The sequence below is a fragment of the Thermobia domestica genome, chromosome 2, assembly GCF_964235325.1.
Source record: "Thermobia domestica chromosome 2, izTheDome1.hap1.1, whole genome shotgun sequence".
In the NCBI taxonomy this organism is placed as follows: Eukaryota; Metazoa; Arthropoda; class Insecta; order Zygentoma; family Lepismatidae; genus Thermobia; species Thermobia domestica.
The window spans coordinates 356,732,625-357,220,211 of record NC_137455.1 but is presented as its reverse complement, the minus strand read 5'-3'; the positions used below and the strand labels follow the sequence as shown (position 1 = coordinate 357,220,211).

Sequence of the window (487,587 nt, the reverse complement as noted above, 5' to 3'; positions counted from 1 at the left end):
AGTGTGATTACATTATACGTAAGGGCAGATATAAAGGACTTTTCTGTGAAGCAGGCGAACGCGAGAAAGAGGTAAGTCAGACAGAATATGTCACAGGACAGCCAAACACCGTGACTTAGACTCACATGGACATCAGTTAGTTGCAAATTTCATATTAAAATAAAGAAAATGCTTGTTTGGTCGTTCTTCATTCGCATACAGGTATAAGTATCCACAGATTAAAAAAAAAAAAAAAAAAAACTTTTATTCGTTTTAATTGAGAAAATACGTGACTTCATGACTATATTTCAGAACCGCTCCGCAATTTTCTACTATAGGAATATATTGACTCTGGTTAATAGCTGATGAGAGATACGATCGCGGAAACAATCTCACTGTTGATTAAGAATTGAAACAAAATCTGAAGCGAAAATGAAATGAAATCTTTGTTTTACGTCCTATGCTCATGCTAGCTAGGCTAAAGGAGACGGTGATGAGGAATGATTGCAATGGTGGAATTATTACAGTGGGAGGAAATAGGAGAGCCCCGAAAAATCCACGAACACGGTGTTTGTCCACTACAAAACCCACTTGGCGCAAACTGGGATCGGCCCAGGGATCCCACGCACCAGAGAGTGAACGTTTACCACTGAGCCACTGTTCCCCCTAAGTCGAAAACGATGCTTAGATATAGGACATAATCTATATAACAGAAGAAAAAAGAGAAATGACAAGAACTATTACAATTGATGAACTACGGTATATTAAAAAAAAAAAAAAACAATAGTTGTGAACTTTAGCAAGGAAACTATTCGAGGTAACCTAAGGTGATAACTGATAATAAATTTTTGTGGCCAGTTTTTGCGTTCTTCACTTTTCCACATTGTGTTTAGGGAAACGGGGCACTTATTTTATTTTACTAAGTTGCTTCCTAAACTTTAAGCGTTATGGAAGCATTCTCTCCTACAATTATACGAAAACATTCAAGAATCGTACCCTTCCTCAATGGAGTAACGCTCAATATAAATATATCCGTTCAAGAAATAATAAAAAAAAAAATATCAGTATATAAACAAATCGAACTGCTCAAAGTTTAGATATAGTACATTTATCTCAATTGATCAATTTGTAAAACTACAACTTTTTGGAAATGAAACTAGGGATCAGAATTTGTAATGTGATAACATCTTATTTTATATTTTCATCTCATGAACTCTCGGAAACTTGCGATGTTCTCTATACGATGCTCATTTGTCACTACAGACGCACATACAAAATATGGAAAATGTAAATAAGTATGAAGCATGACAAAATCAATAGTTAGACTTAAGGAAGTATAATATACTTGTAATTAATTTTATGAAGTAACATAAAGTGTTAACATAAAAGTTCCTCGATTATCGTGCAATTCTTTAAGCTTATTTTCACATCTTTTCCAAGCAACGCAATAGCGGCATGGAACTATACCATATTATTACGCCCTTCGGGATTATAAATATTTGTAAACAATAAAAGCAATATTCAGAAGTTCCTGATGTATTATATAGCATATGTTAAAGCTATTGTGGTTATATGCTGTTCGAATCGCAATTTAGGACCAATTTTATCTTCGTTATGTATGTGAACTATATTCCTCTGCGCAATAATGGAGCAGTGAGGTGTCATATCGTGCTCCGTCGGAGCCGATAAGCAGTGGTTGGGTGTTAGAAAATAAAATTCGTAGAAAAGTGCTTTACAAATGAAATCTGTGTGGTGATGTTTGGATTTTTTTTATAACAGTGCTTGGAAAGGTAAGAGATGTTTTAATACAATAGTTTGTGAACTCTAAGTGCTAGAATTATGATGATTATACAGTGAAAAAACTCGTGAATACTACAATGAATTTGAAGTTGCCGAAATATGGACATCATAACTCTTTCGATTTCGTTATATACACTATTTTCGCTTACGAGGAGTGAATGAAATATAAAGAAAAATTCTTTCTAAAGTTTCCCATGTTTTCCGATCATGTATGTTATTTTAGAATCTTTGATTTACAAGGAACAAAAGTTTGTTAATAGCATAAAAATCATTGAAGTCACATGATGGCGTTCCTGAAAAATAAAGTAAAATATTTCTCCATATAATTTAACTCCATTAAAACTATTATTTTTTTATGTATCCAGGTCACTTTATTGGCCAAAAAGTCCTTTAAATTTACTGCGAGTACACAAAAAATGATCCTGACCTTGTGGCATATGTGTTACACCTTCTGTTATATAACCAAAATAACAACATTGGTTTGGGTAGGTCGATGTCGTAATATTACGGTAATGGCCGTACTTGACATGGGGATCGAAACTACTAGAGTTACATTTTTGCACTTATTTTAGTAGAATTTACACATGTATTTCAAGGAAGATTATTTGGAATTCATCGTACGACTAGAATTATTTATTAATGATAAATTAAAGAAACTATATATAGTACATGTCGACCCATTTTATCATCCCGCCAGCAGAATTGAAGTAAACGAAAAATTATCACACGTACTTTAAGGTATTGTTTGTATTTTTGGTTAATGTTCCGTTAAGGGGGTCCAGTGTCTAATTTCAAGTAATACTACTACATGTAGTCACACGCTTGGCAATTTTCTAGAAACGTATAACAGGTGAAAAATAAACAGGTGTAAATATAACCAGTTCTTACCCAATGCTTTTTTTAAAAATCAATTACGGAAGGTTATTCATATTTGTCTACGGGAGATGTGGGGAAAGATACTATATAAACGTGTAACCGTTCATGTACTTCGTAGTGCAAGTCTGTTTTTTTTAGGGGGGGGGGTTGAACTTTATTGCGCAGACACGATTATACTAGATTAATTTTAAGAAATGGGTCCAAACTTCCCAAACCGTAAGCTGACCCGACTGCACTCTATTTTACCTTACTCTGCTCTGTTTACCGATGCGCAGCTGGAGCATATATTGTAAAGTTAATCCGCCTATTTACTGAAGCTAGTTGTGTGTAAATCACATAGTGCAAGTTCGTTTACTAGCTACATGAACGATCATAAATAAAGAGTAAACTTTACAATACACACCCCGGCTGCGCATCGATAAGTAGGACTGCTTTAAAAGATAGCATGGGGCAGGGAAGTGTCAGGTAAGCTTAGAATTTGGGAAATTTCTATTTGATTAAAATTAATGGAGTATAATTTCTCGTGTCTTCGTAAGTATTCCAACTGGATTGGGCATTGTAGGGTTCGGAAATAAATATTTAAAGTTATAATCAACTCCATCATTTTCCCCTCAGATTTTGAATATGAAAAAAAAAAGAAAAAGAAAACTAGCAGATTTCAAGGTTAGTAGTGATTGAAATATTTTGTAATTAGAAAGACGATGGTGGTATAAAGTAATTAAGAAGGAGGAAACTCTAGGCTAGATAGCTAGAAATACTACAGTTTTAGTAGCCGATGTGTTGGCTAACCATAATTTGTCTAATCTGTAACGTAATGAGAACTGAGTTTAGTTCAGTTTATGGGCGTTTAATGTAAGCACACAGGACATTAAAGAAATACTAAAATATGTAACATTAATAATCCCAATTAACCTAAACTCGAACAGGGGGTAAAACTCCCGATACAAATTGTTACAGCAGAATCCCTAAGCATAAAAGTGGAGATCTTGCTAGTAAACTGTGTTACTCTACAATAAAAGAAGAAATAGTGACGAACTTGTTAATGTAAGTGGCATAACACTATATAAAGTAATATTGTAGACATAAGTGCCAGGTTATATATTCACCAAGTTTCTCAAAGCGACTTTAAAGAACGCTCTCCTGCGTCCGAACTGTATCTGCTACTCGCTTCCTAGTAGATTACAAAACCAATTCCTTTGTGCAAGCTTGTTTGATAAAAATGGAAAGTTTACGAATGGAATAAAACTTTTAGGGCATTAGAAGACTAACTACTTCCCCCTTTTGAAAAATAGTGGAGTATTTTCAATATGGACGAAGATTTCATTTGTATTATTATTATTAATGGTAGTTTAGCATTGTATTTCTACTTCTGAAATTAAGAGACTTGAATTTACAGGTAACCGTGAATTTGTAGTAAATGTACTTCACCGGCTATTTATCTATAAACTAGTACATTGGTTTGTGCGAAACTATTTTCGGTATAGCCAGGACTTGAAAAATGCACTCGCCTGCTCGGCAGTGGCGAGTAAATTCCGATCAATCAAAAACATGTCTTATTCCATGCCACTCTTTTTTTCTTTATTTGTAGAAGACATACGAATAAACAAAATAAAAAAATGTATTGATATGTTTACTTTGTTGCAAAGTGAATTTTATTTTTATAACCACTGTGACTGCAAAATGGTCTGGCTAGTAGTTTTTGGCTGGCTAGTACTTAACAAGCAAGATTTTTCTAGCCCTGGTTATAGCAGTGTTTCAGCTACTGGTATGCTCATTTACATGTATTTTGTTCCAAAGGGCTGTAGTCAAGGGCGCAGATCCTGATGTGGGCCCCCTATTGTATTTATGAATATACAGGGTGTCTATCGGTCACGTAAAAGTCACGAAATCAGAAAGCGGTCATGAGAGTGAAGAAATTTAGCTTTTGGGTCACGATTTTTTTATTTGTACAAATATAAGTACCGATTGGAAAATTTTGTTTTATTAACGTCAAAATTTACCAGCAAAAAATATCTATGGTCGGCTTTAAACGCTACCAAATTGCAAGCAAAGCACGCTTCTATTGCATGGATGAAAATTCGGCCTAATTCACACCCAAATTTGCTCTTGAGAATGTTACGAAATTTTATTATTTAGTAATGGAAAGGTTACGAAATAGTTACGAAATTTCATTGTGGAATTTTAGTAGACATGCTGATATACAATATTTGGCATAATTTGCATGCAATTTGTCTTAAAATCCTCATATACCTTCTGCATCTGAACGCCTCCCCACCCAAATTTACAGAGAAATCGGCGCCCTTGGCTGTAGTTACCAAATTGAAATAGCATAGGCGTAGAACATATTTAGTGGCTGGCTAGAAAGTCCTGACGTGCCTCCCAAACTAACCATGTTATTAAAAACAATAATAATAAAACAAAATTCGATTGGCTTATTCTGTTATTTCATTTTGTCTAACCTGAATTTTTATGTATGATGAATATAAAATCTGTGATTTGTCGTTTTTGTGTTATTACAACAAATAAAAATCTCTTTAGAAGTTGATGGAATGCGAAAATGTAAAGTTCACCTGCTTTAAACTCCTACCAAAATCTGCTTAAAAGTACGGCAAAATATCAGATTCATATATACATTGAAAGCATCATATAATTGCCAAGTACAGTAAAATAATGATCCTAATTCATTAGTAAGGCTATATATGAATTCATTTTATTCTGTGGACTATCGAAGGCTGGGAAAATTGAAGGAATTAGTTTTTCACCAAGGTCTTAGTAGCGTAACGATAATGCTCATCGTAGGGTTGGGAAGAAAGAATGAGGAATCCTTATACTCAACGAATTCATCTTCTGAATAGGCAAGGTACTTCGCATGAACCTTAAATAAATATATGTACAAACACTAATAAAATTCGACATTTATGTGAAGCTTGCTTGCTTCTATAATTTTGCTTACAGGGTAAACATAATTTGGAAAATACAAGTCTCAAATAACAGTAAAAGGATTTCTCATTGTTTTTCTCCAACTCGAAAAGTAGTAGTAGGAGTGCTTAAAATCATTTTTGACGTGCAGTATTCTACTGAGCATTTTTGTGTGTAATTAATTGATTGATTACGTTATCAATATGCACGATTTTTAAGAAAAATCATTGCCATATTAATAAATGTCAACAAAAACTCGTAGAGGCTTTTACAGCAAGGTTACTATATATATATATATATATATATATATATATATATATATATATATATATATATATATATATATATATATATATATATATATATATTTTCCAAATTCAGCTTCATCCACTCTATTTTCCAAAATATTTTCATGTAGCTTGCTGATTTCTCCCAATCTTATTTCTGCACTTCGACAACTAGCCTCTCGTGACTTTAAGAAAAATGTTTCTACTGTATTGCTTTCAGTCTGTGTGTGTGTATGTATCAGGGCGCAAAATTTGCGGTCGCCAGGTCGCCATTGGCTCTAGAAATTTAGAGCTGGAGACCAGTGTTCAGTAGAAATGGTTTCTGCCTTTCTGTTTCGCACGAAAATAGGCCTAATTGTCACAGTGAGAGAAAACACGGGATGTGAAGTCTTCACAAAAGACATGGAAACGTGTTTTCTTCATTGACGTTGAATCAGACACAAAAAAAGATTTACAGGAAAACTTCAATACGAGATTCCCAAATTTGCTTCAATTGTCACATTTTGTGCAGTTTTACCTGTGAGTATTGCTTCATGTGAGAGAGGCTTCAGCCATCTCAACAAAGTTAAGACTACCTGAACAGGAATTCACAGGACTGACACACTGGATGATTTGCTGACAATTTTCATCAATGGCTCTTAAGGATTTTGATCTGAAAACTGCAATAGACAACTGTTACTTCAGTACAGAGAGAGAGCGTTACACAAACGTGAAGTCTTGAAGGTAAGATATTTTTTGACAAATGTGAATTGTCTAGTTCAAAATTGATCATCTTGAAACAAACTCTCTGGTTTTGAAATTTTATGCCCTGATGTAATCTCTTTCTGTGCCAAACCAAAATCCGGAGGGAGGGGGGGGGGGCTCTCAATTTATACGTGAAAGGTTGTCGAGTGCGTCTGACTGAATGTTTTCTAAATAATAATCTAAGCATATTTTAGTTAGATGACACATATGTTCCTGTTTTAACTAGAAATATTCTTTGCAGTGCTAATCCCAAGCCAAAATGGAAGAAGAGACGAAGGCTCCAGAGGCAGGGGATAATTTGGGACTAGAGGAAGATGAAGAGGAGAGAGAAATGGCGTCGGGGGGAGAGGAAGCGATGGACGATGCTCCCATGGAAGGTTCGCTAGCGGATCCTGGTTCATCACCAGTCCCATTATCGTCAGAACAACAGACACCGATTATTCTTTCGTTAGGTCGTACTTCAGAATGTCCCCCAACTGCCGCCTCCACGCCATCATCTAGTTCAGGTAAGAATTTATGTACATTAAAGTCAAAGTTTGTTTTCCCTGAATATTGCTTTGTGGCGTTTCAAAAACTCGTTTTGTTTCATTGATTTGATTCGTGTCAACATTGATGCACATGTTACTCTGGCATCTCCTACTTATTCTGGCATAATTTTGTTTTTGAGGGGGGGGGGTTGTTTTTGGTTAAAATTCGTATTTTTTCTTATATTTTCAGGTTTTTTGTTTGTTCAGATTAGGTTCCTTGGTTTGTAGAGATCGTCTTTCTCGCTATACTTTCTGTATTTGTTCAGGTTAGGTTAGGCTAACTTAATACTTACATTCATTTAGTAATGGCATTTTCGTAACATCAACTCATTCCCTCTGTAAACATTCTTTTTCTTCGTTGATTTTGGCCTCCCAAATCCAAACCTATCCACTTATTCCATATTTCTTTTTCTTTTAGAGTGTAGGAAGAATGTATCTTAATCACTTATAATTGATAGCTTCGTAAGCCAGTCCGTTATTGAAATGGGCTAGTTATACTGAAAGTAAATTAGTTGTCATCTTTGTTTATCCATACATACCCTGTGTTCATGTATGTTATCTCCCATGTATTTGGTTCGCGAAGTCTGTATTTATTCTGTCTTATTTGTAGCTTATTACATAGTAAAATTTTAGTCGATAATGAGCAATGAAACACGAGAGAAGGAAGTTTTTACTATAGGATTTTATGTGGAAACCTATTGTTAAGTTAGGTATTATTTGTTTTAAATAAATCAAAAAAATGTGCTTACCTATGTAAGTACGATTAATGAAGTTTCTCTGGAAAAAGTGTTAAGAAAAAAAAAGAACATTGTTACAATTGTTGCTTTAACAAATGGTCGGTTTTTGTTTGTTATAATTTGTTGATTGATAAAATCATTGTTAATGCGCTGTTTTTTATTTATTTATTTTACTTTATTTATGATTATTATTATGTCATTGTTTCCAGCGTCAGCGTTCAAAACGTGTTTTTCTCATTTTGTATTTTTGCATTATAAACAGTGAACCTAAAACCATTAAGTTATTCGTGTGAGAAGCTACTCAACTGTGGGAATCTTTTCTTTTCAGTGGTTTTTACAGTGCTGGTATTCCGTCTTGGCTATATCGTAAATAGATTCCGAGTTCGATTCCCGGTACATCATATTCGAATCTCACTTTAAACTGTAGGTCTAACGTTTCATATAACCTCGAATAGCCCGCTAGCGTAGTCGCTAACACACTCGCGTTTGGTGCGAGCGGTTATGAGTTCAATTCCCAGTGGGGACACTCAGTCTAAAGCATTTTCGAGTCCGCCATCGTGATTGAGCTTTTCTCGAAGTTTCCTCATTCGCAGGCAAATGCCGGAATAGTACCTAACATAATGGTCCCTGGCCTCTTCCTTCGCCCTTTCCCGGGTAATGTGATCGCCGACGGACGTATGTCTCATCAGAATTGTTGGAAATTATCCCCAGCAAAAAAAGAAAAAAAGGGGGTGACTCATAAAACCGAACCCACCACCTCCAAAAATATAGTTCAAAACTTCGATTGAAACGATAACCTTAATGTGATCATAATTAGTTTTTTTCAAATGTTTTTCTCAGAACGTGCCTAGTTTCCGAATTAGGTTTAAATGTATATGTATCAAAAGGAGATCTGTAGAACAGAATACCATTGATTACAATATGGTTGAGAATTATGCATAGCAATTTAATTCGTACACGATCAAATTTGCTTTGACGGTGTTCAACTGATTTTGGCACAAGTCGAAAATGCTTCAGTTAAAAAAGGATTTTTCAAAATTATATGTGGATAATTACACACATGTACACGAAAAAGAGTTACATTAAAAAGAAAGCAAAATCTTATTTTATGACAAATAGAAATGGACAGCAAAGACTTTTTTTTTTTTTTTTTTTTTTTTTTTTTTTTTTTAAAGACACTACAAACGCTTCACTTAAAAGCAGGAAGGTATGAAGGATCTACTACAATTTTGTCAGCACTACCCCTGGATTACATACACAAAAACGAAGAAGAGTTGCATTAAAAAGATGATCGGAGAACCGCTTTTTCGTATCTGGTGGAATATGGGACGTATAGTATACGATTATCGCATGTTGCAAATACACGTTAATCGTAAAACATATTGCAGGAAAGCAAATTGGCAACCAAACGTTGATATATATACATATATATATATATATATATATATATATATATATCTCCAATATTTCAGTTCTTCCGACAAAAAAATCTTTTCATTTTTAAAAATCCAATTAACTGTTAAATTCTTGCTTTTTTTTTTTTTTTTTTTTAAGGAAAACATTGACTCTCAATTAAGGGGGTGAGCGCAAGAGTGGTCTAACCCACATTCTTTAAAATGGAGAAAATCAAGTTAAAGTTACACATGTGGTTTTTTGTACAATATATGACACATTCAACCACTTGTGCATGCTTTTGGTATATTATACAATCAACTACATTTGTTTAACTTGAGTTTGCTCCATTTTAAAAAATGTGGGTTAGACCACTGTTGCGCTAACCCCCCTCAATTGAGTAGCTACTCCTTCAATACTGTTCATCCAAAAAAAATATCGTGGTTCATACGTCATTCTGTTGGCCATTTTGTAATCAGGATCCACTCGTGATCTTCAATGGGGCTCACGCTAGCGTGTCGGAACCACTATTTTCAGCGAGATCTGCGCTAGATCGATATCTCGCCCATAACCCTATTAGGACTCACGCTGAGCCTGCTCTGGGGAAGATCTACATGATATATTGTTAAATCACACACACACACAAAACAAATAAATAGATAAATAAATAAAAAAAAATTATTTAACTATCCTTTTCACACCTAGTTGCCACAATTATGTACAAGTAAGTCTTCCTTGTTTCACCCCTTTTAAATTCCTCCATTTTTAGAAGAGAATTGACTTTCAGCAAAGTACGTACTGCTTCAATACTATTCATCGAGTGTAATTTTTTATACGTTATTCCATTCAGAATGGAGTGATACCATGCACACATGTCCGGAAGAAGGAAAATTGGGATAAAATGGAAAAATTCCTTTTGTTAAATTTTGCACCCTCTGAAGCGGACCCGGCTACAGGTATCAGAGTATAATCCACTTTGAAAAATACCATGATCCGTATGCAAATACGTTAATATAAGTATTATTAATTGCAATATCTAGAATAGGCACGAAAGAAAGAAAAAAGTATTTTTCAATCCTGTTTGACAATACCAAATTTCCTATATAAATAGGGAAAAAGTAGGGTATATAAAATAAAATTTTTCAAACAGTACTATTCATACAGTTCATCCCAGTACCATGGCCCATACGTCATTCTCTTCAGAATGAAACAAGTTTTCAAGTGGTACCATGCACATCGGGAAATCTCCCTCCAAAAAATGTCTTTTAGGAAATTTTTCGCCCCCCTGGAGCTGTCCCGGCTATAATACCCGAATATAATCCACCTTCAAAAATACTGTGGCCCATACATAATGCGTATGCTAAGTCTTCGTGCATTGTCTAGAATAGTTACGAGGGAAAAGATATTTCTCTATCTTCTTTGACAATACAAATGACATGCTGTCAGAGAACCGAGCCCAGTAACAACACTCTTCTAATATATACTCATTACATTCTGATTACATCACCTAATTACCATTCAAGAAATAAAAACGCAACATGTCCACATAAATAGTAATTAAAACAACACTAACTTCCCTTGGTTACCTTAGAAATCATATAAAATTTTCTGTATGTAACGAGGAGAATGAGGCGAGAGAAAGAGGAAAATGCTGTGATGATCATTTCTTAATATATTTGTATGAACTGTGGATCTAAGGTACGATAGAGAATAATAGTAAACTTTCTTTTCCTTCTACTTTTGCAAACCGAAACAGACATATTTCCGCGCTACCCCATAACACATGGGTTCATTTCAAGCCCAAACTTGAAGGGGTGTCATCATCTTATGTCGTCGAACACAAAGGCCGGAAAATGCATTTTGTTATAACGTTATATCCTCTGTATATAATAATAATAATAATAATAATACACTTCAAAGTAAGCATATAGGTTCTGGGGAATAATTGATGTTTTGTGGGCTTGACAGCCTTTGTTCGAGAAGGGTTAATACAGCCGCGTTCTTTCATCCCTGGCTCTTAATTCGAGATACTACCCTGCTTTTTGCCTCGTATGATTTGAGGTAGGTTAAAGAAATCTTTAGTCAGAACGACTGACTCTGGAATCCTGAATATATTAGAGGATTTTATTCCTATTCAATATTATATAGAATTATTCGCCTCTTGTCTATTTTCTCCTTTCTAGAAATCGAAATATAAGCGAATGCCATATGCGAAGTGTGTCTCACAAAACGCGGATGGGTTTTGTGCGACAAGGAAATTCCGTAGTTACATTTGGAATATGTTCAATAGAACATTAATGCTTAAGTGGTATTTTAAGTAGGAAATTATACGGCTTTAAATGTACGTACAAAACCAATTTTGACCAATAAAATCCACTAGATTGTTTTTTTTAAATGAGTTTTCCACAATCCTGTCCTTCAAACGTGTCGGGCAAAAATAGCCATTAATGCTGAAGGTCCAGAAATATAATTCCTTAAGATACAAACTAAAAGTTACTTTTTTTTAAAAGTTGGTCACTAAAAGTTACTTTTTTTCGAATTTGTCACTAAAAGTTGCTTTTTTGGGAGGTAAAGTTACTTTTTCGTGTGATTTGTGTTCTGCATTGGCAGTTTTCTCAGAAAAATATAAAAATAAATGGAAAAAGGCAAAAACTTGTTACTCATTACTCTTCTGAAAGCTTCAGTACTTGCTGCCACATGTGAAAAAGTCAGCTTTATTTTCACTTCAGCTTTTATTCTTTCTAAAGCACAATGGATGGTTGATGGATGCTTAAGCTCTCAAGGTGGGGTTGAGAACCCTTCTGTGTCTATTCTTTCTTCTATCATAATAGTCTTTTAGTTTTCTCTCGTAATAGTTAACGCTCCGCTCAACGTTGTGTGTGTAGTGTGTTTGTGTGGTTCATCATGTTCGTCTTGTGTTATGTTTCTTGTATGTTCTTAAAAGTAGGTGATGAATTTGAATATTTCATGGCTTTGAGAGCCCTCAAGTAAGTTAAATATAATGTCTGGGATGAAGAAATTCGCAAATAGGCCAGAACTGGTTCCATTTACTCAGAAGCTTCTTACATCTGCTAAGCCTGCTTACCGTAATTACAGAGCATACTTAGAAAACCTAAGAAAGGAGGAAGCTCAAAAAGAAGAATTAAAGAAGAAAAGATTAAACAAAACAACAAACAGAGAGGTGATGGAGAAATGGACAAAGAAAAAAAGGGGCATGATGAGAGTTTAGTCAATTTTTCGTGTGCTTTTGGTCACTTTGGTAATTTTTTCGTGTGCTTTTGGTCACTTTTCAACTATTTACAAGAGACAAGACCACTATAAGCCCTGTAATCACATTCTGATTTTTTTTTTTTTTTTTTTTTTTTTTTTTTTTTTTTTTACCACTGTCTTTTGTAAGATGTATAAGTGAAATGGCCTACTAATGTAACCCAGGCAAGATGCCCATGATTATTAAAATAACAAAGCTTACTTTTGCACATGCAGCCCACTTTTAGTTAATATTTTTACTCTCTCGCTAGTCATGTTAGCAACCATTTCTTATCTTTTTGCAGGTTGGAACTCCTGTAATGCCATCGTTGTCTGCTTATGTAAGTCCTGTAAAGAAAATGCACCCCGAATTTCCGGACTCCCTAGATTTTTTTAAAGCATTGATTACACTTAACACTTCGTAAGTACTCTCTCTCCACTAACACACTAATAAGAACTGCTATTTCTTGATATCGATTCCTTGTATAAACGCAGTTTGTATGTGTGACATCTAAAAATTAATTTCAAAAAAAAAAAAAAAAAAAAAAAAAAAAAAAAAAAAAAAAAAAACGTTTGATGCAAAAACTATTACTAAAAACAACAGTTATTCGTGTGGTACTGGAAGAATAACTATTGTTCAAAGTGTCATGCTTGTTAAAGAAATTAGTAAGTCCGAGAATTCGTGGTTAATTTTGTACATATGCAGACAACGGTAGCATTATAGGAGTTCCAGCCTGCAAAAAAGTAACAAATGCTTGTGAACATGACTCCCGAGTGAGTCAAATATTAACATAAACTTCAAGAGAATCACAGGTAAAAAAGTAAGCATTGTTATTTTAAGATGTACCCCATAGCATCTCTCATTAAAAACGTCCATAATTATATAATACATAAAGAGTGAAAAAGTGACTGAATCGGGACTCGAACCCGAGATCTCCGGCACACCGTGCCGATGCATTAACCACTATGCCACCCAGTCCGCTTCTCAGAACAGCCGAACACCCTCTCACTCCTGTAGTCGGTGCTCTCCACTCAGACCACATGGCTTGTACAGTCCACAGCAAAAAACCTGCAATATGAACATGTAAGTTTATTGTGAAACTACGCCTAACAACCCAGGAAATCAACATAACGTCTAAGTGCCACGAATCACACCAGGAGAAACTTCGGCGTCCTCCCCTGCACACTTATTTTGGAGCAAAAGACTTCGTCGTTTCACAATAAACTTAAATGCTCATGTTGCAGGTTTTTTGCTGCGGACTGTACCACAGCCTAGCTGTTGTCCTTAAACAATCCAGTAGCTAGGCTGTGATCCACTCAATCCAGTGTGGTAGCACACCGGAGATCCCGGGTTCGAGTCCCGGTCCACTCGATCACTTCTTCATTTTTTGTGTGTTATTGAATTCGCACGTACATAGGATTTGGTGTGTAAAAATAAGTGTAAATCAGCTGTTTTCTCTTTACATTAATTTAGGTTCCTCCGTTGACTTCTTTTGAAACAAAGCGTTCATGAAGGTGCTAGCTTCCACAGTGAGATCTGAATTGTTACCATTGCTTGTACTAATAACAGTGGATAGTTAGTACGTAGTACAATAATTGAAACACTTCATTCAAAAGTCTTATATTGTTTAGAGTTGAGTGCGCAGATATGTAACTTTGCATTATTAAAGGATTAGATTCTTGAGACAATAAGGGGGGCGTCACTGCTAAACAAAGTTCTTCGAATTCTCCCCAGCCCCGAAAGTTACGGAATCATGCATAACTAAATTTGTTTACAACAGTGTTTATCTGTAATTTGGAACTAAAGCAATACGATTATATTAAATTTGTTTTCGTAGTTCATGCTCGCGTATTACTACGAACAAATAATAAAATTTCTATCTCCGTGTCAGTTAATTCCAAATCGAAAACGTTTCACTTAAAAGGGACATTACTAAAGATTTACCTCTATTTTCTCAATAATACCCTTAAGTGTTGAACTCGAGGTGCTATTCCAGTATTTGCCAGTCGTGTTTTGCAGGAAACTAAACAGGGTTGGCTGATTTAAACCAAACAACTGGTTTAAACCAGAAAACGAAAAATGTTCGTAAAAGTGTAAGTCTTCGTAAAATTTTGAAGAACACATATTTGTGGTTATCACGTTTCACTTTCGTATATTATTCGTATTATATTCAGACCTAAATTTCCCATTCATTACTTAGAGATTACACTACAATAGCAACTTTTCTTTTATATAAGTTTATGAATGTTTCTTTTGTGATTTTTTTTATAGTTTGTTATTATTGTTATGCAACTTCAATCAAAGAAAAATGCTAAATATTGTTTCGTTTTAATCATATTTACCATTGATAAATACATCGAAATGCCGTACTTTTTCTTTGGGGGGGGGGGAGGGAAAGGGTTATATAAACCCCACAAAAGGCATTTATATTTATAGAAATCAAAAATATCTTTGGTATCAGTTATCAGAGTTGGCAAAAACCATGGTTTTTATTAAAAAAAAAAAAACGGGTTTTTGGTTTAAACCCTTTTTTTTGGTGGTGGGGGGGATAATTTGCTCTATGTATTTATATCACGTATGGACAGAAATAAGTTTGTTTCGTCTTGGTGTTATTATGCAACAACTGGGTTATGCTGGGAGTAGTCAAATAAGCTTAAAGCGCAATCCAAACTGCTTCTCGGCTTACATTCGAGAGAAATTGTCCTCCATATGAACTCGAAACCGGGACTAATTGGTCACAAATGTGATACGTCTGCCGACTTACTCATGAAGGACTCCTGATAAAAATACGTTGTACTAATCTTTACATACTTGTTAATATAATTGTCAAGAGTCATTTCAGAAGGACAAAATGATAAACAATTGCACAAGTGAAACCATTATACAGAATTACATATGAACAATTTCAAAATACTGCAGAGTACAGAAGAACTAATTTAGTCCAAGTTAGTTTACTATGACTTATTAGTCCAAATTAAAGAAATACAACAACTTAATTTGCATATCAGTAAGAAAAGTGAGTAAAGATACGAATTATTTGAGTCCACTTTGGTTCTGATCCATTTATAAATAAATAGATACCAAAGATACTTCTGATTTCTATAAATGCCTCTCATGGGGTTTGTATGAGCCCCCCCCCCCACACACAAAAGTACGGCATTTCAATATATTATCAATAGTAAACATTATTAAAACGAAACAATATTTAGAATTTTTTATTGCAATTGCATAACAATAATAAAAAAACTATAAAAGAATCACAAAAGAAACATTCATAAACTTATTAAAAAAATGTTTTTGTAATATCACTTTGCGTAATGAATGGGAAATTTAGGTCTGAATATAATACGAATATTATACGGGAGTGAAACGTGATAACCCACAAATGTGTGCTCATCAAGATTTTACGAACACTTACACTTTTACGAACATCCTTCGTTTTTTGGTTTAAACCAGCCAACCCTGCTGTTTAGGTATAAATGGGTCAGAACCAAAGTTGACTCAAATAATACCTATCTTTATTCACTTTTCTTACTGATATGCAAATTAAGTCATTGTATTTCTTTAACTTAGACTAATAAAAGTCGTAGTGAACTAACTTGGACTAAATTAATTAGTTCATCTGTACTCTGCAGTATTTTGAAGTTGTTCATATGTAATTCTGTATAATTGTTTCACTTGTGCAACTATTTCTTTTTGTCCTTCTGAAATGATTCTTGACAATTATATTAACACGTATATAAAGATCAGTACAACGTATTTTTATCAGGAGTCCGTCGTGAATGAGTCGGCATACGTATAGAATTTGTGACCAATTAGTCCCGGTTTCAAGTTCAAGTGGAAAACACCTTCTCTCGGATGTAAGCCGAGAAACGGTTTGGATTCCGCTTTAAGCTTACGTGAACCCTTCTTGCATAAGCCGGTTGTTGCATAATAACACAAAGCGAAACAAACTTACTTCTGTCCATAAGTGATATAAATACATAGAGCAAATGATTTAAACAAAAAACAAACAAACAAACAAAAAGATATCTGGTTTAAACCAACCCCCCCTTTTTTTTTTTTTTTTTTTTTTTTTTTTTTTTTGCTTTTATCAATATAAACCATGGTTTTTGCCAATCCTGAAACTAAAGGAATCTTCAGTCAGGACAGGTGGTCCAGGGATTTGAATCATGAGGGTAATAGGAAATTTTATTTCAATTCTTAGAATTACCTACCTTTTTGTCACTGTACAAAATGTGAGTGCCAATTGTGCAAAGTATGTGCTACGAAATTCGGGTGGGGCTTCACGGATTCCCCGTTTGCGACAAAGGAATTGCGTACAAACATTAATATTTTAATGGTACTTTAAATAGGAATACGCTTTTAAATGTACGTACAAAATTTTAATAAAATCCACTAGGGTTTTTTTTTTTTTCTCCCTGGTTTTTCACAACACTGTTGGTAAAAGATGAATGGTAAAAATAGGTACAGGAAGGTGTTGTAGGCGGTAAGACTAGGATGATGATCATGGAATAGATTATGTTTTTTCCTATCTCTTTTTGAATAACATGCAAGGGTCTCGAGAAAAGATTTTGATATTTATGTGGAAGGAAAGAAATAAATTACCTTAGCAAAGTGGTGCAGAGGATAGTATCTGTGGTAAACTTTCAGAAGATTATGATGTGGTTCGTCTGGATTGAGCTGTTATGGCAGTCCTTGAGATTTTATAGTGTATTCCACTTCATGCTCTACGGAAGGAATAAAGGAATTGAGTCAAGCATAGACTTAAAACGTCGAAAAGTGAATAATAATGAAGTAAAAATTCATGAGAAGTATGTGTGTTCGATTTGTTGAGATTTAACTTCGTTTATGTTGTTAAAAGAAATATATTGTTAATAGTATTATTTTCGTTATTTCAGAGTCAACATCGTCTACACCTGTTCCACAGGAGGAGAGCTTGATGACACTTCCGGATGCCCCTCCTTTGCAACCATCTGTGAGTGGCAAACCATTAAGCATTAGAAGAGGTCCTGGAAGGCCAAAGAAAGATCAGGATGGAAGGGGACCTCCAAGGCCTAGGAAAAAACCACTGGGTTTAAAATTGAGAAGATGGAAAAGGTTTGTACAGATTCCCTATTTAGTCTTTTTCATATACTTTCGTACCCTTTATAACATAGTAACTTATTTTTTATTTAAATATTTATTTGATAACACAGCAGATCTGGTTGCTTTTATTCTAGCTTTTTAAACCGAAGTTTACTACCTCTTTATTGAAATTTGTTTCCAATTGTTTCGCGATACATTAAGAGTACCGTTCATATGAATGTGATTGGGGCGATGATACTTCAGATGAACGAAATCAGTTAAACTGGAGTGAAGTTTGTTGATATACCGTACTGTATATTTGTATACACATCTCAACTGGTAGGTGTCTCGTCAGCTTTACAGTACAGCACAGTGCAGTACGTATGCTACAAATAGAGGGCAAGTGGGGGCAGTGCGTGAGTACAGTGAATGAACTCACTCTTTCGCTAAATAATTGTTAGATTAAAACAAATACAGGGTGTTTGAAAATCAATATCGGGTTTCAAAGTTTTGTAGTATTTATTACATTTCTCTTACAGTAATAAATAATACATCAAACGAAAGAGCAACTCAAACAGTTCTTGCTACAAGTGTTCAATGTGAGCATCATTCATCACACGACACACATCGAGTAAATAGGAGAGTTCTTCCCAAACCTTGATCAGTGTTCGAAGTAATTGGTGCAGCAACTACTTCAATCCTCTTCGTTAAATGTTTCAATCTCCTTAAAATTCTCCACATAGACGTCACTGTAAATGCTAATTCACTACTGGTCTTCCGAAGTGATGTCTTGGGGTTACGCGTGAAAGATATTCTCACTTATTTAACAGGTTTTTCAATCACTCTTGACCGTCCCGTACTTTTTTCTTTTAGACAGACAGCCGGTGTTTTCAAACTGATGATGATACCATCTACAGATGTTATCATTTGGTGGATTGCAATTGAACTTAATATGGAAAGCAAAATTATACTGTAACTACAGATGCAGTCTTTGCAAAATGTAAAACATCAAGCGTTTTCTCTCACTAGTTGCCATTTTTGCTACTAGAGCTTTCTAACGGCAGATAGGAAACACTGCATGCTCATGCGTGCGTACAAAATTGTTTGAGTTGCTCTTTAATTTGATGTATTATTTATAATTGTAAATTAATTGTAATAAATACTACAAAGCCTTAAAACTCCGATATTCATTTTGAAACATCCTGTACTCATTGTCGGTATTAAAATTTGAGGTCGTGCTTTTTAAAAAGTAAAGCTTTTCTATTAATAGCGATTCGATTAACTTAGAAATTCGGTTAAACGAGACTAGTGTACTCGGTCAACGCCGAAAGTTTTGTACCACCCTGGTAAGGCCGCTCATAACTGTTTGAATTCATGAAAACACTTAAAAATGTAATAAACATTAGCAGTGAGCGCCCATAATTGCCAGCTCTTAATTCAGAACCTTATTAGAAAACAAGGAAGAGGACTGTCCTTATTCCAGTGACCGGGTATTTATCCCCTACTGTTATGTAAACCCGCATAACAAATACGTAATGTTGGTTGCATCTATGCATGTGTTCTTCAAAATCGCTATAAACTTGTGTACATTTGTACCCGCAAATCCGGCCCGAGCCGAAGATCGAAAAAACTGCTTCGTACGCGATTAGATCGGCTCAAACACTATCTGTGTACACAGTTTAATGGTTTTAGGTCGCTCTTTTCCATGCGAAAAACTGATGACAGATACACACACATTATTTTATTATTATTAAAGAAGTATTAAATTGTCCAGTTGATACCATCAGCAATATTACTTTGGATTTTTTTTTTTTTTTTTTTAATGTAACTTAGGCTGTGAGAGATGGTTTGCAACTTGAAAGGGAATCCCAATCACTACCCGGCATTTTTGCAGGTTTTGTGATCGAACCGGAACTTAGACGACCCACACAAAAAATAGCCACTTGGCCACATATGTCGTGAAGTGGTAGTATTTTTGTTTTCGTGTAAATATTCTAATTTAATATGCATTCCATATTATCATTTTCAGTGGAGTGTATGTTCGGGGAATGGGACGAAGTATTCGTGGGCGTCGACGAGAAAGAAGTCGAGATGCGTCTTTTGAAGGTTCAGAATCTCCCAGCAGGGCAGAGGAGCGAGGCGACGGGGAAGGCACTGCAGAGAAAAGTACTCCCACTGAAGATGTGCCTTTGTTTCAGGAACAGTGGTAAGTGCGAATTTCAGTTAAGTATAAATTAATGATAGCATTAAATTAATAAACCACTCACATCATCATCATCATAGGTATTTTGCCATTATTGACAAGTAACTTATGAAACTGAGAACGTTCCATGCTCCACGGTCTTCCGCGAAGCTCTTTCACGTATGATTTTTCTGTTATGATATCCTCCATTAATTGTGGTCTTTTTCGCCCCCTCTCTCTCTTTACTGCCACCGTACCGTCTAGTACGTCCCTCATGATAAAGTTTCTTGTTAGCCAATGTCCCAACCAATGTCTCTTCCTCTTCTTAATAATATCTAAAATTGTTCTTTTCCCCCTCCCGTTTCTAACACCTACAACCACTAGCAGAATTAAAAAGTAAAGTTGAAATGTATCGAAAGTGCGGTTTAATAGTCGTAGTGAATCCATTTTATTGTACACAGACTTAGAAATATATGCCATGATTGTGTGACTTCCCTCATTATCATCATTGTGTTTGGTACTTACATAAGGATATACATACACAGTAATACGATAAGATACATATTTGTTAAGAGTGAATAAAAATTGTCGTGCGTTAAACCGTCCAAAAGAGACTAAAGTCTGCGAACCATTTCGAGGCACTCGTCACCTTTTCCTCGGCATCTAACGACATACTTCAAGAGAGACATGACGTATGAAATTCTCTGCTTGTCGATCCTGAAGAATACAAGTGAGGATATAAGTTTGGAACTTGATAGTAAAGATTGTCTTCCCTCCCTAATTTATGGCCAATGGAAAGATTTTGGTATATATTTCTACGTAAGATCACAAATAACATTCAACTGACGTGTAACAGTCAGCCAGTCGATAAGGTATTTCTGTCTGCTCTCTATCCTAGTGAGTCCATTTATATATATATATATATATATATATATATATATATATATATATATATATATTGGTGGTGGTGTTTATTCTGTTTTTATCCTCTGTGATTAAAGTTCTAGGTGAGATCCAAAAGCATGCAGTGCAAGGATTTTTTAGGAATCAGAATTTTAAAAAAGTGAAAGGATTACTAAACTTCCTGAGCGTGTTAGTATATTCCATGAATACGTAGTTCATTTTAATTTTAACAATAATATTCAGTTTACCTACATTATATATCACCCGTGTGTTTAGTTGAAGGCTTGCTGTATATATATATATATATCCTGATCTTCATTGATTGTTATAATTCCTCATTAATGAAATTAATACTTACTCAAATTAAGTTAAGAGGGCAGCGGTGGCTCAGTGATAGAGCGTTCACTTCTTGTGCATGGGGTCCGTGGTTCGATTCCAGCTCGCGTCAAGTGGGCTTTATGGTGAACAAACTCCTTATGTGTGGGTTTTCCCATTTCTTCCTACTTTCTTCATTCCACCATTTCATTCATTCTCGTCATCACCGTTTTTTAGCCTACTCGGCGTAAGGTGGGACGTAAAACTCGAAGATTTGATTTGATGATTTGATTCAAATTAAGTTAAGCTTCTAGGTTTGTTTCAATTCTTTAATGGTAAGTAGTATTATTAATTAAAATTAACTTGTTAATATCAAGATAATCATTGACATATATATATATATATATATATATATATATATATATATATATATATATATATATATATATATATATATATATATATACAGGGTCATATCTACGATATTTAGAGTCCACTAGGCTAAAAGTAGCATCAATTTAAAATTTCCAAATGTAGGCCTGTTTCAAAACTTAATTTTTGTGTATGCCAGTCTGCAACATTATCTTATGTCTTAGTTTAAAAAAAAAAAAAAAAAAAAAAAAAAAAAAAAAAAAAAAAAACTGACGAATAGAGCTGAAAAAAAAACTTTGACGAATAGGGCTGAAGTTCTGTGCATTGTGAACGTACTGTTATCAAAACATGCTGTTATAATCCACATTGTGATAATTTTGTACTTTACATTTTAGGCCAGGCAAAGTGTGCTCTCTCTGTAATCTAAGTGAACGTAGTCAGCTTGGACAAGGTGATCTGATGAGACTTTCGTGTCCAGAAGGATTTTATGCTCAAAAGCTATCAGAGCGTGTGGAAAGAAGCCCTAGGAGTGTTACCCCAAATTTGGAGTCAGACATAGAGAAGGACACTTTCGGGGATAAAAGTCCGCGAAGTGGAGTTATGGTATACAGGCGGCAGAAAAATCTACCTAAAGCCAAGTGAGTGACAACTTTTCTACGTGCTGTATCTGTATTGTATTTAATTTTTGAAAGCAAATAAATTATTTGATAGAAATTATTGAAAAAAAATATATGTTTGCTTAAATGAATTCATAAACAATAAAACGTACGATGTGAACGCAAACTGAAAAGTGATTGTATTGAAAAAATATAATTATTAACCACAATAATATTAAATCAGTCACTTACGGAAAATAATATAAATAAAGAAAGATGTAATCTATAACATAATTATAGTTTTTTTGTAGTGTTGAAAACAAAGGAAATCAGTGTAGATGTGGAAAAGAATATTAGTTCTTTTCCTTGGCGTAAGCTCACTTTCTACATGTGTAACCGAAGTTTCCAGTTTGACATATGTGAAATATGCCGCTCATCATTAACTCACCGGAATACTGGCCGAAGAAATTATAGAATGTATTCTATTATCATTTGCTGAAGTGTTTCGAAGGGAAACCTCAGCATATACAACATGGTGGTAAATCTAGCCGAGGATTTCGAAGCAAGTGTAACTTTGCCTACTTGAATTACATAGGATCATTGTTTTACTACTTATTAGCAATTACCTTACAATTCACTGTTTTATTTAGTCAGATAATTTTTTTTAAAAAAATGTGATTTTATTATTATTCCAATGAGAAAAATAGCTAGCTTCAGTCATAACGTGTTTTGTAAAGCATATACTAGTGAGCTCATTAAGTTTACTTACTCGTTTCAAATTGCTTTTGTTTTGATGTGAAACGTGTTAACTTTGCAGGCGTTTGTCGCATAATGGATTAGCAGAACCAGTTGAAGAACTTAGTATAGTTGGCTATACAGAGGAACCAGATATCCATGTACTCTTTGAAAGTACAGGTAGGGAATTACGGCTTTATTTGTATTGGATATTTTCTTTTCTCTCTACTACTTCTACTATAACTTTGATTGTCAAGACATTTTCTATTGTTTTATTGTATTAGTTTATATTCTTTATTTGAAAATAAAGTACTGCTTACAATTACGGTTAAGTGGCTTTATCTCGTTTATGAAACAGGTGTCACAAATGATGTGCTTTTACAACTTTTGAACATGTAATACGAGACTTTGATTTCCTTTGTAGTTGTGGTAGCATATACTCTGACCAGCCAAAACATTATTACCACTCGTTACGTTTTCAAATGAAGCCGTTGGGCTGACAGGACACAGGAAACTGCTCAGCAGACGGTGATAAGAGATCTCACTCGATTAGTTAACATGATGCTTGTGCGTAGAATGGAGAAAGCCAGCAATATATCACAGTTTGATAGGGGTCAGATTGTGATTGCCGGACGACGAGGAACGAACATCTCGGAAATAGCGCTACTTGCCTGATGGTCGAGAGCTGTAATGGTTAGTGTCTCTCAGAGATGGGAAGAGGACGTTGAAAGCAGCACCAAACCAATAGATATGAGGTGGTCACATTTCATTAGAGATGTCGGACGTCGTAGACTGTCGAGGTCGGTAAAACAGGAGAGAGCAGAAACCGTTGCACGATTAACAGCAGACTTCACAGGGTGTCTATCGGTCATGAAAGTCAAGAAATTTAGCTTTGGCGTCACGATTTTGTTTCTGTACAAATATAAGTACAGACTGGAAAATATTGTTCTATAAAACGTCAAAATTCACCACCAAGAATGTCTGTGGCACCTTTAGACACTACTAAATCGCATGCATGAAAATTCTACCTAATTCGCACCCAAATTCGCTCTAGAAAAATTTCATGGTTTGATAAAGAAAAAATCACGAAAAAGTTATAAAATTTCATTTTGGAATTTTAGTAGACACCCTGCTTTAACAGTGGACGAAGCACGAGTGCGTTTGAGCATTCAGTTCACTGTAGACTGTTAGATACGGGTCTTCGCAGCCAACGTTCCTCATGTATATCACTGTTAACCGCACATTATCATCGATAGCAGCAGGAATTGACACGTGTCAATTGTCATTGGACCGCAGAGCACTGGGTTGGCATTGTATGATTCGATAAATCACAATTCTGCCTGCAACACATCGATGGCCGGATCGGAACCAGTCCCCTTCCGGAGAAACAACTGCTCGAGGTGTGCACATTAAAATAATGACAAGCCGGTGATTGCTTCATTTCTTGCGTTTCCGGCAAAGTTCGTTCTACATCTTCTCTAATACAGTGCATAGCTTTCTATCCACCTGGCAGCGTCTCGTCGGTTCTTGGCACTTTACCATCTAGAAAGGAACTGGATGATGTGTTTGTTCTCTAATAAGAATAGAAATTTAATTTAATTTCACGCTTTTTGTAAACTTGTGGTAAGAGAGTACAGAGTGTTTTCCATTATGTAATTATTGTGGCATAATTTTAGTTTTTGCCTTCTAGTTGTATATTTCAAGTTTATCCCTAATTCTGTAATCCTACCTGCAAACTATTATGTAATAGTGGTACAAAAATGAATATAAAATTTCCAGGATAATTTTGGTAATCAATTTTGACGCAGTTTAGTTGATGTTTTCTTTGAGATTTCCTCACTGAGGTTGAAATTGGTTAAGGAATAAATTCCCTTCCGACTTGGAAGCTTCCTCTTTTACGTAATATGACAAGAAACTAATTTTCCATCGTAACTTCCGTAAAATTTATTTGATTTCAGTGCAGTGTGGCGTATTTATTGTTCGAGGCTTCCCAGTCATTTCCACTGCCAGGGTCGACCTCGAGAGGGTGAATTTATCCTACTTCTCCAGTTGATAGATTTCTAAAATTTCACTTTGGAATATGTATATTGCTATTTTTGTTAGTAAAAATATATGTATTTCGTCGCAACTTGCAAAAATACATAAATTAGGCCTAATCAATTAGAGTACGTACTAACTCTTTTAAATTTGCAATTTTATTAGCAATATCGACTTCTGACATAGGTAGTATTCATTCCTTGTAGGACAATCACTCTTATCAGCTCATCCCGTAGGTATATATATATATATATATATATATATATATATATATATATATATATATATATATATATATATATATATATATATATATATATATATATATATATAATATGCTGCACTGATCCCATCTGACGAGCGAATAGTGAAGTACACGGCACGTGCCATACTTATGTCATATAGGGCACTTCATTGTGTAGGAAAACGGTCTACTCCACGCTTTGAAATTGTGGCTTGTGTTTGACTATGACATTGTCGGAGGACCACGTTAGGCATGTTATGTGTGAATTTCACTAGGGACATTCAGCCAGCTCAGCTGCACGAAATATCAGTGCCATATATGGTTAGAGTGCTGTGGATGTGCGAAAGTGCCAGAGGTCAGTGGACAGTGTCACCGATAAGCCACGAGCAGATTAAGACCGGTGCAGCTGGACAACGATACCTTGCGAGTAGAGGTGGATTCAAATCCAATACAAACTGTTGGAAAATTGCCCAGCCAACGTCATGTCATCCATTCAACTGTTCATCGTCATCTATAGAACCTTGGGGATGTGTCGAACTCGGTAAATCGGTACCGTGCTTTTAATGCCTTAACAGAAACAGCAGCGGGTGGACTCTGCAGTTTCATGCTCACCCGTCGCAGACATAAGCCATTTCAGAGCAGAATAGTGACAATATGAAAAGTGAGTCCTCTACCATAACATCACACGCAAACGTCACTGGGTACCTGTAAAGGAGAGGGGGAGGAACTGTGCCAAAACAGGACTCAGGAAAGTGATGTTTAGAGCAAACCACATTATGCTTTATTTTTTGTTTAATTATGCTTTATTGTTAATTTCAATCATTATTTTACATTAATCCTGTATAACGTATATTATTTACTATACATTAAATATTCTAAATATCTTGATCTATTTATTAATATTTTATATAACCAGTTTCTTTCATATTTAATGGACTTTCTGCTTAATGCACTGTACAGAGATATGCTTTACTCGAGTCAATTTTTTATCACGTGTGTGCGCCTTAGAGGTGCATATATACAGAAAGGTAAAGTAAAAGATGCCACCAAAAAGTACAGAAAATGCTCAAGTTCAAGAGGTACACATAATAACATAGTGTGGAGTTCTTGTGTACTATTCATTGGTGGCGGAAAGTTTTCTTCTTTTCCTTTTTTCTTTTCTCCACATCAAAGGATTACACCGAAATAAAAATAAGCTTTTCATATTTGCATTGTTATGTTCTCATTGATCTTTCAATGTAAACATCGGTTTTAAAAAACATTAATACAGTATGTTAAACTTGCTGTTAAACAGAATTTTCCAAGAATTGTGCTATATATTTTAAATTATGCTTTATGCTTTATTTTCTAAAATTATGCTTTATTATGGTTTTAAAATTAGTTTCTTCTGGACCCTTAGACAACCACAACCATGTTCAAGGTATCAACCATATGTGTAAATTGTTGTTGTTTTTTTATGCTTTTGGGTTGCTCTAGTGATGTTGAATGTTTAGTGGGATATCCTTGAGCTGATCCATTTCGTGCTTTTGCCACGTAGCCAAACAATCAATGCATATGTCTACTGTCAGCAGCTTGAGCATCTGCGGACTGCATTGTTGGAGACAAACACCGTGTGCGTGGGTTTTCTCGGGGTTCTCCCGTTTCCTCCCATTTTCTTCATTCCACCATTTCATTCATTACTCATCATCACCGTCTCCTTTAGCCTAACCGGCATAACCGTGGGACGTAAAACTCAAAGATTTCATTTCATTTCCTTTGCATTGTTGGAGGAGCGTCCTGCTCTGTTTCATCGCAAAGCTCTGCTTATCAACTGTGATAACGCGTGCCCATACACGGCAAGAATGACCTGTGCTACGAGGAATTTGGCTGGGAGAAAATTCCTACTGAGTGTTTTCACCCACCTTGCATCAATAAGGCTACTTACTGTCTTTTTTACATTCTGCAAAACCACCTTTGGGGGAAAACACTGCAAGATAGTAGTCGTGGGACGAGCAGTAACTAGTTCTTTGCCTCCAAAACTGGTAACTTTTAGTGTTAATTGAATAACTGGTTGACAGATGGCAGACTGTTATGGAGTCCGATGGAGACTGTTTTCCTGACTAACGATAGTGTTCTAGGTGAATTATTGTTCTTTTCCTCACGGTGCAAAAATACAACATACTTACGGGATGATCCGGTATATGACTGTAATATTCTTAAATCAACTATATTTGGACCTCAACACACACATATCCATTACTATATCAAGTAAACAAGATCATAGTAATCCTTAGTTTATTACACTCAATAAATAAAACCCTTTTTGCCAACTCATCTCTAGAATGTGGCAGCTTCCATCTATAACTAGTAAATTTCCTACTCAACACTTGATATTATTTGAGGCTGAAATTAGTTACTCAAGGAATGAGTTTACTCTATCTGCAAAGAAAATAAGTGTACTGTATTTTTATTGAAGCTCCAAGTTATAATTTTTTTAATTTAGAAGGCTTTATCATGGAGATTTGTTGCTGAGAGTTGACCTGAGTCAGGGACGAGTGGGGTCAGTCCACCTCAACTTTAGGAATATATTTCAGACTGATTCCTAAAAGCGGTTTTTTAAAAATGAATTTGCATGGAGGTTTAATTAGTACTAGAACTTAAATTCTCTTGCTTCTGCATTTCACTAGTTAGATTTTGTTTGTTTCATTTGGTATGGAGAATCACATCCAGAAGTTGGTACCCGCTATTGCTTTATATTTTGAATAGTTAAGTAAGTTAAAGAAAAGTATCTATCTTTAATTCATGTACAAATTCCGTGTGATTTCATTTTATATCTGATGTTTAAAGTTAACAGTGATATGATTTAATTAGTTTTACTTCTTTACGTTTTCATTGACAAAATATTCTTTGTGGTTTACTTATAGGTCATTTCTATGTTCACGAGTCATGTGCTTTATGGTCAACCGGAGTTACCAGATCTGAAGATCTTGTCTTTGAAAATGTAGCGCAAGTCGTATTACAGAGCTCTATTCAACGGTGTTCTCAATGTGGTCATTTTGGAGCTAGTATTTCATGTAAAGTATCTGGATGTTCTAGAATATATCACTTCCCATGTGCTGCTGCTTCTGGGTCATTCCAGGACATGAAAATTACAATACTTGTGTGTTCACAGCATTTAGACCAAGTCCGCATATTATGTAAGTATTGTTATACATTTTCTTCATGGTTATATGAAATTAAAAAGAGGAGGAATATTTGTTTAATATGTTTCCTTTCTTCAAAGGAAAAGACATAAATTCGATAGAAGTTCCTTATTATGTAACTTTGATATTAAGAGAAATTCAAATATAAAGGAAAATGTGATTCTTTTGACTCATTTTATTGCTACTGTGTTTTCAGAACATTGATGAACCGAGTACATTTTGACTATAGTGGTTATGCGTGGAGATTATACTTTGTAACCCAGCATATCAAAGAAATTTTTGGCTTTTAACATTGCATTTCACAAGTACCTAATTGCGTTCTATGACTAGTGTTTTTTTTTTTTTTTTTTTTTTTTTTCTAAAAATGCCTAATATACACAAGTAGTCAAATTAATTTTCGGACCAACTTTAACAATTTTACTTGTATAAACGTTTGTTTTCACTGCGCTCAATATTTCTCATAAGAGAGAAATAACTGTATAACCATGTCGGTCCCGGCGTCCCCCTCAGGGGACATAAAATGTGACATTATTATTTCTTTACAACTTTAAAATCAAACTTACAACATTGACACTGTTTACAGGGGATGATCATAGATGGATCATCCCTTGTAAACTGTTTTCAATATTGCCAGCCTGATTTTAGAGTTGTAAAGAAATAATAATGTCATCATATTTTATGTCTCCTGTGGGGGACGCCGGAACCGACATGGATAAAAAACAGTCGTTGCATATTTCTAGTACGAAAATGAACAGAAATTACGACACATAAAATGTCCTATGTAGAATTCACTAGATAATGAACATAATCTTCGATGAACTATTAAAACGATGGTATATAATCGACGAATAGCTCGTAAGTTTGTTTTAGATACGAGGAAACACTTATAGTGTGAACTTCAAGCATAAATTGTATGCAGATAACACATTGTTTTTCTTCTTCTAAAACAGGATTTTTTTGAAATCATCTCAGGAAGGCGGTTGCTAAAGTGTAAACTTCCTTTACCTCTACTACTCAGTTTCTTCCTAAAATCGCATGCAGTGATTTCCCATTTGGTACAATGTAATTAACTATCCCACTGTTGCCAGTTCGACGATTGTGGCTGTAGACTTGTAAAATAGGAAATGGAAACTAAATATTCAAACACCTACTTTTAAAATTTGCCAGGATTAATCTTTTCGTGATTTCGGCTTCGATTCTCTGTGGACTGAGTTGAATGTCGTGCTTAAACTGCGTGTCCATATGTGGAGAATAAAATTGCAAATGCGAATTAAATCAGTTTTCCTTCTTCAAGTTCAGTGTGAGATTTTATGCTTGAAAATTTATAACTTACCGTATAGAACGCAGTAGTTAATATACCAACTAGAAATACAATATTTCCTTTCGCTGTCACACTGCGATCCTGTATACAGGGTGTAAAGAAAGGTTGTTTACAACGCTTGGGAGGTGATTCTACAGATGAAAACAAATAAAAATGTCTATGTAACACAATGTCCATCTCGGCCTCCTAACCGAGTTAGGGACGTCCAAAAGGGTGGGAAAATGAACCTTGAAGGCTAATTCTGAAAAAAACAAGAGATAGAAGGGCGGTGTTAGGCGGTCCACAGACTCTCAACATGGACTGTTCAAAGATACTAAGATTAGATGTGTACAAGGCGAGCGCAAGGGATTCCGCAAAGGATGCCTCACTTTGCCCTCATAACGTCCGCGGCATGCTTCGCATCCTTTGGGGAATTCCTTGCGCTCGCCTTGTACATACCTAATCTTAGTATGTTTGGATAATCCATGTTGAGAGTCTGTGGGCCGCCTAACACCGCCCTTCTATCTCTTGTTTTTCCAGAATTAGCCTTCAAGGTTCATTTTCCCACCCTTTTCGACGTCCGTAACTCGGTTAGGAGGCCGAGATGGACATTGTGTTACATAGACATTTTTATTTGTTTTCATCTGTATAATCACCTCCCAAGCGTTGTAAACAACCTTTCTTTACACCCTGTATAAGTAAATATTATTTTTCTGTTGATTTGGAACACATTCCTTGAGGTACGAGAGTGAAAAATATGTGACTGCACCGAGAATTGAACCCAGGTCTCTAGCTTACCGTACTCTACTCAATCTAGTCCCTGAACAGCCATACAGTGTCAGATTGAAGTCTGTACTTAGCTACCCATGAAGTGTACCACAACTCTCGTTGTGCTTGGAAGAATCTACTGTGTACGCAAGACCTCTGACAATTCATATTAGTATTTGCACTCTGTTGTAGTGGAGACATTCCCTTAGTTTCACAGTGTGTCATGATCAAGTAAAATCCAGTCAAGTGAGTCATTTCGATGAATTCGTCAAAACCAATTGGAGAAATATGTATGGTCATGGGAATCCGAAGTCTGATCTGAGAAGTCATTCACTTTTCCAATTCGTATGTAAAGCCCAACATCAAACATAACTTAATACAGGGTTTTCATAAAGTCTGGACGGATTTAATTTGCTTATAATTTTCATAAAAATGCTCATAATGAAATCAAATAAAGTGCAAACGGTAGCAGAAGGATTAAATTTTTAGTTGGCAACTCTGAACACGTTGAGAGAGGGAGAGGGAGGGCAAGGCCAATTCTGGTGTGTCGAAAGTTCACCAAAGAGTTCAAAAAGCCAGCACCGACTGAGAGTGCAGTCCGAAAGTGGCATGCTAAGTTCTTGGAGACAGGAAGCGTCCTGGACCGTCCTCGAAGTGGGAGGCCGCCAACATCGCCTGCAACAGTGAGCAGGGTAAGGGAAAGCATCATCAACAGCCCACAGAAGTCGATTCCTAGACGGTCCTACGCGAATGTGTAGACGTAAATGGCGCCCAGTTGGAGGTGTGGCGGTGAATGAACTGAGCTGGTGCAGATTACAGGTAAAAATTTAATCCTTCCGCTACCGTTTGCACTTTATTTGATTTCAATATGAGCATTTTTATGTAAATTATAAGCGAATTAAATCCGTCCATACTTTATGAAAACCCTGTGTTTCCCCATTCTAATTTACCTCTATAAATCTAACTCAGTGTATAGGGAAAAATACTTTACTTTAGGGATATTAAACTAAAAATTTTAATTAGGGCGCGGTGGCTCAGTGGTAGAGAGTTCACATCCGGTGCTTGGGGTCCTCCGGTGTGGACTGTGTGGTGGACAAACACCGTGCTCGTGGGTTTCCTCAGGGTTCTCCTGTTTCCTCCCATTTTCTTCATTCCACTATTTCATCCATTTCTCATTATCACCTTCTCCTTTAGCCTAACCAGCATAATCGCGAGATGTAAAACTTAGATTTCATTATTATTTTTTTTTTTTTAAATTTTTCTTGTATTAAATTGCACTGGTTTTTAAATTGAGCAATCATTCTCAAAATTGCGTTGCATCATTGTTGTATGGCACATCCCATGAGTAAATTGTGACAAATAAAATCGAAAGGGTACAACGTTTTCCTTACTATCTAAAGAATGAACATTCTTAGGTACAAGCAAACCTATATTGGATAAACATTAAATTTTACCTTAACGCAACTGCACGGTACGCCGAAGATCGCGGGTTCAAATCTTCGTCCAGTCGTGCATTTTTTCTGTGTATCATTGAATTAGCACCTTTAGAGAAATTGTTGTGTTAAAACTTGATTGTTCCCTCCAGTCATGGACGATTGTAATTTGTAATTGGACAAGTTAGTGACACAGAGGATTGATTATAAAATATTTTCCATTCCTGTTCTCATTACTCAATACATAAGACCTATACAGGGTGATTCTGTAAGAAACAACTAGTGGTGAAAGGATGACAAAAATGGAGAGCGTTTTGTTTTATACTCAGGGCCCTGGGTAGTCAGTCGAAAATTTCAAATGCGTAGTATGCCTTTATGCCTTACAATATATCGTTGGAAATTGGAAAAATGTAGGAAAAATTTTTTAGTTTACAAAATGGCCACCATGTAACAGATGGCGTTTCAGTTTAACGTAACGAGAAATGGTTGGAAGTAAGGACGAAAGAAAAGCTGTGATACGAGTGTGTCCGGGGATGCATCAAATGAAACATTTTGTTTGCTTCCTTGGCAAGTTATATCTTATGGTAAGTTGTTTGTGTATCCTCACCCAGTGGCCATATCTCGGAGCGTGTTGAATATTGTGTTACTAAACTATAATTTGGACAATAAAAGTACAAGAGGACACCTCATTGGTTACGGGAACATCCTCAGGGTCGTCACTGTGAGAGAAACCTAACGTCGGTATTTCAAATAGAAAGATAGTGCAAGTGACAAATGGTTCGAAATGCCTCTACCTGTTGGGTAACATTCGGAAAAACAAAATAAGTCTATGAACGTCTAAGGCCAAGATAATCGGGACTAAAGTAATTGATGTAATAGCAAGTTAGGACCCCGATCCTGTATCAAGCAAGTCAAGCATCATAACACTTGGAAACTAATAGTACTATTAATATCATTTAATTATGTACTTGCTACCAGTTTCAGATACATACTAGCAATCGTGTAGCGACGACATTTGACAACAAGAAAAACAGAATACGTTACTGACATCCATAACAAGAAATGAATATATGAATGCCGTTCAGTGTAGCTTTGGGACTTCTTTACTTTCATTAAAAATAAAATCTATTTAACTATTATTTATTAAAACTAATCCGAATGAAATAAGTACACAAAATTTCGCAGATATCAGGCGGGAAACTTCCAAAACTTTTAGAACAAAGAAACGGGATTTTTTGAAAGCTAAAATTAAGGAACTTGAAGATAATAGTAAAAATAAAAATATTCGGGACATGTATAAGGGGATCAGCGAATTTAAGAAAGGCTATCAACCTCGTGCTTATATATTAAAGAAATCTGACGGAACAGTTCTCATTGATACGGATAGCCTTTAAATAGATGGAAAGATTTCTTTGACGATTTGCTGAACACGCAGCCAAAAACTAATGTGCGTGGAGAAAAGGAGATACACACCGCAGAACCGTATATTCCAGAACCCAATCGAATAGAAGTGGAAGCCGCTATAAAGAAATTAAAGAAACACAAATCTCCGGGTGTAGATGAAATTCCGGCTGAGTTAATTTTAGCTGGAGGCGAAAAATTGTGGAACAAGATACACAAACTCATTCTCCTTATCTGGAACAAGGAAGAATTGCCACAAGAGTGGAAAGAGTCAATCATTGTTCCAATTCACAAGAAAGGCGACAAAACTGACTGTAATAATAATCGAGGCATTTCTCTTCTGTCAACATCCTATAAAATCCTTTCAAATATTCTGTTAGCAAGATTGACCCCATACGCAGATGAAATTATTGGAGATTATCAGTGCGGATTTAGACGAAATCGATCAACTATCGACCAAATATTTACCATTCGCCAAATACTCGAAAAAAAGTGGAAATACAATACCCCGGTACATCTACTATTTATTGATTTTAGAAATTCTTACGACTCGGTTAGGAGAGAAACATTATACAACGTTCTTACAGAGCTTGGAATACCGAGAAAGCTAATTAGATTAATTAAGATATGTTTAAGTGAATCCCAAAGTAAAGTCCGGCTAGGAAATTTTTTGTCTACGAGCTTCCACGTCGAAAATGGCCTGAAACAAGGAGATGCGTTGAGGCCATTATTATTTAACTTTGTGCTGGAATACGCCATAAGGAAAATCAAAGATAGCAACCAGGGCCTAGAGTTGAACGACATTCACCAGGTTATGGCATATGCTGATGATGTAAATTTAATAGGGGATGATAGGAGAACAGTAGAAATAAATGCAGAGATATTATTAAACGCTTGCAGGGACATGGGTTTAGAAGTAAATGCAGAGAAAACTAAATACATGGAAGTGCGTCGGGACCGTAATACGGCAAATTGTGGAGGCGTTAAAATATTAAATAATACTTTTGAGAAAGTGGATACTTCCAAATATTTAGGATCAATATTAACAGACGAAAATCATATTCACGAAGAAATTAAATGTCGACTAAAAGCAGGGAATTCGTGTTACTATTCGGTTCAAAATCTCTTGTCGTCGCGAATTCTGTCGAGGAATTTGAAGCTTAAAATATATAAAACGATAATCATGCCTGTTGTTCTGTATGGTTGTGAAACATGGTCGCTTACTCTGAGGGAAGAACATAGACTGAAAGTATTTGAGAACAGGATCCTGAGAAGAATATTCGGACCCAAGAGGAACGAGAATGGGGAATGGCGGAAGCTTCATAACGAGGAACTACATAGTTTATACGGTTTACCCAACATTGTTAGGGTCGTCAAGTCTAGGAGGCTTAGGTGGGCAGGTCATGTAGGTAGAATGGAAGAAAGTAGAAACGCTTTCAAAGTCTTGACTGGTAGACCCATAGGAAAACTACCATTAGGAAGACCTAGGCGCAGATGGGAGGATAATATTAAGATGGATCTCGCAAAGATAGGAATACAAAGTAGAAACTGGATCCAATTAGCTAAGGATAGAAGTCAGTGGAGAGCTTTTGTGAACGCGGCACTGAACCTCCGGGTTCCATAGGCCATAGAGTTAGTTAGTTAATCTGGTTTGGTCAGATTTTAGTTTTAATTGAGTCAAAGAAATTAATGTAGTGACGATCATACACATCATGCTTCAAACTGTGCTGTTACGGGAATTAAGCTTGCATTAGTAAATGGAAAATCAGCTGATTAGATAGGCTATTAAAAGTCTATATGACGTGCATATTAATTTGTAACAGATGAATACACTAAATAATACAATACTACACTGAACAGACGTATGCGAAATAATGGAGTAATCCTAATATCATGCAATATGTGCTGATTCTAGAAACATTATGGAACGAAAAATTAGATATATAACATTCGAAACATAGTGATTATGACAGGCAAATCGCTCATTTAGACGATACGATCAGTGAACATGATCGTGAAGATGGAACTGTACAACATTGAGCTCACAAATGTTCGAAATGTCCATTATTAGGTGCCAAACAGTGAACAATTCTTGTCGAATTTGTGAGCTATACGGTGTCCAGCTCTGTTTCTCCAATAGCTTGGAACGCTGCTGCGATCCTCGTTTCATACATTTAATGGCCTTTCCTGCTAAACAGTGTCTCTTATTCGCCCCCAGGAGAAAACGTTCATATATGCCAGTTCAGGAAACCGCGAAAGAAATGCTACAGCTAAATCCTGTCCAATCTACCGACCAGGAAATTTAATGTTTCTGATATGCAGATACAGGCAGTGTGCGTACGACAACCATCTAATTGTATCTACATATTTGTATGATATACAATAGGCACTTCTTTTAGGAATGTTTGTAAGTTACGTTCAAGGAAAAGTCTAAACCGCACACTAATTAATCAATGTTCGTCGAAAAACCAGGGCGTGATGCTATAATGACCGATTATCCCAGTTCACACATTGATACTCCACCGACGTTAGTCGCCTCACGTAACTGGTGGGGATTGTTGGTAGACCAGTAATGTGCATGAGGAAGATAACCTATTTGTCATTGTAAACTTAGCCTCATCAGTCCATAATACATAGCAACTAAAAAATTCTGGCTGTTCCTGTAACTTGCCCTGTGCCCATTGACAATATTGACATAGTCGATTATAATCGGTCGTAGTGATTTCTTGATGTAATGAAATGTGATGTGGGCATAAATGGTGTTGAAGAACTATACGTAGAACGCTGGTTTGACGTATACGACGGTCAGGAGTTAATTGTCGACTTGAAATGTGAGGGGTTGACAGCAATCACAGGAAGAATATCGATGATAATATTGTCATTACGTATAACAACAGGAATCCTACGTACACCATATGCATGAGAAATGCGTCCAAGTACTTCTCAGCCGATCAGCTAAACACCGAAATACATGACGCAAGAACGGACATCTGTCAGGATAGCGATGAGCGTTTAACACCGCTGCTGCACTGTAATTTTGATGACATTTACCCAATATCATTAACATATTAAATGTTTCCTCATTCATGTACAACGTTGTGTTCTTGAGTGGAATTGCCACTTGAATACGTATAGCGTGTTTCAGCACTTAACAACAGAAAGAAACACCGTAATAGCCTCCCCTGCACCTAATACTTTCAAAACAATGTATCACTGTAACACTGTAGGCACCTGAAAGAAGAGTAATTTGGGATTTGAAAGAAGAAACAATTGATTAAGAATACAAACAGCCCCTAGACACATCTAGGTGTAGCATAAGATACGAACACACCAACTGTAGTATTTAGCTTAAATGCATTTTTCCAGAAAGCTACACTGTCGTTATATCTATCAAGAGAAAGACTACATTTTCATTTCATATTATACCGGTGCTACTAAAGTGAATGTCTATCCCATGTGTTTGTTCAGTGCAATTTGTTATAACTTTCCCTTTTGAACGTTCTGCTTTGCTCATTTTAACCATATCAATACACATTCCTAGTCTGTCATCTTAAAAAGCATTTTCCCAAGAAGAGTTCCACATCGGCGAAGCATTTTGAACGATCTGTCACATGCCCCGTCTTCCGATTTGTACTATTAAAATCAGATTCCTTTTTCCCTCCAGGACCTGCAGAGATAGTTCATGGATTGCGCCCATTCCATTGTGATATTCACTTTTATGTTTGATCAAGATACCGTCAGGAACGTTAACTGGACAAAGTAAGGGACAAGCCAGTACTGAAATTGCAATTGTTCTGGTTATTTTTCCTTAGAATGTTGGTGGACTTAATTTGCTTGCATAGTGTTTTCCAAAAGGTTTCGAACGATGTCACTTTCACTATCTTCCTATTTCAGATATCGAAGTTAGGTTATGTTCCTCAGAAAACTTGACGAGAAGGCTGTTCCAGTCCCAATTGATTCCTCCATCCGCTTTTATTATTGATATTTTCGTTTGTTTACGGTATCTTCAACAGGCTCGGAGATATGACACTGGGCGAAGTTACATAAACACCCTATCACAAGGTATAGTTTGCAGTTTAAAATGTCGAGTGATCTTAGGACCCTGAGTGACAAGCAGAAGCCCCATTCTGTACTGTCCTATCTCAATTTTTCTCTCATTTCTTTATCTGCAACCGTTTCTGATTGTTTTACCTGTTAAATGGAAATTATGACCATTTCTTAAACTGTGGCCTACAGGAAAACTGTTTCCTACAAAAGTTGTTTTTATAGCAGTAAAATAATTTTCTTAAGTAAAAGCATTCATTTTCCGGCAATAATTTCTTTTGATTTCCGCATTAAGTGTTACTGATGTATTGCACGAATTTATTGCAGGTAATGGGGAGAGCGTATGTGTAACGTGTTATTCATTCGGCAATGTATCAAATTTAATGATGTGCACTTCGTGTGGACGTCACTATCATGGCAACTGTCTTCCTTTGGCCTTATCACCAGGTATGTAATATTTTATATTATAAAACCATTTGGAATTTCAGTTAAGGGAAAGAGAGATTTAGATATTTACACATTAAATGTGCTAATTGTTTTTATTCGAGAAATATATTTTCTTGTGGTAATTCGAAATCTTTACCTAATATTGTTATTCCTAGATTAAGTTCCTCTAGCTTTTGTTTGATCTAGTTTTGAGTTAGTTTTTTTTTTTTTTTTTTTTTTTTTTAAAGGCTATAAAATATTTGTGTGAAATAGTGTTTTGTTAATGATTGTTACGAGACTGATTCTAATTTCTTTTTGAAAAGGAAAAAAGAAATGTACTACACAGCGGCAATTAGGAAATGTGACTTACTTTTTTCTTGCAAGGTTAGTTTTGACACGAAAGTTTTTCATAGTGGTGAACCTTGCGTGTCTTTAAAAATACGTTCAGAAATTTCCAGCTTGACTGGCCACCAGTGTAGGCCGACACGGCTAAGTATAGACTTATGTGTGATACCTCATCGCAGTTCCTCGTGGCTACATATCTTTCGCGTGGGAGATCGGGTTCCATTCCCGGCGGGAGCTCATGTAGTTTGGATCCCATGTTAAGCTGTAGGTCCCCGTCTCATGTAGCCTAGCTGCTGAAAGGGATGCTAAAATCAAATCAAGAGTTGAACAAAGAATGAGTATAAAATTCTCTATTCGCGTAAAGGAGAACTCCAACGGACACATTTTTGATATGTTTAAAAAGATTTTTGATAGGTCTGTCAGAACGACTGAAGTGATTGACGAAGTTCAGGATATCATTTTGAATGACCGAACTATAGGTCAGGATAATATCAGACCTCTGGGAGTAAATACAAAAACTGTTCGCCGAGTAATAACGAAGTATTTAATGAAACGGAAGCTGTGTGCACGTACGTGTCCCATTAACAGAGGTGCAGAACGTGCAAAGAATGCACAATTGCCAAAGTTAATGGCCGCTGCTGAAAGGGAGCAAAATTTCTCCAGAAAATCATGGTAGAATATAAATATGTGGAAACTAAGCGGCATAGTGTGTAGTGGAAGGATCCAGATTTACCATTTAAAACAAAATAGTCACTCCTGATGGTTTTTACGATAGCAGAGAAATTATTTCCCTGGAATTTGTACCGATCTACCAAAGTGGAGCTTTTATATGGAAGTTCCGAAATTTCTGCTGCGAGGAATTGCACGTGTACATGTGTAAGACTGGAGTATCGGAATGACCTCTACTTGAGGCTGTTGCATCACAATGCGGTGATTATCCTTGAATTTTTGACCCAAAAAAAAGTTCGTGTTACTAGTCCCCCTTATATCGCTAGACTTGTCCTCCTGTCTTTACTTTCTTCTCACCAAATTACTACTGAAGGGTTGCTTTTTGATTGTTTTCACCATCTTGAAAGCAATGACTAGGATCTACTGTTGGTCTAGAACTTACAGAAGTATTTCCGTAATTTACTGAATCATGCAAAACTATGTGTGAACAAAAGAGTTCCCTACTTAGAATAAACCGATGCATTGATCCTGTTTGTTATTCGTGTTTTTTTACAGAGCTGTTTTTGTTTCCTAATTGCCGCACTGCGTAGATTCTATGTCTGAATATTTTGTACAGTTGTTTCAAAATAGTTATTTTAGTCAAACTGATAACGCTTGGAAAATTTTATGTACATTATATTAGGTTTTCAATATGAAATACTTGAACACAGATCATGTATGTGTGATGGAAACTAATGAATAGGGACTCTGGTAAAGACCAAACTCGACTTCCTGAAAATCTGATAAGACATCACATCTAACGGCATTAATACTATTAGTGAAATTAAGAGTTGAATTTTTTAATAAGTTCGGTTTGTTTGTTACTGGAATCTAAATAACGAAATTGTTCTTTCTTGTGTAGCTGTTCGCGCTGGATGGCAGTGTGCAGATTGCAGGTTGTGTCAAGTGTGTCGTCAGCCAGAGGATGAATCCAGGTTATTGTTGTGTGAAGTTTGTGATAAAGCATACCATTCTTACTGCATTCGACCGGCAGTAGCTACAGTTCCCAAGTTAGGATGGAAGTGCATGGTAAGTTTATAACATTAAGCTCATAGTAAAGGTGGAACAAAGCAAAAAGCTTTTTCTAAGTATCTGTGTTGTGGAAAGTAGACAATATTCAACGTGTTCATAAAAATACCATCATAGTTGAAATTGGTATTACGTCGCTTTGGGTAATTGTATTTAAAGGAAATTGGTCACATTTGAAAGAAAAACTCAAATGTTTTTGTGCATCTCAACAATGGAGAACAGTGTCAATAATGGATAGGATCAAGCAGAGAAAAAGTAAATTCACTTATGTTTACTTTGTGATTAGTCGATATGGGTTCATTCTTTGACATAGCAGGCAGTTGCTATTTCTGCTGCTTGGGAAACTTTTTATGTTTCTGTACTGTTATGCCATAATGTGCTAACGTAAATTTATTTCCTTTTGTTGTATTGTGTTGTTATCAAAGAATAAGTTTTGAGGAGTTATGGACATGTCGGAAATGATGAAATCTTCTACAATGGCCGCCGAGGTCGCCTGGCTTTTCGGTTTGTGACTTCCTTTTATGGGATTACGTAAAGGATTGTGTCTATGTACCCGATTGCCTCAAAACTTGCAAGAAGTGCAAGTTCGTTTCAGTGCTGCCATCCAGTCCATTTTATCAGATATGTTGGAGCGTGTGTGGCGTGAATGGGAATATCGTTTTGATGTCTGCATCGCCACTTGTGGGCCCCACATTCAATGTCTATGAGGTATAGTAAAAAATATTTTGAGTTTTTCTTTCGAATGTGACTAATTTCATTTAAATGCGATTATCCAAAGCGACTTACTAACACTTTATGGTAAAGTATAATAGTATTATTATAAACACGGTGTATAAAATAAAGTTTTCCTTCGTGTAATATCTATTATGAATAAACGTTATGTAGCCAGAATCTTCATGTAATTAGTGAAAGTTAAAGCCTAACGTGAAATCTGTCCACATATTTAACACAATATGCTTTATTTTAATATTACTTTAATAAATGTTAACGGGTTTTCTGTATATAGCAATTCCAGATTATAGTCAACTTAATTATTCGTTAGATTGCATATAGTGTTAAAAATAGCCAATGGAATCAATAACTTTGTAAAAGCACGTAAGCTTCTTTTTCATCATCATATTTCCCTTAGGCTAGTTCATTTATTTAGCACATATCAGGCTTATTTCAGATAATAGTTATTTTACTTCCCAACACTGGTATATATAATTGTGCAGTTCGGAGGGAAAGGGGGAATTTGAAGTTGGTTTAGTAAGGTGACAGAAGTTTCTAATAAACGTGTCCTCAGACACTTCGTAAAGAATAGGTGATTTTAGAGCACAGGTTGCACCTATGAAAATATTTGGGGGAATTCAATTTTTCATGGAAAATAGTACAATGAAACTGACGAATGTTAAAGTTAGAGGACGGAATTGTAAATTTGAAAAGGAAAATAGTACATTTTGGGGGAGAACGGTATTTCGGAGGAGAATTCTAAAACTGGGGAATGGGTAGTATTAACCAAAAATATAGAATATTTTGAAGAATACTAGAACATTTTAAAATATTATTAGATTTATCATTAACATCTTTATTGATGATAAAAGTGTGAAATAATCACATTTCAAAACTGCAAATGGGATTTCGAAGAGATAAAAATAAGAATTCAAACAGTATAATATTAAAAATATATATATTAGGTTTCCACTTCTATAATTTGTGTTGATTTTATAGATCTGATCTGTAATAATATCAAGTCTTCTAAAAAGTATTGAGCCTTGTGCGCATGAAATAGCGTTAATGTAACAAATCTGTGTATGAGTCGCAGCGGGTCAGACTTAACGTCATTTGACAGCTGACAGTTTAAGATAGTAAATGTGCAAAAAGTGTCTGAATTCTTGTAATCAGAGTAGTATTGCACCGTGAAGATGAATGAACTTTTCGCAAAACAGCGTCGTAATTTTACAATTTTATCTCGATAAAGGCGCAAATACTGCGCAGGTTTGTGAAAAAATTGTGCTGAAAAGGTGGTTCAGTTGTTTTCTTTCTTGAAATCGATCTCCAAGATTCTCCTCGTAGTGGGCATCAATTACAGCGTATGTAGAGGCACGAGTTTTTCGCAATGCGTGATAAAACTAAATGCGTCAGAATTCAGTTATTCAGTTATTTTCAGTTTCTTGACCGTTTATGATATTCTATGTGTATTTTACTGGTTTCAGTTGCGTTGCGCGAAATTGGCAGTTTATGACGTTTACTCCATAGGATGGTAACTCAAAGAGAGCAAACATCACATTAGATAGTCGTAAATAGAATGTTTTGCCCGAACGTTGATGATGAAACAAGTTATTACAAGTAATAGCTCCCTTCAACGCTAACTACACATAGGCAAAGATTCGAAATACAACCTTTAAATATACTTACACGCTAAAGATTCAGCATCATATTTTTCGAAAGATAATAAACACCACAAACAATAAGTAAGAATTATTTTCGGTACCATGCACATAAACTGATTACCACAAGGCATGAGGAGATAACATGCAAATCACAACCAATACGCACAAATGGACTTAAAATTTTAATAATTAACTATAACAGGGTGTCTATCGGTCACGAATGTCACGAAATCAGAAAACGGTGATGAAAGTCACGAAAAAGTCATGAAATTTAGCGTTTGGGTCACAATTTTTTTAACTGTGCAAATGTAAGTACAGATTAGAAAAGCTTGTTTTATAAAACGTCAAAATTCACCACCAAAAATGTCTATGGTCGGCTTTAGACGCTACCAAATCGCAAACAAAGTACGTTTCTATCGCATGGATGAAAATTCGTCCTAATTCGCACCCGAATTCGCTATTGAATATGTTTGGAAATTTTATGATTTTGTAAAGAAAAGGTCACGAAAAAGCTACGAAATTTCATTTTGGAATTTTAGTAGACACCCTGTATACGTGAGCTGTTCATCTCCATCGTGTCGGCGCCAAGTAGTGCTGCCTACCGCCAATTCTCTCTAGTTCTCGCTGTTCGCGTGAGTTTCTCGTGCTGGATGACGTAAGAGCGGACAGAGCTGTGATTGGCTAGAGAAGCACTGGCCAAGGTTTAAGCCAGTCGTCTGCATCCTCTGAGCAAGAAAACGCACACAGAGAAACATAATCTGCTTGCAGGTGACAACCCTTTTAAAATAAAAGAGAATTAAACTGCTTGAGCCGCATACAGCCAAAATAATGTACAAATGAGTTTATGACAAGTTTTGCGCGAAATTTTAAAAATAAGTTTTCATTACTTTAAAATGTTAGTTTTCCGCTGACGGAACGTAGAACGTGGCATGAACTGTGCATTTTGGGTGATTAGGACACGACTATAGGGAATACGTTGCCCGTTAGCTATCACCATCGCAGCTGGATGGGAAGTTCTGAAATGATGGTTGTTTGAAGTTTGTTGTAAATGCACTTACATACGTGTGGCTTCCAACAAGCAATGCTAATTGTGAGGGATTTTTTTTTTCTAAGTATGAACTGATGATAAGTGACAAATGCACAACAATGGAGGAGGAAAATGTGGAAACATGTGACATGCTTATGTTTAATGCTTAAATGTAACTTGTGCCTATGTGTTTTCAGAGGACAGCAAAACTTTCCTACTCATAGTAAATTTAGTTACATTTTCCCCTTCAGTTTGATTTTTTTTTTTTTTTTTTTTTAAATATAGTTTTCTATAAGTGAAATTTACAATGTCAAGTGAAATAATCAGTGTATTTTGTTTTTAGGCAGTTAATGGTTTATTTCTGTAGTGATCTATGAATAAAAAGAACAGTTGTAAAATTGTCAGGGAATATCTTTTCCACAAGAGCTACAAAATGCAAAACTTTATTTGGAAAATGCGACAAAAGGCGAAATATGAAAAACGAAACGCGTAATTTTCAAATTCTTAGTGCGAAAAACTCGTGCCCCTAAGCATATGATATTCTGACGAAAGTTGAGCAAGACCGGTATGTAAGGTGTTGTGACATCGCCAATTAAACATCCATCAACAAATAGTGTTAAACTATTTGGAGAAAGCTGTCTACAAGAAGATCGGTCTTTGGGTGTCACGTGATCTGACTCAGACATTTACTCGATCGAATTTCTATCTACGAACCTCTACTGAAACGTAACAAACTCGAGTCGTTTCTGAAGTGATTGATCACGAGTGATGAAAAGCGGATATCCTACGGCAACAATATTCAAAAAAGATCATGTCGAAGCGAGAAGAGTCTCCATGGTCTGTTGTGATGAGATTGGAAAGGCATCGTGCATCATAAGCTGCTGCCGGCTGATGTAACTGTAGACTCGGGCCTGTGCTATTGACAATTAGCTCAGATACACTTCGCAGTTAAAAACAAATGGCCGATAGAAAGGGTGTCATCTCGTACTACTGACAACACCAGATCTCATACCTCTTTAACAACTCATCAGAAATTGAATCGAGAGAACTTGGCTGGGAGGTTGTAATGCATCCACTATATGGGCTGCACCTCACACTGTCAGACTATCATTTGTTTCGGTCTTTGCAGAACTTCCTCAATGGTGTTAAGGTATTTTCAGAAGAGGCCTGTGAAAACCACTTTTTTAAAGCAGAAACTACAGAAGTGCTGTAGCGACGCGGTTATGGTGTTGCCGAAAGAATGGGAGATCGTCAAAGAAAATGGTGCCTATGTGGCTTTATAACGTTATTTTCAAATAACAATAAATGTATTCTCAATTTTGACCACCAGAAGATTGATACCTTTTAGATAACTTGATATAAAACTCGTTAATACCTAGAACAGGGATTTAACGTCAGTCGTAATAAGATGTTTCAAGATTGTTTACTTCATTCCTTAACTGTTTCGCTGCCACCTTGATTTCAGTACCGCAACCCAATGTACCACGTATACTTCTGCAACATTTACCCTTTTGCAACAAACTAGAAACATCTAGCGGAAACCAAGCACACTACAGAAAATGACCTGGTCAACATTGTGTGCCACGAGACTATAAAAGCTCTATAGCTGCGTGTGCCACTTTACAGAGAGTGTCTACAATGAGAACTACCTCTTGACGTCGAATAGCGTCATATGCTACACAGCAATAGGTATGAATGACACCATATGGCGTCAAGTGGCAGCGAACGAGTTAAGTAACATACGAAAACTACCTCGTAACACCGTTAGCGAAATTCCATTTATGCATAATATTGCACATAGGACAGAATTTGTTTCAAGGCGTAGCAATAATCTTCCTAGCTAAAGAATATGGAAGGTTTGATTTGTGCTCTTATGTTGCCTAATAAACGCATGGTATTGGATTCGTTACCGTTTATACTCCGCGTCACCTGAATTGGCGTATGGCATCAGCCAATAAGCTCTCAATGCGCTGTTACCAAACTTTCAGTGATAAATCTAATCATTCATTATTCCCACAAATATGAACAATTATGAGTGATTAGATTCCTTCTTGAAGGTTTAGGAACAGCACACTGATTCCACACGACAATTCGGGTGACACGGACTATAGTTTTTCACTCCAGAAGATTCAGTTTAATGAAATTTGGAATGAGCCCGGGTCTCCGTCCCTTTCGCTACTCAATCTTCTTTTTGACCACTTACATATTTTTATTCTTAAGGCTGGTTCTCTTTCATTCATGTATCTAATTTAACCGTAATAAATGTTCATTAGTATAGACAGTGAGCTGTCCAAACCATCAGGAGTTGCGGTACAGTTAGTGAGGGTCTGAGTGAGCGAGCATCGACCTCAGTGAAAGTAGGACTAATCGATAGTGGTTTCATCCGTTTATCGTATATTTTTTTTTTTTCGGAAATTTTGAAAACATTTTGTGTAAAAATAGACAAGTGAAATGTAAATTAACGAAAATTGCTTTAATTCGAATTTTCTGTCTCGATTTTATAGGGGCCAGTAGATGCAGTACCGATAACAACTTAAATTTACTTTGTTTCTTTGCAGAATTGTCGAGTGTGCAGTGACTGTGGAGCGAGGCGGCCGGGACTTGGACATTCATCTCGATGGCATGCACATTTCACTGTTTGTGACTCGTGCTACCAGCAGCGGAACAAAGGGTTAGCCTGTCCGTTATGCGGGAGGTCGTATCGTGCAGCCGCTCAGAGGGAAATGGTGCAATGTGGGTTGTGTCGAAAGTAAGTTTGTATTTGTTACTATCAGTACCTTTTAGGATTTTTGGTGAAACGCAAAATTTCTGCTTTGAATGTATTATTTCTTATGTTCCATGTTTTAGAATGTTCAAACGTATGTTCGCTCCAAACTTGAATATGAACCCTTGTATAGAGACCAGACACAAAAACAAACTTCCTTTTAAATATTCTTACCAGCCAACATATATAGTTCTTCTCAGCTCGGTTCTGTCTGGTTTTCATTGAGGAAATAAGTGTTAGGGTAAAGGAGAATCAGATAGCACTAGACTGAATTCCTGCTAATCCGTTATGTATTAGACCTATATGTTGCGGGCTGGAATTACTCTCAGGGGCAGGAGTGTTAATGCATTTTCCTTTTTACCATTCATTTCTCGTAATTTTGTTATCGTCCCCGTTGGCCTGGAAGATAAAACTTTAGAATATAATACAGTACTATGTTGCGTAGTTTTAAGACACATGATCGTGCTAATGACATGCTGTAGAGAAAGGTACAGGCTTGTATTGGAGCTCACGTATGTAGAATGTTTTAATTTGTTCTGAGTATTTCTTAAAATGGATGCGTTAAGGTTGCGACTTTTTTCAAGTCGCTCACTCTTCTATTTATATTTTGTCCACTACTGATTATGACTACTGAATTTTACTACCAGTATTGTCCTCATCATCTCAGTTTTAAGTATAAAATAGTATGTTATCCAATAAGTATCTCCGTACTTCGTTTAAAAGTATTTAAACATGTTGTTTTGTATTTATACACTTTTATATTGCGGGGCCATGGTGTCTCAAGGGTAGCGCGTTCACCTCTGGTGCATAGGGTCCTTGGTTCAGTTCCAGTCTGCACCAGGTGAATTTTGTGAACAAACATCGTGTGCGTGGGTTCTCTCGAAGCTCTCTCATTTTCTTCAACCAATTTCATCCATCTCTTCATCACAGTTTCCCTAAGCTTCGGTGCATAATCATAGGATGTTATTTTTAAAAGAATCCCGTTGTATTGCATATTATTCAGTGGGATGCTATATGAGATATAATTCTACAGCTTAACATGGGATCCAAACCACATGAGCTTCCACTGGGAGTTGAACCCTGATCCATTGAACGAAAGGTGCCTACACTAATCATATTGTCACAAGGGAGCTCTAATTAGTACTTGAATTTATTTTTTATTTTATTTTGCGTTTATTACTGTATTTTATGTAAACGTATGTGGTTTTGTAATGAAAACCATGTCTTCTTATTATTACGTAATTTTTAAATTTGTGTATCATTTTGTTACCAGACATGTTCATGGCCAGTGTGATGCGGAAGCTGATTTGGCAACGTATCAACATAGAAAAGAGTGCAACCCTGACTATGAATATGTGTGTCCAAACTGTAAAAGTTTAACGGAAGTTGGAAGGCAGTTGCTTATTAAGAAAAGAGAAAGTAAGTATCGAAAACTAGAATGGGTGAAAATGCTAGTATTATTATTATTTTAAATGAAGTTTAAATATCCATCCCAGCCGCACTGGTTTAACGGTTCCCGTGAGATAGTTGGACTCAGGCAGTGCCAGGTGTGGTTAGTAGATGGGTAACCGTTGGAGATAACCAGATGGCTTTGGGATAAAAGCAAGAATGTACTCTAGTTTTCTTTGGGCATTAGAATATTGAACTTATCAATAAGTTGTGTGTATGATATCATAGTACTTTTGTCTAACTATGTATATTACTTATAAAATTAGGCTGCTAAAATATATTAATAATTATTATTTGAATTTATTACTAGTATAGTATGCTTATTCTCTTTATCAATAAATTGGCTACCTGCCTAATTTTAGCAGTTGAAGTAGAATCTATAGTGCCCAATATGGAGAGATATCACGGCAAAATATTCTGTTAATTCGTATATAACTTCGAATATAAGATAAAGAATATTTAAAATGACATATTTTTATAGGTATGGAAGATGCAAGTGTCGATTCTAGTATATTAACAACGTCTCAGGAAAGTCTTTTCATAGGTGACGACTCTTTATCAAGCATGGAGATTGAAGATCGGGTAAGCGACACTTTTGTTTTCTCTCTAGCGAACGTTTTACTCTTGATAGAAAAGTTCCATTGTCTTTATAAAATGTGTGTTTTTGCTAAGAGTTTTTTACTTCTGAAAGAAAATGTATTTGCGATGTTTTGAAACCATGAAGTACAGCATTAAATACCATAGCAGTTACAATAAAAGATGGGATAAAGTAATAGAGAATTCTTTGAATTGCCAGAGAAGTGCTGTATACAGTCAACTGGCAATTTGGTAATGAAAATATAGAATAGTGACTGTTCGTTTGAAATCAGCAGTCAATAGAAAAAGCGTATCTGAATAACAGAAAAACCGTATCTGAATACTGTTCACACTAGTTTGAAACTACGTGCAACTTGAAAAGTGAAATCCGACCAAAGTAAATGCTTGTTACTAATCTACAGAAGGTCGGTCCACATTTATGGAAACTAAGTGGAATGTCCGCCAGGGGTGCTAGAATCGTACAGACAGTAAGCACAGCAGAGCAATCAGAAACCAGTTGTGTGGAGATTCCGATAGCAGGAAGTGAAGTGCTCCGAGTGTAAAATGCCTCCAAAAGTGACACCATTCTGAGTGGGGTACATCACCGCTTTTCCGACATCGGATACAGCTACAGTGCAGTTGAAGAGTTTGATGTAATAATGGCGTAAACGAGTTTACGCCCTTTTGCATCAAACGTATTTGTGGCTTTTGCCATGCTTGTTTAGCCTCATGGTAACATTTCAATTCAATATCGGATTAAAATGCTGCATATTGCATTGTTTTATGGAAGGAAAAACACTACTTAAATTTTCAACACTTTTCTCCAACTGCATGTTTCAGACTTACGCCCTTATTGCATCAAACACCTCAATTGTGAAACAGTATTCGTCCAAGGGTTTCACCATTTCCAAGAAGAGTATTACCAATGTTCTCAGATGATGATGATGATGAAAAAAAAAAAAAAAAAAACAGAGGAAGCGGGTGTGCGCACAGTGACACGAAAATAACTCCCCCGTCCCAAACGTACAATGGATGTGGTTTGGCAAGTGCAGAAGTTGGTGACCCAGGAGAATCCGCCGCTACAAAGAGACATTGCCAGGAGTGTTAGAAGATCCAAGTCAACTGTGCAGAGGATAATCAGCCAGGATTTACGCCTGCAAGTGAAGCATAAGCCACATGTTCACACACTGTCAAACACATCCAAAAACGCAGGGTCCATTGCAAACGGCTCTGTGAACGGTATTTAGCGGGTGATAAATGGAAATATGTGGTCACATTAGACGAGGCCTGGATCTATTTGTCAAACTCCAAGCGGGTTCGAGCCATTTACTATCATCCCAAGGATGCCAAAGACTGTGCCAATTGGGTCCGCACGTGCCGCGAAAGTTTTCCCCGTGGCTTCATGGTGGTTGCAGGTTTTTGCCATAAAGGGAAACTTCCCCTGCATAGAGTTGCACGAAATGTAAAAATTAACGCAGCATACTATCAACAGCACGTTCTGGAGCCATTATACCGGCAGCATATTCCGTCGTTGTATGATGCTGAGGTGTCGAAAGTCTTCGTTTATCAAGACAAAGCAGCCAGCCACACGGCTCGAACAACTGTAGCATACATGGCCCGCAAAGCGCGTGAAACTGGAATCCGTGCTATTACATATTCAGACATCCCTGTCAAGTCTCCCGATGCACCAATGGACTTCTGTGCTTTCGGGTGTTTGAAGCGAGCGATTTTCTTACTTCGCTCACGCACATTGACTCGCTTGTGGAAAGTTTGTAAGGAGGGGTGGTCCAAACTTGATCAGATTTCTCTGAACAGAAGTCTACTCCAATGGAAACTTCGGTGTCGGGCTATAGTTTATAGTCAGGGTCGTCATATCGAGCACAACCGCTGGTGGAAATGCGGCTTTACGCCCTAGCGTAGGGGACACACAATCGTTTCCATAAATGTGGACCAACCTTCTGTGGAAACTATCATTGCCTTCATCAGACACAACGAAAGTACAGTCTACGGCCTTCTGTGTTTTTCTGTGTGCAAAGCTATGGAAAACTAACTTGGAGCAAAGTTATAAGCATTTGATATGAAAATTATACGAGGGTGTGATTCTGTTGTGAAACTAAGAAATTAATTAAAATATGGATTAATCAATAGTATTGTAGCTTACATTGTAATGCATGGCTATAGAAAAGTGAATTTGTTACAAAGTTCGGAATTTCCAGACATTTTCATACAAAAATTCGAGAAGTACCCTTTTTACGTATAATCTGATAATGAAATGTGAGAATACTTTTTTCACAGGTTTTGCGTGGTTTTATTTCTAGTATATGTTGTTTTCCCTGAATTTTTACTTTTCATGTATTTATCTATTTTATTTTATTTAAAAAAAAAAAAAAACGTTCTTTGGATGAATTTCAGTTGCATTTTGGACTTGAGAATATCGTGAATTGTGGTTAGAAAGTAACTTTTTTCTTCTTTAAAAATGTTTTCTAATGTAGTGCTTCTTCGTTACTTCAGTAATACTGGTATTGAAATTCCTTTTGAAGTTGCATGATTTTGAGTCTGTGTCTAAATAATGCAGGTAGAAGGCTTAAATAACTATAGCTAATTAACTAATGCGCTCGTAAGAATCGTAAAAGGATTATTTTTGTCCTGTTACTTGTGGTTGTATGAGTGTAATACAAATTTCACTTGAAAGTGAGATTGATTTTATTCTCTTTCCAGTATGACGACTCTCCAGTGAAGGCTGTTGGATTAGGAAAAGGTAAACCATTCTGTGCTAGTAAAATTGCCAAGAAAAAGTTAGGTCTTGCCAGTACCACTAGACCAAGAAGTTTGGGAAAAGTTGGTCTGGGGAAAGTAGGGTTTCAGAAGAGGCAAAGAGTTCAAGACTTCGGCCGGAGACGCGTTCATAAGCCAAAGATGAGAGGAATATTCGGAGTTCCAGGACTTGGTTTACAGGTAAGTCAGTCATTACTATACAGAGATGTTCTAAAGTATTGTTAATATAAATCCTTCAAAAAATATCATATTAACAAGCTCAGAAAGTTTTCATTTTCGCTGACTGCATTAAAACTATTTTTATTTATTTATTTATAGAAGTTGCAACATGCTAAAAGATTCAAGTTAAGTCGATGTGTCAGGTACGAATAAACTAGAAGTTATCCTTACGTGATGTGTAATATTTCTGTTGAACTGTAATAATTCATGATTATTAAGGTCTCTAGCCAACAGTAATATAATTATTTAATTATTAAAAAGAAAGTGAAAACAGTAACTCAGTTGACTGCGTCTGTAAAAGTTTCCCTGGATTGTTTCGGCCACTTAAAAGATATTTTCAGTTTTGCAGATGTTTCTGATTGTGCAGTGGCCATATATAGTGTGCCAGCGTTAACTGTCAAAGAATTTCGATTCTAGTGCATTCTAATGATTACACCCTGAAGAATTATTTTAATATTTGCACAGAAGTTTGAAGTGATGCATAAGTTACGTGAAGAAAAGCAGCAGAGCCTGATATATGTTATAAGTGCGTATAATATATACAGAAGATTTGTTAAATTGTCAATTTTTTTAATGAAGAAATCACAGCAAAATTTTCTTTCTACATAAACAATCAGTATAACAAGTCTCATTCCGATTTTGAACACTTGGACTAAAAGTGCAAAATGTGTTTGTAACGTGATTCGATCTTAATGTGACTTAATCTCTCAAAAGGCTACAGCCTTAGTGGCGAAAACCTTTCAAGGAAACTCTTCTAGATACAATCAACTGATTTAGTGTTTTCAGTTCCCTTTTTAATAATTTGATCTTAAAATGTGTCAATTTGTGTCTAAGTAAAACTTACTGGAATTAACTGTGATACTTGTCGATGATGTAGGTAAGTATTAGTTAATCTTAACAAAATGTGTCAAATGATATCTGTTAAAATTTATGGAAGCTGTATTACATGTCTGCGTCGAGAACACTTTTTGTTACTAACCAAAAGAGGTGTAATCGTATTTAGTCTTGAGAGATCAGTATTGCTCCCGAACAGGGGCGGATCCAGGACCAACGTCTGGGGGTGGTGGTGTCATACTGCTACTTAGAGCTACTTTTAACAGCTTCAAACTCTGAGATGGGATTTATTTATATATATAAATTAAGAAAGTTTTTCTCTTCTGGGGGGGTTCTCTTCTGGAGGGGGGCGATCATCTCCTGGATCCGCCACTGTTCCTGAAAATGCAAAGGAGACTTACAATACGTAGGAATTAAAATAGAAAATAATAATAAGAGGAACATAATTTTTTGAAGAAAGAAAGAAAAATACAACTATCATGATAAAGAAAATTTCAAGACTAATTATTGGTAGTCTAATATCGGACCGAGCTCTTCAGTTAAGAAAAATCTTGTAACGTAGTCGTAGTGTAGTGTTTAGTTTTAACATTTCTCAACTGTGCCCTTTCTTAAGTGAATTAACAAAGGAATTCTTAAAATGAGAATATGAAAGGAAACGGAAGAATTGTAAAAACTAGGATTGGTTATAGTTGAACATCAGTTTCAGTGCTGTTGACATACAGTTTATTCTGAGATCCTAACCACATGACCTTCCACTGGGAATCTAACCTAAGTATGTATGGTAACCATAAACTCACGATCTGATATTGTCCACCGCAAGTCCACATTACTATGGATCCCTCGCACAAACCTGAGCTTTTAACGGCTGAGCGGGCGTATCCTGAAGATTCTGAAGGCTGATTCTACCATTTAATCGACGTTTGTTCGAGTTTGAAAACTGAGGGTAATAATAATAATAATAATAATAATAATAATAATAAAAGATTACATATCTTTTCCGTAATGGTAAAGCCAAAATACATTTTTCTTCTTTTTTCAGAGACCTCAAGCGGATTTTTCATCCTCAAAATCCGAGGAAGAGCCTGGCGTAGAGAATCGTTTGGTGTTATGTTCAGGGAAAGATAAATTCGTTCTTCATCAGGACATCTGCGTTATGTGTGGTGCTCTTGGGAATGATCAAGAAGGATGCCTTATAGCCTGTTCGCAGTGTGGACAATGTTACCATCCTTATTGTGTTAATGTTAAGGTAAGAGCTGTTCTCTTTTAAGAAAGAAAAAGAAAGTCTGTGTGGCTATATTGCAAATAATTATTTTGATGTTGGAACAGTTATCTTTTTCCCTTGCAGCGATAGAAGAAATTAAATTTCGTACAAGGTAGCTTTCTTTTAAAAACCTCATTTTCAGTTACGTTATACAATAATTTTATTATATTAGGCTCTCAACAAAGATAGGTATATTATTTGCAAAATTGTATAAAACTTCCAATGTTGAGTTTGGTCGCACGAAATGCCGTCCGCACAATGCTTGGAACGTGTATCTGTTGCCTAGACTACAGTACATGATACGCGTGAACGATGGAAAGATTGAATGTAAAAGCGTGTAGGAAGATCACTGGCGAATTTTATAACAGTAATCGTATTCAGTTCCTTTATTTTAGGATTTAGATTTCTGGGCTTTTCTGGCATCTATGGCCATGTTAGCCCGTCACGTTTTGAGGAATGATGTCCTTCAGCGATCACTATCCGGGGAAAGGGAAGGAAGGAAGCAGCCTGGGACCTATATGCTAGGTACCACCCCAGCATTTGCCTGGTGTGAATTAGGAAAACCTCTGACCATCAGTTTATAGCAATATAGATGCGGCTAAAAACAATCTATTGTATAATTCAAAGATTTACGAAGGAAAAATTAGAAGTCGGACATGAGAAAATTTGCGTAAATTGGGATTGAAGTTAAACATTTCGCACGTCTTTGTCTCGAAATTATTAAAATATCAAATTGTAATTTGGAAGAGGAAAAGCGCACCCATATACAATCTGTATGTATGTATGTATGTATGTATGTATGTATGTATGTAATGTATGTATGTATGTAATGTATGTATGTATGTAATGTATGTATGTATGTATGTATGTATGTATTGATAGCAAGTTCCAGCTCTGTGAATTTCGTCAAACTACCTCAATATTGTGCATAACGAAGCCTATTTCATCTCTAGCATGTCAGCCTCTGAAGTTAGTTCTATAAAGAAGTCTTGTATGTTGATCTCTAAGTCAAATCCAAGCGCCATTCCAAGTTTCCACAGAAGCTTTTTAGCTTAATCTCCAGTCCGCGATTCTGGGTGGGAACACGGTCGGAAAGCTGTAGCAGTTTTTTCAGTCCAGCCATCCCGAGGTTTTTCGTGGGGTTTCCTCATTCACACCAAGCAAATGCCGAGATAATACCTAACATAATAGTCACAGACCTCTTCTTTGCTTCTCCATTCTTTTCTTCTACCTGATTCGCCGAGCAGTGTGATCACCGAGGGACGTCAGTCACTCTTCATACTTTACGGGCTAACATGGCCATAGATGGCGAAATACCAGAAATCTAATTCCTAATTCTAATCCGTCCAGAAGGCCGTTCTCAACCATTCATTGCATCTTTCCGTCTCTGCAACTAGATGCGTATACTCTTGGTAATTCATACAGAAAAGAGTTATAGTTTCTTTAAATAAATAAAAAAAAAAAATGTTGCTCTGACCGGCCATGGCATCCTTACATTATGCGGCCGATACTTGGCTAAGTTGGCATGCTACAACATACCTACATTCCCCTTAGAACAAAGTCGCAAATATTCCTCAGTAGCGAACCATCAAATGATTCTTGATTCAGTTAAATTAAAAGGTATACTTAAACCTTTAGGAAGCTCAATACATATGACTTTTTTTTTCTTTCTTTTTTTTTTTTTTAAATACAGGGTGTTTATCGGTCATGAAAGTCACGAATGTCACGAAATCAGAAAACGGTCATGAAAGTCAAGAAAAAGTCAAGAAATTTAGTTTGGGTCACGACTTTTTGTTATCTGTACTAATATAAGTACAGACTGGAATATTTTGTTCAATGAAACATCAAAATTCACCACCAAAATTGTCTGTGGTCGGTGTTAGACGCTACCAAATCGCTAGCAAAGAATGCTTCTATCGCATGCATGAAAATTTCCCCTCTTGAAAATGTTACGAAATTTTATAGTTTGGTAAAGAAAAGGTCACAAAAAAGTCACAAAATTTCATTTTGGAATTTTAGTAGACACCCTGAAATATACGGTATATTATTATCAACAAGCTCCAGATGCAGCTGTTAAAATATTTTATACTGGATTATCTCGTTGAAGATTAAAAACGCAAAGATCTATTATCTTTCATTTGGTTGCTGGTTCGACGTTCATTCATTGAACTTTTATCAAAATTCTAATGGTGAATTTCAGAAACTTTTGCATAAGTTTTTCTTCTTCTTTTGGCCGATGTATGACTGACAGTACTTTAAGTTTTAAATGCTTTGCCACGCGTTTGTAGGACATTTTTCCTTGTACTAAAAGGTTTATTTCTAAGCTGAACGTACGAAGGTTTATTTCTAAGCTGAACGTACGTCATTTTGTTCAGTAAAAAAAAATTACAGCATTTTGTACTGAAAATCAGTGTTAATTCTTTATAACAGATAAAGCTTCGCAGTGTAAGTTTAGATATTAACTGAACAAATTATTTTTCTGTTTTGCACGATACTTATACGAATTAGAATAGTTTTACCATGGCAGCCAGATCTTACCTGTTCTTAAACGACATGTGGAAGTACTTCTTTTAATTATTATTATTTTCTAAAGTGTATATGTAATATCTCTTAGGTGACAAAAGTGATCCTTCAGAAAGGCTGGCGGTGCCTTGATTGCACAGTGTGCGAAGGTTGTGGTCAAAGGAATGATGAAGGTAGACTAATTCTCTGTGATGACTGTGACATTTCATACCATATATACTGCATGGACCCACCACTAGATTATGTTCCCCATGGGAATTGGAAATGTAAATGGTAAGTTAAATCTGAATGTCAATTTTTTAACTTAAAAATATTGATTTAGTTTTATGTTAAAAACTTAGATGGTGAAATTGAATGGAAAGAGCAATCTAAAAGCAGATCCCAGATATGTTCTAGCCTATTCTTACTTAACATTAGATGTTTTACCTGTCATAAAGTAGCATAATTCTCTTTTTTTGCATACCTTAATTATATATACGTTATTTTTGTATGATTAAGTCGTATTTTATATGTTAATGCATTTGGTTACTGCTTTCCGTACACACTACCCGCTAATTGTTGCCTGTAACTTCTTAAAAATTTCTTTTGAACCAATTAACTAAGTTGGTGAAATTCAGTTTTACTTCGGTGTAAGTACATCTTTCTAGTCACAGAATGTGCTATTTGTTATATATATATATATATATATATATATATATATATATATATATATATATATATATATATATATATATATATATATATATTAATCACTTTTTTTTTCTAGATTATTTTTAAACTAAAATTTTCGCCCTTAAAAACATAAATACTTGATTTTTCGTAACGTTTGAGGTCGAGACACTCCGAATCGTACTCATGATTCATAATAAATTGTTAGCTTTATATTTAAACTAGGGTTCAGTCTGTGGAGCGAGAATATGATTCAGTTCCAACGTTATAGTGTATGTGTATTCACCTTCTTATAGCCGTGGTCTTAAACTCCAATCATTCACTCAACTTATTTTTTGATTCTTAATGATATATTTTAAATTTTTGTAAAATCTTCTAAATTTTGGAGAAATTATATATATTTGGTTAATTGTAATTCGTTCTTTTTTCGGCATGAAGCTGTATGAAATAGGAGATACTGGTTGATTCTGGCTCTTATTTACCACCAGTTACTTGTTAAAGCTAATAGGATGACTTAATGTCGATATTAATTTTAAAAATATATGACAAATGTTCTAAATTTTATTTTAATAATCATAAGAAATGTTTTTCGGTAACTTACAAACTGGATATCTTCCCATAGGTGTACTATGTGTCAAGTGTGTGGATCTAATGATCCAGGATTCAATAGCAATTGGCAGAATAATTATTCTGAATGTGGTCCTTGTGCGTCTTTATCAGTATGTCCAGCCTGCAACGAGCCTTATAATGAAGGAGAACTCATCATTCAGTGCGTGCAGTGTGAAAGGTAAGGGCTTTAAAATATATAATTTGATACAAAGTTTGTAATATCAAAATAACAATTTAAAGTGAGAATTCTTAACTAATGAAGGTAAATTTGGTCTTGCAAAACTCCGTGTAGTGGTAAGTTCAAATTTATTAGTATTATAGATTTGAATATTATGTATTTTACTTTATACTTTATTTTATTATTACTGCTAGCCAGTTACTTGAGATACTAACTATTAAAGGGAAGTAAATATGTGCTTATCAATGGGCAGTTTTTTATTAGAACCAGTTTCAATATTAACTGATAAGTATCTTCATGAGTTCTGATTAGGTGCATTCTTTGTTGTATTACATCTGCTTCGATTACGTTCGTGTTCCGTTATAGTAACTGTACGTTAATTATCACCCAAAGTTGATAGAATTGTGTATATCTATATCTATCTATTTAAGTCCTTTATTAGTATCACCGTAACTTCAGGTATTAAGATATAATTACGTAAAACTCATTCAGATTGTTACATATGTAAAATCTCCCCTGGTAGCACTGGAACTTTCAATGTTTAAACTATGAAAGTTCCAGTGCTACCAGGGGAGATTTATAATAGGTGATGTTTAAACTACACTATTTTAGAAACATTTTCACCAAGTTAGTGTAGTGATTTTTATTGCGAAAATCGTACACGCATTTCGATGATAACCGGTTTTTCATCAGGGTGTTATGTGTTTCATTTAGGACAGCGATGTATTTTCCATGAATCTAAGTTATTATATCTGGTTTGGTATTCTTGAATGCAGTCCATGCTGTTTTCTTATAAGCTAAATAAGTAGATTTTTCTTGGTGTTTAGGGGCCGCGATGGCTCAGTGGTAGAGCGTTCACTTCTGGTGCATGAAATTCCTGGTTCGAACCCAGCTCGCGCCAAGTGAACTTTGTGGTGAACACTGTGTGCGTGGGTTTTCTCGGGGTTTTCCCGTTTCTTCCCATTATCCATTCCACCATTCCATTTATTTTTCATCATCACCGTCTCCTTTGGCCTAGCCTGCATAATCGTGGGACGTAAAACTCAAAAGAGTTTATTTTTTTCTACTTGGTATGTAATTTGAAAACACGGACTTCGTTTTAAAATTATTGTGAACACTAACCTAGGAAACGGGTTGAAACAGTGAAGATTTGGAAGTATTAATGTATATCTCTTCAATTGTAGATGGATCCACGGTTCATGTGATCGCATTCGTACTGAGATGGAAGCGGAAAGGTGCGCAGAAGAAGGCTATAATTGTGTTCTGTGTCGACCGAGGGATGTTCTACCTCCGCACCTACTTCCTCCACCACCACCACCAAAACCACCTACTCCGACGAAAAGTCCAGGTAAGTGCTCTTAAATGTACTGTGTTTTATCTCTCTTAAAAGTTCTGTAGATTTATAGATGATATTTAAAAGATAGAGTAGTATATATATATATATTTTTTTTCGTAATACTTTTCATGGATCACTATATATTAAAACAACACCAACGAAAGATAATAGTTTGAAAGGAACGGTTGATTTTTTAAAATTTTTTTATTTTATTATTATTATTATTATTATTATTATTATTATTATTATTATTATTATTTTTACACACATTGATTTACATAGGAACGAATCAGAACACAACTACTATCTTTATTATAAGTTTGATTTAAATAACCATAATATGACAAGCAGACCAGAGCTACATGATGTTTCGAAAAAGTAGACAATACACAGTTTCAGGAATAAGTTGCTATATTGCAGCAGGTCAACGAGAGTAAAACTAAATTGAGAATACACTCAGACAAGAATAATCTATAGGGAATGTCAGAGTTTTCAGGCATTAATATAGCGTGGAATAGGATACTATGTGTACGAGTACGAGAAAACATTAGTGTAAAGAAAAACATAATAAAAATTTGAAAAGTAAAGCTAAGATTTTAATCTTCGGAAGAAAGAGCAATGAACTTCCATTTTTAAGTTTCAGTGCATGTCAATTGGACCATGCTGTCTCACATCACTCAGTTAAATTCGATGGAAACATGAACATGAGTTTACATGGACTTCTCTTTCTTCCAGTTTCTTTCATAAATTCGTATATCATTCATCTGTTGCATTTATCATCTGTGTTTCTAGTCTAAAGTCATAATCGCTGGATATTAAACTTTTGATTCTATGTTGAAGTTGAATGCGATCGCTATCTGTTTAGGTGTTCTTAAATTGAAACTGTTGGGGGAACAGTTACTCAGATACATCCCGAGTGCTTGTTTGGATTTCACTTTATACGTTTATCCTATCCTTTGAAACCTCATTGCTAAACAAAGGCCTAGAAGAAAACAGAAGAAAATGACTAAAGAACGAAGACACGAGAACCAAAAAACTTGCTATCAAAAAATAATCTTACGTACTATAAGGTGTATTTCATTGTTTGTGTGTGTCGATTGTATGTATGCTTATGGAATATCTACTTCTAAGGAGGTGCATAATTTACCGTTATGTGTAGTGAGTAACGTTTCTAACTGCAGTTATCAGTAGATGTATATGAATTCTATTGCTTCATTGGCGTGGAAGACCCGAGTTCAATTCCCGGTGGGAGCTCATGTGGTTCGGATTCCACGTTAATCAGTAGGTCCACGTCTCATATAGCCTCGCTGCTGAACGGGACATTAAACTTAAAATCAACTCAACGCTATTGCTTCATTCTTTTGCCCAGAATACTGCCGAGAGTAATTGACCTGGGACATGAAAACATGTATTTAAATAAATAAATAAATAAAGAAAGAAAGAAAGAAACATTCAAAACACTGCCGAGACCATTTTATGCTGGAAATTCTAACGGTGAGAAGGAAAATTCGAAAAGAAAGTTAGCAAAGCTGATAGTGGAAGATCCCATCTCAGCATTCACATAGTGGGACTAAGGAAGATCCTACAAGTCAGGATGGCCTGCTGCGAGATTGGAACCTTTGACTTCCCGGTTGCTGAAGAGAAATGGTTACTGGTGTCTCTTCTGGAGGCTTTATTTATATTGCATTCTCGACACCTTTTATGCTACTTCTATATTATATTGCCAGTCACTATTAAATAGTATCATATCTAATGCAGTGTTAATTTTTTTGTATATGTAAAATAATTGCTACTAGTATTAGCTATTTTAAAAATGTGTATGTTTCAATTTGATAGAACCGCCGAAATTCAACTCTCAGGCTCAGTTTTTATTGGATGGTGTTGTTCTGTCTGAGATGGGAATGCATCAAATCAAAGCACTTACAATCGAACAGCCAAGAAAGAAACGGAAAAGAGTGCCAACGTCAGCCGACACAGAAGCTGGTATTATGGCAACCATTGAATCAGTTGTGGCTGGAGAGAGTGCAGGTATGTTGGACACAAGTAAGCAAAGCGCTCTTCAGTTTTTCTTATCAAGTAATAACGAATACCATTATTTGTATGATCAGTGGTCATTACAGGAATTCTACTTTTACTGTCCCTTTTCGCCCTATCTGGCGCTAAGAGAAAATGTCGAGTTAATATTAGGAAATGTAACGGATCGTATGATAATGTAATTTATATTTCCTGAAGAGATCAAGTATTATTTCGTGTATTGTAAGGATATAAGCTTTCTAAACTACTAAAATATATAAAAACAGTCTATTAAGAACTACTATAACATGATACAACAGTTAAGTTTGCTTTTGTCCTTATTTTGATTTTAAACCTATTATGCGTAGTGGATTTAAAATAGAGGTAAAAATGAACAGGAAGCGAAATAAGTAATAGTCTCAGCCATTATAATTTTAATCTCCTCGAAAAAAAATTAAAATTTGATATTCTGAATAGGATTAACTTGATATTTTAATGTTTTACTTTGTAGATAACTCTCTGGAACAAATCGAGAATGTCAAAAGTGAAATGGATGTAGTTGAAGAACCACAGGAAGTGTACAAAGAAGGCATGGTTGTAGCTCCCAGAGAAGATGGGCGGCCTCCGGACCCTCCGGAAGGCTTCACTATTGTTCTCAATGAAAATGGTGTGATGGTTCTAAGGAAAAAGCGGCAAAGGAATCTTCAGAGATTAGGTATAATGACATTTTTGTGTGTGCTTAGTACTTCCAATTTTAAAATTAGGGTTATAAAGTATGGATTAAGGAAAATTAACAGGTACTGAACAAACTTCCAAAATACTTTAGAGAATATGACGTTGATTTATTTATTTATTGTATCTTCAGCGTGCTCTTGAAGATGTTTAAAAATTGAATATATGCAGACTTAAGCATTATTTTCTTAATGTAATTCTCTTGAAGAAAGTAGTCTTTGCCTACCTAATTTACGTGAAAAACTTAGTGTTTTCAATGAAAGAGGTAAGGATAAATCTTTACTATGGCTCTGTCTCCGTGCTGTGTACTTTATTATTATTATTATTATTATTATTATTATTATTATTATTATTATTATTATTATTATTATTATTATTATTATTATTATTATTATTATTATTATTATTATTATTATTATTATTATTTAGATAATTTCATACACAAAAATATGTATGTATGTAGAAAAGTAGAAGAAATAGGTTTGTTTTAATGCCTAATCCTCTGTCTATTGTCCGGAGGAAGGTTCTAGCAAGGTGGGGCTACTAAAATTAGAGCAGGGATAGGGTCACTAGTTTTTTTCCGTAGTGTTTCAGATAGGTTATCCGAAACCGGAAATCAAACTGTGACTCCTTTACACATAATTTCTACTCGTAGCTATAATTTCTCTCACATAGAACTTCTGACAGCATCAAAGATTCCAGTCCATAAAAGGACAAGTAAGGATATATTGAAATTCAAGGAATGAAAATGTGCAACTTGACAAGAATCGATTTTGAGTCCGTGAACACGTCCGAGAAGGTATTGTGAGTAATTGAAAAGTACTTGCGGGCAGTGCAGTCTTTTGAGAGAGTTCAACTTGTTTCCTTTCCAACATTGGTTACAGTTATAGCTAAATAAGTAAACATTGTACAACAAAATATTCCCATGTTTCAAGGAAAGGAATCAACTTGTGTTGAATCGCAACAAAAAGGACACTCCTGCTATTTGCTGGGTTCTAGGTCCAGGTGTACCCACAATGTGGTGCAGAAAATGCGTTCCCTAGTGCGACTACCGTTTCACAGAACAACAGTAAGGCCAGTACAACGTTCCACCGCGATCATAAATGACAACAGCACAAGATTTATATATGAGCAATAAGTATGAAGCTCGAGTTCATAAGGTCCTTCCCTCACACGAAGAGACAGACGGAACAGTCGAAAGTGGTACGAACATCATCTTGCAGAGGACAGATGGAAATTTGTAGTGACTGTGGACGAGACATGACCCACTGATATTCTGACGTACACTCATCTTCTATCACCATCGTGATTCCAGAGGTGGTTGTGAGTACATGAATGTGCTGAAAGTTTTTGGTTGTTGATGTGGCAAATTTACGTACCACACGAACATTTTGGAGCCACTATACTGCCATGATATTCCAAGACAGCTCGCGTTGTCATTCATTAGGACAAAGCGTCTAGTCATCGGCGAAGCCCAACTGTGACGTGCATGGAGTGAATTGCACCTGAAACGGGAATGCATCCAGTTTCTTTTACAGATATTGTGAAATTCTCTGTGCATTTCTCATACATTTTTGTAGGTTTTCGTAATGAAACGAGCCTTGGACCGTCATTAGCAGCACGCACACTCTGCGATGTTTGTAAAAAGGAATGAAACAAATTTAAGAGAGAAGACTTGCATATCGAGGAAAACCACTGGTGGTGTCGCAGTATCTTTTAAGTTGGTAAGGGTGCAAAGTTCTTCATAATAAACCTGGAATGACCTCCTGCAATCGTTTTTCAGACTTCATTTTTCCGTAATTCAAAAGCACACATCATAACAAGTACAATTGACAGTCTGGAAATTTCTCTAATGTTTAGAAACTGTCACTGGTTCATTATACACGAAAAACTGAGCGCAGCATGTAATATAATTCTGCAAACTAGAAAATTTCTTCGCTAGAACGATAGGGAATAACTCCTTCCAGTAATTTCGGCAACGAAGAGCGTTTGATATCTTCAGAAGTGAGAAAAGAACTATCGAAGTAGATTGTAGAAAGCGGGTTAGAGTAAACGTAAAAACGAGTGGTACAGAAATTTGTGTGAATACAGAAAACCGACACAGCGCAAAGACAACTGTAAATAATGTTATGTCGGAAGAAAGAAATGCTTGTGGAGAGAGGAATGTCAGAACACTTGAATACTGAGCTGTTTAGGAAAATTGTTAATAAGACTATGCCGGTGGTGAGTATTTAATGGAAGTTGCTGAAATTATTGGTAAAACTTCCATAGAACCATAAATATTACATTTATCTCAATTTTTACTTAACTTTAGAGTACCTCGTAAGTAGAAAACGACATAATGTTAAAAATTGAAATAAACTATTATCTGTAGCAGAAATTTAGAAACTTTTAGGTTTTTTTTCTTTCTTTCTTTCTTTAAACGTTAAATATTTTATTCAATGTATTGGGTTTTATCAGGTGTTAATATATCAAAAAGTAAAATTGTGGCAGCTAAGCTCTTTCACGAGAACGAGTAGAAATTATCCATCAAGATGTCCGTTACTATTGCTGTAGGTCAGTGTTAATCAACCTCGTGAGTTTTCTTGTGTCTAGATGAGTGTTGCCCCCATCTTTGCAGCGAGAGTCCAGATTTCGGTTCTTGGTGGAAGCTCGTGTTGCTCAGACATTTTTTTTTCCTGATGGGATCTCAGATTTCATGTCTCATATCGGCACGGAAAATGGATACTACAGTTGAAAGTAATTATTCAATTTTACTTTGGTGAAACCCGATACGTTGAGTGAATGTAGGGTTATTGAAGATTTTTGAGTTAACCTTACGTAATCAGTTAATTTTTGAATGTCCGAACTTGAGTATTGTGTGTGGTAAAAATACCGTAATGACATGTAACTCTTTTATTGGAATCCAGTAACAGTATATTTTGAAATACAAATCCATAAGTAGAAAACAGGAGAAATGTTGTTGTCCGTAGAAGCTTGAACTTGTAACATAACTTTTTTTTCGGTTTTTTGTTTCAGGTGTTGGAGGTTTTGCAGTTCGGCTGCGAACGTCTCGTTACAGGGAGAAAGGTGAGGACGGCAGCGAATGCCAAGGAGCTGGAGAGCCAACAACACCAACGGAAGTGAAGGATGAAAAGCCTCGACGGAAACCACCGCGAAGGAAGCAGAAAACTAAACTCACAGAAACTTTTCCTTCATATATTCAGGTGAGTGAATAGAATTTTGTGCTTCGCGTGTCCACGTATGTAGCAGTATAGGATAGCCTTGATACAGGCTATAAAAGAAATAAGGGAACAGACTGTGAGGGACCATTTTTGACACTGTAGCAAGAAAGAGTTGAGTAATCCTGGGGATAAAAATGTCTTAATTTTAGATACAAGCTGCCGAAAGTAAGAAAAAGTAATGTGTGAAATAGTATAGCTTGAAAATTGTTAGATCTACGTCAAACTATTCCAGAAATATTAGTCGAATTAGCGAGAATTACGTTTAACTGCTAAGGTTTGCTAACAATATAGTAGCTACACAATATTATTAGACCTCAGTGAGTAGCTGTTAGAAATCCATCTGACACGGCTTTTAATTTTAGAAATCATTGTTGAGGTATTACACGGTTCGCAACCGTGGACAATTAGTCTAAAATTTGTCACTGCACGTCTACGAACACGCATACAAGCGTTACGGTGTTTGAGACAAGGTACTAACCTCGCCAGCAGCCTCTTTTGACCACCGAATACGTTCTCGGCGACGAGCAGGTGTCAAGAGGATATCGTACAAGTGAAATGTGCGAACGTAGACTTGCTTCCAATGATCAGTTGTTTAGTGTACGTGCGCTTTCACGGTGGCTTTTGATTTCGCTGGCAGTCGGTCATGTAATTTAGGACAACCTGAACCATCCGTTTCAGGTGTTCCCCTGTGTATCGTGGGTACTCTAGGGGACATATCTGGTGTGGGAACCGTCTGCTTCTCTTCATGTGTACCATCGATGGACCACTAACAATGTCATGACCCAGCGAGCGTCAGTTCATCGGAACGATCAACTGCCCAGGCACCGAAGATCATTTCTCGAGAGGACTTAACGTCTTTCCACTGCATTCAATTTCTCGAGACTTGAGAAGAGATAAGATTCAACTTTTAAAGCGAAGTCTGTCCTTAATACTTCAACATAGAGAGATGCCAGTAATGTGCAGCAGCTGCGACGGCTATAGTCCCGCACCATAGAGGTTCTGGATTCAATCCATTATTGGTAGCCACGCAGAGAGGTTTGCCGTGGGCCGCAATCGTCGCCAACTGCAGAAGTCCTGGGTTCAATCCAGTCTACTTAGTCACGCAAAATGGTTTGCTGTGGGCCGTAACCTGATCACAACTTTCCCTGTTAGAGAAGTCAATGTTTGGAAGAGTAACGCATGATGTTTCCAGTGATTACAAGGCATTTTATTAGTGCGCGTTAAATTCGTTATCATGTGTCAGTGAAATAAAGAGAGAAAAACTTTTCCCAGAAGAGACCGAGATATGTAATTAGCCAGCAAATGAAATTTAGTGTATAATACATCAGGTTGACTGTTAAGATATTTCTAAAGCGAATTAGCCGAAGGCTTATCGTATCCCTGGCGATTATTTCAAATCACATTACTATTATAACGACAGTCTTTTGTAAATCAGACAGGAATGTTTGATATTTAATTAGACTTTGTTGTGTTAACCTTTATGGCATTCAGAGTAATAAAGATTCGCTGATACTGACTTCCTTTCAGTATAATATGTGTTTGACTCTGGTCTAGCATAGCCACTATACATGAGATTAAGTAGTAGTGACCTGTAAGTTCCCCTCATCAAGTATGTAGCTTTCCTAAATAAATATTCATAATCGTTTATAAGCTTTGTTTCTTATTCCTTACAGCAGTTCTTAAATAAGGTTTATGAAAGGCTAAAGAACTAATAGTATTATATTTAACGAAAGTTCACCAAGTAATTGTGAAATAATTTTCTTATGAGTGGTGGAATTGCTTTGGCTTAACGCGTAGCCACATTGGAAGAAGGAACAGATTACTACGTATTGTAATACCTTTCAGGGGAATCTAACTCTAAAGTTCATTCAACGAACCTTCTGATCCTGATGTAAACAGTGCAGAATGGTATTATTCCGCCAGTCATCGGATGATTGGCTATCGGTCACCACTTCTTTCGAGAAGTACGTGCTTCTATCCTGTCAACGTTTTGCATATTCCCCGCAAACGGCCATATTGTAAACTGTGATTGGCGCATAAGGTGGGTCAAAACCACTTTCTGCGCATGCGTATTCTCTTTTATTGCATTCAATTTAGTTCTTAGATACAATGTTGTTTCTGTTATTTCATTGTAAGTAAATTGTATTTCTGGTGATGAGCCTTATAAGCAACAAAAACATTGAAAAACAGCTTACTTGACAATGGACTATTTTCTTCTGTTGCATGGATGCTCCAAAGACAAAAAAATGTAAAGTAAGTACAGCGGAAATTGAGAAAGTAAAAGCACTCAGTGGGATTCGAATCAGGTTCAAAAGTTTTGAATTTCAACAGAAAGAAAGAACTAAGCACGCACGGCTATCGAAACAAACTGTATAACTGCTTTTCAATTGTATTGATAGCGAGAGAACCCGTTAATATCGTCCTTGTTCTTTTATGATTTTCTTTGAGCTAAACAACTTGTATGTTTAAGTTAAAAAAAAAAAATCTGCATTTGTCAAGGCACTATTTTACTCTGAAACTAACATTGCATTAACTAATGGAATAGAACCTGAATATTTCAAACAGCAAGCAACAAGATGTATTAAAAGCCTGCCTTACTAAAAATAATACAAAATTTACCATTTGTCTTTTGCTTGCTTATTCATAAGTGAGAGGAAATAATAAAATGCAACTTACACAATCATAGATAATGTTATTCTACAACAGCAAATATGGCCCTGAAGAATTTTCAGTGTTGCCATCCATAGAAATTACAGTGTTACTAGAATAATAATTCCCCTAAAATTAAGTTAAAACAGCGACTAGAGGAACGAACTCAACTGCATTTGATTATATATCATGTTGTTTTGGTTTGCTGGGAACTACTTTTTAAATAACGTTATTTAATTTTAATAACTGTATGTTAAAACTGTTTATTACAAACTAAATAAAACTCTTATTTAAAAAGTAGTTCACAGTAAATCAAAACAACATTATACATAATCAAATGAAGTGGAGTTCGTTCCCCTAATCGCTGCCTTAACTTAGATTGTAGGGGAATTATCATTCTGGCAACACTGTAATTTATATGGATGGCAGCACTGAAAATTCTTCAGGTTCATATTTTCTGTTGTAGAATAACATTATCTACGATTGTGGTAAGTTGCATTTTATTATCTCCTTTCACTTATGAATAAATAAGCAAAAGGAAAATGTGAAATTTTGCATTATTTTTAGTAAGGCAGACTCTTAAGAAGACTGCTCTTTTTTTTCCTTAAGACTTTCCCTCCTATTATTTCGAGTGCATTGTTGTCGAACTCACAATTTTAAGAGAGTTAGAAAAATTCACGCGCACAGTTATATTTTGGAGAGGTGTACAATCAGTTAGTAAGGTACTGTATTTTAATTTGCCCAGAAACTTGCGTATAGTATTTAAATCATACTACACTCAAATTACCACATTTTGTGGGTGTAATAGAAAAAAAATTCAACTAGTTATGAAGTACTATTTCTTTTAAGAAAGGGAACTCTTTAATGAATGTAGGATACATATGTTCTACGCTGGTTTGATTTTAAGAGATATTCGTATTTAAAATAATTACTTAGTTGGTTCATTGAAAATAAATTTCATTTAAAATTTCCCTTTGAATTTTAGGAGGCGTTTTTCGGGCGTGACCTGCTAGATGTCACCAAAGAGAAGGATTTAAGAAGTTGCAGTGAATCAGAAGACGAGAGCTTTTCACCAGAGCCTGTCAGTGAAGATAAAACAATTCAGCTTTCCCAGGTTAGAAACAGTTCATTTTAATATTACAGCTTAAATTTGTATGAATATCTGCCGAATAGAATGGGAACATTCATTATTATTATTTATGTATTTATTTATTTATTTTAAAATTGTACTTCTATAATCATACTTCTAAAAGTTCCTCAGATGTGACGTACAGTTTTAACCCTATCGCTGAGGAATTACATTTTCGGGTTATTCCTAAAAAAAAAAAAAAAAAAAAAAAAAAAAAAAAAAAAAAAAAAAAATGAATGTGAATTGTTTCTATTTTAGATATATATACTACAAGGCAGAGTATCAAGGCTTTTAAATCGTAGATGGATGGACAGGATGTTTTTTTTTTTTTTTCCTTTTCTTTCTTTCTTTCTTTCTTTTAAGCATAGGGTACAGACTTACGGTGTATGATTCAACACAATTATTTATTAATTTGTAGGATGAGTTAAAGGCAATGGAAGAGATCAAGGCAAAACGAGAGAAGGAAGCAGATAAAGAAGAGATTAAAAGAAAGAACAGCGAGAGTGAAAGTACACCAGCAAAATCGCCTGAAAAGACCAGTATTAAGGTTAGTGTTAAGAAACAATATATCTTTTTCAAATTCTTTCATTTTTAAGATGAAAAACTTACGCTCCATACGTGCTCTCCTGTTTCTTGATAGAATAAAGTAGGAATATGAATAAATACTTTTCTCAGTAAAGAAATTTAAATATTGTATTTAAGATTATTGGGAGCTTCTATTATTTAAGCTCTAAAGCTTGAATGTTTGAATTATTTAAGATCTTAACAGTACCTTCCTCGCCGCTGTCTGCCTGCCAACAATTCTCCGCTTTTCTCCATGTCCCATCACTTCCCATAAAAAAACTGTGATGTACTTGAAAGGAGATTAAGGGGGGCGCGGTGGCTCAGTGGTAGAGCGTTCACCTCTGGTGCTTGAGGGTCCCGGGTTCGATCCCAGCCCCCGCCAAGTGAACTTTGTGGTGGACAAACACCGTGCTCGTGGGTTTTCTCGGGGTTCTCCCGTTTCCTCCCACTTTCTTCATTCCACCATTTCACTCATCTCTCATCATCACCGTCTCCTTTAGCCTAACCGGCATAACCGTGGGACGTAAAACTTAAAGATTTGAAAGGAGATTAGAAGGGATTAGGATTAGGAATTAGATATCTGGGCTTTCAGCATGTATGGCTATGTTAGCCCATTACGTATGAGGGGGTGATGTCCCTCGGCGATAAACATTATCCAACGAAAGGGAAGGAAGGAAGGAAGGAAGTGGCATGAGACGTATATGTTAGGAACCATCCCGGCATTTGTCTGGTGTGAATGAGGAAAAACCTTACTCAGGGTAGCTGGCCTGAAGAAGCTCTTAAACTTTTTTTGACCGAGTGTCCAAGGAGAGAAGTAGTGACAATAGAAATTTAAGATGCACACGGCCTCGTCTTCTGTGAACAATGAATTTTCTCTCGCCCTCCATTACCCTCAAAAAATTTATTATTACCATGGTATTAGATTTTTATTATATTTTCCGATTGGCATATTTTCTTAAAAAAATTGAAACCGGAAATGGTTAACGGAAACTTTTATAGATTTCTACCACTACCAGTTTTTAGAAGAGATTATAGAGTTGAGGTGGAATATATTCTTGCTACGCTTATTTGGTTACAGAAAATAGCTTCTTACCATCTGTTACTGTTTTTATTCTATGACAGTCAGTGTTAAAATCGGAAGCAATTGATTGCTGCCAACTCCCTTTTGAAGAGAGCGTTAAGAGAGGGAATATTATCTATTCGTAGGACAGTAAATAGCAGGGTGGATTGATTTAAATCAGTCTGATTTAAATCACGATTTTAATCAAGATTTAAATCACTTGATTTTTTCAATAAAAATCGTTGATTTAAATCAAATTCCGAAATGAATTAATTTAAAGTGAAAGTAACTAAAATCCCGTTTCTCTTCTGTTATTTCGATTATGGAAGATAATAATCACAATACAATGAGACTCAAATGTATGTAAGCACAGTATAAAAACTAGTATCATGTAGGGAACGATCAGGGAAAATCCCGTTTGAACGGGTTACGGGTGAACCCTGCTTTCTTCTCTTTGTAACACAAGGTTTTAAAATTTCTATTCCAACGGGGAAATCACCATGAACATTTAAGATGAAAACTCTTTTGTGTACACGTCTATTTGTTTGTTTTCAGATAATAGGGGCGTATTTAGAGGGGTCCGATCCCCTCTCCAAAACAAGAAAAAAAAATAGATTTTAAAATTTTGGGCGAAATTTATGTACTAAACACAAAGAAGTTCCTCGGGATCGTAATACGACAAATTTTGGATGCGTTAAAATATCGAATAATACTTTTGATAAAGTGGATACTTGACCCCATTGCAGAACATGCCGCGATCTGCAATGTGATCACAAAAAATTTGCCGTGCCTGTGCAGGAAAAATTGTCAGAGGAAATAAAATAGCCAACAGGAAAGTATAAAAACGTGCCTGCTATGTATAGATGTCTTAAATGCACGGACAACTCGCATTTGAACTGTTTTTCACGTCACATAAAGCATATTTTTAACAATCATAAGTGTTTCTTCTTCTGGAACTGATCATCTTGATTTTTTTTATTTTGGAATTCCTGCAGAAAATTCCTACACGGAATTCGTGTTATGATTCAGTTCAAAATCTCTTATCGTCGCGAATTGTGTCGAGGAATTTGAAGCTTTAAAATATATAAAACGATAATTATGTTGTATGGTTGTGAAACATGGTCGCTTACGCTGAGGGTAGAACGCTGACAAAGTAATTGAGAATAAAATCCTGAAACGAATATTCGGAACCAAAAGGAACGGAAATGAGGAATGGCGAAAACTTCATGATGAGGAACTGCATAATTTATACCATTTACCAAACATTGTTACGGTCATTAAATCTTGGAGGCCCAGGTGAGCAGGACATGTAGCGAGAATGGAAGAAAGTAGGAACGCTTTCAAAGTTTTAACTGGAAGTCCAATCCGAAAACGACTGTTAGGAAGCCTAGGCGCAGATGGAAGGACAGATGTAAGGAGATATAATATTGCATCTCGCAGAAATAGGAATACAAAGTAAAAACTGGATCCAGTTGACTAAGGATAGAAGTCAGTGGAGAGCTTTTGTGAACATGGCACTGAACCTCCGGGTTCCATAGGTCATAAAGTGAGTTAGTTAATTTTAGGCGAAATTTATGTACTTTATATGGATTTCGTGCCGCTAGCTAGTTCCAATTGTTTAAAAATATGCCCCTGCCAAATATCAGTAACTTTCGTGAAAAGAAAAGTGTCATGCTGATATACATTGCTGTACTTTTTCCTTAATGCTTAAGAAACATTGTTTGGGATTGAAATAGGTTAATGATTGGGAATTAATTCAAAATTTAAACCCAATACTTTCACGTAAATGACATAATTAACATTTAATACTAATTCCTAATGTTTTTTCTTCAGTTCGCGACTTGTATTATACGAAGAAAAAGATTTGATTTAAATCAAAAAAAATCGATTTAAATCAAAAAAATCAACAAAAAAGATTTTTTTGAAAAAAATCATGATTTTTTTTCCACCCTGGTAAATAGATTCCAAAAATGCAGCTTCTCGCTGCCATCTCTTTCCTGTTGTGCTCTGTGTAGACCAATATTGAAACCGGAAGTTGTGGATTTCAACCACTTTAGGTTTTCGTAAAGATGTTGAAATTATTCTTAAGTCGCTTAAAGGAAACCACGGTATCTTATCACCTTTTTGCTCGTGATCAACATTAAAACAGGACGTGACCGATTTCTATTACCTCTATCTAAAACAGGACGTGACCAATTTCTATTACCTCTATCTAAAACAGGACGTGACCGATTTCTATTACCTCTATCTAAAACAGGACGTGACCAATTTCTATTACTTTATCTAAAACAGGACGTGAGCGATTTCTACTACCTCTATCTAAAACAGGACGTGACCGATTTCTATTACCTCTATCTAAAACAGGACGTGACCGATTTCTATTACCTCTATCTAAAACAGGACGTGACCGATTTCTATTACCTCTATCTAAAACAGGACGTGACCGATTTCTATTACCTCTATCTAAAACAGGACGTGACCGATTTCTATTAGCTCTATCTAAAACAGGACGTGACCGATTTCTATTACCTCTATCTAAAACAGGACGTGACCGATTTCTATTAGCTCTATCTAAAACAGGACGTGACCGATTTCTATTACCTCTATCTAAAACAGGACGTGACCGATTTCTATTACCTCTATCTAAAACAGGACGTGACCGATTTCTATTACCTTTATCTAAAACAGGACGTGACCGATTTCTATTACCTCTATCTAAAACAGGACGTGACCGATTTCTATTACCTCTATCTAAAACAGGACGTGACCGATTTCTATTACCTCTATCTAAAACAGGACGTGACCGATTTCTATTACCTCTATCTAAAACAGGACGTGACCGATTTCTATTACCTCTATCAATGTTTTTGGTTCCTAACTTTTGACCCACTACATTTTGACCAAAATCGATGATGATCCATCAAGTAGCTCTGGAGATTTTCTCTCTCACGGATACACGGACAGAGTAAATGCATATTATATAGCAAACCAAGCTCTTTAAAAATTGTGTAGGACAGTGTGTACCTGTCGAAGCACGAACTAGTGGTTTCTGGGAAACATACTTGATCCATTTTTTGCTTACCAAAGCGCACACACGAACTGTTTCTTGCGTTCAAAAGAGCACACAATCATTGCCGGATTTAAGTTTGATGGGGCCCTAAACTATTGAAGATGTGGCCCCTATTACAAGCGGGACTAGTTTAATGTGGGCCCCATTATAAGCGGGGCTGGGTTACGGGACTCCATTCCATCACAAGTGGGGTTGAGAAACAGGCTGCAATTACAAGCCAAGCTGAAAAACAGGCTCCCAATTCATAACATACAAGTACATACTACAAAACATCGTTGTTGTTGTATGTGCGTTTTATCGTATTTGCTTTTTTTATTATTATTTTGAAATTACATTACCGCCAGATTTTTTTGCTTTAATTTTTTTTGAGGGCCCCCAAGAGAGTGAGGCCCTAAGCTATTAGCTTATATGTAAATCCGGCATTGCACACAATTACGTATGTGAGAAACACATGAAAACTGAAGCTGCAATGTACGATGGAATTATTAATTATACTAACCAAAATAATTTGTGTATTTTACCTATTTGATGTAATATACAGGATGATGCGTTTCGGACAAAATAAAATGTACAGAACGTAACTTGGTATATTTACATACAAAAATCACAAGAGGTGTGACAATCTAGTCTTCCACATGTCCAGTATGTCAACTTCGGAAACTTCATGCCTATCCAGAAAGTTACACTTCGTGGCCTCGAGGATTTCTGGTGTGGTTTGTGCAAACGTCTCTGTGATTTTTTTTGTTGCAGATCCATTGGTTTGGAGCTATACACTTGTTACTTTACATACCCCTCACTAATGTGTGTCAGAGTGTCAGGTCTAGTAACTTGAACTTTGGGAAGGGGGGCTCACAAGTGTGTGGAAGATCAAATTCTGGTGAATTTGGGGGTCAAAGGATTGGTGCACCATGGCCACAACACCAGGCGTTGCGTTGAACATTTCATTGAGGAATTCATGTACGGGGAGCACAGAATATGGTGGAAAACCATCTTGTTGGGAAACATTATATTTATGGGAGCATCTTGTTCCAACTGTGGTGTGACAAATTGATCCAACATGTTCACCTTGGTGGAAGTACAAAGAATGTCTTCTGAAAGGAAGGAAAAGTTGTAGATGATTACTTAACAATTCAATGAGATGTATATTTTAAATATGAGGAAAAAAAAAAAAAACTTTCGTATTTCAAGCAGATGATGATGTATTCCTGCGTATTGTTTTGACACCAACTCACTCAAATGAAGAAGACTCACTGCTTCATGAAATACAGGATGTTGAGAATTACTTTCATACTCAATAAACTATTTGTGAAATCTTACTATCACAAGTCTTGTAAAAACAAAAATTCGTACTGATATGTACCGTTAAAGTTCGCTCGAAAAACAAGCACATAAACTGACATACTCGACGAATGGTGGTTTGTTTTTCATTTGAAAGAAACTATTTCATTGAAAAGAACGTACAGTTACGTTTTAACAGCTAACATCCTGCTGTTTATCCGTAACTGTTTTTTGTTAACTCTTAGAACAGTTTGTTCTATAAAAGAATACTAACGACGAGTAGTAAAGTGTAACATTTGCTTATTTATTCATTGAAATACTTGTTTTTAGTTCGTGTGTGGTCGTTGTATGTTGGGATTTTTTTTTCCATTAAAACTGTTGTTAGTATCATCTTTTCCCACGCAGAAGTAAGGGTATAAACAATTGTTACGTATGCAGTGGAAAACTAAAATTCTGGTCTTGTTTTTCGTGTGAACTTAACAGTACATGTCAGTAAGTATTTTGTTTAGCTCGTCTTAAGGTGCACAGGAGTGATATCTGGGTAATAATTATGGGTTGGTAGAAGGAATGATGTTTGTACTGCGAAACAATACGCGGGAATACATTTAATCGAATGCTTAAAGTAAGAAAAAGTTTTTGCATGAAGGATTAGTAATTTTTAAATAATTTTCGTTGTACGATACACGCATTATGCCGTGTGTTGATTGTAAATCTTATTTGGAATTACATTGCTTGTTGTAAACACAATTAATTGATTGGGAGTTTATAAAGTACTTCTGGTTTAGTTTCGAGATATTAGTGTATAGTTTAATATTTCAGTCTAGGATTCGAACTAGATATTCCCAACAAGAGACTAAAGCTGACACTACACACAGAAAGCATGACTGCTAACAAATGATAAACATCGTTGTCTCCACAGTAATAAACGTCGAGTTAGAAAAGAGTAGTAACCGAACTGAAAGGAAGGAGAAATGTTCATGACAGATAGTAAATGCTTACCATTCAATCTCTGATCTAGCAATACGTAATCAGTTGTTTTATTAGTCAGTTGTATTTATCGCAATTTGATAAAACTCAAAAACACTACCAAGGTTCGTTACTGTAATTTTCTTAATAGTTTAGCAATACGTAGAATAACAATCAGTACATCGCAGATCTTTGCTAAGGAAGAATGTCTTTATGTTAATCTCCGCTAAGGAAGGTTATCTTTATGAATCAGTTACTTACTAATGAAAAACGTCACTTCGTTTACAAATAGAGTATGTGATTGTTATGTTGTTTCTTTTCCAGGACGAAGATGATGAAAATGACGCAGAAGAATTGAAAGATATTCTTCCGTTAGAAGAATTCTTGGACAATGATTTTGTTAATAATCTTATCAATGAAGAGGATATAACAAAAAGTGGGGACAACCTGGAAGATATAGGAGGTATTTATTTAGTGATAATTTTATATTTGTGTATAAAGAGTAAATGTCTTATTTTCTTGTATCTGTGAATCAAATTTGCAGAATTTTCAGTGATCTTATTGCCACTTTCGGATCATAGAAGGAAGGAAAGTACTATACTAGGATTTGGTGAGTAGTGTGGATAAAAAGATTCGTTTCCCGATCTGTTATAGTGTGGAAGTTGCGTCCTATAATAAGAAGAGAAACGACGTGAAAAAATCAAAAGCAATTGACATCTACCGGTGACGAAAATTTATTATTATTATTATTATTATTATTATTATTATTATTATTATTATTATTTTAATGTTCGACATGTTATAATTTATGATGTTTAATATATCAGGGTGTATATCGTCACGAAAGTCATGAAAAAGTCACGAAATCAGAAAGGGTCATGAAAGTCGAGAAAAAGTCACGAAATTTAGCTTTTGGGTTGCTATTTTTTTAATTTGTAGAAATATAAGTACCGGCTGGAAAATTTTGTATAAAACTTCAAAATTCACCACCAAAATGTCTATGGTCGGCTTTAGACGCTACCAAATCGCTAGCAAAACACGCTTCTCTCGCGTGCATGAAAATTCGACCTAATTCGTACCCAAATTCACTCTTGAGAATGTTACAAAATTTTATGGTTTAATAAAAGTCACGAAATATCATTTTGGAAGTTTAGTAGACACCTTGTATATGGTTCAATAATGTTATAATGTTAAATTAAAACACCATTAATATTTCAATGTTTACCGGTCCAGTGGTTGGAAAAACGGGAATTTTCAATATTTTGGCAAGTTTTGTTGTGGAGCTCCTCGCTCTTGTGTCGCAACGAAACTAGCCAAAACTCACCACGAGAAGGTGACTGCTCGTGGAGTTCCACGCACACCCTATCCAACAGCGTAGATCTAATGTAACTATCTCTAGCTTTGTATCCACATACTTCAGTTGAGGCCTCGGTAACAAGTTTGACGTTTCTCTCGACTGCTTGAGCGTGGCAGGGAAACTTTGTTGTCTCATGGGCTTTGTATCGGAATTGATAATTTATTTAATATCATGTATTATACTTCCGTAACATCGGGAGAGGATACAATAGCAAGTATTCTAGTGAATAATTTCAGTGTAATAGATGGCACGAAACGTACAATCATTTTTCTTTAGAGCGTAGGTCTTGTTTTCAAAATTCTCCTGTATCCAAGCTCTCGAATGTGTTCTTTGCCATCATCAATCGTAGCCAACAGTAAATTTCCAGAATGTGCAAAGACGACATTGCATTCAGTTACTGGATTCTCAACTTGAAGAAGGTCGTCACGTAAATAGTGCGATGTTTGAATTGCTAGAAAAACATGTTTCGGGCAGTCGGTAAAAAAATTTACTCTTGATGTTGAACCAAAAAAAAAAAAAAAAAAATAAATAAAAAATAAATAAATAAAAAAATAAAAAAAAAATTAAGATGAAGATTACTATTTGTTCCAAGTTTTCAAAAAGATTGGTCAAATTTATGGACAACGTAAGCACTATTGACTACAGCCATGTAGAGTGTGACAGAGGACCAGGATCTCGAATTGACAAATAATCTGAGCAGTATCCCGACTTCATTGCTTTGGATATGTCTAATAAATACTGCTGGTCTTTGCTCAGCATATTTCTGTCTATTTCTAAAGTCCAAGAATGTATGGATTCATATTTGACTACACGCACTCAGTAAACTTTGTCCAATGGGACCAGAAAAAATCTTGTCCCTGTGGTAACACTATCTATATGTTGTAAAATATGAGGGAGAGAGAGTTGTTGAAATGCACTTCAGACACGCTCCACTGTAATGGTCTTCCCACGTGCAATTCTATAAAGGCAACCAAGAAAGTTCTGTCGCTTTTTGTGGGGGTGTGTGTTCCATTGGCCCTTACACCGTGAGTTGAATGCAAATGGAGATAAGGCGAAGGTCAGTTGTTGGTGTGGGTATATCCAACATATTACATGGTTGTGGCAGTTCAGTTACACCGTGAACTTCGTAAGGACAGAGTGAACATGGGACCTCCAAAGAATGTCATAAGGGCATTCAAACTGGGGTCAAATGCCGCTGCAGCGGGGCGGAAGATATGCCAGTCCTTTGGTGAGGGTGTCGTTACTACGCGGACATTGCAGCGGTGGTTTAACAAGTTTAAGGACGGTAACGAAACACTCGAAGACACACCACGTGCCGGAAGACCAACACATGTATAAAATGAAGATCTTCAGGCAGCAATTGAGGCGAACAGTAGCCAGACATGTGAGGGACTTGGACTACAATCCAGTGTGAGTGAAGAAACCATTTGACCGCACCTCCATCGACTTGGGAAGCACTGCAAGTTGGGTCGATGGGTCCCACATGATTTGATTCTGGGCCAGAGGGTAACGCGAGTAGATACCTGTATTTCTTTGGTGTCTCGTCTGAATAAGAAGCCATTTTTGGACAGGATGTTGACATGTGATGAAAACTGGATTCTGTACGAAGCTCCACGGGCGGCGCCGTCATCATTGGTTAGCATCCTATGAACCGGTTCCAAAACAGCCAAAACCAGCACTGCACCAGAAGGCCCTTCTGCGTGTTTGGTGGACTGGTTGCGACATCGTGCATCGGGAACTGCTACCAGCTGGTTAGAGCATGAATGCAACTGTGTACTGTCAGCAGTTAAACCGTGTAAAAAAAAACCCGCTGTAGCCAGCACTTCTGAATCGCAAAGGGATCCTCCTGTTACAGGACAGCGCTAAGCCCCACGTGGCTAAGATGACCCAGGACACCATTCTATGCCTTGGATGGGAAACACTTGCATCCACCATGCTCCCCGGACATTGTACCGTCCGATTATCATCTTTTCCATTCCTTGGACAGTCACCATAGAGGACGCCAGTTCAAATCCGTAGTAGAGATGCAAAATCCTTCTTCGCTTCCCGGCCCACCAAGTTCTTCTACCGCGATGGAATCCATGGCCTTCCAGAACGGCAGAAAGTCATCGATGCTGATGGGGACTATTTTTGATCTTCCAGGTACGTCTTAGGTGACATATCGATGTTGAAAGGCGGTGGGTGGAAAAGCGACAGAACTTTATTGGTTACCTTCATAGCTGACGGATGACACCATTTTTCCAGCCGGTGTTAGTAACAGTTCCGTCACACACTATCACTTGTGGCTTTTCAAGCGATATTTGAAGTTCACGCAAATGAGATATAATGCTTCTAGTTATATCGGTTTACAAACTCAAGGAAGAAAAAACATGACCAATGTAAATCGATCCTGGTTTTTGAATCAGAGAATAATAAATTTCTTTTCTGATCGTCCGAAAATGTTTGGAGTTCTCTTTTTCGACAAAGTATTACACTTTTCACGAGGTTCCACAAAGTCATGGTCAGACAGTTCACTCGGGTAAGCAAATATGAAGCACTGAAACGCTTTTCTAGTATTTTTCCTCGGTACATCCATCGCTACAAGCTGTGTTGACCAAAAGTGCAAAACAGCACGAAATGTATCAAATAGATACATAAACGAATTCAGCAGTAGTAATCGCACATACATGCACGCACACACGCACAGTTAACAGTAGAGCACAAAGAAAGTGATTAACTGATGCGTCACGACAGGAAATGTGTAGAGTTGATTTGAGTTCAACGTCCTGTTCAGCAGCGATGCTATATGAGACTTTGACCTACTGATTAACGTGAAATCCGAACCACATGAGCTCCCATCTGGAATTGAAACTGGTTCTCCCACGCCAAAGGCACGTACGCTAGCCGCTTAGCCACGAAGGAGCTCTTACGACAGAAAATGAGGGAGCAGAGGCATTGCGAACTGATAGAGGAGTAAACGTTACCCCATATTACATTTCCACGCACAGTGGATCTACTCCAAACAACATACTATTTAACTAATCGTTACTCGACGACTGTAGTTATAATACATATATAGGCAGTACTTTTGAAAAAAAAAAAAAAAAAAAAAAAAAAAAAAAAAAAAAAAAAAAAAAGCTATAAGGTGATTATCTGCACAATGAAAGTGGCAGAAGTCTTGAAGATTTTAGTTTTTCGAATACACTGCGCAACCGTTAAACGTTGAAATATTGATATTTTAATTTATTTAACATTATCGATCCATAAAGTAAACATCACAAACTGTAGCGTCTTGATCATAGAATTTTAAGGAGTAAAAAAAAAAAAAAAAAAAAAAAGTAAATTTTCGGAATTTTCTATAAACTTGAAGTATGATGCGTGACCAGAATGTGTCAACCACTTTCAAATTTTTTACGTCGTTTTTATTCTCATAGGAGCCAATTTTTCCGCACTATAGCAGTTCGAAAAAAAAAAAATCAGTTCTTTTTTGACCCAGCCTATTGGTAAATCATATTATTTTGCCAAAAGAAAAGTATAAACTCGTGAGATAAAAATACTTGTAATGTATATTAATTGAAATTCGTCTGTTTTTGATACACAAAGAGAGAGAGAATGGACCGGGACTCTAACCCGGGATTTTAGCCGTGGCGTGTCGATTCGTTAACCACTACGCTACCCAGTTCGCTTTCAAGAGAATTTGGTGTGTAAAAAATCCGGTTGTTTCCTCCTTTCATTAATATACAGGGTGTCCCATAAGTCCGTTTATATAGGCCATCTCGATAACTATTGAAGATACGAAAAAATGATAAGAGAGCAATGTTATTGGAAAGTATGTGTTTTCAATCTAAAATGTTGGAATTTTCCGGAGTGGTCCAACCATTTGGGTTCTACACTGGTAAACGTCCAATGGTAAAGAAAAATGCAATATTGCCATATCTCTGTTGGACATCAATGAAGGAAAGAGTGTGTAATTTGAAGTATTCTGGACCAAGGAGAATCGAAGGGACGACCACAATGAAGGATGTGAAGAAGGAATCACACGCGACGTCAATCCAAGGCAGTGGCGTCACCAGAACAGGAGCAGGTACGAAAAAGAAAGTGAATTGAATTTAGGCCTTTCTGATTTTATACAATTGCTCTTGTCTCGTCGACATCACGTAGCCATTAATACCAGTTTGGCGTGAATAAATTCAATTCAATTCAATTTATATTTCGTACCTGCCCCCTCCCTTCTGATGGTGACGCCACTGCCTTTGATTGACGTCGCGTGTGGTCCTTCTTCATATCCTTCATTGTGGTCGTCCCTTCGATTCTCCTTGGTCCAGAATACTTCAAATTACACACTTTCCTTCATTGATGTCCAATAAAAATATGGCAACATTGCATTTTTCTTTACCATTGGACGCTATACCAGTGTAGAGCCCAAATGGTTGGTCCAATCCGGAAAATTCCAACATTTTAGATTGAAAACACATACTTTCCAATAACATTGCTCTCTTATCAGTTTTTCGTATCTTCAATAGTTACCGAGATGGCCTATGTAAACGAACTTATGGGACACCCTGTATATGATAATACAACTGTCAAAGGTTTGCTGAGAAAACCATTGATGGAATGAGTGTTGCCCTTTCGTATAAACCTCATTAGCCTGTAATATATTTTGCAAGTCTAGTTACATCAATAATACGAAGAAATTAAATGTCAACTAAAAGCAGAGAATTCGTGTTATTATTCAGTTCAAAATATCTTTTTGTCGCGAGTTCTGTCAAGGAATTTGAAGCTTAAAATATATAACACGATAATCATGCCTGTTGTTCTGTATGGTTGCGAAACATGGTCGCTTACTCTGAAGGAAGAACATAGACTGGAAGTATTTGAGAACAAGATCTTGAGACGAATATTCGGACCCAAGAGGAACGGGAATGGGGAATGGCGGAAACTTCATAACGAGGAACTACATAATTTATTCGGTTTACCCAACATTGTTAAGGTCATCAAGTCAAGGAGGCTTAGGTGGGCAGGTCATGTAGCTAGGATGGAAAAAAGTAGAAACGCTTTCGAAGTCTTGACTGGAAGACCAATCGGAAAACGACAGATTAGAAAGACCTAGGCGCAGATGGGAGGAGGACAATATTAAGATGGATATAGAAATAGGAATACAAAATAGAAACTGGATCCAGTTCGCTAAGGATAGAAGTCAGTGGAGAGCTTTTGTGGACGCGGCATTGAACCTCCGGGTTCCATAGACCATAGAGTGAGTGAGTGAGTTAATTATACCAATAATTTTCTCTGTAAATTCTATTTCCAAAATATGTATCACATTACTGCTCCTTCTTGACGACAAATTTTAAGTGATTCAAAGATGTAAGACATGACGTTGGCGAACAATGTTAAATGTGATTTCTATTCTACAACTATCCCTATCGCCGTATTATAATTAGGTGGTCAGACTTTCGATTCACTCTCTCTATCTCCATAGTTTGGCTTGGCCAATCCTAAATTCCTATCTCAACATTTTCAGTACCGCACAAGACTCACATCAGAAAGTTAGTACGTAACCTTTTAAAACGCTCTGTTTATGACTTAACGTATAATATATCTTACCTAAACGGAGCTGCTGCTTTGGAACTTTGAGCCTAACAATTTGCAGAAATAATTACTGTGTAAATAGCTCCCAGATACAATTTCCAGGTAATTTTGTATCTCACACACTTCATTGCTTACGGATATCACTGTTAATCGTAAAATTTAGTCAAATATCAATATAAGGAAACAGTATCATAGTATTCATAATGTAAATCTATCTTCTTAGTTTTAAGTCAAACTAGTGGAAAATCATTTGCAAGTACAATACTTGTACAGGTTTATAATGAGAACATAGCTTCGACCTCGAAGAAAGTAAGTCATAGTATATACTAAAGTAAATAGAAAAATGTCATTGTGTACAATAAAGTGAAGTAAGACCAGTATAGTATATTTCAGTAATTCATATGTTTGAAATAGTAATGAAGTTATATGAGAAAATATTATTTTAGATTCTACGATTGCAGATGGTTCCGAGTTGAACGATTCCCTATCTATGACTGAGAGCGGGCAAGATGTCACAGGAGGTAGTCAGAAGGATGAATTAACAGATATCCTAAGCAGTCCACCATTCAATCTTGATTCAATGGTTGGGGAAACTGGTAAGGATTCCTATGGTATGTGGGTAGCTTTCCTTTCACTCTAACCATGTACTTGTGTTGTAATGTGTGGGTGTCGGTAATTGTTATTAGGAATATATCTGGGTACAAGTAAATGTTAAATCCCTTAAATAGAATTATAGGTACTAACCTGACGTAGGAAGTAAATGCGAGATTGTAGTTATTTCTGTAGACAATCCTATAAAGAAAGAAGAAAAGAAAAGAAAAAAAAAAGGAACAGAGTAGCTATTGGTTAGGATTTCTATTTGCTTTTTATAATCCCGGGCTCGACTTCTTATGAAAACAGTCTGTCAGTTCAGTGCACAATCGTAAGAATCAAATGTAAAAGTAATTTGGCTCTTTCGTAGTAAATATTGCTGCGTACTGTGACCTGATATTTCAACACCTTGACTGCACCATGTTTGTTAACCGTTATCATCTATGTGCCACGAGGAACAACTCACCAGTAATACTTTAATTTTGCCTTTATTTTAGCCGCATAAATTTATAATTTTCTTTGTGGGTGGTTTTGTATATACGTGCAATAGACATTAAAATTTGACTTCTACGCCATATGTATGTAATTGCGTACACATATAGAACGAACGCGACAAAAGTGCAATATATTGTTTGTGTATGGAAAATCATACACGCGGCGCTGCACGGGAGAGCCGTGTGTATGGAATTCCATACACATTACAGTCTACGTGTTAAACCCTATATAGGCAAAAATGCAATGTATTTTTTTCGTAGTAGCATCATAATCACCATACTCTTAGTATGATAGAAAGAAACAAACTGAGAACTTGTAAAAATTCAAGATACAGAATTAGAAGTATAATTCTTCGACTTGAACAACATAACTTGAGTAAGAAGTGTATTTGTAGAAAGCAGTTTTTGTTCGGAGTTTTGTAGATACGTTCTTTCCTCGTAATCGGGGAGACCAGCTTTTTTTTCTGCTGGCGCCGGATATCCTCATTAAAATTGCTGGATATTTTATGGTTACCTATTAAATATGTTTGTCAAAAAATGCTCCTCCCACATTTGTCGTACGAACATTTAATATTTTCCGTTACTGTCCCGGCTACTTTAGAAAAAAACCTAACGCTCATGTTATTTGTCTCAATAGATAACTTGAATCTCTCTTCGAAACAACTCAAGAGAACACATTCATGTGTAGATAGTTTGCTCTGAAGAAAACCTCTCGGGTGATCAAATCTGGGCATTCAAACGCCTTCCTAGTAATTATTTTCTTCGCCCCATCCATCATTACAACTGCGTTGACCAAAAGTGAAAAATATCAATAAATGTATAAAATACTTACAGAAACTAATACAACAATAGTAAAAGCACACACACATGCACGCATCCACAGATAAATAATAGGTAGGATGAAGTTCAGTAAATTATTAAAAATGTTAAAATGTGAAAAACCATGTCTTTGCTGGTGAAAATCAGCATCAGTTAACTTCTCTTTTCCTATGATCGAAGTTTGCCCGTACCCTATTTGTTGTATCCATGTACTGCGTGGTGAACAGTAAGTTCGTGTTGATTCTTTGTTTAATTCTTTAGTTGGTAGACAGTAAGTTCTTGTTGTTGAGATAATTTTTTTTAAAACTCTTTACTGTCGTTTGAAATGCTTTGTAATTTATATCCTTCTTGTATTTGTGATATTTTAGCTCAAGAAATGTGCTGTAGCTACTACGTGATTCAGACCAATATACTTGTTGACGTTAAAAGCATCAGGACGTTGTGAAATAATTGAAATACATGATATTGGATAAAAAATCACTAATTAAATAGAAAGTTGTATGTCAATGTCTGAAATTGGTTGTGGAGAATGGACTTGACTCTGTCCTGGAATAAGAATGAATTTGTGTGAATATAATATGTAGATAATTTTGATTGTTAGATAAAAGAATAGCTATAATGTATATCCAAGTTCATGTGGTTCATAAATATGTTGTTGTTAGCGTTATTCTAAGGCAAAAATGACTAAATTATTCTGTAATTTGCTTTGATAGATCGTTTAGGCTAAATTATTCTGTAATTTGCTGCGGTGGATCGTTTATTAAGTGATTTTTAAAGGAACTTGATTAGTTTCACTCATGAGCTTTTTTCCATTTATATTATATTAAGACATGTGCTAACTTGTACTGCTGACAGTCTGATTCGAAATGGAGAATCAAAAACACACGGTACAATACGGACAGATTACAGTGCTGACAACTTAGTCATATTATTAGTGTTTTATGATTTACCTAGGTGAAATATTTGTCATTCCTGTCCATTTTACGAATAGATTGTGTATGTGTCATCTAGATTTCTTGTGCAAATATCGTATATCAATAAACAGAAAATGGAAGTTTCTGTTCAGTGCCTGGTAGCACTATGTAGATAAGGAACTAGGAAAGTTCAAATTATAATTAACCTATTAAAATGAAAAGCGGTGTGTCGTGCCACGTGAAGGATGTTTAAAAATTACTGCAATATGTGTTACACATTGTTTCCATAGGTCTTCCCAATATGGACTGCAAGGATGTGGAAGATATCATCAAAGGTGTGCTTAAAGATGAATCTCAAGAGTCGCAAGAGACAGGATTTCCATTGGGTAGTGTTCCTGGACCGTCTGCACAACCGGCTGTGCCTAGTTCCCAAAACCATGGCATGGTTTCCCCATCTAGAGTGAATCCACCAGGTAAGTTAGAACTCATAAGTGAAAGACTTAAGAAATTAGTTACCGATTTGCACAGTAATTTGTATCTTCAGGACGATTATTTCTGTTGCCTGTCTGCTGCCGTTTAGTTCGACTCAGAAGTGAGTTGGAATCCGCAGCTTTATGGTCTTACTTAGACTGAAGATAACTAAACTTGCAGATAATAATAATAATAATAATAATAATATTTAATCTCATCTTCTTAGTTCTTCTTATGTTGATTTTGCCTACCCGGTCTATGCTATACGAGTAACTAGTTAGTAATTGTTCTAGTAAAGTAACCAGATTATAATTGTGTTCCCAAGATTACGCTGAATTCATTATTAATATTAACATAGGATAATGTTAATACAACCTATCTAGCTTAACGCAAGTGCAATAATAATAAACTTGACATCCATCACTGTATTATTTTAACTTTAGTGTCTAAGCCGTTAGCGTACGCGCCTTTGGCGTGGGAGACCCGGGTTCGCTTCCCGGCGGGAGCTCATGTGGTTCGGATTCCACGTTAATCAGTAGGTTCACGTCCCGTATAGCCTCGCTGCTGAACGGGACGTTAAACTCAAAATCAATCAATCAATTAACTTTAGTGTATCCCCTAGTATTAATAGGTGGTAATGAAGTCGAGCTCTTAGACTAAGCAGACTCGCAACATAGTTTCAATATTATGATCACTAGAACTTCGTATGTTCCTACATTTCAGTTCGTTATCAAATTTACAACCAACGAGAAACTGATTGGAATCCTTGAAACACTTAGAGCCCTCTTCATAGTCCTAGTGATTTTTAATCTCTTCAGATTTTTATAAGGGTGTCGCAAAAATATAAAATGATAGCTTCAACACTTGTCATTGTCTGTGACACGCACTAAAGCGTAGTGCCAATCGAAACGAAGGGTAATTTGATTCAAGTAGAGCATGAGTTAATTCTGGGACGCATTCTACCTAAGTTGAATAACTTTGTTTTATTTACGCCTCATATATGTGGAATGGTATGTAATAGAAATAAAAGAATCATGAGAAGAAGATTACATGCTCAGCTTTATTTACAATATTCAGAAGAACGAAGTTAATCGTTTCCTTATAATAGATCTTTGGTCTATTAGCATACGTTGTCAAGTTCTTTGCTGTTTTCTCACACCATGAAGGAATTTATTTTCACTAAAGGCTGTTCGATGGTTTCTAATTTCTTTTAAAGGATCTTTTAAGGTTCCGAAACAAATTATAGTAACAAAAGTTTTGTCTGGACTATACGGAGCACTTCCCAATCTCATTCTGAAGCCACTGAATATGAAAATATGGCATCTTGCGTTGCTGTCGTGTAGTAGCACGATGGGATGTCTCAGAGAAATTGTCGATTGCGAAGAATAGCCGGGAAACCTGATCCTCCATAAGGTTACAGTACTACTAATTATTTATAGTAACATTTTTTCGGTGCGGTGTGACAAAGAATGCCGTTGAAGTGCAACTAAAAAGCATCACCTTAATGATAAAGTTAATTATGCTGGGACCTTGGTCAATCGTGGTACCACTCCCCTGTTGAACTCATACTACATGTGACCGTTTTATCTATTGCCACTTTTCACAAAGGAAGTGTTTTTCTTTCTGAGTATCGTGCGAAAGGATTCCTCTGAAGCTCATATCGGTGCCAATTTTGACTTCAGTCAAATTGTAAGGCATCTATTTTCTTGTCAGTTATCACGTTTTCTATTCACTTGGAATGATCAGTAACGTCGACGTAGATCAGTTTCACGTACTGATTCGTTGCACGTTACGTGTCTTTACGTCAACGACATTAATAAGAGAACCAGATCCGTTCTGCCGATTGGTACTGGAAGCTCATTTATGAAATCCCGAGTCACCACAACGTTGCACAAGTTTTCTATGACCCTTTACAGCATTTTTTCCAAGTGCAACTTGAGTCCTGATAAACACAGTTCGTTTGTCATGAGAATGTTCTTTTAGAGCTTTCATCTGACTGAAGCCACTCATCTTTGTGCTGCCGCCACACGACAGTCGATTTGTACAGAGTCGGAGGACAAAAGCTTCTTCTAATTCCACGATTTATTGGTGCTGTTAAGGTCTAACAGCGGGTCATATATGAGTCATCCTCGCAAATGTAATTTCTCATAGTACAGTTATGTTAATAAATAGCACTAGTATAGCTTTGAAATGCTGTATACTTGTTACCAATCGTACAGTTGATATATGTGCCTTTAGTGCGCATAGTTGCGGATTCGATTCTCGGTGGAGACTGAATTTTTGGTGTTGATTCATCATTATGTAAATATTAGGAGACGATTTACTGACCTGGAATCACTAACTTAAATTTACACCATATGTCCTGCCGTAACTCTTGTGAAATGTCCCCGAGAAGTCTGTACATACTTACGATAGAAAGGACAAAACTAATAAATTGATTAATCTTAACGTGAAACCTGCATCACATATTCATATTCCCAGCGTCTCAAATGATTCATCAAATGAAAGAATTTAGAGCGACCATTTTAGTGGTTATCCTCTTCCGAACCAGATTTTATACAGAATACATCTAGATTTCAAAACTGTTCACATATAGCAGAATCCGTGAGGTTGAGTTCAAGTTCTCATAGTGTTTATTTCATAGGTACTAGATCAGACGTTTGGAAAGAATGTGATCGAGCCAGTGATGTACGATTTTTGGGTATTTAGATATTGCGTTGGATCTCATATATATATATATATATTTTTTTTTTTTATCCCTAGAAAACCTGTTTTGCAAGCCTATGAATGCGAGTAAACATTTTTTTTAAACGAATGAATAAAATACTCTTCTGTTTCATGAATGTATGTAAATAAATTGTGCATAGTAATGATTCATTACAGAGCTTGCAGAGCACGTAATTTCTTAGCAGAGCTCATACTTCAAGCACACAGAAGTGTAAGTTCGGTCCTAATATGGATATACCACATGGGATTTGTGGTGAATAAAACTCACTTAATATCCTCTTTTTAGGAATCTTTTTACTTCATATTTGTTTGAACTTTAGCATCTCTTTTTAGCACCGAGGCTATATGATACGTGGACCTACACTTTAAAGTGGAATCCGAACTACCCTAATGCGTTCATTTCTCGTCCACCGGGAATCTAATTCGGACCACGTACACTAAAGACGTACATACTAACCTCTAGACCAACGGGGAGGATTCTTCTACTTTCTTAATACGAATAACTGTTGCATTATTTCTTAAATAAACTGTTGTAAATAGATACCAATGCATTGTTGTTAAGCTTATAAATTCCTGCTATTTCAATTTCTCAGGCATCATCATTTATATGAGCTATATTATCATGGTGACAATAAGTAGGTTAATCCTAGGTTGAAGTAATATTCAATACCTGAAATAAATTCTTTTGTGTTTAGGCTGAATTCTGTAGTGTTGGTCAGGAAGTAAGGATGAGATTTTGAAAAGTATAGGGAAAAAGAGTAGGAAATTAAGATTAATTCCACACTTCCAGTAAAAGTAAGGTCCTGAGGAGCGTTGTGTTCATAAACCGATGACAGATCCTCAGTTTTGTTTATCCTTGTGCTAATTTTTATTCTTAGGTCGTCGTAGTTGAAGTAAGAAATTTTCTTGGTCAGAATTCAATTTTGGATTTTTTTTTTTTTTTTAAAGGCAAAGGCTTCCCTGCTAATGTTATTTTTTGACGATAGGTACAAACTTGACCGAGCGGATGGTTTGTTTTTCAGTGTTTTGAAACAGCTGATGTATTGTTTTAGAATAAAATACTTAATTTTGTGTTTTGATCTTTTTTCCTTCTAAAGGAATGCAACCAGCACCTGCACCAGCGCTTCAGCGACCTCAGGTTCAGGTTCCTGGCCCATTGCCGTCTGTGACCCCACAAAATCTTTCATCTCCAATGAGTTTCCCACCACCATCACCATACCATTCAGAATACAGCAAGTAAGTGTTGTGGAATTTATATAAGTGTAGGAAGTATAATATAAGAGTACAGTCAGTGAGTCGATAGTAGTGAATAGTTGCTGTAGGAGCATGTGATCAGTGTGCCAATGAATAAGTGAATTTAAAGAGTAGAGTAGAAATAATTAAAATTTAAGTAATTACCAAGAAACTTCTAGGAGCTTTATAAGATACCATTTACGAGAAACCAGAGTGAAAGTTAACGCATAAATGCTCCTCGTCTGGTTTCATAATGTGAAGTTACTTCTACTTAGGATATGTCAGTATATTTAATTGCCAGAAGTTTTGACCTCTATCAGCAGCAGTTTTCTGTTTTGAAGACACCTTAATCACGTCTTGTGGCGCCAATTTTGAGAATTTTATCGGTATAGTACAGACACTCGAATATTAAAAATAACAGTGTACATTTTACTTTACAGAAATAACAAAGTGTACTGAACTTGAAATTACTTCAACGAAAACAGTGCATATTTACTGAATTGTAACGTTCTTTATGTAGTTTTCAAAATGACTTGCTGAAATCTTGTAGCCGTAACAAAATTGTACAGACGAATTACACGTTGACCTTGATGAAATAGAGAATTCTAATGCGTTGAACCCCACATTCGTTACCATGTTAGACAAGAAACTAGGTCGTTTTATTTTTCCAACGGTTGCTGTATTTTTAAGAAAAGGTTCATCTTGCCATTTATAATCAGTTTGTTTTATTTGCACAACAGTTTAGCGAACGGATTGTGGCTATGCGAAGTTGTTTTTAAGCATTTGAATACAAATAAGTTTAAATTGTGTTCAGCGTGCACTGCATCTGTACACACAAGGACATTTTAGTGTTTATTTAGCGTGTGCTATTCATAATCATTAATTTTTAGTACTTTAAGATTTATTAAGTTTAACTGTACATTGCACTGGTACCCTCTACGAATTTTGTGCTTTACATATGGTATGTTTATATTAAATTATAAACTACAATAGCGTTTATAAACTCAAAAGGTACTCAGTTCGCTCTTCTGTATTTTGTTAAAACTTAAATAGTTACAGATTTGTTAATAACGTTGAATTTTCGCGGACTGCTGTCACCATTGTCAAGATTGAAGATAAGAAAGAATGAATAAAAAAAAAAAAAGTGTTAGCTGGGTAGATAGATGGGATTTAACTACGTAGTTGATAATTACTGGAGTGAAGTAGTCCATATTTTATTTCTTCTTCTTAGTTGTCCATGCCAATTTTTCTTCCAAGATGTAAGGAATTAATATGATACGATTGCACGTATCTTTTAGCCTGAAGATGAGAATCGAATATTCTTGAATTATCACTATGAAATTATTATTTTTTCTTTCTTGGGATAGTCAGGTCAGTGCTTAATAGCGGAACGTCTTTTCATTAATACACTGTCATTTTCGTTTGTTTAGAATATTGTGTTCCGATGATCACCACATAATGAAATATACTTTGAATACAATTCTCAACTTACTAGATATAGCTTTTCTTACTGTCCCTTTTTGTATTCATCTAGTATCATGTTGTTCGTCTTCTTATCATACATCATCCTATAACCTAAACCAGTGGTTTTCAACCGATGTGTCTCGACACACTGGTGTGTCACGCAGTTCCCTAAGGTGTGTCGCGAAATTTTAAAATTTAAAAATGATGAAGAATTAATAATAATTAGTTAAAATAGAGGCAAACTGTACCAGTCAACGCTTCCAGCGGTAGCAATAATGCTCAGTGCCATGTACAGTCGTTATAAAAATTAATAGGTTTCACTATTATAATAGATATTATCATCATTTTTGTTGTTATTATTTATAATAAAAATACCAAACAAATGTGTCGCGATGTCCTGGATGTTCAGTAAAGTGTATCGTGAGTCAAAAAAGGTTGAGAACCACTGATCTAAACTATCTTTCAAGTACCCAGAGTATTGAAAATCAAACGAAGATTTTAATGAATTAGTGTTTATACGAAGATTTCTTTGAGTATTATCAGGATTATTAATTTTTCATTGTAATTATCCTCAGCGTAACTTAAAAAATCTAATATTCAGGTTTATTGTATGGTATATTAAGCAAACTAAAAACAAAATCAAAATGGTTTTATCTTTCTTAGAAGTTAAACGAAGCTTCAAGTGATTCTTTTTATTAGTTGGGTGGCCCCGCGTAGCGTAGTTGCTAACGTTCTCATTTTTGATGCGGATGGCCCCGGGTTCGATTCCCGAGAGGACTCGCTCGAAAAGTAAAAGCTTTTTCAAGCTAGCCATCCTAAAGTGAGGTTTTCGAGGGTTTCTTTCATTCACACCAGCAAATGGGGTGGTAGCTCATATAATGGTCTTAGGCCGCTTCCCTCCTCAATTCCCCGAGCAATGTGATCGCCATCTGACCTGGCCATAGATAGGGACTCAGAAAAAACATTCACAGGTTAATTTTTTGAATATTATTTATATATTTAAGGCTGTAATAAATTAGAAACACTGTACAATCGATCCGACAATATCGTGTTTGCACGAATACAGGCCGCACTTCCCCCCCCCCCTAAGTTTTGGCATGAAAAATCATGGTGCGGCCTAAATCGAAATTTCCCCCCTCAGATCATAAATCGTCAAAATAACATGTACACGTATCTTGTGGCTTGAAATTAATACCGTTACAAGTTACTACAGTTACGTTTGTAAACCATCAAAGACTTAAGAAGAAAATAGCAGAACAACCTACCTTGTTCACAAAAATTGCCACCTTCATTGGGTACCGGTAACACCTTACACTGGCACGAAAAGCGCTTGTACATCTAATAGTTTTATTAACAGGAATATGTATCTGTTACACAGTAGATATATATATATACACGGTAACTTTGTTTCGCAAAACTGTGTCAGCTTGTTTGTACCCACTCAGATTACGCACAATCACTTCCCACCATTTCAACATAACCAGCGTCAGGTTCTTTACCCTCGCTAGACGATCTAGAATGCTGCACAGTCACCATCTCAAAGGAGGTCATCTTCATGAGTCACCCTTAGTTATGCCAGAGTTAAAAAAAGGAGGGGGAAAGAGATATCTTAAGTACTGTCTAAAAGTACTTTTTCGTAAATTTAGTACCGCGGTCGATATTCTAGATTTACTTTTTTTCTATAATCTCGTGTTAAAAGTTTAGGTGCGGCCTCTATTCGCGCAAACACATTGGGTGGCCCCAACTACGCTACACTTAATCACTGAAGCGTTTTATTAACGTGAAATTATAAAGTGAATTTGGGAACAGCTCTGCTTTAACAACTTCGTGTTTTTAATAATTTGTAATCGTGCCTAAGGAACACGCATTATATCTAAACACCGAACTTTTCCCGCGTTTCACTTTCGAAATATGAGAAAAAAAATTTAAATCGGAACACAAAAGTTTAGTGTATTTGTTAAGTAAACATTACTGAAGTAAGGGATTATTGATAAGTATGCGTTGAAAATTTATTACCAGTAAAATAAATTTTCTTAAATTTGTTGCCGTTGTTGTTGTGGGAGTGACACTTTTTTTTTTTTTTTTTGTACGTTCTTTTCTGTCACAAGCACGAAGTGAGAATTGGCCTATTCTCCGCCAAAAAGTGCAAAATCGTCTTAATAGAGTTCGACTATAAAAAGTAAAAACCACTTGTACAGTCAGCGAGAAAAGTTCTTTCAGTTTGGTATAATTTATTTTAGGAATAGCGGTGGTACAGCTGGGACGTACAACGGTAGTATGGTTTAAACGTACAGAAACGTACAGGAACGTACAGAAAATTACATTCTTTTTAATTACTCAAATTGTCCATCCTGAAGTTATGTACGAAACTAATTTTATCAAACGAAAAGAACTTTCATCGTTGACTGTACTACCTGGTTAAAAAAAAATATCGTTCAGAGTTCTCACGTGTAATAAATTTTTAGAGACAATGTATTGGTAGAAGAAATGTAGGAACTTTATTTCATTATGATTTCATTGTAAATCATAAATAAAAAATAGAAAAAAAGAATAGGACGAAAAAATTTCGTTGCTTTGTTTATCGAAGTTTAACATACCTCCAACACTTTATCCACTTCCAGCACCGAGCCTGTATGAGACAGAGCATACGGTTTAACATGGGTTCCGAACTACTACATGGATTTACATCTGAGGCAGATACCATCAGGCATCGAATCCGGAACTACGTGTACTGAAAGCACGTGGCAATAACCACTCGGCCAGAATGGGCATTTTGCACAGTCTTTGTTAACGAGAAAGTACTTTTATTCATGGCAGCACATTGTCATCAATAATACAAAGGGTGATCAGAAAGTAAGGGTACAAAGCCTCCAGTGAAACGTATATATATTATTTCATACAGCCACCAGATAGTACATACATTAGGTTATTTTTCGACATTGTCTCCATATCAGTTGAGGCACTTGTCTCATCGTGGGATGAGTTTGAAGATTCCCTCCTGGTAAAAATCAGTTCCTTGCGTGTTCAGCCACGTTGTCACGAAGTTTTTCACCTCTTCGTCTGAAGCGAAGTGAGGCCTCCCAAGGTGCTCCTTCAAGTGCGGAAACAGCTAAAAGTCGCTTGGAGCGAGGTCAGGGCTGTAGGGAGGATGGTCTGATTTCCCAGTGAAACTGCTTCATCAGTGTGGTGGTATTCTAGGTTCCTTGTCGGTGACGTTTCTCCACCAGCCGCAAACTTTCGACACCATTCTGCGATATGCTGACGAGATATTACAGTCCCTCCGTAAACCTCTACCAGCTGCCGGTGAATTTCAGCCATGGTTACATGTTTCGCCCACAGAAATCGAATAACTAAGCGGACTTCTTCATGAGACCAGTTTTCCAAACGAGTCACGATTTTGTATTTATTTACAACTAGCGTTTTAGTTGGTGGATAGCTGAAACTTGCACAGTTGCCAACTCCATGTATTACTGCACACTCCTCATTTCTCTATAACAGACGAAACTCCAGAAATACTGGCATTGCAACCTTAGTTTCTGATCCTCTTTCGTACTCAAAATATTTAATACGGTAATCCTTATAGTGTAATTTTGTCAAAAAGAACAAACCTATACCTTCTTCCCATTACCGGAAGACGCGAGAAAAGTGTATGCATTTGTTAACGGTTTCTTGATTGTTAATAAAATGGCCTTTATTATGACCATTGTGATAAGTAAACTACATTGTATTTTGATTTTCTTTTATAGTAGTCCACAGTTTAGTCCTGCTTTTTCTGAGCCCCCAAGTCCATGGCATCCACAGCCGGATCAGGAAAGTGAACCACCGTCTTCATACAATTCTCGAAATCTTCAGAAGATGGAAGCGGACGAAGCCTTAGGACCAAATGCAACTATTTCTCAGATTCTTTACGCAAATCTCAACCACCCAGAATTTAAAAAGGAATACCCAAGTAAGTAAATATTCCTGTTCGTATACAGAGATTGCTGCACGGTTTGCATTCTAAACACTACTGTCTTTCTCGTACTTTTTAAAAATTTTTGAAAGAAACTGATTTCACGGAGTTGTTCTTTTAGGGTTTTTGAAAAAAAAAAAAAAATAGATGACAATATTGCAGTATAATAGCTGAGAAAGTATAATGAAATTTTAAATATTGTCCAATATTTATGCACTTTACACCAAACTTTTATACACAACTTCAATTTCTCGTATGCATGTCAATGTTGTAGGGTAAGAACATTGATTTCCTTTGTTTGAACCATCTTTACTTTTATTTACTTTAAACCTGAACACTGTGTTTCAAAACAACACCGACAACATTTGGGAGGTAATTCCTGACTCCAAGATAAAACAAAATATAGACCAACCTGGGTGCACAAATGCTTCCTCTCGGGGTAATAGACTGCCGAAATATGACAGAATGAATTTTAAAGGTCCATAGGTCCAAAACCATGCGCCCTACCGTAGTCGGGTCAAGACTTCACTTGGAAACTAATATGTGCGCGATCCAAAAATACATATTTCAGAATCCTAAGGTACTCACGCAACAATTTTTATAGAGGGAGTTTGGCTACGGGCATATAGTCTGAAGTACTCTCCAACTACCTCTATAAAAATTGTTGCGGAAGTTCGACAGGATTCTGAAACTTAGATTTTTGGATAGGGCACATACTAGGTCCTAAGTGAAGTCTTGATCCGACTACGGTAGGTCCCATAGTTTTGATCCTATGGACCTTTCGAATTTTTTTTTCATTTTTTTTTCATTCATTTCAAGTTCTCGATAGCTTGTAACTCCGAAAGGAAGCATTTGTGCATCCAGCTTGGTCTATACTTTTTGTGTTACCTTGGTGCCACAAATCACCTCTCAAAGTTGTTTTGAAACACCATATTATGTATATATATATATATATATATATATATATATATATATATATATATATATATATATATATATTTGGTCTAGGAATTAATTCGTGCGGTTGGTACGCACACATTGAAGCTGTAGTACAAACACAAAACACATAAATACCTTAAGAAAAATATTGTCCATCGCTAGCCACCACTTTCGCCCATCTGTCAGGCAATGTACGGATTCCGTGGCGAAAGAAGTCCTCATCCTTGGAAGCGATCCAGTCAGAGACCCATGTTTCGATATCTTCTGAAGAAGTAAACCGCTGTCCAATCAAATCGTTGTTCATGCAATCGAACAAGTAGTAATCCGAAGGAGCAACGTCTGGTGAATACGGCGGGTGGGGTAAAACTTCCCATCCGACATTTTCTAAATAGGTTTTGACCGGTTTTGCGACATGTGGGCGAGCGTTATCATGTTGAACAATAAGTTTATCATGTCTGTTCTCCCATTCTGGTCGTGTTCTGGCCAGAGCTTGCTTCAAACGCATTAATTGTCGTCGATAACGTTCTCCATTCATAGTTTCACCCGGTTGCAGCAGCTCATAGTACACCACACCTTTCATATCCCACCATATGCACAGCATAACCTTTGCACAGTGAATATCTCGTTTTGGTTGTGATGGACCTGGTTCACCTGGTTTCACCCAGGCCTTTTTTCGTTTAGGGTTCTCGTAATGGATCCACTTCTCATCACCCGTAATAATTCGATGCAGAAACCCCTTTCTGCTCTGTCGTTGAAGCAGCAATTCGCAAATGGTTTTTCGTCTTTCAACGTCTCTGTCTTTCAATTCATGTGGAACCCAATGTGACATCTTTTGAATCATTCCCATGGCTTTCAAGCGTTTGGAGACTGTTGTTTGATCAACGCCTAATGCTGCTGCAAGTTGTTCCTGCGTTTGACACGAATCCTTCTCGAGCAATGCTGTCAATTCTTCGTCTTGAAATTTTTTTGGCTGTCCAGCTCGCTCTTGGTCTGCCAAGCCGAAATCACCACTTCTAAACCGTGCAAACCACTTCTGACACGTTCGCTCAGCTAGAGCATGGTCACCATACACTTCCACCAAAATACGATGACTTTCAGTCGCACTTTTCTGCATGTTAAAGTAATGCAGCAGGACATCCCGCAAAAACACTTTATCAGGCACAAATTGCGCCATGTTCACTTAACTACAAACTGGTGTTGTTGACGCTTTAATCCACTGCCCTATACTACGAACGATACGCGATGACAGGGGTTTGCAACACATGTGTGGATACACGGAACTGTGGGACGCTCCGTTCGTTGCGCCATCTCTTGTCCACCCGCACGAATTAATTCCTAGACCAAATATATAAATAACAGGTACTAAAGTAGGTATACAGTTATAAGAGTTCTTGTTTTCGTTATTAGTGGTTATGTATTGTATTGGGAGGCCGAAAAGTAGGTATACAGTACCGTAACTGATCAGCTCAATGCATTTTATATCATTTCTTATTGTTATCCATCAGGTAGATTCAGTTTCTTTATTTGTTCTTAATGTGTTTTTACTTACATCTTAAGCTCGTAAGAGCCAAACAAATAAACCCATAAACTAGAATGTTATATTTGATCAATGCAGGCGTGTATACCTACTTTCGGGCCACCCTGTATAATGAATTCTTGATTATGAAAATAGTAACAATTTTATAATTAAGGAGAAGTCGTTGACTATCATGTTGTTGCCGTAATTGTGTAATAAGTGTTCTGTAGCATGTTAAGATACAGGTCGTGGGTAAGAGTTTCATTAAAAAAAAGATAGGCCCAATGACCGTTTTATATGAAAGGCTTGCTCAAACTAACTTTAGGTTGAGTCAGTTGTTGTTCAAATGTTAAATAGGGGTTCTCTGTTCCGTAATTGAAAGTTATGCTTATTAACAGCGTCTGAAAGTTTCAAGTTCACTTCGTCTGATCAACACACGTTTTCAATGATGCCATCACCTTGTCTTTCAACATTCAACATTGCCTCGCAGAATTATAATCCACAAACTAGATCATCCTCTAATAATTCATGAAGTGATCTTGGCCGATACATAACCTTAACGTTGCATTAGATGCCCCAAAGATCTACGGAAAATCTCTTAACTTGTCAGAAGCTTTCCTCTTTGGTTTTTTGGACTTTAAATAAATGCATGCGCACCTAACATTTCATTGTTCTGAGTAGCAGTACTGATCGGTCGACCACTCTTTAGCGCATTACAGATGGAGCCACTTTCGTCAAATGTATTGCGTAATCTGTAAGTTGTTATTCTGCTTGGTGGAGGTGCTTCAAATTCTATAGCCCATTTCCGTCTAACCTTTTCAGCGTTCTTTCTTCCAGTATTAATTGATTACCCACTTCCGTTGGTCGATGATTAAATTGCCAGGCATTATTATCTGAAAAATAATAAATAATAAAAGATAATAAATGTGTACCTACTTTTGCTCCCCCTGTATATATAGAGTATGCATGCAACGTCTGATCAACACACTTTTTGAATGATGCCATCACCTTGTCTTTCTGCATTCAACATTACCTCGCAGAATTATAATTGACAAACTAGATCATCCTCTACTAATTCATGAAGTAATCTTGACCGATACATTTTCACACCTAAACGTTGTATCAGTGTTCCAAAGATCTACGGGCAGTCTCTTAAGTTGCGAGAAGCTTTCCCCTTTGATTTTTTGGGTTTTAAATAATTGATATATATAAGCATTAAGACTTGATAATTGTTTTTTAAAATTGTTTTGATAGATTTTCCCGATAGAGCAAGGCAAATAGGAAAGATCTGGAGAACGCTGCCACAGGAGAAAAAAGCTCCTTATTACCAGAAGGCACGAGAAAACAGATCAGCTGTTCGTATGCAGAAATCGCAGCAGGTCAGTTTGCGTAGTATTTGTATATTTTAGAGTTAAGAAATTGTGAGTGCCGTGTAAATTAGTTCCTTTTGTAGGTTAAGGCATTTAAATATATAAAATGTGAACTGTAACGTGTCTTGCTTTAGAGTACATTATATGAAAAATAGAAAAAGTACGCAGCACTTCAACAAAAGAAAAGTTTTGTTCCCCGATTATATTCTAGTGAACCTTCAGTCTTCACTGCCGTATAATTTAAAGGGTGAGGTCGCTTAGAATTCTTTTTAGGGACCGTCTTTGAACTTAAAAAGGATTTTTGATTCTATAATCAAAAATATATTAAAATAGTTTATTAAGTAGCTCAGTTCCTTCGAATGATCTACTTAATGCTATCCAAAGTCATGTTGCCAGAAATTTGTGTAGAGTAACCTGCTGATTTCACTGACATAGTTATATTTGTAATCAGTTGAATATAATTGAATAAGAAAGTAAGTTTTCTTTTGCTGCATAGTGGTAAATGCTTTTTCTTGTTAATATATTGTACCTAAAATCTTATTTCAAATCACAGTGAGAGGATTTCATATCGACAAACAGATGATATCATTAATTTGTAAAAGGAAGGAGTACGTTTTCCTAGATTTGATATATTAGTATTGTTTGTATTTTCTGTATCAAATAGAGTACTGTAGAATATGAAACTTTATTTCTTTTCTTCATATGGCCAACGACCTTCTTCTACATGTTTAACATGTTTACTGCACTTTCTTAAAATAAGAAATGGCCTGTTCTTACTCAAAAATTTTACGATAATATCTTCAGTTGAATACAAATTAAGGGAGTGGATTCATTTTTTTCTTACAAATTTTTGATGCATCCAATAATTTTTAACTGAAAGTCGATCTTTAGCAAGTTAACAATAAAATAATAAATTATTAACAATAAAAATGTAATTAAGGAATAAGGTCTGGTCCAGTGGGAATTTTTACACATTTTATGTCTCGTAAACTGAATTCAGTTTTCCTTCAAAATAGACAATGTTGTGCAACATTGCGCGAGAACTTACATGGTAGTTCCTTCCCTTTTTTTGCTGTTTTCATCCTTGGTTCTTTTCTAAGACGACTGAAGGGGGAACCTGTAAACTGTCTAAAGGCTTAAGAGTTTATTTTCTAGTGTCCTTATAAATGTAATACTAAAAGAGCCTTGTTAATTGCCGTTAATTCTATTTTTTAAATTCACGCGCTGGAATTCCTCGTTACCAGTAAATGGAAGAATTTAATTTGAAATCATACGCAAGGAATATATTTTAATTCTATATTTATTCATTTTGCTGATTTTGAAGTTTACGTGCTTAGTAATTTTAGCTTCTTTATGATACTAATATAACAAAGGATACGTTATTTTTAGACTAAGTACAATATTGTCGTGATTTCATTGGACTTGCATTCAGACTTGCACAGTGGTAATCACATTGTTGGTTGTGAATACAAACTTATAAAATATGATGGCTTTTGTTGTCACACATCAATCTTCATTTTAATTATTATTATTATTATTATTATTATTATTATTATTATTATTATTATTATTATTATTATTATTATTATTATTATTAAAGTCGGTAAGTCTTTTAAGTAAATAAACTGGCACAGTTGTAGAATATGTTGTGGAACTATTATTGCAAACTAAATTGTAAAATTCTAGTTTTAATTACCAAAGTTTTTACTAATAGTGATACCCCATTTCTTATCCAATTTTACTTTATCCCACCCTCATCTGTAGTCTAGTGCTAATGCACATACCTCTGATTTGTCAGGTCGCGATTTCTGTTCCTGGTGAGACAGCATGGAGTGTACTAATGTTCAACTGAGTATTGTTCTATACAGCCTTTCTGCTGAGAAAGGACGTTAATATAAACAGTCACTTTTCTTTGCTCGTGCACGAAATCCTGCTTTGTTTTATGCAGATGTAGAAGGTTTCAAATAAATATATTTCTGTTTGTGAGATCGATTGATTCATGTAAAATTAACGTAATTTCTTGTCACTACGGCATGGCTCGTTCTCTGGTTTCGGATCGTCAAGAAGGCCTCTAAATATAGAGGTTAGTTGCAAGTATAGTAAATAAGTAGTCACAGATAGACAAGGGGGTTCTCTAGCTTGAGGGATTGGTGTTAGACAAGGAAGCAGTGTAAACAAGGACACTTGTTCAGAATCATTAATCAGAAGCATCAAACCAGGTCTGATAACTTGGCACAATCTCAGGAAATAAAATGGACATGAAATTGAGATCGTGGAATATAAGAAGTCTTTATGTGGCAAGCGCATTAAAATCCTAACGGGTGAGTTAGAAAAATATAGGATGGACCTGGTAGGAGTTTAGGAAGTAAAAGGAGCGGTGTAAACTGTAAATTTACGTTTTTTATGGGGAAGGAAATAAAAATAACCGACTGTTAACAGGGTTTTCCGTTCACGAATGAATAATATCAACACTTAAATGTGTTGAATTTGTTAATGGTGGGCTTTATTAATTTTAAGGGTCGATGGTGCGATATTATTGTTCTAAATGTCTACATCCTAAACAGAAGATAAGAATGACAATATGAAGGACAGTTTTTCACGAAGAACTAGAGTGCATTTGACAAACTCCGCGATATTATATGAAAATTATTTTAAGGGATTTCATTGCGAAATTAAGGCGAGGATATTCTCAAAAAGACTAGAAGGAACGGCATAAGAAAAGTACAACTGTATTAGACTCACCAACTTTGCAATATCCGAAAATCTTATCGTGAGGAGTCAAAATTCCCACATCGCGACAATCATAAATGTATGAGTACTTGAATTTCACCAGATGGAGAGAGAGAGAGAGAGAGAGAGAGAAAACAGTTTTATTTGATAAAAGAGGATAGTCTTTCATAATTTGTATTCAGTTGTTTAGAGGAGCCGATTGTGATACTGACTACTACCTGGAAGCAACGATTATAAGAGATTTTCGCTGAAATAAGGAAATAATGAGAGTCTGTTAACGAAGAGGTTTAATTTAAAGATACCAGATGAGGGTCAGACGAGAGACAGATATCAGATGGAAGTATAGCCGAATGGGATTCACGATTTTATGCTTGTGCTGCTGTTAATCTTGTAGGAGATAGTATGAGGACAGTAGAAAGAAAGAAAAATCGGTTTTATTAAACATCTGTAGGGATTTTAAAAATAAATGCAGAGAAAACTAAATATATGGAAATTCTACGTGACCGTAATATTGCAGATTATATTAAAATAATATTTTCTACAAAGTGGACACTTTCAAATATACAGGATCAACATTAACAGACCAAAAAACATATCTGCGAAGAAGTAAATTGTCGACTGAAAGTAGGGAACTTATGTTATTAGTCAGTCCAAACTCGGTTCCAATTCTGTCGAAGAATTTGAAGCTTAAAAGATATAAAACAATTTGTTCTATGTGGTTGGGAAATATGATCGCTACTTTGAGGGAAGAACGCAATGGGAAATTTTTTGAAAGTAAAATTCTTAGGCGAATATGCTTACCCAAAAGGGACGGGGATGAGAAATGGCAGAAATTCATAACGGGGAATTGCGTAATTTAAACAATTTACCTAACATTGTTAGTGTCAAGTCTTGGAGGCTCAGGTAGGCAGATTCTGTAGCCAAAATGGAAGAAGAAAGTAGGAACACTTTCAAAGTTTTAACTGAAAGCCCAATCGGAAAAAGATCATTAGGAAGAGCTAGGCGCAGATGGGAGAATAATATTAAGGTGGATTTCGCAGAAATGTGAATACAAAATGACTGGATCCAGTTGGGTAACGGGAGAATTCAATGGAGAGTTCTGTGAATACGGCATTGAAGTTTCAGGTTCATAGGGCATGGAGTGAGTGAGTTAGATTTATGTATAACATATATATATCCCTTTGTACCTTGATATTAGCAAATACATTGAGAGAGAAACTTGATGTGGCTTTATTTCTATATTTAAAATTTTATAGTATGGTGTTAAAGGTACTTTGAGCCATGCCTGTATGTGTGTTGTCACATTCACACTTTATTTCATATACTCCAAAATGTGAATTTTGGTACTGCTATTTGAAACCAGTTACAGAATTTCCTGTATTGGTGGACGGCTCTAAAGTTGTAATTCTATATAATATGCTTTATTCTTTTTGATATTCTCGCATATAGAGGAAAAACTATCAGTCATCTTATTTTTTAGTGTAAGATTTGAACGTTATTTGAGTTGGAGAATGTAATTCTTCAGTTGTCATCTTTTAAAATTTGGCATACAATCAATGTGCAAGGGTGTAAGTGAAGTTTTCTACAGATAAATCACGAAATCATTGGTTTAGCCTGCAATGTATCCTTTGCGATTAGAATATATATATATACGTATATATATTTATTCTGAGAGAAGATTGTTTAAATTTTGAGTGATTGAACTTCAAAATCAGGAAAAAGATGGTCAGTAACAAAAACTATGACCTTTACCTTGTATGCTTTTCTACCTCTCACATTTTCAGTATTTCGTGGATGTTCTGGACGTAGAGTCAAGATCGGTATAAAGTAGTGCTAATTACCAAAAAGTGGCAGGAAGATTCTTTTTATATCTAAAGTAATTTATTGGGTTACGATATTCGCTGTATTTCAGCCAAATTTAACAGATGTATGTAGAAGTTTTAATTAAGTCAGAAGGTAATCTGTGTACCTCTTAATTATTTTGTTAGAATATTTGGCATTACATAAAATCATGACTAATTAAACACACTAGAGGTTCTCCGTAAGTATACGGTAACCATATGCGTCTCGGACGGGGGTCTCCTCGCTCGATTTGCAATGGAAGCTCATGTAGTACGGACTACATATTTAGCTGTTGTTCCACGTCTCGTATACTCTTGGTAGTGAAAAGAGATGTTAAACCCGAAATCAGCCAATCAACTTCACACTCTACAAGGAACTAACATTATGCATAAGTAGGGGAAGTGTTACAGGACCAGGGTTCCCATTGATGTGGAAAACCTGGAAATTTAATTAAAAGCTGAAAAATCCTGGGAAGATTCGGGGGATTTTAAATATTTATCAGAACCCATTTCTCTTTTTGCCTTACCTGACTATTTGATAGGGGATATAAAATAGTTTATTTTGCAAAAAAATCTCTACCTACACTTGCACATTATATATATGTACAAGCGTAAGAGGTGGTAAAAACCCCCTGGTGGGGAAAATTATATCGACCTGGAAATTTGTAAATCGTGACACTTGGAAAACCTGAAAAAGCCAGCGAATTCGTGCTTGCCAAATGAATGGGAACCCTGAGAATCATTCATAGCCGTCCGTCCGTCTGTTCACAGCGAAAAAATTGTAAGGTAAAGAAATGTTCTTTGATACAGATTCAGTGTTCCAAGAGTAGCCTTTAATCCCATCCTTATTCTTCTGTATCATCGGTTACAATATTGAACCCTCATAGTTTTGGAAGTCTCCAGTAGTTCCACAATGTGGAAGGAAACTCATTCATGTGGAAGAATAATTTAATTTATGCTGCTTCCCCATGTTTTGAAGTCAGGAACAAGTGAATTTGACGATCAATCTTGGTAAAAAGCGTTAGTTTGGCAAGCTCTTAATAAAGGAATCAGGAAGTGAATATGGATGTGAGTTACCAAATAATAATATAAATCATCACATACACCCACAATAATAATAATAATAATAATAATAATAATAATAATAATAATAATAATAATAATAAACATTAAGCGTTGTTTTTGATAGTCGGTTTCTTAGCTTTAATAAAGTTAAGATATCATGAACTTGAATGACTGAATCTTTTTTGAGTACATTCTCCTTATGAATGTCGTGTTTTTCGTCGTCTAGGAATTTTCGTAATCCTTAAACAGTATTTTTATTTTTGGCATCCCTAATATATTCTTCACTGATACAGATAGCATCTTAAATAGATGGAAAGATTTCTTTGACGATTTGCTTAACACGCAGCCAAAAACAAACGTGCGTTGAGAAAGGGAGATACACACTGCAGAACCGTACATTCCAGAACCCAACCAAATAGAAGTAGAAATCACTATAAAGAAATTATAGAAACATAAATCTCCGGGTGTAGACGAAATTCCGGCTGAGTTAATTTTAGCTGGAGGCGAAAAATTGTGGAACAAGATACACAAACTCATTCTCCTTATCTGGAACAAGGAAGAATTGCCACAAGAGTGGAAAGAATCAGTCCTTGTTCCAATTCACATGAAAGGCGACAAAGCTGACTGTAATAATTATCGAGGCATTTCTCTTCTGTCAACATCCTATAAAATCCTTTCAAACATTCTATTAGCAAGATTGACCCCATACGCAGATGAAATTATTGGAGATTATTAGTGCGGATTTAGACGAAATCGATCAAACCAAATATTTATCAATCGCTAAATACTCGAAAAGAAGTGGGAATACACTACCCTGGTACATCAACCATTTATTGATTTTAGAAAGGCTTACAACTTGGTTAGGAGAGAAACATTGTACAACATTCTTACAGAATTTGGAATACCGAGAAAACTAAATAGATTAAGATATGTTTAAATGAATCCCGAAGTAAAGTCCGGGTAGGAAAATTATTGTCCACGAGCTTCCACGTCGATAATGGCCTGAAACAAGGAGATGCGTAGTCGCCATTATTATTCAACTTTGTCCTGGAATACGCTATAAGGAAAATCAAAGATAGTAACCAGGGCCTAGAGTTGAATGAATTTTACCAGGCTATGGCGTATGCTGTTGATGTAAATTTAATAGTAAGTGATGATAGGAGAACAATAGAAAGAAATGCAGAGGTCTTATTAAACGCTTGCAGAGATATGGATTTAAAAGTAAACGCAGAGAAAACTATACACGTGGAAGTGCGTCGGGACCGTAATACGGCAAATTATGGGTGCGTTAAAAAAATTAAATAATACTTTTGATAAAGTGGATACTTTCAAATATCTAGGATCAATATTAACAGGCGAAAATCATATTCACGAAGAAATTAAATGTCGACTAAAAGGAGGGAATTCGTGTTATTATTCAGTTCAAAATCTCTTGTTGTCGCGAATTCTGTCGAGGAATTTGAAGCTTAAAATATATAAAACGATAATCATGTCTGTTGTTCTGTATGGCTGCGAACATGGTTGCTTACTCCAAGGGAAGAACATAGATTGAAAATATTTGAGAAGATGATCCTGGGACGAATATTCGGACCTAAGAGGAACAGGAATGGGGAATGGCGGAAACTTCATAACGAGGAACTACATAATTTATATGGTTTACCAAACATTGTTAGGGTCATCAAATGTAGGAGGCTCAGGTGGGCAGGTCATGTAGCTAGGATGGAAGAAAGTAGAAACGCTTTTAAAGTCTTGACTGGAGACCAAACGGAAAACGACCATTAGAAAGACCTAGGCGCAGATGGGAGGACAATATTAGGATGGACCTCGCAGAAATAGGAATACAAAGTAGAAACTGGATCCAGATGGCTAAGGATAGAAGTCAGTGGAGAGTTTTTGAGACCGTGGCATTGAACCTCCGGGTTCCATAGGCCATAGAGTGAGTGAGTGAGTTAATATAGTCTTCTACCTAACTCTCTTCTATCATTCCGATATAATACAAGATAACCAGAAAAAAATTTTTGCTGTCAGATTTGATGAAGCGCTCACAGAGAAGAAACGAAGTGATTTATATGGCGGAAAAGCGACAGGGGATTTGTGTAACTATTGGCATATGCTAATATAGGCATGTTGCTCGTACACAGGAATTTCAACTCGTTCAATGACGAAGAGAAATGAAGGTAACGAAACAGTTAGTTCGTCGTATATTACTTTAAGGTAGACCTGTCAGTAGCCGCATCAAGTTGTTGGATACGTCAAGCATTTGGTGAGACTATCGCGAGTGGAAGTATCGCCAGATACTGGTTCCAGAAGTTCAGAGAGAGATGATCTATGCAATGTGCGACTATTGGTGTCGGACGACGAGGTCCTGAAGGAAACCATAAAGGAGAACAGTAGTGTGGTGAATTTTCCGAAGGTTTCCAGGTTTGCGAGGATACAGCCAAACTTCACCTGCACCGGATAGAAAAGATATATAAGTTAGCAAGTACGTACCTCACACATTATTGACAGCCAATAAGGACCAACAAGTGACAACCTTAGGAACACAACACACACACATATTTGTTCGAGTACTTACTTACGAATGACGAAAAGTGGAGGCAGCATGATCTTAATCGTACGTTGTCACCAAGTGACCCTGTTCCTCATATCTCAGTATTATCTTTGCACCCACGCAAGATCATGATCTAATAGACAAGTCACCAAGTGATGATTACGAGTTCCTATCACCAGGCCACACAGTCACTGGTGATCTGTAGTCGCAACAGGAGGAGTGAATGTTGGTTAATCACAATGGTGTACTGGTGAGAGATCACACGTGGCAAGGACGACCACGGCCACGGATACCCTTTACCGATTTGGCTGGAAGACACTGTGCCGTCTACCATATTCAGCAGGCTTCGCATCATAAGATTACCGTCTGTTCCATTCACTGGACAACCATCTCCGCACAAAATCTTTCGACAATGAAGCAGACACCTGCGGCGCACAATTCTTCGTGTCCAAGACACCCCTAGTTTTATCGCCAGGGCATTGCGCAGCTGCAGGAACGCTGTCAAAGGACGCTGGATTCTAATGAAGATTAGTTCCGAGACCTAACGCTGAGTACCATGCGCTGTATGTTTGTGCTTCCCGACGAATTTTATTTGGTTACCTTATATTTTCCTCGTGGACAGTTTTATAAATATCAGAAACTATTAACAGATCTACGAAATAATTCTTGTATGCTTTTACGTCTTTTTAATACTAGTTGGCCACCCCAAGCCTTTGGCTTGTCACGCTACCAACTATTAGCCTGACTTTGAACTATTTGGAATTAGCATGACTGACAGACTAAGGCGTCTTGGTTGTTAAGAATATCAGAATGTTTTCACCTAGAAGTTTATGCAACCCGTAACTCCTAAATGTTTGGAGGTCTGCATTCAGAGACTAGTGTGTTTTTGCATTATAAATAGAATTAGGAGGAGGAAGCGGGCAGTGTTTAATTCCCGATTGTGAAAAATGAATTTTATGTTGTAGGATCATTTGGAAATAGTGGTAAACCAATTAACGTTTAAGACATTTTTTGACAGTTCATTGTTTCGTCTTAAAATTTTGGATTATTTGTTATTGGTTAAAATTAATTTAGTTATCAGTTTTTTTCTAAAGTCCGTTATACGATAACAATGAAAGAAGTTAGAAAGGTGCTAAAAAAAAAAAAAAAAAGCGCAGAACGGGCATCGGTTGTAGAATCGGAGATCCGACTTGAGAGCTGGATGGGAAAACTCAGGGTATGACAAAAGAGTTTTTATAGATCAGTTAATTTATGTGGAAAATAATTCACAAAGGAAAAAAAAAAAAATAAGAGCTGGCCGGAGTGATCTTCTTCTGAGGTTGACGATTACAACCCACTTTTTAACTTAGAAAAACTAGACACTATGTTAAAAGACTCTTTCTATATTGTGATTGGTAGAAAAACAGACAATATAAGGCTATATAGGTTTCATTGTAACATTTGTCTTCAGCACAAACTACATACATATATTAAAAGGATTCAAACTATGGTCCCTAGTTCACGGTATTTCTTTTGTATGTCGTAAGCATAATCCTATCTTGATATACAACCTCTCATCGTGGATTTATGAATTGATATTGAATAAATATAATTTTCATAACGTTATGTTAAAGTGTATGGAGCATTAAATTAGCTTCCTGAAAGTTATTTTTTTGTTACCTTTAAAAAAAAGATCGAATTTAAACGAAAAATAAACTTAACGATAACAGAATCTTGCTCTTCACTTGAATTGTAAACTTTACATTTAATCACATATGCAGTCATCGAAATATGTATAAAATAGCATATTTTATGTAGAAATTATATAAATGTGCCATTTTCTTCTGCCACAGTGTGTCAACAGCTATTTTGAGTCTTCAGTGACTTGTCTACTTCAAAATTGAAATAGTCGCAAATTACATTTTTTTTTCCTTTTTATTAAAAATTCTTTATAATTAAGAGTATTTTAGTAAATTTATTCACGTGTACTCACTTTGTCTTGACTTATTTTTGATGTTTTTGTTAAGGTAGTGATTTTTTTCTCTTATGTTTATTTGCGGCTCAGAGATTGCACACGTAGTTTACATATACACGCGTATATATATATATATATTTGGTGTTTTAAATATATGTGTAATAGAACCTTAATTCCATTAAGTGTTAATGTATATGTGAAAAATGTACTAGGTGTTGTATAGACATTATTGCTTATTGTAATAGAGGATTGTCGCTTCAACTACTTGATATCTGTATAATGTAACAGGTAGCAAAAGATGAAAATGTTAGTTATGTTAGTTTCTCCCATTAACGTCTAATTTATTTTCAAGCTCGATATCTTTTCTAAATTCTCACCGTTGAATTAGTACTCGAAGTGGGTTCTTTGAATATAACTAATAAGATAGGATAGCAAACAATCTGGCCTCGTGGGAAAGAAATGTTACAAGTTGAGTTTCTAAAACTTATTATCATAACAGAGTTATATTTCAGTGCTGTGCTTGCGTCATATTTAGGATTTTTCGTGCGAAGTTTTATGGCTCATTTCCGCTTGTATCGTTAGATTATGAAAAATCTTAATATATGACGTAACTGATGACGTACGTATGTGAAGTAAACCTACTTTCATTTCTGTAACTCAATATAAAACTATCAACATAAAAATTTCTTACAAGCTTATTTTGAGATTTAGCGGAAGATTTTATTGTAATCTTGTATGAGGGTAAAATTTGTAAGGTTATGAGAGGGAAGTGCCGTTGCAGTTCTGGATGTGCAGTTGATATTTCAGGGACAAAGTAACGGTATATTCAGCTATATTTTGAAGAAAGGAGACAAAGAATAAAAGTTGATATTACTGTCAGCCAAACACTTGTGGTTTAAGGATCTACAAAATACAATTTTAATTTAAGGGAATCGAAATGGAGGAGGTGCTGTAGTAAGAAAGTAATAAGCAGGGAAATTTCATATTGTTCCTTTTTCTGAACATATTTTAGCTTTGCGTTTCTTCTCCGAGCTTCGGTGGACATGAAGTGTTGTTACTACCTGATAAATTAATTGAAGTAAAAGTGTCTTGAAAACAGCTTAATTCATATGCTTTTTTTTTTTTGGGGGGGGGGGACTACTAACTCGCCACTCGACAATAGAACTTACTTCAAATGCATTATACATATAGTTTCACATATGTCATGTTGGGTATATTATGAACATGTTCTATTATCAATGTAGCCACAACCCAATCAAACAAAGGTAAGTTATATAAATAGAACGATTTGAAAATCAAAGTTAGAAATGAAATGAATAATAGTAAAAGATATCAAGCGAGTTGAAGTGATGAAATTATTCCTTATGCTCTTTTGCGTAGATTTAATGTGTTTACCCATAATGCTTAGATAAAACAACAATGTTTAGTATTGAATCTTCATGACCACAGATTCCTAAGGAAGGTAAACCAACAAACAAGAAGAACGGCCAGAAGGGTTCACCAGAGGTAGAGGTGTGTGCAAGTCAACAAATGTCTCCGGGTTCTCACCCTTCCACCTTGTCTTCACCTCAGAGCCAGCAATTCCAACCCAGTACCCCAGTAGGCCAAGCAGTCGTGTCACCTGGTAACCCTGGCCACAGTCCAGGGTCCCAGGTCACCACACCTTCACCATCACTGACCCAAAATCAGCCCAACTGTGGTGGTGGCGGGGATGTAATAACAGATATTGGGCTTGGCTCCCAACCTACAGAAAGAATAATGGGCTGCAGTAGCGATCAACAAATTCGAGTGCTGACTCCCTCTGAAATCATGCGAACCCTCCCATCTTTAGGCCAGGAATCTTATGATCTCCCTACGTCGATGGTGAGCTCAGAAAGTTATGTAGGTGTGATTGTGCGTGATGTTTTGATGTAGCATTCTTTCAGTCTGCCCAGTGAAATTTTTTTTGCATGTAGCCGAGCATTTTTTTTTTAATTCAGAAGAAATAAATAAATTCCCTCCCTACATGTCCTTTTCTGCATACTAAGCATTCCTTTCCGTTCCAGTGTTTTTTCCCTTTCCTAGCATGGTGGCTAGCAGTGCATGTTGTCACAGCGATGTTGCTCTTGTTCCGTGTGTCTGTTCCTCGTTATTCACAGGTGTCATCATTCGTCGAAACTGGATAATTGTGAATATAGCCTTGATATCCGGTAGCATATACATGTTAACTACGTTCTCAACATGTCTGGTAAATACTCGTGTTTCGAGAAAGAATAATTAAGAAGAGGCGCGTAGTGAAAAGTGTGACAATAAAGTTATATAGTGAATAAAGAAGAAAAAAACACATAGTGGATAAAGGAGAGAAAAAAATAGTTACGTGATCGCTTCGTTGAATTGATAAAATTGTACGAGATCCACGTATTAAGTACGATACAAGGACAAGTAAGTTCCAGAAATGTAGGTTGTGGTAAGCTTTTTTTAAAAGCTTGTGGCAAATGATCGTAGAGTACTATACCCATTTGAATACAATAAGTTTTTTCAGGTTAGTCATTTGTTATGACATCTGTCACGATCGTTCGCATCTGTTTCTTTTCAAATAACAAAACAAGTCATAGGTTTGAAGAAAGGAAAAAATATCACTGCAGACAAGAAGTCATAGTAACCTTTCGGATCTCAAGTCTGGGACAAAAACCAAGAAACAACGCTCAAATGTATCCTGCACTTAAAAAAAAAGACTGTACAAAGTTTCCCACTCTTTTTTCCGTCCGAGAAACTATTGTAAAATTTAATTTTATTAAAATTTTAGAATAGTATTTCGGGATCTAAAAGAGTACTTATTTTTTCAGATTCTATGCCAAATCCTTTTGTGGATCGAGGTTATTTGTGGCAGGGCTTGATATATTTTTTTTCTCATCTAGACATCATTTTTGAAAACCAGGCACCACAGTAATACAAATCCTATTTGTAAGAAAGGCCAAATTTTCTAGCCTTAACTTATAGTTACTGATAGGAAAAGTACAAGCTTATATTAATGTACAGAATATCTCAAAGGTAACAGCAGTTGGGGTTAATATAAGTGAAGCTTTACAAAGCAGCAATGTGTGTTATCTCCATGTACTTCCCTTGAAGTGTGAGCACTGAAATATATATATATAATTCATCCAAGCACATAAAAATCAGAACTACTGAGAGCAAAATTAGAAATAACGTACGTATTACCAGTCGCCGTGGCGACCTGGTGCCCGGGATTTTTCGAGCTCTGATTTGTGATACCACTTATTGCCTACAACACTACATACACATTAATAATATAAGTTCAGTTGCAAAATTGATTGTTGTATCCCTTCTTTTGAGTTGTGTATTTGAAAGAACGAAGAATTTGCTCATGGCTATATGGTTAGCGTACGTCTTTGGCATGAGGGACTGGGTTCGATTCCCGAACCTTATGTGGTTCGGATTCCATGTTAAGCTATAGGTCTACGTCTCATAATAACCTCAAGTGAGAGAGCGCTAAACTCTAACCCAATTACAACTATTTAAAAGTACGAAAATGTGAGATACATCGGATACGAATTGGCACTTGCTTCAGTTAAATATGGTGATCGCAGAGGAGCGCTTTTCGATTTACAGGATACAAAATTCATTGACTCACTTGAATTTTAGGAATTTCATCCCGAAAGATAAGGAGAAATACGAGGTGGACATTTTACTATAACTTGAACATGCCAATGCTGATGAGAACTTTGTCCCCACATTTCAGTTTTTTTTTTCCGCGATTAAAAATCAAATAATAATAAAAATATTTTTTCTTTGTAATGTTCTAATAAGTACAAAATATTAGACTAGTCAGTGTTTCTGTGGTGGTCATTATTCTTGCTCAGTTCATCATAGAATTTTGTAAAAGCACAGTTAAAAACATATTAGTTTGACAATTTGGACTACATACTGAGTAGTTAGGCTGTAATAAATTTGACATTTGTTGTTCTTTAATTTCTGCAAAGTAAAATGAAAGAAATTGCGGAATCAATGTAAAATGAAGCGTCCTTCGTGTAACTAATATTAATAATTAACAGAATTATAGTATACTTTTTGAGCACATGTTCTTTGGTGTCTCGTCCCAAACTATGGGTCCGTAAGTTTACGTTTCAGGAGAAGAAGATCGAAAAAAGCAGAATTGGCGTATTTTTTTAAAACGTAGTTTAGAATATAAAGTTGTAGTATTTTCGTGATAGTTTTTTGTGCAAAAATAGGCGAAGGTACAGGTGAATAAAGAAATTGGTACTACGTGGAGTATCCGTAGATTTTGAAGGTAAATAATATTGAGACATTTTGAGATTAACAAGACACCATGCTCGCGTGCAATATACGCGGAGAGTGTACGAATTTTAACTGGAAAGCCTCTGGGGAACCTGTAATATACAAAGAAACAAGAGGGTGGTTGGTACTGTCAGATTACTTTGATATAGGTATACTTCAATTGCGAATATCTAGTTTTGCTACGATGAAGTTCAGCGTTTCTTAGGCTTTCGAATGAGTTAATATTTTCGACATGTGAGTTACAGAAAATACCTGTGGGTGGGCGGCTTTAGAGAGTATAAAGTCTCGACACCTGTTCTTGTTTTGATGGGAATAGATACACGACAAAACAAAATGTTCGGCTGCGTCCATGGCACTGCATCCTTTATTGACAAGAAACACACTAAATGTCCTAGCAGTTGGCTCTGAGAGCTCCTTTGTTTTGGCTCTTTTCATTAAAATTGACTTGATTACGGTATGGGATTATTGGTTTCTGGATGTAGCACGTTACTAAAGATCTGAGAAGTGTCTTTGCATCTGTTGTTTTTAAGAGACGGCTATGTAGTTACTGTATTTTTAATTGTCTTTTGCTCTCTAAGGTTCTTATTGGTTTCTGGTTAAGGTAAACGTATTTTAGTTTTAGTAAACAAAGAAAATTAATGTTAAAAGTGAGCAATTCTAAAGCAAGACTTCTAAATGAATTTAGCGTGAAACTATTGTTATAAGATTAGCATTAAACTTATTTTTGTTGGTTTTCAAAGTTTAGTCATATTGAAAGACATGCAAAGATAATAAATACGTTTTACACCAAAAAATGTTTAACATTTGTAACTATGAGCTTGTATAATTATGTAAGTATAGTAATTTATGGAACAAAACATTATCTGCCACGTTGAAATATTTGTCGGAGTATATTTATATTGTTCTTATATGTCGCGTTATTTGCTATGTTTCAAATATATAGCACTAAGTTTTATGTTTGATTAATTCTTCATTAGCGTACAGGTCCGTATGTAGGGCGTAAAGAACTCCTTGCGGCTTAATGTTTGTATTCTCGTCTTTGGTGTTAGTAAGACAAGAGTTCGATCCCCAATGAGAGGAAATGTTCATCTTTTCTTTTAAAAAAACTAAACAGTCTGATAGTTCCGCGGTGTTGAAAGGACACTAAACTGTACTCAAACAAAAACCGAGCAAAGGCATTTGATCATAAAATTAATTTTATTTATAGAATTAGTTTCAAATTATCTACTGTACTTTCCGTTGGATAAAGAGGAAATGTTTACGAAACTTGTATGGACTACGCACTGGGGTTCTATCGTGGCAGCCTAATGATCTTCAGAATTTGGTGCGTGGGATTCGACTTCAAATGGCATATATATCTCTTATAGCTTTAGTGTTGGAAAGGAATGTGTACTACAAACAAACCTACAGAATGAATTTCTCAGTCGTTTTAAAGTCCGCTTTGTAATTGCTGGTTGCGTCCACCAGTATTATTTAATATATAAATAACTAGCATATATTACCCGCTTCGCTGGGTTGAAATGAAAATTTAAATGCACAACTCCATATCTCATGTGTTTAATACCCGTGAAATATGCTTGCAGTAAATGTTAACATTATATCGCCTGTCATTTATGTTAACCCGCCGAGTGACACGGTCATGCGGGTTGCATATAAATACGTTTATTTTTACCTATGATGAACTAACAAAGGATTTGTACGTTATGGACACTTGAATGGTCAATTATCTCAAGACACTGGTAATTAAAAATTAAAGTGATATGATAAAAACCATCTAGGGTCCAAATCCTAATAACCCCCCAAAAATGAAAGAAATTGGTTCAGCCGTATTAGCGTGGTGAGGGAACAAAGGATTTGTACGTTCTCTTTTATATAATAGATAATATTATTTGTTCATTATATTTTGATTCAACTAAATGTTTAATGTACGTAGTTCTTACGGTTTCAAGCATTCAAATCTTTTTTGTAAATAATTTCAAACAAATATTGACCAAATGGTCTTTTTCTGCACGCATATCACTGTAGATTTTTGTTTAGTGCACTTCGCTTAAGCATCGTAATGTGCGCTTGAGTTAAATTCCATTCATTTAAATTTATTAAAACATTTTTCACTATGCTTGCAATTAAAACTGCTTTCTAGAGCTGTTTTCTGCTTTACATACTTGACTTGATTAATAAGAATTTATTTTAATTGTAACACGTTTACCTGAGGAGAGAATATTAGTTAAATACTGCACTATATGCAGTGATAAGTTTTGTTGGTAAATAAATATTGTAGGTTATTCGCCCTTTTATTTTTAAAGTAACTGAAAAATTAAACAGTATCCCAATTTAAAGTTAAACCGTAATGAACTCAAATAATGTTACTCTCACTTTGCTTTTGGGGGCGCGGTGGCTCAGTGGTAGAGCGTTCACCTCTGGTGCTTGGGGTCCCGGGTTCGATCCCAGCCCCCGCCAAGTGAACTTTGTGGTGGACAAACACCGTGTGCGTGGGTTTTCTCGGGGTTCTCCCGTTTCCTCCCACTTTCTTCATTCCACCATTTCACTCATCTCTCATCATCACCGTCTCCTTTAGCCTAACCGGCATAACCGTGGGACGTAAAACTCAAAGATTTCATTTCATTTTTTCTCACTTTGCTTTTACTTGACCAATTAAATAGAAGATACGGAGTAGTTCATACATCTAACAATAGCAGGACAACTTCCTATTATAACAGATTTGTCTTTCGATTCTCGAACAGGAAAATCTGACTTAGTAACTAAGATTGACGTCTGGTTAGAGGACTTCTATATAATATAGTAACAAAATATAACGAAAAAATACGTCTCTAAGAGACTGCTTGAAGGTGAGTAATAAATGTCCGGTTAAATACTAATATCAGAGACGTTTAAGAAAAAGTTAAACATAGCCTCGGGATTAGAATAAGACAAAATTATTGTAAAGTCAATGGTATTTCTCGTGATACCGAGACAAATTTCCAAATTTTCTGCGTTAGGTCCAGACAGCCATAAATATTGGTGATGACATTCAATTTGCATACCACGTATATCTCCCAACTGAAAGGCTCTGTAGTAGACCGTAATCCTTCGTGAAGTATAACGGCAGAAAGTTGAGAAGAATAAAACTATTACTGGGTCAAACTGTGACACAAGCGTACTTTTCGGCTATTTGGAGAAGTAAAGAGAAATCCCTCTTGTTATTTCGTAGCTCCCAACAGTAGAGTAGTGTTTTCATTAGGGCAGAAACTCGGACGATTGGTGTACCGTAACAAGTAAAAATATGATAATGCAAATCACGTTGCACTTTCCACTTTTCTTGCCGGAGCTAATGACGTGATTTTTTAATCCAAGAAAACTATCTGCACTGGGAGGGTTAATCGTGCATGATCTGTGCGCCCGCCAACTGCTTTGAATTCAAGCCCCGGTCATATTTTGGAGCCTACGTTAGTAGTAGATCCCGTCATAACCTGGAGTTGCACAAGGACTCAAACTACCCTCTCCGCTCAGGAACCTGCGTACTCCTGGTTGAATATGTGTCTTAACGAAATGTAGTAACCTCTAGTTTATCTTTGCATGGCTGTCACCTTCTCACTGAAATTCATACTACCGATCACATTTTTTTTTATTTTATTTTACAAATGTGGTTAGTTGACGTAAGAATGTTCACTACTCGTTCACTCATATTTTCTTTCTCTCAAAATATTGCAAAATTGGGAGAATAATGTTAAAGTATCCTCGTAATTTTCTAGTATTCCGAAATATTATTTAGTGAAATAATGATGATGTAAGCTCCCCATGGTCAAGAAATAGATCTTCAAATCAACCGTTATATCATAGGCATATACGATAATAATTAATAGGATCTAATAAACTTATAACAATTTTACTAAATAGTATTTTGAGAGTACTACAATTACGAAGAAAAATTCAAAATTTGTGCTTTTTATTCCTCTGTATTTTGAAACTCACAACGGACATGAGAAAAATATGCTTTAAAACACACTTGCTTTAAAATTGCAATACTTAGTATGTATATATATATATATATTTATAGTAGATTTACTTACATATAGAAAGGAAATAATTTTGTAATTTTCTTTGTTTACGTATCGTTGGCTTCTTTTTATGTTGTTTAGATCTCTTGTTAGCAGGTTTTACTTTTTTTAGTTTTCTTTTTCTCTATGAAAGCAATTATATTTTGACATATATGCAGGAGTATATAAAGAAGAAAACTTATCAAAGTTGTTATTCAGTGGAGAAATTGAATTGTAGAGTGTAGTAGTAATTTGATTATCTAATCTGTTCCTGTAGAGAAAACGAACCTACCAGTGCTCTGGACTGCACTGAGTGGGGGAATTTGCAGCACAGTAATTGCTAATTCATTTTCTTTTTTTTAACTGTAGCTTCTCTGTATTGTTTATAATGTTGGTGTAGATCTTCGTGAATTTCGTTGCATTATGGTCACGTGTAATAAGTGGTGTTTTGAGTATTATTGCATGCCTATTTGTTCATTCATGTATATGGTTTTGTTCGTCGAATGTTGAAGAGGAAATCTAGAGGAAATTGAATCAAAACCGGTTGATCGCATTTTTCTTAGGTTACAGATAATTTTGGAGTTCGTCTTACAGGTGCTAGATTTATAAGTAGGTGTTTATTTCATATTATCTTGTCATTCTATTGTAATAGTGATAATGTAAAATTAAATTTATTTTCCAATAGTATACTGAGCATCAAGCTATAACTTGGCAAATAAGTTGCTTGATGCAATGAAAGTGCAGTAGAGGGCAGATAGGTAGTATCCGAAAGGGCAGAGTATACATTTCAGCATATCATTTATGTACTTGTATTTGACTCTTGGACAGTAATTTCAAAACAGTGAGTTTGTAAGTTCGTATTTATCTAACTAACTCCTAAGAGTCATTCTAGTATTTTTTATTTTTTTTTTCAAAACACGATATAAAAAATAAAAGGCAAAATATAGTAAACGTAGGATCCTAAATTTAATGTGTATTACCATGTGGAATTGTAAAGATTTTAGTCATGTTATTAAGCGGTCATAGGGACATTTAGTTCTCTTCTCTTAATCTGAAGGATTCGAACTCATATTTCACGCCAAGTCAGTTTATCTTCTTATTGTCATAAGGCAAATACTGGAAGGGTGTAACCAAACTTTTATTACTAATGTTTCAGATCTGAAATGTACCTGGAAACAACTAAGATCTATCACATTGCAAAATGATCGCATTTTGTTTTCCCGTTACAGACATCATCTGTGAAAAACGTAACCGTTGTGTCTTTTCGTATTATCTCGAGGCGGGAACAAGGTGTAGTATTCTCCAAATTTTGTGGTCACCTTTTGTTTACTTCCTGTAAAGAACTAAATGACGCAACTTTTACCTGGAATGACTCTTTAAGATATAAATATGAGTATTTTCGCTGTAGCATAAGTAGTATTTAAAAATATAAATGTATAGATTTACCAAAATAGTATAATTTCAGTGGATCACCAAAGAGCGAGGTAGTTCACCTAAACTGAGAATCTAATTTGAATGTTCGGCTTACCTAGTCCCTTCCCTATACCAGTCACAGTGAACAGTTGAACTTCAACTTTGAGTGAAATCTTGTGGCTGGTCTAAAAGTGGACTGGGTAACATTGTGCTTAACGTGCTGGCTTGAGCGGAAGGTCTGGGTTCGGTCCTCCGCCCATTTATGCTTTTTTCTTCGTCCTTGTACTTTTTTCTCGTATAGTATATATATTTGTGGCAGCTCTATTTCAATTCTAATGTTGTGAAAGACGTTTTGATGAGGAATATGGGTTCTAAAGAATATCCAGGGAGCTTAAGAGATAATCTTTGCATTACATTTGAGTAATATAGTTAAGAGTTGATGTTGCAAGGAAAAATCAACAACCAGCAATTATCTTAAAAGCAGTTGGACATCTATGATATTAAAGAGATCTGAATATAAACCTTGAGTAAACGCGCTTCAGATAGTGAAACTGGCGCCTACCTATTCGTGGTATTTGTGATAGTGTCAAAAAGTTTCGAGATTAGAGTATCAAAAAGTTCGGAGGCTAGTTCCGTTTACAAGAAAATATTTTATTCATCAACCCCAAAAATAATACTTTTACAAAGCAATTCAGCGCTCTCAAGCTTTCTTGCTGCTCTTGAAAATGTTCTGGAAATCTTTTGACAAGTGTGTCAGGCACCTTCTGTGATTCGCGCTACACCACCACAGTGGTGTCAAAGATCGATGAGAGAGTGCAATGTGTTGTGTAGCATCTGACAGTTTTAGCGCACTGTAGATCTTACTGCTTTCGCTGAATGCTCTTCCTCAGACGTCCAAAACCTGTCAGTCTGATCCTAGGGACATTTTTTTCCACTACTACGCGAATGCCAAAAAGGAATATAAACATTTTCTCGGTCAAGGTACGAATCTGTTTAGCCCTTTCTGATTGTAAAGATAATTGTTCCAGTGTGATAATTATTGCTTCGTCTCGATGGAAGGATTACCCAGTTTATCGCAGAATTCCTTAGTTTCTTTGTCCCGTTTAACATTTTTTGTTCCCGTTTGACGTCGACACATGAAGAATTCACATCGCAGACGTGGTTATGGCTTGCAGTACACTGACATACGAGAGTCCTTACTCTGTATAACAGCTTGTTCAGCCTTATGCTGGCATTTGTTGGTGAATTACAGAACCAGTGGCGAAACTAGTTCGTACCATCACATATTTATTTTTAACTTTGTGTTCAGTTGGAGCACGGTTTCGGTGGTGCATATTTAAGTTCAAAAATTGGTGTTCATTCCAGGGTTATCGTGTGAAGGGATGGTCACCGTTACTCGTGAATTCGTTAACAGATTTTTCCATTAACGAACACGGTTGAGATAATCGATCTAGCTATCTATTGTCGAAAATGAATTTAAAAATTAAATCTCGTTCAAGAGTTATCGTGTAGAGTAACGGAGAGGTTAAACTCAACGTTACCCGTTAATTGATTGACCTAGGTTTATGATGTTAATGGATAAAATTCATCGACGAACTTGGTCAAGATAATGATGGATGATCCTAATAATATAAAGGTAATCAAGAAAGTCATGTCGCTTTTTGTGAAGGTGTGTCTTCAATTGGCCCTCACACCGTGAATTGAATGCGAATGAAGATAAGGTGAAGGTCAGTTGTTGATGTGGGTGTATCCAACATATACTACCTGGTTGTGGCAGTTCAGTTACACCGTGAATTTGCGTAAGGACAGAGTGAACATGAGACCTTCACAGAGCTTCATAAGGGTGTGTATGCTGTACAAGTTGAAACTGGGGTCAAACGCCGCTGCAGCGGAGCGGAAGGTATGCCAAGTCATTCGTGAGTGTGTCGTGACTGCGCGGACAGTGCAACTGTGATTTAACAAGTTTAAGGATGGTGAAGAAACACTCGAAGACTCGCCACGACTCACCACATGTACAAAATTAAGATCTTCAGGCAGCAATTCAGACGAACAGTGGCCAGACGTATGAGGAACTGGGACTACCGTGTGAGTGGAGAAACCATTTTGCAGCACCTCTATCGACTTTGGAGGCACTACAAGTTGAGTCGATGGGTCCGACATGATTTTGAATCCCAGCCAGAAGGCACTGCGAGCAGACACCTATGTTCCTTTCTGGTCTCGTCTGAGGAAGTAGCCATTCCTGGACAGGGTGTTGACATGTGATAAGAAGTGGGTCCTGTACGAAGCTCCACGGCGCCGTCTTCGTTGGTTAGCATCCCATAAACCGACATTGCACGAGAAGAAGGTCCTCCTATGTGTTCGGTGGACTGCTCGCGACATCCTGTGTTAGGAACTTCTACCAGCTGCTCAGAGCATCAATACAACTGTGTACTGTCAGCAGTTGAGCCGTGTTCAAGAAAACTCAAAACTCTGGAGCCACTTGTGAATCGCGAAGGGGCCCTTCTGTTACAGGGCAACGCTAAGTCCCATGTGACTAGGATGACCCGAGCGCCTTAGATGGGAAACACTATTGCATCCGCCTTATTCCCCTGATATTGCACCTTTCGATTATCACCTGTTGTATTCATTGGACAATCACAGGTGAATAATTCTGTCCGATTATCAGCTTAGAGGACGCCAATTCAAATCCCAAGTAGAGTTGCAGAATACACTTTATACTTTCTTCGCTTCACGGCCCACCAAGTTCTACCGCGATGAAATCCATGGCCTTCCAGAACGTTGACAGAAGATCGTCGATGCTGATAGGGACTATTTTTGATCTCCTAGGTACGTCTTAGCTGACATATCGATGTTCGGAGGTGGTGTGTGAAAAAGCGACAGAACTTTCATGGTTACCTTTATAATATAGTCTACTAAAAACTAAAGAAAATTTCTTTTTATTCCTAGAAATTCGTCCTTTAGATGTCAATCGCTGTAGGGTATTGTCATGTAGCGGCGCGATGTGTAACTTCTAACATTCTACAATTATACATCTTAGTTTCAGTAATGGAAAAATGAGATATGGATAACTTCGTCAAAATTACTGTTATCCGTGAAGTATCAACAGGTTGGCTCATAACTCGTTCAACATACAAACAGAATTTAAAAATTAGCTTTCATTCAAGAGTTACCATCATATGGAGTAACGGCACCTTTACTCCTTAAAATATTAATGGATTAACTCCATTAAAGACCTCGGGGGCGCTATGGTTCAGTGGTAGAGCGTTCACCTCCAGTGCTTGGGGTCCCTCGTTCGATCCCAGCTCGCACTTTGTGGATTACAAACACCGTGCTCGTGGGTTTTCTCGGGGTTCTGCCGTTTTCTCCCACTTTCTTCATTCCACCATTTCACTCATCTCTCATCATCACCGCCTCCTTTAGCCTAACTGGCATAATCGTGGGACGTAAAACTTAAAGATTTCATTTCATTTTTTCCATTAAAGATCTCGGCCAAGATAATCGCTTTAGTTTTCTATTGTAGAAAACAAAATTCAAAAATTAACTTCCGTTCAAGAGTTATTGTGTGGAGAAACGGAGGCTGTAAGTCACCGTTACTCTTGAAAATGTTAACGGATTGTGACTCCATTAACGAACTCGGCTAATATAATCTCCTTAGCTATCAATTGCAATAAATAAATAAATAAATAAAATAAAAATTCGCTTTCGTTTTAGACTTATCCTGCGGCTAACGGCGGACGTATTAACATTGCAATCTTAAAATTTAAAAGTCATGGAGCATTTAATAATTATAAAATCCAAATTTTGTGATAGACTATATTAGCGCGTCTAACAGCAGCAACAATGAATGCTCAGTACTACATAGTCACTACTTTATCGAAACTTGTAGGCTAACACTATTATGATTTATATTGTTTTAATAAAAATTGAAAGAAGTGTATCGTGATGTCGGAGTTCAGTAAAGTATCTCGTCAATCAAAAAAATTGGTAAACGTTCTACTATATGAAAAACTACCATTACTGTATGAAAAAACTATCAAATTATTAGGATATCATCATCAAATACAGCCCACAAAATATCGTAAAAGAGAAATATTAGAGACCACGAAATTATTTATGAGGCCTTTTTTTTCATATTGTCAAACTAAAACACAATAACGCACTGAGCAAGGCTATGTGATAATATGTTAAAAAAAATCACGTAACAGTCAACACAGTAACTGTGGCTTCATCAGACTTCCACTCATGGCTGCTTGGGAGTAGGTCACCTCTTATATACTCTGCGAAGATCAACTTTTAATTAGGCTTCGCCCCTTCATTAAAATTTAACCTTGTGTTTTTCATTTTCACTTGTTAACCGCACACGTGTCCAATTAAAAGTTCACATTTTGCTGGATACATTCTGTCCTCTAATTATCCTAGTTATGTTCCCTTATTATTTCTCTCTCTCTCTCTCTCTCTCTCTTTTCTTCGTATTCATTTCTTCATCTTTAAATAGAAAATTCTCCCACTCTTTATTTATCGCGGATGCTGCATTTCAGTTCACCTTGTATCCTGCTTTCATAATTTCCCTGGCTTCTTTCTATTTTTTCACCAATGTTCTGTTCTCTGCTTCTATGACCTCTGCTCCTTGCCCTCACTTCAGCTTCTATACCTACTCGATGAAAGCTATCAACCAAAATAAATAGATGGTTCTTGCTCCGGGAAAGCACATTAGGGGCGACCTCAAAAAGCCATCTCTTCACAGAACCAAAACTTTACCAACTGAAATAATCACCGATGTTACTTGGACAAGTTGTCAGGAGATAGCTGTCAGTTTGCATTTAAAATTTAAACGAGAAAATCCCACTAGAATTTCGATAGGGTGCCGTTATTGTTTCTATAAATGGTTGCCAGACCATAATTGTTTATATTTAGATGTTTTAAGGAATTAATAACACAAGAAACTGATCATGTTGTTGGTGTCTCTGGCTTGTATGTTGGAAGAGGAAAGTTAGATTCGATTCCTACAGGACAGTAAAACGTCACAATTTTACTGATCTATGAATTGAATAAATAAAAGTCTTGCGAGAAGACGGTGTCAGTTTCATTCCATACTTCTTTTTCGTAACACAAGTATGATTTAAACAGTGGTGTTTGCTGTTAGTATATTTAGGTAATAAATTGTGAAGTTACTATTATCTTCCTTGAATATCGGCGGGCGACAGACTTCTTGCATAATCGTTGACTACTCCCATTTTTTTCAGGAATCACTGAATGCATCGTCTTAGTCGAGAGTTTGTTTTCATAGAGAAATTCAGTCTGAGCTAACCCAGTTTCTTTCCTTCACTTAACAGGCTGTAGTGGTTAATTAGATTTTCGCAGTGGTGTAGGACAACTCACACATTATGATGAAGCCTAGTTTGTAGTTGAATAACATGTAGATAGTGTGTATGTAGAGTACGTGGGGTCTAAGCATGAAGATAGCTTGATAAGAATTCGAGATTAGCAGATAATGATGTTTTTGATATATTTCATAGGATCAGGATAGGATTCTTCAGCAACAGAAAAGCTGTCGAGAGGCTGAACAGGAAAGGCAATGGAAACAGCTTCAGGCGTTAAGACAGCAGCAAGCACAGCAGCAGCAGCAAGTGATTCACGATCAAAGAGTGCAGGGTGAGTGTGGCGTTCTCACAGTACAAATTGTCTAAGTACTTACAAGACATTACCTTCCAAGTAAATACAGACTTAGTTTTCATTTTGATTACACTAAATAATGTAATATAAGAATGTCATTAAAACAACCATTTACTTTTATATACCAATATTTCAATCTCTAATGGTCGAGGTCTTCGTTTTCGCTGATTGTTTCTAAGAAGAAAACTCGAACTGTTCATGCTCGCATAGTTTAATCTTTTTAGACTGAAGAGTGTTTTTCGTGAATTTGATCTGAATTCTAGCAAGTTTCGTCTTCGTTAAACATGTGTGCCTGTTCAAACTCTCGAACACTTTTGTGTAACACTGAACTTACCGTGCATTCAACTTCCTCTTCTTCAAATTGCTTTCATATCCTGCCATAGGCACACATCTTTGACTGAAAAGACGTGACTTACTGGAATTCAGATCAGATTTAGGTCAAAAACCTGGAAATCTTTAGATTCTTTAGTCTAAGATATTAAAGTCTTTAAACGTAAGAAACAGCTTGAGTTTCATTTTCAGAATCAATCAGCTGAGAGGAAGACTTCAGGATCATGAGTTGAAGTATTAGATTGTAGAATAATAAGACGCACTAAAAAGATTAATTTTTAAACAAATCAGCTGCTGATAATCTCTTCCAATCTTGCTCATATAAGAATTCTAGTGTCACTTCATAAAATATAGTTGAGCGAACGAAGGGGTTAGAAAGCCGCAGTATATACCTTTATCACAATTTAGACAAAAACAAGGTACTCGGTTCTGGAACCATGAAACAAGTTGGGGAAGATATTAAATACCATCCAAAAAATCTTGTGCAAACTGACTGGTTGTGTATTTTTTCTCTCTTCTATAGATTATGTTGTGTGTTTTACCCGAAAACAAGTTCTAGCTCACATACCGCAATTCGTTAGAAATGCCACTAAGTAATACAGGCAGGATAAGGCGGCCAGTTTCTTTCTCGTACGAATCAAAAAAAGATATATATACCAAATGGAAGTAAAAAGCTGGAATAAGTTGAGAATTAGGATTGGGATATCACGTATATAAAAACTATAATTGTTGATCCCTTTCTAACTGGAAGATCGATAAGCAAAATAACAGTGTAACAAGTAACGGTCTCGAAAGTCATGACCATATACACAGCACACGGCCTGCGGCAAAACAGGGCCCGCGAAGCACAACAGTGGTCAAAAGACGAAACTGTGGGATAGGAACAGCCTGGTTTTAAGCGTATTGAGATGAGGCGGAAGAAAACAATGACCGAGAAAGTAACTACAGAACTCTGAGGACCTAAGCATTCCAGTGTCATCCAAACAGTAAGGCGGGAACTGCATAAATTGGGTGTCCATGGGCGTGATGCTGTTGCCAAAACCCTATGCACGACACGAATGCGCAAAGGAGACGTGCATGGTGCAATGCCCACAAAAACAGAGTTTGAGGATTCCAACGTGTTTTTTTTCGGTCGAATCACCGTTCTCTTCCTCATCACCGGATGCTTATTTGTCTGGCGAACACCCTCTCAAGCATACGACGTGGACTGTCTCCACCCGACTGTTAAACATGGTAGCGGCTTCGTTAAGGTCTGGGACACTATATCATGATGTTGGTGAATCTCCCACATCACATTGCACGGTCGAGTTACAGGAACAGTGTATAAAGAATTCTGTGGTAACCAGATCCACTCAATAGTACAAACTTTATTTCCAGATGGGAATGTCATATTCCAGGGTGATAGTGGCCCCATGCACACCACTGACCCTGTTCTAGAGTGGTGATGAGGGGGTGTTCTAGAATGGAAGTTCAACATCATCCTGCCCATCCAATTCCCAGACTTGAATATTATCGGTCTCTCTGAGCTTTTTCGAAAACAGGTTTCTGCGTTGATTTCCACCTCCGTCTGTACTTGGACTGCAAGCTGTGCTGCAAGAAAAATGGCTTTAAATTTTACTCGCTATTGAGGACATATATCGGTCTGTTCCGTCCGGAATTCAAGTTATGTTACGTGCCAAATTTGGATCAACACCATATTACAGGGTGTCTATCGGTCACGAAAGTCGCGAAAAAGTCACGAAATCAGAAAACGGTCGTTAAAGCCAAGAAATTTAACCTTTGGGTCACGATTTTTTTCTCTATACAAATATAACTACAGACTGGAAAAGTTTGTTCTACAAAACGTCAAAATTCACCACCAAAAATGTCTGTGGTCGGCTTTAGTCGCTACCAAATCGCAAGCAAGGCACGTTTCTATAACATGCATGAAAATCCGTCCTAATTCGCACCCAAATTCGCTCTTGAGAATGTTGCGAAATTTCATGGTTTGGTGAAGAAAAGATCATGAAAAAGTTACGAAATTTCGTTTTGAAATTTTAGTAGACACCATGCGTTAATACAAGATGTTTCTACTTTAACAGATGTTCCCATTATCTTGTACAATACCTGCAGATCTTTGTATTAAAAAATAAATAAATACACACTTGTTGAGATAGAGCTTTTTCCTTCCCACAAATAGCCTTTTTCGTGGACGAATGGCAAGGAATTTTTTCTTCCTGGTCTTTTTATATATTTTTTAAATTTTCCCACTAGCGTTGTTTTCTTGTAGTGTATTTTACGATTAAAAGAGTACCTTTACAACATAAATTACTTGACAGTCCTATACGTAACCCGGGGTTGACGAACTTCATTGATTTACGAACTAGCATTGCATTGTACTGAAAAGCAAGAAAAGTCTACTATACACAACGAAACATGAATACTACTTTTATTTACTAGAATTACGCTTACATCTCGCTTCTCGTTCGGGAACCACTTCATTGTGAGTTTCAGATATTGTGTGAGAACTTAATACGAGCTCAGTTTACATTAAAGCCATTAACAGCAATTTTTGTATTAGTTTAATATGGTGGTAGCACTTTTCACAGAATTTATTTTTTCCAACCATTATATTTTCAGTCCATTTACCGCTAACACCACTAATTTTGTATCAAAGAATTTTTGCCTTTAAACATTACTCGAATAACTATATATCAGCTTTTCTGAGTTTTCCTAATTAACACAAGGAAAATGCCGGGATCTTACCTCACATAATGGTCCAGGTCACTTCCTTTCTTCCTCCTTCTCAATGCCATGGACAGTGTGATCGCCGAGGAACGTCATCCAACGTACATGATAGGCTAACATGGCTATAGCTGCCCCCCAATTCCAGAAATATATTTCCTAATTCTCATTTCAGTCGAGTAACTCTACAAACACTTTGTTGTGACTACAGAACTCAATATGTCCACCAATGCAACCTTTTCTTTCGTATTGGGGACTGATTTCCTTTAATTCTTGAAAATTTGTCCTATTATTTTTTCTTCCTTGAGAATATAATAAGTAAATGTTTTTTTTTTTTTTTTGTATTATGGGAAAAGAGAGGTGGAACGTGCTGCTGTTCTTCACTATAATTGAAATGTTAAAAATAATAAAATAAATTTTTGAAAGCTAAAAAGGATTATTTCCCCTCGAATTAGTGTATTTCTGTTCTTATATTAAAGTATATGTTATTAATTTTTATTGCAGTATTACATTTCTTTTTATAGCAATGGCTCGGGTACATAGACAGATATCTTCTGATGGAACTCCTCAGTTTTCGTCAGACCATCCAGGTCTACCTTTAACAGCACAGTTACAAGTATCGACAGCACAGGTTTGTACAATTGTTTTTCATAATTTAGATTAAAGAAGTAATAGAAAGAAACTCAAATGTCTCAGTAAACACTTCTAGGGATACTGGTTTAGAAGTAAATGCAAAGAAAACTAAATACATGGAAGTGTGTCGGGATCGTTAGACTGCAAAATATGGATGTGTTAAAATATCACATAATACTGTCGACAAAGTGATACTTTCAACTATCTAGAATCAATATTAGCAGACTAAAACAATATTAACAAAATATCTAGGATCAATATTCACAAAGAAATTAAATGCCGACTAAAAACAGGGAATTCATGTTATTATTTAGTTCAAAATCTTTTGTTGTCACGAATTCTGTCGAGGAATTTGAAGCTTAAAATATATAAAACGGTAGTCATATGTGTTGTCTTGTACGGTTGCGAAACATTATCGCTTACTCTAAGGGATAAACGTAGACTGAAAGTATTTGAGAATAAGATCCTGAGACGAATATTCGGATTCGAGAGAAACGGGGATGGGGAATGGCGGAAACTTCATAACAAGGAACTACATAATTTATACTGTTTACCAAACATTAAGTTCATCAAGTCTAGGACGCTAAGGTAGACAGGTCATGAAGGCAGAACGGAAGAAAGTAGGAACGCTTTCAAAGTTTTAACTGGAATTTCAACCATAAAACGACTGTTAGGAAGACCAGTCGCAAATGGGAGGACAATATAAGTATAAATCTCCAAAAAATAGGAATACAAAGTAGAAACTGGATCCAGTTGACTAAGGACAGAAGTTAATTGTGAGCTTTTGTGGACGCGGCTCCGGGTTCCATAGACCATAAAGGTAGCTAGTTAGATTATAGAGGAAATTCTGTCTCGTTAACAATGCTCAGATTTCTGATGAAAATGAAGTAAATTGTGATGGATATACTATACAATAGCGTCTGCTTTAAATAAGAACTAACCAAAATTAAACTTGCTGCCATTCTGGCAAGAGACCTTCACGAGCAAGTATTTCTCAGAATATAAGGGCGTAGGTTTTTTAGAGATACAATTTCGAGGGAACTGTATGCCTCAGGCTTGATTTTGTCAGATGCTTTAACTGAAGAATTAGTTTTTAAAAAATGCTGTTGCATTTACAAGCTTTTTATTCCACAACACAATAGCATTTGTACTGGTTTTATATGTACAAGCAGTTACCATGGAAGACAGTAAAAGTCCCCAAAGTGGACGTATTTCTACGTATTATACTAACGATATATCAACAAAAGCGGTATATGTTAATTAGTAAATGTTAAATAGTATGAGATGTAAGGAGGAGGATTACAGTGGGTAGGAATAAAAGAAAAGAAATAATTTTTAAAGTTTAAAGCAGAATTATCCGTCTTGAGAAAGAATCAGAATGCAAAAGACTAGAAATAGTAATATTTTTTAAGGGAGAGTTTACAAAATGGGTGACAATTGGTGCTTTTGATGGGTAGATTCATTGGAAAAGGGAGGACTAATGGGGACGTCAGCAACAAATTGGTACTTCCGTTGAAAGTTGTATGTTTATTTATTTGTTTTTATTATTTTTTAAAAAAACGTAATAGATGTTGGTTATGTTTTAAAACCAAGTTAAATGAGTTTATGTAATTGTGCTACATATATTCGTTGGTGGTTGCAGGAAGAGCTATTAATAATGAATTGATTTTGAATAATTGGAATAAGAATAATAAAGAAGCAGTTTCGATATACTCATCATCATCGTTAGGATTAAGTTGAAATTTACTTAGTACCAAGATATTTCCCATAAATTAATTACACTTATTGCATCAATAGTCACTGATAGTTCTGCCTTTAATATTAGAATAAATACTGTTGTGTTAATTGTGGATTTAGGTTATTATTTTTATTGTAGTAGTAGGATTCAAACCATTATTTTGGTTTGTGTTCGAGCGTGAGTACCCCAATTGGGATCAAGATCTCTCGCACATAAGGCTCATTAACCGTTTAACGAAGGAAAGAAAAGTAGTAGTATTAATATTGAGTTAAATTTTACTACAGTAGCAATATTAGTATCGATTAAATTTTTCTACAACTTACGTGTGTTATTTTTCTTCATTTCAGGATCCAAATTCTACATCTTTGGCATCGCCTTCACCAAGCTCACGACAGACATTCCCGTCACCCATTCACGTTAGTCGAGTGCATGCACCTCAGAGTCCAGTTACTGGCTATCCACCTCGCCAAGAATTGCCTTCTCGTCCTACTGCGATTCAGCTCTCCAGACAAGTGCCACGATTGGCATTTCCTCAACCAGCCCAACCACAGCCTTGTCAAGATCCATATTCCCCTCAGACACCACAGACTCCTCACCCGACACATCCATCACCACAAGAGTCAAGCCCTCAGGTGCATGAGCAGTTCACTCCGTCAGCTACACCCACAAACCAAGTGGATACATACGCACAACAGTCTCCGACATCACTTCCAAGATCGAGATCATCGGACATTGATCCTTATTCCCAGTCTCCACAAACTCCAAGACCTCAGAGCACAGAACGATTTGGCCAGTCCCCTTTGCAGTCTCCAAATCCAGTTCCTCGTTCACAGTCTGTTGAATCGTTCTCAAAACCATCCCCGACTCCTCGACAACATTTGCCCGATATTTTCCAGCAAGCTCCACCTGCAACGCCTAGACCATCTACTCCAGCAGATCACTTCGTTCAAGCTACCATGGCGCAGAGAGTTCAACCACAATTCAGTCAAAGCATAGTTACCACACGAACACAAATTCCAACATCACTGTACTCACAAACCTCTCAAAGCCCTCGATCTACACCGTCTCAGGATATTTTCAGTGCATTGCCCTCACCACAGCGGCCTTCTTCAAATCAGGAAATGTATATTCAGCCTCAAACACCTCATTCACAACAGTCACCGGAAGCTTTCACTCAACAAACACCAACTGCTCAACCTCCCGCTTCACCGGGAGATGCAGATGCATTTGGAAAGCCTCCAACGCAGCCGAGTCCTGAAGTGGAGCGGCAACAGTTACGCGATCTGCTTCAAAGGCAAGAAATTAGAAAAATCGAGCAAGATCAACGTGTACTACAAACGCAACAGACTACAGTGGCTAGAACTTGGACTGCCCAACAACAGCCCCAGGCGCATGGTGAGTTCCTATGATAGACTTTTATGCATGGCGTTTAGAGGTGCATTGAACAAACACTACAGGTCGGTTATTCGCGTTGAAAAGACAAAGATATAACAATTTTGTGAATAAGAAATGTTACATTAATACCCAAAAATAGTACTTCTACTACTTTGAATCTTGAGATGTAGTAATTTTAAAATAATAATAGTAATACTTTTTAATTGCTTTCTACGACTGAGGTGGTACAATTCCAAAAAATAAAACATAATAATAAAAAAAATGGTCAATAATGACATTTCGTTTATTTATACTATTCATGAAGGAAGAGAATATCATCTTGGGGATGACTATTTCATGAAAATACAAACAAAAAAATCAGATTGAGATACGGTAGTTCCTTCAATATATTAACCCTTTATTTGCCAAGTGTGGTGACTTATGTATACCATATTATCTCTTTACAATATTTTCTCTTAAGAAACAAAAATCTTCATGTATCATGTATTTCTATTATAAATTTCTATATAAAGGGCAATTGCATTGATTGGGTGTATAACTAGAGGGGTGTATATGTATATTATTATTTAATTATATTGACTGGATGTTATATCAGTATACAATTCAACTTTTCACTTATGATTTTGTAAGAATGGTTAATTAACAGTATATGTAGTGTTTCCTTTTACTTTACATTTTTAGGAGATCCTCCCTTCTTATTCGTTTTTCCAGAAAAAAAATTGTTAGTTGATTTGTGGAAATATTCACGTCAGTGCTGATAGAATCAATAGATGTTTATTGACTAAGTCGTTACAGATTAGAGAATAGTTATGTTTGTACTGTGTTAATAATAGTACTGCCTTGAGTATGAGGAGTTAATTGATATTGGCATATTTAATGTAATTAACTAGCTGAACCTGCGCTCTCTACTCAGCGCATCATTCACATATGAGCATGAATCTTTGTTATTCCTCACATCTGTACATGTCCCTTTACAGACACAAGTGAAAGAAGTCTTGATAAAAATTGGCAAGAGATACCATAAAGGGAAGATTTTTTTGAATTACTTTTTCAATATCTCGCATCGTTTCCAAGATTTGAGCCTACTTCCGGTTGAACTTTTTAATTCAACCGGTTTTCTTTCTTCTTGCATGCAATAAAGATTCAACTTAGACTGGAGAAATGGTTATCCTTCGTTTTTCATTATAATTTGGCCATGAAACACATGCCTGAGAGATATGCAACCCATGTATACAATTATGTGGTGTTGAAATTTATAATGCGTAGGATATGACTTTTTTTAATTTCAACACTTCCCGTGTACCCGTAAAATTGTAATAAAAAATAATAGCAATATTTTTTAAATATTCAATTAGAACTGGACAATCTACGCAAATTTTGCAATCAATCAGTGGAAACGTCTAGAGCCTGTAGTTTTCGAGATCACATTGTCGAAATGATAGGCCACAAGCATATAAACGTTCACAGACATATAGTTTAAGTGAACTCCAGAGATGGCAGCATAATTCATTTGCATTGATTTTGGAGAAGGCTTATTAAAATACAAAGGCTTTGAACAGTAATTTTAAAACATAAACTTTATGAAAAAGATTTATTTAAAGTACAAATTCTTTAAAATATTTATCTCTGTTAAACAAGAAATCACAAATAACCGTAAATCTAAAGTTAGAGGTTGGAGCTCAGGCGCTTTTATTGCTATTGTAGCATTTTAATAGATAGATTATTATTAAAAGCAGTTGTGTGTGGGTAGACAGTTTATAATGTAACTTTCAGATCCTGGTGAACAGAAGGTTAATTGTGATGTTACATCTTTCAAATTTAATTTTACTTTATATTTAACCTTGTAATGTAAGAAGTTGAATAAGTAATCACGCAAAGTTCTACCTTGAACAAAGCGTTATGTGTGAAATACGAAAAATACCTGTATTTCCATTGCTTAGAATATATGGATCTAACGCATGATACTAGATTGTCTTAGATCAAGTAGGATTTATGAAGTTAAGACATTACATGACATTAAAAATGTCTTTTTTTTATTCTAGTTCCAGCTATTTATCGTCTTTTCTTTCTTGTAGCCATTCAGTAATATCATTTTTTTTCCCTTATAGTCGTTTAGCGATTTATCATGTGTTTATCCTTGTAGCCGTTTAGCGATTTATCGTGCTTTTTATCCTTAAAACCGTTCAGCATTTTTTTTTTCTTTAGTCGTTTAGTGTTTTTTCGTTGTAGCCATTCAAATTCTTAATTTAGTTTTTTTTGTCTTCTAGCCCTTGGGATTTATCTTTCTTCCTTTTAGTTGTTCAGCAACATATCGTTTTTTCCCGTGCAGGCATTTAACAATTTATCGTATTTTGTTATAACCGTTCAGCGATTCGTAAAGTTTTCATGTAATTAAAGTTTAGTTTATATATATATATATATATATATATATATATATATATATATATATATATATATATATATATCAGGTGTTCTAAAAATGGCACCCACGAATCACAGAGCACTATTATGCAGGCCAAAATAAAGCGAAAATATTATATGATGGTGTGCCCTCATGGGTCGCCTCCAGCCGCTATGGAGAGTCAAAACTTTACAATGTGGCAACGTCGCAGATTAACTCGGAACCATTAGCATTACTCTACGAATACAAGCTGTTGAATCGATTGCTTCACTAATAACTGGTGCTAGTGTCAATCAATATCGACATAGCTGTCATCTGTGGTTCTTTATTTTGCGACATTGCCACATAGTGCAATTTGTTTCTCCAGACGAGGACTTGAAAGGGATACAAATATATATAGATATAGATATATAAAGATAGATAGATCAGGGTCGTAATTTCAGACTTCGCTCGGAGGGGGAGACAAGAGCACCACCGACATAAGACTTTCACGTTTTGTACTAGTATATTAGTAGGCAGTCTATTAAAGTATATGTATTCTTGAAACTTGGGTGGGGGCAATTGCCCCCTCCTGCCCCCCTAGATATATAGATAGATAATTATTGATCTAGAAAAGGCTTTTGACCGCGTGAATTTGGAATGTCGGGAGTTCTAAAGAAGATGAGGTTGGAATGGACAGATCGAAGACCCATAAGAAACATATATAAACCAACAAGTAAGTGTTAGGATAGGGGAGGAACTGACAGAGGAAAGTGCAGTTGGAGGAGTTCGACAAGGATGCTGTCTCTCGCCAACATTATTTAATACCTATTTAGAAGAGATAGTGAAAAAGAACCCACATGATGAAGATGGCATTTCGGTAGAAGGTAGAATGATTAGATGTATAAGATTTGCAGACGATATGGAGCTTGTTGTAGAATCAAAAGAAAATCAATAGGATGTTAGAAAACTTGAGGAAGGGCTTTGAAGAATATGGAATGAAAATAAATGTTAGAAAGACAAAAGTCATGGTGATTGGAACGAAGCGGTCTGTGTCAAATATAAAAGTGGAAGGGAAGAAAATAGAACAAGTGAATAGTTTTCAGTATCTGGGTAGTATTCTTAGTAATTACATGAAATGCAAACATGAAATAAAAGCAAGAATAGGAATGGCGAAAGAAGCCTTTAGGAGAAGTTTGTTTTGTGGGACCTTGAATAAAGAGTTGAGAAAAAGACTTACAAAATGCTCCGTGTGGAGTGTTTTATTGTATGGGGCGGAAACATGGACATTACGTAGAAATGATGAAAAACAACTCGAAGCCTTCGAAATGTGAGTGTGAAGAAGAATGGAAAGAATTAGTCGAGCGGAAGACGAATGAGAGGGTGTTAGAAATGCTGGGAGAGAAAAGAACACTTTTAGGTATTATTGAGAAGATGAAGAGAAGCTGATTGGAACATTGCTTGAGAAGAAACTGTATCATGAGGGACGTGCTAGAGTGCGTGGTGGTAGGAAAGAGAGGGAGAGGGCGAAGGAGACTACAATTAATGGACGATATTAAAACAGAAAAATGATATGTGAAGACGAAGGGATTAGCGAAGACCATGGGGCATGGAAGCTTCTCAGTTGCAGCAAATGACCTGCCAATAAGGGTAGAATACCTATAATTATGGTGATGATGATATATTGCTTTATTTTGACTTCAAAATAATGCTCTGTGGTTCGTGGTCGCCATTTTTAGAACACCCCATATACATATGTAAATATCTTTTTAATTGTTGGAATTGAATCAACACTAATAGCTTATTAACTTCGTTTCCTGTATTTCCTTCTTTCTTTCTCTCTTTTAAATGAAAGAATGAACTGTAATCTTGTAAAGCTGATTTTGTCTATTTGACAAATGGAATATTAAATATGAATAATAATGTTTTAAACTTTCACTTCATGGCATTGCATAGTATTGAGGCATATTTTTTTTCTTTTTATAAAATGTTCGAAGAAGAAGAAGAAAAAAGAAATAAATCATTGTTGTACCCAAAATTATACCATAATAAACTATAGGGTAAAGATAATTTCTATGAAAAGAATAACTTGTATGGTGTGTAAGGTACATATAAACAATTGTCAGTATGAATGCAGATGTTACATTGCTATCTTATAATTTAATGTAGATGATAGACAACCTGGAGCTCCTGCTGAAGCAGTGCATCCTGCCTTGCAACAGATCCAACAGGCAGCGGAACCAAATGCAACATTTCGTCAGCCTTTACCACCTTCTCCTAGACCAAGAGGACCAATTCCTGCGAGTGTTGTTGTTCGAGGACCAGGGGGAGAATACAGACATACGATTCAAAATATCGATCCTTCTCGTCTTCAGGTATGGAAAAGGATGATTTTTTAAAATGCCGAACGGTTTATGTGCTGATACACTTTTTACTACAAAGAGATTCTAAGCATTTCACTATAAGTGAATCGAAAACTTACGAGAATCATCTTTCTGATTCAGCATTTGCCATGCAAATATCCAATGGCGTTATACTAGAAATTAGTTAAAAATGCTGTTACAAAATACAGAGGTAATACTCATTTCTCGCCGTTATATAGTTCTTATTGCCCTGTTTACTTGTTAGTTTACCACCAATATTCCTAAGTATAAGTTATATGCGGGCGAGTATTTAATATCATATCGAAGGTAAGTGAATGGTTTGTATTGTGGGATGTGGACTAGTAGCTTTATTCTTGGGCGAGTAAAATTTTGTTGCTTATTTGCATTCCTGAGTTATATTATTACCAGTCGTCTTCGCAAGTTGATGAACGTTACGTTAAAAATGTATCTTGTAGTGTATTGAATTTCTATATAAAGCTGCCGTTAAATTTTCATGGTTTGATTCAAACCGTATTTTTTCAAAGACACACTACAGAGTTAGTAAATAACAAGTTTGTAAGACACTTGACGCGTTCGCATAAATGAATAAATAAGTTAATAAAGTGTAAACACTTCAAATCGACCATAAATTATCAGACAAAAACAGAAAAAAGTGAACATAATAAAATTTGTACTCAAGAAATCACCATAGAGGATTATGGTTCTGTTTTCCCTTCATTTCAGCTCTTTCTAATAATGATCTAGAGATGATCCAATGGCTTTACTTCTTTTGTTTATATATATATATATATATATATATATATATATATATATATATATACATATTATTTATTTTTTCCACAAAACTTGAATCAATCGTATACTCTTCACGCATTGGAATTAGGAGTCCTATGTTAAATTACGTGTAAAATACATGGACTGAAAAATTAACCAAGTTAGTCGAAGATCTTCCTGTAAATATTTGGAGGTATGTCCCAGTTCTTAAAGTTCTCATGTAATATCATTATGATTCAATATAACAGCCAAATTAGAGTAAAATTAATTCTGCCTGTTCTCTGAATAGCTAAAATTTGGGAAGAAAATAGTTTGAGATCTTTGATTGGATTTATTTGCAGAATTTAGATCCCCGGATGCGACTGTTACTGCAGCAGCGAGTAGGAAATGCACCATTTGCTGCCCATGTGAGTACTTTAGCAAGGGTAGCTGCGCCTCGAAATCCTATGGACCCATATGATCATCTAGTTCAGCAGAGACAGAAGCTTGCATTGACATCAGGTAATCATTTTTAATCAGTTCTAATAAACTTTAATTATACAGTAGTATCATATTGATATGTGTTTTTCGCTTCTTCCTTCACCGAATTGTTAGCGCATATATTTTTGCCGCGAGTGGTTCCGGCGTCAATTATCATTGAAGACTCATAATTTTCACTGTTGACCTAGTATTGTTAATGATACAAATAGGTGGGCTGTTTGATTAAAATACATATAGGCCATAGTTTTAGATAGTAGGTGGCCGTAGTCTTAGACAAAAATACTTTTGAAATAAATTATTTATCAGCTACAAAACTATGAAATTATTGCACGCTGTATCATAACATTAAGTTAGGTTATCCAAAATCAAATGTTCAGCGTGTCCTACCATCATTTTCAGTGTAGAGATAGCATCTTTTGAACCCATAAGAACATCACTAATATTATTATATGATAATTTATCAAATTTAAAATTACATAGTGTTACATCACTAATATTATTAAATGATAATTTATCAAACTTAAAATCCAAATCCATCCAAAATCTCCATCTTTGAGTCACAGAACATCAACAGTGCGCTTTGACATAGTAGTAATGATGACTCGATAAATGGCTGGAGGCATGGCACACCACATGTACACACACAAAGTACTTAATTCCTGTAAATTCCTCATAGGGGGGCGATGAGTTCGAACCTGGCGTTCAACGACATCCTTCAGTTGATTTAAGATTGGTGATATTGCAGCCATTAAAATTCAGCACTATGCTCGTAGACTGGCCTTGTAACAAGGAGCATTGTTTTGCTGAAAAATGCCATTGCCAGCTGGAAATACTACCGACATGAATAGGTGTACATGATCAGCAGTGACTTGCTGATACCTAAGAATCGTCATGGAGCCCTCCACACGCACTACTGGGCCCATGGGTGACCATGTGAAGGTTTTCCAAATCATAATGGAGTAGCACCAGCCTGCTGTTATACAACTATGCACGCCCCGAGCAGCTGTTCCCTTGGAAAGCTACAAATTCTGACCCGGCCTAAGATGTGATGAAGAGAGTATCGTGATTCATCGGACCATGAAACATCCTGCTATAGCTCGGGAATCCAATGTCAATGGGCACGTGCCTATTCTAGTTGTAATCGACGATAAAGTCTGCTGTTGATTGTGGCACAATTTACGGCCTTTCCTCTTATACCAACCTCGACAGTCGATGACGTCCGACATTTTCAATGAGGTGTGGCGACCTCACTTCTTGTGGTTTGGTGTTGGTTTCACCGTCCTTCTGCCACCTTCGGAAGATGCTAACCACGGCAGCTTGCGAACACTTAACTAACAGGTCGCACTATTTCCGAGATATTCGTTACTGGCCTCAATTGAAGTCTGATATATCGCCGGCCTTCTCGTTCCTCGCACAAGCACCATATTGACTGATCAAGTGAGATCCCTTTAGTTCTGCTCTGCCCCGTGCGTTTTACGGCAGCTCAATGACATCGTTCAAAAACTAGCTGCGGTCACAATGTTTTGGGTGGTGAGTGTAATACGCTCTTGAGTACTCTAGATAGTTAGTTTTTCAGACAAAGCATTATCTTTCATTATTTCTAAGGTTGGAAAATTCTGCATAAATAACTCAATCTCATCTTAGTAGTTGTGGTCATATAACCACTACTTCTAAATTACGAACACACGTGTGTCCTTTGATAACTTTTACTTATTGTAACTTATTTAGTTGCAAATAGAACAAAATTTAAATCCTTGGTAAAACCATTCTGTATAATGTATTATTCACGAACCACTTATTGTCACTAATCACACTGTAACTTCATATACTGCAACTCTAGTGAATTGAGAACTGAATAACTCCTAGTGTCAAGCAATTTTTGGCCCATGCTGTAGAATCATTGTAGCCTAAACCGTAAACTTAATATATAAATAACATCTTCTGTCATGTACGGCAGGATAAACATTTTCGGTATTGGCAGTCCGCCTTGCATATGAAATAGTAAGGTAATATGAGTCTTCAGTTTTTTTTTTTTTTTTTTTTTTTCGTTAAGATAAACGTTTTTTTTTTGGCTTGCGCGATAACGCTTTTCCTGTTCAATCATTACCGGTATTTAAGTTTCGTAAAGGGCAATTACCCTTCGTTGGCGTGGTTGTCGCAAAGCTGTTACTGCCGAAGATTTTTTTTCTGCAGTACAGATATTCACTTGATAAACTAGTAACTAGGATAGGAAATCAAATTCTGTTAAGGACATTCAATAAGCTATTTACCTGAGAATAAAATTGAAATAAGGCTATTAAACTCCTCAGTATTGTGTCATTTAATTTCATCCCACTTGGTCCAGTTCGCCTCAAGTAGTCAAACATTCGCGGAAGAAACATGTTTATTGCCGAACAGCTTCTATGATTACATTAATGTCAGGTAGTCATCTCCCACTTAAAAAAAAATTTCAGGTAACGAAACTGAGGTCTAGACTGTAGTGTGAATTAATAATCTCTATGAAGCCACATTTCTTAATAGCAGCTCCTCCTTGTAGCTTTAAGATTATTTTCTTGTAGCGGTTTATGATAGCTGGGTAATATTATTTTGCTTGTTTTGAGTTGAGAGTTACATTTAACAAATGGGATGATTATGTGCTGCAGTTTTAGTGCTTCGTGTTACATTTTGTACTTGGAGTACTGACAATCGTGTATGATACTGATGAATTCTGCATCATACATTACAGATATGGTTGCATCTCAAAGTAACGTTCCTCCAAATGCCACAGTTGTAGCGCAGCGAGTCAGACCAACAGCCCACGATGTTGCACATCCAAATACATCGACAGGTATTATGGTTCCCACACAAGTAGTTGGAGCTATTCAGGCAACTTCCCAGATAGCAGGAGCGCCTGTACAAAGAATTGTGGCTGGTAAGTGAAGTTGTACGTAAATACTACTAATTTAGTATCAGTGCATCACATCACTAGCCGTGTTTCAGTAGTGGAAAATAATGATACAGGCTATTTGGGAAATCTAAATGAATGTAATTTTATATCAATTGTAATACTTAAGATAATGGCCTGTTCCCTGTTAAGGTGGCCTTTACGTGTGATATGTTGGTATGGTAGTTCTATTTGGCTTGACTTCTTTACGTTCTTCGTGCCCTATGAACTCGAACAGTCATTATGCTTAAGTTTTGGACACCTGTGTAGTTCTGTAATCCTCACAACTCTTTGCGTTCGATTTCTTAGCCATCGGTATCATGATCGTCTTCTGGAAGTCTTTTTGGGCATTCTCCTGTTTCATATATTTCATTGCAGTGTCGAAACAATGCTTTCTTTCTTTCTTGCTTGCTTGCCTTGTGCCCCATATTCTTAATGAATTCGATTGGTATATTATCTGTCCCGGTTGTCTTTCAATTTTTAATCGCGGACATAGCTTTTTCAAACTCATCCCGAAAAATACTAAACCCTTTACCATCCACGCCTACTTCATTTTCTGCTTCAACTTCTAGGCCACACTTTCTATCCCTACTCTCATTGTTCCTAAGACTTCACTTCTCTCACTGATTATCTTCCCATTCTTATTTTCTACTATCATCGTAATACTCCCTTGTTTCCTCTGAAGTTCAATAGATTTCACAATCACACAACACCGATTCTGGTGAATCTTTTTTGGTTGAGAGAGTGTTTTTCCATGGTGGTCCCATATCAACTTCATAAGGATATAACTATAGTCATCGGAACTACCATGAAATTTTTCAGCGGCTAACAATGTTATCATAATTAGCTGACTTCGTTATGTGCATGTTCACGCATAACTTCAACATAGATGTACCGATTTCGATTACTCTTTTAATTTTTAATTTTCTTTTTAACTTTGCCTATTTTCTCAAAAGTTCTATATAAATTTATCAGGATCTAATGAGAGACTTTGGGATCCATGAAAAGTCTACCATGTGTAACGCATATATATAAATTAAAGAAAATATGATCCCGCATGTTTCGAAGGACGACCCATTTTATATGAAGTTAGTGTCCTTCCTTTAGGGACCTAACTAAACAACCTGAGTTAACTTAAAAGAAAAATACCCTACATTAAGAACATTAAAAAGCAGAAAATAATTAAAGAAAAAATATTAACAGTCTTCAACAAAAGCACTAAAAAGCAGAAAGAAGTAATAATAATAATAATATAATAATGATGAGTGAATGAATGGATGAAAAGGTTGATTCATTTATATTGAGCCGAATTCGAATGTGCCACTTACGTAAGAAATGCCGGTTGTGTTGGATCGGTAGGTCACTTCGAATACTATACCTGGCATCAGAGTTTCCAGGTTTTCATTGCAGGAGGCTGCGTTGCAGTTGTATCATAGGTATCGTATTCCACTCCTCTGTATAGGCATTCCTCAGACCGGAGACAATGCGGACTCGATAATGGGACAGGTGCTGCTTGAAGACCTCGAAAGCACAGTAGTCCATTGTGCTGACATCCGAACTCTTGATATGGATGTCAGAGAAGGTAATTGACAAAATTCCAGTTCCCTGTTCCATACTGCGATAGAACTCCATCGATGTTTTCGCCCTGTAGCTGGATGACTTGTCTTGGTGCAGTTAAAGTTGGTTCACATTTTGTCCGTACAATGCTGGGATTTCATGCTGGTACATTTCAGTCAGGACATGAATCTGATAGTACACAGGGTGTCTATCGGTCATGAAAGTCACGAAAAAGTCACGAAGCTTTTGGGTCACGATTTTTTTAACTGCAAATGTAAGTACAGATTGGAAAATTTTGTTCTATAAAACATCAGAATTCAACACCAAAAATGTCTATGGTCGGCTTTAGACGCTACCAAATCGCAAGCAAAGTACGTTTGTATCGCATGGATGAAAATTCGGTCTAATTCGCACCCAAATTCGCTCTTGAAAATGTTAGGAAATTTTATGATTTGATCACAAAAAAGTCACGAAATTTCATTGTGGAATTTTAGTAGACACCCTGGTACACATCATTGATTTTGACGTTACGCTCCACCTTTTGGAGACACAGTTTGTCCCTGTACGAGAAACCACCCACAGTCATGAACCCTTTTGGAAAACTGCGCACTGGCAGAAAAACGTGCTTCGACCCTTAGCGTCAACAGGTCTGTATGTAATGGCACCAAAGTCTGTAAGGTAAATCCACGCCTCATCAAGGATAACAACAAACTTCACCAATCAGCCCGCATCATGACGTTCATACTGCCTTCTGTAGTTTCTTTTCTGCGCAGCCACATGATGCGATTTCAGGGAGTGCACACTGCTTTTGCAGATGTCCGTGAGGCGTAAATTCGTGCGATTTGCAGCATACGCTGTCCATCGCACGCTGGGTGTGGGAATTTTCGGAGATCGTCATACGCTGAACCACACGCAATAGTGACAGGATCCTCTTCACAAGAGGCCGATTTAGATGCTCGCGTTGGTGAGGTGGGCCCAGGACTCACTGCCGCATATTTTCTTGTAATGTAATTGACAGTGGTGCAATCTACGTGAAGATTACGTACTTGCCTCATTTGACACATTTCTACGATGCGCGACGCCGTGAATTTAACGTTGGAAAAGACGACAATGAACCTCTCCCAGAATCTGTACAGTTTGGGCGGCATCACATTACGCTGGACCACACTACTCTACTGCATGACTGACGAGATACTGTTGCTTGCCTCATGGCAATCTCACGGCAGTGTGTTGTGCATACGCGGTCAGTTGCACATTGGCTTCGGCTCGATATAAATGAATCAACCTCTGTAGAACAAGCAAGTAATAAATAATAGCTACGAACCATTACAGTTATATTCTACATTTATTGATGAAATAGAATTCTAAGAGAATGAAATATGAAGCACGAAATTCTAAACTTTATTTTTTGATGATAAAATATTTGGAATTAACTAACAGTAATTTGGATCTTCTGTTAATGTTAAATTACTGTAATTGGTGTATATAGCGGTCTTACAATCATATTAAAAACTTTCAGTGAAAAAGTTTTGAAGGTGCTTGAAGTTAGGGTGAGAGAGACTTCAACAACTAAGGAACTAAAGTGACACATCAATATATATTCACATCTAATCTTGGTGACCGCTGAAAAAGACGAAGTTTCCACTGAAAACTTAAGCAGTAACTAAATAACAAACATACTAAGAGTAGTCCAGAATCTTTAATAATGTTATTGTTTCTTTATATTATAGATTTGTCATTAATAGCAAGTGTGTTACAATTTAACGAAATGATTATCTAATAGACAGCTAAAACAGTCTTATGAAAATAAAGATGCCTGCCTAATGAGTCAGTATCTTAATGTGTTCCGAAACAGTTTCGACGGTTCCTTCTGTCTTTCTCATATTTTTTGTGCTTTTAGTATACACATCCCTCGTTTATAGATTACCTTTCACTTCTATTATATATTAATTAAATTGTATTGATCGTATTACTGAAATAGTAGCATTAGACAGTAAGAATGTTACATATATAAAACACTACTTACTTATCTCACTGCTGTAACTGCTAATCCATGTTCTGTGCATTGGATGTTAGAGTTGTCAGATATTCCTGGTGGAAACCTCACTTTTTTAAATTCCGGTATTGAGTAACTTAGATATCGCTGTATAAATTTATCACTTCTTACTGTACATTGTATTTCTGGTTCATAATAATTTTAGGTAATTAAATTGTATTTATGTTCTTTATGACGTATTACTTGTTAATAAAATCATTGATATGCAGTTCCTTTATTTCAGCGTTTCCCAACCGGTGTGCCGCGGCACACTGGTGTGCCGCGAATGGGCCGCTGGTGTGCCGCGAGGAAATCGACACAAATTATTAATTCTATAGAAACCAAATTGCAAGACATAAGGGAAATGTATATTTGTATTTCACATTACTATGAACCTCTACTCTATTATAAATCTTCAATTTTAAGTTTCGTACTGTGTTACTTTTCTGTACATTTTTAATGTTGAAAAACGTATTTATCATTGTCATGACCATTATTGCTTCTTTATTGTTGCAGACTATTTCGTAACTTGAAATTTTAACATATCATTCAATAAATTCAACAAAGAAAACATGCATACAAATTACCTACATTTGTGTTTTAAAAGTATAGGAGATTTGTTCATTTGTTCGTTATTTAGTGATCCCTTTTCGTGAAAGGTTAGATACAGTTTTCGAAAGAGAAAGTAGATTTTTAAAAACCCGAGTCGTATATTTCATTGCAATTGTTTTCTATTTTAAAATTAGAATGAAAAATAAGCATAATGATTTAACACGGGGGAAAATCAGTGATCGAGCTTTTTTCTCTGTAAGATCAGTAATCACCTAAAAATACCACAGTATTTTATATTTACAGATAATAATAGTAATTTTATATATATATATATATATATATATATATATATATATATATATGGGTGTGCCGCGAGAATTCAAGTTACACCTGTAGTGTGCCGCAACTTGAAAAAGGTTGGGAAACGCTGCTTTATTTATTTAATTTTTTGTATTAAAATTTAATCCTGAATAAGGATAGTGACTTAAATGTGACAAGTTTCGGATATATAACATATCCTTCTTCAGACACTATCTAAAAAATCTTTTTAGATAGTGTCTGAAGAAGGATATGTTTGATATCCGAAACTGTCACATTTATAAGTTTATTATTTTATAATAAAACGTTGCTTTGCTCAGCAATTGTATTTTAGTGTAATTTAGTGGAATATAGCAAAGCTAATATGAATCAGTTGTTACAGTTCACTGTTACCGTAAACAGTAACAATATTATTTTGTACGTTTATATATATATATAAAAGCGTAGATTGTATATTACTAAGTAACTGATAAACCTATGGGTTATTTTCGAGAGGAAGTATTATGGTCCGTATATCCTTAATCTGCAACAGCTGGTGAACACAATACGGCTGCTGACTATGTTTATGATTATGCATTACACTATCGGTATTTAGGATTGTTTATTATAATACAAAATTCCCTTTTATAGCATGTAAACAAGGTTCAAGAGGATAATTATAGCGTTGATTAGATATGCAGAGCAGAAACACATAATATACATATTCACGAACTGATTGTATATTACTAAGTAACTGATAAACCTATGGGTTATTTTCGAGAGGAAGTATTATGGTCCGTATATCCTTAATCTGCAACAGCTGGTGAACACAATACGGCTGCTGACTATGTTTATGATTATGCATTACACTATCGGTATTTAGGATTGTTTATTATAATACAAAATTCCCTTTTATAGCATGTAAACAAGGTTCAAGAGGATAATTATAGCGTTGATTAGATATGCAGAGCAGAAACACATAATATACATATTCACGAACTGAGTGAATAAAGTAGGCCTATCTGTGTTAAACGTATAGTAATCATGTAAGTTGTGTTTTATTTCCTTAAAATTTAGTAAAATTTAATGTATCTTAAATTAGGGAACTTACCGACTACAAGTTTTTCGAAACTCTGCCCGAAAGTAACTATGCTTGTCAAGAAAGCATAATCCTCCGTTGTTTATTTTCTTCCGGAAATAGGAAACGGGAAGTGCAGTAGTTCAAATTAAGTATAAAATTTATTGTGGATGTACAGAAAAGGGACAAAAGCGGAATTTAGAAGTTAAATTAGAAATTTAGGAAGTGAAATAATACGAGATTTAATAATTACATATATATATATAACTCTGGAAATATGTTACAATAATAGTAGTTGTCCTAGAGGGCGCTATGACTTCCGGTGCAGTGAAAAATAAGTAAAAGTGAAGTAAGTTCGTGTTTATAAGGCAGTACCAAAACTTCGAAATTCTACCCGAAAAAGGGCAATTAGACCATAAACCTCAGGAAAAATTGTCTTTAGAACAATCTTAGTAAATTTTAGAAATATAGGTACTTGCCGATTATGTAAGTGATATAAATAAATTTAAACATAAAATTTCATGGGGATTTAGACGCACGCTGCCATTTTGTACTGACTTTGTGACTTTAACTATAACAATTATCTTGGAAATTTAAACTGTTTATAGTGATGTTAGTTTTGCAGAGGAAATCTCACTTCTTGACCATGCGAAGCTAAATACCGGTAGTTGCACAAGCCCGGGTAGGCCTATGGGGGAGTAAAATTTAACCTTATCGCAAATATGTTCTGAAAGATTTATATGAGTGTCTTTTCCACATAGTCATCCATGTTGTTGATCGTAGATATGGAAATTTTGACAGTAAACAAACAGTGAATACTCATTATACTAGCTATATGCTATAATGGACTAATCGCTGATTTTGAGCAATGACTTATTATTATTCGATATAGTAATTGTCTCATATGCTTCAGTCTAGATAACAATACGGTTAATACCTCACGGAAATATAATAGTTTGAATGTACTATGAAATTGAAGTGCTTTGAATAAAATGTTTAGGTTAAGTTAGTGTAGGTTAGTTAGGGTAGGTTTTCTTTTATTAGTTGATAATATATGATGATTTAAATATGTTCAAACTTAATTGATGCCGGCGATAGAATGTACGGATAATAGTGATTTGAATCTGAAAATGTGTCCGTATGCTCAAATATCCGAATCATATGTAAAATGAATGCTCTACGTGAAATGTGATGATATGTTTGTTATTTATGTAAAGCACCTGTTAACTAAGTGATATGTATTACAGACATCGGCGAATTGTTGAATATTGAATAATATTAAAATCCGTGAATGGGTATTACCGTGAACTTTTTATTATATGAATAGACGTTCATAGGATCTGTATGATCGAAATATGATAAATATATCAATAAAAGATATCTAGACTGATCAAACGATAAATTCTATAATCTTAAAGAAAACTAACTACGTAAATGATCTTAGAGGTATATACAATATTCATCGTTTATTGTACTGTTCCATATACATAGCAATACACCTGTGAATTACTAATAAAATAAATAAATAAATAAATAAATAAGATTAACAAATAGAATTGCATAAAATCTTCCTCTTGAAGTTAACTCCACCGATAGAAACGGATTTTGTTTATTTCTTCTCTTCTCTGTTATTGTTGATGTTAGAGTTTTAGTTGTCTATTAATAGAAGAAATAAATTGGTTACTAAACTTCGAAAAATTCACTCTTTTATTGTCAAAACAATAGCAATAACATTTGAGTTAAAAGTATGCATGGATGACTCGACAAAATTCTAAAGACGTATTATACTTCTCGCTGGAATGCATTGCCACAAGTTCTTGGATGTGCAGGTAAATAAGTCAATTCTTTTGAAATAAATAATTGTTGTGCATAATAAATTATAGCATGTTTACGTCGAACATAAGAAATTTGTAGGATTAATGAATCTAATTGTCTCAGCCTAGATTATATATATATATATACAATTTTTTTTTTCCTTCTAAATGTAGTAAGCCATAAAGGAGACTACATAAAGTGGCGACCCTTTAGCCAGGATATAACGATAAGGTGGGATGATCATTTCTGGTGAGAAGCGATAAGGTTAAAATAATAATAATAATAATAATAAAATGTTCAATTTATGGTGTTAATCCTTTCATATGCTTGCCTGGGATTTGTGCAACTGAATGTTCTATGAAGTAATGATTGTTACTGGCGGTGCTAGTAATATTGATCCAAGACTTTATAAGTGTTGTAAGCGTAAAGAAAATGCAAATGAGGAAGAATCAGTGGGGTGTGATAAATGTAAAACATTCTTCCATGTAACTTGTATTGGGATGTCGAAAGACGACATTGATTTTATCAAACAAAATGGTGGACAATGGTTATGTGAAACGTGTGATAAAGAAATAAGAGCAAGTGATAGATCACATGAAATCGCTCAGTCTATTGGTCATGATGCTAATAACAGCATCATTAGTGACGGAGGATCCCAAATGGTCGGTGAATCCTGCAACCCTGACGCTTCTATAAGGGGGGTTGGAGTTGGCCATCGAAAGCAAATACCGGAGATTGAGATTGGAGGAGGACCTCTTCTCGAAACTTTAAAAGATTTAATAGCTAATCAAAATCGAATGATAACTGAGGTTAATTCGAAGATTGATAGTGTGACAGTGGAAATAAAATCGGTTAATTCAGAAGTGAAAGCAGTCAAAGCTGAAGTAAATTCGAATATTGACTCAATGAAAGTATCCATTGGTAATTTAGATAAGAAGGTGTCCACTGAGTTATTAGCGGTAAGATCGGAAATCCAAATGGTAAAAACTCAATTGACTGAAAGTTTAAATGAAACAAAAACTAAATGTGCTGAAGGTATAAATAAGGTTAAAGGTGATTTGGACAAAACTAAAGAAAATTTATCAAATATGGAAAAAGAATTAGGTCAAAATATTGTATCGATTTCGGAAAATATTGGCACTGAAATGAATGTGTTAGCAAATGATTTTGATAAGTTAAGAGTGGAGGTAAATAGTTTTCAGGAAAATTGTATAACAGATTTAGGACAAGTTAGGGAACAGTACAATCAACTGAAAGAAGCAAATGAGACAATTTCGGTCAATGTAAAACTATTAGAACAGGAAACGGTTAAAGAAATTAGAATTAATTCGGAGAAATGTGCCGAAAGAGAAAAGAGATGGGATCGAATAATGGATAGGAAAGTTCAGGAAGTGCAGACTAAATGTGAAGATATTATCAAAGAAAATATAAGTCAACTGAATGCTAAGTTCGAAAAATATGCTACCGAGCCGGGAATACAGGACGGAACCGAAGGGAGACTAAATAGGGAAATCGGCCTTCCGTCTATTAGTAAACCGATAGCTTCGACCTCGAGGCAAAATGACGGGAAGTCGATTAAAAGACGAAATGCATGTAAAACACGTGTTAAAGGAGTAGTCTCGGAGACGAGTGATCATGATAGTGACCTATCTATTTCTGTAGATAGTACGGAACAAGACGAGAGCAATTATAATGAAAACACTTGCTATTCAAATAATGAAGTATCTCGGAATTCAAAGAAAACGCGAAAATTAACAGTGAACCGATGTGTAAGTTGTCGAGAAAATAGTAATTCCGGTTGTAAAAGAAAAGAAAACCGAAAGAGTAGAAAGAATTATGATGAGAGTACGGATGAGAGTAATTCGGAGGATAAAGCATCAGGAAGACGATGTGGGGATTATTTAAAGAATTTACATCACTTCCCTAAATTTGATGGTAAAAGCCCGGGTGCTGCTAGAATCTTCTTAGATGATTTATTACAAACAATGAAAATGTACAAGCTTAGGGAGAAAGATAGGAGATACATCATAAATAGGTGCTTGGAAAAATCCGCCAAGACATGGTATAGGAGTGTGGAGGAGAAAATTAAGACTTTCAAAGATTTCTTAAAGCTTTTTAAGCGCCAATACATATCTTCGAGAGTAGAGAGGGCACAAAAGCGTCGGCTCTATTCTCTAAGGTATGATAAATCAAAGTTTGCCTCGTTGTCCGATTTTGTATGGTACATAATTGATACTTACCATTCCGTGGTTAGTTATCCTTCTGAACAAGAACTCAAAGATTTAATTTTAGATTGTTTACCTGCGGAAGAGGCTAAAATATTTAAATTAGGAAGTGTAAATACAGTTCAGGAACTGACATTAAGGTTGGAAGACATGGAAGGTCATCCTTCGAATATGGACAAACAAAATTTTAATTATTTCAAAACCGCGATGAAGAAACCTATGATTAGGCAAACTAGTGTTGAACAAGCAAAGAAAGTGAAAATGGACAATGCTGTACAAACAGAACCTGTACTGGGGAATAAGTACAGAAGAGGTAACTTTAATAATAATACTAATCGAAATTTTGGGCCCAACCGAAATGGTAACAATCGAGTAAATTATAGAAATGGGAATGGTAGAATTAGGATTGACAATTCTTGTCAAAACCGTAATCCTTTTCTTACTGGGGGATCAACTCCTGTATCCGTGTCTGATTACACTATGATTCCTCCTCCATACTTACCTTCTACTGTTTATGGATTTAAACCACCTTACGGCCATTTTCCAACAGTAACAATGTTTAATCCGCCTTTATCGGTTCCTGTAATTACCACGGTAACCTCTGCCTTAAATCCTCCATATTCTGCGATCGGTGTAAATTCGGGAAGTTCTTATAATTCGTCGGCTGGAACTGTAACTCGATCGGAAAACATAGTAAGCAGTCGTCCTTAGGGGAGAACGACGTCTGCTTAATGGAACTTCTCTCCCCACAACTCGAAAATAATGTAGAAATAAAAGATCTAAAATCTGAATCAGAGCCTTTGAAATTTATTACGCGGTTCGTGTTAAAGGAAAATAATCAGGATAATGAGTCAAATGTAGAATTTTTCCCATCACCAATAGTTGGTTGCGATATAGGAGGAATGCATCTAAACTGTATCCTGGATACTGGCGCAGAATTGAATTTGTTAAACAATAATATATGGTTATCCTTACAAAATTTGTATCCTTCGGCCAAATTGAAGCCAGTGTCAAGGATGCAGTTGAGTGCATTCGCCGGAAAAGAAAACTTTACAGTGAAAGGATCGACAGAGCTGACTATTAATATTCAAGAAAATTTATTTAAAGTTCCTGTATTTGTGATAAAAGATATGAAGGCTGATTTACTACTGGGATCCCCTTTCTTTGTAAAATTTAAAGCAATATTGGATAATAAAAATAAACAGTTAGTGTTAGAGAGTGACAATTTACAAACTATTGTACTTGATATTTCGTATCCGAAAATATTGTCAGTGCGTATAGAAGATGAATCCCAAAACTATCTAGGTAAAGAAAATTCGGTAGCTATTGAAAAGGAGAATAAATATTTAACTAAGGAAAATATATCGAAATCTAATAATTATGGAGAAATTTCTGAGGAAGAGTTGCGAAATTATGTTAAAGAACGTTATGATTTAGATGAGGATACGCGCGATAAACTATTGCAGTTGTTACTTAAGTATAAATTTCTTTTCTGTGAATACCCAAAGCCCATTCGTTGCGAACCATACAAAATTGAACTGACAGATCAAATTCCCGTTGTTGGAAAGTTATATCCAATACCACAAGCGATGCAAGCGGAATTCGAGTGTGAGATACAAAAATGGATTGATTTAGGTATTGCCAAAGAAAGTCCCAGCAGTTATCGCAATCCCATTCATTGTGTAAGAAAGCCATCGGGAGGCATTAGACCGGTAATTGACCTCCGCTTACTGAATTTAAAAGTAATAACACCAAAAATCCAGGTGGAGCCTATTAATGAGATCCTTACGCGAATTGCGGGTTCAAAAATCTTCAGCTCTATGGATGCTACCATGGGGTACTATGGGATTCAGCTGCATCCTGACTCATATAAATATACTAGTTTTCTTTACTTAGGGCGACAATACGTCCTTTGTGTTTTACCAATGGGGCTGAAGTCAAGTCCTAGTGTTTTCCAGAATATAATGAATTCTTATTTCGGGTTAGATACTAGAAATTTCGTAGTGATATACCTGGATGACATTTTGTGTTTTAGCAATAGTATAGGGGATCATTTTAATCATTTGGAACATATCTTCAAAATTTTAGAACTAGGTAATTTTGCATTAAACTTCAAGAAGTGTAATTTCTTTCAGAAAGAAACTTTATTCTTAGGACATATAATAAATGGGACAGAGGTTAAACCAAATCCTAAACAGAATGACGTTATTAAAAACTTTCCAATTCCTACTACTAAGAAAAAGTTAAGATCATTCCTTGGGCTACTGTCGTGGAGAAGGAAGTTTATTCCGGATTTTGCTGCCTTGACATCACCTCTATTTGATCTCTTGAAAAAAACGAATAAGTTTGTTTTAACACCAGAAATTTTAGAGTTATTCAGAGAGCTGAGAATATTAATAAGTGAGCCACCCGCATTAAGTCAACCCGACTTCGATAAGTCATTTCATTTGTTTACAGATGCTTCACTGGAGAATCTTGCTGGATATCTTGCGCAATATAATGACAACGGAGATATTCTAGTTATTGAATATGCTAGTAGGAAATTAAAAGTAAATGAAATCTCATATTCGGTTTTCCAATTGGAATTATTAGCAGTGTTATTTTTGTGTGAAAAATTCTCATATTATATATTAGGTCGGGAAGTGGTGGTGCATTGCGACAATCGTGCTGTAATGTTCGCTTTCACCTTGCAAAATTTAGATTATAGAACTACGAAAATATTGCTAAAATTACAACGTTTCGATTTAAAGTTCGAACATATAAAAGGGAAAGATAACGAAATAGCCGATATATTGAGTCGGAATACACCAGAAGTAGATAGTGATCCAAGCAACTATTATATAAACTTCGTATCATATGATGCTAAAGATTGTTTCGAACATCAGGAATTAATTGATTTACAAGCGTCTGACGGGTATTGCCAACAGTTGAAACAACGCCTGAATGAAAATCCAAATTGCGAAAATATAAGGGTGGTAGAAAATGTACTTTTTATAAGAAGGTCTAAATTTAACCCTTGGTTACTTGTGATTCCTATGGCATTAACAGATAAGATAATATCATATATCCATAATGTTGGACACTTTGGAATAAACAAATGTATGAAATTAACGAGAACTCTATTCTTTTGGCGAAAACAGAAGCAAATGTATACACAGTATATCAAGAATTGTGAGTTATGTGCTCGCACAAAATTTTCGAATCAGGTACTAGCGCGAGAAGATGTACATATCCAGGCGGATAGACCACATCAAAAGTTGTGCATCGATTTGGTGGGGAAACTTCCATGTAGTTTTGGGTACTATTTCATTTTGTCTATTGTTGATGTATATTCCCGTTTTGTATGCTATTTACCGCTTAAAACATCTACAGTTACAGAAATTATTAGAGTCTTAGAAAAAGATTATTTTTACATTGCTCCATATCCTAATCAAATCGTCTCGGATAAAGGCCCCCAATTTCTTTCGGAGAAGTGGAAGAAATATTGTGAGGAACATAAAATAAAACATGTTTTAACTACCCCATACAACCCGAAAGGGAACGGGATAGTGGAGCGCTCGCATCGAGAACTTAACCGTATAATCCGATTAATGTGCCAGAACAATCATACGAAATGGAAAGAAGTGTTGAAGACGGCTCAAGACCTTCTTAATTATTCCTACAATAGTAGCATTGATAGTACACCGGCAGAATTATTTATGTCATTCTCAGCAACTCAAAAATTTAAAGAAAATTTCCCATGGCCATCAGAATTAGTAAGAGTAAATGAATCAAAGAGATTTATCCAGGTGACCCCTGGATTCTTAACGAAAAGAAAACGAAAACAGCAGTCAAAGTTAGTAAACCCAGTAGAAATACAGATAGGAGATTTGGTGATGGTTAAAACTCACTTCTTATCTGACGCGTATAAGAAAATGATTCATAAATATATGCCGACATATAGCGGCCCGTATATTGTAAAAAGAAAACAAAATAACTATGTAGCTCTAACAGATTTAAATGGGAAAGAAGTTCCAAGTCAAAATTTGTCGAATATCAAATTGTTCGATTGTTCGGCGGAAAAGAAACGAGAGTTATTACAAACTCCCAAATAAAAAAAAAAAATCTTTTTATTTATTTATTTTTTTTTTCTCCAATCGTCGGGGAACATTGTTACAGTTCACTGTTACCGTAAACAGTAACAATATTATTTTGTACGTTTATATATATATAAAAGCGTAGATTGTATATTACTAAGTAACTGATAAACCTATGGGTTATTTTCGAGAGGAAGTATTATGGTCCGTATATCCTTAATCTGCAACAGCTGGTGAACACAATACGGCTGCTGACTATGTTTATGATTATGCATTACACTATCGGTATTTAGGATTGTTTATTATAATACAAAATTCCCTTTTATAGCATGTAAACAAGGTTCAAGAGGATAATTATAGCGTTGATTAGATATGCAGAGCAGAAACACATAATATACATATTCACGAACTGATTGTATATTACTAAGTAACTGATAAACCTATGGGTTATTTTCGAGAGGAAGTATTATGGTCCGTATATCCTTAATCTGCAACAGCTGGTGAACACAATACGGCTGCTGACTATGTTTATGATTATGCATTACACTATCGGTATTTAGGATTGTTTATTATAATACAAAATTCCCTTTTATAGCATGTAAACAAGGTTCAAGAGGATAATTATAGCGTTGATTAGATATGCAGAGCAGAAACACATAATATACATATTCACGAACTGAGTGAATAAAGTAGGCCTATCTGTGTTAAACGTATAGTAATCATGTAAGTTGTGTTTTATTTCCTTAAAATTTAGTAAAATTTAATGTATCTTAAATTAGGGAACTTACCGACTACAAGTTTTTCGAAACTCTGCCCGAAAGTAACTATGCTTGTCAAGAAAGCATAATCCTCCGTTGTTTATTTTCTTCCGGAAATAGGAAACGGGAAGTGCAGTAGTTCAAATTAAGTATAAAATTTATTGTGGATGTACAGAAAAGGGACAAAAGCGGAATTTAGAAGTTAAATTAGAAATTTAGGAAGTGAAATAATACGAGATTTAATAATTACATATATATATATAACTCTGGAAATATGTTACAATAATAGTAGTTGTCCTAGAGGGCGCTATGACTTCCGGTGCAGTGAAAAGTAAGTAAAAGTGAAGTAAGTTCGTGTTTATAAGGCAGTACCAAAACTTCGAAATTCTACCCGAAAAAGGGCAATTAGACCATAAACCTCAGGAAAAATTGTCTTTAGAACAATCTTAGTAAATTTTAGAAATATAGGTACTTGCCGATTATGTAAGTGATATAAATAAATTTAAACATAAAATTTCATGGGGATTTAGACGCACGCTGCCATTTTGTACTGACTTTGTGACTTTAACTATAACAATTATCTTGGAAATTTAAACTGTTTATAGTGATGTTAGTTTTGCAGAGGAAATCTCACTTCTTGACCATGCGAAGCTAAATACCGGTAGTTGCACAAGCCCGGGTAGGCCTATGGGGGAGTAAAATTTAACCTTATCGCAAATATGTTCTGAAAGATTTATATGAGTGTCTTTTCCACATAGTCATCCATGTTGTTGATCGTAGATATGGAAATTTTGACAGTAAACAAACAGTGAATACTCATTATACTAGCTATATGCTATAATGGACTAATCGCTGATTTTGAGCAATGACTTATTATTATTCGATATAGTAATTGTCTCATATGCTTCAGTCTAGATAACAATACGGTTAATACCTCACGGAAATATAATAGTTTGAATGTACTATGAAATTGAAGTGCTTTGAATAAAATGTTTAGGTTAAGTTAGTGTAGGTTAGTTAGGGTAGGTTTTCTTTTATTAGTTGATAATATATGATGATTTAAATATGTTCAAACTTAATTGATGCCGGCGATAGAATGTACGGATAATAGTGATTTGAATCTGAAAATGTGTCCGTATGCTCAAATATCCGAATCATATGTAAAATGAATGCTCTACGTGAAATGTGATGATATGTTTGTTATTTATGTAAAGCACCTGTTAACTAAGTGATATGTATTACAGACATCGGCGAATTGTTGAATATTGAATAATATTAAAATCCGTGAATGGGTATTACCGTGAACTTTTTATTATATGAATAGACGTTCATAGGATCTGTATGATCGAAATATGATAAATATATCAATAAAAGATATCTAGACTGATCAAACGATAAATTCTATAATCTTAAAGAAAACTAACTACGTAAATGATCTTAGAGGTATATACAATATTCATCGTTTATTGTACTGTTCCATATACATAGCAATACACCTGTGAATTACTAATAAAATAAATAAATAAATAAGATTAACAAATAGAATTGCATAAAATCTTCCTCTTGAAGTTAACTCCACCGATAGAAACGGATTTTGTTTATTTCTTCTCTTCTCTGTTATTGTTGATGTTAGAGTTTTAGTTGTCTGTTAATAGAAGAAATAAATTGGTTACTAAACTTCGAAAAATTCACTCTTTTATTGTCAAAACAATAGCAATAACATTTGAGTTAAAAGTATGCATGGATGACTCGACAAAATTCTAAAGACGTATTATACTTCTCGCTGGAATGCATTGCCACAAGTTCTTGGATGTGCAGGTAAATAAGTCAATTCTTTTGAAATAAATAATTGTTGTGCATAATAAATTATAGCATGTTTACGTCGAACATAAGAAATTTGTAGGATTAATGAATCTAATTGTCTCAGCCTAGATTATATATATATATATACAATTTTTTTTTTTCCTTCTAAATGTAGTAAGCCATAAAGGAGACTACACAGTTAGTTAAGGATAGTGGTGTAATATGTAATAGTCCCTATGTCCATAATTAGCAGTATGCATTAATTGTTACGTGTTCTGACTTTTTTGGTTTTTAATAATTGCGTCATAAACATGAGTGTAGTTAATAACTAATCGTGTTTGTGATAACATTATTTTTTGCTACTTCAAGTGAGTCAAGCAGGTCATGTGACACAAGTAGTAATGCAGCAACCTCCAAGTGTACCAGCCCAAGGACCAACCCAATCAGCGGTGTCAGAACAGCAAGAAATTCCAGAAAGTGTTACTGCTGAATTGGAAAAACTGGAACAGGATGGAGGAATGGAAGGAGAAGGTGTCCCTGGAGAACTCGGGGATTTGGGTGTAGATGATGATGAACTTCTTGGTATGTTGTTATTCTTTCTTCAATTTGGTTCAGTTATAATAAGTTTAAGGTCTTTTGTCTTGTCTTTTTAGGGAGAAATTCTATTTAAACAATATCAGTGTTCTCAAAAGTCGTGTTCTTTCTGATCTTTTCTCCAGATTTATAGTCATCATTCGTTTTAACAGACAAAACGAGGGAAAAACAGTCCGATGTGGCCGGTTGTCCGTAAGTTCCGATACTAGATCTGTAATGGCTTTTATTCATAATTTCATTACATTATAAAAAGGAATAATAAAGTACTGTACTTTTTAATAAAAGTACGGTAATAAAAGAGAGGGGGGATCATATTGAAAGAAAGATGAATTACAAGTTGAATATTTTATCTATCAGTCTGAGGTGCATGTAATGATAGTTATGTTAATATTAATCACAGTACAAGTTTGAATACATTTCTGTCTTTTGTGCGTTGGTCTTGTCTCCCTTTTTGCTTATACTTATAATGTTGTATATCTAATTTAGCAGTTAGATTTTAGAGCTTGGAAAATGGAGATGATGTGGTTTGAAGAAGTTGAGAATTATTCGTATGCTGTTTGTGTTGCACCCTTAATCGGTTAGATCTTAAAAACTTCGGAAAATAAATGAATGAAAAAAAAAAGTCAATGAAGAATTTAAGAAGGCATCTGCAGTCAGTGATTTTTTTGTAAGGTCAATGAGAACCTTGTATACATTCCGACTCCATAGTAAAGTTGACACTGTTGTTCTGAAATTCCACTACAGTTAACAAATTCATTAGCACTGCTTGGAGAGAGTACCGAGTATCGGTCACTGTTACATTATTTTGTGTTTATTACAAAAGTGAAGTGATGGATTCCCCGTCAGAGTTCTTGTGCTTGGAATTCCAAATTAAGCTATAGGAGTAAGTTCCATAAAGCCTTAGTTGGTTCTGAAATGAGATCTCTCTCAGAACAGCCTACCAGTAATGTTAACATACAACGTATTCAAACGTACTGTGTCTATCATTGTTTACCATAATCCACAAAGATGGCGCACAAAGAATTAGCATAGTCTTCTTTATACTGTTCCGTGCAATTGGCAGCGCTATTGCGAACGGCATATACATGAATCCGTAAGTGGAACAACAAGCGTGTTAAACGAGAAATTTGTAGGGCGAAAATAAAATTTGGTACAGAAGAGTTCTGTTAAAGACTGAGTTCAGTATTTTGTATACTTAAATATTTCTGTTAGTCACGTTTACGTGAAATATCAAGATTCTTAAGTTTTTCAGGCACGTTGATATGCAAACCTCAAAACACTTGAGTCATCGGGTTGCATAAACATTAGGCGAAAATATTGATATTAATGCAGTAGAGCGTGCATCTCCTCTCCCCTCGTATAGAAGAGCTTGGTTCGGTTCCAGTTCGTACCAAGTGGACTTAGTAGTGGACAGATATTATGTGTGTGGGCTTTCTTGGGTTTCCCTAGTTCTCTTCCACTTCCGTCATTCCAACATTTCATTCATTCTCATCATCACTGTCCCCTTTAGCCTACATGGCATAACCGTGGGACATAAAACTGAACGATTTCATATTTCTTAATCCTTATTATAAAAGCAAGTCGCTTCCATCAGTCAGTGACGCTAATTCCCAATAGTTCACAGGCAGGCTAATAGTTGTCGCAAGCTGCGCTGCCTCCAGTCTTGACACTAAGAGATGTCGCTAGCGTGCAGAGAATTTGAAAACGAGACTGAAGGATTTGGGGAACAACTATTGTATTTAAATAATTATAATGTTGCAACACAAAAGTGTGTGAGCGATCTCATATATCCTGCTGTGGAGCAACTGCATGACATCGTGATCAAGACTTATGTCCGACTACCAGATTTTTCTTTAAGTTCATCATTTCTCTCACCCTCTGTGGGTGTCTGTCCTTTTTTGACGGAAATTCCCTAGGTGAGGTAGAACAGAATTTTCTCTTGATACCTTGCTCTTCTACAATAAGAAATGCGTAGAAGGAAGGATATTCATCATTCATCCCAAACTTTCATAAACCATTGGGTCTGGTAGTGCACATGATATCTCAGTCTATAACGTGAGGTAGGCAGGGCTAGAATTGTAACTCCCCTGAGATCTGAGATCCAGAGGTCTCCAGAGATGGGCTGCACTCTGCCAACATGTAGTACTAGAGATGTCGGTAAACTAGTAGCTAGGAGAATTTCCTCTATATTTAACTGGGAGATGGACCTTGGTCCATTGCGTTAATGGGCGTATCCGATTACCCATCTCCGTAAAGGTTCTTGGGAGTTGTGGGCACTCTTGAACGAGCAACTACCGCCAGCCGTGAGAACACGAATTGAGATACGTAATGGCATTCACTAAATTAACGAAAAGTAATGGCATTTAAGGAGGCCCGTCTCGACACGATAGTTCACCATTGTCTTGTATTTGTTAATGTTTGGAAATATATCAATGATTGATTTAACATATTTAGTTTTATGTCAAATTTACGCTCTTTAGGAATAATGAAAGAGTACATTCTCAGATACCGTATGTGAAGAGACAAACAGGTGAATGGAAGGGATATTTGTTATGCCACTGAAAATATGTAATACGTTACCCACAGTTGTATATGTTAAGATAATTATTCCTTTATCAGGAATGGGGAATGATTTCAATATTTTGGAATACGCCGATCCAGAGCTGGACAATGTAACTGGAGGTGAGAAAACTAATATTCTTGACAACTTGGATCTGGAGGATGATAAAGATGAGGATAACAAAGAAGAAAACAAAGGTGTGAAAAAGGAGCCTCAACCAAAAGCCAGGTAGTATATTATGTTATGGAGTAGTATATATTAACAAATTACTTTGGAATTATGAATGTGTTTTAATGTTCTTGTTGTGATATAGGGCCAATTATACTGTTCCCAATGAATTCATATAATGTTGTTCTTGTATATATGATAAATGGAGGAAATAAATCGATTTTGTATCATCACTTTCTCTATAGGTGCGAATTCAATTATTTACAGAGTGAAAAAATACACGATTTGACAGGAATTTGAACCTGAGTCTCCGGGTTGACCACTACACTACTTAGTCCGCTCCCTTCTATGCTCAATACTCAAGACGACATAGACTGTATCGCTGTTGTTCGTGGACAACCCAGTGTCTACATTATAGTCCATGTAGTCCGAGTGTGAGCACCAACTTCAAGAACGATAAAATCCGGGGGGGGGGGGGGGGAGGAACAAAATGAGTGGCGTAGTGGTTGACGTATCAACACGGTAAGTCAGAAACTCTCTAGTTCGAATCTCTGTTAAATCGTGCATTTTGTCACCCTTTGTAAATAATTTTTAATAAATGTTGATGTTGTGTAAGGCTCCTTCGAATGAATGACAAGAATTCCTACTGCACAGTATTGCTCTTTATTATACGCTAGCTGAAATACCCGTTCTTCGCACAGGGAAAATAGGTTTTATGGAAAATATTTTTGAAACCTTTTCCCCTTCCCTTTAGGATGTATATCTAATCAAAATGAAATGATAAAAATCAGGCTCGACCCAAGTCCTTACTAATATTCATTTCAGACTGTGCAACTGTGTTTTTTTTTCGAAGAAAAAAAAGATATTCCCTCCCCTTAGGATACGCAATTCAGTCGAAAGTGTAACGATAAAAGTCCAGGTCAATCTAAGAGCTATGTTCAAAAAAAATATTGTAAACTGTTCAACCGTTTTCTCACGTTCGCGATTTTATGAATGTATAATGCGAAATTAAAATATAGAAAATGTTCCCCTGCACCCCTTAAAAGGGGAATTTTGGAAAACTGAGACACGAGTCAGCTTACTTTTAATGGAGGAGTTGATGTACCTTAATCTTAATCTTCATAATGTGATTTACTCTGTTTTTGGCATAAATTTTGAATACCTATCCACGTAGAAAGGCATTTTAATGAAAGTGACGTAATAAAAGCCAGTTCGAAGTACTTAGTAACTATGATGCGATCACAGTGTTATTTTCATTTCTTGAATGTGGAGAAAGAAACAAAGAAATTGATTCCTTTAAACGGAATTTTCGGAAATGTTGGGACACATGTTCGCTGTTTTAATGAGACATTTACATCGAGATGTGCTTCTTAATTTGAGGGATCGTGAGATAGTTTATTTTTTGCCATAAATTTTGAATCTTCTTTTCAAAACTGCTTAAATGAATTTGGTCTCGTACTCCACAGCTTCACTTCTGGATTCTACAATCGGTTTTAAACATGCCTTCCATGAAGGGCTTAAGTAAACGGCTAGCGTTCTCACTTAAGATACCTTTTTCAGATCTCGCTGATGGCTTTTTGAGTTTTCCCCCGAGCCTTTCATTAGACCCACTACTGGGATGGTTCCTTTAATTGTCTGCCTGGCAGACTTGTCTTCTGAATTCTTTCTCATGTTTTACTGTTAATTCTTTTCAGTGTTAAATTACTTTTCAGCTGTAACTAGAACTTAAGAAATAAACATAGTTAAAGTGATGTGTTTCTGAAGAAAAGAGTGGACGGCCCCCCAAAAGTTCTCCCTATCTGAACGGACTCAGAGCCATGCAGAGAGTGGGTTCTCTTACGAAAGCACGAATATACAGTATAACGTAACGGTTTCTCTCTGAAAAACACTAACCTAATTTATGTTTGTTTCGTGAGCTTTTCAGAAGGAGGAACAAATTGTTTGTAGTCAAGAGTTCTTGTACAGTTACGGAAATACTCGGCTTCGTATGAACTACGAGACAATATATCAGGGTGTCTATCGGTCACGAAAGTCACGAATGTCACGGAAAAGTTACGAAATCAGAAAACGGTCATGAAAGTCACGAAATTTAGCATTTGGGTCACGATTTTTTTTAAACTGTACAAATGTAAGTACAGATTGGAAAATTTCGTCCTACAAAACGTCAAAAATCACCACCAAAAATGTCTATGGTCGGCTTTAGATGCTACCAAATCGCAAGCAAAGTACGTTTCTACCGCATGGATGAAAATTTGACCTAATTTGTACCCAAATTCGCTCTTGAAAATGTTAGGAAATTTTATGATTTTGTGAAGAAAAGGTCACGAAATTTCATTTTGGATTTTTAATAGACACCCTGTAAATGCGAGAATTTCACAAAACAGGAGAACCTATAATTTCTCAAATTTTGAAAATTTTACTTGCCAGCTTCATTGATTGATCATAATTCATTAGCACTTTCTTGTGTGCAGTTATATTTTGTACTAATATTTCATGGTTAGTGTATTTCCGTCATACTGTCATGAAGGACTTTTATATGGTTTCTGTTATGAATTAATAATTGTATGTGCTTACCAATGAAATTAAAGTTTCCTCATGCAATATATGATATAAAGCTTGAATTCTAAAATAATAAGCTTAAAAAATAATGAATAAGGTCAGCTGTTTTTCTCTCTGTTTTATTCTAGTGTACTTTTTAGACTTCCAAACTATATTGTGGATAAATATAGGAAGTCTTATGGAAAGACTGTCCGTTCATCTGTCTGTGGACAGGTATCAAAGCAAAAACGGTAAGAAATAGTGAGAACTGGTTCTGTGTCGCAAGCACAGGTTCCATCTCCCTCTTTATCCCTCGGTTGACACTGGGTGGTAGATATCTTACTTTTGGTTTCTGTTTTGGATCTATGTAGTTTGGGGTGTTATCTTAATTTTATAATGTAAAACAGAAGTCACTTTTATTATAAGAAGAATCCGTGTTTAGGCACGTAATTGAATAGTAAAGTTATTTACATTAAATGCTAGTTCTATTTTTTACTCAGCTATATTTTCTCATATTATTATGTGGTCATCGTCATGGTAATTTTCTCTGAATTTCACTGAACTGCTTGAATTTACATCCTTTTGACTACTACTTTATTTGTAGGTGTAGTATAATTCTGTATTTAGGAACATAACTATCAACTTTGTAAAGTATTTAATACCTTTAAAATATTTCGGGCTTGATTGCATATCTCACTACATTTTGTTCGTTATTCGTTAAAAATAAATAAACAGATTATTGACGTTAGAATAGGAAGAGGCACAAAGCCTGTCCTAAGTTGCTAAGATGATTCAAAAGATATTCTGTCCTCCCCTTAAACTTATACATCATCCTTTAGTAGCGCTGCTGGTAGCCTGCAGGCCTGACTCTGACAGTAGATATTCATAAATGTTTACTCCGAGTTTCTTGTATTATTCACTAAATAGGAAAATGTGTTATTCTGGTTTAACTTTGTCAGTTAGTGCAGGTAGTCGTAATCAGTAATATGCAGTAAACTATATTAATTATGGTCATGGGGGCTGATATATAAAGATAGCAAATCACTCAATACTCTTAACAGTAGTAGTTGGTTTAACTATTTTTTATAGTTGCATTGGTCGTATTGTTCACTTTATAGTGGTAAATTTTGTTTCAAATTGTAGGTCGGAGAAACCTGACCAACCTGAAGTAACCCAAGCACCACAAATAGAACAAACCACCGTTCCAGTTTCATCTGCCGTGAGTCAGTTAACCCAACCACCTCCCCCTCAACAAGCTATAGCCCAACCTTCCCCACAACCTCAAACACAAGTCCAACCACAAGTGGCACCAAATGAACCTCAGCAGCAGCAGCAACAAATAACCCAATTAAAAACACAGCCAACTGCTCTGCAGTCTCAACCCCAAGTAGGCTTGCGGCCTATAGGAAGGTTAATGTCTCCCGATGGGGCTGGTGGAAATGTGAATGTAGCTGTGAGCTTTGCATCATATCAAGGTGGCTCCGTACAGTTGGAAAGACCTCTGCGTATTATTCCAGGACATGTGCAAGGTAGGTAATAATACTTAAAACCAATTAGTGCATTTTTTAATGTAAATGTAAATCATAAATACCGATTGTATTTAAGCAATGCACTTATCAAAAAATCAGGAAATTCGAGCTCACGAAATAAAGTGGGGAACCCTGGTAAGTTTCCAAATGATTATTAGTCTTCAACCATTGTTGTGTACAATCAAAAATTAAATTCTGCGGAATCGAGGTAAATATATCTTACTATATCGATAAAAGGTAACTTAAGTGTGTCTGAAATTAAATAAAGAACATGGAACGGTTTTTAGATTTAGGCATATTTCCGTGTTATTTTGTACATATTTTGTTAACCACATTGATAAGAGATAAGCAGGTTGTTGTTGATAAGACACATTGTAAAAGATAAATGAAGAGGGGAAGATTATTTTAATTTTTTAACGATGTTAAGGAAAGTAAATCTTACGCCAAAACGAAGATGTTAACTAAAAACAGCAGTACTTGGGGACAATTTTCTGACCCAACAAATAACCTGTCATCGGTGAAGTAATAATAATAATGCGATATTGCAAGTTTCTTCTATGTTTCTAGAACAACTATATAACCTTATCGTATACATATATTCGGATTTTTACTGAGATGATAGACTGCGAAAATATGGTCTAAACGCATCATTAAATTCTTCTACAGGTCATGTTTTATTAACATGCTTATTTACACCATACCAACTCAAACAGTACTTTCGCGTTACTTTAGAGGTTAACAGAAAATAGATACAAATTCATTCATGTACTTGGTTTGGTTACTTTTGCAGTAGTTCAGCAGAGACAGCAAATGAGGCTGAGCACCGCTGTCATCCCTGGTGCAGTGAGAGAAGCTCCACAAGTTGTAGCTGGAGGGGCAGCCCAAGTTCTTCACGGAGCAGGAGTTACAAATAGAATTGGGCAGAGCCTAGGCCCACCGCCTCCTCCTTACCCAGGACCCCCTCCACCTTATCCAGGTCCTTGTCAGCAGGTAATATCCAATAGTGATAATAGTGATTTATTCCCAGATCAGTTGTTGTTCTTTCATTCTGTTTCCTGTATTAAAGATGGTTTTTTGGTCTGTGTTTATCTTTAATAGCATCTTTATCAAAGGTTCATGGGGTGGTGGAACTACTTGGAATTATTTTCTATCATTTAGAGTTTGTGATTTTCAAGAAACTGTTACATATACATATATATATATCACTGCTATTTTAGAAGTTTTTGCTGTAGAATTTTAATTATTGTTACTTGCTTCTAGTAATTTTGTAGTGTTTAACTTTTGAGAAGATAACAGCTTGCATTTTAACTATTTGTAGATTTTATAAAAAGTTGTGGGTTTCTGCACTTGTACAAATTAACTTTCTGATTGGTTTTTGGTCATTTGATGTATATGTGTGTGTGTGTGAGTGAATTTGCATGAATTATTACTACACAAACACCTCACATGATGTGTGCTTTGCTCTGCTGCCTGCTACAGATGGGCCCCGTTGGCATTGGACCTCGTGTTGGTATGGGCTTCCCTTTGGGGCCTCCCAGGCCCCCTGTGATGCCACAAATGGGGGGCATGCACCCTCCTCCAGTGGTTGCTATTCCTCATCTCCAGCGTAGGCCTCTATTACTCCAGGTGAGGGCCTTAAACACTATCTGGGCTCATCAGGATTTTGTTTTTCTTTAGATGTTGTTTCAAAATATTAAACAAAATTTGCTTTAATGTATGCTTGATTTTAAAATTGTATGTATTTTTTTAAAACATAGTCTGAAAAGAAATGTTACTTCTGTGTTAAATATGCGAAATGTACATTTGATAGATGGACATTTTTAATGTAAAGTAGCTTAAAAATCATGGTCTTTTTTATATGTACAATTCTTCATGCATACTTCATATTCAGTTTTAAAATTCATTGAAAAGGTAAGATTAATAATAAAAGGTGTTCCAGTTTAAGATATTTGTAATATATATCATTTTCAGTGCTTACAACAATCAGCATGCATTCTCTTTGCACAAAATAGTAGGACGTTCTTTCTGTAGTGTTAGGTGGTATTTATAAGTCACAAAACGTATTAAAATATAATAATTATAAAATGGCAATGAACATAGTTTCCGCACCTTCTTTTCTTTTTGTACATAAAATTTAATACCAACTACGTGAAATCATGTTAATTAAATTTATTAAATGCACTAGAAGTAGGAAATAAAACTACGAAGAGTTCTTTTGGTGGTGGTTTCTTGATGTTTAGCGTCCTTTTCAGTATCGAGGCTCAATTTTTAGGTCGAGTCCGAACCACTTTAATGCGTTCAAAAGTCAATACAATTCCACTGGAAATCGAATCTGAGACTACATTCATTTGGTAAAAGGAAATCATTGTATTACATGCTCCATTTCATCAGCCGAGGTAACTGATAGCAGATTGGTTCAGATGGGTAAAACAAGGCAGTATCGTAAGAAGCAATTTTATTGAATGAATTGACATAGTGTAATAATTAATTTTTTTTCCTTGATGGCTGGTTAGTTCTAGAATGGTTTTAAATGATTATAACGAATTTATGACTTTATTTTTTTTTCAAAAACAGCCGAAGTTGTTTTAATTTTCATTTGATGAAGTGTGGAAGCTCATGTGGAATATTGTTTGTTTTTTAATGTTTGTGTCTGCTTATATGATTAGTAAATTTACTTAATTAAATTTTTATCAATTCTCTGCTGTGAACATGCACAGTTGCAATTAAAGCTCTTAACAATTTTGTGATCTAGCATACGTGACAGCAGCAATGTAAAGTTACAATCACGCCTTCAAGTTTAAACCAGAGCAAACTAAAATCTCTGGAATACTCAAATCCAGTCCGAGAAACGATTTAAACGTTATTTTGAGTTGAACATTAAAGTGCAATCGTCAGTAGTTTAGAAAAATAATTTAGAAAAGCTATGGGCTTCGTTGGGAGTAAATCGGATGTAGTAGGTGATGTTAGTTTCTAGATTATTAAAGTAGTGGCACTGATGAATATAGAATCTGGTACTCATAATGTAGGATTGACTGAAATCCGTTGGCAGTGGAGTCAATACATTCTAAATGATCAAGCATGTGCCGCTCGACCATCTCCAAAAAACCTAATTTTTTCATGAATGTTTATCCTATATCAGGGTACTTCAAAACCACATTTTTTTTACAACATCCCATGACCACACAGGGTCTGGCGCCATTTTACGTTTTTTCGATTTTAGACGTTTACGTTGGTTTGAAATCTCAGCACGTATTTGTCCTACCAAATTGAAAATTGCTGGACGTCTCCAACTCGAGCAGAGCTAACACTTGGATATCTCAGCATTTTTTCCAGGAACCACTTGAGGGGGTTAAAATCAGGGTCTACAGTAGCAACATTTTTGGACATTGAAAACATGTTTGGGAAGAGGAAACAACTGACGTAGAGGTCTGAATTTGTGTGTGCACGTACTCAGAGGTCATAAGTTAGTAATACAAAAATTTAGAGACCTGTAGCTGCTCCCAAAGGCCTGAAAAAAATCATAAAGTTGGGGAATTATGCCAAATTAGCATATTTCACTGTCCAGTATCTCCAATGGGCCTTAATTTAAAAAAAATGAAATTTTGGGAATAGTTAGTACTTTAGTATATCATAACACACAACAAAGCAGAAGGGGGTCAAAGTATTAAGACGTTTATATTTCACAGTTAGTTTTTACAGCGAGTAAGTGTTCACTGACTTGGGAATGTAGATCAAACGAAAGGACAACAGTCTCCTGCATGAGTTGACAGTTAAAACAAGAATAAACATGATTATCATTGATATAGCAAGCGGCAAGAGCAAGGAGTACTTACGGATTTTTTTGTCAAGGGTGCATTTTGACTTTCCTCGCCTTCTACTGATAGCGGTATTCTTCACCAGTGCTGCTGTGGGTGTGATAAGACAGTGTCACAACTAGAGGAAAGAAACAAGCTTGAGAGTCTTGACTGGACTAACCATTCATCCTATTTTATTTTACTTTACAACAGATTTCCAGTACATTTTATAAAACAAAACATCTCCTAGAGTATGACGTCATTACTTAATACTTTGGCCCTCTTCTGCTCAGAAACACACAACGCGCTTTGTTGTGTGTTATGGTATACTAAAGGACTAACTATTCCCAAAATTTCAGATTTTTTTATCCAGGCCCATTGAAGATATTGGACAGTGAAATATGCTAATTTGGCATAATTCCCCAACTTGACTTTTTTTTTTTTTTTTTTTTTTTTTTTTTTCAGGCCTTTGGGAGCAGCTACAGGTCTCTAAATTTTTGTGTATTATGACCTTGGACTACATGCACACACAAATTCAGACCTCTACGTCAGTTGTTTCCTCTTCCCAAACATGTCTTCAATGTCCAAAAATGTTGTTACTGCAGACCCTGATTTCACCCCTTTCAAGTGGTTTTAGAAAAAAAATGTTAAGAGATCAGAGTGTTAGCTCTGCACGAGTTAGAGACGTCCAGCAATTTTCAATTTGGTAGGACAAATACATGCTGAGATGTTCAAAACAACGTAAACGCCTAAAATCGAAAAGCCGTAAAATGGCGTCAGCCCCTGAGTGGCCATGTGATGTTGTAACAATTAATTAATTGTGGTTTTGAAGTACCCTGATATAGGATAAACATTCATGAAAAAATTAGATTTTTTGGAGATAGTCGAGCGGCAATTTTTCTTTCTTTCTTGATCACGTTGCATGGATTGACCCAGTGAGTAACATGTGCAAATTGGACCAATAGTAATTAGATATCAAATCCAGCTCTTAGATTACTTTATGTGGAAGGCAAAGAACTCAATAAATTTGAGCGTTGTGGCTTAATGGATAGAATTGTTGATTTTAATGCGGAAGGTTAAATTCCTGGCGAAGGTTCAAAAGCTTGTGATACGCATATCACGTTAAATTTTAAATTGACATGGGGGCACGGTGGCTCAGTGGTAGAGCGTTCATCTCTGGTGCGTGGGATCCCTTGTTCGATCCCGGCCCGCGCTAAGTGGGCTTTTGTGGTGGACAAACACCATATTAGTGGGTTTTCCCGGGATTCTTCAGTTTCCTCCACTATCTTATAATTCCACCATTCCATTCATTTCTCATCATTACTATATCCTTTAGCCTAGCCGGCATAACCGTAGGACGTGAAACTTCACGATTTCATTTAAATTCACATCTGATAATTTTTGTTCAAAATGGTGTTAAAATTTCAATCAACTGCTTGTTGAAAATGGCGCTGAAGTAATAGTAAAAGACTTCGTAATACAAAAGGTTGATAAGGATGTGCGATATATAAGGATACACATACGATTTTGCAGAACTCACCAAATGCCATGACACCACCATCGGTTGAGTTCTGTTTGGGATCTCTTCGATTCCTGGTGGGGACACTCGGTCAAAAAGTGTAAAAAGATTTTTCAGGCCAGCCATCCTGAATGAGGTTTTCTGGATTTTCCTCATTCACACCACGCAAATTCCGGGGTGGTACCTAACTTCTAGGTCCCAGACCGCTTCCTTCACTTTCCCCGTTAGTGTGCTTGCCGAGGGACGTCGTCCCTCATATGTGACGGGCTTAAATGGCCATAGATGCCGAAAGCCCAGAAATCTCAATCCTAATCTGCTTGTTATCTAATATTGCAGACATTCTACAGCGCAAGTAACATTGTAAAATACATCGCTTGTAATGAAACATTAGTATTTTCTTCCACTCATGCCTGGAAGCGTTCCATAAACCGTTCGCAGGTAATGTTCCAAGAGTCTAATGGCGAAAAAAAATCTATGGGATTAACATCAGGTCCCTGCACCGGTTACCTTTATTAACACTAACAGAAGACGTGAATGCGAACGGATGGGATGTCCTTACGCATAATCGTGATACATCACCGTGGAAAAAATGGGTATCGTAATGTTAGTCCAGAAGCATTTATTTTAGTGAACTTCCGAGCATAGCCAAACCCCACAATGACCATGAATCGCCTTGGAGAAGTTTTCCAAGCAATGATATACGAAGTCACTGCGTCCCATTGCTTTCAGATTGCAATGGGTAATGGTACAACCATTTTACTTGTCCTTTTGCGTACCTTTTATAATTCTTTCATAGTATTGTGTGGAGAAAGGCCATTATATGTTCTTCCCGATGTCAGTTCCGTTTTGACACAATTTCACTGCAACACAAACTTCACTCCGGACCTTGCGACCTTAAAACGTGAACTAACTTGAGCCTTTGATGCAGCCCACACATGTGTATTTCAGTATGCGATCAAAATATTTTCGTTAATCTCGATTAACCTTCAGTAGTACAGATTATTGCTTACGCGGGCATTTACAGAATAATAATCAGAAGTTGTAGTGCAAAAGAACTTGGTTTTAATATTTCCATATTTGTCTGTATCATGATTGGCAAGAGTGTGCTGATGGAATATCTTTACCCAAATTTTGCATAGCATTAGTTCTAATGAATGCGAAACTCTTAACTTTGGATATTTCAAAGGAGACCTAACAGCATAATTTATCTATAGCAGTAGGGTAGGTATCAGTGCCAATTATTAATAGGTGATAACTTTTTATATTAATTCTCATAAACTACTGCGTCTAGTAGATAGATCAGAAATTCAATTCTCGCCATGAACCATGCACATGAAGCTTTCAGCCTTTTGACATTTGCGGACTGAAGTAGCAGAGAAAAGCAAGCCGTTCTTGAATTGTATTATTGTGTACTTCTAATAACGGAATAATTGTGTACTTCTAATATAACAGCATATAACGGAGTAATATATTGCTTGTAGATAATGGACATCAGATCTAGCCAGCCGATTTCGCATTTCGATGGTTGAAAAATACTGATCTAAGCTTGTGGTTTTACTTGGTGTTAATTGTAATATTATACAACTACTGTTTCCAGGGTGCGAAATCCTTAGGATGGGGGAACTCCTCCCTCTACCATCACTTCATATTTTTGGAATAAAGTTTCTCACCAATAAGTTACAGGAGTAAATGAAGTAAACTGTCAGAAGTTTGCAAATTATAGTAATTAACATATGTAAGTAACGGACGAATTAGTAGTTAGCGGTATCCCTAATCTGATGCAGGTTAATAACAGATGTTCAAATATGTGAACGTTATACGTCAAAGCAATCCAGTGCGATGTCATTCCCGCTTCGGCTAGGATTTCGCACCCTGACTTTAGTAAACGTGTAGTATTGATATATTTTAAAAAGTAGTTTTCTTTTGTATTTGCTTATCTGTAGAACTTGTTTCTAATAATTCACAGTCACCGTTGCAGGAGCAACCGTTATTGCTGGAGGATTTGCTGGAGCAGGAAAAGAGAGAACAGGAGAAACAACAGCAGCAGCAACAACATCCAGTGGCCCAGGCTCCGTGTGGAGAACAGTCGTTGTTGAGTGATGTCGATTTCGAAAGATTAAAGGCCGACGTTATGGCTACATCATCTGCAGGAAGCTCGCCAGCGGGACTCTCACCTACTGGTTTACCAGGTACTTCATAGCATGAATTTCCAATTAATATTGCATATCTTGTCTATTGAACCAACAGGGAAGAGTTAAAAGAAACGACAGAATATAATGTAGTTGGAAGTGAAACTTCGACAATGTGAAACCTTTAGCCAACGTTATTTTATATCTACCTAGGAGTAACAAAATAAATAAATAAATTAAAATAAAAAATGACATAGTAAAGAGGGTATTTCATTAGGATGTAGATTAAATATATTAACTTTCTAGATGATGTGGGGTTCGAAGCGGAATGAAATCAAAATTAACAGATCGTTAGAAAACATGATCAAAAACTGAATAATACAAGGAGAAAATCAAATGTTGAAAACGTGAACGCAATGGTGATAAAGGGGGTATGGGGAAAGGAGGAGTGTCAACTATAAAAGTTGGAGAGGAGATAGTTGTCTTGTTTTGGGAAACTAAGTTACTAAATGTGAACAGAGTATTAAAAGCGAACAGAAATGACAAAGAAACTGTTTGAAACAATAAACGTTAAGTTGGCTGGCGGAATAAAGTTTATGTAATTTAGAAATGGAACGAAGAAACGGTGAAATGTTCGCAAATGTTGAAACTGTTGTGGTTATACTAAATATTGTCCTCTTTTTGTGCGTTCACTCGCTTTATCAAAATAGTTATTATTTTTGAACCAGCGAAGCAATCCATGCCAATAGATGTTTTGTGAAACGACAATGTAGAGCCGGTAAGTTATTTTAATGTCTGTCGATAGTTATTCTAAATGAGGGGGCCGCGGTGGCTCAGTGTTAGTGTTCACCGTTGGTGCATGGGGTCCTTGGTTCGATCCCAGCTCGCCTCCAAGTGAACTTTTTGGTGGACAGACACCGTGTGCGTGGGTTTTCTCATGGTTCTCCCGTTTCCTCCCACTCTTCATTCCACCATTTCATTCATTTCTCATCGTCACCGTCTCTTTAGCCGGTCACATAACCAGCATAACCGTAGGACGTAAAAGTTGAAGCTATTCTAAATGTTTGTGGTTCATTTCATTGTGTCTATTTAAGGAAGAGAAAAGATCTATACGTTTTATATTCTTGTTCTTATTTTATTCGTGAACCGTAATTTCTGAGGATATTTCTTTCGTGAAGTATAAAATACTATACACTGGACACATACAGGTTAAAATGCTTGTCAAATATCATGCACTGAGCACTACCAATAGAAGTTTATCGTATGTTTTCAAGTTGGACGCAGAAAACGACTCAGAGATTACTCTAAATATTTTGGAACTAGATATTAATGACCCACTAATACTTTCTATAGGTGAAGTTCATGAGTTACATTTTCTGCTGTCTTGTGCAGTAGATGAAGACGATAGTGATCAGGATGACGCGGGCAATGACTGGAGGGACACTTTCGTTTATCAAGGATATTAGAAAAGGTCTTTTGCGTCAAGTAACGGAAGTGCATGTTGAAGAAGAAAGAAAAAAAAATGTTAAGGATATGAACGAACGTCGTACACTGAATATTCTAAATGAATCGACGGAAATATAAGAACGTAACCATTCGTTGTGAGATAAACCGGGACCTTCCAAACGAAGTAAAACAGCAAATGGAAGAAATTCGAAGAGAAACAGAAATTGGAGAAACAAGAATCTCGAAAAGTCGTTACGAAGTTTCCACAAGAAAATAATTAGGAGCCAGTCTGCAATCAGACCTGGCGTGAGAGAAAGTTTACCCCCGGTGATATTTTGAGATTGTTTTTCAATGGTGGAATTATTGATAAAATTTGAAGAGAGACTCGTAATTATGGTATGCAAAAAGGACACATTATTGTTCTGCAGAAGAGATTTTTAAATATTTTGCTATATAATTGATCTCTGGCAACACACTCAATACATACAGACAGATATATTGTTCAACTCCTCCGTGTTCCACAGTGCCCTAGTATCTGACGCCATGCCCCGATATAAGGTTGAACTGCTCCAAATATATATATATATATATTTTCACTTGGATGATAATGCTCAACTTCAGATAGAATTTACAAAGTACATTCACTCGTTGAACACCTCAACAAGAAGATATAACTGTATCACTAATTAGAAACTTTTCGTTAGACGAAGCGATGGAGTCATATTATGATCACCATTATGCCAAACACTTCATTCGTAGGAAGATAGTTCGATATGGATTTAAATTTTGGTATCTTGCGACGTCCACGTGCTCTTCTAGCAGACGAGTCTAAAGAACTAGGTATTTCTTTCGGATTTTTTTTTTTTCGTGACTTAGAGACACATATATGATTTGAAATTTGATGTAACTCGAATGTCTGTAAATTCCCATCCAGATAGCAGAAGAAACCAGATTTGATGAACGATGAACGTGAACATCGTGTGAGTAAAGAACACTCAGCGAATGATCGAGAGAACGAGAAATGTAGAAATTCTAGTGCCTGAAATGCAGGGCCGGATTAAGGGGGGGGGGGCTAGGGGAGCTGTAGCCCCGGGCCTCGAAATGAACAGAGGTCTCCAGTCTCATCAAAATATCAATTGGCTATCTAAAAATTTTCGTAAATAAAGATACAATCTTCATCATGAAATAAAATACGACCAAAAGTATGAAACACATTGCCTTAACTTTCCTACTGTACTTTCGCAGAAATGAATTGGGCGATTAAAAAAGTGTAAAGTGATGGCTTGACTGTTTGGACAGAGAAAATATTGTTTTAGTATTGAGTAAAACGATATAGCAGTATGTTCTTTCTTTTTCTCTTTCTTTCTTCTCAAAATTATTTTCATGTTTCTTTGGAGAAGTACAGTATTACGTATTGATTTTGTATTCATATGTTGAACACCTCGGTGTATTAGTTTTAATTTAAAAGATAAAGGCATTCTTCATTGTAAGCTGAAATAATGTTATACTCTCACAGTTTCAGTTTTTTGGGGTAAGTAAAATACTCCAGTTTATTATATCCTAATGCCCAGTGTATCATATTTCATACATCCCAGAATTGAGGAAAAATTAACAAAATTCAAAAGTTCAATACACCATATATATTACTCGCTTAATATATGTAATAAAAGAAATTTTACTTTAAAAGAAGGGGGAGAGGCAATACTACGTTGAGAAGTGATTGTCTTATTAGGACATGATCAGGGTTGTTAATGGTAACGGAACAAAACCTCTATCACTCTCGCTCTTTCTGTAATTCCACTTGCATTTCAATATAAGTTTTGGTTCCTAACATATAAGGTCCAAGCTCGCTTCTTCTCTTTCCCACTTTCCTGGGTAGTATGATGACGGTGGGTCGTCATCTCCTATCCGTGATCGTATAATATGACCATAGATGCCTAAAGTTAATGCCATGTTCGTAATCCTAATTAGAATTTACTGCAGGGATGACCAACCTTTTAGGGTTGAGATCTAATTCAGAAGTCACTGGCGGTCTGCTTATGTATTCGGTAGTCCACTAGAGGAAATCTTTAAACAATAATAGCGATCGGTACAGATATAACACAAACCACCGCGAGCTACCCCTCACGAACTTGACGGTCGACGCGTTGGCCATCCCCTGATCTACTGCATAGTTCCTGTTTACATATGTTGTCTATTCCTGTTGTATCATAATAAAGAATTTTATTGACACCTTCAGTATTCTTCAGCAGCTCAATATATTTTTACAAATCCTCAATATTTAGGATACGTTTAGCGAGTATCCATCCTTAGGACTAACAAAAAGGCTTAAATTATATTATGCTAAAATTTCGTCAATGCTAGTTGCAGGAATGGCAGTGGATATAACGAAATTATATGAATCCAGTGTCAATACGATGTGGTAATTTAAAATCCTTATTATAATAATGGACTCACACATTAAGTCGACACTCCACACTTGTATAGCTATATGCAAGGTTAATTGCACTTTACTATTACCCTGTTATTTGTATAACGTATGTTTAGTGTATTGCAGGTTATCCAGGATACTCGCCTCTTCATTAGGGTTCCTGTTGCAAAGTGCAATACCTAAACATACGACATCTTGGAAAGTAATGTGACCCTCATTGTAGTCATATCATATAATTATCCATATTGGTGCTTTTGGTGATTTCTCGTAATACAAAATTTATACTAAGAAAAAATAATGAAAATTTGGAGTAATAAAGTTGTTATAATACTAATTTTTTTAGTAGTAATAATTTTCTATACTCTGTTTCAGTTTCCTGATTATGTAATTACTTTCCAATATTTCGTATACTCATTGTACTGGACTTGGCAACAAAAACCTTCAGCAAAGAGCGATTATCTCGAATAACCTTCAATATTATAAACTAACAGGGTATTAGTTAGTAGCAAAGTGCACTTTAACCAGGTACATACTTATACGAGGTGTGATTGGAAAGGAGGATGGAAAAACATCAGATAAAAAAAAAAAAAAAAAAAAAGATATTTTTGATTTAAATCAAATCTTTCTCCTCGTATAATACAAGTCGCGAACTGAAAAACAAAAAAAAGAAAGCATTACGAATTAGTATTAAATGCCAATAATGCCATTTAAGAGAAAGTATTGGGGGTTGAATTTTGAATTAATCCCCAATCGTTAACCTATATCAATCCCAAACAATGTTTCTTAACAAATTTTAAATTATGGCTTTTTTTTGGGGGGGGGGGGGCAAATTATAGACTTTCAGTCAAGCATCATCCCTATTTATCCTAGGATCATGGTTCATACCTCATTCTCTTCAAAATAGAACAGCCTTTAAAACGGTAACATTCACATTTTCCCTATCATGTCCCTGAAGCGGAAAATTTTGAGAGAAGTCGGGATTTTTTCTGATTTTTTTTTTTTCCAAAATTTTGATCCCATCTAAACTCCCCTGTGTTAACGCACAGATCTCAAATTCAACTGGGAAATACTAATGGTGTACTAAATGTGTGTACAAAATTTCAAGCTTCTATCTTGAATAGTAAGGGCGGGAAAAATATTTAACAATGAGCTAAAAACATCCCCACAATACCCCAGATGACCCGGATGTAATATAAAAATTTCCTCAGACATCCCTATTTATCCTAGAATCATGATTTGTACATTATTCTCTTCAGAATAAAACAGTTTCAAACTATACCATTCAAATGTCTCCATCGTGTAGGCTATCTGGGGTTGGAAAATCACGAAAAAAGGGATTTTCTGTTAAGAAATATCCTTTTTTTACTTTTTACCACTCTGTACGGCCTCTGTTTAAAGCAAAGATCTGAAACAAATCTGAGAAATACTAAGGGGTGCAGTGAATGAGTGTCCAAAATTTCAAACTTCTAGATGCAATAGTAAGCTCGAGAAAAATAATATCCCCAAATACCCCAGATTCCCGTATAAAACTGGATCTCAGGTAACAGTTTCCTGAGACATCCCTATTTATCGTAAGATCATGGTTCGTACATCATTCTCTTCAGAATAGATCAGCCTTTCAGATGGTACCATTCCTATGTCTCCATCTTAGGCTGAAAAATCGCGAAGAAAGCTATTTTTTGTTTTAAAAAAAATCCATTTTTTAAGACATTTTTGCCCCTCTGAACCCCCCTGTTTTCACGCAGAGATCTGAAATCATCTGAAAAATGCTAAGAATGCACTGAACGAGTGTGCAGAATTTCAGTATTCTGAATGCAAAATGTAGGCCCGCCAAAAAATAATAAAAATAGGCACAACAAAAAAATATCTTTTTTAAATTTATGATGTCATCACATCCTATGTCTCGACGCAGAGAGGCGTGAAAGCATATGTAACTTGCTCTACAATGCCTTCAGTTCTGAAAAAGCGAAGTAAAAAGTTTTATTGGTACTTTTTTAATCGAATAATGAAAATTTTATCGTATCACCTAAAAATAGGTGATATACCATAATTTAAAAGGTTAAGCGTTAAGGAAAAAGTACAGCAACTCTTATCAAAGTGACAGTTTTTTCCACAAAAGTTACTGATATTTGGCAGGGGCATATTTTTAAGAAAATTGTAACTAGCTTGCGGCATAAAATACATAAATTTTGCCTAAAGTTATAAAATAAAATAAAAATTCGGAGAGGGGATAGGACACTTCTAAATATGCCCTATTATTTGGGAATAAATATATAGACGCGCACGCAAAAGAATCTTCGTCTTAAATGTCGATGGTGATTTCCCCGTTGGAATAGTTAACGATTTACAATATAAACCCTATGTTACGAAGAGAAGAAAACAGGATTGCCTTGTTACCCGTTCAAAACGGGATTTTCCCTAATCATCCTCTGCACGACACTTGTTTTTATACTATGCTGTACATACTGTACGTTTGAGTCTCATTGTATTATGATTATCATCTTCCATAATCGAAATAACAGAACAGAAACGGGACTTTGCTTATTTCACTTTAAATTATTTCGGAGTTTGATTTAAATCAACGATTTTTATTTAAAAAATCAAGTAATTTAAATCTTGATTTAAACCGTGATTTAAATCAGACTGATTTAAATCAATCCACCCTGTTGGAAAGTTTTAAGACAGGGCTTGTAATTTAAAAATGGCAGTACTTACAGGTTATTGTGATGGATCTCCTTCAAAGTAGTCCCCTGCTGAATGAACACAACGATTCCAACGGTGTTTCCACTTCTGAAAGCATTCCTGAAAATTATTTTCCGTGATGGTATGAAGCACTCTCTCCGTATTTGCTTGAATGTCCTCAATTGAGTGAAATATCTTCCCTTTCAATGACAATTTTAATTTGGGAAAGAGGTAGAAGTCGGCCGTGGCCAAAACTGGGGAATACGGGGGTTGCGGAAGCACAGGAATGTTGAATTTGGCCAAAAATTCCTGGATCGAGAACACACAATGTGTTGGTGCATTGTCGTGGTGGAGAATCCAGTTTTCTTTACAGAGGGCAAGCCTTTTCCGCCGCACATTTTCGCGCAGACGCTGAAGGACACTTTAGTAGTATTCCTGGTTGACTGTCTGCTCCCTAGGGGCAAATTCATAATACACGATACCCTTAGAATCGAAACAATGACCAACATTGTCTTCACATTCAACAGATTTTGTCACGCTTTCTTTGGTCTTGGTGAATCTGGACTCTTCCACTGAGAAGATTGGGCCTTTGTTTCTGGGTCATACCCATAAACCCATGATTCATCACCTGCTATTACCCGATTCAAGAAATCTGAGTCCATTTAGGCTCGATTAAACAGTTCTTGGGACAGTTCAAGTCTGTGTTGTTTCTGCTCGTGTGACAACACTTTTGGAATGAATTTCGCGGGCATTCGACACATGTTCAAATCATCAGTTAAAATTGACTGAACCGCATAGAAACTTAACTCCCTAATTGTAACTCTACGGTTTGAGCGCACTAAATCCCCAACTTTCGCAATGTTTTCGTTAGTTTTTGATGCCGAAGGCCGCCCAGACCGGGGGTTATCCTCGACTGACTTGAGGCCATCTTTGAATCTGTAAAACCAGATAAACACGTTTGACCGGCTCAGACATTTGTCTCCAAAAGCTGTTTCTAACAGTTCGTAAGTCTCCGAAGCAGACTTACCAGTTTTAAAACAAAAAACGCGTTGTTCCAATTTTCCTTCCATTTTGCGCACTTAAAAATCCGTCAAGACACATACATATACGCTCGCACTCAACTGGTTGCTATGCCGTACTGAATAAAGATATCTCGGTGCATGTTTCAACATGTCTCAAGGACACACCAAGCCACCGCTTCCATGCTAACGGGCGATTATATCTACTCCTCCTGAGCAGTGTTGCAAACTGTCTTAAAACTGGCCAATCACACCACGTACAATTGTGAGGTGCATCTTTCACTGTAATGGGGTTTCTATAAACATCAAATCGTATGGCAATAAGTTCATATAATTTCGTTAAATCCACTGGTGTTGCTGCAATTAGCATGTGACGAACTTAATTACATAGTGTAATTTAAGTATGTTTTTTGCTTCTGAGGATGGTACTCGCTAAACGTATTCGATACTGAGGACCTTTGAAACAATATTGATTTGCTGAGGAATATTAAAGAAGTCAGTAAAATTCTTTATTATGCTATACTAGGTAACATGTTTCTCACGTTCTATAAGGAATTATTTGTTCGGTTGGATGGCTTGAGAGAGAAATCGAAAATTAGCTAGTACACTTGAAATACGGATGGGCTGCAACGTAAGAGATTTCAATATGAATTATATTTAGTAATTGTCGAAATTCCTATGTTTCATTAACAGAAATGCGTGGAAGTCAGAGTTACTTTCTATATATTTACGTCTAGCATGGTTAATTATATGAAAAAATGTTCATAATTTAATAACCATTATGTATAATTTTATCATTGCTAAGACTTATTATTTATTATTTTACTTAAACAAACTATTTGCTGAGCAAAACAATATATTACATAAAAAACTACATGCGTGTTACAGTTTCGCCAACTAACATTTTGGCTTCATCAGACACATGATAGTGTCTGATGAAGCCAAAATGTTAGTTGGCGAAACTGTAACACGCATGTAGTTTTTTATGTAATATATTGTTTTGCTCAGCAAATAGTTTGTTTAAGTATATACATAGCAAAGCTTCTACTTATGGATAATATTATTATTTTAGCTCAGGGTATGCTTCCTCATCCAGCTGCTGGTCCTGTGAGACCTTTATTTCAACCTCGACCCGTTCCGCAACCTCCGTCAAAACTACTTGAATGGCAGCAGGGACCTCCAATAGAAGCGAAAGTTGGAACTGTAATACGAATGCCTGCACCACATCATGCTACTGCTCCTGCGCCGGTACAAGTAGATTCTATTCCGGGCGGTAAGTATAATAGTGCATAATGGTGCTGTTGATACATCATGAGAAATCTTAAAATTACAATATGTTTTTCTAGTCCCACCGGATTTTAAAATGTCATAGATTCCAAACCGAAAATAGCATCAACATAAACTCAAAAGCAATTGATTTTTATCAATCTCAAAATTGAAAATTGTGTGGCTGATCAAAGCACAAACTTAGTAATGCACAGGCAGGCCGGAGACCTTGTTTCAATTATTAGCCCAGTCGTGCATTTTTTTTCACCCTTTGAATGTAATTGAGAAACGTTCCTTAAGCGTCAGAATTTGGGGACGATTCATCCGTCTAATCTATCTATTACCAAGAATTGTCCATGTAAGTACCAAGAGAGGGATGTAGGAAGAGAGGGTACGCTATTTTCTTGCAAGTAAACAAACATCATGTATAATTAGTAATTAATACAATGGGATGCATACCTACTATCTGTAAGTAAAAGTTCTCATACTTCAAAATATCCAAAAGAAAAGTTGTATACGGTTTTGAGGTACTCTTTGCCTTTTCCTTGGCGTATCTGTAGAAAAACTTGCTGGTACATATGCTAATGTATGAAATTTTGTCTTTTTTCATTTTGAAATTCGGTGGTAAGATTCTTTTCCCTTCCAAATTTACTATATGGCTAATGAATATCCGTAATTATATTCTACGTAAAATCGCAAATGACACACTCAATTGAAGATCTTGAATTGATATTCAGTTAATGAACTTGGACCACAAACCACTCGCGCTAACTGATGGTATGTAGACAGAATTGTTTAAACTTTAATCACTTAAACATAGAAGTTCGTGCTGTGTAAGAAAATTTGTGAATATGGAAACTATAAACGAACTTTTTATTCCTCTGTAGAGTTTACCGTATTTTTGTGTAGATGCACGGAGTAAGAGGTGAGGTGTGCGTTGAAACTGCGCGGATTTTGTCTTTCAGATGTTTTAAGGTTTGAGAATGTTTATTTAGCATCAGCATTATGTATACTTAATCTGTGAAATTCTGGAATTTGAAAAATTTGCAGATACAGATTTTCATCAGTAGTTTCGTTCTCGAAGAAGAATATGCCTAGTAAATGATCCATGTAAATAGCGTATTATATGTTAACCTTGGGGTTCTCATGTTTCCGTTCATTTGTTTGAAACTTATTTTATAATCCTGCTCACAAATTCTACTTGTATATTTACTTCACCCGACACGTAAAAAGTAACCTTATTTGAAAACGCAACAAATCCAACATTGGAACATCGTTTTGCATACAGTTAATCATAATCTCGTACAATTCGATTTGAATGTCATAATTGTCCTCACTTGCATCTTGTTATCATTAAGTTCTTATGCATTCAATATCTTGTATGTTGTTGTATTGTCATTCATTCGTAAATTGCGTATACCTTCTTGCGTATTTAACTAAGGATGAGTCCAAAGTTGAACCTTGAATATGCTGATAACCTATATATTTCCCGAAAACGTTTGTAGAGCAAGTTCCAAAACAGGTATCAATTCCTTGCCCGGAAGTGACCACACCCCTTCAGGGTTGGAAATATATAGAACAACTTGACCTATACGTCCTATATATCAGAGTGCTCCGCATGACCAGTAGACTAAGAACACAATATGCACTATCCAATTATATCCTATAGAAAGGTAATAAACCAATGAACTGATTATTCCACTATAAATATTCTATATTAAAGAACCTCACTATCACGCCGTAGAGTGATCGTGAGGGAGTGTGAGTTATATGGCCCTTACACCTTAAAAACAAAGGCAAAGTCCTGACAGCACCATCTTGCCAGGTCCGTGATGTGTGAATTACATGGCTCTTAACAATAGCGAAAAACAAAAGCCAAGCTCCGGCAAACAACATCCAGCCGGCACCTTCTTCCCTCTTATTGCCCGGGTCTTGTCGTGGCTAGAGGGCTTAAACCCTGGAGTGTGACCAATCGGGTTTATATAGCTAAAAAGAAAGATCTGTTCGGATCGAGTAAATGAACTCAAATTATCACCACGACTAGTTTTTAGCAAAATCCGTTGAACGTTTTTATACCATGTGGCCTATCAAACAACTCGTCTAGATGAGCAGTTGACGAATATATAATGAATGTACTGATCTGATAACGTATATACTGTAGCTGAAATCAAGGAAAATACAGAAATTGAAATACGTACGCCGAATGTGTCACATCTAGCTATAACGATGAATCACATTAGTTGTGATACCAAATTACTTGCTGTTGACTTGATATTATGAGTATACTTTTCTCATCTTTTTATAGGTCCATCAGTATAGGATATTTATAGTGATTTTTGTTTGTTTGTTTATTACCTTGGTATAGCATATAACTTGGTAGTGCATATTATATTCTTAACCTTCTAATCATGCGGAGTACTTAGATATGTAAGACATATAGGTCAAGTTGTTCTATACATTTCCAACCCTGAAAGGGTGGGGTCATTTCCGGGCAAGGAATTGATACCTGGTATGGAAATTGCTCGACTAACCCTTTCAGGAAATATATAGGTTATCCCAGATTCAAGGTTCAACTTTGGACTCATCCGTAGTAAGATAACTACTTGCATGGATGACTACTTGATCACTGCAAATCAGCAACATTTTTTCTTTCTTCAGATTACCTTTTTATGTTTCTGTCATCCAAAGATTTATTTTTGTAGATTGTGAAATTTTCTGTGCTCTGCATCACACGTTAGCACACAACAGAATATTGTCTTTTGAACCACATCCATCTTCTGATTAACTGATTACTGCTGCTTTCTTATTCTTGCCACTCTGACATCGTGATGTTTCTTGTTCCAAAATATTAAATTATCACATTCACTTTACTGGTTATTTTATGACTGTACGCGCGGAACCTGTGCCAATCCCAAATCTGGGTGGACTTCTGAACATGGCACATAGAGAAAACACAATCCCCAACTTACATCATGAATTTAAATTTCGGTTTTTTTATGAAATGAGAAAAATTTAGTGAGCAAGAGACGAGACAGGCATATCTGTTGCACAAAAGCCATAGAAGGCACTATTTTCTGCCGTGTAAAGTTCAAATAGTACTATATTGCTTTTTATAGCTCAGGAAAAGTTCATCTAAAAAGAATAAAAAGTTCTAAAGCCCATTCCTTTTATTGTGATTTATATGTAAAGATTTCACTTTTTTTCTTTTGTCGTTTTCTTTTTATTCGTATTTTGTAATGAAAGCAGTTCTGTTGACAGTAGATGTTTTCTTTTGTAGTGCCACAGGTGCCTCCGTTCCAGGCCAATTTACTTCCGGCGCCACCTGCTCCACCAGAGCATATAGTAACCGAACAAGATAGACAAATGCATTTGCAATATGAACAATGGCTTAGGCATCAACAACAGACTTATGCGGCACAGTTGAAGTATTACGAAACTGAGGTTAACAAACGAAGGAAAGCGAAAAAGGTGAGTAAGCGTGTTATTGAAAACAAATGTATGCTCTGCTTAAATACAGTAAAATTGTATCTATATTAAACGTCACTGGATTGAAAATTAGTTGTTTATGGTAATCTGATCTCAGCCCTATAAACCTTAGACATACGAAGAATTTTGGAAGATGAAGTGTATGTTGTAAGAATAAGGATTAACAACTCTTACAACATACATTATAGATAATTATTCAGCTGCTGCTCTGGAACAACATTCGTTGATAATCCAAAGATGAATGACGCAATGTTTGGAAGATTGAGTTAAGAAGGTGACAGACGTGAAACTCTTGAGAAATTAATAATAATACTAATAATGATGATTTGTTATTCCATTGTATCTCATTCCATAAAACTATTTGGTATATGAAAAGTTAACCCAAAGAGGAAGTCTCTGTGGTCTTATCCTTGAAGTTGTCCAAATATTTAGTTGATCCAACATTTTTTCTTTTTTCCCCTGAGGGGTTTATTCTGGAAGTTGATAAGCTGCACTGCTCTGTTTTTAATAACCTACCATAAATATTAATTTTTTCTTTGTATTATATTTTTATTTACATTTTCCTCTCAGCTGATAAAAATTTCTTTATCTATAAGTATGGATATTTGAATGAATCCCGCTTTATAATAATAATAATAATAATAATAATAATAATAGAGAAAAATGTTAGTAAGTGCAGAGAAAACTAAATACTTGGAAATTGCCAGAATCGTAATATGGCAAATTATGGATGCGTTAGAATATGAAATAATACTTTTAATAAAGTGGATATTTTCAAATACCTAGGATCAGTATTAATAGACAAAAAAATATTCACGAAGAAATTAAATGTCAACTAAAAGCAGGGAATTCGTGTTATTATTCAGTTCAAAATATTTTGTTGTCGCGAATTCTGTCAAGGAATTTGAAGCTTAAAATACATAAAACGATAACCATGTCTGTTGTGCTGTATGCGAAACATGGTCGCTTACTCTGAGGAAAGAATGTAAACTGGAAGTATTTGAGAACAAGATCCTGACACGAATATTCGGACTCAATAGGAACGGGAATGGGGAATGGCAGAAACTTCATAACGAGGAACTACATAATTTATATGGTTTACCCAACATTGTTAGGTCGTCAAGTCTAGGAGGCTTAGGTGGGCAGGTCACGTAGCTAGAAAATACAAACGCTTTCAAAGTCTTGACTGGAAAACTAATCGGAAAACGACCATTAGGTAGATCTAGGCGCAGATGGGAGGACAATATTAAGATGGATCTCGCAGAGATAGGAATACAAAGTAGAAACTGGATCCAGTTAGCTAAGGATGGAAGTCAATCGAGAGATTTTGTGAGCGCGACATTGAACTTCCGGGTTCCATAGGCCATAGAGTTATTATTACTATAATAATAATAATAATAATAATAATGTGTAAATATCTGTAGATTGTGGAAATTGAAAAATTGCTTTGATAGTTTGCCAATGTTGTCTTAATAGAAAAAAGTCCTATTCTCAAAGTGTTTATAAAGTTCTGTGTGAAGGTTGAGGCGTTGATTTTGAAGGTTTTCACATTCAGAAATGATGTGATTGATTGTTCCTAGTCCTTTACCACAGAGTAGTATGTTCCTTCCTGATCTGAAGTATCGTGTTCGTCGGTTTTCTCGGGGTGCTCCCCACCAATTTGTCTATCATTCACTTGCGTTAGTTATCCGCTTAAAGGGCATAATCGTTAAACTGAAGAAATTTATTTTTTCTAAAATAGTTTCTCACTGAACGTAAACGGTGAAATTTGAGATTTTGACCAATTTTTACATATTACCAAGGCATGATTTCGTATTATGGACCAGTAATATTTACCTGTTTTTCTTCTTCTTATTATTATTATTATTATTTTATTTATTTATTTATTTTTGTAATTTCCATTTATTTATATTCTAAAATTTCTTTTGATATACTTATAATTATGAGTTGCGCTTTCATGGTATATTCCGTCCGCAAAATTATTTTCTTTTCGCTTTGAATTTCGTTGTTAATCGTTGAATAAACCATTTTAAAAATTCTCAATTTTGCCATATTAAGCACTGAGTAATATAATAGTTAGCGTTTCTATTGAGCAGATATCAGTTCAGGTAATTTTTTGATTTTTTTTTTTTTCATCTTACTAGCTTTTATTTGTAAAATAAAAGTTTTGTCCTTTTATGTGTGCTTGTGCACAAAATTCGTTAGTTAAATAATACGAAAAACGCGACCATAGTGATGGACGCCACAATTAATAAAATGTTATTAGTGTGTTAAAAAATACATATAGTTTTGTAGTTTTTTTTTAAAGCAAATGCATAAATCAGCATAACAATATCATCTGTCCATATCCTACCTATACTGAGATGAGATCGTTTTATTGTTTTATGTACTCCGTGCTCATAGCAAGGTTATGATTTAATTGAAAACGTGTGGATGATGTTTGGCTTTTGCCTTAAGCTTGTTGAAATCTTACTGTAATAGTTGACCCCTCATCTTTTCGTGTGATATTTTTTTTTTTTTTTTTTTTCTCAAGAGTTGAGATGTAAAAGTATTACTTCTCGTACGCAGAAACTATATATTCAATCCATTACTTAACCAATCGTCAGGCAAAATTATCAGTTGGTCCGCGATGGCTCAGTTGTAGAGAGTTCACCTCTGGTGCATGGGTCTTTGGTTCGATCCCAGCTCGCGCCAAGTGAACTTCGTGGTGAACAAACACCACTTGCTTGGATTTTCTCGGTGTTCTCCCGATTTCTCCAACTTTCTTCATTTCATCATTTTCTTTATTTCTTATAATCACAGTTTTCTTTAGCCTAGCTGGAATAACTGTGGAACGTAAAACTTCAAGATTTCATTTTTTGCAGAATTGAAGACTCTCTGTAGAAAACAATGTAAGTGCCGCCTTGAAATTGTTACACTTCTTTTATTTTTTAAATACGTTTATGCCTTAGTTAGATTTTTATACATAGCTTCACTTCGTTGTATGCTAGGTTGTATTTCTAAGCAATAGTATTTTCTATTTCGTGACGCTTGGGCACAATTTACTCTCTTTTGTCTCTACTGTTACAGTAACTGTTGTTTTTGGCACTTACATTGTTTTCTACAGCGTGTCTTCAATTGTTAGTTTCTTATCCTCACCGCAAAATGAGTTTTCCGAAACTGCCTCTAAATTACTTTTCTTCTAAGTTAAGAACTAAACAAAACCACTTTTTTTCACATTCAAGAGCGATAGATCCACTCTTTTCTATTGAGTGTTAGGCAGTAAAAGGAAATAATCGAAGGCTAAGAAATTAGTTATTTGACTTTATCTTGTTCATTATAGCTTTGGAAATAATCGGCAGTATTAATAAAACAAATCATGTTCATTATAGATTTGGAAATAATTGGCAGTATTAATAAAACAAATCATGTTCATTATAGCTTTGGAAATAATTGGCAGTATTAATAAAACAAATCATGTTCATTATAGCTTTGGAAATAATCGGCAGTATTAATAAAATAAATCTTGTTCATTATAGCTTTGGAAATATTCGGCAGTATTAAAAAAGAAAACTGATCAGAGTACCTAATATATATTAATAATACTTGCGTAACAGTTTTCGATAATTAATCCCAAGAATAACAACTTAAACGTACACAGAAAGTGCAAGGAAGGAGTATGATAATAGATAATCTCAACCGTGTGCGCCCTTGGTTAGTTCCATAGAATTAAAGTGTGGTGATAGGTAATCTATGACTATACAACCATACAGATATTTCAATAAAGGCAATGTAAAGGTTTCATTAAAATTTTACCAGCAGTTCTTAAGTGAGATAAAGTGAAACGTATGTACGTAGGCTACCTTTTTAAATTTCTAATGATACGCAGAGCTCTTAATTTGTATTCAGTATTGTAGTAAAAAGTTGCATTGAAGTCAAAACTATAATAATGAAATACTTTGTTCCTTTCAGTCTTTAAATAGTAAGCAGCGGCAGTTGAGAAAGAACGGTCAAGAGTTGGCAGAACCGGATGCTTTAGAGTTGGAGAGAATATCTCGTGAACAGGCTTTGCTTCAGAAGCATTTGGACCAGGCTCGAAAGCAAAGTCGACAGCATAGCATGACAATACAGGTTAGTCAGTTCACGATTTGCTGTTCTTTCGAAATTTCTTCTGTTTGTAATTATAGCAGTGATCTATATATATAAAAAGGAAGTAGACCCTTTTACTCACTCAGCATTAAATTCGTTGGGTGAAGGTACTTGAAATTACAAACATGTTCTTTCTTTTTTGTCCTAAACTGCGAAGAAGATGGAGTTTCGTGAAATATAACCTCTCATGGTGGAAGGAAGGTTAAATATTTTCCAGTTCTTTTACCAGACTTTCGAAATTATTGGAAGAAAAAGGTTATTAGATCCAATATTATGGATAATTTTTTTTTCACTTATACATGTGTTGAAAGAGTGAATATGTTTGTAAGAAATTTGGCATATAGGTGCTTGTTTTATGTATGTGAATATATTTGGTGGCACGAATCTGGACATTCTATAATGAAGGGGTAGATCTTTGAACCGTTGACCGTGAAGGGATTAATGCACAAGAAGGGGGCTCCCTATGCTTCACATGATATAATCTGTGGCTCACTTGCATGAATTCAATAAGGTGAACGTAGAAGGAAAAGTGAACGCGGAAGTTCGAAAAATAAGTTCTTGAAAGTTCCCTAATCAAAAACTACGGGACCTCAGGAGTTCAACTAATTGTAGAAAAAACAATATTTTATCTACATATCAATGTTTACGAATTGTATAATACTCTGTGCAATTTAGAAGAATGTACTGAGTAGCAGAAATATTTCTACTGCCTTATTATTCAACGCAGAAGCACTACGTTGAACTTACTGGAACGTTTTACGCAGAAGTGCTTATCATAAGACTGATCATTTATTGTACCTGCTTGGAGTAATCTTACAATAAATGGTGTTATTGAGATCCGTTATTCAAATATGAATATTTTGGAGATCACCGTAGCTCAGCAGTAGAGTACTTACCTCTGGTACAAGATTCCTTGTTTCTCCCATTTACTCCCAAATTCTCATTCCACCAATTTTGTCGTAAGCATTCACTTCCATTAATCATCTGTAGAGGCACGAGCTTTTCTCAATGCGCGATAAAACGGAATGCGTCAGAATTAAGTGATTTTCAGTTTCTTGACGTTTTATGATACTCTATGTGTATTTTCACTGATACAACGCGAAATTGGCAGTTTCGCGCGAAATTTCTAACAATACGCGATATAACCCGAAATTTTAAAAATACGTTTTCATTACTTTAAAAATGCTAGTTTTCCGGTGACGAAACGGTAAAACGTGGCATGAACTGTGCATCTTGAGTGATTAGGATACGACTATAGGGAACATGTTGCTCGTTAGCTATCACCGTCGACGCTGGATGGGGAGTCCCGAAGTGGATTGTTTGAAGTTTGTTGTAAATGCACTTACATATGTGTAGCTTCCAACAAGCAATGCTAATTGTGAGAGATTATTTTTTTTTCTAAGTATGGACTGATGATAAGTGACAAATGTACAACAATGAAGGAGGGAAATGTGGAAACATGTAACATGCTTATGTTTAATGCTTAAATGTAACTTGTGCTTTTAGAAGACAGCAAAACTTTCCTACTCATAGTAAGTTTAGTTACTGATTTTCCTCAGTTTGATTTAAAATATATATATATATATAATTTTCTATAAATGAAATTGATATTGTCAAGTGAAATATTCAGTGTATTTTGTTTTTAGGTAATTACTGGTTTATTTTTATAGTGATCTATGAATAAAAGGAACAATTGTAAAAAATGTCAGCGAATTCTTTTCCACAAGAGCTACAAAATGTGAAACTTTATTTGGAAAATGCGACAAAAATGCGAATACGAAAAACGAAACGCGAAATTTTCAAATTCTTAATGCGAAAAACTCGTGCCCCTAATCATCTGCCTCCCTTAGCCTATAGATATTTCGTTTAATTTTCATGGATATTTTGATAAAGATTTCTGGATTCGTTATTATTTCTCGAGTCACTTTACCCGGTTCCATAGCTTTTGAGCTAGGACACTTCAAGAAATTATTATTTGCTTTTTCAGAAATTTATAGTTCGGAAAGGTCCTGTCTGTGTATGTTAGAACTTATATCATCCACTTGTATCTATATCTATATATATATAAAGATGTGATCAAAAAATACGGTGAATGAATGTTTTAAGCAGCAACTGTTGACGCTACAATCATTTGACGTAATTTGTCCGATAGCCTGATCCTTTGAGACAGTCAGCGTCAAGTTGGAACACGTTCTGACTTCTCGATCAGCGTCCATAGCCACTAGAGTAAGGTTGTGATTACAGTCTCTGTTGCGCATCAACAACGCGTGAACGTTTCAAGGTGCAAAAAAGTGCCAAAGAAACATGAAATGTTGAGATTGGTGTATGGCAATAATTCTGTAGCTCTGAAAACCGTTTACAAGTGGTATGAGCAATTTAAAAGCGGAAGTGAGTCGGTAGAAGAAGCAGTATTCGGAACGTTCATTAACCTCAAAAACAGAAGAAAACGTGCAAAAAGGGGCAAAAATTGTTTGTTCAAATAGGGTAGTAACTATTCCAGAGCTTTCCAAAGAACTAAACATCTTGTGCGGGTCCGGCCAAAGCATTTTAACCGCCGATTTGGAAATGAGAAGAGTGAGTGCGAAATTCGTTCCCCGACTTTTGACTGACGAACAAGAGTTTTTGGCCGAAGCAATATTTGGCTGTACATATCCAGCGTACTCTCCAGATATAACATCACGCGACTTCTGGTTCTTCTCAAAAATTAAAACCATGCTTAAAAAAAAATGTTTGGACACGATTCCTGACATCGAGAGAACCATGACAGAGCAGCTGAACGCCATTCCAAAAAGAAGCCTTCCAGAAATGCTTCCAGTCATGGACTCAGCATTGGGATAAGTGCATTGCTAGCCAAGGGCAGTACTTTGAAGGAAATTAAATTCCATGTAAGCTTAGTTATTACTTTGTTTCTAATAGAATTATCCACCGTATTTTTTGATCACACCTCGTATATATAGATATATAAAATCATCTTCCCAAGTTTGATTTCGGAGCTTGTATTTACTACTATGGAAGGAAACGTTACAATGAAGTTAAGATTAAATGTTTTAAGGTTTTCAAGTATAAAATTCTTTATTAACAACGGACGAAATAGTTAATACATGTATTTGTATATCTTTCCAGGATTATCAAAACAAACAGCAAAAGAGACAAGCTATAATCGGAACTCCACCACAAGCAGTAGGAGGAGTCATCCACACTCAGCACTCACCTCTTGGTCCACCTCCAACTTCTGCTCCATCTCCTATTCATCCATCTACTCCACAGTCCCCAATGATGTCCCCGTCACCATCGTTGGGGCCGTGCCCCTCGCCTATGTTACAACAGTCACCATTACATAGCCCCCTAGCTCATAGTCCTGGTCCGGGTGCTGTGCTCCAACACAGTCCGAATCCAGCGAATCAGATGTCACCACATAGTCTTCAGCCTTCGCCTAGGATGGGAACGCCACATTCTCAGGTAGGTTCAAATTCCTAACTGCTTCGTATTTCGTTGTTGCAATAGAAATATTAGTATCTAATTATTTCATACACATTAAATGAAATAGAAAATATCATTCGGCTGGATTTAGAATCCAAACCTTTGGCTTATCCGTCCAGTTGCAGATTTTCTCTCAGAAATTAATTTAGTTGTAGAGAATTAGGTACAAAACAAATCGTTGTTTTCTGCATTTCTCTGTGTAGACGTAACGAGTTAATGTTTTTTTTTTTTCTGAACGAGTTAACGGTTTTTTTTCTGAACTGCTAATGGAATATGTAAACAGTGTGTTGACATTAACGAAACATGTTATGACCTTTTGCGGAAATCGGATTTCTTACTTCGAAAGTATACAAAACGACGATGTAAGGAAATAGTTGGATAGCACTTGGACAGTAAATTGCACTGGCTGGTAGAAAAGTTTCTACTACCACATTATGTGTAAATGACAACTGGTAAGAAAAAGATAAAACGTATAAAAAAAGAACATTAAGATGATTTTTAAAATTACCTTATTTCAGGTGTTTTAAAACCAAATTGCTATTCCTTTCGGTTGTTGGGACTGCTACTTTGCTCCGAGATACGATATGTAGAGTTGTACAAGAGCTTCTGGATAAGTATAGATTAAAAGTATCAGGTTGCCTAAAAAGTGTTGAGCCCTTGGAGCTCAAAATTGAGACTAGATTTATTGTGATTTGAAAATAACTTGATGAAACCACGTATGTACAGTTTTGTTCGATGACCTTCCGCCATTCTTTTCAACACCATCATGATTTCCATAGGCCTTTTTTTAAAAACTAATTTAAATCCATTCCGGTAGCTCTGCAGAGACAGAAATAAATAAGTCTGACGATGCTAGGTTCAGACTATATGGTGGATATATTAGAGCTTCTCAGCCATGTTTTCTCAATTTCTAATTGGTTGTTAAATATGTATGCGCTCTGACATTTTTTTTAGCATGGTATACGACACCTTTTTTGTTGACCAGTTCCGACCGTTTCTTTTGAATTGTTAGGCTCATTTGGCGCCAATTGTCAACAGTACAGATTCGAGTTTATCTTTCTGCCCGCGATAGAAGCTCGTAGTGCACGAGCCCTTCCAATACCAACAAACGCACTACATAGTCTTAATGGGCGTCAGTGTGGGCGTTGCTACAGACTATGGAGCTTCTCTCTTCGACCACGCTTATTTCTTCGCACATCATAGGTTATTCACTTTTATCACTCGTGATCAATTGCTCCAGAAGTAGCTCGAGTTTATTACGTTTCAGTAGAGATTCGCTAATAGAAATTCGATCTTTCTAGTCGAATCGAGTGGCACTTAAACGTCGAGCTTCTTTTGGTAACCAGCTTTCTCCAAATGGTTTAACGCTGTTTGTTGATGAATGTTTAGGTCATCGGCAATGTCACGTCTGTTTACTTCCTTGCTGGACTTTCGTCAGAATATTATCCATTTTTTCTGTAATTGGTCGCCCTCTGCGAGGAGTGTCTTGGACACCGAAATTTCCAAACCAAAAGCAACTAAACCGTCTTTTGATAATTGCTTCTTATAATGTATCTTGCCTATAAACAGCACAGATTTTTTCACGGGCATTCCAGCATGCACCCACCTGGACGCTTTACACATTATGTCTATATATATAATATATAATGTTAGGATGGTCCTTATTTTCACATGTCTGAAAGTTCAGCCTCTGACCCCGCGAGCTTCTTTCTCTGAAAAACAATTTTCTGTGAAATTTGAATGAAATTGAGTAATATTTAGAGGTGGCTCAAGCGACTTGAAGTTTATTACCTAGTCTGCCGCAGAACACAATCAAGTTGTATACGACATGCTTTCGCTTTATTATAATTTTTCATTCCATCATGTAAGTTATAAATTAATGATAAATAATAATACTAAATAGTAACAAAGATAATAAACAATATCTTATAATAAATTAATAAACTTATAGGTATGCAAATTTTTAAATATGATAAGTATTCTTATCTATAGAGCACTAATGCCTGCGTGTGCGTCCGAAAAGAACCCCACAGAAAGTTAAAATTAATACCTATAATCAAAAAAATTCACGACCTATATCGCATTGTTTGATGGTACCCGAAAAGCAGCGACATCGACGTGGTTCAGTCTATAGTTCACAATTTGTCTCCCAAGTTTAAATATTCAGCCATTTTAAGAAATGCTTCAGTCATGGCTGGCGTGCTTTAATTAATGAAGAACTCATTTTAGTAGTTTAGATTGTTTGCTGACAACACGTTTAGGTTTTAATCGTGACATACCAGGAAACTTATTCTTACAGCCATACATCGTAAAGTGTAAATCTGTAAGAGTAAGTTTCCTTTAAAGGCAAGTGAACCGTGTACTAGAGGCTCATTCTCTATATATATATTGATATTACAATTGCAGCAGTGAAGCAGGTCCTTGGCCACTTTTTGCATCGTCATAATTTTCTCAAAGAAACTATCCGAACGGCAGCAACCAATTCAATGGAGTGAGTTGGATATCTGGTCTCGTTCTAGGATCCCTGTCGAACAGCGTCAAGATTCGATAAAGAAACTTGAGCATCTTTCCTTACAGTGGAAAGGACTTAAGAAAAATAAGAATCGTATGATTAATTGATCAACTATCCGCCGTCAGCATCATCAATACATACAGTCGGTTGCTACTCACATTAAAGAGTCATTCAAACCAAACACAATTTTGACAATTCAATGGAATGGGAAGTTAATGAGTTATATTAGTAGAAGCAATATGGTAGAGAGGCTGTCCCTTTTGGTGTCGACTGTGGGATTGAAAAAAATAATAGAAATTCCAAAGTTATTCTTTGGAAGTGGAATAGCTACAGCTGATGCTGTATACAGTAGTGTGAAGGAATGGGAACTGGAAAACTTGATACGTGTCATGTGTTTTGATACTACCAGTTCCAGTACTGGCCGTTCTTCAGCAGCATGCATCATTCTGAACAGCTACTAGGCCGTAGTCTTCTATACTTCGGATATCGACAACACATCCTAGAACTGTTTTTTTCCTTTGCCTTTGGAGCGTACTTAGACCCTTCTATTCACCAGACATTCTCATGCTCAAACGTTTCACGCAACATGGCCCTCCAGTCAAGCCAGGGAAAGTGAGGATGTCATCTGACACAATTTTGCAGCAGCAGAAATTCGTGATGTCCAGGCTGAAATAATTCCTTTCTGTGAACACCAACTGCAGAATCGTCAACCGCGAGACGATTATCGCGAACTGCTCTTGTTGATGTTAATCTCCTTGGGTAGTTCACCAACTGGTCCATCAAGTTCCGAGCTCGTGAGGCAATGCATCAAGCTCGCTGGATGGCAAAGGCAACCTACAGTCTTAAGGTTTTGTTGTTCTGTTCCCAACTTAAACAGACACAGAGTTGCAGGGATTGCGAGATCTCAACATATTCCTCTCGAAGATTTATGTTAAATTCTGGTTTCTGGCACCCCAGGCTTCTACGGCAGCTAGAAATTATCTCCAAATCCTTAAGGAACTTCATACTTATCCTGAACATGAGATTTGTGAAGCAACATCACACAAAATGACAATGTATCTGTAGTACCTGTCAGAAGATTTGATTCTCCTTAGTCTCTTTGACCCAGAGTTACTCTAGCACGAAACGAGCTATGGTACAATCTTCAGCAGAGATAGAACAAGGAGTAGGCATATCAATCCCAGCAGAGGCGAATTTGGCTATGGTAGAAAGTAATACACACGTCGATTTTGTGACAAAAAGAAGCACAAATGTGTTTGCTTTTCTTGGCATTTCAGATTATTTCCTCAGTGAAGACCCTGATGTATGGAATGATAGGGATAACTTTAAGGTCGCTAAGATAATTGTTTGCTCATTAGCAACTACAAATGAACATGCGGAGCATGGTGTGGCCCTAATGCAAGAAGCGACTTAGTCAGGACGCTTTAAGACTGAAGAACAGTTGCAGTGTGCGATCCAAGTCATCGAACACACACGGGAAATGTTTCCTGTTACAAGGAAATCAACTTTTCTTCAGGATGATTGATTGTAAACCTATATGGGGTTACTCGCAATTGGAATACGTTGTTCTGTAATAATTCAGTAGAGACTATTCGAAATTGTTGCAGTTACGTTGATTCACTGTGAATAACTGACTTGTGTGAAACATATAGAATACTCGAACAGTTAGCGTTAGGCTTTTACATAGCACAACTTTAACATTTTTGAGCCACCTCTAAATATTAAAGTTCTTACATGATATTTTGCACATATTATTTCTATATGAAAAGGAAACTTTTGAGAGGGTCAGCGAGTAAATTGCTTTATTATATATATATATCTTTGTTTCCCTATTTCTTGCCCTTTCTAACGAAATTCTAATAGTGATTGTGTTTTAACTATTTTCGGATAGTATACACCAGTGGTTCTCAACGTCAGCGTTAACACCTCCCGGGGGTTATCTTGTTTTCCAAGGGGGCGCTGAAGCAAAAAGGAGCGACCGGAAGACGATAGACTATTAAGGGAAATTCATAACTTGTTATACTTTACTATTATTATTATTATTATTATTATTATTATTATTATTATTATTATTATTATTATTATTATTAGACGAAAGCCATTATGCATGTCTCAAATTATCAAAAATTCATATTTTTTTTACAAATATTATTATTTTCCATCAGCAGCTCGTTGGTACCTTTCTTTTGGAAAGTGAGAAGGGAGAGCGTATATTAGAGAAAATAAGGGAAAAGATGGGGACTGTAAGACAAATTGTAGAAACAAAATTTTCTTTGACTATGTAAAACTGAAGAATTAAAGCCTTTTTCTGGTCCGTAAATTGCTTTGTCCAAGTCTCATATTTAGCCTTGCAAGGGTGGATTGGGTAAAGATGACGTGGAGCGCTCGGAACAATCACATTCACCCAAGGGGGTTCTAGGATCAAAAACCATTGGTGTACACTAGTTTGACATACGTAAATACACCTGTAAAAAACAATCCTGTAACAATTGCTACGTCCTAGCATACAGAAGAGCATTCTTGATGCTGGAATTACGAGGGCAAGTCAAAAATTATCTACACTTTTTTCATTCTACAGTTTATTTACATAAAGCTAGGGTTATACTATGTATTCATTTTTCTACGTAATCTCCCACCTTATCAACGCACTTGCCCAACGGTCAACGAGCTTACGTATTCCTTCCAAATAAAAGGTTTTCGGTTGGTCGTGAAGCCACTTTTGCACCTGATTTTGCACGTCTAAATCTGAGGCAAATCGGCGACCACGCAAAGCATCCTTGAGTGGCCCGAACAAGTGAGTCAGATGGAGCTAGGTCTGGGCTGTAGGGAGGGCGTTCCAATAACTCAAATTTCAGCTTGTTGATGGTTTCAATAGTGTAATGAGGCGTCGTGTGTGGCCGTGCATTGTCATGCAACAACAAAACTTTCTTCGACAACAAACCTCGGCGGTTGTTGCGAATTGCCGGCTTCAGGTTCTTTTCCAACATTTCACTATAACTCGCATTGTTGATCGTCTTTCCTTTTCCATGAACTCTGCCATTATGAGCCCTGTGAGTCCCAAAACACAGTTAACATAACCTTTCCTGCGGATGGCTCAGTCTTGAATTTTTTCTTTGTCGGAGATCCAGGGTGTTTCCACTGCATACTCTGGCGCTTTGATTCTGGCTCGTAGTGATGAACCCATGTTTTATCTCTGGTGACTATTCTGCTTAAAAATGCATTACCTTCGTTGTTGAAGCGAGGGAGTAAGCGTTGACAGACCCTAACACGAGTGAGCTTGTGTTCTGTAGTAAGCTTTCTTGGTACCCACCGTGCACAGACTTTATGAAAACCGAGCTCGTCGTGGATGATTTGATGGGTAGAGCCATGACTGATGTTCAAAGCAGCTGCTACCTCATCGATAGTGAACGCCTATTCGCCAGAACTATCTCTCGAGCTTACTGAATATTGTCATGTGTAGTGGAGGTTGATGGCCGTTCTGCTCCCTCTTCATGCGTTACACTTGTTCGACCAGTTTTAAACTTCTCGAGACAACACAGTTTTACGTGATAGTGCACTTCTTTCATATTGCGATGAATCGACACTGACCCTTTGACACCTTGCGACCAGATGAATCGGATCACTGCTCGTTGTTCCTCTTTGGTGCAAACTTCTAATGGAACAACCATGATACATCTGCAACAGAAGGAAGAAAAATGGAGGAATTGAGATCACACTTTCACAGCATTACCACAACAGTATAACAATAAAATATGCGAGGACAGAAGACAAAGTGCGCAATGTAAGAAAAGTTATGACAAAAGTGTAGATAATTTTTGACTCGCCTACGTAGTAATTGGTGGAGCTTCTATCCTAGGTACCATGATATCCAGTGACATCCTGTGATAGTGGTACCATTCGTTATAGACTGCCTCAAAAGAATTATCGTTTGTTTGCGTGTTTGTGGTGGTGGTCGTGAAATTTTAGCTGTAAGAGGTACTAAATAATCTGTTATTTAAGTCGCGGCATTCTCAGGCCACAGCAGAATTTGAACGATATTTTGCTTATAGTGGATGGTCAACCTTGCCATATGATATGGTGTCCCGTCATCGTATGACATTCCGTGACAGTTCACGATTCAAATAAGGGAGCCAATCCATATTACAACGCCCGTATGTATTTCGTTGGATTGATGAATGCCTGTTGCAGGAAATAGGGTAACGGCCATCTTTCCAAATTGTACCCTACACCTTGACATTTAAACCGCCGTATCTCAGTGTCGATGGTGGAATTGTGAGTGAACCGTGGATGTTGTGTCGTTCGCTTCCACACACTCTTCAACCATTTTCTGAGAATTAATAAAATCATCTTTCACCTTAGAATGGAAAATAGTTCTAAAAGCGTTGTGCTTGTTGTGGTGGTCCAGATGTGTTTCCTCATTATTTGTGATTTTGTAAGCAAAGGCTTCTTTTTGGCGATTCGGTGCACTATACAGGAACTTCTAGATGGTTTGTGCTGAACTACCAATGCTATGACCAGATTTGAATTGCTGGGTCCTTACACTCTTTACTACTGCCATTTCAGGCGTAGCGTTGGTTCCGATCTACCGAATGATAGGTCTACTATGTCCGTCCCATTCGAACAGCACTATGCTTTTTAACAGTTGCTAATGGTGTATGTTACATAACACTGGTGTACTGTGTTCCAAGGTTGTTGCATATAATTGTACCGTGATTGCAACTGCGGATTTGGCTTCTCTATTCAGATAGACAATTGAAAATGGCCAATTAAATGATAACAAGTTTTTAATTTAAAAAAAAAGAGTACAAATAAAACAAAAATTATTCCCCATTCAAATGTAAGTGTGGCAAATTTTGATTCAATACAAATATTTCTCGTTAAATTCTTCAAGTGCCACTTAAATCAAACAGTTTGCCTGAAATCTTCCACAGTATATAATTATATGAAAAATAAATCACCAATCCACAACACTTACCACTTTCTGTTTCCAATTACGTTGCCGAAAAGTCAGTTCAAATTTAATATAGTAGGTTCACTATTTTTCGAAGAAATATTTGTTTTATTTAACACCGATTAGTAGATCCATTTTTTTGTAGAATTTTTGACTATAATGAAGGCCAAACACTAATAACACACATATGTCCATTAAACAGTCCACATTTTACACTAAACGTTATAATTTTCAAAGAATACTTTTAGTTGGATCTAGCCGATAACATGTTCCTCTGTCGTTTGAAGGTTCGTTACGTATTTTTTCTCTGATTATACATTATAGATGTCAGCACCTGTCAGCCTTCTGCCCACCCACCTGACCGCCAGAAGGCCAAGGTCAAGGCTGGTTTCTATAGCAACAGAAATAACTAAACAGCTACCTTCAACCTATTTTGGCTGATTTTTAAGGAAAATTTGATGAAATTAAATAAAATCGCGCAACAACTGACATCTTCGCATTCCCAATGCCAAATTATGCGACTAGGGGTAAACTCCCGTCAGCTCCTCAGCCACATCCGCGCTACTTGTTACACTGTACCAACTTCGTCATACTTATTGGCTGTTCGCATTCATTTTGCTTTCACAAAATTGTGTTGCCTTGAGACTGTGCATTTGCTTATATGAAGGTACTATATATATGAAGGGTACGGGGAAAAAACAAGGAATGTCCATGGATGTGCTTTTTCGGGTGCTTTGTCCTATCTGTTGGTGACTCTTGGCACTATTTGACTATCTATGCCATGCATGCGTAGATGTAGAAATGTTCATGTAAAAAGTGGCAAAAGATTTTATAACCCTATTATTTGTACGCGGTTTTCAATATTAAAACGCCGTTTTCTCGAAAATGTAGTTTTGTGACATTCCTTGTTTTTCCCCTTACCCTTCATATGATTTTTAGTCCCATTGTTTTTTTTTAAGGACAATAAAAATATTTAGCGTTTTTGCGAAATCGAAAAAATGTTCTTATACTTTTCTAACTTAGCAAACGTAATTTCCTCTTGCTGTTACTTTTAAGTTCATAATCTCGTATATATAGATGATTACAAGAAAAACTAGCATTTTGGTTAATAAATGGCATACACAGTTTAAACCGTACAATTATCATAAAGGTGCTGCTTAAGTTTGAACGCAAGTTTGCCCAGTCTCTCGAAAAGTCTAGAAAGAGCCATATTAGACATTTCTTATACTCCTGTATTATGTATACTGTAATATGTATCGCTTTTTAAAACTATTTCTCCTCCCCTTTTTTAGGGAGAAGATAGTCCGTTCAGTCCAGGAACTTCTCAGGATGTCCTTCGTTCACTTCCCTCGCCTCAAGGATGTCCGCCTCGACTAACGTCTCCACAGGGTCATGTTGCTCGGATGCCTTCTCCCCAAGGACCACTGAGGATGGGAACACCGCAAGGAATGGTAGTACGCCAGGCACAAGGCAATACAGTGGCTTATGCAGACCATAGAGTGACACAGCAGTTTGGAGATCAAATTGTAAGGTAAATGATAATATTTGTAAGATAAGGTAAGTAATTTTAATAATTATACACTATCCTGACAAATAAATAAGACCGTCCGAAAAATGAACCGGTTGCCATAGCTACATATCATTGCACTGAAGGCACAATTTCTAATGATGGCGTGAGATCCATTGACATCTTGTAAAACTTCAACCGTACATGCATGGTATCCACTGTCATCGATGCTATCCTGTGACAGGTTGTATCATTACTATCACTTGTATTGCATGTTGATATCACCACCTACGTCAGGCTTATTGGCCATTCGCATTCGTTCGGTATTTTCAAAAAATTATTGTCCTGTGAGTGTCTTATTTATGCAGGGTAGTGTATCATGTAAACTCATAAAGAAAAGTATTTGTGCTGATGTTACAGTTACTTTATTATGAGGTTCCAAGTTATTATCTATAAAGTATTGAAATATTGTGACCTTTATTTAGCATATCTTACAGAGTATACATTTTAAAAATACCAATGTTTTCTCCGAAAATTTAGAACAAATATTACTAAATATTAGCTAGATCTTCGTTGTACTTTAATAGGTAAAGAGTAGCGAAGCTGTAAGGTTATAATTAAGCTACATCGAGTACATTTGCATGTATAAAGATAGAAGAATATGCGCAACCACAACCACAAAACTGTGGAATATTACAATATTTTCAGTAGGTTAAATGAATCGAAGATGAGTGAAAGAAGGTATTGAAACTCGCTGTTTTAGTCTTTAGAACAAACTTGGTAGTGTAGAATATGGAGATCCATAACTATTGGATAAGGTATCCGTTAGCTCCTCTGTACAAGTTCTGTCCTGAAAGTCTATTAAAAATCATTTATTAAATTTATCGTTACAAGTGTTTAAAAATCTTCAAAACAGTCTCTTTTTTGCGTTGATACATCGGCTCCAGAGGGACTTCCAGCTCTCGAATGCTTGCGGTAGTCCTCCTCCGGAATGCCCTTTACTGCTGCGGTGCAAGCTGCTTTGATCCCGTCCACTGTCCCAAAATGCTTGCCTTTCAGGGGTGTGTTGAGGCGTGGAAACAGAAAAAAGTCGGGGGAGCCAAGTCTGAGTCTTTTGAGGACTTCCACATCAAATTTGGAGTTCACAGTGGTTCTAGGTTCTACAAACTCGTGATAACCAGTCCGTGAATGTCAAAAAACACGATGAGCATGATCTTGATCTTTGATTTGCTCATCCTGGCTTTCTTCGGACGAGAGCGTGTGCCACTCCGATGGTTGCCTTTTAGTTTCCGGGTCATATTCACATACCCAAGTCTCGTCACCTGTAAAGACGTCCAAAAATTTCCAATCACGTTTACACATGCCAAAGTTTTCTTGGCACGTTTCAACGCAGCGTGACTTTTGGTCATCAGTGAGCACTTTTGGAACCATTTTTGCGCACACTTTCCGCATACCGATATGGTTTGTAATGATTTCATGAACTTGACTTTTCGGAGTGTTTTAACATGTCGGCCATTAAACGAACACTTAATTGTCGGTCTGAGTTCAACAATTCCCTCGCTCGCGTCATATTGTCAGCCGTGGTGGTCATGGATGACAGTCCGGCGCGGTCCTCGTCGTCGACTCTTCCTGACCCTCCAATAAGGCCTTGTGCCACTGAAACACTTGTCGATCTGACAGGGCATGTTCTTTATAAGCAGTCGATCGTAGTAATAGTTTCCGTAGCTGTCTTGCCAAGTTTGGGGCCGCGGTGGCTCAGTGGTAGAGCGTTCACCTCTGGTGCTAGGGGTCCCGGGTTCGATCCCAGTCCCTGCCAAGTGAACTTTGTGGTGGACAAACACCGTGTGCGTGGGTTTTCTCGGGGTTCTCCCGTTTCCTCCCACTTTCTTCATTCCACCATTTCATTCATTACTCATCATCACCGTCTCCTTTAGCCTAACCGGCATAACCGTGGGACGTAAAATTCAAAGATTTCATTTCATTTTTTGTCTTGCCAAGTTTCACGCAAAACTTGATCGCAAATCTTTGTTCTAACGAGCGCTGCATTTTCACTTGCACAGGATCATAAAACAACCCTTACAGACAGGCCCGTCCTCACTCTCCGGATGCTCGGAGCGCTGCTTAGCTAGATTCCCCCACTACGTTTCAACCGCGCTCCGACGTACAGTCGCGTCACAATAAATTCACTGATAATACTTTGAGTACAGACCTTGTATATTCCTTTAAATTTTCCTCTAACTTAATGTACGCTTAGTGTACATAAATCATTGAAGTCCAAATTTTGCTCGAATTCGATCAAGTAAGGTACAAGACGAGCTAGAACTGTACAACTCTTAGCACTTTTAAATCCGACTATATGTAATTTTAACCCACGGTTTTTACTACTGGAAAATTTCTTTACTTTATTAAACAAATTATGAAATTAAGAAAATAGTCCTGATTTGATGTGTTAGGGTTATTTGATATGACAGTTTAAGTTCTATATTATTATATAATGTGCTTAATTGTAAAGTCAATAAATAAAGCATACCTTGTTTTTGTTTTCGTATTTAGATGTGAGAAATCATTCTACGTGCTAGTAAATGTGCAATTTGTACACTTAAGCACCAGCGACGACTATGAAATAAACTTCGTCTCGCCATCTTATAAAAAGTGTTGCTTTGTGTCTATATACTGAGTTTTTTAAGATTTTGTTAAAAATTATAGATTTCACCTCAGCTGTCGTAAAATATCGTAACAGACGATACCAAGTGTTTCGGCAACCTAGAAATAAATAAAAATTGATTGGAAAAATAAAAGTGGGCAGGTTAAGAATGTTCTAATCACTTGTTTTTTACTCTCTACTCTCCAGAATACATGGCATGACGCAAAGGTTCGTTCGTTCTCCAATAGGACCTGAGGGTGGTGTTCGTCCTCGCATGCCTTCCCAGACAATTGCTGTGAGTTCTCATCCGATGTATAGTCAACAGTCTACAGCCATAAGGAGCGGTGTAGTGTATTCCTCTCCAATGGGAAGTCCTCAGAATGCACAGTCAATGATGATCCAGTCTGGAAGTTCACCTATGAGGCGCCCATCAGGCAATGGCAGTGTTGCCAGTCCAGCATCTGATAGGCCTCTCAGCACTGAAAACCCAAGAACTCCTTTAACACCGCATACGCCGTACACTCCGCAGAATATGCAAGGGGAATCAAATCAAAATCTAATGGATCAGCCGCAGCCACCACCTAGCGTGAGTGGTAGTTCTAACCAGCAAGAGGGTATTCCTGCTCCACCGCCAGCTCCAGTCGTAGCTGGCGGTGGTGGTGGGAACCCTAATAATCCAGTATTGCCGTTTGTGCCATATTTTGGAAGAGGAGGGTTTTTTAAACTTGGGTTACGCGGTGGTGGACCAATGTGGATGATTGGATTCGGTGAAAGTAGTAATACTAATGGGACAAAGAAAGTGTTACCCTGTGATAGTAGTAATAGTGAAACGACTGTTAATGAAAGTAGCACCAGTGATGTTGGTGGAAGTGGGGACAATGGGAATAGAAGCAGCGAAAACAATGGTGGGGAGGGAAAACCGAGCAGTGAGGCGGAAGGAGACGGAAATCTCAATACAAGTGGGGCCAGTGAAAAAGTAGCGGACACTACCCTTAGTTCAGATCAACCATCAGAAAGTGTAGTTCAGTTAAGCGCAGATAGTAGCACTTTGTGTGATTCTCAGTGTACCAGTAACACAAGCAGCACGAGTGATGTGCATAGTGCAGTGCCACAAACCACTGACTATAATGAAAATCCAGTAGATGCCTCACGGATAACTGATGACATGCCCCATATTTTCAAAGTAGAAAAATCCGGTCAAGGAGTGAAAGATGCAGTTGCTTCTGAAAGTGGTGAAAGTAGAACTGAAGAGACATTAGTTACCAGTGTACCCAGTGTATCTATGTCAAACATATCCAATACATCGTCAGTAACTGTTAGTGAGAACTCACCAGGAAGCCTTCACATAATTTCAAGTTCATTGGAATCTGGAGAATCTCCCCAACAGAGCCCCGGTACAAGTGATGCCCCGATCGACAGTATTTTACATGACAGTTACCATTCACGTGAGGAAGTATGTCCCTCGACTACTTCACAATCTCCAGTTCCAGATACTAGTTTTCAGGAAACAAGTTCTGAGGCTCATGAGCAGGAAGAAAAACCGCCGGTAATATCTTCAGGAACAATTTGTAGCACAACAACTCTTCCTGTCGTATCTACAATATCTGAAAGCCGTGCACCAGTCTTAACTCGAAGTGATGATGTATTACCATCATCATCAGTTGTTACAGCAAGTTTTTCCATACCTTCGGCATCTACTGTTTTAACTTCCAGTGTATTGGAAGGTTTAATTTCTCGTACGCTGCCTTTAGTAACACCTGCCACACAGCTTCCTCCTTCAAGTGTTCATCAGGCAAATATTGGCATCCCAGGAGCGACCAGAGCTGGAGGCTCCTACCCAACATTCCCACGTCTTCCAGTCGCTAGTTACTCAGGACAACAAGTCACAGCAGTTACTCACATTGGTGGAGAATTCTTGGCGTCAGTCACGGCTGCGAATCTTTCTGCAAAGCCTCGGACAACGGTGCCTCCATCTACTCTTGTAGCAGATGCTGTCAATGCAGCGAGACTCCCGTACCCGCCTGCAGCTACGACGGCAGTAATTTTAGGACAAGCTTTGACGACACCGCTAACAACAGGTTTATCAACGCTGCCATTACCTACAAGAATGCTAAGTGCGACAACTGCTATTGCAACAACCGCCTTAATTGGACCCCCGAGGATGTCTGTGCCTGTTCAACCACAAGTGCAGTCTCTTTCAGCTACAATTGCAATAAGCGATACCCCTCCGACAAACGTTAGTATTCGACCGTCACTGACACTTATTTCACCACTGTCACATACACAGCCAACTCATGTGAACAAGACAGTAGTTTCAAGTACAATAATGACAACTGGAACACGTATGTCCATTGGTGAAGTTCCATCGTCAAGCATCGGTGTCTCGCCTGTGCCAAGAGTGAGCCAAGTGGGAATCCCAGTTACAGGTGGTCCTTTCCCAGCAAACATGAGTAATGTTACGGTGTTTAGGCCCACTAGATCACCGATTACATCTACACCCACAACTAGCAGTACTCCTGCGACTTTATTATCTCCTTCACCTATTCGATCTCCCAAAACATCAACTCCTTCACCATCGCAATCACCACTTTCACTCCCTTCAAGGTCACCAGTTTCTACTCCGATTAACACATCTGTCATATCTCGAGTACCTACTCCAACGATTCATTCCATTCAACACACTTACGCAACTGGAATGCAATCACCTGTTGCAACTCGTGTGACGTCACCCGAAAAGTCTGCTTCATCTCCTCACCTGTCAGCCCCTTCCACTACAACTACACCAAGTGCAACAAGCGTGACAACATGTGCCTCGATCATGCAGCAATATGTTACCAATGACACTGTAATTAAGCAAGAAATAACAGAAACTATTGTAAAAAAGGAACCCGTAGATTCTAGTCAGGAACCCGTTTCACGTAGTGGAGTTCTTGTAAGTCCTGGACCAGTGATGAGTAGTAAAGAATCTATCGTGTGTAAGAAAGAACAGGAAGAACGAACTTCCAGTTGCAAATATTCGGTAGGATCGAAAACAGAAGATTCACAAAATGTGTTGTTAAAGCAGCTTCTTCAAAACACAGGTTGTGCCAACCAGCAAGGATCTACATCATCATCACATGTTAGTGCTTCCAGTTCTAGTCTGCGTTCTGTCCCTTCTCTTGAAGCACAGCTAGCACGACCTGTTCCTCCTGCACCATCGTCATTATTACCACCAATTCTTACTGAAGGGCCCCAGCCACCTCCAGCAAAAGCTACGAGTTCAAGATCCGTCTCCAGAGATTCTGCACCTAGTCCTGCTTACCGACCTCCATCAAACGAACAGTCACCTCGTATGATCCCTAGCCCGCAGCATACCGAAAAGAAAATTCCTTCTCGTACGTCAAGTCAAGAGGAGCCACCAACGCCGAGCCCAGTTCCCAGTTTGGAAGGAGAATCTCCTGTGAAAAAAGAACTTACGCCGTTTTCCTCCGTTGAGGTTAAAAAGGAACCGGAAGATATACACTCGATGTTGGATGACAAAAAGGATGGACCCAAATTAGAACCGAAGGACGAATTAGATTCTGGTTTAGAGGGCAGCGACAAACTTCCTCATGAACTAAGTGCTGCAGGTAAGAAATAAGTTTTTTGTTTCCCACATTCTCTCTCTCTCTTACGAAATACAGAAATCCATTAACATAGAAAGTAAATTCGCCTGTTGTACAGTAGATGTTACCTTCCATTGGGAACTTGCCATCTAAATTGGTCGAAAATCCAACACAAACAAAGGAAAATTTGTTTGTTTAATGTTACTTTAAGTAAGAGTCAATATAAGCACAAGTTCTTGAACTCGGTAACTAATTTGAATTTTTATCTAAAACCATAATACTGAACTGTGTAACAATCATTTTTGCCACTACTTCATTATAGTGTTTGTAAAATACACAATGTTTGTTAGATCCTAACAGTATGTTCGTTCTTCAATATTAAATTTACGATATAATAGTTTAAAAATAGCTTACTAAATATGACTATTTTCCTTGTAATAAATACGAACAACAGTGTATACATAATAACGCTGTGACGATTGTGATATCGATTCTGCCAAGTTCTTTAAATACATTTGCTCATTCAGAAAGTGTTTGAAGAACTTGGTCAACTGGTTACGTTATCAATAGAACCAAATTCTTTGGTCAAGGTATGTTATGATTTGTTGTAATAACCAGTTGGCTAAGTTCTTTAAGTACTTTCAGAATGAGGAAATTTATTTCAAGAACTTAGCAAAATCAATACCATAACTTACCTTGGCTGAAGAAGTTGTCTGTATTGATAACGTAACCATCAGGATATTAGAAGCTTTTGTAGATTTCATATAACCTACTTCAGTATACTTAACAGTAAATAGTTTAAGAAAAGATAATATTCCAAAGAACCAACACCACATTCGCATGCATTAAAGTTCCTGTAATTTTTACCCCAAGTGATATTTCATTACAAAATAAAATAAATCATAATAATTAAAGAAAAGGTTCGCGCCATTTCTTCAAGATGGCACCCGAAGAATATATTTCACATTACTGTGTATATTTTAAATATGTTGATTGGAAGAGTATTGGCTTCACTTTAAAAAATTATGGAAATTAGTTCCATCTTCTTTTCTGTTTCGTATTCATTGAAAGGGCATGTCAAATCTCAAAAGACTGATAAACACAAGGAATAATATCTCTGCATGTGGAAGTTGTTGCAACATAATATTGAAGAAAGCGTAGTATTATGTTGCGTTCTAGAGGGCAGTGTTTCAAAATGTTGTGTAAGTGGTATTGAAAAACATAACAACAACCATTGGAAAAAATGGGTCGAAGTAAGGCGAAATTATATTGAAAAATATGTAGTTTAGTATTTCTGAATTAGGGGAATCCGAGATGACTTTTCGAATTAAACATAATGTTTAATCCTTTAACAAAACTTGACTAGCAAAGAATATGTAAGTGTTTACTAAGGAAACATCTTATAAAAGACCTTTTAAAAAATTAAATGTTCCTACGATTAAACGCGTAATTAGAAACCCTGTATCTGGGGTGAATAGTTCTGAAGCTGTATAATACTTCATTTCTTTATTTACTAGCATTCGAATGTACTAACTCTTCTACTTCTCTCTCTCTCTCTCTCTTTTTTTTCTTTCTTTCTTCCTTCTCTCCTTCCCTGATCGTAAATCTGTTAATAATTTGTATAGTCACTTGCAATAATCTGTTCGTGAAGACATAAGATGCGTAACGATGGCATTATTGTTCCGTGAAGATTGTTTTTACGATTTGTGTAGACGTGTTCGAAAGTAGATTTTTGTTGTTGGTTTTGTGTTAGTTTTTGATTACAGTACCTTTCTCCATTAACATGTATACCCTCTCACTTGCAAATCATTGTGTAAAGAAAGTTCTCAAAGGGTTATCGATATTCGAACGTGGTAGTGGAAAAGATGATGAGATTGTTATATCCATCAATAAGAGTTAAATAAAATTCGTCCTCGAAACATTATTCTTGAATATTTTTGTTTAAAATAGTAAAGAATAAAATACGTATAATTCAGAAGTGCATTACTAATCAAATTATTTCTTCGTTAGATCTCAAGAAATTGAAAAGACGACAATATCAGCAGAAAAGGAGACAGAGTCAAGGAAAAGAAGGTGGAGCTCCGAAAAAGCGCAGTAGAAAGGTAACAGCACTTATTTGATTCTGTAGTAGTTTGTGTACAGAACTCGAGTATTAGGTACTTGTGTGTATTAGAATGCTCGAGATAATAAAACAGCTTTTTAATGCTCTTAGATATGGTATTGTAAAATTAGTTTCTTTCAATAAATTTTGTAAGTTCATTACTTGAAAGAAGCATTAATCACTTACGTTATAAATATGTGTATTTACTGTGTTTTCGTAATTTTTTTTTTTTTTTTTTTCGTATCATCTTAGTATTTTGCCATTATTGACAGGTCACTTCGCCCTGTATTGCTGGCCTCTTTGTCTTGATGTAGAGGTTGCCCTCTTTAACGGTGTTGAATACCGACGAATCAGTTCCATGACTCAACCGCTTAAACTAGAAACTTAAATTTCGGCAGTACATAGGACTTGTGACGTAAGGTACCATTAAGAAAGTATTTTTGAAAATTCGACAAGGAAGGGAGAGGGATAGGGGATGGGGGTGTCAGTTATTATATTAAGATGTCCATATCTCGGAAGCTTAGAGACTTTAAATTTAGTATATGAACTCATTGAAAATAATTAAACACATATTTCAGCGTTTATATATATATATATATATGACCTTGAAGGAAAAAAGGATGGAATTACATTTATTATAAGATGGCCATATCTGGAAGGTTAAACATGAAAATTGGTATTTGGACTTTTTATTTAAATAATTAAAAGCGTGTTTCTAAGTTTTTTTTATTTACCCTATACGGAAAGAAAAGATGTGGGGAAAAGAAAGGAGAGAAGATTGCTATTGTTATAATAAGCTATCCATAACGTGGAATCCTTAAACTTGAATACGAGCTCCACCGTGGCTAAGCGGTTAGCGTACGCACCTTTGGCGTGGGAGATCCGGGTCCGATTCCCGGTGGGAGATCATGTGGTTCGGATTCCACGTTAATCAGTAAGTCCACGTCTCATATAGCCTCGCTGCTGAACGGGACGTTAAACTCACAATCAACTCAATTAAACTTGAATACGACGTTTGTAATCGATGTCATAGTACGTTATGTTTTTAGTGGTGGAAAGAAGTTCTATGTTTTACAAGTAATTATAGGCTCGAGGGATGCTATTAGAAAATCTGCATAACCAGTTTTTAAAAAGTTGTCTGTACTAAAGTTTATTATTAACAAAATTTCTTTTATGGCTTTAATCGAAATCATCAATCGAAATTTTAAATGAACATTTAGGCTATCATTAGTACTTGAGTAAGTTGCAGATTTTAGTCTGGTATCGATTTATTTAATTATTTGTTACATAGAATTTTTAATGAAAAGTTGTTTTAGATTATGATGCTTTTTATATTAGTTTGTTTTTAACATAAGTAAGTACAATGTTTATAATTGATAAAATGAAGTGAGTAGTAGTAGTAAATGAGTGATGAATATTGTAAATACATCAAAATTTGAGATTACTACAAACATAATCATTTTTAATTGCATATATTTAAATGCCAATGTGATTCTATTCGTTTGTGTTATTTGAGGTTGAAGTTCAAAATGTAAAGTTGTTCTAGTATGTGTATATTGTTTGTTATATGTTTGTAATCTGTAAATTCTGTCAATAAAGTAAGAACGTATGGTTGGAAAGATCAAAATTACTATGGTTTTACCGTAATGCCAGGGCGCTCTGAAGATTTAGACATGTGTTTTATTTATTTATACATATTTCTTGACATTACCGGGATCTGTGACCTTAAGCTTTCACGTATGAGGGATGATTTCCCTCGACGAGCACACTATCCGGGGAAGGGATAAAGGAAGGAAACAACCTGGGACCTGTATGTCAGGAAACATCCCAGCATTTATCTGGTGAATCAGAAAAACCTAATTCAGGATGGCTAGCCTGAAAAAACTGTTACAACTTTTCGACCAAGTGTCGCTACCAGGAACCAACCCCGGGAGCGCTCGCACCAAAAACGAGAGCATTAGCGACTACGCTACGCGGGGCGACTAGATTAGAGACTTGAAATTTGGTGTTTAGACCCCTAATTGAAAATAATTAAATACTTTTTTAAAAAATAAATTTTGTCCTACATGGACGCTGCAATTATTATTATTATTATTATTATTATAAGAAGTTACCCATACCTTGGAATCCCTTAAACTCGTGAGTGAGGGGATTCAAGGCAGACCCGTAGATTGTTAAACTTTTAGCGGTGCTTGGAAAACGCGTTTGGGCCTTAATAAATTAGAAACTCAAATTTGATATTCAGTTCTTTCGTTTAAAATAATTAATCACATGTTTCAACGTTTTTCGATGTATCACCTAGAATGGAAGAAAAAAAAGAGGTGGGAGTGCTTCTCTAAGATGTCCATACAAGATGTTAGAATTATGTGTCAGACTTGGAGTTCAGACGAATTCTGTATGAAAGGTACAAAAGGAAGAATGCCCACAATACCACGTGGATCATTTGCTAGTACTAAGTACACAGGGTGTTTCAAAATGAAAATCGAGTTTTAAGGCTTTCGAGTATTTATTACAAGTATAAATAATAAATCAAATTAAAGAGCAACTCACGGTTTTGTACAGGCGCATACGCATGCAGTGTTTCCTCTTGTCTGCAGTTAGAAAGCGCTAGTAGCAAAGATTGTGACTAGTGAGCAGAAAGCTTTTTGTGTTCTACGTTTTGCAAAGGCTGAGTTTGTAGTTAAAGTGCAGCTCTCTGAGTGGAAAATTTTAAGGAGACGCTTACAACTACGTCCTTTTCGGTTTGGAGTTGCTACAAACTCTAAAGTCTATAGACTACCGTGTACGTGCCAACTTCACAAATGAAATGTTGCTGCATGACAATGAAAGTTTTCTGGATCGTGTCGTCTTCAGTGATGAATCGACATTTAATCTAAGTGCCAATATGAACACTCATGATGTTCACATCTGGTGGTCAGCAAATCTCCACGAAATGTTACAGTTGCAACGAGACTCTCTTAAATTGAATGTGTTTTTTTGCCATATTCCGGCCTTTCTCGCCTATCAACTCGATGTGTGCCGTGTGTCGAATAGTGCTCACATTGAACATTTGTAGCAAAAACTGTTTGAGTTGCTCTTTCATTTGATATATTATTTATAATTGTACGTTAAAAGTAATAAATACTACAAAGCCGTAAAACACCTATATTCATTTTGAAACACCCTGTATATATGAAATTCATTTTGAAAAAGCAAGATATATATATTAAAATAGACTTCAAGAAGAGACCAGTAAAATCACCTCATTAAAATTCCATTTTATTTCAGAGAAAGCAGAAAACTAATTTCCATATTAATCAATGGGTTATAAAACAAGTATGGCGTAGGTACTCAGCACCGTTAAGCTTGTTTGTCAATTGCAGTTTACTTCCCCTCAGATTTTCCCCATCAAATCTTGTCAATTCACAAAATGATTTTATCGCAGGATATGTTCTAAACAGTTTTATTTCTCCTTTTAAATTGCCTCCGATCCGTTATCTTTTCTTTCATATGTTAAAAAAAATACAATTGACCTGACAGCCCTTTGTAAGCCTCAGCCGCTCCAACGCCATCTGTTAGCGATCGGCTGAACTACGTCCAGCCGAACGACTAACACGTGGTCAGCTCGTTTCGTAGTCCTGTCTCTAACAGGCGTATCACTAGCTTTCTAGACCTACTGGTCGTCATCCCTTTTATTCACATGACTGCCCAATTCGGACGCCGAAAGTTTGAAAGCACCAGGCAGGAATCGAACTCGGGACCACGCGACTTGAGTCCAACGCTCTAACCACGAGACTAAGGTGGCCCACTAAAATCAGACTTTAGAACTCGGTCAGATCTTCACATAATTTAAAATTGAACCAAGTTCCGTAAAGAATACCTTCATGTACTACTGTAGTATGATTTTGTACTTTTAGGGTTCGAAAGTAGAAGAGGACCACGATAGTTTCATCGAGAATCTCATCAATCAACTACGACAGTTACCAGCCATGAACGTGTTGGAACCTGAATTAGGTCACAATTTCGCTGTGTGTCCAATTTTTGGTTCTGGAGATCTATCGAAACTAGGTGTGTGGAATTACAATACTCGGCGTGGGGAACTGGAGGGCAGCTACGGAACTGCACGGTTGCCTTGTGTGGCAGATCATTATAATACACAGCCATTCGGAGATCTTCCTCCATTGCCTCCTCCACCACCAGTGTCCCAACAAAGAGGCTTTTACGATCAAGAGTTTGCTGCACTTAAATTGGATAATGAAAGTAAGTACACGAGTCGAACGTAAATTTAGCTGTAACATTTGTGTTCCAGTTCATTTGACATACACTGTAATTTCTCTAGCTTTAGTTATCGTCTCTTCAACGAGTTGTTTCAGCATGTGATATTGTTAGGATTTTGGAAGTAACGAAAACATTTCAAATAACTAAATTTAAGCACGAAGTTACAAGTAATTAATAAATTTGAATAGCTAAGAACAGCTGTGCGGACAATCAAATCGACATGTGTTAGTTGGGCGAGAGATATCACGAGAAATAGAAATACTCACAAGAGTCATAGTTTGTTACTTGGATTGTTAGGCTTTGTTTCTGTAGCGATGATTTTTATCCAGTAGTGTGAATTACGTGTACTGTAACAAATACAGGTGAGGTTCACAAAGAAATTAAGTGCACAGTAATTTCTGAAATGCATGATTTACTCCATACAGAACTTTTGTATTCTCGCTTCTGCTATTGAAGTAGTTAAAAGTGTAAATGTGCACTGTCTATTAAAACATAATCGGATACCTACCTGAAGAGTTGTGTCCTGTCAAAACCTAATGATGCCACGTCTCGTAGTATAATAGCCATCCTCTGGCATATTCCATGATTTCTCGTGCGAAATCTCAAACATGTGGGCAATGGAAGTAGGCTACACCTCCCGAGATCTCATCCGTCGATCCAGCTCACCCTAAAGGTCTTCTATCGGATTGAGGTCAGTGCTCTGTGGAGACCAATCGAAGTGTTGAACATCGATCCTCTCATACTACAGCATAGTAGTAGCATATAATAACTAGCATTGTTATTCTGTAAGTAGAGGGGTCCATTACTTAGAAACATCACAATTCATTGTATATAATTTTACAGTGTGATTACCATGAACAACAATCGGTGGTTCTACACCGTAGTATATAAAACACCGGCACGGTAGACTCGGATTCGATTCGCACTCATGTAGTTCGGATCGCACGTTAAGCTATAGGTTCATGTCTCATATAGCCGATATTGAAAGGGAGGCTAAACTGAAATCTATCAAGCCATAATACCATCACCACAAAATTTCTAGTTGTCCCCTATGCACTACGGTAGAAGGCGTTCATTGGGTACTGCCAGAGCCAGACACACCCATAGGGCTGAAACAATGTGAACCTCGACTTGCCATTCCATAAAACAGTTGGGTTGGTCCAAGTACTTCCGAGTTTTATTGCTGCAATATGGCGCTTACTTGCAGCTCTTTTGCCTAAAAATATATTCGCTTATTTGCAACATTTCAGTGGAAACAGACCACACTGTTGCTCCCTGTAAGTTGTCTGATGATAGTTATTGTGTGTTCGATTTTGGACAGTTATATGTTTCTGCAAGCAATTTTGATGGTGAGAATTTTCGATTTCCCGGGAGGTTAAGTACACCTACAATGTCATTACAGCTTCAGCGTACGCAGGACGAATGGAACAGTTGATTTGGACCTGCTTAAAAAAATAAATAAAACAAATTCTAACGTTGCATATTACGAATACAGACTGTCGCAGTCCGACAGCTCTGAACCATGCACCGTTTCCTCCACAGCTGGTTCTGTTGCTCATAGAAACACGTCAGACACGGTTCGGATTACATGACGGCCGCATACGAGGTCAATAAGATCCCGTCATGAGGCACCTCTTACTTGCAGGGATGAACACTGTTTGTTTTCGAAAATAAGATCGTAAGGAAAATATGTTTCAAAAGAGACGAACGTGCGTAAGAGTGATCCGTAAGACGAAATTACAATACTTACTCTTCATGTTATATAATGCAAATGATTAGATAAGAGATGCCAACAAAAATTACATAGAAGTGCTCATGTGAAGCGTCTAAAAAAAAAAAAAAAAAAGTCCTTGAGTAAGTGAAGAAGAGAAAATGAAATGAACACTAATCTATTACTATTATAACCTGCAAATTGAGAAAGAAATATGATAAATGCAAGTAAGTTATAAATTGGAAAAGTGTAAAGAAACGGAAGAGTTCCGAAGAGACCTGCGGACACAGTGTTGTTCACTACATACTTTCATGATCTGGGATCGAACCAGTTATCATTCATCGGAGAGGAGCACTCGATCACAGCAACTGTGCCACAACACCGAGAATTAAATTAAAATAACATAAAGGAGATGTGTAACAACAATTCAGAATGTATTGAATTAGTGAGCTTTATTATTATTATTATTTTTGCATGTTTTTTAAACTATAGAGTGAAAAAGTTACTGAGCCCCGATTTTGGTAAAGCAAACTAATGTAGCTTATTAAAGAAAAAAGTGTGAATACAGAGTACTGAGTGATAAAAAATTATCATAAAGGCAGTGCTTTCTTTGTACGTATGAGACCATTGCTAAGTGAAAACTTGTGTTCTATCTGAATTTTCATTTTTAACCCCACTTGTTACTTAAAACTTCCATTTGTCTTCTCAGCTGATGAAAAGAAACAGGAACAAGGAAGTCAAAGCAGTGCTACTCGTGACAGGGATACAGAATCCCCAGACAGCATTATAAGTTCATCATCTCCAGAATGTGTGTTCCCTGAACTTATACGATTCCCAGGTAAGTCATTTGTCAGTTGTGTTGTGATATAAGTATTACCAATGAAAACTTTGAGGCACTTAAAATGTATTGAAATGAATAAAATCTGTCACTCTGTAAAATTTATCCGAAATTTATGAAGCTTTCTTTTCCAAATATTCTAGAAGTTTCGTATTTTTTCTATTTGAATTATAGGGATTTTGAGCTTGGTAAGAAAAATCGGGTGTAGTATGTAGCTAAAACTGAAGAAGGCTGTGGCTCAGCACTACAAGAGTTCCGTAGCTGATAAGGGAATGTGAGGCGATGAAGTGTGGCGAGTGGTAATGATTGTGCGTTATTTAGTCAAAAGCAGCAGTGATGTAAAGTACAGGAGGAAAGTGGATGCGCCATAATACAATGTTTCAGAAGACGAACAACGTGTCAAGATCAAGATTGAGGACACAGTACACAACAATGTTTTCAGGGACATCGCGACGACCTTTTCGCCAAAATGAAGAAACCACTTCACAGGGGCGTCCCTGTGGTTCACCGACATCATACTGACGGTGTACGACGCTTTCCACGTTGACAGTTGATTACCGTAATAGAACAAAAACGGTAACAGATAGCGATAAACTATTTTGTGAAATCGATTCAGCATCTTGAGGAAAGACAAGATCTTCACACACCTCTCTCTACTAAAATCGTAAGTGGTAGACGAATACTATTACTTCTGGTTTCAGTATTGATCGTCATAGAGCAAGAATGGTAAGAAGTAGTGATCCGTTTCCTCGTTTAACTTTCTATTCAAACCAGAAGTAGAAATCAACAATTATCGGTTTCAACGTTGATTGCCATTGAACGAAAACCATAAGGGATAGCGAGAAGTAGTTTTGTGCAATGGATTATAATCCGAAAAATATGGTCCACCTCAGATTTTATTCCTTAAGTGCAACCAGAAGTTATAGTAAACTGCTTTTTTATAGTTCGAATATTAATTTTCATGTAGTAAAAAACTATAATACACATCAAGAAACGGCATTTTGATATCAATTCCAGTGTTCCAGGAATAAGTTCCGTCTGACTTTACTCCTGAGTTACAATTGGAAGTTAAGATTTACGAATTATGTACGACCAGTCACAGTATTGAGTTCGCATAATTTGGAAACCTACCATAGTTTCATAACGTGAAACGAAACTAACTTGTCTCAGTTCCAGAAAAGAAAGAAAGACAAAAGATGAAATAATGTTGGGAAAGATAGAAATGTGAGATAATTGGGAACTCGAATGGAATGATCGATTAATTGAGCTAGTAGTGACATAACTTAATTATTTTCACCAATCCAGTCAGCAGGAAATCGGAGTTCCTCTCCAAACTAATTTTTATTACCAATAAAATTTCTTATTAATGCGAATAGGATGCAATTTTTAAAAATATTTGCGTATTTTATCTATTTCACAATGGATATCGGTTATTATTTAATTGAAGCAATAACTCTTTCATGTAATTAAAATCTTGATTGCTGTGGAGATCTTTCTCTACATGATATTTCTGTGATTAATTTGAAGAGGTGAGAACTGCAAGAAAATTCAAGCACACGGTATTCGTTTCACACAATATTTACATGACAAGGTCTAAGACCACTCATAAACACTAAAGCCGTGACCACTATGGCGCTCTGCTTACCTTTTGCAAGTTCATGATAGAATAGAAAACAGTTATTACGCGTGTGTTGAGGGACATGCTTTACACCCCCATTATAACCTTTCTGTTATAATGAAACAATATTATATGGTGGTTAAAAGAATTTTTCACAATTTTAATAAGTTAACATTATTACATTATGCTGTAATAAATTGCTGTTTAGCATACTAACATTGTAAGATTTCGCCGAAAAATTACTCAATTTAGTCTGACGAACTTGACAAGAACGTTTCTTTATGGCATAGCACTTAATGGCGGGAAGATGCAACAAACAAACCTGCTTACAGTCTGACGGGCTTTCATCCATTTCGTCACTTATTTTCTACTCAACTTCGTCAACTCTCTTCCTAACGCGGTAGCGTCGTGCTCATTAGTTGCATGTTCTATTGTACAGTTCTTCTCTTACGGCTTGAAGCCATTGTTATTTCGACTGATAACCATGCGAGCGTAATCATAACCGTAACATCTACAAACAGCAGAGCGACTAGTTTTCAGGGCTAAGATGACAGTGAATTCTTAATACGCACATACAATTCTTGATGCCAAAGTTATTAGAAGCTTGAACTAGATTACACGTATAAAAGAAGTTTAACTAGATTTTAGCTGATCTGTTTGTACCCAATGTTTGGAGACGCCATATAACGGGCTTCTCTTGTACTGTATTTCGACTGTTATTTATGTAGTTTGCGCTCAAAAACGCTTGGACTAAACAGTGAATCATAATAGACTGAAGAATGATTTAATTGCTACAGACAGTTAAATAGAATATTCTATTAAACATGTAGTTTATCTTTAAAGTATGGTTTGTATATAAATCCTCTGTCGTTTTTAAGTATTTGTAACATCTATCTAGCACAAATATGGCCAGATTGTTCCTTTTTGTATCTGCTTAAGTCATTCATGTTCATTTTTGCTTTATCTCTCAAAATTTTAAAAAATCCCTTAGAGTCTTCTGAGGAAATCCGTTGTGCTGTCATTGAATGATTCTGAAATTTTTGTTTTTAGATAATTAGGTTACAAGTCTAAGAGCGAGTATGTTTCTTATGTTGATTCAGTTCTACGGCTAGTGGCTATGGAGATATTCAGCTTTTTAAAATGATTTCCGAAGCCTTAGACTCTTTAAGAAAGTGATTATTATTATTATTAACTCTTCTTCCTGTTGACAGATGCTAGTATTAAGGAATTATTATTATTATTATATATTTTTTAATCTGGAAATTTTTCCTATACGTTTCTTGATCTTGGCTTCCTCTTTTAACTGTCAATATTTTCTTCTGGTTTTCAAATTATCGATCAGTTGTGTTCTTTCTACTCGTCATTTTCCTTCTAGCTTTCACTCTTGTTTTATAAAGATAACAGTTTCTTTGCAAGATTTGTCTAATCCAGCTGACTTTCCTACGAAGGATGCTGACTAAAAGCGTCTTCTTCTCTCCTACTCATGTTAAAGTATCTTCGTTTGTTGCTCTCTATTTCCATTTTATCTTCTCCATCTTCCTCGAAGCTCTGTAAATATTGCTTCTCTCACTTCCGTAATGTTCAATTCTCCGAACCATGCAATACAATACTCCATATATAGCACTTGCCTAGCTTCCTTAGTCTAATGTTAAACCTGCAAGTTAGAAGTGATCTTTTCTTGTTGACTGCCTCTTTGGCTATGGCAATTCTTGACCTGATCTCTTTGGTGCTGTAAGCGTCTCTTGTCAAGACTTCTCAAATATTTGAACTGATCGACCTCAGACACTCTCTGCTCTACTCGGATCCGTAAGGACGTGTTTCCACGGGATATTAAAGATCGGTTTGATTTGATTCTCAGCTTATCGTCCCTTTCAGCAGCGATGCTATTGGAGACGTGGATCTACAGCTTAACATGGTGTCTGAACCACGTGAGTTTCAGCCGGGAATCGAACCCGGTTCTCCCACGCTAAAGGCATGTATGGAGTAATATTAAGGACATGATATTCGAGTAACATTTCCTAAGACCATTTTGCATCTTTTGATAAGAGCTATTACCCTACTAATTCGATAGTTGCAGGAACATTTTGTATAAATATATTCTTGATTCATTATTTTGATATTTTGCGACCACATTTGGAATGTGTTCTGTTTTAATATGCGGCAAAGTTTCATGTTTCAAGACGATAAAATGCAAAAATCTCGCAATTACGTACGTCGCCATGAATTATAGTTAAAGATTTTAAAGTCAAAAAGCAGAATGGAAATTCAGATTTTTTAAAATAGCTTTTTGTACTCTGTAGATTTGATACTGTTCTGTGATTCACTTAAACTGGAAGTTTGGAGTAGCGTAGGAAATGCCTTTAATGTATTGTCACGATGGATGGGGTTTGGAATATATATATATATATATATAAGCAAACATGTTCTAATCAATTTTTTCTCTTGATATTTCTCTTTTTTGAGTAAGCCTTTGATATTTTGCCTGTCTTATTATGTTTTATTATTTCTATCATTATATATCTTTTATTCTTATCTATAAATACATAATTAGTTTTATTTCGTAATAAAAATCTGAGTTCATGTTATTGCAAATTACATTAGTATTGTTTTTATAGTTCTGTAACAGTTATTATGCATTGTGTTACTCCTGCAATCATCACAGGTGAAAGCAAAGTGATTAAACAAAATCGCAGTTCCAGAATATCTATTAAGCATGTACTCCATAAAGAAGACCTGGTTATCCTTGTTCCTTACCCAAATGGTGGATCCTATCAACCTGTTACCAAATACTCCTTTACTCAAGTTACTAATATTTGTGGTAAGTAATGCTCTCTTTTATTTTGTGGATTTTTCACCAAATTGTTTATAAGAATTTCCAGATAACAATGTACGTATAAATTTGGAATCTTACCGTGAATTCCTAATTGCATAATTATGAAGTAGTTTCAACAGTTACATCCTCCTATAAAATGGCAAGTACACATATTATAAATCGAAGAAAATTCGTATCTCTGGAAAGAATTGAGTGATTAAAGTAAATCTTTTCACTTATATCGAGTATATGGATATTGTAGTTTATATTACTGAAAGTACAAGGGCGTGGGGCGTCATAAATAACCATAAAGAGAAATCCGAGGAAAATTCGTCATAAACCCTTCTTATTATTTTCTTCATTCTAATCATAAAAGGGAAACTCATCAGCCTGTGCGTATGCTAATTCCTAATAGTAAACAGTCAATCTAATAGATGTTGCTATTTGCCTGTCTGATTCCAGTAGATGTCGCTAGCGTGCAGGCAGTTTGCCGAGTTAAAACTTGCAACAATTTAGTTGCAATTTGAACTTTATTGTTTCAGTTTATTTATTTCAAAATGGGTAATTTCATTTTCCAATTATAATGCGAATTATAAATACTTAGCTAAAACTCATTTTTTTTACATTAAAAAGAAAAATCATGAATAATCGCGAGAAAAATAAGGAGCTTGATAGACAAAACAGGTTTTAAATTGGAAGTCAGCATAAAAGTTTATATTAGCATCTGGCATTTCTGTTTTTCCTTGGCGTAAAGAAAGAAAAGAAACTTCCTTCTAAATTTATATATAATTATTGGTTGTGCCATCGTTAACTTGGCGTGTAACAAGCCAGGAAAAGGACCTTAATGAAAAAGGGTGACTACAACAAATTTCCTGTGGAGACGTTCTGAGTAGTGAGGGCAAACTCAGCTAAAGTTACGTGTAATCTAAACAGATGTATTCCAGTAATAATACCAAAATGCTTGTGGCAGTTAGTTCTCGTGCCTATCTCCATATATAATTTATGGAAGTCCTTTCTCTTTTCCTTTGAGAATACTATCTCAAAATAAATGAACGACTATTTTGATCGTTTAGAGTGCATTTTGAGCAAACAAGTCTTCGTTGAATTTGCGCGTCTACTCGGAACACCTGTTATTTTCTGTGGTTGAAGAAGCTACTAAAACATCATCAACTACCTTTGTAATTGCTCTTCGTGAGCTTCGAGAATGTAAAACGCAATTACGCAGAAAGATAATAATAGTTTGCATTTCTGAATTTTGCAGGTTTGCAGCTAATTGAGGATGACGATTCTGAAGAAGAGGAGAAGAAAGAGAAAATGAACAAACGAGCATCGCCTGTTATCCCACTTATTGCTCCAATTCCAATCCGTTTACGACCGTATCCTCATCCAAAGGATAATAATGAAGTGGTAAGAATAGGGATTTCCCCACATTTACTCTTCATATAAAATAAGAACAACGGTAAAATGCTAACTAAAAGACAGTGAAAATATGATAAAAGGTCTTTGTGAGTTAAGGAAAAGACAGGGAGCTTTCTTCATGAAATCATTAGCCTAATATTAACTTACAAGGCTGTTCTTGAAATCTCTTTTGATTAGAAAGAATCACGGATTCTAAACTACAGGAATGGTAGTGAACGGTCGCATCAACATGAACTAACTTGTAAAGTGGTTCTTATAAGTTAAACTTTTGGAACTATCAATATTGTGACGTCAGCGTCTCATTAAGAACAGGTAGTTTGTTGATTACAAGATAGCAACTGACCTGGAGATGGTCTTAAAAGATGAGGTGATTTTAAAACTGTATAAAGAAACTAATTTTTCATCCTAAAAAAGAGACTGTAGAATTTAAAATGAGTTCCAGTGAAACTTATCAATTCAATGCGTAAATAGCTGACACCTAAACCGTTTAAGATAAGAACGGAAAAGACCTTACGTGAGAGAAATTACATGCAATTTGTTTGAAAATACTTTATAATGCTTGCGAGATAGTGACTAATTGGATACAAAATTGTGCCGCGATGGCTGGGTGTAATTGCGTTTTCAGATGAGGCTACATTTCATGTGTCTCGTGTCGTGAAGACATTATTGTTGGAGTTAGACTCAGGAGCGTCCAAGTATATGAAACAAACGAAGGGTTACTTGTCATGCACCTTTTCCATAGAACATTTAATATGCCTATTTTTAAGTAAGACACTATTACTAAAAATGTGCACCTTCCAATGTTGCAAAGGATTTCTAATTCCAGAAGTAAACAGAAGAAATATATAATTTGTTTATTTTCAACAAAACGGAGCATACGTTTTCCCTACTAGGCCCTTTCAGGTGCGACGTTACAGAAATGAGCAATTTGATGAGCGAGGGATTGGTCCCAGGGAGCCCATTTCTTGGCTCGCAAAGTATTCTGGTAGGACATGCTACTATTTCTGGGTATGAGGGTAAATAATTTGCTGAAAAGCATTAAAATATGTGTTATTTAAAAGAGAAAACTCGTAATGGAAATGGTTAATATGCAGTTATGGGATTCTGTAAACAGTTGCCGTTGTTTGAATCGAACAAGGTGCATGCGGTTCGGCATTTGACTCTTTCAATTCTGACAGGACTTTAAAATCACCTCTTGTATTATACATTTTTCTTAAGTAATAATATTGTAATTCCTGATGTATTTAGCGAATTTTATCATAAGTTCCAAAGCTTTTTAATAAATCAAGCTAATGTTAGCTATTAAAATATGATTAATTTTAAGAGTGTATTGCTCATAATAATACTAACCTTAACTTCTGTGAACGGTGAACCATCGTTTGGTGAATAAATTAGATTTGGAACACCCAGAAATGTTTGCGTGGTTAACTAAGGAGCAACACCGGGTACTGTTTATATCGTGGATATTACTGCTTAAAATCAGTATATGTTTTGTTTAATTTTTTTCAGGATAAAGAAAATATTGGTGTAACTAAAGATCCATTAACTCTAAAGACAAGATTTGGATTGTCACCACCGGCTCCTCTTCGAGATTCAGGAAATGTGACAGTGACACTTACGTTGACATCTGTTGCTGCAGAAGATATTCTTGGAGTTCTTCGAAATCTTGCGAACATTCTTCACATTCCGGCACCTTCAGGGTATCACATAGTGGAACGGACTACCACACCACCTAGTCAAAAACTGGGATTATATAGAACGAAAGGAAAAGATGGCAAAGAAGGAGGTTAGTATTTTTATCATGGAAATTTAAACAATTTTCATAATTTTATTTTTATTATTATAATTGGTATACAACAGAATTATTGCAAAAATTGTTGATTACCTTGAAGATTTGGCCATTTATTAAGAGCAGGGCGCATTGTAGTCATTATCATTCCCACCTTCGTGTAGGAAAGCTGCAAAGTCTGGTCAGGAAAACGATAATCCGGAGATTTTCATGCGTTCATCGTAAGCATCATCATCAGTATGTTCAATGGGAATCTTAAGAAATCGAGCCCACCAGTTCCTTCATTCAGTACTTCTATACAATGAAGAGGCTGAAGCTAAATACACATGAACCATATTTACCACTTATGAAATCAGTTACAAGGGAATTATTAAAAGTAATTACTTTGATAGTGTTCATCCAGTTTTCATTTTGCGTTATTAACATACACCATCCAACAGCTAAGTAATGAGACTGATTTTATTGTGACGAAACAGTGAATGCAATCCATAAACAAATGTGTGCGTTCGAAAGAGTAATCCCTACTCTATAATCTGGCAACACCGTATTGTCGCACTCGAAGCATGACGGAAAATGCGACACCATTAACAGCAGTCACTGGAGGCAACAGCATGGAGCAGAAAGCGAATATCATATTCTGTGTTAAATTGGGTAAAAGAGCAATAGAGACTGTTGATTTGATACGGAGAGTATATGGGGATACGTGTATAGGGATGTGGGGGTACAGAGAAAGTTCGACTTACAGAAGTCAAAAGTGAAGACAATGCTCTTGTGTTTCTACGAGTAAGGGTATCATTCATCTTGAATTTGTACAATCCGCGGCAAAAAACCTGCAACATGAGCATATAAGTTTATTGTGAAATGACGAAGTCCTTTGCTCCAAAATAAGTGTGCACGGGAGGAGGCCGAGGTTTATCCTGGCGTGATTCGTTCCACTTAGACGTTATGTCATTTCCTGTGCTGTTTGGCGTAGTTTCACAATAAACTTACATCTTCATGTTGCAGGTTTTTTGCCGCGGATTGTACCAGGTCTCACACAGAATACTCAGTTTTATTTAACCTGTAAGTACTCGCGCCTTTTTGTAACACTAGTACTCGCGCGGGGGTCCAGTAGACCCCAAATTGATACTAGTTTTATTACAATAAAAGTATATTTTTTAAATAATTAAGACAATGTAGCATAACTCTAGACATGTTTTTAAAAGGATTTGTTGCAATTAGATTTTTTGAACCGTTTTGAGACATTTTAAAAATATTTTTCATCAGGACTTCTGGCTAACAACACAAAAGTTACCTGGTTGGAGGTCTGTGAATACCCCGCGCGGGTACTTAAGGATTAAGTGTTTTGGAGTGTTTCATGAAGAAAATTCGTCGTGTTCGGCCTGAATGCTTAGCCCCAGGTAGCTGGTTCCTTATTCATGACAAGGCATCCGCTCACCGGGCTATACTTGTTCAGGAATATTCGGCCAAAAAACAAGTGTGTGCGCGTGCTAACCCCCCTATTCTCCAGATATGTCCCCCCTGCAGCTAGTTTTTTGTTCCCTAAACTGAAGTTACCATTAAAAGGATGTATTTTTGGCAATGTTGAAGACATCCAAGCAGCTATGACAACGGCATTAAGGAACGTACTACAAACTGAATTGCAGAAGTTCTACTTCTTGCGTGATCGTGCCATTCGCTGTATTGACGCAGGAGGGATGTACTTTGAATAATAAAGATAATGTAATAATACCTTTTTGTTTGGTCACAATAAAATCGTCTTATTACTCAATTGTCGGACAGTGTATGTCAAATTCACTTATATTTTGCGTTTTATGAGTAACTGCATGTAGTGCGTGTCCCGGCGGAAATTTTTGAGTAGAGAAAGTTCAGTACAGATTAGAGATGCAAAAAAGCCGGCTGTTTTGAATCGATGGTTTTTTGCACATATAAAGCCGGCTTTTTTGGGAAACAAAACTAGAATTTTGGAAATTTTGGCTTTTTTCATTTTCATGATTTTTCTATTTGAGTAGCTTTCTTATAGTATGCTCTAAAGTTAAATAAGATTTCATGACCTAAATACTATATTTCACTCTGGAATTCACCATCATGATGGGTGGAGCACATGTTTTATGAATTAAAGTAAACATACAGTACGTAGTATTTGAGGGCAATCGTAGAGAATATTTAATTTTATTTTAACTTCTGAGTTATCGACATTTTTTGCTGTAGAGAAGCGAAACAAAGTCTGCTTTATCAATTTAAAGCAAACTTTTGAAAAAAGGCCAAAATTTCCCAAGCAAAAAAGCAAAGCATTTTTTTTTTATTTTTTTTTTTAGGCCGCTTTTGTTTTGAGCCCTTGCATCTCTAATACGGATTAATATAGGGATTCTTGAGTAGTAAGGGCGAGCTCAGCAAAGCATTCCTTTATTATCATTATTATTATTACTGAACTTTCTGATTATTACTAGTACTTTGGGTAAATAAAAAAAAAAATGACGCAAAGTTGAGTTCGCACTTCGTAACGCCTCATGTGTAACAATTTGAAAACTCGTTCAAATTGTACTTAGTTGTAAAATTTATATCATTCGTTGCAATGTTGTCCAAAGTTTTATTATTTGGAATTTAACTTCCTTTGTCAGCACCGAGGCTTGTATGAGATGGTACCTACAGCTTAAAGGGGATCATAATCAAAATAGGCTCATGGATAATACCAAATATTAAGAGATGCACCTTTTTAAGCTTTGCTAATAATAATGATCAAAAGATTAATTTGACTTGCTAAAACTACGAGAATTTTTTTCTTCTTTTCGGAAATTCCAGAACTTTTTTTCCTTCAGATCCGACTCGTTAGGGTTGAAACTGGACTTTTGAAATTGTAGCATTTTCCTAAAATAAGGAATAAATAAGATCCCTTTATTTTGAGAAAATTAACTAATAATCATGTAAAAGTTCATATGTCATTTCGTTGAAAATTACCTCAAAGAGAAGTTTTTGCATGTTTGTTCCAAAAAACTACCACAACTTAAACAGGTTTCCTTTAATATTAAAATATTATCAATGAGTCTGACATTTTAAAGTAAAATATCGTGTTCACTGAATTATTCAAAAAGTAAGGACCAGACAAATTACACAGTATTGCTCAGTTTGTTTCATTACGTGCGATGGTATAACCAATTCTCAGTTTAGGGAAATGTTGTGCCTTGTTTGTACTACCGTACTTTGAAACTGAAAATAATGTTAGCATAACAATGTGAGATTGAGTACGCCTAAGTACAATATTATTTCTCCACCCAGTATGTATAAAAAGAATCTATTGAATCTATAAATGAAGAGGAAGGTAGTGGAGTATTGATGACCCAGTATTGTATATCTTACAGTGTTTGTGTTTCAGTTTGTGATGTATATATATATATATATATATATATATATATATATATATATATATAATAATGAAATTATGACTGTATGCGTATATTAGGATGCTCTAAAAAGGTAATTTAAGTACAACTTTGTTTGTTTCTTCTAACAGCTCCAATTGATATTCAGAGCATTCTGAATGGAGCAGCAAAATTTTGTCGTCACTGTGACGTGGTGATTCTAAATAACTTAATAAAGAAGAAAGCCAGTGATCTTCCCTTCTTATCGAAAGAAGATTTAGAGAACGGTGATGACCTCTATTTCTGTAGTCCAACATGTTACATGCAGTTTGCTTTGACTCATCGCTCCAGTGCGTCGGAAGATAAAGTAAGTTTTTTAAATGTAGATGAACAATCTCTTTCCTTGTATTACATTATATTTTTCCTACCTGATGACTATAGCATGCAAGCTATTATATTAATTACGTTAGAATTAAATTTTCAGTGTGACGTGGTAAACTCAGGGAATTCAAACTTAAAAAAAAGAAAAAAAGGAAAGAAATTATTGCTACTTCATATTCCAGTTACTTGTTATTTCTAATTATTTACAATATGCGAAGAGCTCATTTTAAACATAAACTTACCCAAATTACTTCTGAAAATAATAATAAAAAAACAATGAAATGTTACGTTTAACGTCCTACGATTATGCCCTTTAGGCTAAAAGAGATGGTTGATTGATGTAAGTGAATGGTTGTGAAATTAAATTTTTGTACTCTTCCACTGAGAATCGAACCTGGGACCAATGTAGACGAAAGACACGCACGCTAGCCACTCGACTAGCGAGAAGGGCGAGCTGTGTTCTATTTATAACTCTTTTTTGAGAGTAATTACAGCAGGTTATTTTTCAGTCAGCTTTTGATATTATGGAAGGTACGAATATATGTGAAAAGAACGCTCTTGCTTTCGAGAACGAAATATATTTACTTTTTGACAGCAAAATAGCGGCGTTATTTCTTCCTGTTTTCTCTATTTCTATTTATTTATTCATTTATTTATTTTTTTTTTTGTAAAAAAAAAATACAAAATCAAGATCGTGCTTGAACGTCATTTAATACTGGACCGTAATGCTAATATATAACTAATTACAAAAGTAATTTGCAAGTTACAGACGAAAGCTTTATTTTTGACACAAAATTGATATTTAAATATTTATTATTATCATCATACATTCCCTTTTATTGTTGCGGGCCACGGTGGGTCAGTAGTAGAGCGTTCACCCATGGGAACCTTAGTTCGATCCCAGCTCGCGCCAAGTGAGCTTTGTGGTGGACAAACACCATGTTCAAGGGTTTTCTTGGGGTTCTCCTGTTTCCTCCCACTTTCTTTATTCAACCATTTCATTCAATTCTCATAATCACAATCTCCTTTAGCTTCGCCGGCATAAGCGTGGTACGTAAAACTTGAAGGTTTCATTTCCTTTTATTGTTACACATGCAAGTGTAGTGAGAAGAGCTGTTACAGACCAATTAGCATGTAAGGATCAGTGTTAGCGCGGGAGATCAGGGCTCGATTGCCTGTGGAACTCGACGTTCTTCGGATCCCACAGTAAGCTATACGTCCACATCTTATAGCTACTTCCACGCTTTAGAGCCTCAGTGCTAAAAACACACTAATCTTCAAATCAGCCAAGGGGACACAGTGGCTCCAAGTGGTAGAGCGCTTACGTCTGGTGCGTGGGGTCCTTGGTTCGATCCCCGACAAAGTAAATTTATGGTGGACAACGTGCTTGTGTGTTTTCTTGGGGATACTCTCATTTCCTCTCACTTTTTGATTCCACCATTCACTTGCTTTAATCATCGTCTCTCTTAGCCTACCAGTCATAAGCGTGGGACGTTAAACTCAGTTTTTATGTATTTTTTTTTTTCAGTTCATCCAGTATGCACGAAAGGGAGTTCATATTGACAGAAAGCTTAAATGACGTTGTTTGGGATCGAACGCGTGACATTGGGCTTTATGAAAATAATTGAAACACTTAAAAAAATGCAGCAGGTACGACCTGCTGCTTAATACGATGTGGAACCACCGTTAATCTGCAGAACAGGTCTGATTCTTCGTGTAACGGAGTCATATAAAACATAAATGATTTTCAGAAGAGTATTTTACTATTCTCGTGCAGCGCAACACACTGTTCCATCAGCGAGGCTGAAAGGAAATCCTCTCCAAAGTCTTGAGATTTAGGACTGACCAGAAATGTTATTAATATCAAGGCTCTGGAGGTTGGGTGAGTCAAGGGAAATATAGTTCATCCGATCGATGTTCATAAACCAGAGACACGACAGGTTTAACATAATTTTATCATTGACCGGAAACATCTGAACCGTAGTCACCTAAAATGTCGAAGGATCACCGGCAAAAATACGTCCCGAGAACATACTTACAGGACTCACAGAATATCCGGAAATTTCGGCCCGCAGCTTCTGCCACGTTTCACGGCAGAGAGGAGACACTTCGGAGCATAAGGTTCTTTGTGCGTCCCACATACATAAACATGGCCTGTTGTTGAAAATAAGGTGAAGAAAGACTCGTCGAACCATACTACCCGTTTCCAGTCATTGGTGGTCCTTTTATTTTGCATGCTGTTACCACAGTTTTCTGTGCATTAAAACGTTGCTGACGGTGATCAGCGGTTTGAAACTTGCAGACCGATCGCGGATGATCACGTTATGTTACTGGTGACTGATTGCTGCATTCGTTCTACGGTACTTGATGACTTTTCTCCCCAATGCTTCGCAATACCTTTCATTCAGTCTTCTTTTCCGTCCGCTATTATTCTTGATCGTGTTTTCGTCATGAGTTCTGTAGGTTGTCGTCTTGAACACTGGCAACCTAGATCATTACACCAATTAACCACACAGCTATGAATGAATGAATGACATTTAGTGTTCCTTTAGGCGAAAAGAAGTAGGAGACGGATGATAATGAAGATGAATTATTTTAAAATTAATTGTTTTTGTTTTTTCACCGGGATCCAACCAGGTACCAAGGGCATACGCACTAGCCACTAGACCAGTAAGGAGGGGGCACACCCATAATTTGATCTCTTTAATGATTTTGCATCATATCCGTCTGCCCTCTTCAATACACGTCTGCATCCCATCCCACGTCACATACTCTAGACGATTACCTAACACGCCACTAAGGACGGCCAGGGACGCATATGTCCTACGTGTTGCAGTGTAAAGATGCTTAACTAATATACTATAATAATTACGTAATGTTTGTTCTTTCATAGGCTGCAACCATTGTAGACCATTTATATGGATCTACGCACCAACAGAAATCAAAAACTCCGGACAAAGAGAAAGAAACCGAAAAGATGGAGTCCGAGGAGGCTACCACGAAAGAAAAGTTAAAAGAAATTAAGAAGGAAGAACCAGAAGAGACGAAACCAGGAGTAAGTATTGCATAATTGTGTATTCGTAGCTAAAGTGCGTATCAATAATATACATAAGCGGTGAGTACAAGATGGTTTACAATCTCGTGTCCTCTACATTTTGTATCGTACTGTGTCACATAGTTTTACCAGGTTCCAGGTGGGGCGATGGGTTACAATCCGTTTTGGATCAGTATAGTAATATGTCTACTTTTGGACCATATTGTGTAATATTGAGTGGAGTGACACATCCCAGATTTTAGAACTTAAAAATTCTAGTTCTTTTATTTAGGGTATATTACGAATAGTAAACATTCACTGAAGTTTCTCTGTTTACATTGAATATATATATATAACATAAATTTCAGAATAATGAACGCTAACGGAAGATGTATTATGAATATTGAACTCATCCGCCGGGCAAATCCATACCTTCACTATATCCAGTAAGAAGTGTTCACGTAGAGAAAAACACGTTAAGTGGCATTTACCATGTTTCTCTTGTTCTTGGAATGTTACCTATATTGAAATAATAATAAAAAAAATGGCAAGAGAGTAAGGGAGTTCCGTGATGACAAAGAAACAGTGTGAGGTCTGTCGAAATATCTACAAACCATTAAACATCCAGTACAGAATATAGAACCTTTATACCGGACTACCTCTAATTTCGAAAGAAATGTGTTCGAAGCATATTATATTAAGACAAGAAATCCGTCACTTAATACTGAAAAGTGAATTCTGGTTAAGAACTGGTATGTTACTTTTACTGACTTACTTAATAGAAATATAATCCAGTAACAACTTCATTACAGTTTTTAGTTGCATACAAAATTTCAGAATTACCAAATAGGTATAATTACACATGATCATTTGATTGGAAAGCAGCGTTCGATTTGGCTTTACTGTAGACATGAAGATTTTAAGAATGTTTGCAATGTCAAATCTAACCGAAAAAGAGTTGCGTTGTATGAGCGTAGTGCGTGTTGCGAAGGGGTAAGTTGTAGCTCCCCTTCGAGCACGGATACATCCTTTGATACATCGATTGGAAGTGAGTCGCAGAGTTGCCGGATCATTGCCTGAAGCAAGTCAGTCCATGGCTGCTGTAACTCGAGATCTTTCAGATCGGTAGTGGCGCAAAATTAACATCCGAGCTGGTCCCAAACGTGTTCAATTGGGGAGAGATCAAGTGACTTTGCTGGGCAGGGTAAAACAACCTCAACATGACGTAGACAGTCCATAGATACATTTGATGTGTATGGTCGAGCGTTGTCTTGTTGAAAGATTTTACCAGCGTGCTTTCACAGAAGTGGGAACATATGCAGACTCTGTTCTAGAATATTGACTGGATGTGATCTCTCCACCTGCCGCCACTAAAAACGCACATGATGGTCATCTGTCGCAATACATGATCGAGACTCATTGCTGAACACGGTCTGTTGCCATTCATGAGGATTCCGTGCTGCCCGAGTGCGACACCACTTAACACGCTGTCGTTTATGCACTGGTGTTAATTGCAACCTACGCAGGGAACGGTGCACCCGCAATCCAGTCATCAAGACAATGTGGGATGACACAGTGTGCCTCGAATCGACTACTTGTGTCCAGATGGCAGGCACAGGCCTCACATGGTTACGTAATGCTCTACACTTAATATGACGATGTCCATGTTTTGTGGTCTGTCGTGGTTGGTACCACTGTTTGATACAGTATGTAAAATATAAGTGTGAGAGTTTGATCGACATATTTTCGAAGGCAAATAATGTAAAGACCAAACTGAAATGTTCAGTTGCCAATGGCGACAAAGCCTACCGAAATTTTGCGTTTTGCTGAACACCAGAAACAAAGAATTGTGTGTTTGAATAATTATCTATTTACGAGAATCATTCAAATAACAACTCTCGTTCTCACCACAACCTAGTCCACTACCTTGCCAGCAACCGCTCTGTGTTAGTTTTATCCCCTAGAATTTTGTTTTAATTGTAAAAACATCGTAGATAGGAATTGTTCCCGCCTTGTTACTAAAGAAATATTTTTGTTACAGGTTAAAGAGACAGAAATGGTAGTACATGTTAAACAAGAAACCCAAGCGGACTCTTCTCGTGTACCTGAGAAAAGGAGTCGAAAACACACTGGAGATGATGGAACGAGTCAGCCACCACCAAAAGTGTGGAAAGGTCTCAGGTATAAGCGATGGTCTCCGGTTGTCATTCAGACAGCAAGAAAATACAAGAAACCCACAGATAAGGAGATGACAGAGGTAAGTGTTCGGGGTTCCATGAGTTTTAAGTGTTCAAAAATTTTTGGTTGTGTCTGTATTTAGTAATAGGATAAAATACTTGTTAAAAGCTAGTTGATTGCAAATGATGGGTAGTTACAGTTTCCAGTTTTCAACTGGGCCGCGGTGGCTCAGTGGTAGAGCGTTCGTCTCTGGTGCATGGGGTCGCTGGTTCGATCCCAGCTTGCACCAAGTGATATTTGTAGTGGACAGACACCGTGTGCTGGGTTTTCTCAGAGTTCTCCCGTTTCGTCCCACTTTCTTCATTCCACCATTTAACTCATTTTTCATCATCACTGTCTCCTTTAGCCTAGCTGGCATATCCATGGGACGTGAAACTTAGATTTCCAGTTTTCAACTATAGTCATTTATTGTCAAAATCCTATCACATATAATTGTACATCACCATACTTTATCTTCATATCACAACATTGTTGATTTCTTTGTTCGTAATAAACAACTCTACATATCACATATCTCATATATTGCTCAGTAACTTCTGATCTGCCGTAAATTCAATAATAACCTTTCATTTTCATCCATCTTACTATATGGCATTAAACGAGTAATCATTATTGGCCTATCTGAATTTACTCTTCAACTTAATATTTAATCTCGCAGTAGTTTTGTGATTACATAAAGTTAAAACTGAAAAGTAGTTTACTTTAATATAAGAGAACTTTTGTTAGTAAGTTTGTAATTGTGTTAAGCTCCCATTAAGGAAAACAGTCACGGTATTTTAAGCGTACATATTTTGTGTAAGGTATTGGAAGCAGTACAAAAATATGTGTATTGGCCTGTATGGAATGCAAGGAAGGACTAAATACAAATAAAATGTTTGTGGAAACTCATATTTCTTAGGTTCTGTAAGGTTTTATTTTTTTATTTATTTATTTTTTATTTATTTATTTATTTTTTTTTTTATTTTGTATAATCTCTTTTCAATACCTCCTGCTGTCTGGTAAGGAAGCACAAATTGAGTTATACACAACCAATTTACTATCTTGAGTTGTTGGAAGCCTTTGCTCTCCAAGATTCTGTTTGTGCACAAACATGAAGCTGAGAAAACACTAGTAAGGATACTCCTGCGAACGAGTATTTTCTAAGTCGATAGGTAATAATGGGACCATTAAAAAAAAAAAAAAAAAAAAAAAAAAAAAGTTGTTTTAGTTCTTTTTTGAGTGTTTGTTGCTTTGGAATTTGTCGGCCTCTTTTCAGCACCTGTGCGAAACATAGACTTAGCTGAACATAGGATGTGAATTACAGAAATCTCCACAGGAAATCGAATTCAGTCTCCCATGTTGAAGATGCATATACTAATCATATAATCACAAGGAACCTTTTTTTCTTTCAATTGTCGTGGTTTCCTATTTGCTTTGTATGTTCCCTGCAGAGGCCACCTTTAATCATATCTGTACTGTAAGTTAATTGAGATATCATCAAGTAAATCCGTCTGTGTGTAGCTGTCGCCCTATTTATTCTTCCACTTTAGAAGTAACAGCTGAAGCAAAAATTTGTATCGTTGTCATTTGGTATTTATAATGGGTCTGAATTATGATAGCAATTGAATAAATTGGGTTTGTTTGTAATCACCTATCAATTGATACTTCCAAAATATACGTTTGTTGTCACTGGTTCTCCTAACTTTATTTCCCACAATATCTTCTACACACATCTTGAATCGTTCGTAAGCATCATACACTTTAATACATTCCCGCATCTGAGTATTATCACTAACAACAATTTCCGTTGGTACCTATTATAGCATAACATTCTCTAAGCCTGTGATGGAAACTTTTTAAGGAAAGATTGATATTTAAAAAAATAATAGCAATAAATAAAATAAAAAAGGCAGGCCAAAACAATTTATTAAAATCATCAATGGTACATTTTACAAAATTCTTGTAATACTAACCTCTATTATTAATTGAAGTTTCTCATCGCCATATTCGAACTTCATTCATTCTCAGAAGTGAAGTTCATCTTTCAGTCTGTTTCTAATACAACTCTTTTGAAGAAACCCTGTTCTTTCTTTCATGCGTTAAATTAGGAATCATGTGATGGAGCTGCGTCAGGCCTGTGATCTGTAGTTTCCCATCACTGCTCTACGTCAAAACTAACTACATTATATTTCTATTCTATTCCATCTGGCATTATATATAGTCAGTAAATATTCGCCCGTCACCGTCAACAACTTTTAACATCTCAAATTATATGCAGTCAAGTAGATAGTGCGCTTCGTTCATGCCTGTTTAGAAGCCAGAAATAATGGCAAGGAAGCCAGTGCGCTGATAATGTACCAACCAATAGAATCCATTATCATCTAGCTGACTCATAACCATTCGTGAATTGTAGCACCATGAGTCTTAGGTATTACGTTGTTATGAATAAATCAATGAGCTCACTTCGCTCCTCCAAATTACTATAGATTGTTCAGAATATATTAAACGTCGATATTTTGCTGACACTTGTCACTGTGTCAAAACTTACGTCAGGCCAAAAAAAAGCTGTCAGATAAAAATTCGATGTTTAACATAATTTTTAAACAATCCGCAATAATTTGAAGGAACAAAGTGATTACCTTGAAACTTTTTTTTTTTTTTAATTATATTGATAGCTCTTCAAGCTGTTTATATTATGATACCTTGTTAGGAGTTTATTTGCTTTCATGTTATAAGTGATTGTTTTAAGTGTGTAAGAAGTGAACTAATTTATATTCATTGGTTTTTGTGTTTTCTTGTAGACGCTTTTCCGAATGGGAATTACAGTAACACCTGCGAAAATGCCCGAAGATACCCGAAAGTGTATGTTATGTCATCAAGTAGGTGATGGAGTAGCGGATGGTACTGCGAGGTAATAACTTTACTGTTAAATTTATATTTGTATCTGAATTTCACAATTTATCCTTAACTGACTTTTATCCTTGTATAATTTACCAGGTCTTAAATAATGTGAGGAACACTAAGTTCAGTATCGCTGTAAAAGGAAATAAATGATACATGGTTCTATTTTTGTAGACAAAATATTTTTTAAAGAACATGATTGATGTATATTTTTACACGAGGGTTATTTTTTTTAAAACTAAGATACGATTGTCAATAGAAACAAAACTAGTAAAAATATATTTTTGTTTTTCCTTTGTACACATTAAGCTGTTTTCTACATAGTTACCATGTTTGTTTAAACATTTATGATAGCGTTGGACAAGTTTTTGTATGCCCACGTCATAGAAATCACCCGTCAACAGAAACCAATCTTTAAGCGTTGTTTCCTCTTCTTCGTCGGTACCAAACCGCTGATCGGGGAGAAATTGCTTCGGGTGGGGAACAGATAATTGCTCGGCAGAAGGTCCGGGCTGTATGGTGGGTGGTCCAGTAGCTTTCATCCAAAAGATCTGATTCTCTTGATTTTGATCAGCAGAATGAGGGCATGCATTGTTATGCAACAACGAAACAAATGATAGTAGGCCGCAGAACGTATTCTGTATAGCACATCGAAGCTTTCTCAAAGTCGCGAAGTAAGGTGTGAATCAGATTTATTGTTTCAAAACGAAAAATAAGAAGAAAAAAATGAAGCATGATTCCCAAACCAAAACTGTTTATTTCATAGACTACAGGATACATACATGAATTAAAATTTCTTCAAGCAGACAGCATATGGGCTTTCTTTTCCTGCCACGCGCAGCAGCTTCTTGAAGTTGGCAAAAAGGCTCTTTCCGTGTTTTGCAGCCACCTACTTCGAAATACGGGTCCAATTTCGCTTAAATTGCGTTATGTTCTCGCAAAGAAGCTTTTTAGCAACCATTTCTCTCTTCACGATAGCTCAGAACCCCTCAATTGGTCTACACTGTGGCACAGACGTTGGGTTGTCAACTCGTGACACATATGAGATGTGATTGTTCTCCAAAAACTGTACGGTGATTTGAGCATAATACGATGATGCTTTGTCCGGCCAAAATAAAATGGGCTGGGTAATGTTCAGATTATGTAACCATGGCAACAAAATGTTTCGTTGACAATTGGATACATACATTTCACTGTTTAATGTTTTGTCGGTCACAAACGCTGGAGAAAGCCTCCCATCCTGTGTCAGTGCCTGCCATATCGTCATTTTCTTTGGAAATTTGGATTTCGGTTTTATCATGGCTTCCAGAGGGGGTTGGCACCCTGGTACAATAGAGACATATTCATTAGCATTCATTTTTGAAGCGTCCCATTCGACTTTTGTTTCATCATCGATGATGAAGAAAGTTACCTCCCGAAGGTATGGCTTTTTTATACAATTTTTCTTTGCTTTCTCCAATTCATCTTTTCGTATTTTTGCCACTGTCTGTCTTTTTCGTGAGTGAATTCCGGCTGTTTTCCGATTTCTCATCACTTATGCTTGCGAAATGTTTTAGAGCAGCTTGTCGCGTTGACAGATTTGGTTGTTTCATGAACACCTTCTTTGTTTTTTCCACCATTTTCTGGTTACATGCTGTGTTGTATCGAACTTCACCAGTGTCAAGGAATCGTTTAATAACTCTGTTGATCCTTTTCACATACACACCTTGTTCTTTGAAGTAAGACACTGTCACCAGACGATCACAATTTTGCTCCTGGAAAAACCCTAGCAATCGCAATGTTTTGCTTTTCCGTCTCTCTCAATTTAGGCATACTGCCCATGTAAACCGTACTGTCGCTATCAAACACTCATAGGTCACTGTACAATTTGGGTGCAAGGCGCGTTCATTCCTTGCTCCTGTTCGCAGTGGTGTCAACTCAAAGTTTGGGACAATAAACCTGAATCACACCTTATGCAGCTGAGTTGATGATTGATCCTCGTATCATAATCTCAACTAACAGAACACCATGTCGGCCCCAGACTACGGTAGCCTTAATCTTGCGTGTAGACATTGTCCGTTTCGCTTTCACTGTGATTGGAGATGTCGTATATAGTCACTCCAGTGATTGCCGCTTTGATGCTGGTCACGTGGGAAACGCATGTTTCGTCCCCTGTGACAGTGTGGTCCAACACTTGATCTCCTTCCTCATTGTATCGAGTCAAAAAGGTCAAAGCACAAGCCAGTCTCGGGTCTTGTTGCGTTTCTTAGTAAGCAGTCTTAGAACCCATTGCTCGCACAGTTTTCGGAACTTCACAGGTTTCAGAAATTGTTGTGTACAGCATCGACCGTGAAATATGTGAAAATTCCAGTGACGTGGAAATCGTGAAACGTCAGCTTTCATGGATTTTTGCGTCAACTGCACGCAAAAATTCGTCTTTGTTTACAGAACGTCGGCTCATTCGCGGTTCATCATGACCATTGTCCTGTCCGTCCTTGAACGATCGTACTCATTTACGCACCTTGCTGTCACTCATTGCATTCCGGCCGTTCACCTGACATCTAGCGATGAATTTCCACTGTTGACATATTCCTTGGTGTCAACAATCTAATCGCAGAGCTTATTTCATGTTCGACATTTCAACTGCCCACATCGAACTATACATACTGACGCTACGACTGCAACTGGTGTCGCTTCATGTCCAAGGCATGCTGGAAGACAGCGCGCGTGCGCATTTCGACAGAAATAACAAACAGCCAATAGCCCAGTGAAAACAACGGTTGAAGATTGGCTTCGGTCACAGGCGGGTGATTTTTATATGTGCATACTAAAACTTATCAAACGGTATGATAAACTTCTAACAAATGTGGTAACTATGTAGAAAAATAGCTTAATGTGTACAGAAGAAATAACCAAAAGACCTTACTTTAAAATTAAATATGTTTCTCCACATGAGTGCAATTGCAATTTTTAAATCACGTTATGCGTTTTCAGACTATTGAATTTCGATGTTGATAAGTGGGTCCATTTGAACTGCGCCTTATGGTCGGAGGAAGTGTACGAAACGGTGAATGGGGCTCTTATGAATTTGGAAAACGCATTGCAGCAAGGTTTGACCTTAAACTGCGTACATTGCCATCAGCTAGGAGCTACTGTCCGGTGTTTCAAGGTCAGGTGCAGCAGTGTGTACCATCTTAGTTGTGCTGTGAAGGATGGATGTGTATTTTATAAAAATAAGGTAAGTTCTTTAGCAGTCCCTCCCGTAAATAATGTCTGTAAGAAGTATTAATAATGGTGTACATAAATTCTGTATACCTTTGCTGTTCTAATTTTATTATTGTTGTTAATGAGACATGAAGCTTAGCTAAGCTGATATGAAAAAATCTTTAAGTCAGATAAAGGTTATATAGAAAAACATGGCAGGCAGATAAGAGCACTGCGGAAGAAATATTCTATTGTCAATATAATAATTGTAATTAGTAATTATTTAATGATATAAATTAATGCTTATTTGTAAAATGTGTGAAGATGCCCTTTAATTTACGAGAAACTACTGGTTCTGGTTTCATAATAAGTTGGTTAAGTATTTGCTCAAACTAAATACAACTTGCTTACAAGGCTGTCTATGATCTTTATTATAAATTAACTAGAAATGTTACAGTTTCGGAAGTCTATCACTTCCTTCTTCAGACTACTACTCCAACTGAAATCATAAATAACATTATTTGTATTTGTTATTTATGTTTTCATTATGTTATTTATGATTTCAGTTGGAGTAGTAGTCTGAAGAAGGAAGTGATATACTTCCGAAACTAACATTTCTAGTTAATTTATAATAAAGATTATAGACAGCATTGTAAGCAAGTTGTATTTAGTTTGTGTTTAAGATGGATACAAGGCCTTTATATCATAATATCCAAAGTATTTGCTATGTAATATAAATATTTATGTTCTGAGGAATTCCACGGCAAAATAAAGAAGTGTGCAATCACTTAAATTTAACGCACAAATGTCATCTTTACAAAGCGCCTGTTAGAAATGACAAAATTTCTAGAAACTAATAGGTTTTTAACAAATTTTTTACAGCAAAACTGCTTTCAATAGAAGAGGTTTAAACGTAAGAAATTTACGTTATCATATTATCAAGTGTTTGACCTTATCTTGCACACAGGGTAATACAGCATGAAATTTTAAGAGAGACGTGTGATGAATTACCTAGGCCTGCTGAGAAAGGGGCCAGGGAACACCGAAAAGTACAGTTAATTGTACATTAAATAGTAGAACAGTAAATAAAGGAGTATTTTAGAAATTATACTGAGTACTTACATCGCAAACTTTCAGTTTTAACAATATCCGATCTTCAAATTTTAAAGATCTTGTGGTTCTATCATGTAAAATTAAGACGGAAATACACTAACAAGAAACAGAAACCTGAAGATACAATTTGTCTAGAACAGAAACGGTATAACGCAGTAGAGTTTGCACGCCTTTAAAGTAATCTATAAAACTTCTACCCAGCTAACAAGAACCACAAGTGGTAATTGAATGGGAGAATTACTGAATGCTGGAAGCTTATCAGCTTTAATTTATTTTTTAAAAAATGATACGAAGTTTTTAAGTTTAATGTCACACGAGTAAGTCCTGAAGGCTAAAGGAGGCGGATGATTAAATTTTGTGCTCTCCCACTAGAATCAAACTCAGAGCCATGTGCACCAAAGGCGCATGCGCTAGCCACTAGACCATCGGGAAGGGCATACTGTATTTTACCATTCGTGCTCTAGAGAAATCGTAATATCCTCATGCACCTTGTTTGTGTGTTCAGTTTTCGCCTGAGAATGAAACTATAAACACTTCTTAGATTTGGAGGTTGTTAAAATGAAAAGCTTATAACATAAGCATTACTTATAATTTCTAGAATGCTGTATTCTAGTACAAGTGATGAATATGGCCCCACATACTATGTTAAACTCGTTGAATTATTTTTGTATTCCTGTTAATATTCCTCGGACAATTTCCTTTTCAGTATATTGAGTGTTAAAATCTGACACATCCTCAGAGGCACACAATGGCCTGTCTTTCGTCAAAACACGATCTTCACGTTGTTGTTTGTCTGAACAGTGATATTCAAAAAGTACTTACGGTCACTTCCAAGCATATTGTTAGGGTCCTCTTATTGTTTTACTATAAGATAACCAAGAAAGTTTTGTTGCTTTTTGTGGAAGTCTGTTCAATTGGCCCTCACACCGTGAGTGAATGCAAATGGAGATAAGGCGAAGGTCAGTTGTTGGTGTGGGTATATCCAACGTACTACCTGTTGTGGTAGTTCAATTACACCTTGAAATTGCGTAAGGACAGAGTGAACATGAGACCTCCACAGTCATAAGGGAGTGTGTATGCTGTATGAGTTCAAACTCGATTCAAACGCCTCTGCAGCGGGCGAAAGATATGCCAGATCTTTGGTGAGGGTGTCGTGACTACGCGGACAGTGCAACGGTGTTTTAACAAGTTTAAGGACGGTGACGAAACACTCGGAGACGCACCACGTGCCGGAAGACCAACACATGTACAAAATGAAGATCTTCAGGCGGCAATTGAGGCGAACAGTGGCCAGACATGTGAGGAACTGGGACTACAATTCACTGTGAGTGGTGAAACAATTCGGCAGTACCTCCATCAACTTCAGGAGCACTAAAAGTTGAGTCGATGGGTTCCACATGATTTGACTTCGGGCCAGGAGGTAACGCGAGCAGACACCTGTGTTTCTTTGCGGTCTCGTCTGAGGAAGGAGTCAATTCTGGACAGGGTGTTGACATGTGATGAGAAGTGGATCCTGTACGAAGCTCCACTGCGCCGTCATCATTGGTTAGCATCCCATGAACCAGTTCCAGAACAGCCGAATCCAGCACTGCACCAGAAGAAGATCCTCTTATGTGTTTGGTGGACTGCTCGCGGCATCGTGTGTTAGGAACTTCTACCAGCTGGCCAGAGCATCAATACTTCTGTGTACTGTCAGCAGTTGAGCCGTGTTCAAGATAAATCCAAAACTCTGGATCCAGCACTTCTGAATCGCAAAGAGGTCCTCGTGTTACAGGACAACGCTAAGCCCCACGTGGCTAAGATGACCCGGGACACCATTCTACGCCTTGGATGGGAAACATTTGCATCTACCATACTCCCCGAACATTGCACCGTCCGATTATCACATGTTTCATTCCTTGGACAATCACCTTACAGGACGCCAGTTAGAATCTCTAGTAGAGATGCAAAACGTACTTGATACCTTCGTTTCACGGCCCATCAAGTTCTGCCGGCATGGAATCCATAGGCTTCCAGAACGTTGGCAGAAGGTTGTCGATGCTTATGGGACTATTTTTGTTCTTCCAGGTACGTCTTAGGTGACATATCGATGTTCGAAGGTGGTGGGTGATAAAGCGACAGAACGTTTTTGGTTACCTTTATATATACACAACAAAAGTTAGTCCGAGGAACATTAGTGAGTAAATCGAAATATTAAGTTTATATTGTGTTCCATACGCTTAAGTAATTAGATTGTGTCTCATTCTACGGTTCTCTAATTAAACAAACCAAACTAAATTTGTATTGTTAAACATTTAAGATTTTAAGCAGACTATAAGCTTTGATATCTTCCAAATATTCTTATTACATTGTTGATCATCTTTGCAGTCTACGTACTGTATGCAGCATGTGCCTAAGAATGACAAAGATAACGAGCTTACCACTCTGGCTGTGTTTCGACGAGTGTACGTAAACAGAGACGAAAATAGACAAGTGGCAACTGTAATGCATCAGGCTGATCAGAAGAATCTCATGAGGGTTGGCAGCTTAATTTTCCTCAGCGTTGGGCAACTGTTGCCTCATCAACTGCAAGCTTTCCACACACCACAGTATATCTACCCCATTGGATACAAAATAGTAAGTTGGTTTCTAGTTTTTGAATAATTTTGTACTTCAGTTTGAAAAGGAATTATAAAAAGGTGTATTAATTGTATTTTGTCTCTAAGTTGTGAAAAATAGCTCTACTCTTTATCTGAATGTCACGACGAAATGATTGTTATGTTTGCCGAAGTCGTCATAACCATGTAGGTTTATATATATATATATAACGAGGTGCCTGTATTTACCATGAATATGTAAATCTTCAAAATCTAAACAAATGAAATAAAATTGCATGTGTTGTCATATATTGATAATATTACCATTTACTTTTCATATAATGTACTCTTGTTGCGTTCGAATCTACGTAAATTGAGATATTTGTTTCACGAACACAAAAATAAATAAATAAATAATAATAATAATAATAATAATAATAATAAAGCTTGAGAAATCGAAATTCGTAGAATGGTCCGGGAAAAAGATGCCAGTATTGTGAAAAAGGTACCGTCAAAAAAGACACTCATCATTACTGACAAGTCACTGGATTCAGGTTATAATCATTAATTATAAAACAATTAATGTAAGCTTTTTTAATTTTACAGTAAGATTAATTTCCGTGCTTATTTACAAAGTTTTTTATTTTTATCATTTGTATAAGGTAATGCAGATTTTGTTTACTAGAGTTGTTGCAATATTTTTTTTCTTTTTTTTTTTTTTTCCTGTGCTGTGTTGGATAACACTGATGTTTTTGTGTGTGAGAATGAATGTAGGTAATGGAGAGTAAAATAATCTTGTTTTTCGAAGGTACGATTCTACTGGAGTATGAGAAGACCAAACAAGAGGTGTCGATACATTTGTTCCATTCATGAAGTTGAAGGCCGTCCAGAATTTCGAATCCTAGTGCAGGAGCATATGTATGAAGACCTGGAGTTAAGAGATGCAACAGCGCGTGGTGTGTGGCTGAAGATCTTGGAACCAGTAGCGAAACTTCGTCGGGACACAGGGGGCGTTCAGTTGTTTCCTCAATTTGTGTCTGGAGAGGACCTTTTTGGCTTAACAGAGCCTGCTGTGGTTCGCGTATTGGAAAGCCTGCCTGGCATTGACTCGTTACAGGATTATCGGTACAAATACGGAAGGAATCCTTTATTGGAACTTCCTCTGGCAGTGAATCCAACTGGTTGTGCACGCTCTGAACCCAAATTACGAACTCATTTCAAGAGACCTCACACTCAGCGTACGGGTTCCTACTCTCGACCTGTGTTCGTTCCTGCTGCGTCGATTGGGGAAGCCACTGGCCCATATTGCAAACAGTTTGTCCATTCGAAGAGTTCACAGTACAAAAAGATGAAGATGGAATGGCGTAACAATGTCTTCCTTGCCAGGTTAGTTTATTAGCCAATTTTTAGTCTCGTTTCATTCATTCTATGGTGTCCGTTGTATTTTATTTTTTAAGTGGACCATAGAATTAAAATGCTAAGAATTGTAAGTAAAACCTCCCTTCTCAATAGCGGATATCTTCATAATACGTACAAACTTTTTGTTCCAGCAATAATCTACTGTATGTATTATTAGGGGGGAGAATCTTCCTTTTACGAACATACTCAGATTATCTTAATCCCAGGCTTGTTTCTGTTTATCAGTCATGGTTTGTAGTCTAATTCCCCCCCCCCCCCTCCTCATTTCTGAAACTCGACTACTATTTTCTCACATATCCATTTTCTAAAAGTGATTACTTTATCATTCATAATCATTTTGACATGCTAACCTTAATGCATCTACAGGGCTCAGGGATAGGCCATACGTGCAATCCAAGATCACTCAACTTTTGAAACATGTAATCCTTTTGTATAGGCTGTGCATGTTTATTTGAATTAGATCACTGATTACGTTGATTCTAATCTAAAAGCAGTTCACATTGAATGACCTGCGAAAATTTCAAATAGTATAAGAAGTAAGTTGTCTGAAGCCCATATTTTCATATATTATTAATTTACTGAAGATAACACGATGAGTTAATCAAATATTTTTTAATATTGTATGACAGTTCTTAGTAAGAGTAAGAATGACTTACAACGACGGAGTGTTGAATATCAGCCTGCTTGAATACCGTGTTTACCGAGGAGGGGAAAAAAGATAATAATTTCTTGTCATAAATTGAACATCTTATAAAATTGTAATTTTTTAAATCTGTAACTATGATAGGTTGTTTTATATCTGTTTGGAGAAACTGTGAAGAAAAATACATCTAGATATATATGTTAATTTTTTTTACTTTTTGGGGAGAGGAGGTAATATGGCCTACATAAAGAAGAAAAAAAAGCGTGTATTTTGATGATTCCAAAACTCGATTAGTCCCATTTTTAAATATTTTCCGGTGTATCAAAAATAATGCACAATATTGAGCGAATTTTCAAATTTCGTATACATTTCCTGCCTAATAATGGCATAATCCAAGTTTTGAGACGCGTAGATAAATCTGTTGTATACAGAAGGTTGCATTCAATACAAACTAGGGATGGCCAAAATTTTCCGGAATCCGGATTCCGGAAATTTTGTTTTCCGGAATCGGAAAATTTACTTTCCGGAATTCGGAAAAATTCCGGAATTCAGAAAAATTCCGGATTTCGGAAAAAATCCGGAATTCGGAAAAATTCCGGATTTCGGAAAAATTCCGGAATCCAGAAAAATTCCGGATTTCGGAAAAATTCCGGAATTCGGAAAAATTCCGGAATCCAGAAAAATTCCGGAATTCGGAAAAATTCCGGAATTCAGAAAAAATCCGGAATTCGGAAAAATTCCGGATTTCGGAAAAAATCCGGAATTTAGAAAAAATCGGAATTTTTCCGAAATCCGGAATTTTTCCGATTTTACTTTCTGGATTCCGGAAAGTAAAAATTCTGGAATTGGCCATCCCTAGCTAGTAGCTGTTAAAAGAGAAACACAATAATGAATATATATACTGTATTAGTTTCTTGTAGTTGGATATGTCTTTATCACTTACGTAGACAATTGCTACTGCAGTTATTTACTGTTTTATAAGGAAGGGCTTATTTTCACACACAAAAAAGTCGCCGGTATGTCTCAAACATTATCGCGTTCCCACCTGCAGCTGCTCCAAAGCACTGCAAACTACTTTATAACCAGACGAAAGGCAGTGGAGGAAAAGAAATCTCAACAAATATTCTAATAACATTCGCTTATTGTCAACATACCTACAGTGAGCGCAGAAAGTGTTCGTACACCGTGCATACTTTATATTGAAAACAGCTAGCATGAGAACGGGAGGTGGAAAATATATATATAACCAGAATTAAGACTACACATTCATACATTTTATTTCTATATACAAGAGAAAGGCCAAACAAACACAATCACTGTTTTGTTCAGAAGAAAAGAGAGATTTCCTTTTTTGTAAACGCAAAATGTCACCGTACACTTATGCTTGAATTAGTGCTTATAAAGTATATTACGTTATTTGATATTTTGTGGGATTACCCTGTGCGTTAATGATTGTCTGTAGTCTTCGTGGCATTGATTTCACCTGTAGTAGTTCGTAGTTCTGTAGCTTCGGGACTGATTATGTCCCATTCTTCTTGAATAGCTTTTCTTAGGCCTTCTTTAGTAGAGACAGGGCCGGCGCGAGAGAGGGTCGAGCCGTGCCACCGCCCAGAGCGGCAAGTCTAATGGGCGGCAAAATTTGAAAAAGAAAAGAATACTATCAAAATATAATGCTTCGTAATAGGCTCACATGGAAAAATAAGATTGTGTTAACCTGAGAATGTAATTGAACTTACTTTACTCACATTCAAGAAAATACTCTCTCAGGAAATTCAGAGCATTCCTCCTCGTTTTCAATTATCAAACTACTAGCCACAGGTATCTCGTTCAATATTTCCCTTGTAGCAGTGTAGATAGGATTTTGAGCTAGAGTGCATAAGATTATCACGGTGTCTTTTTATATTTTTTTCTATTCAATAATGTTCTAACGCTCCGCTCCAAGTATGCAAAAGGTACACTCCCACTTGAGACAGGCCGTTCTAGCCTGTAGCATCCAGGGGCGGATTCAGGACGAACTACTGGGGGGGCGGTGGGTTGTAATACTGCTACTTAGAGCTACTTTTAAGAGCTTCAAAAAATAAACTATATAATTTATTTATATATAAAATAAAAAAGTTTCCTCTTCTGGGGGGGCAATCGCCCGATCGCCCCCCCTGGATCCGCCCCTGGTAGCATCTAGAGACATTTAGGTTCTAATAGCGAGTTTTTGACCAATTTACAAATTGTTCATTCCGAATATAGTAAATCGTACAGCGTATTATTTCTTGAGAAATGTCTCATTTTTTGTATAGCTAAAAAAAGTTTATGACTTTTTTTTCTGCGTCAGTTCAACGTTAGGCCATACTAAAGGAACATATTAGTAGTCTCACTTTAAAATCATAATCCACCACAAGGTGGGAGAGCCGAATTGATGCTCTGACGCAGTTATCAAATATAGGAAGTTTATGATGCCTTACTTCAAATAAGTAATGACAATAGAACCGATAGAATGGTCGTCCACGATGCTCTGTGTATAGCAAACCAGCTGAGTTACTTTTCTTTCCTTTACTCACTCGTTGTCTGATATGACTTTAAAGCATTGATTATCATGTGTTGGATGCAGTAGGATTTCTTGAAAATATATCTGGGTACTTTGAGAGGAGCAGAAATTATGCAAAGTTTAAATCTTACTTAGTTGATACGATGGACTTGGCATCAGCATTAGATACGGGTGATCCACTGATACGTAATACAGTGCAAGCTCGAAGTCGAAAGAAAAGACAGTTTCAGTACGAGGCAGAGGATGAAGCTACTGAAAACATCCACAAACAAGATACAAGATCGATTTTTATTACAAAGTTCTAGAAGTGATTGTGTTAGCTTTTAAGAGAAAGATTTGAGCAACTTAAACATCACAGCGAGTATTTCAATTTTCTTTGCGATATAAGTAATCGTAAAGATATAGCCTACCACCTGAACTTTTTGTCTGAAAAGTGTACTAAACTTACCATCATTTTAACACACGAAGAATTGAAAGATATTAACCCCAGTGATTTGAAAGACAAACTGAAAGTGTTATCCACTATAATTAAGCCTGTGAAAGTTCACAAATAATAATAATAATAATTTAGGAACATGACTTTGCTCCCAATGTTAGTATTGCACGTAGAATTTTGTTAATCTTGCCTGTAACAGTGACAAGTGGAGAAAGAAGTTTTTGGAAACTTAAGTTTATTAGAAACTATCTACACTCTTCTATGTCTGAAACACGCTTGAGTGGTCTAGCGACGATATCAATAGAACACAAATTGGCTAAAACATTGGACTACGTGATGTGATAAAGGAATTTGCTCATATCAAAGCAAGAAAAGTTTCTTTCAATTAAGGTATGTTAAATTTATGTATGTCTATTGTGTTTTAGTACATTATAAGGCTTAAGCTAATCACTTACATTTACCATAATTATCTGATTTACTGTATTATCTTCTTGCTCCATACTTTGTTGAAAACGCCTTTTGATATAAAATAAGCCTAAAAATTAAAATTCTTAGTCATGATTAAAGTATATTTTTAAAATTTTATTTTCTGTATGCGCTGCTCTATATTACAGATATACAGCGAAATCGAGCATACTGAATATTGTGTCAGTATAGAGTCGTTTAAATATTACGTGAACATTCCAGAAAGGTAGTTCTTTTTTTTTTTTTTTTTTTTTTTTTTTTTTTTTTTTGTGTTTACTTTTCCATTTTATACATGTTTTTAAATGACACTTGAACGTTATCTGTCAAAATAAGGTTTGCGGATTAAAGGGGCGGCATGTGAAAGCACCGCCCAAGGCGGCAAAATTGCTAGCGCCGGCCCTGAGTAGAGAAGCTGTGCCTTCTGATTGTTGTCTCCAGAACAGACCATAGATGTTCTATGGGGTTCATATCTGGGGATTGGGAAGGTGTGCGAAGCTGTTTCAAGGTATTATAGAGTAGCCACAATCGAGTATTTTCCGCTGTATGTTTGAAGTCGTTGTCTTGCTGAACAATAAATTGTTTTCAAGAACCATCTTCTGCGCACTAGTATGGAGATTTTCCTTTAATATGTTAATATACACTTTGTGGATCATCACTCCATCGATAAGGTGGAGACGACCCACTCCTGAGGCACTCATACAACCCCAGACGAGCACGGACCCTCCTCCGTGTCTTACTTTAGGGACGAGATTTTGAGGATTCATCTCTGTATTCACCTTGCGCCATACAATACGCCTCCCATTGGACTCGATAAAGTTAAATTTACTTTCGTCCGAAAATATGACCCTATTCCAGAAAGAAGCCTGATCCCTTATCTTTATACTCTTTTTCAAACTTTAGTCTCTTTATACGATTTGTCTTGTTCACCCAGAACATTTTCCTGGCTATCCGACCATGATACCTTGCAAATATTCCGCACTGTACTGGCTGATACTTTAACACCGCGTGTTTCCAGATCCGTTGCCAATTGCACAGCACTATTTTTTGGAACCTTTTTTCTTTCCCTAATAATGTAACGTTTATCTTGTTCACTCAACACTCTTGGTCTTCCAGTTTTTTTTTTTTTTTTTTTTTTTTTTTTTTTCACACAGTGATAGAAACATTATACATCGCAATTATTGTTTGTACTGTTGAACGAGGCCTGTCTGCAAGGTTTGCTATCTTTCTCAAAGACTTACCCTTCTTATGCAATTTAATAATTACTTTTCTTGTCTCCTCATTTGTTTCTGTTCGGTTGCTTCCCACTTTGACAGCCCACCGTGCAGTTTTTTCACTTCTATTCACAACTAAACTCATTCTGTTACTCGTCATGCTATACAGAGGTGTATACTCAGGTGAATACTAGTGAACCCCAGTTGTGGTATCTTTGTTTCGTATTCGTACGTCAGGTGTACGATCACATTTTGCGTCTACTCTATACACTTTCTACGGAATTTATTTACTTTCTGACCATTAAACTTGTCTTTGTGGTTCCTTATTGATATATTCATAAAGCTTAGTTTTCATTATTCATATTGTGTGTGTTATTACACTTCTTAAATTTTCTGTTTCTTTTTCGCAGGCATTCTCGTTTCAATAGCATAGGTGTACGAACACTTTCTGCGCTCACTGTATGTACAGTAAATACAAATTTATAATTTTTGACTTTACGAAGTGTACAATGTAATTGTTCAATAATTAACATAAGCAGGCATTCATTAATTTATATTAATATAATAATTAATAAAACTAATAAGCGGGTGATTGATGACTCAGTGGTAGAGTTTTCATCTATGGTATTCTAACCCAGGACATGTGGGTTTTCGATGGCTAATTTTGTGTTCGAAAATTTTCCCGGTGGAAGGCCTACCTTTCTTATATTTGTTCCATCATCACTCATTAACGAATTTAGTTTATCAAAACTCTATAGCCATATATTCATTCTGTCCGTCAGTGAAGCAAACAGTCTCAAGAACTATCTGATGGATTACCAATCAATTTTGGCCATGATGTACAGAGTCAATAGTTAAGAATCGAGTTCCCTGATAAATGTAATATTCAAACCGGAAGCGGTACAAATCAACCATTTCCGGTTTTAACGTTAATCATTATATAGTAAATATGGTAATAGATAGCGAGAAGCGGTTTCCAGTAATCGACATATATATAACATTCATGTAGATAGAATGTTACCCAATTTGTGCATGTGCTGAAAATAATGAGCTTAGGTATTTAGAGAGCATTTTCCACTTTAGAAAATGTGTGCTTGGTAAAGAATGTAGAGAATTAGCTGAGTCAGGCATGTAGCTAGAATATGGTAATAGGAAGGGGGGGGGTCTGTCACGAAATACTGTGGTTATTTACCAGGGGCTCAATCATTCTAAACTATTCTATTGGCAACATATATTGGTTCGTTTAGCCAAGATTTCTAATGGGGGGATGATATGAAATACTGTGGTTACACACCAGAGGCTCGATCAATCTAAATATTTTACTGACAACATACCCATATTGATTGGTTAGGACAATAAAATGAGGATATATTAGTAAGTATTTTAATAAGAAGCTATGAAGAAATCTCTAGTAAAAGAATATAAAAAAGTATTGAAAAAGATATAGTTTTCCGAGGTCATTCGAACGGTGTCGAGAATTTTGCGTCTGGGAAATTTGCGCCCTACCTCAAGAACAGGGAAAATTGCGCCTGCGATGTACCTCCACCGGGAAGTTGAGCCCTGCGAAATAAAAGAACCTATTGGAGCTTACGCATTTGCTCGGAGGGGCTGACATTACAGCATAAACAATCCTCCCCCCACAACCATGCCATTTGTGATTTATTTTCATTGTGGCTATATAAGGGGAGAATAAACTTCAATATAAGCCAAAAGAACACAACGGATCAACGCAATCACTGCTTCTTCCAGAGATGATTTTGGGGGAACACTGGCCTCCCCAGAGCTCTCAGAGTGCCCCCTCGGAGGAGACCAAAATAATACGTCTATAATATAATAATAAATAGAATAGTACCAGCAGTGACCCCCCTCCGGAATACTAAGTGTGCCCCCCGGAAAATGTTTTTCTGAAAGAACGACTGAACGCAATTGTGTGTTTGAATTCCAGCAAGTAAACACACTGTACATAGTTTTCTTGATAATATTACTGAACTGATTTTACATTCACTTTACATTTTCTTTTCTATATTTTGTGTCCTGAAAAGCCAAACAACTCGCAAGGATTGTGAACAGAGATATCTGGGTAGAGCCAAACAGCCTTTTGTAGATTAAATTATACTCTTTGATTATATTAATAATTATATATCAGTCATTTATACTTTTTTGTAAATTTTGTAGTATAATGAAAAATTGTATTTGTATGGATTGCCCTTTAGTGAACTAAAATTGTATTTTTTTCATTTGTTCGGAATATTATAACGGATGGAGTAACTCACTGAGACGATGATAGGCAAGCCTAGTTCAAGTGTGAGTGGAAGTTACTTTACACAATACAAAAATAAGTTGAATTGTAGGGCGCTAACATCCCAGTGCAAATATATAGCCGGCGCATTTTCCCCTCTTTTTGGGGTAGGGCGCAAACATCCCAGTGCAAATATATTGCGAGCGCATTTTTTCCTATTTTTGTGGTAGGGCGCAAATTTCCTGGGCGCAAAATTCTCTCATTCAAGGAAAATATAATGTCCGTGAAGTTGACAAGCCACTTATGTCAGACTCCATTTCGACTTTAAACGTCGCTAGTGCTACGTTAGTGTTCGATAGTGACGCAAATCGTTAGTACTTCACAGATAACGTGTGCTTTTTAAATAATGGATATAGGTCTTCTAACTGCATGCCAACACGCCCACTTCTAAGAATCATCTCAAAAATGAGGTTAACCGTTAGAGCAAGTAAGTGCTCATTAGTGCCATTAACATTAATGCCTCCATCGTACGGCCCTTTGAGTAATGATAATAGCACGCTCTTTGCTAGTCTCAATGCGTCCCTATATTCTCGCGAACATTCTGACGTGCCCAAGTTAGTTACTTTTTTTTTTTTTTTTGCAACTATTGTTTATCTGTTATTGTTTATTGCTAGTCTGCAGAGTAGTCCTTACATTAATATGCCATTGTACTTGATAATCATTGCGTATTTACAAGCAGTTTGTTATTACTGTTAGAAGATATCAAAAAACAACAGATAAAATCTACTACTTAACGGTTCACATTTTTCTTTTACAGTACATAAACGATTAATAATAATAATAATAATAATAATAATAATAATAATACTATTCCAGCATAAAAGTTATCAATTGCATCCCACTGGCAACAAGCGACGGATATTTTAACTTCACAAAAATTAGTTTCTCACGATTTTCTGGAAAACTACGTATAACATCTTCATTATGTCAAGTTGTTTATCTCAGTGTGATATATGTCTTACCTCTAGACAATATCACAGTAAAACAAAAATTAAATATTAGAAGTACATCGTACTTTTGGACTACATCTCATTAACCATGGGAAGATTGAGTAGTGTATACTTTAGGATGTAAGTTTCAGCTTAACTTGCATCATACATTCTTAGGATTACAAAAAGGAAATTTGTTCGTTTGCGTTTGAACAAAATTCTTAGGATTACATAAAGAAAAAAATTTTTTCCGAATTCCGGAATTTTTCCGAAATCCGGATTTTTTCCGAATTCCGGAATTTTTCCGAAATCCGGATTTTTTCCGAATTCCGGATTTTTTCTAAATTCCGGATTTTTTCTAAATTCCGGAATTTTTCCGAATTCCGGAATTTTTCCGATTTCCGGATTTTTTCCGAATTCCGGAATTTTTCCGAAATCCGGATTTTTTCTAAATTCCGGAATTTTTCCGAATTCCGGATTTTTTCTAAATTCCGGAATTTTTCCGAATTCCGGATTTTTTCCGAATTCCGGAATTTTTCCGAATTCCGGAATTTTTCCGAATTCCGGAATTTTTCCGAAATCCGGAATTTTTCCGAATTCCGGAATTTTCCGATTTTACTTTCCGGATTCCGGAAAGTAAAAATTCCGGAATTGGCCATCCCTAATACAAACCCACCTCCTAAATCAGGGAAAAAGTCAATACAATAAACTCAAAAGGGACTCATCTTGCTATTCTGTTTTCCGCAGTTGTTTGACTAAACATCAAGTATTAATGCACTAATTATTAAGAAATGGCAAACACAGACATTAAATGTCTGTAAAAGTAGCAGGAAAGAAGGTAATAATAAAACAAAGAAATCAATATGGCAAATTGGATAGCATTACCAATTTTGCTTATACTTTGACATATGATGCAAAAAGTAGTGAAAGAATGTGGGTTTAGAGTAGTATTAAAGTTACCAGTAAATCTAGAAAAGTATTTAGTATAAAAATTATTACATGGATAAATCACGTCATTTCAGGCATTACTTAACAGCATGCCAGTGCAGACATACTTAACAGAGGCATGACAAAAAAGAAATATAGCAAAAGGACTTTGAACACTTTGAGTGACTCAAAGTAACAAGATCTATCTGTGCCAGGCCTATCAAGACATCTAACGGAAATTGAACATTCAATAAATGTACCTGAGAAAAAAGTTTTACTAGAAGTAGGATATTGCATATTAAGTAAAACAAGAGCTCGGGGAAAAAAAAAATGCTTTTTTGAAAGAAAGAAAGAAAAAAAAATTTCGCGTTTTTGCTTGGGAAAGTTTGGACTTTTTTCAAAATTCTTCTTTAAATTGATAAAGTAGATTTTGTTTCGCTTCTCTGCAACACAAAAATTCATTTAATCAGTGGTTGATGCAGATAATAATATAAAATCTCGAAAATGAACCATGAATTTCGAGAAGATACTTCAAACAATTTTAGTGCTTAACATATTGACATTATGAGTCCCTAAAAGATTAACAAAATGTATATAATAAGAATATTATTAACCTCTTATATACAAAAGTAAGTACATTTAAAATACACAAATAACTAGCAAAATTGTATGTAGTATTTTTACTTCAAAATATGCCACACCCTCTTTTTGAAACAAAATAAAATAAAACATGAGAGAAATATATACATTTATATGATACGAATAAAGGATGCATTTTCAGAGCTTCGATTTGGGTGGTTCTGTACATTTTTGAAATTTTACAGTTTTAGCTTTCATAGACATTGCAAGCAATATTTTCATTCTACATTACAAAATTAAAAAAAAAAAAAAAAAAAAAAAAAAAACGGCCACTTACATGATATACATAATATATTGTATGTAGTATGTGTGTGAATTCAATATTTACACCGATATTTACGATAAAGCACTAACTCCTAGTGGTAGTCCTGAAGGTTTTTGAATTTTTAACAAGAGGAATTCAACCTATCATTACGAACTCTCCCTTATAAAAGAATACATTTAAGTTAAATCAAGCACAACTGCACAACAAACATGAGTGAGTGGTTAGCTTTTGCGCTTCTATCGCGAAGACTGGGATTCAATCCCGCATTCGACCATTCTGACAAGTTTTTCTTAATTCCATCTGTGTATGTAGAGATAGTGCGCATACTGTGAGTTCTGGCGAATTCCTTTTTTATCATTTTTAAATCGTTGTTATTATTAATTACCAGCAGTGACGGATTTGCGTAGAGGATTAGGGCGGGATTGTGTCTTTTGGACTAAATCCTGTTCTCCGAAATCACGGAATTTCTAAAACAAACGAAACATTAGTTATGCCTTTATTCATATATGAAGCCCACCTCAAATAGAAATTTGGAATTTTTAGAAAAACTAAACATTAATAAGAAAAACCCTTCCAAATACTTTTCTAAATCCGCCACTGATTATCAGTTTAAAATGGTCTTCAAGGTTGTATCCGGAAGATTATTGTGGAATACACAAAGGAAACGAAATATTAGTTATGCCTCTACTTAAAAATTTCAAGCTCCTCCCAAATAAAAATTAGCGATTTTTGGAAAAAACAAACATTAATGAGAGAAACACCTCCCAAAATACTTTTCTATATCCGCTACTGATTATGTGCATAAAATGATATTCAAGATCGTATCCGGAAGATTATTGATAGATCATTGCTCAGCTATAGTATAACAGAAATGTGGCAGTACGCTTTGACGGATATATTGAAAAACGTAAGTTCAACTTACGTGCTAGAAACTAGGGTACAAAGCTCTTAAGAAATGAAAGACGGATGACAAAAAATGAAATGACCTAGAAAAGAAAACTCAGAAGTTAAAATAAAGTTAAATTTCCCGCAGATACTACGTACTTTGTTTACTTTAATTCATAAAACATGTGCTTCATCCAACATGATGCTGAATTCCAGAGCGAAATATGGCATTTAGGTCATGAAATCTTATCTAACTATAGGGTATACTATACGAAAGCTATTTAGATAGAAAAATCATGAAAATGAAAAAAACCAACATATCCGATTCCCCCCCCCCCCCAAAAAAAACAGCCGGCTTTTTGTAAAAAAAAACGTTTCAAAAAAAATTTTTTTTTTTGCATGTCTAAAAAAATAATAAATAAAAATATGTAACTTCGCCTGTGTAGCAGCAGCAAGATTATTTTGGCAAATTCGTTTCTTACCTACGTTTTCATAATCCTCAGAGCTGTCACTGAAAATTTGACGTAACAAGTTTTAACTTTCTACAGGGTGCAGAAGAGCAAGATGAGTACTATTTGAGTTTATTGCTAGTAGTTAATTTATACAAGAATAACATTTTTTCTTTAAAAAAAAAAAGTCATACTATACAAACTTCTTTCTCTTTAATTTTTGCAAATAGATCAAAAATTCAGGGTCTTGGATTATATGCTGCTCGTGATATTGAACGTCATACGATGGTGATAGAATATATTGGAGAATTGATTCGCACTGAATTGGCTGAGCTCAGGGAAAAGCAGTATGAAGCCAAGGTAAGTTCTACTTCTTATAATGAGAATAAAGTAAATCTGTCAAGAGAATGTTATTTCTGAATTGTTTGTCAAAACAAACTTCGTGTTCGTGCTCGATAAATTTCGAGTCAAGATTTGGGTAACCTTTCTTAATGGATGATTGAAATATTTTGTATTTCAGTTCTCAGTGATCACTATTTTTGAGGTACTACTATTCAGAAACCTTGACTTGCAGTGGGTTTTTGGTGGCTAATGTTGTTTAGGGCACGTTGGTCAACTCTGATGTGCATTGTCCTATACCTGGAATTTCATATATTTCTAACTAAGATATTTCTCCGGTTGCCTCATGACTTTGAGTAACTCAGAAGTAGCTATCGTAATTTCAGTCGAGCGTGACCATGAAAAGTGCGTATGGTGATTATTTGGTTACATTCATGGTCAGATTAATGTGATTGTAAAGCCAGAGTGTAACGAAGAAGTCCAAAGTATGTTACCGGCATTATTCTTAATAGTATATAATTTTAATGTAATTTGGCGGTAACTTATTCAGGTAAGTTCTAAATAGCCGACAGTCTTAAATCAACATTATTATTAAGAACAGTTGAATAAAACAAAACAAAAATGTGTTGCTGTTCAACAGTAGTGTTTTCATGACCTGCACGGCATTTCTGGACAGCTTCGTCGTGTTCGCTGGTTGAACAAGACAGTTTTCTGAATTTCGGCAAGAAAAGTCATTATGTATTTTTCTGCCACTAGGCACTTGGCTTATTGACGCAGACATATCTTGATAGCATCGATCGTGTCTGATTAGTTGATCTGACTTCGTTTAACGTGGACAGGTATGCTTCGATAAGCTAAGATACTCTTGTCTCCGACTGCGGGTTCTGTTGTTTTCCTCGTTTATACTATAGTTTAATCGGGTTCAAGTTAGATAATAGTTGTGTTGCGCATCTTGTGCTCACTTGTCTCCAAAGTAACTGGACTCACTTCATCACCTGGGTATTCGACTAACTACTGATATTTGTATTGCCAGCCTTTATGTAAAATGAGACAGTTCTACCCTGGATGCGTTTCTACAGTACCAAGGCTTGACGTTCGGTTGTAACTCGAGAAACAGCACACAAAAGACGGGAATATCAGCAAGAGCTCCAAGTGTTGTTAGACCATTACTCGGATAATAATATGTTCTATACAGATCTTTCGAAAGATGAAAATTTTGTTGCTGTGCCTTCGTTACAGATAAAGATATATCTGAATTGAATATGCCTCGTCTGTATTTAGAATTCTGTGCCGAGTTAACAGCAGCCCTGGTCTGTTGGATCCATTTACAAAGCATTCTTCTAAGCGTCTTTAGCAAAAGTTCTCTCATACAAGTCTCGTAGTAAGATGCCGTTAGGTACAGCAATTGGGCTGTGTCAGTGTTGAATGCTGGGTACGGAAGCTCGTCAGCATTTGAGCAAACGAGTGTTCTGACAAAGAGCCAAGCATACCGCCATGACAGGGATTGCATTGAAGATAGATGCAGTATCACGAGTAACTGTGTTTGGAACTAGGTGAACGAAAGTAAACCCAGTTTCGAGGAGGTGATGTACATTGTCGCAAAAAAGTTGCAATGGTGAGGTGCTACTTTCGTTCTTGCTATGATACACTTTAATCTGACCCTTTTTTTAGTGCGTATCGTTGGAGTCCATAGAGTGAGGAATGTATCGGTCCGGTGAGTATTCCGCCGATTCTTGTAAAATATCCGGAATAGTAAGATTTCAGAGAACGTTTAGGAGTATCTAACAATCAGTCGTGTCTTAGGCGATGGATGACCTTGGTCCAGCTTTTGTTCGTGAGCAGAACTATGCAACGTGTTTTGAGTCTTTTATTATTTGTATTAAATTTCGCAACTGTTTTCGTTTTCACTTTTTTTTTTTTTTTTTTTTTTTTTAAACTACTATCGTCATTACTTTTATCCTGTGCTATTTATTACTCTTTTACCTTCAGTTATTTGCCCTAGCATTTTATTTACTTTTCCCTTTTTAACTTTTATTAATCCCATTACCTTCTGTTGCTACTTTTTAACTTGGTAGACTTTGCACAAGAAATTCAAATTCAGGCCAATGTTCTCTGTCATGACGAGGATAAGTAGCTCGATTCTGACCATCTTATTAACCCCCTAATCGATCAGTCAAATACTGTTGTTTCTCCTCCTCCCCCCCCCCCAAAAAAAAAAAAAACTATTGAGAGAAGTTCCGCAAATACTATGTTTAGAAAACTAAAAGTATATTAAATAGATAGGAGAAATGTAGTGCCATCAACATTTTGAGTTTTTCGTTAGTCCTGTTCACAATTTTAACACAAGTTAACCAAGTAGGGTTAAGTAGATATTAAACATTTTTTATTCGTGATCGAAGAGGCTTTAGTTCGAATCCCCCCTTCGTGGAGTAGAAGTGTTACAGGGATTTTCTTCAGTCCCCCAAGGCGAATGTGTGAGTAGTGCCTTTAAATGTAGAAATATTTCCAGAATTTATTACCATTTGTTTCCTGTGTAATGGCTTCAAGTTCAGAAATTCCTTTTGAACCGTGTGAGGTATTTATAACGGGTATATCTGTACATACGCTCGTATTGGATATCATTGTTATATAATATGCACCTTTCTATCAAGAATCGAACTTACGACTATATACATTATGTGAATGAGCTTTGTTATTGGATCCATTTACTTATCAGCCAGAAATTAGTTTTATCACCCTTTGCTGGTATTTTTTCATAGTCTTCATCCATCTTGACTCTGGAACTACTACTTAAAAGTCGTAAGTTTCAATAACTTAACGTTATCTTCATCAGACGTTAACCGGAAGAGATATCTTCATAACATTAAAATTATTATTGTGATATAATTTTAATTGCTGCATTTCATAATTTTAAACTTTTAATATGAAAAAATCAAGTATTATTATAATTTACTGTTTCATTTTAAATTTATAATGGAACTGTTTTCTTAATCATTACGAGTTTCACTTTTCTCTTTTATTATTATTATTATTATTATTATTATTATTATTATTATTATTATTATTATTATTATTATTATTTTAATAAATTATTATTATTATTATTTTAATAAATTATTCCAAGTATCAGTTAATTTTAAAGTTTCCTATACATTCAGTATTACATCTTTTAATTTTATTTCTATTGCTTTTCTTAATAATTTCTCATATCCGTGATTTTTATCCTTCAATTCGTTCTAACAATCTATTCTATAATTCATGTATTTGAAGTCCATTTGTCCAGTTCATTAATCTTTCACTTCTTTCTTTCTTAATTAAGAAGTTTAATAAGTTATTTTAATTTTAATAAGTATATACTCGGGTCAGAAAAATGTTAGTTATTTTCATCGTCTTTATTATCCAAAGGACATGACAGAAAGAATAAAAATTAAGTTAGTAATTTTATGCTTACGTATGCAAATAGCTACAAATATATATATATATATATATATATATATATATATATATAATATTCTCTTTTCTGTTGTTAACAGTGTATTACTTTCATTGGTGTATTTGTAAAAAGTTTTCTGTCCCAGTGTTAGGTTTATCGAATTTATTTATTTATTTATTTGTACACATTAGTATTTTAATGTAAAGCAAGACAGAGTTTAATATGAACTTGGATATAACAAACCTACTGTTTATCTCTGTACAAAATATATTTTGATGATTTTTTAAATATTATATTTGAAATTTTGATCTTTTACATTAAAATTGAGTTTTGCATATCGACATATGTCACGAATATGTCTCGTAAATAGTAGTAGTAGGAAAAAAAAATGTCAGAATGGTTTATGAGAGAAATATTTACATGATGATTAGAAACTGTGACTAAATGTTGAATTGTACCTTACAGAACCGAGGGATTTACATGTTTCGTTTGGATGAGGAGAGAGTCGTAGATGCAACGTTGTGTGGTGGTCTGGCCCGGTATATCAATCACTCATGCAATCCGAACTGCGTGGCTGAGATTGTGGAAGTAGAAAGAGATCTGAGAATCATCATTTTTGCCAAGCGACGAATTTCAAGAGGCGAAGAGGTGAGCAAAGTAGTCTAAACTTTCTTTGTCTAGATATTCTCTTAGTTTTGTCTATATTCTCTCTCAGTTGTAGAGAAATATTGTTTTATTTTGCAGTGCAGCCCACTTATAACGAATTTCAAAGGGACCAACACAATGAGCTCTATACCCGAACTTCGTTATAAACGAACTCGTGTATATTTCCGAATTATGAAAAAAACAAAGGATTAGATCAAGAAACAGATAAGTTTTCTTAAAAAAGAATATACAGCGGTATAGTATTACATCTGAAGACAATTTCATTGATTAGGTTGTTTTCTAGCCTATCGTACATATTGCATTTCTTCCTACCTGTTTAAGCATGCTTGAAGAAGTCTGTTATTTTCTTCTGAACCGTGTCTGCTGCCGCTGTTCGTAGCATCACCGCTTCTACTTCCTCAATGTCCGAAATTCATCGTCCGGCACCATGTTGCTGTTCCTAAAGATAACGTTGCAAGTTTTCCAAACTTCGGATCGCTTCTCTGAAACTCAGGGGTTGTTTCACTTTTTTCTTTTTCTCTCTCATCATCGGAATCTGCTTCATCTTCCTTCGTAGCCTCCCTCACGCTTTTCACAATTGAATTATGAGCATCGGGATCCCCGGCAAACGTAATTCCCTATGTCACTTCTTCCTGAAATTCATTCCCAAGTTTCAGGATCAACAGCCTCTTCCGCCGCATTTGTAGCAATGACATCAGGTTCATTACGAAAAAGATTTCGGTGGCGCCAACAATTTGCGATGACCTGTGCTTCAACGTACGCCATGCCGCTGCGGACATTTGAATTGCCACATGCAGAGAGATGCTAGTTTCCCTCTCAAGTCAAGATGTTAACATCCTTTCAAGCACTCTCTTGCGGTAATGGCATTTCACGGCCTTTATGAGTCTTAATCCGAAGGCTGCATGTTTGAAGTGCGAGGAGGAGGAAGGAAAAGAAGGGTTGTAGCCTGTATGCGATGCAATTGTCCAACAGTACATTTCTTCCCACGTCTTCCATCTTCTTAGCGAAGTCCAGAAGCCACTGAAAAATTTCTCTCGTCATCCACGTTTTCTTGTTCGCATAATACTTAATAGGAAGATAACTCCCTAAAAACAGTGCTGATTTTTACACTTTCCCACCACAAGTAACTTTTGTAAGTCTGGCCAGTCACTTGCAGCACAACAACGCAGTAATGCGAACTTTATTTTATTTATTTATTTTATTTTATTTTTTTTTTTTTTTTATGTTTTCGCCTTCACACTTCTCTTCTAACAGAAAAAGTCTTTTGCGGCGGAAAAAAAAAGAAAAAAAAATGTGAACCGCTGTAGCCAACCATTCCCAGGCTCAAAACGATCGTGATCCAGAAGGGTAACAAATGTTGTTGCTTTCTCTTTGAACATCGGCCCATGACTGAAATATTTTTCGCCTTTACATCGCAAAACCACTTACAAAGGGCATCTTCAACCTCACTATACACAGTACCATGCATTTTCTTCCTATTCATAGCCAAACAGTTTTCATTTAACTTCCTCCTTATTTCCACTTGTTTAATTGTTGAGATCGTGTTCGGCGGGATTTCATATTTTTAGCAATCTCATGTTTCTTTAGTTTTCCCTCTTCAGATTCGTCTATAATTTTCACTTTTGTCTGAAGAGATATGACTTTCCTTTTGTTTGCAATCTTTCAGTCTAGCGATGCACAAACACGAATTTTAAAAAAAAATCAACTTGCAGCGTATTCCTACCTTAGAGCTACCTCACTTTCTCTCCGCGTCTAACACAATGAGTTCCAATAAAAAATATTTATTTTTAACCTCGACTTTGAACTCTGGTGGACGCGCGTTGCCGGAAATATCTGCACCTGGGACTATTTCTGCTGTCATCTGAGTGGGAGGGATAGAAGTGAGTCAGGCCTGGCTTGCACAGCGACAACGGCTATGAAAATCAGTTTTGCGGTACCTGAGTTAATCCACAAGCAGAAGAAAGAAAACATGATCCCATTCTGAAAACCGCTATAAGCGGACTTTACGGAAAATATTGTTCGTAATATACGGTCATTTCTTCCATATTTTAAGTAGGTGGTCTGACGGGAATTTCATTTATGTTCGTAATACCCAGTAGTCCTCTATTTCTGAGTTCGTTAGAAGTGGGCTGCACTGTATTATTGCTGTAGATTACGATACTAAAATTTTGTGGGCTTAATGTTAGAGCGTTCAGCTCTAAATATTAGTTTATTTTCTTAACGCATTTCGTTGATTACAGTTCTACCAGAAATGTAGAACATGACTGCAAATCGTTAAGAAAGAAGAAGGAATATTATGTATTTTCGCTCAAGCTAACCAAAGGATAATCCAACGTGAAGTAGTAAACAAATGTTTCTAGTAGTTTCTATATTTGTTGACTACAATTGATTGAGTGGTTCTGTTGCAGAGAATGCAGCCCCGTAGTATAAAGTTGTTTGTTCTCTTTCTACCCAGAAAGGGAGCATGGAATTCTCAAGATCTGATGATAGAATTGACTGTTTTAGATGGTATTTTCTAAGTATAAATTATCATGTGTACTTCCTTACTAAGACAAAATTCATAGAAATATTCCATAAGCTTTCGCAGGATGTTTCTCAGATTGGGAGGGTAGGAATAATAAGAACGGATGGTTGTATGTAGAGTTTTAATGGCTATCAGCGTATTTTTAAAAGTTGATAGTATACCAAATAGTATATACGGAGAATCATTTAAATTTAGTATTGTTATCACTGTGTTGCGAGCGGTGATAATATTTAAAAAATGTAAGGCACATTCGTCACAGAAAACAAACCACTCGTCTAGGAAGTACTTTAGGAAAACATTATTTCCATCTTCAGCTTACTCACAGTAAAGCAAGACAGAGTTTAATATGAATTTGGATATAACAAACCTACTGTGAATTTTTATACAGAATATATTGTGATCACTATATATATATATATATATATATATTTGAAAAATTGATCTTTTATATTAAAATTTGAGTTTTGCATATCGATATTTATCATGAATATGTGTTTCGAAGTAGTAAAGAAAACACTAAATTATGAAGTTAATGTGAAATATTTGCAAAATGATTACAAACTGTGTACGAAATGTTGAATTGTATCTTGCAAAACCTTACAGAACATTGTACAGGCATTTAGTATTGTGCTTGAAGAAAGGCCTGACACAAAGAAGATATACATTTGTTCGATTTATTTCCGCTTATAGATACGAGTGTACAGCTTTTTAAATACGTGTGGATAGCCAAAATCTGTTTTCAGTTATCTACCTAGTCATGAAAGTATAGGACTATAACAGTAAAAAGCTAATAGTGTGTTTGTGTGTATGTCTACAATAAAAATATTCCATTCTTCGTAAAGTCTGTCGCGACTAAGAAGGGCTGAAATATGAATTTTCTTTTAGTAGATGCTTTGTATCGTGTTTAGTAATTTGTTGCATATGTTTGATTTTTCAGTTGGCGTATGATTATAAATTCGACATTGAAGATGATCAGCATAAGATCCCGTGCCTCTGTGGAGCTCCAAACTGCAGAAAGTGGATGAACTAAACTAAATGCAGGAGAGCCTGGTAGAAAGATAAGATACAAATGTTGACACACGTTGCAAAACATTCCCAGGTCACTTTGAATTCATATTGATAATAAGTTCATTCGTATCTCAGTTTTTTCTCCTACATTATCATCGTTGGATCAGACTTTAATTATAAGGTATTTTTTATTTCCGAAAGAAAAGCATAATGTTTGAAAAAAATAAAAGATGAAAGAACTGGCGGTTTTGTATATATGTAATGAAGTGTAAAAAGGAATAAAAGAGCGCGCGCGCGCGAGAGAGAGCGAAAGATAGAATATATTATTATGTGACATAGACACGAGATTAATTAATTGTACATTGGAATCAATTGTTTGTTAAAGAAAATGCATTGTTTTCTTTTTTATAGTTGTTGTTTGCTGTAGGTGTGGATATTTTACATTGCCACTGCCAGACATTTGGATGCACTAGATTTTTTTTGTTTTTTTAATATGGACGACGGATACCAAACAATGCTAGTTGCCAAAGTTTCTATACTTAAATAGTAATAATAATAATAATAATCTTTTGAATCAGATTAAGTGAACTATTGTGCAGATTGCAGATCCGTGACAGTTTTTTTGTGAAACTTTTTAATTTTTAAAGAAACAAATTAAGATGTGATTGTTGCACTTGTATTCTTTACCTTGTAATTTTTTTCACATTTGAAGTTACTATATATGTGTACATATACACACAAATACACAATGTATGTTAACCAATACCATACATTAATATAGTTTGGTGACAACCTGTTTAGGGACATGGAAGATGTACTCCATCTAGTCCTAGCCTTTTACTATTAAATAAATAATGTACATGTTAATTGTAAGTAACACTTTTCGGGAAGAAGTTTCACCGTATTCTGCCCAACAATTATATAGAATATATATTTATAAAACGATGACGTATAAATATATATATATAATTATATAAATATCAGCTTATGTTTTTTTCTCAAATGTCTTGGTATTACTGTGATTGAAATAGCAAGAAATATATAATTATATAAATATATATATTATATATATATATAGAGGAATGACTGAAAAACGGAAGCAAATCGTAGTTGCCTATTGTTTTTTCTGTGGCAGGCTTCGTGATAGGCTTGCCCGTTGTTGACCTTGAGATTTAATTTTTGTACATTTTTTGACGGTGTGAATAGTGTATGAAAATATTCTGTTGCAATTTGTAAGTATAGAGGTCAGTATTTTTAAGTGGTACAATCTTAAGAGAAAAAGAGTTGCCTTTTTCTTCTCCCACGTCACGGAAACCCCATATCTTGAAAAATAGAAGGACAATCATAACAATGTTAAAATATCTGTCTGCCTGTCTGTCCGTATGTATGTATGTTTGTATGTATGTACGTATGTATGAATGAGTGTGTTAACGAATTTATTGCTTGAGTGAACTTTAAATACAAGAATAAGAAATTTTGTGTTCGGAAACTGTTTTGTGTTTTATTTCTGGTAATACTGTGCCATTAACTGCATTTATATTGTTCTGTAAATCCATATTATGGTTGTATAACTTAGAACCAATGGAAATTTACGGGGAGCATTTTACCTTAACCTTTTGACTGCTGGGTTTTTATGAGCCTGTAATTCCCTCGATGATAATGTTTGGAACGTATTTACATTACTCATCTTTAATGTCGCCATTTAGTTTTTAGGTTTATAAATAAATAAAAAGAGTACAGCGCTGTGTGCTGTAAAATTGGGAAAAAATAATTTTCCGCACATTCGCCAGAGGATGCTCAACGAGCTGATAACGTCAAATTACTACCATATTCAAGAATAAGCCAACTTTCTGGAAGATGAGATATGAAAGGATATGAAGCTGCGTTTGGAATATTCGCACCCAAAATGCGGAAAGTGTGGATGTATTGTATTCCCATCGTACTTCGGATGTCATATATCAGAACCAACACCATGTGACGTCAGTAGTAGTCAAAGGGTTAATGAAAAATGTCTACCACAATTCTCAACACTTGTCCAGATGTTCCTTTATGTTTTTTTTTTTTTTTTTTCGAGTTTTTCTCAGCATGTAAGGATCCAGAGCATTTATTATACTTTCTCGGTGATGATCTAGAATTTCGAAACTTTTCACAGCGTTTACCTTGGTTCACTAACTTACCCATTTGTGAAGTTCATAGGATTGGAGTCAGTTGATAGAAGGTTCAATTTCTCCCGTTCCAGTATTTGTGACACCACCAAGGAACAATTCGTCCATTGGCTCTAGATTTTATACAGCCTTCCTGTATGTTATTTATTCATTAACAAAGTTACAGGTACTGATAACGACTGCCAGCCATCTGCGTCCCGATTTTGTAATCACCCACCTATTCTACACGAAAGTATATCGTCCGAGGAAATCAAAATGAATTTTCCATCTCAACAGAGCGATGCGCTGGTGAAGTAACGTGTATATTGTAAGGTTCCGCATGTCTTCACATCATGCGATAACCATGTGTGTACTACACGTGTTGGCAGTAAACAAATACAACGCAGACGATAGTACCGAAGAGGAGTCGCCCACAATCGCCAGCAGTCGGCAAGACTGAGATCACCGATGGTAGCCGACATTTTAGGATAAAAGACAGGAGTACGCCTCAAACAGCATCAATCTATCCAGGTTGATCAAACCACCTAAGGCGCCTGGCCATTGGGAACACCTTACCTTTTCACGACGCTCGGTCAATTGAGAGATAACTTTCCTTAAGCCCAACGACGCTCGGTCATTGGGTTCCCTTTCTCTCTCACAACGCCCGGTCACCGAGAGGCACCTAACCACACAAAACTTATTCCCTCTCACGACGCTTGGTCATTGGGTTCCACTTTCTTACCTAAAATTATTAGAGGAACTACTTGTTGTAATATATTTCTGTATTTAAGATTATCTTTTATAATAAAAGGTGATGGGAAATTCCAAATTCCCGTGTACGATAATTGCTCTGCCTTACATAAAAAGAGAGAATTTTACAATATTTTATGACACTGTTTACCTATACAGAGTTACGAGCAGAAATTACGCAAAATATCTGTCAATGACTAGAAATTAATGGACCAATTTTTTAGTAGTTTCCTGTAATTTGCTGAGTTGCACTTAAAAAGAAAATCAACTTGGTCCATTGTATAAAATGTATGGAATATGTATTATCTGTCACATAAGCCTATGCATGTTTTCCGCGGGAGAGTATCTTTTACCCCTTATTATGAGAATGAAATCGGTACACATTGCTTGTTACTACCTCGCGATTTAATTAAATGTTTTAAAAGTTTTATAAGCCCAATTCCTAACCAGATCGATAACTGCATGATCTCTCTCTTTGCAGTTAACATAAGACACTACAGAAATATCGTAAAACTTAATAAAAAGGAAAAAAAAAAAAAGTTCTTTCAAAGCGTGAAGCTTACGGTTATCGCCATATATTTATAGAGGGGATGACTTGTGTATCTTGTTCCGTTGCTCCTTGGATCCGTGTAGAATTCCCATTCCCGCGACCCATATTTGAACTTCGTTCTAGTACTTTGTTATTTTTATTTTTTCATTTATCAGGTAGGACTTCAGTAAAAAGGAAAAATATGGTTACAGCTTAAAATGTGATTCGATATTCTGCAAGTATTTATTTATATATTTGTTGTCAAGCGAACAAGATGAAGTAGAATTTTACAAGCGTAAAACTTGTAGATTTTACTAGCTCAAAAATAAATTGAATTCTCTTCAATTGTAGTCCAATTAGCTGTGATCAAGGAGATGAGTTTCAGTTGTTTTGTGTGTGGTCAGCACATTGGCTTCCATCATCTTTCATTCTGGAACTAAATATAATTAATTTTAATTTTCGTTTTGATATAAAATACTCACCTTTAGTTCTTAACGAAACAGAGAGCATAGTGCAAAATGTCATTATGGCATTACATTTCGTTATATAAAAAATGAAAATTCTTGAAAATGTCGAAAATGATATGACAAATAATACCTTTATACTTGAAAATGTCGAAGATAATATGACAAACATTATGAATAATTCTATACTAGAATTAAGCAATCGTTTATAATAAAATAAACTGCAATAAAATACAGGGTATTTGAAGTTAGCAAAACTATTTGCCTTTATATGCTGAACTACAAGTTTCTTGAATAGATATGGAAACTTCACCTTGAAATATACGCTACGAATTTGATTCTTGGTAGAATCTGAAAGATGTTAAGAACTTTAAACCTTGAAGAACGCAACACAAGTTTGACATCCCATGGTTATAATATTGTCGTTATAAACTCACTGAACTAGCGATAAATACAGAAGGCAGCTCACTGAAGCAACTCCTGTTTTCCGGTTTTTATATAAATTAACGTATATAACGCAGGATTTTTGGTCAAAAAAATATTTTTTTCTTTCCATATATTTCAGGGAGAACATGTAACGTCAATATTTCATCAGCAAATGTAGCAACTGATCAAATTGAATAATGCCGAAAAAAGCCTACTTTGCCTGCTAGAAGCTATTTTTGGTGGAAGTTCCTACTTTTTTGTGTTTGAATACTTCGGAAGGTTTTACAGAATGCTTATTATACACATATGTTTGTTCTGTTTGGTACGAAAAAAAATTGAAGAAAATGGTCTGCAGAGCTCTATTAGTTACAGTAGTTGATTTGATTTTAGCGTCCCATTCAGCAGCGAGGTTATATGAGAAACGGACTTGCAGCTTAACGTGGGATGCGAAACATGAGCTCCCGCCGACAATCGAACTCCATTTTTAGAAAAAAGTATCTGATCACAATCAGTTCTTACCCGTTGGGGTTGGAACAGACCCTATTATTATACTGGTATTGGGAAGCAGTGATGAAACTGGTTAAGAATTTCGTGACCTGGAAGCAGTTAGACACTTGTCCAGGTATGACTGGAACAGAAATGGGGACGACAAATCGTCGTCATACACACGGAGAATTTGTATGATAATGTTAGTAAAATTTACATGCTTGCTGCTGGTGTAGTGGCTAGCGCGTGCGTTTTTGGTTCTTGTAGTCTCGTGTTCGATTCCCGTTAAGGGTCAAAGTTTTACTTAACTGGAATTTACTTTCATTAATCATCCACCTCCTTTAGCCTAAAGGACTTAAACGTTGAGAAAAGTATATGGGAAAAAATGCTGAATACTATACATGCAAAAGTCAGGTGCCAGTGTTTTGTAATCTATTGCCAAAATAATAGAAAGACAGGAAAGAAAATCTCTTGAACTGAAACTGAACAATGTTTTACCATTCATGCTTAATTTGCTACTAGCGTGACACATTAAATTCAATGTAATATAAATATTAAACACAAAATTCGCTACTTGGCTGTTGATAACATGAAAAATGCTAGGTATTAAGCATTAAACATAACACCTCATTTTTTTATATCAATAAATAACTTAAATAAATAACAAGACAGTAACAATACTATTAATATGTAAATGAAAAATACGTAGTCTAGCATAACGAAAAGTGACTGAACCGTTTGAAATGAATTTTATTAACATAGCTATCACCTACCTCGGACTGGGTTGTAGTCACGCCATTTTTATTAAATTGCGTATCCTAACAGAGGAGAGAGGGTTAAAAATTTATGTCAAAAATAGAATATCTAACGTTTGAGAGATGAAACTTGATTTATATAAAAACCTTATTTAAAACGAGTGTGCACGTGTCCGACCGGTTTAGAAATTTCGGTATTAAGTGGTGAATAGGGTCAATTTGTATCATTTTTGCGCAATATTTATGATGACCTTGAAGTTATCTTGTCATACCGTATTTAGCATTTGATCCAGTCGGGTTTCTATAATTAATTTACCTATGTATCATAAGAGGAAGAGATGGACATAAACACCTTATTTTAAAATATGTGAGCCCATCTTCCGTTGTCTTTAAAAGTTGCTTTTGAGGGGAAAAGGGGGACAAGTTCTAAATACACGGTCATTATGTAAAAGTGACATCGTGATTGTCTGTCCGGTCATCACAGAAATCGAATGAACCGTTTGAAATAGATATTAATTAGAAATAACAATAATTGAAATAAATATTTGAATACAGTGGCTCACAAAACTATTCGGACACATGGAAAAGAAATTAAATTACCTTCAATATATGAAGGAAATATATTCAATTGCTGCTACTAAGTATGTCAGATACAGAAGTACATGTCGGACATTACATAATCAAGAAAAATGTCATTGCAAATAAACAAAGAAAATATTTTATTAACTCGGAAGATACAGAAATGGAAATATAGCACAACAGAACTATTCGGACACTTTGCTCAGGAAACAATAATATTATTAATAAAAGAATGAAACCAAAAAGTTAGTACCTTGTGGCTTTGCCTTTCTTATGAAGAATTTCCTGTAGCCTAATAGGTATGCTTTGAATCAGTTTTCTGGTGAGATTTTCCTCCACTCTTCTCGTAGTCTGTCTCTAAGATGTTCCGTAGACTTTATGGACGTCTTTCGTATCTCCTTCTCCAACTTATCCCACAGATTTTCTATGACGTTCATGTCAGGTGATTGGGGAGGTGGATGGAGCACTTTTGGACAGTTGTATAAAAGCCAAAGCTGCACAACATGAGATGTTTGCTTTGGGTCGTTAGATTGGTAGAACATAAAAGTATTGATTAAGCCAAGCTTTTCTGCACTTTTCTTCAAATTGTCTTTCAAGATGCGAAGATACACATCTTTATTCATTGTCTCATCAATAAACACTAACTCACCTACATCATTGGCGGACATACAGCCCCACACCATGATGTGTCCACCACCTTGCTTCACAGTAGCTTGTATATTCTCTTCCAGAAGCTCCTCATTTGGTTTTCGCCACACCATAATTCTCTCATCTGATCCACATATACTGAATTTCGATTCATATATTTCCCGATTCCATCATTCTTCGTCCTTTTCTATATGTTGTCTAGCAAATGTCTCTCTTTTCCTTTGGTTTCCTTACTTATATACGGCTTTTTTTTCTCGCGACGCGGCCATGAAAATTTGCCCTTCTCAATACTTTACGAACAGTTTCTACACTCGCTTGCTTCCCTAACTCTGTTTGCAGTTGTACAGTTATATTCGGAGCACTTACATGTAAGGGACCATATGGTTGTCGCGCAAATCAGATGCAGACATACGCCATCTGATTGAGCATGAAAAGATATGGAGAACACAGAAATTTCAGGTGCTAAGGGCCATAGGGAGCGGAGCGAGGAAAGAGGAAACATTGAATGTCGGCAAAATTGAAGAAAGTCAGGAATGACGGGAAAAGTTAATTTCTTGCAAACAGGGAAAGAAAGTCAACCAAAAGAACGAAACTAAACATAAGAAAGACATCAAGGACGAAGAAAGATCATAATCAGGGTTGCCATCCGGACCGCAGTGTTGCCAGCGCTGCATAACATTGATATGGAAGGTATAGCACAGTATAGCAATTCAAGCAACCCAATCTTTGGTGCCGTAGGTTCAGTTACCGCAACGACGCACTCTTATATGATTGTGCCGGTGATTGGGATGGACGGTACGTTGCTTCCACACATGTATGTTCTTGTTTCGGAACCCAGTATTAACTTTCCAGCGCGCATGGTCGCTGAATTCCCCAATGTGAAACCATACGCAAGCAGATCAGCGAATATGACCAAGCGGGATTTGCAAATCTTCCTGGAAGAAGATTTGTGGCCCGATCTTTAGGGCAAGGATCGTGTTTTGCTTTTGGTTGACTCCTGGACTCCAAATGAGGATGACACTCTTTACAACATGACAGTTCCTGACGGTGTTCAGTTCTACAAAAAGCTGATTCCTCCGAAATGTACAGGCCTTATACAACCTGCTGATGTGTTCTTCTTTCGTCCATTCAAAAACATGGTGAAGTTCATCATAGATACGTTAGTGTTATCCAGTATTAATGTGTGGCAACGTGAGAACTTTCTCCGCCTTCAGTCACTTGTTCATTACCAGTTTTCCTCCAGGCGATTCCAAAAGATGATATGCTTTGGGTTTTTCAAATGTGGCTACTCCAATGAACATCCTGCATGGTTTAAAACACCTTCCGCATATTGCTTTGAAAAAGGACTCACAGAGGAATGCTGCAGAGACGCATGTGACCAGCTTGCTTTCATCCGCTGTGCTCACTGCGCGAAATGTTTGTGTGTTGACCACGCATTCATTCGTGATCTTCACGACAACTGCAGTTAAACTACAAATGGTGCGTACTGTTCTCTATTTTCCTCCATTTGTATTCACGCGGGTGTGATATTCACTCGCAACTACGTTAAACCTTTTTACGCACGTGTACAGAGTCTTTTCAACTGTCTTTTGTGTTACTAGTATTTTCCCTTGTGCTTGAATTGCTATACTGTGCTATGTCTTCCATATCAATCTTATGCAGCGCTGGCAACACTGCGGTCCGGATGGCAACCCTGATTATGATCTTTCTTCGTCCTTGATGTCCTCCTTATGTTTAGTTTCTTTCTTTTGGTTGACTTTCTTTCCCTGTTTGCACGAAATTAACTTTTCCCGTCATTCCTGACTTTCTTCAATTTTGCCGACATTCAATGTTTCCTCTTTCCCCGCTCCGCTCCCTATGGCCTTTAGCACCTTAAATTTCTGTGTTTTCCATATCTTTTCATGCTCAATCAGATGGCGTATGTCTGCATCTGATTTGCGCGACAACCATATGGTCCCTTACTTGTTAGACGAGGATTCTTGTTCACTTTTCTCACTATGAATTGTTCTTCTCTGGGGGAAAACTTCTTTGGGTGTTCTCCAGCGGGACACAGTTCGAGCCTATCCTCTTTACTGAGCCGTTTGACTATATCATACACCGTACTTTTCTTCATTCGTAGCATTTCCGCAATTTGACGGCAACTCTTGCCCTTTGCGTGGTGGTAGACAATCAGCTGGCGCTGAACGAACGTACTGTTCTTGCCTCTCCGTCCCATTGAGAACGCTGGAATTGCTTTCTTCAATACACATACACAAAAATTAAGTTCTGGACGTTGTTTCTGAAACTTACAGTAACTATTTACGCCCTCTTTCTGCATTCCAAAGTACTATTATTGTGTTACCATTAATCGCTGTCCGAATAGTTTTGTGGTGCCATATTTTCCTTTCTTTATGTTTAGTGCTACTAGTAACTTTTATTTTTGTGCTAAAATGAAGTGTTTTGTGTTTTTCTGTTGCCTAACATATATTTCTTCATATTTCATACTTCAACTCACTAATTGTATTTATGTTTGTCACACTATCAACGTTTATGCATGGAATTTCTATGTGTCCGAATAGTTTTGTAAGTCACTGTAGTACTTGGAAGAAAATGGTTAGCTGACGTCCACTGGAAACTTGACAAAAATTCGGTACAATTTAGAGTATCGTCAACTATGCCTAAATATAACATTTCAGGTGGAAGTGAACACGATGAAAAAAGTAATAGCGGATTGAAGTTTAGGATTGGAAGTCATTGAAAAACAGAATGTGATGCGCGCAAACGACAAAAACGTAACTTTTTGTAAGGTTTGAAGACATCCAGTGGTGCTATTCAGCCGGTTCGCGAGAACCGGTTGTTGAAATATTTTGAGTTCGCAGAACCTTTGTTATACCCAGACATAAACACACACACACACAAGACCTAGCCAAGAGTGAAAGAGAGAAGCCAAACAAATTTGTGAAAACACCTTTTATTTTCCCGCTCGCTTGCATTCTTGTGAAAGCAAGCAACTTTGAATTATTTTAATTCAATGGGCAGAAAGAAATTTGAATACGAATTCCGGGATATTGGGACCTGTGAGTCGAATGAATGAGATGGGTCTATATAATGCCTATTACGTGTGCTACCTATTTGTTTTTGGATGATTCCGATATTTTCATCAGTTCCGGAGATACAGTATGTATCTTCGAAGCCATGTGTATGAAATATTGGTCTTTTCATCGATATCTCGAACGATTGCTTATCATGACCCATTCTCTCATCCCTTTCCTGGTGGGACACCCTATATATATACAGGGTGTCCCATAAGTCCATTTACATAGGCCATCTCGATAAATATTGAAGATACGAAAAAGTGATAAGAGATCAATGTTGTTGGAAAGTATGTGTTTTCAATCTAAAATATTGGAATTTTCGGAATTGGGCTAACTGTTTGGGCTCTACACTGGTATAGCGCCTAATGTTAAAAGAAAAATGCAACGTTGCCACGTCATTGTTGGACAACATTAAGGTAAATGCATGCGGTTTGAAGTATCCTGGACCTAGGAGAATAGAAGGGATGGCGACAATGAAGGATATGAAGAAGGATCACACGCAACGCCAATCCAAGGCAGTGGCGTCACCATTAGAAGGGGAAGGGGCAGATACGAAAAAGAAATTGAATTGAATTTACTCACGTTAAACTGGTATTAATGCTTCGTGATGTCAACGAGGTGAGTAAAGAGGACAATTAAATAAAAGCCAAAACTCAAGTGCCAAAACCCAAAAACCAGAGAAAAGTCAATAAACACGAGTTATCGCAAGTTAAACGGGTACTGTGACGGTATCAGTTATTTAAAACAGAAGCAACAACTTTTAACCTATAAACTCTTACGAACGTATTCTGCTTGGTACTAAGACAACTTTGAACGATACAATTGAAATCTACTGATTGCGGCACTTAGATCCTGTCTCATTATTCACTCGTCTAGAAACAGAAGCGCCAGTATCGACACGTTTCCAGACGAGTACAAACGAGATAGATTAATTATCTCGAACGCAGCCGCTAATGTAGGGGTAGCGTGCCTGCCTGCCACACGGCATTTAGGTAGTTCAAACATGGACACGAACCATGCTTCGACGGGTCATCCTGACTAAGGTTTTTCCTGGTTTTCCTCAGTCGCCCCGGGTGCATGTCGGTATAGTCCCTTCTCCAGTCCTAGACTCACCTAAAGTGCCGATGTGACCTCGGAGTGGAGGCCCAGTCTCTCCTTGTGCCATTTTCTTGAGCAAATAAATAAATAAAGTTTCTCTTCTGGTATCATTATTCATTTGCAGGTCTCGTGTCGGCTCGTAGACTAGTTGTATCATTTCATTTCGCTGAATGATTGTCAAATGTTGTGTATGAGTTTGCGAAACGGACGAGACACGAAAATGTTCTCGTCTCGTGAGCAATACTATTTATGTAATTGGAAAGGGATTAAAATGTAGAACCAGCTATTTGAAATGTACCATTCCAGCATTCGTCTGATGGGCGGCAATAGCATACCCTCCTTCTTCCTTTCACAAATCCATGATATGAGGAGAAAGGACTACGACACACACACAGGATGCCACATCTAACTTAATCTATTCACTTCAAGTTACTTACCCGTTGAACGATCCTGAAACAGGTAAATCAATGCAGCAACTGTGCTCAGCGTAGAAGATATTCGAATTGATGTCCAACTTGTTCACAAATTGCCATATAATGTCGCAAACTGGTCCTAACCCGATCAGAGTCTCAGTGATAATAGCATCGCAAGCCTTGCTAATATTGTGTATTAGAGCAGCAATTGTACGCGGGCGATCCCTGTAAACAACGGATTTTAAGTGGCCCCACAGAAAGAAAATCAAGCAATGTTAAATCAGGCGATTTCGGTAGCCATTCCGCCAGACCTGGACGACCGATTCGATGTCCACGAACTGCTGCATACAACTATTATCAAACATTGACAATGAAGTGCAGTGGCACACCATTGTGTTGGCAGTAAAAGTGCTGGCGGTTTGCGAGAGGCAAGTTGTGGTGGGTTCAGTATTGCTTGTAACACGTTTTGATAGAGTTAACCTGTTAATCACCCCTCTAGAAACACAGAACCCACCAGAACATTACCGTGAATTGCACACCACACATTCATACGAGGGTCAACTTGATTATGGGAAACTTCGGCAACATGAGGGTTACTGTCTGCCCAATACACGTAGTTATGTTTGTTAACAGTCCCATTAAGATAAAATGTGGCCTTGTCGGAAAACATGATGTTAGTCGCAAAGTTGTGTTATTTATGTTGTGTGCTTGTAAAACATTCATAGAATTCACGTCATCGGTCGGCATCATCTCCATGCAACTCCTGCACAAAATATACCTTGAAGGAATGAAAATTATGTTTGCGAGGAATTCTTTGGACAGACATTTGGCTAGTATTACTCACCTGGGCCACCTTTCGTATCCATCGCGTTGGACTGCACGCCATAATGTCAACGAATGTGCCATCGTCAGCTACGGATTGCGGTCTGCCAGACCGAGAGCGGTCCCACACCCTGCCAGTATCCTCGAATTGTCTATAACTTGTCAATCATTGTATGTGATGACAATGGGAGCTGTGATGGCGGTGATAAAACTGTTTCGCAGACGAACGTATATTCAAACCGGAAGCGTGAAGAAGGGACATTTCCGCTTTGTTTGCAGGTGAATCCATAGTCACTATTCTTCATACACACAGAGACGTACGGTCGCTAATTCAACACACCACTTGAATGAAACACACAACGGCACAAAAAGAACTAAACGAGAAGTGAAAGATGAGCGGCGTGTTGCTCGTGCTTGATTACGTAAGACACTGCCACTCGGGCAAAATAGGCGTATCATGACTCATTTAAGAAACTCGCTCAGCTGCGCTTTCTGCAATATTTGACGGTTTCCTCCGCTCCTGCTTCTGTATAGCTTCAACAGAATTTCTTATAAAATAAAGCACATTCGAACAGTTATTATGTTCCAATTCAGACATTTCCTTTTCCTTTCTTCATTTATTTCATTTCGACTATTTCCCAGTTCCTATACAGCTCGTCGTAGTTCAGTCGATAAAGCGTCTGACTACGATACAGGCTATTCATGCGGTCATGGTTCAAACCTCGGTTAGGACACTACTACATTTTAAGCGCTCTCGTGTCTGGCGACACTGAGGTGAATTCAGCCTCCTATTAAATTGCGTAACAGTATTTTTTGAACCAGTACGCTTTTCATGTTTTTTCATTTATTTAACAAGTAGATGGCAAGCACTAGTACCCCTTGAGTGACTGGCGTCGCCCATTAGACGAGTGTTGGAATAGTACATCTCAAATAGTTGGCTTCTACATTTTAATTTTTTTTTTCCAATGACATAAGTAATATTGCTCACGAGACCAGAATATTTTCGTGTTTCGTCTCGTTTCGCAAACTCATACACAACACTAGACAATTATTCAACGAAATGATATGTGACAACACTTTACGAGTCGAGCCGATACCGGCGAAGGAATAATGATGCTCACCAGTCGAGAAACTTTATTTATTTATTTGTACAATAAGTGACAGAAGGAGAGATCAGGCCTCTACTCCAAGGTCACATCGGCCCTTTAAGTGAGTCTAGGACTGGAAAAGGAAGCGGCCCTGGCCTGAGAGAAGGGACCATCCTGGCATGTACCCGGGAAGACTGAGGAAAAATCTTAGATTGGCCAGCCTTAGCAGGTTTCTGCCAAGTTCGACCTACTTAAATCCCGTGTGGCAGGCAGGCATGTTACCCATACACCAGCGACTGGGTACGAGATTTGAACTCTGTCTGGAAACGTAACGATATTGGAGCTCCTGTTTCTATATGAGAGAGGATCTAAGTGTCGCTCGCAGTAAGTAGAATTGAATTGTGTCGTTCAGAGTTGCCTTACAGGGACGTATGCGAACCGTGACAGCTAGATATTTATCAAAATTGGTATCCTGACTAATTGTGAATACCTAATCATGGTGATTATGGTGGTGATAAACATTCGGTGCGGAAACACCTTGTTTACCCACTAGGTATAATACATATACCAAGCAGTAACCGGGTGAGGCTGTGCTGAGTAATATCCCAAAAATGCCGGGAAAAGGTAGATACGGGAGGAGGACACGTGACCAAGAACACGACAGTAGTGCCACACGAGCAGTGTTGCCACCCCAACACAGTTATAGTTTTTTTTTAATACAACATATGCCATTTTATGGCATTAAAACAATTGGGATAAAACTTGAAAGAAAATAAAAGGCGTGCTATCAGTGTTGACAAATAAGGGAGATTTGAGGCTCTAAAGTTGAGAAATTAAGGTGTTTGTACAATTAAACGAATAAATGTATAACAACAACAATACTGCAGAAGGAACATGTGTACAGAAGGGAGTAAACCACAGCATGCACAACAGCCAGCGACCAAAGGGCTTGATATGTCATATGGAGAGTGCGACTAGGGCAAGAAATTTACGTATTTTGCCATACTATCTGTGGCTTTTCTGTTGCATGTATTGGTGTATTACGTTAAAATATTTTGCGCCTGTACATTGCTGGCAACCTGAAGGCTGTGGTTTTATCTTCACCGTTGTCTCACATGCTAACGTTTCCTACACCTATTACAGGTCATTAATCTTTGCGAATAGATAATGTACTTCCCTGCCACAGATTTGTTGCCTTTCGTGCCACAGCATTTGTCTTCTTTTCAGGCGCTACGACGTCGTTTCTGTAGTTTGGAAGGCATCAGGATTATATGCAGTATTGCAACTCCAAGACAGTTCTTTTTCTAGCTCTCGGAGACGGCTTGAGATATCAATTCCACACAAACACCATTGGAATAGCTGTGCCGTTATACCCTGGCCGGTGAACGATGATTTCTGACAGCTTTGCACAAGGCCACGGCGAGCGAGCAGAAGACAGCAGGTCAACCAACCTTGGGCTCAGAACCTGTCGCGTCTCCATGGTAACCACCGCACATTGCCAAACTTTCACTCACCCCTCTCACCCTCAACGAGGAAGCAGACGATTCTTCCCTTGCGCGAGAAACACATGGCAATACCGCACTCCTCAGTTGTCCTCGCGAGCTGAGCTGTCAGAAATCATCGTTCGCCGGCCAGTGTATAGTCACTGGATGCTGTGCATGTTGTAGTTTACTCCCTACTGTACATGTATTTGTTCCTTCTGCAATCTTGTTGTTGTTGTATATTTATTCATTTATCTGTACGGACATCATAATTTCTCAACTTTTGAGCCTTATATCTCCTTTATTTGGCAACACTCATAACACATCTTTTTGCTTATATTCTTTCACATTTAATGCCAATTGTTTTAATGCCATAAAACTATATATGTTCTGTTAAAAAAAAAACAAAAAAACTATACGTCTGTATTGAGATGGCAACATTGCTTGTATGACACTACTGCCGTGTTCTTGGTCACATATCCCCTCCCATAGGTATCAGGGTGTCTGCATACAATTTTCATTTGTTGCCTTTTTCTTGCGCTTTTGGGGTATAACTCGGCACAGCCTCACCCGATCACTGTTGGTATATGTATTATACATGCGGGTAAACAAGGAGTTTCCACACCGAGTGACTATCACCACGATGATTAGCGAGTCACAATTAGGTAGGGTACCATTTTTTATAAATATCGAGCTGTCCCTTGTTAGTACCAAGAAGAATACAGTTGTAATTAGTTTATAGCTTAAAAATTGTTGCTTCTGTTTTAGGTAACTCACATGGTTGGAGTACCCGTTTAACTTGTATCGGTATAACTCATGTTTATCAACTTTTCTTTCTTTCTTTCTTTCCTTTTCTTTTTTCTTTTTCTTTTTCTTTTCTTTTTTTTTGAATTTCGACAATTAGACCCTTTCTAATGTTATTTAATTGTCCTCTTTTCTCATCTCGTTGACATCACGAAGCAATTAATACCAGTTTGACGTGAATAAATTCAATTCAATTTCTTTTTCGTGTCTGCCCCTTGCCCTTCTAATGGTGACGCCACTGCCTTGGATTGACGTTGCGTGTGATCCTTCTTCATATCCTTCATTGTGGCCGTTCCTTGTATTCTCCTTGCTCCAGGATACTTAAAACCGTATGCATTTACCTTAACTGTTGTACAACGATGACGTGGCATCGTTTCATTTTTATTTAACATTGGGCGCTATACCAGCGTAGAGCCCAAACGGTTGGTCCAATTCCGAAAATTCCAACATTTTAGATTGAAAACACATACTTTCCAACAACATTGCTCTCTTATCATTTTTTCGTATCTTCAATATTTACCGAGATGGCCTATGTAAACGGACTTATGGAACACCCTGTATGTCTATATATATATAAAGGCATGTATCCAAGGGGGCTATAGTTCCCCTTGACGCTCAGGTATACACTGGATAAAATGGGCTTCAATCTTGCTTTACACTGGATAAAGCGGCAAACTACGGTTTAGCCCCTCCCTTGATCATATCCTGAATTCGCCAATATATATATATATATATATATATATATATATATATATATATATATATATATATAAGAGACGTATTTCAAAAGTAAGGGCCGTTAGATTATTAAAAAAAAACAGACGATCGTGCAGAACTGGATTTATTGTCAGAAATAGCAGCTACTTTACTTTTCCACATAATCACCATGCCGTTCCAGACAATTTTCGTAACGCTGCACCATCTTCTGTAAACCCTCTGGATAGAAGTTTGCCAGTTGGCAACGGCAGTCTTGAGATCTTCGTCGTTTTCAAACCGTTGTCCACTAAGCCACCGTTTCAAATGCAAGAAGAGGAGGTAATCGTTGGGGGCAAGGTCGGGACTGTATGTTGGGTAGTCAAACAGGTTCTAACGAAAATCTTGAATCATATGCTCGACGACGGCAGCGGTATGAGGACTCGTAGTCGTGAACAAGCTTGATTCCGGACGACAGTTTCCCGTATCGTCGGTTTAGAATCGCACGTCGCACTTTGGTGAGCGTGTCGCTGTAGCTGTTGCCCCACGTTCCAAGAAATCAACCAACAGGATGCCTTTGTCGTCCCAAAAGACGGTAGCCATCAGTTTGTGACACGAGTGTGGCGATTGCTTAAACTTTTTGATTTGGGGGAAGCTGAATGGCGCCACTACATAGACTGTTGTTTGGATTCGGCGGGCGTTGATGTAGGAGATCCACATCTTGTCGCCCGTTACAATGTGGGAAAACAAATACTCTTCCTGTTTTCGATAGCGATACAAAAACTGTCGCGCACTGCATATTCGTCTTGTGCTGGTCCGTTAACATTTTCGGCACCCACCTTGCACTCAACTTGTGATATCCAAGCGTTTCTGTGACAATCCTGTAGATGGTGGTTCGTGCAACGTGAGGAAAGTCATGAACCAGAGCACTGATCGTCAATTGCCGATCACTTCGCAGTTTTTGGTTCACTTGCTCCACGAGGTCATCCGTCTGAACACTAGGGCTGCCACTCCGGTCTTCATCATGCACATTGGTGCGACAATTTAGAAACTCACGACACCATTTACGAACATTTCCTGCACTCATTGCTGTAGGTTCATACATTAGGCACAATTCCCGATGCATATCAACAGCAGAAGTTCCTTTCGCTAGCAAAAATCGTATCACACCGCGCACTTCACAACTAGCGGGAGAAAATTCTCGCAACCATTGCGATCTGTCTTGCACGGCTACCAAACTCCTACTGACTCAAGACAACCACTGCAGTGGCGTCGTCAGTAATCCGTTATTGGCACTGCATGGGTGAAATTGTTCTGGCCTACCCCATTTCTCTAGACGTCGAAGGCCCTTACTTTTGGAATACGCCTCATGCATATATATATATATATATATATATATATATATATATATATATATATATATGAGAGAGAGGGGGGGGGGAACCGGTTGTTAAAAAATTAGAATAGCACCACTGACATCCCGACGGATTGACTATGTCTTACACGTGTCTGAAGTGTTTAGTTGCGCTCTCAATTGATGCTGACTGATTGCGGCTACATTAACATTTGTTTCTTATTGAGTCATTAATAAACTTCACTTCAATCCCCATAACTTCTCCCCGTGTGTATTCCCACCTGATTTTTTTTTTCATTCAGGCATAGTTGATCATTCTCTAAATAGTGTCCAAGTTCGCCAGCGGACGCAAGGTGGCCATTTCTTGCAAGGGGAAAGCAGACTTTGGTAAATGAGCTTCAGGTCTATCATTCGCGAGGTAGTAGTGTACATTCAAAGTGTTAATATTACAAACTGGGAGAGCACAATAGCCAGAAATAGTGGAGAAAAAGCGCCTTGAAGATTCCTACTCGCACATATATGATACGACACAGAGTATAACATTAAAGTTATCAAGTGACGGCCTGGGAGAGCATCTACGAGCCCAGTGCAAAGGGTCCCGGGTTGGATTCCTCCTCGAGTTGTTTTTTGCTTTAATCAATAAAGTAGCCATAAAATATTAATTCACCATATGCTTACAATGCGTCAAGCAATAAAAATGTTCAAATCAGTTGTCAAATCTTAATGTTCCATGTTAACTAGCAATAAAATGGAACCTATTCCGCCTGTATATTGATATCGCGAGTTATATTATGGTTAGCACAATCGTGTAAAAAATGTTCTAGACGCTTCGTGTCTATATCTGTGGACTGCGAATTACAAGGCGGATGAGGGAGAAATTCCCTTTGGTAATACTGGATGTATGCTATAACCAGCTGCGTCATTTCGGATTTTGCTTAAGGAGGGCAAGAGCACCACAGACATAAGACTTTCACGTTTTGTACTATTTTATTATTAGACAATCGATTAAAGTATATTTATTCCTCGAACTCTTGAGGGGCAATTGCCGTCCCCTGCTCTCTGTAAATGACGCCTCTGGCTACAACTACCATAGTTTGCCATGCTATTGTCGTCTGAAGCACAATCTATCTCCCTTGCAAAAGTTCGGACAATTCGCACACTGTTCACAGATATAGACTCGAAGCGTCAAGAACATTTTTTATACAACGACTGCTAACCATAATATAACCCGTGGCACCAATATTCAACGCGGAATAGGTTACATGTTATTGCTTGTTAACATGAAATATTCAAAGTTTGTACAACTGATTTGAACATTTCTATTGTTTAAGTATTATAAACATATACAGCCTTATGCAGAGTCGTTTTGAAGTATGATTAGCACCATACTAAAGGCGTCACTACTGCTGGAAGCTTATATTAGTTGACCTCTTTAGTATGGCACTGATCACGCGTCAAAACGACTATGCATAAGTCCCTTAATTAATTGATATTTTACTTGTAGTTACAAATGGCTACTTTATTGATTAAAGCCAAGAATGAAAAGTTGACTCGAGCAGGAATCGAACCCAGGACCCTTTAACACGGGAGTCGAGGATCCTCAGTAGGGTACATATGTATGTTTTGCCCCACTTTCCCCCTTAGCCCCTAACTATCAAAAAAATTATGAACCCACCCCTGACTACTGTACTTTAACACAGAGGGATACCCCAAAGTGAGATTGAATATGCTTTTATGACATTTAAAATCATAAAAACTTACATTTAAAAGAAATAATTTGTTTAGATCACTGTTCCTTTAATGAAAAAAAAAAACAAAATTTTATATATATATATTTTTTTTTTTTGGTGAATGTCGCCCCAACCATCGCGACATCCTGTGAGCACCATCCATATATTTGTGCCCTCCGATTTCAAAAAATAAAAAAAAAATGCATTTATCTTAGGTCCATAGGATTCATTTCCTCATTTTCATTTCTTTTTATTTTTTCTAGATTTAAGATTTGCAAATCTATATTATCAGATTCTTCTTCGCATATTTGTAGCTTTTCAGTTTGTTGTCTTATTCGTTTTCGTAATTGTCTAATGCTATCATTTAAACGCCTCTTTCTTAACTTTAATTGAGATATTTTCACTTCTATAGCATCATTGTTCGATGTATTAGCTAAGGACTAAGAAATTACACATTCTCTGTTGTGAAGAACTCATCAGAATGAAAGCAGCTTAGATATACATATTGTTTTATAGAATAAGAAATAAGTTGCATTAAAGCCAAGGTTAACTACTTCCATTGTAATTCAGAAACCCATATGAGGAAGATTTTTGCATGCAAGTTGCGTACGTGACTTCCATATGAATATAGCTGTAGTAACAATGTAAAGGAGAACTTGTTTCTTTTTAAGTCACAAGTTGCATTCCCTCAGGCAGTCTAGATGTTTTTCTTTTTAGTAATCAAGCAGTATATGGAAGTGTAGTAATAACAACACCAAAACTGTCACGTTACAACTAAAACTAAGAAGTTTAAAACTTTTTCGATTGTGAAGAGAGGAAAATTGTAGCTATATAACGTGACAATGTAACGTGATGATTTTTACCTTCACGTGACAAACAGGGTTGGAAACTAATTCTTTTTATCATGTTTTTCCAGAATTGTTAAAATTATGAATTAAGCTCTGAAACTTACAAATGAACTAGTACTAAATAAGGTAAACATGATAATTTTTTGGAAACGATAATCAACCCTAACATCAATGGCGGCTCATGAGGGAAAATATCTTCAGATCCTTATAACATCGTTGTTTATTAACCGATTTTCAAAATTCAAACGGCAATCGATAAAGAAAAAAAATTGCTATTTTTTGATTGTATTGCAGGTTGCATAACTCTAAGGATACTATTTTGAACTTGCTGTAATTTCGTCAAATATTAACCGATTTTCAAAATTCAAACGGCAATCAATAGACAAATAAATTTCCTATCTATTGAATGTCTTATAAATTGCATAATTCTAAGGATATAATTACAAAAAACTCAAATAAATCCCTTATTTATATATGTATCTTTAAAATTCAAATGACATTATGTTCTGTATATCCAAAGGTTTTAGTTTTTATAGTCTGATACTATAAAAACACTTAAAATTACAAGTTCGGATATTGATAATGAAATCATAAAAACACTTATACACTTAAAATTACAAGTTTTATTTTTTGGATTCATTTCTAAAGTAAAACTGATGTATTTTATAACCATTATCTAAATCTTTCAAACCCTCATACTTAACAAACAGCTTATACTTTTTTAAATCTTTCAATACTTGTTCAGTTTCATCATTATATCTTTGTGGTAATAACGTCTTATATTTCTCATCTAAATGTACTAAAACTCTTTGACCATAACGCTGTGTTTGAATCAATTTCCATAATGTTATCTCGTACGCTTTACCTTTTTCTAACTCATCTATGCGAAGGAATCTCAATGCTTTAACATCATTTTTTTTATTCAAATAATTAGCCATAGTTTATTTATTATAAGAAAAATGTTCGTTTTATGAGAAATTCATAAAACCAATCCTCATTTACATACAGAAAAAATTTACATAAAAAGTTTACATACAGAACTCAACAGTTGGATAATTATCTTTTAAACCAGTGTATTTGATTTTTATTCCATCTTTAACGATCTCATCAATCATTTTATCTGTTAAGTGTTTTGTAAATCTAGGTGGAAGAAAAACCTTGAACTCCTCACACTCAGCTAAAATGCTCTTTCCAAACTTAGTTTTAATCTTTTCCATTTTCACAATCTTATATTCTGTATTTAATTCTAATTCTCTTAATCCAATAACTTGTTTTTGTTCAAGACTTCCAAGTTTATTTAAAAGCTCAATATGACTTGACATAGTATTTATTATATAGAAAATCAACGAACACTCTTCAATTTTTATCTTCACCAAAAAATATTTAATCATTTTTTATCAATTTTGTTTATGGAAAAACTTTAATACATTTAACTATCTAAAACTCTTCTACTACTTTCTTATTCTTAGGGTCATATGTGAAGTTCTTTTGTCCAATTAAAATCGCATAACATATAGTATTAGCAGCCACAGCTTCTGCAAAATCTACTACAATCTTTGTTTGTTCTCTCATTTACCGATACATTTTTCCTCTTACTACAATTAATCACATACATTGGTCTGTTATCTATAAACTCTTTAGGATCATAGTACATTTGGATATTGCCACATGTTATTCTCTTAAATGCAGTATAATCTTCGTACATCTTAAAATAATCCTTGTTAGCAATATCTAAGTTTCTTGATTCTTTTGGAAATACCTCATTCCTTCCATTCTTAAGATAGATATTCTTTACCTTACAATGATCAAACTTACTTGCATCTGCTGTTTGTTTGCCACTTCTATCAGTTTGGAACATTACAACTACAAAATCAGGCATATCAAATTGTCTAGAATTAAATTGAGTAGTAACATCAAACTCCAAGAAAGAACCTACAACAGTCTTTTGAACACATTGATAAGTATGGAATGAAAACATGATTTTAGGCTCTTTAAGAATATTCAACTTTAACTTGTTTTCATAATTAGATTCGTATTCAACAATAGGCATTCTTATCTCCATACTTTTTATTGTTATTTTTCCATCATGAGGAGCTGCTGCACCTGCTCCTGATCCAGTCCATTTATACAAGACATCGTTATTGTTGTTAGCTTTTGTAAATGTTATTCTCAATCCACCTTTCCACATAACCTCTTTATAATCACTTAAAAAGCCAGGAATTAATCTTAATGGATATAAAACACTAAAGTCCTTTCTTAGACCAAGTTTATCATCTGTTTCAAATCCTGCTTGTTTTAGATATTCAACTTCTGGTTTGGAAATCTTTAATGTTCCGATAGCTGTAGATGTTATTCCTGGTAGCTCAATCTTGTCTATAACAACACCATGCTTTCTAACCTCAATTTGAGAAAAGAAGAATGGTAAGAAGTTATCTACAAGTTTTATAGCATCATTTGCACCAAATGTTCCTCCGACTGATGCACCAACAACTTCAAAAGTCATATGACAATCTGCTTTGTGTAGATGTATAAAGCCATCGCCCACATCGAAATCAAACTCAATATCTTTGTTAGCTTCATTCAAATTATTAAATGTTCTTGTGTTAGCTTTAAGCTTTGTAACTCGTAACTCTCAACACTATCCATTTATTATAAAGAAAATCTTGAAACAACGCTTTTATGGGATATACCCATAAAAGAATCATACATAATAACAATTAAAAACTTATAATCCCCATCCTAACTTAACCTTAGCATTCATAGCAGTACCAACCCCAAAAGCAGCTAATCGTTCACCAATTGACGCATCACTACTAAATGCTCTTTTCCATGCTTTAGTTTCTAGTTCCTTATCTGCAATATGTCTTGACTCTGTATCTTTATTGTCTCTGTAGTATATATCATGTTCTTTACAAGCCTCATCTAATGGGTTAATACCTTCATCACCTCTCTCTAACCTTTCTTGTAGCTTCGTAAAAGGCCCGCAAAATCTGAAGCCTGGTATATGTAACTCTGGTATTCCCTTCATGTTTAAAATCTTATTCATTAGTCCTTTCCCAAGCTTCTCATCATTCCAGAATCGTGGTGGTAATGTATTTAAGATCTTAATCAAATAACCTATACCTTTTGGATCATTAGGAATAAATTGTGAAAGTTTATTATTAATCATACTCACTATACCTACTTTCTCATTATAAAAGTTATTATTACCAGCCTTTTCTTCTCCATCTATAACTATTAACCGATCAATTAACTTTCTCACATCATCCATCCATATATATTCTTTAGGTATCTCTGTATATTGTTTAATTCCTTCACCAGTCCTTTTAGGAGTTGGAGGTAAAGATGGTTTAATATAATTATCCCAAATAGGCTTGATAATATTAATGTACTTAGAACCTCTATTAGATGCTACTTTTTTATCTCGATTATATTTTTGGAAGGCAGCATCTGATTCTATTATTATTTCCTTGTACTGTTCAAAATCATCATCATCATAATCTTCAATGGTTTTATTAGTATTCATCGTTAACAATTCCCATAGACCTTCTGTTCCCTTATAAGTTTTACCATTAATTATCAAATCATCGCCATTCACTTTAACTTCAGAATTTCCTATCTTATTTATTATTTTTCCATCTTCTTCTACAGTTCTTATTCAAAACACACTATCATTTCTTTTACTATAATATTTCGTTGCAATCTTACCAAATGATTGTGCTGTTGTTAAAGGCTCTACTCCTTCAACTTTGTCTTTAATTTGTTTTCTCATTTGTTTTATTTCTCCCGTTATAGGCGTATCACTACTACTTGGGGAACTATCATAAGTTATCTTTTTAGGTGTTTCTAGTAGACTAGGATCTATTGAAGCCGTCTTATGTACAACTGGAACAAGTTCAGTTATTAGATTTTTATTTTGTTCTGCTACTTCTTTGATCTCACTTCCCAAGTTTTGAATAGCATCAATTACAGGTTGCTCTTGTGTTTTAAATTTATCATATATACCTGCTCTTTCTTTCTTCCAAGATTTGAAGCCCTTTATCAAGAACTCCTTTAACTTGATATTCTTATTAATATCTTTCTCATCCATTTATTATATAGAAAACGAACAAACGTCAATAAACGTCAAAGAACATAAATAAACGTTAATAAACATCAAAGAACATAAATAAACGTCAATAAACATCAAACGTTTAAGAAGTGTTTTATCTTGTTCCTATACTTACCATTGTTTACCTTCCTTGTCATATCAATTACTATAAAACCATAATCATCTTGCCAACATTTTGAACATATCTCTTTAAATTTATCATAAGACATATCTCCTCCAATAAACTCATTATACACCTGTTTAAGATTAGTATCATCTTGTCTGAATATGCATAGGAAGTTAACGTTATCTCTTATAAGCTGTCTAGGTACTTTTGAATATGTTTGTGCAAGATAGAAACAGTCTAAATGTCTATGCCTACCTCTTGTAAAGTAATTTCTAACAGTATCTTGATTTTCCAAAATGTAATCGTCAAACACTACTACAGAGTATTTTTCACATTCATCAATAGGTACAATAGAATCATTACCGCTTAAGAACGTTGCTATTTGTTTCTTAAACTTTAGTTCTGCCTTTTCAAATCGATCTTTTAACTGCTCATACTTTGGCTGATTCATGCTTTTAGAATATATATAGAAGTAATTATTGTTTAACCAACCTGGCTGTAATAAAAAATTAAATAACAAAAACGTCTTACCACACCCCGATGAACCTACGATAAGACAACGAATATCATCAGGTATAAGCTCTCCATTTCTTTTCTTAACTGTTGTTTCTTTTGTCATCTCTTTTACATCCCAATTAATAGTTTTCTTACTCATTTATTATAGAGAAAATCGACTTTTTTATGATCTTATATCTTTAAGTTGTTCTCTGATCTTAAGCAACGTATCTTTTATATATTCGTTCTCCATTTCACCATTTAATGTTATTATCATCTCTAACTGTTCTTTAAATGAGTTAATACAAGTGACAATGGTTTTATATTCGTCTTTTCTTTTGCTTATGTTTAACTTAGAAGACAAACCTGTTATTATAGCACTTCCAGTTGCAAGAGATGTTGTTAATATTGAGTAAATTGTTACAGGTATAAAAATATTAATAAATCCAGTTGTTGCAGAAAGTATGACTGATAACGTGATCAAAGTGTAGTATGCATATTTAACAATTCGTAGTTTTCTCTTTTTCTTCTTTAAACTGTATTCTAACTTTTGAATGACATCTTCTATTAACTTGATTACTTTCTCTCTTGGAATATCTCTAGGTAAATCAAACTCATTCATTTATTATATAATAAATGGCTAAGGTATTTAAGTTAACGAGTGATACTTCTGTTTTAAAGAAGAAACTCCATTACGAATTAGACAACAGTAGCAACTATTTAAGTATAGGACTAGTTAGGTTTTACAGTACATATCTAACTCCAAACATAACAACAGAAAAAAACAGTTTCTCATATGGTGATAGACACGTTTTTATACCAGAAGGGCAATACAGCTTAAACGGTCTTAATGAATATTTAAAATCTCAATCCATCAACATAACATTATCAGAAGATCATTTAAGAAATAGAGTTAAAATTGAAACTGATAGTAATGATGTTACAATTGGGAGTATAGGTACTGTCCTCGGGTTTAATGTTTTTGAAGTTTTAGAAAAGAACAAAACACATATTGGAAGTAAGTTGCCAAAGTTTCATCCGTTTGATACTATAAATGTTCAGTGTAATATAGCAGATGGCATGTTTGTTAAAGATACAGAATATACACATAGGGAAACAGGAATTTTAGCATCATTTAAAACAGATGCTGAGTTCAAACATAGTATTATTTACGAGCCTACTTATCCATTATTTTTCCCTATATCCAAAGACAAGGTTGACAATTTTGAGATAAGGATAAAAGATGAGAATGATTCCTTAATTGATTTTGGTGGAGCAACAACAACTGTATTTTTACAAACTAAGATTTTCTCTTAAATAAATAGGAAGATGTGTTCTATTAAAGGTTGTATGTTTAGTGTTCCTTATAACGAGCTAAAGGATTTAAATATTGATCATGTATTAACAAAGAAACAACTTAGTGATAAATCTAAGAAAATTAAAGAAGGTAAAGGAATGGATTTAACTTTAACTACTGCACAAATGAAAAAGATTAAGAAAGAGCATATAGGTGGTTTTATCTTTACAATTCCAGCCATTTTAGCAGCTTTAGGAGCAGTTGGCTCATTAGCAGGTGGTGCAGCAGCGATTACTAAAACTGTACTGGATGGTAAGAAGAATAAACAAGAACTTGAAGAACAAAAAAGACACAATATGGCTATGGAAGAAAAGCAGGGAGCAGGTAAACCAAGGAAGTCAAAAAACTAAAACCATTGACCAACTTCGATATAGAGAGGTTGGTTAAAGAATTAAAGATAAAACAATTTAGAGGCGTATTTATGAGTGATGAACTTCCACAAAAACCCTATATAAATGAATGTGGTGTAGTTAACTTTGATAAATCAGAAAACATTGGTACTCATTGGATATGCTATTGGAAAGATAACAACATAAAGTACGTGTTCGATTCTTATGGCGGGTTCCTCCTAAACAACTAGTAAAATATCTTGGTACCGAAAACTTATTTTACAATGACGAACGAATACAAGACTTTAGTTCAGTTATATGTGGTCATCTTTGTGTTAAGGTTTTAAATCTTCTAAATCAAGGGTATTCTTTTAGTGATGTTATGTATATGATTAAAAATGATTAAATATTATTAAGTTTAAGTACTTTTATGGCTTATATTCATAAAAGTTTTGTTTTAAGATAAATATGGAAGCTATACACAATAGATTTTTAGATTATTTTGAGAAGCATGAGGATGAACTAGATGCACTAGTTAGATTTAATTTTAATTGGTATTTTCGGGATGTTAGTAAGATAGACTTAAAAGATAAAAACAACGCATATACAGTTGTTCAGTTATGGAAAATGTTAATACCTAAATTTTTGTACACGGAAGAAGAGTTGGTAAAGTTATATCCAATAATTACCTTAAAGGAGTTGTTGAAAAATTATAGTTCTAGACCATTAAAATGCAGTAATTGTGGTAGTAAGTCATTAACAAAAAGTAGGAGTACATATATTTGTGATAATTGTTCTGTAATGAATGGTTTTGTTTACAGTACTTGTGAAGGAATGAGAGCTTGCGTAAGAAAACCATGGTATGATACTATAAAAAGATTTAAGTTACAGTTATCTCGTTTACAAGCTTTACAGTATAAAATTATTCCTGAAGAGGTGTTCAAGGTGTTAAATGATGAATTTTGAGATATATCAAAACATTTAATATCAACAAAAGATGTTCTAGAAGTATTAAAGAAAAACAAATACACAAAATATTATGATGATGTTTATTTAATACACTATCACCTTACCGATCAAAAACCATTAAACTTACGACATATGGAAGAAACACTTATAACGGACTTCGAAAACTTATACAAAACCTTTAAAGAACTGTATCCGAAAAGAGTATTGTTTATTAACTTAAAATGTGTATTGTACTATGTGTTGAAAAAGCACGATGTTCATGTTGATATTGATTTTAAACATTCATCTAAACAAATAGAGATGTTAAAGAAATGTTTTGAAAAATTAGGATGGACATTTTCTGTATAATAAATGAGTATGGATATATTTGATAATGTTAAAGATAGAAAAGACAATGTTGATATTAGTGAAGAAAAATTAAAATTGTTGGAGAATTTAAATGATGTTGTTAGCGTAAGTCAACTTAGATCAATAGAAACCCAATTAGAGAACGATAGAAAACGATTTGAAGATGCATTAGACACATTAGAAGACACATACATAAAGAAAGAAGATTTTCAAAAGATTAGGATGGATACTACTAAATTGATTATGCAGAAAGAAACTGTACCTCTACTATATCGATTAAGAGCTAAAAACGTCAAGGAGCCAATCTTTAGAATATTTAATCTCTCTAACGGTTACAAATTTCTCTATAATGGGAAAATAATGCACATGGAATTAAGTTTGGATAAATACTTTTTAGACATATATTTAGGTGATACTTTGATTGAAAATATACCTTTTGGTTTTAAGAAGAATGATATAATAACGATTAAACCAAATAAAAATTCAGCTATGGAAGAAGGTCAATTATTGTTTGTTGTGATGTACATAGAAAGAGAGCTTTCCTAAAGACGTTTGCTATATAATAAATATGGATATTTTTGGTAATGTATCTAATGCTATTGATAAACAAGATGTTGTAACATTAGAACAGCTTGAATCAGTGAAAAAAGAATTTAATTTACTTACAAGAAAAGAAATTGTTGAAGTTCCATGTCGATTGGCAGAAGATGATCTTGGAAAACCAGTCTTTTTTGTACATAATTTAGCTGCTGCCTACAAATTTCTTTATAGAGGTAGGTTAATGCATATAGAATCGAGTTTTAATAAACATCTTATAGACTTATTTTTAAATGACGTTTTAGTTGAAAGTTTTCCATTACACTTTAATATAAATGATCAGTTAACAATTAGACCATCTAAAGATTCTGAATTGAAAGAAGGTAAGTTATTATTGATTATTATGTATGTAGAAATAGAAGATGAAAACGAATAAAGTGATGATGATGATAATGTTAAAAGTATAGTATTAGGTAATGATAAATTTTAATTTTTTTGTTGATTTTCTATACAATAAATAATGATGATGTATTGTGTTAAGTGTAAGAAGTTAACAGATACGGAGAAAGATACTATTAGAATTGAACAAACGAAGAATGGGAGATATCTAAAGAAAGGTATTTGTTCTGTATGTGGTGTTACTAAAACTCAATTCGTTAAAAAGCCCGATTGACTAGAAGAAGGTAAAGGTGTTAGAGAAGACATTATAGAAGAAATTCACAAACCATCTAGAAAAAACTTTGACAGATTAAGTGTAGTTATAAAAGGTATCGATGATCTTTGGCAAGCTGATCTTGTTGAAATGGATAGTGGAGTATTAAAAGGTGTTTCTAAATTAAATAAAGGTTATAAGTATCTGCTAACGATTATAGATGTGTTTTCAAAATATGCGTTTACTGTTCCTGTTAAAGATAAGAGTGGTAAGAATGTTACAGAAGCATTCGAATCCATATTAAAAACGAGAAAACCTAATAACTTACAAACTGATCAAGGTAAAGAGTTTTATAATAAAGAGTTTAAGAAGTTAATGGAGGAAAATAAGATTAATCATTACTCAACCTATAGTGGTAAGAAAGCTTCTGTTGTTGAGAGATTTAATAGAACACTTAAACAAAACATGTGGAAAAGGTTCACAACACAAGGAAATTATAAATGGATAGAGATATTACCAACACTGGTTAGTGAGTATAATAATAGAGTACATAGAACAATTGGTTTAAAGCCTATAGAAGTTAATAAGAAGAATGAGCGAACAATATTGGAAAAAGTGTATAAAAAAGAATATAGGCGTGTTAAACCCAAATACAAATTAGGTGATCATGTTCGTATAAGTAAATCGAAAGGGTTATTTGAGAAAGGATATACACCTAATTGGTCAACAGAAGTATTTGTTATTAGTGAAGTTATTCCATCTAATCCACTACCTATAGAATTAAAGATTTAAAAGAAGAGGATGTGCAAGGTAGATTTTATGAACCAGAACTATTAAAGACGAAACATAAAGATGAATACTTGGTGGAGAAAGTGTTGAGAAAGAAAGGTGATAAAGTATATGTTAAATGGCTAGGTTTTGATGATTCACATAATAGTTGGGTAGATAAGAGTAATGTTGTAGTGTAAATATAAATGTTTGTCTTTTATGGAATAATAAACCATAAAAGATAATTAAGTTAAAACTTTATCGATAGCTAAAATCATGGTGATAAGAATCTATTTGTATGGGTAAAAACTCTGAAAATGATTAAATTAACATTTTTATATAATAAATATGAGTACTATGGATAACTCGTATAGTTTAAATGATATTTGCTATGAACAGATTAAAGATGATTACTGGTACGGTCTGTTTGGTGTTTTTAAGTTGATTATAGATAAGAGTACAGGATATTTCAATGCTACTAAACTATGTAATGATGGAGGTAAGAGATTTAAAGAGTGGTTGAGAAATAAAGAATCAAAGCAATTAATAAAAAGATTAGAAGAAGGGCATCAATCTCAAAAAATATATTACGCGGTTAGTGGAGGAAGAATAACAATAATCAGGGGTACATATGTTCATCCGGACTTGTTCCAAGAAATAAAAAGATGGTCTCAATTGAAAAAAGATAATGATAAGTCAGGTTTTGTTTATATAGCAACTACCAAACAGCACCAAGAGAAGAATATATATAAAGTGGGTTATACAAAAAAACCTTGAACAACGCCTAGGTCAGTTTAATGAGTTTAGACTTGACTTCGAGCTATTTCATTATGAAGAAACCTATAAGACAAATGATGCTAAAAAGTTAGAGTCACTTGTACATAAACAATTAGATGAATTTAAATATAAAGGTGAATTTTTCAAGTGTGAACTCAACACGATCAAAGAAGTTATAGAAGAAATTCAAGATGATGAAATAATCGAAAAATTAAAAGGATTGGAGTTAAAAGATGAATATGTGTAAAAAGGTAAAGATAATGAGTTTTGGACATCACTATCAGAAAAAGAATTGGTTAAAGAAATTGATTGTTTATATGATAGGTTATTATCTGATAATTAAGGTTAATATTAAATAATTAAAGTTACAACTTTTATGATATAATAATCATAAAAGATAATTAAGGTTAATATCTAATAATTAAGGTTACGACTTTTATGATATAATAATCATAAAAGGTAATTAGTTAAACATTAAACAAACCATCTGTTGTAACATCGAATGCTAAATTCAATATACTACCTAAATCGGGATTATTATGATATTTTCTTATTATAACTCCCCAATCTACGTAATGTCTAAATAAATATATAAACTCTACAGAGAGGTGTTGAAAAATTGAAATGTTATGCCAATGAACTTTGTCTTTGAACTCTGCAATAAATCCTTCTGTTAAATTTTGAAACAATGAAATTATTTCCCAATCTACTTTGTCAGCGTAATCTCTTATAAGGTTTTCTGATAATTGATGAGTTCCAGATAAGCGCCACCAAGAAACTTTATCTGCATGTTTTCGTATAAAGGCTTCAGAGAGTTTGCTTCCATAAGATATAGCATCAAAATCAACTTTATCTATAAACTCATTAATAAATTCTTCAGATAGCTTTTGGTTATACGATACTTCCTTCCAATCAACTCTATCTGCAAATTCTCTTATAAAGTCTTCTGATAAGTCTTGGCTTCCTGAAATAATCTCCCAATGAACTTTATCAGCTAATTCTCTTATAAACTCTTCCGATAACTTTTTCCATAAACATATTTCGTTCAAATTAACTTTCTGCAGATATTTACGTATGAAGTCTTCTGTAATGTGATCATAGTTATATTCCTCCTCATAATCATCATAACCTATAGATAACCATTGTTCATCAGTCAGTGAATCTAATATCTCATCAGACAAATCCATAACGTTCGCATAGAGAATGTTTTGTGTAAGAAATGAGTTGTTTTCTTTAGTGGCTTTCTTGAACAAATGATCTAACATACCTATGGACACGCTAAAATTTATTTTGTCTTCATCATTATAACCACCAATATCTAAATATTTACATACACAATCAAATATAGGTTTGTAAGATAATATTTCCTTAGCACTAGTCATGTTTGTTTTTTTATTCTTAGATTTTAAATTTATTTCATTTTTGTCGGTTTTCTATATAATAAATATGGAGAAAGAATTTGATTTATTACATGATGGACTTAAACTTATTCATCATGATCTTAAACTCTTAGCAGCACTACTAGAGAAGCAAATAATGTTAAAGGAAAAAGAATTATTAATAATGCAACAAAAAACATCTGATTTGAATAGTGATGATGAATATAAATATGGCAGTGATGATTATGATGATGATGATGATGATGATGATGATGAGTAAGTTTACAAAAATGATTTAATTTTAATATGTGTATATGTGACTTTGATGGGGTATTCTCATCAAAGTCGTATTCTAATATAACGCGTAATATGTAGACAATGGCAGGAGTGTACAATGTTAAGCGTTGTATTAGGATATATGGAACTAAAAATAGTACAAAAAATGAACAGAAATAATCCGGCGAAGATAAAAATTGAGTAGTAGAATTTTCTTTATAATAAATAAGATGAGTAATTATAGTAAATTTACTGTAATAGAGCTAAGACGACAATGTAAAGAAAAGGGAATAAAAAATATTCCCGATTAAGAAAAGCAGAACTGATAGACCTTCTTAAACAATATGACGATGAACAAAGCAGAAGACAGATTAGAGATATATTCCCATTTAAACAAGAAGTAATTGAAGAACCGAAACCAGCACGTATACCTATAAAAGTAGAATTAGAAGAAACAGCATTCAAGAAGCGCTTACAAACCGTTAAAGTTGAAAACACAGGAGGATATAAAGACCCAATAAAATTTTTAGATACAAGTGGAAGAGTTGCTATTAACAAAATCAAAGAGGAATTAAAATTTCATCCAGTTAAAGTAAACCTTGTTCTCATTTGTGATTATATTAAAGATAAAGAAATACAAGAGCGAAATTTCAAAACATCAAACGAGAGAATATTAGAATCAACTGACTTAAGTGAATATATATCTTATGCCAAACAAAAACTTCGTAGAGAAATGGAAGAATTTCAAGGCCGAGGATCAGGATGGACGTTACATCAAATTAAACACCTAGAAATCAGATTAAATAAGTATGTACCATTAAGAGCTTCTTCCTATATTGAACTTCCAAAGCAGATTAAAGATAAGAAAGCAGTAATGAATATTCAAAATAAAGATAATAAATGTTTCTTATATTCTATTGCAAGTTATTTAAAACCTATTGATAGAACCGTTTCAAAAAATCCTCAAAGACCCTCTCATTATAAACAACTTGTTAATGAATTACAAAAGAAATATTGTGATGGTATTGAGTTTCCTGTACAGTTAAAAGATATAGTTAAGTTTGAAAAAAGAAGTAATATCTCCATCAATGTTTACAGCTATGACAAGAACTATAATGTATATCCACTTCAAATCACAAAAAATAAGCAGGAAACTCATATCAATTTATTATATGTAAAAGATGAAAAAAACAGTCATTTTTGTTGGATAAAAGACTTATCACGATTAATAAGAAGTCAAGTGACAAAACATACTGAGAAGTTATACTTTTGTGATAGATGTTTAACAAGGCACTTTCGAAATGAGAAGCAGTTGCAAAAACATGAATTAGATTGTAAAGAGCATGAGGCTGTTAGAATAGAACTTCCTAAACCATATGACAATCAAATAAAGTTTCAAAACTATAATCGATCATTAAGAGTTCCATTTACGATAATTGCTGACTTTGAATGTATCTTATGTAAGTTAAAAATAGAGCATAATTGTAGTAAAACAGTAAAATATCAAAAGCATAAACCAATGAGCTTTTGTTACTATGTCAAATATTCAAATGGAGACTACAAAGCCCCTGTTAGTTATATAGGTCCAGATGCTGCGAAAGTATTTATTGAAATGTTACAAAAAGAAGCAATAGAAATTAAGAAAATATATAAAAGAATAGTTAATATGATTCCGCTTAGTGAGGAGGAAATAGAAGTTTATAACAGTTCGGATACTTGTCATATATGTGAGAAAAACTTGAATGACTTACCACCAGCTGTTGAGAAAAAAATAAATATACTGAAGAAGAAAATACAGTTCTATAAGGATAGAGATGATATGAGTGAAAAAATAGAAGAATGGAAGCATGACTTAAAAAAGTGTTTGTATAAGATAAATAAAAATAAAGCAAAAGTAAGAGATCATGGTCATTTAACTGGAAAGTTTAGAGGTGCAGCTCACAGTTATTGCAATTTAAACTATAAAAATCCTAACTTTGTTCCTGTATTTCTTCACAACTTAACTGGCTATGATACACATTTGTTTATTAAGGAGTTAGCTTATGATACACAGAAAATTAAACTGATTGCAAACAATGAAGAAAGGTACATAACATATGAAAAATATGCAAAAGCAGGATCAGAAAAAGATGGAATAAATTTAAGATTTGTTGATTCATTTAGATTTATGTCAAAGAGTTTAGCAGAGTTAACAAAGAATTTAAAGCCAGAACAATTTCGAGAAACATTAAAATTTTTCCCGATTGATAAACTTGATTTAGTTAATACTAAAGGTGATTATCCATTTGATTATGTTGATTCATTTGAAAAATTGAAAGAACCTGTTCCATTATCTCCAGACAAATTTACAAACAGATTAACAGGAGAAAAAATGAGTCCTGAACGCCATAAGCTTCATGTACGAGTTTGTAAAGAATTCAATCTAAAGTTATTGGAGGACTTAACTGAACATTATAACAAAACAGATGTCCTTCAATTAACAGATATCTTTGAAAACTTTAGAGATGTGTGTTTAAAGGCATATGGATTAGATCCTGCTTGGTATTATACAGCACCAGGTCTATCGTGGGATGCAATGTTAAAGATGACTAAAATTAACTTAGAAATGTTGACTGATTATGATAAAATACTAATGTTAGAAAAGGGTATACGAGGAGGAATCTCACAATGTAGTAAAAGATATGTAAAAGCTAACAACAAATATATGCAAGATTATAATAAGGATGAGTGTTCAACATACCTGGCATATTTAGACGCAAACAACTTATATGGATGGGCTATGAGTCAATACATGCCTTATAAAGACTTTAAGTGGGTTAAACCTTACATAGATATAAAGAACATTCCAGATGACTCAGAAACTGGCTACATATTAGAAGTAGATTTAGAATATCCAAAGCATTTACATAACAAGCATTCTGATTTACCATTAGCTCCAGAGAACATGTGTCCACCCGGCTCAAAACAATCGAAATTATTAACAACGCTTTACAATAAGGAAAGATATGTAATTCACTATAGAAACTTAAAACTTGGAATGAGATTGAAGAAAGTGCATAGAATATTAGAATTCAAACAATCAGACTGGTTAAAGAAATACATTGATTTAAATACAAATATGAGAACGCAAGCTAAAAACAAGTTTGAAGAAGATTTTTATAAGCTCATGAATAACTCGGTATTTGGAAAAACAATGGAAAATATTAGAAATAGGCAGCCCATACAATTAGAATGTGATCCTGAAAGAGTAGAAAAATTAATTGCAAAACCTAATTTTGATTACAGAACAATATTTACAGAGAATCTATGTGCTATACATATGAAAAAAGAGCGATTGACATTTAATAAACCAATATATGTTGGTATGAGTGTATTAGAACTATCAAAACTATTAATGTATGATTTTCATTATAACACTATGAAGCCGAAATATGAAAACAATATAGATTTATGTTATATGGATACTGATAGCTTTATATATGAGATTGAGACTGAAGACTTTTACAAAGATATAGCAGAAATAGTTGACCAGTTTGACATGAGTGAATACAAGAAAAATAACATATATGGACTACCACTAATAAACAAAAAAGTAATAGGTAAGATGAAAGATGAAAATAAAGGTAAGATAATGACAGAGTTTATTGGATTGAGATCAAAGATGTATGCTTATAGAGTAGAAAATAAAGAAGAGAAAAAAGCTAAAGGAGTAACTAAATGCATAGTTGCCAAGGAGTTGCAGTTTGATGATTATAAAGAAAGCTTATTTAAAAATGTTAAAACGTATAAAGACATAAACCTCATTAGAAGTTATAAGCACGATATATATAGCATAACCGTTCATAAGCTAGCATTAGATTCTTCAGATGATAAAAGATATATTATGCGAGATGGTATAAATACATTAGCTTGGGGTCATTATGGGATAGAGTAAAAGTGTAATTATAAGTAGTGTAGTTTAGTGTAATTTTAGATGTAAGTTAGTTATAAGTTTTTAGATGTAAGTTTTTATGATTTTAAGTGTCATAAAAGCATATTCAATCTCACTTTGGGGTATCCCTCTGTGTTAAAGTACAGTAGTCAGGGGTGGGTTCATAATTTTTTTTTGATAGTTAGGGGCTAAGGGGGAAAGTGGGGCAAAACATACATATGTACCCTACTATCCTCCTAACTGCCACGCCGTCATTTCATAACTTTTCGAGTCGTGTCATACATGCAACGAGTTGGAATCTTTAAGACACTTTTCCCCACTATTTCTGATTATTGCGCTCCTCCAGTTTGTAATATTAACACTTTAAATGCGCACTGCTGCTTCGCGAAGGATAGTTCCGAAGTTCATTAACCAATGTCTGCTTTCCGCTTGTTAGTTAACTATGACCGGGGTTTTCTTATGTTACTTTCATACAATACATGTTCTAAGGCAGGAAAGGAGTATTAAAAATATACTCCGAAAAGAGAGTTTCTGACGAATCTCTCATCATAGGAAGATGAAACTCGGTATTTAAACTCCTCCTTACATATCTGTGACTATATGATTCATCCTTTTCGGAAATTCCAACTCTAGCAATGTAGCAAAGAAAGCAAGGCAACTGCTACAATATCTTAATTTCCCATTTTGTGTTCATAAACTGCCCAAAGTAAGTAAATATTTTAGCTGTTTAAAATAAATCTAGAATATAGTTAGCAGTCGGATTCACTTGGATCTTTTTTTCATTTAACTTCGATTGATATGCTATTCTATTGGGGAAGATTTTTGAATATTTCGCAAATAATATTACCATAAACTTATTCTTCTCGTTCAAAGAATGAGCATTTCAACTAGTTCGTGTCTGACCTTTAAAGACTGCTCCAGTCTATATTTTTAAACGAATTGTGTATTCTATTTTTCTTATTTTGGAATATATTTGCGGGTCTTTTGAACCCGTATTAGGAACCTAGGAGCACAATTTTAGGAAGCTAAAAATCAAGTTTAATTATTCTATTGGCCTCAATAGTTCAGCGAGCGATCAACTTTTATACACAGATTTGTGACTTTAATCTATTTTGGATTACGTGGAAATCGCTCCTTGCATGGTTTGTAGGTTAATAGTGACCTTTCACAGTTCACAAACCAATCATCTTTCCTCAAACTGATAGTTCTAAGACTGATCAGTTGGTTCATTGGGAGTGTAAAATCCCTTTCAGCACCGAGAATATATGAGACATGGTTCTACAACTTAACTTGGGATCCTAAAGTAAATGAACTCCCACCACGAATCAATCTCTTGATAGGGTTGATTCCATAAATGTTGAATTCTTTTCATTCTCACGTGAGTATTCCCAAATAGAATATGACCTTCCTGAATACATACTGTCTTTCCACTCGGCATGAACACTAGTTTATTAATCATATTCTCATTAAATAATGAACATGATTTCTTTTTTCAACATACTGAAACATGTAATAATAAAAACAAAATATACTAATATTTTTTGGTTCCTCTTCTCTGTTTTCACACAGACCAGTATTTCAATAATAACTTTGTTTTTAAAAAAGGTGTGTTCAGTCCACCTTTAAGACAGATACGACAGGCACTTGAAAGCGCCTCAGGTTATATTTGCTCTTCTCTTCTGCCCGTTTGTGACTCACCAACTTGCTACTTTCATTTCAATTACTTGTATATTTAGTTTCGGGTGTAAGCTTATTTTTATATTTTATTAATGGAAAGAAATCTAGAACAGACAAAAATAAGAAAAAATGTGATCTTTGCTTGTAATCTTAGCTTCTGTGGTCTTATTATATAGCAGTTTCTCTGCTTTCCCTGCTGTCACACTATTCGTGTTATTTGTTGGGTAAATTGCATTTGCAAACGTAATATGTTTTGTTGTTTAACCAGGATTCACAGCTTTAAAAGTGTTTAAGGTTAATTACATTTACCGAACTGATTTTCTCATATCTTCCATTGCGTCAAGGGTCGAAAGATACTATCCCGCAGAAAACATGCATTAACATATGTGACAGATAATACTTTTGTTGATGAATGTATACACGACTCCAAAAGTGCATTACCACCTGAAATTCTCCTTTTCCTGCAACAGTAGGCAACCCCAAAAGCTCGGTCGTTGGGTTGGTTCAGAATTCGGAAGGCTTTGGAGCAAATCTCAATTTTGTTACAAATACATCAGTGTGGCAAACTGCAAATAAGAATAAAATAAATTGCTAAGAATGACGGTTTTATTATTGTGAGGGGAAATGGATGACACAAAAAGTTACAAAATGATCTTACTTAAGCACTTGAAACAAGATGAATAGTAAGAAGAAGATATAAGAGGAAAGCAGTTTCTTTCGTTTAAAAAAAAAACTCGTAAGAAAGATGATAGGCTACATAATATAAAGATATAATGTCGCCTAACAGTACAACAACAAACATCCACAGCAAACGGAAAGAGAGAGAAACACGGACGAAGGGACACCATTAGCGTAGTAGACTTGTGGGCCTCCTATGCAAGATAAAAAGATGGGATCCTACTTGTAAACCCTATTATTATTATTATTATTATTATTATTATTATTATTATTATTATTATTATTATTATTATTATTATTATTATTATTATTGAAAACACGTTTCCTTTCCAAATCTCTGATTCTGCCTAAGAGCATGTCTGCATATAGCGGTCATGTGTGCAGTTTTAGTCAATGAGCGGCCTCAGAGGCCAAATAGGATGGGAATCTCCGAGAGAGAGGAACAAAAAACTTTCTTATGATAAATTCTAGGTCAAAGTTCGAAGCACTTGTTTTTGACAGGTGGTTTTTGTTTCTTTATTTCCGGAAGAGAAAAGTTTTGGCGCCTAAGAAATTGAGGGGGTGAGCGCAACAGTGGTCTAACCCACATTTTTTAAAAATGAAGAAAAATCAAGTTAAACACATGTGGTTTTTTGTACAATATACCAAAAGCAAGCACAAGTGGTTGAATTTGTCATACATTGTACATACATACATTGTACAAAAAAAACACATGTGTTTAACTTGATTTTCCTCCATTTTTAAAAATGTGGGTTAGACCACTGTTGCGCTCACTCCCTCAATTACAGTATATAATATTGTAAATTTGCAATTGGATTTATTTACATTGCTATTTGTGGTAATAAAGAAATTGTCATTAGAAGACATTATTGTAAAAATTAAGTTTTGTTTCATCATCCATCGCATATCTTAGAGGCCCCTATGCCTCGCCCCTCCCCAAGATTGACATCGAACATTTAGGATATGGATATATTGATGTTGATATATTTGCGATATCGAATGTTGATATGTGTCAATATCGGTATTGACATATCACAAAGGCCTAGATATTAAAATAAGGGACACTCTAGTGCCAATAAACGAAATAGCATACAATCCAGGAAAAATTACAGTAATAACAACATACTAGGCAGTAATTACGCCGTGCAAGTTCAAAAGTGTGCTTAATAATAACAATAATAATAAAGCTTCACTGCCTAGTTGTCATTTCGACGAATAGCAATGCCAATATGCGTAGTCAATCTAACGAACGTTCTTTGAAGATTAGGCAGTTGTTCTATTTACTCTTCCGTTTCCAAAAAATCCAGACACGTGGTGTTTATCCACCATAAAGTCCGTATGACAGATGGGATCGATCTTATGTATACATAAAATCGGGACCAGTACTACACATGTTATTGTCGAATAACTCAAGCTTGTGTGTAGTGTTACAAAAATACTTACGTCTTGTGCGCTGGACATAGGTTCAAGTCCGTTGGGGATTATAGAACACAGTGGTTCTTAACATACTTTAGCCAAAAATGTAAGTCCCGCCGTTAGGAGCTCAGCTATTCGTTTTATTCTTTCGTAGTAATTATTAATGATAATGTTTAGTACCGGAAATTACTTTTGTCTTTACGTATTGTTATTTTTTTCTTTATTTTAAAAATATATCCAAATAAATGCGACCATAGTTACTGTTATTTTGAATATAAACGCAATTTACAATTGGTAAAGAACAAAAATTTAACATGCCAAAGTAGCTGCAAAAAGTAAAAAAAAGGAAAGTATTGGGGTTGGAACCCATACTCATAGACATCAAAAGTATTACAAGTAGCTGCCGAAAACCGCTTGGCCATGATGATTAGGCTTAGTAACACGCAATGTATTCAAGTTCTATATTGCCCCTATTGGAAGTATGCATTCCAACACAAAAACTTCCATTTTTGCTTTTTTTAATTTTTACAGCTACGTCGAAGCGTTAAATTACTGACAGAAATAAGGACAATGAATTATGATTATTTTGAAGAGCATTCCACTTTATTATCACATGAATATCACCTTCCGATTTGCTTAGTTGTGAAAAATTATAGAGTATAATACTATAATATGTAAAGTTTGTGTACTGTCGCTGATTTCTGATGACAATCAGAAACAGAGGTAAAAGATAAATTACAGTAATAGTTTTCTATTAAGGGGGAAGTATAACTACTTTTATTTTAACAAATTTTTTGGGCTTAAAATGTTTGTTCGGGTTCACCCCTTCTCCCTCAACCTTAGGTATGGAAGAACACAGTGGCGTTGCCTTGTGCAGTTCGCAAAAGCACGTAACTACTAAATATCGCTCGCTGTTTGTTGTTTCTCAAGATATTTAATAATATATACAATATTATTATATTGTCGTTTTGTTTCTACTCTCAGCTTGCTTTACCCCATGTGTATATGCATTTCATCATTACACCGCGTTCACAACAAAGCAGCGAGCGTGGTAGACTGTTCTGTGTGTAATACGTTAAGGAAGTGCGGGTAGCTGAGGGGAGGAACTGCGGTCTCCTGACGTTCAAATCAAGATTTGCACAAGCAGTAGTGACAGCTATTGTTGACTAATTTCCAGTAACGTGGCTCTAAACAGAATTAAAGAATGAACTTCTGCAATTTAAAATAGAAGAATATGGTAGCACATATCTTTTTCTTTCAATCAGTTATCTATCTTTCTTTCCATCTCAATTTCTTATAATAAAAATAAACTAATGGAATAAACAAAATTACGGCTTTCTGAGGTCGTGGGAGGTTTAGAACCCTTACCCAGAGATTCTTATGTTAACGCAGAACAAAATTAAATTTTAATTGCTTTTCAGGACTTATTTTTAAATACGTATAATCTCTTATTTTTCTTTGGGCTACGGTTTTCTTGCCTAAATAAACTAAATGTAAGAAAAGCAAATAGCTTATCAAAATGTACTGTACTTAGTAACATTGCTACAATTGTAAAAATTCACCTGTATTGTGGGAACCTGAAGGAAATTTTGGAACTGATTTTTCTATTTCAATATTCATCTTAAACACATGCAAAATAGAAAAATATGAGTATTGATATTTGCAGTAATGTACGTTCAGCTGTAACACGTGTAAAGAAAAAGGAAAGGTTTTTTCTTTGGGAGGGGGAACGGAACTTACTTCGGAGATTGTACTTTATGCACAGAAACATTATTCTCTCTCAGTGTGTTTCGAAGTAGCAAATGTGAAAACGTGTTGTGTGGTGGTATATTGATTTATAAATGAGTTAGTATTTACTATTCTTTTCCATAATTTCCAACAGCTATGTATTGTTAGAATTTTTTGTAGGTATGTGCTCCATCGTTCTGAAAACTATAGCTTATATTCATCCCTATTTCTCCATTACATCTCTCAATTAAGTAAATATATACCGAACTATAAAAGAAATTAGGTGGATATATTCCGTATACTCTCGTATACCCTTCTCGATAAGTTTATAGTTTAGGTTTTCCTAAAATACTTTCTGAATACTAGTGAATCTAAGGCCTGTTCGATACGGCAGCATTTTTTGGAAGTTTTCTTATAAGAAAAATCTTATTACCCTACTTTGTAGAGGATTCTGTTGAGCGATTGCAAATTACTGTATATCTTTTAGTGCACTGACGGATAATGAAAGTTTAGAATGAAGTTAGAACATAATCGACTAAAGTTAATTATCATCTACAGGTGAAAACTAAACTGTGTCGAAATTTCAAAGTTAATTTAAAACAATAAATGGCAGATACTTAGATTATGAAATGAAAATATGATGGTTTTGTTTTTCCGTGTCTTATATGAAGGGAATTAGCAGTGGAATTTAATTGTGTAATATATTTTCAACATCTGATTGAAAAAGTAAAGAAATATGAGAACTGGAATAAACATATTATAATTATGCTGAATTCAATTAGTATGAGCACTACGGGCGCACCCACACGGAGAATCTATCTGCTTCGAATCTCCCCTCAAAACTTGACATACGTTTATACACTTTCATAATAAAACTATAATTGTTTAGTAGAGAAATGACTGATGTAGCCTAAAGACCTGATGTTACACTTCATCTGTACTATTTCTTTTCTTAAAAAAATCTAATTCTATATTTTTTCTTAGAATATTGATGGCAGAACTTAACGATTAGATATCATTTCTCGGCTGTAGAATTACATCGGATCAATCGTACATAGATGTAGTGTTTTATAGTATTGGACCCCTGTCCCAAATTTTTGACTCATCCAACAAAGTTTTCTGGGTGCGCGCCTGGAAAGTACGTCAAATATTTTATCACGATTCGTTCGCATGGTCATTTCTATTAAGACTCATAATAATATTGTAGAAAAAGAAGTCACATTCGCTCACTTTTGATTGATTGCATCAGATTTTGGGGTGTTTGAATATGCTATATGTCTCCATTAGGAGTCAGAAGATTCTAGTAGCTCTGGTGTTTGCTGTGGTTTGGTTGATTTCATGAAATGTCCTGTCCTTCTCATTTCTGTAGTGACTAGTGGATGTCTTTGGTGGACAGGCCCAGGGGGCAGAACATGAAACACATTACAGTAATATTCTTTTTAAACTGTAAATCTCGTCTTATATAGCCGAACATCTGACAGAGAACGTAAATACAAAATAGTCATGAAGTGTCTTGAGAAAACAATGCAAAAGTACTTGGACAAAGCGTTCGTAATTAAAGGTGCCTCTGCAACTATTTTGATACATTGGATGTTTCGTGTATACCGTTAACAGTTCACAAAACAGCATGCCTGGCAATTCAAATGTATATACATACAAACAGTTCCGCGTAACTGTTTTCACAATGTCCATCTTGCATCTTGAAAAAGTGCAGAGATCTCCAAGCGTATTTACAGAAGAAACAAAAAGATGGGTGTAGTAATCTGTTACTAGTTCACCGTGGAAATCCCTTGTTCGTCGAAGTTTAGGCTTAAATATTAAGACACCACGCTACAAAGAACTTTAAGAAACTTGAAGATAAAACCCTAGAAAGACCGAACGGTTACTGAGTTCTGTGCAAGTGATTATGGTAATCGAGTTTATTTCTGTAACTGGTTCATTGAGAAATTAAATAAAACCTTATGCTCTTGTTTTAAGTGATGTTTTCTGACGAAGCCAAATTCTTCTTAAATGCTTCAGTGTCCTCATCACATGCAAGATATTGGTCATCAGTACTGTCTAACGTGAGATTAGAAGTGTCAATGCACAAACGAGGAATCATTCTTTGGAGTGGCATAACTGCTACTGAGGTGATAGGACCTTTCTTCTTTCATGAAAATGTAACAAAGGCATCATACCAAAAACTACTTAGGGAGAAGATATTTGACGAGTAAGATCGCTTAAATTTAGGTCAAAATGATGAATTATGGTTCATACAAGATGGAGCACCACTACATTGCTCAAATATGACTATAAATCTTTTAAAAGAGAAATTTGGGAAATGATTTATTTCTATGGAGTGAAGTGTCGAATGGCCACCAAGTAGTCCAAATCTTGCTCCATGCGATTCTTTCTTCTGATATTCCTAAAACAAATTCTATCAAAAATCATGTAACAATGTAGATGACTTAAAACAAAGAATTGTTCAGAGCGTGGAGATGATCACTCCAGATATATTGGAGAAGGTGTTCACAGTGGCTTTAGTAAATCGCATTAATTCATGTCTTGCTCGTTCACGAGAGCATGCTGAATAAAAGTAAGTTCATTTTATCTGTCTTACACTTAGATTAATGAAATCTAAACAATTTAGTTAATGACAATTGAGCCCAAAAAAAAAGTGTTGTTTTTAAAAAGAAGTAATATGTTTTCTTACATTTATGTGGCATAGCCTTACTCAGCCTGATCCTTATTCCTCGCGAGACATTTGTTTTTACTACAACCATGTATCCATAGTATACGGTTTCCTGACGTGCTTACATGTGCAGTATACGAGTAAGCTACCACGTGGAAAGTGGGATCATACAGTTGTGTAAGAAGCAGAGAAAAGATACGATTTTTTATGAATAAAGAAAACAATATTGAAACTTAAAGGTCACCTATTAGACTTTTAATTTTTAAAATATTACTTCTCATTAAGATTTTTTTCGTTCGTGGTACCCGCAACATTTTCCATTGTCATTTTGTGTTCTATTTCGAGCTGGTTTGTTTAAGTGTGCAGAAACTATGCTGGTGACTTATATGTGTGATTTTATGCTATAAGAAGAGTCCAATTTGGTTTTTAAAAACGCAAAATTCTTTGCTTATATTCCAGTGATGCCAAAACAACAAAGCTATATCCTCAATCTGGTACACTAACAGACGATATTCATTTACAATAGATTCGAGATTTCAAAAAAAAAAAAAAAAAAAAAAAGCAAAGCAAAGCAAAGCAAACAATAATGACAAATTGCACATTAATTATGAAGCATATTTACCTTCTTCCCGTACGTCCCTGTTAAGGATATTTAACGTAAATTATCAATATCAGTCATTGGCACATGCAAGGAACATCGGAATATTAATTATGTGACATTTTGTGAATAATTTGACGCTCACTGGCATTTCAGGAACAAAATTTTGAATTTTTATAAAGATCCATTATTTAGGCCTAATGCTTCGACCCCTGTGCCCCCCTAAGGCGGTGCGTTACCAAAATAACATTCCAGATATGAAAAACGCATACTCTTTTGCTACAATGACGCCAAATTTCACATTAATTAACAAAAAATACTTTCTTCTCGTATGCCCCTACTAAGGATATTTATGGTGATTCTTTTATTTTTTTAAAGGGGACTGCAGCCCCATTATCAGTCACCTTTACATGTAATGAGAATTTTAGTATTAATTCTGTGACATTTGTGATTAATCTGACGCTTACTGGCATTCCGAAAATAAATTTTGGGATTTTGGTAACACACCACCCACCACCTTTTAACGCCCCTTGCCCCCAAAAGGGGGGTATTCCCAAAATAATGTTTGAAATGGCTTTACTAGCTTTGTGAATGAGTGTTTTTACATTTTGTAACACATACAACTCATTTGCCCCAAAATCTTTACGAATAATTATTGGAGGAAACTGCTTCCAAAATTTAACATTGAATCTCCCATAAAGAAAATGAACTTCTGTGTTTACACCCCCAAAAGTAATTTTCTCTTATTTCTTTTAGAAATTAAAAAAAATCAGATATTTCTCAATAAGAGTGCCAAATTTTACATTAACAGTGTGAAAACTTCATCTTCTCCTTGTGCTGTTGAAAATTTCACTAATTATGTAACAGTCTGTCTATATATATAGACTGTTCTATAATTCGTGTAATTTGCTACAGCACTAAGAGAAGATGAAGTTTTCGCACAGTTAATGTAAAATTTGGCACTCTATATATATTGGCATTAGTCGATATTGCTGTTTGTCCGTCGATGATGCTCTCTGTGCTAAAAGATGATGCTCTCCGAATCTATGTAATTTGACGTAATTCGATACATGGTTCATATGTCAGTAAGACATTGTATAAAATATTGCTGCTTTCGATTATACCAAACAACATCTAATCTTAGTTTGCAGACACTTCCTTGGAACATTGATAATATACATAAAGTTCGACGATGAAAGACTAAATGCTGTGTAAATTCGTCTTTTATTTATATATTCAGTTTGAAATAAATCGTATTTATTAACTTTGGTAACATTGTGCCCCTGAGTCACTGGCTCACGACATACACATCCTTGCTACTGTAGAACAAGCCTTTATTGATTAAAGTTATTGTCCATGACATCACTCGGTCAACAGTAAGCGGTTCAACAAATGGAGTGTGCAATAACTTAGAGGTACTGTATTTAATTTGGTAATTAATCGTTTTCCAGTTCAAAGGGACACACCGTAGGAAAGATACGTTTCTCATAAATGATATACACATTTATGTGGAAAAATATTAATACACAACTGAGAACAAAGACATATCGACTAACTGCTACATTATTCAACTTGGAACGATCTGGATAATCGATTGTTGGATATTTTTATGAAATGAAAAATACACAAAGCATTCGATTCGATATAGTAATTTCATACGATATTTATTAGTTACACTTTTACAGATGGTAAAAATTGAATGATGGGTTCTTTGGATTAATCAAGAAAGAGAAAAATATGCATAGCATCTCGTGTATTTACTATCATTGCTTCAAAACGCAGGCTTCAAGAAAATAATGTAAGCAAAAATATGCATGCAAAAATAAATATGAGCACATTTCATATTTAATTATGCTTACTACACATATGTCAACTCTTCTTACTGGTCTAGTGGTTAACGCATAAAGCTTTGATGTTCGATTCGATTCCCAATAGAAGACCACTGAACGCACTACAATGGTTGAGATCCAACTTTAAACTTCATAGCTTCCTTGCTGATATACAAATCAAACAAATCAGCAAGAAAGGAGAAAGAAAGAAAGGAGATTATACAAGTTAAAATGATCATGGATGTAAACTGGATGATTGCTGCAAGGAGGCTAAATGTTAATTTTTAAAAAAATGATGGAATAAACAAGAAGCGAGAGACTCCTATTAATAATATTCTTAGGATCGAACCTACAACTCCAAAGATAAACATGACCTCTCCGTGCCTTCTATTTAAATCAATAATTCATAATTAGGCTGATCATTTTTCGTGAAATATATTGGCAAATGCAGAAAAGATTTTTTTTTCGATATTATGTTGAATCTAAACTATTTAAGAAGTTTGTTGTGATGGGTGCTAAATTATTTTACCAATCTTAATTACCTCCATGTAAAAGACATTGAAGCTTGTAATGTCGAGGTACTCATAACATGTTGTCCATAAGCAGTTACCCTTCCAAACAACTAAAACTACCGCGCCACCACGAGATTATTCTGTCTGATGGATTGCGAAGGCTTTCGTATATCGCGAACTGCTGCCACCTCGTCACACAATCAATTTAACTGCGTAGTCACAATAATGGGGAACTGAGCATAAAGATTTCTTTTTTTTAACCGTGAAGAAAATGCTTCAGAATCAAAAGTTATTACTCTGCGCCAAGACAACACGAAACCACATGTTGTTAAGGTCACCCGTGATACTGTTATCCATCTTTGGGTGGGAAACACGTAATGTGTTCCACAAACTCTTTAAACATTACACCGTCGGATTACCATTTGTTCAATTCATTAAATAAGCACTGGAGAGAAGACGATTCTGAGTCCCATATTTTGAACGGTATTTTTGTTTCACGTTCAGCTGACTTCAACTACCGTGCAATCCATAGTCATTTGTTGGCTTACCGCTGATGTTGGATCTATTTCTGACTTTCCAACTGCCTTTTGCCCTGGTATAAGCAAGGATGTTATAAATAGAGGATCTGCCCATATGTATCTTCATCCTATTAAATCAATGAAGCCAAAAAGCAACCGAGCATCGGCACGTCTGATTGGCTACTTTCGTTTCCGCCATGATTGTTGGCTCAAAACATTGCGATCCTATTGGACGGAGTGGGCAGAGTAGGGGTGGCGAAACTATGACGTAAGGCTTCAAGATTTTGTTGTAAGGGCACATCCTCTATTTTATAAGATCCTTGGTTATAAGTTATACTATTGTGGCAACACTGTGAGAGCTTAATGTAAATTGTTCTACTTTTCTTCTTTTTATTGCAGAAATAATATGGCCGCTCGCCTGGCAGTGTGCTCCAAGGAAGAACTGAGGGCAGTGATCATGCGATAAAAATACTGTCTTTGACAATAGATCTCTATTTGGTGTGAATTGTTGGCTTCAGATTGTTAGCAAACAAACCACTATATCTTGTTCTGTTAACTTTGGTCCTTTTCCCAGTTAGCCTTCCAGCAGAGGCTCCTTTCATTCCCAAAACACGTTTAACATAACTTTTCCCGCAGAAATTTGAGCCTTGTATTAATTTTCATAAGTGATCGTGGTGGGTATTTCCACTCCATACTTTCTCTGTGGATTTTGGCCCATAATGAGAGACTCACGTTTGAGCTCCTTAAAGTATTCTGCTCGAAACTTGGCATTGATTGTTGTAGAGATCGAATAAACAGTGGGAGTTGCGGACATCCTGCTCCTTTGTGCGTCACGCTTCTTCGGTTATACTTTCAAACTTTTTTTAACCACTCGTACGTACTTCTACGCGGTAAATCATTATCACCGTATTGTGTTGAATGTCTCCGATGAATGTCAGTCCCTGACAAACTTTCAGACTAGACAAACTGAAGGTGTGTCAGAGTCATTGTCTTCTGTCTTGGTGTACATTGCCAGCTGAGTGACATATTCTTTCTGCAATAAAAATAAATAATCAAGATATAAGATCAAACTCTAGTCCACTACATCTCTACTACATCAAGGTCAAACTCTACTATATCAGTATAATCTTATAATATGCGAGGGCAAAGACAATGCGCACAATCTAAGAAGATATGACGAATTTGCTGATCACTTTTGACTTTCCCTTTTAATAATTTTTTCATCTGTGCTACAGCTTTAGTATATTTGTACATTTATTTTAGTCCTGTTTAAATATAACTTCAACTTTATTGACTACCAATTGTACAGAAAGATTAAAATAAAGTGTTTCGAAGTACATTTTAACCACTCTTGTACCAAACGTATAACACAATTAGCACACGTATTAAGTTTGTTTACAATATGATAAAAGTAGGTCCCGTTACCAAAATCTGAATTTCTTCTTTGTTTGGGTGGCTACGTCAGCGAAAGACATTTCCGTATATTTGTTCCTAGTTCCGTAGTCGGACGATCGTCTTGACGTTCGAGATGCTCTGCTGGATAATATAGATCTTCTTTCATCTCGGAAGGTACGAGACCTCTTATTGCGTGGGTGATTCCTTGAAACTGACGAAGATTTCTCCATCGGCTGAAGATTGATAGCATTCATTAAGATACTAGTGGAGGTGGTTCGTGTCCCTGGAATATTGTCTTCAGAATACTTGGTGAAATTACTTTGCCTGGCAGGACTTATCCGTGGAGAAATAGGTGGAGTTTCCTTCTTTCTTTTGAAGCATGACAGCCATCCTCTCTTCTTAGGCTTTTCTTCAAACTCTGGATCCGTTTGCGTGAATTCGTCTGTGCGAAGTATTACGGCTTCTCTCCTAGGATAGACTTCGTCATTTAATAAGGTGTTTGTCAATATCCTTTCTTCACGGCGATCCACCAACTGAAACATGGAGTCTGATGTTTGTGTGTATTTAATAGTAGGTTCATATTTGGGAGCCTTATCTTTGGTTGCTGAAGGTTTTCTCACTTCAGACTTTAACGTGTCTGTGGATTCTCCCGTGCTTTTGAGAATCCGTTCTGTCTTTCTCTCGATTTCCTCTTTCCTTCCTTTGGGACCTGGGCTTATCACTTTCCTCTCTATCTCAGGGGAATCTGGGGGATGGAGTTTAATGTTGAAATGCATGGTGTTTACGTCATCGTGATCACGAGTGTCGTGCTTTCCGGGCTCCATGTCAAAATCAGAATATTCTGTCGTTATTGCTTTCTTATCCAAATCCGTACGAGGTGGTATATGAATACAGGTCCTTTGTACCTCAGTCTTGATGCCACCACCTTTAGTGCGATAGTGTGTGCTTTCTTCCACAGCAACTTTAGCGCAATTATTTGCGTTACGGAATAACACAGACACGTCTGTAGGATTAGTTAACATATTTGCATTTGCGGCTGTACGCAAATATTCCAAGTCTACTGGTTCTACTACTTTATCTGTTTGCTTTTCCATTTCACGTTCGGAGGGAAGAGTTTGTTCGCGTGGTTGTTGATATTTTTCTGAAAACACTGCGTCAAATTTTGATGTGTCATATGTGGCGCTTTGCTTTGGAGTGCTGTTTTGCTTTGCAGTGAACTTAGGTATTGGACACACTTTTGAAGATGGGTCAGCAGATATTTTTGATGATGGCGTTGGAGATACTTTTGGTGATGGTTTTGGAGAAAGTTTCATCGGTGTGGCTGCAAGAGATCGTTCTGGAGTAACAGCTCGTGACTGTTTTTGACTCGCAGGCCTCGAAACAATCACTGGGCTGGTTGGTTGTGCGTAAGCGACATGCGGTTGAACGACTGGGAATTGTGGAGGTATTATGGGTGCCTGTTTATTATACTCTGGAATTTCCGGTTGAACAGCTTGCTTCTTATCACCTCGCGTGGGGCTGGGTGTTCTTATTTGAGTTGCTGAAGAATCAGTCGTAAGAGACTCATGGGACTCTGTGGTACTTGTACAGCAGGACGAAGAAGCTACCACTTTTGCTGCAGAGGGATGAGTTTCTGTTGGAGGTGGTAGCAGTCTTTCGGCGACATCTTGTCCAACTGTTATTGGAACGCCTCCTTTTACTTCAGTTATAGGCAAAATATTGAATATAGTTCGACCGTTTAAAGGTTGAACTGGCCTAAAATTCCTGTCCACCAGACCTCCATGACTGGATGATAGTGCACGGAATAGCTCTAGCTGTAAGAAAAAGATGATTTGGTGACTTATTCACGGACAATGGCACATTACATATTCTTTACAAGTTAAGTCAGTATAATCAGCCAAAAGTTGTGCATACAGAGCAAGTCAAAATGATAGCCCCGATTTCAGAAATATGTTCTGTGAAATCTAAGGAACATATGTTATTGTGAAACACATGCTAAGAAATGTAAACTGTGAAAGTTTTCTCCAAATATATCACAAGTGTTCTATGTGACTACCACGCGTAACACGGCACATATAAAGCCGATAGTGTATCTCCTGGTAAATCTTGTTCAGCATGTTGCGGTCATCCGGTCAATATCAGCAATGATTGCTGGATGCGAATACGGAGGTCATCCAATGTTGTTGGAAGTAGTGATATGAGGACTCCCATTCATAGACATCCCAGTACGTGGGTCTCTCCGATATTTGGTATGGAAATGCTGTTGCACATTAATCAAGACTTGTTTATATGATAATCAAGCACACAGAACGATCTCTGTTTTCCAGCAACGCCATTTTCCTTAACTGCTCGCTGCTCACTCTTAGCGCTAGAAAGTGGAAACACTGCATGGGAACCAAACTTTGAAAGTTAACTTTTCGATGCGCATGTCTTTCAATAACATACGCTTATTAGATTTCACAGCATAAATCGGGTCCATTATTTTCAGTTGCCCTGTATTAAGAGGGGTAAATGCTATCACTATGATCACCGGGCATTACACAACGACCATTCATCGCAGAATCAAATTACTTCTGCCTAACATCCTTCATTTAAGTATCGAATAGACTTGTAAAAAGTCTTATTTTAAGGGGAAATGAAATTTACATTCAGGGATGACTGATTGTCCTAGAAACGAAGTTTTTTTATACCAAAAAATAATGGAAATTTTCGCTTTTCTGTTATATATATATATATATATATATATATATATATATATATATATATATATATATATATATATATATATATATATATCCTTGTCAACTACATCTTTCTTTTTCTGTAATGGATTCTACGGTTAAGGAAGTGACGTTGCAACACATTTGTGAGTCAAAGGTTCAACCTGGATCTGTCTTTCTTGATTGGATTTTAAGCTGGGCGTTTTCATGTAAGGTTAACTTATGCAACCCAGCTTAGTATTCGTGTTATTTTTGGTAGTCCAACTACCTTATCAGCAAGTCAAATTATGCAACCCAACTTATCATTGGTGTTATTTCGGTTGCACAATTATTTTTCAACAAGGTTAATATATGCAGGTCCAACTTTAATCTTGTTACTTTGGTTGACAAACTATCTTATCAATACCTGAGAGTTATACTTTTGTCATTAGATTTCTTATAAAAAATACTATTTCCTAAATTTAAACTGCAAGCAAAAATGAATAAATAAATAAATAAATAAAAGATAAGAAATACGTAAACAGAAAAACAAATGAAAGCTCCAAAGCCACATTTTTTGTTTGGTATAAACAATAAGCTTACCTCACATTCTCAGTTCGAGGAACACTTCTATAACTTTCTAATATTCTATTGTTTAAAACATTGTTTAATATGAAGTTTGGTTGTAAGAATGAAAATGAACTGCTATTTTGAATATATTGTAGCAAAATTTTCTTATTCACATAACCTCAATTTTTCTGTACTGTTATACGTGTGTGGCTGTATCATGCCAATACTGTATGTATGTATGTATGGAATAGAGACCTTGGAAATAGCTTAAAAATAACTTTATGACATTTAAGGTGGATCACCACCCGGAAGTCAGTACATATTTTAGCGTATTCCCTTAACTACTGCGCAATAAAACGTTACATATTATAAATATTGTACTTTAATATGGAGTGATGTTTCAGCTACAGCACAAGATATTGATTCATTTGGTTGTCTCTCCTGATATCGAAAAATGTAACAAATAAAAGAAAATATTTGATTCGTTTTACAATGAGCACACAAGATAGTACTTACTAGAAGTGCTCCGTTTTATGAAATGTTTATTTGTATGTGTAAATTATTTTAAAGTAACAATCTTATTACGAAATAGATATATTGTTTGACCGTTTCTCGTGTTATGTTTCACATTTTATTTAAATATTAATTTACATTTAAGGAAATGGATTTTGAGATGAAATTTGCGTAGAACGCCATAATGCGTTGTTGCCAAATTTATACGTTTACTGTAGTAGTCACAATAAGAAAATTCCTGGATTCTAGCGTTGCAGTTAGAGAAGCTAGATTGCGGTAAGGGCCGAAAACTAATTTCTATATTAAGTGTCCAAGCAGAATTCCATGATTACTCCCTTTATTATGCGGCATCAATAAACACTCGACACTATCTGGCAATGCCGCACTATTTAAGCATGGTTTAGTATAGCACCGAGAACACCTTAAAGATATCCACCTTAAAGATAATCCATGCATTGTTCGGCTTTTATTCACACATAAAATTTGACTTCAGCTGTAAAGCGTGTTATAAATTGAAGTTCTAGTTCAATTTGAGTTTCAGTGTTTTGTAGCCTTGCAACACGGACGGGATCTATTAACGTGAGCTCCGAGAAGCAACCCAGACTTGAAAGCAGTGAGTTGCAGGGGTTACGAACAAAATATGCGAGAACAACCCTCGAAGTACAGATAGTTCCTCACTACACTACTTCTCCGAAAGAGCAAGATAGTTGGCCTGAGATCCACGTGGACAATAATTATACAATTATGCAATTGCCCCTTCCTCCTCGAAGTTATGGCTCTGAATGACATCATCACCTTTCTGGTGGATGCTTGTGCACTAAATATTTTTGTGTTAGTGAAGACTGATACTTGCAACATCATTGTCTGTTGTCTCATCTGAAGCTCAAAATCCCAAGATTCATCCACTTCTGCACCAAAAGGCTCTAGACTCTTGTCGGAAAATATTCAACACTGTTCTGTAGCTCCTACACCTATGCAGTTGTAACACTGTTCTTTCTTCTCTGCAATAGACATAGCTATGGGTTGTCCCTATACACATCCTAATAATGTTTTAGTTCTTCTTTGTAAATGATCATGTATTTTAAACTGTTGTTCTCTGTAATTCTTCGATTCATCGAAATAACATTTTATGACTTTTAATATGCATAAAACCAAATAAAATGAGTACGTGAGAATATTATAGTAAGATGATAGGCAACGTTAATTACTTTTGTGCACAACCATATGAAAAGCTCTCTTTATGCCTATGCTTCTCTGCTAAAGTACGCAACATTGAGCGTGAGTTCCTAGGACTACATTCCGTGATGATATCCTTCAACGCAACGCAAAATCTGCGTTTTAGTCTGCGATAACAGACATAGCAGTTCTAATTGAATTTTACATGTTTTCCGCCGCATTGAGCTCCGCACTTTTTGCGAAAGCTGATGGCCCAAGGCCTTTTCGCACTGGGACTTTAGCCCGGGTTTACCCGAGTCAGCACACCACCCGTCTGCTGAGAGCGATGGATGAGTGTCTGTTTCCGCCTACTCTACTTGATCCCATGAGAAAAGCTGAAGGCTAGATGTATATAGCCTAAAATGAGATATTTTCAGACGCTCTATTTCAAAATCTATTCGTACCCGCTTGATGTTTATGTCTAAAAACAGTATTTGAAACTGATGTATGAATAGGCTGAGATTTGTAACCTTAATTAATACTTATGGCCCTGGTTGTAAGTATGGTTGCAAATCAATGTTGAATTTTCTTTGTGTTGCATGTTCGAGTATCGATTTATTTCCGCTATGTGAATTTGTTCTAGCTTGTTTTTTTTTTTTCTTCATTCACTGTACGACTAATAATGCAGTCAACGAAGGCCAAAAACCGCTGATTAGAAAAACTTAATCGTGTTGTTTTGGAATTTGGCAGTTGTAGCATAGAGCGTCCTAAATGACGTACCAAAAGACCCCGAAGGTTCGGGATTGGCGGGCGGTGGAGGGGGTTGATAGTTTTTTTTATTTTTAATATATCAAAAACTATGGGTCTAGCAAAAAAGATTTCAATCATAAAATCAAAAAATGAAAAAATGAAATCTTTGAGTTTTAAGTCCCAAGAACTGAAATGCTTTGAAAATAAAAGAGGAAATGTCCTTTTGCCTTCAGCTGTGGGCGACCATGGCCAGTACCACAAATTCTACATTTTGTTGTAATCCATCCTCCGTGACTTTTTTGTTTATACATCCACCCCCTAAATTATTTCATTTAGTTGCAAGTTTTGCAAAGACATACAAAATGACGTCCCTGGTTTTGGATGCAATGTTCACCATATCTAGATTTTTCTTCCTATCAATCCCCATTAGGATTCCACTTCATTACCATACCATTGACATGCTATGTCATACAGATTTTAATTTTATTTATAAAGCAAACACGTCTGCTGAACCCCTTATCCTTTTAATGTATGAAAAAGAGAAGCTAAAATAAGTTGCCATGGTATCAATAAATCGAACATCAAACCAGGCCCGTAGAAAGCCCAAAAATGTAGGGGGCCCGGTAGAAGTTAGGGGTGGGGCGAGCCAACAATATTATAGTTCATTTGCAAGCCTACCTTGAAAATTTTAAAAGGTAGTAAAAATTTAGTGGGGGGCCTGTCCCCCTAGTATCCCGTGAATACGGGCCTGCATCGTACACAGACAAATTTCAGCTTAGCATTGCTTCGATACTTGCAATACAACCGTGTTAGCACACATGGATATCTGGGTAAAACACGATTCGTCAGTGCTGGTGATCTCATACTGACAAAAGCGTGCTTGACCTACTCCGGTTAACCTGGGCTCGGGACTCAGTGCAAAAAGGCCTAAATAGTGCCATTTCTTAATTGTGGAGTATGCATGGGCATTATTTCATAATGTCTGCATTATGCTATCATAATCTGTTGCGTAAATCATGGGCGTAGGGTTATTACAAATTTATGACTGAAAAGCAGAACAAGTGGATTCGATAAACAGGACAAATTTAAGATGACAACTAGACTTATCCAGTGAAAGTGACAAAATAATAATGTATATATATATATATATATATATATATATATATATATATATATATATATATATATATATATATATATATATATATATATATATATATCGGGTGTTGCAAAATAAGTGTTACAACTCTTGGGAGGTGACTCCTGCCACTGAGACAAGAAAAAAAGTTCTCTTCAACTTTCTGCTATCAGACATAGTTTCAGATCTACAAGGTGCCGAAAGCGTGGGAAAATGACTTTCGGACGCCAATAGTTCGGAAACTATCCAACATAAAGAGGGCGGGTAAAAAATTCACTGAAGAAGTCATACCTGCTCTATTGAATTTTGCATGTTTCACAATTCTACCGTGCACGCGCAAGGGATTTCCCAAAGGAACATAGGGATTCCCGGATAATCTGCCAAATGAAACTTGGTCTAAATGGATATGAATTGATAGGCTTTCTACCAGGTAACAATAATTCGTTTGTCTTAAGTCGATATCTGGAACAAATACAAAATGGCGGACACCTTTATGCCCGTTGTGTGTGGTTGCATAATCGCCAGGTACGGATGCTGGCCATCAGTGACGTTCTGAGCATTAATTGTAGCGAATTTGTACTCAAAAGCTCTAGAAAGACATCTGGAATGTCGGTAGAGCATAACAGATGAAGCAGGGTGATTCACATGTGTGGAAACACTTAACTAAAAATGCCCAGAAATGCACTCATACTCAGTAAACGTGAGTTCAAAGCGTCGGAAATGTAAGGATTAGCGTCAAGAACACGAGAGCCATTGCCAATTCACCAATAATATTCCCTCAAACCGATGCAATATGATGTGCACGGTTGCATACCAATAAGGATGCAACAACTGAGGCCAAGTTCAAATTGTGCAATTGGACTCACAAAGAAACTGGGTAAACTAAAGGAGTTGAGTTGAGTTGATTTTGGGTTTAACGTCCCGTTCAGCAGCGAGGCTATATGAGACGTGGACCTACTGATTAACGTGGAATCCGAACCACATGAGCTCCCGCCGGGAATCGAACCCGGGCCTCCCACGCCAAAGGCGCGTACGCTAACCGCTTAGCCATGGAGGAGCTCGGTAAACTAAAGGAATGTCACTAGTGTGATCGCATGATGGATATTGAAATGTGGCAAATGTTTGTGTTGATATCAACATGTAGCTAATGCACAAATGTTAACATGTTGCACTACTGCTGGGACACCATCTCACGTGCGAAAACTAGGAAAATAACGTTGTGCATTCTGCTATTACGTCTGGTGCACCTTTTGGTAGAACGTAACTAGAACACGATTGTATCAATGTCCCTCTTTGTTTGGGACATTGTCCCACAGTCGACATATATGAAAAGAAATCTCTTAATGCATGGTTCAAATTCTGATAGAGCGTGAAAATAACAAACTTGTATCATGTCCCACGTCTTCTGAGACATATGACGTACTCGAAATATAGGACAATGCCTCCAGAAATTCGTATCTTACACACAGTGCACATCCCAAGACAGAGACGAAAGTGAACCGATTTGGCACATTTAACACTACAGCTGGAACACCATACTGTGCAGTAGGAGTAACAAAATGAAACACACAAGTATGTCGGGAGGCTGTACAAGAGGGCTTGCCAAACAAAGTGGGTACTCCTCAAAGAAATAAATACAGAGAAAGTGAGGCTCCTTCGAACCTCAGGGCTAGAGCGCTCGCTTTTGCTCGCGTGGTCGCAGTTTCCAATCCTACTGGGAGCCCACGGTCTCAGATTCAAGACCCGAGTAATTATTTTCCTATTTCTTTCACGTGGGACGATGTCCTGGCAGTAGTGGGACATGTTGACATTTGTTCATTAGCTACATGTTGATATCAAAACACACATTGGCCACATTTCAATATCGATCATGCGATCCCACTAGTGACATTCATTTAGTTTACCCAGTTTCTTACTGAGCCCATTGCACAAATTGAACTTGGGCTCAGTTGTTGCATCCTTATTGGTATGCAATCGTGCACATTATATTGCATCGGTTTGAGGGAATATTATTGGTGAATTGGCAAAGGCTTTCATGTTCTTGACGCTAATCCTTACATTTCCGACACTTTGAACTCACGTTTACTGAGTATGAGTGCATTTCTGGGCATTTTTGTTAAGTGTTTCCACACATGTGAATCATCCTCCTCCATCTGCTATGCTTTACCGACACTCCAGATGTCTTTTTTAGAGCATTTGAGTACAAATTCGCTACAATTAATGCTCAGAACGTCACTGTTGGCCAGCATCCGTACCTGGCGATTATGAACCACACAGGACGGGCATAAAGGTGTCCGCCATTTTGTATTTGTTCCAGATATCGACTTAAGACAAACGAATTATTGTTATCTGGTAGAAAGCCTATCAATTCATATCCATTTAGACCAAGTTTCATTTGGCAGATTATTCGGGACTCCCTACGTTCCTTTAGGGAATCCCTTGCGCGTGCACGGTAGGATTGTGAAACATGCAAAATTCAATAGAGCAGGTATGACTTCTTCAGTGAATTTTTTACCCGCCCTCTTTATGTTGGATAGTTTCCGAACTATTGGCGTCCGAAAGTCATTTTCCCACGCTTTCGGCACCTTGTAGATCTGAAACTATGTCCGATAGCAGAAAGTTGAAGAGAACTTTTTTTCTTGTCTCAGTGGCAGGAGTCACCTCCCAAGAGTTGTAACACTTATTTTGCAACACCCGATATATATTACTATAAGTGGAAATAATGGGTTACAGTACTATACAAACTAAAAGAATTCAGTTCTCATATGCAATACGCCCTCTTGTTAATGTTTTACTCAACTACCTAATAACGTATTCAATGTAGCCAGTCCCAGTTCAAAGTACACGCCTGAATACCAATGAAAACACCAGAGGCGATATTGAAGAATAACATTATGTGAATATCATTTGTATCATTTGTTGCAAAATATATGTTACCACGTTTGGAAGGTGATTCTACAAGTAAAAACAAGGACAAACTGTAATGTGTAAAAATGTCGAAAGCGGTATGGTTTGGGAGTGAAAATTGACGCACATCATGTTTAAACCATAGTAACGCAAGAAAAAATAAAGATATGAAAGAAAATGAGGCATTCCCTATGGACAATACAGGAAATTGAAGACTTTGTTCCACATAATGTTGAGATCGGAATCTAGCCAGAAAAAAATAAACAAAACTGGCGACGAATGTTCACATGCTCCACTACTGCTTGGACACCGTAACACACTCGAAAAATAGGAAAATAACACTGCAAAATCTGCTATTGAACACGGGTCACACTATGGTAGGAAAATGCAACATAATTTGTCATACATTAATACACCGTTTCAGATGAATATCAAAACGGGGGAATAGAAAAACGTATGTTTTAAGAAATACACTCGAAAATGATGCGATGCTGTCAGCGTACGCTGCAATTGATTTCAGCTAAATGAGACAGAAAGCCCCGTAGAGGCGCTGGGAGTGTAGGCCACCTATTATGTCTTAGTGTTGATGGATGTTACGTAGAGAGTGTAGTCGACTGTTGGTCGTCCTGATTGTTCCTGTCGCAGCTTGGAGTTTAATTGGCGTGTGCGTGTGGTTGAATTGCGCCAAGGAGTATCGTACGTAGAGTACGTAGTCCAATATTTCTCGATTTACAACAACTGCGTGAATTATGTGAGTGCTAATCAAAGTATTGGTGATCCATCACTCGGACGTAAAGTTCCTCCCGTTGTTCATCAGTTCTCGAACAGGACAATTGCGGAGTACTCTACTCACTAGCATCCTTATATGGCTCTCTTTTGTGGAGAGGCACAACGAAACAGTTGTGAAGCACGGCGTATCTATCAACAACTTTTCCCAGTAGGCGAATGCCAGTAGATACACTCTTTCCAAGACTTGATGATCAACTCTCTCTCTCTCTCTCTCTCTATTGTATCTGACGGGTACGAGGTGAGGAGTACCGGGTACCCTTTTGAAACCTCTGCCTCCTATTTGTGCTGAAAATGGCATTTGAAGTAAACGCATTTGAGGTGATGTGTCGAAGGGCAACTGTCGCACCTTCACGTGACGTAATTCTTATGAATTAATGGAATTGAGTGGTAGGCCATGGTGGACGAGCATTCAATACGAAGAACAAGTGGCACTGTTGATGATTGTTCTTGAAATAGCCAATGATTGTTGTCTAAAGTGGTCCTCATAAGGGTGGTGATCCTGAATGTAATTGTAAGATGTCCTTACAATTTTAAGATGTAGTTTTAGTAAGATCTTCCATAATTTCACAAATTATTGACAATTACATTCTCAATATTGACAATTACATTATTACTTTCTCTTGGTTAAAATATCTGTTGCTTTTTGGAGACATTGAAGTCTGCTTCGAAACGCTTGAAGAAGTTTAACGAGCAGTGGATCTCGAAGGATGGTCAAAAGTTCTTGTAAGCTTGTGTCCGTTAGGCTAGGATCCTAGATCAGGATCTGAATCAGTGATGATTGACTGCGTGGTACCGGCTCTTTATATCCCGTACTGGAATTGTGGAAGATCGCGCATTGTGTGCACGGTCCAATCTGAAGAGGACTCGTTGGACGTGAAACAGGACCGCCCTGGCACCAGCACACGTACCATTGCCTGTCCGAGACAACCTCACCATAACAATGTGTTCCGCTTTCTTCAGGAGAGTTTTCACCCATACAAATTGCAAAAGGTGCAAGATATATTGCCCACGATCTTTGCCCTACACTTGAAATTTTGCCAATAGTACGTGCAACAAACTCTGCCATTCCACATTTCTCAACAATAGTTTTGTAGACCGGTGAGGCAATTTTCATCAGGGCAGCATGCTCAATAGCCATAACAGTCATGTCTGCGTATGGACAATTCACATGCAATCAGTGTGCGCCAGCATCAACATAGGTTCGCAGTGGATAAGTGCCGTGGCACAGTAAGTATCCATATGATAGTTCTTTACATTTTGCCCGTTATTTTGTGTGGTGGAACTTATTGGGTGTTTCTACAGAACGCATTTCCTGAACTTTTGGAAAACGTGCTACGTAGCAGTTAGACAACGTATCTGTGTCAACACGACGGCGCCCCTGAACATTTCAACCGGGGAGCCAGGGCCGTACTCAATTTTTCGGTGATCATTGAATTTGCAGGGGTGGATCTTGTCCGTCGATCTGGATGTGTGGATGTTGTACGCTTCTCCGGGGAGTTCTCCCAGATGTGCTGCGTCTGGAAATACTTTTACTTTTTGTACCACAATGTAACCAGTACGCAATATCAGATTCTGCAGTGTTATTTTCCTATTTTTTGAGCGTGGGACGTTTCTCAGTAGCAATGGAGCATCTGGAGACTTGCCGTCGATTTTTTTTTTTTTTTACTGGCTTCAATCCGATCTCAACACTAAGTAAAGTATAATCTTCAATTTCCTGTATTTACCATAGGGGAGTCCCCACTTTCTTTGAGAGTTTTCTTGCACACTTTAAACTGGGCTTCAATTCCTGCACAATCGTTTTTGTCAATTAAGACTCCCTTGATCTTCTTTTAATCTGACGGTGCTAACTTTTTTCTTTCTTGCGCTATTGTGCTTTAAAAGCCCTATTTGTGGTTTTTCGACGTCTTTCACTGGCAAACCGTGCCGCTTTCTACGTTTTTCACATTATATTTTGTATTTGTTTTTTCTTGTAGAATCACTTCCCAAACACACACACACACACGCACACACGCACACACGCACACACACACACACACACACACACACACATATATATATATATATATATATATATATATATATATATATATATATATATATATATATATATATATATATATATATATATATATATATATATATATATATATATATATATATAAAACTGACATTTTACAAATTTTTCAAAAATACGAACAGACGTCACGAGAACAATTATAAATACGGACTTATTCCCCTAAATAAGGACGTCTTGTAACTCTTATGTCATCTTGCCATACAAATGCTTTTACGACAACAAACTAAGAGGTGCTAATCACTATGAGATAATTCCTAGGAAATATCTTGCGATTTTTCCTAGAGTCAAAATGGCATTAGATCGATGGAATTTCGTATGTTCTGAACGATCCTCTGAGATTTCACTTGTTTAGAGAACGCTATATTTCGAAAAGAAAATTCGAAAGATTTCGATTTCAGCGACATCAGGTGAGAGAAAGTGAAAACAAATTTGTTTTCTCTCCGCCAGCAAAGAAGCTATTTGCGCACTTATTAGTGCATATGAGGAAAAATGAAATTAAATCTTTGCATACTTGCACTCACAGTACACAAAATAGTACCGGAAAAAATATACGGACACCAGAGGCGCCAGTGAGAAGATAACAGTTGGGGAACTTAAATAATCTTATAATTAACTCAAATGCGGGATTATATGCGTATCAAATAATATACGGATAGATTATGCGGTATATGTATTAGTTTATTTTTTAAAAAATAAACACAAAGCCTTGCGCTGAGTTTTAAAACTATTAACAATAGTCCTACCTGCAAATCAATTAAAGTATGGATTTATCATTCAGGGGAAGAACCCAGCCCCTAATGAAAATTCTGGGGGTCTAACAGGGCCTGAGCTCCTAGGTTTCGGCTCCACTGATTGATACGTAATGTTACTTCGAAAGAAGAACTTGTCTGATTTCATTATTCGTTAAATAATTTTTGAAAATACTAAATATTGTTATGCAGTAATTTATTTGTAAATATTAAAAATGCAAAATTCTATAACACTTAAACGAGTTGGAGAACTTATCCGTACTAAGCGTATATCTCCTTAGGTTGCAAATATAACTGAGGGTTCGTAATTTATTTATTATTTGTTCAAACTTACACATTGAGACACAAGGAGAAAAAAGGAAAATATAGTGACAATAAACAACAATTTAAAAATGCACGAAATTAACGGTTAATATCAAATATAGAACCAGGGTTGCCACACTCGAGACTCGCGATGATGCCAAACACGGGTCTGAATTATGCTAGATTTTTGTAAATTATGCCAGATTTTCAAATTATCTTTCCTAACTAATTTTAAAGACCCGCCCCTACTTATCTTCATTACTTTAACTGTATTCATGTACGAAGCTAATATGACGCTGTCAGGAATGATAATGAAATAAATTGGTAAATGGCACATTATAGGGGAGGAAGGTCGAATTTATGTTTTATGAATGGATAACATTTTAAGAAATATATATACAACAAGCCGCTTCCGACACAGGCCTGAAGCATTTCTTTTAGTGTATTACTAGCTGTCACCTGAAGCTCATATTCCTCCCTTCTCAAGTTGTAAATTGAAAGGGACAGAAACATCCCAGATTCAGATTTCAGTTGACAGTAATAAAACTATGGGTAAGTAAATGTTTTGTAGAGTCACGTTTTGCTATTTTTTAATATTTCTCTGAATTCAACAATAAATTACAACCGCGGAAATACTGATTGTTCCAACCATCGCCTCAACTAAGAAAAATAATTCCCGACAGTCCTTGAACCATCTAAATGTTCGTTCTTTTTCTGTTCATCAGAGGGAACAATGAAATTATGCTAGATTTGGCCAAAATGCTAAAGTCAAGATGCTAGATGCTAAATGCATGTGAATTATGCTAGATCTAGCACCAAGATGCTAGATATGGCTTCACTGTATAGAACCATTAACAGAATTAATTCTGTAACTCGTTTTCTCTATTCGTTTTCCTTCTTTTATTTTCAGGATTACATCATCACTGATTTTCTCCACTGGAGATTATCTTTCATTTAGCAGCATTCAACTAGAGCTCAGCCTTCTAAATGGAACATATTAAAAACGGTAAACGGGGAAGGCGGTAATCGAAACCAGGCCGACAGATTACAAAACTACAACTCTAACCACTCATCTAAAGAGTTACTTCTTACGGTTCGCCTAAATAAAGAGCCTTTTCTGGTCGCTCAAAACAGTAACTTGTTAATAGTCAGATTGATTGGCAAAACACAGGAATATGTAATTGACTCGGAGGGCATTATATCACTGTATTCACTAAATTATCAACATTACAGGCTTTTTAAAAAACAAAATACAAAACTCCTTTATTTTGAATGAAATACGGCGCGTGTATTATACTCTTAAAAAATTATAGACAAATCAATCTCTGCGTAGTAATTGTGGTTGAGTGGTCAAGGCGTTTGACCAGTAATCTGAAGGTAGTCCAATCGAATCGGATCCACGAACGACCAGTACATTTTTCTTACTTTAGAATTATTGATGGCGATTGATCGGCGATGACACACGTTTTATTTTCTTCTGATATTTGAATACTCGGATGTTTCAATACTTGAACTATCAAATTTTCAGGAATAATAATAATAATAATAATAATAATAATAATAATAATAATAATAATAATAATAATAATAATAATAATAATTATTATTATTATTATTATTATTATTATTATTATTATTATTATTGGGTAATTCCACGGGAATGTACACCAAAAGTGTATTTTCTAAACTTATGTGTTTCGCTTGTTTTTGTCACCCATATCTTCGATCGAGGTCTAAAATTGTGAACGCTATGTAATTTGCTGCAGTTTGTAAAGTGCTGAACTGACAACAGTGTTGATCCAATATGGCCGCTCTGTGAGACAAGCTGAAAGGCATATCGACTGACATTTAATTGTCGATCATTCATTTTTTTGAGAAGAGAAGAAAAAGGTGTTTACAATTTTGAGTGCAGAGTGCCGTATTGTGTATCACTACATATGCGAATGTTGTCTACTTTCAGCTGTTTAAGTGGTATTTCATATTAGAAAACTGGTCTTGTGCTGTAGTGTGCGTCACGAAAAAAACACATTTTTTCCTGCTGAAAGTTAGTTATTGCATGTAACGGTTTAATACTTTCAATTTTCCTTCTTGATAGATAGAGCAACTATTTACCGTGATATTGATTTGGAAACTCAAATAAAGACAGACTTACAATTACTGAAGTGTATGTAGTGTGCGTCACGGGTAGTGTGTGTCACGTTCAAGCATAGCGAAAACTGCTGCACAACGTAAAGCAGAGCACGGAAAATCTCCGTACGTCCGGAAATAATTACAAATTTCGAAGGAAAGAGACTCAAAAACAGAGAATTAGACGTGAAAGGAAAAAGAAAAATATTACAATTGAAGAGAAGGAGCATATGCGAAAGAAAAAGAGGGAAGAAATGAGACGATATCGTCAGAAGAAGAAATTAAGCACAGCTATTGATGCTATGTTAAATAAACAAGTGCCAGTGCATCTTCACCTAACAAAGTGTTTTCATCTCGGTGTTCATATGGAAAGCTATGGCTAAAGTTAAAAGAAGCGTACCTCATAGTTCCAATAAGCGTACGGTTGTTGTTAAACAACTGTTTCAACAGTTTGCACCCGACAATAAAAAACCAGCCAAGACAGTAGATCAAAGTTCATCAAAAACGGCAACTGAAGAAGCAGTTATTCAGTTTTATTTAAACAATGCAATATCTTACGAGACACCAGGACTTCGAGATTGTTTAATCATCAGAGATTCACTAGGCACACAAAAAGTTCAAAAACGGTACTTGTTCCTAACACTTGGTGAAACAGTTCAAGAAACAGAATCCTGATATAGAGATTGGAAGATGTAAATTCTGTGAACTTCGGCCGAACACGTCTGCTGAACGCGAACATCACCAAATGTTTCTGTGTATCAATCACGAGAATGTTAGATTACCTACTGTTAAATTCATGTTCATTTCTGTCAAACAGCACAAATGATCTGATTTCGTCTCGTAGTGTGCGACGATGAATCTGAGACCTGTATGTTTCATACTTGACAAGAATGTGGTGAATTACCAAAGTTCGTTTCGCTTCTAAACTCTACTTAACCAATGGACACGAATATGGAAATCACCTATCAACAATAGACTACTGATGAGACGGGCAAAGTGCCGAAAGAGAAAATGTAAGGGCCATTAAAGGAAGTGATGAAAAAACTATAGAATAAACTACCCGTTTTTTATAGCATGCATTTATACTGCGTCACGAGGCAAATTATTTTAAAATCCTGAAAAAAATTGGGTTGATTTAGTTTAACGTCCCACAGTTATGCCTGCTAGACTAAAGACGACGTGGACCAACTGATTATAGTGGAATTCTAACCACTTTGGTCCTTCAACTGTACCCCGACCGGGAATCGAACCCGGGACCACGCTATCTGAAATCAAACGTGCTAGCCACTAGGCCAAGAAGGGGTTCCCTGAAAGAAAATGTACCGGAAAACACAATAATCATGCAAATAAATTTTAGTGAAAACTACACATTTCCGAAACATGCTAAATCCTTTTTTGGTCGCTCAATAAGTATAGTTGAGTTTGCTCTTTCATTTCTCGAATACCTTTCGACATATACCTCAGTTTCCTATTTTTTTTAAAAAAAAAAAAAGTGCGTTTTGGTTTCTAACAAACATTATTGAAACGAAACTACTGCAGGTATCGATAGGCCTATGCGTTTATTTGTTTAATACAATAAAGAAACAATATGCTTATTGAATCACCAAAATGCGTTTATTTATTTAACGAACACCAGATACGGCTCAGAGGCAATTTTACACTAAGGAAAGGATTTGGGAAAGTGTCGGCCAGAGTAGATTTGCTAGGTGCCATCCCGGCACTTGCCTGGTAGGACTGAGGGAAAAGCAGAAAAACCCGTCAGAATGGTCGGCAGCGGTATCGAACTCACAACCTCCCGACTGCGAACCAACGCTGTACCAACAGAGCTACCTCAGTAGCATGTTTAGGAAATACATTCCACAGTTGTATGAGGTACGATGAATAACAAATTCAAACAATCAATAAGATTCCAAACAATAGGAAAATTTAAGTGTTGTCATTGAAGGAAGTGTAGTGTGCGTCACAAGTGAACTGTAGTGTGCGTCACAGAGAAGTTCAGTTGTCATATGTTTACTACAGTGAAGTGCGAATGAAACGGTGGTTGTGAGAACACTGCATTCCTTCTGCAAAATGTTTATGTACAAAATACATTTTGTAAAGTCATACGGAGGAAGATTTCCTAAATTCAAAATATGAGTAAAATTTTACTTCCCTTTCTGTAGTGTGAGTCACGTTTTAGTGTATAAATATAACCTGGCGTTTTAATAATTAAATACAAAAATACCAATATGTGGAAATTATAATATGTCCTTTCTATAATCATATTTAGTGATTTGTATTTAAAAATCGTTACATTCATTATCATAGTTAAGGTTTAAAATATACGAGCATGTTCCTTTGTAGAGTGCGTCACGCGTGGAAATAGCCTATTATTATTATTATTTCATAGAAGATTAAAAGTTAGGGGCTTATTATCGCTCAGAGCATAACATTACAACCAGAAATGTAACATTTGGCAAGAATATTTCGGTTTTGTTTAGTGTTGCTCACGAGAAGAGGAATTTCTCATCTCGTTTCTGATACAAAGCAAACAAAATTGAGACGAGAGTTAACATTTTACATTTAAGACGGGACAAGGTTAACTCAAATTATCGTCTCTCTTTAGAGATGGAAACCGAGACGAGATGAAAAGTATCGTAAACATTTCTCGTTTTATCTCGATTCTCGAAATAGTGCATGTCCATTATTTAAGTAGAATTGCTTTGTGGACTGAATCTTATACGGTATTTTGTTACTTTGTATCTCGGAGCTCATTGAATTTATTATGGTCTGTGTAGGTATTTTTATAGCAAAGCTTTTATAATTAGTTCTGCATATTCTTAAAGTTAGTTTATTATATGCCTTACTGTTCAGTGATATTCAGTTATTTTTATTACAGTTATCTTCCTCAAAACGTACAGTAGAATACTTTCTACACGAAACTTCAGTGGAACGCTTTGGTTTAAAATTTTGCTAGTTGCAGAGGTGTGTCCTGGAGGTGCAGACATCCTTCCGAAATCCCGATTTATCTGTAAGTTTTGCCTAATTTTAGGGTAACTTTAAAAATTTTATTATTATACCATTATTATTATTATTATTATTATTATTATTATTATTATTATTATTATTATTATTATTATTATTATTATTATTATTATTATTATTATTATTACTGTAAAATTAAGACATCAATATTACGTCCTATTGCAATGTAAATAAGCGTATTGAAGCTGATAGGAAAAGAAAAAGAAAGGATAAGAGCAATTAGTGTGCGAAAGGAAATGAGAGGAGAGAAAGAAGGTGTCAGCTCCTGGACAACATTAATATCTAAACTTCGGATGCCTAAACAGAAATTAAGTAGGATTTGTCTTCACCACGATACATAGTAACACGGTGTCTTTGGCTAAAAGACTTTGGATTATGTATGTTTTATATTGATATTCTAACAAAATATACATACCAATATAAGAAAGAATAGTTCCTATTTACAAAATTTGGTTGAACGGATATATGGAACGTGTTGAAAATGGCGAATGAAAATATTTTTTCTATCAGTAGGAGTAATAGTGGAAGACGTTCGGAATAATTGCTCGGAAACAATATCGTTTCAGACACATTTGTGACTCATACTAGGCCCTAAGCATGACCCTTAGTGCGTTTGCACACGCCACCGATATTACCGGCCGATCCTCCGACACGCAGATGCTGTCGGCCAAGTCCCCCGTTCTGTCGGGGGCAATGTTTTCTTATGATTGGATGCACACGCCACCGATAATGTCGGCCGGTCAGCGGGTTAGATGAAGAGAGTGAGTGACAAGGTGCTGTGTATTTTTGTTTCGTTTCTTGTCTTTGGAATTTTGTTGTTTCCATTTTTTCTATTACAATTGTATAATATTATTATTATTATCTTGTCCTATAAACAACTTCGGAACAGCTTATTATTTTTTTTACAGTCTCTGTTTTGGAGTGGCTAATTCCCTTTATTAAATAAATATAAAATGTGGGAAGTCTGAAGAGTACTGGTTTCCCTCTAAATAGCTATTACCAAATAGAATATAGGAAATTTAGATAACCAATTTCTTGATTAATTTCCACTCCTTTTTTATTTTTGTTCTTTCTCTCTCTCACACATCCACACACTCTTTGATGGTATTTTTTTAAATCTATTAATGCTTTTAAATTTTAATACATTCTGGAAATTAATTTAAGCGTAATTTTCAAAGTTTGATACACTGTGAACATAAGCATATGGAAAAAATCCTGATTATTATTACTTTCTTTTATTTTCATCAGAATTGTGTGCAAATCGCTTTTCCCGGTTCCACTCAATAAGCAATGATTGAATAGAATATTTGTTGACAAGTCAAAATAGAATTACTATTATTTTGAAACGAAACCAGCACAATCAAACACTCTTTCCAAAGCTCCAAGGACAAGTTACTCATTTGGTATTTTCTTGATTGTGATCTCAACAATAGGGATGTGACTTCATGCTTCACTTGTTGCAGATTTTTTCTCTCATTTCCAAAACTATCCTAAATCTCCCTTTTTAAAAATAATTTGTGGAATGGCGATTGAAAACAAAAACCAAAGCTATGTATCCAAGTTTTCCCTCTCCCCTTTGTACCGGGATCGACCCCCTGATAGAGTTCTGCAGTTTAGCTACAGTGACTGAATGAAAAGATTGTGTATTATTGCATTCATATCTTTCTAGTTTTGCTTAGATTTTTAGAGATGGCAGTAATTTTTCCATTCGATATTTTGACCCTTATTGAACTTGTGGAATATAGACCTTGCATATGGAATAAGATAACAGATTCTTTCAAGGACAGAATTGAAAAGCAAAAAGCATGGCGAAAAGTTTATGCAAACCTTGCCCAGGATTTTGAGTTCATGGACAAAAAGGAACGAGAAACGACAGGTATGTATGCAACAGCGTAAATCTGTCTTCAACATTCGGGGGCGGGTAAGATCGTTCCCATATTATATATATAGCGATGTTCAAACTATTTCTGTAGTCGAGAAACAATGCTGTGGAGGATCAGGGGAGCAGAGTTGTCTTCAACATTGGGAGGCGGGCAGATTTGAGGCTTATTCTGAGTGGACATTAATTTCATCTTACTTTCCTTTCTGGCGATCGGACAAAATCAAGTTTCTCTCCCAAAAAACACATTTCAAATCGGATTATTGGGGGGACAATCTCCCCAGTTCCAAGATTAGAGGGGACATGTCCCCTTCATCCCCCCGGGATTTGCGCCAGTGTATGTATGGAACAATGTAAAACAGAATTACTAATTCGAATCTTATCATTTAATCTACTATGACATTAATGTTAATTGCATGGAAAACAAAATAATATACATACAATATGTAACAGTGTTCCAACAAAAATTAAAACTAATATAGTTTGCAATGTACAGCAGCATCAATTATCATCGAAACGAAAATAATGTTTACAGCATCTATTTAAAACGACACTGTTAAATCTAAACATGTTTAGGCATAGGGCTATTTTTTCTAACTTTTGTACCGTCCTACACACCTCTTCAGAACAGTTTTTGTAGTCCTTGTTTTCCCAATTATTATTTTTTTATTTGTTTTCATATATGGAGAAGATTTTTTGTGTGTGTCGCTTACTTCGCTCATCACCGGCAACGATATTGTCGGGGCTTCCACCGACATTGTCGGCGACGTGTGCAAAGTACGCCGACACCGACACTGATATTATCGGGGCTTCCACGCAGGTATTCATGAATTGTTTGCTAAACACGTTACGTTTTCCACCACAGTACGCATCAAGGTTGTAGACAGACATGTGACGTCATTTTGCTACAATTTCCCCTGTGAAGAAAGCAGTCTCCACTCTAACTTGTAAGACCGAAAGAAATTGAGTATTTTTCATTTTATTACGAAACGGGACCCCTGAATTACGAAACGAATGCTCACGCCACTACGCTAAGACTGCTCTGTTAAGATAAAGTCAAAAATCACTCGTTTATGGAGCAAATTGCACACATTTACGATAACGACGAAACATACTGATTTCTGTCATGATAAAATACTATAGTCGAGAGACTTCAAATTTAAATTAAAAAACAAAAATATACATATAGTGCCTCAGACCACTTTCTTTTCTGATTCACCGAAAGTATCTCCGTAACTTGTCTTTATTATACTTAGTAATACTCGTTTTAAGCTATTTCCAGTAACTTTGAACGACAGGGTTACTTTTGGCCATTGCGCTCTCTCAGTTTGTTATATTAACTCTTTAAATGTGCATTACCACCTCGCAAAAATGGCCCCGAAGTTCAGTTACCAAACTCTGCCTTCTCCTGGTTAGAGATACTCATCTCAGGTAAGTAAGCAGAAACAAATGAAAAAGGAAGGGTAATGGAGGCCTTGAAAGTAAAACAGACAAATTCACCATTGTTCAGAATTATATTTTTTAAGGACGCTTGACCCAGCAATAGGAGCTAAATACGCGGTTCTGATTAGTTGAAGTTATCTGTTTCTCGCCATCTACCATAAATATATCAGAAATGAACTACGTACTGCTGTCGGTCTTCGTGGCCGAGACTGCTAGCACAACTGGTTAGTAATTATAATTACTTTTGGTGTGGGTTCAAACCCGCCTCAGAGAAACTTTTTTAATTCTTATATTTTATTTATTAAGTTTCCATAACACGGTTTCCATTAAAATATGATAAATAATACTCAAAAAAGTTATTTACTTACGTTACGCTTTCAGTTTTGCTACACGAATCCATAGTATAGGTAGTAATAGTAGTAGTAGTAGTAACAATGGGTCAGAAGCCTCGCCTTGCTCGTTTTGTTGCAGCTTGCCTGCCATATTAATTTAATCTCAGCTGCTTATTCAATTTTCTTCTTTAATTCCAACAAAGTGACAATTTTCTTCTATTACTATAATACACAATACATACACTAGAAGGTTTGGACAATCGCAAACTGCAACCAATCAGAAACGTGTATTTAGTTCCTATGGCTATGGTCGAGGGTGAAATAAAAATATACTGTTCAGAAGATACTGCCTACAATGCAGTAAGTAGAGTGAGTCGTTAGATAAGAGTGGGTTAGTGGATCGAAGTGGGTAATGGTGGGTGGTGTGTCGCAGTGGGTCACATGCTGTTGACCCTCGACGCACTGATCTACTCAGAAAACTCGACCCACTGACCCACCGACGCACTCCAACTCTCTTCTGAAGGCGAGGTACTTGGTTCCTTTCCAAGGCAAGTAAGCTTGAAGTGAACAACATCGTGCTCGTGGGTTTTCTCGGGACACTCTAATTTCCTCCCATTTTCTCCTTCCACTAATTTGGCCATCATAATTCACTTGCTTTAATCATGGTCTCGCTTAACCTAACAGGCATAATCGTGGGACATTAAACGCGAAGATCACGAAATATCAAAAGTGCTAATAACAGTATCAGAAGTGCCTAAAAGACATGATGAGTTGCAACAAAACATTGTGTAGGGACAATACGCAAAAAATAAACGAATAAGTGTTTTTTTTTAATTTTCTGTCGAAAAAATGGTTTTAGTGGACGAAAGCCCCCGTCCAAAATTTTGAAATTTGACGCCTGAAAATCAAAACGTGGACCGAACCGAACGAAATTGTGCACAGATATTTAGACCCGAAATGAGGGAATATGTGTTTCATATTTTCCCAGAAAAAAGGTTGGGTGGGCACGGATTCCGGAAAGCCTTTGATCATGAAATATCAAAATTGCTAATAACAGTATGTCAGAAGTGCCTAAAGGTAGTGAAGAATTGCAATGAAACTTTGTGTAGGGACAATACGCAAAAAGGAAATGAATTTTCTGCGGAAAAACTTTTAGAGTGCAAAAACTCCTACCCAAAATTGTGAAAGTTGACGCCCTAAAGGCAAGAAGTAGTGGACTGAAGTGAATGTAATTGTGCACAGATATTGTATACATAAAATGAGGCAATATGTGTTTCGTATTTTCCTTTAAAAAATCCTTCCAAACTTTTGATTACGAATTATCTAAAGTGCTAATAAGTATACGTCAGAAGTGCCTAAAGAAATGGAGGATTGCAACGAAACTTTTGTAGGGACAATATCCAAAAAATAAGCAAACATGTGTTTTCAGCTTGTGCGGAGAAACAGTGTTGGAGCCAAGGCCTCTTCCGCAAAAAGTAAATATTATCGTAGAAGTACGGGAAGGAGTGGATCGAAGCGATTGAAATTGTGTGTAGATATTGTATATCGACGGTACTTTGCAGCTACCTCGTATCTCAAAACCAAAACACTACTTTACAGAAGAAAGAAAAGTTTGAGAAAGTTGGAGATTAGTTCAAAGTCAGCGATTTTTCTGATGGAGAAACCAATTACGATAACAAACCGACCTCTTCATAAAAAGTCGCCGACTTTTAACTAATTTCCAACTTTTTCAAATGTTTTAGTTCTTCTTATGTCAAGTTGTATATTTCTGGGATACGAGGTAGCTGCATTGTACCGTCGATATGTAAAATAAGGCAATTCGTGTTTCCCAATTGTCCCCATGTAACCTATTCCGTAAATATATTGATATCACGAGTTATATTATAGTTACCACAGTCGTTGTGTAAAAAATATACTCGACGCTTCGTGCCTATATCTGTTGACGGTGTGAAAATTACAAGGGGGATGAGAAGGAAATCCTCTTTGGTAATACTGGATGTTACTATAACCAAAGGAGATTACCCCTTATTCCACTTCTATTAAGCGGTGAAAATCTGTCTTTAATATTGGGGGGAACGGGTAAGACCGTTCCAATTTTTTTAAAGCGATATTCAAAATATTTATGATGTTGAAAAACAATGCTGTGGAGGATCAGGGGAGCAGAGTTGTCTTCAACATTGTGAGGCGGGCAGATTTGAGGCTTATTTTGGGGGATATCAATTTCATTTCATTTTCCTTTGCTGCAATCGGACACAATTCATCACATTTCTCCCCCAAAAAACACATTTTAAATCGGATTATTGGGGGCACAATCCTTCAGTTCCAAGATTGGGGGGATATGTCCTCTTCATTCCCCTGTCCCATTTGTGCCAGTGCTTGTGATACATACACTGTCAACAAATGTAGACACAAAGCATAAGAACATTTTTACACAACGACTGTGGTAACCATAATATAGCTCGTGATATCAATATATTTACGATATAGATTATACTTAGTTGCCAGTTACCATGAAATATTGAAAGATTTTACAACTGATTTGAATATTTCTATTGTTTTAATTCATTATAAACATATGGAGAATTAACATTTTACTTGTAGCTACAAGTGGCTGCTTTATTGGTTGAAGCAAAGGACAAAAAACAGTTGACACCAGTGGAAATCGAATCCGTAACCCTTGGAACGTGAGTCACAAGTGCTTTTGATTCTGCCACGTCGTCTTTAATAAATTTGCGCAACGTACGACATATGCGCAAGTCGAAAACTTTAAGACGCTTTTTCTATGCTATATTAGGCCATTGCGCTCTTGCGAAAATGGCCTCGATGTTAATTTACCAAAGTCTGCTTTCTCCTTGTAAGTGAAAAAAGAACTTCAGGCATTTTTGGATATTGATATTTGTAATTGCAATAATAGCAAGATACGGAGATACTTTCGGTGAATCAGAAAAGAAAGTGGTCTGAGGCACTATATGTAGGCCTACTGTATATTTTTGTTTTTTTAAATTTAAATTTGAAGTCTCTCGACTATAGTACTTTATCATGACAGAAGTCAGTGTGTTTTTCGTTATCGTAAACGTTTGCAATTTGCTCCATAAACGAGTGATTTTTGACTTTACCTTAACAGAGCAGTCTTAGCGTAGTGGCGTGAGCATTCGTTTCGTAATTCAGGGGTTTCGGGTTCGATTCTTGCAGCGGAAAGTTGATTTTATAAACTACAAAATTCATACTTCTGATGTGTAATAAAATGAAAAATATTCAATTTATTTCGGTCTTACAAGTTAGAGTGGAGACTGCTTTCTTCACAGGAGAAATACTAGCAAACTGACGTCACATGTCTGTCTACAACCTTGATTCGTACTGTGGTGGAAAACGTACCGTATTTAGCAAACAATTCATGAATACGACCCCTAAGGGTCATGCTTAAGGCCTAGTATGAGTCACAAATGTGTTTAAAACGATATTGTTTCCGAGCAATTATTCCGAACGTCTTCCACTATTACTCCTACTGATAGAAATAATATTTTCGTTCGCCATTTTCAACACGTTCCATATATCCGTTCAACCAAAATTTGTAAATAGGAACTATTCTTTCTTATATTGGTATGTATATTTTGTTAAAATATCAATATAACGCATACATAATCCAAAGTCTTTTAGCCAAAGAAAGCGTGTTACTATGTATCGCGGTGAAGACAAATCCTACTTAATTTCTGTTTAGGCATCCGAAGTTTCGATATTAATGTTGTCCAGGAGCTGACACCTTCTTTCTCTCCTCTCATTTCCTTTCGCACACTAATTGCTCTTATCCTTTCTCTATCACTATTTCTTATCCTTTCGTTTTCTTTTCCTATCAGCTTCAGTGCGCTTATTTACATAAGGTTCGATTCCCACCTTCGCCGTTTACCCTTTTTAATATGTTTCATTTACAAGGCTGAGCTCCAGTTGGATGCTGTTAAATGAAAGATAATCTCCAATGGAGAAATTCAGTGATCTTGAAAATAAAGCAAGAAAAATGAATGGAGAAAAGGAATTGCAGAGTTGATTCTATCAATAGTTCTATATTTGATATTATCCGTTAATTTCGTGCATTTTTAAGTTGTTGTTTATTGACACTATATTCTACCGTTTTCTCGTTTTGTCTCAATGTGTAAAATTTCACAAATATTATACAAAACATGAACCCTCAGTTATATTTCAAGTTAACGGGAAATAGGCCTACCTTAATACGAATAAGTTCTCCAACTTGTTCGAGTGTTATCGAATTTTGCATTTTTAATATTTACAAATAAATTAATACGAATAGTTAGAATTTTCAAAAATTATTTAACGAATAATGATATCAGCAATTTGTTCTTTCGTAGTATTACACATGAATCAGTAGAGCCGGAACCTAGGAGCTCACGCTCTGTTAGACCCCAAAATTTTCATTGGGGTTGGGTTCTTCTCCTGAAGTGATGCATCCATACTTTTAATTGATTTGCAGGTAGGACGATTGTTAATAGTTTCAAAACTCAGCGCAAAGCTTTGAGTTAGTTAAAAAAAAATAACATACCATATGTACCGCATAATATATCCGTATATTATTCGATACGCGGATATGTATAGTTATTTGAAGTAAATAAACTTGTTTATATAATTATAAGATTAACTATGTCCTCCGATTGTTATCTTCTCACCAGCGCCTCTGATATCCGTATATTTTTTTCAAGTGGCTGTGTATAGTTTTACGTGTTTATCATACAAACAAAAAGTACTGTGAGTACAAGTATCCAAAGAATCCCTTTCGTCAGCCAGCGTTTCGCTGCACTTCTGCACGAAAACACTCTTGACGATTGGTGCTTTTAACAGTTGACGAAAGGGATTCTCATGTGGCACGCTGCTGTGCTAGCTACTACCAGACGTAATTAATCTTGAAGCAGGCGTTAGTTGGGTTGCCTATCTCACGGATTTTGTACATCAAGAATTTCTGTGGCCCGCTGTACATGGAATACATACCAAGCTACGTTTTTATATATACGTACGGTAAACTAAGATGTTAACAAACAGGTATGTTTCTATATTCTTTGAACTTTATCTGTGATTTGAATTTACTTTTTAATTGCATTGAGTATTTATCTTAATTATTTTAAGTTACATTTTAGTGCCTATTTTACTCCCTATTTTTTTTAAATTTAAGTGCCTATTTGGACCTAATTTCCAGATTTGTAATGCCTAAACATCCTGTATCTAGTCATGACAATAAAGATTCTGAAATCCCCCCCCCAAAAAAAAAGTAGTATTCATCAGATTTATCATTTTTCTTGTTAAGAACTGGTATCTGAGAGAGCTTTGATTAAGTACAATATTCGTGTCCATAATGTGTGGTTGCTGTCGCAGGAATTGTATTACTCTTTATTTGGCGTGATGCGCTAAAAGAAATCAGAAGAAATTACGCTTATATTTATTGTTAGCTTGAATCCAGTTCATATAATATATCATAAGACTAAATATGAGATATTTAAAACTTTTTGATATCATAGTTAACATACGTTAGAAAACAAATAAGCTGCATACATCTTACACATAAAGGTAACCAAAAAAGTTCTGTCGTTTTTTTGTGGAGGTCTGTATTCAATAGGTCCTCACACCGTGAGTTGAATTCGAATGCAGATAAGTCGAAGGTCAGTTGTTGGTGTGGGTATATCCAACATACAAGTGGTAGTGGCAGTTCAGTTACAACGTGAACTTCCGTAAGGATAGAGTGAACATGGACCAACACAGAGCGTCATAAGGGCGTGTGTATGCTGTACGAGTTCAAACTGATGTCAAACACCACTGCAGCGGAGCGGAAGATATGCCAGGCCTTTGGTGATGGTGTCGTGACCACGTGAACAGTGTAGCGATGGATTAAGAAGTTGATTTTAGTTTAGCCTCCTTTTCAGCAGCGAGGCTATATGAAACGTGTATCTACTGATTAACGTGGAATCCGAACCACATGAGCTCCCGCCGGGAATCCCCCTACTTAGCCACGAGGGAGCTCTGTGGTTTTACAAGTTTAAAGCCGGGACGAAACACTCGAAGACGCACCACGTGCCGGAAGACCAACACATTACAAAGTGAAGATCTTCAGGCAGCAATTGAGGTGAAAAGTAGCCAGAAGGCAACACGGGCAGACACCTGCGATTCTTTGCTGTCTGGTCTAAGGAAGGATCCATTTCTGAACAGGATGATGACATGTGAATAGATATGGGTCCTGTACGAAGCTCCAGGCACCGTCATCATTGATTAGCATACCATGAACAGGTTCCTAAACAACCGAAACCAACACCGCACCAGAAGAAGGTCCTCCTGTGTGTTCGGTGGACTGCTCGCGGCATCATGCATCGGGTTGCTACCAGCTGGTCAGAGCAGTTGAGCCGTGGACAAGAAAAACTCAAAACTCTGGAGCCAGCACTTCTGAATCGCAAAGGAGTCCTCCTGTTACAGGACAATACTAAGCCCCACCTGGCCAGGATGACCCGGGACACCATTTTACAACTTAAATGGGAAACACTATTGCATCGCATACACCCCGGACATTGCACTGTCCGATTATTACCTGTTCCATTCCTTGGACAATCACCTTAGAGGAAGCCAGTTCAAATCCTTACCAGAGGTGCAATATGCATTTGATACCGTCTTTGCTTCACGTCCCCCAAGTTCTACCGCGATGAATTCCATGGCGTTCCAGAACGTTGGCAGAAGGTCGTCGATGCCGATGGGGACTAATTTTGATCTTCCATGTACGTCTTAGGTGACATATCGATGTTCGAAGGTAGGGTGTAAAAGCGACAGAACTTTCTTGGTTACCTTTTTACATAATGCTTTATCTCGTTATTTGAATACAGAAATAGAATACAGATTCGTGATGAATAGTTAACGCCCAAACTTCCGGTATCCCAGCCTTCAATTCTCGGATAGAAACCTGAGTAATGATCCAGATCGTTCTCTGAACAGTAGATCCTGCCTCATGTAGCCTCGTTGTTTTAAGAAAGGAGGGGCGTTAGATTCTGATTTCTCTGTCAATATGTTGGATACGGACTGAGATGTTGTGGGCCAATGAACTTGACCCACCACTCACCGTGATCATGACCGGTTGACCTTCCATCTACTATGATCCACTTTGACCCACGATCCCCCATGACCCACCACTCACCGTGATCACGACCGGTTGACCTTCCACCTACTATGATCTACTTTGACCCACGATCCCCCATGACCCACCACCCACCGTGACCTACTCGTGAGATACTCAATTTTTCGCGAAGTTGGGCTCGCCATTCCTCCCTTAGGATAGGTATTATAATGAAAGCGATATGATCCCTGTCCAAGTTAGGACTGGAGCCTACCTATATAGCAAAGGTCATTTCGTTTGGCTGTGATGATCACGCACACAGAGTTGAATTCATTTTTTTTATGTAATTCATATATTAGATGTGATTAAAAAATAATATGTTTTTCCAGTAGTCAGCTTCTCAAAAAGCGCACAGGCTGTGTCTCGAAAGCCAGGTAGTAAACCCTATTGCTATAATTACAATTACAAATATCAATATCCAAAAGTGCCTGAAGTTCTTTCTCAGGTAAGTAAATAGAAATAAATGAAAAGAGAAGAAAAAATGGAGACCTTGAAATTAAAACGTAGGCAAATTTACCAGTGGTCAGAAGATGCTGTCTACAAGGCTTTAGCTGTAATGGGTTGGTGTATCACATTTGATCGGTGGATCATAGGGGTCAGAATGGGTCACTGTGGGTGATGGGTAGCAGTGGGTCACGTCCGGTAGACCTACTTACAAATCTTGACCCATGACGCTCTCCATCTCTGGATTCGGATATACATATTACGGATTCTGTGGGAATGGTTATGTTTGTTTTTTCTTTTTCAGGGACGGAGACCTCTAGATATACGAGGTGTGGCAATTAAATAACGAGATTGCCCACCTCCTGTCGCGCATGATCGTGGGAGGAGGTAACTATTCATGAACAGCCACTGTTTGTTTTATGATTCTGAAAGCTTTTCTATTCTTTGCAGGCTTGCATGAAGAGGCCAGTGTTCTGAAGTAGTGCCGGAATCATGGTGAACAGTAAAGTTGAGCGCCGCATTAACATCAAATTTCTGGTGAAATTAAACAAAACACCGACGGAATATTGTGCAATGATGAAAGAGGTGTGTGATTATAATGCTATGTCACGTGCGCGAGTTTTCGAATGGCACAAACGATTTTCAGAAGGTAGGGAGAAGGTTGAAGATGATTAACGACCCGGCCGCCCTTTGAGTTCAAGAATGGACGAAAATGTTCAAAAGTTAATGAACTTGTGCGGAAGACAGACGTCTGAGCATTCGGATGATCGCAGACATGACGAACATTAACAAAGAGACAGTAAGACAAATTTTGCATGAAATTTAAACATGACAAATTTTATTCAAAAATTGTCCCGAGAAACCTCTCTCAGAAACAAAAGGACATTCGAAAGACCATTTGCTGTGACGTCATGGAACGACTCAAAGTAGAACCAGACTTGCTAACAAATGTCATCACATGTGATGAAACACGTATTTTCCAGTATGACCCCGAGACTAAGCATCAATCCTGCACTAGAAGACTCCCATGTTGCCAAGAATAAAAAAAAGGCGAATGAGCAAGTCGAAAGTGAAGGCAATGCTAATCGTTTTTCTCGATATCAGGGGAATCATCATTACTGAATGGATGCCTCAGGGCCAAACGGTGAATCAGATCTACTACAAAAAAAAGTCCTAATCAAGCTGAGGGAAAGAATAAGGTAGAAGAGACCGGATTTGTGGAAGAACGATGCATGGATCCTCCACCAAGACAATGCCCCTACCCATAATGCCCTATCTGTGAAGCAGTTTTTAACAGCCAAGCGCATTCCTGTGCTCTACCATCTTCCGAATTCCCCAGACCTGCTCCCTGTGACTTTTATCTATCCCCAAAAGTGAAAAGTGCATTGAAGGGAACACATTTTCAGTCTGTGGAAGAGGTGAAACGAAAAACGGCAAGAGTTGTTGAACAGGGCGACATCTGATGACCTACAGCATTGTTTTGAACAATGGAAGGCACGTATACAGCGGCGTATAGATAGGGGAGGGGAGTATATTGAAGCGGATAACTGTCAATTGTAACTTTCTTTGCAATACATCACATTTATGACACCAGTCTCGTTATTTAATTGTCACACTTCGTAGACCTTTCTTATATGTAAGCACACACTTTTATCCGAAGGTTTGTCTACGCTAACTACAGGCTACTATGATGCCTGATTCGTGTTCTACTATTAATAGTTTGTAACTTACTTCTCCTGTGGAAACTCCAGCGTAAACCTGTGACACAAACCATAAGATGAGTTCTGTACATGGCGGAGCAGTTAGAGAACCCCAATATAGGTAATATCTATTTTCAAAAGGGCGAATCAACGATGACAGTGGGAAAGGGGGTACCTCTATTGATTTATTTGGCTCCCTTATATAGTTCAGTGCATTTACGATTGGCTTGATCTCAGCGGAAGGCGATGGTTGCAGCTGAAACGAAAATGAACAAGTATTATAAAATATTTTCATACTATAATACTAATTTTGATACTAAAGAATTTATGCTTTTAAATGTAATATTACTTATGTACTGAATACAACGAAGACGAAATGCCAGAAACCAAGCAACGATTCATACACTAACGACACACCGATTGTCCCATCAAAACAAATTTCAAATAAACATTGTCTGCTCGAAAAATGTTGTACACGGTCTTCTGGGGCCAAGTATGTTATAAAATAGAGGATCTGCCCATACAACAAAATCGTGAAGCCATACGTCACAGCTTCGCCACACCTACTCTGCCCACTCCGAGCCACTAAGATCACAATGTTTCGAGCAGACAATCATGGCGGAAACGAGAGTAGCCAATCGGACGTGCCAGCTTGGACAATGCTCGGTTGTTTTTAGGCTTCATATAGTTCATATGATGAAGCTACTTGTGGGCAGATCCTCTATTTTATAACATCCTGGTCTGAGATGGATAAGATGTCCTCCTCATTCAACATGGTCGGTTACTACAGTGTTCGTCGTGCACATTGGTGTAACCTGCTGTGAATTGCCTACACCGTCTGCTGATCATACCTTCACTCACAACAGCACTTCACACAACTGCCGGTGGATCTCTGATGTTGACATTTTTTTTTTTTTAAGCGTAGAGAAACCTGTACCTGATAACTGTTCGTACTGTGCACTCGGTGAAGACTATATGCGCGCAGTCATATTTACCGTACCATAGTTCTCTCCCCCAAAACATATACACTGATGACAAAATATCTTTCATATCACTTGCTATGAGTATTCATATACGAGGTGCATCCAGAAAGTGAGTTCCAAAAGTACCCCCAAAGTTGCGCGATTGGTCAGAGTAGAACGCGCTTACGCAGGAGTTTAAGAGGAATACGTAGCTATAACCTAGCACAAGCAAAGTTGTGTTGAGCTAATGGTTGAAAAGGTCATAGAGAGAAATGCTTCCCTGCAATCGATTAAGCATCTCAACATTATGTTGTGCTGCCATCTTTAAGTCTGTACTAAAACCAGAAATGGAAGAAATTCACTACGACTTCTGGTGTCAATATTGATATATAATTCTTAAAGTATGGGTCACGGTGGCTCAGTGGTGGGGCTGTTACCTCTACTGCGAGGGGACCCTGGTTCTATCCCCAAACAAATAAGTTTATCGTGTCCATGGGTTTTCTCGGGGTACTCCAGTTTCCTCCCACATTTTTATTCCACCAATTCCTCCATCATCATTCACTTGCATTAGTCATCGTCTCCCTTAACCTAAAGGATATGACCATGGCACATTAGACTGAAATATTTCATTTCATTTCAATACTTAAAGTAAAAACCCAAAGACATAACAAAAAGCGGTATTATGAAATCGATTTAGCATTCTAAGAATAGTTAACACCTTCCTTCTTAACCTCGTATTTAAACCGCAAGTGCCATAAACCAACTACTTCCGGTTTTATCATTGATTGTTAAAGAGTGAAAACGGTTTTTATTTTGTAATCAAGCATCAGAAGAATATATTTCATCTCCTCTCTAATCTTTATACTAAACCTGAAGTCGTATAATTTTACTACTACTTCCGGTTTAAATAATACTTGATAAAATATTACACAAGACAAACTAAACCTCCTTTACGTGGTAGATAAGAATTTAATAAATTTATTGGATAATTAATCTGAATCATGCTTATCAATGAGTTACTTGAAAGATTTCACACATTTGTAATGTCAGTCACAATTATTCCTGCTTAATTAACCAGTATAATTTATCCAGTGGGGTCAATGGAATAAAGTTTTTAGTGATCTTATGATAATTGAAAATAAATCTATAAATTTATTACATGTAAAGGACAGGTTAAAATATATATTACAAAACTTGTAGATTTCAGCCGAAAAATGAATAAATGTAAAAAAAAGGAATAGGCTAAATGCAATATTGCTAATAAAACGCGAACTGACCAAAGCAGTATATACAGGGTGTAATATAAATGCATGGCCAAAAGTGATCAGGTGATTGTGGACATCCAAATAAGTAAAAATGTTCCTATAAACATGGGTCTGATGCCGCTTCGTTTCCGAGATACAGGGTGTTCAAATATCGCTCCAATGGCTCACTATAGGAAAGTGAATGGAAGTGTTCAATACTATAGGAATAATACAATCAAGTGGACTTATGCCTGTGAATTACATTTACACTAAAATAAAGAATGAAACTAATCAACATTTGAGGTTATTGCGTTGTCAGTGTTGCCAGCCTGGTACAAAATGTTATGTTTTCAAATAGCACTTGACATTTACACGTTAGCATATGATTACTGACATCAAAACGTTCCTAAACATGGGGCAGATTCCGCTTCGTTTTCGAAAGACAAGGTGTCCAAGTGTAAAGTCAATCAACAACGCACAATAGGAAACAACGGTTTATAGATCACAACTCTTGTATGAAAGTATTATTGTGTCTTTACAAATGAATGCACATGGGAATAACTTACGTATGAAGCCACAAGGTAATTAAATGTTAAAAGCCACAAAATAATGTTATCGAGTAACAACGTTACCCATTTAGTGTGGAAGTCTAGTGCTATTTGAAAATAATATTTTGTACCAGGTTGGCAACACTGACAATCCAATAACCTTAAATGTTCATTTGTTTCATTCTCATTGATTGTATTATTCCTGTAATATTGAACACTTCCATTCACTTTCCTATAATGAGCCATTGGAGGGACTCGATATTTGAACACCCTGTATCTCAGAAACGAAGCGAAATTGGACCCATGTTTATAGGAACATTTTTACTTATTTGAATGTCCGCAATCACGTCGTCACTTTTGGCCATGCATTTATGTTAGACCCTGTATATTTTAAGAGTGTATATATAAACTGCTTTGGTCATTTGGAGTTTTATTAGCTATCTTGAATTTTTGCCAAGCTATAATGAACAGTTTACAAGTTGAAGTACTTCATTTAACCCTTGGAATACCAATATATAAATTTTACTTAAATACCCAAAATGGGGTCAATTTGACCCCATAGGTTTTTGTGACTCTAAGGCCAGCAAAGAGATCAAATAATGTTCTATTGTTACAATACAAGCAATGAACATTTATTGTACCACATAAGAGAAACTAACAAAATGAGGGTGGAGCCAAAACTCGCTTGCACGAAAATGCCATGCCCTCGGCGCCATCTACATTTGGCAGGATGAGAAATTTTTTCTTCCCTCCTCTCGGAATATGACTGAAAACTCTTTTATTTCATGATTGACCAAGTTAGGGTCATTTTGAACCCATTTTCCATTTCTGTAAATAACGAGACAAATTAGACTCTACGATACTTGTTAAGTGTACAAAATTATTCAAGGGACTCTTATAGAAGTGTTCCTAGCAGACCATTTCAGCATATAATTTTTAATGCAATAAAAAAATAGAAGATGTGTCGCTGGGGTCAAATTGACCTCATCTTGGTACTCCAAGGGTTAATAAATAAGTAAATTACTATTTAGACTACAGGATATGAGAGATATCTAACCTTAAAAAGAACAGTCAGGACACAGACGCCATCTTTTTGTTTAAGAGCAGCCTCCTGTGTGCGATAAATGCTCTTGAAGTGGACAACATGCATCTCCATAGGAAGACTGGAAAAGCGAATACAAACGCTTCTATAATACAGCCGATAAAAATGTACAGAAGTAACAAAAAATCTTGTAACATTCAATCTTATTGTTTAATCAAGGGCCATTGTCGCTGGTATCTCAGTGATAGAAGGTTTGATCAGACAAGGTATATAGACAGCCAAACTCCAAAATTTAAAAAAAAAAAACTGCGGTTATTGACATTCTGAAGCTTCCAAGAATAACGCACCCTCATCACCCCCTTCGCTTTAAATAGTTTAATATTGGCATCAACTTCGATCTTTTCTTTCCCTCCTACCTTTTCCTTCCACCATACATTTTACCACACCACCACAATTCTCAGAATACAAGCTCTTCCCACATAAGGTCCTAGCCATTTCATTTTTCTTTTTTTTTTTTTTTATTATTGTAATCAACACTACGAGCCATGATGAATGGCGCAAGTATTCTTATCACTTCCTATGTAAACAAAAGTGTAAAGATAACAGAAATTAAATTTTTCGTACCAGACAATGTGGCTGATACATAAAGAAAGAATAGGCTGGTGCAATGTTGTACGCAAGGGGTTCGTGGTTTTACTTCCCTTGAAGTAAGATATGCAAAAATACATTTTTAACGCTAAGATATGTATACAAACACCTAAAATTATATGAATTTGGGAGCTTGAAGAAATTCTGCTTGCGCCACTGTGAACGACATATATATATATATATATATATATATATATATATATATATATATATATATATATATATATATATAGAGAGAGAGAGAGAGAGAGAGAGAGAGAGAGAGATAAATAGATACATAGATATAGATATATACATACTGTTCCACAATTCGTGTAATTTTCTACAGCGTTGGAAGAAAATGAAGTTTTCACACTATTAATGTTAAATTTGGCATTCTTATTGAAAAATGTCTGAATTTTTCAAATTTCAAAAGTAAATAAGAGAAAATTACTGTTTGGGAGCGTAAACACAAAAGTTCATTTTCCTTATGGCAGATTCAATGTTAAATTTTGGAAGTAGTTTTCTCCAATAATTATTGCTAAGAATTTTGAGCCAAATGAATATTATTTGTTACAAAATGCAATAACACTCATCCACAATGCTAGTGCAGTCATCTTAAACATAAGTTTGGGTAAGGCTCCACCTTTGGGAGAAAAGGGGCAGAAAAAGTGGTGAGTGGATTATTACCAAAATCCTAAATCTTATTTTGGGAACGCCGGTAAGCATCAGATTAATTACAAATGTTACAGAATGAATATTTCGATGCTCCTTGCGTGTGTCAGTGACTCATATGGGGTTACAGCCTCCCTTCCAAAAATCACATTAAAAATTCACCATAAAAATCCTTAGCAGGGGCAGATGGGAAGAAACTATTTTGTCAATTAATGTGAAATTTGTTATTGTAGGTAAAAATTACGCGTTTACGAGATCTAGAATGATATTTTGCTAACACATCGTCATAGGGGGCACAGGGGACATAGAATACACATTTAGATCTTTATAAAAATTAAAATTTTATTCTGAAAATCTCAATGAACAACAGATTAATCACAAATGTCATAGAATTAATAGTCAGATGTTCTTTGCTTGTGCCAGTGTCTGATATGGGGTACAACCCCCTTCCAAAAGTCACATTAAAAATTCGCCATAAATATCCTTAGGGGGGACAGATGGAAAGAAATTTTTTTTGTCAATTAGGAGAGACCGGGGCTATTTGAGTATAGTAAGGGAAAACTCAAAATTTCTAAAAAAAACTACGCACTTAAGAGTTTAAATAATTAGGGCATAATCTACGTACATTATTATAGTACAACATATTAAATAATCTGTTAAATTATGGAAATTCAGGAAACGAATTTAAAATAAATATTGCAGAATTCGAGACTAGTAAACATCACGGGAGTAGAGTGGGGACACTTGGTGCTGTTTTTTTTCCTACTGCGCATGCGCAAACCCTTGACGCTGATTGGCTGGCGCAGGTCACGTGACCCCGCCCACTTGGCCACGCCCCCTGACGCTCTTTGGCTGGCCACGCCCCTTTACGCTGATTGGTCGGCGCAGGCCACGCCCCCAGCCACGCCCCTTGACGCTGATTGGCTGGTGCCGGCCACGCCCCTTGACGCCGATTGGTCACGCTCTTTTACGACCTCCGATTGGCTGGCAGCGGACCCCGCCCCGTACGCGCCGATTGGCTGGCGCGGGACCCCCTTCCGATTGGCTGGCGCAGGACCCTCCCTCTTTACGCCGATTGGCGGACCACGCGCACGGTCTGCGCTGATTGGCCGGCACCGGATCACCGCACACATATAACATAAGACTCGTTCCCTTTTATGAGCACTTTTAACATAGCAGAAATTACACAGAGACTACGAACACATAACATAGCACATATTACACAGAGACTCATTCCCTTTTATGAGCACTCTTTTTAAACATAGCAGAGAATAATGGGGGCATATTCGCCCTCCATTTTGAGACCAATTTTTGACCTACTGCGCATATGCGCAAAACTGTTTCGATTTCGTCGTTAAAAAAATAACAACACACACAGCAGACCGCAGACTGTTCCAGTTCAGGAGCAGATTACGGCTATGCGCAGAAACATAAAATAAGACATAACACCCCGTTCTCTTTTACGAGCACTTTATAGCAACATAATAGAGCAGAGAATAAAAAAATAACAACACACACACACACACAGCAGACCACAGACTGTTCCAGTTCAGGAGCAGATTACGGCTATGCGCAGAAACATAAAATAAGACATAACACACCGTTCTCTTTTACGAGCACTTTATAGCAACATAATAGAGCAGACCGCAGATTGTTCCAGTTCAGGAGCAGACTACGGCTATGCGCAGAAACATAAAATAAGACATAACACCCCCGTTCTCTTTTACGAGCACTTTATAGCAACATAATAGAGCAGAGAATAAAAAATTACAACACACCACACACACACTTGATTGCTTATGTGCAGTAAAATTAAATTTCCAATTAATTACACATTGCACGCATGCGCAGAAAAATTACACTAGCCTACAGACTGTCCCAGTTGCAGTGCTGGTCCCTGTTCAATAGAGCAGACTACGTGCAACAAGCAGGTCATAAAAGACTGTGACCTATTTTTCATCCCCTAAATAACATAGTATACACCCACACTTGGTTGCGTATGCCAAATCCGATTTAGTACAAATAACACGCATGCGCAGAAACATTTACATTTCCGATTCGACCATGCTGGTAAAGAATACCACACTTATTTCTACCATGGTCTTATAGTTTATGTGGCATACGCCCTTTCTATGACAATTTTAACCGATTTGGATGAAACTCGCCATATGGGGTTTTTGACCATGCTGAGTACGAATATCATACTTATTTTTTAATTGGTCCTATAGTTTTTGTGGCATACACCCTTTCTATGACAATTTTATCCAATTTGGGTGAAACTCGGCATATGGGGGTTCTCGGACATGCTGATTACCAATACCACACCTACTTTTACCGGGGCCTTATAGCTTATGAGGGATACGTCGTTTGTATGACACTTAAAACCTAATAACTCGAAAACGGATCCACATATTGAGGGTCTGTTTCCAAATCTAGTAACTAGTCATCAACTACTACAAGTTCCAAAATAATGACCATCGAAGTCAAAGGTCAACATACTTAAAACCTAATCACTCGAAAACGGACCCACATATTGAGATGGTGTTTCCAAATCTAGTAATTGGTCATCAGGTACTACAAGTTCCAAAATAATGACCATCGATGTCAAAGGTCAACATAGTTAAAACCTAATCACTCGAAAACTTGGCCACATATTGAGGTCGTGTTTCCAAGTCTGGTAATTGGTCATCAGGTACTACATGTTCCAAAATAGTGACCATCGAGGTCAAAGGTCAACATACTTAAAACCTAATAACACGAAAACGGACCCACATATTGAGATGGTGTTTCCAAATCTGGTAATCGGTCATCAGGTGCTACAAGTTCCAAAATAATGACCATCGAAGTCAAAGGTCAACATACTTAAAACCTAATCACTCGAAAACGGACCCACATATTGAGATGGTGTTTCCAAATCTAGTAATTGGTCATCAGGTACTACAAGTTCCAAAATAATGACCATCGATGTCAAAGGTCAACATACTTAAAACCTAATAACACAAAAACGGGGCCACATATTGAGATGGTGTTTCCAAGTCTGGTAATTGGTCATCAGGTACTACAAGATCCAAAACATTGACCATCGAGGTCAAAGGTCAACATACTTAAAACCTAATAACACGAAAACGGGACCACATATTGAGGTGCTGTTTCCAAGTCTGGTAATTGGTCATCAGGTACTACATGTTCCAAAATAATGACCATCGAGGTCAAAGGTCAACATACTTAAAACCTAATAACACGAAAACGGGGCCACATATTGAGGTGCTGTTTCCAAGTCTGGTAATTGGTCATCAGGTACTACATGCCCCAAAATAATGACCATCGAGGTCAAAGGTCAACATACTTAAAACCTAATAACACGAAAACGGGACCACATATTGAGATCGTGTTTCCACATTTAGTAATTGGTCATCAGGTACTACATGTTCAAAAATAATGACCATCGAGGTCAAAGGTCAACATACTTAAAACCTAATCACTCGAAAACGGAGCCACATATGGAGATCGTGTTTCCAAGTCTGGTAATTGGTCATCAGGTACTACAAGTTCCAAACTAATGACCATCGAGGTCAAAGGTCAACCTACTTAAAACCTAATAACACGAAAACGGATCCACATATTGAGATGCCGTTTCCACATTGAGTAATAGGTCATCAGGTACTACATGCCCCAAAATAATGACCATCGAGGTCAAAGGTCAACATACTTAAAACCTAATTACTCGAAAATGGATCCACATATTGAGATCGTGTTTCCACATTTAGTAATTGGTCATCAGGTACTACATGTTCCAAAATAATGACCATCGAGGTCAAAGCTCAACATACTTAAAACCTAATCACTCGAAAACGGAGCCACATATTGAGATCGTGTTTCCAAGTCTGGTAATTGGTCATCAGGTACTACAAGTTCCAAAATAATGACCATCGAGGTCAAAGGTCAACCTACTTAAAACCTAATAACACGAAAACGGATCCACATATTGAGATGCCGTTTCCACATTGAGTAATAGGTCATCAGGTGCCACAAGTTCCAAAATAGTGGCCATCGAGGTCAAAGGTCAACATACTTAAAACCTAATTACTCGAAAATGGATCCACATATTGAGGTGGTGTTTCCACATTTAGCAATTGGTCATCAGGTACTACAAGTTCCAAAATAGTGACCTTCGAGGTCAAAGGTCAAAATACTTAAAACCTAATAACACGAAAACGGAGCCACATATTGAGGTAGTGTTTCCAAGTCTGGTAATTGGTCATCAGGTACTACAAGTTCCAAAATAGTGGCCATCGAGGTCAAAGGTCAACATACTTAAAACCTAATTACTCGAAAATGGATCCACATATTGAGGCGCTGTTTCCACATTTAGCAATTGGTCATCAGGTACTACAAGTTCCAAAATAATGACCATCGAGGTCAAAGGTCAACATACTTAAAACCTAATCACTCGTAAACAGCCCCACATATTGAGGTCGTGTTTCCACATTTAGTAATTGGTCACCAGCAACTACATGCCGCAAGAAAACGGGGAAGGGCCATTTTATTTTATTTTGTAGTACTCAAAATATACAAAGATATAAATCTGTGTGACCCATCCAGTTTTGTACTAAGCATAAAATTTGTTGGCTTTTTTAGAAAGACCATTTTATCTTTTGTATTCAGATTTTCCGGCTAGTTTTGTGCTCTACAAATGAACGGAGGAAAAGCAAAGAGAGACCATTTTATGTGCCTTTTGTAACGAAGAAACAAATTTGAAGGAGGTTCATTTTAACTAATCCTGCTGCGAGTAGATCAATTAGTACATAGTAAAAAAATAAAACAATATGGCATTATTGCGACTTTCATTTTCGAATACATACGAATTAAGCCACTATGGGAAAAAATTCTACTCTCTCCTTATGCTTATTTGGAGCAAACTTAAGAGGACCAAACATTAGAAACCCGCTAGTAGGGCGTCGATTCAGTAATCCATGTTGGAGTATACCTTTTATACAACAAACAAGCTTCTTAGTCCCACTCCAGAAATTAGAAAACAAATTCTTTCTTCTACGGTCTTCGGCACGCATTTTAGACCAAGGGCAGCAAGACGTTATAGTAAATAACACTTCTGCTTGATAGAAATTCGATTCTCTCGATCTTCTGCTTTACTTGGAAATTATCCACATCTTAGGATTTATCAGGTTACATCTAGTAAAAGAAAACGAACAGATAATTTTGAGACAGTTCCATATGGGTAAATACAGTATTAGTAGAAACGATAGTTTTTAATTAAGTAGAGATAAGGAGAGAGTGAAAAAACGGAAAATTAAATTTTAAATCATTATTATTATTATTATTTTAGAGGTCAAAAGGAAGAATAAATGAACTTGAGTGGCATATGTACGGAATTTAGTTTTGTAAAGGGCAAAAAAATTTGAATGGAATATTTTATTTTGTACCAGCTGGGAATTTAGTGTTGTACCATTGTATCAATTTAAATATTTTGTACTATTTAGCACCACCGAGGAGGTATAGAATATATAGTTTTGTACCAAGCTGAAATTTGTTGGCTTCTTTATTTTGTATTAACGACTAAAACCTTTAACACATACTTGGTTGTGTGCATTACAATGGCCGAAGTTTTTCATTTCCCTGTGGTACAACGTAATGGTCGCCCCGCTTATTCTAGGTCTACAGTTAGATATTTTCGATTGGATAATGGTATACAGCCACGTTTTGTTGAGCACAATGCCCACTATAACGATGTGGTAGACAATTATTTGATGGATAGATATTTGTTTAATAGTCGCTATAACAAATGGTATATGATAGAATTTGTTAAGCATTTATCGCAGGTAGATATTAAGATAGACTTTTTGTCGTTGGTTACTCGTTTAACTGCACACAGTTCTCTTTTCCAATCAGCTACCTTTTTTGCCATGAAAACTAATGGTAATAGTTATACTGTGACAGCTTTCTTTCGCTATGGGGGAACGCAGGACACTTTGGATGAGTTATTAATGTTTTGGAATCATGTGTGCGAGTTCAGGCCAAGTATCCAGATTGCGGATTTACTTGGTTGCTTTACACGATGTGGTAAAACTGGCCTTTTTGCGGTATCTCCTGATACCTATCTGTTGGACCTCGCGGTATTTGGAAACTTGGTGAAAAAGAATAACAAATGGTTTTTCTCACAATAAAGCTATACATACAGAATAATCCATTATGGCAAAAAAAAATACTACTTTCTCCTTATGCTTAGTCGGAGTAGACTTCGATACATTGTGTAAGAATTTCCAATTAATAGCGGTATTACACTGTACTTATAATAGTCTGTAATAGTGCGGTTTATTGTAGTCTACCAGCAATAATGATCTCTAAGAGAGTTATTAGGTAAAGATAACAATTACACCGCCATTCTGCGAACACATTTATACGATCCAATTTCTCAGATTTAAACAAAGAAAGACCATATTCTGCCACTCAAACAAACGAAGGAATAAGCTCAGAATTTCTATACCTTTTCGTGCTATTCAAATAAACGAAGGAATAAATTTGTGTGACTTATACCATTATAACACGCTCACTATTTTTATACCATTCTGTATTACTCTATTTCATTTTTGTAACAACCAGAAGAAAACAGCTCAGCATTTTATACCTTTGTGATGCTACATTTTGTATTATTTTTGTGTCATCCAGAGAACAATTTAAATTGCCTCTCCCGTCACCGTATGGGTATTGACGTGTGTTTAGCGAATTACTAACGGTGACGCTAAAGTCCAAAGTTTCCCGGTCACTAACTAAATATTTGAGCATGAGATTTAACAAACCGGAGTTGCGTAATAATTGTGTAGAACAGACTACATAGCAATTAGCGTAATATCATGCATGACCATTTTTGATCACAGCAGAAGAAGAGATCATAGCAAAGTAAGAAAAAGTTTTAAAAGTCCCATGTTGCTGCAGATATTTAAACAACGTTACGAATGCGTTACCTAACATTTGTATTGCTAAGGTACTGCCTATTGTTCAACGATTCAATTATTTATAGACTTTCCTTCCTCGTCTAAGTCAAAAAAGACAAATATATATTTTTGCATTTATGTATTTTATTATAATGGAATATAAATTTATGGAGTATATTTGGAAATAATAGAACGTACATTATGTTTTATTTTGCTTGAAACATATTATTAAACACGGAGAATGCATAGCATGCTTGTATTGTAGATATATAAAATTATTTATTTGATTTGTTTTTTGCTGAAGAGCAGAAAAATGACTAGCACGGAGATTGTTTATGTTTCACCTAGAGAAAAAGAAATTCAGCGTGAAAACGAGAAACCGATACTGTTAATCCAGCCGTCTGACCCCGATTTGCCAGATGAATTACGTGATAAAGTGAGAATCATATATCCAACACAAGAAATAGAAGAAGTGTATTCTTTTAGACGCTATAATAGATATAATGATGAAATACTCCCGGAAAGTGATGATGACAGTGTTTCAAATATTACCTGTTTTGAACTGGGAGCTAATGAGTGCGAGTGTACTAGTGAAAGTATTAGTCATACATGTGTTATACAATTATTTACTGAGTATACTCCAAATTCAGTATTATTATGTGAAGCATGTTCTAAACATAATGAGAATGAAAAAGATCACAACTGTTTGTTGCAGTATGATTACGAATTATTGCAAAAGGTGTGGACGCTCTTAATTAAACGTGAAATGAGAGAAAAAATCTATAAACTCTATTTAAAGAAGCATTTTAAAGGTTGCAATATTAAGAACACTTATACTTTGGAGAAAAAATTTAATCTGGTATATGAATACATTACAGAGTGTGATTATTATATCAACAAAATAGTAGAAATGTTTTTAGAAAAAGATAAACAATTATTTAATTCTATAAATGAACACTGAGACCATTGTAGCATATGTATTTGATTGTGTAAGAATAGAAGAACATTAACTGTTAAATGGATCAATTTGTAGTATTGTAAAATTAAGAATTTAATAGATTACAAACATTGGACTCTGGCAACTGATTTGTCAGGGAGAGGCAATTTAAATTGTTCTCTGGATGACACAAAAATAATACAAAATGTAGCATCACAAAGGTATAAAATGTATCATCTTCACTTTTCTTCTGCTCGTTACAAAAATCAAAATAGACCACCCGTAATACAAAATGGTATAAAAATAGCGAGCTTGTTATAATGGTCCTTCTTCTCTTTTTTTTGTGGTTGGTACAAAACTAAAAGGTGGTATAAAAATGAATAGGTTTATTCCTTCGTTTATTTGAATAGCACGAAAAGGTATAGAAATTCTGAGCTTATTCCTTCGTTTGTTTGAGTGGCAGAATATGGTCTTTCTTTGTTTAAATCTGAGAAATTGGATCGTATAAATGTGTTCGCAGAATGGCGGTGTAATTGTTATCTTTACCTAATAACTCTCTTAGAGATCATTATTGCTGGTAGACTACAATAAACCGCACTATTACAGACTATTATAAGTACAGTGTAATACCGCTATTAATTGGAAATTCTTACACAATGTATCGAAGTCTACTCCGACTAAGCATAAGGAGAAAGTAGTATTTTTTTTTGCCATAATGGATTATTCTGTATGTATAGCTTTATTGTGAGAAAAACCATTTGTTATTCTTTTTCACCAAGTTTCCAAATACCGCGAGGTCCAACAGATAGGTATCAGGAGATACCGCAAAAAGGCCAGTTTTACCACATCGTGCAAAGCAACCAAGTAAATCCGCAATCTGGATACTTGGCCTGAACTCGCACACATGATTCCAAAACATTAATAACTCATCCAAAGTGTCCTGCGTTCCCCCATAGCGAAAGAAAGCTGTCACAGTATAACTATTACCATTAGTTTTCATGGCAAAAAAGGTAGCTGATTGGAAAAGAGAACTGTGTGCAGTTAAACGAGTAACCAACGACAAAAAGTCTATCTTAATATCTACCTGCGATAAATGCTTAACAAATTCTATCATATACCATTTGTTATAGCGACTATTAAACAAATATCTATCCATCAAATAATTGTCTACCACATCGTTATAGTGGGCATTGTGCTCAACAAAACGTGGCTGTATACCATTATCCAATCGAAAATATCTAACTGTAGACCTAGAATAAGCGGGGCGACCATTACGTTGTACCACAGGGAAATGAAAAACTTCGGCCATTGTAATGCACACAACCAAGTATGTGTTAAAGGTTTTAGTCGTTAATACAAAATAAAGAAGCCAACAAATTTCAGCTTGGTACAAAACTATATATTCTATACCTCCTCGGTGGTACTAAATAGTACAAAATACTTAAATTGATACAATGGTACAACACTAAATTCCCAGCTGGTACAAAATAAAATATTCCATTCAAATTTTTTTGCCCTTTACAAAACTAAATTCCGTACATATGCCACTCAAGTTCATTTATTCTTCCTTTTGACCTCTAAAATAATAATAATAATAATGATTTAAAATTTAATTTTCCGTTTTTTCACTCTCTCCTTATCTCTACTTAATTAAAAACTATCGTTTCTACTAATACTGTATTTACCCATATGGAACTGTCTCAAAATTATCTGTTCGTTTTCTTTTACTAGATGTAACCTGATAAATCCTAAGATGTGGATAATTTCCAAGTAAAGCAGAAGATCGAGAGAATCGAATTTCTATCAAGCAGAAGTGTTATTTACTATAACGTCTTGCTGCCCTTGGTCTAAAATGCGTGCCGAAGACCGTAGAAGAAAGAATTTGTTTTCTAATTTCTGGAGTGGGATTAAGAAGCTTATTTGTTGTATAAAAGGTATACCCCTACATGGATTACTGAATCGACGCCCTACTAGCGGGTTTCTAATGTTTGGTCCTCTTAAGTCTGCTCCAAATAAGCATAAGGAGAGAGTAGAATTTTTTCCCATAGTGGCTTAATTCGTATGTATTCGAAAATGAAAGTCGCAATAATGCCATATTGTTTTATTTTTTTACTATGTACTAATTGATCTACTCGCAGCAGGATTAGTTAAAATGAACCTCCTTCAAATTTGTTTCTTCGTTACAAAAGGCACATAAAATGGTCTCTCTTTGCTTTTCCTCCGTTCATTTGTAGAGCACAAAACTAGCCGGAAAATCTGAATACAAAAGATAAAATGGTCTTTCTAAAAAAGCCAACAAATTTTATGCTTAGTACAAAACTGGATGGGTCACACAGATTTATATCTTTGTATATTTTGAGTACTACAAAATAAAATAAAATGGCCCTTCCCCGTTTTCTTGCGGCATGTAGTTGCTGGTGACCAATTACTAAATGTGGAAACACGACCTCAATATGTGGGGCTGTTTACGAGTGATTAGGTTTTAAGTATGTTGACCTTTGACCTCGATGGTCATTATTTTGGAACTTGTAGTACCTGATGACCAATTGCTAAATGTGGAAACAGCACAATATGTGGATCCATTTTCGAGTAATTAGGTTTTAAGTATGTTGACCTTTGACCTCGATGGTCATTATTTTGGAACTTGTAGTACCTGATGACCAATTACCAGACTTGGAAACACTACCTCAATATGTGGCTCCGTTTTCGTGTTATTAGGTTTTAAGTATTTTGACCTTTGACCTCGAAGGTCACTATTTTGGAACTTGTAGTACCTGATGACCAATTGCTAAATGTGGAAACACCACCTCAATATGTGGATCCATTTTCGAGTAATTAGGTTTTAAGTATGTTGACCTTTGACCTCGATGGCCACTATTTTGGAACTTGTGGCACCTGATGACCTATTACTCAATGTGGAAACGGCATCTCAATATGTGGATCCGTTTTCGTGTTATTAGGTTTTAAGTAGGTTGACCTTTGACCTCGATGGTCATTATTTTGGAACTTGTAGTACCTGATGACCAATTACCAGACTTGGAAACACGATCTCAATATGTGGCTCCGTTTTCGAGTGATTAGGTTTTAAGTATGTTGAGCTTTGACCTCGATGGTCATTATTTTGGAACATGTAGTACCTGATGACCAATTACTAAATGTGGAAACACGATCTCAATATGTGGATCCATTTTCGAGTAATTAGGTTTTAAGTATGTTGACCTTTGACCTCGATGGTCATTATTTTGGGGCATGTAGTACCTGATGACCTATTACTCAATGTGGAAACGGCATCTCAATATGTGGATCCGTTTTCGTGTTATTAGGTTTTAAGTAGGTTGACCTTTGACCTCAATGGTCATTAGTTTGGAACTTGTAGTACCTGATGACCAATTACCAGACTTGGAAACACGATCTCAATATGTGGCTCCGTTTTCGAGTGATTAGGTTTTAAGTATGTTGACCTTTGACCTCGATGGTCATTATTTTTGAACATGTAGTACCTGATGACCAATTACTAAATGTGGAAACACGATCTCAATATGTGAATCCATTTTCAACTTATTAGGTTTTAGGTATGTTGACCTTTGACCTCGATGGTCATTATTTTGGGGCATGTAGTACCTGATGACCAATTACCAGACTTGGAAACAGCACCTCAATATGTGGCCCCGTTTTCGTGTTATTAGGTTTTAAGTATGTTGACCTTTGACCTCGATGGTCATTATTTTGGAACTTGTAGTACCTGATGACCAATTACTAGATTTGGAAACACCATCTCAATATGTGGTCCCGTTTTCGTGTTATTAGGTTTTAAGTATGTTGACCTTTGACCTCGATGGTCAATGTTTTGGATCTTGTAGTACCTGATGACCAATTACCAGACTTGGAAACACCATCTCAATATGTGGCCCCGTTTTTGTGTTATTAGGTTTTAAGTATGTTGACCTTTGACATCGATGGTCATTATTTTGGAACTTGTAGTACCTGATGACCAATTACTAGATTTGGAAACACCATCTCAATATGTGGGTCCGTTTTCGAGTGATTAGGTTTTAAGTATGTTGACCTTTGACTTCGATGGTCATTATTTTGGAACTTGTAGCACCTGATGACCGATTACCAGATTTGGAAACACCATCTCAATATGTGGGTCCGTTTTCGTGTTATTAGGTTTTAAGTATGTTGACCTTTGACCTCGATGGTCACTATTTTAGAACATGTAGTACCTGATGACCAATTACCAGACTTGGAAACACGACCTCAATATGTGGCCAAGTTTTCGAGTGATTAGGTTTTAACTATGTTGACCTTTGACATCGATGGTCATTATTTTGGAACTTGTAGTACCTGATGACCAATTACTAGATTTGGAAACACCATCTCAATATGTGGGTCCGTTTTCGAGTGATTAGGTTTTAAGTATGTTGACCTTTGACCTCGATGGTCATTATTTTGGAACTTGTAGTAGTTGATGACTAGTTACTAGATTTGGAAACAGACCCTCAATATGTGGATCCGTTTTCGAGTTATTAGGTTTTAAGTGTCATACAAACGACGTATCCCTCATAAACTATAGGACCCAGTTAAAAATAAGTATAATATTCGGAGTCAGCATGGTCAAAAACCCCCATATGCCGAGTTTCATCCAAATCGGTTAAAATTATCATAGAAAGGGCGTATCCCACATGAACCATAAGACCCAGTTAAAAATAAGTATGATATTCGTACTCAGCATGGTCAAAAACCCCATATGGCGAGTTTCATCCAAATCGGTTAAAATTATCATAGAAAGGGCGTATCCCACAAAAAACTATAAGACCCTGGTAGAAATAAGTGTGGTATTCTTTACCAGCATGGTCGAACCGGAAATGTAAATGTTTCTGCGCATGCGTGTTATTTGTACTAAATCGAATTTGACATACGCAACCAAGTGTGGGTGTATACTATGTTATTTAGGGAATGAAAAATAGGTCATAGTCTTTTATGACCTGCTTGTTGCACGTAGTCTGCTCTATTGAACCGAAACCAGCACTGCAACTGGAACAGTCTGTAGTCTAGTGTAATTTTTCTGCGCATGCGTGCAATGTGTAATTAATTGGAAATTTAATTTTACTGCGCATAAGCAATCAAGTGTGTGTGTGTGTGTGTGTGTGTGTGTGTGTGTGTGTGTGTGTGTGTTGTTATTTTTTATTCTCTGCTCTATTATGTTGCTATAAAGTGCTCGTAAAAGAGAACGGGGGTGTTATGTCTTATTTTATGTTTCTGCGCATAGCCGTAATCTGCCCCTGAACCGGAACAGTCTGCGGTCTGCTCGTAAAAGAGAACGGGGGTGTTATGTCTTATTTATGTTTCTGCGCATAGCCGTAATCTGCCCCTGAACCGGAACAGTCTGCGGTCTGATGTGTGTGTGTGTGTGTGTTGTTTGCTCGTAAAAGAGAACGGGGGTGTTATGTCTTATTTTATGTTTCTGCGCATAGCCGTAATCTGTCCCTGAACCGGAACAGTCTGCGGTCTGATGTGTGTGTGTGTGTGCGTGTGTGTTCTGGTACCATTGATAAATAGAACGACAGTTCTGCTCCGGCGGAATCGGAACAGTTTTGCGCATATGCGCAGTAGGTCAAAAATTGGTCTCCATTCTCTGCCATGTTGAAAAAAAGTGCTCATAAAAGGGAATGAGTGCACCCCTGCTATGTAATATGTGCTATGTTAAATAGGTGGATGAAGAATGTGATATCTGCTCTGCTATGTGTTCGTAAAGTGCTCATAAAAGGGGACGAATCTTATGTATTATTTGCTATGCTATGTGTTCGTATTCTCTACTGCAATGTGGCATGTGCGCGGTACGTGAGTCCAGTGGGTGGGGGGTCGGCGCCGACCAATCAGCGCGGTACTCCTAAAAGACCGTGCGCGTGGTCGGCCAATCAGCGTTAAGGGAGGCGAGGTCCGATGCCATCCAATCGGCGTAAAGAGGGAGGGTCCTGCGCCAGCCAGTCGGCGGAGGTCCTCCGCCAGCCAGTCAGCGCGGTAGATAGGAGGTCGTAAAAGAGCGTGACCAATCGCCGTTAAGGGGGCGGAGTCCCGCGCCAGCCAATCGGAGGTCGTAAAAGAGCATGACCAATCGGCGTCAAGGGGCGTGTCAGGGGGCGTGGCGGGGGGCGTGGCCTACACCGACCAATCAGCGTCAAGGGGGCGTGGTCGGCCAATCAGCGTCAAGGGGGCGTGGCAGGGGGCGTGGCCTACATCGACCAATCAGCGTGAAGGGGCGTGGCCAGCCAATCAGCGTCGAGGGGCGTGGCCAAGGGGGCGGGGTCACGTGACCTGCGCCAGCCAATCAGCGTCCAGGGTTTGCGCATGCGCAGTAGGAAAAAAAACAGCACCAAGTGTCCCCACTCTACTACGGGGCTATTTGGGTTTCTCACGGCACTATTTGGGTACTTCACTGTATCAAGATTGTTTACATTAATTACATTAGTATTCATGTATTATACCCTTTTCTATATAATTTGTAACAAACATAACTTCATAGTAAAAGAAAATAAGTGAAGTAATTCTTTAGGAGAGAATGTTCAGGATAAGCTAAAGCTCCTTCAGCTTTGTAATAATACAAGACTTTTAATTTTCTTATATGTTACATAATACCTTACACCAATAGATTTATTTTAGAATGATTTGACTTATTCTCTTTGAAATAAACACTTTTAAAAGCAAATGAGAACATAGGGAACTGCTGACAGAGTAACATAAAAAGAAACTTCGCATAGTTTTACATTTTCTACATTAATTTTTGAAGAATTGAAAATCGGATCCTGCTTCCTTATTAACGCTCTTAGCACGAGCTCTTGAAAGTCCCTCAGGCTTTCGTAATAATAAATTCAGATGTCTTTTCATCAAACTTGAAAACAAATCTTCACCAGCTAGTATCTAAAAGGTACATATGTATAAGAATTTGATTTATTGTTACATATCGATGCACAGCTTTACGAATTGTTTCATGGTGCAGCTTAGTCCCTTTTCCGTGAGAATCATAATTCGCAACACCAACTTCCTCCTGTTCTTCTGTTAGTATTGTGGAGTGTCCTATGACTTTCGATTTTGTACATTGAATTGTTCCATTATTATCACCCAAGCTAGTCTCACCCTTTCGAACTGCACTTTCCTTCGCAAAGTATCAAAAGGAAAATTACACAGCTGTGAAACTCCACGTAAAATCAAATCACTTTTTGTTACACTTTGCATGGCATTCTCCATATCTTCATTATTCCACTTGCTGTATTTGTTTTGATTTGCATGTTCGTACTATATTAAAAAAATGAAGTGTTTTGTTTTACATACATGCATTACATAAGAGGCTGAACCATAAATACAAAATTAAAATTCATAAATTAAAGATATTCACCTGACTCAAATAGCCCCATTGGCTCAAATAGCCCCAATTTTTTCGACTCAAATAACCTCGTTTTTCACATATTTACATACAAACGTACTATTTTAACATGAAACAGCGGAGAGAGCCAAAAATGGCGATTATAACATGCGGACGTTCTGTTTTACGCATACGGTAATAATTTTACAAATATATGCGTTTACACAGATTCAGCACCTTATATTATACAGACATTATTTAACATCAGACCAAAATACGAGGTATTGCAATCCACATTGCTTAGAATAGTCTCATATTTACAGCAACTGATAAGAAAGCAGCAGATCAACGACACATACAAACTTTCCTTTACCAACGAACTCACAAATGAATGCAAATTCAGCGCATTGATGCGCATATTAAGTGCGCAGTAACATTTTTCTTAAGTTTAACCCAAATAGCCCCCTGACTCAAATATCCCCGGTCTTCCCTAATATGAACTTTGGCGTTATTGTAGTGAAGAGGCATGTGTTTTCTGTATATGGAATGTTATGTTGGTAACGCACCGCCTTAGGAGGAAAGAGTGGCCGAAGCATAAGATGGTGAACCTTTGTAAAAATTCAAAATTGTATTCTGGAAATGCCAGTGACCGTCAGATTAATCGCAAATGTCTCAGAATTAATATTCCGATGCTCCTTGTATGTGACAGTGATTGATACATGGGCACAGTCCTCTTTCAAAAGTCACAAAAAATTCATGATAAATATCTTTAGGAGGGACATATTGGAAGAAGCTATTTTTTAATCAAGTAATGTGAAATTTGGCTCTGCCGTAATAAGAAGGTATGAGTTTTTATTTTTTAATTTGGAATATTATTTGCTAACGCACCGCCTTCGGGGGGCAATGGGGGCGAAGCCTAAGTTGGTGGATCTTTATGAAAATTCCAAATTTTATTTTGAAAATGCCATTGAGCATCAGATTAATCACAAATGTCACAAAATTAGTATTCCGACGCTCTTTGCATGCCTCAGTGGCTGATATGGGGCTACAGCTCCCCTTTCAAAACCCACAAAAAATCATGATAAATATCCTTACCAAGGACATACGAGAAAAAGGCAAATATGTCTTACGATTAATATGTAGTTTGTCATTATTGCATTTTAAAAAAAATCTCGATTCTACTGTAAATGAATATCTTCTGCCAGTGTAACTGATTATGCAATAGCTTTCTTGTTATGGCGTCACTGCAATATAATCAAAGAATTTTGTATATTTAAAGATCAATTAGGACTTTTTATAGCAGAAAATCGCCAAGGTATTTTCTACACACTTAAGCAAAACATGCTCGAAATTAAACACAAAATGACAGTGGAAAATGCCACAGGAACCAAAAGAAAAAAATCTTAATGAAAAGTATGATTTTAAAAATTAAGTTTGAATATTGTTTGCTTTATATGTAAAAAAAAAAAAAAAAAAAGAAGAAGAAGAAGAAGAATAATAAGCATATATTTTCCCTACTCTGTAGACAATAACCAACTTCCCACACACAATAATATACTCCTATGTACTGCACACGTAAACACGTCAAGAAATAGGAACACTTGTACACACGACAACGTGAATGACTTTATTGACCTTCTCATACAGAAGGTTCTGCAATTTCTATAATTTTTGGAGATGGTCGAGCAACCAATTTCACCATTTTTGGACCACTTCAGATGGATTGAACCAATATCTTGCATAATGCGTATTATTATTATTATTATTATTATTATTATTATTATTATTATTATTATTATTATTATTATTATTATTAAACCTATTTACGAATGACCAATGTTTTGCCAATTCAAATTTGTATAGGTGGAGATGCTGTGTAAGTGGATTTGAGTTGTTCTTGTGATATGACTACAGTATATCAACTACAAGCGAAATATTGACACAGTGGCTCAATCGCTGACCTTTTCTGCTCGGAACCTCTGGTTCGATCCCAAACCATGTGAGTTTGTAGTAGACAACGTCGTCTTTTTTTCCCGTTCCACATTAACATTTCGTAAATTCGTATCAGAATCATCCAATTTCATTGGTTATCCGTCTGGTCTAGCTCACAGGGCATGACTTGAACGTAAAACTTCAGGATTTTAATTTTCATACGCAACTGAAGAAATGTTTTTAAACACGTTTGCATGTTCAAAAGAATTTTCCGTATTATGTATTTAGCTTCTTTTTTTATTTATTTTAACAGTTTTATTTTATTATCGTAAATTTTTGTGATAAAAAAATAAATTTAAGCTCATTGAAAATAGACCTCGAGCAAGGGGGCTTTACATTGTTCTTGGAACCAGTTAACCCCATTATGGAAGACGTGTAATTTCTGTAATTTCATTCCATTCCTTATCTTTAGTATGTCTATTCTGTAAATTTTCTCGTTTGGAAACAAACAAAAAGTTACGATTCTTTCTTTCCCCAGAATGTTCATAGGTCAGCGCTAAAAATAACCACTCCATTCTTTGAAATCTAGCGGAAATTTATGATTCAGGAAGTGATGGCTAAAGTGTGTCATCCTAGAGTCATCCGTAGCAAACACTTCCATCTAGTCAATGTATAGATCTAATGTTAGATCATTCCTTTCAGTTTTTACTATTGTGATTTACATCCTTATGGAATACCGAGGTTATGAAGACGGGGTTTTTACCTCTGGTGCGGGGGTTCCTCTGGTTCGACCCTAGTTCGCGCCAAATAATCTTCGCGGTAGACAGACAACGCGTGCGTAGGTTTTCCGTTTCCTACCATGTCTTCATTCCACTATTTCATTCATTCCCATCATCACCGTCTCTTTTAGCCTACACGGCATTTAATCATGGGACGTAAAACTGAAAGATGTCATAAAGGACGAGACTTACTGTTAAGGTGGGATGCGAAGTCACTACGAGCTTTAAATTTGGTGCAGTTGGTGGGTGAATATACCATCATGCGAGATCAACAGGTCGTTCCCCACCGCGCTTCCCCAACTCCATTACCCCTTCGGGAAAGATTGCAGGGGAAAGTGGCAGTGTATGAGTACTCACTAGGAGTCTACCTGCCAAGAACATTCACACTCTTATTTGCCTTCACCCACTGCTTCCAGAATGTAAAGTTACTTGGTCTATGACGTCACAGAAAAACACGTTGAAAGTCAGTACAATGTATCGTCCGTCCATCTGTAAACTTCTTTCTTATCTGGGCATGACTGATAGGTGAATTACCAAATTGCTTGAGGTTGACCACGGCTAAAAGCCGACGTTGAAAGTAACAAGTAAACAGAAATGACAACAATGAAAAGAAAGAAAGAAAGAAACCATCCTCCTTGCATTAAAAGGTCATTTTCTGACAATCGTATGTAAGAAAGAAATTCTAACACTTTGTCTGTAAATAAGGATTTTAATTGGCTAAAGAAAATCCGAATTTGCTTGCTTAATGCCAACTGTAGGGAAAAGTACAGGGCGTTTCAAATAAAGATGAGTGACCAAAGGACATCTCCAGTGACTCCCTACTTACTTGACCGGTGAGTACCATGATCAATATGGGTATATAGAGAAACGGTAGGCTCTGTAGGTCACGAATACGTTGGTCCCTATGTCGTAAAGTGAAGTGTGCTCGAACAGGAGTTGAAAAAGCGATCGACGGTCCCGACATTGTTGTAGTCACTTCTCGGGACGCCGTGCGCCACTATAGAGGCTTCTGGTGGAAGTTTTTGGGTCTACCCTTATCGCCTGACTCTGCTGCGTAATTCTATGCCGCACACAGGAAACCACAGGAATTCAGCAGGATCTCAGAAGACGACCAGCCCAAAAGTATGGATTATTTACTAGCGGGAGCGCGTATTTCCGGTGACCGACGGACCTTACGGGCTATGTAGGTATAGGGAGAACATGCAGACACACTAGTTTACGAATATGCAAACCCTAATGTCGCATTTGAAATTGTTCCAGTGCCAGGGCCCAAAACATCCAGACACTGCTGATCGCTATCGGCTATTTCGATCCATGTGTCAGCTAGAGGTGAGCATGGGCCGGAATTTTTTGCCCAGGCCCGGCCAAGTCCGTGAGTTTATAATGTGAGGGCCGATCCGAGTCCAAAATATGTTTTAGCAGTTAGGCCCGAGCTCGTGTGATAATTTAATGAGCCCGAAATAAGCCCGAATTACAGAAACTTAATAATTAACGCAAGATTGTGTTTTTATTTACAGCAATAAGAGGTTTAATTTTGCAGTTGTGCTTTGAAAATTCTTCAGAAAGAATGGTCCAATAAATATTGTTGAATAGTATATTTACAAAGTTAGGCCCGAAAAGGCCCAAGAAATATGGTTGTATATTTAAAAATTTACGACCCGAGCCCGAAGTGATATATGCTTTGAAGCCCAAGCCCGTGCAGACCTCTAGTATCAGCTGAGTTTGGTTTATATGTATGTATGTATTATGTATGTATGTATGTATGTATGTATGTATGTATGTATGTATGTATGTATGTATGTGTGTGTGTATGTATATGTTTGGGTGTGTATGTGTCAAAGAACAAATTGAAATGTGCCTCCACCATAACACACTCCTAGCTACGGGCTTGCTGGATATCACAACCAAGCCGAAGAATGGGTTCCCACTGGAACCAAACCAAGCTCCGCTGACACATACAGACGAGAGCGATCAACAGTATGTGGCCGTTTTGAGCTTTGGCACTGGAACAACTTCAAATGTAACATCGGGGTTTGCATATCCGGAAAATAGCGTGTCTGTCCGTTCTTCCCATACCCCCGCTGTACGAGCGGCTCGTCGGTCGCCGGAGATACGCCTCCCCACTAGTAAATAATCCGTGCTTTTGGGCCGGTCGTCTTCTGAGATCCTGATGAATCTCTGTGGTTTCATGGGTAGTGTGCGGCATAGAATTACGCAGCAGGGTCAGGAGATAATAATAGACCCAAAGATCTCCACCGGGAGCCTCTTTAGTTGTGCACGGTGACCCGAGAAGTGACTACAACACTGTCCAGACAGTCAATCGGTTTTTCGACTCCTGTTCCAACATACTTCACTTTGCGACATCGAGACCAACGTATTCGTGACCTATAGAGACTACCGGTTTTTTATATACTCATATTACCCTAGTACTCACCAATCAAGAAAGTAGGTAGTCAACAATGCATTAGGTGGAGATGCTCTTTGTTTGAGCAAGACTGGAAGGAAGGGAAAAACAGATGCCACATCGAAATCCACAGAAAGTCGCTCACCAAGTGACCATATGTAAGAAACTTTAAAAAAGGAAGAGAAATTCTATCAATGTACGAGGGTGGTTCAATAATTATTGTCCCTGACTTATAAGCAGTATTATTTTTCCAACAAGTTCTCTTTCATAGTAATGCACTTCTTCCGCCTATGCTGTAAAGCTACTATGCCAGCTTCAAAGAAAGTCTCTGGCTGAGCCGTGAGCCATTTCTCCACAGCTTCAATAACAGCTGCATTTGAGTAAAACTTCTTCCCCTTGAGGCGCTCCTTCAACTTGGAGAACAAATGAAAGTCACTAGGAGCGAGGTCGGGTAAATAGGGCGAATATTCCAACACATCAAAACCAGCAGCATGAATTGCGGCACCAGTAAGATGGCTTTTGTGGGCAGGAGCATTATCTTGGTGGAACAGCACTGTTCGCTGCAACATCCCTCGCGGTTTTTCCTTGATTGCTTCGCGTAATTTAGGGATTAATGCTACATAATAGGCCCCCGTGATAGTGTTTTCAATAGAGATGCAAGGGCTCGGAAAAAAACCGGCTTTTTGGACAAAAAACTCGGTTTTTTCTGCTTCGCTTTTTTGCTTGGGAAATTTTGGGCTTTTTTTCAAAATTCTGCTTTAAATTGATAAAGCAGACTTTGTTTCGCTTCTCTATAACACAAAAAGTCATTTAATTAGTGGTTGATGCTGATAATAATATAAAACCTCGAAAATAAACTATGGATTTCGAAAAGATATTTCAAACAATTTTTCTTCAACATATTTACATTATGAATTCCATAGGATTAACCAATGAATATAATAAGAATTTTTTAACCTCCTATATACAAAAGTAAGCAGAGTTGGCAAGAACCATGGTTGTTTTTGAAAATGCCAAGTAAAAACCCGTTTTTTGGGGGATGTTTAAACCAGGCTTTTTTGGTTTAAACCAGGCTTTTTTGATTTAGATTTTTTTGCTTTATGTATTTATATTACATATTCACAGAAATAAGTTTGTTTCGCCTTGGTGTTATTATGCAACAGCGGGGTTATGCCGGAAGAACTCTCATAAGCTTAAAGAAGTCCGGTCAGTAAATTTCTTAAATTGAGAATCTCCCGCCTTAGCCATCGGAAAAATCCCGTCATTACTTGAAATGTAAGGCAATAACGGGAAAATCCTGTTATTGCTTTGCATGTACAATTTAAAGGTCAACGTACCATAATCAGTACGCTAAAACTGAGGTATTAAATTACAAATTTAGTACGTAGATACCATTGAAAATCCAATCGAAGCTAATGTTGGAATCTACGTAGGCAATCGATAAATTTTGCCAATCTATATTCAAGCAATCTTGGCTTCTTTATAAAACAACAGGCATTTAGGCATGCAGAAATATACAATTTGGTTTCGTTTCGTATGTTTAGGCTTAACATCCTTACGAAATACCGAGGTTATCAAGGAGAAGACTTTCGCTTAAACTGACATCCGAACCGCTACTTGGTTTACACATGAAAGAAGGGTTGTGGTCAGAGTTGGCGTGGGTCAATGAAAACTTGACCCACGACCCACTGACCCACCACCCACCGTGACCCACGACCCACTGACCCACCACCCACCGAGACCCACTCTGACCCACCACCCACCATGACCCACCACCCACGGTGACCCACTCTGACCCACCACCCACCATGAACCACTCTCATCCACTTTGACCTACTCTGACTCACCAAAATCCATCGTCATCAACTCTGAACACGATCCACGGCCTCTTCTGAACTGACTAAAGAGTTTACAGTTGTAATAAAATAAGACTGTGAAATTGTCACTAATCGGAGTTTGAATTTCTAGTCAATCGCTCAAGCACCACTCTGTCACAATAACAGTGGATCTGACCTTTACGATATAAAATGGTAAAGAGTTTGTCAGTGAGGAAATTGAAACAGTCTGAGGTGGGGGGAAATTAGTGTGTGCCTAAAATATACTTGTACTAAGAGAGTATTCTTGCACATGTTAATTTCTGAACGCATTCCAAAAGAAACTTCTATTCGCAGGAAAATACCCCTGTACAATATGGAAAAGGTTATGGTTTCTCAGTTCACAGTATTTTTCTCACAAAAGACTTGAAAACTCAGTTGTTCATAGAGTATAAAGGTGCTCGGGTACCCTCTATGAGAGCATCTCCATAAAGTATGCTCATAATTGTAATTTGTGTAATCACTAAAACACCACGTTAAATTTAAGTTACAAATATGCATAATTGCAATTATTATGAATATTTATTCAAAGTAGTTTACCTAAAGCAAAGAAGAGACTTACTAAAAATTAGGTACAAAGTTGAATAACACAAATAAGCTATTAGTAATACAAGTATACATTTCCGTAACTCGTAATTTTCCACCTTAAAACAAATCTGAAATCGGATTTATTTCCTGTTGGTAACTTTTTGGCGGTAAATCATCCGCAGTGGAATGATGTCCATCCTTCAGCCAAGAAATAACTAGCTCGTCTACTTTGAGCTTGTCTAGCGGTGGGCCATTAACATGGATAAGCAACAAGTTAGACAATGTTTGAGCACTTACTGTATTTCTAATATTAGTCATCTGTAAATTCATAAGGGGAAATCCCCGTTCGCACTCTGTCGTGGAAATTGATAATATTTCTACCCAATTTCTGCAACTTCTCATCGACAATCTACTTGTTAGACTTAAGTCTGATAACGATTTTTCTTGGTCAGGTTTGAAATACTCAGCAAGAAGTATCATCTCTCTATCACCATACAACATCTTTTCCATATCGACTATGTCAGTTGGCAATGTCGACCCATGTAGAACAGAAACTTCATCTACCACGCCTTCGATAGGGAATCTTCTGAATAAATTATCAATTAAAGCCTGATAAACTGATGATTTCTTATTTGTTTATAAATTTAATTTTTGTAATTACACATGAAGGTTTGATACCATTACTAAGTTCCCTCCCACGTCTAGAAACCGAAAGGGAACGAGGTTCCTGGAAAGTGTTCAGAGTTGAATGGGAATTTCCCTCCTTCTTCAACTTCAATTACCACACTACTGTTTGCCATGTGCCAAATTACGATGAATTTCAATTAAATTATCATAGTATAATTATTTCCTTGTTGAATTATCAATACTTTTCAGTGGAAAAAAGGATGAAATTTCAAAATTCCAAATCAAAGTAAGTAGACCAACGTAAAGGAAGAAAAAGTGTAAAATTTTTCATAAAATTATGCGTACAATCCAAACTTCAAATTTCCGTGTAATTAAGCTTACAGTACAAATTTTATGCCTATTTTTCTCACAACTTTATGGGTTGATTGCCCTGTGCTGTAAGCGCTCCATATAATAAACATAAGCTTCAGCAATTATTATAGTAGAAAGCAATGGATATATTAAACCAAGCACTGTATTTTTTGTTTCTAATTTTTTTCTTAAATAACATCGATCGTTTTCGATCATTTTTACAAACCAACTCACTACCAATGTTCCATATATAGAAAGTGCACCCCCCCCACACACATAAAGAAGAATTTTAAAAAATGCTAGGACACACACTGTTTATTTTCAATAAAGAGTTAATACACTGAATTTCATCTCCGTAAGTTTAACGGCTTGCGAGATACTCATTTTTTTTTCGCAAAAGTTCGAATCCTCACTACTTCCTTAGGATATTATGCATTATAATGAAAGCAATATAACATCCCAATTTGGATTAAGGCCTAACTATATACCAAAAGTAATTTTATTTGACTTTGCAATTTGACCGTGATGATCAGGCACACATAATTACATTCAATTTTTTATATAATAATTTATATATTACAGTGATCCAAAAATGTATTTTTTCCAGTAGTTAGCTCTAAAAACTCACAGATCTCGAAAGCCAAGCAGTAGTGTAAGTCCTATTGCTATTATTACTATTAAAAATATCAATATCCAAAAGTGCCTGAAGTTCTTTTTTCACTTGGTTAGATATACTCACCTCAGGTAAGCAGACAGAAACAAGTGGAAAAGAAAGAGAAATGAAGGTCTTGAAAGTAAAACGGAGAAAAATTTACCAGTCCTCAGAAGATACTGCCTACAATGCAGTGAGCAGAGAGGGTCGGTAGATCATACTGAGTGGGTGGATCGCAGTGGGCCACGGTGGGTTGTGGGTCGCAGTGGGTCATGGTGGGTGGTGGGTCGCAGTGGGTCACGGTGGGTGGTGGGTCACAGTGGGTCACGGTGGGTGGTGGGTCGCAGTGGGTAACGGTGGGTGGTGGATCACAGTGGGTAACGGTGGGTGGTGGGTCACAGTGGGTGGTGGGTCACATGCTGTTGACCCACGACCCACTGACCCACTCCATCTTTGGTTGTGGTTCGACCGAGAATTGAACATGAGACACCTTGATTAAAAGGTGAAAGGGAAATAAAACTATTGCAGGTGGTTTGACATCTGGAAACGTCACCATGAAGTTCACACGATTCGCATTTTTCATTCTTTTTATTTTTTTGGTTTAAACTAGTTATTTAAAAAAAAAAAGTTGGTGTAAACCAGCCAATCCTAAAAGTAAACACTTCTTTTTAAAAAATACACAAATAACCAGCAAAATAGAATGTAGTATTTTTACTTCAAAATATTCCATACCCTCTTTTTGAAACAAAATAAAATTAAAGTAAAACATAAGAGAAATACTTAGATTTATATGATACACTTAAAGGCTACACATCTAGAACTTTTGGTTCTGTATATTCTTGAAATTCTACAGTTAAGTTTTATATAACCACCATCACGGTTTACCCAATCCTTAAGTTTTCTGAATTTTTAACAAGAGGGACTCAACATATTATTACGGACCCCGCCCCCCCCAAAAAAAGGAATACGGAATATATCTAAGTTAAGCTAAATACAACTGCACAACAAACATGACTGAGTGATTAGCTTTTGCGCTTCTATCGGGAAGTCCGGGATAGACCAGCATTCGACCATTCTGACAAAGCTTTTCTTCATTCCATCTGTGAATGTAGAAATAGTGCGTGTACTGTGAGTTGGCCGACTTCCTTTCTTATTGTTTTTAAATCGTTATTATTACTAATTACCAGCACTGACGGTTTTGCGAAGGTTAGGGGGGCGGTCTTTCGGTCTGAAGCCCGTTCCCCAAAGTTACGTAATGTCTGCAACAAACGAAATATCTATTAGGTATGCCTTTGCTCATAAACTTTAAGCTCCCGCCAAATAAAAATTACGAATGTTTAGAAAAACTAAACATTAGTAAGAAAAAACCCTTCCCAAAATACTTTTCTAAATTCGCCACTGATTCTCAGTATAAAATGATTTTTAAGGTTGTATCCGGAAGATTATTGCTAAACATATAAACGAAATGAAATATTAGTTATGCCTGTACTCATAAACTTCAAGCACCTCCCAAATAAAATTAGGACTTTTTAGGAAACGAAACAATCAGAACCCTCCCACCCCTAAAGTACTTTTCTAAATCCACTACTGATTATTTGTATAAATTGGTATTCAAGGTTGTGTCCGGAAAATTATTGCTAAATCACTTCACAGCTACAGTATAACAGAAATGTGGAAGTACGCTTTGACGGATAAATAGAAAAACGGGCAAGTTTAACTTTTGCGCTAGAAGCTAGAGTAATAAAAGCTCTTAGAAATGAAACACGGATGGCAAACTAAAATGATCTAGAGAAGAAAAAAGATGTCGATAACTCAAAAGTTAAAATAAAGTTAAATAGTCTCTAAAATTGCTCTCAAATACTACATTCTTCATGTTACCTTTAATTTGTAAAACATGTGCTTCATCCATCTTGATGGTGAATTTCAGAGCGAAATATCGCATTTAGGTCATGAAATTCTTATCTAACTATAGAATATACTATAAGAAAGCTATTTAGATAGAAAAATCATGAAAATGAAAAAAAGCCAAAATTTCCAAAATTCTCGTTTTTTCCCAAAAAAAGCCGGCTTTATATGTGAAAAAAAACATCGATTCAAAAAAGCCGACTTTTTTGCATCTCTAGTTTCCAACCTCCAGATAGTCAATAAGCAGCACACACCCTTCGCATCCCAAAAAATTGTGGCCTAAACTTGCGTGCTGATGCTTGCACCTTGAACTTGTGTGGGGGAGGCGAACTACTGTGCTGCGACTCCATGCTCTGTCGTTTCCCATGCTGTGCCCCGACAGGCCACCTTCAAGAGAAAGCAGCCCAGTCGCGATGCTTCGGCTTTCCTCGGAGTACTCAAGCCGGCATAAAATTGATGTAGAAAACAGTAGCAGGACGGCACGGCACGACATTGTGTATGTGTGAAGGTTACGGCCATGGTACCGACGGAGCATGGCAAGTGAACGGTATGGGCACGGTAACCTATGTGTGAATCAGCCTTAAGAGTCACCTCCTTAGAGTCAGGAGACTTGAAGTACTGCCGTCTGAGTCTGTTCTGAAAAATGCTAAAATTGTATAAGAAATATAATTCCAAAGTTACATATATGAAATACTAGCAGCGTTCACCCCGCTTCGCTGCGGTCACCCCGGAACGCAATAAACTTTGTTACTTAGATAATTTTTACTTTTTCGCTTTCAAGTGATATGATAAAAACCATAGAAGATTGCACTAATGTTAACATTATATCGCCTGTCATTTATGTTAACCCGCCCCGCTTCGCTGCGGTCACCCCAACCCACCCCGCTTCGCTGCGGTCATCCCGGAACGCAATAAACTTTGTTACTTAGATAATTTTTACTTTTTCGCTTTCAAGTGATTTATAGCGCCTGTCAGTTATGTTAACCCGCCGAGTCACAGGGTCATGCGGGTTGCATATAAATACGTTTATTTTTATACCTATGATGAACTAATAACAAAGGATTTGTACGTATGGACACCTGAATGGTCAATTATCTCAAGACACTGGTAATTGAAAATTAAAGTGATATGATAAAAAACATCTAGGGTCCACATCCTAACAACCCCCCAAAAATGAAAGAAATCGGTTCAGCCGTATTAGCGTGATGAGCGGACAAAGGATTTTTTGTACGTATTGACACCTGATTGGTCAATTATCTCAAGACACTGGTAATTGAAAATTAAAGTGATATGATAAAAACCATCTAGGGTCCAAATCCTAACAACCCCCCAAAAATGAAAGAAATCGGTTCAGCCGTATTAGCGTGATGAGCGGACAAAGGATTTTGTGCGTTCTCTTTTATATATATAGATTATAGTTTTATAAAGGTCTATTTTCAGGTACATTAATTATGTAAATAATAAGTATGAAGTAACAACAGAAAATTAGGTCTATTAAAATTATCATATGCAGCATTGAGAAATGGGCATTACAAATATGGCCTTTTAAAAAAGATTTGCTACTCTTGCTCTGATCCCTGTTGCGTATGACCTTGTTTTTCTGTCATAATTATTTAGCACACAGTGATACTTTGTGAAAATAAAATAATTGAAACTTACATACATTTAACGTGTGACTTATATTCCATTTAGACATAAGTACAGATTATTAAAGTATTGAGGATACCTGAAGGGGAACTAAAGATTTCTAATTAACAAATATCATTTTGCGAAATAAAAATTTAGTTTAACGTTCACAGTTATGCTACAGCAGATGCCAAAAATGGAAATGTATTATATATTGAAAACAGATAGGATGAGACTGTGAGAGGTAACTAGAGAACGGAGAGAAAAGCCACAGATATGAGTAAGAGATAATATCTAGGTGATTATCATCGAATAATATACAGGTAACAAATAATTCATTTGAGGAAAAATCCATCATCCGATTCTGTTATGTGGGTATGGCCAACTACCAAAGAAAGAACCGATCTTTGTGATATACAGACAGATTCCAATTTACGCAAATAGATCGTTCCAGGACTGTTTGCGATAAGTCAAATTTGCACCATAACTTAAGACTTGATGCAAACAAGTGTGAAAAAATATGAAAAATTCTAAAATTATACTGTTTAATAACACTGTACTGCCAAAATTTAATAATTACATAATTCGCCATACAAATAAGATTCAGAACCTAATAATTATTATCTTAGAACATCAATGGGGAAAAAATCAATAACAGTTCATCAATGGTCAGTTATCTAATTAGTTCATCCTCAAATGCTGGTGGCTCGCATTATTAAAACACTCTTAGTGAATATAGAAACAATCAGGGGCGAATTAAGGCTTTTGGGGCCCTGAGCCGACTATTTCAAGGGGCCCTATATTACGAATAATTTCAGTGCATACATTTTCTTATTAGGAAATAAGGGCCATGTTGTAAAATCCTCCATTACTACACAAAATAATATGATCTTAATGCCATTATTGATTGAAGATAAGAATATTAATGGTGTATTAGATTCTGCTTCGCAGATATCAATAATTAGAGAGGATTTAGATTCATCTAAAGCTAAGATATTGAATATCAATGCACAAATAAAAGTTATTACTCAGAATTCTCTTTTGATTAACAAGATAGCAATTGTACGTTTCAAAATTAACGGGAGAACATTTCATCATGCTTTTCGCGTGTTACGTAATTTTTCCTAAGACATGCTGTTAGGGAATGACTTTTTGGTATCTCAGGGAGCCCAAATTGATTTGAAAAGGAACATTTTATTGTTAGGAGGATTTGGAAAACTAGATTTGCTCTAAGTAATGACAGAGATATTTCAAAGGAATGATCACCACAAGCTAATAATTTGGTTTGTAATAGAGGCCCAAAATAGCTCACTCCCTCATAAAATAAGTATCATGAAAACGCTGGTAGAAGAAGATTTGACTCTTAGTGATACCATGAGCGTAGCGAGCGGGAAATAAATTAGCATAGGTCTGAAACTGCTAATATAATAAATTGATTGCTATATTTTAGTATTAAAGATAGGGATTTTTTGGGGGGGGCTAAGCCTTGGCTACAGTAGCTCCGCCCTTAATCCTCTCCTGGAAACAATAATACGCCTACTTCTTGTTTCAGATGTAAGTACCATTCGTAAATTTTACTTATACATAAGTATCAACTCCTACGAACTCATTCCTCTGCTGACCCTCACATTCGCCTTTGTTCTGAATCGGAATAGATCCAAAATAAAACACAGGTTGAGATGTGTTTTTGGCACTTGTAATTCAGATGGCATGCGAGTTTACAGGTATATTATTTACAACATTAAGTTTGCAGGCATATTACGAGGGCTGATCAACAAAAACTGAGACTGATTATTGTACCGCAGTTTCCTTTGTTGCCAAATGCCGGCACGTTTGATAGGTGAAAGAGTTGTGTTTCATGTATACTCTCACTAGGTGGCAGCATCGTCGTATCGGTAGGTTGGGAGCAAGGACCTTATTAAATAGAGGATCTGCCCTTACAACAAAATCTTGAAGCCATACGTCACAGTTTCGCCACCCCTACTCTGCCCACTCCGCCCAATAGGATCGCAATGTTTTGAGCCAACAATCATGGCGGAAACGAAAGGAGCCAATCAGACGATGGCGGAAACGAGAGTAGCCAATCAGACGTACCGATGCTCGGTTGTTTCGTGGCTTCATCGATTTAATAGAATGACGATACATATAGGCAGATCCTCTATTTATAACATCCTTGGTTGGGAGTAATCCGCTGTGTTTTAGACACTGCTTCCATTTCGCCTCACAACGTGCTGTGTATATGCATACAATGGAGGTTACACGAGAAGAACATATGGAGCAATAAAGTTTTGTTTTTGCTTGAACCATACATCTTCTGAAACATAGGAAAAGCTCAAGCAATCTTGTTCCAGAGTCAACAGTCGTAATACCCAACGAGCACAAACACGGGACATATGGAGGTGATCGTGCACTATAGAAAAAAACATCGTTGTGAAGATAGGAAACGTAATATTAAAGGAAGAAGAAGAAAAGTGCCTTAATTTGGGATACAAGTTCAAAGTGAAGGAAGAAAAGACGGATACAAGAGAATTCGTTTTTTCAGTGGAGCAAGGAATTATGGACATAAAAGAAGAGGAAGAAAGGAACAAGATAAGAAGAAAAGCTGCTGCAATAGTAAGGCAGAATATGAACAAGCAAATAGGGAATCTTACAAAAGAAGAGAAAGAAGGATTGAAGAGCTTAAGACGAAGGAAAGACATTGTTATACAACAAGCCGATAAAGGAGGAGCAGTAGTAGTAACGGAAGAAAAATGGTACAAAGAGAAATTAGATAAATTATGCGACGAGACATATGAGGTGATAGGTGAGATAAAGATGAAAGAAGTAAAAGAGGAGATAATAAGGAATGCGAAGAAAGTTATTAGACGAAAAAGGAAGAATTCCGGATATGAAAGGATTCCCGAAGATACACAAAAAAGAGGTAAAGTTGAGACCAGTAATGAATTGCAGAAAGAATATCTTTCAAACATTAGAAGAGGAAATAAAGATAATAGCAGAGGAAATAAGGGGAGAACAAGTAAGTAATAGCGTTAAGAATACAGAAGAAGTCAAGAGGATGATAGAGAAAGTAGGAAGAAGAAATGAGAGAACACTGATGTTTAGCGTAGATGTCAAAGCAATGTTTCCCAGCTTAAGAAGGAATTATATTTTGAAGGTATTGAAAGAAGAAATGGAGAATAGAACAATAGGAAAATGGAAGAAAGAGAAAGTGATAAAAGCATTAAAATTGATATGGGAGAACAGTGTGTGTACAATAGAAGAAAAATTAGTGAAAATAAAGGAAGGACTAAGTATAGGATCGAAACTAAGCTCAGCGTTATCAGAAATTGTGATGAATGAATGGAAACAGAAAGTTAAAGAGGAAGGAGGCGAAAGACTGATTATGTTTTGCAGGTATGTCGATGATTCCTTAGGTATTTGGAAAGGAACGAAGAGACAGTTCGAGCAATTTGTGGGAAGGATAGAAGATAAAGAAAAAGGAATAAGCCTGGAGGTAGAATTAGAGGAAGAGGGGAAAATAAACTTTTTAGATATGACAATAAGGAAAGTAGGAGGGAGATTCGAAACAACATGGTATAGGAAACAATGTTCAGCAGGTGTTTATTGCCATAGAAGAAGTGATGTAGATGAAGGAACAAAAAGGAACTTTATTAGAAACATGAAGAGAAGAATAAAAATGATAGACAGTGATGACGAGAAGAGAAAAGAAGACATAGAGCAATTTCACAGTTTATTAATGCAGAATGGATATAGTGAGGATAGATTGAAGAAGAATAGCAAGAAAGAAGAGGGCAGAAGGCAGAAGGGAGTGGGAGAATATAGAGAAGAAGAAAAGAAAAGATGGTTCGGGATAGAGAGCATAGGAGAAAAAACGGAAGTCTTAAAAAACTTATTGAGAAAAGGAGGAGTAAGAACGTACAGAAAAGGTAGCAGAAGAATGTTAGATGTGTTGCGAACGAGGAAAAGGAAGGTAACAGAGATTCAAATAAGTGATGAAGGGGTTGTATATAGAATTAAATGCAAAGAATGTGATATGAGTTATATAGGAGAAACAAGAAAGAGGTTACAAGAAAGGACTAAACAGCACAGAGACGACGCTAGATTGAAGAGAAATAGTACAGTACAACCCCTCAAATCCGAACTAATTGGGACTTAAGCCTGTTCGGATTTCGGGGGGTTCGGATTACCCGGGAAATAATATTATGTACTTATTTCGTCACTGAATTGGCGGTAAAACAACGACTGAGGTTAGACAGGGTGACCCAGTGGTCGAAAGGGCAGTGACCTTGACTGGCGGGTGTACACTCATGTCCAAAATGATTGTCGCATATCTATAACTGTCTTCTTATAAGAATATAATTAGATAATGATTTAGAATAAGCATTAAGTCTAAAAATGTTAAAACCTTTAAAAAAACTAAATTTGTGTGATTAAATCTATTTTTTTTCATTTTCCAGCTGTAGTTATTTTTTTCTCCTGAGAATGTGTTCGGATTTGCCGGGTTTTCAGATTTCCGGGGTTCGGATTTGAGGGGTTGTACTGTAACGCTATATATAAACAGGTAAGGGAGACAGGACATGAAATAGACTGGGAAGGCGTAGAGGGGCTGGAAAAGGAGAAAAGAAGCATTATAAGAAAATGGAAATAGGCAGAATGGATAACACTGCTTGTAGACGATCCAAAAAAGCTTAAACAAGACTCTTGTTCAAGACCATTCAAGACTATTTGATGAAAAAGACGTCAGCACTGACGTCATTTTTCTCTTGAATTCAATAGTTTCGTTCAAGAAATTTCGTTTCGGTCCTGTTCTAAACAATCCAATTCAAGAGCATTCAATAGCCGAGTTCGAGCGTTCGAGTTTGAGTGCAGGAAAATACAAAACAAGTATGATGGCGTCGTGAGACAGAGCTCCAGTTGAATAAATATCTTTTCGTTACTCTTTTCCATAATTATCTGATATTCCAAGTGCGTATTATAATAAACAAAGCTAATATTTGCGCCGGAAGATATTGTTAGTATTTTTTGTTGATAATATTCACAATTTATATAGTTACAATCCTTGCATGCCCATAACTTTTGTTAAATTTTGAGGCAATGAGAAGTATAAGTATTAATTTGAGAATTTAATATACAATAATACCAGGTGTAGATTAAGAAAGAAGAGTCCATTAAACAAAAAATATATAACTGACTTTTTTGATTTAAGAAGACGTTTTGTACTGTTATTAATCTCTGATAATATCAAATAATTGCGTACAGATTGATAATATGCTCGCAAACTGACGTAGTATTTGAGAAGTTATTTCTTAAGGTAGAGGTTGTTTTCACGTGTGCACATTAATTTTAGTAGTGCTTTCCCGTAAGATACAAATGTGCATCCTAACATACAAGACTGTGCAAAAATAATAATAAATAAATGAAATCGAGGTGCTATTTAACAGTGTCGGGGCAGGCACATTGCAGAGGGGTCCACGGGAGAGTAGTCCGTACGGAGCAGGCGCGTCATCGACGGAGGTTACAGTACAAGAATAAGAATCATGTATAAATTAGAATAGTGCAACAAACCCTTGACATCGTATACAATCATTTGAACTGAATTATAGATCTTGTAATGATTTGATACTGATAACATTAAACTTCTAAACATAAAATACTGGTTTCCTACATTATGCAGGCATGTTTCGACAGTGGGAATTATTACGGTATCTCAGATAATTCTCCTTAATACACACTCACACATTTTAACAGTAAAATTACTATTCGTTTGACGGGTTATTCTTAACCAGTACCAAAACAGGGATAGATTTGTGACGAAAGTCTGATGCAGATATGGGCACTAAGTCCTGAAGCTGAAAAATATTATCGTTTGGTTTTCTGTGATTTCAGCCTTTTCTTTAAACAGCCTTCGATGCCAAAGCATGAATAACATCAAAAGGAAGTCATTGCCTCGTGATACACACAATTTTAGGAACAGTTCGATTTTTTTCTTTCTGAGTGTGGTTCTGTCATCAGCACGCCATTTGAAGAATCAGATTTTTTTTTAAAAAAAAAAAAAGCTTAGTATAGGGAACGATTCTATACCTAAGCAGTACTTTACTTTTTTAACGTTTCCTAACCTAACTCGCATTTAATGTAAAAGGGACAAACTACTTAGTGAAAATTCGATGAGATTGCTGCGAAATTAATTGACCTGTTTTCTAAGTTATTTAATATAACCTATTAAATTACAAATGCCTGCAGAAAGTTACGAAAAAATATGCTAACTGAACTAAATCACTATGCAGTTTCGCTTTCATTTGTTTTCATAGTTACAGTCTCTTGTTTTGGACTGCCATCTATTAACAAGAATATAAAACAGATTCAATACCTCTATGATCGTGTAAAAGTTGTTTCAAGTCCGTTCGAGACTCTTGTTCAAGTGTCTCGAACAATACTCCTTTGAACGTGTAAATTTGAGGTATTGAATGGTCTTGTTCAACCTTTCTTGGATCGTCTACAAGCAGCATAAGAAAGGAAGGAAGCGAGAAACTTATGAACTGGAATAGCGGACTAAATATACATGATGTATGGAGAAAGATATTGGATAAAACAAAGAAGAAAGAAGAGGTAAAAATAGGCGTATTGAAGAGCGGATAGACAATTAAAAGTTTGTTTTTCAAAAAGTGAAAGTTATTCATACACAGGTGTGCCAATTAAGTTTAGCTCTTAAGTGAAAGTTGATCATTAAAAGTTGCATATGTATTAATTAAAAATTGTTAAAGGAAAGGACGAATATGATTGGTTCATGGAATGACCTCCTCTCATTCTAAGAAGTATATAAACTGTAATCTTAGAAACTGTTTGTGTCTGATGAAGGCAAAGTTAATTCGCCGAAACTGTAACGCTATTATTTATTAGTTAATATATGCTTTGGTCAGAATTTGTCTTTTAATTTATGCAAAAAAAATCATATGAAATTCCCAACACTTTACTTAGTTTAGGTAATGTTATCTTTCGATCCTCACGGACAATCACAGCGGCAGTATTGATGTTTCTTTCTGTCACAGCAGAGGCCAAAACGCCAGGTCCACCTTGCTTAACGCATGAAACTCCTATTTTGAATTCTTTGAACCACCAAAACACTGTTGCTCGAGGTAATGCATTTTCACCGTAAGTTTACTTGATCTTTTCTTATGTTTCAGAAGCTGAATAGTTCAAGCGAAAACAAAACTTCATTGCTCCATAAGTTCTTCTCGTGTAACCTCCATTGTATGCAAACACACAACATGTTGTAAGGGGAAATGGAACCACTGTCTAAAACACAGCGGATTACTCCCAATCTACCGATACGACGATGCTGCCACCTATGAGAGTATACATAAAACACAACTCTTTCAATTACCAAACGTGCCGGCATACGGCAACAAAAGAAACTGCGGTACAATAATCAGTCTCAATATTTGTTGATTAGCCCTCGTACAAATCTGTAAGAAGTTGATGGGCAGACTTGAAGAAAATAATAATCTATAAAATTATTATTTCCACGAAGAAATGTGAGTTCAAATATTGTATCAATTTGACTCCATTTCTCAACCTTTTCAGCAGTTTTAAAGGTAATTAATAACTTCATATACTTGCAGCAGGCTTCCACAAAAATTCTAAATTCAAAGTTAACAGAAATATTCACCCACCTTTCACCGTTAATAGTGTGTTCACTTCCTTCATCATCGTATTTCCCCCAGTGGAAATGCAGTTGTGAGAACACGTACTTTCCCGTTAGAGGACCTCCATCTATATATGGTCGTACTTGGTACCATTTTCCACTTAACACCACTGAAACATACGTGTTGGATACGTTGATATATAGCTAAATTCTTAAGCGGATATTTTTTCTACATTAACCAACTCAATAAAAATTGAATACTTATGTACTGCTTCGCATAGTGCTACCAATCAGCAAATAAAGTTATATTTTTGTATTTTACATGAACATGGAACATTTTCAATAAAGGAAACTTGACATTCTGTGCATTGTAGAAGCGACGAAAAGTTTTTGTTTATTAAGATCCCGTAGTGAGTCTTGTAAGAGTGTCATGTTAGTCCGTTCGTCCATTACAATGCACGGTAACTTTTGAACGGATACGATTTTTTAAATTCTTTTTTTTTTTTTTAATTAAATAGAGTCTACACAGCGTGCGGATAAACGTACACTTTTAGCTACGTGTCACTACACTTTTAGCTACGTGTCACAATCAACTGCCGTTCTGTAATCGTATTTCCAGACAATATTTAGATTATGTAATTTAGAAATTATTCTGATGTCCACATTCCTTGTGAGTAACAGCTAGATTATCTTTTTCTTTTAATATCGAACTCGGATTATAATGCAAAAGAATCCCTCTATATGCATTCATACTATACTTATGTGCCTGTTTAAGGTAAGATTAATTGCCCCTAAGTCTATTATGCTCCAGACCAGCTGAGTTTAGTTTTTTTTTTTCTGAAGAAGACATTCAGTTGTTTCGAAACGAAATACTTTAAAATAATTCGAAATTATAAAAAAAAAGCAGCATGATAAAAAGAACCTTTAAATACATAGCCTGTTACAACTAAATTATTAAAGTAAACAAATATTAGTATTTCCAGGAATGTTTTACCTGTATGTCCGTTGTTAGTAACTTTCACCTTTTTGGGAACTACATCATAATTGTACCATTTCAGTGGTGGCAGATCTATTCCATGAGTTTCTTTTGTCTCTATATTAACGGGTGACTGGAATGGGCCCCTCGAAGCAAATCTTTTCTTGTAATCTTCCGAGCCTGCAATGGTGTTACACATAAAACATAAGAAAATTTTATGATTAAATTTAGAAAGCAATAACGATACAACCAAGAACCACTATATGAAAATTGCACAGGACTTTTTTTTTAAATTTCGACCTTACGTCACACGAGACTAAAGAAGACGGTGATGAAGATAATGAACAACTGATGATATGACGAAAGTGGGAGGAAACGGAAGAATTCCGAGAAAACATATCGATACGATGTTTGTCCACCACAAAGTCCACTTGGCCCGAGCTGGGGTGTTGAACCAGGGTCTCAAGGCACCAGAGGTGAGCATTTTACCACTGAGCCACCAGTGCTCCTGCACAGCAAAATTAACAATATAATGCCACAATTGTCAGTTTCTTTTTGCTGAACATCGGATGGGCTTGATGCGAATTTATAAATCTAATTTAACGTTTAAATAGGTTTACTAATTTAACGAATATCAGCATTTTTTAATGTTTCGTATTTTTTAGACTTCCGAACTTTGAGCTATGCATAAGTATAGGAAATCTTACAGAAAGGCTAAATCCAATCGTCTCAAAGTCTGTCGACAATCACGAGAGAATTTTAAAATACTCAGTTCGTCTCATACAAGAGGAAGTCAACGGGTTGTGTTACTATTATTATTATTAAGTAACACAATTTAAATAACAATAAATTTTAAATTTAAATGGCCAAACATTAGAAAGTTTTAGTCCACTCACGCACACAAATGCAAGAGAGAGAAAAGAACGCATTTCAACAGGAAAAAACAATTTCAAGCAGTAAATCAAATACATTCATCTATCAGTTTTTCTTTCAAGTGGAAGCCAGGGGCAGCGATCGGGGCAATCGCCCCTCAGAAGAGGAAACTTTCTCGTTTTATATACTGTATAAATAAAACCCATCCCAGAGTTTGGAGCTCTCAAAAGTAGATCCAAGTAGCAGTATTACAACCCACCGTCCCCCCTCCAGAAGTCCGTCCTGAATCCTGCCCTGGTGGAAGCATTGGAATTAAAGATAAAAGCGTATGAGTTGTGTTGGAGACTCCTATCTAAATATTTTTACTGCATTTGCGCTTCAATCAGGGGTTCTCAACTTTTTCCACCAGTGTTCCATCAAAGCATATTAATCATTCGTACATCATAAGTTGTAAGTACCAGCAACAATGGCTCTTTTACGCGTAACACAGGTTGAGAAACCCTGACTTAAATATCAACATTGTGAACAATAAAAATAATTTTCGTTCAAGAAATGCAAATTTCACTTAATCAAAAGATAATTTGTTCATTAACAATATTTAAATAAGTTACTTTTATTTTTCTAAAAAATGACATCTTAATGCAAAACATTATTTTAATAACTTCGAGAGCTCCTTCGTGGCTAAGCGGTTAGCGTACGCGCCTTGGAGAGCCTCGTGGCATGGGAGACCCGGGTTCGATTCCCGGCGGGAGTTATGTTATTTGCATTAAACGTTAATCAGTAGGTCCTGTCTCACATAGTCTCGCTGCTGAAAGGGACGTTAAACTCAAAATGACCTCAATTAATAACTTTGAATGAAATCAGTTTGCCCTGATTTTTATTACGCTCTCAATTACTTAATTTAAAAATGAATTACTGACCTTTCGGCTCTTGCTTAGAATCAGGTATATTCCCTGACGACATGAGATTCTGAAACATAACGAAAGAGAAAAAGCAAAATTCTCGATTAATATAATTAGTAGTCAAATTCCAAAGAAATAGAACTGTACCTAAAGCCTGTGACAAACATCTTGACATTTCAGCTAAACGAATAAAACGCAAGCTCTGGCGCGACGTTGCCAAGTGATAAAGGGGTGTGTCTATGGCTAAGCAGATAAACTACAGCGCGATGAGGTGACAAGGGATAGACGTCGATGTGTACAAAATAAACGTGGCAATACCGCTGGCCTCTCATTTGAACTAGCAGCAGCATTTAAAGGGAACTTGGAGCGCCGCCTTCAAAGGCCAAGATGTTTGTCATGCCGTTTATTTTATTTTATTTTATTTTATTTTTAGTTTTAGTTCCAGTCATATTTTTGAATTTAAGTAATTTAAATTCCATAGTTATTACTACGGCAGATAATATAAGCATGTGCTATAGACATAAACTAATATAAAATAAAAAGGATCTTAATTTGAATGTTCAAAATGTTAGAAAATAATATCTATTAATGAAACCAATAGCATTTTTGTTTAATGAACAGTGAAGAAAAATAGTGTTGAGGTTATTTTCTTCAGTAATTACTAGATGGTTCTGTGCTACACAAAACTACTAAAGTTTGGTATAATTAGGCCATCATTTCGCTATGTAACTAGAAAAAAATAAATTTAACGTCCCATTTTATGCCCTTTAGAATAAAGGAAATGACCAATTACTGAAAGCGAATGATTTTGAAAGAATTCATGGAATAAGAATATAGGAAGAAAACGGGAGAATCCCGAGAAAATCACAGACACTATGTTATCCACAACAAATCCGCTTACAGAGTTTTCGGCAGCAATACGGAAAACAAGAATTTTTGGTGTAATGTACAGTTTTTTTTTTTTTTTTTTTGTATTACATGCTCGTTTTGTATTATTGTGTACAGCAAGCAGCCTTACAAACTTTCAGATACATGAAAACATCTATTTTTGCGTAGATTTGTGCTACTTAAGGTGATTGACATTTTAACTCAACAAAACGAGACGGATATCAATCTGAAGGGAGGAGGGGTTTAAACATGTGATTTTGCAGATTGCATTTTAGGCGCTGCTATGTTTAAAGTACAATATGAAAGAATTACAGTTAGAGGCGAATGTAGAAAGTAAAAACTGGCAGCAAGATCCCAGACTATGATAGTAAATCATGAGTTTACTATAAACTTTCAAAAATAAATAAATAATAGCTTAAATTATTCTTGTCACTCAAAAAAATTGGAAGTTCTAGGCCCACCTTGCTCCGGTTAGATCTGCCACTTTTTTACAGTTTGTCCTACCTGCACACATGGCTACAAGTTTCTTCCCTATTCCGAGTTCTTTCAAACGTTATGATAATAAATAATTAATAATTTTAGCTGTTTCTCCCAGGACATGATTTGAATTCCAACAATTTAACCTAAATACCCGAAGTAGGGAAGAAATATTCTATCAGAAATGGAAATATTTCAGTATCCTTATGATTTGAAGCATCAGTCAAAATAGAGACACAACTAGATTTCTGTAATGAAGCTGTGCTTCTGACAATGAAAATGGAGTAAACACATTTGTCACAATAATTTCTTCTTTTGTAGAATCCCACCTAAATTTGGACCGAAAACACAGTACATAAGTGTCGAACTACAGTCTAAAGATCTAAAAGATGTTGCACAGTAAGATACTCAAATCCAACTTGTGCAAAGAATTATTTATATTTCGAATAACAATTATGGAATATTATGTTTAGTTTTACTTTAAAATAGGACATTTACTCATCCCTTTGGAGAATCAGAAAAAAACAGGACAACGGTTGAAAAAACAAGGACTGTCCCCATCGGCGCCCGAAGAAAATTTTCTATTGGGCGCATCTCCCCGGTTGCTATATTAAGTTTGGTATTTTTATTTGTATTAAAAATATTATTAAGAAATTTAGCCTAAGTTGTTTTCGTGAGCCATGAGGGGCTTGGCCCACCCCCTTCAGGCGCCCATGACTGTCCTGGCTAAAACAGTATGTCTAGTCATCTTAGCGGTGTCTCTGAATGAGGCAAAAATAAATTATTCACTTGTTGTGTTTGGGCATTAGGTCTATCTATTAAATAGATCTAATGTATTGAAGAATCAGCAAAAAACAGATAAATACAAATTATTATTACATGTATTTTTTCAAATTCTATGTATTTTACATTCGGAGTTTTACAGATATTTTACGGTAGATCTACAGATATTTTGGCTTCCAAGCTAGCAACGCTGCAGACCTTCATGTCTACTTTTTACTTCTTCACCTAATTGGAAAGTTTATTAAATAATAATAATAATAATAATAATAATAATAATAATAATAATAATAATAATAATAATAATAATAATAATAATAATAATAATAATATGTCAACTTAGTATCATAATCGTGAGAAACGGTTATTAAATTATTTGAATGATAGCACTGGATCCCCTGTTCTAAATCTGCAAATTTTTATTAAAATATTGATAAGCTATGTACACTATATATATTTTATTGTTGATCCAAAAGGGGAAGATAACTTCCAAAGTTTCTAGCAAAATTTTAAAAATTTACCGGGAATAAATGGATAATGTGCTTGATAATATATAAGGAGAGGGGAAGTTGTGTTAATTTTTTTAATAAGCGGTTATAAACGTGGAACTATTTGGCAAGTGGAGGGAACTACTTAACGCAAGGTTACCGTATGATTGGGATTGTGGAAGAGTAACGAGCATTTGTATTCTCAACATGACTGCAGGTGTAAGAGAGATGTTGCCCTAACCTAACCTGTGAAGTAAACATTGTAGTAAACCTAACCTGTGTGGTTATGTTTTCTCGTTATTTATTGTTTATCATCCAGAAAGTGAAATAAATGCAGAATGCAGAATGAAATAAATGCAGGGGTGGGTTTCCCTCCCCCATACCCCCAACTGTGAGGTAAGAGAAAGGAAAAAAAATGGACAAATTCCAATTACGGGGGCTCTTTCCTAAGAATTCATACTTTTTGGTAACTATTGAGGTTAAATTTAGAGTTGCCCCTCCGTTTTTATTTATTTATTTATTTATTTATTTTTTATAGAAATTACAGGAGAAATGAGGTAAGAAATGATAACTTGGAGTTCTTATGTGATGTTGAGGTGTGTAAGTTTGGCAGTAAAGTTGTGTTTAATACGAGAAAAAATATGTAGAAGTGGGTACTATTTGCAAGACGCGGAAGGTTTCGATGATTCAGCAGCATGGTAGTCGGATAAGAAGGCGGATTAATGTGTTGAATGTGATACTTCCGCATCGAGTTTTACAGAATTATAGGGTTATGTCGGACAGATGGGGCCAGACTTATGTGTAGAACATAACCCAATCAACCCCCGCGGGGCCCGTTCCTACTCCTACTATTACTACTACTACTACTACTATTACTGCTACTTACTATCTACTACTACTACTTGGTAATAAACACTGGCCCCCATCTGTCTAACATATGCCATTGAAACTTCTATGGGAACCGGTTCCAGTCACTGTTGTAGTCAAAGTAGTCTTATCGAATAACCTAACCTAACAATGTTTTAACTGCTTTTTTGTAGGTTTGAAACTGGAAGGGCACCTCTAAACTTAAACCAACTATAGCCTAATTTTGGTTAGGTTAGGTTAGGTTACATTACGTTCTATTTACCTTCATAGTTTGCAAAGCCCCCCCCCCCATTAGAATTAACCTCCAAAAATCAGCAAACTTAAAGTAAAAATATATGATTAAATTTTCGTAGCTTTTATTACGATTTAAACCAGGCAGACGATCAACTTCGGAATAAATGCTCAAAACGGAGACTTCAAACCTTACCGAGGGTATTTTGTTGTATTGAAAAGATACTGTTATTTGTGAATAGACTCTCAGAATGAAGAATACGAAAATACCCGACAGAAATAATTTAAAGAATACAGTATATAAATTACAATTAAATACTGTTATTAAGCACTGATTCAATTTATCTAACAATTTATAGGATTTCACAGTCCTCTGATCATTTTTATTTTTGACAGCTTCTTCATTTAAAATAGTAAAAATACATTCTCTATTCACTACTTGTGGTACTCCATTTCACAGCTATATAATAATATAATTATTATATGTAACAAAATTTTAAGCGATCATTAGTTACCTGATTTTCTTATTGTCACCATTACAATCATCCAAATAATTTTACTGACATATTTTTTACAGTGTATAAATTTAAAGAAACTGTCATTATCGTGGGAAAAATAATTGCATTACAATTTTTAAAATAAATAATCACATATTACTAGAAGAAAAAGTACCTACACACTATTTTGTTTTCATTACAACATAGATACTGCTCGTTTTGCAGGTCTGGCGTAGATCTATTACAAATACCAATAACGTAGCACATACGCTTATTTTTGCAAGTGGATATTATGACTAACATTTGAATATTAATTGCTTTTTCAACTTTATGAGTATTTTAAATTTTATTTATTTATTTATTTTTGACCTAGACTTGATTTAGGCCCGTAGCCAGCCCAAAAATTTAGGGGGCCCGGTAAAAGTTACAGGGGCCCGATACAACCATATTATAGTACATCACCATATTATGGTTCACTTGAAAGCGTGGATACGGGCATGGCTTGATTGATTTTGTTAAATATCGAACAGCTGCTTCTCGTTACCTGTGGGATTATAAACATTTTATTTTTTGTATCAAAAGATCCTATATATATATATATAGTAGACCTTATATCTGGAGAATTACACATAGTGTAGCCAAACCCAAACTATCAATTAAACTCGTGCTTATTCCGTAGAAAAGATGAAAACTCGATTTAGGGGCAGTTCAAATATTTTGTGACACCTAGTCCAAAAACTAATAATTGCCCAAGATCGCGATCTTTTGGTGCATTTTTCTGGGATCATTCCTAAAATTCTTTTCTGCGCAGTGTAAAATTAATTATTCGACAAGATTGCAACCTTTTGATTGATTTTTTCCTTAAAATTTATGTTTTATTATCATCGTTAAGTTCTACGAGCTGTTTTTCATTTTACTTTTACACAATGTTGAATCCTAAATTTTTCTTTTGAAAACTGCTTGAATGTTCAGAGAAGAGCTCTAACAAGCTGAAATATGACACCAGTGCTTCCGAAATAATTATATAGACAAATGAAGAAAAATATTTTATTTTCTTAGGGCACCGAAACACCAGCTGAGGAAGTGTGGAGAATGAAGTCTGATATGGAAGTAGGATTACATCCGATATTGCGTATGACATCTAACCAATGAGTGGGAAATATTTATTCTGGTTCCACTCATCCACTGAAAAGTCCCGTTTGTGAAAAATGATAAGGCTACTAGGAACTATCTGCGCTTATGAGTTATTTCTTCTAGTTTCCTTAAGGTACAATACTAACTGGTGTACCTCAAGTATCAGTGCTTGGTCCATTGCTCTTTCTTATTTACATTAATGATTTGACACATGAAATGTTGCCTAATAAATGTGTTTTATTTGTTGAAGACACCAATGTTATTATTAGAGGTAACTCACGACATGATATTGAATATAATCTAAACACTGCGTTTTCACCATTAAGTAACTGGTTAAGTAGCAATAAATTAGTTTTAAACAATGATAAAACTTTTTTGCTAATTTTTTATTATCCTCTTCAAAATAAATTTATTCCTTACGTAATAAATAACAAAAAAGTCGACTTTTCTATTTCAACTAAATTTCTTGGTGTCACCATTAGTTCGAAACTAACTTGGAATGAGCATATTTCTCAACTAAACAAAAAATTAAGTAGTATTTGTTTCGGCCTCCGTAGACTAAGAGGTAATGTCACAACAGAGGCTTTAGTTTCAGTGTACTATGTAAAATTCTATTTTTTAATAACTTACGGTATAATTTTTGGGGGTTATTCTACTGACTGTATTAGCACGTTTCGCTTACAAGAGAAAGCACTATGGGTTGTGCTGGATTGTCACCAAAGTATTCTTGCAAGCCCATCTTTTGAGGGCAAAAATATTAACCATTACCTTGTGTGTACCTATATAAAATTATATTGTTTACCGTAAGTAACAAACACTTATTTATTGAAAATAGTAACGTCCATAAATACAATACTCGATTCGTTAATAATTTGCATGTCATCTCCCAAAATTTCTCATTTTTTCAAAAAAAGCGTATATATTAACTGTACAAAAATTCTCAATAAGTTACCTGACTTTCTAAAACAAAACAAATCATATTCTATGTTTAACTGAAAATATACCTCTTCTGGGCCAATACGATTTTCTTCTTTCAGACCAAATATAAAGTAATTATGTATACATAACATTTCAAAACAATGAACGGTAAGCTCATTGCTGACTTTTTTGTATGTGTATGCATCATATAGTTTTTCTTGAACTGTGTATACATTTTAATACACAAGGCCTAGAATGAAGATATTCCTTGTGTATGGAATAGCATACACGCGGCGCAGAAGCAAGACGCCATGTGTATGAAATAGCATACACATGGCAGTCAATGTGTTAAATCTGATCTTCACAAGTTCTTAGTAGATAATTGTTACTACTCGGTAAATGAGTTTTTTGAAGACAATGTATATATATGTTTTTGTTTATTATGTTATGAATGTGTAAGCTGATAAAAGTCATAGTTATGCATGCATTACTCTATCTGTAAGTTTTTTTTATAGCATATATGTAATTATTTTGTAATTTTGACAACTGTATGCGTACTTGACAATACTCTCATTTGCATGCAAAACAGGCAAATAAATAAATAAATAAATGCATAAATAAAAAAAATCACCCACAATCCTAACATACACATAAATGTTTTTTTTTTTATTTTTAGAACATTACTTTCTCTTACAAATTTCTGCATTACTTTTCACTCTTTTCGTGCTGTCTGGAAACAAAAATCACAAAGCAGTTGACGTTTTAATTCAAGATTGTGCAAACTTCAACATGAATGCAAAAGTCTGCGCCTGACGCCATTACACAAATTTCGAAAAGAAATATTTAATCTCATTTGTTACAAACAGATCGCAAATTTTGCCTTGCGATCACGCAAGCCATTAATCGTGTACGAAGGTTGAAGTCAAAGGAGCTAAAGTAGGGACTACCTATCTGAATGAATGTTCACTGCGGAAGTACGAATTTGAAGCACTTTAACAGATAGTGTAAGTTTTTAAGGTACTTATTTGTTTTCACATAGTTCGTCAACTTATTAAGTAATTAGTTATGTACATTATTCCATATTTTCAGTAGGGTGGGTGAGCTATATATGGAATACGTTCCTAATTTGAAATACCAGACTATTTCGTCTACTATGTGCTGCCGCCGAGAAGACTTTACGTAAACTTGTACACGGTGACACCCTCAGTCTGCGTATGAGTGGTTTGCTGCCGAACGATAACAAAACATTTTCTTTTGTTGCAGAATATTTTTCTGAAGAACTTGAGTTTTTCGGACGTACTCTTCCAAGCTGCTGAATGTACGCAGAAAGACATGTATTATCTTTGAGTTTGTGATGTTTAGATTACATATATAGTGTACCATAAGGGCATAAAGATTCAGTACACTGAGAATCACGTAAACGTGTGTAGGAAGAGAACTATTCAAAATAGCGATTTTCCTAATATGGAATACTAGCAGGATCCTAATATGGAATATTCCTAAATAGGTTCATACGTATGTGAACTAGAAGTGAAGAAGAATAACTGAATTGTAAGTTATATTATAGTCCGCGTCACTCGAATTGGCGTTTGGCGTCAACCAATAAGCTTCCAGTGCGCTGTTGGCAAACCTTCAGTAAGGTTTCTAGTCATTCGTAAATGACCATAAATATGAACAAAATCAACTACGAAAGATTAAATTTCTTACTGAAGGTTTAGAATCAGCGCACTTCGAGCTTATTGGTTGACTCCATACGCCAAATCGAGTGACGCGGACTGACAGGCTTGACATATTATTTTAGACTGAACGTCAGCGAACGTCTCCTAGTCGAGACGTTTGGCGTTTGTGTTGTCTGTTTGTGTATCTCGTGATAACTCCTGAACGCGTGAACCGATTTGAATGGAATTTTCACAGATTATTTATTAGTTCAAATGTCCCAAATACCGTGTCGTCTACAGAGCAAAGTGAAGAGAACAGCACTACAGTACCGATTGAAATATTGAGTCCGCTATCACAGCATTGCAGCATTGTGAGTCCACAACTACAGCCACAGCATTGCAACACACTTGGTCGAGAGCCAGGTGAGGCTAAAGTAGTTACGAGCACTCTTCACAAAAACGATTTAGAAGCTGCCTCTACCTCATCGTAACGGGCCTTTACTTCATCTGTACAAGTAGTGAAAAAATGTTTAATTTTCCAAGCCCCTCCCAAAAAAAAAATCCAATCGAAACAGCCAAACATAAGGACATCAAGTGGCTACAAGTTAATCTGAAGAGTCAGTGAGTGATTTGAACGAAGATCGTGACAGTTTAAGTCAGTGGCGGCTCGTACTGTCATTAACAAAGCGTGCTACAATATATATATATATATATATATATATATATATATATATATATATATATATATATATATATATATATATATATATACGTGTATTTACCCACTGAAGGCGGAATTTGATATTCGTCCTTCGGTTCTTCATGCTGGCAAACTTTTCTATCACCCTGGAGTTGAAATCTAGAATGTTGTTGATCAAACTTTTTTCTATCGAGAGCATGGCAAGGGCAGTTAACCTTCCTTACCTACGGAAATTCCTCACGAGTGTCTTAATTCTTTTTAGAGACGAAAAGCATCTCTCAGGCTCTGCTGTGGACATTGGTATGGTCACTATTATTTGCAAAAGGGAAGGGTTGTTATTTCGCTAAAATTGTCCTGTAAGTTGTTTTTAAAGATAAAGCTGACAGAATCAAAAGCTCAGTGCGAAGCCACTGCTTACCTAACATTGGGTAGCTTTCAACCGCAGTGTCCACAATATGTTCCGGAAAAATCACTAAAATTTGCAGAATCCAGAAGTTTGGCGGCATCCAAATGGCTTGTTTTCTCAAATCGATTTCGCGCATCCGCAGAAATGCGATCACACACTTCTTTGGTATTGGGTACTCTGCAAGATATAATCCGCCCACATTTATTTTCACCAACTGTTGGAAGAAACATATCACTTGTCCTAATGTTGTCTGTGTCATTCCGAATTTTCTCAATGGCTTCAATGAAATATTTAAGTGCTGTTTGTACTTTAATGGTAGGCCTGCACTGAATTTGATTATAGAAAATATTCACATGCGGCATTATTTTGTGAAAGAATTCTAACCAAAACATGAATTCCCTGTGTTGGATTTCTCTAGTTCTGAAAAGCACTCTTTCGAAACATTTTAATTTTCATAGACGGAATTGACGGTTCGTGACTTGAAATTCCATCGAGTAGCTTACCCACTCGGAATACATCGTACAGCCACTTTTTCAAAACAGATACACGCTGTGGGGAGCAGGAGGAAAAATGTGGAAAATCCTGAAAGACTACAGGAAAAAACCCTTGTCCATTGATTTTGAGATGCAGTTCTTTCCATTATCAATTTTAATTGGTTAACAATGGACGTAGTTTGCCAAGGGAAGGTGTTCTTTAATTTTAGATTGTACGCCATTAATTGATCCCTTATTACCGATGCCCCATTAAATGTATGTGCTGTAATTTTGTTGCGATCTGAATCTGTGTCAAAAATGTTCAATTCATTTAACTCTCCCGACACTCCTGATTTAACACTCCCGACAATTCTGGGCTCCCGGACCTTTAGGATTAAAGAAAATAAAAAAAAGAGGAGAAAAGAGAGAACCGAGCGGCGAGCGCAGCCAGTAAGCAGAAGAAGAAAGCGAGAAAGAGGAATACTTGGCGCTTGCGCAGAATGTCTTCGGGCTCAACCTAACTCAGCACGGTGGAAGCTATTCTGGGTGTAAAAAAAAGGAAAGTGGACAAGGCTGGACAAGGCATATTGAGATCTTTGTTCCATGCTAGAGATACATTTGTTGAGTAGGCTTGTATAGCTCAAGCGGGCTGCATTCAGTACAGCCCGCTCGGTTCGTTAGTACAACTTTCACACTGCTGAAAGCGCTGATATTCGCGCTCCACGCTCGAAAAAGAAGATAGTCATGGGAAAGTTCTGTATTTTGTTAATTAACGAACAGTTTAAGCAAATGAATAGATGAAATTTTTTTGAACTAAAATTAGTCTAACACTACACAAACATAGGAAGCGTGCTGTAGCCCGGTAGCCCTACGTCAGAAACCGCTACTGGTTTAAGTGATCCTACTGATGATAACGATGATGAGGAATGTGGACATTGTGGTAATTTGTGGTCGCTTAGTGCAGGAGAGGAAGATTAATTAAAGTGGACACTTTGTAAAAGATAGTCCCACGAAACGTGTCCCATGAAAGATGGAGAAAAAAATGTTTGTGGCCAGTGTTTTGCAAAGCAAAACTGGAATTAAAAATTTGGACACCTTTAAAGACACTAATCCAGTATGTTTGAACTTTCTTTTATATAGGGCATTTTTGTATACTTTATTTGTCGCACGTAGTTTGCTTCCCCGAATATTTCGTTTTACAAGCATTTTACAAACATAGGCCTAATAATAAATAAGTCCAGTTAAGTTCGATAATTATCTTTGTACTAAGTAGAATTTTGGTATTTCTGCTGTTTTATGTTTTAATTATCTTAAGAATGTTATGTAATTTTTGTTTACTTGTCTTATAGACCTATAGGCCGCAATGCCTACAACACGACATTTGGATAATTCGAGCATGGGCACGATCATGCTCAAACCGCCCATTCTAAGTAAGGATTTCCCTTATTTGCCTCAGTCCCATCAGGCGTATGAAGAGATGGTACTTTTCTGGAGGCCCGACCGAGTCCTTTTCAATTCGTAGACTTATATTAAGGGTTTATGTGATTTCGGATTTCGAGGCTTGAACACTTCATATGCTTCTTTCCTTGAACTAATATCTAAGTAAATTTATTCCTTAAATAAACAAATAAATTGCTCGAATGCATCGCCCATGCTCGAGTTGTCCAAATGTCGTATTGTAGGCAGACGCACACATTTATTCTAGTATTCCATTTTAAGAACAGGTAGTGTTCCATATTAGGAGCGGGGTGTGCCTAATATGGGAAATTGAGTTTCTTTCAATTTTGTAATATTGTAAAAAATAAATAATGTGGAACACACTTTCATACTTGTATTTTGTTTTGCAAAAGTACCACAAGTATTATGATGTATAATATTTTTATTCTGGAATACGCATTTCTGAGAAATGAAGAAGAAACAAAAAGTATTCCATATTCGGTGCTTTTACCCTACTAGCCAACAGTGTCGGTTTCCAATCTTTTCAGCAGTGTTGTATTTAGAAGTTAAAAATTGGTGGGATACCCAGACCCCAGCCTATTATAGGTATATTATGAGTTTACTATGAACTTTCAAAAATATATAAATAATAGCTTAAATTATTTTTAGATCCAACATATTTCAATCAAATATTGTTTGTAGGCCTTATGTCTGGTGAATTACATATAGTGTAGCCAATCCCAAACTATCACTTCACTCGGTATGAGGTGCTTATTCAGTAGAAAAGACGAAAACTCGATTTAGGGTCCGTTCAAAATTTTGTGAGATTGTGACCCCTAGTCTAAAAACTAATTATTGCCTAAGATCGCAAAATTTTGATGCATTTTTTTAAAAATCCTTCCTAAAATTCTTTTCTGTGCAGTGTAAAATGAATTATTCGCCACGGTCACAATCTTTGATATAGGCTCCCCCGGCCCCGGGCAAGATTCGCGTCTGCTAAGAGAGATTTCATCTGCTTTCTCTAATTTTCGCTGAGCATAGTTCGTGAACCATGGATCAAAAGGAAATACTTTTAAGAATAAGCCATATACTCGTAGATTTAATTAATTAAATGAACTCTGCGTACGAATTAAATGAGCTGGGAGGGTACAATGCAACCCGGAGTTTGGGATAGTAGAACTTTTGAACCGGAAGCGGTACGCAAATAATAGTAATACCAAAATGAAGCCTTGTTCATGCACATATTTTAAAACTAGGAATCAACGATTGAAGTACACTAGGAACTACACAGTGTTGCCAGACTTAACCGAAGGTGTAAATCGATTTTTTTTTTTTTTTTTTTTTTTTACAAATCACGTAAATTGACTCATAACTATTCGTATGGATGTTCTGTCATTAATTTTCGGTTTGTATAGTTGGAGTAGCTTGGAAACTACGGAGCGGAAAAAAGAATTGTTCATTTCCACCGTTAACCAATCGGATGAGGCCTCTGTAAAGGGGTAACTAGGGAAATCGTAGTTTTCATAAATTAACATTCTGAATTCGTAACACTGCTGATATTTCAGTGCATCAAAAGCTACAGAATCTGTCTACATTATGCAACTCCTGAAAACAATGAAAAAGAAACTGAAATTATCATGATAAAATTTTTACTTACATGCACCCGGCAACACTGCTATTCCCACGAAGTGAGTTGTCAGTTCTACAGCAGATGCTGGAAGTGCCCCCGGTTTTGATTCAAACACAGGTTCACATGTTTCACCACGTTGGCAGCAACTTTACGAAAAGTAGAAGTGTTAGTGTTCTCAGTGCCACTGCGAATATTTGTTTTCAGGTCTTGAAAAGTTCGAAGATTGTTCTTGTATACCTCTTGCTTTAGGCAGCTCCATAGAAATAAATAGCAGTATTGCCGGGTGCATGTAAGTAAAAGTTTTATCATAATAATTTCAAAGTTTCTTTTTCGTTGTTTTTAGAAATTGCATAATGTAGACAGATCGTTAACACACCTTTACTGCACTGAAACATAAGCAGTGTTACGAATTCAGAATGTTAATTTATGAAAACTACGATTTGCTTAGTTACCCCTTTGCAGAGGCCTCATCCGATTGGTTATCGGTGGAAATGAAAAACTTTTTTCCGCTTCGTAGTTTCCACGCTACTCGAACTATACAAACCAAAAGAATTAATGACAGAACATCCATACGAATGAGTTATGAGGCAATTTATGTGATTTGTAACAAAAATCGATTTACACCTTCGGTTAAATCTGGCAACACTGTGTGGTTCCTAGTGTACTTCAATCGTTGTTTCCTAGTTTAAAAATATATGAACGAAAAGGCTTCATTTTGGTGTAACTATTATTTGTGTATCGCTTCCGGTTCACAAATTCTACTATCCCAAACTCCGGGTTACATTGTATATTGGACACCCTGTACTTCTGTTATCTAAACGATTATAAAATTAAGCCATGTTTCACAAAATTTTGCTTATATAATGAATTGTGTGTCATTAAGAAAGAAAAATCACAAACAAAATTACAAATATAATCGATAACGATATATGTTATACACAGCAAGCAGTGAAGATAACGTCCTATTGAAGATAAGAATTTTTCCTACTGTCTTTTATCAAACTTATTTATCTATGTTCGTTCATTGTCTTTAGCTAATAGAAGTTTGAGGTTCGTGTGCAAAAGTCTGGTAAAAAAAAAAAAAAAAAAAAAAAAATTATCTTGAAAAGTTAAAGGAACCGACTTGAGTTAGTCAACTGGTAGGTATTTCCTTCCGCGTGGCATTGCTGATTTTGTGCGCATGGCAGGGTAACCAGGGAAGCTCATCCACGTCCCGTGTGATGTAGAAGTGACAGAACAAAGATTTGAGTAGCAGATGTAAGACTGTGCTTGTATGCAATGGACTTAAATTGTTAAGTGATAGTGTGAATGGAATTAATTATCTTGTGAGGCGTTTCCATTAATGAATGTCAGCTTTCTCTAGCGTTTCGTGATTTTTCGTTTTCGGTAAGTAAATATATGTATATACAGTATATAATTTTTCTCGAATGTTGTTGTTTATTAGCACTATATATGGCTAAATATGACCAATGTGCAACTCGTTTTTCTCAGTAGTGGCAGTTCTATAAGGAAAGACGATACAAGCCAGAGGCGGATCCAGGACGGACTTCTGGTGGGGGGGGGGCGGTGGGTTGCAATACTGCTACTTTTAAGAGGTCCAAACACTGGGATTGAGTTGAGTTGAATTTCAGTTTAGCGTCTCTTTCAGCAGCGAGGCTATGTGAGACGTGGACCTACTGATTAACGTGGAATCCGAACCACATGAGCTCCCGTCGGGAATCGAACCCGGGTCTCCCGCGAAACACTGGGATTGGTTATATATATATATATATATATATATATATATATATATATATATATATATATATATATAATAAGAAAGTTTCCTCTTCCTGAGGGGGGGGGGCGATCGCCTCCCCGGATCCGCCATTGATACAAGCAGACTCCAACATACTCTAGCAGTTCAGTGATTGAAGCAAGATTCGACTCAACATAAATTTGTAAGACTGTTCCACGACAATTTTTTGTAAAATTATCCTATTTTAACAAATTGTTTTAACCTTTTGCTTTGGGGTAGGGTGACCAGATTACTGACTTGAAAAAAGAGAACGTTTATCTACAATAACGTGGACCGAAATAATATATACTAATAGTAGGGCTAATTAGGCCTACCGTATACTGAAAATAGCTTCGCTTATGATGGTTTCAACTTGATAAGTTGGTTCACATATTATCATATCATGAAAGAATTAAAAATTTACGTAAGTATAACACTTCGCAACCCTACTAAATGCAGAAACAATGTTGATTCAAAGTTCTACAACCTACGCTATTTAATTAAACACAATCCGCCCTATGCAGAGTAGGGATGGCCACATTTTCCGGAAAAAAGGAAAACGGAAAATATTTTTTCCGGAAACCGGAAAATTGAAAACGGAAAACGGAAAATTTTCCGGAAAATCGGAAAACGAAAAATTTTCCGGAAAATCGGAAACGGAAAATTTTCCGGAAAATCGGAAAACGAAAAATTTTCCGGAAAATCGGAAAACGAAAAATTTTCCGGACAAACGGAAACGGAAAATTTTCCGGAAAATCGGAAACGGAAAATTTTCCGGAAAAACGGAAAGGAAAATTTTCCGGAAAAACGGAAACGGAAATTTTTTCGGAAAAACGGAAATTTTCCGGAAGACGGAAAATTTTCCGGAAAATGGAAATGTTCACTTGGAATAGTGACATTGGTCGTCTTACATTAAGAAATATAACGAAAAATGCTACGCGAAAACAACCTGTAAATGAGGCAATGCTCTTCACCATCTAGTGCTAAAGAAACGCAACTCAAACTTAACACTGGACAGGAGAGAAAAGGTCGAGTAAATCAGCGACGAAACATTCCTTCCTCCTACATCTATTTGTACACTTGCTTAATCATGTACTTTTTTTGTTTGCGTGAGGGCTTGCAGATCATTCGTTTGCAACGGGAAATTCCCACCATGCGTGTGTTTCGGCGAATCCCCGATTATGCGTGTACCTGAGGGCAGAACTCTCGCAGTAGAGCTGGCAGTGTGTTATTAATACAACTGGTATGTTTATATTCCAACCATTTCTTCATTGCTTATCGTGATCACGGTGATCTGTCAAGGTCACAGATCCTGGGGGGCAGCCCCCTCAAAGTTCATGTGGATCCCGCATTCTATTTATAAATATACAATATTTTGCACAATTTGAATTCAGTTTGTCTTAAAACCCTCATATATACCTTCTGCATCTGAATGGAAGAGAAATTGGCGCCCTAGATTGATTCTATAGAATCCACACGCAGTAGTATTGGCAGGAGTACACTACGTATTCCAACTGAGCTCAGGCGTTAGAACATCGGATTAACATTCAGAAGGCCGATGTTCGATTCGAGCACCCTATCGTCCCGATGTTTTTTTTTCTGTAAGTTTATTACTCAGTTACATCCGACCTGTGCCATAGACTTTTTAACCCTAAGATAAATTCAATTCTACTGATGTAATTCAATTTTACACTTTACCCTAGTGTTACCATCTTGCAACTATAAGCGTCACAAATTCCAAATACCGGTATTATTGAGATAAATACCATAGTATGTAGCACTACTTGAAACTAGCGCCAGCTATTCATATAATGATCTATTCCACATAATTCTCTTCGTAACTTTTTCCGCTACTTTCTCTTAAACTGAAGGACGATTCCACCTAGTTATCGATACATCAATTCAGTTCTCAATGCTGACTTATTATCTATGATTCTGTATGCATTTGAAAGTTTTACTTATTATTAAAGCAACCCAAAAGCATACAAAAGCATAAAAAGCATAATAGCTATTTACACATGGTTGGTACCTTGAACATGGTTGTGGCTGTCTAAGGGTCCAGAAGAAACTAATTTTAAAAGCATAATTTTAGAAAATAAAGCATAAAACATAATTTAAAAGATATAGCACAATTCTTTAAAAAATCTCTTTAACTTCAAGTTTAACATATTGTATTAATATTTTTAAGAAACAATATTTACAGTGCAAAATCATTGAGAACATAACAATGCAACAATGAAAAACTTATTTTTATTTATGTAAACTTTTTGGTCTAATCTTTTGACGTGGAGAAAAGAATAAAGGACAAAAAGAAAAAAACTTCCACCAACAATGAATAGTACACAAGAACTCCACACTATAATGTTATGTGTACCTCTTGAAGTTGAGCACTTTCTGTACTTATTGGTGGCATCTTTTACTTTCCCTTTCTGTATATATGCACCTCTAAGGCGCACACAAGTGATTAAAAAAAAAAAAACTGACTCGAGTAAAGCCTCTCTTTACAGTGCATTAGGTAGAAAGTTCATTAAATATGAAAGAAACTGGTTGCATAAAATATTAATAAATAGATCAAGATATTTAGAATATTTAATGTATAGTAAATATTATACGTTATACACGATTGATGTAAAACAATGATTGAAATTAATAATAAAGCATAATAAAGCATAATTTGGAAAAAAATAAAGCATAATGTGGGTTGCTCTACTTATTATTCTACATTCATGTTTTGTTACTAAGTTGTGAACTCCTAATGCAATCAAAGTGTTTTATTATTATTATTATTATTATTATTATTATTATTATTATTATTATTATTATTATTATTATTATTATTATTATTATTATTATTTCATAAACGTAGATGATAATCTAGGTGCTGCTACTTCTATATCTCAGATTATCGCTTCACCTGGCGCACGCTCAAATGCATCTAAAGTAACAGAAAGATCCCAGAAAAAATGTTTTACAAATAAGGGAACATAGTAGTACGTAAGAAACAGAAAAGAATTCTGTCTGATCTCAGAGACCCTAAACCTTGTTCTTCCGCAAGAGCAGAGGTGCTTGATAGTAAAATAAGTAATACGGTACCAAAGGATTCTTCTTCCTTTGTCTTTCGTTGAAGCAATTCGGTTTCTTGAATTTATGAATGAAGTAGAACCAAGTTACCACTCACCATCCAGGCAAACTGTAACTCGCCGTATTGAGGCCTTGTTTTCTAAGGAGAAGTGTGGCTGCGGAATCGATTGATTTGACAACAGATAGCTGGGCTTCGCAGGCTACGGAAAGTTATATTACAATCACAACCCACTATATGCTTCCATCTAAGTTCAATAAGTTCAGTCCTTCAAATAATTGAAATAGAAGTGAGGCACACAAGGGTAAACCTAACTCAGCACTTAGCCCATGTTGCAGAGTAGTGGAATATTTTAGATAAAATACATGCTATTGTCTATGACAATGCTAGTAATATCACAAGTGCGGTACGAGAACTTCCGTATGCAAGCATATGTTGTTTTGCTCAGACCCTAAACTCTCTATAATGAAGGGACTTGCAATAGAAAAATCGAGAAAATGTTAAGTGTTGTTAGTCGGATTGTTTCCCACTTTAAATATAGTACGTTGGCAACGTCAGAACTGGAAAAACAGTAAAGGTTATTAGGATTAGAAGTACATTTCCTTATACAGCAAGTTAAAACTCGGTGGAACAGCATACATGAAATGCTTGAGAGATTGATAGAACAAAGAAGAGCTCTTAACAATGAATTATCAGATAGAAATGTAACAAAGACGTCAGATTGCAAGAAATTTAACCCTTTTAAGGATGTCCAAAATTTTAGACTTTCACTCAAACAGCTACTGCTTCCTTACTATTTATCGTAGGATCATGGTTCATACCTCGTTTTTCTCACGATAGAGCATACTTACCAACGGTACCACGGGTCGGTATCATAAACCTTAACCGGAAAATCGAAAAAAAACCGGAATTTTTCTGAAAAAATCACCCCTTCGTAACACTTGCGTCCCTCGGGCCCATCCCCGGTTTCACGTAAGGATCTAAAAAAATTGATAAATACCCAAAGGTAGGTCTACACATAATCCTTATGCAAGTTTCAATCTGATATCTTGAAAACTAAAGGCGTGAAAAAGTTTTGAAATTTGACTTAAGAAAAAAGTCACGTCCCTTCGCACCACTTGGCGCCGCCAAGTTGACTATCCGGTTCCAAAACGCATCTGCAGTGTTCTTTGGTCCATCCTTGACTTGAAAAATAAAAAAAAAAAATCCCGGCTTAAATACCTGTTATAGAACCTAAATAAGCGGTCAAAGACGATAGTACACCATGGTATATAAATATACCAGAACTCTTTAAAAGGTTAAACTTCCTACAGACTAGGGATGACTACATTTTCAGGGAAAACGGAAAACGGAATATAATTCTTCCGGCAACTGGAAAATTAGAAAGACGGAAAATTTTCCGGAAAAACGGAAACGGAAAATTTTCCGGAAAATCGGGACGGAAAATTTTCCGGAAAAGCGGAAACGGAAAATTTTCCGGAAAATCGGAAGACGGAAAATTTTTTGGAAAATCGGAAACGGAAAATTTTCCGGAAAATCGGAAGACGGAAAATTTTCCGGAAAATCGGAAGACGGAAAATTTTCCGGAAAAACGGAAACGAAAAATTTTCCGGAAAACGGAAGACGGAAAATTTTCCGGAAAATCGGAAAACGGAAAAATTTCCGGAAAAACGGAAACGGAAAATTTTCCGGAAAATCGGAAAACGGAAAATTTTTCGGAAAATCGGAAGACGGAAAATTTTCCGGAAAAACGGAAAACGGAAAATGTGATTTCCGGAAACCGGAAAACTCTTTTTCCGGAAATGGCCATCCCTAATGCAGAGTCGTTTTGAAGTATGATTAACATTTACTAAAGACCTAACTACCGCAGGAAACATACAGTATGTTAGTCGGACTCTTTAGTATGGCTCTAATCACGCTCAGAACGACTCTGCATAAGGCCCAATATTACCAGGTAAAAGGGAAGAAAAATAACGCTCTTACGTTTTCCCTATATTACTATAAGTACAGTAGAACAGCTTGGCCTTTCATGTCAATAGGCAGAATAAATTTCTTAAACTTGTTTTTATAAGAAAAGATTGGAATTTTTTTTTGTTATTGTCGAAAATCAGGTAAAAATATTTCTTTCATGTGTTAATTTGCATGAAAAGTGTGGTTCCTGAAAAAACCCGAAAAAAGAGGACATTTGATTATTTTCTACAAAATCCCACCGGACGCCTTCTTAGAGTCTGAAAAAGAGGACATGTCCGGGTAAAAGAGGACGTCTGGTCACCCTACTTTGGGATTGAAATCTGTTAATAATCAGGAAGCACAAGGTTGAAATCAATCTTGTTAAAACTTTCGCATATACGTAATGTAATAATAGAACAATTTTTCACGATAACTTTAATAAAGCTTTTTCGATATAAATGCTGCATGGTGTATTTTCTTTAACACTTTCGAGTCATTCTCAACATTTGGGGTTCAAACTGGTTGATAAAGGAAAGTAAAAAGATTAAGTTCACTTCCAACTTTGAAGATTCCACATATACATACTGCCATAAAATCATTTTCGCGATAACTTTCAAAATATAATTATTTGTTTTGATGCAATATGGCGTATATTTTCATTGAGGCTTCCTAATCATCCCCATCACTCGAAATTGAGATCAGTCAAGAATAGAAGTAGAGGGTGAACTTACGGGATATTTTTTAAAAAAAATCATGTCTACGATCAGTAGTGTACATAGAATTTCGTCAAGAAAACATATCCAAATAAGGTAAAATGTTTATTTTTGCGTAATATTTGGTCTAAGGAGCTTATAACTTTGGGATCTCTCATGCGGTGAATGTTTACGGTAACTTTCATAAGAATCACGTTTTTCATTAAACGTGAGCGTGCTTTCTTTGAGGATTCGCAACAGAACCTATTAGTTGTGGTTGAAATTAATCAGGGGTAAGAGGATGAATTCACCCCTAACTTTAAGAAAAAATGTTCCAAGTAATTATCGTAAATAATTTCCGATTCTCACAAAACATTGCGTGTTTGTTTGGGTCCATAAGAATCAATCCCTGTTGGTAGTGAGTTGAAACCATTCCAGAGTAAGGTGGTAAAATTTGAGACTAACTAGTTACGTGGCTAACGCTTGATTAGCGAATACTCTGTGAATACCGCCCATTTTTATTTTCATACTTACTGTCAAACTGTTAATCCTATTCCTATGTAAGACTTTTATACGTATACAACTGTAAGCGATGAGCAACAATAATCGAAAAGCTTATGACAAACCGGAAATTAGTTATGGTTGTCAGTGGTATGAGAGGGTTGGTTAGGGAACAGCGATAAAAGAGGGGCCATGATATGAAATAGGTTGAGAAACTTAAGTCTAGAACATCAATTTCGCCCGGAACTATATTATACTTATTATTAAGTCTTGAAATTATGTTATCATGTATACCTATTTACAATGATACCAGATGTGATATTCCTTACTTAATCCAACCTGAGGATATCCTTTCAGATTTCATGGATATTTGTGAATACCATTTTAAATAGCTCCATTAAAAAGAACACAAATATTATGGTCAGAGTCTTAAATCACCTCTGACATGATTATGAAAGAGTGAAAAAGAAAAAAGTGATATATGGTAAATACATAAACAGACCTGTGATGGAGGCGAAGCAATGACATCGTAATTGAGGTGGCAAGAGTGTACGGGGTTGTTTTAAAGTTGGGTAAAGAAAATGTAGGAGCCAACACGTAACATTGAGTAAAAAACGTTTGCAGAGGTAAGACAAAAGTTGGCGGCTATAGATTACTAACAGAACGTTTTCATTATCGTTTAGAATTTCACAGCCCGAGTTGTTGAGCATATGTCATGTCGCACGGGAACACAAAAGAAGGTAGAAATTCGAATCAAAATCATCCACACTCGTGGGTACGCCCAGCCAATTCAGTGGGAAATTGTTTTCAGATACACCAAACGGTAAAATGAGGATTTTCTGTATCATATGCGAGTGGTTTCACGAATAATGTTCCAATCTTAATCAAAGAAAGTCTGTGTACGTGTATGACCACTGTGTGCACCGGAAGTAACATTTTTGTGCTTCGTGATTAATGTTCAACTGATTTCTCCTATTTTCATATTTTGTAATTATAGCATGTATGATATACAGTACTGTAGCATTTGTTGGCAGTTCCATTTGACACTAATCTGTTTGGTATTTTATAACTTCCTTAGTTCCATGTAATTAGTACATATATATCTGTGATTCAATGTATTTTTTGGTGTTTATGCCTATGTTTCTATGTTTTGATTCGACTGTACATCGTTGCCCCAACCATTGTTTACTCTTACCCCACCATATGGGGCAAGAGTACAAATTTTTCCTTCGTCATATCTATGTTATTCCCCTGTATCATCTGCTTGATTTGCCGCAATTAAACTGTATATGTTATTAGAGATAACAGGCTTTCACATAGAGAATATATTGCGTTTTTCTCTGTCACCATTCCACCGCAATTCTTTGATTTACAAAAAGTGTTCACTCTTGCCCTGGTTACCCATACTACAAAGCCTTAAAACTGCGACATTCATTTTGAAACACCCTGTATATAGTTACAGTAAGGTAGTTAAGTATGTGTCAGTAAGATTTAGGTTTAAAATGTATGTTGGCCGGCACAGGGGCGGATCCAGGACGGACTTATGGGGGGACGGGTTGTAATACTGCTACTTAGAGCTACTTTTAAAAGCTCCAAACTCTGGGATGGGTTTTATTTATTTATCAAATAAGAAAGTTTCCTCTTCTGGGGGGATCGCCCCCTGGATCCGCCACTGGCCAGGCTAATCATTTGCCACAATTTATCTGCATTTCCAAGCAGGCCTGTAGCCAGCCCAAAAATGTAGGGGGGCCGGCTGAAGTTGGGGGGGCGATGCAACCATATTATAGTTCATCACCATGTTATAGTTCATTTGCCAGTCTACCGTGAAAATTTTAGGGGCAGCCAAAATGTAGGGGGGGGGGCTAGACTCCTCTGGATACGGGCCTGCTTCCAAGGTTAATTTTACTTGTTTCGTAAGAGTTTTGTTGACAATTCAGTTGGTTGGCAATTGCTCAGCAAAGCATCCAAGTACAACGTCGGGGCAACGTTAACAGTTAACTAGTCTACCGTTTCCTACTGCTGGGTCTACTGCCTGTTCATCTGTTGATTATTATCGTTTTCTTTCTTTCTACACACAAAAATGTTATCTTTAGGTACAGACTAAGTACATGTCAGCCATATACATTATTACAACTACCGAAAACATTGCTATAATGTTAAAGGAACAGAGAAAAAGGAACAATTATTTTAACAATTACCCACAAATACATCATTTTAAGCAGTATAACAATCTCTATCTATCTTTTCATCTGATCCTTTGATGTATATTTTTTTTTTCTACACACGAAAACGTTATTTTCAGAGGCAGACTGAGTCCATGTCATCTATATACTTCATTACGACTACAGAAAACCATTGCAGTAGTGCTATAGGAATAGAAAAAAGGAACAATCTTTTTCACAATTTTGCATAAATTCGGCATTTTAAGCAGTATAACAATCTCTACCTATGTCTTTTATAACTCTGGAACTAATGGAGAAATAAATTGATGTAAATGGCATTATGATCTTTACTTTATTGAAAAAGATCTATGTGATTGAATGTGGTGCACATCTTTGCATTTTTTTGAAATAAAGTCTTCTGAAAAAAGTAAACTTTTCAATCCCTTGTAACTTTATCCCTACTTATTAGAACTATGTCATATCACATTTTACACTAAGGAACTTTGAACGTGTTTCCCCGTTCACCTTAATTGTGTTATTACTGTTTTAGGGTCCTCCAAATGTGGATGTTTTTTCTTCATACTGTAGCGTACTTAGTTTGTGACACTGAATAATGAATGTGGTCTTCTAAGGTTTTATTTAACATGTAGATTTGCTGACGTAGTGCCATTTGAAAAAAAAAAAAATACAACTTATGCTCGGTTAGCAACACTGTTAATCTGGTGGTATTGAAGATCATGTCAAAAATTTCATCTTGCCGATATTTGTATCGTACAAAATTTCCGCATTAAAAAATATACTAGTTTAGAAGTTACAAGTCAACTAGTTTAAAAGTTACAAGTTTACTAGTTTAAAAGTCTACTAGTTGAAAAGTTACAGTCTACTAGTTTAAAAGTTGCAAGTCTACTTGTTTAAAAATCTATTAGTATAAAATTCACAGTTTAAAATCACAATTTAAAAGTTACAAGTCTAATAGTTTAAAAATCTGCTAGTTTAAAAAAATATTTTACTTTAAAAGTTACAAGGGCATTTATAGATAAATAGTCCACCACCCTGTAAATAGGATAGTGCGTTGTATTTATTTGTTCTCCACTGAGGAAACACGGTTTACTGTTTTGAACAAAATTTTGTTACAATTACAGCTCCCATGTCCGGTTTAGCCGGGGCAGTTCCAGATTTACATAATTTGAAATTATTAATAACATAGAAGGAAAACAACAAAATTGTTATAAGTTTGACAGTGTCTATATTTAAAGGCACCTTCCAACATTCTCTTAGTGCAACCGAGGAAAACTCCTGAAAAAGTTTTAGTTAGGACGGCAATCCACGATATCCCAACCTGAGCCCTTCCGTGATGGAAGTTAGTCTATATTTAAAGGCATCTTGACGACATTCTCCTGGTAAAATTGAGGAAAACCTCTGTTAGATGGTCCTCTATGGTATCTGAACCTGAGACCTCCCATGAGGAATGAAGTTGATCAGGGCCTATATTTAGAGGCATCTTTCCGTCATTTTTCTGGTGCAACAGAAAAATCCTTGGAAAAAGTTAAGATGGCCGAATACGATGTCTGGAGCTGGAAATGTGATGTTTCGATTGAGAAATAATGACCCTATATTCTAGCCTATGTTCACTGTTTAGGAAATATTCATATTTGTATTAATCTTCCTCACAAAGAAAAAAAATCTTAAAAAGCAATGTTCATCAAAACATCACGTGATCTCTTGATAAGATTACATTTCCTCCAATCTTCCATTCAACTTGACTAGAACGAAGTTCCTGCTTTTCTACATAAAAACAACTGTTTATGCTGAACGTTTATTTGTTTAACAAGAGTAATAGCCCGTATGTTACTCTTAAAAGTCTTTTTAAAGTTCTCAAACAAGAGAAAGCTACGAAATTATTAGAAGTTTCTTGTAAAATTCTTTCATATTAATCCTAAATGTTAGTGTCCTTTTGTTGCAAGTGTTCTAATAATATGTAACGTAACAATGTTATATAACTCGCTTGAAACTCTGTATGACTTCTGGAAAATTGTTTCGAATAGTAACACATGCTTTCTATCACTTTTTTCCAAAGCTTAAAAACGTTTGTTATTTACATAAAAGGACAGATTGCAAGCTGTCTCATCACATATAAGAAGATAACAAGCTTAAAAAAAGGAAGATTAGCGTGTATCAACACTTATGTATCAACATATGTGTGATGTGTATATGTGACAGAGTGACGTATTACGCACAAAAACACACATTTTGTAAGAAATTTTTAACCAAAACACTATAAAACCGTAGTCAAGCGAATATTGGTATTTCTATTATTATTATTATTATTATTATTATTATTATTATTATTATTATTATTATTATTATTATTATTATTATTATTATTATTATTATAAATGTTCGTGCAACTTAACCTGCTTGTAATGCGAGTGATTCCAGATTCGATTCTCTGTGGGGGCATTTTCCTCAGACACAAATCCTAGCAGTGGTTCGGATTCTACTTTAAACGGCAAATTGTGTTTCATATGGGCTTGGTTCTAAAGAGGAACATTAAACTATAATAATAATAATAATAATAATAATAATAATAATAATAATAATAATAATAATAATAATAATAATAATAATAATAATAATGTCATTAACCACAATATGTTGAAAAAGGTACTTGAATCAATTGGAATTTTTACAAAAAGTCGTAAAGAAGATACAGAAGAGTATTATTGGACACATGCAGAATTGCACGGAATTTTCTTTAAACCTCAAAATTAAAAAAAAAAAAAAAAAAAACGAAACAAAATATATTTGAATGGATTAAGTATATTCCTATATTGCCTAGTCAGATAAAGAATGGGGAAAATGCATGGTCATAAAAGTAAGCCATCATAGCTATAGCGTAGATCTCTGTTGTGGGGAACATTTTCGTGTATAGTGCAGGAGACCGACATTTAGTTCCTGATAAACCACATGCGGCCATTCCGCGTCGCTTGGTATCCTTATAGAAAAATATAGAAATGCGATGTATCTATGATCACTATTTCCTTTCGTGCCTCTCTAGTGACGCAAAAGAATTATGTTCACTTCCACATGAAATTAAAAAGCAATAAGAGTAAATTTACAAAACAATATTAAAAAAAAAAAAAACTTTTTCGAGAATCGAGATAAGACGAGAAAGATTTCTTTGAAAATAGAGACGAGACGAGACGAGACGAGACGAGAAAACCTTGTTCTAACTTCATTCTAACTTAAGAAACAAGTCAAGATGAATCGAACCCAGAAGCTCCCAGCGTGCAAAGCTGTGGAACACAGCCTCTGTTGGTGAGCCTGGGCGTGGCCGAGGTCGACCACCAAATATGACAATCGTTATCCTTTACACTATGAGGTACTTGCCCACAAAATTTCGTTCAGATGCTACCAATAGTTACCAAGAAATAAAGTACCATATACGAGGGAAGTCGAGCCTGTCCATTGCCGAGCCAAACCACCAAACACAATGTTTTTTATTCCTTAGACCAGCGATCACCAAACCGTCGATGGCGAGCTATTAGTAGCTCGCGGGAACATTTTCGGTAGATCGAGTTAACGCTCCGGTTGGCTAACCTTGATTCCTCCACTAAGCGAACGCTAAGGACTGACGACACAATGATTTATTTATCCCGCGCAACTTCCTTGACAGCCTCATCTCATACTTAATTGCATATGCGTGGGGTTGTGCACGTTGTTTTTCGTGTGTGTATATATTAGACATTTGCTAACTTGGATAGTTTGATTTTTTGTGTGTATATTAGACATTTGCTAACTTTAATAGTTTGATTTTTGTGTATATTAGACATTTGCTAACTTGAATAGTTTGATTTTTTGTGTGTGTATATTAGGCATTTGCTAAATTGAATACTTTGATTTTTTGTGTGTATATTAGACATTTGCTAACTTGGATAGTTTGATTTTTTGTGTGTATATTAGACATTTGCTAACTTGAATAGTTTGATTTTTTGTGTGTATATTAGACATTTGCTAACTTGAATAGTTTGATTTTTTGTGTGTATATTAGGCATTTGCTAACTTGGATAGTTTGATTTCATATTTACTAGGAATGTAAGTTTATAGGCAATAAGCACGTGTAAGATTAAAAAAAAAAGTTGGTAGTTCTTTTGGTTGGAAGCTCAGAGTAGGCTTTAAAAACGGTACAGTAGCTCAGAAGCCTCATTAAGTTTGACGACCACTGTCTTAGACTTTGGGGTACTTGCTCACTAAATTTGGTTCAAATCTGGTGAGTACAGAATTATCGAGAAATAAAGTACGACATACAAGGCGAGCCGAGATTGTTCTTCCCGAGCTTGGCCGTCAAATATAGCAAGCTTTATTTCTTATACGATGAGCTACACTTAGGCACCAAATTTAATTCAGGTGTGGCTAGGAGCTAGTTGCCGAGAAATAAAGTACTACACACATATATACGACTCCCTCTCCCCACACACAAATACATACAATCATACACACCTGGAGCGACACTATGGTGTGGCGCATAATAAACGATATAATTTCAATAATGAATATCTATTTTGTTTTGAAAGATAGTTAATACTTATTTAGAGCTGCCGTGATGTATCTAAGCCCTTTTCCATGACTGTTGTTAATTTTTCGCATCTTTGTATTATTCTGAAGTTACTGTCGTATACTCTACCTTTCATATAACTCCTATCTGGCCGTTAAATCTGGTGAGCGTAGTGATCAGTTAAAGTGAAAGAAGTTGTGAAACTATTCTTTCGCCATGTCGAGAAGTGTGACCAGTGGCTTCATCTTGTTGGAACCACGTACCTGTATTGTTTTTTTTTTTTTTTCATTTTTTGTCTTTTTTTTTTTTTTTAAATTCTACATCCAGTATTGAGGGCCGCCGACGTTAACCGTACAGTTTTCTTAGAAGTGCAGCCCATTGATTCTTTGGAAAGTAACCCCACACCATAAGGTATACCTAAACGGATGCATTTGTCGTTCACAATAGTGGTCCTTGTCCTTAGATTGTTCGATCCTCCTATCCTCCAGTTTAGTTTATTCAAGTAGTCAGATAGATGAAAGTGATCCTTATTGGTCATTATGAGATTGAATAAAATCGTTTTCCAATACTGCCAACTCTTAAAATAGACGAGCATATTCCACGCAATTTTGCAAATCCTGTGGTTTCAACTGTTGTACCAATTGCATCTTCTAGAAATAAAGGTGTGACTCTCCTAAAATCCTTTCCAGGGACCCATCTCCTTTAGCCTACCCGGCATAAACGTGTGACGTAAAAATGAAAGATTTAATTTCCTTTCCAGGGATCTCGTGCTCATCACTAATTTTTGAGAACATCTTTTCGTAGATGTTTCGGAGTTTCGTTCAATATTTTTTGGGACGCGAGCAATGTTTTCCTCCATTCGGATTGAACGACTTCTTCCGGTACATGCAAGATCTCGGACACTTTTCACCTGCTGAAAATAGTCCACTAATCAGGGACATAGCTAGGGGGTGGCACCGGCCCCGGCCCCCTCAAATATTTATTTTAAATTATATTACAAATTGTTTTTATCCGACAATAAATGAAAAAATATCCAGAGTAAACTGAAATTATTCGTACTTCTAAGAAAAGGTTATTTCTTAAACCTATTTTTAGGCTATTTCTTAAACATTAAGTGAACGGTAATGAGTATAAGATCAGTAACTTTGGGACTGGGAGTCGTCATTTTTAACATTGCTAGGTTCTTCCAGCCTATAGTGATTCCATCCTTGTAGTCGCCTTGAGGTACCAAGGGCTAAAAATCTATGCGAATGCACTTTTTATAACCGACTAACAAGTAAATGTCCAAATGGATGAGTTGAGATGCAGGATGCGACATAGTGCACCTGATAGTGTATGTGAAAATATTTTTATGTGCAAAATTATAGAGCCTGAGCGCCATATGGAACGGAGGGGGAGGGGGGTCAAATTTGGTGCGAGAAGGGCTATGTTATGTTATAGAAATAAATTATATCAAATAAACTGTTGAATCGTAAAAATAGTGAAAGATAGACAATTCAAACAGTGGTAGTTTCACATATTGACAAGAGAAAAATGGGCAAAGTAGATCAGGAACCTCCGCCGCTATTTTGAAATCCGTCATTTTGAAATGGAAAGGCACTCACGTCATATATCAATTAGGGCCAACATGTTCTTAAACAGTCGTACTTATTTGGAAAATTTAGGACCATCTTTATAGTTATTTACGAAAATTTAGGAGAATGATGACAATATTGTAAACGAGTTTGTCAGAAAATTCTGTGATTGGTGGCATTCAAGCATGTCATCCTAAAACAAAACTGTTCTTGATGAAGGACGCAATGGAAGAGTGTGCTGCGCAATTCGAAATAGATTTTCCTGTATATGAATTCGTTATCGTAAAAATTACGTAGAATCTCTTATGGAGAACGAAATTACAAATATCTCGGACCTGCGAGCTGTTCTGCCCAAGGGAATTTTCCCCCAAATTACGAATTTGCTGGAAATAGTCTTGACGCTACCTGTGTTATCAGTTTCTTGTGAGTGTTCTTTCAGCATGCATAAAACTCTCAAATCCAGTGGCGAATTTACGATTTTGTTTTGGGGGCTTTGCTAACTTTAGCCTTGGAAATATGACAATTCTGCAAGATATGTCATTTACTTTAATATAGTAAATAAAATTTCGGGAGGTGGGCTTAAGCCCGGAGCCCCCTAAATACGCCAATGATCAAATCATATCTTCGTTGTAAGTCTGGTCAGGACAGAACATCAGCATTAGCCGCACTTGAAATAGAACAAGAGATAGCCTCTATGCTTGAAGAAGATAAAATTATTGACATAGGCCTATTCAGAAAGTCGTCTAAGATGCGCTACAGTTTGTGTCCAGCAAGTAATGTGTAAATCAACGTGGGAGAACCTTGTCAGATAGATGCAAGAACAGCATAAAAAGTGGTGGTGTAATATTAGACCAATATTTTACCAATTATTATATTATATGTACTTCGTTGATTAGATTTTTTATGCTTACGGACGTTCAAGTATTGTAGGCCTCTTTAATACTGTATTCATATGTTTGAGACGCACGAAAGACGTTATCGATTTTGTGAACAATAAAAATGTATATGAAGGAACTCAAGATCTTTAATAAATGCTAAAGTTTGTTAATGTTTATTAAATTTACGCGATAGTCAGTTGAAATTATATTGCAGTTTATTAGTCTAGTATAGGCTATAATGTTTCTTTAACTATGTAGAATATTACATTTTAACGCAAAAATATAAATCTTGAGAGCTTGTGTGTTCAGTTTAGGTAACCTCATGGAAATCATGTCACTTTTTTAGGGTAGTTAATGTATTACCTGTTACCTATTACTTACTATATTATCTGCAACTATTTCTCAAGCTACAAAGTATATAAAAGTACAAGGCAAAAATGTACAGTATATACAGGGTGTTTCTAAACAACACCGGCAACGTTTGGGAGGTGATTCCTGACACCAAGATAAGACAAAAAGTATAGACCAACCTGGGTGCACAAATGCTTCCTTTCGGAGTTATAGGCTGCCAAAAATAAATTTTGAAGGTCCATAGCTCAAAAACTATCCGACCTACCGTAGTCGATTCAAGACTTCATTTAGGAACTAGTGTGTGCCCTAACCAAATATCCAAGTTTCAGAATCCTGCGATACTTCCACAACAATTTTTATAAAGGGAATTTGGCTACATGCATATAATCTGAAGTACTCACAAACTACATCTATAAAAATTGTTGTGGAAGTACCACAGGATTCTGAAACTTGGGCATATAGTAGTTCCTAAGTGAAGTTTTGACCCAACTACGGTAGTATTGGAGTATTGGAGTATTGGAGCTATGGACCTTCAAAGTTCATTGTTTTCATGTTTTCGGCAGCCTATAACTCCGAAAGAAAGCATTTGTGCACCCAGGTTGGTCTATACTTTTTATCTTATCTTAGTGTCAGGAACCACCTCCCAAACGTTGTCGGTGCTGTTTTGAAACACCCTGTATAAATGTATCAAAAAGTATTTATATGAAGTATTGCGTTTCTTAATGTTCTAGTTGGATGTCCTTGCATAAGTAAACAACACTATTAATACATAGTTTTTAAATTGTTTCATTATCGCATTTCGTAGGAGAGGTTCACTTTTCTCTTCTAACCCACGAAAGAGTAGTTAAAGTTTAATTTAAACAATTTATTAGTGAGTTCTCCATACGATGTTTGCGTGTTGATTATCCGCGGTTGCCGCGCCACCCGATTCAGCGAATTATCGTGAGTACACAATATAATGCACACAGACACACACATTATATATACGAGGGCTAGTCAAGAAAGACTTGGACTGATTATTTTTCTAGGCAATTTATTATTACTCAGCAACAGGCACATGATCCTTTTCAAAGTAGTCCCCGCCCATTTGAATGCACTTTTTCATTCGAGTCTTCCAGTCCTCAAACACGTGTCGCAGGCCATTCTTTGAGAGGTCCTTCAAAACCGCCTCCGATGCCTTCAGAACCTCGGAATTATCGGAGAAGCGGCGTCCACGCAGTCTGGATTTTAGGGCAGGGAATAGAAAAAAGTCGCACGGTGCGGTAGGCGTCTCCACCATCCTCAAACCTTTGCAACAGCTCCCTGCAAGTCTCCACTCGAACGGCCTTCTGCTCTGGTGTCAGGAGTCGCGGAATCCATCGCGCACACACTCGGCTCATGTGGAGGTGGTCATGCAAAATTTTGAAGGCACTGCCATGAGATATGCGTAGTGCGGCTGCCAGATCGTCGATACTGATGCGGCGATCTTCTCTAACAATGACTGCTGCCATGTTAATGTTCACCTCAGTAACAGCTGACGCTGATACACCTGGTCCACCAGCTTTCGTGATTGTCATTCGGCCCTCTTTAAACTCTTTGAACCACCAGAACACGATACTTCGTGGCAGAGCGTCATCTTTGTAGGCTGCTCTCAACATTCCTAGAGTTTCTGTTGCACTTTTCCCCAGGCGATAGCAGAACCGTATAGCTGCAAATTGTTCATCTCGTAATGACTCCATTTCTTCTACAGGCGACTTCTAGAGGCGGCGCAGAACATCACCTGCAATAAAAAGTCGTGGTTACCAAACATGCAATGATTCCTTAACAACATTTTATATATATGCACAGCAAGACCCACCCTACTGGTATGCCAAACTATGAAGCTCCAGCGTTAACAGAACTGCCGGGAAAAAAATCAGTCCAAGTCTTTCTTGACTTGCCCTCGTATATATATATTATTTCATTTGCAAATATGGCCCCCGCAAACTCAGAACTCTGGGCTTGTTGAGACAATGGGAAAAATTACAATATGCTCGTTGTGTTTAAACAATAGAATGTATTTCGAAGTAAAATTGAAAAACTTTTCTTCTTTGTTTGGAAGTGAGTCTTTTCGTGATTAATTTCCCAAGTTTTCGCCTTATAACTCTGAAAAGAATAATAATAAAAAAAAAGCAATCTGAAAAAGTTGTTTAACTTCTAAATCATAACGTTAATTATGCGTCAACCTATAAATAAGCTCCCGTATGCATATGAGGAAGGTAAAAATGAACTTGCAAGAATGTTTCAATACCAAGAAATTTGTTGGTGAATCAAGAATCATTAACGGACTTCCACAGAGTTTCGATTTTATTTTTCTTTCTTTCTTTCTTTCTTTCTTTTTTCTTTTTTTTTTCTTTTTTTTTGTGTTGGGTATACCTGAAAATGAATAGCCAGAAAGGAATTTAACCTTTTAACTAAAAATAACACAGCTCGACAAATGAACACCATATTTTAAATGTGCTGATAAAATGTTTTGCATTTCTTTCACTAATATAATCTGTAATCGCAAAGATTGTCTGACGAGTTGTGCAATAAATCTTTTAAAAGTTTATGCTTTGCACTTTTAGAAGTCTTAGTCAGAATCTTTTGTATTTAGCACGGTAAAGTTTTAAAAAATGAAATAGATTTCTCGGAAGTTTATTTTAAACCAAAAATTACGTCACTTCCTCCTAACTTTACAAGCGTCTTTATTTTTAAATATGCTAATAGTAGACTTACTTGTCTAACGAGTAAGTGTTTCGTAGAATTTTGTGTGCGTGTATAGGAAAGTCACATAGCAAGATGGATATATGTATGATCAATGGCACGAGTAAACAATGTTTTGTTAAAATAGCTCAAAACGTTGATACAAAATACGATACCAAATGAATGTAGTTAAAAAAGAGTCATTAGAAGTTTTACTTCAAGGGCTCACAGGGGAAGGTCAATTAACTTTTGACTTGTGAACTTGAAATGTAAATAAAATTCATTTCAATGTTTAACTCTCTTTGTTTATGTTCTGTAGACTAAAGTGTGAAGAGAACAAGTCCAGAATATTCCACCGCAGAAGGATGGCGAAATATCCCGTGGTGTGATGAAATTTGAGGAAACGGTAATGTCCCGTGAAAGAGTAACCATGTGTAGCACCGATTCATCTTAACATCCGCATAATGTGGGTAGCAGTACTGATGGAGAGTTTTCCTCTCATTTGTTCAATAAATAAATATATGTCTCACAAAACTTAAGTCTCATAAAACTTACTTTTCACCAAAAAAAAGAGCAGCATTTAAATAGAATTAAGAAAAAAACAGTAAAGGCAGACAATTAAAATTACTACAGTTCATTTCAAAGAAAACAATTACTACTACTACTACTACTACTACTACTACTACTACCACCACTACTACTACTACTGCTACTACTACTACTACTACTACTACTACTACTACTAATAATAATAATAATAATAATAATAATAATAATAATAATAATAATTATTATTATTATTATTATTATTATTATTATTATTATTATTATTATTATTATTATTATTATTTCTCATATAAATCAATGGGCTAGGAAATAAAGCACAGGAATTCAAAGAAGTTTCTTTTGTACAGTGAATCCTTGTGTTACAAACCCCTTGATTTGCGGACAATTCGGTTTACGAACAAATTTTGTGTACATTTATTCCCTATAAGTATCTAGAAGTGTTTTCTGCTCGTTTGTTGTAAACATTATGTTAGAATTCTGTCCTCAAAACTTTTTTTTTGTTTTTTGTTTTCCCCATATTTTTGATAGGTATTTCTCTTTTAAAATGTTATTGTTATTTTCATTTTATATTCTTTATTGTAGAAAAACCTTAAAAGTGTAAAATGATATTAAATAACCTACCCCTATCTTCACTCCTGTATGGAGTTGAGTTGAGTTGATTTTGAGTTTAACGTCCCGTTCAGCAGCGAGGCTATATAAGACGTGGACCTACTGATTAACGTGGAATCCGAACCACATGAGCTCCCGCCGGGAATCGAACCCGGGTCTCCCACGCCAAAGGCGCGTACGCTAACCGCTTAACTCCTGTATGGAGGTTGCCAAACTACAACAATGCTTAATATGGTGAAAGTCCTGGCTTAGATGTTTAACTTCATAATAAAAATTTTGCGAATTTTTGAATACAGACAACTGTAATCCGATCTTGAATATTATTAGATGTTTCATCAGTAGAGATAACCTCCAACACTGGATGATAGCTTGCCTATTGGCCCGGTGTTAACAGAGTTGCCACCCCCTTAGGTGAGCAAGAATATCATCAGAAGATTGTCAGATTCTAATATTAGATCAAACCTCAACATTTAAAGCTGTACTTCAAGGCAGGCCCGTATCCAGGGGGGCTGGGGACCTCCCCCCTAAATTTTTGCTACCCCCCTTAAATTTTCACGGTAGGCTTGCAAATGAACTATAATATAATTGGATCGGGCCCCCCTAACTTCAGCCGGGCCCCCCTATATATTTGGGCTGGCTACAGGCCTGCTTCAAGACATAAGTTAAAATTTGGAGTTCAGGACATGAGATAAACATAAAATAAACCTACATACACATAGCCTTGAATATTAGTTTAACATTCAGATAGTATATTAGTTTCAAAACACAACAAAATGAATAAACAGGAAACTTGGTTGAAACGTTTATCATCAATTACGAAACGTATCCTACAGGAAAACATTTTATGATACAATATGAAAAGAACATTTGTCAATTCTATAGTTTTCAAAGTAACGTTGGATGATTAGCATGTTTTAATTTTAATTCCATGCTGAATATTCCATATTCCGGTTCATCAGATTACTACACTTTTATTCACAGGGAGTAAATATCTAGTTTAATGTTTCCTTGACACCTTCAGTTTGTCATCAATAACTATACCTCCCATGTTTCGAGAATATTATTATTATAAATGGGTGGAACTAATATTGATCTATGCCTGCTTCATAAGTAATACTTTCCTCCTTTTCATTAGCAATATATATATATACTTTGCAAAACATGTACCTATTAAGGGAATATATTGTATGTTGTAAAAAATGTGTTTGATACGTCAAAAAATACAAAATAAAAAAAATGTCCCTAGGTACAGCAGCTTCCCCTATATTTTTACCACTATATGTCATTTACTTATTTTATTACATCATACTCTATTTATTTTCTTTTTATTCCTTTGTATTTATCATTATATTAATTAAAATAACATTCTTCGTTTTCGGCAACCTAGCTCCAACGCAATTAATAATAATAATTTCTGATTAGAACAACATAGCTACAAAAATAGTATCCTTCTATTTTAGAATCATATTTTCAGACATCGGAATCATTATAATTATTATCCAGCATCAATAGTTGGTCTAAATTTGCGTGAATCTCTTCCACGGAAAATAAATTTTAAATCATCCACAAAATTCAAATTTACGAAATGTCTAACAATGTGCCTAATAGAGCTTAACAAGTTGAAAATAGACATGAAATTTTGAAGTGAACTTAGCTTTAGAATTTTCTCATATGGGGAGAGGGAGAGTTATTTAATATACCTTGCTCTTTTCCGACCTAAAGTTGAAATTAATTCTGCATTTTAGTTATTTCCTTCTTCACAAATAATTTCTTTATTTCTAGTTTATCTGCTAGCTAAATTTCCGTTTAAACTACTCTTCCATATTTATATATAATTCTTCAGACAACTTTCAATTCTATTTTTCTTAGATCAGTGACAAACTTTTATTAATTTTATAAAATTCAGATCATAGGATGCGGACCAATATTCACATCGCCACTTATTAAATTTGTATTCTGTATTTGTGCTGCTGCACAATAATGGGGCATTACAGTATCGTGTTTTTGTATTTTGAACGGATCAATTGTACTTATATTAATTTCAGCAGAAAAATGATCACGATATTGGTGATCATTTTATGATCGATGATCGCATCGATGATCACATTATGGTTTACGAACAGGGTTATTGAACGAATTAAAGGAGGGATGGCGAAAAGGGCCAAAATCGGCCCCCTTGATTTTTCAATTCATTTATGATATAATGGTAGTACTAGATCAGATATGTATGAAAAACAGAATGTTAACCAAATATATTTTGCAATCAAGGTTTTACACAGCACCATTTGTTAACAAAAAAATGCACAATCGTATTATATTGTAGGTAACATGGACAAGAAACTAACATTACTGATGAAAACGAAACAAAATGAATATTAAAAAGACAAAGCGTTTCCTTTTTTATGTTGTCAAAACACTATTTGTGGTATCCCCTATTAGAACTTCGTGATATAGGCCTACTACAGAATGACAATATCACAATAGTCATTTTATTAGTTTGTTCTTCACAGACCACTCAGTACCGTAACACAACATGTAGAGAGACACACGGTTCTATTTTCACTTTCCTGTCAATCTGAGTTTCCTGCTTCGTCATCATCAGCATCTTCGTCATCAGACCAGCCAACTGCAGCATCTTGTATAAAATCTTGATAATGTGCGGAGTGTCTTTCTTTTTGGTGATGGTGTCGATAGTAACCAAGAAACCACAACACAGAAGCAATGTGAGCACAGCATCCAACAACACGTGCTCCACCTTTACACTGGCAATACCAAGATCCAACTGTAGCTATATTATACTGTATACATAGAGTGTGTATCTTGGACGATATGTGTCGGCTCTGAATTAAAACTCTTATTACATCTGAACATTCTCTGTGTGAGAACAACTTGTAAAGGCCTAGTTCATCTGTATGTTCAGCTGTATAAGAGGTCGCCAGTTTCAGCTGATATATGACCAAGGTCAGTTGTTTAAGTTCTTCAAGTGTTAAACTAGGGAAGTCGGTCAAAGTGTCAGCAGTCATTTCTTGCCAAATAACCCTTTTTCTTAACCACTTTTCTGCAGTCACGCGGTGTTGCAACTCATTGGGATGGAAATGCAATGCTAACATTCTTTCTCCAATTATTTTTGCACTTTCATCATCTTCCATTATTCGAGGAGGCCTAAATGCATTGCAGTTGCTACTTACAATTTTGACATAGTCTCCTATGTATGGCACTTGAGAATTGGGCATGACGTGGGCTAGTGCTTGAAAAGTTTTTAGTAAACCATTTGAGGCTTCTACTACCCATCTCACTGATGTAACTAATCTCGACTCATTAGCCTCTTGTGTAGTATGTTGACTTTGTTTCTGTAGGAAATGTGGCATCTTTACTATTAGATTCAAGTCTTCCAAAAGATTCACACTGTCTCTGAATCCTCTATCTACGATGATGACATCACCTCATTAAGCCAACGTCTTAAACCCTCTGTTTGTTGTCACGTATGCGCTGTGATAATAGAGGCATCGTTGTTCTTCCCAAGGGGATGGGTTTCATTTTCACTATGAGCGCGGTGGAGTACTGTGGCCATTTTTACAAATGTTAACGCTTATCCACTCCTACACAACATACTTAAAAATCATTTTCGTACTCCGTTGCGCTATATACGTAATAACTTAGTAAATGTCGAAAAACAACCCCTTTTCAAGGATTTTCTTGCAACAAGCCTCCTTCCACAAATATTTTCCTATAAACCACTCTGCACTGTATGAAAATGCTTATTATTTTTTGACGTTTTATATCTTATGGATGGCTCATATAGGTCAAATTCAGTCCGTACAGCTACTTTAGAAACGACCCCCTGCGGGGGCCGATTCTGGCCCTTTTCGCCACCCCTCCTTTGTAACTTGTGGACCCACTATGTATAATAAAACAACTAATTGTTAGGATCGCCCAATGGGACTTAGAAGATTGTATTGTTAGGTCTCCACATGACAACTCTCGAATGAAAAGTTTCGATTTTTTTTTTTTTTTTTGCTAAAGCGATTATCTCAGCCGAATTCATTAATGGAGTCAATGCCTTAATACCTTTACGAGTAACAGTGGTATCTGTATCCCGTTTATATCGTTTAATATATACCGTTTTATAATGTTTCGTAGATATCAGGCGGAAACTTCCAAAACTTTTAAAACAAAGAAACGCGATTTTTTGAAAGCTAAAATTAAGGATCATGAAGATAATAGTAAAAATTTAAAAAAAAACATTCGGGACATGTATAAGGGTATCAAAGAATTTAAGAAAGGTTATCAACCTCGTGCTTGTAGGTATATTAAAGGAAGATGATGGAACAATTCTCACTGATACAGGTAGCATCTTAAATAGGTGGAAAGATTTGTTTGATTTGCTTAACGCACAGCCAAAAACTAATGTGTGTGGAGAAAGGGAAATGCACACTGCAGAACCGTATATTCCAGAACCTAACCAAATAGAAGTAGAAATCGCTATAAAGAAATTAAAAAAAAAACTCCGGATGTAGACGAAATTTCAGCTGAGTTAATTTTAGTTGGAGGCGAAAATTTGTAGAACAAGATACACAAACTCATTCTGCTTATATCTGGAACAAGAAAGAATTGCCACAAGAGTGAAAAGGATCAATCATTGTTCCAATTCACAAGAAAGGCGACAAAATTCATTATAATAATTATCGAGGCATTTCTTTTCTGTCAACATCATATAAAATCTCAAACATCCTATTAGCAAGATTCCCCCATACGCAGATAAAATTATTGGAGATTATCAGTGCGGATTTAGACGAAATCGATCAACTGTAGACCAAATATTTATCATTCGACAAATACTCGCAAAGTGGGAATACAAAACCCGATACATCAACAATTTATTGATTTTAGAAAGGCTTACGACTCTGTTAGGAAATAAACATTGCACGACATTCTTACTGAATTTGGAATACCGAAAAAGCTAATTAGATTAATTAAGATATGTTTAAATAAATTCCAAAGTAAAGTCCGGCTAGGAAATTTTTTGTCCTCAAGTTTTCACGTCGAGAATGGCCACAACTTTGTCCTGGAATACGCTACAAGGAAAGTTAAAGATAGCAACCAGGGCCTAGAGTTGAATGGAGTTCACCAGGTTATGGCATATACTGATGATGTAAATTTAATAGCAGATGATAGGAGAACAATAGCAAGAAATGCAGAAATCTTATTAAACGCATGCAGGGACATGAGTTTAGAAGTAAATGCAGAGAAAACTAAATACATGGAAGTTCGTCGGGATCGTAATACGGCAAATTGTGGATGCGTTAAAGTATCGAATGATACTTTTGATAAAGTGGATACTTTCAAATATCTAGGACCAATATTAACTGATGAAAACCATAGTCACGAAGAAATTAAATGCCGATTAAAAGCAGGGAATTAGTGTTATTATTCAGTTCAAACTCTCTTGTCGTCGTGAATTCTATCGAGGAATTTGAAGCTTAAAATATATAAAATGATAATGATGCCTGTTGTTCTGTACGGTTGCGAAGCATGATCGCTTACTCTAGGGAAGAACATAGATTGAAAGTATTTGAGAACAAGATCCTGAGACGAATATTCGAACCCAAGAGGAACGGGAATGGGGAATAGCGAAACTTCATAACGATGAACTACATAATATTAATTTATACGGCTTACCAAACATTGTTAGGGTCATCAAATCTAGGAGTCTCAGGTGGGCAGGTCATGTAGCCAGAATGGAAGAAAGTAGAAACGCTTTCAAAGTCTTAATTGGAAGACCAATCGGAAAACTACCATTAGGAAGACCTAGGCGCAGATAGGAGGACAATATTAGGATGGATCTCGCAGAAATAGGAATACAAAGCAGAAACTGGGTCCAGCTGGCTAAGGATAGAAGTCAGTGGAGAGTTTTTGTGAAGGCGGCATTGAACCTCCGGGTTCCATAGGCATAGAACCTAGTTTTTAGTTATGTATATAAACATAACGAAGTTTCTAAGCAAGTTATGAGGGAAGCGATAGAGGGTATGGTGGCAGGAAAGAGACGGAGTGGTGAAGGAGACCACAATTAATGGACAATATCAAAACAGAAAAATCGTACCTCAAGACGAAGAGGTTAGCGGAAGACCGTGGAGCATGCAAGCTTCCCAGCTGCTGCAAGTGACCTACCAATAATGGCAGAATACCTATGATGATGATGATATTGACTAACTTCTAGCAGAGTTCGTTTGCTATTACTTCAATAGGATATGTATGCCAACTTTATCTTAAGTAATCTATAGTTAATCCATTGGTCTAGTGACTAGCGAACACATTTTTGCTTCAGGTGGTCCCGGGTTTGTTTCTCGGTGGGAGAGCATTGAGGGCAACAACAACTAGAAGTTCAGGGGCAGGGTGACTCAGTGGTAGAAGACTTAGTTCTGGTGTGTGGGGATGGTGGTCCGAACCCAAGTAAGTTATGTAGTAGACAACATCTTGTCTATGGATTTTCTTGTTGTACTCCCAGTTCCTCCAACTTCCTCATTCCACCAATTCTTTCATCATCATTCACTTGCCTTCATCATCTGCCTTCCCTAATCAAAAAGGCATAATCGTGGGACGTTAAAACGAAAGATTTCATATAAGTTTCATTTCAGCAACGAAAAGTACCCCGTTATTACTAGCAGATAACTTTTCGTAGACTTGAAATGAAATGAAATGAAATTTTGAGTTTTACGTCCCACGGTTATGCCGGTTAGGCTAAAGGAGACGGTGATAATGAGTAATGAATGAAATGGTGGAATGAAGAAAGTGGGAGGAAACGGGAGAACCCCGAGAAAACCCACGCACACGGTGTTTGTCCACCACAAAGTTCACTTGGCGGGAGCAGGGTTTGAACCCGATACCCCTAGCACCAGAGGTGAACGCTCTACCACTGGGCCACCGCGGCCCCTTTCGTAGACTTAGAAGCTTCCATGCACCGTGATCCTTCATTAATTTCTTTGTTTTGATATAAGAATGATTCTTTTTAATATATGTATTCTTTATCAATTGCAATGTTCCTCTCATCCCCCTTTTACCTTCTACCATAATTTCCCACAGAGTACAAAGACGTCTGTTGTGGGATATCTGGTGTCCACAACCAGTTTCATTTTTCTCAATGGACGTCTCATACACAGTATTACCCATGAGACGAGACATAAGGATTCCTCGTCTCCTTCCATAAATTTTGTGGAAGTCTCGAATCTTAAAGAATTATTTCTCGTCTCGTCCTGATTGTCGAAAAGCTTTTGTAATCTCGTCTCGTTTTGTAAATTTTGTGTACAAAATTTATACCCTGAGTCTTTTTCTTAACTTCGTCTAGAGGTTATTAGAATACTTCCGCGTCACAAGAGGTTCAAGAAGGGAGTGAGATAACAACATGTAAACTATTAGGTCGAGTCATAAATAACTTTCAATGCAGCTAGGTAGGATCTATTGTTCATATCTACCTACAACAAGTCGCCACGACAAATAGTTTTTGTTTTCATTAAATAGATAAGCGTTCAGTTAGACTGCCTTTATATTCAAACTCTCTGATTAAGATATGTATAGATAATTATCTATTAATAGATACTTCTCATTAGCTGTAATGAATTGGAAATATTTGGCTAGATTAGCACGGTAAATAGGGATCGAAACTCAATCCCTCTAATTTAAGGCATTACTAGTTAATTCTCTCACTAAAAGAATTAACCATTTAAACCCATAGTCCATAACTTAATAGCTATGAACCCATCACAGTGTAAATTGCACTAATAGTCTCTAATATGTTGGCACTGTCGAGATTCGAGTCTAGTTCTTTTGAAGGTAGGAGCATGCAAAAATTATACGGAAAACGTGCATATTGTTGTGTGAGAGAACCTTGAGTATCTCAAATACATTTTCCAATGATACTGTATTTTTGGTATGTTGAGGGCTCAAGGAAACATCCTGTTGAACTGGCAACGTTGCTTTTTAATTCAACACAGGGCGCCTTACCAGTGTGGAGACTAAACGACTGCATAATTGGTAAAATTCCACCATTCTACGTATTTCCAATAACGTTTCTCCCTCTCTTTTTTTCTTTTATTCTTTACTCATAACTGAGTTGGCCTATAGCTTCAACTTTTGATACACCCTATATATATATATATATATATATATATATATATATATATATATATATATATATATATATATATATATATATATAAATTCTATGAGTAAAATTCTTACTTTTTGTCTTCTTTTTGGTAGGTTGAATATTGTTGCCGTGTAGTGAAACTTTAAAAAAAAAAAAGTTTGTGAAGATTGCTTAGATTTCCTGTGACGTCATGGAGTGTTGTTTATCTCCAGAGGTGAAGGAGAAAATTCGTGTGAATAAAGCAATAGAGGAAGAAATTAGAAGAGAGAAACTCAGATCTAGCAGACTTTACAAATTGCTTCTCTTAGGTAAGTACTTGTTCAGCTAAGTTCTTCTGACTGAAAAAAAAAATGTATTTTTATCAATACCACGCACAATTTTAGCCATTTTTACATTATGTTCAGCCAGAAAATGTGTACTTCAAATATTAATTTTGACAAATACTGTAAATTTTAGTGTTGAGTTAGAACAATAGTGTCATCTTCATGTAACGAACATTACTGTAAAAGTTGGAAATGAAGAAAGGAATTCGAATGTATACAGCACATTGTCAATGATGCTAGCAAAACGTACTGCAAATATTTTCAACATGGGTTAAGGATGAAAATACGTTATTTGATTTGAGAATACCAGCTAAATTTTGTAAGCTATAAATTAAAAAGAAGTTAACCATTTTAGTTAAATTCTTTGCGTTATTTAACTATTTTCTGAAGGCCTTCTACTTGGCACCATTATTTATGTAGAATAGATGGAATTTCAGTTGTCCTTCAGCACATTTGGATTGAAAAAAAATGAAAAATATGTTAACCCAAGATAGTTTAAAGTAAATATAAGTCAACAACCAACAATTTACTGTCATTTATCTAACAGTTTTGATCTCAATCGTAACTGACATTAGGTGGCAAATGCTCGGCAAAGTGGGCAGTTACAACATAAGGCCAACATTCGCAGTTGGCTACCCAACAGTTTCCCACTGTTGCCCCTACTGTATCGCTCCTATATATTTTTATTTGGATTTTACACTGTCTCTTGTGCGTATATACTTCATTTCGTGTTGTATAAAAGCTTCAATTTCTTTCAGATACATGAATGTATTCGTCGAAATAGTGGCGGCTCTAGGTATTTTGAGTTTGTAGAATACGAATAAAAATTCTAACTTTATACTTACTAAGATTATGTATAGAACAAGAAGAAAACATTATTTACATCAAGGAGGAACGGTGGCTCAGTGGTAGAGCGCTTACCTCTGGTGTGTAGGGCCCCGGGTTTGTTCGATCGCCGGCCAGGTAAGTTTGTGGTGGACAACATCGTGTCCGTGGGTTTTCTCCAGTACTCCCATTTCCTCCCACATTTTCATTCCAAAAATTATTCTATCATCATTAACTTGTCTTAATCATTCATCTCCCTTAACCGAACGGGCATAACCGTAGGACGTTAAACTGAAAGATTTCGTTTAAATCAAATGTTCAGAGGACCAGGGAAGTAACGTCGAAAAACCAAAAGATCTTTATCCTCATTCGGTATCGGTTTGCAACAACGCAATGTAAACTTTGCGTTATAGTTTGCGATGATCGGCACAGTATTTATAATTGCTTATTGTATTTTCTGCGTTGTAATCCGCAAATTTTGCGAACATGTAAACGGATTGAGGGCCCTTGACAAATTCCAAATATAGCAAATTGGTAACTCAGAACATCAGAACCTCTTCTTAGGAAGGATAATATGCAGGAGTTACACTCTTTAATATGTTATTTGCTGCACTTAGCTGAAGCAACAGTGCAAAACAGTAGACCTACGACTTTAAGTGAATATGTAAAATATCGCCAAAATTTTAAATGAGCTTCGCATTACAAGACACAATACAAAAACTAAACTAAATGTAGTTTATCTGCATACTATAAAACATAATCAAGAAACATGTATTCTTTTTGAGCATAATCAAATCCAAAAACTTTAATAAATATATTTAAAAACCGCCCATTGAAAGGAATTTGAAGATTAACCTTATATTATGTATTAACAGCAAGTTAAAGCACATTTGCAACCGAAGAACTAATGCGTCATTTACAGACTTGTTAAGATCCACAGCCATGTAATGCCAGTTATAACCCCGAAAAAATTGACAAATACCGTTTGTCCAACACAAACCTCACTCGATTCAAACTGGTATCGAAGGAGGGACTCCACACACTAGAGGTTAGCGCTCTTCAACTAACCCACCGTGGCCACCACATACGTACTACCAAATATAGGATCGGCAAAAAAGACCTCCCGTATTTGGAGAGGGCGCTGTGTAAATTGTGGTGTGGATGCTGCAGCCTTTCGATCAATAGCGGTACACGTGCCATTTTCTGTAGTCGCAATGGAGTGGCATCGTGATCATCTTGCGTTTGTTGTGTCGAAGTATATTAGTAATGGCGGTTCTGTTATTACTATACTCAGCGGGAATTTGGCATTCGGTTCGTACTTGGCCGACATGATTCTGTTCCGAATAGAAAAAATATATTCCGAGTTTGAGAATCAAACTTTAGCGAAACAGACACTGACAAGTAAAGGGTTCACGATGCTCACCGCTTACCCCATTGCGATTACTGAAAATGACACATATACGGGTATCAATCGATACTCCCTCCGCCGTCGTATCCCCACCACAACTCACACAGCGCGCTCTTCAACTACGGGAGGTCTTTTTGAATGCCCCTATATTAATGTAACTTAATTAAGAAAACACAATTCACTATATGTAACAAATCATTTATATAATTTGCAATTCTAACACAATTGCAACATTACACAAGTGATAGAGGCCTATTGCTTTTCCCAAAAGTAATAAACGTACCCTCCTTCATGATCCAAATATACAGATACTCTTTTGTACAATGAAAAAACAAGCTTCTATGTTATTTAGAAAACACTCTTATATTATATATTTCGCTTTTATGCAGGTACAGGTGAATCTGGGAAATCAACATTTCTTAAACAAATGAGAATAATCCACGGACAAGGGTTTACACCTAAAGAAAGAAAACAATATACAGCTATTATACGACAAAATATTTATACTGCCATCAAGAAATTAGTAAAAGCCATGGATGATCTGAGAATAACATATGAAAACCCACTGAATTACGTAAGTAGTTGTATGATTTCTTCTTTCTCATTCATCAATGGAGGTCTTAATTGTCTAATTCGTTAATTGCGTAATTCTCACATACACAGACCATACAGTATGACAAACGTAGATTTGATGTATCAGTGTGCATCATATGATATAATTTTGATTTGTAAAGCATGCTACTTACTTTTCCATTGATCGCTGTTTTTGTTAATTGAAATCTAACGTCCATTTTCTTTATCGAGGCTAAATAAGACATAATTATTTAGTATTTAGACACAAATTGATGCACCTGCGGTCTATATTCGAAGTAAGTATCCCCATCGGTAATCAAATCCAGGATCAAATGCGTAGTAATCATGTACGTTAGTAACTTGGCTATCAAGGAGCGCTATTTAGTTTTGACTGCTATAAATGCACTATAATAGGTCAACGCGTGAAATGTTAGATTAATATAACTAGTCGGGCATGCGTCCCCTTAAGGGCTTGAGTGCAACTCCGTCAATTTTGCAATTGTTCGTTCCTAAATTACCAATTTTCCCCAAAAATTTACAATTCCCTTTCAAAATTACCTTATTTTCCCCCATAATATACTAATCTGACCCCAAAATTTCCCATTCTTCCTTCCCCAAATTTACCATTCTTCCTTACCTCCAAAATTTACCATTTACCCCAAAATATACTAATGTGGCCCCAAAGTTTACCACTCTTCCTCCCCCCAAAATTCACAATTCTTTCTCTGCCAAAATTTACCATTCTTTCTCCCTCAAAATCTACCATTCTTCCTCTTCCCAAACTTACCATTTTCGTCCCACCAAATTTACCATTCTTCCTCCCCCAAACTTACCATTCTTCCTCCAAATTTACCATTCTGTCTTCCCCAAATTTACCATTCTTTCTCCTCCAAGTTTACATTCTTCCTCCTCCAAATTTACAATCTTCCTCCTTTAAATTTATAATCTTCCTCCTCTAAATTTACCATTATTCCTTCCCCTAATTTATCATTCTTCTTCTCTTCAAATTTTCCAATCTCCAGTTTGATTATAGCATCTTCAATGAAAAATTGTTTCCCTCCCAAATAATCTTAGTATAAATGAATTGGACGGATTCATTTGATCAGTGATCACTCTTTACGGAAGTTGCATCGGCAAAAATTAAAGTTTTATAGGTAGATGCTGATGGAAGAAAGCTGATCTCTCTTACTAATTTTTGTATATAGCTTTCTATACCTGTCAGATGTTTTATTCACTTAGCGTATAACGATAACATTTATTTATATATATTTATTTTAACCTACGTGACTTCCTGCAAAATCGCCACTGCATTTGATATAGATTCGGAAATGCAAAACAGGAAAAGTTAATCCTGAAGTAACTACATGATCAACATTGTTTATCAAATATGATCTCTGTTCATGCTTTCTCAGGAAGTGTGCTTTCCATGCTTACATCTACTTGGAACGGAAAAGAAACTTATCAGGCTCTGTCACATACAGTAATTAGCAGATAGAGATGATTTATGTGTCAGTTCAACTTATCAAATGCTAAAATGTTCATTCCAAGTGAACAACATAATTGACTCAGATAATTCTCTTTTAGATAATAACAAAAGATAGATTGGTTTGTTTTTTGTACCTTGTTAGCACAGTAATAAGACTTAACAAAGTATTAATTATCTTACTGCTATAAGTATCTACACTGCTTGCAAACATGATGTAACTAAACGTAGGTACAAGGGTACCACTTGAAGGCCAAAGATAGAAAGAGAAGGCGTGGACAGTGGGAGCCACAAAACCAATACTGATAGAGAAAAACAAAGTTAATGCTAAAAGAATATACTTCTACCTTTAGAAAGAAAAAATCTTTTGTTTATTTCACAAGGATACGATACTATTGGTTCTTTGTCAATCATCATACCCAGGGGTAGTCATAATTTTAGAGGAGGACTCCAGGAATCTCCCCCCTGGGGAGCACATCTCCAATAATGCTCAACGTGGGTTATTACTAATAGTATTTTTTGCAGCACTTATACAAATTGTGAATTGAAACCTCCTTCCAGGAGGAAATCTTCTGAAATCATCAGTGGCTAGGGATTGTCAACCTTTTGCGTTTGCATGTTACATTAACGGTGTTGAGTAAATGTGCCATCTTGATTTTTTAAGTCCAATAATTTATATGGAAAAAAAGTATTCTTGTCCTTTCTTTAAGGTAGAATTGCAATTTTAATATTTTAATTCTACGTATTCCTTCTTAAAAATGCTTTTAAATGTTCCTTACTTTGTGGAAGTTAAATTACGAGACATATTACTTTAAGAAACTTATAAATCGAATTTCATTTCCGTAATATTAAATTCATAAGCCTCGTGCTGCATTTTCACTCGAGCACGTGCTAGAGAAACGTCTCCCCAAGTTACGTCAATGCACTCAGGGCTCTCTCTCTATCTCTCCATATCTTATCCTGCCGTCCTCTGCCTTAACTTGGCTGTCCAGTCTATATTCACTGTGCGGCCGGCCACCAAAAATGAGTAACGAAGAGTAGATTATTAATGTCCGTTGGGTATCGATGGGTAATAAAAACGAATTGAAAAAAAAAATACCATCGCGCCAATGATATTCACTTGTGTTTCAGAGGTAAACCGGGACATTTGTAATCGCGAACAATTCCCAGGGTCACAGACATGGGCGGAGTTAGGAATTGTCTGCTGGGGAGGCAGATCTTTTGGTCAGTCTCGGACCTGTGGAATACTTCCTAGACTTGTGTGAAGTTAATATGAATAACTCATTTTTTGTCAAAAAGTTGGGACTATTTCCCCACACTGTTAAAAATACTTTCTTAAATCTGAGAAAACGTTTCTTATCTGTGCACCGAGAATATCTTTTCTCAGAAACAAGAGTTTGAAACTCTCATTAATGAGAAACGAAGAGAAGTAGATGAGGTTTTATAAAGCGAAACGGGAAAATATAGTGTTACTTTCCTTATGAACGAGAATTGACAAATCTCATTTCTAAGAAAATATTGTCTCGGTGCACAGATAAGAAACAGTTTCTCAAATTTAAGAAATTATTTTTAACAGTGCATGCCCTCCCATAGTTCCGCCCATGGTCACAGATAATTCGGCACATCTGGAAGCCCTATATTTAGGACTACGATTACGAATTAGATTTGTGTGTTTTCGGCATCTATGGACATGGTAGCCCATCACGTATGACTGATGACATCCCTTGCGGATCACACTATCCGAAGAAAGGGAAGGAAAGAAGTGGCCTGGGGACTATATGTTAGATACCATCCCAGAATTTGCCTGGTGGAAATGGAAAAAAACCAGAAAAACCTCACTCAAGATGGCTGCCCTGAAAAAGCTTTTACACTTTTTCGAGTGAGTGTTCCCACTGGGAATCGAACTCGGGACACCTCGCACCAAAGACGAGAGCGTTAGCTACTACGCTACGTGGGGCCACAACCTTATATTTAGAACAAGATTTAGAGGGAAATACATGGTACAAACGTATTAACCAATAAGTAAATGCATTGTGTTCTTATTATAAAGACTTGCTGAGTTCTCTTGTGGCTTAATGGTTAAAGTACGTGTCCTCAACATGCGAAGTCCGGGTTCTATTTCCAGCAAAAGCTCGTGTAGTTTATCTTTAGGCTCACGTCTCATGTAACTTCGGTGCTGAAAGACACGTTAAGCATCAAATAAACCAATAAAGATATATCAAAATCAACGAAAGATTATTTTCTGCGATCGGAAAACTGATTACAATAATTACGTCTAATGAATTACTAATTACGGTATTAATACGCGACTTACGTCAATTTGCACTTACGTAATACACATCGGAAATTAGAATTACCAGTGCGTATGAGTGTGTGTGCGGCTTTCACTATGCAAAAACATGCATTACACATGTTTTTTGTATAAAAGAATACATATAAAAGAAACTTTACATAAAAACTTTATATTTCTTCAAAGTTTTAAAGTTGATATGCGAGTAAACACTGCTGCATGATATTTCATTTATGAACTACTACTATATAAATCATATATATATGAATATGTTAAAATATCAAATATTACTTTCGACAAAGTGGATACTTTCAAATACCCAGGATCAACATTATTGCTGTCCACAGTTCATGACATTTTCTGTATTGAAATTCGAAACAGTTTTTTTCCGTTTCAAAACAGAAACTGGCTTTTCAGTTTCAAGAACCGAAACTAGTGTTTCGGTTTCAAAAACGAGAAACTGATTTTTCGGTATCGTTAATACAATACTTTCAAAATCCAGGAATGAATATTCATATTTTTCTTTGTATTAATTGGGACTTTATGACTACGTTACAAACCGGCTGGAAATTTTCCGATTTTGAAACATTCAATGATTCAAACTATTTAGATAAATACAATCTAAAATATTGTTTCTATTTCTGAAACAATATTAGTACAAATTGATTGATGCTCTGAAAACTACAACTATTCGTTCCTGAAAATTTGGTGCTAAATATTCAAATGATTTTCTATATCACGATAAAGATGACCTGTGAAAGAAGACGTCTGATAACCTTCCAAGACATCGTGCAGTTATAGTTAATACAGTTACCAATTAATACTTGTTTGCGTTTCTAGGAGAATGCAGAATTAGTCCAAAGGATAAATTACCATCCAGAAGGACCTATGGACAGTAGTTTTGTGTCAACAGTGAAATGTTTATGGAAGGACCAGGGAGTTCAACAATGCTATGTTAGACGAGGAGAGTTTCACCTCATGGACTCGGCAAAATAGTAAGTGTTATGTATGTGAGTTAGAGTTCTGCAGAAACAATAATAGGCATATCATCTTTTCATTATTATTATTATTATTATTATTATTATTATTATTATTATTATTATTATTATTATTATTATTATTATTATTATTATTATTATTATTATTATTATTATTGCTATTTCTAAACTTTGTGGTGGACAAACACCGTGTGCGTGGGTTTCCTCACGGTTCTCCCGTTTCCTCCCATTTTCTTCATTCTACCATTTCATTCATTTCTCATAATCACCGTCTCCTTTAGCCTAGCCGGCATAATCGTGGGACGTAAACCTCAAAAATTTCATTTCATTTTTGTCAACTAGTAGTATTACACTACCGCCACACTCTTAGGAAGCAAACCATACAACGTAGACAAAAGCCAAGTTTTTTACTGGATACCATAAGTGACAAGTAGTAACCTACACAGCATTCTAATATTACAAGGTGGTGTGACGAAAATAGGTAGAACTGCAAATATCTTGGCAACGAACTATCCAGGTGTCGAAAAGTATTGGTAAGACCTTAATCCAGCAATGGATCAACAATTATTGATAATGGTATGTACTCGTTTCAAATATAAATAATCTTCACCACTACGCTCATATAATTCAGTTCTAATTCTGGATATCTGATCATTTCAGATTAAGAAACAAACGCTTATGCGTTCTTCTGCAGAGTCGTTTTGAAGTCTGATTAATGACCTACTACGAGTTTGACTAACGGATCAAAAGTGTATTCAGAGTCTCTGATTAGGACGTAGTAGTTGACGAAGTTAATCACATGTGACTAATTAATCTAGAGCGGAGTGTACCCTTTAGCCACGGTTTAGCTTGTGCGACACATTTCGTATTTCGTATTTCATGTATTTTCATGTTTACAGACTACGCATGCGTACATCTTTTCCGTAGTTGCCACATTTCTTTTTCTCATCCGATGCATTGAGGTTATATTAGTTAATTATACCCAAATAAACGTTTTACTAGTATTCAAAGTAGAATAAATACCAAGAAGTACACATTCCTTAGTAAAGAGCTAGTATTGCACTAACTAGTCTGTGACTAACACTTGATTAACGAATTCTCTCTGAATACGGCCCCTTATGTTTAACCCTGTAGCTGTAACAGTTAAAAATTTCTAAAGACAAAGATAGTTAAACTAAAATTTACTGTTGCTGGGTAAAATTTACTATTGTCTGGGCATAACAAACGGTTCTGTGAACTCGAAATATTTTAACAACCGGTTCTAGCGAACCGATGAGAACCGGCTGAATAACACCACTGATCCTACCACTACTACTAGAATTACTAGGATATACCTCTTGGATTGGATCTAAAGGGTAACATTAACAATACCATGTTCGAGGAGAATGAAATTTCAATCGTATAACTACCTTTAGCACAAATGAGACAGTTATATACTTTCTAGTGAATGAAAACTATTTCCCGTTAACCTATTATCACGGTACCATCTCACGTACAGGTTTCGGACTACATAACCATCAACAATGATTGGTAGCACTAAACACGCTTTGTAAAACACTTTTATTTTAACAAAAAATTTATTAATCACTCTGGGTATAAATCTTAGATCATGGTATTTATCAAGCAAAAAATCATTTAAAAACATTCAATCTTCTGTTGCTAGGTGGACGGCAGCATGTTCGACAAAATCGAATACCGAACTGTGATTATATTCTTCCAGCTTCAAGAGAAATCGGCACAAACGATACATGACAAAACGGCAGTGCATTATGATGTGTAATACCTATCTTAGGACATGGCGAAACGCTGAAATAGAGAATTCAAATGTGATCGCATAAGTTTAGAAAATGTCCCAATAGAAGATCGTTACTCCCTCAACGGGTGCAGACTCAAGCTTGGTAATAAAAATCGAACATTTATTGCTTTACGGTAAATGTGAGCCTAAAGTGCAATATTCATCCAGCAACTACAAGAACCTGCTGCAAAAGCTACGGGGGGCTATCAAATTACAGAGACAGGATTTGCTTTCGAAATATGTGTTGTTGCATACGGATAATGCGCCAGCGCACACACCGAGCAACAGAAACATTCATTTTTGTGCGCTAATATGGCTACAACTTTTTGCCTCACTCACCACATTTACCCGATCTGGATTCGTATGATTACTTCCTCTTCCCAAGTATGCAGAAACATTTTGCGGATTATGAGGTCATTAGTGAGGTGGAAACTTCACTACTCTGCAAACTGTTATTCAGATCGTATTAATGGACTGATCCATTTAAGTGAGAAATGTAAGACAATAAGAGGTAAATATGCAGAGAAGAACGTGTCTGCGATCCAAATTGTAGAATATAGCTCATTATATCATAGTGAGGGTAGAATAATAACTTTCTGGCTCTCCCCGTATTTTACGAACACAAGAGGAGAATTAATATTTTCCCTTTCGAATTGGAATTAAAAGCCAGGGTACGAATTTAATCTTGAAGATTTTTTTTTGACATAAATAGTTCCCGTAAATAGATCGTTCCAGGCTTGTTGACTACGTCGAATTTTTACCATAATCTAGATTTGTGTCAAACACGTATGAGAAGATACGTCGAAAAATCGAAAACGATACTGTTTAATAATACCTCAATGCAAAAACTCAATTAAGTAATATCCTTTGTCCGTCTCATTTAGTCTAAAGCGCATATACATGGGACGTTAAATTAAAAAAAAAAAAAACATTATTTATAATATGCTTTATAAAATAATATATAGAACTTTATATTTTTTATAACATCGATGTAACAAAATTAACTAATTAATAACACTTCAACATTAGCTTATCAACTAGTTTGTTCATGTCTCACTCACTAAACGCTGAAAGACCAAACTGCTGCGTCAAGACTTTAAATCTTAACAGTTCAGCCCGTAATCAAGCTAGGAAGACAATTTTGGTATCATTGTGTTTCTGAAGAATGAAATTTGTCGCCGGTATGCATGCGGGGGGTATGTAGGAGGTACCACGGTCAGGATGGAGGGCAAAGTTGGTGGTTTTTTTTTTTTTTTGCATCAAGTTTTTGGGGGGTACAGTCATAAAAATTGGTATGTGAAGCAATGAAGTAGTTCACTACACGCTAATATCCAGCAAAAGTACTTGTTGCTTATATGGGGGGAAGGAGAGGTGCTAATTTGGCCAAGCTTTTGAGTCTCAGTTTTTTGACGTAAATTTTTAATTTCAGGACGGGTCCTTCAGGTTTCTTTTTCTATGAAAAGGACGGGAATTGCACACAAATGTTACCTCGTTGAAATCTGTGATCCATAAGCTTTCCAACGATGTATGAATCATGACTCTGTGATAATTAGGGAGGTCACCAGAACGGAAAACGTAAAGGTCTGCAATGATATATATACAGGGCGTTTTTATAGGAATTTTGTTTTGAATTTTTATCTCGCTTTGTAACACAGCAATGGCTAGCCTACCATTTTTATATTAGTGTCAGAAGTGTATTGCCTACACATCAGTTTAATTTTGTCAGCGTACAGTGAGTGTAAGGGTTACCAGGGAGTCCCAAATTCTATTTTTTTTCTTCATATTTTTAGGATTTCTTGTTTTTTCTTCTTCTTCTACTACGAATAGGAAGGGAGTTACACAAGTGTTACCTCGTTGGAATCAGTGTTCCATAAGCTTTCCAACGAGGCATCAGTTATTACACTATGATAATCAGGGAGATCACCAGAACCCCCAATATGAAAGTCTACGATTGTGTTCAAATCCCTGTCTGGTATATAAAGGTTAAAAATTTAATATTACTTCTTATTTCAGATGTAAATACCGTTCTGTAAATTTCACTAATATCGGAAATTTCTTACGTAAGTATAAATTTACATAACTTGGTACTCTCTGTATATGGTTTCAGGTTAGATTTCTGAGTCAATTAGCAATTGTTCATTATATTTTTTAAGTTTACTACATTCGTAAAGGAAAAATAGAAAGAATAACAAAGGTCTAACAAGGCTTAAAGTAAATGAAAAAAAGAAAAAAACATACTTCGCCACTGAATAAGTAGGGAATGTGCAAATCGCCGCTAGTGAGAAAACGGAAAGTTTATTTGGAATTAAGTTTACTGTTGGTCTTTCATATCTGTGGTGAGCAATCATCAACCATGGGATGTCCGCTTACCCTTAGATAAAGCGTTATCTACGCCGGATTCAGATGATTATATTTTCTTATGTCAAATCCCTTATCGACGTTATTCCTTTACAAAGCAATCATATTAAACAGCTATAGCAGAATTATCGTTAAAATCTACTCTGCTTTAGTAATAAAACCCACATGTGAAGAAAAGGAAATACAATATTCGTACCCGTCTAATTTGTTTAAGTTTGTTTCTAAGCCTTGATCGAGATTCGGGGTTTAAAAAAAGAAAAAACAAGAACAATATCTTATCTCTTCTTCTAACGATTTTTAATCGGTCAACAGGGGATTAAAATCTTATTTGTTCTAACATCTTATCTGTAGCTGGAATTCTGTAGTGTGAGAAATGTACAAAAATTACGATATAGAAATTCTCTTCATTTTTTGAAGTTCTTAGAAGATCACTCAAGAAACATAAACGGATTTCTAATACCATCATAATCTTTGATTTATATTCCATTTATTTGCGTGAAGGAAATATTATTATTATTATTATTATTATTATCATTATTATTATTAGCTTAATTGAATAGAGATTTTAGTGTTCTGCCGTGCCTTGGGGAGGGCGAGCAGGGCGACGGCCCCGGGCGCCAAAGTAAGGGAGGCGCAAAATTTGGCAGAAAAAAGGAAAAAAAGATAGGAAAAATTACTCGAAATGTATGTTTGGGGTGCCGTCGTATACTCTCGCCCCGGGCACTAATTTTCCACGGCACGGCACAATACACGAGGATAAGTCAATAAGATCTGCGATCATTTTTTATTATTTATTACCACAAGAGTGTAATGTTTTTATTCATAATATGTTTTCTACATAGTCATTCTGCTTTTCAATGCACCTGGTTTACTATTGCACAAGCTTTTAGATACCCTCTGAAAAATAAAGTTTTTTGGTTGTGCAGCAAGCCACGAATGCACCACTTCCTTCACCTGTTGATCTCAGCTGAATCGACGGCCTCTGAAGGCATTTTTAAGTGAACCAAACAGGTAATCCGACGAGGCGAGATCGGAACAGTATGCAGGATACTCCAATACCTGAAAACGTAGCGTCTGAAGAGTTTGAGTGATGTAGGCTTCGGTATGTGGACACGCATTGTCATGCAACACAAGAACGCGTTCCGACAATCGATCTCTGTATTTATTACGAATTGCAGGCTTCAACTTGCTTATCAGCATATCACTGTACTTTTTACTGTTTATTGTTGACCCATTTTCCAGGTAATGTTCCACGATTGGCTCTTGTGGATCCTAAAACACTGCATCAGTTTTCCTACAGAAAGTTAACTCACGAATTTCTTCTTGACGGGAGATCCGGGGTGTTTCCATTCTATAATCTGGAGTTTTCTCTCTGGTTCAAAGTGATCATTCCGTGTTTCATTTCCAATGATGATTTGCCTGAGAAACGCTTTAAATTTGTTAGCATAACGGCCCAGTAGATACTGACAGATTCTCACACAGTTTCGCTTATACTCTTCATCGAGATTTTTCGGAACCCATCTCGCACAGACTTTGTGAAAGTTGAGCCTGTTATGCATGATACATTTGCAGAACCATGACTGGACTGTATATGGGTTGTTACTTCATCAACAGTCATTCGTTTGTTATTCAGAATCAAGACACGGACTCGTTCAGTAATGCCATCAGTTGTTGCTATAGCTGGACGCCTTGCTGTTTCCTTATCCTTTACTCTGTTCGATCATTTTTGAGCTGTTCAATCCACTGGTAAACATTTCGCTATGGCAACACATTGTCCCCGTATTGTACTGACAGTTTTCTATGAATTTTCGCTCCTTGTACACCTTAAGACCACAAAAACCTAATGGCAGAATCTGTTCTTCTTTGGTGCACATAGAGAGTGACGCGGCCATCCCTACTTCGCAATAGCGCAAAAACATACTGATGTGATAATGTTGCAACCAAGGGCGCCCATCAGGGGGGGTAAGGTCAGGCGCTCGCCCCCCTTTAGAGGAAATTGTGCTTCGGAAGATCGAAAACCCAATAGATATTTTAGAATAGTTACCGCAAAATTTGAGACCACATTTGAAATGTCGCTTATACTTACCCCCCCTTGGAAACCACAACATGGGCGCCCTTGGTTACCGTGACACCTAGCGTCTGGTGAGCATAAAATGCCGTATTTATTTCCTTTCCCTACGCTGGGACTTAGGAAATATGTCCTGTGATAGCTCTTGTAAAAGTTATGCATTAGATTTTGATCAAATATGATTTATATGTAGCTACTATCAGGCTTTCTACAGTCCGTGCAACATGGAACTGAAATTGATAATAATGAGGGAATTAATTCATACCCACCCGCCGATTTAAAAATTATGTCCAGTGAAAACATCGTTTTAAAAAATATTACTTTTATGAAATATTGCGGAATTGGTAAAAAAAAATAAAGCATTGAAAATCTGCAATTAGAAAACAAAGAAAAAGAAAAAAGTTTTTGCACTTCTACAATGCTCTCTGTATCTCTAGTTTTAGATTGATATTTAGCAAGTACCACGAAGTTATATTGAAAACTCTAATTTTATCTGTTTTCTTTTCCATTTTAAAAACTTAAAATAAGCTGTCAAATGAAACATCCTTAATATTTTTAAACGTTACGTAGACGACACCTTGCTTCTGTTCTTTTTAATATATTGCACAGTAACTTGAGAAAACAAACTTATGGCAGATTGCCAATTTAATAAACAAACTTAAAATGCAATTTCAGTGGAAAATTTCTTGTTTTTTTAGTATCAATAGCATTATAGCAACAGCAAGTACCGTATCACAGTATAATTGATAACATGCTTGCACGTGTTTTTAACATCAAATAATGGAGATGAATCTTCATGTCATGATTTGCTACTATTTTTGCCGTTGATAAGATTGAAAATGATAAATAGCTATTTTTGATGCAGTATTATGTTGTTTACTCAATTTGGTAAATGTTTTCTTAATAGATTTTTTTTTTAAATACATACACTAATCAGACATTTATAAACGCGTAGTAAAGTATTGCTTTCATAATATGTGTCGAATTTGATAAGCTAAACACGTATTTTCTAATATATATTAGAAAATACGTGTTTAGCTTATCAAATTCGACACATATTATGAAAGCAATACTTTACGCGTTTCCTATGGAATATATGAAAATAAACTAAAGTGTTTTCTCTTATCGTTACCTATCACCAAGAAACAATTAGACAGTATGTAGCAGCAGTGTCGGATTTACGTAGGCTATAAGCTAAACGAGCTATAGCTTAGGGCCCCCTCACTTGGAGACCCCGAAAATTAAGGGGAAAAGTTGAATGTATATTTCCAAAATATACGAAAAACCATAAATAAAATAAAATACATATAACAACGGTGCTTCGTGTTGTGTAGCCCCCTATGATGTAAGTAATGGGGGCCCTTTTGTTAGTAGGGGGCACGGTGGCTCAGTGGTAGAGCCCTTACCTCTCGTGCGTGGGACCCCTGGTTCGATCCCCGGTCAAGTAAGTTTGTGATGGACAACATCGTGTCTGTGGGTTTTTCTCGGGGTACTCCCGTTTCCTTCCACATGGTCATTCCATCAATTTTTCCATCATCATTCACTTGCTTTAATCATCGTTCTCCTTAGCCTAAAGGGCATAATCGTGGGACGTTAAACTGAGATTTCATTTCATTCTGCTTGACTGCTTCCCAAAATATCACTAATTTCTTCATTTCTGTATATAGAGTGCCTACGTTTATCTGCACACATAAAGGATCTCCATTAGAAAAAGTAACTTAAAGATGAAAATATCTTTAAAAAGAGACGTCTGACGAAGACGTCAAACAGTCGCTGAAACGTAATGGACAAGTTGAGAATACGGGTGCTTAAATCAGATCAAGTTCAATATTAGTCAGTATGCATGCTATTAGTTCTTTAAGTAATAATAATAATAATAATAATAATAATAATAATAATAATAATAATAATAATAATAATAATAATAATAATAATAATCCAATCCGTCACTTACATGTTAACCGGAAAATTCCATTTCTGGTACTAACCAAATTTTGTAGTAACTTTGACTGTTCATTACTCAATTAAAACCATTTGGCGTAACGGCTCATTTGTGAGCCTAAGCCTGCTCCAGCGCCAACTGTTAGCGACCAGCTGCACTACGTCCAATCTAGCTGCGAGCACGTGAGACGCTCTGTTCCTAACAGATACATCAGGAGATTTCCAGATCTAGTGGCCGTCACATTTTCACGTTGACTTCCCAGTTTGCCTCACGACCCTGGGTGGACGCCGAAAATTGGGAACCACCGGCGGGAATCGAACCTGGGACCAAGCTGACATAAATCCAATGCTGTAACCACTAGGTCACGGTGTTCCGACGCAATTTAAAGACAAAGTACAAAATTCCTGCTGAGCGTTTGCAAGATATTCCTTTAGTGCTAGAAACGAAAACACATCAACATAAGATGTTAAATTTTGCTTCAACTAACGATTCTATGATGTACAGAAGAAAGAATAACAGGCATATGCAAACAGGATGTCATCTAAGATGATTACGCATAGAGAAACTGCCCATAGAGAAACTGTAGTTAGCAAAGAATAGATTCAATACCGATAGTCTGACTATTACCCATTCTCAGTTTATAAAGTGTACTAGCGTCAAATACCCACTTCACTGAGTTAAAATAAAAATTACTAATATGTTCCATTAGTCCGTAACTTTTGACTATTACTGAAGCACTCTCCAGTCGATAGCAACAAAGAAAATATAATGAAAAATCAGAAAATAATAAGAAATCTATATAAATAAAAATTAAATGTTACTATTGTGGGCTAAGTTTGGATTTTAAATTGCATCGGAAGTGCCATTGCTCATATCAGCAACCCCGAAAACTATGGATTCCACTAATATCGGTCATTTTCGATCATTATATGTCCCTCTCCCCTCCCCCCTTCCTAAGTTGCACTGTCAAATTAAATTAATGAAAGCTCCCAGGCGCGATCCTCATCTATGTTGAAAATTTGTTCGAGATCAGTTGTGTGGTTCAAGACAGGGGCGTAAATAAGGACCCCGCAGACCCCACATTGCGGGGTGGGCAAGCCACCATAGGCCAAATCGTGAGGTAGGACGTAGTGAAGGGGCCCCACTCCACTTAGTCTGCGGGGTGGCCCCCAAGCCCTTAGTTACGCCGCTGATTCAAGAGTTATTACGTCACAAACATTGTAACTTTCATTTTTATATACGTATATACGTAGAATTCACTTGCTGAGTGCTTGACGACAATTATATTCATCACAACACCAGGAAAGCTTCAGTTTTTATTAAATATTTTGTTCTACAAAACGACTAGAAATAACTAGAGAATAAATATTCCATGTTGAAAAAGATTTTTTTTATTGTTTTTATTGTTTGATTTTTGGATTAAAAAAAAAGACTACCACACTGAGAAACATGCAGAATGTTATAGTGCATGAATTCTTGTTGAAAACTGAATACAGAACCGTGTATACCGAATCTCATCGTACTATCCATTCAGATACCCGGAAGTTCAAGTGTAATGTAGTCAAAAATGCTATTTTTCTGCAAAGAATTTTTAATTTTCAAATTCTCAAAATACCTTGATGAAGTTGCCTAATTTAAGAATTTCATCTTAAATTTATCATTAACGATTTCTCCATTGTTTTAAGAATTTAGTTATTTTTATTTTTATTATTGTACAAAAATATCTATAAAATAGCATCTAGTTAATATATTTATCCTTGATTTCAGCTTCATCAACGAAATCGACAGGATAGCAGAAGGAAGTTACCTTCCATCAAATCAAGATATTCTTCACGCGCGAAATCCTACGACTGGCATTGTTGAATATGATCTTTCTCTGGAGAAAGTCCATTTTAGGTAAATATTACAATATTAAAATAATTAAGATTAATGAATACATAGAATGTAAACTATTGGCTGTACACGACCTTGATTTTTTTTTGGGGGGGGTGGTCTTGCAGTTAGTCATTCCAAAATTCATATATTTTTATCTATCAATTTAGTTTGTTTCGTGTTGATGCTGCCATCGTGTTTTCTTCAAGTTCCATTCCTAAGAAATATTTCATTGTATTAATAACTGACTTAACTTTTAATTGTATTAATAATTGACTTAACTTTTAATTGCAAATTTTGATTGAAATCAATTGTAATTAATATTAATTGCAAAACACAAATTGAAATTAATTGCAGTTAATTTTCAGAGGAATTACTTTTAATTGATTGGTTAATTGGGATTGATTTTAATTTATATTGGCGTCTATATGCAACACCGAGGTCATGAAGGAACGGGCCTACACTTAATATAGGATTTGAACTATTACCGAGGCTTGAATCCGCTATAGTTGGCTTTTGAACAGACTATCACGTTAGCTCAACACTCATTGTATAATGTTCTCCATCTCACTTCTTCGCTTCCAAGAGCTGAATTACAGACCCATACTATCGAAGCTGGTTACCTATATATACAACCCGTTTTTCATTCATCCAAGTTACTTTACTAGACCTACGTTCATTTATTGACTTCATATTTTTCTTGTATGTTGGCACTTACAATACATGTATAAAAAGCACCTGTTACAAGTAGTATGTTTATAACTGTGTCATTGTTGGGAATATGAGTGCCGAAATTAGGAGAAAACAAACAACAATTAACACCAAGTCAAAGTTAGGAGAAAACAAACAACAATTAACACAAGTCAAAGTTACGAGAAAACAAACAACAACTAACACAAGTCAAAGTTACGAAAAACCAAAAAAATAATTAACAATTAGGAGAAAACAAACAACAATTAATACAAATCAAAGTTACGAGAAAACAAACAACAATTAACACAAGTCAAAGTTACGAAAAAACAAACAACAATTAACATAAGAAGTCCAAGTTAGGAGAAAACAAACAACAATTAACACAAGAAGTCAAAGTTAGGAGAAAACAAACAACAATTAACACAAGTCAAAGTTAGGAGAAACCAAACAACAATTAACACAAGTCAGTTAGGAGAAAACAAACAACAATTAATACCAAGTCAAAGTTAGGAGAAAATAAACAATAATTAACATAAGTCAAAGTTAGGAGAAAACAAACAACAATTAACACAAGTCAAAGTTGGGATAAAACAAACAATTATTGACACAAGTCAGAGTTAGGAGAAAACAAACAACAATTAACACAAGTCAAAATTAGGAGAAAACAAACAACAATTAACACAAGTCAAAATTAGAAGAAATCAAACAACAATTAACACAATCCTTTAGTTAACACTCTATTCATTTTTCATATATAATGCATAAATAAACAACATTTGCTAATGGAACATAAACTGCCAATTAATATTAGCAATGAATGTATAATTTTTGGGGCCTTGAAAATTAGTTTGTTTTTTTTTCTAGATTTTGTAGAAAACTACGCGTGGGAATTGAAGCTCAAACATATCTTTTGTTTATATTGATGTAATCTAGTATCAACTGATACCTGCATCTTCTTTGAACGTTAATTTAATTAAACAAAAATCAAAGTAAGAGATAATTCAGGGCTATATCTAATTAATAATACTGTGAATTACCGTCTTGCTAGTGTCATAACAAAGAGCTTGATAATGATATATTGTAAAATCAGTTTTACCTTAATAGGAAACATAGTCCTTATATAGCATCAATGGTAACGTTTACAAACAATTTTTTTCTCGAAAACTACGCATAAGGTTTTACATTCCCCTATGTCATTCTGTTCAGCTTAATGAGATCATTCGATTGGTATGTCACATGATTGGACAATTTTTCCCATTAAACGCTGATAACATTGTATAATTCTACTCTTCCTTTCCAATTCTGCAATGCAACATAAATGAAATAATTTCTGGAAAGAAAACTATTTATGTAAAACTGTATAATTTGATAGGATGAAGTTCCTGATAACGTTGTCCACTTACAGGAGATAAAATTATCTAAAACAGTAGTTCTCAATCTAATTCCTATCACGATCCCCATTTTATCACATCCTCTTGCCAGGACCCCCTTATAATTTCTGGTTTGTAAGCTTGTGTGGGATTTTTAATATACCTATTGCAGAGATCTTACGATATCCATCTATTTCTATAATAGTAGAGTCCATTTCTTGTATATAGTGGATACAGTAACTTCCCTAAAAGCGATTGGATTAAAACCAAATTTGGTCAGTTTACTCATATTACAAATATCGAATCCGATCCGTCATACTGTTTCAAAATGGAGGCCGTCTGAAGATTTTAAAACTTCATAACTTCATAATGTTGGGTCATATGATAAGAAAATAAAGCGATTTCTAATTTTTGTTTTAAAAAACTTGAACAGTTGTTAAAAAGAAGTTATTGAGTATTTTAAATAACTTGATAATATGCGTCAAGAAGATTGAACCGGACATTGCCGCTCTAGTGAAATCACACCATGCTCAGGTATCTTCATTAGCCTTCAATTTTAATTGTGTTTCAATATGTTGATTTAATTGCATTTGTATTTTTGTAATATTTCAATATGCAGTTCTCACTAATTTCATATCGTACCTCTTTCATTTAAATTGATTTTTAAACAACTCTGCACCAATTAAAAATGTTTAGTAGACCTATTTTTGGTTGTTCTTTACAGTATGTATAAAAATAAAAATATGCCTATCAGAACAAAATTCAAAATAATATTTAAACATATTTTTCAGTATTAGATTCTAATTATATTTATCTCTCCGCTTATCTTTGAGACCCCCAAGTTGAGAAACTCTGATCTAAAGTTTTAAGAGCCTTATACAGTGCTTTTTTTTAAAAAGTAGAACATATGAAAAATTCTCTAGACTGTGCGGTGTTTCCCATAAAATTCACTTTCTTTTCGAATATATTGCATTACATTTTCCTAGAAACAATTAAAATGTTGGAAATGACGGCTCTTTGACGGAAGACGACGGCAAACATTTCATTTTTATCCTTACAAGGTAAGCGAATAAAGCTTATCCCATGTATTGTCTTCTACAAAACGCTGAATATTAGCATTTGTATTCTTTTTTATTTTAAAAAAACATAATGGTTGCATTTTCTATGTTATAGGATTGTGGACGTTGGTGGCCAGCGAACGGAACGAAGAAAATGGATTCATTGCTTCGAGAGAGTTACTTCTGTTATTTTCCTCGCTGCTGTCAGTGAATACGATCAATATCTCATTGAAAAGGATGGTGTCGTAAGTAACTACAAGTTCTAGGATTACAGAAAAATAATCACACTTTTATAAGAATGTGTGTTATAATATGGTGGTCACATGGTGGATTAGAGATTCCTAATGTTTTCTAAGGTCCCAAAGTACGGGGGACAACAGAAGTGTGTATTCACCCTGGACATGGTTTCTTGCCTAGAACAAATGGGCTAGAGTAGAGAATAGTGCTGTCGAATTTTTGTGACATTTGCGGTTTTCGTTTTTTGAGAAAACCGGTTTTCACAAGCGAAACCGCAAATACGGTTTTTAAAACCGAAACATACTATATACTTTATACATACTATATAAAACTACTGTATAAGTTCTAGTGTCTCGAGTTCGGGAAGTCGGGATGTCAAAATTCCTTCAGATTATTGCTCATTTTGGTCTAGTTTACAATATATATAAAAATCAAATGGGCTCCTTTTTGCTTCCGTGGTCACTTTATGTTCGAATATATTGAGTTCCTAAGTTTGGAATGTTAAAATTCGTTCAGATTCGTGTTCCTCGTGGTCTAGTTTGCTTCCGTGGTCACTTTATGATCGAATATCTCGAGTTCCGAAATTCTAATGTCAAAATTCCTTCAGATTCGTGTTCCTCGTGGTCAAATTTACAAAATATATAAAAATCAGGTTGGGTCCAGTTTGCTTCCCTGCAGCCTACTTTTCAAACGAAACTGACTTTTCCAGAAAGTATATTTTGCTTCAAACTGAGTTCTGCCCTGGCTAACAAACGTAAATTTGCTTCTATAAGAATTTTTAAAGTTACACTTGAAATTGTCATTCGGCATTCTTGTAGCTTATGAAGGCATGAATAATTCAAGTATGTTTGTCACAACATCTACAAACGAATATTCATTCGTATAGAACCTCCAATACATTACATTAAAAACACATGAACTACACAAAGAAAACCATTGTGCATTAGAGCAGATCTCTTATTAGCAAATGATCCTGCACACGCGCACTGCTCAGATAGCCCACAGCTTGAGCCTGAGTGCGAGTCCAAATTTAACTCAATCGCGATTGAGATTGCCAGAGGTAGCGGTTTACGTTGAATATACCAACACTTTCTCAACTAAGTCGTTTTAGATTTTTCTCCAATCCCAAAGAGCTGGTGTTTTTTGCGTGATTAAGATATGTTTAAGTGGGGAACGAATATAGAACCTGAAAATCTGGTGGTACCCGCTAAAATCGGGTAATATGGCAACACTAAGCTAAATAAACAATAAGGTAAATCCCTATTTAAGATCATTACACATGCAACTCATGAAATTCAATTTGAAATCTCATCCACTTAGACTGAGATCTTTTATATTATCATTACTCTTTCACCTTGTTTTTAAATAGTACTGCCACTCTTTCTTTTGTTAACAAAAAAGCACCACCTCTCTTTCTTCAAAAAAAAAAAAAAAAGAAAAAGAAAAAAGAAAAAAGAAAAAAGAAAAAAAGAAAAGAAAGAAAGAAAGAAAATCTAGACCGCAATACACAATATTATTGTTGATTTGTTGCTACTCCGATAAATGTGAATGTTGTGTTTTTGCATGTGTTGACTGGTTTCTTATCGCAAGTCCCAGACACCTGCAATAGTTTATACGTTAGTTTATACACTTGCAATTAAGGAAACACCTATCATGTTTTATTCTGTATCTTTTTACTTCCCAATAACGATAGCCGTGCCTCTTTGTGAGAAATTGCAACTTATTTTTTTAATTCTGCCAATCGTAAAAGTATACTCAACAAGAATTTCCCTACACTTTAAGACATTTTAAGAAAAAAATACCTTTTTTCTCCTCTGCAAATTTTGAGCATTTTTTCCCTACGCCGAGGGAAATTTCCCTCCATCTGGCAACTGTGAGCCGAAGTGGGGAAAAATTCTTTGCTGTTTTATCGTCGTTACTTGATATTACCGCTGTCAATTTTTTGTGACAATTGTGGGTTTCGGTTTTAAACATTTGCGGGTTTCGGAAAACCGCTGTGGTTTTCAAAACTGAAACCGCAAAAGCGGTTTTCAAAACCGACATTTCGGTTTTATGAAATTTCACTTTTTTTCAAAAACCGGACAGTACTACTAGAGGGGTACTTTTTAATAACATACAGAGCTAAATTCTCCCTATATCAATGAAAATACATTGTAAGAAGAGCACAATATAACCTTTGTTTATCGTCGACCTACATGTAACTTCATCCATCTTGACTTTGGAACTGTAATATTTTTCTGACCAGAGTATATAGTTATTTATTAAAATAAAAATAAGTCGTAACAGTTTCAATAACTTAACGTTATCATCATCAGACGTTAACTATCAGAAATATCTTCATAACATTAAATTAATATTGTTGTATAATTTTGTTTCCTTTTATAATTTTAAATTTTGGATTAAGAGAAAAATTAATGAACTGGCAAACGGACTTCAAATACATGAATTATGGGATGAATTTTTAGAAAGAATGGAAGGATAAAAGTCGATGGTATGAAAAATTATTAAGAGAAACAATAAAAATAAAATTATATGATATAACATTGAATGGAGAGGAAACTTCAAAACTAACTAATATTTGGAATAATTTATTGAAATAATAATAATAAAAGAAAGAAGTGAAAATAATAATGATTATATAAAAAAGCAGTTATACTAAAAATTTAAAATGAAACAGTAAGTTATAACAAAACCTGTTTGTTACATATTTAATATTTTAAATAATAAAATGAAACAATTAAAATTATACAACATTAATTTAATGTTATGAAGATATTTCTGCTAGTTAACGTCTGATGAAGATAACGTTAAGTTATTGAAACTGTTACAGTTTATTCTAATTTCAATAAATAAGTATATACTTTGGTCACAAAAGTATTAATTATCATCGTCCTAGTACTGAACTTGAGCAGGGATGGATAACTCAAGGCACACATGACTAATAGCTAGTCCAAATTCGCAATGTAATTTTTGTTTCCAAGTAACTAAATAGAACTACTCCAACAAAATGAATGAAAAAAAAAATGTTACTATCTAACACAATACTACTTGTCTTTGTCTTAGACAAACAATAGATGCTATATTTTCTTCTTCTTTATTATGATGGCAGATTCAAATAAAGGAAACTATAGTTCAAATGTTATTTAGTGGCAGATTCAAAACTTCATATAGAAAATTTCACATAGTGTACTGCGGGTTGGTCACTCATAAACTAGTCTCAAGCATTTACATTAAAAATTTACAACGCATTTAGTACTACCGTATAAATATAAAAGAATATGGAGAAAAATTTTGTTCAAGTGCATCTGATACTCTCATTGATGAGACTATCTTCTTATCTGCAAAACTACGAAGGTAGAAACGCAATTTCATTTCATTGCATTTATTTGCCTGTTTCATTAGCTTACAAAACAAGAGAAAATTCTCATGTAAGCATTACAGTTGTCATTAATTTACATAACAAAATATTATGAGGTGGCAGAAGGTATACACAATATTGCACCGAGGTATCTTACTAAAATGCAAAACCATAAAATAGGAGATATATATATTACATAAACATGAGCATTTTTAATTGGGAAACCATTAATACACACCTGCCATGTACTGAGGAGTAATTATCTTTTACCAGTTCTTCAGTTAGTGAATCATTTAAATTTTCCTTAAGGGCATAATAGCACTTTACAGAAGTATTTTAAAGAACCTCTTACGAAAAACGGTAACATTGGTCATATTCTTTAAGTACATAGGAAGTTTATTATACAACCTAACACCATTCATATAAACAGTTTTGCTTTATATTAGCATATTTTTAATGCGTCACAAATATATCACTGCCTTGTCTTGTATTATGGCTATGAACATGTTTGTTAAAGATACAAAGATACCTGTTTTTCACTGTAAAAAGAATAGATTTATAAATGTATAAGTTGGGAAGTGTTAAAATTTTTGCTTCTATTTTTTTTTTTTTTTTTTTTTTTTTTTTTTACATGATGACTGTGAGTAATCCAAAAATTATTCTAATCGCTTTCTTTTGCAATCGGGAAGTGCTCAAACTATTTTCAACAATTCCCTAATGCATTATTCTGAAGCTAATTAGTGAATTAATCTTGACGTAGTAAAAAGCTAAGAAGTGCTTCTCTCGACTTATACCGTGAAGTTTATATAAGGCAAAACATACGTCACTTAGGTACTTGATTAAAGTGATATCAGCAGACCATGAGAGATCGTCACTTATCGTTATACCTAAAACCTTTGTCCTGCAAGAATATTGGATGGAATGAGAATATATTTTTGTGAAACTGTTAGGTTTTTCTCGATTCATTTTGAATCCGTTTAAGTTGGATGCAAGTTTTTTTTTTTTAATTGAATTATTCTATAATTGAATTTCCTTATCTTTATTTTTCAAATATTGCATTATACAGTATACACATACCAATTTCATGCATAAAAGGAAGTATTATTCTCTTTATACTTATTATTATTTTCACAGAATAGACTCGAAGAAAGTATGGCACTATACAAGACAATTCGCTCATGTGAATGGTTTAAGCAGTCGTCAATAATTCTATTCATGAATAAAAAGGATTTGCTGGAAGAGAAGATTATGTACTCAAATCTTGGAGATTATTTCTCAGCATACACAGGTACGTGAAACAACAACTATTAACAACAACCTGCTTGCAAATGCTCTCTGCAAATATTGAATCCAGTTTGTTATTTCGTGCTTTAAAACATAAGATAGACTAGCATGCACAAATTGTACCTGTACAGCAACACTGGACCATAATAAAATACAAACAAGTGAATGGTCATTTACAGAAAGCAAGTTTCGTATTATTTTGAGGAAATTCATTGGTTAATGAATATGAGCGGCTCCGGCGAACATAATGGTATGTCATATTTTCTAACTTTCGAGTAAACTGGGAAAGAAGGTTGACCATTCCCATGCAATTCAATACAATGACACTTACCAAATAAGCTTCTGCCTCCTACAGGTACATTTACGAAATAAAACTACCTACCTACTCTTCTATGGTTCGATCATAAGCCATTCGACGTACTAACTCTCTGTTCTAAAAATAGCACCGGCTGTTCTAAAAATAGCACCCACGGACCACAGAGCACTATTCTACAGGTCAAAATAAAGCGAAAATGCCCTCCGGGGCCTTCTTCAGCCGCTATGGGGATTCAAAATTTCATTATGTGGCAACATCGCATATTAACTTGGAACCATTAGAATTGCTCTACAAATCCATCAGTTATATCGATTGTTAAGGTAATAAGTGGTGTTAGCCTTAACGTCTATTGACTTTAACTGTCATCTGGCAAGAATTGATGTAATTATTTGATGGATTGGTAGATCTAATCTGTGGTTCTTTATCTGCGATGTTGCCACATAGTGCAATTCATGTCTCCAGACGAGGAGCCAAAAGGTACACAAATATATCGACGGTACAATGCAGCTACCTCGTATCTCAAAAATATACAACTTGACAATAGAAGAACTAGAACGTTTGAAAAAGTTGGAAATTCGTTAGAAGTCGTCGACTTCTTTTTATGGAGAGGTCAGTTTGTTATCGTAATTGGTTTCTTCATCAGAAAAATCGCTGACTTTCAACTAATCTTTAACTTTCTCAAACTTTTCTTTCTTCTGTAAAGTAGTGTTTTGTTTTTGAGATACGAGAAAGCTGCATTGTACCGTCGATATATATGTTTTGGTTTATTTTGACATGCAGAATAATGCCCTATATATAAACTAACAGATTAATAATAATATACTTTGGTAGGCAACAAAAAAGAATCAGGAATTAGAAGTTTCAAATATGGCCGGTAAAAGTCAACCGCTGGAGGATGTTTGCTTTCGATTTGTAACTTCTACTATATTTGTTTCAAAAAAAAAAAAAAAATAGACAGGGATAGCTATCGTTAAAGTTGCCGTTACCCGTGAAGATATTAACAGATTCACTCCGTTAACGAACTCGGCCATATTAATCGCTATAGCTGTCTATTACAAAAAAAAAAAAATCGCTTTCGTTCGAGGTATCGTGTGGAATAATCGTACGTACATACGTATAATAACATATTACAATGTTTTAGGTCCCATTTGCATTGCCCTAATAAAGTTTTATTAAAGTAATGATATACTGCCGAAATTGCAACATGGGATAGTAATAATAAGTATTTGCTGATATAAGATTTTATTTTTACTAGGTCCATTCAATAAATAACCGGAAAAGTTGTATACAAAACACAAAATTTCGGCAAAGTTTGTGCCTCTTTGTTATATTTCGGTGGTGTCCTAGAACTGGGCCTGGCACGCCTGCATCACAAACAGGATGCTGGAAATATTGAAACAAGATGGCGGCACCTTCCAGGTTGCACTAACGTGGAGCAGCGGAGTGTCATTAGATTTCTGTTAGCTGAAGGGTTGAAACCAATCGAAATTTACCGTCGGATGAGAGTGCAATATGGTGAAAGTTGTTTGAGTCATTATATTTCTGTTAAGCCTGATTTCCCGTATCAACTCTCGCAAATCAACTCTCGCAAATGCTATTCGTTTTAAAGAACTGGCCAACTTCTTGTAAATTCCTGTACAGTTCATGCTGTATGTTTTTTTTTTTTTGTTTGTTTGTTTGAAAAGCAAAAAAGAAGAAAAAAAGAAAAAATGAAATGAAATCTTTAAGTTTTACGTCCCATGGTTATGCCAGTTAGGCTAAAGGAGACGGTGATTATTAGAAATGAATGAAATGGTGGAACGAAGAATGTGAGAGAAAACGGCAGAATCCCGAGAAACCCCCCGAGCACGGTGTTTGTCCACCATAAAGTCCACACGGCGCGAGCTGGGATCGAACCAGGGACCCCAAGCACCGGAGGTGAATGTTCTACCACTGAACCACCACGCCCCCAAGAAGAAGAAGAAGAAGAAGTTCTAGATAATAATATATAGGTTATTGTCTTGTAACGTATTGGAATTATGGTGATATTAATATTCGCAAAAATTAAGTGGTTTTTGCTCACAACAAGCAGAGTAATTTTATCATTACAAGATGAACAGAATATATTCGAATTCCCAGCTTGCAGTTACCTTTGCTTGACATCCAAACATAACCATTAATTAATTTATTTGGTAACAAATCAACATTTTTTATTAGTTTGTGATGTATTTATTTTATTTACTTTCCTGACGATCATTTCACTAGTTATTCCATTATTATCTTTCAGAGATGCATTTAACACATTAAATTCTCAACATCTATATAGTTTCTTTTAACATCAATAATAACCTTTGACTTTTTAAACATAATAATGTATTATTGCTTTCACTGTATGTTTAAACCTTCATTGTCATCGACATTGCTTAATGTTCGTTATTATTTTATTATTTAATATTGATCTAGTCCAACATTATATTTGGATATAATAATGATATAGTCCAAGGGACTAGAAGAATAATAGGTTCGTTTTCAAAGAATGGCCTGAGTTTTAAAATGCCAGCTCATACATGTATTTATATAAGATAATTGCAAGATCAAGACTAAAGTTTGGCGTAGTTATTTTGAATAGTTATTTGAAACATTTGCAAACAAAATTGAGTTAGTCCAAAAATGTTTTATTAGGCTGCAATGCCGTAAAATGAATAGAGATTACTACTCACGTAAGTGTGGGTTCTGGAATCAATTTTGGGGATTACAGGCATTTAGTGACAGGAGAAAACTTAATGAACATATTTTATTAAGAAAATAGTAGACAATAGATACCATAGTAAATATTGCTTGCATAATATAGATATAAGGGTACCAATGTATAATACGAGAAATGGAACAATATTGGTTCCTTTAAATTCAAAATCTATAATTTTAAGATGAATGGCCATTTATTAAAATTTAGTTTAATTTATATTTATCAGTACAGAAGCACAAATTTTTAAAGTTCGACAAATGTTAGGCCTATTTGTGGTATTTTTGACGATGTGTCTATTTTAAGAGTGAAACTATTTGGTATTAATTTGAGAAGGAGTTATTATTTAATCCGATACTATTTTATCATTACTTTTATTGTTTCAGTAGATAGATTACATTGTATGCAATATGTGTTTATTTTCATCTCATAAGATGCTGTATTTTTGCCATCAGGCTCTTCATGACACGGAAATAAACATTATCATTATTTTTGATTTTCAACCTTTTCAGTTGGCTCACTTTCGTTCTACATTCTGTAAAAGCACGTACGAGTATGATTTTGAATAACTAACTAAACTATTGTTCGGAAAATAAATAAAGTAAATATGTAGTATATTGCCCCAAAACGGCTCTTTAATTGAAAGATAATTTGAATCATATTCGTGGAAACTTGAGCGCCGAAGGAGCTCGCCTTCTTTAGGGCTTGTATATTTTTATTTGATTTTTGCTTGGATATCTGACGACGGAACTTCCACCCCACTCCCCCCAAAAAACTATTGAAAAATCGGCGCCACTGTATGAAAGTATCACCAGTTGTTGAATAAGTCTTAATTATTTTGTAACAATAGTGCATACTCTGAAAATTATAAATACCACAACTTATTAATGATTGCAACTTTAAGCATAAGACTGGAAACGTAGCTTATGCTTTGACACTACCTCTGAACATCCTAAGACAGAGTTTCTACTCATCTGGAGAAATCTTTTTCCCTCACTTCTCCCTGACCTTTCCTGATCAGTGGCAGGAAATTCCCTGACTTTCATGACAGGTGTCGGATGACGTTGACATATAAATAAGGAATATATAACAGTGAATATTTATATATGAGAACATTTATTCTATAGAGACAAATAATAATCAATTGCTCATACGTACATTCCACTTACCACCCATAAAAATCTTAGCAACGTTTTATACTGTGATCAATAATGGTTGGTTAAACTGAAATTGGAGTACAATTAATGTTAGGAAAATATCTTTTATAAAATTTTCCTAAGTTTCCCTGATTTCCAGTCTTTTTGCCTGAGCTTTCTTGACCTGTACCGTTTTCCCTGACTTCACCGACCAGTAGGAATCCTGTAAGAGCAAAATAAATACAACTTAACGTTTTGTTAAATTATGAAATATACTCATTCCACTCTAGGTTACTGCCCATTTTAACATCATGAAATTTCATTGAGTTGGAAAGTTTATTTATTATCTTGCCATTTAGTATTACGTAAGGCATTTATTTATTTTAAAGAGGATAACAAAGGCTTTGGAGAGTTGTTTTATCATTTTAAAAAAAACATCGATATTTGGTCAGTTAACTAATTTATTGAATGCAATGTTTGTTATTCTCAAAACTTTGTGATTTTCTATAAAATTAATATTAACAATAATGTTGATGTTATCAATAAATGGAATACATTGTCAGGAGAAACAGCGTGTGCTGAATCATTAATACAAATAAAGAAATGTAGTAGACCAAGCACTAATCCTTGTAGTACACTAGTTTCCATTGTACTTTTGGAAGAAACTATCAATGGGTATTTTTCGTTGATTTCCTTCCTAATTTCGACCACTTAATATGATGATATTATTATTATTATTATTATTATTATTATTATTATTATTATTATTATTATTATTATTATTATTATTATTATTATTATTATTATTATTATTATTATTATTTAAAAAGTTCAATCCACTTGTTAGCAATTTCTCTTATGGTTAAGATTGTAACATTTTGAGTACATCATAATCATTAATGTCAAATGCCTTCGAAAAACCAACAACGCGATAAATGTTTCATTATGTATTGGGTATTATGAGCATGATAGTGATCAGAGAAAAGTGTAAAATCAGTAGATCTACTTCTTAAAACTCAATATGATGATGACATTAAATTATAGGCATACAAACATTTCGTTGGTCGCTCTGACATGACCAACTCAATCATAAAAATATTGAGAATTCAAGTTTACAAGCCACTTGAAGTTTCTACAAATGGAATAAAATAATTTGATAATAATAATTGTTAAAAATGAAATATAATAATATCTTTGAATCCGCGCAAGTGAATGATAGTGGAATAATGAATAGATTAAGTTAATGAGAGAAAGTATGTCGTTGTTCATCACAGGCTTAGATGTTCTGGAATCCCCTATAATCTATTTTGTAATTCATACTTATTGTTGAAATAAATATAGTGATATATGCAGAGCCGGCTCTACCAAGCGTGCAACACGTACATTTGCACAGAGTGGCAAAATCTGTCATAACTATATTAAAGTATTTAAAATAAATATTTCTTGTTGGGAACAGACTTCATGACGATGATAATTAAATTTACTAAGGTAACCTTCTATTTGAATACTACATTCATAACTCATGTTTAAGTCGCATTAGTTTAAGGTCACATGGTCAATGCTAAAGCAAATGGTCAAACAAATCCCAGCATGAATTGTTTGATTTTTGTCAAACAACTCAATTCTCGAACACTAGCGAACATCTGTTCCATTTAGTTAGTTATCACAGTTTTGATATGAAAACTAGTCTTGTCTTTGTCACCAAAAATTTTCTTATCATTGAAGGTGAAAACTAGTCTTTTTTAGAGATGTAAAAGGAAAATCAACAAATAAAGATATAAGAGCTAGTTGCACTGGAATTGCAAACTGATATATCGAGATTGAAGCTCGATATTGAATTCTATAAAAAGAATTACCATCTTTCCTCTGCAGGTGTGTTTGCTTTATCTTTCACTAACATAATAGATTGTTATTTAAAGCGAAAAAAGACACGACGATATTGTATTTGTAGTGTTTGGGTCTTTCTGAGTGCGAGTGCACTTTCCTTTCCCTTCGTTGTTCATGATGGGGTACCAGACTTAAAATCTATAAGTCGGGTGGCTTTTAAGATTTGTTCTTTCTGGAGAAAGAGAGGGCGGCAAATAATGCCATTGTACGAGGCGTCAAAGGGCTGGCCCTGAATATATGCAAAAGATGTAACACTTTTGCTCTAGAATCAAGTGATCCCAATATGCATTTCGTTACTGACTAGGGAGTTTTTTGTTAATTAAATGAAGGGATAGTATCTTTGAACATATTGCTCCGACAACCTAATTTCTTTCAGGCTAAATAACTTTAGCTCTTTTTATTATGCAATGTAACACATATTTTTTAATCATATAGTATTAATAATGTTCATGATAGCGGTGCTGTATATATTTCTGCATGAAAATATCTTAAATTTTGTTAATTAATAACCTAAAAAACAAAAGCACATTTTCTCTGTAAAATTCTGTCAAAATTCTTGCATGCTTACATACTACAACTACAAGAAGCTTATTTAATGTTCCTTGCAGGTCCGAAAAATGACGCTGTTGCAGCCAGAGAGTTCATTTTAGGAATGTTTGTTAACCGAAACAAAGAAAACAGATGCACCTACGCTCATTACACATGTGCTACAGGTAAAACTATTTTTTTATTTATTGTTTGTTTTCTTATGAGGTACCAGTACATATATTTCAGTTGAAAGCAAGAATTATTTTTACATTCTAAGTTATTGGGGTCTCGTTCATATTTGTCGTAACATAATTATTGTTTATAAATTGTAAGTGTGTAAATTTTTGGATTATTTGTGTCACTGGTAGGGGTACATCTGTCACCGCTAGAAGCAGTGTTTCTTTCAGAAACAATGTGCCGGGGGGTACACTTAGCATTCCGGGGGGGGGGCACTGCTGGTACTATTCTATTTATTATTATATTATAGACGTATTATTTTGGTCTTCTCCGAGGGGCAGTGCCCCCCCCAAAAAAAAACATGTCTGGAAGAAACACTGGCTAGAAGAACAACCAAAAAGCAATAGCCTAGATACAATCTGCTAGTTAACAGTATATACGAGGTGTGTTCGAAAAGTATCGAACCTTTCGTTGGCAAAAGTACATTTATTGATTTGGAAATCCGAAACACTAAAGATATGCCACGTTGACTTGATCCCTACTCTTCTGTAGCGAGCGCTGCTATCGGCTGAAGGAATTCCACTCGCTTTCTCTCGCTTAGAAACAGCTGAACGCTTATTGGCTTAACGCGTGGGTGTGTGAGGGTGTGAGCTTTAGTTCGCATTTTTGCCACGGTTCAAGACATTTTGGCAGCACAATAATCAGTTCAAAGTAGTCTCCTTGGTAATGTACACACTTCTCCCAGCGCTCCCGTCATTGTTGTGAACACTTCTGAATCGCAGTTTTTTTTTTTTTTTTTTGAATGGTGAGCAATCATGTGGTCGCATTCCGCATGTCTTCTCTTGATTCAAATCAGGTCCTTTTTAGTGGCATTTTTAGCTTGGGAAATAACTAAAAGTCACATGGAGCCATGTCGGGTGAGTATGGAGCCTGACGAGACAAGAATATAGTGTTTAGCGATAAAAGTCTGAATCAAATTTCGAGAACGCTCTCCTCATGACCAAATTCTCATTCAAAATTGAATGTACCGATCTGATTAAATGGTTTCCACTTGGATATCGCCAAGCTTTTGGCAAAATTTGATGTAATATCGGTGCTCAAGTTTCTTGTTATTTTACCAAAAAAAAAAAAAAAAAAAAAACTGAAATGCAACAACCGCTCACTACACGTCTTCACTCTTTGGCTGACTGCCAGCGACTGACATTTTCTGCGGGCAGGAAAAAAAATCACGACTACGCATGAATGTTCCCTCTACATTTACACTGAAGAAAGTTTTCCGCGTTTCATTGGTTTACGCGGGAAAAAATAAGGGGAACAATACTTTTTGAAAACACCTCGCATTTTCCGTACGAATATGAAATAAACAATTTCTTGCAGGAGAATAAAAACAATCAAGTATTATTGGTGACGAATGACATATTTTTAGTGCAATAAAAGTTAAAGCAAAAATTAAAGTTTAAAACTTAATCATAATCATGGATCATATCTCATTAGCCATACTCTATACTGTCTCCTTGCTACTGAGGGTATACTTTAGTATCAGTTTCAGTCAATAGGTGTCGTGGTTATCGTACAACATCAATATTTAGATTTACAAAAAATTCTTCCTTTAGAATTTCTCGAAAACTGCGCATGAGGATTTACATGTAGCCCTATCATTTTGTTCAGCCCAATGGGATTTATCGATTTATAAATATATATATATATATATATATATATATATATATATATATATATATATATATATATATATTATATATACTTATGTCTTATCGTTGAGTATTTTCTAAGTAATACATTATGCATTGTAAAAATTATCTATTATGTTGGGTTTTGTTGTTTCATTAATTTGCGTGTCTGTTTGAGTCCCATCCCTTTTAGAAGAGTGATCGGAAAGTAAGGTTACTAAGCGTGTAGTGAAATGTGGATAAATTATTTCATATAACCAATACAGACAACAGATAGTACATGTATTAGGTTATTTTTTGACATAGTCTTCATATACGTTGAGACATTTGTCGCATGGTAGGTAGGGATGCGCACGAGACAAGATTTGTGGCTGTCTCGTCTCGAAAATGTGCTTTAAAAGTGATGTCTCGACTCGAAAAATGTATATTTCTCTATTGAAAGCGCCGTGTCTCGACTCGAATTTTGTCAGGAAAATCCTGTCTCGACTCGTCTCGTGCCCATCCATAATAGTAGGATGAGCTTAAAGATTTCTTCCTGGTAAAAATCCTGTCCTTGCATGTTCAGCCATGTTGTCACCTCCTCATCTGAAGCAAAGCGACGGCCTCCTAGGTGCTCCTTCAAATGCGGGAACAGGTGAAAGTCACTTGGAACGAGGTCTGGGGCGTAAGGAGGGTGTCTTGAATCAGCTCCTCCACGCGAGCTCTATTCAAATCTGTTTATGCCGTGCTGGGTCGGCCTTCTCTATAGTATTCGCGCCGAGTCGTGATGCTTGACCTAGATCTACCGATTTCACCACCCATTAGAACGCGATGGTGTGTTCCGGTCGTCAACCCCCACCCATCACATTTTGTCAGTGTCGTCTCTCGCGCTACACGTAAAACATCTCCCGAGTGTTGTCGGATTGGCGCCAAGTTCCGTTTTGTTAATTGTTTTTTGTTGCATTATATTCTCATTGTTACTATTTGTGTTTTTGTTACCGTTTTAGAATAATTGTTACTTCTATTATTGTTGTGCAGTGTTATTATTGGTAATTTTTAAATGTTTTTTTTAATACTCTTTTACACTGTCTTCAAAATTTGGCAACATTGTTGGCGAATTTCAGCTGTTTGACGTTTCCCCAAGTGCGCACTCGGGAAGCGGCTCCACGAATTGTACCGAAGTTTCCCGATGTATCAGAGCTCAAGCAATGATTGGTTTAGAGCCCAAGCTTTACGACTTGGCGCGAGTACTATAACATTCTTTGACATGCTGACAAGACACTACAGTATTTCCATAAACCTCTACGAGGTGCCGCGGTTACCTCTACGAGGTACGAATTTCAGCCGCGGTTTCATGTTTCACCCACAGAAATCGAACAACTGAGCGGACTTCTTCATGAGACCAGTTTTCCAAACGAGTCGCCATTTGTGTTTATCTACAACTAGGGCCGTAGGTGGCGGATGGCTGAAACTCTGCACAGTTGCCAACTCCATGTATTAAAATTACCACACATGCCTCATTCCTCTAAAACAGACGAAACTCCAGAAATATCGACTTTGTAACCTTAGTTTTTGATCCTCCCTCGTAGTTAAATCCGAATTTATATTATTCATTAGACATATAAGATATCAAGCATAGAGAAAAGCAATTGGTGGGTCGATTTGCAATATTCTTCTCGAGAATATTTTTTTCAATCACATTGAATATTGCTGCGTGTCTGAGCGAATATTTTAAACTAAGCCACACATTACTAAGATATACCATTAATGTATACCCATTGGTTAAGTCATTTATTTATTACATACAAATTGTAAGGCACAGAATCAGCACAAACAATTTTGGCTATTTTGATTTAACTACATATTCTACAGTAGTCTGAATCCAGCCAAGGGCGTAAATAAGGGCCCCGCATTACGGGGGGCCTCAAACCATCAGGGGGCCCCAAATCATGACACGGGGGCGTAGAGAAGGGGCCCCACTCCATGCTGTTTGCGGGGAGGCCCACAAGCCTTTAGTTACGCCCAGGGGCGGATCCAGGACGGACTTCTGGGGGGGGCGGTCGGCGTTAATACTGCTACTTTTAAGAGCTCCAAACTTGTTATGGATGAGTTTATTTATATATAAAATAAGAGTTTCCTCTTGTGGGGGGGAGCAATCGCCCCGATCGCCCCCCTCTGGATCCGCCACTGAATCCAGCACTTCATATCGTGGAAAAGGTACCAATATAAATTAAATCGGATCCTATATAAACCTACCCATGGACGAAATTTCTATATACTATTTCCTCGAAACATAGCTTTTGCAACTTGATGACTCATGTAATGCCAAGAGTATCCGCTTTAAAAACTGTTTTAATAATAACAACATAAAATAGATTAAACAATATACGGTATATTCTAACTTCTTATTTAGGTGATTTGTTTGGCTGAACTTCTCTGGGAAAATATACTTATTCGATAAATTACTGTATCTTTCACTTATTCATTAACTATTAAATAATTTAATAAATAAAATTTGACAAGCATAACGTCCTAACATAGGACAAAGTATTATTAAATAAAGTAATGAGAGCTTTGAGTATCTTCGCGATTGTAAACATAATCTAAAAAACATCTTGCCATTAATTAATAAATAAAATTTTTGATATCCCATTTGTGTTTGACATTACTCGATCTGAAATTTCAAAGGTTACTTATATTTTTATCATAAGAGATGAAGAGTCTCGAGAACTCTGGTGATAAAGGTAGTTAGTTGCCATTGAATCGTCGGTTCGAATTACGTGATATACGGGTGGAATATCAAATTTTATCTAATTATAATTTTTTTAAATATTTTTTTTATTTGGAATATATAACATCGTTCCATATTTCTATGTTAAGTAAAGAACAAATGTCAGTAATAAATAACTAACCTTGATACCAAGTCCTCCCGATGCCAGAGCCCTCAGCTTTAATGCGTGTAGTCCTTGGTTCAATCCCAGCACGCGCCAAGTAGGGTTGTGGAGAATAAACATCGTGTGTATAGGGTTTCTCCCACTTTCTTTATTCCGTCATTTCGTTCATTATCACCATTACCGTCTTAGCCTCGGAGCCTAATCGTGGAATGTTATACTAAAACCAAGAACCTAGACCTCTGCCTATGCTCTGACTGAGATGCGAAAAGAGATACACAAAACAAGCCGCATAAATTAACACCACAAAAACATTTTTCATTAGTTCGGAAGGTAAGTTTTTCCTATCTGTAGCAACTTCTTTTTTCTCCAAAAATCTCTAGCCATCTTTCTCAGAATAAAAAGAGGTACAATAGTTGTAGTAGCAGATGAAAATTAGCTCCTACAAAATTCATCCTAGAGAACTTGATAACAAGGTAAGTGATATATTAAAAATCTTATACTAACTGGTAGCATTATGTACTTCAAATTATAATTTTGTCGTTTGTTTTTGGTAAAGAATAAACGTGACTTGAGTGCTTGAAACAACGTTTAATCGAATAAGCTTCAACCACTTTTTTTAAAAAAAAAAAAAAAACATTGATATTGGAAATATTCAATATTTGGAAATGTTTATTTCAGATACACAAAACATGAGATTTGTATTTGATGCTGTGAAGGATCATCTTTTGACCACCGCACTTCAGGAATACTTCTCGCTACTATAACAGACACTTGTTCCAAGATTGTCATCTACTAATTCTCAAAAATCGAATTGATCTACTGACTTATCTTTGTAAAACAACATCATATGCGAACTATTGTTATCTACCTAATGAACAAGACTTATTTATAGTGAAGTGAGTTATGTTAACTGTGCCATACATGATAGGTAACAACACGAAGACATCAAGTACCATGTGAACAAACTTCGTTAATGAAAAAATTTACGGCATACGCAGAGAATTAATATCCGCTTGGCTGTAAAGTAGATTGTTACCAACTAGTAAACACTCATAAATATTCATGAGTGTGTACTTTTTTGACATGGTAGCACTTGGTAATACACAGTTGGTTGACAGTTTAAAAAATGGATACACCCTTTTTTCCCGCATACTAATGACACATAATGTATGCAGGTGCAGCCGGAGGTAACATGACATATAATAAATTGTTTCCGGTCAAAAGAAATGTTAATTGGGCAAGCAAAATACAGAAAAAACCTTTCGGAAATAAAATATGCAGATCACACACGTAGAACAAGGTAGTTCATTAATATTCAGCACAAGTAACGCGACAGCTGCTGCTGAAGAACATTCTAGAAATTTGGATCGTTGGTATGAGTGAAAGAAAGCACTGGAAACTTCCAGATTTTTTAAATTTATTATTGTTGGAATAGGGGAAAGAACACACTCGAACCTTCTGGAAAGATTTAAGGGCATATAAATACTGATGCATTTGCATGATGTGTACATTTAGAAAGAAGAGGGCACCAAGAACATCAAGTGTTAACTTTGCGAAGAAGATATTTTACTACTAGGAGAGATTGGAAGATTGGTAAGTAATAACGTTGTAGTTTTCTTGTATTATACTTGTTCATTTTTATATGGGAAAGGGACATATTGTAATTGTTTGGAGTATAAGGGGGACGGAACTGTTTGGTTTTATCGGGAATTGATTGCGGATTTTCCGGCATTGAAAAAATGATATGACTCGGTGTACTTTTATGGAATTATAACTTGACTAAGATATAGTATAATGTAATATGTAGGGAATGAACATTAATGATTGCACCGGGAATCGAATGAGTATTCTCCCACGTGGAGAACCGTACGCTAAATTTTATGCTTGAAGTGTGAACTTATTACTTATACATAACTATGAATTGTGTAAGATATAACACGAAGTCAACAGAATGCGCTCCCGGGAATCGAACCAGGGCTTGTCCACGTGGAGAACCGTACGATAAACATTTTGCTTAGCAGATATTGTTACTTATATGTAGCTATGAATTGTGTATGACATAACAGGTATATAAAAATATATTGTACAGAAAGTTAGCAGAATGCGCCCCGGGACTCGAATTACTATTCTCCCACGTGGAGAACCGTACGACAAACATTTTGCTTAGCAGATGTTGTTACTTATATATAGTTATGAATTGTGTAAGACATAACAGGTATATATGAATTATATTGTACAGGAAGTTAGCAGAATGCGCCCCCGGGAATCGAATGAGTATTCTCCCAGGTGGAGAACCGTACGCTAAATTTTATGCTTGCAGTGTGAACTTTGTACTTATAATAGCTATGAATTGTGTATGACATAACAGGTATATATAAATTATATTGTACAGAAAGTTACCAGAATGCGCCCTCGTGAATCGAACCAGAACTCTTCCACGTGAAAGCCGTACGACAAACATTTTGCTTAGCAGATGTTGTTACTTATATGTAGCTATGAATTGTGTAAGATATAACAGGTATATATAAATTATATTGTACAGAAAGTTAGCAGAATGCGCCCCCGGGAATCGAACCAGGGCTATCCTACGTGGAGAACCGCACGCTTGCTTGCACTGTAGACTTTTTTCAGTTATAAATGCTATATTTTTACTGTGTATGAACAAACTTATATTGGATAGGTAGTTAACAGAATTTGCATTGCGAATCGAACCATGGCTCTCTTACATGCAAAGCCAATATGGTTGGGAACGTTATTGTTACGTTGAATATCATATTTGTAATTTGAAAAGTTGTAATACGGTAACTAATTGCATTTTTTCTTTTTTGTTTTAGGTGCTGAAGCAAATAATAAAGTGATAGGAGCGAGAAAAAGCAGAGAGCACGAAAGGCGTGGATTTGAATTGAATTATCACTTAAACAGAGATAAATTAATATTCGGTAAGTATTATTATTATTATTATTATTATTATTATTATTATTATTATTATTGTAAACTTTTGTGTTTTATTTCATAAACGCTAGTGTAACAATGAGGATATATGGCGACAGAACGTTTAACGTTACCGCAGATTGAACTTAAGGGTTTTTCATGTTGAAAGCTAATGCAATAAAAAGAGACCCGAGATTGTTTGAACATATTACCCAGGACGAAATGTAGTAGTGAAGTTGAAAGGGAACTTATATTTTGTAATTGGAAGTCGTAATACATCAAATAACTAATTCTTAATTTCTTTTATTGTTTTAGGTGGTGAAGGAAATAAAAAATCTTAATAGAAACACTGGAGAACAAACCTTATTTTCCTGAATTGTTTGCTGTTGAAATATAGAGGTGCTTTTAGTGAAAAGGAGTTATAGATTGCTTTTAAAGCATGGATTCAATGAAACCGTTGGATCTTAGTACAAGAGGTGAAAGTGATCTCGCAGAATCATCATCTTTGCCGGGAACAGAGGTTTTATCCCAACCGCTGGTGATCCCGCACTTTCCGCCATTGGAAACAGAAGTTACCCCGGCCAACTTGGATGTATTACCGGGAACAGAATTTTCATCCCAACCGGTGGTGAGCCCGCAATCTCCGCCACTGGAAACAGAAGTTACCCCGGCCAACTTTGATGTATTGACGTTTTTATCGGGGACATCCCAACCGGTGGTGAGCCCACAATCTCCGCCACTGGAAACAGAAGTTTTCCCGTTACTTGATGTTGAAAACGAAATAGAAGAATATCCCCCTACACCTTCACCAACAGTGAGTAATTCCCCGGTGCAGAATTGGGAGTTGGAAGAATTTTTGAAGTTACCATGTGAGTGTACTGTGGAACGTACATCATTGGATTGTATAAAAGAGTGTATAATATATTGGAAACCAGACGATATTTGTATTTGTATTGCATGCGGTTTTTTGGAAGGTGGACAGTTAAAGCATGATTGTTTGATGTTGGATACGGAATGTCTTGAACGGAAAGCTATAGAAACCATAACAAAAGTTGAGGTTCGTAAAGAATTATTATCAATTTACAGAAAAAAGCATGGACATTTGTTTTTGATTACATGGAACTTTATTGAACGTTTCCGAGATCTTGTGTGTGACTTTGAATACAGGCCCACTCTATTAAAAATTTTACTAGAAAAAGATTTTGGGAAATATAGTGATATGGTGTAAAAAATGTACAAAAGTACGATAAAAGTAAGCTTAGTGTGAGTAAAAGATTTTATATTGAAGTAGAGTGTAGAATATATTGCCAATAACAATAAGACAAATATATATTTTTGCATTTATGTATTTTATTATAATGGAATATAAGTTTATGGAGTATATTTGGAAAATAATAGAACATACATCATGATGTTATATTAACGAATTATTTCTTGGAAAAGATTTATTTTGTATTGCCTTGAAACATATTATTAAACAGAGAATTCGAATAAAATATTATTTGATTGTAATATAAGACACAGAATGCATAGAACACTTTATTAAATGTAAGGGAAAAAAATGTGTTTTACACATGCGCAGAAGCTTTTATTGTAGGTATATAAATAGATGTATCACACTTGAAAAAGTATTTATGTGTTTTGTTTTTGCTGAAGAGCAGACAAATGAGTAACATGGAGACTGTTTATGTTTCACCTAGAGAAAAAGAAATTCAGCGTGAAAACGAAAAACCTATACTGTTAATTCACCCGTCTGACCCCGATTTGCCAGATGAATTACGTGATAAAGTGAGAATCATATATCCATCACAAGAAATAGAAGAAGTGTATTATTTTAGACGCTATAATAGATATAATGATGAAATACTCCCGGAAAGTGATGATGATGACAGTGTTTTAAATATTAACTGTTTTGAACTGGAAGCTAATGACTGTGAGTGTACTAGTGAAACTATTAGTGATACATGTGTTATACAATTATTTAATGAGTACACACCAAATTCTGTATTATTATGTAAAGCATGTGTTGAACATAATGAAAATGAAAAAGATCACAACTGTTTGCTGCAGTATGATTACGAATTATTACAAAAGGTGTGGACGATCTTAATTAAACGTGAAATGAGAGAGAAAATCTATAAACTTTATTTAAAGAAACATTTTAAAGGTTATAATATTAAGAACACTTATACTTTGGAGAAAAAATTTAATCTGGTATATGAATACATTACAGAGTGTGATTGTTATATCAAAGAAATAGTAGAAATGTTTTTAGAGAAAGATAAACAATTATTTAATTCTGTAAATGAACACTGAGACACTGTAGCATATGCATTTGATTGTGTATGAATAGAAGAACATATTTAACCTCATATATATATATTAGGGCTAAATACTTTGATGTAAGTTGAGAAATTACAAATTGTTACAGAGAATTGAACTGTTATCTATATTATTTTATAAATGGATCAATTTGTAGTATTGTAATATTAAGAATTTAATAGATTACAAACATTGGACTAACACATGTAAATAATAGCTAGAGCTAAAATACTGAATTACTGGCAACTGAATTGTCAGTGAGAGTAATGTATTTTAAAGAAATAAACTGATATTAGAAAAAATAATCTTAGTTGTTTGTATGCTATATGAAGAAACTAGTGTTTAAGAAGAATATGGTAGGAAACTGAAACTATTTAATACTTTATTTTAGATTTTTTAGAGACATTACCAACGTAAGTAAATGATGAACTATTGTCGATTGAAGGGGAATCACTGAGGTTGATACCTTGTGTTTAGTTTATGATATGAAGACTTTAACATTCTTGTTTACACAGTTACTTTTAAATGAATACTACATATAATCTTGTATGCAGAATGGATTGAATTAAGGGCATACTTACGCGAGGGATTCATTGGATGCGGACCACATTTAAAACTTTATAACCCAACAAACATTTCAACACTTTCTTAAGAGAATTATGGTTGCAGTAGGAGAGAAATGTGTGATATACTGTAGAAAACTCGATGTTACAGTACCCTTGTACTCTTTATGTCTTATAAAAAGAAGTTAGTGTACTCTTTTGCTGAGAATATAGATGACAATATTGTAAAATTACGTGTCGTTTTATTGCAACTAGAATAATGTTACTTCAATAATGCTTAAACGCAGTCACTGTTAGTGCAGAATCCACCCTCCAACAATTTTCAGGATGTGCAGACCCTTACTTGGTATATGGTTTTAAAAAGAATAAACATTGTACGATAACCTCTTGAAACTTGTAGACCCACAGTGAAGTATAGTCGGATATGGGGGAGGGCACGGTGACTCAGTGGTAGAAGAGATTTTGATGTTTGTGATTTAAAAACCGAGCAAGTGAACTTTGTGGTGGACAACATTTCTTTTCTCCTGGTACTTCCATTTCCTACATTTATTTATTGGCTTAAATAGCTTATCCGATCTTTCTCTCTTGTAATAGAATCGTTGCAAGGCTATGAACATACCTTATAATTATTATTAAATAATCCTTATTGAAGGTTTAATTTACTTCATGATTTCTTTGGAACAATAAAAATTTTTTGCTTGAGATGGATTGTTTTCTCAGGGAGGAAATGTTAGAATCATGAGAACTTGCTTACATGCTGTGTGCCAAACATAATAAGCCCTTGGCGGGCTAAGATCGAACCATGGACCCATCACGCGCCAGAGGTGAACGATTTGAAGGCGATGAAGAATATTTTATAATCCCACAGTAGTATTAATAATTGTTTGAGATTCTTAGTATACTATGTGATACACAGGTTACACGAATTTTATTTTGTTCTTTGAACTAATGTTTAAGAGGACCAGAAGGATAGATTTCAAGAACCACCTATGGTTCAAGGATTACAGTTTTAATTTTACAGCTTTATACACATGCATTCAAAATTATATGGCCATTAGATGGTTGTATAAGATTCTTGTTGGACTTGATTTGATTTGAGTTTAACGTCTCTTTTCATCAGCGAAGCTATATGAGACGTGGACCTACTGATTAACGTGGAATCCGAACCACATGAGCTCCCGCCGGGAATCGAACCTGGGTAGACTTTTGTTGGAATAAATGTTTTCGCTGGAACCTTTTTTAAAATTTAATGTAAAACTTTAAACATAATGAAGAAAATAAGAACATACTGAGGTGAAATAAACGTGAAAACTCTCACCGTGCAAAAGAATTAAGGAAAACAGCCTCTGTTTTCAAGCTGAGACTATCCATGGTTGAGATTGACCACCAAATATAACGATTATTTTTCTCAGATGATGAGTTTGTATGCTTATGCCAGTAGCTAAAACTGGAAAAGTGAACCAGGTAGTGTTTGCAAAATGTATCTCCTCACGTTCAAGTCTATCAATTCGCTGACGACACAGCATTTCTAACAACGGCTCGTACTATCCAACGTATCAACAGACTAATGCAGCCAGCCATCAACACATTTGTCCACTGGTGTGACTTAATCTCAGAACATGTGCAATTGTGATGGACAAAAATTCCATGGGTAGTAGGGCTGGTGGACAACAACAACTTCACGAAACATCTGTTGGTATTAAAATTAACGATACATGAACTTTCAAAAGACGAAATGTTTCTTTATCTGGACTGTTAATACTTTTTTGAAATTTCATCGGAACAAGCATTCAACTTAAACTATAATAAACGAACGAACTATCTAGTTGCATTATAGGAGGGCGATACAGGTGTGGATGAAAAGTTTATGTATTGATTTTTGAATACGAGTTGTGTGCGAGTAATTCAATTTTATTTAACTTTTAATATTAGAGATTATTTTATACGACCATTTAATATTTTATTATTTCTTATACATATTCGCTTTCATCATTTGTCCATTGTAATGTTAGTAGAAAAAATGTTTTATTTAACAACATGAGCACGAAAACCTACAAGAAAAATATTAGACAACATTCATAATTATCACTGTACGGAATACTTCTTTAAATGGAAACAGTTTGATCCATTGGTAGAGTGCACCCATCTGGCACGAAGATCCCTAGTTTAATCCCAAGACCGTGACAATTTGTGATGGACAACACCCTGTGGATATTCTCGGGGTTCTCCATTTCCTACCACTTTCTTCATATTCAACATTTTTACAATCATTAACCATTCAACGTTGCCTACTTGTAAAATGTCTCGAGTAGATGAGTATATAAGACTCATGCCAGAACAAAATGTTTTCTCTTTGCTCTCAAGCCAGAAAAAAAAAGCAGAGACTCATATCTACTTGCCAGAATAAGTGTTTTCGCTTTGCTCTCAAGCCAGAAAAGAAGAAACTCGTATCCACGAAACTTGTGAAATTTGGCGAGTAGCAACTCGAGAAATTTCACTTCGTGGATACGAGTTTCTTCTTTTCTGGCTTGAGAGCAAAGCGAAAACACTTATTCTGGCAAGTAGATATGAGTCTCTGCTTTTTTTTTCTGGCTTGAGAGCAAAGAGAAAACATTTTGTTCTGGCATGAGTCTTATATACTCATCTACTCGAGACATTTTACAAGTAGGCAACGTTGAATGGTTAATGATTGTAAAAATGTTGAATATGAAGAAAGTGGTAGGAAATGGAGAACCCCGAGAATATCCACAGGGTGTTGTCCATCACAAATTGTCACGGTCTTGGGATTAAACTAGGGATCTTCGTGCCAGATGGGTGCACTCTACCAATGGATCAAACTGTTTCCATTTAAAGAAGTATTCCGTACAGTGATAATTATGAATGTTGTCTAATATTTTTCTTGTAGGTTTTCGTGCTCATGTTGTTAAATAAAACATTTTTTCTACTAACATTACAATGGACAAATGATGAAAGCGAATATGTATAAGAAATAATAAAATATTAAATGGTCGTATAAAATAATCTCTAATATTAAAAGTTAAATAAAATTGAATTACTCGCACACAACTCGTATTCAAAAATCAATACATAAACTTTTCATCCACACCTGTATCGCCCTCCTATAATGCAACTAGATAGTTCGTTCGTTTATTATAGTTTAAGTTGAATGCTTGTTCCGATGAAATTTCAAAAAAGTATTAACAGTCCAGATAAAGAAACATTTCGTCTTTTGAAAGTTCATGTATCGTTAATTTTAATACCAACAGATGTTTCGTGAAGTTGTTGTTGTCCACCAGCCCTACTACCCATGGAATTTTTGTCCATCACAATTGCACATGTTCTGAGATTAAGTCACACCAGTGGACAAATGTGTTGATGGCTGGCTGCATTAGTCTGTTGATACGTTGGATAGTACGAGCCGTTGTTAGAAATGCTGTGTCGTCAGCGAATTGATAGACTTGAACGTGAGGAGATACATTTTGCAAACACTACCTGGTTCACTTTTCCAGTTTTAGCTACTGGCATAAGCATACAAACTCATCATCTGAGAAAAATAATCGTTATATTTGGTGGTCAATCTCAACCATGGATAGTCTCAGCTTGAAAACAGAGGCTGTTTTCCTTAATTCTTTTGCACGGTGAGAGTTTTCACGTTTATTTCACCTCAGTATGTTCTTATTTTCTTCATTATGTTTAAAGTTTTACATTAAATTTTAAAAAAGGTTCCAGCGAAAACATTTATTCCAACAAAAGTCTACCCAGGTTCGATTCCCGGCGGGAGCTCATGTGGTTCGGATTCCACGTTAATCAGTAGGTCCACGTCTCATATAGCTTCGCTGATGAAAAGAGACGTTAAACTCAAATCAAATCAAGTCCAACAAGAATCTTATACAACCATCTAATGGCCATATAATTTTGAATGCATGTGTATAAAGCTGTAAAATTAAAACTGTAATCCTTGAACCATAGGTGGTTCTTGAAATCTATCCTTCTGGTCCTCTTAAACATTAGTTCAAAGAACAAAATAAAATTCGTGTAACCTGTGTATCACATAGTATACTAAGAATCTCAAACAATTATTAATACTACTGTGGGATTATAAAATATTCTTCATCGCCTTCAAATCGTTCACCTCTGGCGCGTGATGGGTCCATGGTTCGATCTTAGCCCGCCAAGGGCTTATTATGTTTGGCACACAGCATGTAAGCAAGTTCTCATGATTCTAACATTTCCTCCCTGAGAAAACAATCCATCTCAAGCAAAAAATTTTTATTGTTCCAAAGAAATCATGAAGTAAATTAAACCTTCAATAAGGATTATTTAATAATAATTATAAGGTATGTTCATAGCCTTGCAACGATTCTATTACAAGAGAGAAAGATCGGATAAGCTATTTAAGCCAATAAATAAATGTAGGAAATGGAAGTACCAGGAGAAAAGAAATGTTGTCCACCACAAAGTTCACTTGCTCGGTTTTTAAATCACAAACATCAAAATCTCTTCTACCACTGAGTCACCGTGCCCTCCCCCATATCCGACTATACTTCACTGTGGGTCTACAAGTTTCAAGAGGTTATCGTACAATGTTTATTCTTTTTAAAACCATATACCAAGTAAGGGTCTGCACATCCTGAAAATTGTTGGAGGGTGGATTCTGCACTAACAGTGACTGCGTTTAAGCATTATTGAAGTAACATTATTCTAGTTGCAATAAAACGACACGTAATTTTACAATATTGTCATCTATATTCTCAGCAAAAGAGTACACTAACTTCTTTTTATAAGACATAAAGAGTACAAGGGTACTGTAACATCGAGTTTTCTACAGTATATCACACATTTCTCTCCTACTGCAACCATAATTCTCTTAAGAAAGTGTTGAAATGTTTGTTGGGTTATAAAGTTTTAAATGTGGTCCGCATCCAATGAATCCCTCGCGTAAGTATGCCCTTAATTCAATCCATTCTGCATACAAGATTATATGTAGTATTCATTTAAAAGTAACTGTGTAAACAAGAATGTTAAAGTCTTCATATCATAAACTAAACACAAGGTATCAACCTCAGTGATTCCCCTTCAATCGACAATAGTTCATCATTTACTTACGTTGGTAATGTCTCTAAAAAATCTAAAATAAAGTATTAAATAGTTTCAGTTTCCTACCATATTCTTCTTAAACACTAGTTTCTTCATATAGCATACAAACAACTAAGATTATTTTTTCTAATATCAGTTTATTTCTTTAAAATACATTACTCTCACTGACAATTCAGTTGCCAGTAATTCAGTATTTTAGCTCTAGCTATTATTTACATGTGTTAGTCCAATGTTTGTAATCTATTAAATTCTTAATATTACAATACTACAAATTGATCCATTTATAAAATAATATAGATAACAGTTCAATTCTCTGTAACAATTTGTAATTTCTCAACTTACATCAAAGTATTTAGCCCTAATATATATATATGAGGTTAAATATGTTCTTCTATTCATACACAATCAAATGCATATGCTACAGTGTCTCAGTGTTCATTTACAGAATTAAATAATTGTTTATCTTTCTCTAAAAACATTTCTACTATTTCTTTGATATAACAATCACACTCTGTAATGTATTCATATACCAGATTAAATTTTTTCTCCAAAGTATAAGTGTTCTTAATATTATAACCTTTAAAATGTTTCTTTAAATAAAGTTTATAGATTTTCTCTCTCATTTCACGTTTAATTAAGATCGTCCACACCTTTTGTAATAATTCGTAATCATACTGCAGCAAACAGTTGTGATCTTTTTCATTTTCATTATGTTCAACACATGCTTTACATAATAATACAGAATTTGGTGTGTACTCATTAAATAATTGTATAACACATGTATCACTAATAGTTTCACTAGTACACTCACAGTCATTAGCTTCCAGTTCAAAACAGTTAATATTTAAAACACTGTCATCATCATCACTTTCCGGGAGTATTTCATCATTATATCTATTATAGCGTCTAAAATAATACACTTCTTCTATTTCTTGTGATGGATATATGATTCTCACTTTATCACGTAATTCATCTGGCAAATCGGGGTCAGACGGGTGAATTAACAGTATAGGTTTTTCGTTTTCACGCTGAATTTCTTTTTCTCTAGGTGAAACATAAACAGTCTCCATGTTACTCATTTGTCTGCTCTTCAGCAAAAACAAAACACATAAATACTTTTTCAAGTGTGATACATCTATTTATATACCTACAATAAAAGCTTCTGCGCATGTGTAAAACACATTTTTTTCCCTTACATTTAATAAAGTGTTCTATGCATTCTGTGTCTTATATTACAATCAAATAATATTTTATTCGAATTCTCTGTTTAATAATATGTTTCAAGGCAATACAAAATAAATCTTTTCCAAGAAATAATTCGTTAATATAACATCATGATGTATGTTCTATTATTTTCCAAATATACTCCATAAACTTATATTCCATTATAATAAAATACATAAATGCAAAAATATATATTTGTCTTATTGTTATTGGCAATATATTCTACACTCTACTTCAATATAAAATCTTTTACTCACACTAAGCTTACTTTTATCGTACTTTTGTACATTTTTTACACCATATCACTATATTTCCCAAAATCTTTTTCTAGTAAAATTTTTAATAGAGTGGGCCTGTATTCAAAGTCACACACAAGATCTCGGAAACGTTCAATAAAGTTCCATGTAATCAAAAACAAATGTCCATGCTTTTTTCTGTAAATTGATAATAATTCTTTACGAACCTCGACTTTTGTTATGGTTTCTATAGCTTTCCGTTCAAGACATTCCGTATCCAACATCAAACAATCATGCTTTAACTGTCCACCTTCCAAAAAACCGCATGCAATACAAATACAAATATCGTCTGGTTTCCAATATATTATACACTCTTTTATACAATCCAATGATGTACGTTCCACAGTACACTCACATGGTAACTTCAAAAATTCTTCCAACTCCCAATTCTGCACCGGGGAATTACTCACTGTTGGTGAAGGTGTAGGGGGATATTCTTCTATTTCGTTTTCAACATCAAGTAACGGGAAAACTTCTGTTTCCAGTGGCGGAGATTGTGGGCTCACCACCGGTTGGGATGTCCCCGATAAAAACGTCAATACATCAAAGTTGGCCGGGGTAACTTCTGTTTCCAGTGGCGGAGATTGCGGGCTCACCACCGGTTGGGATGAAAATTCTGTTCCCGGTAATACATCCAAGTTGGCCGGGGTAACTTCTGTTTCCAATGGCGGAAAGTGCGGGATCACCAGCGGTTGGGATAAAACCTCTGTTCCCGGCAAAGATGATGATTCTGCGAGATCACTTTCACCTCTTGTACTAAGATCCAACGGTTTCATTGAATCCATGCTTTAAAAGCAATCTATAACTCCTTTTCACTAAAAGCACCTCTATATTTCAACAGCAAACAATTCAGGAAAATAAGGTTTGTTCTCCAGTGTTTCTATTAAGATTTTTTATTTCCTTCACCACCTAAAACAATAAAAGAAATTAAGAATTAGTTATTTGATGTATTACGACTTCCAATTACAAAATATAAGTTCCCTTTCAACTTCACTACTACATTTCGTCCTGGGTAATATGTTCAAACAATCTCGGGTCTCTTTTTATTGCATTAGCTTTCAACATGAAAAACCCTTAAGTTCAATCTGCGGTAACGTTAAACGTTCTGTCGCCATATATCCTCATTGTTACACTAGCGTTTATGAAATAAAACACAAAAGTTTACAATAATAATAATAATAATAATAATAATAATAATAATAATAATAATACTTACCGAATATTAATTTATCTCTGTTTAAGTGATAATTCAATTCAAATCCACGCCTTTCGTGCTCTCTGCTTTTTCTCGCTCCTATCACTTTATTATTTGCTTCAGCACCTAAAACAAAAAAGAAAAAATGCAATTAGTTACCGTATTACAACTTTTCAAATTACAAATATGATATTCAACGTAACAATAACGTTCCCAACCATATTGGCTTTGCATGTAAGAGAGCCATGGTTCGATTCGCAATGCAAATTCTGTTAACTACCTATCCAATATAAGTTTGTTCATACACAGTAAAAATATAGCATTTATAACTGAAAAAAGTCTACAGTGCAAGCAAGCGTGCGGTTCTCCACGTAGGATAGCCCTGGTTCGATTCCCGGGGGCGCATTCTGCTAACTTTCTGTACAATATAATTTATATATACCTGTTATATCTTACACAATTCATAGCTACATATAAGTAACAACATCTGCTAAGCAAAATGTTTGTCGTACGGCTTTCACGTGGAAGAGTTCTGGTTCGATTCACGAGGGCGCATTCTGGTAACTTTCTGTACAATATAATTTATATATACCTGTTATGTCATACACAATTCATAGCTATTATAAGTACAAAGTTCACACTGCAAGCATAAAATTTAGCGTACGGTTCTCCACCTGGGAGAATACTCATTCGATTCCCGGGGGCGCATTCTGCTAACTTCCTGTACAATATAATTCATATATACCTGTTATGTCTTACACAATTCATAACTATATATAAGTAACAACATCTGCTAAGCAAAATGTTTGTCGTACGGTTCTCCACGTGGGAGAATAGTAATTCGAGTCCCGGGGCGCATTCTGCTAACTTTCTGTACAATATATTTTTATATACCTGTTATGTCATACACAATTCATAGCTACATATAAGTAACAATATCTGCTAAGCAAAATGTTTATCGTACGGTTCTCCACGTGGACAAGCCCTGGTTCGATTCCCGGGAGCGCATTCTGTTGACTTCGTGTTATATCTTACACAATTCATAGTTATGTATAAGTAATAAGTTCACACTTCAAGCATAAAATTTAGCGTACGGTTCTCCACGTGGGAGAATACTCATTCGATTCCCGGTGCAATCATTAATGTTCATTCCCTACATATTACATTATACTATATCTTAGTCAAGTTATAATTCCATAAAAGTACACCGAGTCATATCATTTTTTCAATGCCGGAAAATCCGCAATCAATTCCCGATAAAACCAAACAGTTCCGTCCCCCTTATACTCCAAACAATTACAATATGTCCCTTTCCCATATAAAAATGAACAAGTATAATACAAGAAAACTACAACGTTATTACTTACCAATCTTCCAATCTCTCCTAGTAGTAAAATATCTTCTTCGCAAAGTTAACACTTGATGTTCTTGGTGCCCTCTTCTTTCTAAATGTACACATCATGCAAATGCATCAGTATTTATATGCCCTTAAATCTTTCCAGAAGGTTCGAGTGTGTTCTTTCCCCTATTCCAACAATAATAAATTTAAAAAATCTGGAAGTTTCCAGTGCTTTCTTTCACTCATACCAACGATCCAAATTTCTAGAATGTTCTTCAGCAGCAGCTGTCGCGTTACTTGTGCTGAATATTAATGAACTACCTTGTTCTACGTGTGTGATCTGCATATTTTATTTCCGAAAGGTTTTTTCTGTATTTTGCTTGCCCAATTAACATTTCTTTTGACCGGAAACAATTTATTATATGTCATGTTACCTCCGGCTGCACCTGCATACATTATGTGTCATTAGTATGCGGGAAAAAAGGGTGTATCCATTTTTTAAACTGTCAACCAACTGTGTATTACCAAGTGCTACCATGTCAAAAAAGTACACACTCATGAATATTTATGAGTGTTTACTAGTTGGTAACAATCTACTCTGTAATACTTATAAGTATAATTTTTACCTCAAACATTTTAATCAGGCTCTATAGTTTAAATTATTCTTTTCATAAGAGCAAAAGAATGAAGACTTATCAACAAAGGAACATTATGGATCATAGTGCGCTTTTTACAAACAATGAAGCCGAAAGCAAGATGTAAATAGTTGTGTATATATATCATTTTTGTAGTTGCGTTTTCAGTGATAGTGAATTTCCTTTTATTCTTTGATATTCACCTTTCGTTTTACAATACTGTAATTAAATCATGTAGTTCGTGATGGTATTAATAGTTCGACTGGTGAAAAGATTTCAGCCACAAAGAAATTCTTACACTCGCGCTAAAGGAACATTCAAAAGATACAATTCTGTGTTAATGAAAATGTTATCGAATTGCACGACATAAACGCCTTACGTTGTGACATTCAAAACGTAAATTATTCTGAACGTTGAGTGATAATCATAAGAAACAAAACATGTAAATATCTATGTATGAATATCAAGTAACAAAAATATGTACATGAATGTGATTTATCAGTGAAAAGTATATGCGCAGGGAAATTACTGTTAATTTACATGATAAACGTTAAATAAAAGTAAATGTGGAAAACGAAACATAATATTGTCATACAAAAAAGAAAATTTCATAAATAAGAATTAAAACTGATTTATTATTTATAAAACTCAAACAATGCCTAAAATAAAATTAAATGTAAAATTACTGATACTGACGAATTTAAGAAGTGACATGTTATTGTTTTTCAATAATAAAATTACTAATATTGTTAATAAAAAATTGTATTGTATTTATTTGAATAACTAAATGTAGAATTCTTAGAAAAACTCAAATTGTGATAAATAAACTGAAAACTAGTTTTATCATATGAAACAGATTTACTACTATTGCGTTATAGAAACACGAGTCAAACAATCTATAATTATAATTGGTTTAATATACTTAATTATTTATACGCCAACTTCTTGTAACAATTTTTACATTACTAGTTGTTTTAAAAAAAGAAATATTTAAAATATTTCTTGTTCTAGAGTTTAGTTAGAGACTCTAAAATATTGCTTTCTAATACGTTTTAAACCTGTCAAAAGTTGTCTTTAAAAGTCTCTATTAATCACAGTAGTTAAATAGCCAAATAAAGTTAAAAAGTATACGATCACTTTGCGCACCATTTTCACAAAAAAGGGTTTTAAGCAAAATTTGTTCTGATTGGAAGATTAAAGTGTGATACGTGCCTCCTGACGCTAACTTTACAATGCATTGTAATGTTCTCTTGTACATAAAGAAAACGGATACTTATATTTTTAAAGTCAGCAAAAGTTTCATCAAAGCGATGACAAAGGGAAATCACAACCATGTTTTAAAATTACTTTACTTGTATTTCCTTTTCTATTAACAGGAACACGAATCAATCAGTTTCTATATTCATGTTTTTCTTTCTTTTTCAAGAAATTCAACAATCATTTCAAAATTAAATACCGGTAAGATGATGAACAGTTTCTCATTCGTATTTATACAATACTTGTAACCTACAAATGCGCTAGCTCTTTAGTAAATTGGCACCAACTGTTGAGAAAGTTGAATGAGTTTAACCTTTAAATGAAACTCGATTTTGAATCTTTAAATTACACGAAGATTCATTTACTTATGCTTAGTTTTGTCTCTGACTTCCAAATATTGCATATTTGTTAAATTAGGTTAGTTTCAAATGAAAATACATATGAGTTGGTTTCAAACAATAACCAAGTAGACCGTTAGTAACTAACATTAAAATATCTATTATGAACATTTTATATATTTATAGACAACATTTCCTGTTTTCTTGGTAACAGTTTTGCAATTTTCTCCATTAGAATGTTGGTTCATAAACCCAAATTGTTCAAACCACCTGTCTTCATTATCATGTTCATCTTTCTTACCACCCCAAATAAAGTTCTTCACAGGGTCGAACCAATGTTCCTCTTGCTTTGACTGAGGCTCAGAATCAAAAGGTTCGTTTCCGAAAGCTTCTTCGAAAACACGGAAGGGGTCAAAAGGGAAACTATCGAAAGCATGAAAGAATTGGTTTGATGATCCTTGAGCACTTTCAACAGTTCCAAATTGATCATAGTGCTTCCTTTTATTTGGATCATTTAAAATTTCATAAGCTTCTGCTAATTCTTTAAATTTTTCTTCTGCATCTTCGGCTTTGTTTTTGTCAGGGTGATATTTGACAGCAAGTCTTCGAAATGCCTTCTTTATTTCCTTTTCAGAAGCATCCTTCTCAATCTCTAATATTTTGTAGTAGTCTTTAGTTGTTGATGATTCAGAATTGCAAGAATCTGTTAAAACTGCTAGGATGCATATACACTCAATAATAATTAATTTCAGATTCTTCGAATTCATCTTCGACAGTTATACACTGAAATTTGATGTAACATTGATGTTAATATTTTGATTAATAACAGTTTCTTTCTTTCTTTTGTCCCTTCTCTTTTATGGGCTTGTGCTCAAATGCTAGAACTCTTTACCATATACATATATATTTGTACAGTATGAAAACTTTGTATAGTATGAAAACTTTACTCAATCAATTAAATAAATCGTGCCATCATAATTTAGAGCACAGTATATAAATTAATATGCGCTTCCTTCATCACGAAATTGACTTGTTTCTTGTAAGAGGAGTTACATTTCTGGGTGTAGATTTCATTTTAGAAGAGATTGATCGTTATGGGTAAGCATATAAACATATAAAACGACAGTGCAAAAAGCACCAACCTATCTGAGCTAGGTGGTCACTAGAAAGCACGAATTGTATCTAACCCGCGTAAGGATAGAGCTAAATTGGTGGGCCCAAGCGGCAGCGCGGAGGTATGTCTGTAGGGAGCAGACATGTTAGCGACGGTGAGTCCTAACACACACCTTACCACAAAATGTTATTATTAATACAAAAACACAATTTAGCTATTGGCAAGAGAATGTTTAATGACTTGCCCCCCCTTCCAAACCTCTGTGGCTGGTTGCGCGCCTGGCTCATTTACAATGAACGATATTTAAAATTAGTGTGGGAAGTGCATATAAACCTAAAGATAAGATGTGTAATTTCTTCTTTTTTCATTGGATTACATGATAATGATGATTGTATTAATAATGTTATTTATCTTATTACTTTATATATATATGGCGCCTGCACAAATAAATATCTCAAACACTTCCCCTCATATTCTTAATCTGTACCATAGAGGTGCCAAATGAATTAATTCTCTTCTCTCTTAAGCTCAATTGAGGTTTTATATCTTTAGGTGCTGACCTGATGCCAGTCACCTATATTGCTGAGTTTTCTAATAAATAATTCTTTTGTAATATAGAATTTAAATGTAAAAATTAATGGATAATGATGAAAGATGGGCAGATGATGCGAACAAATTACCCAATCATGTTTCCAAAGATTATTATTAAACAGGGGACGTAATTAACAAGCCAAGCACATTCAGAAAATAACGGGCTATTGTGACCATATTTGATCCATAGCATAAGTAGCCATGCAGAGAAATCACATAGGAAATCGGAACATCATGATCATTATCCAGATATAGGCAAGGTGACCAGACGTCCCGTTTTAGCCAGGACAGTCCCTTTTTTCCAACCGTTGTCCCTTTTTTCTGATTCTCGAACGGGACGCCTAAATGTCCCGTTTTTAAGTAAAAATGACCTAGGTGTCCCATAATTATTATTCAAAATACAAATCGTTAATGCAAATTCTCTCTTCCCTACCAACACTCGTTGCCAAGGTTCAGCCGTGAACTTCTGAATTTTCAAATGAGAATTGAGTGTTCGTGGTTCAAGCGAGAATTGAGTGGGAATTCTGAGTGTTCAACTAGTTAAAAGAATTGTTGGGTAGAACTTGCAATCGGGAACCATTATTTGTTGTATGGTGCACGCAAAGTTAGAAACGGTGTGTTGTCACTCTTACTTGTGTATTTTGTAAATTGAGAACACTGCTGAGTCCCAAAATGCAATCTGGAAGTCAGATACTCCACCCCCACCCCCAGCCCCCGTAGCCGATTCGTATGCGTCCCGTTTTCCCAAGTGACAATTCTGGTCACCTTGGATATAGGGTCTATATAAAGTTAACTTTTGAGGTGCTTAAAGCACAAAACTTATTTCGCAGACGGATTCAACAATTAGTAATTAAAGGTTCAGTAATATCAATAGTTTTATAGCGATCTCGGTCATTACTTTCCAACGTGCTAGATTAGAACTTAACATTAGCCAAATAGCTTCCCATGTGCTCCTTGCTTTTTCCAAAAACAGGCACAGAATACTTCGCCCAACGCCACCTACTCTCAAGTGTTTGAATGTGGACAGATATTTGTTCATCAATCAATTACCCTTATGTAACATCAACTCATTTCTCTTGTAAATATGTTTCTTACTTTTGGCCACCCACATCTAAATATAACCCCAATTTTTCATTGAAAATGGTACAATCAAAGTATAGAATGGTAAATGGGCAAGAAAAATAAATTTGGGAGAAGAGAGTGGTTTGCGCCCAGCTCTTAGGAGAGATACGCACCCTTGCTTATGCGTCACTCTGTACATTAACAACAACAAGAACTAATAATAATAATAATAATAATAATAATAAATATAAGAACTGTTACATAAAAGTATGAATGTACACAATAGGGGTAAATAAATATGATAATGATGAGAGCAGAAGAGCACATGTGGGTAGGACCAACAAACCATGGTAGTATCTATCTACTCTTCATTGATCAGTTCCAATTATCTGAAGAAAATGATCCTCGAAGGAAACTGGTCTGAGGAGAAACAGGTCATGTTACCATCCATTCAACATCGTTAGAGACATATACGAGATCTGTCCAGAATGAAACCAAACTTTCTATATATGATTGTACTTACAACTTGTGCAAGTTTTTCAGGTTTATCTCCTTCAAACTAATTTCCTTTACTAATAATAATAGTTCTCAATGCACCTTTCATTGCTGGAACAGACTTTCTGGAATAACCTGGAGGTCTCGTAGCGAATATTTTCTTATCTCTCCTATGGATTTAAAACGGCAACCCTTGAAGATGAATTTCAACTTGGAAACAAAATAAATAAATAAATAAATAAAAATTAAAGCCTGACGAGGTTGAATTGAGATACAAAAGTTGTGTTCTTCTTCGCCAAAAGTTGTCTGAAGCAAACACTGGCTATGAGCATTGTTATGAAGTACAAAATTTCCATCCAAGTTCCATTTTTTCAACTTCCGGTCTCTTCTTCCTCATAGTCTGCTTCGAACGTCTCATCACTTTCAAGTACAGTTCTTTCTTTATGGTTTGACCACAGTGGTCCTATTCATAATAAACTACATCACAAAAATAAATGAAAACAACAAGCATTATATTTACAGTTTGAGAGACTTTGACATGCTTTTTCTGGGTCTCGCGAAGATTTTAACACCTATTGGGATGACTGTACCTTTGTCTCAAATTTGCATAGCCATAGACCCAAGCATTGTCACCTGTTCAAGTTTTTTCAAGAAACTATTGTCTTCGTTTGCACAATTCAAAATATGTTCAAATTTCTACAATGTTTCTTTTTAGATTCCAAACTATGATATACATTAGTATGGGAAGTCTTATAGAACGGCTATGTCCGTCTGTCTATCTGTGAGTCAACAAGTATCAGACCAAAAACGGTAAGAGATGTCGAGAAGTTTCTTTTTAAATATATTCAGCGTCCCAAAAATAGGTTCCATTTCATCTCTTAATCTTCTATTCAAACCGGAAGTACTAGAAAATAATAATTTCCGCATGCAACGTTATGACCATAGAACAGAAACGGTATTAGATAGCGAAAAGTTATTTTTCGGAATCGATTTAGCGTCTCAAGAAAAGCTAATATTTTTACCCACACATCTTTCTACTAAATCGAAAGTGGTAGAGATACACTTGCACTTCTGGTTTCAATATTGATCTCCTTAGAGCAAAAACGATAAGAGAGCGGAAGGATTTTTTAAAATTGACTCAGTGTCTCAACAACAGGTTCCATCTATTCCATTG

General features: G+C 35.8%; 6 protein-coding genes across 16 annotated transcripts; 2 read left to right on the top strand and 4 right to left on the bottom strand.

Moving 5' to 3' along the window:
- The first annotated feature begins 1,611 nt into the window (after nucleotides 1-1,611).
- LOC145678807 (histone-lysine N-methyltransferase 2C-like) lies at nucleotides 1,612-263,643 on the top strand. 10 transcript variants are annotated; one of them, XM_081749328.1, is made up of 63 exons: nucleotides 1,612-1,769; nucleotides 6,847-7,111; nucleotides 17,410-17,608; nucleotides 19,605-19,781; nucleotides 21,743-21,985; nucleotides 22,761-22,858; nucleotides 27,863-28,135; nucleotides 37,415-37,534; nucleotides 39,429-39,595; nucleotides 45,553-45,743; nucleotides 47,032-47,177; nucleotides 47,689-47,789; nucleotides 50,502-50,738; nucleotides 52,651-52,857; nucleotides 55,487-55,668; nucleotides 56,687-56,851; nucleotides 58,036-58,199; nucleotides 60,024-60,215; nucleotides 60,712-60,915; nucleotides 63,951-64,138; nucleotides 67,791-67,919; nucleotides 68,353-68,481; nucleotides 75,197-75,335; nucleotides 82,259-82,408; nucleotides 84,906-85,088; nucleotides 88,911-89,049; nucleotides 94,257-94,459; nucleotides 98,172-98,296; nucleotides 109,878-110,291; nucleotides 123,688-123,823; nucleotides 127,423-127,529; nucleotides 129,617-130,664; nucleotides 135,214-135,419; nucleotides 136,544-136,703; nucleotides 139,408-139,593; nucleotides 156,171-156,383; nucleotides 159,015-159,183; nucleotides 161,811-161,912; nucleotides 162,805-163,190; nucleotides 163,981-164,180; nucleotides 164,670-164,816; nucleotides 170,470-170,692; nucleotides 179,283-179,483; nucleotides 182,754-182,944; nucleotides 186,914-187,072; nucleotides 190,214-190,549; nucleotides 199,326-199,564; nucleotides 202,392-205,792; nucleotides 207,779-207,870; nucleotides 211,766-212,108; nucleotides 214,547-214,675; nucleotides 220,367-220,512; nucleotides 222,034-222,310; nucleotides 225,825-226,039; nucleotides 228,947-229,108; nucleotides 231,129-231,344; nucleotides 234,106-234,215; nucleotides 237,179-237,422; nucleotides 240,869-241,117; nucleotides 241,886-242,463; nucleotides 254,414-254,543; nucleotides 258,421-258,603; nucleotides 262,083-263,643. In XM_081749328.1, the coding sequence occupies exons 2-63, from the start codon at nucleotides 6,865-6,867 to the stop codon at nucleotides 262,173-262,175; spliced, it is 16,089 nt and encodes a 5,362-aa protein (XP_081605454.1). In that variant the 5' UTR covers nucleotides 1,612-1,769; nucleotides 6,847-6,864; the 3' UTR covers nucleotides 262,176-263,643. The 10 variants fall into 10 exon arrangements, with proteins under 10 accessions (XP_081605454.1, XP_081605455.1, XP_081605459.1 ...); XM_081749329.1 differs by having other exon boundaries at nucleotides 82,244-82,393; XM_081749333.1 differs by having other exon boundaries at nucleotides 82,244-82,408; nucleotides 109,878-109,940.
- Nucleotides 263,644-279,038: 15,395 nt separating this feature from the next.
- LOC145679591 (protein GVQW3-like) lies at nucleotides 279,039-279,533 on the bottom strand. Its single transcript, XM_081750168.1, has one exon. It carries the CDS (start codon nucleotides 279,531-279,533, stop codon nucleotides 279,039-279,041), a length of 495 nt encoding a protein of 164 aa, XP_081606294.1.
- A 31,736-nt stretch (nucleotides 279,534-311,269) lies between these two features.
- On the bottom strand, nucleotides 311,270-390,974 carry LOC145678806 (uncharacterized). Its single transcript, XM_081749324.1, has 7 exons — nucleotides 390,814-390,974; nucleotides 386,586-386,634; nucleotides 384,811-384,972; nucleotides 383,845-383,986; nucleotides 346,960-347,065; nucleotides 343,180-343,404; nucleotides 311,270-313,210 (listed from the first exon to the last, which is right to left on the bottom strand). The coding sequence occupies exons 2-7, from the start codon at nucleotides 386,626-386,628 to the stop codon at nucleotides 311,423-311,425; spliced, it is 2,466 nt and encodes an 821-aa protein (XP_081605450.1). The 5' UTR covers nucleotides 386,629-386,634; nucleotides 390,814-390,974; the 3' UTR covers nucleotides 311,270-311,422.
- Nucleotides 390,975-399,215: 8,241 nt separating this feature from the next.
- On the top strand, nucleotides 399,216-469,389 carry LOC145678805 (guanine nucleotide-binding protein G(q) subunit alpha-like). Of its 2 annotated transcripts, XR_014130438.1 has the most exons (10): nucleotides 400,272-400,537; nucleotides 428,806-429,000; nucleotides 431,638-431,822; nucleotides 436,435-436,589; nucleotides 446,523-446,651; nucleotides 449,864-449,993; nucleotides 454,478-454,631; nucleotides 461,297-461,401; nucleotides 466,633-468,893; nucleotides 469,201-469,389. XR_014130438.1 is itself a non-coding variant. In XM_081749323.1 (9 exons), exons 2-9 carry the CDS (start codon nucleotides 428,883-428,885, stop codon nucleotides 466,716-466,718), a joined length of 1,062 nt encoding a protein of 353 aa, XP_081605449.1. In that variant the 5' UTR covers nucleotides 399,216-399,440; nucleotides 428,806-428,882; the 3' UTR covers nucleotides 466,719-467,852. The 2 variants fall into 2 exon arrangements, 1 of the variants encoding a protein (XP_081605449.1); XM_081749323.1 differs by lacking the exons at nucleotides 400,272-400,537; nucleotides 469,201-469,389 and adding an exon at nucleotides 399,216-399,440 and having other exon boundaries at nucleotides 466,633-467,852.
- A 4,365-nt stretch (nucleotides 469,390-473,754) lies between these two features.
- On the bottom strand, nucleotides 473,755-481,611 carry LOC145678803 (uncharacterized). The gene is made up of 2 exons (XM_081749322.1): nucleotides 479,604-481,611; nucleotides 473,755-479,296 (listed from the first exon to the last, which is right to left on the bottom strand). The coding sequence occupies exon 2, from the start codon at nucleotides 479,170-479,172 to the stop codon at nucleotides 478,384-478,386; it is 789 nt and encodes a 262-aa protein (XP_081605448.1). The 5' UTR covers nucleotides 479,173-479,296; nucleotides 479,604-481,611; the 3' UTR covers nucleotides 473,755-478,383.
- A 1,701-nt stretch (nucleotides 481,612-483,312) lies between these two features.
- Nucleotides 483,313-483,918, bottom strand: LOC145679590 (dnaJ homolog subfamily B member 9-like). The gene has a single exon (XM_081750167.1). It carries the CDS (start codon nucleotides 483,916-483,918, stop codon nucleotides 483,313-483,315), a length of 606 nt encoding a protein of 201 aa, XP_081606293.1.
- Between the last annotated feature and the right edge of the window lie 3,669 nt (nucleotides 483,919-487,587).

Excerpts from the sequence above, each read along its gene's own strand:
- LOC145678807 (XM_081749326.1), top strand. The coding sequence starts at position 6,865 with ATGGAAGAAGAGACGAAGGCTCCAGAGGCAGGGGATAATTTGGGACTA. Across the intron at positions 123,824-127,422 it reads TCACGATCAAAGAGTGCAGG|CAATGGCTCGGGTACATAGA; the intron begins GTGAGTGTGGCG and ends TTCTTTTTATAG. Across the intron at positions 241,118-241,885 it reads ACCCCATTGGATACAAAATA|GTACGATTCTACTGGAGTAT; the intron begins GTAAGTTGGTTT and ends TGTTTTTCGAAG.
- LOC145679591 (XM_081750168.1), bottom strand. The coding sequence starts at position 279,533 with ATGCATCGGGAATTGTGCCTAATGTATGAACCTACAGCAATGAGTGCA.
- LOC145678806 (XM_081749324.1), bottom strand. The coding sequence starts at position 386,628 with ATGTCGTCAGGGAATATACCTGATTCTAAGCAAGAGCCGAAAG. Across the intron at positions 384,973-386,585 it reads TTCTAAGCAAGAGCCGAAAG|GCTCGGAAGATTACAAGAAA; the intron begins GTCAGTAATTCA and ends ACACCATTGCAG. Across the intron at positions 383,987-384,810 it reads TACTAACAACGGACATACAG|TGGTGTTAAGTGGAAAATGG; the intron begins GTAAAACATTCC and ends CGTATGTTTCAG.
- LOC145678805 (XM_081749323.1), top strand. The coding sequence starts at position 428,883 with ATGGAGTGTTGTTTATCTCCAGAGGTGAAGGAGAAAATTCGTGTGAAT. Across the intron at positions 436,590-446,522 it reads CTCATGGACTCGGCAAAATA|CTTCATCAACGAAATCGACA; the intron begins GTAAGTGTTATG and ends CCTTGATTTCAG. Across the intron at positions 446,652-449,863 it reads CTGGAGAAAGTCCATTTTAG|GATTGTGGACGTTGGTGGCC; the intron begins GTAAATATTACA and ends TCTATGTTATAG.
- LOC145678803 (XM_081749322.1), bottom strand. The coding sequence starts at position 479,172 with ATGGATTCAATGAAACCGTTGGATCTTAGTACAAGAGGTGAAAGTGAT.
- LOC145679590 (XM_081750167.1), bottom strand. The coding sequence starts at position 483,918 with ATGAATTCGAAGAATCTGAAATTAATTATTATTGAGTGTATATGCATC.